The 482,841-nt window shown below is 42.5% G+C and overlaps 13 protein-coding genes and 3 long non-coding RNA genes across 42 annotated transcripts; 7 read left to right on the plus strand and 9 right to left on the minus strand.

The window, feature by feature from the left end:
• Positions 1-6,695: 6,695 nt before the first annotated feature.
• Positions 6,696-31,053, minus strand: ANAPC7 (anaphase promoting complex subunit 7). 2 transcript variants are annotated; one of them, XM_038575038.1, is made up of 11 exons: positions 30,854-31,053; positions 26,060-26,246; positions 21,642-21,761; positions 18,181-18,292; positions 17,571-17,724; positions 16,470-16,612; positions 14,388-14,505; positions 13,675-13,871; positions 10,393-10,617; positions 9,177-9,327; positions 6,696-7,554 (listed from the first exon to the last, which is right to left on the minus strand). In XM_038575038.1, the coding sequence occupies exons 1-11, from the start codon at positions 31,051-31,053 to the stop codon at positions 7,365-7,367; spliced, it is 1,797 nt and encodes a 598-aa protein (XP_038430966.1). In that variant the 3' UTR covers positions 6,696-7,364. The 2 variants fall into 2 exon arrangements, with proteins under 2 accessions (XP_038430966.1, XP_038430967.1); XM_038575039.1 differs by having other exon boundaries at positions 26,060-26,271; positions 30,854-30,992.
• A 16,774-nt stretch (positions 31,054-47,827) lies between these two features.
• ARPC3 (actin related protein 2/3 complex subunit 3) lies at positions 47,828-58,715 on the minus strand. 3 transcript variants are annotated; one of them, XM_038575040.1, is made up of 7 exons: positions 58,531-58,639; positions 55,036-55,135; positions 52,611-52,729; positions 50,252-50,320; positions 49,274-49,400; positions 48,634-48,728; positions 47,828-48,148 (listed from the first exon to the last, which is right to left on the minus strand). In XM_038575040.1, the coding sequence occupies exons 1-7, from the start codon at positions 58,531-58,533 to the stop codon at positions 48,086-48,088; spliced, it is 576 nt and encodes a 191-aa protein (XP_038430968.1). In that variant the 5' UTR covers positions 58,534-58,639; the 3' UTR covers positions 47,828-48,085. The 3 variants fall into 3 exon arrangements, with proteins under 3 accessions (XP_038430968.1, XP_038430969.1, XP_038430970.1); XM_038575041.1 differs by having other exon boundaries at positions 47,840-48,148; positions 52,611-52,687; positions 58,562-58,715; XM_038575042.1 differs by having other exon boundaries at positions 47,840-48,148; positions 52,611-52,687; positions 58,531-58,589.
• A 1,309-nt stretch (positions 58,716-60,024) lies between these two features.
• GPN3 (GPN-loop GTPase 3) lies at positions 60,025-72,940 on the minus strand. Of its 3 annotated transcripts, none has more exons than XM_038575049.1 (8): positions 72,370-72,940; positions 71,195-71,303; positions 65,056-65,223; positions 63,868-63,992; positions 62,264-62,379; positions 62,044-62,140; positions 61,182-61,310; positions 60,025-60,621 (listed from the first exon to the last, which is right to left on the minus strand). In XM_038575049.1, the coding sequence occupies exons 2-8, from the start codon at positions 71,283-71,285 to the stop codon at positions 60,559-60,561; spliced, it is 789 nt and encodes a 262-aa protein (XP_038430977.1). In that variant the 5' UTR covers positions 71,286-71,303; positions 72,370-72,940; the 3' UTR covers positions 60,025-60,558. The 3 variants fall into 3 exon arrangements, with proteins under 3 accessions (XP_038430977.1, XP_038430976.1, XP_038430978.1); XM_038575048.1 differs by having other exon boundaries at positions 72,330-72,937; XM_038575050.1 differs by lacking the exon at positions 72,370-72,940 and adding an exon at positions 71,924-72,060.
• FAM216A (family with sequence similarity 216 member A) lies at positions 72,860-81,742 on the plus strand. Of its 2 annotated transcripts, none has more exons than XM_038575051.1 (7): positions 72,860-73,234; positions 74,869-74,909; positions 78,004-78,125; positions 79,218-79,347; positions 79,426-79,609; positions 80,153-80,235; positions 81,377-81,742. In XM_038575051.1, exons 1-7 carry the CDS (start codon positions 73,143-73,145, stop codon positions 81,487-81,489), a joined length of 765 nt encoding a protein of 254 aa, XP_038430979.1. In that variant the 5' UTR covers positions 72,860-73,142; the 3' UTR covers positions 81,490-81,742. The 2 variants fall into 2 exon arrangements, with proteins under 2 accessions (XP_038430979.1, XP_038430981.1); XM_038575053.1 differs by having other exon boundaries at positions 72,921-73,234; positions 74,869-74,903.
• A 1,041-nt stretch (positions 81,743-82,783) lies between these two features.
• On the minus strand, positions 82,784-90,437 carry VPS29 (VPS29 retromer complex component). 2 transcript variants are annotated; one of them, NM_001286869.1, is made up of 5 exons: positions 90,364-90,437; positions 88,340-88,351; positions 85,509-85,700; positions 83,499-83,734; positions 82,784-83,262 (listed from the first exon to the last, which is right to left on the minus strand). In NM_001286869.1, exons 1-5 carry the CDS (start codon positions 90,364-90,366, stop codon positions 83,145-83,147), a joined length of 561 nt encoding a protein of 186 aa, NP_001273798.1. In that variant the 5' UTR covers positions 90,367-90,437; the 3' UTR covers positions 82,784-83,144. The 2 variants fall into 2 exon arrangements, with proteins under 2 accessions (NP_001273798.1, NP_001273799.1); NM_001286870.1 differs by lacking the exon at positions 88,340-88,351.
• A 107-nt stretch (positions 90,438-90,544) lies between these two features.
• RAD9B (RAD9 checkpoint clamp component B) lies at positions 90,545-114,704 on the plus strand. 4 transcript variants are annotated; one of them, XM_038575046.1, is made up of 10 exons: positions 90,545-90,701; positions 92,946-93,016; positions 94,049-94,201; positions 95,520-95,634; positions 103,330-103,429; positions 106,687-106,793; positions 111,681-111,787; positions 111,888-111,952; positions 112,502-112,624; positions 114,284-114,704. In XM_038575046.1, the coding sequence occupies exons 1-10, from the start codon at positions 90,665-90,667 to the stop codon at positions 114,534-114,536; spliced, it is 1,131 nt and encodes a 376-aa protein (XP_038430974.1). In that variant the 5' UTR covers positions 90,545-90,664; the 3' UTR covers positions 114,537-114,704. The 4 variants fall into 4 exon arrangements, with proteins under 4 accessions (XP_038430974.1, XP_038430975.1, XP_038430972.1 ...); XM_038575044.1 differs by lacking the exon at positions 90,545-90,701 and adding an exon at positions 90,762-90,979; XM_038575045.1 differs by lacking the exon at positions 90,545-90,701 and adding an exon at positions 91,164-91,246.
• Positions 114,705-126,969: 12,265 nt separating this feature from the next.
• On the minus strand, positions 126,970-165,006 carry PPTC7 (protein phosphatase targeting COQ7). 2 transcript variants are annotated; one of them, XM_038575054.1, is made up of 6 exons: positions 164,714-164,994; positions 142,680-142,859; positions 137,560-137,758; positions 133,896-134,019; positions 131,977-132,106; positions 126,970-130,877 (listed from the first exon to the last, which is right to left on the minus strand). In XM_038575054.1, the coding sequence occupies exons 1-6, from the start codon at positions 164,934-164,936 to the stop codon at positions 130,819-130,821; spliced, it is 915 nt and encodes a 304-aa protein (XP_038430982.1). In that variant the 5' UTR covers positions 164,937-164,994; the 3' UTR covers positions 126,970-130,818. The 2 variants fall into 2 exon arrangements, 1 of the variants encoding a protein (XP_038430982.1); XR_005379154.1 differs by lacking the exon at positions 126,970-130,877 and adding an exon at positions 132,565-132,653 and having other exon boundaries at positions 131,975-132,106; positions 164,714-165,006.
• Positions 165,007-165,041: 35 nt separating this feature from the next.
• Positions 165,042-169,581, plus strand: LOC119866148. The gene is made up of 3 exons (XR_005379155.1): positions 165,042-165,470; positions 167,385-167,515; positions 167,615-169,581. It is a non-coding gene; the product is annotated as an uncharacterized LOC119866148 (long non-coding RNA).
• Positions 169,582-188,096: 18,515 nt separating this feature from the next.
• On the plus strand, positions 188,097-225,929 carry TCTN1 (tectonic family member 1). Of its 7 annotated transcripts, none has more exons than XM_038575059.1 (16): positions 188,128-188,388; positions 192,785-192,905; positions 199,011-199,187; positions 199,437-199,567; positions 200,920-201,071; positions 203,150-203,237; positions 204,911-205,020; positions 206,492-206,518; positions 211,022-211,156; positions 211,693-211,818; positions 212,206-212,291; positions 212,843-212,983; positions 214,601-214,763; positions 216,736-216,861; positions 217,329-217,473; positions 225,623-225,929. In XM_038575059.1, the coding sequence occupies exons 5-15, from the start codon at positions 200,982-200,984 to the stop codon at positions 217,470-217,472; spliced, it is 1,236 nt and encodes a 411-aa protein (XP_038430987.1). In that variant the 5' UTR covers positions 188,128-188,388; positions 192,785-192,905; positions 199,011-199,187; positions 199,437-199,567; positions 200,920-200,981; the 3' UTR covers position 217,473; positions 225,623-225,929. The 7 variants fall into 7 exon arrangements, with proteins under 7 accessions (XP_038430983.1, XP_038430985.1, XP_038430984.1 ...); XM_038575060.1 differs by having other exon boundaries at positions 199,493-199,567; XM_038575055.1 differs by lacking the exon at positions 199,011-199,187 and having other exon boundaries at positions 188,097-188,388.
• Positions 208,002-211,015, plus strand: LOC102154474 (U6 snRNA-associated Sm-like protein LSm2). Its single transcript, XM_038575063.1, has one exon. The coding sequence runs from the start codon at positions 208,017-208,019 to the stop codon at positions 208,302-208,304; it is 288 nt and encodes a 95-aa protein (XP_038430991.1). The 5' UTR covers positions 208,002-208,016; the 3' UTR covers positions 208,305-211,015.
• HVCN1 (hydrogen voltage gated channel 1) lies at positions 218,344-253,251 on the minus strand. The gene is given in 9 exon segments (XM_038575062.1): positions 218,344-218,750; positions 219,103-219,200; positions 219,203-219,214; positions 221,210-221,441; positions 224,281-224,385; positions 228,749-229,018; positions 247,865-247,904; positions 252,346-252,424; positions 252,950-253,251. Coding segments are annotated over 7 exon segments (804 nt in total). The 5' UTR covers positions 247,886-247,904; positions 252,346-252,424; positions 252,950-253,251; the 3' UTR covers positions 218,344-218,684.
• A 23,454-nt stretch (positions 253,252-276,705) lies between these two features.
• Positions 276,706-328,362, plus strand: LOC111092526. Its single transcript, XR_005379157.1, has 3 exons — positions 276,706-277,741; positions 321,371-321,539; positions 328,193-328,362. It is a non-coding gene; the product is annotated as an uncharacterized LOC111092526 (long non-coding RNA).
• On the minus strand, positions 279,997-299,606 carry PPP1CC (protein phosphatase 1 catalytic subunit gamma). Its single transcript, NM_001003033.1, is given in 7 exon segments — positions 279,997-280,108; positions 281,043-281,177; positions 281,386-281,609; positions 282,780-282,884; positions 287,311-287,541; positions 288,504-288,635; positions 299,552-299,606. Coding segments are annotated over 7 exon segments (972 nt in total). The 3' UTR covers positions 279,997-280,018.
• A 40,359-nt stretch (positions 328,363-368,721) lies between the features above and the next one.
• On the plus strand, positions 368,722-405,223 carry CCDC63 (coiled-coil domain containing 63). Of its 10 annotated transcripts, none has more exons than XM_038575065.1 (13): positions 368,777-368,832; positions 369,192-369,240; positions 372,442-372,539; positions 372,930-373,093; positions 376,136-376,322; positions 383,052-383,171; positions 386,784-386,986; positions 387,785-387,957; positions 389,647-389,867; positions 394,908-394,982; positions 399,482-399,674; positions 402,333-402,533; positions 405,037-405,223. In XM_038575065.1, the coding sequence occupies exons 3-13, from the start codon at positions 372,531-372,533 to the stop codon at positions 405,168-405,170; spliced, it is 1,680 nt and encodes a 559-aa protein (XP_038430993.1). In that variant the 5' UTR covers positions 368,777-368,832; positions 369,192-369,240; positions 372,442-372,530; the 3' UTR covers positions 405,171-405,223. The 10 variants fall into 10 exon arrangements, with proteins under 10 accessions (XP_038430992.1, XP_038430995.1, XP_038430998.1 ...); XM_038575069.1 differs by having other exon boundaries at positions 372,933-373,093; XM_038575064.1 differs by lacking the exon at positions 369,192-369,240 and having other exon boundaries at positions 368,722-368,832.
• On the minus strand, positions 381,595-392,691 carry LOC119866149. The gene is made up of 3 exons (XR_005379158.1): positions 392,317-392,691; positions 391,989-392,111; positions 381,595-381,729 (listed from the first exon to the last, which is right to left on the minus strand). It is a non-coding gene; the product is annotated as an uncharacterized LOC119866149 (long non-coding RNA).
• Positions 405,224-405,811: 588 nt separating the features above from the next.
• Positions 405,812-413,836, minus strand: MYL2 (myosin light chain 2). The gene is given in 7 exon segments (NM_001003069.1): positions 405,812-406,147; positions 407,740-407,788; positions 407,877-407,955; positions 408,530-408,634; positions 409,756-409,831; positions 412,420-412,509; positions 413,806-413,836. Coding segments are annotated over 7 exon segments (501 nt in total). The 5' UTR covers positions 413,809-413,836; the 3' UTR covers positions 405,812-406,048.
• Between the last annotated feature and the right edge of the window lie 69,005 nt (positions 413,837-482,841).

Below are 482,841 nucleotides of genomic sequence, written 5' to 3' on the forward strand. Positions count from 1 at the left end.
TGCTTTTCCTTCTCCCTCTGCTGCTCCCCTCTCTCTCATGTCCTTTCTCTGTCTCTCTCATAAATAAATAAAATAAAAACATTAAGATACCATGGAAAAACAAACACGACTCCATTAAGTTCAAGAACAAGCAAATAAATGTGTTTTTTAGGATCAGACATGGTAAAACCAAAACAACTGAGTAATGGCATTTTTGTACAGGTGAGAAAAATTAGTCCACTCACCACTTGTCCAAAGTTCACATACTTTCCAGGGTCAGAAAATAAAGGAAGTGTAAAGATAAAACAGTATAGCGGTTGCCTCTGACAAGGAGAGCCGGTGGAGGATGAAAGGAAAGAGAGAAAGGGCTGATACATCTAAGCACACAAGGGACTTCTGGGATTGTGAAGCATTCTATTTCTTGTCCTGCGTGGAGGATACATGTGTGTTCTATCTGTGGTTCTTTAAACACTACATGATGGGGCAGCCCCGGTAGCCCAGCGGTTTAGCGCTGCCTTCAGCCCAGGGTGTGATCCTGGAGACCCGGGATGAGTCCCACATCGGGCTCCCTGCATGGAGCCTGCTTCTCCCTCTGCCTGTGTCTCTGTCTCTCTCTGTGTATCTCTCATGAATAAATAAATAAAAATATTTAAAAAATAAACACTACATGATTTCATATACTTCTATATGTCTGCTATACTCCACAAATTTGCATTTATTAAACAATAAAAAATATTTGTCTGGCTTCTGGGCAGGTTGTGGGCCTAATGCATTGGCAAAATTAGGAGGCTGCTCTCCTGGACCTCCCTAGGGGTCTCCACGTGGCCCTGACCTCTGAGGTAGCTCCCCTCGGATTCCTCTAAGCTGAGGGAAGCTCCCTTCCTGGTCAATGTATGTCTGGCTTGAATATACACTCACATGCCGGAAAAAGCTCCAGATGGGGGCTTGCAGAGGGGTTATCTCTGTCCCTTCCTGTCACATACCACCAGGCTCAGCAAAGCAACAGCATAGGAGTGGGAAGCAGCCTGGGCCTGTGAAGTATTGGGGGTCAGCTTCAGCCAGTCAAGGAAGAGGCTTCACTCTGGGCACCACCCAGGCTGGAGGGCACAGGCCTCTCTCAGGACAGATTCCTGCTTGCCACCACTCCCACTCAATTCCTGGACAAAAACCCCCACTGCCCCAGGGGACTGATAAGGGAGATGGGTCAGTGGGCCAAGTAGGCTGAGGTCATGGATGGAAGACATCTGTCTGCCCCAGGCCCATACAAAACCAAATCTGTCACTGAGAGGGTCTCAGGGCAAATCTGTTGACCCAGCACCAAGAGGGGTCCAGCCTGCAGGTCACTGATCCTGTTTAGCCCTGGGAGGCTCTTCCTCTCCCACCCAGGCCTTGAGGGCCCGCCACAAAGCCTCCCACAAACAACAGGGAGATAGAACAAAACTGAGTTATCTTCCAAAGGAACATGGAAGCACAGACAGGCTAAGAGACCTACCCATGACCCCACAGCCAGTGACAGGACATGGACCTGACCTGAGGCTTCCACCTAGTGACAGAGAGGCCCTCGCTCTCCTACTGGAGAATAGGACTCCTCCAGTGGGGCACTGAAAGAAGGATGGGGACTCAGAACACAAGTAGCCAGCAAACACCCCCACAAACCAGAGACCTCATCAAGCACCTTGCCCTCGAGCAAGACAGATCTGATCTCAATCCAGAAAACACTCCCTAACCTAGATCCAGGAAGGGCTGCCCTATGGGGAAGGGGACCCAAATCCCAAAGGCCCAAGAAGGTAAAGGCAGATGCCTTGGCAGACATGACCAGAGCCCACCACAAGCTCTCAACCCAGTGAGAGAAGCAAGTGGGAGTTTCAGGGAGTAGGGAGCTCCTGGTTCATCCTTAATCTGAAGCCAATAAATGGACTGAATCCCTGGGTGGAATGGGATGGCCAGGGAAGGCCGCATCAACAGAAGGGGAGGCCACAGGGCCAGCCTTGGCTTACAGATTCACTGAACAGAGAGAGGACCACCCACCTTACCAATTCCAAAAAAGATTATGCACTATCATTCTGATATTCTCCTCCTGGGAATTTGCCCAAAGAAGGAAAAAGCTGTGAGTAGAAAGGAGGTCACCCGAGGGCTGTTTATAGAGACACTGGAAGACTTAAATGACAAACCAGAGCTGCTTTGTGATGATGTTGCCCTTGACAGTCTGGCTGGGAACCTTTAAATGCAGCAGGGCTGAGGACTTTAGTCCATGTTCCTTTTATGCCTCAGGTGAATAATGTTACAATGTGATAACATAGCAAGTCTTGCCTTGTGGCCTAGTGCAGATGATCGCTCAAATAGTAGCTCAATAAAATAGAAATGATAGGAGTATTTATCACATATAAGACTGGTAAAAAAATAAACAAAACAAAAAAACACTTGACACTGGTATGGCTCAGAGTGCAGGAAACAAGCTGTTGGAGAGCAATCTGACAGCATCCATCAAAGCCTTAAATGGGCATACGCTGAGACCCAGAAATTACACTACAAAGAACTTGCCCTGTGTGTCCTTAGATTATGCCAAAATATGTTGACAGTGCAGACTGTAATAATTATATACAAAACTGGAAATAAGTGTCCAGCAACAGCAGAGGGATTACAGAAACTGTTCCATCCACAGAATGGAATTCTGTGGAACTGTCAAACAAGGAAGAGCACAGACACCCTCTGGCAGGAATTTCAGTGACAGCATGACTGCTTTAGTGTAACTTTCATATACAGAGCATTAAGTGAAAGCTCAAAACTATTTTTCTAAAGGCAGTACCAGAACATTTAGTTTGTAGACAGGCACTGGGATTCAGTAGATTGGGAAGTAGGTACATTTTTAATTGTATACCTTTGAATTTTTAAAATTATGTGTACATTTACACAACACATAATTACATGTGTTAATGGAGCTATCTGGATGACAGGACAAGCCATTTCTTTACTGGTTTTCATTTGTACACATATACATTTAAAAGTGTATATATGGGGCAACCTGGGTGGCCCAACAGTTTAGTGCCACCTGCAGCCCAGGGCCTGATCCTGGAGACTTGGGATTGAGTCCCACATTGGGCTCCCTGCATGGAGCCTGCTTCTCCCTCTGCCTGTGGCTCTGCCTCTCTCTCATGAATAAAAATCTTTTTTAAAAAAGTGTATATATACTTGTACATATACGTGGTTGCATGTGTTTATATGCCTATATATATAAAACTCTATACATAAACAAAATTTATCATCTTAACCATTCTTCCGTTTGGTGGCATTAAGTACATTCATATTGTTATACAATCATCACCACCATCCATCTCCAGAACTTTTTCAACTTTCTAAATGGAAACTTTCCTCTGTTAAACATTAATTCCCTATCCCCACCCTGGCCCTTGGTAACCAACATTCTAATTTGTCTCTATGAATTTTGGTTTCTCCAGGGATCAAGTGAGCAGAAGCATACATTAGTTCTCCTTTTGTGACTGGCTTGTTACACTTAGCATGTCCTCAAGGTTCATCCATGTTGTACCATGTAATAGAGCTTCCTTTTAAAGGTTGCATTGTATTCCACTGCATGTGTGTGTGTGTGTGTGTGTGTGTGTGTTGTGTGTATATATATATATATATATATAATCATTTTATCCATCCATTCATCCAACAATAAACACTTGGGTTGTTTTCATCTTTTCACTGTTGTGAATAACGTTGCTATGAACAAGGGTGTTCACGTATCTGTTGAAGAACCTGCTTCAATTCTTTTGGCTATGTACCCAGGAGTGGAATTGCTGGGTCATAAGGTAATTGTTTAAACTTTTGAAGAACTGCCAGACTGTTTTCCACAGTGGCTGTATCATTTTACTTCCCCACCAACAATGCATGAGGGTACTTTTATTTTTAAACTGTTTTAATGGCTGCTAAGGAGACAGACTTGTAGGCTTTCTGGCTTGTTCCTGGTGTTGCTGATACTGTGTGATTTGTGAAATAAAGGACATACTCTGTGTTGTCAACACCTGACATCTTCCACGGTAATCTGGAAAAACCCCATACACCCTGGCCCTGTCTAGTGATGCCACCTGAGCAGCTCAGAAGCATCTAGACAAAAGAAGCCTCTTATTGTGCCCCAAGAGGGAAATTGATGGCTGGTGCACCACCCCCACCACCACCATCCACTGCCCCATGGCAGAGAGCTCCAAAGAAAAGTGGAAAACCTTAGAGAGGCACTTACCTCAACGGGCCCTCCCAGTGCCAGGGATTCCTGGCTGGCATGGCCAAGGCCATGGTCCCCAGAGGCCATGGTGAGGTGCTTGTCAAGTCAGGCCTCACTGCCTGTAGCCAACAGAGAATGCAGTCACCATGCAGCAGGCAGTGCCTTTGGCCTCAGGGCTGGTCAAGCAGGTCCTGCGCATGGCCTCAGAAGACCTGGTCAGACAGCTGTACAGTGAGGCCCCCACAGGCCTTCTGGGGTCAAGCCTATATAGTCTTTAGGACCCTCAAATCCCCTCCCACAGGTTTCTCAATATCTAGACTATGAAATACCTGCATCAGAATACAAAATCAAGGTGGGAGGTGATTGAAGATGTAGACTCCTGGGCCTGGGCCCTGGATTTGGATTCAGGTTTGATGCTGTGCCTGGTAATCTGTATCATTAAAAAGCATGTTGAAATGTGAGAATTACAGATTTTGGCAAAACCTGGTCTCATTCTGATGAAGAACTCACTGGCAGAAGCATGGTTCCCAAGCTAAGGCTGGCAAGGAGAGCTTCTGACATCAACCCAGTAGGGGCCCTATCTGCTAGGTCCCTGGCACACAGTAAGGATTCAGAGTGTGAAGACCCAAGCGAGAGGGCAGGGAACACCCTTTCTTAGGACCCTGCCTGCCTTCTTAGCTTTAGGATCTCCAGGAGAAAAAGGCAAGAAGGCTTCAGAGTGTTACCACCAGTCCCCAATTCCTGATGGAAAAACTGGCAGTCTGGCATATACCGTTAATGGTAATGGAATACACAATGGGCACCATACTGAACTCCTTATGGGCTTATTCCACCCTCAGCCCAGAAGTTATGGGAGCTCAGGCCACAGAACCAAACTACCTGGCCCCTGATCTGTAGCTCTGAAGTGGGGGGAGCATGGAGTTTTAAAGAATCTAACCTGATTCCAAACTGCTGCTATAAACAAACTGGAAACAGCTGAGGGTAAAGGATAGTAAGAAGTGAAAACATTCCCTTCCTTATTGGTGTGTGAAACTTCAGACACCAGAGAGTACCTGTGGTGACTGTAGGCACTTGGGAGCCCCTTCCTTGTCAAGATGCTTCTCTCCTAGGAGATGGCTCAATGGGACAGCCAGAGAACTGACCAGCCTGATTCTGTCCCTGCTTCCTGGGGCTCCCTGTCCTTGAGGTTTTTTTGTGAGACCAAGTGATAAGCAGCAAAGCCAGGTGAGATCTTCAGCACCCTTCAAATCATACTCCTCTCAATCTCTGACGTAAATCAAGTGTCTTCAATTCTACATCAGGTGCTCTAAAAATGTAGCTTCAGTTGCCTCCTAAAACCCGGTTGTGACCATATCACCGTCAGGGTAGATATGCTACAGTTGTAGTGGGAGGAGTCAGATGGATCCAGCCCAGGATGTTGCTGGGATGGAGGGGCCTGGGATGATCCAGAGGCTAGCAGAGGGCTGAGCACCAGCCCAGGAAAGGGGAGAAACATGCTGGTGCTGACAGAAGGTAATACACAGGGCCTGGGCCCCAAGGCACATCATGACCCCACAAGCATCTTAGGGGTAATAGTGACAAGCCTGGCATGCAGCAACATGTAGGCTGGGTGTGGCTAGGCTTCCTCCCCAAGCCAGGGGAATGGCAAAGAGGTTTCACCTTTTTTTTTTCCCCCAGTGCAGTGACTGATAATGGCTGCTGAGAAGAACCCGAGGCCATGAAGCTATATCCAGAGGAAGCAACGAGGCCCACAAGCGGTGTCCTCCCGGCAGTATGCTCATCTGGGAATGACCCCAACTGCTAGCTGGGCTCTTTAAACACTGCTGATCACACGGTGCTGCCCAGGCTTTGCGTCTCATACCGAAAGATACTTGAAAATTTTTGCCCATTTGAAGTTGTAGTTATCAGGTGTTCCAAGCTCCTAAAATACTGCACACTTCCATTGTTTTTTTACACTTTTGGACAGAACTTTCCAATTATATCAAAATCACATTTTGTACCACTTTTGTGTAATTTTTAGTGAGATTTTGAGGTTAAATATGCCATTCTCCCCACCTTCACCTCCAAATTAAGGATATAGTGAAAAGCATGGCATCTTAAGAAACAAGGGGGAACAAAAAAAAAACAAAACAAGGGGGAAGAGGGTAGGTGAAATCTCCCAGCACGAAGCCCAGGGATTGCGCCCCCTGCTGACCCTGTGACAGAATGCTGAAACCAGACTTGTTTAGTGCCCTTGACAAAACTGGGCAGAACCAGCCATAATCAGGCCAAAGATGCTCTCCCCCAGGGGAATTTAATCAATCAAAAATGCAAACAGATGAACCAGCTCAGTGTTATCCCAAGTTCCCAATCCTCCTGCCTCCCAACACTCTGGGAAGAAAGGAAGTATATTTATGGCAAATAATTCTGGGGCTGAATCAATGCATTGTGAATCAGAGACCCAAAAAAAGGTAAGAATCTATACAGGGTTTCCATTCTGATCAACCCAACACCATTACTGTACAAAAAACAGTTTTATTAGTTAATTACCCCAGGTGTGCCTCTGTTCATGCTCTAGGTCACACCTGTTTCTCAGATCCGGCCCAGGCTCATAGGCAAGTTACCAGATTAGCAAATAGGAAAATTGTTCTGCAAAATAGCAATTGTCAGCTTAAGGCATTACTAACATTGCAGAAGGGAGCAGGTTACTAAGGAAGTTTGGACAGCTCAGGATGATGATTTCCGGAACAGGAAACCCTCTCTGAAAGGGCCAGCCCATGCTGCTGTCTGACATGGGAGAGGACACTCTTGCTGTGTGACAGATCACTCCTTTAAACTCACCCACAATGTCACAGACAAAACACTGTCTATTCCTCAAGCTTCAGATTTAGAAATTAGTTATATAAAAAGCACTCTGTCCCAAGAAGCCCTGGCACATCTGCAGGCCTCCCAGAGAGCTCACTCGATCCTCCCTGACTGGAGCAGGGGAGGACAGAGATATATGGAAGGTTGGTCAGGCTCAGTTTTTAAAAATGAATTCACTACTAGAAATATGGAGCAAGAGGTAGAGACCCCTGCTGCAATTACATGCGGAATCATTGTCCTCCCAGAGAGCGGGCTCCTCCGGTCCACGGAAGTGCTCAGAGCAGGGCAGGCCAGTGTGGCCACAGAGCTGCCGCCTGCCTCACTGCATGCCGAACCACTGCTCCTGGTCAGCCCACTGGGCCGCCTCACTGTCGCTGCCCTCCAGGTCCCCTTCTTCCCCACTCCCTTCCATGTCGTCCACATCCTCCTCCTGAGTGGCATCCGTGGGACTCTCCTCCTTCTCCATCTTCTGCATCCCCTCTAGAGACTTCTGGTCATTGGGGTCCAAACTAGGGGACAACAAAACAAAGGAGAGGCCTGAATCTCTGCCTTGCTTCTTGCTGGCTGATGCGTCATCTCCCTGGCACAGCAGTGAAATGACCACCCAGTCACAGAGAAACTGCTAATGCCTGGCCTCTCCAAACAACTCTGGTTCCACAGGCAGGATCGAGGGACTCCACCACTAGAAGTGAAAAAAGGTATCTTGTCCTAATTTTTAGCATTCTCAATTTGAGTTTTTCTCCACATATTTCTTATACATTTTCAAACTTATTACCCCAGCATTCTGCTAGAAGAAGATACTAGGTAACACAAATGAAAAACCAGCAAACAATCATTAATAGACAAATTCAAATGTAATTTAACAGCGTCGGATTTTTAAGCTACAAAGTTACAAAAAAATATTTTTCTGTGAGTGAAGTTGATTCATGTTTTTATGATATAATTAACCATATCAGCATTTCAGTAGTCAAGCAAAATTATCATGCTTACCATGGAACACATTTGTCAACTACTAGGTTAGACTCCAGGACCCAAAGCTACCCCTACCCAGGCATTCAAGTTTAGCACCTAAGAGTCCTAATACATGCCCCAAACCCCAAAGTTCAGAGGCTCAAGAACATTTAGCTTGGCTTCTAAGCAATTCTTCCTCCTGCCCCTGTAATTATTATCAAGGCCAGGAGGTGTCCAATCGCTAGCAAATTTAACCTCTAATGGGTCCTCTGTTCCTACTTACACAACTGCAGATTGATTCGTAAGCTCTTCTCTGAAACCCTCCATACGGCTCTCACCCACACCCAGGGCTCCCCACCCTTGGGACTCCCACTTTGCTTTCTAGAGACTGCTAGAAAGAACTGTATTTATTATTATGTGGCATCATCCAGTCTACATGCCTGAGACTGAGAGCTTTCGGAATCACAGCATACGCAGTGGTTACTGAGATGCCAGATGCTCAACTGCTGAATAAGTAAATGGATGCGAACAGACTCAATTAGAGACAGGCCTTCACCGTAACCTTCCAGACACACAGACAACCCTCAAAGAAATCACTTCTATATTAAACAGTAAGAATATCACTATTTATTTAGTATTTACTATGTACCAGGCACACCACTAAGAGCTTTACACGGAATAATAATTTAATCCTCATGGAATCATTCAATACCTATTAAGGTAGATATAGACATGGAAACTTGTAACTTGCCCGAGATAACAGGTGAAAGTAATATTCAAACTTCAGAGCTTAGGTTCTTTACTACAGTAGGTAGAAACATGGGAAAGTACTTACAATACTTTGATTTGAAAAAGCAGAATATAAAATATATACTACATATACCCTATAAAAATATGTTTATGTGTGGGCAAGACCAGGAATATGATCTACACAAATGAAAACAGATGATATAGTGATATGGGCTGGTTATGAGTGAAACAGTTTTTTAATGTTACTTATAATATACTTTATGAAATTTCTTTAAGATATGAGCTCACAAATAACTCTTCTAATCATTACTATAATTACTCTTTTCAATCATGGGCACAAACGTGTATGTTTCCAGAACTCCTGTTACACAGTTCCCTGCCTCGTCTTCCCCTCATTGACCTTCCCCCCCATGGGAGGCTAAGTGCCTACCTTAGTGCTATACTATATTGGTCCATTGCCTCCTGATACTCATTGACAGCTACAAGGAAATCTCCTAGGATCCGATGCAGGACACAGTCACTCTGATTAGCTAGTGCGTTCCTCAGCAAAGCAATTCCATCTTCATATTTCTGCTCTCTGCCTGCAAAGAAAAAGATCCTCATTTTCCTTCTTACACAACATTTTGAAAATACACTCCCATCCCAAATCATATACACAAAACCACAACACTCACAATCTAATAATCTCTTTGTAGATGTCCTTAAGAGAACAGTGGTATGGCAGGAAATAAGAATAAGCTCCTATGAATTCTTATTCCATTAAGAAATGTTCAGCTTGAGTGGTGTTTAGGTGGCTCAGATGGTTAAGCGTCTTCCTTCGCATTAGGTCATGATCCCAGTCTGGGATCAGGCCCCACATTGGGCTGCCTGCTCAGCAGGGAGCCTGCTTTTCCCTCTCCCTCTGCTTCTAATAAATACAATCTTTTTTTTTTTATTAAGATTTTATTTATTCATGAAAGACACACACACACACACACACACACACACACAGAGGCAGAGACACAGGCAGAGGAAGAAGCAGGCTCATTCAGGGAGCCCGACACATGGGACTCGATCCCAGGTCTCCAGGATCAGGCCCTGGGCTGAAGGCGGCGCTAAACCACTGAGCCACCCAGGCTGCCCATAATTACAATCTTAAAAAAACAAAAAAGAAAAGAAATGTGCAGCTTGAGTTCTGATTTTTTAAAATATACTCTTAACCTAAGTTCAAATAAAAAGCCAAAATGCATTTTATTTTCCAAACTAGCCCAAACCCAGGACTTCATCATGAATCAGGACTAAAAACACCAAAGCTAAAAGGAAAATCATAAGCAAATTCAGATGGACTGAAAAACAGTTCTAGCCGGCTAAAACTAGTTCTATTCAGGCCAAACTAGTACAGGACAACCAAAACAGATGAAAGTGAGCTAAACAGGTACGAACCAAGTATAGCTGGTTTGAACCACTCAAAGAGTAGTGCCAATCCAAGTCAGTCTAAGATAGCTACATTTGGTTGTGCTAAATATAAACCAATTCACATGGGCTCAAACCTACTGTAAAAGGCACACACATGCCTGGTTATCTATAACCAGCTAGGACGAGGAAATCCAAATGACACCAGGTTTAATACAATTAACAAAAAAGGGAAGTAAATAAGATACACTTACTAAGTAGTTCTGCTTTTTTCACCACAGCCTTAATGTAATCCGGCCTTTGGGTCAGGGCTTTATCTAATAAAGTTTTGGCTTTTTCCTGTGTCACTGGGTCTTCAAGACAAACAGTAGCTAAAAGGGTAAGGGTCTGTGCATTTGCTCCTAGAGTTTTGTAAACGTTGTTAGCCATTACCATTGCTTCACGAATACTGTTTGAAGCTAAGTAACATTCAATGAGACCTGAAAAAATAGAACAGAAAGTTCAACCACATTACCATTCTAAGCAATGCTTCCACCCGGACAGCCTTCCAAATTGCAAACCTTCAAAGCTTCAGAGAAAGGGCAGGCCAGGGGAAAACTGATATTAACTGGAGAGCATGTTGATGGAGTAAGAAATGCTCTTCCCCAGAGCACTTCAGGGACGTGAAAAAGGCTGCATGTGCTGCAAAGGCACCTTTAGTTAGCAAAGGAAACAAACATGCATAAGTAAAATGAAGCAAGTAGGCAGCTCAGGGTGGATGTTAGAGCAACAAAGATGACCCTAATCATTCCTTGAGATAGAGATATTAACAAAACAAAGTTCCACTGCCTCCTAACAAACTAATTTCTGGTTGTGTTCAGTCCCCTTTAGTTTCCGGTTGTGTTCAGTCCCCTTTAGTCCTAGAACTAAAGATATGTGCAGCTTTTCTGCACATTTGGGAGCTGCGTGGGAGAGCTCCTACAATTCCAAGTGAATGTCCAGTTCTACAAAACTACTAGTTTAGTGTAGTTTCTACTAATGGACTTAGGGAGCAACCTAAGGTGAAATGACAACTTTTCATTTTAAACATAAAAGTTGGGGATCCGGGATCCCTGGGTGGCGCAGCGGTTTGGCGCCTGCCTTTGGCCCAGGGCGCGATCCTGGAGACCCGGGATCGAATCCCACGTCGGGCTCCCGGTGCATGGAGCCTGCTTCTCCCTCTGCCTTTGTCTCTGCCTCTCTCTCTCTCTCTGTGACTATCATAAATAAATAAAAAAATTAATAAAAAAAAAAAAAAAAAAAAGTTGGGGATCCTTGGGTGGCGCAGCGATTTGGCGCCTGCCTTCGGCTCAGGACGCGATCCTGGAGACCCAGGATTGAGTCCCACATTGGTCTCCTGGTGAATGGAGCATGCTTCTCCCTCTGCCTATGTCTCTGCCTCTCTCTCTCTGTGACTATCATGAAAAAATAAAATAAAAAATAAACACACATAAAAGTTATCTCGGGCAGCCCCGGTGGCGCAGCGGTTTAGCGCTGCCTGCAGCCCAGGGCGTGATCCTGGAGACCCCGGATCGAGTCCCACGTCAGGCTCTCTGTATGGTGCCTGCTTCTCCCTCTGCCTGTGCCTCTGCCTCTCTCTGTCTCTGTCTCTATGAATAAATAAAATCTTAAAAAATAAAAAATAAAAAGTTATCTCAAAAGACATTTGCTGATGTTTCCCTAACCTAGATGGAAAATGCTCCATCAGATGCACTAATAAGTACATAAAGACTGGCAGCTCCTGCCTCTTATCATACCCACAACAAGATGTCCTCTGGGGACATTTCAGTCAACTCTCAATTCTTCTTGCCAAGAACTTGAGAACAGAGGAAGTACTTTTTGACACAAAGCTCTCATCAAAACAGAAAAACAGCTTAAACCCCAAACCCACACAACCCTGGCAGATTTTCTCTGCGTACTCCTCCACCTCAGCAGCGTTTATAATATATATGCACATAACAATGGTTACTTAACTAGAAATTCCCTAACTCTTTAGGCCAATATGCTGGACTCAGAATATGGTTGTTTGCAACTACTTATTGAGCAGTTTTATTTCCCTGCTAAAGCCCTCGCTGGAAGTTCAAAGGCAATGGAAAGAATGCTCTTCACTAATCCAGTGCCTCCACCAATAAAGAAGCTCAGCTGAAGGTTACAAGAAGCACCAGAGAGCACAGTTACCCTGATTCAAAACTCCAAATGGTAGCTTGAGTGCAGGCAGCCCATGAAGCCTCACTGGGCTGGGGAAAGTCCTCCACCCCAATGCCTCTAACCATCCTCTGTCTAAGCACTGTAGAGTCATTATTCAACTGCATTCCTGGGCTCTTGTGAAACAGGCATGCACCAGAAAGGAACACCATGATAAAAGCAGCTGAGAGGCTAAGAAGTTATGCTTCAGGATCAAAAATTTAATCTGGAGGGCGCCTGGGTGGCTCAGTTGGTTAAGTGTCTGCCTTTGGCTTTACGAACAAATCCACAATATGCATAGTTCTCTATCTAAGATTTGTTCTTTACCCTCACTTCCAAATTTTCTCAAATCTGAACTCCTCTTCCTGTTAAGAGCAAGTCACTCCTAGACTCCTGAGTTTATTTTTAAATTCTTATAAAAATATGCTTTGGAGGAACTGCATCTTATAAGATCTATTTTAACATCTGTGACTGAGTCACCAAATGTTGCTGAAGCTGGCACGGCTCCTTTGAACTCCTAGGGTCAGTTCACAGGAACTTAAAATAGTACTTAACAAAACAAAGTTTGACCCTGATCATGCCCACTCAGGAGGTCAAAATGAACTGACTAGTTCCCACAATCAATACTGTCATATGGATATGAAGTTACCCTAAGAGTAGTATTTCTAGCCCGAGGTAAAACAACTGCTAAAAAGAAGAAAGACATAAGCAAGCAATCCAGCAGAGTGCCAGCACAGATTCACATTAAGGAGTGGGCCATGTTTGAGAACTAAAACAGGACAAAAAAACCCTACCAACTACTCCCTCACCAAAAGCCAGGAAAAGAGAATGAAAAAAATATATTCTGAAGATCCAGGAAAGCCTTAAGTGATTTTTAAATGCCTAATGCAGCAATTCCCAAACTTGTCCACACATTAGCATTACCCGGTCTCTTCAAAAAATACTGGTGCCTATCTCCCAACTGCAATATTCTGATTTACATAATACTGGAATGAACTGGCATCAGGATTTTTAAAAGTACTCCCAGACGACTATAACACATAACAGAGTTTGGGAACTGCTGGCCTAACAAAACCTTCCATCTGAGGGCACCTGGGTGGCTCAGTCAGTTAAGCATCCAACTCTTGATTTAGGCTCAGGTCATAACCTCAGGGTCATGAGATCAAACCTTGTACTGTGTGTGGAGTCTACCTAAGATTTCTCCCTCTCCCTCTCTGTCCTCCCTCCCCGCCCATGAGCACATGTGCTCTCTCTCAAAAAAACTAAAACCTTCCATCTGAGTGTTAATGCTACATACCTATAGATCATACATTCATCTCTATTTTTCATCTTACCTTCATAGCAATCTAAACGACAAGGTGCAAGCCGTATAGCCTCCCGAAAGTGGATTATTGCTTCTTGGACTCTGCCCATGTTTCTAAGTGCTGCTCCCTTAAGTAGCAAGGCTTGAACACTATTACTGTTCAGCTGAATGGCCTTGGCTCCTAAATACAGGGCCCGGGAGTAGCGTTTGCTATAAAAACTATGACACCTGGAGAAAAAAAAATGAAACATTACCTGAGAGAAAATAAAGAAACTTCATTCAAAACCAAAGAGAAGGCCCTCTATATGATTCTTATTACAAACCACACTTACAGCTTTAACTTGAGATATTAGCGGGGTATGGGGAGGGGCACAAGTCGCAAAAGCAGAAAAATCTAAGTATTTTTAAGGGGAAATTTGATATGGAAGGGAAAAAAATCTGGTATCTGGATATGTTACATGTGAGAGATATTCAGAGAATTTGCAAAGCCATGATAAATAACAAAGCAGCAGCTTCTGGCCTTCAATGATGGCTTCCAGTGCTGAGCACAATGCACTATCTCAACTGATATTTACTCCATGAAAATCTGAGAAAAGAGACTAAGAAAGGTAACTAATGTGTCCAAAGTCAAAGACCTTGATCTGAATCTGATTATCTTTTCAATCTGTGTTTTCAACCTATATGCTATCAATTTCCCAAAGAATGTACTGAAAACTGGAGAGAAAAGAGAACGCATAAACATACCCAGAGACCACCCAGGGTTCTGCATGCTGATCAGAAATATTGAAAAGGCGGCAGCCAAGATTCTCCACATCCTCTAGCCGCCCTTCTCTTGCCAGGAGGTAGCCATATACATCCATTCCTGGAAAGGAAGAGGATTTTTAAAAAGCAGCAGGTGTCCTTTATTAAAAGAGCAAGAGCCTGGGATCCCTGGGTGGCGCAGCGGTTTGGCGCCTGCCTTTGGCCCAGGGCGCGATCCTGGAGACCCAGGATCGAATCCCACATCAGGCTCCCGGTGCATAAAAAAAAGAGAGCAAGAGCCTTCATCAGAACCCCCACTCAAGCCTCAGTTCCAGCATGGTCTGGGCCCTTTCCACAATCATGAGCTCCTCCCACCAGCATTCACACTTTCCTACAATAGGGCTATTAAAGGAGCACCTGGACAGCTCAGTTGGTTGGGCATCTGACTCTTGATTTTGTCTCCTGTGGTCATGAGATCAAGCCCCACATTGTGCTCTGTACCCAAAGGGGAGGGGAGTCTGCCTGAGAATCTCCCTCACCCTCTGCCCCACCCCCATGCTGGCTTGCTAGCACTTGATCTCTTTCTCAAATAAATAAATAAATCTTAAAAAAAAAAAAAAAAAAAAGACCATTAAAAAGACAAAACATCCAAAAAGTTTAAAAAGCAAAAGAGTAGAAGAACCTACAACTCACAATTTTGAAAGCCAATTATCTTTGGGAACTGTTTGTCCCTATAACCTGTGACATGATGTGCAGTTATCCTAACTCATAACCAGAAAAAGCCCAAAAAAGGCATCAAATAAGTTCTTTTCTTCAAGAGTGCACACTTAATATGCAGTTAGTCTCAGAAAAAGTAGCTTATTCCAGAAAAAGCATCTAGTTCTTTCTGGCCCAGCGGATTTAAGATCACCCTTACTCTGCTTATTCTTACTTGTGTTCTATAAAAGGGTCCCTGCTTGCTGTCACCCATCTCTTACCACCATCTCCCTCATTCCTTGTTATCTCTTCAGACTCCCAGGAAAACGTCTCTCTTGCCAAGATCACTGCAATACTCTGCTGGCCCCTAAACTCGGCCTGAGCTTTCAACTCCAAGCTGCTAACTACTGCCAGACTAGTATTTCTAATACACCATTTTCATCATGGGCACAGGCAACTGAGAGGAGAAATAAGCACTGGGCAGGAGGGAGACGTTGAGCAAACAATTTCATCTTTCTGCATCTGTTTTCTCATCTCCCTGCTCTGTAGCCTTAAGAGTCTACAGGACTAAAAACTGTCAACAGGCCATATTTTTCTCATGGCTTCTTTTAGGACTTTATAAGCAGATTTCAGCCTATCAATACCTTCCCACACTCACTGCCAGTCACTGGATACTCATCCTTTGGAAGTCCCTATGGCTCACCTCTTCAGTTACAATCTTTGAGATCAAGGATTTTGTGTTGTTGTTAATTCCTAATTACTTCCTTTAATCACCTCAGTCCTCTCTTAATGCCTGTTCACTTACTTGCTTTTAAGTATACTAAGGTCACAGTAAAACTAAATCCCCTAAAAGGATATTATGGTTTTGGGGATGCCATCCAAATTCTGTCAGGCACACCATAAATTTATAAATCATAAGGAAGGGCTATCACTCCTCCCAAAAGAAAAAGAGCCAAATAATGATCTGCCTGGAGATGACACTTGAATTCAAGCAAAAACAACTGCTTAAAATGGAATTACTCAAGTGTTAAGAGGCACGTATTAGGACCTAAAAAAAGTAAAAGGCTACTGAAATAAGTTTCACAATAGTTCTATGAAAAATGGTATTAGAGTATTATGGTATATTGTCTCCCTTTCTTTTCTTTTTTTTTTTTTTTTTTAAAGATTTATGATAGACAGAGAGAGAGAGAGAGAGGCAGAGACACAGGAGGAGGGAGAGGCAGGCTCCATGTCGGGAGCCCGACGCGGGACTTGATCCTGGGACTCCAGGATCACTCCCTGGGCCAAAGGCAGGCGCCAAACCACTGAGCCACCCAGGGATCCCCTCTCCCTTTCTTTTCTGATCCTCCCCACTACAGCCACTTCCACCATGCTTCAAAAATTACTTACCTTTTATCAGATAAGGATCCAACATCTGTGCCTGTTCAAACTTGAGGACAGAGTTTTTATTGTCTCCAGCTCTAAAGTACAGATCTGCTAAGCTTCCCAACAGGTCCACGTTATCTCGCAATAAGGACTTTTTCTCTAGTGAACTTCAAAATATTAAACATTGTTTAACATGTATTATGAATCCTCTTAATTTCAGAATCTCAATGACAGGTATATAAGCACTATTTTCTTTTGTGTATATTTAACATTTTTCATAATAAGAAACTTTTCAAATAAACTGTATAGACTAGCTTTTCTTTTTCTGAGCTTATGATTTAAAGAAAGTTACAGAGGATAACAAAGCCAATATACAGAATGAAGCAGAAATCTCTGTCATTACCCAGAAAGAACTTTCTGGTTGCAGGTTTTCAGAGGACAACATGGTGCTAAATGTAATGTCATTCTTTTTTTTTTTTTTTTTTTTTTTTTTTAAATTTTATTTATTTATGATAGTCACAGAGAGAGAGAGAGGCAGAGACACAGGCAGAGGGAGAAGCAGGCTCCATGCACCGGGAGCCCGATGTGGGATTCGATCCTGGGTCTCCAGGATCGCGCCCTAGGCCAAAGGCAGGCGCCAAACCGCTGCGCCACCTAGGGATCCCTAAATGTAATGTCATTCAAAAGTGACTGCTACTTATTACTCAACCAAATGATTTTACAGAACAAAAAACTCAGTCCCTTATCCTTGGACTTTACCTGACTAGAAAAGAAAATCCCAGTTCTAAAGAGGCAACCCAGGTCAGATGCTGCAATCTATGCTTCTGGGACATTCAAAAAGATGTTCTTCCAGGTTCAAGCATGACAACTAAGGCAGCCAGCTTTGCAAGGGTTATCACTTTTGCAAATACAGAGCTGAACTTAGTCAAAGTTTACATTTAACAGGTCCTCACAGCAGAGATTATTACCCTTAGTATCGTTAGGTACATTAAGAGACTAAAAAGCAAGCCTGAGGACAACAGGCTGAGAGATAAACATCTCATATTTCTATTTTGCTAATTTAGATACATCAGACCTCCATACAAAGGGCCTCAAGAACACTGAATTAACTTTTTTGGCTCTCACCAGATAGTATTGATTGCTCTCGAGTTGTCACCAGTGTGCACAAAAGCATATGCTTTGATCCACACAGAGAGCCAATCCAAGTTAGGCACAGTCTGGATCACGTTCATTGTCATCGATGCCACCTCTGCACCTTTTACAGAAAGGGAAAGCAAACCTAATCCAACAGAAAACAAGAAAAATGAGGTGAGGCATAGCATCCCTCTTCCACAATGCAAGAAGCAATAGGCTACACTTCCCTTTGGCTACAAGATAATTCTATCCCTATTCTAAGCAAGATGCGGATGACAAAACAACCATAGTTTAACATTTCTTGATCTGTTAAAAATACAAAACAGTAATTTACTGAATCATGAATCACTCTCTGGAAGTTAGGCACTGGCAATTTTTTTTTTTTTAAACTTTACTTTTTTAGTAATCTCTACACCTAACAAGGGGCTTGAACTCATGCTGTGAGATCAAGAGTCGCAAGCTCTTCTGACTGAGCCAGCCAGGTGCCCTGGCATGTACAAATTCTAATGTAAAGAGTACAAAATTCTAATGTAAAGTAAAGAGTGCAACTATCACCTCAGAAAGTAACAATGCATAGACACAGGCTAAGAATGATCTGCACCTAGTATGGCATCGAGGGCCAACGGGCACTGCCTCAGCACTTCCTTATAGCTGGTGACTGAAGGGCGCTCCTGACCAGCCTTCTTATACAGGTTTGCCAGCATCATGTTTATCTGTAATAAACAAAAACAAAAGACAGTAAGATAAGTGTATATTGCAAAGAAAATATCTCACCACCAATTAAGTCCTGATTTTTTATTACCAGCTACGCTTCTACTTTTTACTGGAAACTACCCACAGCCATGTGAAAATAAAGACCAATCCCATTCTTCAAACCAAACAGGAAATTACTTCCTTCGCTTTTCCTATGTCCTCCCATCTCTAAGAGGAAAGTCAAATTCCTCTCACTTACCCAACCAAAAGGCCCCATACTATCTGTACCAAAGATGCTGCCTTTGGAAATGGGAATAGTATTTAAGAAATGTTACAGGGGATCCCTGGGTGGCTTAGCAGTTTAGCACCTGCCTTCAGCCCAGGGCGTAATCCTGGAGTCCCGGGATTGAGTCCCGCACTGGGCTCCCTGCATGGAGCCTGCTTCTCCCTCTGCCTGTGTCTGCCTCTCTGTGTGTGTCTCTCATGAATAAATAAATAAAATCTTAAAAAAAAAAAAAAAGGGAAAAAGAAATGTTACAGAATTCTAATTACCTTCATTTTTTCTTGCTCTTAAGACAGAAGATGAACTACCCTAGAAGTGCTCAAGTTGACATATTTTAAATGCAATTAATATCAAGACATAAGGAAATGAGGAATTCTTAACAATGTTTGTTAAGAAAAATCAGATAAATTTCCCCAAAAAAAGAAACAACAAAGAGTTAAATACTTGGCTTTTCTCTGACAATTATTCTAGCTGCTAAACTCTAGCCTTTCTAACTCTGAAAGCATGGACACATCAAAGTAATGCTACAAAAATCAACCCCAATTGACCTCTAGAGGTACAATGATCCAGAGATCAGCTACAGCATTTAAATCCAATAAATGCATTTTTTAGCACAATTCAAGTATGTGACTCAGTAGAGCTCTTTTAAAATAACCCTTTCTAAAAACGCAACAAGGATAATTTGAGAAAACCTAAAAGTTCCAAAGAACGTAGAAGTTACAGGGAAAAATAAATGATCTTCTTAATAGTACAGAGAGAAAAAAGGAACATTACAATTTAAAATTAATAGATCTTGAACAGAGCAGTGTTTGCCTAAGGAAGCAGTCAATGTGAGAACACACACAAAAAAGCCAATCCCCAATCTCTCCAGTTATTTGTAGCCTCATATGCCAGATATTTACTTGAGTGGCTCTGAAGATGAAGAACATCTGTTCCATTATGACTTACGTATATAAAACAATCTGTATGGCATTAATCCATACTGATGATTCAAGTAATGAAATAATGAAATACTAGAAATAAAACTTTATTTGGCCTCAGCTTTTCCATTTTAGGCTATGTTGAAAATGCAAAAGAAAATACTTAAAGGAAAACTCCAGTATTAATGTCAACACTTGAAAAGAATAAAAGGTTAAATTTAAGATTCTTTCTTGACTGCTTGTTTTTAACAAACTATGACTGACCATCTGTCTCAACAAATATTAAAATTCCCTTTAACCACCTGTCACTTCGAACAAATGAGTTTTGAGTATTACCTATCAGAAAGTCAATTATTTTAAAACAGATCCTTACTTGGGAACATCACAAGGCCACACTCTACCAGTTATAAACACAAGCAGTCATCTTTCTCTTGAAACTGAGTGAGAAATTGTATGTCAATATGTTTACTCTTAAAAGTTGAAGATTTACCAAGTTATAATAATCTCACACTGGAATTTTCCTTTAAAATGTGAAGAAATGTGTGGTGGTGTTTACCATACATTAACAGACGTTCATTTAGACGTATTTTGACTCACTTCCTTGTCCATTACACAGACTGAGAAGCCAGTTAACTCCCTAACGGACAAGAAAGAAAAACTGTAAATATTATAGGTTTATGTTTGAGGCACACATCTTTGTTTGTTCCTGGCTACAACAGCTCTATAGAATGAAGGATATGTACTCCTGACAAATGTGGAATCCTCTAGTCTCTCTTAAAATGACCCCAAAGTGTTGGATATCACAAGGTTGAGCTTATTTGCTATTACTCATTTTCAAAAAATGTCCCCAACCCTCAAGTTATTGAGTAAATTGTGGTATATTTCCAATAAGAGAAGGAAAAGGTATCATTCAAAGTTTATAATCAAAATGGCATCTTCTTCCAAAAGGAAGACACTCTTCACATATACAAAAAAAAAAAAAAAAAAATGTACTTGGGGTAAGACTTTCATACAGTATTAGAAAACAATTTAGTATATAGCAGCCAAACTTATTATGAGACAAGTTAGTCTATAATATGCTTCCAAATGTTTTTAACAGCATAAAATAAACTGAGGAAATAGCTTAGTTTTTAGAAAACTCAGAAAATAGTAAATAAATCCTCAATATAAACAGATGCTTAAACACATTTTCATCAAGTTTGATTGGTTACTTTTAAAACTCAGCAACACTTAGGTGAAAAAAACCTAATATATCACTGCTTAGATTCCTTATGGCAGGAGGATGTACACAGATATCTTACATATAAAATTACTCATCATTGTTAAGCATAAGTTGCACAGAACAGTTCTTCAATGAAGTGAGGAAGACAGGTAACATGAAAGTATATGTTAGAATATTAACTACTGATGTAAATTCAATACTAAGAGCAAGGATTCTCATGGTTCTTCTAAACTGGACTTCAAAACAAACTGTAATCAAAGATACCCAATATAATACTCCTTAAGGAATGATATTTTAAAAAGTATTCTTTCATATATAAACTTTATTTTTCCAAAGTCAGCAAAGTATTATTAACCTCATTTTACAAATTAAAAAAAAAAAGTAAAGTTCAGATTGGTAACTTGCCCAAGTTCACACTACACAATTCACAGCTTATATGCCCTAAACTCAGACAAGATACCAGATCTCTTGATTTTAGCTGAAGGTGTTCTATAGATTATACTGCCAAATCAAACACAACTATATATTCTATATACAAATAAGTATATAAAGATCTTGCAACCTTGGATTTTTAAAACAAAGGGATTAATAAACTCATTCACATTATTAAATGGGGATACCTACAGAAAGCAAAACATGAGGTTCTAAAAAAAATACTATTGCTACCTAGAAGCATTTGCAAATTATTATTTCCTAAGGTAAGAAATACCAAAGAATAGCACTTGTTGTATTCTCCAGCTACCATTTTCATCAGTTGAATTTTCAGGGTTTCATAAGAAAGTAATTCTTATCTCTCTGAATCTCATCCACTCCATTAACAGGGAACAAAGTGAGTCAAGAGTAAAATGTTCAGATGGACTCCCTAAGGCATGGAGAAAACATGGAGGAAGTAGGTTGGAAGGACCAGATAGAATATTATGTAACAAATTGTTAATGCAACTTACTTTGGGAGTTCTCTGTCTTGAAGGGATCCCATCAAGAATAGCAATGGCATCTTTATCTTGTTTTAGCATTGTATAACATTCAGCCATTTTGTATTTCACTTCAATCTCAGATGGAAGACACTAAGAAGCAATGAAGACATCTCTTCAAAATACTACTTCAACAATATGGCAGTTCTTTAAAATGTTATAAAGTTAGCATATGACCCAGCAATTCTGCTCCTGTACATACAGCCAAGGGAACTGAAAACCAGGCACCTGGGTGGCAGTTAGGCGTGTGCCTTCAGCTCAGGTCATGAACCCAGGCCCTGGGATGGAGTCCCACTTCAGACTCCCTGCTTAGTAGGGAACCTGCTTCTCCTCTCCATGCTCCACCCCCTGGCTCATGTTCGTTCACTTACTCTGTCAAATAAATAAGATCTTTGAGAAAGAAAGAAAACTGAAAAACTATGTCCATACAAAACCTACACACAAATGTTCAGGTGCCTGGGTGGCTCAGTTGGCTAAGTGTCTGACTCTTGATTTCAGTGCGGGTCTTGCTCTCAGGGTCATGAGTTTAAGCCCCGTGTTAGCCTCCATGCCCAGCATGGAGCCTACTTAAAAACAAAACAAACAAAATTACCTGCACACAAATGTTCACACCAACATTATTGATAGACAAAAAGTGGAAGCACTGTCTGTCAACTAATGAATACATAAAATATAGCATATCCATACAGTGGAATACTTTTAAAAGACTTATTTATCTGAGAGAGCCAGCACGAGTGGGGAGGAAAGGCAGAGTTAAAGGGAAAAGCAGGGCAGCCCTGGTGGCGCAGCGGTTTAGCGCCGCCTGCAGCCAGGGCATGATCCTGGAGACCCTGGATCGAGTCCCACGTCAGGCTCTCTGCGTGGGGCCTGCTTCTCCCTCTGCCTGTGTCTCTGCCCCTCTCACTCTCTGCGTCTCTATGAATAAATAAATAAAATCTTTAAAATAAAATTAAAAAAAAAAAAAAAGGGAGAAGCAGACTCCCCTGCTGATAGGGGGGAGGGGGAGTTTGATCCCAGGACCCTGAAATCATAACCCAAGCCATGGCAGATGCTTAACCGACTTAGTCAGCTAGACACGCCATACATGGAATATTATTCGGCAATAAAAAGGAAACAAAGAACTGATTCATACTATACCATGAATCAAACTTGAAACATTATGCTAAAGTAAAAGAAGACAGGGACACCTGGGTGGCTCAGTGGTAGAGTATCTGCCTTTGGCCCAGGGCGTGATCCTGGAGTCTTGGGATCGCATTGGGCTCCCTCCAGAGAGCCTGCTTCTCTCTCTGCCTATGTCTCTGCCTCTCTCTCTCTCTCTCTCTCTCTCTGTGTGTCTCTCATAAATAAATAAAATCTTAAAAAATAAAGTAAAAGAACACAGACACAAAAGGTCACATATTGTATGATTCCATTCCAATGAAATGTCCAGAACAGGCAAGTCCATAGAGACAGAGGGACAGTAATTTCCAGATGCTGAGGAGATAAAGGCCTCAGAATTTTCTAAGGTGATAAAAATGTACTAAAACGGTAGTGATAGTTGCACAATTTTGTGACATTGTATATTAATTTTTTTTTAGATTCCTTAAAGATTAATTATAGAGAACAAACTGACATCTACCAGAGGGGAGGGAGGTGAGAAGGTGGGTTAAATAGGCAATGAGTCTTATGGAGTACACAAATGATGAATTACTATATTGTATACCTGAAACTAACATGATACTATATGGTAACTAACTGGAATTAAACAAAAACTTAAAATAAAAAAATTTTTTAAATGTAAGGTCAAAAAAAATTCCTTAAAGATTACATGTATTTAATTAAAAGGTTTAGCACGGTGCTTGACATACTGAGTACTCAAAAAGTTATCTACTTCTATGAATGACTCTACATGGATAATATACATGACTTCCATTCAGTATCAGAAAACAGGGCAGCCCAGGTGGCTCAGTGGTTTAGTGCCACCTTCAGCCCAGGGCCTGATCCTGGAGACCCGGGATCGAGTCCCACGTCAGGCTCCCTGCATGGAGCCTGCTTCTCCCTCTACCTGTGTCTCTGCCTCTCTCTCTCTCTCTGTCTCTCATGAATAAAGAAATAGAATCTTTTTTTTTTTTTTTTTTTTTTTTTTAAGAAATAGAATCTTAAAAAAAAAAAAGAAAACAGGGATCCCTGGGTGGCGCAGCGGTTTAGTGCCTGCCTTTGGCCCAGGGCGCGATCCTGGAGACCCGGGATCGAATCCCACATCGGGCTCCCGGTGCATGGAGCCTGCTTCTCCCTCTGCCTATGTCTCTGCCTTTCTCTCTCTCTCTCTCTCTCTCTCTCTCTCTCTCTGTGTGACTATCATAAATAAATAAATTAAAAAGAAAGAAAGAAAGAAAGAAAACAGTGAAAATCCTGGGGTGTCTGGCTGGCTCATTTGGTGGAGCATGCAGTTCTTGATCTTGGGGTTATGAGTTTGAGCCCCACATTGGGTATAGAGAGTACTTTAAAAATATAAAATAGGGGCACCTGGGTGGCTCAGTGGGTCTTGATTTTGGCTCAGGTCATGATTTCAGGGTTGTTTTTTTTTTAAGATTTTATTTATTTATTCATGAGAATACACAGAGAGGAGAGCTAGAGGCAGAGAAACAAGCAAAGGGAGAAGCAGGCTTCATGCAGGGAGCCTGATGTGGGACTCGATCCAGGGTCTCCAGGATCACACCCTGGGCTGCAGGCGGCGCTAAACCGCTGAGCCACCGGGGCTGCCCTGATCTCAGGGTTCTGAAAAAAAGCCCTGCATCAGGCTTACCACTCAGCAGAGAGTCTGCTTGTCTCCCTCTGCCCCTCCCTTCATTCTCACTTTCTGTCTCTCAAATATATACATCTTTAAATAAGATAAAGAAAACAGAAAATCCTGGCAATCAGCTCATTAATAACAAACAAACAAAGCATAAAGAGAAAATGAGATGAAAATCTAGAGGCTTAAAAAACTACATTAATATGTCTTTTTTCAAAATGTGAGAAAATACAAAGCAGAAAAACCTGACTTATAATTTCACTCCCTGTTTATTCCACTGACATTCCTTTCATTTTACTTATTTATATCTTTATTAACATTCCTTTTAAATGTAGCATGCACATAGTTTTTTTTTTTAATATTTTATTTATTTATTCATGAGAAACAGAGAGAGAGGCAGAGACAGGCAGAGGGAGAAGCAGGCTCCATGCAGGGAGCCTGACGTGGGACTCGATCCCGGGTCTCCGGGATCACACCGTGAGCTGCAGGCGGCGCTAAACCACTGCGCCACCAGGGCTACCCCATGCACATAGTTTAAACTTAAAGAGAGGTTCAAACTGCAAGGTGAGAAGTTTCCCTCTTCCTAAAGCTTTCCACTGTTAAATTGCTTTCCTTTGGGGATCCCTCAGTGGCTCCGCGGTTAAGCGCCTGCCTTTGGCCCAGGGTGTGATCCTGGAGTTTCAGGATCAAGTCCCACGTCAGACTCCCTGCATAGAGCTTGCTTGTGTCTCTGCCTGCCTCTCTCTCATGAATGAATGAGTGAGTGAGTGAATAAATCTTAAAAAAAATAAATTGCTTTCCTTCTAACACACAAAATATTTCATGCATATTACCCATATGTGTATGTTAGGCATATACCAGGATATATTTATATATCTATAAACTATCTCCTTTAAAAAGAAAGCATTGAAATACGTCTTCAAATCTTATTTTCCTTACTAATATATATAGTTCTTTCTGAATCAGCATGTGCAACCCTCTCTCATTTTTCATCTCAGTAATAGTTTCATCACATTTCCTCTTATGGCTATGCTCTAATTTAACTAGACCCTACTGATGGAACACTTAGGTTTCTAGTTTCTTACCATTACAAACTGCTGCAATAAGCAGCCTTAGTTATGTTATATACCCTGCAAACCTTCTGTGAGTCTATTAGGGTTAATTTCTAGCAAGTGGAGGACTGTCAAATTGGAGGATGCTGCGAAATTACAATTTTGTCCTTCATTTACTTAATTATCAAGCTACTGAAACTGCAAGAATTCTTATTTCCCATAAAGTTCCCTAGGTACCCAAAATCCTTATAACTGAGTTACATTTTTTTAAAAAAAGATTTAAGTTATTTATTCATGAGAGACACAGAGAGAGGCAGAGACACAGGCAGAGGGAGAAGAAGGCTCCATACAGGGAGCCCGATGTGGGACTCGATCCCAGGTCTCCAGGATCAGGCCCTGGGCTGAAGGCAGTGCTAAACCACTGAGCCACCCGGGCTGCCCATTCAGCTCCCTTTTAAAATTACTTTTTATTTTTCCATCTTCTACATCTAATCAGCAGTCTTATAAATTCTTCTAGTCTCTCATTCTCCAAAAAACAAATAAATAACACTTCCAACTCCATTTACCTGACTTTGTGGAGTAGATGCAGAATTACCAGTTGAAGGTCTCACTTTTGAAGTTTTACTTAGGGCTTTCTTCTGCTGTAAAGCCATGGTATACTTACTCACAGCATTCCGATATTCCTTATCATGAAAGAGAGAATCTGCATGATACACCAAAAGCTGGTACTTCTGAGATGGGGAGAATAACTCACTAGAAAACAAAGAAAATATACCCCCTACATGGGTTATTTTGAAATGTTAGATAGAACATCCTCCTTAGTAACCACATAAGCCTAGCATAAAGTCTTATGTAATGAGTTTACAACTGTCATCATACCTAGTCCCTAAAATGAGAAGCATGAGAATTGTATTCTATGTTAATATGGTCAACACTTCCAGGCAACTGCTTTAAATTGCCGTTTTAATATGCTTTTCTCCTTTATTTACTATAAATGCAATGATACTTCTAAATCAAATTCAACAATATACAGATATACAAAGAAAAATGTTCTACATCTTCCCCTCCCCTTCTTCAGTCTAAACCATCTTATTTTTTTTTTTTTGAGAGAGCAAGAGCAAGAGCTCAAGTAGGATCAGTGGGGGGAAAAGAGAGGAGAGAATCTTAATCCTGGTGCAGGGCTCAATCTCACAATCATGAGATCACAACCTGAGCTGAAATCCAGAGTTGGACACTTAACCAACTGAGCTGAGCCACCTACGTAACCCCCACAAGCCCTCTTAATTTAATAGTTTGATATGTATCCATATTTTCTTTTATTAACACCAATTTTTACAATATAGACAAAGGACAGAAATCACAATGACTTAACCAATACTATCAAAGAAGTGTTGAAGAATCTGGAAAAATGAAACCTCACCACTATGAAACACTTTTAGAAAAGTGCTGAACAAAAAGAGGTTTCAGAGCAACTGAATACTTCAAATACTGAAGATAGGAATATTAAAAACCTGAAAACTGAAGTATGGGAATAGGATAAGCCAATGGGATAAGAGTGGGATAGAAAGAGGATTAGCCTCATTTGAGGGAAGTTTTTTTTTTTTAAGATTTTATTTATTTATTCATGAGAGACACACAGAGAGAGAGAGAGAGAGACAGAGACACACACAGGCAGAGGGAGAAGCAGACTCCACACAGGGAGCCCGACGTGGGACTCGATCCCCCATCTCTAGGATCCACCCCTGGACCAAAGGTGGTGCCAAACCACTGAGCCACCGGGCTGCCCCCCCCCCACCATTTTTTTTTTAATTCTACATACAAAAGTAAACTTTACTAACACTAGAAGAATTTTTAAATTTTTTTAAAGATTTATTTATGATAGAGAGAGAGAGAGAGAGAGAGAGGCAGAGACACAGAGGAGGGAGAAGCAGGCTCCATGCCGGGAGCCCGATGCGGGACTCGATCCCGGGACTCCAGGATTGCACCCTGGGCCAAAGGCAGGCGCTAAACCGCTGAGCCACCCAGGGATCCCCACACTAGAAGAATTTTTACTTCCTTGAGTCTCAGGGGTTTAAGGACAGTGCAAATGAATCAGTATTTTTTAAAAACATTTTCATTGACATTGAACATTGTTCGCAAGCAATTTAACTGCCTACAAGCTGGCCACCGTTCTTTTTTTTTTTTTTTTTTAAGATTTTTTATTTATTTATTCATGAGAGAGAGAGAGAGAGAGAGAGAGAGAGAGAGAGAGGCAGAGGGAGAAGCAGTCCCCATGCCAGGAGCTGGATGTGGAACTCCCGGGTCTCCAGGATCAGGCCCTGGGCCAAAGGCGGTGCTAAACCACTGAGCCACCAGGGCTGCCCTGGCCACCATTCTTAATAGGAAACTCATCTATTTTTAATCTTCAATTTCTCACACACACACACACCCTCTGCCCGGACTCCTGCCAAATTAAGAGGAATTTACATGTCAAATTTACAGGTCAAAGCTTTAGCCATTTAAAATAAAAGCAGTCAAATCTGTAAACAGTTAATCTGTCAACAAATGAAGGATATTCATGAATAGGTACCAGAGATTAGTGTTGCCAGGGGCTGGAGGAAATGGTATTAAGGGTGCTTACTAATAGATATGGGGTTTCTTTTGGGGATAATGAAAATGTTTGGAATAGAAAGTGGTGATGGTTGTACAAGTCTGTGAAGATGCTCAAAACCACAGAAATGTATTCTTTAATAGTATGTCAGTTTTATCTTATTTTTAAATCTTAAAAAAGATAGCTAGTCTGAACATTAAATATAAAGTATAAAATTACAAAGAAAATTCAAGGACTAAAGATATAGTCCAGATAACTAAGATTTCTTCCAACTGAGATTCTTTGTATTTACTGAGAAATAAGGTTTGGTAGAAAATACTACTACACTCCTAGGAAGCATTCAGATATTTATATATTGTAACACATGCCTACTTATGCAGCCATAAATTATCTTTGGAATGATGCATGAGAAACTGGTAATGATTGTTGCCTCTGGAAAATGGAAATGGTGGGGTGTGGTTCAAGATTCAGGGACAACACTTATGTGCATAACTCTTCCATACTGTTTTAATTTTTCTTACCATGTATGGTGTCAATTCAATAAGAACATTTAATAATACATGGTAAAGGGACGCCTGGGTGGCTCAGCAAATGAGTGTCTGCCTTCAGCTCGGGCATGATCCCACAGTCCTAGGATGGAGTCCCACATCAGGCTCCCTGCACAGAGCCTGCTTCTCCCTCTGCCTGTGTCTCTGCCTGTCTGTATCTCATGAATAAATAAATAAAATCTTAAAAAAAAAAAAAAAAAAAACATGGTAAAGGTCAGGATTTAAGCTGACCTCCCTGAAGCTAAGAAACTGTCAGTTTAATCTAATAGAAAGACATATGGGCTAAGCTGAGTCAGAGGATTAAACTGCTTCAAACTATCCTGTAACATCCTCAAGAACCAAGAATAATGACTAACTGGTGCATAAATTCCCAATGATGGAAAGTGTGCCTTGGCCAATCACTGAAAACCAACTGAAAGGCTCCAGAATAAACACAGAAGGCTGAAAGAAACCAGGGCTCCTCACTGTCAACACTAAGTGGATGGTGGTGAAATGATGGTTCTCACGTAGTGAGGTCCAGAAGCACACTAATGGAAATAAAAGAGACCAGCAACTACATTACAGGCACTTAAGGGACTTTTCCTTTCTGACTTAGACAGTTTCTAGAGTAGGCCAAATGCAAATGGGTCCACCCTGAGTAGAAAATTCGATTATGCCACTTAGAAGGAGTAGACTGTGGTAGGTCAGTCTGAAAATTTTAGTCAGAGGACTGAAGCCTAGACATGGTGGCTCCCCCAATTACCAAATGTGTGAATTTGGGCAGTTTTACCTTCTTAAGGTTGTACAGACTTCCTTAGCACATTCAATAAACACATGAGTGCTCACTGCACACAGGCACTGTGCTGACCTCCTTAGGTGTTAAGTGATGCAGAATACTGATCTTAAAAAAGTTCTGGGGCACATGGGTGGCTGGCTAAGTTGGTTGGACATCAGTCTGTGGATTTCCACCCTGGTTATGATCTCAGGGGTTGTGACATTGGCACGCAGGTGGACTCTGCGTTCAGTGCAGCTTCTGAGTGTCTCTCTCCCCCTTTGCTCCTCCCCTGCGCTGTCTCTCTTAAGTAAATAAAGGAAAATAAAGTCTTTAAAACTTCTCACCACAAGGGAAAAAAAAAATTAACCATGTGGTGATGGATGTTAACTAGACTTATTGTGGTGATCTTTTCACAATATAAGGATACAATTATCAAGTCTTTATGTTGCACACCTGAAATACGTCAATTATATCTCAATTTAAAAAGAGTGATGCAGAATGTAAAACAGGGCAAAGGGATAGAATAGTGAGGGTATGGGACAATTCTGACGGTTACAGAAGCTGTTCCCCAGGAGGGGAGATGTGAGCTGAAACCTGACTGAGGATACAGATCTCTGACCTGAGGGCTCCAAGTGAAACAGCAAATGCGAACCCCTGAGTTAAGGAGGAGCCTGGTGGGTTCAAGTAACAGAAAAAAACTGCCTGCAAGGCTGAAGTACAGTTAGCCGAGGGCATGAGATGAGAAAAATGTTTGGCCTCGGAGGCCACGGGAAGCAATTTTAATGTAAGTACAGTGGATGAATGCAAGCAGGGGAGCAACGCGCACTCAAGGATGGAAACGGCCCTGGTGCTGTTATCCGTCCAACGGCTCAAGAAACGACTCTGAAAACCAGAAAGAGGCACTGCGTGTCCTTACAAGGGCGCCACTTCCATTCATCAGAGGAGTCTCCCGTTTTAGAGGCCAGAACGTGGATCCTTCTAACACACTCAAGGGGAAAAAATTCCATCTCGGATGGGGGACGAAGGTGTAAGACCAGGCCTGTTGGAGCTGCGGCGAGCGAGAATATGGGAAAGAGCTGGGAAGAGAGCCGGGAAGGGAGGAGTCAGCCCAGCGAAGTGACAGTCGCTGTGCCCGGCGACAGGTGCCTCGGGAAACCCTCCGCTCCCAACTTTCGGGAAACCCCAGCCAGGCTCGCCCTCAGGGCCTCCGCCTTCCATTTCTCGAAGCAGCCGCTCGCCACATCTCCCTCAGGGAGCTCATCCCAGCGTCTGGTACAGCGCAGAGATCGAGTCAACTCCACTTTGTGTTCCTAGATGGGCTCCGCCCGACGATGCGGTCGCTGGCCCCGAAACCTCCGCTGAGGCCCGCGTTCGCTCCTTCCCGCCAGTTCCCAGGCCCCCGCAACTCCCGCTCCCAAACCGGCGCCGCCTTCTCCTCAGCCCCAGGCCGCTCCCCGCCTCAACTCACGGGTTGTTATTACTCATTGTAAGTAACAAGCTGCTGAGAAGCCGCACGTTAGAGTGCAGCCCCGCGGCCGCCATGTCTCGCACGTGGTCTATCACATTCATCCTGCCCGGCAAAGCCGCGGGCAGCGGCGGCAGCGGCGCGAAAAGCCGGTAGAAGCTCCTTAGGGAAGACTCCAAAATGGCGGTCTCACCGGGGCCCATGGGGTCCACAAGTGGCACCGCCCCCAGGAAGATAGGCAACTACTGAAGTGCCTGAGCAAAAAAAAAAAAAAAAAAAAAAAAAACCCACCAAACAAAACAACTCCGTTCCTTCCCCAGGCACCCTTATGAAGAGGAATGATTTGGTTTTGAGGTTGATTTTGGTTTATTTTGTTTTAACAAGTTACGTCATCATTCTAACCTGCAAAATTTATTGAGGGCTTACAATGGGCTGGGGACAAAAGGCACTTGAGTATGAATACATGCTCAATTGAAATAAGATAACTCGGAGAGAAATTTGTGTCTCAAAAATGAATAAAAACGGATGGACACTTATAAATAATAAAGTTGAGGGAATCTCCCACAGCAGGAGTTAAATTTTTTAGCCAGGCGCTAGGGGCAGCCCTAGCTGCTTTTACAGTCGGGCTTGCGCACTAGGCTGAAGGCACCACGCCCCCTTCTCTCGGTATAATGTGTACCTGCTGGAGCGAGGCTTCGCCCTCAGGGTAGCATCCTTGAGTGCAAAAGGGACCCTTCTTACCCTAAGAAAGAACTCACTTAGCTCAGGGTGAATAAAGGCTAGGTTGGGTTTTAGCCATTCTAATATCTGTGTAGTGGTAACTTACTGTTCTACTTTGCAATTCCCTAAAGAAGGAGGTTGAGCGTTGTATTTCCTATCTGTAGATCATCTTTGGTGAGTTAGCTGTTCAAATTTCTAGCTCATTTTTTTATTTGGGTTGTTCATAGTTTTGGGTTTGTTTGTTTGTTTGTTTGTTTTTTCCATTTAGGAAAGTTTTATTTACATAATCTCTACACATGGGGCTCAGACAGCCCCGACATCAAGAGTCGCATGCTCTTCCAACTAAGTCAGCCAGGCGCCCCTGGGTTGTTCATTTTCTCATTGTTGAGTTTGTTTGTTTGCTTTTAAGAGTTTATTTATTTGAGAAAGAGACAAAGATAGCAACAGAGAGCACAAGCTGGGGAGGAGAGGGAGAAGCAGATGCAAGGCTTAATCCCAGGACCCTGCGGTCATGACCTGAACCTGAACTCAGACACTTAACTGACTGAGCCACTCAGGCGCCTTTCTTACCATTTAGTTTTCAGGGTTCTTTGTATATCTTGGATAACAGTCCTTCATCAGATACATGTTTTATAAATATTTTATCCCAGTCTGTGATTTGTCTTCTGATTTTCTTGACTACCCCCTCCCTGTTAGGAAAAAATTACTTTCAGTAATAATCCTGAAATGAAATGACTAGTAATGGCCAGAAAAGAAAACAGTGAAAATAGTATCTTATTGAACTTTAAACTTAATCTAAATGATGCTAGGGACAACTGGGTGGCCCAGTGGCTAAGCGTCTGCCTTTGGCTCAGGTCGTGATCCCGGGGTGCTGGGATTGAGTCCACATCAGGCTTCCCGACAGGGAGCCTGCTTTTCCTTCTGCCTATGTCTCTGCCTCTCTCTGTGTGTCTCTCATGAATAAATAAGTGAAATTTTAAATAAATAAGCTTGTGGTCCATTGGAAAAAATAATAAAGATGCCAGTAACATTTTTAATTAAAAATAAAACCAGGGAGGGGATCCCTAGGTGGCTCAGCGGTTTAGCGCCTGCCTTTGGCCCAGGGCGTGATCCTGGAGTCCCGAGATCGAGTCCTGCATCGGGCTCCCTGAATGGAGCCTGCTTCTCTCTCAGCTTCTCTCTGCATGTCTTTCAGGAATAAATAAATAAAATCTTAAAAAATAATAAGATAAAAAAAATAAAACCAGTATTACAGTACAAAGAGTAAAAGATTAATACTTTTAAAATTACATAAATGTATTTTAAGAACTTTTATCCTACATATTGGATTAGCAAATAAATGAGTGATACAGTTTCTGCAAATTTGTCAATGGCTGTCAAAACTGATCCTCTTTGCATACTCATGTTTCATAAGCAGTATAAACAGATTTGTTGTTTGCTGGATCACAACCATGAAATGACATGGAGGAAATATAAATTCATACTATTAAGTGAAAGAAGCCAATCTGAAAAGGCTACATACTATGATTCCAACTGCCTGACATTCTGGAAATGATGAGACTGGGGACAGTAAAAAGATCATTGGTTGCCAGGGGCTGGGGGAGGGGAGTGGGGGAGGAATAGGTGGAGCACAGTGTATTTTTAGGGCAGTGACACTTCTATATAATACTGTAATGGCAGATATGTTATTACACATTTGTCAAAACTCAGAATGTACACAGGCAGAGAAACCTAACAGTAAGCTATACACTTTGGGTGATAACGATGTGTCAGTGTAGGTACATGAGTTGTAACAATCTACCATCCTTGTGTGGGATGTTGATAGTGTGGGACACTGGGTAAGTGGGGGATATACTGTCTGTATATCCCACTCAGTTTTGCTCTGAAACTAAAACTCCTCTAAAAAATAAAGTTTACCCCCCCAAAAAGAAGAAAGAAGTGGAGAGGATGTAAAAATTGACCTGTTCTGGGTGTCAAACATGCTAGATAAACCACTGTATCTAACACACTTAAGACAGTGACTTGCAGGGCAGCCCCGGTGGCTTAGCAGTTTAGCGCCGCCTTCAGCCCTGGGCGTGATCCTGGAGGCTCGTCCCACGTTGGGCTCCCAGCATGGAGCCTGCTTCTCCCTCTGCCTGTTTCTCTCTCTCAAATAAATAAATAAATAAATAAATCTTTAAAAGAAAAAAAAAAAAGACAGTGACTTGCACACAGTAAACACTATATAAATGTTTGCTTGTAAAAAAATGAAATAAATAAAAAATAAATAAATGTTTGCTTGTTATACTATTTTCTACACTTGAACTATTTCATAATTAAGACCACATATAATAATTGCTAAAAAGTGAAAAAATTAAAATGTTCACCAACTGATGACTATATAAACTAAATGTGGTGTATCTGTACAGTGCAAACCTATTCAGCAAAATAATAATAATAATTAATAATAAAAAGAACAAACTACTAGTAATAACATAAATAAATCTCAGGATGCCTCGGTGGCTCGGTGGTTGAGCATCTGTCTTCAGCTTGAGGTGTGATCCTGGGGTCCTGGGATTGAGTCCCACATCGGGCTCCCAGCAGAGAGCCTGCTTTTCCCTCTTCTTGTGTCTCTGCTTTTCTCTGTATGTTTCTCATGAATAAATAAATAAAATCTTTTAAAAAAAAAAATAAATAAATAAATAAATAAATAAATAAATAAAATCTTTTAAACAAAACAAAACATGATGAATCTCAAAACTTTATACTAAAAATAAAATCACACGAGGTGAAAGAAGCCACACAGAAAAAATTACATAATTTCTGCCTCCATTTAGGTTGTTTTACTGTTGATTTGTTTCAATTTGTATCTGAGAAAGATCAATTAGATCAATTCTTGCAATTGGTTGATATGTCTTTTAAATTATATAAGTTCTTCCTCTCTTTTTTCCCATTGCATTTTATTTATTTTCTTCCTTAAGATTTTATTTATTTATGAGATTGAGAGAGAGAGAGAGGCAGAGACACAGACAGAGGGAGAAGCAGGCTCCATGCAGGGAGCCCGATGTGGGACTCGATCCCAGAATTCCAGGATCAGGCCCTGGGCTGAAGGCAGTGCTAAACCACTGAGCCACCTGGACTGCCCCGCATTTTATTTCTTGAAGAATGAAGCTAGTGTTTAAACCCCTGAGACTGGATAAGATCATCAAGAGGGTGAGTGCAGTTAGAGAAGAGGTTTGAGGGACGCCTGGGTGGCTCAGTGGTTGAGCATCTAGATGCCTTTGGCTCAGGGTGTGATCCCGGAGTTCTGGGATTGAGTCCCATATCAGGCTCCCTGCATGGATCCTGCTTCTCCCTCTGCCTGTGTCTCTGCCTCTCTCTGTGTCTCTCATGAATAAGTAAATAAAATCTTTAAAAAAAAAAAAGGTTTGAAGACTGAGCAGTTGATCAACAGGTAAATATCTAACAATTGGGGAGGTAGGAACCATAACTTGTAGCTTTTGCCAATTTTCATGGTGTAAATACTTTTACTATGGCTAATTGTAAGGTGCCAATAGTCTAACAATCTGGCACTATTCCTTAAATATAACAATTTCTTAAAACGTAACTGGCTTCAGTACACATCCCTCCATTAAATGGTCAGAGAGAAGAGGAAAAACCAGCAAAAGGGACTGAGAAGAAACAGCCAAATGAGGTGGAAAGGAAAGTAAGACAGTGGTGTTCTGGAATCCAAATGAAGAATATGTTTTCAAGAAGGTGGGAATAATCAATTGTGTATACATAAAGTGCCAGTGAGAGATTAAGTAAAATGATGAGAAATGGCCATCAGATTAACACCATGGAGGTCACTGATGACCTTGAGAGCATTTTCAGTAGGGAAGTGGTCAAAAGGGCATGGGAGGAGATAAATGTGAGAAAGTACAGATAGTTTTTTGTTTTCTGTAGAGCAGTGGTTCTCAAGTGGGGAGGATTTTGCCTCTAGGGTACAATTTGGTAATGTCTGCAGAAAAAAAAAAAATTTTTTTTGAGGGAGGGTTGCAACTGGCATCTGAGGGTAAAAACCAGGAATGTTTGCTAAACATTCTGAAATGCACAGGACAGACTCCCACAATGAAGTGGAGGAGAAATTTTAAAATTTCAAGTCTAAAATATCAAAGTTGAGGTTGAGGTTGAGGAGCCCTTGTTGTGAAGGAAAGAAATAGGTGGTAGCATGTGGGAAAAATAGAATAAAGAGAGAATTTTTAAAAAGGAGAACTGGGGCAGCCTGGGAGCTCAGCGGTTTAGTGTTGCCTTCAGCCCAGGGCCTGATCCCGCAGCCCCAGGATCTAGCCCCAGAACGGGCTACGTGCTTGGAATCTGCTTCTCCCTCTGCCTGTGTCTCTGCCTCTCTCTGTGTGTGCCTCTCATAAACAAATGAATCAATTATTAAAAAAAAAAAAAAGAAAGAAAGGAGAACTAACTTGTTTACATAGTAATAGGAATGAAGTAGAACATATCCCTGTCAAAACAGCAGGAGAAAAGTGGACAATTTCTTTTTTTTTTAAGTTGATAATTTCTATAAAGAAACAGTGCTAAAACACACCCATCCAGTTGGTGTGTTTTAGCACTCACAGAAAGAGTGCACAAAGCAAAAATATTTATAGAGAAAAAGAGGTAAGAGAGAATCCTCTTTGGAAATATTTTATAATCCTTTTTAAATTATCCCAAAGTAAGATAGAATCATGGTCAAATTCATTAACCTGATAAAAGTCAGATCACGCTGGGCCATCTGGGTGATGCCATTGGTTGAGTGTTTGACTCATAGCTTCTGCTTGGTGATCTTGGGATTGTGAGATCAGCCCTGCATCTGGCTCCATGCTCAGTGGGGAGTCTGCTTGGGATTCTCTCTCCCTCTGCCCCTTCTGCTCATTCTTTCTCTTTCTCTCTCTCAACTAACTAAATAAATCTTTTTATTTTATTTTATTTATTTATGATAGTCACACACACAGAGAGAGAGAGAGAGAGAGAGAGAGAGAGGCAGAGACACAGGAGGAGGGAGAAGCAGGCTCCATGCACCGGGAGCCCGACGTGGGATTCGATGCCGGGTCTCCAGGATCGCGCCCTGGGCCAAAGGCAGGCGCTAAACCGCTGCGCCACTCAGGGATCCCAATAAATCTTTTTTAAAAGTCAGATCATACTGATTTTAATATTATTTAAAGACATGTATAACATTAAACTCACTTGGGACACTCAAGAGATATAACCAAGGGGACCAGGCCTCGTTCTCATGGAATCATCTTCTAAAATGATAATTTGGGAACTAGAGAGGACATTAGAGGTCATCTCACTTTTCATCTCCATTTTATTGGTGAGGAAACTGAGGCTCTGGGATGCTAACGATGTGAGCAGATACACAACTAGCCCTGAACTTTTAGGTAAGCCACTTAGATGCTGAATGATGTGGATACCACCATGGATACCATGGAATGTTGAATCAGATACATCAGAGGGACAATTTATAAATGTAAATATTCTGCTCCACTTAAGTTCATCTCTAAATGTTCAGCAGCCTCCTAAGAATGAAAATCTTTCCCAGCTGCATTAGACATTTTTCTTAGATCTGTCTTTTGTACAAGGCGAAAAACACAACACTTGTAAATTGCTCTAAGGGAAACATTACTTAACATCCCTTAAGTGTCTCCTGGCAGTGACAGCCTTCTTTTCAAGTGGAAAAGTAACTTCAGGTCAAAGAATTTGGAGGGAACACATAGGGCCATCTTTCCAAATGATTTTCCCCCTTTTCAGTAAAAGTGGCTAGTAAGGGGGTATTCTGGGGCTCTAAAGTGTCCATTTTATGAAATTTCATAAATAAAATGGTCAGATAAGTAAGGCTAGAACAAACTCATTCAAACACAAATGCAAACTCAAGAGGGCTTGCCCCAGTCAGCGTTCAACTGCCATAAAATAAAGTTTTCTGTGGATTTTAATACTATTAACAACCCCCTCCAAGAAATTCCTCCCTATGACTCCTATGCTTTACTGATCAACCTTTCATTCTAACTTTAGACTGATTCTTTGCTGATTCCTTCTGTCTTCCTGATTCATGAAGATCCCTCTGATTTGTCTCAGGGATCAGACTCTATTTCCCAGTTCCACTAGATGTCTTTATTTCTATAACTAATCTTTCACATACATATGTATTTCCTGCTGGATTTCACCCAGGCCATCGGATGCCCCCTCAAATTCAGTGTGCTCAGAATTATTTTTTTTTAAGATTTTATTTATTTATTCATTAGAGACACACTGAGAGAGAGAGAGAGAGAGAGAGAGAGAGAGAGAGAGAGAGAGGCAGAGATACAGGCAGAGGGAAAAGCAGGCTCCATGCAGGGAGCTCGACGTGGGACCTGATCCCGGATCCCCAGGATCAGGCCCTGGGCTGAAGGCGGTGCTAAACCGCTGAGCCACCCGGGTTGCCCCAGTGTGCTCAGAATTAAACTCATCTCCCACTTCCTTCCCAAGGACTCCAAGCCCAAGTTCTTGGGACAATCCCAGTTTATGTCTGCTGTCCCAAGAGAATTAACCATAGCATGCTCTTTTACACTCAAGAGTTTGGATAACAAATTATATCATCACCCAACCAATTTTCATGAAAGGCACTGCTATTTTTCAAGTCAGCTAGACTCAAAACTTCAACCTAACCTTTAGCTGCCAAGTCCAATGTATTAAAATCCTTTTAGAGGGCAGCCTGGGTGGCTCAGCGGTTTAGCGCCGCCTGCAGCCCTGGGCATGATCCTGGAGACCTAGGATTGAGTCCCACGTCGGGCTTCCTGCATGGAGCCTGCTTCTCCCTCTGCCTGTGTCTCTGCCTCTCTCTGTGTGTCTCTCATGAATGAATAAATAAAAATCTTTTTAAAAAATCCTTTTAGAATGTCCCTCAAATCTCCCCTTATTCTTACATTCCCAGTAACACCCACTAAGCCCTTACCTCAGGACTACTAATAAAGCTTCTTACTCTCTGGTATATACCTCTCCCATCTCCCTACCTTCCAATCCATCTGGTATAACATAACTAACTCAATCTTTTTGTTTTGTTTTTTCAAAGATTTTATTTATTCATGAAAGACACAGAGGGAGAGAGAAAGAGGCAGAGACACAGGCAGAGGGAGAAGCAGGGCTCCACGGAGGAAACCTGATGTGGGACTCGATCCCGGGACTCCAGGATCATGTCCTGAGCCAAAGGCAGACGCTCAACCGCTGAGCCACCCAGGTGTCCCTTATAACTAACTCAGTCTTATAAAAATCCTGATTTTATCTTCTCCTAACTCTGCTTGAAAATTTAAATGTAATAATTCAATGAATATTTCCTAGGTATTTGCTATGTGAGAAGCAGTCTTGGCCCTCGAAAACCTTCATTCATTTAATATATATTGAGTGCCTACTGTATGCACCTCACCTCTGTAGGCATTGGAGTGCAGTGATGATAGGCATGGCCCATGGCCCATTCAATAGCAATACAAGACACACAGATAATGGCTTAGAGAGAACTCTTAAGGGGACATGTAATGAAATTGCAAATGAGTAATTTTTTTGAGCACCCTGAGGTACAGGAAATTGAACAGATACCTACACCCTGATGTTCATTATTAATAATGGTCTAAAGGTAGAGACAATCTACCAACAGATGGATAAACACAATGTGGTCCATCCATACAATGGTCAGCCAAAAAAAGGGATTGAGTTCTGATACATATTACAATATAGATGAATCTCTAAATCATCAAGCTACGTAAAACAAGCCAGTCACAAAAGAACAAATATTGTATGATTCCTCTTGTATGAAATACCTAGAATAAGCAAATCCAGAGACAGAAAGAAGATTAGAGGTTACCAGGGGTTACGAGGAAGGGGAATGGGGAGCTATTGTTTAATGGGTACAGTTTCTGTTTGAGGTGATGAGAAAGTTTTGGAAATAGCGGTGACAGTTGCACATTATTAGTGTAATTGATGCCACCAAATTACACACTTAAAATGGCTGAAATAGAAGATTTTTATGTTATATATAAAAATTAATGTGATATGCTAAAAACTATTGAATTGGATGCGTTAAGTGGGTGAGTTATATAAAATTTAAATTATATTTCTTTTTTTTTTAATTTTTTTATTTTTTTATTTTTTTAAAATTTTTTATTTATTTATGATAGTCACAGAGAGAGAGAGAGGCAGAGGGAGAAGCAGGCTCCATGCACCGGGAGCCCGACGTGGGATTCGATCCCCGGTCTCCAGGATCACGCCCTGGGCCAAAGGCAGGCGCCAAACCGCTGCACCACCTAGGGATCCCTTAAATTATATTTCAATAAAACTTTTTAATTTTATTTTTAAAAAGATTTTATTTATTTATTCATGAGAGACACAGAGAGAGAGAGAGGCAGAGAGAAAAGCAGGCTCCATGCAGGGAGCCCAATGTGGGACTTGATTCTGGGCGTACGGGATCATGATCTGAGCCAAAGGCAGATGCTTGACCGCTGAGCCACTCCGGCATCACACAATAAAACTTTTTTAAAAAGCACCTTAGGGGCATCTGGCTGGGGAGGTCAATTAATTGTTTGGCTCTTGGTTTCCTCTCTGGTCGTGATTTTGGGGCATAAGTCCAGCCCTGTGTCAGGCTCCAGGCTTGGGGCTCTCCACTGAGGGCCCAGTCAGCTTTGGACCCTCTTCCCCTCTCCCTTTGTTCCACCCCACCCCCAACCTTGCTCACTCTCTCTCTCTCAAATCAATCAATCAATCAATCAATCAATCTTTTTTTTTTTTTTTTTTTTTTTTTTTTAACAAAGAACCTGAGAGGCACTGAGAGTTGAAAAAAATATCAACCTTCTCCCTGGGGAAAAAAAAAAGCACTTGAGAGCCAAGTGCAGAAACTGTGGAATGATTTGGAAAGAAAACAAGAGCAGGAGAAGTGATTGTTGCTCAGGCAAATGGTTCTCATTGTGGTAGATAAAAGCAAATGGTGTCCTGGTGTGGAGAATCTATCGGGTTGTCTTGCTAATAGGATAAAGTTTATTTATTTATTTTTTAAAATATTTTATTTATTTATTCATGAGAGACACAGAAAGAGAGGCAGAGACACAGGCAGAGGGAGAAGCAGGCTCCATGCAAGGAGCCCGACATGGGACTTGATCCTTGGTCTCCAGGATCGCACCCTGGGCTGAAGGCGGCACTAAACTGCTGAGCCACCCAGGCTGCCCGCTAATAGGATAAAGTTTAAAGGTATGAGCTTGACCCTGGCCCTCAAAAATGTGAGACATACATCCTGCTAAGACAGCTGCTTCTCTATATTCTTCTCCCTAAGGTTTCCTTCACGGCAGGCTTGGTCATGCCGTGTAGCTGGCTCAGTATACCTTTTTCTCATCAGGCCTGCCCAATGTAGCTCACTTGTTCTAAGGTCAGTGCAATGCCATTTACATGAAATCTTCTCCAACTGACCTTAGCAGTATCAGCCTGTCCTTTCTCTGAGCTTCTATTGTGTTAGGCAGTCATGCCGATCTCTGCATTTCTTGGTTCTATCTTGTTATACACATTTCTCATCAGATGGCTAAGATCTAGGAGAGGAGAGTTCATATTTACATTTCTTGTACATACTTTCAGTAGCTGGCACAGCAGAACAAACAGAGGAACAGAGCAATCTCCTGATCTTGTTGCCTGAATGCATTACTAAAAGTTGCAGTGTAGCAAAGTAACCATCTTATATATATTTTTTTAATTTTTTATTTATTTATGATAGTCACACACAGAGAGAGAGAGGGGCAGAGACATAGGCAGAGGGAGAAGCAGGCTCCATGCACCGGGAGCCCGATGTGGGATTCGATCCCGGGTCTCCAGGATCGCGCCCTGGGCCAAAGGCAGGCGCCAAACCGCTGCGCCACCCAGGGATCCCAGTAACCATCTTATAATGGCAAAGAGGGGCAGCCCTGGGTTCAAAAAGACTCAAGTTTGGGCAGCCCCAGTGGCGCAGCGGTTTAGCGCTGCCTGCAGCCCCAGGTGTGATACTGGAGACCCAGGATCGAGTCCCACATCGGGCTCCCTGCATGGAGTCTGCTTCTCCCTCTGCCTGTGTCTCTTCCTCTCTCTGTGTGTCTCTCATGAATAAATAAATAAAAAATCTTAAAAAAAAAAAAAAAAGACTCAAGTTTAATTGCCATTTCTGTCAATTTCCAGGTGTGTGGGTTTGGTCAAGTTACTTAATTTCTGTACACTTCAGTTTCTTCATCTGGAACAGAGGAGAGTACTTGTATCTGCTGCAGCATTTCTTGCAAGGGTTAAAAAGGATTTTAAAATGTAAAGTGTTTAGTGCATTGTCAGATTACCTGTAAATTGGAGCTGCAGTGTAAAAGCAAAGAGGAAAATCATGACTAATGATTTATCTCAAAATCAACACAGAACAGATGTAACCCTAAAATTACACTCTCCTAATGGAATGCTTTTCCAATTTCCTATAAACAAAATGAAGGGAGAAACAAACCAAATGGCTTTTGGTATAATAGTATTACATCCCTTTCTAGACACAGCTCTGAACTCATTAAAGTCTTCAGTACTAATAATTTTGGAGAAAAGGAAAATGGGAAATAATTCTCATAAATCTTGTTCAAGTATTTCCATTTAATATTTCTACACATATGACAGTAATTAGTGGCATATTAAAACGATAAATGTAAACAGGATGCTTAAGTAAAGACAAGGTTACTGTTGTCCTTAGCCTATTTTTGGCTAACGTTAACTAATGTTAATTTTTTCTAATATTTGATTTTTTTAATCAATCTGTTTTTAAAAAGTAGTCCCTTCTCTGCCCCCCGTTTTTTTTTTCTGCCCCCCGTTATTTAGGTAACACATAATGTGGCTGATTTGTATGTATGTATGATGTGGAAGGGATAAGTCTTTGTAATTTTGCATCTGCCCAAGATAATCACTGTTAATGGTTTGGTTGTATGTACTCTCATAGTTTTTCCTGGAGTACGTACAATTAAATCAATAAGGATGGAATCACATTATAATACTGTCCCCCCGCCCCCTTTTTTTTACTCAATGAAGTATACTAAGATATCTTCTTATGACAGGATAGATAGAATCCTATTTAAAAATTTTTTAAACTTTATTTATTTTTAAATATTTTATTTATTTATTTATTCATGAGAGAGAGAGAGACAGAGACAGAGACACAGGCAGAGGGAGAAGCAGGCTCCATGCAGGGAGCCCGAGGTGGGACTTGATCCCGGATTTCCAGGATCAGGCCCTGGACTGAAGGCGTCACTAAACTGCTGAGCCACCCGGGTGCCCTTAACTTTATTAACTTTTTAAAATTAATTTTAAAGAGATTTTATTTATCTATGAGAGACAGAGAGAGAGAGAGAGCATGAGCAGGGGGACTGAGTAGCAGGGGAAGAGGGAAAGGCATGCTCCAGCTGAGCAGGAAGCTGAATGTGGGGTTCAATCCTAGGATCCTGGAACCATGACCGGAGTTGAAAACAGAGGCTTAACCAACTGAGCCACCCAGGTGCCCCCTTTATTATTTTTAATGGCTGCATATTTCATTTTACGGAGGTACCATAATTTATACAATTCTCTATTTAAAAAAAAAATTCTTATTTATTTATGATAGTCACACAGAGAGAGAGAGAGAGAGAGAGAGGCAGAGACAGAAGCAGGCTCCATGCACCGGGAGCCCGATGTGGGATTCAATCCCGGGTCTCCAGGATCGCACCCTGGGCCAAAGGCAGGCACTACACCGCTGCACCGCTGCACCACCCAGGGATCCCTACAATTCTCTATTAAAAGATGACTCCAGGTGTGTGTTTGCCTGTGTGGTTCAGCATTCAACAATGCTTGGAGTTGAGTTGCTGGATCAAAAAGAAGGAAGATTTAAAACTCTGATACAATTTTAAAAAGAAAAAGTTATAATTATCACAAAATTGCCTTCCCTAAAGAGCCATCCATACCTGGTAACAATCTTCTTTTAATGCTGGCATTACATTTTGATGAAAGCTGTATTTTAAAATCCACTAGGCTATACTTCATGTGTAATTTGTTCTGGATTCGTTGTAGACTGCTCTCTTAGGTGCATTAAAAAAACAAACAAACAAACAAACAAACAAACAAAACAACACACAACCAACTCCTGCTATAAAATAACACCTATAGAAAGGTTTTAGAAGCCAGGTTTTAGCTCTTATTGTGTGTGATCCTCCTGCTGATAATGGGACAGGCATCACAGTGATATTGGTTGCTATCACAAAAGTTCCAAAATTTTAAGAACCGCAAAAAACAACACTCCCTATCTGTTATAAACAAACCATGATATGAATAATATTGATATGAATCACTGTGGCTTTCTTTCTTTTGTTCTGACATGTGTCTGAGTTTGTAATAGAAGTTCCAACCAAAATGCCCAGATTCTGATTTAGGTAACAATTTTAATTATTAAATAAAAACACAACCCAATAAAAACAGTCTTTTGGCTTTAAGACTGTGCTTTCATGTATTTATGGAGTAGGTTTTTACATACCCATTCTCCTGGGTATGTGAAATTGGTACTTAGTCCATAACTCAGATCTTTAATGAACAAGATGGCTCAAGCACATTTAACTCATATATTATAATTATAGAATAACCCATAAAACCAAAATGGAAATAGTTGACCCTTGAACAATGTGGCGGTTAGGGCATTGACCCCTCCCACCTAAGTTGGAAATCTGTGTGTAACTTGATTTCCAAGAAACTTAACTACCAATAGCCTGTTGACTGGAAGCCTTACCAATACCACAAATAGTCAAATAAGATGTATTTTGTCTATGTATTTATACTATATATAGTATAATATATTTATTATTATATTATTATAATTTATTAATATATATTTATTATATTTATATATAGTATATAATATATATTTTAAAATATATATAAAATATATGTATATATATTTTAAGATTTATTTACTTATTCATGAGAGAGACAGAGAGATAGGCAGAGGGAGAAGCAGGCTCACTGTGGGAAGCCTTATGCAGGGCTCAATCCCAGGACTTCGGGACCATGACCCAAGCCAAAGGCAGAGACTCTCAACCACTGAGCCACCCAGGCATCCCTATACTATATTCTTATAATAAAATAAGCTAGGGAAAATAAGATATTTTAAAGAAAATCTATAAAGAAAATAACATTTACAGTATTGTACTTGTAAAAATCTGCATATAAGTGGACCCAAGCAATTCAAACACATGTTTAGGGATCCCTGGGTGGCGCAGCGGTTTGGCGCCTGCCTTTGGCCCGGGGCGCGATCCTGGAGACCCGGGATCGAATCCCATGTTGGGCTCCCGGTGCATGGAGCCTGCTTCTCCCTCTGCCTATGTCTCTGCCTTTCTCTCTCTCTCTCTGTGTGACTATCATAAATAAATAAAAATTAAAAACAAACAAACAAACACATATTTAAGGGCCAACTCTAGTCAATCAAGTAACACCAAGCTTCAATTTTAATAATTTGAAAATTATTTCTGCTTCTATATAACCTTCCCTTTGTCTTCAGTATAGCATAACACAAATAATCAGGGTAGCAACATGCTCAGATAAAATTTTCCTTTTTTTTTTTTTTAGATTTTTATTTATTTATTCATGAGAGACACAGAGAGAGGTAGAGATATAGGCAGAGAGAGAGAAGCAGGCTCAGGAGTCTGATGCAGGACTCGATCCCAGGACCCCATCAATCACGACCTGAGCCAAAAGCAGATGCTCAACCACTGAGCCACCCAGGTGCCCCTAAAATTTTCCTCTTTCCAGACTCCCTTGTAACTAGATGCAAAGGAGACATAGTACAAGTCACTAGACAGAATTTCTGGGAAGGATATTTAAAGTGGCACTCAGCTAGTATGCCCTTTGGTCCTCATGCCCTCCCCATTTCTTTATGCCAAGTCCAGGAAGGCATCTAGAGTGCAGAGGTGCATCTAGGTTCAGAGGCATCTAAAGATGCTCTACATGTGGCATGTTAAGAAGTATTGAGCAAGAAAATTGGAGCCTGGGTCTCCAATGACATCTTTATTTATTTTTTATTTTTTTTAAAGATTTTATTTATTTATTCATGAGAGACACAGAAGGAGAGGCAGAGAGACACAGGCAGAGGGAGAAGCAGGCTCCATGCAGGAAGCCTGATGTGGGACTCGATCCCGGAACTCCAGGATCACGCCCTGAGCCGAAGGCTGGCACTTATCCACTGAGCCACCCAGGCGTCCCGATGGGCAAAGAATTTGAATAAACATTTCCCTGAAGAAATACAAATGGCCAATGAAAAGATGCTCAACATCATTAGTTATTAGGGAAGTGCAAATTGAAACATGAGATGCTACTTTGTGTCACCTGGATAGCTATAAGTAGCAACTGTTGGTGAGGACATGTAGAAATTAGAACCCTTATCACTTGGTGTTAGAAATGTAAAATGGTGCAGCTACTGTGGAAAAAGTTTGCCAGTTCTTCAGAAAGTTAAACACAGGGTTAATCATATGATTCAGCGATTCCACTGGTAGGTATATAACCAAGAGAAACGAAAATGTATGTCCACATTAAAATTTGTACAGGAATGTCCTTGGCAATATTGTTCATAACAGCCCAAAAGTGGAAACCACTCAGATGTCCTTAAACATCAGATGAATAAACAAAATGGGATACACACACACACACACACACACACACACACACTGGATATACAATAGAATATTATACAGCCATAAAAAGGAATGAGGTGGGGGCAGCTCGGGTGGCTCAGCGGTTTAGCACCACCTTCAGCCCAGGGCCTGATCCTGAAGACCCGGGGTCGAGTTCCAGGGCAGCCTCCCTGCATGGAGTGTGCCTTTCTCTCTCTCTCTGTGTCTCTCATTAATAAATAAAATCTTAAAAAAAAAAAAAAGGAATGAGGTTGATATAGACTAAAACATAGACGAATCTTGAAGACATTATGCTTAAGTAAAAGAAATCAGATATGAAAGGACAAATGTTTGATTCCACTTATATGAGGTGCTGTAATAGGCAAATTCAGAGATTGAAAGTAGATTAGAGATTACCAGGAGCTGAGGGTTACAGTCACCAGTGGTTTAATGGTTAGTGTTTTTGTTTGGGGTACTGAGAAAGTTTTGGAAATGCATAGTGGTGATGGTTGCACAGCATTTTGAATGTAATTAATACCAGTGAACTACATACCTACTTAAAAGTGGTTAAAATGGTGGTGTTATGTGTGTTTTACCACAATAACAGAAAAAGGAAAGAAATGGAGAACTATTAATGCAGTAACATGGATGAACCTTGAAAACATGATCCTCAGTGAAAGAAACCAGACGCAAAAGGCCACATGTTGGGACGTCTGGGTGGCTCAGTGGTTGAGTGTCTGCCTTGGCCTCAGGGCATGATCTCTGTTCTAGAGATGGAGTCCCACATTGGGCTCCTTGCATGGAGCCTGCTTCTCCCCATGCCTGTGTCTCTACCTCTCTCTTTCTGTGTCTGTCATGAATAAATAAAATCTTAAAAAACAAAAGTCATATGTTTATATGATCCCATTATGTGAAATGTCCAGAATAGGTAAATCCATAGAGAGGCAGAAAGTAGATCAGTGGTTGCTGGGGGCTGAGAGGGAAGGTGGGAGGGGGCAGGGCGGTGGCAAAGAGGAAAAAATGGGGGGAACTGCTATTGAATTGTACACTTTAGGGATGCCTGGGTGGCTCAGCGGTTGGGTGTCTGCCTTTGGCTCAGGGTGTGATCCTGGAATCCGGCATCGGGTCCTACATCGGGGTCCTTGCAGGGAGCCTGCTTCTCCCTCAGCCTGTGTCTCTGCCTTTCTCGTCTCTCATGAATAAATTAATTTAAAAAAATCTTAAAAAAAAAAAGAATTGTACACTTTATTATTTACTTAAGTAGGCTCCACACCCAGCATGGAGTCCAATGGCTTGAACCCATAACCCTGAGATCAAAACCTGAGTTGAGATCAAGAGTCAGGATACTTAACCAACTGAGCCACCCAGATGACCCTGAAATGTACACTTTATTTTTTATTTTTTTAAAAGATTTTATTTATTTATTCATGAGAGGGAGAGAGAGAGGGGCAGAGAGACACAGGCAGAGGGATAAGCAGGCTTCATGCAGGGAGCCCGATGCGGGACTCAATCCTGGGACTTCAGGATCATGCCCTGGGCCGAAAGCAGGCGCTAAACCACTGAGCCACCCAGGGATTCCCTCAAAATATTTTTAAGTGAATGTCAAAAATAAGTAATAAGGTTTTTTGACATGGAATGTTAGAAATTTCTTTATTATTACTTATTAAGCACCAGCTTAATACTGCAGAAAATTTCAAATCACCCTTCAACAACCCATTCTTCCTTCCCCCACCCAAATTCTTGATAAAGAGCTTTTCAAGTGAAGACACGGTCTCTTTTTTCTTCTGTATAAAACTTTATCAAATAAAGGCAAAGAACTGTGTACATCTTGCTGTAAAACGCTGCCCACGGCTGTGGAAAGTGTCTGCCTAGGCTCCTTTCACTGTCCAGGTCCTGAAAGACTCTTGTTCATGAACTGTCTCTTCACAAAGCAAGTCCACCACTAACAAGAGGGAATAAACAGAATGAACAGTGGTGGTCAAGTCACAATGCAAGTTCAAGGTAAGGTCAGAATATGAATTTACATAATAACAAAATTAATCTTGGCCTGTCATCTGCCTTCTTGAAAACACATGTAAAAAATGTTTTTCTGACTCACAAGTCAGTCAAAATTAAGATGACCAAAAAAACCCCCCAAAAACAAAAAAATGTGATACATTCAAGGTATCTCACACAAAAATCTGCCCTATGGGTTTACAACAGTGCCCTGACATAAGAACATACAACCAAAATATTTACTATATGCAATTCATTATGCAGTATAACTCACTGAATCCCTACCATGTACTAGGCAAATACTCAAAGTTAAGCAACACTGCAATGCAGAAACTAAAAGTCTTCTTGCCATGGGAAACCTAAGTTTGTTTAACAGTAGCTACATGACAAAAGGTTATTTATCAACTAAATAGGTAAAGAGGAGGATCTTACCTTGCTTGGCTTATCATTCTGAGGGTCAAAAACTTTCTCACAAAGTCTCAGTCCAGTCTCTTGTCTCAGCTGCTGTAAGTAGGCCCTCATCACCTCTAAAATAAGCAGGCAGAACAATAAAAAAAGTCCTGAGAATGCCCCACTAATGTGCTAGTCTGCACAATGACGTTGGCAATACATTTCTACATATTCTTTTTTTTAAAGATTTTATTTATTTACTCATGAGAGAGAGAGAGAGAGAGAGAGAGAGAGAGGCGCAGAGACGCAGGCAGAGGGAGAAACAAGCTCCTCGCAGGGAGCCCAACGTGGAACTCGATCCCAGGTCTCCAGGATCAGGCGCTGGGCTGAAGGCGGCGCTAAACCGCTGAGCCACCCAGGCTGCCCACATTTCTACATATTCAAACAAGATTAAGAAATAAAATGGCAGTCCAAATGGTTCTATAACTATCTTGGTTCAAAAGATTCTCTGCATGTTATACTTGTTCCCAAGAATCTTCTGTGAGAGTGACTGGTAAGATAATATCCATGCTAATGGTTCCACTCTCCACCTGTATACCAACCAAGACAAGGAGAGGAGGGGATAAAAAGTCAAATGGAGGAAATCTTATGTCATAGAGAGGGAGGTAGAAACCGTTCTTACCATCTTCCTGTTTGTTTGCAGGTTTGGCATAAATTGCATTAAGTGGAAAACCAGGCTCTCCAGGAATGGGGAAATTAGTGATTCCCAGTGTATACATTTCTTTTTCACCTTGGCTTTTGGAATTACACTAAAAAAAAATTATACATACACATGTATTTTACAGCGAAAAGGATAATAACATCCAATCTGTAATTTTTTTAGTCTAAGTAGCTATGTCTGGGATTACTTATGTTTTTGGGTGCCCTTCTGCGATCCAGAGACGTTTGAGGACTTTTCTCAGAATGTTAAATGAATAAAATAAAGTACACAAAACTACAATAGAAATCAATTATAGTCAAACACAATAATTACAGTATTAAAAAGCCAAATTTATGACACATTCATACATGTACTTCTTTATTAATGCACTAAATGACAAGATCCAGGCAATGGGCCCAATAACTAAAATTTGAAGTAGTACTGAGTGAAAATAAAATTTCAAGATATCTTCAACTCTAAATGTAACAAGAAAATGCTGTGACAATTACTGGAGAAAAAGTCACAGGACAGGTATGGCTAATACTATTGTGGGTTGTTGCCTACTTTAATAATTAAATGCTAAATCTCAGTCATAAATCAGTGAAAAGAAAGACATAATCTCTTTCCCACTCAAGTTCATGAACGCTTGAATTATATCCTTGGCTCAGAGATTCTTAATCTGAGGTTAAGAAAGATTTCTCTCTTGGGAAAATATATGGAAAGCCTTAAAACATCAGCCCCTTATCTTCTCATTCCTCAACTAAACTACAAGTTTAGAATTCACATTCAGATTTTCCTCTTAGGTCCATGCTCTAAGTGGGAGGAAGGCTCGTCTACTTGTCCTTAAAATCTCAATGAGTCCAGATAGCTAGGAGGGTGAATATGTATCAGTACTGTGTTTTTCTGATAGACCGTCATCCAAATTTAATTACCTTTTTTTTTTTTTCCAAATTTAATTACCTTTTGGAGTTTCTTTAGACACTCAGAAATGTAGAGTGTTATATATATCAAGGTTCTATCGGCTTCATTCTGCAGGGGTGGGGGGGTAGGGTGGGGAGAGGAAGGAGAAACAAAAGTTAAAAATAGTCCCGATCAAAACATAACTATCACATGCAATAAATGAATTCAAGCTTTGTATTTTGAGCATCAACTGAAAACCATGCAAGTATAGTTCCTATAGTATCAATAGTTCCCGTTTTCCAAACTCAGTCTTCCCAACCCACCTTTCTGTCTGCTCTGGGGCAGGGAATATCACCTCCTGCCATCCTGAGCTGTGGGACTGCTCCCATTCACCTTGGCTGCCCTGCCTTTGGGTCTAGGGAGCTGTGCCAGCAGCCCCTCCCTCCATGTAGGAAGGAGAGTTTAACAGAGCTGCCTGGAAAACCTGAGGTGCACCATATGGTTGGCTAATTTTTAAAACCCTTTCACTTCAGGATCTCTGCCGAGAACAAAAACATCCCCCTCCTTTTTTTTAAGATTTTATTTATTTATTCATGAGATGCAGAGAGAGAGAGAGAGAGAGAGAGAGAGAGAGAGAGAGAGGCAGAGACACAGGCAGAAGGAGAAGCAGGCTCCATACAGGGAGCCTGATATAGGACTTGATCCTGGGTCTCCAGGATCATACCCTGGGCTGAAGGCGGTGCTAAACTGCTGAGCCACTCTGGTTGCCCAACAAAAGCATTCCTGACTTGAAAGGAAGAAGCAGATATTTCACGGGTGTCTTGTTCTTGAAGAGCTCCAAGAGCCCACCTCTTGATCTAATCAAAAGGAAAATGTGGGGATCCCTGGGTGGCGCAGCGGTTTGGCGCCTGCCTTTGGCCCAGGGCGCGATCCTGGAGACCAGGAATCGAATCCCACATCGGGCTCCCTGCATGGAGCCCGCTTCTCCCTCTGCCTGTGTCTCTGCCTCTCTCTCTCTCTCTCTCTGTGACTATCATGAATAAATAAATAAAATCTTTAAAAAAGAACACAAAAAAACAAAAGGAAAATGTGAAGATTGGATGTTAAGCAAAAGTGAGACTTTTGCTCAGGTGAAATTTTACACAGGTTTACAGTTAAAAAAAAAAATCAACCTACACCTGCCCCTATTTAAAAATAGAGCATATGATACTCAGGATAGAATGAAATGGGGCAGAATTACATTTATTTATGCCTTGACAAACATCATACTTAGACCATGCATCAAATACAGCAAACACTGTGAGTATTGTAGGATGTTTAGACTACAGTCTGTAGACCACGAGCCTGCAAACAAAGATTTCACATCCTGTTTGATTCCAAAAGGTCAAAGTCTGGCCAGGAAAGGAAATTCCATATTCTAGAATAGTATCAAGAAAAGTTGACATTCCTGTAACTTGCTCACATGAGGAACTCAATAAACTCAATAAAGTTCTTTCTCTCCTCTCCTTTTTTGCCACCTTCCTTCTACCCTCTTTTTGACCTCATTCCTCACACGAACTAAGAGCAGAAAGGAAGAAAGGATAGTTGAGGAACGATCAGGATCATTGAAGTTTCTTTATTTCTTCATCTCATGGCCAGAACACAGAAGTATATATAGAAATAACATAGCATGTAGGGTTTTTTCATTTTGAACTGGCACATGGTAGGTGCTTTATTAATGTTGAACAAATAAAAATGTCTAGATCTTGGGTTGGCAAACTTCCTCTATAAGAGATCAAATATTAAATATTTTAGGTTTTGTGGGCCAGTCTTTGTCACAACTATTCAATCCAGCTGCTGTGGCATGAAACCAGTCATAGACACTATGATAAAAAATGAATGTGGCTGTGTTCCAATAAAACTTTATTCATAAATGCTCTACATGCAGCTCCCCCTGATCATACTCTCTTAACAACAATAACAACAAAAAGAGGCAGTGGGCCAGATTTGGCTCTCAGGCTGTAGTTTGTTGACCCATGGTATAGACTTTGGAGGAAAAACGAGAAACTAATACTGAGTCTAATATTAGGCACTATTCTGGTTTTAAATTTTTTTAAATTTTATTTATTTTTTATTTGAGAGAGAGAGAGCACAGAGTATAAGTAGGGAGGGGAGGGAAAGGGGCAGAACGAGAGGGAAAAAGACTCTCTGCTCAGCCCAGAACCAGATGTGGGACTTGATCCCAGGAACCCAGGATCATGACCTGAGTCGATGGCAGATACTTTACCAACTGAGCCACTCAGGTGCCCCACTATTCTCATTTTTTAAAGTCATACAATCTCATTCAATTTTATTTATTCTTCAGAACAACCCTGACTACCAGGTAGCTTATTATCCACACCAGAAAACTAAATTAAATATTAAAAGCTCTGTACTTTACCTTAATCTCATAGTTTTTGAAGAAGACATTGGCCTTGAAGTAATAAATGGCTTCATCCACAATATCTGTATCTTTTGCTAAACAGGACCGAAGAGGGGGGTGGAGGCAGAGAACATGAGCTAAAATATAACAATAACACTTAAAAAAGCTAGAGAGTAAACTTCCCAGCTCCATGGTCAAAGGAGTTGAGTTCCATAAAATGAGGCCACTGAAATATAATGTCTTTAGAAACAATATCTAGAAAAATAAGGATATGGTTTATTCTGATAGCTTTATTGTTTTTATAAAAAAATATTCTCATTAGGAACAAATTAACCAGTACCAAAAAACATTTTATTGTCACTCTAAATCTCACTACCTAGAAATAACTACTATTATCATTTGGTGAACATCATTCCAGACATTGAGAGATGTCTCAATGTTCATTTATAAAAATGAACTTAGGCATAGACTAAACCTTGATAAGATGCTGTTTAAATAAAAAGTATTCAATCTAATTCTATTTGAATTTATATTCTATGGTTTCAGGCGGAAAAAAACCCTCAACTATCATTTAGGAACACACTGGGCTTACACATACATCTTTCTTTTTATGAAAACCGTGCTTAAAATATACTTGTACATGCTGTTCTAGGTGGCGAGAGACTGAGAAAAGCCAGAAATGCTGTTGTGACAAAGACAGATCTCATTATACAATTTCTTTGGCAGGTTTTTGTTTTCCTTTTCTTATTTTAAAAAGGTCAAAATCCCAGGGTCTTGATATCCAGCAGCCGGTTGCAGCAATGCAGAGACAGTTTTTTGGTGGTCTTTTTTTTTTTTTTTTTTCCAGAGTTATTTATATTGTCCAATGACTGCTCTCCCTCTCACACAGAAGAAATGCAAAGTAATCCTGGAGGTTTAGTACTCTGTGATTCAGCTGTCTTTAACCCTACTCATTCCCCTGCTAAAGAACGCAACAGAATTCTAACTCTAGACTCCTGTTCTTGCAATTTTCTTATGTGCAAAAAGGAAACTTCCTCAGAAGATTCCATATTGTTTATAAAACCAGCTAGTTCTTCTAAATGTAACAATGTGGGGGTGGGGGGTGAGGAACGGGGCGGGGGTGGGCTACAAGATTCAGAACCTAGAAGGGTGTTTGGCACAGAAAGGTGCTCAAAAGGTGTCTGATGAATGTAAAGAAATGAATTTGATTAATGCTAACAGTTATTTTGCTCACAGCATAGGCCTGTACTCTTTCATAATTCCAGTTCAGTTCCAATCCTGTCCACTGGGAAAGAATAACAGGTCATTCTCTGTCTACAGAAACCATGTCCATCTGGTTTCTTGGGGTCCTGCTCTCCCTCAAGGGCCCACGAGTTGTTGCGAAGGTGGTAATTAGATACACTCCATCTCTAGTCAACTGCATCTTCTGATATGCTACATGGTATTTTGTAAAGATCTGAAAAGAGTTCTTCTCAAGGAATCTGGGCCAACATGGATTTTTTTATTCTTTCTTTGCACTGTAATTCTTTTACATTATTTTTCTTCTTTTAAATCTTTTTTTTTTTTCCCATCTGTTCCTTTTTCTTCATCTCAGAATCAAGTAAAAACTGTGGTAACTCACCAAGTTTATTTAGTTTACTGAGCTTTCAACTGGTGTTGAAAATAAACTTAAGGAGAGGTCACGTCAAATAGTCTGGCAGAGGAATGAAGATGGGGTCAGTGCAAATTGCAATGAAAACCTTAAAAACCTTGAATGGAACTCAGTGCAGATGCTTTCTGGATGCAAGGAAGCCATGTCTGCTATAATATAAATTACACTGTTGGTAGAACATCTCAGAATGTATCCAAAGAGTCTAAAAAGAAGGAGGCTTTCTGAACAGTAAGGAAATGTTTCAAAAAAAAGGGGAAGTACTAAAAAAAGAAAAGATATAAAATTCAGAAAAGCAAGAGAAACAATGTGTAATTTTACATAAGACACTTACAACTTAAGATCCAGGTACTGCTGAAAATGAAGATCCTGAAGAATGAATAAAGGAAGTAGATACAGACAGGGGAAGGAGTTAAAATGTCTTCTTTGTTTTCCTCAGCCTTACAACAGAAAAAGGATGGGGACATGGTATCCTACAGAAGTAGTAGCATTAGATCACTTTGTAAGTACTGACAGTGATGACAGAATAATGTCAAAAATAAGTAATATTTCCTCATCCCTCTCAACAAAATATTCAGAAGAACTCAGCAGCATTAATACACTTTCTTACTAGATGCAATGTATACTCCTGATCTTGAAAGGTCTAGAATGCAATATCCACCAAACAAATAGAATATCCAAGAGCAGTCTGAGACAGAGGACTGAGCTAAGAATTTGCCTGATTTGTTAATGTCAGAGAGTTGCTAGATGTTTTCTACTAAAATCTGAGAACAATAGAAAGAAGTTTTGACTTACTCTCTCTAGGGGCGGGTCCTTTGAATTGACTTCTGATAGGCAACAATGCCATGTTTCCAATGAGTTTGGTGTCAGGGTCCATGAGAGAAGAGTGGTAAGCCTGTAGTGGCAAGCCAGGTAAGAATATGGAGACAGAAAGAGAGCAAACATCAGCAGGGCACACAAGAAACATTTCTCTAAAGGGAAAAAGAAGAACCCACCCAAGACTAACCAGGAGGAGGATCAAAGGTTGGTAGCAGCAATACGCTAGAGCTGGCTTTTACTGGCTCAAGAAAACTGAATGTTAAATTTTGAGCAATTATTTTTAAAATATTTTAATTATTTATTCATGAAAGACAGAGAGAGAAAGAGAGAGAGGCAGAGACACAGGCAGAGGGAGAAGCAGGCTCCATGCAGGGAGCCTGATGTGGGACTCGATCCTGGGACTCCAGGATCACGCCCTGGGCTGAAGGCAGGTGCTAAACCGCTGGGCCACCCAGGGATTCCCAATTTTGAGCAATTAAAAAAATTATTTAAATAATCTGCACCCCACATGGGGCTCGAACTCACAACCCGGAGATCAAAAGTTGCATGCTCTTGGGATGCTTGGGTGGCTCAGAGGTTGGGCATCTGCCTTTGGCTTGGGTAGGGATCCCGGAGTTCCGGGATCAAGTCCTGCATCTGGCTCCCTGTGGGGAGCCTGCTTCTCCCTCTGCCTGTGTCTCTGCCTCTCTCTCATGAATAAATGAATAAATCTTTATATTTTTTTTAAAAAAAGAGTTGCATGCTCTTCCCACTGAGCCAGCCAGAAGCATCTATGTTTTGAGGAATTTTGAAAAATATTGAGGCAAGCTGGTTATTAAAAACAGCCGTTAATGGGATGCCTGGATGGCTCAGCAGTTGAGTGTCTGCCTTCGGCTCAGAGTGTGATCCCTGGTCCAGGGATTGAGTCCCACATCGGGCTCCCTGCATGGAGCCTGCTTCTCCCTCTGCCTGTGTCTCTGCCTCTCTCTCTCTCTCTGTGTCTTTCATGAATAAAGAAAATCCTTAAAAAAAAAGCCATTATTAAAAATTAAATTATGTAAATTTGCATTTAAGTGCATTATATTGAAAACAAATGTGATAAATGCTGAAAATTCATTACTTCATATTTTTAAAAATTATTTTACTACTGTCTATGATCTTAAGGTTATATATAACTTTTGTATCTTTGTGGCAGAAATGCTATATAATGGTGTGCTACTGTGCATCTTCCAATCCCATATTCGGTGATATCACATTGGTAACTGGTGGGAGTATTTATGCTATGGAAATAGGCAGACACTATATAAATCAGGGGTACATCACCCCACCAGCTCTTGTTAAACCAGAACCCAAACACTGGCTTTTCAGTTCTGCCACTTCCTGGCTATGTGTTTGACCAAGACATCACTTCTCTTCACCTGTTTCCAAATTCATAAAAAGAAGAGTTATCTACTGCCCTCAGTGAGTTAAAGGAGCAGGGAAAATCCCATTTATTTATTTATTTTTTATTTTTTAAAGAGTTTATTTATTCATGAGAGAGAGAGAGAGAGAGAGGGAGAGAGAGAGAGGCAGAGACACACAGGCAGAGGGAGAAGCAGGCTCCATGCAGGGAGCCCAATGCAGGACTCGATCCCAGACTCCAGGATCACGTCCCAGGCACCAGGCAGAAGGCAGGTGCCAAACTGCTGAGCCACCCAGGGATCCCCGATGTCTGGCTTTTAGTAACAGAAAAGCCCCATTCATATATTCATTCATTTACCAAACGATTATCAAGCACCTTCAATGTGCAAAGCATCATGAAAAAATGGTATGCAAGACCAGTATCTCTGCCCCTGAAGAACTTTCAGGCTAATGGAAGAGGCAGATATTAAATAAGTTATCGCAGGGAAATCCAGGAATGAGCACAGGACTTTAAAGTCCTAGCCTTAAGGAGCACCTGGGTGACTCAGTTGGTTAAGCATCTGCCTTCAGCTCAGATCACAATCTCAGGGTCCTGGGACCAAGGCCCATGTTGGGGTCTCTGCTTAGTTGGGAGCCTGCTTCTCTCTCTCCCTCTGCTCCTCACCCCTGCTCAGGGCTTACTCTCTCTCTTCTCAAATAAATAAAATAAATAACTTTATTAAATAAAATAAAATTAAAGTCATAGCTTGAAATATTGCAACCTTGGGTAAGTTATCATACTTCTCTGGGCCTCAATTTCCTTCTCTGCAATACGGGAACAATAAGCATGGACTTCACAGGGTTATTGTGAGGATAACATGGAGTAACTTACATGCAGTGTATAGTTCAGGGCCAGTCTGGCACACGTCAGGAATTGAATGGTACCAACAAGACTCATTAAGTATCTCTAACTATAGCTTGCTCCTCTTTGTCATCAGTAATCCTTTACCTAAAGCAGCCTCCACCCTCTCCTTCACTAGCTGTCTTGTTTGTTACCCATCTATTTCCTTCATTGCATTTGTCACTACCTAAAACTATCTTAGGGACAGCCAGGTGGCTCAGTCGGTTAAGCGACAGGCTCAGGTCATGATCCTAAGTTGGTGGGATAGAGCTTCTGGCTCCACACTAAGTTGCAGACTACTAGTCCCTCTCCCTCTGCTGCCACTTAACCCCCTCTCCCTGCTGGCACTCTCTCTCAAAAAAAAATCTGTAAAACTATCTTTTTCAATTTACATATACACGTTTGTGCTGTCTCCCCATTAGAATGTACACTCTTTGAGCCTAGGGATTTGTTGGCTTTATTCACTGCTGTAACAGTACTTGGCATGCAGCAGGTACTCAGTAATGTTTTTTGAGTGAGTTTATCACGTTATTGAACCTCCTTTACCTCATCTGCAAAATGGAGACCATGATGGTGGTGAATTCACTCCACCAGACTGGCTGTCAGAAATGAAGGACAACCAGACACTACTATCATCTTGCTCCTACTCTGATGCACACGAAAACAGAAGCATTTGGAAACCAGGAGCGGACCCTGCGTCTGCTCTGGCGGCCCTACACCCAGCAGCTAGGGGTGGCCGCCACTGCTGGGGAGACAGAGGAGTCCGGGAAGTGGGGTATGGCAGTGACAAGCAGCGGGAGGAACCCGCCCCCTGGGGCCAAGGAGGAAGTGGGCCTGTGGGGGGAAGAAAAAGCAGCCGGATCCTAGACTTGAAAAATGGAAAATAAAAAGCACAGCCCTTGTCTTCTCGGCTCCAGTGAATCTTTGGGGATTCTGCTGGAGTCGGGGGATACAGAAAGAAGGAGAGAAGGGGCAGCACTGCAGCGAAGAGGGCGAGAGGGGCCGAGCCAGCCTCCTCTCCACGCTCAGGGTCTTTGGCCCCAGGTGCTCCGGCCCCGTCCCCCTCGCCGACACCCCCGGGCAACCCCATCCTACAGCCACAGGCCCCTCTTCCTAGCTTCTCCCCTTCTCAGGCCCCGCTTCTTCTCTGCCCTCCTCCGCCCACTTCTCTCAGCTCACGCATGATTTCTCGCTGCTCTCCCAGTTCTCACCATCTCCCACACTGCGAATTGGCCTCCTTACCGGCATCTTGGCGGCGACCGGGTTTCTAGCCAGACGAGGCTGGGGATAGAGCTCGGCGCTTCCTGTCCGGCGGCCCGGGCGGGGTAGGCGGAAGTGAGCCGGAAGGAGAGGGGGAGGGGAGGACGCGGCACTTCCGGTCTCGCGGTCCCGCCGGAAGCTGCTGCGGCTGCGCAGGGACGAAGGGGCGCCAGAGGGCGCCCGAGCACTGAGTAGGGATTGTGAGTGCCGTGCATGGTAAAGTGTGCGCGAAATGGGGCTAGATCTTGGGTTTCAGAATCCTCGGCATCCACCACTTCCTTGATTTTTCCTCAAATTTCATCTTTCTAGGAAAGCATTCTCTGGATCACATTATTTTAAATTCAGTCCTACCCCACTCCTCTGCGTCATCCTGATTTCCTTATGATTTTTTTTTTTTTAAGATTTTATTCATGAGAGGAGGACAGAGAGGCAGAGACACACACAGGCAGAGGGAGAAACAGGCTCCATGCAGGGAGCCCGATGTGGGACTCGATCCTGGGCCTCCAGGATCATGCCCTGAGCTGAAGGCAAGACACTAAACCGTTGAGCCACTGGGCTGCCCTGTTTTGTTTTTTTTTTAACCTAATCTTAGAAAGCACTTCAAATGTTAGTTTGACTTTCCTTTCTTCTACGACAATAAAATTTCTAAAAATTATGCAGATCAGGGTGTTCTCACCCTTTCATACTCAGGGCCACAGACAAGAGTCCTGACACAGGACAGCACATTCCCATGATGCCCATTCAAGTTCTCTCCTGCTGGCCGTACCTCTCCACCGTACAATAGCTCACCTTGATGGACTAGGATGCAAATACTTGACTTATGCCCCTGGCCTAACCTCCCAGACACAAGTTACCACTGATAGCTGTGGTTCTTCACACATGGGGCATCTTTAGTTAAAATGGATCAAACGTGACACTGCAGGTGTACTCCTGCTACCTAGCCCAAGAATGATGAAAAATTTAACCTGTTTCCAGTTTTCTGTAAGGGTTTAATTTGTATCAGCTGGAAGATCCAGGCCCAAATAGCCAAGGAAGACTGGGCTGTAATGAGGATTAAATGAAAGAGATTATGTAAAATGTTTCTTAGCACAAGGTCTGGCAGAACTCAATAAATTAGATTCTGCTTTTCTTAACAGGGCCTAGCCCATCACAGATGGACTAGACACTCCCCATTGCTTTCATACCCAATGCTACTGAAAATAAACAATTCAATCAAGGTGCAATTCTTTTCTTTAAGAAGAAAAAAATGTCTTTTGCCTTTTTTGTGCATCTGCTATTATTACCCAGGAAAGTATAAATTTTTAAATGCTCAGACACAATTGCATTTTTAAAGAAATCACTGGCTACATTTTGACAGTTGGGCAAATTTAGTCATTCAAAAATTTGCCCTGGATGAGTATTTCAGATTCTGACTAAAAAACAGGAGTGTAATGAAAAGTTAGCACTATTTTTATATTTATTTTATTTATATACATATGTTTTTTAAAAGTTAATTTTCATTTAATTACACAAATGATACATTTTCAAATATAGGAAAATTCAGACATACAAATAAGCAATGGTCTTAACTATATCCTAGATTTTTTCCTTTGGACACACATGTGTATATTGTTATAATAATTCCTGCCTCTCCAAAAAAACCCTCAAAAATAACAAAAATCAAACAGGAAAAATAAAGGTAGACTGAGTCCTAACTGTACCACAGATGCTCATTTATATTATATGCAAATCTATGTGCATTCATTTCAATTTCAACATTTAAAATCTAAATTGATGCTGTAAAAATACTACTAAAAGATTCCACTTGAAACACCAGCCATTTCAGAATAATTACAACTTGATTTAGGCATGCTGCTGATAAAGAGCCAAGTATTGCCTTTTTCATTAAATAAGTAGCTTTCTAGTATTGCATCTTTTGAAAAGAAGAATGTCTTGGTTCAATTGAAAGTGTTTCAGGTATAGTTACTCTGAAAAATTCTTCATTCATTTTGGTGTCCTTGAAAATATTCATCAAACATAGAAGAAGATTCATCTTCATGTTCCTGACACAAAAGAAACACAAAGCAGAAAATATTCATTTCCTGTAAATCAGATCTAGTAGGTGCTTACATATTTTCCAAGTAATACTCTACCAGTAGATAATGCCCAGCTGCATTGTAGGTCTTTTACAGTGACAAAAGGCATGACTGATAGAACTTTTTCCAGCTACATGGTAAATGAAAAATACTTCTATCTCACTGGAAGCATTTGTACTTGAGTTTACGCTTGCTGACTCTCAGCTAATTTGCTGAGGTAGTGGCCTACGACAACTACCATCAGGCTTCTCACTGACATATGTGAGGGCATCCTAATTTCAACCGGATTTCATCTCCGTTTTGCACATACCCTGAGGACAAAGAAGCTGGTTTATAGTGCCTCAATAAAGGGTAGAGTAAAACTGGTACTACTTGTTGAGCACAGATGTCAATTTCAGACCTCCTCTTGAAAAGCCCAGGTTTCTACTGCTGCTAAGATAAAAATCTGAGGAGTTGCTGGGATTATGCAGGAGGCCAGTAAGTGCTGGCAAACATTATTATCAAAAGTCAATAATCAAAAAATTTACCTTTGGTTCTTTGAATTCTAAGTCTTCTCCATACTGAATGGCAAAATCAATATGCTGTAACACAATATTCATGCTTTCTTCATCTGACTGATCATAAGGCAAAAATCGAACCATGCTATAGTCATCAATCTACAAGTTGGGAATTTCATAAAGGGTCATTCAGAAGCTGTACAAAATACTTAATCTTCAACTTATATTTTAGTCTACAACCATTTATACTTCTGATTAAAAACATTTGTGTGTGGGGGGAGGAGGGACAAATCATCATTGATTTGCCTGACCTCTGACCTCCCAGAACACTCATTAACTTATTACTTAACTAGACACTTACTGTTTCATAGATACTTCTCTGAATTCAGCAACCGTCATAAATTTCAAAAGGGCACAGACAGTTCTGAACTCCCCAAATGGTATGGAACAATAGACATGACAGTTAACTTATTACAGCTACCACTAATAACTACTTTTATTTTTTTATTTTTTTTTTTTTTTTTTTTTTTTATTTATTTTTTTTTTTTTTTAAAATTTTTGTTTATTTATGATAGTCACACACAGATAGAGAGAGGCAGAGACACAGGCAGAGGGAGAAGCAGGCTCCACGCACCAGGAGCCCGACGTGGGATTCGATCCCGGGTTTCCAGGATCGCGCCCTGGGCCAAAGGCAGGCGCGCCAAACCGCTGCGCCACCCAGGGATCCCTAATAACTACTTTTAAATTAAACTACTGACTGGCCTGCCCACAGCCTGCCCCCTACCCACCTCCCCTTTGTGAGGAAATAGGACTGTGCTTTCCATAACGGTGGCCACTCACTGGCTATGGTTAACAGCTGACCAGGTCATTTAAAAAAACTTCAAAAACTTACCATTCCACATATAGCTTTAGTCAATTTTTTGAATTTTTTGCTTCTTAAGTCACTTGCAGAATCGTCTAATAAAGAATACATGTCTGGGTCTAAAAATCTTTGAAAATGAGAAAGACTAATGAATAAAATGAAGAATAAATAAAAAAACTAGATTTGTAGACTAATAGAACCTCACGTCTCTGCAATTAAGATCTGATGATAATGGAAGAAGTGAACTCACTTTTCAATTTCCTTTTTGGCTTTCTTGCTAAGCAGATCCATTTTTGTCATGATGTTAACTTGTGGAATTTCTAGGGAGATCATAGCACTCAGGGCTGCCAAGATGCCAGAAATAAACTGGAGGAGGAACAGAAAAGGGAAGATGAGCTGTTGCCAACAAAATTTGCTGGTCTCCACATAAAAGAGAGATGTTTGCTCTTTGCTGAACAAAGTAAAAGAAATGCTCATCCTAAAGAAAAGACTAATCGGATGGTTGACACTTGGTTTCCAAAGGTGAGAATAAGGAGGGAAGAGGTAGATTCAATTTATAGTGATCATGGGGTACCAGCCTGGCTTGGTTGGAAGAACATGTGACTCTTCATCTCTGGGTTGTAAGTTCGAGCCCCATGTTGGGTGTAGAGATTACTTACAAATAAAAATTTTTTTTTTTTTTTCAAATAAAATCTTTAAAAAGGTCTGGGGGGGGGGGGCGCAGGGGCACCTGGGTGGCTCAGTCGGTTAAGTGGCCAACTCTTGATTTCAGTTCAGGTCGTGATCTCAGGGTTTTGAGATGAAGCCCCACACCGGGCTCCATGCTGGGCATGAAGCCTGCTTAAGATTCTTTTTCTCCCTTTCCCCCTGCCCTTCCCCTCACTCAAAAAATTACAGTGATCACAAATCTCAGTTTAGATGGTAATTTTTTTAAAATTTTTTTAATTTATGATAGTCACACAGAGAGAGATGAGAGAGAGGCAAAGACAGAGGCAGAGGGAGAAGCAGGCTCCATGCACCGGGAGCCTGACATGGGACTCGATCCCGGGTCTCCAGGATCGCGCCCTGGGCCAAAGGCAGGCGCTAAACCGCTATGCCACCCAGGGATCCCCAGATGGTATTTTTTTTTTTTTAAAATATTTTATTTATTCATGAGAGACACAGATAGAAGCAGAGACATAGGCAGAGGAAGAAGTAAGCTTCCCTTTGGGGAGCCCAATGTGGGACTTGATCCCAGGAACCCGAGATCACAACCTGAGCTGAAGGCAGATGCTCAACCACTGAGCCACCTAGGCGCCCTAGATGGTATCTTAACCTCTTTTCTGATTGAATATTCTTAAGAGCAATTAATGGAAAATATAGTTCATAAATTAGACAAGAGGCTCTCGAAGAATTAAAAACAGACACGAGGGACACCTGGGTGGCTCAGCGGTTGAGCATCTGCCTTTGACCCAGAGCATGATCCTGGAGTCCCGGGATCGAGTCCCACATCGGTCTCCCTGCATGGAGTCTGTTTCTCTCTCTGTTCCTCTCTCTCGTGTCTCTCATGAATAAAATCTTAAAAACAAAACAAAAACAAAAAAACAGACATGAAATGTGCATCTGCCTCATTTTTCTTTGTTAAGTAGCTCCCCCAAATCTATACGATATCATAACTTATCATTTTTGAGTTAAAAATAGGTCATTAAAAAAAAAAATAGGTCATTAAAATAACTGAATAACAAAGGATAATACTAAATTATTCTGGAATGTAGTTTGTGAAATGTCCAGAGTATTGAAATCACAGAGTGCTTAAAGGAGACTGTCATCTGCTTGTACCCACAACTAAAAAATAGACAAGACGGATCTTCAAACCTTGAACGACTCCACCATGAACTGAGAATCAACAAGAAAAACTCCACAGACTCGGAACTCCCACTGTTCCAGCTGTTGGACCAGCTGTTTCATCACAGGCAGGTGCGTATACAACTCAATCTGACCTACAAAAGAACATGACAAGATTAATATAAACAGGAAATATATAGTCATCAAACTACATGTAAAAAAATTTCCCACAAGATGGTTAAAAAAGGGGAGTCAAAATTGAGTGCTACAAAGATGTGTGTTTTTTGGGAATATTCATCAAGCTGTATGCTTAGGATGTATGTGCTTTTCTGTGGGTTCAATTAAAAGCAAGGGAAAATACTTTCTCTTTAAAAAAAAAAAAAAGTGGGGGGGTGGTACCTGGGTGGCTCAGCCAGTTAAGCGTCCGACTCTTGATTTAGGCCCAGGTCATGATCTCAGGGTTGTAAAATTAAGCCCCGCGTTGGGATCTACACTAGGAACGGAACCTGCTAACGATTCTCTCTTGTGTGCGTGCATGTGCTCTCTCAAAACAAAAATATAAAAATAAAGTAAAATAAAAGCAAGGAAAATTAAGTGAGAACCACAAATGATCACAGGTCAGACTCAAGTCTAAAACTCACAATTTGGCTTAAGGAGTTGTGTGTGATCTGTCCCCTATCAGCCTCACCTCATGAACTTCCCCTGGGTTTTCAGTACTTCGGCTACCCTGGACTTCTTGGTGTCCCAAACCCACCTCATTCCTTCCTGCCTTGAGGCTCCTGGCATGTTGTGCCTCTGCCTGGACCATGGTATGGTCTCTCTCACCTTCACCCCCCAGCCCAGCTTACATACTTGGTCAGAAGCCTCCTAATCTTCTTGCTATATGATGATGGTTGGTGCTACTCCTGTGGAGCACCTATCACAAATCAGTATTAAATAATCACCTAGGAGATTTTGTTCATTCTGTCTAGCACACTCACTGTGCTGCCGACTCCATGAGACTGTGAGCTCCATGAGGGCAAAGACCACAGCTGCTGGGGTCTCTATGGTATTCTCAGCACACAAACTAAGCACTCAGTAAACTCAAAGCCAATAGATAAGAGCTTTGGGCCTCACTGCAATCTAGTTAAGAGCTACAAGGCTCAATCCACTTTCTCTCACTGAGGACAGAACTAGTACAACTTCTAAGAAAATGTCATATTCAAATTACTGACTTACCTGGACAGTCAAAAAGGATGTAGTCATCCTCTACATGGCCAAGGCAGTTCTCTAGCCAGTCAAAATTATTGGCAAAGTACTCCATGCAAAATACCAATCCTCCATTGGGACCAAAGCGGAGAGAGTCATCCTCCATGACATCATCCACCTCAATCAGTTCCCGAATATCTGCAAAAGATGGGGCCCAGGATCTAAGAACAGCCATTCAAAAACTGTTGTCCTCATTAGTGATAGTTAACAATTTATTTTTTTTAAGATTTTATTTATTTATTCATGAGAGAGAGAGAGACAGAGGCAGACATAGGCAGAGGGAGAAGCAGGCTCCATGCAGGGAGCCCGACGTGGGACTCGATCCTGGGACTCCAGGATCACTCATTGGGCTGAAGGCAGGCGCCAAACTGCTGAGCCACCCAGGGATCCCCAATAGTTAACAATTATATAAAAACACATGTGTGGGATGCCTGGGTGGCTCAGCAGTTGAGTGTCTGCCTTTGGGTCAGGACGTGATCCCAGTCCGGGGATTGAGTCCCGTATCAGGCTCCCTATGAGAAGCCTGCTTCTCTCTCTGCCTATGTCTCTGCCTCTGTCTCTCATGAATAAATAAAAATAAATAAATAAAAATAAAACACATGTGTGAAACTATTTCTGTACATGATTATTCACTGTAGCAGTTTGTAGGAACCAATTAAATTATTAAACAGCCAGACAATGGAACCCTACGTAGCCATAAAAAGGAGAAGCTCTCTTTTTTTTTAAAGATTTATTTATTTATTCATGATAGACATAGAGAAAGAAAGAGAGGCAAAGACACAGGCAGAGGGAGAAGCAGGCTCCATGCAGTCCTCCAACGCAGGACTTGACCCCAGGTTTCCAGGATCATGCCCTGGGCCAAAGGCAGGTGCTGAACCGCTGAGTCACCCAGGGATCCCCCAAAAAAACTCTTTAAATATGGGTGTGATATAATCTCTCAAGTATACTTTAATTCATTAATTTGAGAGAGGGTTGGTGTGCGTGCACATGAACAGGGGGAAGGGGCAGAGAGAGAGGCAGAGACTTTCAAGCAGACTCTGTGCTGAGTATGGAGCCCAACCCAGGGCTCGATCTCACAACCCTGAGATCATGACCTGAGTTGAAACCAAGAGTTGGACATTTAACTGACTGAACCACCCTGGCACCACATCCTAGGTATACTTTTAAATGAAAAATGCAAGGTGCAGAATTCTGTGTAAAAAATGCCATCATGGGGATCCCTGGGTGGCACAGTGGTTTAGCGCCTGCCTTTGGCCCAGGGAGCGATCCTGGAGACCCGGGATCAAATCCCACGTTGGGCTCCCGGTGCATGGAGCCTGCTTCTCCCTTCTGCCTATGTCTCTGCCTCTCTCTCTCTCACTGTGTGCCTATCATAAATAAATAAAATTAAAAAAAAAAAGCCATCATTTGTGTGAACAACAGCAACAATAAGACAAAGGTTCACTACATATACACAATAATACATATATCTGATTTTATATCCATAAACTCTCTATGGAAAGACACCTTAGAAACTGGCAAAACTGGCTGTCTCCAGGGAGGGGAGCCAATTACCGGAACACAGACCTGAGAGGGAGATATTTTACTGTACGCTTTTCTGTACCTTTTGCATTTTAAACCATGTCAATATACACTATGTATTCCAAAATAATTAAAACCAAACCAAAAAAATCAATTGATGTTTCTTAGCATGGTGACCTCAGGGAAGCTATTTAACCTTTCCATACCTCACTTTCCTTATTTGTAAAATGGGAGACAAATCATATATCCTGGGGTAGAAGGATAAAGGCTCTATGAGGTAATGTAGCTATATCACCTACAGCAGGGGCTTAAAAATTCTGGTATTTGCATAGTTTACCTTTATTATTAATTTTGGAAATCTGTATTTATAACTTTCTACCATAGGCTTTTTACGTTTGTGCACAAATCTACCATCTCTGTTCACAGAGCACTGCCTCATTCATAGCCACATTTATGTGGATATGTACTTCCTATGCACTTCCTCTCCCTGAGTGATAAACATCTGACTCAAGTTGGGACAACAAAACTGGGTCTTCTAAAAGGATGACTCAAGGACATAAGTCAGTCATTAAGACACCTGGACCTGAAAGTGATATGAACCTGAAGTTGGTGGCACCTTACTTACTGGGCTTCCAGAAGCTGAGAAAGCTGGTAAGAGAGAAAAAAGGCAGAGACCGAGAAAGCCACCTTCAGTTTGTTAGTTTTTGTTCTGGGTTCTAGTCTCTCATAAAGCCTTGCTCTTGGGTTTTGTGAGAGATCCCTGATTCCTTCTAAAAAAAAAAAAAAAAAAAAAAATATCCCCCCTTTACATAAGCTGGCTTGAGTGCTTTCTGTTGGGTGCAAATGATCCCAAAGAAATGCAAAGCCTTTTTTTTTTTTTTTTTTTTTTTTTTTGAGGGGCAGAAGGAGACGGGAGAATTTTAAGCAGGCTCTACACTCACTGCAGAGCCTAACACAGGGCTCGGCGGCACAACCCTGAGATCTTAGCCTGACTCAAAATCAAAAGTCAAGACGCTTAGCTGACTGAGCCACCCAGGAGCCCTAAATCCCTTTTCCTTATGAAGATAACTGTTTTGTACCTCACACCCACTTCTTGCCACTCTCCTGTCCTGATGGCACACGTGTCATTAACAGAAATCAGAAGCCGACAAAAAAGAATTTCCCATATTCCCACCACCAGTATTACATGGTGTCTTCCACTCCGCCTTCCTTTTGGTTACAACAGAAGGAGCATCCCACTCCTGGGGCACCTGGTGGCTCAGTCAGTGGAGTGTGCAACTCTTGATCTCGGGGTTGTGAGTTCAAGCCCTACGCTGGGTGTAGAGATTACTCAAAAATAAAATCTTTAAGAAAAAAAAGCATCCCACTCCTAGTGAAGGCAAAATCTTCCAGTTGTTTGGGATCCTCTTCCCCTTTCCCATTCTTGAAGTTATTCCCACTGGTTGGCATTTTCAGTTTGTTTCTACTGGATTGTTCTGTTCAGCAATCAAGTCCGTTCCAGTTAGCACCTCCAATGTTAAAACACAACCTCCTGGGACGCCTGGGCGGTTCAGTGGTTGAGCATCTGCCTTCCGCTCAGGTTGTGATCCTGGAGTCCTGGGATGGAATCCTGTATCAGGTTCCTCACAGGGAGTCTGTTTCTCCCTCTGCCTATGTCTCTGCCTGTCTTTCTGTGTCTCTCATGAATAAAATCTTTTTAAAAATTTGTATTAAAAAAAAAAAAAAAGCAACCTCCCTTGACCCTCTATCCGCTCCAATTCTCACCCCTCTTCTCTGCTCCTTTCACAATGAAACTTCATCTCTTGCACCGACACTGCATCACCTTCAGGCCACTCTTCAAAACACTCCACCGGAACTGTGGGGCAAGTCATCTCCATCTCCATGTCTCCACACCTAATGGCCACTACTCTATCCTCATCTTTCATAACTTCACAGCCATATCTGAAATAACCAAGCACAAGTATTTTTCCTGAAACAGTCTCTCCTCCTGGCTTTCTCCCACCTTACTGACTCCACCTCCTACTCTAGACCTCTGAAGAGTAGACAACTTTGAAGCTGGCTTGGTCTTGGGTTCTTTTCTCTAACCATCCTTCCTTCTTCCCCAAAGGATCTCATCCAGTCCTGGAACTTTATGTTCTGTCTATATGTTTCTGACTTGAAAATTTATTTTTATTTTTTGACTTGAAAATTTATACCTTCAAACCAGCCTTTATCCCTAAGTCTCTATTATATCCAATTGGTTCCTTGACATCACCTCTTAGATATCTATCAGATGTCTCAAGCTTACTAAGTGCAAAGAGAATTGCCCCAAACCTAAATAGACTTGTCTTCCTTTCCAATAGATGGTATCATATACTCTCTTCAGTAACTCAAGCAGTTCAAGTCAGGTATCTAAGAGTCACCCTTGATGATCTCTCCCTTTCCTACGAAATGGTTCTGGTTCACTCTCCCAGAAAATGCTAATTCTACTTGCAAAGTATATACTGAATCTGCTTCTTTACATCTCTACCATGACTACATTAGTCCAAGCCACTTAGACATCTGCAATAGCCATCCTGCTCATCCCTGCTTCTATTCTTGACTCCCTAGTGTCCATTTTTCACCTGAGAGCCAGTTATCTTTAAAAATGTGTATCAGATGTCAACCCTCTCCTCTGCTTTAAATCCTAATGACATTCCACTGTTGACAGATGCTACATGTTGAATGCTGGTGTCCCCTTAAAATTCCTATGTTGAAAAGCTAATGCTCAAGGTGATAATATTAGGAGGTGGTGCCTTTGGGAGCCAATTAGGTCACGAGGGTGGTTCCTCATGAATGAGATTATTGCTCTAATAAGAGGCCCCAGGAGCAAGTGGGTAGCTCAGTGGTTGAGTGTCTGCTTTTGGCTCAGGGCGTGATCCCAAGGTCCTGGGATTGAATCCCGCATCGGACTCCCCTCAGGGAGCCTGCTTCTCCCTCTGGCCATCTCTGCCTCTCTCTGTTTCTCATGAGCAAATAAGCAAAATCCTAAAAGTAAAATAAAAAATAAAAAAAAAATTAAAAAATAAAATAAAATAAAAATAAAAATAAAAATAAATAAAATAAAATAAAATAAAATAAAATAAAATAAAATAAAATAAAATAAAAAAAGAGATCGCGCCAGACCTGACTATGCTGGCACCCTGATCTTGGGATTTCCAACCTCCAGAACCATGAAAAAATATATTTCTGTTGTTTACAAGTTGCCCTGTCTGTGGTATTTTGTTAAGGCAGCTCAAATGGACTAAGAAAACAGAATAGAACTCAAACTTCTCATGTCCTTCTAGCACCTACCCACTACTTTCCTTCACTGATTATGCTCTAGCTCATTGATATTTTTGCTTTTTCTGGAACATACCAAACCCCTTCCTATCTCTAGGCTATGTATTGACCTGATTTCCCTCATCTTGGAAGGCTACTCCCCAGCTTGGTAAGCCCATTACTATCTTCGGGTCTGGGCCCAAATCTTCCCTCCTGTGACTACCCTTTCTAAAGCAACCTCCAGGTTATTCATTCTCATTGACTACTTGGAGTCATTATCACAATCTTTAATGTTTATCATTTTGCTTATCTCCTCACTAAAAGGTCCATGAATGAAAGGATAATGTCTGCCTTGTTCTCTGCTAGAACCTTGGCATCTGGCATAAAGTAAGTGTTCAAAAGACATCTGAATGAATAAATTGAAAGAATTTTACTTTAGGGGCACCTGTGTGGCTCAGTCAGTTAAGTGTCCAACTCTTGATTTTGGCTCAGGTTATGTATGACCTCACCATTCTGAGACCAAGCCCCATGTTGGGCTCCACACTGGGCATGGAGGGCATGGAGCCTGCTTAAGATTCTCTCTCTCAGGCAGCCCTGGTGGCTCAGCGGTTTAGCGTCGCCTACAGCTCGGGGCATGATCCTGGAGACCTGGGATCGAGTCCCATGTCAGGCTCCCTGCATGGAGCCTGCTTTTCCCTCTGCCTGTGTCTCTGCCTCTCTCTCTCTCTCTCTCTCTCCTCTCTGTGTATTCTCATGAATAAATAAATATAATCTTAAAAAAAAAAAAAGATTTTCCCTCTAAAGAAACATAAATTTAAAAAAATTCTTTTTAAATTTTTTTCCCAAGAGAGAGGGTAGGAGGCGCCTCTAAAAGAATTAAAAACAAACAAACAGTTAAGCTGCTCGCTAATACTATGACCTGCAGTAAACCCGATTCACCACAGCAGGCTAAGCATGGAAGGACAGAAGGGGGGATGCCTGGGTGGCTCGGTGGTTGAGCGTCTGCCTTAGGCTCAGGGGGTGATCCCAGGGTCCTGGGATGGAGGACCTTTGTCTCTGCCTCTCATGAATGAATAAATAAAATATTTTACAAAAGTGGGGAAAAAAAGGACAGAAAAGAGGTATGAGGGAAGATACTCAATTCTTAAACTAAGACGAAGAAAGGATAATGTCACACATTTCATCATGAAGCAGGGGAGCAGACTATAATAATTAAGTTTTCACCTTCTGTACCAAGCAGCCAGCACTCATGGCCTCTCCACCCCCTCATTTTTCCTGAAGGAGGGGGAAGGCTCTGTTCAGGACTCACCAGCCATCACGGAGTAGTTGAAGTGTTCTGCTGCAGGATCTAGGTTCACAACTTGGACAGACCGATTGAGGGCTTCACAGTGTTGGACCATAGTGGCACAGTAGGTGCTCTGTAATGTCACAAGGCATCATGGGGTCAAAGCAATAGGCAGTGTAGTGCTACCCCTGCACCCCCAAAATGGATACCCTATATCCCTTGGTCGGTGTCCACTGAGGCCAAAATTATGCCTTCATTGATCAAAAAGCCGACTGAAAACAGGTACTAGGCTGGCAGTCAGGACATCTGACTGGGCTGTAGATCCAGACCTGGCTGAGACTCAAGAGTAACTTTAGTGAAAGCGCTTCTCTACTTTTCTCTTCTTTTTTCTAGAGACTTTATTTTTAAGGAATCTCTACACCCAACATGGGGCTCAAACATAAAAAAAGAAAGTATTAAAGATACACAGGTGTCAAACTGACAATTTCACTTCAATGCAAACTGAAAGAATTGAAAAGGGAGTAATTTTCTCAATTTATGATCTCTAGAATTTACTGACCTCAATCAAGACTCACATTCCACCAAATGAATCAGCCAGGAGCCTTACCCCTGGTTTTCTCTACACCCAACATGGGGCTCAATCAATATACGATCCAATGTTCACTAATGTTAGGCCATGTACCTCCTAAAATCGCCTCAAAGACCAGAAGTCCATGTTTCAAGCTCTGAGAAACTGACTTAATGAGACCTCACCTGAACTTTCTATGAGCGAGACAGGAGCGGATTCTGGGATTACACACAACTGGATTCAAATTCCAGCCGCGTGATCTTGGGAAAAGAACTTAACCTTTCCGTGTCTCATTTTCTGTAAAATTCCCATCCGTAAAAATGAGAACAAGACCTATCCTACAACGTTGTTCTGGAAATAAGTTAGGAGTTTAAACGCAGTATCTGGGGCATAAGTATACTCTAAGCATTAGCCACCACTGTTATTTTCCCCACTTTCAAAATCGCAACAAAGAGCGACGAAGCCCAGACTGCAGCAGCGCTCTGCCGAAGGGTCCGCGTGCACGCACCCGCCGGTCCCTCCGTCAGGACCACAGCCCCCCTGCCTCCCACGAGCTCCGACTTTTCTCCTGTTCTAACGCCAAAGCCTCACCTTCCCGCTTCCTGCCGGGCCCATGACCAGCTGCGCGTACCGAGGCATGCCGGCGCTCCTGGGGCCGGGCTGGGCCCGCCACGCCTCACGGAGCCCGACCGGCCCGCTCCCTTCAGCCTTCGCGCGGCGCTCACTGACTTCCGGGAACACCACGTGACCACCAATAGCAACCCACAGTCCTTTTGCGCCCTGCGTTGTTACATCCCTGGCTACGGAGCGTCCCGCAGATCAAATCTCGTGTGAAACCCGTTCTCGGGAAACTTCGGCGTGGGCGGGGCGGACCGGGCAGCGGTTAGAGTGTGCGCGGAGGTAGTGGCGGAAATCGGCGGTTGGGACGCTGGAGAAGCTTGGTTGCCTTGGAGATAACGGCTAACGGCTCGCACTCCGCATCCCTGCGCCGCGGACTTCGGTCCTCGGTTCGCGTACGAACGTCTCACCTATCTGGCGACACCCAACGTTTGCAAAGCTGTTAGAGGGCCGGGAATCCTGAGGTGGAAGGCACCTCCTGTTTTAGAGGGCGTGTATGTTTCCTTCCCGTGGAAGAGGACTCATCCCCTCCACAAAACGTGCAAGCGCGCAACCCTCTAGAGAGTTCCTGCCCCTCCCCTCTCTAATTCCAGCGTCTGGTCTCTGCCCTCCCCGCTCTCCCGAAGCCGTTCGGGCAGTGCCCGGAGCGCCTCGGCGGGGGCTAGAATCCGGCGTCCGCGGGTGCACCCCCAATAGCGCCCGGCCTGACGCACGCGTGCTGCCGGGGGAGGGGAGAGGGGGAGGCTGCTTCCGCACACCGCTCGAGGTCCGGGCGCCGGGGCGGAGATGCCCGGCCAGTGTCCGGTGCCCGACTGGACGGCATGCGGCTCTTCCGCGGACCCAACCGCAGTGGCCGGGACCGAGGGTGGCGGCGGCGGGTGAGGCTGAGGGGCCCTGAGGGGTGAGGGAGGACGCCGACCGGCCCAGGTCGTGGTCCCCGGCGGAGGAGGGGGTGGGAGCCGGCTGCTCCCGTGGCCTGACCCCCCAGTGCGCTGAACTGAGAGGAAGGGGGAAGCTCTGTTGTGGCCGGGGTGGCACACATGGAAGCCGCCTCGCTGTTTACGGGAAGGGCCTGTGAGGTAAGGCCGAGCGTTGGTGCAATGACTAAACGCCGGGACTGCGACAGTTGCCTGCGTGCGTCTTTCTGCCCCGAGGGGGCGCTGCGAAACCTGCTGGAAAATGCCGTCTGGCCACAGGATCTCTACAGAAAGAGGGGGTTGGGGGGCACGGCAGAAACAGGTTCGAACGAGGCTTTCCAAGTCAATAAACCAGTTCTGTGGGTGTCACGTTGGCCACTTTTATGTCCAGGGGATTCATAATGACGATGAGACAGATAATTATGAATATTACGGGTACGTTGATCTTGATGTTTTCTTCCCACTGAAGTTTTTCTTCATAAATCCATTTTATTTTGAGAAGGCTCTTTTAGTATAGTTCCTGGATGCTGAAGACAATTAGTCTTCAGTACCTTCTCATCCCTTCCATCAGTTATTACCTGAAAGAGCTTCAGGGTGTACCTTTCCAAAAGCACACAGTCATGGCTCCTGCTGCACCCATGACCATTTATTTATATGTGTGTGTGTATATACACACACACACACACACACACCACACACTCATACATATGGAATGTGTATATACATAAATGTATACATATATACATCATGTATATGAAATATATATAGGGAATGAAACATATATATAGTGTTTGAAGGCTTCTTAAAAATGATTTATTTGTCTTAGAGAGAGTGGGTGCGTGCAGAGGGGAGGGGCAAAGGGAGAGGGAGAATCCTCAAGCAGACTCCTCAAGTCTGAGTGTGGAGCCCCAAGCAGGACCACCGAGATCAGGACCTGAGCCCAAATCAAGGATCACCCACTAACCATCTGAGCCACCCAGGCACCCATCAAAGACTTAAAAGACTCTTGTCTTTGCTGTTCATTACAGTGCTTGACAAAGTGCTGGATCCTAGTATCGATGGACACTTGGACATTGAATAAATTTAAGGAAGCAGGAAGCAAGGGTGTTTTGTCTTAATTTGAGAAAAGAAAAAAAGAACTTGTCAAAAATGAAAACATTCCAGATCAATTTATCAGTTCCAGTACACCTTAGTTACATACAGTAAAGAACAAGATAGTCTTTTCCATATCCAGGTTACTTTATTAAAAATAAAGTGAGCAAGAAAATACCACAGATAACACAGAGACGCAAACTACTTTATTGAGCTCAATGTAGGAATTAGATTAAGAGGCTATAAAAGTAAAACCAAACCTGGCTTAAGGTAAATCCCTTCTTGTATGGTAAAAACCTCATATAACTCACTTTTAAAAAGCCTGGAGCCATTAGGCTATAACCAGGATTACAGGAGAAAATTTGCAAAATACTCCATCTAATGGAAACATGAAAAGTAAAAAGCATAGGCAATACTGTCTTTTTTCATTTAAAATACTTTTGTTAATTCTTATAATGCTGTCCATTATTGCATATTATTTAAGTCCTTTTTTTCCTCAACAGATCAGCTGGACATTCTTATTATCACAATTCCAAAGGTATTGGTAAGTAGAGAATATAAAGCAGGTAATACCCACAAATAATATGGTTCAGAGATGCTAATTTTGCTGTAACTACAAACACAGTGGAGTTTTAAAAACAGACTTTATTAGCATCCTGGTGAACTTAAGTCTTTTAAGATTTTTTTTTTAAAGATTTGATTTATTCATTCAAGAGAGACACACACAGAGAGAGGCAGAGACAGAGGCAGAGAGAGAAGCAGGCTCCATGCAGGGAGCCCGATGTGGGACTCGATCCTGGGACTCCAGGATCATGCCCTGGGCCGAAGGCAGACGCCCAACCACTGAGCCACCCAGGTGTCCCAGTCTTTAAGATTTTTCAAAGAACAATTCAGCAGGTTCTTTTTCTCTTGTTGAGATATTTTACATCAAGCATTTTTATTTTAAATTTTTTATTATTTATTTTATTTTTTTATTATTTTTTTTACATCAAGCATTTTTTAAAAAGTACTTCAAAATAGCAATGAATCTGAAAATAACTTTGTTTATAACTGATGTTTGAAAAACAGAGTATAGCCTGGGGTTTATACACATATTGAAGGGAAAAATTCTAACTTGAACAACTTCAAAGAGCATAAAATATTTCTCAGTGCTGCTCTTTTTCCTCTCATTTTAAATAAAGGATAGAGCTGCTGGAATCAAGTAAGGAAGACAAACCCCCAGAAACTTCTAAGTTTTTTGGGGGCAGGGAGCTATTTCAATTCAGTGATATATAAACTTGGATTCACTTAACTTTTCCTTGGAAAATTTGTAGTCCTTACAGGTACCTGAGAAAAACATACAGACACATATCTATATGTATATACATACATAAAAATGCATATATACATACAAATAAAGTGGTTGTTTTAAAATGGAATTGCTGGATCATATGGCAATTATTCTAATTTTTTGAAGAATCACCACACTGTTTCCTTTTTTTTTTTTTTTTAATTTTTATTTATTTATGATAGTCACACACAGAGAGAGAGAGAGAGGCAGAGACTTAGGCAGAGGGAGAAGCAGGCTCCATGCACCGGGAGTCTGATGTGGGATTTGATCCCGGCTCTCCAGGATCACGCCCTGGGCCAAAGGCAGGCGCTAAACCGCTGCGCCACCTAGGGATCCCCACCACACTGTTTCCATAGCAGCTGCACCATTTTACATTCTCATCAGCAATGCACAAGGTCCCAATTTCCCCACATGCTAGCTAAACACTTGTTTTCATTTTTTTAAATGATAGTTATCCTTAGAAGTATGAAATGGTACTTCATTGTTATTTTTATTTCCCTAATGAGTAGTGATAATGAGCATCTTTTCATATGCTTCTTGGAGATTTGTGTATCTTCCTTGGAGACATGCAAAGTCTATTCAAATCCTTTGCCCATTTTTTAATTGAGTGTTTCTCTTTAATTAATATTTTCATTTTAAAAAATGGTTTATTTGATGGGGGCGGGGGAGGAGCAGAGGAAGAAAGAATCTCAAGCTGACTCACCACTGAGTGTGAAGCCCAACACAAGGTCGTGGGATCCAGCTCACGATCCTAAGATCATGACCTGACCCAAAATCAAAAGCTGCTTAACTGACTAAGCTACCCAGGTGCCCCTAACTATTACTTTTAAATGTTATCATTTTCTGTAAAGAAATACTATCCAGCTTTTGAAAAGTTAAATTTTAGTCCAGGCAATATACAATATGCGTCCCAGAAATATTGATTAGCAGGGATGCAAAATGTATATTTTTAGATAATTACCTCACATTTATGACTTGAAAAAGGATTTTAAAAATATATATACTTTTATTATAGATTCCAAATTATATCTCAAGGGTCATAATAACATAATTTCCAGATGATTTTCCATTTGTTGGCAAACTAGTTAGTCCTTCAGTAAGGCAAATATAACACTTATCTGCATCAACTCTCCAATTTGTTAAAATCTTGAAGAAATAAAGTTTAATATGTAAAATTGTGGCCTTTGTTGTCAGTACTGAAACAAAATTGTGCTTATTTAATTCGACTTACTAAATACAAACTTTTAACTTAAAAATCTGTATTGCCAGCTTTATTTGTACTAGCCTAAAACTGGAAACAACCCAGATGTGCATCAACAGGTGAATGGATGATCAAATTGTGCGTCCTTGTACATATGTACATAGATATATACGCACTGGAATATAATCCCAACAATAAAAAGGATTGAGTTATTGTTACATATCACACCTTGATGGATTTCAGTATAATTATGTTGAGTGAAAGAAGCCAGATATACACAAAATATATACTGTATGTTTCCACTTATATTAAACTCCAGAAAATGCAAAATAATCTATAGGGATACTAACTGTAGTGATAGAAAGCACACTACTGGTTGGAGGGAGGGAGGGAGGGAGTGGGTAGGAAGAAGGTAAGTGTTATAAAGAATTATTTCCTGGTTAAATTTCACCAGATACTGTTTTTCCCCAAACTGCTACTGAAGGTTATGCCTTAAATCAAGTTACTGGTCTCAATATGTCTGAAACTGAAAACTAGTTTCATTCTTCTAGATATGTCTCAATTTTTATTTAAAGACTATTCTTTTAATCTACCCACATCAGTATTAAAAACATTGAAATAACTGAAATTGTGTAAAAATAAGTTTTAGAATTCTGTAAAGCCCCTCCTTTTAAAATTGCCTCATTAAAAGTATAAAATTTGTGTTATCCTATTATTCTGTCTTGAATTTAATACTATAAAGTCAAATGAATGATAAAATATTGTCTTTACAGTGCAAGTTCTGCATGTATATTCTTGTTTAATATGGCTTGACCTACAGTAAGCAAACAAAAACAAGTTACTGTCAACAGTTTGCCTCTCAGCTGAGTTCAAAATAATGTAGTCTATATGTAATGATATATATATATAATAAATGTTTATAAATATTTAAGAGTTTTGTATGCTCTAAAACCAAATGGCATATCACACAGTGATATTTCAAATTTAATAGAATGACTCATACTACTGCTCCAGGATAATCACAGACATGTAAATAATATAGATATTAATAACTTGTTGAGCTGATGTTTGCTCATGAAATTCACATAATAATGTTCTTGCCTACAGATGGAATCAAAGATGAACACAAAGTGAACACACACATAGCCAGGCTGCAAGAATTGTGGAAAACTCCTCAAATTCAAGCAATTCACATCCCTAAATCAATGACAGATGCGTCCTTTCTAAAGGTATGCTAAATACCAATACTTTGAATACCAAAGTCTTTGTATTCTGAGCTGAACTTCTTATTGAAGATAAGCTACTTAGAGGGTAAGGCATTTCAGAAGACAAGGTACATTCAGCATATGGTCTAGGAGTCTATAAATATCTGCTGATTAAACTCATGAAATGAATACAAGGATTTTATCATTATATATTCCTTATCATAAGTTCTTTTAGGGCTTTATGATACTTGAGATCTAATGTACCTTTACTCAGGAAGCTATGGAAAGTTACATTCTAGAGATGGAAACCCAAACTCATAGATTCCACTGAAAGACTGCACAATTAGAAGCAAGCAAAAAAAAGAAAGTGGTAATCGGCATTTCACAACTCTTGAACCTCTTATTACCCATTAAAGGTCATAACTGCCAGAAGTATCCTTGTGAGAGCAGTGCAAATGAAGGTTACAAAAGATCTGTGCACATTGGTCAATTTTTCTGACCAACATTTTGAATTTTCTCTGAACTTATTACCTATTCAGTTCAGTAAATCCTATGTGTGTATACACACATTCATAGATAGTGGGTTTTGCATTTTAAATGATGTTACCTTCTAAAATTAGCAAGTGAAAATCTTAGTTAAAATTTTTACCAAAGACCAATAGACTATCCCTCAGTCTTCAACACAGACAGTTATTCTTCTGGTGCTAGAAAAGACTGTTTCCTTAGTTTAAGACTAAGTAAAGTATTGAATTGCTTTAGATACCACAAGATACCTCAAAAATTGTCTTTAGGAGGCAAGATGCCTACACTCCTTGAGAGGCACATGGGAACTCAGACTCACTGACAGAATAGCATATCCTTACTTTCCCTATTCTTCTAGGGCAGTGGTTCTCACACCTCACTGGGTATCTGAACCACTTGAATGGAAATGGCAGGCGGAGTTACTTGTGCTGTTTAAATGGCCATTTCTTTCTCTTTTTGGTCAGATTAGCATAATTGAATTGAAATAAGCAAAATGTACAGATGGTACAGTTCTCCTGAACATTCATCCTTTCAGATAAGGAATATTGCCAACTTCTTGTTCTCCAGTGCCTATAAGCCTTATTTGTCTTTTAGCATCCAGACCTCACGACAGGCCAGAAGCATTACCTGTGCAGCATTGCTAAGATCTACAATGCCAACTATCTGCGGACGTTAATGAAGAGGCAGTACATGTATGTGATCCAGCACAGCTCACAAAAGCCAGGCAGGTGCACCTTTGTAGTTCTCACTAGTTCTCGCAAGAAACAAGAGGGTCTTCTAACAGAGGTTATCTGTACAACAGGTATCCTCACTCATCACAGGAGCCGCCTCAGTTCTCGCTACTCACAGAAGCAGCATTACCCCTGTACCACATGGCGACACCAACTGGAGAGAGTGGACTCGGGGCCTTCTAACACTGCAGTGGCACGTGCACCTGAAATGATCCTACAGCATTCCCTTTGGCGACCAGTGAGAAACAGAGAAGGGTCTGTTTCTTATTGTTTAAAGGAGGAAAATAGACCCCAATTTTATTTGAAGGACAGCTAAGTGAGATTACAAGTCATTCCCTGATATGTTCATTTTGTTAAATTCAGAATGGACTAGACCAAAAGCCACCAAAGGATTGTATGGTGTCTTTACTGATCTGACTGGACTGGGTTATGCCACTCCTTTTAGGATGTATTTTGTGGAACTGTAAAAATTTCTTTAATCAGCTAGTGATAGGCAAGACTGCCCTTTTCAGTAATTCCCACTTAAATTCAAAATAATACACTTCCAAAAGGAGCATATGGTTGCTTCTACACAGGGGAATACTATAAACAAAAAGGAATTAAGAAAAAAAAGAAGCCTGATTATTCAACCTGCACTATAACACTATAACCCTGTTTCAGGGTTAGTAAGTCATGGGAGAGTGAGAGGGTCTTTTTGGTGATACTGAGCTTAATAAAAAGAATTTATATGGTCCTCCACATGCATTAGACAGCTGTTGATTTTGCTGGTTCCAATTAAGATGCTCCTCTTTCTTACAGTTTAAAAACTGGATATGTATCTAAAACAAGATGTAAATCACTGAAGATTTTTAGAAAACCAAGCAGACTGTTCATGCAATCAGGTAAATGTGGAATTTTTAAAGTATGCATTTTGAAAGATCTGCTTAAAAAAACCCAATATAGTTTCATTTCTATTACAGAAGACTTTAAAAAACTTAATGTGATTTGCTTTTAATTCTCCAAATAAAATGACTATGAAATAGTTTCTGCTTTCACTTAAAAGAACATACTGCTCAGGGGAATAAGATTCAAGGTACTTGTAAACAAAGGCATTTATAATATCAAAGTCAAAGACTTAACAGAGTGAATTTGTTAGAATCCAGAGCCACAAACATGACTTTTTCAAGCCATAGCACTTTCATGATAGTGCCTTTTTTGGATGGACAACATATTTTGTATGGTGGCATAGTTTATGAAGGTCTCTATCACCTGTATAATTTTAATGTTCAACAAACCAGTGGAGACAAGCCAACCAAGTGAGATTATCAAAATTTTGTGGAGCAACTCAGACAAATCCAGTTGGTAAGGATCAGCAAAAGGTTCCTACCACAAGTGCAGAATACCACATGAAAAAGGCAAAAGGGGAAGACAGAAAGCTCAGAAGTATTCCTCAGAATTGATAAAAGTGAAAAGGATTAAGTGGAAGTTAAACAATTTCCTGGGAAAGTTGTTCCTACAGTAAGTAGGAAAGTAGGTAGGAAGTAAGGAATTTAGGCCTTCTGAACTCCCATCCCACTGATGTGTGACAGTCCAAGAAATGAGAGAAATGGCAGAAGAAAAAGTAAGTCTGGGTCCAAAAATAATAGCTGGAGGAAACCCAGGTAGGGAGAAAGTCCCTGTGGTCCCTGAGAGGAGAAAGATGAGTAGGAACTTAATGCTTAGTGAGAGCATGCTGAAGCTGTAACTTTTCAGTAACCAAAAGATTTTGACAAGTGAAGACAAAATAGGACTTAGTAACAGAATTTGCTGTACAATAACTTGGCTTGAATACAATACTTACTGGGTATCCTATTTTAAAAAAGAGATTTGGGGGAAGGGGGGGAAGCAGTTAAGTTTTGAAAATTGCAGGCCATTTGTTTTTGTGAAAGGCTTATTACTAAGGAAGGTCAATTTGTAGTTTGTTCTTATATACAAATCTCAATTTTCAGGACGAAATACAGCTTTATTTCCAAAACAGACATTATAAACTCTTTTTTCTTTCAGTTTCTACAAATGATTCTGAATCATACATGAATGAAGAAAAAAAGGAAGAAGATTTACTAAATAAATGTATGCAGTCAATGTCAATTGAAGAACAAGGAGAACATCTGATGTGACCTGACAGTCTTGTGAATTGATGAGGTGCCAAAGGGGGGAAGGGGTTGTGAATTGTGTCCTCTCTTTTTAGGATAGTATTGTTATTCACCATGAAGTCATTAAGTAATTTTAGTTTGTTCAGAAACGTTTGCAACAGTGTAATTGGTTTGATGTAGTTCCATGTACTAACGATATTTGTGTAATAAAAGTTATGTGTAATATATGCTTGTATTTCTAGCTAGGCACAATTAAAAATTTTCTTGTCACTTAAAATGGAATTATTTTTCTTTAAATCTGTCAAATTGTGTAATTCTTTTTCTGCTTACAGTAAGTCCTAAAACAAAAACATGAGAATCCCATCAAGTATTTTTTTTTTTTTTAAGATTTTATTTATTTATTCATGAGAGACAGAGAGAGAGAAAGAGGCAGAGACACAGGCAGAGGGAGAAGCAGGCTCCATGCAGGGAGCCCGATGCGGGACTCGATCCGGGGTCCCCAGGATCACACCCTGGGCTGAAGGCGGTGCTAACCCACTGAGCCACCCAGGCATCCCCCCCTCAAGTATTTTCTTGATTGGGCTAAGGAAAGCTCCGAAATAGCCTGATACAGAATAACATTTGATAGAGACTTGCAAAAAAGGTGCTTAATATTTTCTGCTTGAATACAACTTAAAAATGGAAATATCAGTTTGCCCTATTTTATGAAAATTGTCAAAACACTTGGATTCTCAAACTAGAATAAGTTGGGAGTAATTGTAGTGAGATTCTTTACATTATACATTCACTCCAGTGTGCTTCCTTTCTAAACGTTGGTTTAAGAAAAAAAATATATATATAGGGATCCCAGGGTGGCGCAGCGGTTTGGCGCCTGCCTTTGGCCCAGGGCGTGCGATCCTGGAGATCCGGGATCGAATCCCACGTCAGGCTCCTGGTGCATGGATCCTGCTTCTCCCTCTGCCTGTGTCTCTCCCTCTCTCTCTCTCTCTGTGACTATCATAAATAAATAAATAAATAAATAAATAAATAAATAAATAAATACACACACACACACACACACACACAGTTAAAACTTGAAATATAGGAATAGGGCAATTTAAAGCAACAGTTTGAGGAATTATTGCTAATATATCAATGTAGTAAATTCTTTAGAAAATCAAATGTTCTGAGCCCAACATTATGACTCAGAACACTCTAAGAACTGAGAAAGCCCCAAAAGGTCATCCCATCTACCTCATCACTTTAATGCTTAGGTGCAGTTTCATACGGCCGCTCATTTTTATGATTTTTAAAAATTAAAACAGTTTATCAAAAAAGTATAAATGAAAGTTAACTGTTTATTACTGAAGAGAAAAACGTATACAAGTCTAAATTCTTTTTCCTCATGCACTACTTTCATAGTAAAGTTCCAAATACCAACTTTGAAGATATTTACAAGGATAAATTTTTCTGAACATTATGACCATTTACTGTGTGATGACATTTTTTTCATAGAAATCATATATGGAAATGGAATATATTCTTATAGTTTACAAGAAGCTTAGAACATTGTATTAACAGAAGATGATATTTTACTGCAAAATATTATAAAAGTGATACAATTTTGTGGTACATAAATGTTTAATTACTTGATTTGAACATGGGAATGAAAAAAAAAAACAGCAAGACAGGCCTGGCTTTTAAGATTTTTTGTATTCAATTCGTTCTACTTTCACATCATCTCCAATTAGTTGATACACATAAGTGACAACTGTAGAAGCCTGGATGTCCATCAGCACAAATGAAGGAATAATGTTTCTGGAAGAGAATATAAATAATGTCAGTGTTTTATACTAAAAAGCACCAGCACAAAAAATTTCAATTTACAACAATTTGGATTTGAAGAGAATTCTACTTGTTACATATTGAAAAGAGTAAACACCAAAAGAAGATTGCTCAAAAGGCTATAATTAATTGAAACAGTTGCACTTCTCCTTTATGAAATGTCACACATGCAATTACTAGCTTTAATAAATCCCCAAATCACTACTCACGTTTCCAAGGCATTATATGCTCCAGTGGCAGAACCTGGGTTAATGTAGAATTTATTTTCATGCTCAAATGCTTCAAATTTGTGTGTGTGTCCCGAGATAAGAATGTCCACATCGAACTGCCTCTGCAACAGGGCTAAGCTGGCCATGTCTCCCCATGGAATAACTTGATGCCCATGGATCAAACCAATTTTGAACTGCCCAACAGTTACAACTTTCTGTTCTGGATAATTCAGATTCTAAAATAAGAAACAGATATTAAAAAAAATTTTTTTTAGAGATACTGATGTTGAAAAACATTAATATTCAATCCCATATGAATATTTTGATACAGTGCTTCACAACCAACACATTTATTAAATACTTGATCTCAGTTTCTAAAGCTACAAATATGGTCAAAACAACTTACTTAAGGTAAACTGGAATTTATCATGTAATCCCTGCCTTGTGTTTTTTTTTTTTTTTTTTTTTTTCCCTCTTTTACAGAATATGGGTTCTCGGGGGCATGCTGTAGAAAATAATTCCCCAAAATTTGTGAGTTTCCTCTACCTAAGAATCCTAAGCATATGACCTATAAGGTGTGTTTAAATTATATCCCAGGCTTTAATCATTATGGAATAGCTTCAAATAATAATGATAGTCAACATTCATATGGTACTTAGTAGGAAGCAGGCACTCTTCTAAGGGCTTTATAAATATCAACCTATTTAAATATTTACAAACAATCCTAAGAGGTAGCTTCTATTATGACCACCATTTTATGGATGAGGAAACTGAAGCACAGAGAGGTTAAAATAACTTGCCCAAGGTCACACGTTAGTAAGTGGAAGAGCCAAGACCCAAACCCTGGTAGTATGGCTGCCAGGTCTGTGAATTTAGCAAATTATAAGAAAAAGCTTTAATTCTTGCTACTGAAATTGTCTTTAGCATAATACAAACAGAACCCCAAATATATTTTTAACAAAGCAAACCTATATTCTAATTATTGACAAGAAGTCGGCCCCTTTCCCTTCTCATCTCCCTGTCTTTTGCCCCCAGGTGAAAGGTTATCTGAACTCTTTCTTAAAATCCACTAAAAAAAAAAAAAAAAAGAGACATTATGTTCATTCGGTTTGGTATAAAGGAACCCCAGTAAACAGCACCAATGAAGTTAAATGATTTATGGAAAAGCTTATATTCCCAAAAATACGAAGGAAATTTTGTAAGTACAAAATTTTTAAAATACAATGTTAGTATGAGTTGGGGTCTTAAAAATGATCTATTCCAATCATATTTATGTATGAGGAAACTGAGGCCAGAAAGAATATAATTTGCCTAAAATCTTGTTATTAACTAATGGGCAAAGCTGGAATCCCAGAACTTCTAACTTTTTACTTTAAAGTCAGGTTGAGTTATAATTCATATGCAGTAAAATTACTCTTTTTAGTGTACAATTTAAGGGGTTTTGACAAATGCATACAGTTATGTAAGCTCTGCCACAATCAAGACCCAGAACAGTTGGATCATCTCCTCAAAAGTTCCTCATGCCCCTTTATAGTTTAACCATGGAGTTAGGGAGCCACAGCAGGGTTTTCAGCATAGTGGTGATGTGATCTTCACCTAAAAAGGATCACACTGGTTGCTGCTTGGAGAACAAACTATGGAGGGAGGAAGGGTCGAATGAGGAAGTTGAGATACAGGAAAATGATATGGTAGCTTGGAACAGGGTAGCAGAGGTGGTGGTGAGAAGTTTTTAATAAAAATTTTATAAACTAAATAACAATACTACAAAACATAGTGACAAAATCACTATTTAAATATGTTTAATAATGTATTTAACATGTTTTCTGAGTAGTGTAACACTGGTGGTTTTCAAAGAGTAAGGGACAATTAGGTGTAGTAAATTTGTATTTGGGAAGTTAACAACAACATAAAGACCATGACAATTGAGAAACTCAGGTGTAAAGGATAAAGCTTCTATATGTAAGAACCAAGAAAAGAAAATATTTGCGAATGGAAAGAAAAATACATCACCTCATCGAAGTCTCCTCTCACAATATGAACATCACCGGCCAGAGTCTTGAGATAGTCATAACTCTCTTTGGTGCAAAGGTTTCCAGTACAGAGAATGTGCTGAATCTTTCCTGGCACCAGCAGTTTTTTGAATTTAGCCGGCAAACTGTTGCACCGGTGTGGGATGTGCAGATCTCCTAATACCAACACCAACTTTAAAGTGTCAAGGTGAGACAAGGTGTAATGTCAAACATGATGCCAAAACAAGATGTTTTCCTCTCTTAAATCCTCTTTTAAATTAAGCAAGGATTCCAGAACCCAAAAGAGCAGAAGTTATCCATACAGTTCTTATCATGACCATTTAAACAAAGACACATATGGTAACATACTCTTTTCTAATCAACCTTATTTTAGTCATAAACAGTGTGCATACACAATACAGGTCATCATTCTATTTACCAAGAAAAAAATTGGGCTTTCTAAGCAATTCACTTAGAGACCTATAAATGATGCTGAATTTAAAAAATTGCAAAATGAAGAATATAGTGCTGGGTCTTATGGAATTTGGCATTTTTGAGTAATATGGTAATTCATTTTTCTGCAACCTAACGTAAAACATAATGCACTGATTCCAATGTTCCAAGGAACATTAATAAAGAGAACTGTTAAAAATGCAGTGATAAAGAAAAAAACTTAATTCTGTAATTTATGTTTACTAGACTGACAACTATTTGAAGGAAAAGTAGCCAAAATTTACAATATTTGTTACTAAATACTATTAGCTATATAATATAAAGGTATAAAAAACAGCCTATGTTTCACGGAGTTTTAATAGGACAACACGTGCTTTTGAATGATGATCTCTGTTCTCTCCTCCTTCCTTATTATAAATCCTGTCGTACTTTTATTGTGTAGACTAAATGGCCTGTGTACCCTCAGTTTGGTTTCTAAACTTAAGATAACATTTTTACAATCTTTCATGTGCATTAGCACAATTTAAAAAAAAGAGAGAGAGAGACATCAGCTAAATAAATGATGAATTTAGCAGGAGGTGGTTTAGAGTTGCAATATAGTCTCAGATGATAAAAATTAATTTTGCACTTAAGTATAACAATAAAAAACCTCAATTCTGTAAAATTTTTAATTTTGCAATTTCAAGAACATATAAACATTACTCAATTCAATCTTTTTGTGGAATATTGTCAAAAGGTCATTTTAAATATTTGTCGTCCAAAGGACAATAATTAATTTCATGTTGATTCATATAAGCACCTTCATTCTGTAACAGGATGTTTTTCCACACAGACATCCCACTTATAAACATACATGCCCTTTAACTGCTTTTAAAGAAGGCATGGGGATGTCTGGGTGGCTCAGCAGTTGAGCGACTGCCTTTGACTCAGGGCGTAATCCAGGAGTCCTGGGATTGAGTCCCACAGGGGGCTCCCTGCGTTGAGCCTGCTTCTCCCCCTGTCTATGTCTCTGCCTCTCTCTCTGCCTCTCATGAATAAATAAATAAAATCTTTAAAAAATAAAACTTCTATTTAAAAAGACAAGGCATGACTGTTCCTTAATATTATCCAAGAAAACATTAAATATCTAAAATAATATAAAAACAGAAAATAGGGATCCCCGGGTGGCGCAGCAGTTTGGCGCCTGCCTTTGGCCCGGGGCGCGATCCTGGAGACCCGGGATCGAATCCCACGTCAGGCTCCCGGTGCATGGAGCCTGCTTCTCCCTCTGCCTGTGTCTCTGCCTCTTTCTCTGTGTGTATGACTATCATAAATAAATAAAAATAATAAAAAAAAACAGAAAATAGTTTTGCCACCATAGACTTCATGTAAACTGAAATTAACCAAAAACAAAATATGTAAAACTAAAATTATTGCTAAAACAAACTTGATTCATCTTGCAACAAATATCAACATGATTACAAAGGAAAGGAACTGTTACCAGGACACAGAGTAACTTAAGTAACACAAGATTACAAAATTAGCACACTTTAAAAGAAATTGTTAAATAAGTTTCTTCTTTTTAAAGAGTAGTTTCAGCTGGTATTTGTTCAATGAACTGTTTCAATCCAGATCTTAGTGGATAAAACATCTTACTGTAAGACTAAAAACCACTATGAAGTTTCCACCCTCATTGGTAATCAATGCAAAAGTACCTGGAGAGAGAACAATCTTCATCTTTAGAGGGGGATCCCTTCAGATATGGATTGAAGCACAGAGTTAATGTGGGAAGCTGGCATTTGAGAAAAAAGGTAAAAAATAAATTGCTATATTAAAAAAACAAAACCCTCAGGCTCATAGAGGGTATATGTCTATTGCAGGATAAAAATCTTTGGGACTGATAATGAATGAGCTGTTTGATCTCAATGTGCTAAAAAGAATATTAGTACAACAATGATACTTCATAATGATTGATGACCTAAATTCTATCATGTATTATGGATTATACCCAAGTATACCCAGAGTATTAGTAGTTTAAAAATATAACTATATGAATGACCAAACAAAAATTATTTCAAACTACTAAAGATTCTAAGACTCTTGTTTGATGTAGGTGACTAAGTTTGGGGAAATAGTGTCACATAACATATGTCATACTTTGAGGAATGTCCTTGCCCAAATTCCACACTTTTGACAATTCAGATTAGATAAAGTTTATAGTCTTTTGAGACAGCAAAAGATCCTGGAAATGGCAATCTTGTTAAATTCAAATAAAGAACCAACCCAATCAAAGCATAGGAATCTGGCTACTTCCTATTTGACTGTAAAAGGGTGAAAATCCCAGTAATCAGCCAGCCACCCGACCACCGTTGTTAGTAGGAGCTAAGAGAAGAAACTTACTCTGTGCCCAGCCTTAGTGGAATGAAGAAGTTGATTGCAGACAGGGGAATGAAAAAAAAGGGTGAAACATGACCAATGTTACAAGAAAGCAATGAAAAGAAACAAACCAAAAACAGAGCAACAAAAAAAACTCATACCAAATGAATATGCAAACAATTGTTAATGATTTCTGAGTGTTATGAAAGAAAATGTTAAAAACTGGCTTTGCTCAAAGCAATACCAAAAGAACCATTTGCTGTGTTTTTGAACATCTCTCTCTCTCTCACACACACCCAGTAATAAAAAATTTGCCCTGTCAGTTTTTCTTCTAATCTTATTCTCTATATTGACTCCCATCTCTTTTAGTTTCCTGTTCTGTTAAGAATTTTATAAGACAATTTGGAAAATTCATCAGTAACAATGTAAACGAAAGCTAACATTTTGTGGATTCTTAAGGACTAATTATTCCTCAAGTACACGGATTTTAATTCTCTTATGCTCAAAATTCTACGAGCTGGAAAATTTATGCCGCAGCTAGACCATTATTTTGTACAGAAGGTCTAATACAGCACTCTGAATACATTATCAATTGATGAAGTCACCAACTAAAGATGATAAAAAAAACAAACACATTCCTCCAGCTGCAATTGGACCTTCTCCACACCTGAATTTGCTACCCATAGACTCTGGATACTACTGAGTGTTGAACATTACCAGTCTACTTTGCCAAGTGAGAGGTTTTTAATCATAAAAGAATCAGCTAACGCTAAATTTTACCCAGTTCTATCTCAGGTGACAATTATGTTCCAGTAAAAAAGTGTTCATCTCTTACAAACTTTAGAAACATGAGTATGGAATCATATGTCATCTTCTCTCAGGAATAACTGTCTCAAAATTATTGTAAACCGGATCACTTTCAACGGGAGTCCGTTTAGAAGCAAAAATAAAAAACGAGATTAAAGTCTTTCCCATATACAAAGACACTAAAGAAGCATATACCATAAATCTTTGGCTGTCACATCTATAAGCCACTTCAAAGGCTACACTTGCCACAGAATCCTGATAATCTCAAAAATGTAACGGATACCCATTATAGAAGTCCCTCATCAACATAAATAGCAAGACAATCGTAGCTCCTTTTGGACACGCTCTTAACTTTTTAGGGGGAGAAGGGCACCTTTGAAAATCTGATTACAGCTACAAGCCACCTCCAGTAGCAGCTCCTGAGTTTTTACACAGAACGGTCTTAGGGGCAGAAAAACCTACAGTAGGTCAAGTGGGTGGGGGGCTAGCCTTGAAGCTGGCTGGACAATCTGAGGAACGACTGAGTAAATCTCCCTAAAGTACTCCTTGGCGCCAAAACTGGCTCCTTACCTGGAAAAACGTACATATTCACAAAATTTTCCAATTTCAAAGAGCTCATAAACCGTTAAGGAAACAACAGTTCCAGCCATTCTAAGAGCCAAATCCAGTCCCCCGAGGACTCACTACCACATTTCAATGGCAGCTGCACTTTATCTCAGGGGCGAGGGGGGCAGTTTGTACCCCTTTTCTCCAGATGCAAACGAAAGAGGATAGGGGATTCTGCTCGTTACTTCCCGTTCTGCATCCAAGCAGCCCAGCTTTCAACACATGACGGTGGCAATCGGTATACCCCAACCAGCGGGAGGTGCCTTTTAAGGAAAAGGAGTAAGGAAGCGTCTGGAAACCGAGGGGACCATGCCCCTTTCTCGCAGACGCTGGAGGCCCAGGCCCAAAGGTCCTTCCCGGCTCGGGCGTGCGGGTCTCGTGACAGGACGAGCCGCAGAGGGGGGCGGGCCCTTCCCCCCTCGGACGTCCCTTGGACCCTGGGCGGGGGTGCGAGGCCAGAGCCAGCCGCACCCAGAGGTAGCTGCTCGTATCCTCCCCTGCCCTCCCCCTGGGCCTTCTCCCCGCCACGGTCCCCGGGATGGCCCCCGCCGTCGCCCAGAGACTCCCAGCTGCTCCCAACGACGCAGCCCCGCGGCCGACAGCTAGGCCTCGGTCGCCGCATCTGCCATCCTCACCATCCTGTCACTGGGCTCCGCTCAGTCACCGCCACCGCCGCCGCCGCCTTCTTCCTCGGGCTCCTGGGCGACCCGCCCACTTCGTTCTCAGCCAATGACAGGCGACGTCGGCAGGAGACGGCCTACGGGGGCCCGCAGAGGTCCTTCCCCGCCGTCACCTATAGCTGCTCTTTGGGAAAGCGTGGAGTGAGGGCGGGAGGAGTTAGATCTCGAAAGTTCGAAAAGTGCGGGCGACATCCGGGCCCCTGGGGCTGTCGAGCTGAGGCGCGCCTTGGAGCCCTGCTTGTTAGGGCTTGCAGCCATGCTGAAGTGCGAGCTGAGCGGCAGTCAGGTGAAAGGTGGAGCGACCTTTCTTGCCTTCCTATGTAGAAAAGGGAAGCAAAGAAGAAAGAAAAGAAAGAAAGCCTAAGATTCATGGAGGCCATTTCCCCTTTGCCCTTCATGCGCAAGTGCTGGCGACACCCACCCAAGCTCCTAGTAGCTTCTGAGGGAAGAGAGCCTGTCTGCTTTTATTTGTGCTTAGTATTTACTGTCTTCAGTGTCCGTGAAATGAAATTGCACCATCGGAGCGGAGATTGGGAATGCGGGCCTCAAACTCCGAACGATTTAGGACTGCGTGAGGAGGAGTTGGGGGGGAAATGATGCTTAGACAGTTGAAGTATTTAGGGCCAGGTTGATTTAATCAACCTGGTTTTTATTCCAGATTCTTCCGTTTTTCCACGTCTGACTTGGGACAAGCCACCGAATCGCTGTGGGGGCTCAGTTCCCTCATCTGAAAAAATGAGAATTAGTAACAGCATTTTTGTTGCAGGGCTTGTTGTAGGAATGAATCAGATGCGGAGAGAGCTCAATTGTAGATGGGAATGTATAAGTGGTACTCTGTGTAAGTTACTCCAGAAAGTCTCTATTTAGGAAAACTGGTTTCCTGCAGATTGTAAGCTGGTCCTAGAATGGCGTCTTGTGTGGTGGTTACCTTACCCCCCTTCCCCCACCCCGGATGGGGCCATCCACAGAACGGTAGTGAGGAACAGGGAGGGGAAGCACGGGCTCCCGGCTGTTACAGGCTCTCCAAGTTCTAGAAGTTCTCTCACAGGGTGTAGTTCAGTTCTCAATAAGCAGTTATTTTTATGATTGCTTTTGCCTACCCCCCTGGACTGTATGTAGTGCACTGTGAGGGCAGAAGCTATTGCTCTTCAGTTCATTGCTCTACTCCCCTTGCATTGGGTTGTACTCAGAACATAGGCGGTGCTCAAAAACCATTCGCTGGGTGATTGAGAGGTCTGCCTGAGGCAGCTCCTGGAAAAAGTGCTGAATGAAAAAGTGTTGAATGTGAAGTGGAAAAAAAAGAGGAGAAATGCCTCTTTTTTTTTTTCTCCCCATGATCATCCCGTCTCAGTTTCAGGCTGGCACCCCCAAATTTGCACACTTCTGATCCTTAAGCATTGTAATCAGATTTTATGTCTGGAATATTTTCTCCGTTTTCTATTGTTCTGTGGATCGATATGGTCTTTTTCTTTTCTTTTCTTCTCTTTTCTTTTCTTCTTTTTTCTCTCAGAGAGCACAAGTGGGGGAGGGAGAGAGAAAGAAGCAGAGTTAGTGCTGAGTATGGACCCGACCACAGGGCTTGATCCCATGACTCTGAGATCATGACCTGAGTGGAAATCAAGAGTCAGATGTTTAACTGACTGAGCCACCCAGGCACCCTATGTGGCCATCCATTTTTATTGCAGCATAGTATCTTATATTTGCCACATTTTGTAGTTATTCGTAATTCCTGAGAATATTAACAGTGTCATACCAGTTTAGACAAATAGGGAAGGGAAGCAAAGCCTTCCCAATCACCCAGCCTAGCCTCTTTCTTACAGGGAATCTGAGTGTGTTTAGTGAGCAGATTTAGCATCTTGGATGCTACCCTCAAATATCAGAGATGTATCTCGAATGCTTCTAACTTCTCTCTTATAACTTATTTTGACCTTGCCACCTATGAGGTTATTAAAGCCCTTCAGATGAACCTCTTCATGCTCTGTTTTCACACTTCTAGGGGAGGGGGGATGTCAGGTAATATATTTATTTTAACCAAGTCTGAAAATAAATTGGTATGGAAATTGGCTTGCTGCAGTAGCTCCATGCAAACCATCAGAAAGGAATAGTGTGTGTCTTATCATTTTGCAGTCTGTAAATTTATTGAGCTCTTAGTATGTGTCTATGTGTCTAGCATTTTGTCAGGAGTATTATTATGTATTTATTTATTTAAAGATTTTATTTATTTATTCATGAGAGACACACAGAGAGAGAGAGAGGCAGAGACACAGGCAGAGGGAGAAACAGGCTCCATGCAGGGAGCCCAATACGGGACTAGATCCCAAAACTCCAGGATCACGCCCTGGGCCGAAGGCAGGCACTAAACCGATGAGGCACCCAGGGGACCCTTATTATGTATTTAAAGCAATTTTTAGCATTGGTCTATGAAACACTGTTCTTTATAAATTTAACGTGAGTCCTCTGAATGCTGAAGTAGCCTTATGATTTGTTTTTATTGTTTGAGGAAAGAATGTAAGCAGTGCCTTTCTTTTTCTCTGTAGTATTTGGGAAAGCAATCCAAGCTCTATCACGAATCAGTGACGAGCTGTGGCTAGATCCATCTGAAAAAGGTGTAAGTAAGAAAATTAACCAGTATACCATCTATTAAGGCAAAAGAGGATGTTTAAAGATCCCAATCCAGATTGAATGTTAACTAGGAAACTCAGAAATTTTAATTATCCCTTTCACTGCTCATCTTTATTTTACATGTCTGAATACATTGAGAGCATATTAAACTTAAAAATCAGGCAGAGAAACACAAGAGATTTAAACCAGAAATGGCAAACTGATGGTCAAGAGGCTAGATATGACTTGCCGAAGTGTTTTGTGGGACTATACTGTTTGTTATTTTTTTATTTTTTTTATTTTTTTTTATTTTTTTATTTTTAAATTTTATTTATTTGTGATAGTCACACAGAGAGAGAGAGAGGCAGAGACATAGGCAGAGGGAGAAGCAGGCTCCATGCACCAGGAGCCTGATGTGGGATTCGATCCCGGGTCTCCAGGATCACGCCCTGGGCCAAAGGCAGGCACTAAACCGCTGCGCCACCCAGGGTTCCCTGTTTGTTATTTTTTTAAATGAAATAATTTTATAAACTTAAAGATTGGGGGAGTCCACATAAAGATCTGAGTTTTCTGCTTCTCTTAAAAACTTACAAGGTCTGACAGTTTGGGGCCAGCATTAGTATTCCTAAGTGGAAGTAGTTGGCTGGCACTGACCAACGGTTTCTCCCTTTAGATGAGGCGAGAGATTGCCATTTTGCTGCCATCTTTCTACCTCTTTTAACATTATCTACCACTTTGTACATTAAAGCTAAAGGCATTTACAACTTTACAATTTCAACATGCAAGATTTTAGAGTTAATATCTACATGTATTCAATATAGACGTGTATACTGTATATATGTATGTAAATTCAATATACAATGTCTAATGTAACCCATTTAATATCTATAATAAATCATATGTATAATGTAGTCCATATAATGCACTTACCATCTCATAACCTTATTTAAACACATTGAATTACAGTGTTAAACATAATAGAATTTTTGAATTAATCATTTAGTGAAAGTTGATTTTTTCCTTAACTTTTATTTTTCAGCTTGCTTTAAGATCTGTGAATTCTTGTCGGTCAGCATATGGATGTGTCCTCTTCTCTCCTGTGTTTTTTCAACATTATCAATGGTCAACCTCAGTGAAAGTAAATGATAATGATTCTACAATGTCGAATTTAAATTGCAAATTGGGAATGAAGGTAAGTATAAGTGGCCCTGGTTTTCTCTTGTAGAAATATTTGTTACAAAGGACATGATATCTATTCTGCATTTAATACATGGTTTAATGGGTTACCTGGGTGGGTCAGCAGTTGAATGTCTGCCTTTGGCTCAGGGTGTGATCCTGGAGTCCTGGGATCGAGTCCCACATCAAGCTCCCTGCGTGGAGCCTGCTTTTCCCTCTGCCTGTGTCTCTGCCTCTCTCTCTCTCTCTCTCTCTCTGTGTGTCTCTCATGAATAAATAAATAAAATCTTTAATAATAATAATAATAATACCTGGTTTAAAAGGCATGCAGGACACCCAAATGCTTATAGCAGCAATGTCCACAATAGCCAAACTATGGAAAGAGTCCAGCTGTCCATTGACAGATAAATGGGTAGAGAAGTGTGGTATGTGTGTGTGTGTGTATAATATGTGTATTTATATGTAGTGGAATACTACTTAGCCATCAAAAATGAAATCTTATCATTTGCAATGATGAGGTTGGAACTAGAAGATATGCTAAATGAAATAAGCCAATCAGAGAAAGACAATGATATGGTTTCATATGTGGAATTTTTTTAAAAAGATTTTATTTATTTAATTCATGACAGACACACACAGAGAGAGAGAGGCAGAGACACAGGCAGAGGGAGAAGCAGGCTCCATGCAGGAAGTCCAGTGCGGGACTCGATCCGGGGACTCTAGGATCATGCCCTGGGCTGAAGGCAGGCACCTGAACCGCTGAGCCACCCAGGGATCCCTCATATGTGGGATTTAAGAAACAAAACACAAGATCACAGAGGAAGGGATGGAAAAATAAAATAAGACAAAACCAGAGAGGGAGACAAACCATGAGACTCTTAACTATAGGAAACAAACTGACGGTTGCTGGAGGGGAAGTGGGCAGAGGGACGGGGTAACTGGGTGATGGGCATTAAGGAGGGCACTTAATGTAATGAGCATTAGGTGTAATATGCAACTGATGAATCACTATACCTCAGTAACTAATAATACTCTGTATGTTAATTTAATTTTTAAATGAATTGACTTGAATTTAAATTGAAAAAAGAGGAAAAAAGTGTTAAAAGAAGGGGAAAATACCTTCTTAATCCAGAAAAAAATATTGGTTATTTTATTTTTAAGGTTGAATTACACAGTCACATAGTTCAAAACTGGAATAAAAATTTAAAAATATATAAAAAGGTATGCAGGACAAATCTATTCACTTAGGAGCATACATTATCTTGTTAGTTCATTTAAACTCATCGAGCAACCATATTAAATGTGTGCTGTTCTATTATGTATTTGTGTTATAGTCAATTCTGCCTATCTTTAGATGTCCAAATTCTCTTGAAAGAACTGTAGAGAAGTGTAAAATATTCACCAGATCCGATAAGTGCAAAGTCGTCATTCAGTTCTTCTGCAGACATGGTAGGTGTAATTAAAACTAGTTTTATGTATTGTGTGTTTTTTATTAATAATTTTTATGTTTAGAATATTCAAATTGCATGTTAATACTTCTCATTGCATTACTGCTTAGAATTTGTGTGGTTTTGTGGTAGGGACGTTGTAAGTACTTGAAAAGTATTCTCTTACTTGTCTCTGTATAAGTATCATGAAATGATTGATATTCATTTTTTTCCCAACTTGTCAGTTGGGAAAGCTTTGCCTGCATACAAACCAATTTTTTTTTAAATGTCCAGTTGAATTCAAACAATAGGTGGTCTAAAATTAACTGGCTGCTTGATGATATTCTGTAAAAGCGCCTTGGTAACAGTGTTCTTTGGTGAGAACAGAAAGGAATAATGCCAACCTGTATTGAAAGTCCTCTAGGAGGCAGATGGTATTGTATCTGAGATTGAAAGAAGCATGATCACTGGCTCAAGGTCACAAAACTAGTAAGTCGCAGAGCCTGGCTTTGAGTTGAACCCCATAGTAGTAGGAGCCAAAACCTTTATACATTCTCTCTGTCACACCAAACTGTAAAACAGATTTCCTGCTTAACAGTCTTGCATGGTAGATATTTGAGTGTTGTATTCATAGGACATTTACATGCTGAAGTATGGATAGCACATTGTTTAAGAGCATGGACTTTGGAGGCCACAAGGTCTGGGGTGAAATCCTGCTCTGCCCTTTTCTTGCTGATACTTTGAGGAAATGATTTTACATCTGTGTGCCCCATTTTCCCCAAATATAACATGGGGGATCATGTTAGTCCCAGTGTTCTTGGGTTTTTGTGAAGATCCAGTGAGTTATAGGAAGTTACAGTTCTACAGTACTTAAAAGAATGCCTCGCATATTGTCTAAGTGTTAGCTGTAGTTATAATTTTTATGATTGCTACTATTTTATTTGAAGTTAGCACGTAGAATTGAATGCTTTCAGAAAGCTCGTGCTTGTGATATTAGTCTAAATCTTTCTTTGTAGTGGAATGGTCTTCTGGAAGGTTGTCATAGTGTTACAATGATTTCATATCTCTTAGTTTGCCTGACATTTATCTTAATATTTTAAGTTCATATTCAAATTATATTCTTTAATTTTTTTCCCTGCAAAATATCAATGATTTAAGGTGGTTTTCCCCCTTCTTTGAATTTTAGTTCACATAATAGCAGAATCACTTAAAGAGCATCGTTAAAAGCACAGCCTGCTTTGACATCACAGACTTGTGTGTGCATTCTTCTATACTTCTTAATAGCTTTGTGAAAGTACATAAGCTTTGTCAGCACAAATTGAACAAACTTTTTAGAATCTCAGAAAGTAAGAAAGAGAATTTTATTCCAGCCCATGTTAGGACTACTGCCCAGGAAAACACACTTTTCACAGGGAAGAAAGTGGCTCCAGAGAATGGACAGTTTTTATAGGGTTATATACATTTTTTACATCTTGTAAAAGCTAAAAAAGATTATAGATTAGCATGTAGGCGGGAAGCATGAGTTTCATCCTAAAGGAATTCAGGGAGCAGGAGCTTGATTGATGCCTCAAGGACAAAATGGTTTTCCTTCAGGCTGCTCATTCACAAAGCAGATGTACAATGCATGCGTGGCAGGCCATAAATCAGGCTTTTGGTTTGAACAAAGTTTACATATAGTTGTGCTAACTTAGAAATCTAAGGTGCCCCCCCCCCCGTATATTAGGCTTTTACAGAGTTTTTCTGTCATCAGTTCTCTGAACTTTTTTTCTTTTTTGTTTTTTTCTGTAAATGGGGATAATTTTACCTACCCTCATGTTCCCGGGTTTTTGTGAATGTGAAATGAGATCACAAGTGTGAAGCATAGAGCCTGGTGTCTGACACAGAGGGAGTACTACAGGGTCAATGATTGCTGTTATTACAATTACCCTCATCCCTTATTTCCAGCTAGATTTTGAACAACCAACTTTTCAGTTTCTTTCTTTTTTTTTTTTTTCCAAATGTTTATTTATTTATGATAGTCACAGAGAGAGAAAGAGAGAGAGGCAGAGACACAGGCAGAGGGAGAAGCAGGCTCCATGCACCGGAAGCCCGATGTGGGATTCGATCCCGGGTCTGCAGGATCGCGCCCTGGGCCAAAGGCAGGCGCCAAACCTCTGCGCCACCCAGGGATCCCAACTTTTCAGTTTCTTAAGGCTCTCTCAAATAGTTTGATTTAGAGTAATGTCTATTACATATTTGTGATTGATTGATTTTTTAATAGCTTTTGTAGGAAAGCTGTAGGAGTGAGGATGCTTTCAGTAGCAAGTAACAGGAAAAAAAAAAAAACACACACACACAGAAATCCCAACTCAAATTGACTTTAATAATAAGGAGGAATATTGGTTCATGTAAACAAAAAGATCAAAATTAGGCCACAGATGTGGTTCAGTCTAGGCTGCAGCAGCTACTGCTTCTTTTCCTTCTTCAAATTCATTCAGCTCTACTTTTCTCCATGTGATTTATCCTAAGGCCAGCTTCTCTTTTAAACTTCCAATGATACGGTGGCCTGTAGTAGCAGCCAGGGCTACGTGTTTCCTCTTTCATATCCATTGAAAAAAGAGCTTGACTTTGCTTCAACTGGACCAACCTAAATTAATCTTAGTGGCCAGGGCATTCGAGTCTCAAAGTGCCATATGTCATCCAAATTTAATTGCGGGGGGCATAAGATTACACCAATTGGTTTACACCAACGGGGGCCCATCAGTGATACTGGAAGTAGTCAGTCCCCATGTGAACCTTATGGCTGCGACGAAATGGGGAAGGGCCGGCTCAGGAAGGAAGGAGACTGTAGGACATGGATGCTGCTGTGTAATTGGGGTATAGTTTCTAAAACTGTATGCACACAGCAAATGATGCCTGCGATTTTATATCTATCATCTAGTGGAGAAACATTGTTCAGGGACGCCTAGGTGGCTCAAGTGGTTGAGCATCTGCCTTTGGCTCAGGGTGTGATCCCGGTCCCAGGGTCGAGTCCCACATCGGGCTCCCTGTGAGGAGCTTGCCTCTCCCTCTGTCTATGTCTCTGTGTCTCTCATGAATAAAAAAACAAAAACAAAAACAAACATTGTTCAAATTTAGTTGAGAAAAATCACCTGGGCAAGAGATAGCCCATAAGCTGTTAGAAATACATGTTTGGGGGATGCCTGGGTGGCTCAGTAGTTGAGCATCTGCCTTTGGCTCAGGGCGTGATCCCAGGATCCTGGGATTGAGTCCCACATGGGGCTCCTCTCACATGAACCTGCATCTCCCTCTGCCTATGTCTCTGCCTCTCTTTCTGTGTCTCTCATGATTAAATAAAACCTTTAAAAAAAAAAGAAATACATGTTTGGGGTTGGGAAAGAAATTAAGGACAGTAATGTAAATTTGGCTCTCTTCACTGATAGAAAACAATAGAAAAAACATGAGCTACTAAAAAGACTAATTTCTCTAAATCTTTTTTTTAATTTTTTTTAATTTCTCTAAATCTAACCATGAAAAGTTTCCAGAACAGTGATGTCTTGAATTACTTAGCATCTGCTAATAGAAAACAAGGATTTTGTATCATCGAGAACCAAGATTTATCTGAAATATTTATCTTATTAATAATCCCACCAATTCTCCATACTTTTTTGGCACTGACCCTAGAGTTGCTAAAAATGAGTCTGTGAGTTCCTGAAGAACACTCTCTGATATATACCACATGCTACTGTGTTCTGTCCTGGCTCAAACGACCAGATTCCAGCAGAGAGGGGCTTCCATAAGAAGAGTGCACTGGGATACCGAGTGAAAATAAAACTTTTTTTTTTTAATTTTAAAAAGATTTTATTTATTATTCATGACAGAGAGAGAGAGAGGCAGAGACAGGCAGAGGGAGAAGCAGGAGCCCGACATGAGACTTGATCCTGGGTCTCCAGGATCAGGCCGTGGGCTGAAGGCGGCGCTAAACTGCTGAGCCACCTGGGCTGCCCTGAAAATAAAACTTTGATTCATATGCGTGTATTAATAAAGTGATGTTAAGAGGGCTGGGCTTCCACTTCAGGGTTTCAAGTTTTTTTTGTCAAAGGGCATTCTACAGATGTGCTAATGACTTTAAACTTGCTTGACAGTGAATTTATAGGGATTGGGGTACATTTGAATAACTTATAAGACTTTTGAAGTATCACTAGTTTCTGAAATTGTGAACTCTGCAAATGTAATATCTCCAAAATAATGGTTGTTTCTTAGCTGTACCCCTTCAGGTTTGAAAGAGTTCTCTGGACCTACTGAAGGAAGTTCCAAATTGAGCTTATGAAGTGGCAAGTAGAATTCTCTCCTAGTGTCAAAAATCCCATGGCCAGGAGCAGATGGTATGAGACACTACTACTCAGAATGATGCATGGACTGGCTTCTGGGCCGCAAACTATTGTCACCGGTCTGTGAGAAGTTAGGAGCTTATGCCAGAATTTAAGCCAAACATGTGACTAAGCATTTGCTTTAGTTCAGCTGTTGTTGTTTTTATCTTTTTTTTTTTTTTTAAAAAAAAAAAAAAGAAAAGAAAAAGAAAGAAAGAAAGGCTCCACTCCCAGCCTGGAACCCAGTGTGGGGCTTGAACTCACAATCCTGAGATTAAGACCTGAGCTGAGATCAAGTCAGATGCTTAACACTGAGCCATAAGCACCCCAGTTGTTGTTTTTAATAGTAAGATTTTCTTAATGAAAGAAGTCCGTTATAAATCAAAACTCCTTATCTCGGTAGAGTCCAGTACTTTGTGTAACACAAAATAAAGTTAATAGATGAACCCAGGGAGAAAACAGGACTTCTAAATGTTGATCCCATTTGCATCCTATCAAGGAAAATTGTTGTTAAATGAGAAGACTAGAAAAACCAGTGAAGAGGTACATCATGCCAAGTTGCTTAAAAAAGGGTAGAATTGGGGCAGTCCCAGTGGCTCAGTGGTTTAGTGCTGCCTTCAGTCCAGGGCATGGTCCTGGAGACCGGGGATCGAGTCCCACATCGGGCTCCCTGCATGGAGCCTGCTTCTCCCTCTGCCTGTGTCTCTGCCTCTCTCTTTCGCTCTCTCTCTCTGTCTCACATGAATAAATAAATAAAATCTTAAAAAAAAAAAAAAAAAAGGTAGAGTTGTGGGGCACCTGGGTTGCTCAGTTGGTTTAGTGTCTGATTCTTGATCTCAGCTCGGATCTTATTCTCAGTGTCGTGAGTTCAAGCCCAGTATAGAACCTACTTAAAAATAAAGTCGTACAGTGGATGTTGTTTGGGCCAGAAATTCAAAGGAGAGAAAGGTGAAGAGGAAAGGTTTTGTGGCTAGTGGCACCACATACTGGGTGAGTTTCCAGTAGATGGAAATGGGAAGGCATTCTATGGGAAGGAAGCCCTGTGAGCAAGGGTTTGGATTAAAAGTGTTTAGCACTTGTCAGTTGTAAAGGGAAAAGGAGAAGGAAGCAAGTAGCAAGAAAAGGAGCCTCAGGAATGAAAAAGAAATTAGGTATTTCTCTGCTTATTCATCTTTGGCAATGCCAGTATTCACTTGAGTGAAATATTTAGATGTCTGTTCTAGAGGTATGATCCTTGCTAAGGCTGTTTCTGGTAACAGTAGTGCCCTCTTTGGAGGGTATGAGGGTGCGGGGTGACTTACTTTTTCACTATCCTTTGGTAGATCATAAGCATCTAATACCTGTTGCTCCAAAAGTAACTTGAAAATTGTTTTTAGAATAGGCAACTTATGCCAACTATTGAACTTTGTGTCTTGCCAAAATAGAAATCACAATAATCCCTTGCAATGCCATGCTCTTTGTAGTACATCTAAAATTTATGGATGAATGCAAAGATGAAATAGGTTGGATATGTCACTCTAGTGCTCAAATTCTCTCAACTCCACTCCCTGCCCTAAACCCTCTCAATTTACCGAGGCTTAAAGCCAGAGATCTTATAATGGCCAAAAAGGTCTTACATGGGTTGGAAGATCTCTGCCTAGCAAGCTTCTTTTCCAAATGGCATGTTGCTTGCTCTTTTACCTCTTTGAAGTCTTTACTCAGATGCATTATTTCCATGACATCTTCCTTGACCTCCCTATTTAAAACTACTGTCTACTGTGACTGGCATTCCCTAGTGCCCTTTCTGCTTTGCTTTTTTCCTGTGGCCCTTATCACTATGTTTCCTAGCAATTATTTTACTTATTTATTTTCTTATTGTCTGTCTCCCCTCCCTAGAAGGTAAGCTCTGTGAGGATAGAAATTTTTGTTCAGCTTGTGCTTTGCTAATCCCCATCTCCTAAAATGGTTCCTGTGTAGTAGACTCCAAAAAAAGTGTTCACAAATTATTTACTGCTTCCCACCCTTCAAAAGCTGAAGTCTGTTTCCCCAACTGGAATCTTGGCTGGCCTTGGGCTTGCTTTATCAATTAAATAGAAGTGATATTGTGTGAGTTCCAAGCCTAGGCCTTAAGAAGCCTGGCAACCCTGGTAAGGCAGGAATCTTTCCTTCATCATGAGAACAAGTGCTGCACAGTCGACTTCTGCAAGATTAAGTCCATGTGGCGGGTGGCCTCAGCCATCCCAGCAGCGTCAGCCATGCCAGTTGTCCCACAGAGGCCCTACACATGGAAGTGTGGCCATCCAAGATGTTGGGCCACAGCTAAGCCAGCTTAAAGTAGAACAACTCAGCTGAATTGTGAACAATAGCAAGTGTTTGCTATTTGGGGCCACTTAGTTTTGGAGTGGTTTCTTTTCCAGCAAAAGCTAACTAATGCAGCTTTGTGAGTAGTTGGTGATCAGTAAATCCTTATGAAATTAATAAATGTTGCTGTTATTTTGTATCAGAAAAATATCCAGGGGCACCTGGGTGACTCAGCTGGTTGGGCATCCGACTCTTGATTTTGGCTTAGGTCATGATTTTAGGGTCGTGGAATTGAGCCCTGTGTCAGGCTCGTTAAGCCTGCTTGGGATTCTCTCTCTCTCCCTCTGCCCCATCAAATTAAAAAAATCCAAGTTAGTTGAGAAATGTTTCTAGTGGTCCCTTTGATTCTTACAACATTATTATGCTGTAGGAAGCTACAGCCCACTTGGATTTTATTATATGGGCTCTGTATTCAAACTTAGATAGAAATTCTACCTATACTTGTTCAAGTAGCATTGCTTTGAAAAGTCAGCCTCACCGAGCTGCAGTTTCCTCTTTTAAGTGCCTACCCCATAGGGATATAGTGAAGATCATAGGTAATGTATGTAAAATGCATACTACAGTTCCTGGCACATAGGGCTGTAGACATAATGACTACACAGTAGAAGTGATTTTCTCCTCCTCTCAGAGAAAAAGAATTTACAGACCAGATGTCCGTGTCTGACTTCCAAAAGTCTCTGCAATACAGAAATATCAGACCTGGATAAGGAGTACTAAAAGAGAATGATAGGTGTATGAACTATAGTGGGCAATCACTATTTTACACAGAATTTAAGAAGTCACCTGTATTTCGAAAGAACTTGGGAGCTCTACTGCCTGAGTGTCCGAGGATATGGCGTGTTGTGTGCTGTCCACTAGAGAGCGATAAACACATTCTATAAAGGAGTAGTGCTTCAAGCTACATGCACCTGGCCAGATAGTAAATGTTCCTTTCATTTTATTATTTTAACTTGGCTGTGAAACTTAGACTTTTTAAATAGTTTATGTTGCACTTAAAATTATTAACAGATTGCTTTGTTCTTTTTAAGGTATTAGAAGAACTCACAATGTGTGTTTTCAGGAAAGTCAGCCCTTGCAAGTTATTTTTGAAAAGAATATGTGTTCTAATACACTAGTCATTCAGCCAAGGTAATGAGTTCTCTGGTATTTATTTTTCTTTTTCTGAATATAATATGGGCACAGAATAAAGAATTAATGCCTTTAATTAAACTTTGAAATCAGTTATATTTTTTTAAAAAGCAAACATTTGACTTGGAGAAATCCCCTCACAAAGTCAAGAGGAAACCGTAAGAAAGATAATAGTAGATAATATAATTGCTAAATGGGGACACCTGGGTGGCTCAGTGGTTGAGCGTCTGCCTTTGGCTCAGGGCGTGATTCTGGGGTCCTGGGATTGAGTCCCGGGATCGAGTCCCACATCGGGCTTCCTGCATGGAGCCTCCTTTTCCCTCTGCTTGTGTCTCTGCCTCTCTCTCTGCCTCTTTCATGAATAAGTAAATAAAATCATATATAATGATATATATATATAATTGCTTAATGGTAGCAATAATAATTTAATGGCAAGAAAGTTCTAAAAATATCCCATTAGTGGCTTTTTACATCCAGAGGTACCAAGAGAAAAATATTTTAACTAATGATACTTTGCATTTATATATTGCCTTCTGTCTGAGTCTTAAAACACACAACATGAGGAAACTTTAACATTTTTTATGTAAACCAACTTTATCCCAAGTTGGCATTTTTTCTTTAGAGGAGTTAGGTGCATTTGTCAGTGTAAGTGCACTCATTTTTTTAGTTAAGCTGTAGCATTAAACATTAATTACTTTGCGAACCAAAAAATATTTTATCCTTATTGTTTTTTTAATTACACAAGCAATACGTGCCCCTTATAATACATCTCGAGTTTATAGAGGAGTGCAAGCATAAAAAATGAAAGGACTTTCCCCTCTACCTGTCCCTTTTATCCCACTTGGCAGAGGTGACATCAATCAACAGTTTGGTGTATATTCTTGTAGATTACCTTCTCTGTATAGATAATATCTTTGTAACTCACCCTCTCCCTACAGCTATGGATATTCTTTTTTCTTTCTTCCTTCCTTCCCCTCTCAAATTTATATTACATACTAGACACATACTTATAATTTTTTTCAAAAAAATATCCTACTATTATTGTTTGGGAACTTGCTTTTTTAAGTTTCTGTGTCAGTTCACTTAAATCAATTTTATTTATTTATTTTTATTTATTTACTTATTTTTTTATTTGTGATAGTCACAAAGAGAGAGAGAGAATGAGGCAGAGACACAGGCAGAGGGAGAAGCAGGCTCCATGCACCGGGAGCCCGATGTGGGATTCGATCCCGGGTCTCCAGGATCGCGCCCTGGGCCAAAGGCAGGCGCCAAACCGCTGCGCCACCCAGGGATCCCAATTTTATTGTTATTAATATTTGCATAGTTTTTCACTGTAATGACTGAACCATAATTTAGTTACTCATTATCCTAGTACTGAAAAAAGTAGGTTGTTTCCAGCTTTTTTGCCATCCAGAGAAAGTATATTGGTTGCCTATTTCTGTGGAACAAAACTTCCCCAAACTCAGAGCTTTCAGAAACCAGACATTTATTATTTCATAGTTATAAGTGAGGCTTAATTGGGTGCATCTGGTTCAAGGTATCTCATGGAGTTGGAGTCAAGCTGGCAGCCAGGGCTGCAGTCTCATCTGAAGGCTGGGCCTGGGGGGATTCACCGACATGACTACGGGGAGGCCTCAGAAGACGGCTTCTAAGCTCACTCGTCTGGTTGCTGGTAGGCCTCAGTTTCTCACCACACTCTCTGAGGCCTCTCTGTGGACAATATGATTGTCCTCACAACATGGCCACTGGTAATCAGAGAGAGAGATTGGTGATTGAGGTAACTGATGGAGAGAGAGAATTCACAAATGGAAGCCAAAGTCTTCTTGTAACCTAATCTCAGAACTGACGTTTCATCACTTCTGCCATTTTGTTTGTTAGAAGTGATTCTGTAAATTAAGCCCATAGTCAGGGGCAGGGGATTATATGATGGCATGAATACCAGGAAGTGGGGATCATTGGGGGCCATCTTATCTAGGCAGTTTAGCACAGAGTCCTAGAAATGAAAAAGCTGGGCCAAAGGCTTACCAAGTTTTAGATCTGCAAACATACTGATTACCAAATTGCTGTCTGAAACATTATGCCAATTTACATTCCCACCAGAAGTGTAGGGGAATCCTTTCAAGTAACAGATATGATCAATCTTTAAAATTTTTGCCAACCTGATAGGTAGAAAATTGTATTATTAGATGTTCTTTTTTGTTGCATTGATTGCTTGGAAGTTTGAACATCTTTTCATATATTTATTGGCAATTGTATTTTTCTTTTTGAATTGCACATTTATATTATCATTTTTTTTTTTTTTTGGTGTCAGGTTATTTGATATCTGGTAAAACACTTCCCCCATAACACTGTAAAAGTTCCTAGATGAATTTGGTAGGTGTTCCTCATATTTTGGTATCAAGAAACACTGCTAAGCTAATGTCTAGCATTGGGTTAACATCAACATTACATAAATTCTAAGAATCTCATTTTTATTTGACAACAACCTTAATTTCATAAGTAGCCCAGATTTTGTGGTATAATAATAAAAAGTAACCTAATTAAAAATGGACAAAGGATTTGAATGGATATTTTGCCAAAGAAGATATATCAATGGTTGAAAAGCACATGAGAAGGTGCTCAATATATTAATAGGGAAATACAAATTGAAAACCTTTTAATCTGTGAATAGTACAGTATGTGAATCCTGTAACAAAAAAGCTGTTTTTAAAAAGGGAGCTCAGGATAAAAGGGCATTTGGGATGTCAAGACAGCCTTGAAAGTAATAGGTAATAATCTAGGACACATAACAAAGGGAAAGGGAATATAATAAGCAGCAGGCTGCTTGTAAACTTCTACCCCTCACCTGGATCTCCATCACAGTTCTACCCAGTTCTATCTGAACAGCTGTATTTTCTAGTACCTCCCTTAGGATTATGATTGCAGGACATTAAAAATATATGTTGGGTGTATAAAACCATAGAATTAAAGACATTTCTTCCAGTGTCTGGTTTATTCTGCAGCTTTCACATGTCTTACTAAGAATATATTTTACTATTCTCTTGGCCTTCAGATGAATTTTAAAATATACTAAAAATATCGTAGCTCATGTAGAAAAAAGATAGGTTTTTTTTTTTTTTGGAGGGGGGGTAAGTTTAAAAATATCTAGGCTGACTAACCTGTTTATTTCCAGAGTAAAGATTGGAGTCCCACTTAATAAGATTCTTTCTTTCTTCTTGTTTTTCAAATAACGTAATGCTTTTCATTACATTTCATAGAGTGCTTGCTGAGGCACTTGTTCTTTTTACATCAAGTCAAGAAGAAGTTACTCTTGCTGTTACCCCACTCAGTGTTTGCCTTAAGAGTTCCAGTGATGAACCAATGGGTAAGGACTCCATCTGTTGTGGCGCTTATATGGAATGTCACTTCCTGGCTTTCTTGATTACTGGCCATACAGTAAACATTGGTGGCATAACATTTGTTCTTGTCTAAAAAGCAGTAAGTTGTAGAAAGATCATTAAAACTTTTTAAGAGATCCAGGAAATTGAACACAATCAATAATTAAAATATTTGGCTTTGAAATTCAGGTTGTTTTAAAATTAGAATGGTTACTGAGAAAAGTGTATTTTCAGTTAAGATTTTTAAGTACTGGTTTTCATCTTTTAAAAAAAAGTTTATTTAATTTTTAGTAATCTTTATATCAACATGGAGCTCGAACTCATGACCCCAGGATCAAGAGTTGCATACTCTTCCAACTGAGCCAGCCATGCATCCCTGTTTTTCATCTTTTATCACCTTTTATGTTTAGCATAAAGAAAAATAAAGAGGTCAGCAATCCAATTGAGACTATCTTTAATCACATATGAAAAAGTAGCTTTGAATTAAAGATGTAAGATATTCCAGATGGCACATACACACAACAGAAAATGTAAATACTTCTTAAGTCAGCTCTTCCAAGACTTATCTAGAATGAATGGAGAGACTAAAGCATGATTAAATCAGGAGTTTTGCTATCAAGAAAATTGACTAGGATCTTTTGGGCACAAGCTGTTTGAGACTCTTTCACCTTGCTTGGGTAATTGTGTGTGTGTGTGTGTGTGTGTGTGTGTGTGTGTGTGTGTGTGTGACAGCAGTAAAGAAGAAGGTAGGGAACGATATTATTCTAAATTGAAAAACCAGCAGAAGTAGGGCTGAAATTGAATCAGATGACTTTCATGTTGTGCCATGTTCTTTTTCTTTTTTTTTTTTCAAAAAAGATTTATTTATTTTGAAAGAGAGAGTGAATGGGGCAGGAGTGAAGGGCAGAGGGAAAGAGAGAATTTGAAGCAGACTCCCCGGTGAGGGAGAAGCCTAGTGCAGGGCTCATTGCCTGGACCCCGAGATCATGACCTGAGCTGAAATCAAGAGTCAGCAGCTCAACTCACTGAGCCATCCATCCAGGTGCCCCTCCACATTCTTTTTCTAAATGGTTTCCATTTATGAATTCATGTGATCTTTGTAACAACTCTGTGATGTAGGTACTATTATTATGCACATTTTCTACAGAGAAACTCAGTGACTTGCCTAGTATCACACAGTTAGTAAGTATGGATTATCTGAACATAGGCTCCAAGGCACAGGCTCATTAGCACTGTGCTATTATTACTTCTTTCTAGTCTTATGTAGCATTGTTTTTGATAATTTAGAAGTTCATGATCTGGAAAATATATGCTTGGCTAGTGAAAGGGTCTGTTTTATATTTCATAATGTAATCTCTGAATAAAGATGGCCATTTAGCAACCAGGAGACACTGTCCCTTGTGAGCAGCTTTCTAATGAGTAGTTATAGTTATGGGTGACTGGGGACCCAGTTGTTTATTTTTGAACTTACTCTATGCTAGTACACTGGAAGTGACATGAGCCTTCTTGTTTGATAGGAATATGTTTTTAGGATAATATTTGGTCCCGTTAAAATATATATGCTAATTATTTTTTGTTCTTAAACTTACATTAATTTGTGTTCATTGAAGAAAATAAAAAACACAAAATAAGCACTAATAAAAAAAAAGTCATCTGACATCCCGCTATCCAGAGATAAGCACTTTTAATAGTTTGGACATCTTCTATACTTCAGATCTAATATCAGAATATTGGTTGAGTAAAGGTAATGAAATACTATGAAGTTACTAAAAGTAATCCAATTTAAAAATGGGCAGATTGGGACACATGGGTGGCTCAGTCATTTAAGCATCTGACTCTTGATTTCAGCTCAGGTTGTGATCTCAGGGTTGTGGGTTCAAGCCCGTATCGGGCCCTGTACCCAGTGTGGAGTCTGCTTGAGATTCTCTCTCCCTCTGTTCCTGCCTCCCGCTCTCTTTCTCTCTCTCAAATTTTTTTTTTAAAGGGGCAGAGTACCTGAATACTTTTTTTCCCCAAAGAGTACATACAGATGGCCACAGACAGATGAAAAGATGTTCAACAGCACTCATCATCAGGGAAATGCAAATCAAAACCACAATGAGGATGTAAGGGGGATGTGGCTGAGACATCTGTCACTCCATTGATCGCCAGGATTGATTCAGCTGATCTGGCTGCTAGGCAGATGTCCCCTTCCTTCCTCACGGCTCCATGTGTGTCCGTCCTGAAACTGCAAGCTCAGAGGCCTTCTTGGTAAAGGAGGACCATTCTTTGGTCAAGAGTATACAAATAGCTATGCTCCTCTGCTGGAGCCTTCAAACAAGCTTTCAAAGTCCATTTGCAGAACATAGGGCAGTCAAGCTTTCAAGACTCCAGACACACCCAAATGAGGTACTGCATGTGGTAATCTGCCTTTCTTTTCTTTTCTGTTCTTTTTTTTTTTTTTTAGATTTTATTTATTTATTCATGAGAGACACACACAGAGAGAGGCAGACACATAGGCAGAGAAAGAAGCAGGCTCCTCACAGGGAGCCTGACACGGGGCTCAATCCCTGGACTGGGATCATGCCCTGAGCTAAAGGCAGATGCTCAGCCGCAGAGCCACCCAGGTGTCCCTCTTTTCTTTTCTTTCTTTATTTTTTTTAAAAGATTTATTTATTTATGATAGACAGAGAGAGAGAGAGAGGCAGAGACACAGGCAGAGGGAGAGGGAGAAGCAGGCTCCATGCCGGGAGCCCGATGCAGAACTCGATCCCGGGACTCCAGGATCACGGCCTGGGCCAAAGGCAGGTGCCAAACCACTGAGCCACCCAGGGATCCCCTCCCTCTTTTCTTTGAAAGAAAAAAAAAACAATGAGATATCTATCATCTTATACCTTTCAGAATGGCTAGAATAAAAAATGCAAGAAATTCAAGTATTGGTGAGGATGTGGAGAAAAAGGAACTCTTGTGCACTGGTTTTGGGAATATAAATTGGTGCAGCCACTGTATAAAGCAATATAGAGGTTTCTCAAAAAATTAAAAATAGAAATATCATATGATCCAGGGAACCCTGGGTGGCACAGCGGTTTAGCGCCTGCCTTTGGCCCAGGGCGTGATCCTGGAGACCCGGGATCGAATCCCACGTCGGGCTCCCGGTGCATGGAGCCTGCTTCTCCCTCTGCCTGTGTCTCTGCCTCTCTCTCTCTCTCTCTGTGTGACTATCATAAATAAATAAAAATTTTAAAAAATTAAAAAAAAAGAAATATATGATCCAATAATTCTACTATTGGGTATTTACACAGAGAAAATGAAAATACTGATTTGAAACATATATGCACCTCTGTATTCACTGCAATATTATTTACCGTAGCCAGATATGGCAGCAACCCAAATTCATTATAGACAAATAGATAAAGAAGATGTGGTGTATACATAATGCAGTATTAGTCATAAAAAAGAATGAAATCTTGCCATTTGCAACAACATAGATGGACCTAAAGGATATAATGCTAGGGGCCCCTGGGTGCCATTGTTTGTTAAATGTCTGATTTTGGCTCAGGTCATGATCCTAGGGTCCTGGGATTGAGCCTCACATCAGGCTCCCTGCTCAGTGGGGAGTCTGCTTCTTCCCCTGCTCCTTCCCCTGTTTGTGCTCTGTCTCAAATAAGTAAAATCTTTTAAAAAACAGATGTAATGCTAAATGCAGTAAGTCCTTCAGAGAAAGACAGATACCATATGATTTCACTCATACGTGGAATTTAAGAAACAAAACAAATGAACAAAGAAGAAGATACAAACCAAAAACCATTCTCTTAAATACAGAAAACAGGGCAGCCTGGGGGGGCTCAGTGGTTTAGCGCCGCCTTCAGTCCAGGGTGTGATCCTGGAGACCCAAGATCCAGTTCTGCGTCGGGCTCCCTGCATGGAGCCTGCTTCTCCCTCTGCCTGTGTCTCTGCCTCTCTGTGTGTGTGTGTCTCTCATGAATAAGTAAATAAAATCTTAAAAAAAAAAATACAGAGAATAGACTAGTGGTTGGCAGAGGAGGGATGGGTGAAATAGATAAAGGGGATTAAGACTAATTTATCTTGATGAATACTGAGGAAAGTATAGAATTGTTGAATTTTTATATTTAACCCAAATTAATATAACACTGTATGTTAACTACACTTCAATTAGGAAAAAAAAAGAAAACGAGGAGAAGGAAGAAAAGGTACTTGGGTGTCTGTGTGTGTGTGTATTTCTGAGCATGTATATCAAAGATTTTTTTTTTATCAAAGATTTTTGTAGTGAAAAACTCAAAATTATTATTCTCTTTTATATTTCTGTGGGTTGATGGGACTCAGCTAGATAGTTTGTACTTGGGATCTCATGCAATTGCAGTTAGATAGTGGCTGAGTCTAGAATCATCTGAGTCCATCTAAGATGGCACACTGACATGGCTGGTAATTAGTGCTGGGAGCACAGCTGGGCTGTTAACCAGAGTGACTGCACACATATGGCCTCGCCATTAATTTGGACTTCATAGAGCATGAACTTGACCAAGTTGGCCAACTTGGCCATTGTGGCCAAGTTCCCAAGAATGAGTGTTGTAGGACAGAGGAAGTGGATGGAAGATAGAGGAAGTGGAAGTTGCCAGTCTCTTAAGGCCTGGGCTCAGAAACCAGCACGAGGGCAATTCATCTATAGCATCATATACTATTGGTCTCAGCAGTCAGGGAGCCAACTACCCAAATTCAAGGGAAGGGGACGTAGACACAGACCCCATCTCTCAATGAAGGAGTGTCAAAGGATTTGTGGCTATTTTTAACCTACCATTTAGTTATGTTTTATACTAAAATTTAGTAAGTACCCCTGGGACTAATTCTATTCTTTATTTTCTTGTAATATTGAACAGATTTGACCAATTCTGTGTACAGTGAAATGTTTGTTGGTCCAGATGAATTTGACTTCTTTCAAATTGGAGTTGATACTGAAATAACATTTTGTTTCAAAGAATTAAAGGTAAACAAAAATTTGTGTCAAAATTTCACTCGTAGTTTTTTAAATAAAGATTTCAACTATTTTTCTTCTTCTTCTCCACCCCCCCCCCCCCCCCCCCCAGGGAATGCTGATATTTTCAGAAGCTACACATGCTCCTATAGCCATTCATTTTGATTTTCCTGGGAAGTAAGTCCTTGGGAACTTTCTGAGCTTCTTCCTTTCTGCCTGCCTGCTCGCCTTCCTTCCTTCCTTTCTTTTGTTATATATCAATAATAGAATCCTTTGGATCACTTTGAAATTTACACCTCAAGAATTCCTTAACTTTACTGGCAAAACTTAGCAAACTAAAAGTTTGAGGATGCTTTTTTTAGTTGATAATTGAGAAAGATATATTTTGCAGAGTGAATACATTTATAAATTTGACATGGTGCTGAATTGCCTAATTAGAAAATTATACATGGCTTAAGCAAATCTAATTTCTATGAAACTATGATATTTCATATAGTATTCCAGATCTAAGCTTTCAGAGATTGGGTTAGGTTAGATGGACTTTTTGAAATGGGATCTGATGATGTCTAAGCACCATTTGACTATGTTAATTTGTGAAAAGATGGACAGGAGTTCTTTTACTGTTTCCTTTTACTTTTGAAGTAAGTGTTGTTTTCTAATTTTCCTAATGTCCATCAAAAAAAAAAAAAACATGTATGATGCTTGCTCTGACTTTGCCTTTTTTAGACCTATGGCTTTAAGTATTGATGATATGTTATTGGAAGCTAACTTTATCTTGGCTACATTAGCTGATGAGCCAAGTAGAGCATCTTCTCCGCAATCATTGTGTCTTTCACAAAACCAAAAAAGGTAAGGCCAATATTTTAACGTCTGTATTGGTTAGGAAAAAGCCATTGCAATTTTATTCTGAAATAATTCATTGGCATTCATGTAGGAAATGATGGAGGAATAAAACATTAGGAGATCAGAAATATTGCCTAAATCAGGAAGAGCTTACAGAGGGACCAACTAGGCATGGAAATATCACCAATCATGCACTAGCCATTTGCTTTTTCTCTCCTGCTCAGAATTTGACAGGACTGTCTGGTTAATCTTTGTTACTACCCAAACCTCATTTCAGTTTTGGCAGTTGTTTTTTAGGAGAGATATAGTGTTAAGGTTTACGGTTAAGTTTCTGTTCACTGCCTAGAACTCTCTTTCTCAGACATGGGGACAACCTTTGTTTTTCTTTTTTTTCTTTTGTCTCAATAACTGATTTTTGGGGAGGGGGTGCAGAGTGCTTCACTATAAAAGTGACTTTAAGGGTACTATGGGAAATTTGGAAAATACAGAAAAGTACAAAGAAGTACAAATTGCACCACCTGGAGATACCCACTGTTAACATTTGACTTGCTGTTTTTTCTTTCAGACTTTTTTTTTTTTTTTTTTTTTTTTTTTTTTTGCATAAGGTGTTTTAAAATAAGATCAGGCTCATATAGGATATATACTTTTCTGTCCTCTTTTTCCTCACAAAATGTATTGTGAATATGTTCCAGTATCACTGATTATGACTTGAAAACATGATTTTTAATGACTGTATAGAATTTTATCATACAGATATATAGTAATTTGACTTTTTTTTTCTAACTTGGGCCCTGTTACTATATCACAAGTTTGTCTCATGCACACTGGGTTGCTTTACTGAAGAATTTGAATCTGTAGAGAGAATTTCCAAATAATCACATATGTAAACATTAGCTTTCTTTAAAAATTTTTTTATTTAAAGTCTAGTTAACATACAAATGTGATTTTGGTTTCAGGAGTAGAACTCAGTGATTCATCACTTGCATACAATACCCAGTGCTCATCACAGCAGGTGCCCTTCTTAATGCCCATAACCCATCTAGCCCATCCCCCACCCACTTCCCTCCATCAACCCTCAGTTCTCTATCATTAAAAGTCGCTTATAGTTTCTCTCTCTCTCTCTCTTCTCTCTTTCTCTCTTTCTCTCTCTTTTTCTCTCTTCCCCATATGTTCATCTGTTTTGTTTCTTAAATTCCACATTTGGATGAGATCATATGATATTTGTCTTTCTTTGACTTCACTTAATATACTCTAGCTCCATCCACATTGTTGCAAATGGCAAGATTCCATTCTTTTTGATGAATGAGTAATATTCCATTGTATATATGTACACCACCTCTTCTTTATCCATTCATCCATTGATGTACATCGGGCTCTTTTCATAGTTTGGCTATTTTTGATAATGCTGCTATAAACATTGTACCCCTTCAAATCTGTATTTTTGTATCCTTGGCTAAATACCCAGTAGGGCAATTGCTGGATCATAGGGTAGTTCTATTTTTAACTTTCTGAGGCAAATTTTAACCTTCAACAATCAGTTTTATGTTGTTTCAATATATTCCCTAAGCTAGTGTTATCATTGTCGCCTCCTATTTCTTTATTAGTTGTATAAAAATATACATTTCCAGACAAACAATTCCTTCATTTAATCCCTTAATCCCTCAGGTCAGATCTGATGCACTCAACACACAACAATTCAAAGGCTGATAAAAATGTAACCAGCAAGGCCCCAGGATGTATTTTGAGTAAAGCAGCACCCAAAAGGCTTTATCCAAGTGAGACTCTCACAAACATCTCTGCATTGGAAACCTGTGGCAGCCCTACGATGAAACGAGCGAATGGAGACATTAGTGAAGTGCCAGAAAGCAGTGTCAGTGACACTGACAGGTGCCAGGGTCTCCGTATCTGCAGAAGGTAAAGGGAAAACGTTGAGATGCGACCATGTCTCTCAAGAATCCTCATCATCGGGGATCCCTGGGTGGCGCAGCGGTTTGGCGCCTGCCTTTGGCCCAGGGCGCGATCCTGGGGACCCGGGATCGAGTCCCACGTCGGGCTCCCGGTGCATGGAGCCTGCTTCTCCCTCTGCCTGTATCTCTGCCGTTCTCTCTCTCTCTCTCTCTGTGTGACTATCATAAATAAATAAAAATTTAAAAAAAAAAAAAAAGAATCCTCATCATCTGTGTCCCTTTGCAGTCTCCCTGCCCAATCCCACCCCAGTGTCCTGAAAATAGTTTCCTTACTTTTTGACAGGGGAGGAGTGAAACTGGTCTGAGATGGAACAAAGACTGTTTATAGACTGTCAGTACAAAAGAGTTTAAATTGCTTATTGAGTAACAAAGTGTATTCAAGTAGAGATTGGGTCACTTGTATTAAATAATAAATTGATTGCTTCCAGGATACCTATCTTTGAATACAAATACTATGCTAAAATCATACAATTAATGTTCTAAGATGAGCGTCCTTCTCATTTTATTTTTCAAATTGGGTTGGGAAATCCTTTACTCGTTGGGAAATATAAATTTCATCCCAACAAACATTACACATTATTTCATGGTGGAGCCCCAGTTAATAACCTATTGTATTACCAACACTTTACTAACTGGATGATGAGCTTTACAGAATACTATTGTATTAAACCTTATGATATCTATTGAACTGAAGATAAATATGATTTATTAGAAACTGAAGTATCTTGGGATCCCTGGGTGGCGCAGCGGTTTAGAGCTTGCCTTTGGCCCAGGGCGCGATCCTGGAGACCCGGGATCGAATCCCACGTCGGGCTCCCGGTGCATGGAGCCTGCTTCTGCCTCTGCCTGTGTCTCTGCCTCTCTCTCTCACTGTGTGCCTATCATAAATAAATAAAAAATTAAAAAAAAAGAAACTGAAGAATCTTGAATAATAAGTCCCAGTTTAACATGTTTACATTAATGTTTTTTAAGTTTGCTTTACTGTTGCTACTATTATTGGTTTGGAAATATGATGTTTCTTAGAAATTTGAAGGGAGAAATAGCATTTCTAAAAGTCACTATCTTATGCTGTATAAAAGACTTTTAGGGCAGTAAAATTGGGTGGTAAATTCCATTCATTATTCAGTTTGATGCTGTGTTTATTGAATACCTGTTATATGCCTAGCAGTTATAGCAGTGGTCTCTTGTGTATTACTAGTGTGGCCATAAAGTGAAAACTGAAATTTGTCTCTTCATTATACAGAAGCATTTTCTCCTCCTGTTTTTTTGGTCACAGATATTGTGCTTACTTATTCACGGGTAACAACACAAAAACATTTTCTGGCCACTTCACGTTGCTGAAATTCACTAAAATGGCTCATTTCCTCACTAGGGAAAGTGACATTTATAGATGACTGTAAGCTCCATAAGCACCATTACAGGACTCTTCTTCACATTTCCCATAGCCATAAGTGACATACTTAAATTTTAAAAAGAAAGTTCTAGTTTTTTTAAAGACAGTTCTATTTTAAAGGGTATTATTTGCCTTAATGTGGCAAACTCCTGCAAAACTGAAAATACAATATGGTTCAGTTATTTATTTATTTTATTTTAAAATTTTAAAGATCTGTTTTTTTTTTTTTAAGATTTTATTTATTTATTTGTGAGAGACACAGAGGGAGGCAGAGACATAGGCAGAGGGAGAAGCAGGCTTCCCGCATGGAGCCTGATGGGGGACTCGATAACCAGATCCAGGATCATGCCCTGAGCCAAAGGCAGATGCTCAACTGCTGAGCCACCCAGGCGTCCCTGGTTAAGTTATTTAGACTTGTCATCTTCCACCCAAACTGTTGTGAGCCTTCCCATTGGGCCTCCATGCTTCTGTTCCCTTCCACTCTGGTTCTCCTCCAGTGAACTAGAGGATTTTGTCCAAACTTTACATTTACAATGAAGCACAGGGGTTTAGAGAACTGGCTCAAGATTTAGAGTTCCTAGGTTCACATCCCTGCTTGCCCCTTATTAGTTGTGTGATTTAGACAAGTTACTCCTCTTTGCCTTGGTTTTATTATCAGTAAAATGAGATAATAATAGGACTGCCCATTAAATAGAACTGTGGAAATTAATTGAACTACTATATGGAGCTGGCACATGGCTAGTGCTCACTGAATGTTAGTTTATTGTTATGCATCACTCTTCTGCCTTTGAAATGCTTGGATCGTTCCCCTTGTCCCATAGGATTACAACTAAACTTATTTTCTGATTTCTTCATGATTAAATTTCAGCTCTGCAATTTTAGTAAGAATACAACTGAACAATGCTGTGTTCTTCTCATACATCTTATCTGGAAGCACATAATGGAGATTTGTCTCCTTCTTGGTGATCCTAATTTTTATCATATAGTTAAGGTGTTATCTGCCAGGTTTCTCCATAGTAAAGTTACTGTTTTCTGTTAGTAATTGAAAGTGGCTTCCTAGTAGACCCTTTGAAACTATGTAAATATCCTGTTTCTCATCATACTTTTTTGCCTACTAATTTCAGCATCCATTGATGCTTTTTTTGTCTAAAATAGTTATTAAAGTGATGCTTGGCAAATGGCAATTTTTCTATTATCAGATGAAACCCCACTTTAATAACTTTCCTTCTCCCCATTTGATACTCAGTTATTTATGTCACAAAATACTCTTGGATATTAATTTTATTTGGGGGGGGTTATAATCTATTACTATTATTTATGCTGGGAGCCTCTGTCTCTTTGACACGTCTTCAGCGTTTTTTGAGCACTTCCTTACTTTTTGAAAACTTAAAGTGTTCTAGGCTTAACTTGTATTTCCCAACTCCAACCCAAATAGAATCAGCCATTCTCCCAAGAGTCCTGGTTCCTTTGATTAGTGATGGCAAACAGAAACAATTTCTGGGTGGTAGGTGTGCTCTTTTCTACTGGGATTTCCTTGCTTCTAGGCCCTCTTAGCAGACAAAGCTAAGAAACATATGTTATTTATTGACACATACACACATATTGATCAATTTTTATATCTATTTGTATACATACATACATGCATATATAAATTTAAACCCATGAATTCATACTGATACCTCCAGTTCCGGTCCAACACCACAGGGTTCATACTGGCCTCCCTCATTTCTTTATTTTTAAAAAATTATTTTAAAAAAGATTTTATTTATTTATTTGAGCGAGAGAAAGAGAGAACCTGAGCAGGCAGGAGGAGCAGAGGGAGAGGGAGAAGCAGGCTTGCCACTGAGCAGGGAGCCTGATGATGACATGGTGCTCAATCCCAGGACCCCCGAATCATGACCTGAGCTGAAGGCAGTGAAGGCAGATGCTTAACCAATGGAGCCACCCAGGCACCACCCCTCCCTGTTTCTTTCTTTCTTTCTTTCTTTCTTTCTTTCTTTCTTTCTTTCTTTCTTTCTTTCTTTCTTTCTTTCTTTCTTTCTTTCTTTCTTTCTTTCTTTCTTTCTTTCTTTCTTTCTTTCTTTCTTTCTGCCTGCCTTCTTCATGAGAGACACACACACACACAGAGGCAGAGACACAGGCAGAGGGAGAAGCAGGCTCCATGCAGGGAGCCTGACGTGGGACTCGATCCTGGGTCTCCACGATCAGGCCCTGGGCCAAAGGTGGCACCAAACTGCTGAGCCACCCAGGTTGCCCCCCTCCCTTGTTTCTTTATGACTTCTTTGTCTGACAGTGAGAAACTGGGCTGTTATTCCCCACAACATGTTTACTTATTGTTCAATCCAGGAACACATAGTTTCAGAATTGTTAATCCATACCCCTGGAAAAAATGAATCTGATAACAGAGGTACAACATTTGTGAATATTATTTTGTCTTTAGCTATTAAGTATATATTCAAAATACTGTTTTTCAGGGCACCTAGGTCATGCTGTGGGTTAAGCGTCTGATTCAGTTTGGGCTCAGGTCTCATGGTTGGGAGATGAAGCCCTACGTCAGGCTCTATGCTTGGCACAGAGTCTGCTTGAGATTCTCCATCCCTCTGTCCCTCTTGCTTGTGCTCTCTCTCTGAACTAAATAAATAAATTTTTTTAAAAATATTGTTCTTCAAAGTTACTTAAGTTAGTTTTCTTCCCTCACTCATAATTCAGTATGGTTATATTAATCACCTTTAATGCAGGTAGCTGTGTGTGTTTGTCTTCCATTTTGGTTCTCCCCAGATCCTTGTTGATTTTGGTCTTTGAGCTCTGACCTAGTTGCAGGCTAGAGTCAGAACTATACAGAGAGTATGCAGAGCAGTGGCACTCCCTCGCATCTTTGTACCTTTAGAGGAGACTAAATCTCACTAGTTTTTAACTATTATTTGTATTTCTTTTTGCTCAAGTGAGCAGATGCATATATATTTTATTTCTTCTTCTTTCTTATTCCCGAAATGCTGTTTTCCACTTTGCTTTTTGCACCTAGCTGTATGTACTAAAAATCACTCCATGTCACTTTATTTCCCCGCCCAACAACTACATGTGTGATGTACTGTAGTTAATTCAACCATACTCTTATATGTGGGCATTTAGATCCCCCCCGCTTTATATTTTGCAATTACAAAGTTGCAATGAATAGCCTTCTATACACGTAAAAGTTTTCACCTTGTCTTATGTGTATCTACAAGGCAAATTTCTAAAAGTGTGTTGCTGGTTTAAAAGTGCATGTGTAGTTTTGTTAGGGGCTGCCAGAGTTTTCTCCGGAAAGGTTGTACCAGTTTGCATTCCCTCCTGCAGTTGAGGAGAGGGCCTGTTTTTTCCAGCCTGGCAAACAGCATGTGTGTCATACTGCTAGTTGAGAAATGGTATCTCTGTATAGTTCTTTTTCTTTTTAATCTCTGTATAGTTTTAATTTGCATTTCTCTAATCGTGAGGTTGAACATATTTTCATGTGTTTAAAAACTTTTATAATTTTGGGGCACTTGGGTGGCTAAGTTGGTTGGGCATCTGACTCTTGGTTACAGCTCAGGTTCTGATCTCATGACTCATGGGACTGAGCCCCACATTGGGCTCCACACTCATTGGGAGTCTACTTGGATATTCTCTCCCTCTACCCCTTCCCCCTCTCAAGCACTTTCTCTGTCTCTGTCTCTTTCAAATAAATAAATAAATCTTTAAAGACTTTTATAATTTTTGTGAATTTATTATCTCTTATTTTTCTTTTTTTTTTTTGTCCTTCAATTTTTTTAAAAAAGATTTTATTTATTCATGAGTGACACAGAGAGAGACAGGCAGAGACATAGGCAGAGGGAGAAGCAGGTTCTATGCAGGGAGCCCAATGTGGGACTTAATTCTGGGACTCCGAGATCATGCCCTGAGCCAAAGGCAGATGCTCAACCACTGAGCCACCCAGGTGTCCTTGTCCTTCAGTTTTTAAAAGTTCTTTTTTTTTTTAAAGATTTATTTATTTATTCATTTATGATAGACATAGAGAGAGAGAGAGGCAGAGACACAGGAGGAGGGAGAAGCAGGCTCCATGCCGGGAGCCCGACGCAGGACTTGATCCCGGGACTCCAGGATCATGCCCTGGGACAAAGGCAGGCGCCAAACCGCTGAGCCACCCAGAAATCCCTAAAAGTTCTTTATATGTAAGGATATTAGCTATCTATTTATCTGTGATACATGATGCAAATATTTTCTATCAGTTGTCAAATTTAAAAATTTTTTATCATGCAAAAATTTTCCATATTATCAAATTTATCTACCTTTTATAAAAATTGTCATTGGATTTTGAGTCATTAATTAGAAAGCCTTGCCCTATGTGGAGGTTATTTTTTTTAATTATTTAAAAAAATATTTTATTTATTTATTCATGAGAGACCGAGAGAGAGAGGCAGAGATACAGGCAGAGGGAGAAGCAGGCTCCATGCAGGGAGCCCAATGTGGGACTTGATCCTGGGACTCCAGGGTCAGGACCTGGGCCAAAGGCAGGCGCTAAACCACTGAGCCACCCAGGGATCCCCTCTATGTGGAGGTTAAAAGAGAAACTCACCTATGTTCCCTTCTAGAACTTGAATGGTTTCATCTCTCTTTTTTTTTTTTGAAAGTGAGTGTGCATGAGCAGGGAGTGGGGTGAGGTAGAGTGAGTGAGTGAGGTGAGTGGGGCTGGGAGGAGGGGCAGAGGGAGGAGAGGAGAGAGAGAGAATCCCAAGTAGGTTCCACACCCACCCAGCACAGAGCCCAATGCCGGGTTCTGTCTCACAACCCTGAGTTCATGACCTGAGCCAAAATCAAGATTTAGACGCTTAACCGACAGAGCCACCCAGGAGCCTGATTTCATCTTTTTAGATTTATATCCTGAACCATTTGGAATTCCTTGTGTGTGGTGTGATGTAGGAGTCCAATTTTGTCTTTTGCAAAATGGCTACCCAGCCATCCCAGAACCACTTCTTATAAGGTCTACCTTTGCCCTAGTAATTTGAGGTGCTCCCTTTTGTCATATACTACATTTATGTATGTTTTGGGGTCTATTTCTAGACTTCCTGTTCTATTCTGCTGATCTGTTCATGTGTCAGAACCATATTTTTAATTATAGAGGGTTCAGAGTATGTCTGAATGTTCAGTAGTTGGTATCCCTTTGTAGATTTTGTCAGTTTTTCCTGGCTACTCCTGAATGTTGAACTTTAATATCAACTTACATATATTACATGATATCAACTTACACCATAAAAGTGAGTGAAATCATATGGTATTTGTCTTTCTCTGACTTACTTTGCTAAGCATTTTACTCTCTAGATCTATCCATGTTGTTGAGAATGGCAAGATTTCATTCTTTGTTATGGCTGATAATGGTCCATTGTATATACATACATCATCTTTATCCATTCAGCAATCTATGAATTTGGGCTGCTTGGGCTACTTCCTTATCTTAGCTATTGTAAATAATGCTGCTATAGACATAGAGGTGCATGTATCACTTTGAATTAGTGCTCTTGTATTCTTTGGGTAAGTACCCAGCAGTGCTATTGCTGGATCATAAGGGAGTTCTATTTTAACTTTTTTTTTTTTCTATTTTAACTTTTTGAGGACCCTCCATACTGTCTTCCACAGAGGCTGCACCAGTTTGCATTCCTACCAACAGTGCACAAGGATTCCTTTTTCTTCACTTCCTTACCAACACCTGTTGTTTCTTGTGTTGTTGATTTTAGCCATTCTGATAGGTGTGAGGTGATATTGTGGTTTTGATTTGCATTTCCCTGATGATAAGTGATGAAGAGCATCTTCATGAGTCTATTGGCCATCTATAAGTCTTGGAGAAATGTTATATCTAATGTCCATTTTTAAAAAAATATTTTATTTGAGAGAGAGAGAACGCATGTGTGAGAGTGTGCAAGGGAGAGGAGCAGAGGGAGAGGAACAAGCAGACTCTGTGCTGAGCTTGGAGCCCAAAGCAGGGCTCAGTCTCATGACCCTGAGATCATGACTGAGCTACCCAGGTGCCCCTTTTGTCCATTTTTTTTTTTTTACTTTTTTTTTTATTTATTGATAGTCACACACAGAGAGAGAGAGGCAGAGACATAGGCAGAGGGAGAAGCAGGCTCCATGCACCGGGAGCCGGACGTGGGATTCGATCCTGGGTCTCCAGGATCGCGCCCTGGGCCAAAGGCAGGCGCTAAACCACTGCGCCACCCAGGGATCCCTCCTTTTGTCCATTTTTAAATTGGATTGGTTTTTTTGGGTGTTGGGTTTTATAAGTTCTTTATGTATTTTGGATACTAACCCTTTATTGACTATGTCATTTGCAAATCTCTTTTGCAAACCTCATTCCATAGGTTGCCTTTCAGTTTGTTGATTGTTTCCTTTGCTGTGCAGCAGCTTTTTATTTTGATGTAGTTTCAGTTGTTTTATTTTTGCTTTTGTTTCCCTTATCTCAGGAGACATTTCTAGAAAGAAGTTGCTACAGCCAGTGTCAAAGTTACTGCCTGTGTTTTTTCTAGGATTTTTATGGTTTCAGGTCTCACATTTAGATGTTTAATCGATTTTGAATCTATTTTTGTGTATGGTGTAAAAAGTGGTACCGTTTCATTCTTTTCCATGTTGTTGTCCAGTTTTCCCAACTCCATTTGTTGAAGAGATACTCTTTTTTCCATTGGGTATTCTTTAGGTGCTTTGTTAAAGATTATTTGACCATATAATTTTGGGCTTATTTCTGGATTTTCTATTCTGTTCCATTGATCTTTGTGTCTATTTTTGTGCCAGTACCATACTGTTTTGATTACTACAGCTTTGTAATATAACTTGAAGTCTGGAATTGTGATACTTCCAGCCTTTTCTTTTCTTTTCTTTTCTTTTCCTTTCTTTTCTTTTCTTTTCTTTTCTTTTCTTTTCTTTCTTTTCTTTTCTTTCTTTTCTTTCTTTCTTTCTTTCTTTCTTTCTTTCTTTTTCTTTTTTTTTTTTTTTCAGCCTTTGCTTTTCTTTTGCAAGATTGCTTTGGCTATTCTGGGTCTTTTGTAGTTCCATACACATTTTAGGATTGTTTGTTGTTGTTCTGTAAAAATGCTGTTGGTATTTTGATAGGGATTGCATTAAATGAATAGATTGCTTTGAGTAGTAAAGACATTTTAACAATATTTGTTCTTTCCTTCCATGAGCATGGAATGTCTTTCCATTTCTTTGTGTCATTTTCAATTTCTTTCATCATTTTTTTTTATAGTTTTCAGAGAACAGGTCTTTTACCTCTTTGGTTAGGTTTATTCCTAGATATCTTACTATTTTGGGTGCACTGTATAGAATCGAATTTTTTATTGGTAATGGATTGGTTATGGGGATTAAGGGAAAAGGAGGTTCCAGAAAGACTTAGGTTTGGAGAAACAGGTTCAATTCTCACTAAGATCACAAAGTCAGTATTGGATATGTTAAGTTACAGAAATCAGGTAGGTAGTAGGATATCTGAAGTTCAAATTCTGTGAGACTCCCTCGCATATATAGGTGATAATTTCAGCCAGGGGTGTGACTGAAATCTCCTAGGGAGAGGGTACAGAGGAGAGGACTGCCATCATAGAAAGCAGTGGTTCTTATACCTGGGGCAATTATGCTCCCCGGGGGATAATGAGCAACATCTGGGGATTTTTTGGATGTTACAGTTTGGGGTGTGTGTGTGTGCTACTGACGTCTAGTGGATAGAGGCCAGGGATGCTGCTCGACATTCTCTGCTGCACAGCACAGCCCCCACAACAAAACATCATCAGACCCAAAATGTCAGTAGTGAGGAGATTGAAAAAGCCTAATTTGAAGGATGGGTAGGAGAGAGCCAGCCAGCTGAAAAGTCTAAAAGCAACCAGGAGAGTGTGGCATGAAAAAGGTACTAGAAGAAAGCATCAGAGTGAGTATCAAGTGGGATGAAGACCAAAAATGGTCATTGGCTTAAGGATATAGTGATTTTTGGTGACCATAGAGTCTGTGGGGGTGGGGTGGGGTGGTCAGCAGCTTTTTCAGATAGGACTGAGGAATAGAAAAATGAGAAAATGGAGACAGTGAATGTAGACAGCTTGACAGCAGAGGTAAGGGAGTAGTTGGGCGGGGGGCAGGATAAGGCTATTTTGTATTTTAAAGATGAGACACATTTGATTAAAGTATTGATATTCGTATTCAACAGAGGAGTGGCATGGGAGGGCCTGGGAGGCAGTGACAAGGAGGGAAGGATTGGCTATAGCTGGGAGTGGTAGCTTCAGCTACAGCAGGAGGGAAAGGGGAAAAGATGGATTAGTCAAGTAGGATTGCCACAGACTGTCTCTGGTCTCTTTGTCTCTTGCTGCCTTGGTGTGAGTTTTAATGGCTCCAGCAGAGGAGTCAGATCACTGATTCCAAACTGTGCCTTTTAGTCAGGGAAGGGTTTCATTATAGGATATGCTGTGCCAGTCATGAAGGTTCTGGGTGTTCCATGAACCATCTCACCATCAAAGTTAGGGAGACTACATGGGCCAAGTTTCTGAAAAGGGGCTGCTACCTGGAGCATCTAATGAGCACTAACTTTCGCTCAAATAAACAGTGGTTACTTTTTTTCCCCTCCAATTTTCTTGCATGTTCTTTGGAGCAGTTTCTTCTGACCAGCGAGAACACTTCAACCACCCTTTTGACAGTATGGCAACAGCAAGTGACAATGAAGAAGACGACATGAATAATAGCAGTTCTTCCACATTCTAACACTTAATGATGGCTGAATTGGCCCCCAGCCCATTTGCTGGCTCACTTGCACCTCAAACACATTTTCACATTTAGTCCATAAAGGTACTGTCTTGGACTTCCTTGATATGGAGGATGGGCTTCTGCTTTGCTAAACATCATTTTGTTAACAGCCATATCTAGAAATAGCTGCTTGTTAAGTGTACATATTTGCTTTGAATCCATTATGCTACTTGGAGGCAGAAGAGTGGTCTGTGCCGGGAAAAAGCTTATTAGAATTCTTCAATGCACATTCTCACTAGAGCTTTTTAGCATTTTCTTTGCCAGTTTTATAAAGGTATTTAGACTTTTTTCAGCAGCCATTTGGAGTGCATCAATATGGCCTGTAGTTCTGTGACCAATAGGTAGCTTTTGTATTTCATTACAAACATCGAGTTTTGGTGCTTTCAGACATAGTGAAATGCCGTAACTTCTTGTCCGTTGTTTTTTAGAATTTAAGATTTTTTTTAAAGGATTTTTTAAAAAGATTTTTAATTTATTTATGACAGAGAGAGAGAGAGATAGAGAGAGAGAGAGAGAGAGGCAGAGACGCAGGCAGAGGGAGAAGCAGGCTCCATGCAGGGAGCCTGACATGGGACTTGATCCCAGGACTCCAGGATCAGGCCCTGGGCTGAAGGCGGCACTAAACCGCTGAGCCACCCAGGCTGCCCTATTTTGTTAAGATTTTAAGTAAAATAATCCCTGGAAAAAAAAGGTCAAGAATAAAAATATTAGCTATCCCCCCTCATTTTGGAGTCTTTTTATATATTGTAAAATTTTATTTTCTAGCCTTAAGTGGTTCTGATTTTCATATGTGATTCTTATATTTCACAGTGTGATGCAGAAAATAATTTAATGGAATTGATGCCAAAAAATTATTTCTGTATTATCTGACATAGAGCAGCAACCTCCACTTTTGAGAGCCTAGGTTTGGAGTAAAATGAGACAGATGATGAATGTTTCTGTTCCTTGCCCCTTTAAGAATTAGCTTCTTGGGGATCCCTGGGTGGCTCAGATTTAGCGCCTGCCTTCAGCCCAGGGCGAGATCCTGGAGTCGCAGGATTGAGTCCCACATCAGGCTCCCTGTGTGGAGCCTGCTTCTCCCTCTGCCTGTGTCTCTGCCTCTCTCTCTGTGTCTCTCATGAATAAAAAATAAAATCTTAAAAAAAAAAAAAATTAGCTTCTCACCTGAACAGATTAAAAAATCTGGCACAAACCATTGTTACATAATATGATGCATGACTCTCCCTCCCCCAAACCTGTTTATAGTCAGTTATAACCTGACAAACTCCTGACTTCTGTAACATCTTTCTATGAAGTTTATGTGAAACCAATAAAGAAAATGTTAACTGGCAAGCAGTTGTACTTTACATTTTGTGAGGAATTCATACACAAAGGTGGCTGAGTGAATTAGTAAACTTTAGAACTGTGAACAGAGTTCTAACTAAAATCAGAATGAATTTGGCTCTTGTAGCTTAGTACTGAGTCAGAGCTACCCACAATAACCTAATAAAAACTCAAGTTTGTCTCAAAATGTTCCTCAATGAATGAAAATGGGCTTTCACTGAGCTTTTTATGGAAATTGGCAATGCCCACATAATTTCAAGTCCTTCCATACTGTAGGCTAAAGATTTACATATCTTATGCTTACACTGATGATTAACACTGAATTTCACGTATTCCTGAAAACGCAGATGATGACAAGGAGAGCATGTATACCCGGGTAACTACAGGTCTCCTTGCAGAGGATGAAGTTTCTGGTTCTCACTGAAAAGGGCAGAGGTGTGTATGTAGGTTGTGAAGGCATCATCATCAGTAATTGCCTGGATGCAACATCAGTCTGGAAAAGATAGTTACAGTATTAAATGGCATAGAATTTGGGTTTTAGAATTTACATACAGAATGTTAAGTTTAAATGACATCAGTTTTTTTGTGGCTTCATTCCTTACCATTTGAGATGCAAAATCCTTATCAATTGGGAAAACATCTATATTTTACATTCAATAATCAGTCCATTTTGATGGAATTTTGGGGGCAACTAAACTGATGTAGTAAACCAGCTGGTGAAAAAGAGCTAAGGGGGATAAACTAATAAGACAGAAAATGATAGCTACGAAGTAAGGAGTCCCTGTTAGAATGATAAGAGGCTTGGAAATGAGGACGTGACAGAGACCCAACAGAATGTCTAGGGCTGGTGTCTTAGTTACGGTTCAAATTAAGAGGAGTTACACAGATTAGTATAAATACTATATTTATTAAATATCTTTACAGTTTATTTAAATGTATTTACAGAACTATTCCTGCATAAGTTATATTTCAGACATCCAATTCAGGTCATTGCCTCTTGGGTAAGACAAATAATGATAGTCTCAACAGAAAAAAGCAGCTCATTAGTATACACAAATTCAAATTTGCTTCAATATTTAGCCATCTTTGCCACAAACTACCTGCTAACTTAAAATTTTGACATGGACACTGTTGATTTTTAGTTGAGAAGTTCAATTTTGCAAAGAATATTTGTAAACAAATAGAATCCAAATGCTTTCTGCTTCATATTTTCAATTTTATAAGCAGATTTACATATATGTATACATATAAATTAAATTAACATTTATATATTGAGAAATGTGATTTTTTTCCAGGGAAATTGGATGCTGTAGCTTCTACCAAAGAGCGCTGGTATAAGGTGACAAGGAACCATGAACTTATTCGAAAGTACAAACATTTACAGTTCTAGCCAATCTTGTTTACAATCTCCAAAATGCTGAAAACTGACTCAGTGAATTCCCACAATTCCTGCCTTGTTACTCGATGTGGTAGGTTGGTGGTACTGAAGGCTACTGTTCTAGCCAGAACAAATGCAGCTGATAGGAGAGGAGACACACTCTCCCATCATGCAAAGCTTGAAATGTAGTTTCTACTCTAGACACAGCCCACCCCCACCCCCCAGACATGCATACCTGGAATGGATTCTTTTGTGATTTAGTACCTATCAACCATGTCAAGCCAGTACAGTAATTCAGGACAAATAACTGGTTTCCCCCACCCCCATTTCTTCTTTCAGTTTTTTAAGAGCCTATAGACTCTACTGTATTATCCATTCAGTAAATTTTTTGTGCGCAGGCAGCTTAAATTCACAGGAAGAAATAAGGTTCTGATATGTTTAGAGTGCACATTTTAAAACAGAATAAAATAAAAATTTCAAGCATGTGATAAAAATATTGATTTTTATAATACAGTATTGCTTTATAAATATAGATGGAAAAGCTATAAACTTTTACTGGTCTTTGGTGCATCCAGAGAGGGATAAATAATTTGCCATTTGTAAGTTAGAAATCCAAATTCTCTTTTGTTATAAAAGTCCAGTACATGAGGCAAATGTGTATGCATTTTATACTGCTTGATTTAAAATACAATTAACACACATTAAGTTCAGAATCAGACCCACCAAGTGGTATATCTCAGTCACACCCCACAGAGACTTGGATTCTGTGACCTGGAATATTCCAGTATGGGTCCAGCAGAGCCTCTGACTTCTGGGAGTGGAAGGAGAGTTACTTGTAAGCAGCACTCCAACTGATCATCACCCCTCCCACCCCCAACCCACCCCGGCGGTCATAAAATTAAGTGCATAAAATACAAAGGACAGGGCAAAAAGAAAATAGAGAAAGTATTTTGTGTCACTAATCTATGGGCCAGGTCCAAAGTCAGTTCCATTGTGAAACTCAGTTCTTGTCCCACTGTTTCCAATATCACTGACACAAACACATTGTTGATTTCTAATGGTCATTTCTCAAAAAAGCCAAAAAAACAAATAACTGAATTGATTAAATGAGTTGTGTAAAAGACCACCAATCTAGCGTTATAAAGACTGTTTGATGGGTTAATAAGAGCAGAAAAAAGCCAGTGACTTGACCAGCATTGCTCTTACAAGGAATTAAATGTAAGCATTGGAAAATTAATGCAAAATAGATCCAGATCATAAGGCGACGTACCTCTGACCAGATATAATTAAAAACCCAAACAAAAGAACTGAAATTGCCAGCCCAAATATAAATGTATTCCTTTCAACAAAACCCTTCTGGATGCAACTTTCTTTACTTTTTAAATACACAGAGACTGCAACAGTTTGTGCAAAATAAATACCCCGCCACTTGCCACTCACGCTTCCATGTTTTATCATAGCACGATGGGTACTCATTATTTAAATGGAGTCTCCCTCCACCCGTCCCTCCCCTCCCTGTCCGCTATTTTCTCTACCAAAGAATTCTGTTTTGTCAAGTTAGGGTAGTTAAGGCATTCTGACATGTAATTAAAGGTGATTCAAAATAGATATCTAACATTATGCCAATTTAGGAATAGTAGATAAATTACTGAACAGCTTACAAATGAATAACTCATTCTTATTATAAATGAAATGCCTGTTACAAGCATGATGCATTGAAATATAGTAATGACATGTACATGGTACATGTTAAACAATTTTAAATAAAACAAAAGCTTGACAGTTACTCAAATATACAGTACAAGTTCACAAAACAAAATCTTTTAAAACAAGTTGAGGTAACCTCAAACATAAGTTTTAATGCAATAAACCAGGGAATAAGTATCTCCTTGAGAGAAAGACACTTTCTGTATTCTCCTCCAGTAGATCCTCATCAGGTTTAATTGCATTCTCATCTATACACCAATGTTACCTGACTTATATATAAAACATGGCTTTAATTTAAGGATTTCTAAGTATATATTTTTTCTACCACCAAGTTAATGAAGGAAAAAAAAACTGACCCAAAAATATATATCTTTACAGCAGTCGACTTGTACACAAACCTTAAAAATAAGTTTGAGCTTGCAGATAAAGGGAGAACTGAATGCGGGGTAGTTTTATAAGGAAACTATACACTGCAAGATGGCTATTCGGAAACTGTAAACATTAAGCTTGATTCAGAAACCCCTAAATTTCTGTGTAGGGCAATGCAAATGTCAGATCATCCCTAGGAGTTTTCTTTGTGAACTCCTGTGCTGTTGCCACTGCCCACGGTGCTCTTTCCATACGGACTCCCTGAATTTGGTGCATGCTCTACGGATAGCAAGGCTAGTAATGAAAAGTCTGAGAGTGAGACTAGCAGTAGCAGGACCATCAAAACCCAACAAAATTCAGTTACAGCTGTCTGTTCTCTATTAGGCCTGTAGGGAGAGGGCTCCTGCACAGGGTTATTGTATCAGACAGCTGGGGGGAATTTCAGCCATAACATTACATTTCTTGGCTTTGAGGAGTTTTATGATCTTAATATTTCCACTGAAAAAATTTGGCAGGGAGTCTCCCCAACCCCTCCAGCAGATCAGGCCATCAGCCTGTGATTTGGACTAATCAATAAACTGCCAAAACTTTCCTCATCAGGAGCACAATTAGGCATATTTTAAAAACCAAAAACCATTTGCATCAACAAAATTAAACTGAATTTTTCTTCTGATTTGTAACAAAAAAGCTCCTAGGATGAAGATTTCATAATCCAGAGCAAGGTTTTAGAGCAGACTTATAAGCCCCTGAAAAATAGGAGTTTATAATGAAAACATAAAGCCACACCCAATCATCATAACAAAGACTGTATGTATAGTACACGTTTAACATTTCTTTTGATGATAATGTAAATGTATGTTTCTAGTAGATGTACCATAACATACAATTTGTGTTAGACTTTTAAAATTCCTTTTACGCATTATAATTTTGAATTCACTTTACCAACATCACTCATTTTCAATACTTAAACCATTTTTGAAACATAATAGCCATGTTGGTGTTGAAAACCTCCATCCCATCATGAAAAAGGATGGTAAGAAGTGAAGGTCGATCTTCAAATCTTGCTTTTCTTCAAAATGGCTGGCAGATATGAGCTAGTGAATGACAGTAGTGGTTCTCCACGAAGATCTCAACCATGTCTCAAAAAGACAAGCAAAGGCTTTACATCACTGGCCATTGAGATCAGTGGCAAAGAAACATGGTCCTGCCAGCAGGATCAGCACACATGGCAGGGGAGAATTTGGGAAGATGAAAGGAAGGCCAGAGCTGACACTAAGGCAAGTCAGTCTGTATACTCAGCCACTATTGAAAGAAGGACAGTGATGTCATCTGGCTTTCCACCTAAAATGAAAATGAAAATGAAAATGACAATGTCTTCGTACATCTTAAAAGGAAAAGTCAATTAAAAATGTAAGCCTAAAAAAGTACTAAGAGGACAAATGCTTGCGATTCAGAGAGGTTTGGTTTGATCTCTAGTAGAAAAAACATATTTGATAAAGTGAAATAGTTTAAAAAAATTACATGTAACTTAATTATATGAAGTCTAAAAAAATCTTCACTGCTTCTTTACAACAGGCGCTCCATTAAAATGGCCACCATATCCTCTGTTTATAGCAATCACAGTAGAGACAAAATCTGGTTAAGATAAATTCTGCCTGACGAGAAAGTTACATGCTTCTACTGACAATCCTAATTTGGACAAACATATCTAATGTTTTGAAACTAGGAATAGTCTTGTATTCTAATCTGCCAAACAGCTATGGCATGTGCTTTTTTCTATTTTAGTACTTCCTGGAGGGCTAAGAAATGCTTTACATGTCATAATATTGTATCAGCAAGAAACTGACCAACTCCATGAGTTCTGATATGATAGCACCAACATGTCATCCCAGCTCTAAGACTGAGCTACTGGCCTGCTCCCAAAGTTACGTATCATTCAGTAGAGAGGAGGACTTAGGCAAGGACAGTTTAACATTGCTTCCCTCTTCAAAATCTGCTGTGGTAATTTGGCAGGCAAATATTGTCAACGAGTCCCACAAAGCCAGAGGAAGGGAGAAGTGAAATGTCAGACCCGTGAAGGGCAGAATGTTAAACTGTTAGGAATGTCCAGGGCCTCTAGGCGGACTTGGAGGCCTTCTGGGCTCAGGTCCAGGCAGTGCAGTGCTGGCAATAAAGGGCTTCAGGTTCCACCTGCTTCTACAGCCAATGAAGTTCAGTTCTGGAGGGCATCCTCTGTGGGGAAGACATGGTGACATGCACTTATTCTAATCCTCCAGTGTTAGGGCCTGCTGACCTTGCTCAAAGCTATGGGTTCACAGCTGGAACAGGACACGTCACCGTCTCACCCCAGTATGCTAGTTTACTGCACCACAGAGCCCAGAATGCTCCCATCCTACTATGTCCCCAGTTAGTCCCTATAACCTTCCTAAGGAATGCTTACCTCTCACATTCAATCCGTTGTCACATGCAAATTGTGCAAAAGGTGACATATAATTTGGGTCATAGGCCAGCTCATGGGCTTGCTCAGCAATGCTTCTTGCCGTCTGTTGTATACTTTCATAATTGGAATTCTAAGATGAAAGGATGAAGGAGTTATTTTTACCAAAATGCCTCATATGATTTCTGCGTGTAAGTATACTTCTTGCAGATATCACTTTTTGAGACAGTAACATTTATCTAACCACAATTTCCACCATTTAAGTTATATTATAGTTAGAGAAGACATTACAACATTACATATTCAGTAAAATGAACAAGACCACAAGTGAGTGCTGCCTGCACAAGATGTCAATCGGATGTCACCCTTTGCTAGGATGGCCTTGGGTCCTAAAGTCTGGATTTTCATTTTTGCTTTTTTCCCCACTTGGAATTCTTAAGGTATTCTTGCTAAAATTGGATGGGACTGAAAAGGTGGATTTTGATAGCACTTTAGGGATGACCTCAAAAGTTTCCTTGTTTAGGAATGCAACCCTGGCCAACCATAATTTGCTCTTTGAGTAAGAGCTGCCAGTTGTCCTACCGAAAATACCTTTAGAATTTTATATCATGATGAAAGATTCTTGTTTAGCTGTGTAATCTTGAGTCATACCCTTATGCTTGCTGCTTCAACTTTCTCATCTGTAAAATGGGGATGGGAAACAAGGTCCATTTTAGCTCTAACATTCTAAGATTTGGGATAGTTTCAGTATAAATAATAAAAGGCCCCTGCTTCAATGTCACCTCCTCAAAAAGTCTTCCCTGCCCAATTTCTAAAATAGCAGCCCTCTTTATTCTCTGTTCCATTACCCTGCTTTATTTTTCTTATTTACTACCAACATTCACCATATATTTCTTTCTCTGTATTTTCTGTCTCCCTCCCCTAGAAATATAAGCTCCATATGGGGAGGGAATGTGATACTTCTACTTACCACCCCATCACCACACAGAGCACAGTATCAGCACCATGTAAGCACCTGACCTTTTACTGCATTCCGCAGATGAGGCACGACTCTGAGGATTTCGTATGCAGTCTTAATTAACCCTCAGCACAACCCTATAAAGTGGACCTGTGGTAACCCCCATTTTAAAGGTGAGGAAAACACTGCTTAACAATTTTAAAAACTTAAAGTCACACTGCTTAGTGGTAAGAACATAGGAAAACACTTATTTCCCCTAGAGTTTGTACTCTTACAAAGCCAGGAAAATATGGAAAAACTGGTTTTCACTTCCTTCCACTCTCTGTATGGGCCAAGTCTAAACTGTTTCATTACTGGTGACAGTTCAGATCATATCAAGGCCCCTAGCTGCCTGCTGCCCTTGGCTGGCTCTGGTATGGCGATTTCCTGTCTTTCCCAACCTCAACACCTGCTGGGTTTGTTAAAGAATGAGAGGAGAAAAAGACAATCAGGAGCCAATACCATTAAAAATACAAGAAATTGGGCAGCCCCGATGGCGCAGCGGTTTAGCGCCGCCTGCAGCCCAGGGCATGATCCTGGAGACCCCAGATCAAGTCCCACATCAGGCTCTCTGCGTGGAGCCTGCTTCTCTCTCTGCCTGTGTCTCTGCCTCTCTCTCTCTCTGGGTCTCTCTCATGAATAAATAAATTAAATCTTAAAAAAAAATACAAGAAATTTCTCATCTGGCCTTTCCTACCTTTACCACTTTACTATAGGTATGGGGGAGAAATCTCTTTTTCCCTCAAGTTCTCCAATTATGAATATTTCCATTTACAATTGCTTGAATGACCAGAACCATTATTTTCCTAAATTCTCAAAACAGTCTTGTCCAAAACTACAAAAAGAGATAATACAATTAAACCAATAAAACCTAGCTGCCCAGAGAGGGCCACTGTTTCCATGAACCAACCTTTGAGTTAATTACCTTTAATTTTTTTAGCTCCTGGAGAATCATATAATCAGGCATGTTGTCAAAAAGTCCATCTGTTGCTGTCAGGATAATGTCTCCTAACTGGACATCAAAAGATGTGCTATCAGCAGCATCCGGGCTGTGACAAGGACAGGATAGGGGCAAAGTTACGAGAGGCCTTCAGAGATAAGGTTCAAAGTTTTCAACAGGCACTAGGTTACAATGTAATGAGGCTTTAAAAAAGGGCAATTTATAATAACAGAATCAATAATAAAAACTAGTCATTTTGAAATTCCTAACCTTGAAAAAAATTAATTGAAGAATCTGATATAAATATTTCAAAAGCTTAACTAAAACTACTAAGTAAAACTGAGTTTGATGATTAGTCACATATGGCTTAAAAGAAGGAAGGGTTCTTTTCTAACACGCCTCTAAAGTCCTAGTAGAAATGAGTCTTTATTTCCTAATTCTTTACAGCCAAATTCCATCCTCTCTTATTCATTTTTCTACTCATCAGTTTCCCTTCAGGCTTGACTCTAGCTCTCAGGAGGCTGCAGCATAGTGGAACAATAGAGCACTCTGGAAAAGAGCCTGCAAATACAGATACTGTAAGAATTCACATGAAATACCTACACTGTATTTCTTACTATATACTAGTAATTACCAGTATTATCACAAGTGTATTATTACTAGTGTGGACTAGTAAGGCAGAATAAGGACTGGTCTCTCAGGGCTTAAAGAATGCTCACCACACATAAGTATTTAATTATTAGTGTGCGTGGCACATAGTAGATCTTGAAGAAATATCTAATAAAGGAAGAAAACAAAGTAAATAACCCTCCAAATTGTGTGGGAGGGGAACCTCCTTAATATATTGTTAATGAAGAAAGGAACTGTGTGTGTGTGTGTGTGTGTGTGTGTCAGGGGAAGATCCATAAATACAGATGCTTCTATATGCAGAGAATAATTCTGGAATGATGCAAGAAATAGATTGGCTGTCTCTGAGAGAAACTGTGTTGCTGGGGATGAGATAGGAGGTAGGTTTTTCACTACATCTTTTTGTATAAAACTTTAAAAAAGATAGATGGGAGATTTGTTTTCTCTAACACCTGATGAAAGCAGATACCAGAACTGGGGGGTAGGGAAGGGACACCAGGTGGGGAGAAGAGAAAAGATTGTATATTCAAAGAGTTAATGGCCCTCTCAAAGGCTGGTTCTCAGCCATTTCCAAAGGCTAGCTTCACTGAATCCAAGCCTCCAAGGTGAGGGAAAGTTGAAATATCTAAGTCTGCCTCAACCTATAATTAGGCAACAAGTGCAAAGAAAAAATTTACACACTGACCCAGAAAGGAGGAGCCAGAACCAAAGTACCCTAAACTTGACAGGAAGACCTCAAAACTTATGTAACTGACATGTTATAAAATATGTGAAGAGTAAACATAAAAACAGACAACCCACCAATGCCTACGAGAGATCTACACAAAGTACACAGAAAATTTTTGGCTCACCCTCTCTTGACTGAGGAAAGAAGTAGCGTTTAAAAGTTCTGTGATGGGCTTTGGCAAGGAACTTTCACTCACACATTTCTACCACAACCACTTTGTAAACACAGTTACTAAAGGAAAACATGTAAATTAAGGTTAAAATTATATTTTCTAGATAAGAGGAACTAGGTAAAATAGGATGTAAATGCTATCTTGCAGCAGAGGAAAAAGACTGTAAAGCTGATGGAAACCAGGTCGATTTCTTCTGTGGAATAAAGAAAAACAATACAAGATACTTCCCAGTTGCTCAGACTTTGGAAACAAATCAGATTCTAGCAGTTTAGATTAATGACCAGGTTGGCAGCGAAGTTCTATTTTATGCTGAGGTTTTTCTTCCCTAGGAGTGTCCTCTGCTATCCCGCCTGCCGAGGCTCGCTACCATTGGACAGTCTGTCCTCTTCTCCCAACACTCCCACCCATGAGCTTGGTGTTCCGCCAGCTGCAGTTTTGCCCATTTTGATTGAACATACTGTGCCGCTGGAAACTTTTGACTGCACTGAAACACGAGCTGAAGTCACATGCTCACAAGCTGTCTGTGGGTTCCAGGGAAGCAACCTCCACCTCACTGGCAGGCCAGGCAGAGTACTACCCTAATCAGATGGTCCCAAAGATAGTGTGTGAGATATGGCAGGGCAGCTCTAGCACTCAGAAGCCAAACAACAAGAATCAAATAAGGGAAAATTAAAACACTACTCTCTGTAACTGTTAGTTGAACCTGGTATCCACCAAGCCCTTGGGGTTTTGCTTTCTCCTCATTCCAATATGGCTAATATGAATATATATTACAGCCAACTGAAGAAGGGCCTATAGTGAAATATTCCTCCAGTTATGGTAACCTACCCTAACCTGACATAAAAAAAAATGCTTCCTTCTCTCTAAGAGTCAGCAATTGTCTGTCTTTCTCTTTCTTTCTTTTTAAAGATTTTATTTATTTATTCATGAGGGATACAGAGAAAGGCAGAGACATAGGCAGAGGGAGAAGCAGGCTCCGTGCTGGGACCCTGATGCGGGGCTTGATCTGGGGACTCCGGGATCATGACCTGAGCCAAAGGCAGATGCTCAACCACTAAGCCACGTCCCTCAACTTGATAGTTCTTATTAAGCCAGATCTTGAGTGCAAACTAAGATAAAATGGCAGTTGCCACTGCCGTTTTTAAATTTGGAATAAGTATTATATAATTAGGTATTCAGGATTGTCCATCAAAAGTCTATCGTTGGGCACCTGGGTGGCTCAGTGGTTGAGCCTCTGCCTTTGGCTCAGGGTGTGATCCCAGGATCCGGGATCAAGCCCCATATTGGGCTCCTTGCATGGAGCCTGCTTCTCCCTCTGCCTAGGTCTCTGTCTCTCTCTCTTTCTGTGTCTCTCATGAATAAATAAATAAATAAATAAATAAATAAATAAATAAATAAATAAATAAATAAAATCTTAAAAAAAAAAAGAACTATTAGGTAGAGACAGTAGGCACTTGCAAGACTACTTCTATTTTTACACAAGGTTCATTACCCATTTAGCAACATTTATGAATCACGGCAAGGTTTGTGCCAGGTCCTATAAAGTTGTTAAAGGCAGAGGAATAGGAGGCTGTCTTAGCTTTACTCTGTACTCTCATCTTAGAAAAGATAAACTGTAAAAGTTGATTCAAAAGAGTAGTTATTGTCTTGAAAATGTCTTGACAATTTAAAAGTTCTATGTGATGCATATAATAGGAGGCCCTGAGAATCAGGAAGTTATTCTGATAAATAAAGCAGATGTCTATTTGAACTCTTCCCTAATAACATATGCAAAATATCGTACAGGCAGTGGCATGCATGGACAATGACTCATTTCTCCAGCACAATTTAACAAATACAACCATATGTTGGTTTTGGTACGAAAAACTGATATTCTGTAAGCTTGAAGAGATTTTCAGTCTTGTCAAATTATTGGGTGTTTATTTGAATTCAACTTGGCTGTAGTAGCCAGCAAAATATCTTTCAAAGTCAAACTAAAAGGTCCTTTTGGTGAGAGTATTCTCGTTGTGCCTTCTTATCTCACATGACAAAAATGCCCATCTCCACTGTAGTTAAGAGGGATGGGAGGAGAATGCAGATGAGCCATGCCCTGCTCACCCTTAATGACCAACAGGGGAGATTACCTGTCACTCAGGACGACTCCTTCGGCTTCAGGTGGTGCAATTGAGAGCTGGAATGGAGTGTTGAAGTAATGCTGCTGCTCATCTGATCGGTGCACAACTTCACCACCCCTGACAACCAGAAAGCCTGAATCACCCAGGTTTGCTGTGTGTAAGCGGTGGCTAGTTCTGTCCAGCACCACGATGCAGGCAGTACTGCTACCTAGAAACAAAAATGATCTCCATTTATTTTCTCTTCCTAGGCTATCTTTGCATCCACATTTTGATTCCATCATCTCAAAAAGCAACATGCCACATTGGAACCTTCTTTGCCTGTCTTAGTCATGCTTCTATCTCCAACAAATAGCAACAGTAACCTGATCAGGGTCAACACGATGGGGTAAGAAAAAGGGATTTATTTATATTATATATAGTATGCAAGCCTCTGAAGTCTGAATTCTTCCATTTGGAAACATAGAAAACAAATAAAAATGGCTGGCATTTAATCATACTATTTCATTTCAGTAGTTCTATAATCTATGCCAAATGCTCAAAAGCATGTTGTGGAGATATTAAGTTTTAATACTTAAATGCCAGAATAAGAATGTTATGTTTTCCTGACATTTCTCATTAGTCACTGGCAGGAAGGCTTCTCTGCAAAATTCACTAAAATTTAAGACAGGGATATAACTACAATTTTTAACCAAATTTCCATCTGTTGAGGTCATGAAGAAACTTCACTGGAGACTCACTATGAAGTGACAAGACCAATTTTCCCAAGTAGCCTATGGAATCATCCTGTTCACTTTATAGAAACTACTGATGTTCAGAGGGAAGAGACCACATTCTAAGCAGAAAGCAAAAAGCTTCTGTGTACCTTTGTAGCCCACAGCTCACATGACCTTCCCAAGACTGAAAAGCTGATGTACAACTAGTAAGACTGCTTTCAAGTACTAAAATTTAAACTTACACCTACAGAAAAAATGGCAAAGTAGAAAAATAAACAGTTCACCAAGAAGTAAATGTAAATGGTAAGTATATGAAAAAAATCATCATCATACTAGTAGCCATTTTGCCTGTTAGTTTAACAAAAGCCAAAAAAGGGTACTGCATGGTGTTGGCAAGAGTCCACGGAACATGCTCTTATTCCATGATGGCAAGAGAATAAAACTACACAGCCTTCTAAAGGGCAGCATAACTTTGAAAAAAGTGCATATCCTCTGATTTAGCAATTCCTAAGAACAACTAGAGATGTAAACAAAATTAGTACAAAAACACTGTTTAAGATCAAGAAGAACTGAAAACAACCTCAACATCTAAAATTAAGGGACTGGTTAAATAAATTATAGTACATCCATGAAATAGAAGGTTATACGCTATCATATAATACTTGGGAGTATAGACTCGAGTCAGCCTGCCTGCATCTGAATGCTGGCTCTGTTAACTTACTAGCTGTGTGACCTGGGGCAAATTACTTAACCTCTTTGCACCTGTTTCCTCATTTACAAAATAGGGAGAATGTAAAACTAGCTCTTAGTGTTGTTTGTCAGGATAAAATTAGTTAAATCATATTAAACACTTGCAACACATAATAAGTGTTAGCTATTTGGTAGCCACTAAAATTGTTAGAGAAATATACTTGAAAATGGAAGATAAGTGAAACAAGTAGACATCAAGATAGTATTAAAGTTTTCTTAAATAAAAAGTATTATCAACTTAAACTGTACATCAAAAAAAGTAAAATTTAATGTAATTAAAAAAATAAATAAACCAACAGTAGGCAAAAGCTAAATCGTTAAGATGACTGTTAAAAGCAAAACAAAAGAAACAGGCTGTGGAACCAGCTGTGTTAAATCCCAGGGCTCCGTCGTTTTCTAGCTGTGTGACGGTGGGCAAGTCACTTATTCTTTCTAGGGCTCAGTTTCTTTCCAACAAAATAGGAAATAAAAGCAAAAGAACCTACCTCACGGGGCCTGCTGTAAGCACAGTTTCACAATTCCTATTACCATTATTATTTTTTTTTAAGATTTTATTGATTCATTCATGAGAGACACACAAAGAGAGGCAGAGACATAGGCAGAGGGAGAAGCAGGCTCTCTGCGGGAAACCTGATGTGGGACTCGTTCCTAGCACCCCGGGATCATGCCCTGAGCCAAACACAGATGCTCAACTGCTAAGTCACCCAGGAGTCCCCCATTACCATTATTCTATGCACAAACATACATGAAAGAAAAATCAGGGAGCATAATCACTAAAATATTAGTAGTCGTCTTAATAGAATTATGGAAAATTTGTTATTAATTTTCCTTGATGAAAATGTGTAAAATATAAAAACACTTAAATTTAAGCATTTATCTCATCACAACATTCAGAAATTCCATTTTCTTGTTATCTAACCTGATAGCCTAATGCTAAGCTATCTAGTCTCTACCCATCAAACATCAGAGAAAAACACAGTACTGTAACTAACTAGTGCCAGATAACCTGCTGCATAGCTTATGTTAGAGGTAAGATCACCAATTACCCTTCCTTCCTAACTCAATGCACAAAAACTCTAATCATTTTTCATTAATAGAATCACCACACAAAAGATCTTCTAAAGCTGATGGGATTAATCTGAGGAAGAAAAATGACAGATAAGTAGCAGAGCCCTGAAAATCCTGGGGCAGGAAGGACTTGTGTTGATTCATTATTACTCACTGACATACTCAGGCTATCATTTTGCTACCCCAGTGGCTGTCACCGTCACCCACTGAGTTAGAGTCAAAACGGTCCTTGTGAATGACACAGCTTTAATATGCAAAGCGGCACCAATGAAGGCAAGTTCAGCCTTACAGAATCATGTAGGCTTGGAGTGTATACTCCTCCTCTGCCTCTTCAAATAATTGCAGTGTGCACATGGCTAAGGCCCTGAGAGCCTAATACTGGGAGAAGAACTCATTATCCTTATGTACTTAGAGAGGAACAAGCAGGGAAAGAAGAAAAGAAGTGTTGAGAACTACAGTGTCAGATGTTCAGACCACTGACCAATACAGAAAGGAACCCAAAATGAAAATATTTTTATCACTGGGCTCTAATTTTGTAAACTGTGAAACCTTTTGTGCAGCAGAGAAAGAAGGAACCTTATTAGGATTGACCCCTCAATTCTTAAGATATATTGGCTCCATAAGATTTAACTCCATTTAAGGGTTTCTGATGTCAATCCAGATCTAAAAGCAGCAAGAGATTCTCAAGAAATATGTGGTTGACCTTTATATTGGAATTGTGTTATAGGCTTTTTTGCAATTGCAGATTAAAAGAAAGACAACTTAATCTTGTAAAGTTATCATTTGCAATTATATCTGAGGTTCAATAAGGCTGTTTTTGCCAAAAAATGCTTTAGTTACAAACAGGTCAGAGGTATGTGTGTTAGGTGAGAGAAGTGTATATATGTCAAACATAGTAATGAAGGATTATTTCAACATGTCTTTTAGGAGAAAAAAAATAATTATAATATTCAGCATAAGAAAACTTCTAGTGAGTCCTTAAATTTATTTTAAGATTTCCAAACTACATGAGTGTAGACAGGAAAGGAAGGAGGGATAAGGAAGAAACACAGCAAAAAAGGAAGCTTTCAAAGTGCAAAATTAGGACAGGTGTTTTCCAACTGCTTTTTCAGTAAATGGATAAGGGGGTTGTCAGCAGAGAACTCATGGGAACATGTGAGAGCTGGGACCCAGAATCTGTGTCTATAGGCTCTTTGTTAGATGTAAGACTATTAGATAGTATTCTACAATGTCCTCTTTCCCTCAACATGTTTCTGAATATTGCCTGAAGCTTTGAGTTGTTCCTTTTCATAAAAAAAAATCCCTCCATTTAACAAATGAAACAAGGGGGTCAAAGGTTAAGTAGTTTGCCCAAAGTCATATTGCAAGTAGACAGAGAGGTGCTAAAAATAGAATCTAGGATGTTTCACTGTGCCAGGCAAGCTCCAGATTGCATGTCCAAAATAGCGGATTAAGACAAAGCGGTATACTGAAACCTCAAGACAAGGTTTCCCTTCAGTTAGAAGGAAAACAAAGCTGATTAGTCACAGCACAGAGACAGAAGATGGCAGTGTGATAGAAAGAACCCCTTCTTGTAAAAGATTTAAATCGAAGGCAAAATTTTACAACAAGGAGATACCATTAACACTGAACAGAGGTTGATTTTCCATGTGGATGGTGACAGGGAGGGAGGCTACTTCTAGTAAGATGCTGGCAATAAGCAGAAACTTAATAACACCCTTCTGAGAGCCTGCTCAGAAGGCTGGGTAAGTTGTTGGGTTAAGTTCCCAGGAAACCATTTAACAAACAAACGTAGAAGCCTAGCCAAAGATGCTCCATTAGCATACCAGATAAACACACACTGGGTATTTGGAAGTTTTCCAATACAAGATTAACGGGGATCTATTTTGTGCCATGCTATTTCATAGACTTATCAGCTACCTGCTAGCAGTCTGGGGTGCCATCTGCAACTTGAACTCTCCAACTTAATTTTACATACCAGATACCATTCTCTTTCTTCCTCCCTGGGAGAGAACCACTATCCTGAATTATACAACCACTTTTCTTTCTTCTTTTATCATATTTTGGAATCCCTGAACAATATGGTTTTACTTTTTTATGTTTCTGAATTTGAAAATGGAGTCTGTTAGGTGGTATTCTGCAATGTTCTATTTTCTCTCAATAACATGTTCCTGAGCATTGCATGCAGCTTTAAGTCTTTCCCTTTCAAAATGTGTTTTTCTACAATAAATGGACTTTTTAGGTTGTTCCCATTTTTCTGCTGTTATAAGCAATATTACTATGAACATAGTTGTACCTATCTTAATACACAGATATGCAAGTTTCTCTAGTCTAAAGGTATAAACCTAGAAGTGGAACTGCTAGGGCATACTATCTATTTACACTTAACTTTATTCTGTAATTCCAAATTGGCTATACCTATTTACATTTCCTCAAAGCAGTAGTATGTATTCTGGTATGCTCACAGCTTCTCATTCAAACTCTGTTTAATAAAGAGCTTCAGAAAAAAAGCTGGGCAGCTAAGTGATTTTTTTCATTTTGTTGTTAACCATCTCTTGAGCTTCTTTACAAAGGAAAACACATAGTATATCTACTTACCAAGCAAAGGTACTTTATTTTGCAGCAACTCACAGTAGCTTGTAGTAAGGATTCCAATGGGATTACTCGGGACAAATCGTCCTTCTTTTACTAACCGTTCACATGTCCGCATTAAAGTCCCTGAGAACTGAGACGGATCAACTCCATAGTCTCTCCATCCTCCTACACCATCTGCAACTCCTAAAAACAAAACAAAACAAAATTACATTAAAAGGATGCTCTTGCTGACTTCCCAGGAATTCTTATCTCTGTCTTAACAGTTAATTTTCCTACTATGCTAGTACCTAAATTTACCCTGAAATTCAGAATGAGAAGTGCCCAAATTTAATGTATTATACACACTAATACTCTTAATCCTTATTTTCTACTTAGAATTTGATCTTTCATATGTTGATGAATAAATATGTGAGCTACCACAGGGTGACATTGCCTACTAGCCAAGAGTTCAATTTCATCAAGATTATCATCTTTGTATAGAAATATTATTTATTGGGACGCCTGGGGGGCTCCGTGGTTGAGCATCTGCCTTCGGCTCAGGGCGTGATCCCAGAATCCTGGGATGGAGTCCTACACTGAGCTGCCTCCATGGAGCCTCCTTCTCCCTCTGCTGGTATCTCTGCCCCTCTCTCTGTGTCTCTCGTGAATAATAAATAAAATATTAAAAAAATTTACTTATTAATCTTTGTTCAATTTTATAAGAATGTAAACTGATTTTTTTTTTTAAAGTGCTGATACTAAATACAGCTAGCCAGAGCTGGCAATCATTTAGAATATCCAACACAGCAAACTTTAATTTCAAATTTTGGTCAGTAACTGTGAAATAAAGAAAAAAATTAAAAACATACCCCATCCTCTTTACTCCTCTTTCAGAGGCAATCTCTATCCTTTCTGAACAGGCCTTGCACTAAACACAACAGCCACTACCAAACAGGACTACTGAGCCTTTGAAATGGTGCTGATCCAAATTAAGAAGTCCTCAAAAGTATAAAATACATATTGGATTTTGAAAACTTAGTAAAAAATATTTTGGATATAATGTACTAAAGGTTAAAATTAATTTCACCTGTTTCTATTTTTAACTAATGCAAATACTAGGAAATTTAAAATGACATGTGTGGTTCACATTGTATTTCTATTGGATAGCAATGGTAAAGAGATTTTACAGGTCCATAGAGCTGTTGATGAGTTCAGAGTCTCCACAAGACTCCTTTACCAAGAGGAAACTAGTGTTCAAGAAAGTAAGATATCAAAAGTCAATATCATACTATCTCCTATTCAACCCCTTGCAAAACACTAAGCTAGTTGTTCAACATTAAAATCAATTTCTGTTTACTAAATTCAAACAAACTGAGGGAACTAAGAGATCAGATATATACATTATTAAGGATTTAAATGACTATATATGAACCTTTCTGGAAGGACCTATAAGAAGTATTGATAGTAGTTTTGGAAATAAAAGACTGAAAGTGATCAGTGAACAAATGGGGAGATTTTAACTTTTTACCTCATACTGTTCTACATTGTTTGACATCTAATTTTATAATGATCATGTACTGATTTTATAATTAAAATTAAAATATTGGATGCCTGGGTGGCTCAATGATTGAGCACCTGCCTTTGGCTCAGGGTGTGATCCCAGAGTCCCGGGATGGAGTTCCACATCAGGCTTCCTGCATGGAGCCTGCTTCTCCCTCTGCTTATGTCTCTGCCTTTTTCTCTTTGTGTTTCTCATGAATAAATAAATAAAAGCTTAAAAAAATAAAAACATTAATTAGGAATTTTATAATTTTTAAGGTTTGCTGAACATTAAACATCCACCCCACATCATATTCAACCTTTCATACACATTTTAAAGAACCTGTTTTTTTTTTTTTTTAAGATTTATTTATTTATTCAGAAAGAGAGAGAGAGAGAGAGAGGCAGAGGGAGAAGCAAGCTCCATGCAGGGAGTCCACTGTGGGACTCGATCCCAGGACTCCAGGATCATGTCCTGGGCCGAAGTCAGGCACTAAACCGCTGAGGCACACAGGGATCCCCCAAATCTGGAAATTCTTAAGAGAATTTAAGATAGTTTAATAGACGCTTCTTTTGAGAAATATTATGGGTAAAATTTCACCATTATTTTATTTATTTTATTTTTTAAAGATTTAATTTTTAAGTAATCTCTATACCCAACATGGGGCTGGAACTCACAACCAAGAGCTGCGTGCTTCACCAAATAAGCCAGTCAGGCACCCCTCACTATTATTTTAAATGCAACAATTTGTGTTAAAATACAGAATGCAATTATAATCCTTGCAATTCCATCTGATGAATCATTCATTCTTTTCAAATGACTGCCTGCCTGAGGAAAGAATTTCTCTTTAACCAGTCTCTAATCTAAGAGCCACAATTTATTTTAAATACAAAGTGGTTTCATCTACAAATGCCCTTTACAAGAAAACCATTAAAATCTGAGATAATGTTGAGAGTTGATCCTGGCACTCACTAAATAATCTGTCAGCAGGTTATAGAGTCTGACCTGACACAGCCCTTCAACATTAATCAGATTTCTCCCAGAATAGAGTGTAACCTTTCAAGCACCTGTTTGCTTTTCTATGGGAAAAAGATACCCGGCAAAGCTCCACTGGTGAACTCTTTTAAGGGGAAAAATGAGATCCAAAAAGCATATGAACTGTTCAATAAAGCTGTGGGAAAAAGGCCTTAGTATACATAAATAATTTACTTACAAAGAACAAGTTATATAATAGGAAGAGTCCTATTTGGGATTAGAATTAGGCTAAAACCAGAATAACCTACCACAGGTACATTTGAAACCTAGTCTAATTCATATTAGGCAGTTATTTCTACAAGGAAATGAGTATTTCCTCTCATGCAGAAGCAAAAGCTTCTATCCATAAAAGGAGAACACCTTTTAAACCGTGGAATTAATTTAGAAATAGAGAAATTTCATTCAGAATACATTTCAAAGGTAAAGAAAACAACTGTTAAAGGAGAGACTGCTTAAGATACCAAAGATATGAAACAGTGCAGAATGAATATCCCTAAGAGCAAATGGAGGCCACATTAAATACTAGGAATAGAGAACTGAGGGAGACACATCCTGCCTGTGAGAAGCTCATCTTCTCTAGTGGGCAGTGACTACTCACATAGGAACTAGACAAACAGCTCCCATAAATGCTGCTATAGGGGGGGTAAAGAACAAATGGTTAATGCTATACGGGGCACTGTGGGAATGGAGCAAGCCTTTGTTTAAGAAAAAGCATACAGATTAGGCCCTGGAAGGTAAATCAGATTTCCACAGGCAAGGGAGAGTAGTAACAGGAAAAGAATGGCGGGCAATTAGGTGTGGCTGGGGTTTGGGTAAGTGCTGAGAAGTTGAAAAATGCAGGACAGATGCTGAAGTTGTGGAGGGCCAAAAACTGTGATCCAGGAACTTAATTTTTTAAAAAAGATTTATTTATTTAAGAGAAAGAGAGAGAAAAAAAAAAAGAGAGAAAGAGAGAGCACAAGTGGGGTGGAGTGGGGGAGGGGAGGGGCCAAGGGAGAGAGAAATCCTCAAGCCGACTCCCTGCTGAGCATGTGAGCCTGACTGTGGGGCTCAATCCCAGGACCAAGATCATGATAGAGCCGAAATCAGGAGTTGAGTGCTTAACCAGCTGAGCCACCCAGTCACCCCTATGATCCAAGAATTTTAAACTTTATTTTTTTTGAAGATTTTATTTATTTATTCATGAGAGACAGAGAGAGAGAGAGACAGACAGACAGACAGACAGACAGAGGCAGAGACACAGGTGGAGGGAGAAGCAGGCTCCATGCAGGGAGCCCAAAGTGGGACTTGAGCCTGGGACTCCAGGATCATGCCCTGGGCCGAAGGCATGCGCCAAACTGCTGAGCCACCCAGGCGTCCCGAATTTTAAACTTTATGCTATAGACTTGTGCTTTCTGATATGGAAGCCAATAGACAGATGTGCCTATTGAGTTAGAAATGTGGCTAGTTTGGACTGAGATGTGCTGTTAAATGTAAAACACACTGGATTCCAAAATGTAGTACGAAAAAAATTGTAAAATATTTTAGTGATAGGTTTATACTGACTAGATTGAAAAATCATAGATATAGTGGGTTAAATATATATATTAATTAAAATTAACTGCATCTGTTTCATTTTACTCTCTTAAATGTAGCTACTAGAAAATTTAAATTACACATGTAGTTTACAGTATATTTCTATTGGACACTACTGCTATAGACAATAAAAAGTCATCAAGGTTTCTGGGTAGAAGTGATATAATCCAATCTATCTCTTAAATATTAAAAAAAATTTTTTTGAAGATTTTAGAGGAAAAAAGAGACAGCAACAACGCACGTGCACATGGGGGAAGGGGCAGAGGGAGAGAATCCCCAAGCAGACTCCCTACACAGAGGAGCCCCACACAGGCCACAACCCAGGAGATCGTGACCTCAGCAGACACCAAGAGTTGGACACTCAACCGACAGCCACCCAGGTGGCCCTCTAACCTGTATTTTAGAAAAATAATCCTGATAGCAGTGGAGAGAATGGGTTGGGAAGAGTTTGGAGGTCAAGCATCAGCTGAGAGATTTTTAGGTTAGAGGTAGCAAGAAAAATAGAATAATCACTGGAGGGCAGCCCAGGTGGCTCAGTGGTTTAGCACCGCCTTCAGCCCAGAGTATGATCCTGGAGACCCAGGATCAAGTCCCACATTGGGCTCCCTGCATGGAGCCTGCTTCTCCCTTTCTGTCTCTGCCTCTCTCTCTCTCTCTGATGAATAAATAAAATCTTAAAAAAAAAAAAAAAGAATAATCACTGGAAATACAAAGAAATGAATACAGAAAGATACCTGGACTTGATATCAATATATTTTATATCAATAGGTTTCTGGATTTCAGGAATGAGTATTGATTAGATGATTCCCCAGTTGGGAAAGGGGTGGAAATGCCTTTGGAAAATACTGAATTCTGTCTTGGGTATGCAGTTTTAGGCATCAGAAGGACATTTTTGTGGAAATGTTCTGTATGAAGTCAGGAACTCTGAGTCTGCAACTAGGAAGGCAATCGGAGCAAGATATTTGACAAAGGTCGGGTGCTGACACTATTAGGGGTGGGTGACAGGCTCAGGGAGCATAGTTATAAATTCAAGAAGTGGGGATCTTAGGAATGAAAATTCCTAGCCAAATAGCTCATTTGTGAATTGCATCTTATCCCAGGCATCAAATTACAATCACAGATATGATAATTGATTGAGTTTAAGGAAGTATCCAGTTTGGCACAATGATATAATGTTTTTAGAGGTGAAAAGAGGTGAGGCTGCAAAGATAGGCTGAGTTAATAACTGGGAGGACATTGAATGCCAAGAGAGAGTTTACACTGAATATAGAAGCTATTTCCTTTAATTCACTGTAATCATCTTATGTCTCCATTAATAACATTCTGTCAGCATACGTCTAGCTTAAGTGTTTCCTTTGACCCAAAAATCCAATTAAAATCATTATTAGATTAAGATAATGGTTACATATCTGAAATAGTCAAGCCAAAGGCTGACAGGAGACTATAGAGTACAGATAATTCCGTTAGGTGTATTATTTGCATAGAAATGTCAATTTTATGAGGTGGGAGATAACCAGAAAATATACATGATAATTACAATTTTTCACATAATATTTTGGTTAAGTTTCTCATAGACTATTTTTCTAAAGTGAAGAGTTAAGAGAAAAGGAGAAAGGATAATTCTGGTTTCCCATCATTTAAGTGTATCTTTTTATAAAAAAAAAAAATTCTAAAAGTAACAGCCAATTTTCATTTTTCTAATTAACACACTTTTGTCTTTGCCTTAGTTATAATCATCTAAAAACAAAATTTTGCTGCACTTTAAAAATCATTTAGCTTTTTATTAAACTCAGAATTTTATTTACTAGCTTTGTTCTATGCCAAAAGATGAAGGAAAAAAGGTTTGGTGAGTTGAAATTGTGGAAGCTTAAAAATCCCATTTTTCCAATTACTTATAATCACCTAACTGTGTAGCTGCAAAAGGCTCACCCTGAAAGACTAAGCCAACATTAGCCTGTGTCTCTCTAGCATTGTCCTCCATCATTAGCCATGAGCATCATTGCCATTCTTAAGCCCTTCTACATTATCTTCAGACTGACATACAATTAGTTAAAAAGCAAACATTTTCCAGAAGAAAGTAATACCTAGAGAATAAATTAAGTTTCAATTTTAATATATGTATCAGTAAAAAAAATTGACAATTTTATTTTATTCAAAACTAGATTCTGGCAGAATTGTGAATACTAAATCGTATCCAAAGGTAATAGCTTTATTGCTTGCATCTTTGATGATCTCAAGGCACTTTAGATTGAGCCTCACACTCTAATGAAGCAAGACAGTTCTATTGTTTTTCCATCAGTGAAACATCTATCTACTAGGATGGGTACTTGATAGTGAATTGAAATTCCAGAAGAGAAACTGAGTAAGAATATGGCTGGATCACAAGAGCTGAAAAAGGAGGGATAAAGATATCTGGTTTTAAACTTTCTGCAGCAAGTATTCATCTAAATAAAGCACTGGCTAGGTGGTATTTACTGCAGTGCTACAGCGAGCTTCTTTTCAGATGAAAAGGTTCTTCTTCAAATACTATAGTGTTCTCAGAGCCAACCTTATTTGTCTAGAGTCATCACAACATGAAGCTCTATAACTAAAGAAAAATGAGATCAGAGTATAAACTCAATTTCTATCAAATAGAACAGATCATATTTGTATCAACATTGCTAAAGCCTCAACTATTTGGGCATTAAGAACACTCCCTTGTGATTCAGGACTGTGAAATGTTGTATCTGCAAATAATTATCCCAATGGGAACAAAAAGCAGGATTACTGGAGAAAAAATTCAACAGTTGAGTTATTCAGAAAAGTACAATTTGCTTTGACTAACGGTCCTTTCAGTTCTCTACAGGTGAAATTATATAGATTATGATGTTTCTCTTGCTTTAACAAGCAAGTGAGGGACACCTGGGTGGCTCAGTGGTTGAGTGTCTGCCTTTGGTTCAGTGTGTGATCACGGAGCAGGATGGAATTCCGCATTGGGCTCCCAGTAGGGAGCCTGCTTATCCCTCTGCCTGTGTCTCTGCCTGTGTGTGTGTGTCTCAAGAATAAATAAATAAAATCTTAAAAAAAAAAAGCAAGTGATATATTCCCTTTGCAAAGTTTCCCCAAAGCAACCATTCTGCATTAATCACAATGAAACTTGCTTCTTGTGATTCTGCAGAGATCGAGTCTATGTCAAGAACTCAGGATCTCTAAGCAGAACAGCTAACTCAAAAGCTGAGGCAATGAAACTCAAAGAGTGGAAAGGAAGAAAGGTTCAATCCCGTAATAAAATGTGTGAAAGTGGAACCTATAAACAAAACTCAAATTCTGCTAAATGGAACTGTCTGAAGCAGTTAACAAAACTCAAATAAGGATTCCAAAGGAATAAATGGTCCATTTTATGTTACACAATTTCAAACAAAATAGCTATTCCTTTCTAGTTTAGTAAACAATTACTTCATAATTAATTAAATTAAAATGTATACACATACATACACTCATACCTACTGTCCAGAATACTTCATTATCTAGAGACAGTAACTTCCAGACTATTGTGTGCAGTTGTTTTGCCTTAAAAAAAAGCAGTGAAAAATGCTGGAAAGAGGATAAGGAAATGATAGTGTGAAGGCAAAGAAACTCAAAGTCACACTTTCTTTTTTTGTAAAAGATTTATTTTATTTTAGAGAGAGAGAGTGAATGAGAGCAAACGGGAGGCGGGGGGGGGGGGAGGGAAAGGAATCCCAAGCAGACTCAATTTCACAACCCAGAGATCATGACCTGAGCCAAAACCAAGAATCAGACACTTAACCAAATGAGCTGCCCAGGTGCCCCCAAAGCCAACCTTTTTATTTATTTATTTTTTAAATTTGTATTTATTTATGATAGTCACACACACACACACACACACAGAGAGAGAGAGAGAGAGAGAGAGAGGCAGAGACATAAGCAGGCTCCATGCACCGGGAGCCCGACGTGGGATTCGATCCCGGGTCTCCAGGATGGCGCCCTGGGCCAAAGGCAGGCGCTAAACCGTTGCGCCACCCAGGGATCCCAAGCCAACCTTTTTAAAATAAAAACGTTCTTCCTCTAACTTTAGTTCTGTTTAAATACCAAACACTTAAATTGGAACATCTGGCTCAATGTGGCCTGGAGACCTTGATAGACTTGGGTAGGAATCATACCTTCTCACCACATAAACTGAAGAGTTGAAGGTGAAGTCATAGAAAAAGTCACTTCACTCCTTTCTGAGCTGCAACAGTATCTTCCTCAAATGCTAAATGCTGTTAGCAATGCTTTCTGAACAGAAGGAAACAACAGGTAAATCATGGGCTTACACTTATTGTGAATTATGGACAGTATGGGCAAGTCCTTGGTGTGTTATAGAATTAAGTGCTTCTATTAAAGCCGGGGCTCCTGTTAGTTTCTAGATATTAGAAAATGTTATAGAACACCTAATAATTTAACATTTAAGTAAGAAAATAACAGCAATTAAAGTCTAGCTATCTGATGTGTACCTACTTATACTGGCCCTTTAGGCTAAGGGAGAATTTTGCCTTCTGTTTATAAGATTAGATCTAGAATTCTGGTCTTGAAGGTTAACCTAATATTTATGACAATTAAGCTATATATCCTTGACCTAACCCCAAAGAGGGTACTATTTACTCCCCTGCTTTTCTCATCCCTCTATAAAAATAAAAGCTGGCCTTCACTAAAATACCACCCTCTGGGAGAGGTTAAGAGTCAAATGTACCCCTGGCACAGACACTCTTTTTTTTAAAAACGAGAACACAATTTCTTGAATAAGCCTGCCAAGTGGAGAACTGTCCTTTATTTTCTAAATACTAATTATATTTTTTCCCTACATGCTGTTAATTAATGATTACTGAGTGGTAGGACCAGGTTTTTTCTTCTTTTTATTTTCCACATTTCCCATTTTTCAATAATGAGTATGTATGTTACCTTTATGGAAGGGATTATAAAAACTAAATAAATCCAGTTAGGATTTATTTATACTTATATTCAATATGAAAGTTATTCAACACAGTTTACTGAACCTTTTCTATATGCATGACACTGTACTGAAAAACAGCTAAAGGGATTTACATATAATAAAAGTTCCTGCTCCTGGAGCTTAAAATCAAGCAGTAGTAACTGTGGTAGGGGAAAGAGGTTTGGAGAGGTTTACGATAAATGGCTCTAAATATGCATCAATAAAAACTACAGTAACAAGATCATCTTCTTATATCTAGCTAAAGGAATCAGGAAAAGTATTCATGGAGAAAAGTACCTTATATGAGCCTTAAGGATGAAAACATGAGTAATGAGGGAGAAGGCTGAGGATAGAGGCAATTTGGGCAGTTCCTTAAGATTCTGACTAATATGGATATAGTACAATAATAAAAGGTGAGGTTACAGCTCTAAGAGCAGAGAAACCTGACCTCCAGGTAAATGCCTATTACATTCCTGCCAGGAACCTCCAACCAGCAATCAGTCCAAATGATGTACTGCAGGAGTTCAGGCATAAAGGAGTTCCCCAGAAGGAAAGGGCTGGCCCTGAAGCCACTGAAGTCCCTATGGCCCACTGAACTAGTTCAACTGAGGCCTTTATTTGGTTTAATGAAGGGGCTTTGCTCAACTATTAGCCTAGGAATAGCTAAGTCAAAGTACTACTCAGATTCAGTAAATTTATTCACATCAATAAAACCAAGTTTTAAATGGTCATTTGACTTGAAAAGCAGTGTATATATACACTAGGCAAGGGCTTTGGAGTCAGATCTGGATTCAAACTGCAGCTCCAGGGACGCCTGGGTGGCTCAGCAGTTGAGCGTCTGCCTTTGGCTCAGGGCAGGACACCAATCCCCGGATCGAGTCCCACATTAGACTCCCTGAAAGGAGCCTGCTTCTCCCTCTATGTCTCTGCCTCTCTCTTTGTGTCTCTCATGAATCAATAAACAAAACAAAAACCAAACAAACAAACTGCAGCTCCTGGACTAGAATGAAGTGCACCAAGAGTGTCCCTAGGTAGCTAACTCTCTGAGCTTTAGTATCTTCCCCTGTAAAAGGGTATAGTAATGGATATCACAGGGCTGATGTGAGGAACAGGGATACTGTGTTAGAGTGCCTGCCCCATGCTCAGCAACCAGCCCACATGTAGTAAGAGTTATGTTTTTCTTTAAGAAAGACTAAATAAGGGCAGCCCAGGTGGCTCAGCGGTTTAGCACCTCCATCAGCCCAGGGCCTGATCCTGGAGATGAGGAATCGAGTCCCACGTCGGGCTCCCTGCATGGAGCCTGCTTCTCTCTCTGCCTGTGTCTTTACCTCTCTCTCTCTCTCTGTGTCTCTCATGAATAAATAAATAAAATCTTTAAAAAGAAAGACTAAATAACAGCATATAAAACAGTGTAGTCTGTAGCAATCAGAAAAAAACAATCTTTGATCAGTGTTTGTAGTTTACAAACACTATTCTGTGGTCACAACCAAAAGACAATTCTCACTCACAGATAACGTGTAAAAGATGAGTGGTCCATTCAGCTCTTCCCATCACACATCCACCACCATTCAACATCTCATTAAACATTTAACAGTAACTAAGGGACAAACTTATGTCTCTCTTTTTTAAAGATTTTATTAATTTACTCACGAGAGACACACACACACACAGAGAGAGAGAGAGAGAGAGAGAGACAGGGAGAGAGAGACACACAGGCAGAGGGAGAAGCAGGCTCCATGCAGGGAGCCTGACGTGGGACTCGATCCCGGGTTTCCAGGATCACACCCTGGGCTGAAGGCGGCGCTAAACCGCTGAGCCACCCGGGCTGCCCCAAATTTATGTCTCTAAAAAACACACAAGGAAAAATAGATCCACCTGCACTTTGAAGAAATCAGTTTTCTTTTTCCAGAAGTGACTCTGAAGTAACCTTATTTAAAGTGTCCCTTAAGTGCCTGCTGCCTCCTATGTGCCAGGGTTCAGACTTAGATATTCCTTATTTTAAATGGAGAATCCTATAGCAACTAGTGATAAATAAATTGGCCTAAACCATTTCCTTAGATATCTACAATAATTATAGCACCTCTATCACAACTTTCCTGTCTCCTTTCTCCCTCTCTATAATGTGACTCCCCTTCAGGGCTGAGTCTCTTTCACATTGCCAACCAACTATCTTTTTCATCTCTGGGCTGACCTAGTACCTGGCACAAAAGTTCTCAATTCTTGCCACACACAGAGATTACCCAAGCCCCTCCTCCTGAGTCAGTATGTCCAAGGTGGGCCCGGGCCTCCCAGCAAAGTACAGAACACCAAACTGCACAGGTGAGTCTAATGAGAATCACTGCTGAGCACTCAGAATTCAGTAAAGGCCAGATGGACTTCAGCATTCCATGAGTTAGATGATGCTGCCTCTGAAATGCCTCTCCCACCAAGCAATCTCCTGTTTCCCCATTCTCAAATTGATCCTTCTCTTGCATATTCTAACCTGATTAATGGCCTCAGCCCACCCACACTTGTAGGCTAGAAACTTAAGGAAGTTTCCTGATGCAAAACCTCAAAATCAACTTCATCTTTTCTCTTTCACCCTCTTCGTCCAATTATCACTAAGTCCTATTGATTCTATGTCTGCAATGTTTCTGAAGCCCAACTACTTAGTTTAAGCCTTTTCTAGCTCAGACTATTTCAATAGCTTTCTATCTGGTCTTTTGCTTCCTGTTCTCCCATTACGTTCTCTGTATCATTTTCTTTTTTCTTTCTCTTTTGCTTTTATAAGATTGCTATATCCATGTTACTCTTTAATCAAATACTTTCCATGTATTATTTACACTGTTTTTACTTGTATATGTAAAAATATTCTCTGGAAGGATACACCAGAAACTGATACTATGGGTTTCTTTCTGGGAGAGGAACTTTGCAGCTAGAAGACAAGAGAGAGAATTTTCACTCTGTACCCTTTTAAATTTAGAATACCTTCTGAATTCTGTACCATTTGAATGTGGTGTTTCTTCAAAAACCACCAAACCAAAAGCAAAACAAAAGCAAAAACATCTATAGCTTCCTAAAAACAAAAACAAAAACAAAAAACCCCAAAATGAAACCCAGTTATTTAACATGGCAATTGTGACCTTTAATGATTTGGTCCTCAACCTATTTTCTAACAATTCTCAACTGCCCTCTCGAACCCACTCAGCCAGCCCAAACTACTCTCTAGCCAAAGAGCCGTAGTTTGGAGAATCTGTGTCTGCTGATCCCTCAATCTAGAGAGCTTTACCATTCTTCTCACCTTTCTCAATTACTGAAAAACCCATCTATTGAGGCCTATCTCCATGCTTTCATAATACCTAATGTGTGTGTATTCCTTATAGTGTTCCTGTGGCCTTCCCTGCCAGACTTCAGGACTTTAGTCTGTTTTGTTCTTGGTCTTCTCCACAGCACCTGTTAGGGACTTAGAGGAAACAACCAGTAAACAATGAATTCAGTTGATTGTATTGAAAAGTTAGAATACCAGCACTCTCTGGTGTACGAATTTTCACCTGAGAACTCCAAAAAGAGAATGAACCCAGTATTTCACCTTAGAGTTACAGAAGGTGGTGTGCCCCGGGTTGGAGCTAGCTACAAGACGCTCCTCTCACAGACCGTTGTAAGAAAGTCTGATGGAAAGAACCCTGAAAAGGAGTCAGGGGATGACACCACTCCCAATTTTCTTTGCCACTACCTGGTTGTAGGACACTAGCCAAATCACTTCTCTAAGCTTTAGTTTTCTCATCTGTGAAATAAGGGGCAGGAGGACAAATTCTCTCAAGAGTTCCTTTTTCTAAGATCTAAGATTCTGGGATTCTGTGTCATACTGCAAAAAAAGGGAATCTGTTTTAGAAACTATAAAATAAAGGTTACCGTACAACTATGCCTTACTTTTCACACACAACAATACATTTATTCCAGATACTAATTTTGAAGCAAAGGCTCCATTTCAGCCTTCTCAAATTTCCCTTTCTTCTTATTACACCATCAAAGTTTTCAGAGACGTTTCAATAATGATTCAGAGAGTAAAAATACTGCCCCACGTCCTTTTACTTTAGTTCTAACCACCTAAAATGTTAGAGAATGTTTCTTCTTTAAGCCTAACTAACCAAAGTCTAATTAACTAATAAACCTAACTAACAAAGTACAGCCAGCCATTTTTCAATCTGAAATTCTGATAAAAGAATAAAAGATGGCTATGGATTAGTATTAACTTACTTCACTGAATTCAAATAATCTGTAAATAGATTAATACGTATACATAGAATGTATTCACAAAACAATAACTTTGTTATGCAAAGACCATTGTTCAGTGAATTTAGTGTATACATGAACAAGACAAGCAACTGTAAGATCAAAGCTGCTGCTCAAGAACCAAGAGAAGTGAATTTTTAAATACAATGTATGCATAAGACATCCTTGTTTAGACTTCATTTCATAGAAACACTGAAGACCAAATTATCAATTAGTGGTCAATTTAGAGGCCATGAACAGTTTTCTAGCTCTTACGCAAATAGCTCACATCTATTTTCTTATCCAAAACTGCTATCCAAACATTGATGTGAAAAGAGAAGCACTTTTTGTTTGCCTCATTCAGCACAGCTAATCTTTTTCATTTACATCAAATGACAGCATAGACTAATTCTGGTAAGTCAAAAAACTTCCCCATGATAACATCCTTGAAAGATCAAAATGTATAGTCATAGCAGCACACATACACACAAAGAAATTCTCTTTCTTTTCAAAATAGTCTGTTAATGAGTAGAAGAAAAATCGGTACAAAAATGTGTTGGAATTGGCCTGAGTCAAAATAATACTGGGTCTTTCAACAGAAAGCACTCTTTGTAGTAAGTCACTTTTGTAGTCTCTGGCAAAGTTTTTGCAGTCATTTTGTAGTCCGTGGGATTCATACCAACAATTCAATCAATTCTAGAACTATTCACCAAACTTATTCACCACAAAAACAACTATTTAAGAACCTAGTAAATTTATAAATTGTTAAATGTGTCAGACTCAAGATCAACAATAAGCTTTTGATGAGAGTAGGTTCATTACAATTGGACACGTATAAATTAGCATAACCTTTCTAGAGAGACCTATGCTAATATTCATATCAGAGACCTTGCAAATGTTTATAGCCTTTGACTCAAGAACTCGTCAAGGAATTTATTCTAATGAAATATTCAGAATGCAGAGATATTCATTCACTTTAATGTTACTCAAAACAGAAAACTAGAAATTGGGGTGCCTGGCTGACTCAGTCCATAAAGCTTGTGATTCTTGATCTTGGGGGTTGTGAGTTCGAGTCCCACATTGGGTGTAGATATTACTTAAATAAAAGAAAACTGGAAATAATCAAAGAACTAAAAATAGAGGATTGGTTATTATACAAATTATGGGCTATATACATGCAGAAAAATAGGATGCAGTTATGCTCAATTTACATTACATAAAAGTAACATTACAGAGCAGAATATACATGTTAACATAACTTAATAGTATGTATACATACAATTGTATATACACAAAAGCTGGCGGAAACCACACTGACTTTAGCTCAGTTATGAGTTACAGGGATTTTATACTGTGCTTTTATGAACATGTGTTACTTTTATAAGCACAAAACAAAAACATTTACTTAAAAGCATTAAACACAGAAGAAGTAACCTAGGTACAAGTCCCAGCTATGATACTAGCTGTATTGACCTTATTGATGAGTCAACTTTACAGGTAAGGAAACAGATGCAAATTAAGTGGAGATAAAAGCAGCTATTCATAGTTAAAAGATTAAATAATGCAAAACACCAAAAACACTAAAATTTAAAGCACTATACATAAAGCACTGATAAGATGAATCATATTTTGTGTCAAAATATTGAATAAATGCTTAGGAAAAACAGAGTGAAGTACTTTTTATTCTTTAAGGAAAAGCTCTGTATCCCACCTCTCAATCCACCCAAAGTCCTATTTGGGACCATATTCAAAAGAACTGAGCATCTTTTCTTCTTCAGAAATTTAAATTAAATTGAAAGAGCTGTGCCACCTGCTAAATCAATTTTAAATGATTAAGTATGTATTATCAGCCTATAGCCCTCTACAGTGAGTCAGCTTTTGCAAAAAGTCTTGATTTATGATGCAATTCTGTAAATTGTGTGCATCGTTTAATAGTAGGAAAATGATCTTTGCTTTCAAGAAGATAGAAAACTACTTTATTTTTAAAATATTTGATAACTCCTAAACAAGATAGATCACTAAATTTTATTACTAATGACAAAAAATAGGATCCAGGGCATCACTTCTTAAAATGAGACCAAAAGCTAACACTATTTTTGAAAGGCAAACTCACAAGGCACACTGTTTTCAACTAACTAGAACTTCTCATTTGAAAAGTCAAACTTCAAAAAAAAAAAAAAAGAAAGAAAAGAAAAGTCAAACTTCTTTAGAAAGAAAATACTGTTAATTTTCTAAAGCATTTTCCTGAAAATTCTGAACCTAAAGTCCCAAGTAAGGCCTCTCTAAAAGGCATGGGGACCTACATAAAATGCATCTGACATTTAGCTTGAACCTGACATAAGCGTTTACTCAAAGGACACCGTTGTTAAGTCAAATACTGTAGCCTGAGTATAGTGCTTTTTGAGTCACACATGAGTACAAACTCCATTTGGATACTGTTGCAACTATTCAAGTCATGTATTGTCCAGTTTCATAAAGCAGTGCTAAAGTTCAGGGAACAGCTTCCTTTGATCCAGCCCTTTCTGCCCCCCAAAAAACCCCACCATAACCTAGCTAACATATGCATTTTACCTTCTGCTGCAATTTAAAACTTTTTTTAAATTTAAGACTTTTTAACAAAAATATATTTTCTAAAAAGTATAAACAATAATTCAAAATTCAATTACTTGTTCTATAAAAAAGATTCATCCAAAATCCTTTAAAAAGATGAACACAGGGCAGCCCAGGTGGCTCAGTGGTTTGGCGCCGCCTTCAGCCCAGGGTGTGATCCTGGAGACCCGGAGTCGAGTCCCATGTTGGGCTTCCTGCCTGGAGCCTGCTTCTCCCTCGGCCTGTGTCTCTGCCTCTCTCTCTCTCTCTGTTTCTCTCATGAATAAATAAATAAAATCTTAAAAAAAAAAAAAAAGATGAATACATTGAGAAAGGCTGAAAGTTAGGAAAATTGAAAACTAAGCTTGAGAATCTCTATATTAAATACTGAACAAAGGAAAGTAGTTTTGACAATATAACAAATGAGGAAATAACTAAAAGTAATGTGCCTTATAAGAGCCTTATAAAAAGTACAATATATCTGTATAGCAAAATGAGAAAAATATCAGAGCAAGAATTTAAAAAACAAACAGCAAAATTCTTCTATCCTTCAACCTTGTAATCTTACTTATTACACAATGACGGAACACCCAGGAAAGTCAGACAGCAACTAGTCAAATCTGTGGCTTTTTTTTCTTTTTGGTCAATGGCTTCTTAAGCCCTGCTGTTTCTAAGAGTCCTAGAAAGCTCTTTTACTAAACCCACAACTCTCCATTTCCTTAATATTCCACAATTTTCTCTTGAAAGCACATAGACTATGCAAACAGGCATATTTAAAGTATTTATTAATCTTAGAACTTACATTTGATTGGTGCCTTTTAAAAAATATTTTCCCTTGGATAAAATAATTTTATTACAAGTATATAAAAAATAATTATATAAACAACGACTATATTCCTCAAAAAGTTATAGTTACAATAAGCCCCAACAGTTCCATTTCTAGGTATATACCCTAAGGGAATGAAAAATATATGCTCACACAAAAGCCTGTACCTGAATGTGTCACAGCAGGATTATTTACAACAGCTAAAAAGTGGAAACAACCCAATGTCCATTAACAGATGAATGGATAAACAAAATATGGTATATCCATACAATGGAATATTATTCAGCCATAAAAAGGAACACTGATACTTCAAACTATAATGTGGTTGGATCTTGAAACTATACTAAATGAAAAAAGACAGAAAGACCACATTTTGTATGATTACATTTATATGAAATGTCCAGAAGAGGCAAATCTATAGTCAGCCTACACTTTCTGTTGCCAGGTGTTGAGGGAGGGGAGATTGAGGAATGACTGCTAAAGCACAGGGGGGTTTCTTCTGTGGTGATGAATATGCTCTGGAACTACTCCGTGATGGTAGTTGCACAACCCTGTGAATGTAGTAAATGCTACCAAATTTTTTTTTTACTTCAAAAAGGAAATGTTATGGCAGATGAATTCTATTATCTCAATTTTTAAAAATTCAATCAGGGTCATGTCTGCCGTCAAGAGATAGATCAGGCTAAATTTTCAGAAAATTATGACTATATAATAATGAGACTAGTTTCCTGACATGGTTTAAAATCTAGCTGAGGGAGCTCCAAAAATGTCTTCTTCAAAGGCTTAAATTAGCACACATGCACTCTCTCTCAAGATTACTACTTTGTTACTAAAAGGATAACTCACTTTCAGATACTGAGGTCCTATCAAATATATTAAAATTATGACTTGGAAAACATAAAATTCTACCTAATCTATTCACTTCCTAAATAAACTTTTGATCCTTACATTGCTCATGTAATCCTTATACCTCAAGATAACTACTTTTTTTTTTAAGATTTTATTTATTTATTCATGAGAGACCCAGAGACAGAGGCAGGGACAGAGGCAGAGGGAGAAGCAGGCTCATGGAGGGAGCCCGACGTGGGACTCGATCCCGAGTCTCCAGGATCACACCCTGGGCGGAAGGTGGCGCTAAACCGCTGAGCCACCCAGGCGTCCCAAGACTACTTTTAAGATTGGCATTACTCACAAAAATACTTCAAAAATCTTAGCCACAATCAATATCATATTCAAAGACTAGAATATGAAATTGTTTTCACTTCTCTTTAAGGTTTCAAGTTAAATCAAGCTTCAATAAACATCCTGCAGTTATAAGAATTACTTTACAACTCTACTCAGAGGTCAAATTTTACATGGCATAGACCATGCTGTTATTTTTTAAAGAAGTGGTTTCAGTAAACTGTGGTTTAGTATGCAGGAGTTTTTGTTGCGTTTTAATTATGAGTCATAGTGTGAACATAGACGTTGTAAATACACATACACACACCCTTAAGCGGGAAAAGCATTAGAAGAACAAACAGTACCTGAAGAGACTGGTTTTGAATTCACCTATCTTATCAAGAAAACTTAACTAGTGATACAACGGAAAGTGGACTGTAATGGGCAGTCTTGGTGCTAGTCCTAGTTCTGCCATTAACTAGTGGAATAACCTTAGCAAAATCATTTGACCCTCTGTAGGCCTCCATTTTTTCATTGGACTCCAAGGTTTCTAATATTTGATTCTATTGTTAAGCAGCTTAGGGCTGTGGGAGGCCTAGCAATTGCGCACTAGGCAGCTCTCATATTTTTGTGTACTTAGGCATCTATGCCATATAGAGTAATGAGAGAACTCAGGATTAAGCACAATGAAGAAAAAAGAAAAGTGCACACAGTTCATAGTTCCTGCTGGTATTGGTTTACTCCTGTTGGACCTAATAAAGAGAAATGACCTTTGCCAATTTTCCAGGGGATAGGATTGGTTCCTATGTCTCACCACACCCACCATAGTTGGTTTTTCCTAAAAGAAATCCAGTGGGGACTCTACAAAAATGTTGTAAAGCACCAAGTACTTTTAGTCACTGTATACTACTAAAACAGATGAATTATAAATTAAAGAAATAAAACAGCTTTTTCTAATACAAAAAGAAACAGCTTTTATTCCAGTCAAGGAGTTGCAGATGAACACAGTGAGTTGCACATATATATAGCAACAAACAGTGTCAACCCAAAGAAAATGAATCTGTAGTACTAGAAGGTTCAAAGCTCTGAGGTTCAACATATTATTCAACATAGTCTTTTAATGCTTTTCAGTTTACAACTCCAACTTCCAGAGAAAATACATTATTAAAGACTTGCTGAGATGCCTCACCTCCTTCATGGTAAGAAATAATCAGACCTACTTGTGATGAGATAGTATCAATAAAATACAAGTCACCATCACACAAAGTGGCTTGTGGAAGCCAAAGATCAAATGAGGCCTACTCAGAAGCGGTTTCAGGTGGCTCCCCAAGATGGCTTTCTGGAAGAGCTCCTCCAAAACAGGACAGTCCTAGAGAACCTCTCTCTCCTGATTTGTATACCAAACACACTCATACACTCATTCTCATTCTCTCTTTCTCTCAAAATGGTTCTTTGTCAAATAAGGCCAAAGACCATCCCTAGGTCACATAAGCAATGCCTGCCTGGTTATGCCTGGCAGCATTCCTTTTGGAGGGGTTACGGAGCTGCAGTTCCTGATCTAGTCCCTGTGGATGGACCTCTAAGTGGTACACAGATGTGGAGTCAGTGAAGTCCCTGAATGCCTACGCAAAATTTTTGTCTCTATGCACATTTTTCTGGAAAGAGAGCCCTTGGGCAGTCAAAAATCCTCAGAGGCCATGAACCAAGAAAAGTTAAGAACCACTGGTTTAGCACCAAATATAAAACAGGAGAAATATACTGAAGGTACCCATGTGAATAAGATAGGAGGTAATGCCTGTTATTTCAGGTGAAAAAAAAAAGAAAAAAAAAGGATATGGTTGTTTTAAAACTTATGATCATTTAATGATCATAAGTCCCTAAGGGTCTGGTAGTCCACTCCCTTCATCCTCTAGCCTAGTTGAGGAAAAAGAGCTGAGAGGCTTTTGCCCAACACCACATACCACAGAGCCAGGCTGTAAAGCTGAGGATCAAATTTGGCAGGGTTACTGCCAAGATGGTACATTTATACTTTTTTCAAAATGGGTTTGACCAAAATTCCCCATATCCTTATAAATATCCCACTTCACTAAAAGGTAGCCTTCAAATATTTTAAAATTAAGGGGGCATGTGGGTGGCTCAGTCAGTTAAGCATCAGTTTTCAGCTGAGGTCATGATACCATGGTCCTGGGATGGAGTCCCACATCCCCATATCGGGCTCCCTGCTTGGTGGGGAGCCTGCTTCTACCTCTGCCTGCTGCTCCCTCTGCTTGTCTGCTCTTTTTTGCTCTGTCAAATAAATAAAGGCTTAAAAAAACACTTTTTAAAAAAGATTTTATTTATTCGTGAGAGAACCATAGAGAGAGGCAGAGACAGACAGAGGGAGAAGCAGGCTCCTTGCAGGGAGCCTGATGTGGGACTCGATCCTGGGACCAGGGATCACGCCCTGAGCCAAAGGCAGACGCTCAACCACTGAGCCACCCAGGCGTCCCTTAAAAAAAACTTTTTAAAAAATTAAGCTTAAGCATAGAGATTTGACTCATTAAAATGTCCCCAAATCACCAAACTGCAACTCTTTCACAAAAGCCAGCACACAGATTTATAAGGGGTAATGTTAGTGGTTCATTATCACCTATCCTGTTGTACTGACTGCAATCTGAAAAAGCAGCACAGGTCACAAGCTCATTAAACGAAGCTTCTAAATGTAATGGAAAAAGACAGCTACTGACAGCCCTTTAAAAAAGATACTGAGTCAGGGTCAAGCTGACTTCAAAATGGATTTGTATGATTTCTATCTACAAGCTCCTTCACCTAAGGAATCCTACCCCACCCTCTTAGAGTTAACATCAAGAGTCTCGCCTAGAAGCTAAATGATTTTTCAACACAGGTAATGGGGTCATTCATAAATTAAACTGAGAACAACCTTTCCAGTACCATGTTCACAAACACTACAATGTAGTAGAAACAAAGATAATAGGCAGTTATTCTGGGATCAAATTAAAAAATAATGATTGTCATAAAAAGTTACAGGACCATTTGTTCCAATGCCAAACTGTGCCTCAGCCCATGAAATTTAAAGTAATCAAAAACTCAACCTTATCTGAGAAGCGAAACCAAAGTGACATTTGAACCCAAGTTCAATGACAGCATGTCCTTCAATTTCAAAGAAAGTGCTTTACTCATTAAAGAAGATTTAATGACATATGATTCTATAGCATACACATTGTCTCCAAAGAGGTACATTATGATAAACTTTCTGATTGCTTGTGAATTATATTTAGCCCTTTTTATAAGCTCTTAACGCTAGTCTCCCAGCCTCAAAGGTGTAACAGGAATAGGCAGGCCTTTGGAAGCACCTGTGGCCTGAAAATGCTTTCACCAATCCTCAAGGCTTTCTTGGCTGCAATTTGAAGAAGGTTCGACCATTCTATTTTGGGTCAAGGAGACTCCCTTCCACCCCAAGTGACCTCAAGTGGGCAAGAGCAGTTTGGGAAACTACACTGCGAGTGTTTTTTTCACCAGGCCAGCGCCACCGCCTGCGAGACTCCGAAAAGGATGGAGACCTGGGCACCATCGAGGCGGCAAAAGAATGCGGCTGGGCTGTCTGGGGCTCACGACAGTCAGTCCGCTCTGGATCCTGCAGCCTGTGGCCAGGCTGTGGCGTCAGGAGCACGCGAAGAGTCAGAGATCTCCGGGGCACGCTGAGGGAGGAGGCGGGGAGGGAACAGGAGCGAGGTTAGGAGCCTGCAGGTGTCTCCGGGGGAAGGGACGAGGTCGTCGGGACTGGCACTGCCAAGTGACTAACAGTGCGGTTTTGGACTCGGACAAACTGGTCACATTGTCAGGCTGTGTGACCTTGAGCACAGAGCTCGACCGCTCTGCAGCTCAATTTCCTCATCTCTAAAATGGGGGTTGTTCCAAAGGAAAACGCACCTTGGAACGCTTGGCACGGCGCCTGGCACATAGTAAGCGCTCCCTCCCTACAGCTACTACTGGCTCTCGGGCTCCTCTCACCGCCCGGAGGAACAGGAGAAGAACTCGTGAAGCCCGGAGCAGGGGAGTCTCCAGGAGGCGGATCCGGGGCTGGGGCGGGGGGCCCCGGGCCGGGGACTCACCGAGCACGTCTGCCGAGCGGTGCCGGGCCACGAAGCACGCGTCGTCCCCGTAGCACGCGCCCTTCTTGAGAAGGCCCTTACGGAAGTCTTTACCGAAGCCGCAGCCGGCCGTCACCAGCCCGTAGTCACCGCCGCCGCCACCACCGGCCCTGGGGTCGGTCTGCGAGAGGCCGCCGAGCACGGCGCGGGCCACCAGCCGCCCGTACGAGAGGACCGAGAACATCGCCGCCGCCGCCCCCCCGAGGAGGCGGGGGGCCCGGGGAGCAGGAGGACGCGGAGGCCCGGAGCCGGCTCTCTCCTCAGCCGCAGCAGCGCCGCTGCCGGGGCGCTCCTCAGGGCGGCGCACAGTCGCCGCCGCCGCCCCTGCCCGACGCGCGGGGCCTCGCACACGCTCCGCCGCGCGCACCGGAGCCAGAGCGAGGTCAGAGCCTGCGGCTCCTCCGCCTAAGCCCAACTGGGATCCCGGCTGCAGCCACCGCTGCCGCCGCCATCTTCCGCTCCACTAGCGTGTTCCGGGCCGCGCCGGTAGCACCGCCCCCTCCACGGGCCCGCCCACGGCCCCGCCCACGGCGTGTTCCAAGCCACGCCCCCTCGGGCTCGGTGCCTTTTGCTGTCTCCGAGGCTGAGCTTGCGCAGAGGGTGTGGACGCGATGTCTCCTGGGAGTTGTAGTTGCTGTTTACTTCACTGCCTAGCATCCCGGACCTAGGGGGACTCACAGAGACGCGGGACCTAAAATTAAATTATTGTGAATTACAGGTGGGCTGTTTGAAAGTTTCCTTCCTGTTTTAACCATATATTCTAAAGGCTATTGTTTTAAATAACGCCACCATCCCTTCAAAGGAAAACCCAAAAGAAACCAGGGTCAAGTCATGTAGTATTACTCTGTAGTACATACATTAAGAAACTGAAGTACACATCTCTTTTTTTTTTTTTTTTTTTTTTTTATTCATGAGAGACACACAGAGAGAGAGGCAGAGACACAGGCAGAGAGAGAAGCAGGCTCCACACAGGAAGCCCGACATGGGACCTGATCCTGGGTCTCCAGGATCCTGCCCTGGGCCAAAGGCAGGTGCTAAACCACTGTGCTACCCAGGGATCCCAGAAGTACACATCTCTAGTGACATCTCCAGAATTTATATATTGGAAGGGTTTAGAGGCGGATATCTGGAAAGAAGAGCCGTCTTGTATATTATTTAGGAAGATTCAAGGAAATATTACTCTCCATATTAGACTGGGGGTGACCAGGGGGATAGTGATAGAGATACAGAAATGGCCACTATAGATATGCCATATAGAAAGAAGTGTTTCAGACTTTGCAAATGGTTCTGCCGGTTTGGGAATAAAAAATTCCAGACCCCAAATTTCTTTGCCCCAAATCTTGATTTTTGGGGGGGTCCACCTGTCTATGCCAGTCTTCTGACCTCTGGCTTGGATGCCCAGATAGGTTATGCAGTGCCAAAGACTTGCAAAGATGAGGACCCTTCCTCTCTCCTTCCATAGCTGCCAACTCTTCTCTTCAGAACGACAGCTCCTGGCAAGAAAAGCAGTTCCTTTACTTTTTTTGTTAAGCTCTCAGTCCATCCCACAAAGACATCCACAGTAGCCTTCTCCAGATCTTTATTATTATTATTAACTCACTTTCTCTGAAATTAATTACTTTCTCTCCTAATTAATTTTTTATCCTAAATAATTTAATGGGGAGTTTGTAGTCTAATGGAAAGATTAGTTCACCAAATACGTGTAATATGTTTGTATGCGTGTATGAATGTACAGATTACATACCATGCCTGGTGGGGCTATACATATTCTAGCTACTGTGTATCTCTCCATCCCATTTGGTTCCATGTCCCCTTCAGTAACAGGGCTCTAGACATGCTCACAGATGCTTCAGGGCCTTTGCTCTTGCTCTTCCTTTTACTTACTAGAATGTAATTTTATTATCTCAGGGACCTATATTATTTATTGTTGTATCCCCAGAATGTATGGGCACACAGTAAATACTTAAAGTAAATGGATGAGAGAATGAATGAATAGTTCACTAGATCCTAAATTGCCCAAGGGCAAGAATCATTTGCCTTTGTATTATTAGAATCCAGCGTACTACCTGGCAGGAGTTTGAAAAATGCATGTTGAATAAAAGAAGGAAAAACTGAATAGGAACCATAGATAATATTTAAAAAATCATATTTATTGAATGAAGGGTAGTTACAAATAAAAGAAAATTGAGAGTTTGAGGTAAGTGATCCAATTTGGAATAATTTTTAGTTTTATTAAAACCTAAATATTTGTCACCCCAAAGGATTGGTCCTTTTTTAGTTCACTTTTGAGAGAAGTGTAGTTACTCTGGGGATTCCCATTTCATTCTTCAAATGATTCTTTTTTATACCTTTCTTAATATAGCTAAAGTCCTGCCAAACATTCACTCAAAGTACATTGTTCCATTACTCTAATCACTGTCATCATTAAACACTTCCCTGTTTCACAGTGTGCCAAGTACTCTATAGGTTTCTGCCCTTAAGGGTTTTCATAAAAATTGGACTGAATAAATGACTTTGCATAGTGAGTGGCATTTTGTCAAATATGGAGACTAAGAAAAAGTTCATTTACTGGATAAAAGATGTGGCGATTCCAAGATGACACTCACACCTTGCTATTTTTTATGAGCCACAGGAATTGGAGCACGCCCAGAAGAGGGGGTGGAGCCTTGTGGATCCTCTGCTTGGCATTTATGTCTATGCCAGCTGTGCTAAAGGTTGTTCTTTCGGGCACACACCACTACCAAATCCCAGCCAGGCTGTCAGGTAATTCTACCCCAAGGACAAACTTTTTAAAATAGCATGTTAACCTCTATTCCTTGCCTCATCACACTTCTTCAGACTGCTCCTACCTTTCATTTTCAGGGCATATATTATCTAATTTCCGTGTCACTCACAAGAACCGGTCGGATGAGGTGAGCAGGAACATAGGATATGACTCTGAAGCTGGTAACCTCTGCTGCTCTGAGGGGGCTAGCTGTTTTCAGGTAAATGATACCGGTGCCTTGAGTTTCCTGCAAAATGACTTGCTCACCAGAGCACCATGTGAACAGAATCCTTTCTTAAAGCTCCTTAGCAGTTTTTGGAAAGGAGAGGCGAGAGCTCCTCAGGTTCCCTTGAATCATTTATTCCAGAGACAGATCTGAAAAGTTTCACCAGAGAGCACTTTAAAAAAAAAAACAAAAACAAAAACAAAAAAAAAAACAAAAAACAACCTTCCCCTGCCCTTCCCTAGAAGCACAATTCACTTTTGACATTTTGGTAGATTTAAAAAGCCGTAAGAGTTTTCTTCCTTAACAGAATTACATTCCTAGCACTTCAAAGATTCCTGGGAGGTCAGTTGTCACTCTCAAAGGCGAACAAGTGGTGAAAATACCATCTGTGCTCCCAGGGCATCTCTGTGGCATTAGGAAAGAGCTTTGCACTGGAGTCACCCCCAGCTCCTAAAAAAAGAAAAAAAAAATCCCTAATAAGATTTTTCTGCCAGAGTGGTATACTGATCTCTCCTCATTTCTTTTTGCTAACCTATTCAAAAGGAGCACTAATTAGTTTATGGCAACGTTTCACAACCCTGGCACTATTGACATTTGAGGCCAGGTAATTTTTTATTTGAGGGGATGTTCTGTGCATTGGAGGGAGCTTAGCAGCATCCCTGGCCTCTACCTACTAAGTAGGTGCCAGTAGCACACCTTACCCCTTAGGACAGCCAAAAATGTCTCCAGATATTGCTAAATGTCCCCTGGGGAACAAAATTGCCCCCAGTTTAGAACCACTGGGTGATAACAATGACATGCAAGTTAGCAAATACTTGATGAGCACTTGTTACATCTAAGGCTGTGGGATAAAGTTAAGAAAATGTTGGTGCCTTCATGGCAATCACAGTAGAGCAGGACAGTTAAAGGTAAGTAAATATATAGAAAAAATAAGCTTTATCGATTGAAATAAGAAAGGACCATGGGGAGAAGAAATGGGACCCATTGGGATGGGAGAACAGTCAGGGCACTTCACGAAGAGGTGACATTTGTAGGAGAGAGAGGTCTGAGGAAGAGGGCAATAGCCATTCCGAGCAGAAGAAATAGAAACTAAACAAATGCAGAGTGGGATTGGAGAAGAACAAGTAGTTCAGTGCATTTAAGCCTTAGAGTTTGAATGAGGAATAAAGAGAAATGGGGCTAAGGAAGTCGTTTAGGAACTATTTAGCCATAAAAAGGAGTGAAGTAATGACACATATCTGGGTATGGATGACCCTCGGAAATATGACGCTAAATTAAAGAAACCAGTCCCCAAAGACCACATGTTGTATGATTCTATATGAAATGTCTAGAATAGGCAAACTCATAGAGGCAGAAAGCAGATTGATGGTTGCCAGTGGCTGGGATGTGTGGGAATGGGAAGTGACTGTTAATGGGTGTGCAGTTTCTTTTTGGGGTAATGAAAATGTTCTGGAATTAGATAGTGGTGAATATACAAAAAAAATTGAAATGTACACTTTAAAGGGTAAATATTATGGTATGTGGATTACATCTTAGTTTATTTATTTTTTTAAAGATTTAATTATTCATCACAAACACACACACACACACACACACACACACACACACAGGCAGAGGAGGAAGCAGGCTCCATGCAGGGAGGTCTCTAGGATCACACCCAGGCCGAAGGTGGCGCTAAACCACTGAGCCACCTGGGCTGCCTACATCTCAGTGTAAAAAATAGTTTAGATTTCAGGTTGTACTACAAAGCTGTGGTCATCAAGACAGTGTGGTACTGGCACAAAAACAGACACATAGATCAATGGAACAGAATAGAGAACCCAGAAGTGGCCCCTCAACTTTATGGTCAACTAATATTCGATAAAGGAGGAAAGACTATCCATTGAAAGAAAGACAGTCTCTTCAATAAATGGTGCTGGGAAAATTGGACATCCACATGCAGAAGAATGAAAATAGACCACTCTCTTTCACCATACACAAAGATAAACTCAAAATGGATGAAAGATCTAAATGTGAGACAAGATTCCATCAAAATCCTAGAGGAGACCACAGGCAACACCCTTTTTGAACTTGGCCACAGTAACTTCTTGCAAGATACATCCACGAAGGCAAAAGAAACAAAAGCAAAAATGAACTATTGGGACTTCATCAAGATAAGAAGCTTTTGCACAGCAAAGGATACAGTCAACAAAACTAAAAGACAACCTACAGAATGGGAGAAGATATTTGCAAATGACATATCAGATAAAGGGCTAGTTTCCAAAATCTATAAAGAACTTATTAAACTCAACACCAAAGAAACAAACAATCCAATCATGAAATGGGCAAAAGACATGAAGAGAAATCTCACAGAGGAAGACATAGACATGGCCAACATGCACATGAGGAAATGCTCTGCATCACTTGCCATCAGGGAAATACAAATCAAAACCACAATGAGATACCACCTCACACCAGGGAGAATGGGGAAAATTAACAAGGCAGGAAACCACAAATGTTGGAGAGGATGTGGAGAAAAGGGAACCCTCTTACACTGTTGGTGGGAATGTGAACTGGTGCAGCCACTCTGGAAAACTGTGTGGAGGTTCCTCAAAGAGTTAAAAATAGACCTGCCCTACGACCCAGCAATTGCACTGTTGGGGATTTACCCCAAAGATTCAGATGCAATGAAACACCGGGACACCTGCACCCCGATGTTTCTAGCAGCAATGTCCACAATAGCCAAACTGTGGAAGGAGCCTCGGTGTCCATCAAAAGATGACTGGATAAAGAAGATGTGGTTTATGTATACAATGGAATATTACTCAGCCATTAGAAACGACAAATACCCACCATTTGCTTCAATGTGGATGGAACTGGAGGGTATTATGCTGAGTGAAGTAAGTCAGTCGGAGAAGGACAAACATTATATGTTCTCGTTCATTTGGGGAATATAAATAATAGTGAAAGGGAATATAAGGGAAGGGAGAAGAAATGTGTGGGAAATATCAGAAAGGGAGACAGAACATAAAGACTCCTAACTCTGGGAAATGAACTAGGGGTGGTGGAAGGGAAGGAGGGCTGGGGGTGGGGGTGAATGGGTGATGGGCACTGAGGGGGACACTTGACGGGATGAGCACTGGGTGTTATTCTGTATGTTGGTAAATTGAACACCAATAAGAAATTAATTTATTAAAAAAATAAAAATAAAATAAAATAAAATAGTTCAGGACCTACTGCAGAGGGCCTTATATACTAAGCTTACATATATTAAGCTGGAAACACCAAGGGATCACCAAATGCTTTTAATATGCCAGTGACAATAATAAAGTAATAAATACTATTGAAATTATAATAAGATAATAAACAGTAGTGATGAGAAGAGTGTGAGAATAGACAGCATAGTTTGAGCACTTGCCATGTCCTTTACCTGTACCATCTGCTCTGACTACTAACCTGCGTGACTACCCAACAGTCCCACGTGCTGCTTCCTTCATAGCACATTGGACTTAGTTATTTTGTTTATTGTTTGACTCCTCCCTGACTAAAATGTAAGATCTACAAGAGCAGGGGATTTTTGTCTTTTATTCACTACTTTACCTCAAGTCTCCAGAACAGTGTCTGGCTTGTACAGGTGCTAAATAAATCTAGTAAGTGAATGCTTTTAAATAAAAGAACTTAGGAGATCACATAGAACAACTTATTTTACAGCTGAAGAAAGGGAGCAAGTAACATGTTCATCCCATATGAAGTTAAAAGATAGAGCTGGGCTGAACTGGAGAGGTGTCCAGGAAGCTCTTGCAAAGCCCTTTTGAAGGAACTACCATAGGCTGTTCTTTTCATTGAACTTACCTTGCTTTGCATTGTATATGATGGTCATATACAATGATTCTAGAATCCATCCATCCTACCTAGAATCCATTCTCCCCATTTTCTGATAATAGTATTTTGATTTTCCTTGGAGGTATAATCCAACACCTCCTCGGTTCATGCAGATTGGGTGGAACTGGACCAGAGGTGACATATGGCCCAGGTCTGACCAATCAGAGCATTGCATTCTCTTGGTCACAGTGATGGATCAGAGGGAAGGCATATGACCCAAGGTAGGCCAACAAAACCCCACTATGCAATTTTGCTGAAAGTATAAAAAGGAGAAATTCTTAGGGCGCCTGGGTGGTTCAGACAATTAAGTGTCTGCCTTCAGCTTAGGTCATGATCTTGGGATCCTAGGTTGTAGCCCCGCATTGTGCTCCCTGCTCAGGGGGTGAGTCTGTTTCTCCCTCTCCCTCTGGGCTCTCTCTCCCTCTCTCAAAAGAAATAAAATCAGGGATCCCTGGATGGCGCAGCGGTTTGGCGCCTGCCTTTGGCCCAGGGCGCGATCCTGGAGACCTGGGATCGAATCCCACATCGGGCTCCCGGTGCATGGAGCCTGCTTCTCCCTCTGCCTGTGTCTCTGCCTCTCTCTCTCTCTGTGTGACTATCATAAAAAAAAAAAAAAAAAAAAAAAAAAAAAAAAAGGAAATAAAATCAGAAGAAAAAAAAAGGAGAAATTCTCACCAGGGTTTGTAAGCTGGTGGAATGCAAGCCTGGTCATTTTTGCCACTACTTGGGAAAAGCCTGAGAATAAAGGCAATACAAAGAGAAGCAGAATCTATAGATGGTAAGAAACAGGCTTGGAGACATTGAGCAAACCCCCAAATCCAGGTTTGCCTGAAAAAGGAGCAGTCCCTGAACTCCTACTAATTCCCCATTTGCTTTAATCTGTTTGAGTTTGGTTTGCAATACTGTGAATCCTGACAAACACATCATGTGACCCAGGTACCATGGTTACATTTATTGAACCAAGAATAAGTCCCCAAACCAAAGAGCTGCAAGAAGGGAACTTATCCTTTGCTTATTCACATAGGAGGAGGAGCTCTCACTCCTCACTAGAAAAACTAGTGAAAGAAAATTACTGAGCTCTTCCTTTTGTACCTCCATAGGCTAAGGAGTGATTGTCTGATTAGCACGCTTGGGAAGAGATGCTGAGCATGCTGCCCAGTCCCTTTTATTTTTTTTCTTTCTCGCTGTGGCCTGACTTTGGGTACTCATTTTTCCTCCTCCATCTTGGGGAACCTGTCCCTATGAGGGAGGCTTGCAGTAATCCAGCCTGTATGATCAGGTGACTCAATGTAATCCAGAGGGGAAACTGAGATCATAAAGAAGCCATGATCACCAATCAGCTTTATCAGTAAAGCTGATACTTTTGAGCCCCAGCTGCCTGATTCTTACATACATCTACTTCTCAGGGGTTTAGAATTTGGAAAGGTTGAGAATGGTCAATCAATGATTGCTTCATACACCCCCAACATGTTAATTTTCTCTTTAGAAAACTTTGAGAGGCAGGCATGAGGACTGGCATTTGGGGGCTAAAATAGAACATGGAGATCAAGTTTCTGGTGCAGTCAGGGCTCTAGGCTCAAAGGTAATTATGGGTCAAGTGGGTTTTGACCTGGGCAGTTTGTGACAACTACAGTCATTTGGCAGGATTTTAACTGGCAGGGGCCTGAGTACAAGGGCCTCTTGAGCTGGCCTTGACCTAACCCCTGTGAGCACAGTTTTGACCTCAGCAGGTGGCAAGGACAGGGATTAGGTGATTGGGGGGAAAATCTTTTTGTCCCAGGAAAGGCTTTACCTTAAAGAGGGCAGAATTTTAGTCTCTAAACATTTTGCTTCCTGGACAGATTTTGCTTCTTGTAGTATGTCTTCCAACAAAGCTTCCAACAAAGCTTTTAAAGTATAAAACAGCAAAGGCAGCTAAATTATACAGGGTCAGCAGAGCTCTTTATGAGATTGTAGCTTCCTTGCAGTGTGAACACAGGGTGTAGGTGGATACCACAGAGTTAACAGCCCAAAATCCATCCTTCTGTAGGTTGTTCTGAGCTTCCTTTGGGGCCATGAACCAGACCCATGGAGGGACTGATTTCTTCACATTTGGTTTGTCATTTGGCTGGTAAGGCTCATTTCACGACTGTGATCCCAGAATGGCTTTGATTTGTTAATTGCATTAACCATGGTAATGGCTTTGGATTTAGGGAGCTCCAGACTCTGACTTTACCTATAGAATGGGGGTATAGGGGCACTTGGGTGGCTCAGTAGGTTGAGCGGCTGCCTTCAGCTCAGGTCATGATCCTGGGATCCTGGGATCCAGTCCCAAGTCAGGCTCCCTGATCAGGGGGGAGTCTATTTCTCCCTCTTCCTTTGGTGTTCCCCCTGCTTGTGCTTTCTCTCACTCTCAAATAAATAAATAAAATCATAAAAAAAGAATGGTGTATTTTATTAATGACAACAAATGAAAAATTAGGGCCCTTATTATATAGAAGATAATGTTTCTTTATGGGTTGAGTTAGAGAAAACTAATGAAAACCTAGCAGCTAAGAAGGCAGTTAATGAAGCTTATGCCCAGAAGACTTTGTCTCTGGGAAACAGGTTTGCTGAGACTATCAGGGAGGGATGAAGTTGTTTTTAAAAATATGCTTCTGAAAAAAAAAATGCTTCTGTCATGCTACAGAACAGAACCAGTGGAAGAATGCAACACAAATGCGGGATTAGCTTTCTCCACTAGAAGGCAGGGATTTTTTTAAAGCTAGAACCATGGTCTTAGTAGACTGACCAGACAGATATGAAAGGGAAAGGCTCAGCTAAGCAGATAGATATTAAGAGGAGGAAGAGACTCATGCATCTATGGAAACTTGAGAGGAAGTGAGGTAATATTACAGTTTAATGGAAAAAACTATTATTATTATTTTAAATATTTATTCATTCATTTTAAAGAGAGAAAGAGAGAAAGGAAGAGTGTAAGCAGGAGAGGGGCATAGAGAGAGGAAGAGAATCTCAAGAAGACTCCACACTGAGCATTGGGGCTCTGTTCAAAGACGCTGAAACCACCACCTGAGCTGAAACCAAGAGTTGGATGCTCAATAGACTGAGCCACCTAGGTGCCCCTATTATTATTTTTAAAAATATTTTATTGTTAAGTAATCTCTACACCCAACATGAGACTCAAACCCACAACCTCAAGATCAAGAGTCACATGTTCCACCAACCTAGCTAGCCAGGTGCCCCAAGGAAAAAAAAAAAATTTTTTAAATGGTGTGAGGACATTGGTTATCTCTCTGGGAAAAAAAAAAAAGCTAAACTAGACCCCTAACTCACACAGTATACTAGAGTAAATTCCAGGAGTCAAAAGCAAATCTTTAAAGTTTTTGGAAGGAGGGGATCCCTGGGTGGCGCAGCGGTTTGGCTCCTGCCTTTGGCCCAGGGTGCGATCCTGGAGATCCGGGATCGAATCCCACGTCGGGCTCCCGGTGCATGGAGCCTGCTTCTCCCTCTGCCTGTGTCTCTGCCTCTCTCTCTCTCTGTGACTATCATAAATAAATAAAGAGAGGCAGAGACACAGGCAGAGGGAGAAGCAGGCTCCGTGCACCGGGAGCCCGACGTGGGATTCGATCCCGGGTCTCCAGGATCGCGCCCCGGGCCAAAGGCAGGCGCCAAACCGCTGCGCCACCCAGGGATCCCATATAAAATTATAATAATGTACACATTGTACACATTATAAAAATGTACACATTGTTAAGAAAAATTTTGACCAATTTGACTACATTAAAATTTCCTCAAAATGAATCAAAGAGCTATATATGAAAGCTAAAACTATAAAAGTTTTAGAAGAAAATATAGAAGAGAAGACATTGGATTGGCAGTGATTTTTGACTTATGACTCCAAAAACACAGGCAACGGAAGAAAAAATAGATAAATCCTACTAAATCAAAATTTAAATTTCTGTTCATCAAAGATCATAATCAACAGAATGAAAAGGCAATCATGGAATGGGAGAAAATATATGCAAATGATATATCTAATAAAGAGTTAATATCCAGAATATATAAAGAACTCTGACAACTCAACAACAACAACACACACACACACACACACACACACACACAAAGGATAAAAAATGGGCTAAGGACTTGAAAAGAAATTTCTAAGAATATACATGAGTGACCAAGAAGTACAGGCAAAGGGATCCCTGGGTGGCGCAGCGGTTTGGCGCCTGCCTTTGGCCCAGGGCGCGATCCTGGAGACCCGGGATCGAATCCCACGTCGGGCTCCCGGTGCATGGAGCCTGCCTCTCTCTCTCTCTCTCTCTCTCTCTCTCTCTGTGACTATCATAAATAAACAAAAATTAAAAAAAAAAAAAGTACAGGCAAAGATGCTCAACATCACTAATCATTAGGGATATAAAAATCAAAACCACAGAGATAGCACCTCACATACATTAGAATGGTTACTATAAAATAATAATTTTTATTTATAGTATTTTATTTATAATAATAATAATTATTATAGTAATAATAGTAAACTAGAAAATAACAAGATGTTACCAAGGATGTGGAGAAGTTGGAACACTTATGAACTGTTGGTTCATAACCCTTATGAACTGTGAACTGTTGTAGCTGCTATGGAAATTAGTATGACGGTTCCTCAGAAAGTAAATATAGAATTACCATATGATCCAGCAATTCCATTTCTGGGCATACCCAAAAGAACTTGAATGGTTATTTGTACATCCATGTTCATAGCTTTATTATTCACAATAGTCCAAAGGAGTAAGCAACCGAAGTGTTTAGCCACGGATGAATAGATACACAAAATGTGGTCTAGCCATACAATGAAATATTAGCCTTAGAAAGGAAGGAAATTATGATACCTGCTTGAGCATGGATGACTTTTCAAGATGTTATGCTAAGTAGGTATAAAGCCAGACACAAAATGATAAATACTATAGGATTCCACTAAAATGAGGTACTTAGAGTAGTCACATTTATAAAGATAGAAAAGAGAATAGTGGTTGCTGTGGACTTAAGAGTAGAGGGAATGGGGAGTTATTTTTTCATGTATATAGAGTTTCAATTTGCAGGATGTAAGAAATTCTAGAGATGGATGATGGTGATGGCTGCAGAGATGGGTGATGGTGATGGCTGCAATGTGAATGTACTTAGTACCTCTAAACATATACTTAAAAAGGGCACCTTGAATTTTATGTTATGCATATTTTACCACAGGTAACATTTTTAAAAGCTTCTGCACAACAAAAGGCATCATTAGAATATTTTTTTTTTAAAAGGTAAGCCTGGGATCCCTGGGTGGCTCAGTGGTTTAGCTCCTGCCTTTGGCCGGAGGCGCGATCCTGGAGTCCCAGGATCGAGTCCCACATCAGGCTCCCAGCATGGAGCCTGCTTCTCCCTCCTCCTGTGTCTCTACCTCTCTCTCTCTCTCTCTCTCTCATAAATAAATAAATAAATAAATAAATAAATAAATAAATAAATCTTAAAAAAAAAGATAAGCCAAAGATCAAGAGATTTGTAATGCATAAAGTCAAAAAAGGATTAGTATCCAGAGTACATAAAGAGCTTCTTCACATTAATAAAGAAAATAAACAAAATAGAAAAGTGAAAAAAAAGAAAGAAAAATTACTAATGAGGCGTTACATTAATTAAACATGGAGGCCGTTAGAATGAGGTGGCTTAGTGCCCTAAGAACCTATATAAGCAAACTCAAAGCTAAGCCTAAGTCTGTAAATTCCTCAAGTTTAAGAAATTCAAACCCAAGGACAACCTGTCACAAACAGCCAAACTGGGCTCTTTCACATAAGGCAATCACTTTTAGGTACAACCAGTCAGGAGATTTCCTTGCTATGTTTCCTGGTTTTCTCTGGAAGTCTTGCTCCTAGCTCCTGTTAGTGGAGTTCCTCTAACCACTTCTGGTTTGGCACTGCCTGATTCAAATGAATTGTGTTAAGTAAACTCCTAAAATTTTTAATATGCCTCAAGTTCATCTTTTAACAAGGGCATTTCTGAAGAGAAATCCTAGTTGTCCAATACACATGTGAAGAGATAGCCGATCTCATTAGTGATCAGGTAAATGACTGCAGCGGGGAGGCTCCATTAGGATGAGCATAGAAGGCCACTCTGAAAGGTATTCTTTGATCTGAAACCTAAATGAAAAGTTGAGAAAAAACAGCCAACCATTCATAGTTCTGGAAGAAGGACATTCCAGGCAGAGGGAACAGCCAGTGCAAACCTGCTGGGCTGGGAATACGTTTGGCCATGTCTTAGCTTGGACTGCCATAACAAAATACCATAAACTGAGTGGCTTAAATAACAGACATTTATTTTCTCACAGTTCTGGAAGTCTGAGATCAGGGTGCCAGTGTGGTTAGGTACTCCTGAGGCCTCTCTTTTTGGTTTGCCTATGACGTCATCCATAATCCCCATCCTTATGACCTCATTTAACTTTAATTATCTCCTAAAAGCCCTGTCTCCAATTACAGTCACACTGGGGATTAGGGCTTTAACATATGAATTTTGAGGGATGTCAACATTCAGTTTATAACACCCTGGCGAAGAGTTTGTTTTAAAAAAAGTAGATTGGAGGAGGCCAGGATTTCAGGACTAAAATGTGGAAGTGAAATCCTAGAGATCACCTGAGACTGGGTAAGATAAAACGAATCCTCCCATTAATCTATTGTTTGGAAATATAAAGAATTGTCCCTTATTCGTGTCAAAGGGAATTGGGGAGAAATGATACGGGCTTTAAAAAAATTCGTTGCCAAAAGCACAAAAACTCTGTCCCTACCACAGGGGGTTTCTCTCCTCTGAGTCTGGTAACAGATTGGACTGCAATTCCTAAATTCTTTCTTTGCTACCCTCCATGATAACACAGGGCTCTAAGGTAATGGGTTTTAGTAACTTATGGAGAACAACATAAGTATAACAAAAAACAATTTCAAAAGTTACAACATGACTCATTCAAACAGAGGATATACCCATGTGAAAAATTTATTCAACTTGTTAAAGAGGAAAGAGTGAGGCAGTAAAACTGGCTCAGAGAGCATTTTGAGAAGTAGGAAACTTAAATACAAAACTGGTTAATCTTTACAGGGTTATAAAAACTATAAGTTTCAGGGTTCTTTTTTTGTACTGGATAGAAATTTGAAACTCTACCAGACAAAAAAACTGAGCCTTTAACCAATAGTAAATAGCTAGGCAAACAAAGGTATATTCCTTGGCTGACATATATAGTAAGGGACCAAATCTGGCCCTGCTGCTTATATTTGTAATAAAGTTTTATTGGAATACAGTCACAGCCACTTGTTTATATGTTGTCTGAGGCTGCCTTTGCTCTACGAGAGAGTGTTAAGACAACAGAGTTGCATCGTTGAGCATATAGCCTGAAAGCCTGAAATATTTACCATACGGACATTTACAGGAAGTTTCTAGACCCCTGCTAGAGAATTCATCCTAGGATGGGCTTGTCCAACAATGTCCTAGATAACATTGAAAGAACTATGCTGCCCTCTCTTGGTCTTATTTCCAAATTCTGGATAGTTTTTCTTCAAAAGATGTATGGCTTAAAATTGGGGGTTGGGGGGTACATTTTGAGAGTTGTTATCTCTGGCCTCTAATACTTAAGTCTTCCCATCCACCCACTCCAACACCCCAATACCTGTCTCTGCATTGGTGATTATCTCGATGCCCCTTAGCCTCCCAACCCTTTCTTTCCTTGGAGAGTGGAACTTATGAAAATCTTTAAGTGCAGATAGGCCTGAAAAATTATTGGTAATAAATAATGTCCTTTACAGCATCATTTTCACTCAAGAGGACATTCTGTTTCTTTGTAGGACTCCAATTAGGGCTTGTACCTCATGCTTGCTTATTCAGGGGGAAGATTTTCTGGAGGAAAGAATGTGGGGGAGGAAGGGTCCTCTTAAGCTTCTTTGAATTAAATTCCAGAGCTGTTGCAAATCATTAAGTTCTGAGAAGACAATGGGGGTGTGTGCTTGACTACTGCTGTTTCCACGGTTCCTGGCACAGAGAAGGTACTCAGTAAATAGTTACTGACTAAATGATCAAAACAATGAAAGAATAAAAATAGAGGGTATATTTTCCCCTCAGGGTCAGCTTTGGCTGAGGAACAAAGTTTTGGTGATAAAGGTTGCCACCTGGAGGACAAAAATGAAACTGCAAGATTCAGAGCTGCTAAAGCCCTGAGGAGAATACAGTCAACTTCAGGACATCACCAGAGAATTAACTGTTATCCTTTGTCTTTTCTTTTTTTAAAGATTTTATTTATTTATTCATGAGAGACACAGAGAGAGAGGCAGAGAGATAGGCAGAGGGAGAAGCAGGATCCATGCAGGGAGCCCCATGGGGGACTTGATCCCAGGACTCCAGAATCACACCCTGGGCCAAAGGCAGACACTTAACTGTTGAGCCACCCAGGGATCCCTATTCTCCTTTACCTTTTGGCAGAATTAATTGATATAATTTTGTCCTTTCCTTTTTTTTTTTTTTTTTTAAAGTAAGTTATGCCAAACATGGGGCTTGAACTCATGACCCAAAGATCAGGAGTCACATTCTCTACTGACTGAGCCTGCCAGGCACTCCATTTCATCCTTTCCAATGAAGGAACCCTATACCCTTTCTTTAATAACGTTTTTAAAGTGCTTTGGAGTGCTTAATAAGTGTTCAATACCATGCCACACACACAATTTTGCAACCAGTCCCCTTATCATCCCCATTTTATAAGTGAGGAATCTGAGTGCAGAAAGCATGCCCAAGATTACACAGCTCACAAGTAGCAGAACCAGGGATCTGAACCCAAACACTGTGGGTGTACTTTTTACCATTCACTCTGCTACCTCTGTACTCCTGATATGGAAAATGTTTACATAAAGAAACTGGGTGTCTAGAACCCATGCACTTATCTCTGTGCTCTCCTGAAACACTACCTAACATGACAGAAGAAAAAGGTCTAAATTCTCACAAAGAGGTGATGTGATGACTGCTTGTGAGAGAGGTCAAATCCCTTTTGTAGGCTAGAAAGTAGATGGATGGTTTAGCTCAATGGAAAAACCCTAGGTCTTACAGAAGGTCTTGCCAATGAGGAGCAAGTCAGTTGCAGCTGCAGAGCCCTAGAAGGGCTCAGGGATCGAAGATTCCAGGTGCCTGGGGTGAGAGATGGGATTGAAAGCAGACCATTAATTGTACCAGTAACATGTACTAGGAATCCAATAACATAACCTCAGATTCCCCTCCTGTGACACCTTGCCTTGATCCTTGCAGAGGATTAGGTGTTTATTCTTTGGAGAACAACAAACAGAACAGCTCTAAGTTCAGAGATAGCATTCAGAGAAGAGTGGTGGCAACATGATAAAAACACAGGGATTAAATGAAAGCATGCAGCTAAAAAGAAATCTCCTATTTTTAAAATACCCATGTGTTCGGTGATAGTATTGGAATTGTTATTCTGAGACTTAGCACTGTGCTAAGTGTATATTGTGGGGTAAATCAAGTAATAAATTATGTTGGAATTATTGAGAACCAACCTTTATGGTGTGGGACAAAAGAAATACATATGCAAGATGAATATAGTTAGATAAAACCCCTCTAGTCTTGATTTTATTTTTATTTATTTATTTATTTTTAAATATTTTATTTATTTACTCATGAGAGACACACACACAAAGAGAGAGAGAGAGAGAGAGAGAGAGAGGCAGAGACACAGGCAGAGGGAGAAGCAGGCTCCATGCAGGGAGCCTGATGTGGGACTCCATCCCGGGACTCCAGGATCAGGCCCTGGGCCGAAGGCAGGCGCTAAACTGCTGAGCCACCCAGGGATTCCCTATTTTTTGATTTTTAAAAAGATTTTTAGGTAATCTCTACATTCAAAATGGGACTCAGACTTACAACCCGGAGATCAAGGGTCATAGGCACTACCAACTAAGCCAGACAGGTGCCTCATAGTCTTGATTTTAGTTGGAATCATCAGTATGAAAGCTTTTATCAGAAAAGTACCAAGTTAATAAGAGATGGAACTAGATTAGCCCAAACTGGTCTTGCTCTAAAATTTGTAAGTCTGCCTCCTTGGTGGGTCAGGGGTGGAGGGCCTCCTGGAAGAGGTAAAATCTGAAGGATAAGTAGGAGCAATAAATGGACATCTCTTCTGACCTCTGGCAGATCTGCTTATCATTACCCAGTAATTCTGGGCTGATCTGGAAAGATTTTGTTTCTGAAATGTCAAAACAGAGGGCCGGTCTGCAAATCATGGTGACTACTGGCCAACAGAAGTTACCAGGTAGCCAAATGATTTCCTTCAGTGTCATCCCTTTAAAAAAATTTTAAGGGACACCTGGGTGGCTCAGCGGTTGAGTGTCTGCCTTTGGCTCAGGGCATGATCCCAGAGTCCTGGGATTGAGTCTCACATTGGATTCCCTGCAAGGAGCCTGTTTCTCCTCCCTCTGCCTGTGTCTCTGCTTCTCTCTGTGTCTCTCATGAATAAAATCTTTTTTTAAAAAAGATTCATGACAGACACACAGAGAGAGGCAGAGACACAAGCAGGCTCCATGCAGGGAGCCTGACGTGGGATTCGATCCCGGGACTCCAGGATCACGCCCCGGGCCAAAGGCAGGCGCCGAACCACTGAGCCACCCAGGGATCCCTAAAGAGAACATTTTAAAAGGAAACTTTTAGGCCTGTTCATGATTTATGTTGGAAAGGATAGAAGTTAAAATATGACTAATATTTTATTATTCCATATAGTAAGAAGCCGCCTTTGAGGGAGAATTTGTAGCTAGATTCAGATTGGAAGGACATTTATTCTTTCTTTTAAGGAATTCACAAATGATCTCAATCAAAAAGAGGTATTGGTTTGCTTGCATGTCCAAACAGACCTAGATAAAATAAATCTTTTTTCATTAGGCCATTTCCTCCCCTTAATAAATTGACAATAATGTAGAAATGGGGATTCTGGAGTTTGGGATTAGTGTCTATTCCATCCAGATTTTTCATAACTATGGCCGTGATAATTCTGAAGTTTCCAGGACATTCCAATTTTTTCACTGTCTTCATAACCACACACAGACTTGCCAGATCATGGGTCCTGATTTTGGGTAAGGAAAATGGGCTTTAACAGTGTGAGGTTGATGCTTTTGACATAGGCTTACCCAATCTTGTGCTTACTTTTCTTTGGTCTCCAGATTCTTTCCAATAAATTTAGGTTAATAAAAGGTGTATGCTTTGAAACAAGCTATAGCAGAAGTGACTGACCCCATGACAGGGCAAAATGAAGGAGGTTCAGGCCTTAAGAAGAGTTCACTAACAGGTTTCCAGTAAGGGCTGAATAAAAGCAGAACTACCTGCAGGTCCTGAGGACAATGATGAAAACATGTTTACTGCACAGAAATAAAAATAGAAGTGGGGGAGGAAAGAGCAGTGCCCCTCTGTGGCACCAAGAGGCCAACTCCCATTTTTTTGAGGCTCTTTGTTTACAGAAAAATTAAGAATTCATTTCTTCATTTGATATTTAGCAAATGGGCAGCCCAGGTGGCTCAGTGGTTTTGGTGCCGGCCTTCGGCCCAGGGCATGATCCTAGAGACCCGGGATTGAGTCCCACGTCAGGCTCCCTGCATGGAGCCTGCTTCTCCCTCTGCCTGTGTCTCTGCCTCTCTCTCTCTCTCTCTCTTTCTCCCTCTCTGTGTCTTTCATGAATGGATGAATAAAATCTTAAAAAAAAAAAAAGATATTTGGCAAATGCTTTTGGCACCCCAAGATTAAAATGCAGTGTAAGGGTGTTGTCATGAGATGACTGAATTTATTAAAAGCCAACTAATAAAGCCACAATGAGATACCGCCACACACTTATTAGAATAGTTAAAAGTGAAAATGGAAACAAAACTGACTCTACCAAGTTTTTATGAGCATGTGGAGCAACTAGAAATCTCATACATGGTTCGTGGGAATGTACAATGTTAAGTCACTTTGGAAAAAAGTTGGGCAGTTTCTTTTAAAATTAAACAGACACCCACCATACAATATAGAAATTTTACTCCTAGGTGTATAATCCCAAGAGAAATGAAAATGTATGTTCATACAAAATCCATATATGAATTCTTTCAGTGACTTTATTGGTAATTACAAAAAGTGGAAAGACTCAAATACCTTCAACTGGTGAATGATTAAATTATGGTATATCCATCATGGAATACTTGTCAGCAATAAAAAGGAGTGGAATGAAATAATCCCTCACGTATATAGCCAAATGATTTTCGACAAGGGTGCCAAGACTATGCAATGATATTTTAATAGTGTTATATGGTTACAGATGGTAGCTATACTTGTGGGGAGCACAGCATCATATATAAACTTGCTGAATCACTATGTTGTACACCTGAAACTAATGTAACATTGGGTATCAACCACACTCAGATAAATTCTTTTTCAAAAAGAAATGTGGTAGGGATCCCTGGGTGGCTCAGCGGTTTAAGTGCCTGCCTTTGGCCCAGGGTGTGGTCCTCGGGTCCTGGGATCGAGTCTCACATTGGGCTCCCTGCATGGAGCCTGCTTCTCCCTCTGCCTGTGTCTCTGCCTCCCTCTCTCTGTCTCTCGAATAAATAAAGTCTTTAAAAAATAAAAGAAGAAATATGGTATATATATTTTTTATATATATAATGAAATAATACGCAGCCTTAAAAAGAAGGAAATCCTGTCACATGCTACAACCTCAATAAACCTCAAGGATATTATGCTATTGCAATAAGCCAGTCTCAAAAGGAACCACTTGTATGGTTCCATTTATATGAAATATCTAAAGTAGTCAGAATTACAAAAACAGGGCACCTGGGTGGCTCAGTCAGTTAAGCATCTGCCTTCAGCTCAGGTCACGATCTCAGGGTACTAAAGATGAAGCCTGGCATCTGCGTCGAGCAGGGAGCCTACTTTTCCCACTCCCTCTGCCTCTCCCTGCTGCTTGTTCTCTCTCTAGCAAATAAATAAAATCTTTAAAAAAAATCACAAAAACTGAAAATAGAAAGGTGGATAGAAAAGGCTGGGAGGAAGAGCAGGGGGATTAGTATTTAGTGTTTTAAGAGAAAGAAGTTCTAGAGATCTATTGCACAACAATGTGAAAACACTCAACACTACTGAACTATACACTTAAAAATTATTATGATGGGGGACACTGGGGTGGCTCAGTTGTTGAGCATCTGCCTTTGGCTCAAGTCACGATCCCGGGCTCCTCACAGGGAGCCTGCTTCTCCCTCTGCCTACGTCTCTGCCTCTTTCTCTGTGTCTCTCATGAATAAATAAATAAAATCGTTAAAAAATTATGATGGTAAGTTTAATGTCATTTATTTTTTACACAATAATAATAAAAAGGAATGGATTGTTGACATAAGCAACATGGATAGATCTCAAAGGCATTAGGCTAAGTGAAAAGCCAGGCTCAAATGGCTGCATACTGTATGATCCATTGATGTAACATTCTGGAGAAGGGAAAACCTTAGGGACAGAACATAGATCACTGTCCTAAAGGCCTGGGCTAGTGGGAGGGGTTTGGGGGCGGTAAAATTGTTCTATATCTTGATTGTAATTGTGGTGGCATGATTGTATGTGTTTGTTAAAACTCATAAAGCTATACCAAAAAAGCTGTACATTGATGCATAAGAAAAACCTGTATGGCAAAAACTGTACACAAATTTATACTGTATATAAAATATCCCTCATGAAACTGACTAAAAAGAAATATGGAGTAAGTATGGCAAAATGTCAAATCTGATCACAGTACAGTGTTCAGTGGTGTTCTTTTTAGTAACTTTCATTGTGATTGAAATGTTTCAATATGCAAATGATAAAACCGAAAGTTATTCTTAAAAAATCCAACTAGTTTATTGGAACTGCAGTATGGTCTATTAATAGGATGCAGGTTTAAAGTTGTCTGGCAAACAAGGAATTCTTATTTCATTCTTGCGAGTGTCTGTGACTATATTTATTACTTCATTTCAGAAAAGGTCAAACTTGTAAATTTGAGAACTTCCAAGAATGTGAAGTCTGCTCAAATAGTCTTCCTGTCCCAATAATGTTTCAGAACAAGAATAGCGCCTGGTGGTTGACTGGGCACATGAAGAATGGGAAGAGGAGAGAAGCTGAGGATTATCTTCTTTTCTCCTGGGTGTTGATTTAGAAATCAATTACTGGACTGCTCACTTCAGTCAAAATGGTAGTCAATCCTTTATTCTCACACAACCTTGATCTCTTTGTAGTGCTAAGTAATTCCTTTAGAAACTTGATGGTTCTGCCTCCCTATCTATAAGATATTTGGCTAAGTTGAATAAAGATAGGAAAAACTGGATACCTAATTATAGACAGGTTAGAAACAAGTTCACCCCAAACTACACCAAAGACCAAGACAGTGGTTAATGCTGCCTTAGAAAGTCAGCCTTAGCTATTTTTCCACCTAGCCACTCCTGTCTTTGGATTTTTAGGCTCCTCATATAAGGCAGCTTCCAAATGCAGAATTCCAAAAAGCTGAATTGTCTTTATTCCTCCCAATGTTGGCACAGGCTGTAAGGAATTGAAATCGCCAATAATCCTAGAGAAACAGATGGACATTTTTAATCACAAACGTTTATGCACAACTGAAATGATGCAGTTTTAGATAAGATATGGAAATTGATATTGGTTTTCCTTGTGTCCTTCCATCCTAATGAGGGAACCTAACAAGGGCAGGGCAGAAAAAAGGGAGAAAGATGAAAAAAGCCTGGCAGAAGTGGTCACCTGTGAAGTGAAAAGTTTCAATATTCCCAAGATTTGCAAAATGGATCTGAGTTAATGTAGCCCTCATTTCAACTTTGCAGGATGTCATAAAATTACCTTTGGGCAACCTACCAAGTGTTTGAGATTGGACAAAAAGGGTGGTGAGATGATTTCCCAAACCATAAAATGAAAATGTGAGTCAAAGGATTCTTCATCAAAGTTTAATCCAACAGCCTAATTTCAAAATAGAAAAAAAGATCAAAAAAAAAAAAAAAAAAAAAAAAAACAAGACAAAGAGATTCACAGATATCAAGGAATAGAAAAGGAAGTAGTACCTGGAAGTAAAGAGAAGGTTTATAAAAACAATAAATCCTGGATTTAGAAGTTACGAAATAAAGGTTTGGGAAATACAGTTTTGTTTGTTTTTTTAAGGGAAGCATTACATCAGCTGTTAAAAATGGTTCAGAATTTCAGTCAGATGTTAAAGCAATCCTTTGTAGAAAAAAAAAAAGGAACTATCTGTAGTATACCTTTGATCCAGTTATATTTTTCTACGCTTTGTCAGGTGTGCCAGAGAAAGGTGCTCAAGCTGCCACTTTGATGATTTAGCTTTGCTATATAAATAGGTATATGTATGTTTTGGCATTTTTTCTGAATTGGTAAATGTGTTTCTTGAGTAAATACCATGATATTTCGATTTGACATTTGCTTCTGAATTGTAAGGAGATTAAGTGTCAAAGATAGCTAGCATCCGGGATCCCTGGGTGGCGCAGCGGTTTGGCGCCTGCCTTTGGCCCAGGGCGCGATCCTGGAGACCCGGGATCGAATCCCACGTCGGGCTCCCGGTGCATGGAGCCTGCTTCTCCCTCTGCCTGTGTCTCTCTCTGTGACTATCATAAATAAATAAAAAGATAGCTAGCATCCCTCCAATGGGGTACCTTTATAAACAAGCCAATGTAAAAAAAAAAAAAAAAGCCAATGTAGATTGGAGGCTCTTTCCTAACTTGTGGTCCCCAGGTCATTTTATAGAGTCATATACAGTTTTTTTTTTCCTTTAAAACGTATATATCATTTTACTTAATTTTTGTCAATTTTTTGTTTGTAAAAAAAACTTGTGTTCATTTGTCCCCCTTATCACAGCAGGGTGAATAGAAGTTGTCTGACGACCTCCTTAGATCTGGCCATCTACAACAAAAAAAGGCAAAGCTAGTGTTGACAGTGCGTGACAGAAAATTCAAGGACGATGAAGCGCTCTCTATGCTCTTTCGATAGTAGCTTTAGGAGATAGGATCCCAAATTTCCGTCCCCCTCACTAGTTTTGTCAGGACATTTGTTAAAAATATGGATTCCTGAACACTGCCCTAGACTTACTGAGACAGGACCTGGAAATACGCAAGCACTGCAGTCTGTTTGGAAACCACCGCGGGGATTCACAAGTCCTTTGCCCCGACACAGCCCTAGATCCGAGGCCCTCGTCCCACCCCGACTCCGCCCGGTCCCGGTCTCCGTCCCGCCTCCGGCCCCCGGCCCCCCCCCCGGCCCCCCCCCCCCCCCCCGGCCCCCGACCCCCCCCCCCGCCCCCGCCCCCGTCCGCCCCGTCCCCTGTCCCCACCCCCACCCCCACCCCCACCCACCCCCGTCTCCGCCCCTATCCCTGCTCTCGCTCCTAGAGGCCGGTCTCGCTCAGGCCCCGCCCCCTGCCCCCGCCGCTGCGCGCGGCCTGGTGGGACCCTTCCCGTAATGCCCCGCGCCAGCCCGCCGCGGTTGCCAGGCAACGCGCGGTCCCGGCAGCTGGTAGCGTGGGGTTCCGCGGGGCCATGGGGCCGCAGGGCCTCGCGCCGCTCCTGCTTATGCTCCTGGATTGCTGGGCCTCCGTGAGCGCCCAGACCAGGGCCCCTCAGCCTGTGACGACGGAAGGCCTCAACTCTGCGGAGGCGGCCCGGACGACTCTGCGACCCGCCTTGTCTCCTAGGCCCCCTGGAACCCCCAAGGCCCCCGTGCCATCCTCTGGCCCCAGGCCCACCCCGGTCACGGACGGTGGGTACCAAGTGGTAGTTCTAGGGATCCAGAATGATCCAACCTGGAGCAGGTAGCCCGGGTGAGGATGTCCTAATGAGAGCGAACGTTAACTGAACACTGTACGCAGGCATTGCTGAGTATTTCGTGGGCCTTAATTGTCTCAGCAACCGGTAGGGTAGACCTCATTGTCCCTTTCATACGGAAGGGAAAACCGAGGCCCAAGAGAGCGTAGGTGGGACAATATAAAATCTATAAAATTACTTCCAGTGGTCCTGGACAACATTAACGCTTAAGGTAATAAATGCACGAGTCGTTGCCCCTTTGCAGCCAGCGACGGAAATTATGTAAATCCAAAGTTTCTGGGCAGTTGTGGAAATGGAATGCATTTAAGATGTGTTGAACTTTTCGTTTATCAAAAAGAGACGCCAAAAGTCTAGTTTACTAAATGTGACTAGGCCCTTTTCTGTTGACTCGAATTATGAAACCCCAGGATGCCTCCTGTGTTGAGTTGAAGGTGTGAAGTTATGGGGTGAGGGTTTATGCCCACTTAGATTCATCATGAGGGATAATTAACCTCTTTCTTAGAAAGTGGTCTAATTCTGGAGTTGGACATTACTGAATATTTTATAATCGGATTTGACATGATGACTTGGAAGGGATAGCTGTGACCCTGAGATACTCCGAGTGCAAAATTTTGTGAATATGCATTTTTCTCGATGACGGTTGTTAGCAGTGAGCAGTTTCTCAAAGGGGTTTGTGATCTCAAAAAAAAACCCCTTTAGGTCCTCTGACTTTAAAAAATGTCCTCTAACTCCAATAGGTATGCACTATTTTTCCCCCTTAGTAAGAGAAAAAGATCTTAAGTAAGGCTCAGTATTAGTAAATAGAAAACTCATCCTTGGGTGACCTCCTGGACTCTAGGATTTCAGTTCCTGAGTCATCATTTCTCCAAAGGGCCTCCTTTTTAAATTAGTGAGGAGTAAAAAGAACACTAAAAAAAAAAAAAAAAATAAAATAAAATAAAATAAAATAAATTAGTGAGGAGTAAGTATAAATGTATAAGTAAAAGTATAAATGAGTGAGGAAAAGTACAGAGAAATACATTTGTATCTTAGTGTATATAAACAAAGCTTTTATATCGGACTTCGTGAATTAGTCGGGGGAAGTAAATATGTGATAAATGGGGACAGATGATGGCATAGTATTCGATATCCAAAATTCTCCAAGGTTTTTGGACTCAGTTGTCTTTTTATCCATTTAAGTATTCCATCTGTTTATGTGATTTATCCCCAAAATGAAGCTATTCTTGAATCATTGTTATTAGGGCATGTGTTCAGGGCTGTTTTTCCAGCACCAGGAGAGGGGATGAATTTGCACTTCATCTTTTTTTTTTAAAAAGATATTATTTATGAGAGAGACAGATAGAGAGGCAGAGACACAGGCAGAAGGAGCAGCAGGCTCCATGCAGGGAGCCAGATTTGAACTCCATCCCAGAACTCTGGGATCACTCAACCACTGAGCCACCCAGGCATTCCTGCACTTCATCTTCTTAAAGGACCCCTCTTAAGACCCATGAAAATAATAATAGATGACAGCTGGCATTTATTAACTGCTTACTGTATAGCAAGCCCTGTGCTAAGCTTCTGGTTTGTAATGTATCTCATTTAATCCCTTATGATGTGGATTATCCCCATTTTTCAGGTAGGTCAATTCCTTGCTTGATATTATAACACAGTCTTGGCCTGAGTTGGAACAGGGGCTCTGAGTGGATAACTGGACACACTGTGCTGGATGGGTTACAGGTGGAAGAGAAAAGTGATAATTTTCTTCTTGATCTGAGCTCTGTTCCTTAGTGTCTTTCTCTAGAGCCAGGCATGTCCATGTTAAGAGGTGTAGAGGAGCAGCTGAGTGCTACTTAGAGCCTGGGAGTGCTCAGTAGACACTTGTTGGTAGATTAAGGATACTCACATCCCAGAGAGGGACTTTTTGGTTTTTTCATCCCTGAGTGTAGTTATTAAACATGATTGCTTTGTCCTTACTAGTCTTAGAGCTACTTAAAAAGGTTCTGAGTTCTGAAAAATCAAAATTGTAATTTTAAACACATAAGGCAGGGAACCTAAACACAATTTTTTTAAAAGATTTTATTTATTTATTCATAGAGACACAGAGAGAGAATGAGACGCAGAGACACAGGCAGAGGGAGAAGCAGGCTCCATGCAGAGAGCCTGACGTAGGACTCGATCCAGGGTCTCCAGGATCACGCCCTGGGCTGCAGGCGGCACTAAACCGCTGCATCACCGGGGCTGCCCTAAACACAATTTTTTACATTAGCATGCACAAGTTGATTTTTCATTTTACTAAGCACGTAAAGGAGCACTTGTCTAGAGGTAAGTATGTAAACTTCAGGGGGAAGACTTTTGTGTCTCAGATTAAGAAAGGATTATGTAGGGCAGCCCAGGTGGCTCAGCGGTTTAGCGCCGCCTTCAGCCCAGGGCCTGATCCTGGAGACCTGGGATTGAGTCCCGCATCGAGCTCCCTGCATGGAGCCTGCTTCTCCCTCTGTCTGTGTCTCTGCCTCTTTCTCTGTGTCTCTCATGAATAAATAAATAAAATCTTAAAAAAAAAAAAAGAGAAAGGTTTATGTATTTATTGGCAAAACCTTCCTTTTTGTATTCATACACTTCTTTCCAAAATATTTTACCTTTATTGAGCAATGGTTTTGTAAAGCTCATTTTTATTGTGAAATAGTTCATACGTGCAAATCAGAATGCTGTGTAGACTTTCTACCACCATTTGCTTGAGATCCTTGTTTTGCATGAGATTATTGTTTTGAAAAAGGAGACATAAGACTGAAGCTTGATTTTATTCTCTCCTTCCTAGCAATAATTACTACCATTAATTCAATATTTTTATTTTTTAAGCTTTTATTTTATTTTTTTACTTTATTTATGATAGTCACACAGAGAGAGAGAGAGGCAGAGACACAGGCAGAGGGAGAAGCAGGCTCCATGCACCGGGAGCCCGATGTGGGATTCGATCCCGGGTCTCCAGGATCGCGCCCTGGGCCAAAGGCAGGCGCTAAACTGCTGCGCCACCCAGGGATCCCTATTTTTTAAGCTTTTAAAAAATTTTCAAGATTTTATTTGAGAGAAAGCAAGAGAGTGCGTACATAAGTGCAGGGAGGGGTAGGAGAGGGAGAAGCAGACTCCCAGCTGAGCAGAGAGCCCCATGCCTGGCTTGATCCCAGGACCCTGAGATCATGACCTTAGCTGAAGGCAGACACTTAACCAGTTGAACCACCCATGTGCCCCGGCTCTCTGGATTTTTAGTTCCCTATTTTATTTTATCAAATGGGGGAAAAGACCCTTTTAAAGATGGAAGAGCTTAATGATAAACCCTGGGTGGCTCAGTTAGTTAAGCCTTTGCCTGGGGTCCTGGGATCAAGCCCCATGCCAGGCTCCCTGCTCAATGGGAAGTGTGCTTTTTCCACTCCCTCTGCTCCTCTGCCTGCTTGTGCTTGCTCGCTGTCTCCCAAATAAATAAAATCCTAAAAAAAAAAAAAAAAAAAAAAAAAATCCAGAGTCACTATTATTAAAAATTAAATGTGTGGGCACCTGGGTGGTTCAATCTGTTAAACGTCCAACTCTTGGTTTGGGCTTAGGTCATAATCTCAGGGTTGTGAGATTGGACCCCTCTGGGGGCTCCGCCTAGGGTATGGAGCCTGCTTAAGATTCTCTCTCTCTCTGGCCCTCCCCCCCCTCCTCAGTGCTCTCTCTCTCTCTAAAAAAAGGAAAAATGTTGCAAAGATTTCTATCCCCCTTATGCTTTATTGTCTAAATTACCAAAGATATTTCCAAAATGCCAAGTACAAAGCACCTGAGCCAATTTGATTCTTGGTCAATAGTTTGTGAATGTGGGCTCAACTTCAAAGCCACAGGTGATACTTGAAGAGAGAAACAAGTTTGAGAACTCTTGATTACTAGTGGCCTTCATTGGGCTTTTCCTCTGAATCAGAATCTCCACAGGAGGAACTTGGGAATCTGTTCTATTAGACCAGTGGTTCTTACGGTCCAGTAAATGTTTTAGCATGCTGGTTCTTAAGTTATCAGCATCACCTGGATAGTTTTTGAAAAACACAAATGCCTGGGTTTCATAGCTTACCAAATCAGTCTTTATAGGTTGAGCACAAACAGAAATTTCCTAGTGAGTCAGATGATTAGCTACTTTGGGGAAATCTCAGATTAAGAAGCATCCAAATGGACTAATTTTCACTTCACAGGTTTTCCCCAAAGTGCAATAGGAAAAATAAAATGGACCTTTTTATGAAATAGACTTTTGGTACTTTGCAGTGGCAGGGGGCAGTCACACCCTGCTGATGGTGAAGTTCTGCATCCCACCTCTTTTGTTTCTATAGTTGCTGCTCTGTGTGTCTGTGACCTGACTCCAGCACAGTGTGACGTCAATTGCTGTTGTGATCCTGATTGCAGCTCCATGGATTTCAGTGTCTTTTCTGCCTGTTCAGTTCCAATTGTCACGTAAGTTTGTAACGCATGCAGTTTTGATGAAATTGGACCGAGATTATAAAAAATCTAGGGACAAAAAGTGAGAAATCTTCCAGGCTGAAAAACCCAAACCTGGTTTCCAGTATTTTGCATTAAGAAGCCATGCTGTCCAAACCAATATGTGGAAGAGTATCGCTCCCTTATTTGCATCCAGCCAGATGATAGTGCAGGGAAAAAAGAAGAGAGGGTATACTTTGTTAAGAATATAAGGAAATCTTTGTATTCAGAGATTGAATTACATTTCACTCTGATTTGTAAACAGATAATGTGCACATTTTTGTGTAAGTGGACTAGTCTCATGTATATAGCCTAAGGTGGAAAATGCAGTTGAATTTTACAGCTTTTGTTGTGGACATAGTACTTGTAACAAAAAATTAAACAGGAAAGCTTTGTTTATACTTTTCTGATATGTAAATCTAGGAATTCTCACAGTTCACACTGTATAGGAGAACAGTGGAAAAGGATATTCCCAGTTGATTACAAGGTAAATAATATCTTCTGAATGATTTGTTTCTTGTAATTCAGATTTCAAAGCTCTTTGAAAAATACAGCACTTAAAAGAGGTTAATTATTTGGAATGGGACCAAATAATATTCAGAGATAGCCACCTCAAATTTAGACTTGTAGCAAATTGTAGCAATTGATACTTAATAGATTGATTGCTTTTTGGAAGTACAATGTGTTTTTCCCATAAGAAACTATCTTTTTTTTTTTTTTTTAAGATTTTACTTATTTTGAGAGAGAGAGAAATAGTGCACACATGTGCACAAGCAGGTGGAGGGGCAGAGGCAGATGGAGAGAGAGAATCTCAAGCAGGCTCCATGCTCCATGCTCCATCTTACTACCCATGAAATCATGACCTGAGCTGAAACAAGAGTCAGACCCGTAGCTGACTGACCCATCCAGCTTCCCCTCATGAGAAACTACCTTAATGACCAATGGGAAATTGAATCTGCTTATAGTATTGTAAAAATGTTTGGAGAATGGTATGTTGTAATTAGATTATTTTTCTGGATATCTGGACTACTGAGTGGTTCAGTCTTTGTTAGAAATCATTCTGCTTTTCTGCCTTAATAAGTATAAGCCTGAGAGTCAGATTTTGGCTCCATTGGAGATCATACTTTAGAATGTCATTTTTTCTTGTATTAGTCAATACCAAATTTTAGATATAAACTATTTAGAATGTGGGTCAGCAAGCTTTTTCAGTAAAAGGCCACATAGTAAATATTTTAAGGTTCACAGGCCAGTGGTCTCTGTTGCAACTTTCTTACCTCTACCATTGATGAGCAAAAGCAGCCATGTAAATGAATGGACATGACTATCTTTCAGTAAATCTTTATTTATAAAATTAGGTGTGGTTTGTGGACCTCTGGTATAGAAGTTAGAGCTGAATCCATAGTGCCCTCAAGAAAAGACCTCATGATTTTTTTTTTTTTTGAGTTAGTTTTGCTTATGACTTTCTTCTAAATACGAAGCATGGAAATAATGAAATTAAAATTAATAATCCCAATTAATTGATTATTCTCATTATGTAGGTTCTAATTCATGAAAGGCTTGTTTACATCTGCTAAACTGTCAACAGCTAATCCTATCATCTAATGATTTATAAATTTATTGTTAAGATTAGTGGATTAATGTCTGTTTTCTTCACTAGATGTAAACTTCATAAGAGCAAGAATAATATCCCTTATGCCCCTAGTGCCTAGCGCAATTTTTGCCACATAGTTGGCCCTCATTAGAAGTGAGTTGAATCGGGGACGCCTGGGTGGCTCAGCGGTTGAGAGTCTGCCTTTGGCTCAGGTCATGATCCAGAAGTCCCAGAATCGAGTCCATTTCAGGCTCCCTGCATAAAGCCTGCTTCTCCCTGTGCGTGTGTTTCTGCCTCTCTCTGTGTGTCGCTTATGAACAAATTAACAAAATCTTTAAAAAAAAAAAGAAGGAAGTGAGTTGAATCGATGAATAAAATTTTCCCCTCCACCCCTAACCAACACTCTGGTATTTTTCTTGGCTTCTCTACCATTGTTTTCTCAGGCAGACAAGTAGGCCAGAACCTGGAGGCTACCCTGACTCCTGCCTCCCCTTTCCCTTCTCCCATCTAGCCTTCTTTCATACCTTACCATACCTTCATGAGCACCAGGATTATAAGGTGGGCTAGGTGTGTAGCCCTGCCCTCATGGAGCTCACTGAGTAAGGAGTGCAGTAAGGGAGATAGAGGAGTGGGTGACAGTTCTGCCCTAGGCATGGAGACCACTCAGAGGAGTGGCATCTAACCTGGGCAATTGGACTAGGGAAGGCTTTCTAGAAAAGACGATCTGAGTGGGTCCTGAAGGACAGGTAGAAATTGGCCAGCATAGTATCAGAGGAAGGCATTCTAGGTTAAAGGAGCCGCATGGCAGAGTCTTGGGGGTGAAGGAGTATGACTGTTGCCTTAACTGCTGGTAGCTCAGTGTGGTGAAGCTAGAAGGAGAAGGAGGCTGAGAAGAGTGTGCGACAGTGGTAGGGGTCCAAGCCTGAGAGGTTTTCAGTGTATGCTGAGGGGTTTGGATTTTGTCCTGAATTCTGCAGGGCATCAGGGGGTGAGGCGATTCGATTCCCATCTTAAGCAGCATGAATGGCCTTTCATTCATTCTGGTCTCCCACCCACCCAGTCATTGGCCTTCATCCAGGGGAGAGGATCTCACAGGAGAATCTGGGACCCTGTACCCCAAAGAGCCAGTCTTCTGAGGCCCTGGGGGACTTCATACCCCCAAACCACTGGTGGCTCTCCTGCATAGTACCTCCTCCTCCTGGTATAGTCTCGAGGCTGTACAGTCTAGACAGGGAGCTCAGAGGGATGCCCTCTCTGATCCCATCAAAATTTACTCCTGGATCCTCCTCAAAGTCTTGTCTTCCTCTGAGTTCCTTTCATCCCTGTCCCAGGGTTGGGAGAACCCATTTCCAGTAGGAAGCTCCATGAATGAGTCTTGGGACACAGGTGCCAGCTAAAGAGGTTACCAAAACCTCAAGGTCAGTGGTTACAGGGGCTAAGCCTGGTAGCAGGGAGCCGAGTAAGAAACTGTTGCAGATATGAATGAATAGGTACTCTCCTCCCCATGACTAGAGAGATACACAGAACTGATACTGATCCACTGTGCAGGATTTGAGAGTGGGCAGACTGGAAGAGGAAGAGTAAGGAGTCCCCTTCTAAAAAAAAAAAAAAAAAAAAAAGGAGTCCCCTTCTGCTGCATTCCTTCAGCATTGCCTGCATTCCTGCAGCATTTCTGCTGCATTGCCCTTGTGTCTGCCCATTCCTACCCCCTCTGTATAAGCTCACTCATCATCTTGTCACTCACTTGCTAAAAAGCCTTTAGAAGCTCTCATTACCTACAGACTCCTTCCTTAGCTTGGATTCAGATCCATCCCCAAACTCTTTCAGATCCTTTTTCCTACTAACCCCCATCTTGAATCCTCCATGCAGTCTAACTTTGGTACTCAAGAGTTTTCTAGACCCCACCAGAACATTACCCATCCTTGGCCAATGCCATTATTGCACTTGATTAGCCATTCCTTCTCTGTCTGACTCGTGCACGTCCTTTAAGACATAGTAGGCCTCATAAATTTATCAGCGCTAGATGTTTTCTCATAAATACTAATACTTTTTCAAAAATATTTTTATGGGGATCCCTGGGTGGCGCAGCGGTTTAGCACCTGCCTTTGGCCCAGGGACGTGATCCTGGAGACCCGGGATCGAATCCCATGTCGGGCTCCTGGTGCATGGAGCCTGCTTCTCCCTCTGCCTGTGTCTCTGCCTCTCTCTCTCTCTCTCTCTCTCTCTCTCTCTCTGACTATCATAAATAAATAAAAATTTAAAAAAATATTTTTATGCCCACAGTAATGATTAATATACCATTAGACCTATACAGGGCTTTTCGAAAAGTGGTCACTTTAGCTTCCTTATACTGTAGCAATAATCATCAAAAAACATAATGGAAATAGGTCTTATTCATAGCACTCAATAGAAATGTCACATAAGGGGATGCTTGGGTGGCTCAGTGATTGAGTGTCTGCCTTTGGCTCAGAGCATGATCCTGGAGTTCCCAGATCGAGTCCTGTACCCTGTTCCCAGTGGGGAGCCTGCTTCTCCCTCTGCCTGTGTCTGCCTTTCTCTGTGTCTCTTATGAATAAATAAATAAAATCTTTTTTTAAAAAGTCACATAAGAAGTGCTCAGAATTTATGTGAAGAAAACTTGAAATAGACAAAACATTTGAATAAATGGAGAGATAGTTTATGTAATGGGATGGGAAGAATCATTATATAAGTAAACTAACTCATAAAAACTTAATTTATAAGTGTCGTTCCAGTCAGGGAAGGAGTAATGTGTCAAAAAGATTCTAAAATTGGAATGCCTGGGTGGCTCAGCAGTTGAGCATCTGCCTTCGGCCCAGGGTGTGAACCTGGGGTCCCGGGATTGAGTCCCACATCGGGCTCCCTGCATGGAGCCTGCTTCTCCCTCTGCCTATGTCTCTGCCTCTCTCCTTGTGTCTCTCATGAATAAATACATAAAATCTTAAAAAAAAAAAAAAAGATTCTAAAATTCATCTAGAAAAATAAATGTGAGAACAGCCAAGACCTTCCATTATTGAACAAGAAGAGCAAACAACCAGGTTTTAAACATTTGTAACATTACAGTAATGAAAATAATGTGTATTGTTTCAAGATAGGTAGATCAGGGGAAGAGAATAGAAAGACCAACAATCAGTTATGCCTACTGATTTTAAAGAAGTATCATGTATTTTTTTCTTATTTATTTAATGTATAGTAAATATGGTATTTTACAATGAGATAAATTCAGTAAATGACGTAAGATAACTATTGAAAAATAAAAATGTTAGATTTCTGCTTCATAGCATTATACCAAAGTAAATTACCAATAGATCAAGGAGTGAAGTGTTCAAAAAATTTAATGAAAAAATGAAAAATATAGGTAAACATTTGTTAATCTTGGGCTAGGGAATGTCTTTTAAGCATAAGCCCACAGGCAAACCACAAAAGGAAAGATTGATAGTTTATTAAAAAAATTAAAATTACTAGATGACAAACACCGTAAAATTGAAAGGTAGCCAAACAGAGACAAAATATTTACAACATATGATACTCAAAGGGGATTCTTAAAACTGGATTCTCACAAACCAATGAGAAGACAAACATTCTAATAAAAAATGGTCAATAGATGTGAAGAAGCACCTTACTGAAGAAGAAATACCAGTGAGCAATAACTATATGGGAAAACGTTTAAAGCTCCCTAGTAAATGAGAAAATTCAAAATAAAATGAGATAACAAATTTTTACCTATGAAATTGGCAAAGGGTAGAAACTGGATAGTATCTATTCTTGGCAAGAGCACACATCTTTCCTTTTTGGAGGGAGATGTGACAATAGGTCTTAGAAGTCTTGAGCAACACATCTAACTTCTGACCCAGCAACTCCACTTCAGGGAACATAGCCCAAGGAAATAGCTGGAGACATTCATAAAAATATATGTGCAAGGATGATGTTATAGCATTATATGTAATCAGGGAAAACTAGAAACAACCCAAACTAACAGCAGAGAATTGACTGAAACATTTAGAGTATTGTAGTAAGTTGGTATACAACGAAGCCATTTCATATAATATTGTAAAAACATATCAATGACTTGGGAAATATTGGGCAATACAGATTGAGAAAAGGCTTTATAACAGTAGATGGGTTATGATCCCTTTTTTGTTACATCTCTATCTCCACACCATATTTTTTTAAGACTTTATTTATTTGACAGCAAGAGAGCACAAGAAGGGGGAGCAGCAGAGCGAGAGGGAGAAGCAGGCTCCCCACTGAACAGAGAGCCTGATGCAGGACTGGATCCCAGAAACCTAGGATCATGACCTGAGCTGAAGGCAGGTGCTCAACCGACTGAGCCACCTGGGTGCCCCTCCACACCATGTCTGTATCAAATTGATTAGAGTTTGTCAAGTCTGGGATTGGTTGAAGTCTTGACTATATCCTAACTTCTAAGCCCCCAGATTTCTAGATAACTTCACATTTTCTGATTTTCACAGTCCTTTGAAGACTGCTTTATTCTAAAGACAAGGAATTTTGGATCCATTCTGGTTACTTACAGACAACCTGAAGTTCTGCAAAATTTTATATGATTGATGTGTCAGAGTTTACAAGGTTCATTTACATCAAAATTATACCCTGATCTGTATTCCGTACTTGACGAGATTTCCTTAAAGGTTTGTCTTAATATTTTACCTTTTAGAGGAAAAAGTTTCAAATGCTAAACATTTTAACACCGAGTAAACTAAATAAAAATGGATTGAAGTCTAACATCACACTTTCATAAATATCTTCCATGTAGTTGTTAACACAGTACAGTTCAGGCATCTGACAGTTTTTAAATAATCTTGCTAAGATTGTGTGCAAAAGCCTTAACAATTTTGTATTATTATTATTATTATTATTTTTTATTTTTTAATTTTCAGGGGCGATAGTCAGTTTTGTAGTCAAAAAGCAGCCATCTATTCATTGAATTTTACAGCAAATCCACCTCAAAGGATATTTAAACTTGTTGACCAGATTAATCCATCTATTTTCTGCATTCATATTACAAACTGTAAGTATTTGATGGTGATACCCTTTGAGAAGCCCTGGAAAGTTTTTTCTTTAAAAAGTTGTTATATGGAAAAATGTCTCATTCAGGTAGATTTAAAGCAATCAGTTTAAAGTTTGACTAAGGTGCATCTTCTGAGGCCATTTCACAGGCCACTGCAAGTAACTTTATAGACCTATGGGCATGCACATTTTCTTTAAAACTAATGTGCTTATGAAGTTGTCTTTTGAAATCTCATACTTCTTTCTCTGGTGTTTACAATATGTAGACACACATAGGAATCTAGATTTATTTAGGTTATACATATATATATATGTATGTATGTGTATATATATATATTTTATTTCCTCTTGATTCAATGGTTAAAAATCAGGTTCAGCTTTGGTTTCAATTTCCTTTTTTTCTCTTTTATTTTTACTAAGAATATTTGCATGAAAACAGGATCTTTATTTTTATCTGAGCATTTAGCTCAACTAAGTGTTTAGATCCAAAGTACCTGTAAGTGTAAAATGTTAGCAAGATATCTAAGATGAGAATTGTATTTATGTTTCATCAATTAAGCTTCATCATCTTTTCAGATCATCTGTATATTTTGAATTTGTTCCCTTCAGTTGAAAACTAGGCTAATGCTCTGCAATTTCTTTTTTGTTGTTGTTGTTGTTGGCAGGGAGAGAGTAGAGGGGAATGGCAGAGGGAGTGAGAGAGAATCTTAAGGAGGCTCCACACCCAGCACGGACTTGGGGCTCAATCTCACAACCCTGAATCATGACCTGAGAGGAAATCAAGAGTAGGACGCTTAACTGATTGAGCCACCCAGGTGCTCCAGTGCTCTGGGATTTATAATCTAAAGTAGTGACCAGTCAGTCATTGTTAGGTTCTAGGACATAACATCAGGCAAGTGAACATACCAGCCCATTTTGTCCTTCTCCTGATATGTTCTATACACAGCACATCATTCTTCTGGGCTTTGATTTGGAGGTGGTTGTGTAAAGACAGAAGCAACATCTGTTGTCCCTGTGGCCATTTGCAGAGAACTTTGCCTTAGAGGTTAATGCAGGAGGCTCCTCACTCTGTGAGCTGGAGAATGATTGGCTATTATTGGCTTCTGTTGTGCTATTTGCCTGCAGGCTTTAGAAACCGATATTTCTACACTGTTAGAGAAGCAGGCTGAGTCTGGAGATCCTGTTTATTAATAAGACTCAAGAAATTTTGGGTAAAGTAAATATGGAAAGAGACACAATTTTTTTTTCACATCAGCCTTAATACTACTAAAAACTGTTTCCAAAATATTATTTATATATATATATATAATATACATATTGTATGTCGTTTTAAAATACCCTTTCTAAAAACAGATAAACCTGCACTATTCTTTATTAATCCGGAAGAGCCTGATGAAAATAATTTTGATAAATTGATGGAAACATCTGAAGGATTTTCCTTGAATTCAGAATCAGAGCTTTCTTTCACAACCCAGTTGGACACTCCAGATACTGCTAAATATAAGGTGAGCCAAGAACTTGAGTCTACTCATCCTGTTGTAAATATCTTGTCCTTGTAAGTTAGTTTTTCAGTATGTTCTCAGCAAAACTGGCTTCCCCAAGACAGAATTCACATTATAGAGGGAAAAACTTAAAGTTCATGCCTAGAAACCGAGATCACAAAAACGAAAAATGAGTCATTGATTTCTAACATAGGGTTTAAAGTTGTCTATTTTTTAATAAGCCTGCATTTGTCTCTGCAGAATTCTTTGTGCTTCTTCACCTCAAAAAATGCAGCAGAGTGCTTGAGTCATGCTGCTGGGGACATGGAGTGGATTGGTTGGGTGCCTGGTCCTCTTTTCAAAGCTATATTTAGTTTTAGAGACTTTAGGAAGATGTGTGCTATTTTATATCTATTCATTAGTAAACTTTTAAATGCAATATACATTAACTTTGAATAAGCTTCAGATTTTTCAGAAGCATCTTTAAAGAGAAGTAAAAAAGCATCCTAAGCTAATTCTAAAAGTTAAAAGTATGGAGGTACATAGGATGGAAAGGCCCCTATGGGAAAGGCCCCTATTTACAATGTGCACTAAAATGCGCATTGTAAATCACTGTTAACAGATTGGTGTATATTCCTAATTTTTTTTTTTTTTTAGATTTTATTTATTCATGAGAGACACACGCAGAGGGAGAAGTGGGCTCCCTGTGGGGAGAGCCTGATGTGGGACTCGATCCCAGGACCCTGGGATCACACCCTGAGTCAAAGGCAGATGCCCAACCACTGAGCCACCCAGGCATCCCTATTCTTGATTTTTAAATGCATCTATAAAAATATATAGTGTTGTGTAGAAGTAGAATTTATAGTTATCTACATTGTTCTGTAAGCTTCCATTTTTATTCAGTGATGAATTATATGCATCTCCCCATATCAATATAAAAGTTAACATTTCTTGAGCATTTTCCATGTGCAAGCTTTCCGGACATTACTTCACACAACCCTGAAAGAGATACATCATTGCCCCATTTAACTGATGAGAAAAACTTCCATATAGGAAAGTAACTTGTCAGAGCTAGGATTGGAGCTACATTTTAGTGATACAAAGTATCCCTTCTCCATATGTATCGGCATTTATTATTGAGCCATTCTATTATGAACAGATATTTGTTTCTAGTTTTTGCTATTCTAAACAATCCATAATGAACATTCTTATAGATACTTATATCTTTGATTGAATCCTGAGGATATCTTCCTATAACTGGATTAACTTGGCCAAAATGAATGGAGATTTAAAATATCCATATCAGATTACCCTCTGGAAAGATTACAGGAATTTAAAGTCCCAGGTCTAGTGAAGAGGATGTTTCCCCATACCCTTGTTGACACCAAAGCATTTGGATACTTTTTGAGAAAATTGGTTGTATGGACAATAGCTTTAAATTTTGTTTTGAATATTGGAGAAAGGTTTCATATGGTTTGGTTTGGGGAAAGAAGGCCAGTCCGTGTTATGATTTTAATGTGTCCTGTATCTGTTATTTAAATAATTATTGCTAGTAAAAAATAATTACCTCTTTCACCCCTGTTCCTGGCCACACAGTTCCTGTCTGCAGAGGCAGACACTAAGTCAGCTTTTTATATAACTTTCCAGAAGGATTCTGTAATAAAAAAGCCTGCAAGGGTGCCTGGATGGTTCAGTTGGTTAAGCATTCAACTCTTGATTTTGGCTCAGGCCGTGATCTCAGAGCTGTGAGATCGAACCCCAATGTCGGGTTCTGCATTCAGTCGGGAGTCTGCTTGACATTCCCTCTCCCTCTGCCCCATTTCCTGCTCTCTCTCTCTTTCTAAAATAAATAAATGAATCTTAAAAAAAAAAAGTCTGCAAATACAATAATATGCACACATACAGGAACATACATATATCCTTCAAAGAAAGGGATGGGGCAGCTGGGTGTAAGCTCCATGCTGTCAAGGACCATATCTGTTTTTTGCTCATCGCTGTGCTCCTGATGCCCATAATGCTGCCTGGCACATGGTAGGTGTCCAGTAAGTGTTGGATGAATGCTTTAATAGCACCATAATAGCTTGAGGTTGGTCTCTTTACAGTATGGGGTTCATCTGCAGACTTCAGATTCATTCTTGAGATTTCCCTCTCCCCTTACGTCATCTCTGTGCACTGATGATAACCCTGCAGGTAAGACAGTTGGTATTTTTCTTTCTCTCTATAAACAGAGTTTGCTCTTTGTTTAAACTTATACTAACCATAATTATGCAGGCTTCATAACTAGAAACAGTCTTAGAGTTGAAAGAGACCTCAAGGATTATGTAGGTCAGATTCACAACCACATCTTTTATGCCATATGCAATCACTGCCTTGAGCACTTGTAGTGATGGGGACCTCACTACCTGAAACTAGCTCACTCAGTTACCTCTTCCAGTTTCTGGAAAGTTCTTTCTTCACTGAAGCTAAAGTTTGTTAATAGCTAATACTAAGCACTTACTGTGCCTTTGCATGTGTTTTTCCATTTGACTGTCACAATAATCCTCCGAGGTCAGGTCATTCATTTTTTAGGTGGGGAAATTGAGAAATATTCAGTCTCTTGTTCAGGCTTGCTCTGGCAGTAGTGGAGTGGGGATGTAGCCCACATAGCCACCTCCCATGGGACCTGCTTGTCCTTTCAGGAGTATCATGGAGTCTGTGGAGTAACTGTCTTGGCAGTGGGAGGTAGCAGGCATGGCATTCCAATCCTTAAGGCAGCACTGCTGTGAAGAAGCTAAGTAGTGTATGGTGGCATGTGGCCTAATGAAACATCATCTCATGTAGGAACAAAAATGGATTCTGTTGAAAAGACACTCAATCTTTCTTGCAACAGGAACAGAGAGAGAGGCAGAGACACAGGCAGAGGGAGAAGCAGGCTTCCTGCAAGGAGCCCAATGTGGGACTGGATCCCGGAACCCCGGGATCGTGCCCTGAGCCAAAGGCAGACGTTCAACTGCTGAGCTACCCAGGCATCCCAACAGGAATAGTATAAATTAAAACCAAACTGAGATACCACTTTCATCTAATGGATCAGCAAAGCTTAAGAAATTTAGGGCTCTGGAGAAGTAGCACTCATCTATGTAGCTGGCAGGACTGTAAATTGGTACAACCTCTGTGGAGAGCAATTTAGCAATATGTATCAAAATTGCAAATGCATATGCCCTTTGACCCATTGTTCTGCTTCTAGGAGTTGGTCCTACAGAATCTCTGGCCCACATGCAAAATAGTAGATTGCAGCATTGTTTGTGATGGCAAAGCCAGAGACAACTTTAAGTGTCTATTAATGTAGAACTTGAATAAATTATAACATATCTATAATAGAATACTAATTATCCCTTAAAAAAAAGAGGATGAGGGATCTCTTCATGTTCTAAGATAGCCTAAACTCCAAGATACATTGTTCAGTAAAAGAAAAAAAAGTGAAGTGTAGACTATATAACATGTATTTGATTCTAAAAGGGGAAAGAAATACTAAAAATATATATACACACATACTTTTATTTGCATAGAATATTTCCAGAAAGCTACACAACAAACTTGTTGCTGATTATCTCTGAGGATAAGCAGTTGTCTCTGGTGGTGGCTGCGGGGATAGATGCGAGGAGACAAGGATTGGAGGAAGAGTCTCTCAATATCTTTTTGTGCCCTTTGAATTTTGAATTGTGTGAGTGTATTACCTATTAAAAATATAATTTCAAGCATATTGTATATCTGTATTTAAATTATTTTATGGTTTTACTTAGACTACAATTTTTTCGTTACCATTGGACAATGGAAAAGTTTCTTCTCCCTCATTTTTTTTCCCTTGGGAATGTTATGATTTCCAGCATTTCTAGTGAACCAAGCTGTTAAGTGCACCAGAAGGATCAATTTGGAACAGTGTGAAGAAATTGAAGCCCTGAGCATGGCTTATTACAGCAGCCCTAAAATTTTGAGGGTAAGAATTATTTTGAAGTGAAACTTATTCGTCAGATTTGTTTTCTGTTCTTTGCACCCTTTTAAAATATGACAAGTATAAAAAAAATATGACAAGTATAGAATAATTTCAGTACATGATTGACAACTGAAGTTTAAAGTTTTCTTCTCTAGTTCTTTGGTGTACTGATATCAAAGATATTGAAAGAATCACTTAAAATAATTTTTATTTTTATATAGTTCATATTTTGCTTTTATTCATTGTTTTGTTTTTTGGCTTTCATTCATTTTGATGAATAACCAATAATGTCTTTCTCCTGAATAAAAAAGACTAATAACTGAAAACCGTAGAAATTATAAAAACATCTTAATATCTATGACCGTAATTATCATATTAGCACCAAAAAGATACCTCTCTGAGAAACAGGCCAGAAAAGAAAAGAAAATCTACTTTCTGGTTGGCTGATGAAATAAATAGGAAAGAGCAGGCAGGAAATCAGTTCTTTCTGGTTGCAGTGACTGAAACCTGAAGGGACGAGAGAGGCCACTGGCCCATTTGGCGGATAGCACGGAGGGGTTATGAGAGGTGAAGGGTTTTTCAATGATGGAAAACCATTCCATTATTGTGAACCTCTACCTCCTGATCCTTATTTTTGGGGGAACAAGAAAGGAGTAGAGTGGTCCATGACCTCAGTATTCATCTGGGTTGCAGCCTTCAGAATCAAGTTTAAGCTTTTCCTCTCCCTTCACTTTCCCTCTTCCCCTCTTCTCATAAGTCAGGTACATAGGCCTGTGAATTCTTCCAGTTATTTGACTTCTCCTGGTGGTCTCAGAAATGACTTCTCTGGTGTGCAGGCACACCTCTTCCAGAACAGACCTCCCCAGACGTGTCTACTCAGCCCCTTTCCCAAATCTTCCTTTGGCCCCGTAGGGTGTCTTGTGATGAGAAGTGAGGCTGGGGGAGATGGGGATGGAAAGTGAAGGGAGGTTGTGCCTTTGGAAAGAGTGCTTGGCTGTGTTGGGGAGGTAGGAGCTCTCCCTTGAGGGGTTTCGGCTAGAGGTAGGAAGAGCAGTTAGGAGGTAATGGAAGTGGCCTGGGCCAGCGATGGTGGCCTTCCAGTGAGGACAGGTGCAGGAGGGTGACCAGAAGGCTAGGAGCCATGTCCTTCCCACAGTGCTGTGTCACTCGTGACCATGTGGAAAGTCCTGAATAATGATACTGAAGCATGGAGGCATCTGAGACCAGTTCTGTGAGGCTGGTCTATTAAGCTTCCAATCTGAAGGAAATGAATATAGAAGGAAGACATAAAATTACCTCTTTGATTGTGACATAGATATATAAATATGTAGGTGGCAGGTCTTGATTAAGAAAATTGTTTTCCTCTTTATGAAGTCTTTAATAAGAAAATTATGCCCTTTAAACTGTAGTCTGAAAAGGTAATAAAAATGCTTCTTTTCATTGTATTTAACAAAATTTGTTTATTTTTGTTTAGGTACCTGGTTTAAGAGCAAAGGCAGAGGTAAGAGTATTTATTTATTTTTTTAAGATTTTTATTTATTTATTCATGAAAGACAGAGAGAGAGAGAGGCAGAGGGAGAAGCAGGCTCCATGCAGGAAGCCAGATTCAGGACTTGATTCCAGATCTCTGGGATCATGCTCTGAGCCAAATGCAGACGCTCAACCACTGAGCCACCCAGGTGTCCTGGTAAGAGTATTTCTTGATGGAAAGTAAGGTAGTTTATAATACACTGTCTTATTCCTAAGCCCTTTGAAATGAATACACTTAGGATTACAAGGATACCTTACTGTCAGTAACAAAATCATTTGCCAAAAGGCAAGCAGTAATGGAATAGGGAAGCTCCCTAGTAGCTAACCCTTTTGTAGTTACAAAAGGGGCAGATGTTAAAATTCTCTGTTTTTGCAGTTGGCACTTTTTCATATTTAAATGGCATAGCTGTCTTGACAGACAATGGGCGTGATTGGTTTCTGTGCTTTCCCTGGCATATCTTGGGATATTCTTGGTCTCTTGTCTGGAGAGCTGGCTAGCTCCCAGGATGCCGTCTGTGCCCATAGACAATAGAAGTATCTTGCCCCTGAATGTCCACACCTGTGTGGGGGCAGAACATTCCCGGTGTAGCTTCAGGGGTTGAGGTGTGCATGGAAGTTCTGTTGTAACCCAGCCGGAGGTTCTGTTGTAACCCAGCCCAGAGGTTCTGTCAGGCTGTGATCAGGTGGCCAAGGTCTTCTGTGGTTATGTTAGAGCAAAGGAACATGCATCTACCCCTTATTTTTGGGTCTGTGAATACAGTTCCCAAGGAGGCCGAAGGCGAGGCCTTGTTACAGTCTTTCAGAGCTCCTGGGATTGGCTACCCTTCGTTCAAAATTCAGCTTTGCCATTATTTTCTCAAGTGACATGTGCCTCACTCCTCCCAGTTGTCCAGTAGATGGTAAGTGTCTGCCCCAGAGGCCGACGTGAGGCTCAAGTGGGAGAATGCACATGACGTGCTCTGTGCAGTGTCTGGCACTCAGGCTGCACTTGGGGCAGTGATACCTACTGTAACTGATTTCATTAAGTCTCAAGATACAAACATGTGTTTAAGATAGACATTTGGAAGGAAATAGTCTTGTGACTTTGGACTTCACACTTCTGTGTGTGGGCCTGGATTTCCTCATCTGTGAAGGTATTTTCAAATTTGTTTTAGTTACAGAGCTTTTTCAAATATGATCTCAAGCAGAACTCTCCCCAGTGTGTAATTTGGATTGAATCCAAAGCCCCTGGTTGGAGCTGGGGTGGGACCCAGAGCCCTCCACCTGCTTGGCCTTCCCATCTCTCTCCTCTTTGGTCCTTCTGAGGAATTCTATGGATCCTAGGAATCCAGTTTGAAAACCATATAATAGACTAGCTCTCAAATACCTCTAACCTCTAAAAAGTGCTTTGTGGGTTGCCGCCGGCCCCAGGCCCGCGGTTCCTGGCCCTCGCCTCCTCGGTCCCACTGGCGTCCCGTGTCTCGAGCGCCATGCTCTTCTATTCCTTTTTCAAGTCCCTGGTGGGCAAGGATGTGGTCGTGGAACTCAAGAATGACCTGAGCATCTGTGGAACCCTCCATTCTGTGGATCAGTATCTCAACATCAAACTAACTGACATCAGTGTCACAGACCCTGAGAAATATCCTCACATGTTGTCAGTGAAGAACTGCTTCATCCGTGGCTCAGTGGTCCACTACGTGCAGTTGCCGGCAGATGAGGTGGACACACAGTTGCTGCAGGATGCAGCGAGGAAGGAGGCCTTGCAGCAGAAACAGTGATGGTTCCTTCTCCCTTCCCTTTCCCTCTTCTGTTAGTGACCTTTCACCTCAAGTCACAGCCTGGGATTCCTCCCTCCCATATTTGAGGGGGATTTTTTTGGTCTTTTTTTGTTTGTTTTTTTAAAGAGTGGAGGCTTTTTCTTTAAGGGATGAGTGGATGAGACTATTAATAGTGGGGAGTAGCTCTCCTCTGTTGAGGAGGGGACGATAATAGGCTGGGGAACTGCAAAGCCTGCCTTGTCCTCAGCACCTGCCTTTCTCACTCCTTCCCTGGATATGGCAGGAGAATCTCCTAGATCTCTCCAGGGCAGCATGTGATTCATTTGGGGGATGGAAGGAATCTCTCCCGCATCGGGAATAAACTTATGATGCACAAAAATAAATTAATAAATTAATAAATAAATTAATTATTTTTTAAAAAGTGCTTTGATTCTACCATTCAAAACTTGAACTGTCTGTGGGGGCAGCAACCCTCTCTGCCTTAATCATGATATATCTGTAGTGCCAAGGGTGGTGCCTAGTAGGTATTGGGCACTCAGCGGGTTATGTGTTAATTGAGTGAATGCTTAGGTTCAGTCAAGCAGGGAAGACCTATTGTGAGGATGATGGGTGTTATGGAAGGCATGTACTGTGTGCCATACAGTAAGTCCAGTGCATGTTTGAAGTCTGTTAGTTGTCTCAAATCAGAGATTTGCTTAAAGTTTTTTTAAAAAAGCAACTTCTAAGATTTGTTAGATGCTCAGGAATATAAAAATTGGATCCAGGCTCCCCATTAAGTGCAGCCCGTTAGGATTGCCTGGGATCAGTTAATATCTGCTGAACCATCAATGAAAGATGAAGTTCTGGCTCTATAATTTCAGTAAGTATCTGCACAGGGTGGTGTGGGAATGGGATATGACCCGATAGGACATTCAGAAAACCAGGGTAGGCCTACCATTTTCACTCTCTGACTATCCCAGTGGCTGTACCAGTGCAGCTCTTGTCACCTATCCTCATCCGTCCATCTTTCCAAAGCTTGTCTAACCTGGACCCTGTGGTGTCTGCCAGTCACACCCACATACCACCCAAACGGCTCCATCAGAGGCTGGTGTGGAAGGAGGTACATTTTCTTGGAACGACATATTATTGCTGAACCAGGGATCAGTAGGTTCAAATAAAGGGACCCAGGATTGTCTGAGGACGTACACTGAAGAGCTCATGGACTCATAGCACGGGACTCCCTATGTAACTTTTACATAGAGAGGGGCTTGTTATGTGGAGGGTGTTGTGATTGGGGTGGCCCTTCTGCCACTCTTGTCACGTGACAGCTTCCGAACCATGTCACATTCTTAGAGTTTGACTTATAAGGATAGTTACAGGTCTTCTTGGTCATAGAAGCAGACATGTAAGAACTACTTATTTATCTATAAAATGATAGTTAAACACTTAGTAATTTTGAATTCTAAACAGCATGGTACACGATTGAGGGCAAAGTTCAAGGCAATATAAACAACTAGATACAAGGTAGATTCTTTCCTGAACAGTGGTTTCTAAGTGCTGACATTTAGCACAAATGTCAGATTTGTCACACAGTATGAAGAGGCCCAGCTCCCTAGAGGATTGAATCATTTAAAGGATTGCTTGCTGCTTGTCACTCTGCTGGCAATGGCCATAAATGAAAGATGCCCTTTAATAGCACCGGGTTATTCAGAGCTTCCTGATTCTGCTTGAAAGATTTGTCTTACTTTGTTTTCTCTTCCAGTGATCCCACCACCTAGTGTGTATGTGTGAGGGTGTGCGTAGAAGTTGTGCATGAATTGGGTCAAGCATATATTCAGGTAGGGGGGTAGGGATCAGGGGGTTGTGTCCTGGGACTATGGAGAACATGCATCTGTGTGTATAGGGCGAGTGCATTTATTGGTAGGAGCTGTGCTTTGGAGGTGAGAGTACATTTACGCATGTTGGGTAGTGTGATGGAGTTGTGAGTGTGTGTGAATGTTTGAGATGTAATTCACATACCACAAAACTCAGCATTTTTAAGTGTACAATTCAGTATTTTTTTCACAAGCTTGTGCAACCATCTCCACCACCTAATTCCAGAACATTTTCATCACCTCAGAAGGAACCCCTGTGTTCATTAGCAGGGACTAAGTTCTTCTCCAGTCTTCTTCCTCCGCCCCTGGGCAACCACTAATCTACTTTCTGTCCCTAAGGATTTGCTTGCTCTAGACATTTCCTATAAATGGGATCATGTAATATATGACCTTTTGTGTCTGCCTTCTATCACTTAGTATGATGTTTTTAAGATTCATCTACGTGGTAGAATGAGTCAGCACTTTATTCCATTTTGTGGATGAATAATATTCTTTTACATGTATACACTATATTTTATTTTTCTATTTATCAGTTGACATTTATGTTGTTTTCTATTTCTGGCTGTTAGGAATGCCGCTGTGAACATTTGTGTACAAGTTCTTGTGTGAACATAGGTTTTCAGAGATAACCACTTTGAAAGCTTTGGTTATATTCTTCTCTAGTATTTTGTATGTAAATGTATGTACGTATAAATATCTGAATTTCTGCAAGTGTGCAGTTAGAGTATGCATATTGTTCTGTAGCATGCTTTCCTCTGCTGAGCTGTGTATTAGCAAGGATTTGTCTCCAGTTTCTCATCACTGTAACCCACTCATCTCTGTTGGACAGTGTCCCTTGTGAGCCAGGTCTCCTTTACTTTGCAGATCCCTATCACTGTTCACTCCATCCTCATTCAGTCTCTGAATAAAACACTAACCCAACTGGAGGACACGGTCATGTTGAATCAGACCCTGGTTGAGGCTGGGCATGTTAAAATCTGCACTAACGTCGTTCTTGAGGTAGGTGCCCAGTTTGGCTTCGAAAGCTGAGTCTGTGTGTGGTGGACTCAAGCTGCACAGGCCTGAGGCAGTAACTGAATGCCCTCCAAAGAGTGTTCTGGCCCATCCTCGGTATTGGTGTTCTTGATTTCCCACCTTCTTGGCTTTATGCTGTGTTATTAGAGGATGCTGCTTTAATTGAGGTCTCTGAAATAATCACGTGATTTTTCTCTGCAAACCTAGTGACTTTCAAGAATATATCAGAATTTTTTATTGCTTTTGTTTTTAACACATTTTCTCTGCAGAAATTGATCATATTCCACTCAGACCTGCTGATTTGGAACTCATGTAACTAGGTGCAGAGAGGCTCCAATGACCCTGTCAGCTGGAGGTGGTGCTGGGGCATTGCCTCCTGAAATCTGATGGGACAGGAGAGAAAAGCTTCCATGAGTAGAGAAATAGGAAAGGATTTGCCTCCTGTATGTACTTTGAGTAGTTGATACAGCTACCAAAATGCAATGGGCACAGGTATATTTGGAGTACCATTTTGTTTTTAGGTGAAGTACAGCCTCACATACACATCTGCAGGTGAGATAACACAGGCTGGCCTCTCTCTCCTTCTGGGGACAGTGAGCCAGGCAGTAGTTCCACTGGAGCAGAAGTTTGAAATTCATTTCATTCAGGTAAGTTTGATCAATTTTGTACACATATTTAATTGCAAGTAAAAAATCATAACTTGTCAGTGAAAAAAAAATCTCAGTTTAGAAATATTACCACCTATCCACTTGTACCAAACAAAGGGCTTTATGGAGCATGTGTTTGTAATGAAATCAGGCAGAGTCCTTGTGTCTTTTTCCTTTCCGGGAATAAGATTCTCTTCCACGTGAGCTTGTTCTTTTATAGAATGATGTACTCCTACACTCAGCAGACATATTTATAGTTCTGAGTAGGGGGAGAAATTCTTTTATTGGTTGGAAATCCCAGATTTTACTGTGAAAAGCATTTTATTTTTACCCTACTTCCTTAGTAAAATGAGAATTATTTGGGGGCATCTCTGCATTGTCTTTCAGCAAAATACAAAGCCAGTTCTTCTCAGTGGAAACCCTGGCTATGTTGTGGGGCTCCCATTAGTTGCTGGATTTCAGCCTCAGAAGGGATATCCTTTTTGGTTCTGTGGAGAAGCTTGATCTCCTTGTCCATGTGTTGTGTGGCTCTTCTCTTTATTGGTGAGGGTCCTGTGGGCTGGAGGTTAGTTTTGGTCAGGACTTTCTCCGGGTTGCTCTGGTGGGTGGTGGGTCCAGCTGCACAGCAAGTGGGGTTGTGTGTGGCTGGTGGTTGGGGGTGAAACAGGATGGTCCAGGAAAATGTGTTTTATAATGAAAATCTCAAGGCAGAAAAGTTGACACAGACTTTTGGATACATTTAATTACATACTCAAGCAGAGACTCTTAAACAAATTTAGTAGTTTTGAAAATTTGGAATTATTTTGGAGGAACGGTTTCTGAGAACTTTTCTTCTGAGGATCTACTACTCAAGGAAAATAGAACTATTTTTTTGTTCTGCCCTGGGAAATAACTGTCAAAATCGCAGAGGCCCAGAGAAGGGATATTTGGGTTTCATTCATTTCTTCTGTCACACATGTGTCACCATCTCCTGAGAATCGGGCTGTTTTAGTACTGGGTGATTGTCTCTTAACTTTTTATGTATATCTGGGATTATTCAGACCATGAACAGATACGGACAATTTACTGTTCTTCGTAGCACAGCGGAGCAGGACTGCTTAGCAGTAGAGGGGATCCGGACCCCAGTGTTATTTGGTTATGATATGCAATCTGGCTGTAAACTAAGGTAAGAGAGGAACTTACTTATTTTGGAACTTGTCTGTGTTGATCAGAAAACAAAGCATTCCTACTCTTCCCCGTTTTAATCAAACCTCTGCATCAGCCAGCGAGCGCCTGTGAAAGCCACAGTGAGTCCCATTATCACTAGTGATAGTACTTGTGTTTTCTAATTTTAATTTTCACCTCCATAAACCATTTGTCATGATTCAAAGGAAAACTGTTACAGTCATTTTTCTTATCAGATGTGGCAGGATAAAAATCCCAACGCTTGTGTAGGTTTTAAGGTTGCATAGCACTTGAGTTCACAGCAAAAATACATTGCTTGAAAATCCTTCCTATATTTCTGACTTAATATATGTGGTGTAACAAACCCATTAAGAAGAAGCCTGAATGTGATCTCTGTTTTTATCTTTCTAATACCAAACACATATGTAAAATGTCAACCAGCCCTGCATGGCTTACTATAAAGACACCAGCCCTTACCCTCATTTCCCCCACTCCGCAGGAGATCACTTAAAACTCCTGTAGCTGATTTTTTGGAAATTTTCTCCCAAATATGTCAATAACCTGTGTGTAATATTATTTGATATTTTGGTTTTATGAATTGTTGAGTTCCCACTATGGAAGACAAAAATTTGGTTCTTTCTCTTTTCTTCCACTACCCTACCACCCAGTCACTATCCTACCACCCAGGCACTTCCCATCCCTACATCCCCCAGGGTAATTATATCATTGTTTTGGTCCATACCATTTACATTATTGATTCTGATCACTTTAGACCAATATTTCTCAGAGGCTGTTCCATGGATTACATTTCCAAAGAGTTAGTCGGGGTATGTCTGTGATCCAATTCGTTTGTTTGAGGAACAACCCAATTAAAGTTAAAAATGTAATTCCTGGGCAGCCTGGGTGGCTCAGCCGTTTAGTGCCGCCTTTGGCTCAGGGCGTGATCCTGGAGTCCTGGGATCGAGTCCCACATTGGGCTCCCTGCATGGAGCCTGCTTCTCCTCTGTGTCTCTGACTCTCTCTCTCTCTGTCTCTCATAAATAAATAAATAAAATATTTAAAAAACAAAAAAAACAAAAATTCTTTAAAAACACAAAATGTGGGGGATCCCTGGGTGGCTCAGCGGTTTGACGCCTGCCTTTGGCCCAGGGTGTGATCCTGGGGTCCTGGGATCGAGTCCCACATCGGGCTTCTTGCGTGGAGCCTGCTTCTCCCTCTGCCTCTCTCTGTCTCTGTGTCTCCCGTGAATAAATAAATCTCTTAAAAAAAAAAAATAAAAAATAAATAAAATAAAAATAAAAAAAAATAAAAACACAAAATGTAATTCCTTACTGTAAGGACTTCTCAGAGCCTTTAATATGCCAGTGTGCTCCAGGAGGGACATAGGCATGTACTATTTCCCAAACTTTTGGCCATAGATCTCTTCTACAGAGCCTCTCAATGGAACAGTTTGGGAAACATTGTTTTCTCTTTCCATGGCTAACCAAGATTTCTCAGAGTTAGGGGTAGAGGCATTTTGGCTTCTGTCAAATAATCCTTTTGGAGAGTGAGATAAGCCCCGTGAGAACTGCTGGAATGAACAGCCTCATTCCATTGACCTCTTTTTCCTTCCCAAAAGACTGCCTCAAGCCATCACGTGTCAGCTCGCAGTGAAGAAAGTAAAGAACCTCCTGAAGGGCCAAGGCTTCCCAGATTATGTTGCCCCTTTTGGAAACTCCCAGGCCCAGGATGTGCTGGACTGGATCCCTGTCCACTTCATCACCCAGGCATCCCACATGAAGGTAAAGGGGAAGTTGAAGGCCACGTGCAGGTGGCCTCTCCTACTCCTACTGCTCTTCTGCCCAGTGGGGAGGTAGAGGTAGCCAGGGGAGCCACCTGTTGAGGGGGAGAGAGCTGTGGGCAGGAACAGATGGTCCTGGGTCTTGAGACATGATTGTGCCCTTAGTGAGCCCTCTCACCTGTGAGGGTTTGAGCCTGTTTCCTCACCTGTGAAATAGGAAGTGAGGCTGGAGTATCAGCTTCCTGAGATGGTTGAGTTAAACAAAGTAACGGTTGTGGGGCCTAGTTGTTGCTCCAAACATGGGGACTTGTCACCATGCCGACCCCTCCTATGATCACACGAGGCATCGTGTGAGGGCAGAGGAGCGTGAGTGCTGTGGCAGGAAGTGAGACTCGTCCTGTCCACGGGGCTCCCCGAGCCATCATTCCCTGGTCTGTAAAGGCAGCCCACACGTGAGTGAGAGCTTTCAGTTCCAAAGTTGCCTGAGTTTAATGGAAGTTGACTTCCTACAAAGAGGTTCCTGATCACACGTGATTCCTCTGCCCACCTTTTTCTTTTGTCTCAGCCATCAAAGTGTAGGCCGCCAGTCACTGGAGGCGTTACTGGAGGCGTGCTCTCCATCTTCTCCTTTAATTGCCCAGCTTTTGCTTGTCACAGCTTCTCAGGCCTCTCATTATCTGCTTAGCGTATTTATAGCAGGGGGACAATGAGGGTGAGGACTAGCTCTCTGGCTCTGATCCGGCCCTCCTCCTCATTCCCCAGCAGGGACCCATGATTACTCAGTAGTCCCTGCTGTTCTGCTGCTCTTGTCTCTACTCTGCCCCCTCGGAACCAGCCACATCGTTTCTGGCTTCTCAGAAACAGGTTAAGACATTGTTACTAGCCCCTAAGAAGGGAAAACCGCCTGGGAGGCAGTGCAGACATTAGCATTTTCAGGGTCTGTGCTGCTGCAGGGAGCTCAGAGGGCCCAGAGAGGGTTTGGTACCTACCTTGCAGGAAACTCAGGTGGCAGCAGACACAAGTGCACGTGCTAGGCTCGCTTCTACCACTGCGTGTTGCCTCTTCTAATAACAGATACTCACAAGGCTTTTTCAGCCTGCAAACTTCCTAAAAGGCAGTTCCCAGCTAAGGAGTTCCACCAGTGCCTTTTTGGCAGGCACCAAATTTAGCAGGCTTGCTAGCTTTTCATGCCCCGAAGAAGCATATTAAACAAACAAACAAACAAACTTGTTATTGTCAGAAAATTTCAAACATAACACAAAAGTAAAGGATTACAATGGAATCCCTTCTACCCATCATGCAGCTTCAGTGGTTGTCACATTTGCCAACAAACATGATGTAAAGGCAGGGAAAGGGTTAGAAGGCCCACTCGCCTGCTCTTCCATGGGGCAGAGACCTCAGGCTGGCTCCCAGGTCTCCAGCCTGCAGGCAGGCAGCACCCATGGAGAGTTAGCATCTTTGACAATTTACCCTCGGCTGATACCCCTGTGTAACATCTTAATTGCCAACTGATGAAATTAAATGAAAAGAAAATATTTACATTTCCTCTAGGTGCATCTTAACGTGATACACAATTAGGTTTAATTTCTATGACTACCACCATCCTCTCCTCCCCACTCAATGCCAGCTTCTCCCCTCAAGAATCTCTGAGTTGGATGAAGCTGGGCAGTTAAGGCCCAAGGTTCTGCGGTTTGTTGTTGGGATCTCCACAACTTCCAAGTAATCTTGACCTTTCTAGAAACAGGAGAGGATGGAAAAATGCTTTAAGTGTTAAAATATTTTTGGGAATATTGAGTACTTTAAAATATGTGCTCTCAGCTGTTTTTATCTGAACTTCTAGAGTCTCTTCACTCTCTTGTTCAGAACATTTTGTAATATGTGAAACACTTTATAATTAAAGCTCTGAAGTGCAGATTAAGTTTGACATGAAATTGTGTAATGTTCAAATTGATTAATGACATTCTGTTTTGCAGGATTCTTGCCAGCTCCCAGTGGCTTTGTTTATAGAAGTGAAGTGGACCAAATACGGGTCCTTACTGAACCCACAGGCTAAAATTGTAAACGTAACTGCAAGTCTCATTTCATCCCCCTTTCCTGAGGTAGGTCTAACTGGGGTTTCGAGGTGTGGGTTAAGACAGAAGTCCAGACAAAACTCAAGCGTGATAGTGAAATTTATTTTGTGAAAAAGATTACTGAAATTTATTTTTTTTTATTTTTTATTTTTTTAGATTACTGAAATTTAAACAATCTGAATTCTTAAAATAATCTGGCACTTTCTTAGGGAAAAAAAAATTCCACTGACAACAGTTGAATTCACAGTAGCATTTTTGTTTGGAGCTGATCTTTAAAATTCTTTGAAAATGGAGTTGTGGTTGACATTGGTGGGTAGGACAGCCTGGGTAAAAACCCTCTCATCCAAGTGAGCGTATGAGGAGCCCTGCATGCGCCTAGGAGATGGGCTGACCGTGGCCCCAGGAGGGAAGGGAGCACAGGGTATGCCACCTTGTGACCCTGTGCACATGAGCACACACTGGAAGCAGGACTCACAACACTCTCTTTATTACAGACCGACTCAGGAAATGAGAGGACGGTTCTTATTTCCACTGCGGTTACTTTTGTGGATGCGTCTGCACCTGCGAAGGCAGGCTTCAGAGCTCGGCCAACCATCAATGCCAGGCTGCCGTTTAATTTCTTCTTTCCGTTTGTTTGACGTAAGTTGTTAATCAAGGAGACAGCACCGCACCTCCAGAATCGAGGGGCCTCGGCTCCCTTGGAGCCATCCTGAGATTCTACCACAGATCTGCAGGGTTGCCCTCAGACCACACACTTCCCCTCTCCATTCACTCTCCTCCTTTTGGAAATTTTATTCTACTTGGTTGACCTTAGAATGTGGCGCCACCTGGTCTTGGTGATTTCCAGTACTGTTAGCACATAGGTCATGTGCGGAAACCAAATTGAGCCTTTGGGAGGATGGGGAAGAGGACAGACCCTGAAGTAGCATAGGTGTTGAGGCTTTATCCAGTTTATCCGCCTCAACATGAGTTATTTTTAAACTACTTGTTGTAGTTCATGTCCCGTGGAGATAAATACAAAAATAGCAAAATACTGCATATAAACTCATGTGAGTAGAGTACACGGTCTCGTGAAAGGATCTCCCCCCAGTGTCGTCTTCATTACATGGAGTCTTGGGTCTAATTGCTGTTTCTGTGGCAGGCACTGGAGCTCTCCATCTGATGGGCTGTATGGGATGCCACAGAGCAGTTCCAAGCCTTTGATGCTGGAAAGAATAGAGTAGGAGGGCTCGAGGGAAAAAGTTTCTTTTATACGTTAATTGTACAGTAATTGAGAAAATGTTGTCAGGTGGCAGAACAGGGTAGAGCCAGTTAGAAAGCTGGTTGCTGCAGAGAGGGGGCTGGGTACCTGTGAACAACCTCCTGGGGGAATGTTAAAACAGTTTGAAAAGATAAGACTTTTCTAGAATGGGCTGGTAGCCAAGGTAGCTTCCTTTTTTCTTTTGTCTTTCAGAATGCTCACATGAAAAGATGCACTGGTTCCTCATACATGGGAAATGGGAAAGTACATTTGATGAGATTAAATTTTATATACAACTAAAAGTTGTCCAGCTTCGTTGTTCATTTTCAAGCAAGAGTCAGGTGTTCAAAATGAGAAAATATAGTTTGTAATACATTGTGATATGGGGTGAGAATGGGACGGGAAGCTCTTGATCACACCAAGAAAGAGTGAGCCTTCCCTTAGACTCCCCCCACCCCAACCCCCCAGAATCTGAGCTGGGTCGGGGGTGAGGCAAAGGCATCAAACCAGATCTCTCTCCCAGACGGTCCCCAGGAGGGGCAGCTGTCTTTCTTATCAGAGGTGCAAGCCTGTGAGGCAGTCTTGTCTTTGGGACGAAGCAGGTACATGTCTAGTTGACTTCACCAAGAAGTCCATGCTGTCTCAATAGCTTGTTCAGTCTTTCAATTTCTTGTTCCTGTTATTAACAAAGGCAGACAGATAACTCAGTTTTACCTTCTGAACCTTGCCAGGGATGTGGCAATTATTTGATGGGCCCCAAGGATGCAAAGCTGAATGGAGGCTACATTCCTGGTGGAGTCTGCCAGTGGAGCCTGCTACGGTCAGCTGGGGCCCAGTGGGTGACTGCAGTGACAGGATGTCCAGAGGAGGGACACCTGGCATAGCTCTGGGGAAGGAGGTGATGCCTAATCTGAATCTGAAAGGACAAGGAAGACTGAGCGAAGGGTGATATCTGAGCAAAGGCCTGGCGGAGTGAAGCTCTGTGCTGAAGGCAAACAGATGGCATTTTCCCAAAAATGTCTTCTTACCTTCTCAGAGCAGCTGAATTCAAGGTGTTGGATCTTGGCGGCCAACTGTATATTCATCTGTTTTAACCTCAGCAGTTGTCGTTCTGAACGTGTCTTACCGAGATAATTATTCCTGTAAAATAACTGAGGGTCTCAGTGATAGAAGTTTCTAATTTAACCATTTGAAAACAAAACAAAACAAAACAACAACCTTGTATTCCTTATAAGTGTATATAGTTGGGAAGAATGGTGACAGACAAAACAGTCCATTTGCTTAAAGGCATCAGAACTAGGAGGGTCAGAATTTTTTTTTTTTTTTTTTCCTGAGCTATTCACTACCCAGTTGTAAAATATTTCCTTTCAGCTCACTTGGGCTAAGAATTCCTTAATAGTCATTGACCAGATGAGTGTTAAGCTCCTTCACATGTAAGCAGCAATACTGTACACAAAAGTTCAAGGCTGGAAATGCTCAAGCTTAGCCTTGGGATTGTCACTTTCCCAGTTTTCTGCCTTCCACAGCTATAGCCAGGTCAGCTGTCAGGTAATCAACTATGTCTTGGCCAACAGAGGGGTTATCAGCCTTATCTGATAGCTCCTTTATAAATACCCACACCACAGTGGGGACATGGCCTCAAGAGACTGTGCAGCAACAGGGGATGCTCTGCACCTTCCAAGTAAGAGAGACCATGTCTGGACTTGGTGGCCATGACGCCCGGGAGCAATGGCCCCTGGTCCCTGGCATTCTTGGTTGTCTGAGTTAGTTAAAGCTTGTGTTGCTTTTTTAGACTTCTCAGACTGTCCTGCCACTATATTTGATAGCAGTGCGGCAATGGCGTTAGGCAGTCCTATGGCCTGCTACCATTAAGACAAAGAAAATTAACAAATCTCAGGCTTCTGGTTTTATCTGCAAAAGCAAATGTCACCATGGTGTGATAGAGTAATGGGTAGTAACTGTGTTCATGAGTCATTCATAGTTAGTAATGGTTCATCTACCTCAATGGCACATAACCTTTGCACAGAGTATTTTTCTGTTCAATGAATAATCAATTAGTATAAGCTTATTCAATAAGTGAAAAGCTTCCTTTGTTTCCTTTGACAGCCCAAATGAATATGCTTAATGGGCTTTCATCAGTAGATCTGAACTGGCTCCTAAAACCTGGGGGAGCCCACAGTGTCCACAGGCAGAGCCCCTCACACAGCCCTGAGTTGGAGATATGACACTTTACCTGCCAGCCCCCTGTGTTCAAGTTAGAGGGCTCCACACCTGCCTCACTCACTCTCCTCGCCTATGACCTACAGCCTGGCCTGCTGAGCCCTTGTCTGGGGATGCCCAGACCTGGCTGGACACCCTAGGCACCTGCTAGCACTTCAAAAATAGATACCCTGTGAGGGTCTACCCCAGACTTCCAGAAGCACTGGATGTGATTCTGATGTGGTGGGTTCACAGATGGATTTGAGTACCTCCGACTAGTTCACTGAGAGCCGAGCAGCTAACAGCAGAAACATGGCTTCTCAGAAACGAAGCCTCTCTGCACCACTAGGATGTGTGTAAGGAGTAGGGTCTCTACCTGAAGTCTGGTAGAGCATTATCTCCCCATGTGTGTTCTCTAGAGCCAAAGTCTACAACATGTTAACAGGGGTTATTTCCCCCTGAAGTGTCCACTTGGTTAATCTGGGGAACCCAGAGTTCTCAGAGACTCCCTCATGCCAACAAATGCTGTGACTTCCTCCAAGGGGCAGAATCCAGGGTGCTGCATTTCTCAGCATCCTTGCCCCCCCGCCCCCCCCCAGGGGATGAGGCTTGGGAGAATGTTCTTAGGAAACACCAAATTAAAAACAAAGGTGCTCTGGGAACCAAGCTGGAGGGACTTAACCAGAGATTAGTCTGGCCTCTTCTATAAATATCTTCTAGTAATCAGGAAAATAAGGCCTGACAGAGAAAAGTGGTCCCTCTGAGCATGTCTTAGTTTGTAACCATAGGGGCAGTGGTGGGACACCAAATCAGATCACTTTATTTTTTCTCTGGAAAACACTAACCAGGAGGAGATGGAGCCAGGACCTGGGGGTCTACTCCCAGGCTCCACCCACCCAGCACTCCCTCTGTGGCTACCCCGAGCAGGGGCCATACCGTTGATGATCCGGGCCACCCGCCACAGCCGGAGCAGAATCAGCAGCCCAAGAGCCTCAAACTCATGCTTCTGGAACAGGAGGACAAGGTCGAGGATGAAGGAAACCACCACCACAAAGGTGTCCAGGATTTCAAATTTGTGGTGAAAGAACTCCAAGCGGAAGACAAATAATTTTAAAAAAACCTCCATCATAAAAAGCGTCAAGATGGCAAAGCTTGAGTAGTGGAACACCTGGAGATGACAGAGGAGGCAGAGTGAGAACAGATCCAGGGCTGGCCACAGGCTGGGGCACGGCACACAGAGGACCTGGCCTTGAGCGCACCTGCCCGGGCACCAGAGAGTGAATGCATTCGTCTGACCCATCCCAAACTCCACCAGAGCTCTGCTCCAACTGGGGCTACAGCTGGGGCACCGCAGACAAGGGCTCTGCTCTGCCTCTCTGCTCCCAATGGCAGGATTGAAAACCTCCACCATGCCCTTTGGCCCAGTAATTCCAATGCTAGGAATTTAGCCTAAAGCTATGCTCTCTCACATGTGCACAAAGGCATGTTGTAGCAATATTTGCTGCAGCATCATTTGCAGACAAAAGACTTTCTACATCATTTGTAGAATAGAAATATCTGTTAGAGGGCACTTGTCAAATGCATTACAGTGCCTCCAAATGGAGCTCTATGTAATTATTAAAGACCAAGGCTGACTCTTAAGTACTGACTAGAAATGATCACCAAGGTAGATGGTAATTAAAGAGGGTTGCCAGATCTTGATTTATAAGTACTAGTTTTCATTCAAGTAACCACTTCCATTCTAGGACAGGGAAAGTACAAAGTGACCTGGGACATTATATTGGGCCAGAAAGCAAGGAAATGCTCAAAGATGCTCAAACATGTAGTCATGTTAAAAGGATATAGCAGTCAGCTTAAAGAGACTCACAGTGACCAAATTTAGTGGGGCAATTCGGACACTGAACAGAATAACTATGATTGTAATACACTGAATAAAAAAAATAATCTATGAGTCCTTAGTGATACACACAAACATGGGGAAAAAAGGAAAGCTCCTCTTTATATATATAAAAAATAAAACACCAAAAAACCCCACCTACTAGATGTAAAATGAGTGCTAGAAATCTCAGTTTGCATCCCCCAGTGTATTCATTGACTTAGGCAGTGACCATCAGGTGGATGCTAATTGGGGATGAGGATCTTTACATGGCAGTCAAGTGTCACTGTGCAGATTATTTATAACTGCAACAGGAAAGTGCCCCTGGACAGTGGAACAGCTCAGCATTTACTACCTTAAGTGATCCCACTGAGTATCAGTGATAGTGACGTGCCACGCTATAAGGAAAACAGCCCATCAGCCAAGCACTGAAAAGTGCTAACTGGACCCTTGCTAACTGGACCTAACCTCTGGTGTACAGAGGTTACAGAACAAGGACAATGTAAGAATATGAACAAGTTGAAGGACCTCTGGGGAAACAGACAAGTCCAGAATGTGGGACATCCTACAAAATGACTGGCTAGATTCTGGGCAGGGGGCAAGGTGGGAGGATTCTTCTAGATTAAAAGAGACTGAGGAGATACAACCAAGTAGCATGTCAGAAGTCTGGTTTGAAGAGAAAAAAGCATTATAACAGATATTCGTGGGACAAATGAGGGAAATTTGAATATAAACTGGTTATGGAATTATAATTTTTTAAGTGTGGTAATGTGATTACGGTTCTGTGAGAGAAAGATCTTATTCTGAGGCATATTGAAGAATACTTCAATATGTGTGTCCTGATGTCTAACTTACTTTCAAATAGTCAAGAATACATGAGTGTGTTTGTGGATATATAGAGAAATAAAGCAAATGTAGCAAAAAGTGTATTTGCCATTTTTCATTTCAAAAAGTTGTGGGAGGGCAGCCTGGGTGGCTCAGCGGTTTAGTGCTGCCTTCAGCCTGGGTTGTGATCCTGGAGACCCGGGATCGAGTCCCACATCGGGCTCCCTATGGGGAGCCTGCTTCTCCCTCTGCCTGTGTCTCTGCCTCTCTCATGCTCTGTGTCTCTCATGAATAAATAAATAATATTTTTTAAAAAAGTTGTGGGAAAAGGCACAAGACAGTGAGGGGCACCTGGGTGGCTCCGTCAGTTAAGTGTCTGCCTTCGGCTCAGGTCATGGTCTCAGGGTCCTGGGATTGAGCCCCACGTTGGGCTCCCTACTCAGCAGGGAGTCTGCTTCTCCCTCTGCCCCTCCTGCTCCCCCTGCTTGTACACACACTCTCTCCCTCGAAAATGAATTAAAAAAAAAAAAAAGGAAAAAAAAAAAGTACAGCAAGCATGTCACTGATTGTGTTAAAAGGAGAGAGAGGGGGATCCCTGGGTGGCGCAGCGGTTTGGCGCCTGCCTTTGGCCCAGGGCACAATCCTGGAGACCCGGGATCGAATCCCACATCAGGCTCCCGGTGCATGGAGCCTGCTTCTCCCTCTGCCTGTGTCTCTGCCTCTCTCTCTCTCTCTCTCTCTCTCTCTCTCTGTGACTATCATAAATAAATAAAAAAAAATTAAAAAAAAAAAAAAGAGAGAGAGGAAAAATATTTATCCATCTGCAGAAGGACTTGGGCTGGCCAGAGAAGAAAAGCTAGCAGCTGCCTTGGGAAAGCTGGACAAATGTCTGGGATGGGCTCAGGCAGCAGCTGTGAATTGAGGAAAAACCAGTGGGCAGATCTCCAGCAGAGGGACTAAGTCAGAATGTTGACAGGCTGAGAAATAGCTCATCTGCTGCTAAACATGGGATCGTATCAAGCCCTTGGTTAGATCCTCCCTCTAGAAGCAGTGACACACCCCAGCTTAGCGGTCTAGCACCACTCAAGATTCAAGCCATCAAGTAAAATGAGAAGGTTTCCTTCTATAGTAGATGCTTGTCTACAATTTTGGAAAGAAAGACATTTTCTCTGCTCTTTCGTTAAAAGCACCCAATTGACTTAGTCCATTAAGGACTTGCTACTCCCAGGTGGGTGCAATTTGCCCCCCTCTGCCCACCTCAGGAAACATAGACGTGAACTGTAGTAAGGGGCCGCTGGCACTCTACCTTGGTGGCATAGTTATTCTTGTCACCCTGGATGATCTTCAGGTCCAGAATGAGCTCGGCCAGCACCAGGAGGGCATCCAGAATGACCAGGCAGATGATGATAACCTGCAGACCAAGGCAAGGAGCGAGAAACTGTGAGACCTTTCATCTTGAAGGGCCAGAAACATTTAAGGGAAACCATTAGGTGAAGATGCCAAGGATGAGAGCCTGCTGCCCACTAGCGAGTGCCTTCTAGGCCTGTCGGCCACCACTCGCCCCCCAGCCAGTTCCTGTCCTCCTAGAGCTTCTCTGCATGGGTGACAGTCACCACTGGTCTTTTGTATTCATTGACTGTTTCTCAGCATCTCCCAAGCAATTCCTAGATGGCAAAAAAAAAAAAAAAATTTTTTTTTTTAAGTTTTAATTTTCCTATTTCTGGAGATTTTCTTGCCAGGGTATACCCAGAACAGATGCTCAATAGATAATTAAAAAGATCTGCCTCAGAGATCTGAGTCACAGAAGGCCTGCTGGGGACTGCTTTCCTTTGGGTAGTGAGATTATGATGATGTCCACTGTATGCATAAAATAGCTTCTGCCTGGAGCCGGCAATACCTGCCCCTGCTCACTGTGCTCATTAGGGGTAACAGGCCGATGGAATCCTAGTTCCTGGGGACCGAGGAGAGGTGTGGGAAAGACAATCTCAGCAGCTCTGTGACCTGCTGGTGGAGGAGGACGGTGGGGACCAGGGTACATCGCCTGTGTGCTCTCATTGACAGTGACAGAGGCGGTGGACACGCTGGCAGGGGCTCTAATGGCAGGGCAAGGGGCTACGGGGTTTGATGGTAGAAATGGCAGCAATGGGAAGAACCCCAAAGGCCACCGTGTCATCCTTCTCTTCCCTTGGGAATTCTGGGCCTTCACTGTGTCCCTCAGGGCCCCACATCCTACACCTGATGCTCTTAGGTAGATGCCGCGCATCCGTCTGCCATTTCCTTGGCAGTACCGGTGCTCTCAGGTTGAAAGGGAACAGGCCTCAGTAAAGACAAACTTGTAAACCTTTTTGACCATTTCAGCCCATAGCTAATCATTTCAGTAATTAAAGTGTTTGAGGACATGGTTTACTGTGAAAATTACATGGCAAATTGCTTTGTAATGAAGTTTTTCATACGTATCCAAATTCAGTAGCTCAGTAAAGATTCAAGCCTCTGGCAGCTTAATTTTCTTCTCTTCTCTCTTCTTCTCTCCCTTCCTCCCTTCCTTCATCCTTGGTTTTATTTTAGAGCTAAAGGGATGTGAGAGCTCATCTGGTCTAAGAACAAGGCACACAGATATTAAAAACATATTATGGCTTCTTCCTTTTCAGCCATAAAAAGGAAAACGCCCTGATACGAGCTACAACCTGAACGACTGGAGAAGACACGATGCTGAGGAAAGAAGCCGGACACAGAGACCACACATTGTCTGATTCCATTTATATGAAGAGTCCAGGACAGGTGAATCTGTACACCTAGAAAGCGGATAAGCGGTTATCAGGGGCCAGGGGCTTATTGTTTAATGGGTACTGGCTCTCCTTTTGGGGTGATGGAAGCATTCTGGAACGAGATGGTGGTGGTGGTTGCACAGCATTGTGAATGTGCTAAATAAATGCCACTGAATTATGCACTTTAAAATGATCGACTTTATGTCATTTTCTCAATTAAGAAAAGCCTTAATTAAAACAGACCTAAGGTCACAATGTGTGGGTCCCAGTCCTGGCCTCTGTCAACTAATCCCCAGAACCTGAATTTGCCACTTCCGAAAGCAGCACTATTTCTGAGGGGAGTCACATCACAAAGAGAAATGCTGAGAATTCAGGTGAGCTGGTTAGTTCCAAATCCAGACGAGGCAAAGAGGGCCAGGCCTCTGCAGCTCTACGGAGTACAGGCTCTGGGGCTGCAGCCCTGGGCCGCCTCCTGCACTAGCCTAGACCTTGGGCATCTCTCAAGACTGATCAGCCTCCGGTGTTAACTCTAGGCTTTAAACATCCTCGTGGAGAAAATGGGGTCGACCAAATTTTCCACCGTAGAATGACAGTGGTAGCATGATATGAGGTAATGTGCGAGGGGTGCTTAGTACAGGGCCCAGCCATAGTGAGCAGGCAATGAAGTGAAGATCCTTGACCTTTCTGAGTGTCCTCCACTGGCTCAGCTACGCTGTCCACCCATGGATTCCACAGCAGCCCAACATACCCCACATTCTCTCCCTTGCTTGTACCATTCTGTGTGAGAAGTGATGGCAATTAACTATATATCAGGTCTCCTAGGCTGCTTCAAACCATGGAAACAGGTAGAGAATGCATCCAAGAAAGGGATACCAGAATCTTCTTGCATGTTGATTCTACTGGCTGAGATCAAACCCCTGAACTGAAATCCCCAGCTCCATAGTGGTCTCCCTAAGCCCCTCTACAAATCTAGTTGTGTGACTCCCTCCCACCATACATTTAGATTTTCCATGGCCACCCACTGCCCACAGATGACCTCCTAGCACCTCCCCTCTTGCCAAGTTATCCCTCTAATTGCTATACACATCAGCCATGTAGACCCTTCTCAATTCCAGGAATGTGGCAGATCCTCTGCAAAGGCAGCCCCTCTGCCTGGCAAGCTCCTCCCCTTCCCATTCAGAGCCTGGCCCAACCTTCAGGCGTTAGAGGAAATGTCACCTCCTCCATGACACATCCTCTGACACCCAATCCTAGGTCAGGTGTCTCCCTACCCCTAGGATCTCTTAGACCCCCCTTCTGTTTCCCTACAGAGGGTTTCTCTTCACTTGTAACCAGCATCATCTGGGCGACAGCACCTGGAGCGCCCGCCTCTCCACAGGCCATGGGCCCTCTGAGAGTGACGGGGTATATCTGCCATGCTTGCCACTCTATCCCCCTGCAACAGTGGGTGCTCGAGAAGCAACTGTCAAGTGAATGACTAAGCAGCCCTACTTATGTTTCAATGGTCAGTCGTCTTCTCCAGTAGGAGTGTCCTTAGAGGTCCTGGCTCAGGGGGCAGCCCCGTGACCCAATCAGGAGATGAAGGCCCTCCCCGAGCAGGGAGGTCCAGGGTTCCCCTTGCAGCTGGAAGGAAACTGGCTCTGTCTTTCTGCTTCTGAAATTGAGGGTTTGGGATTTCAACCCCAACAACTTAATACCACATTTCCTTTCCTGTCATAGACACATAGGAATGCACTGAGCCTGCTGGGCTGTTTGGCCTGTTTCATTTCTCTAAGCTACGTGAAAGCAAGGAAAAGACCAAAATAAATTTTTTTTTTCTATTTTACCCTGGAACAAAGACAGTGATGGGAGGGGCAAAGGCTGTTTCTGCTTCCAGAGGGGAAGTCAGCTCTAGGGGGGCGCTGGTTTATTTCAGTTCAGGAGGACACCTGCAACAGGGTCCCCAGAATGACTCCACTTTGGGACCTGGGCTGACAAGGGGCTGCGTGATTCCCTAGTGTCCCTGGGTCTCCTGCATTCACCTGGGCCTCTCAGAACAGGTTTCCAGACACCCGCCTGCCCAGTTGAGGGCTGGGGGCTAAGACAGTGCCCATCAGACTTGACCCGCACTTGTGCTTCAAAGTCAGATGCCAATAGACACCAAACCCCTCACTGTTCTCTAAAGTCTGCGTGTCCTTCTCAGGTTCTCCTGTACGTGCACCAGGAGGTCGGTGGTGGGCGACACCGGGCTCCACGAGATAAGAGACTGAAGCCCCTGTGGTGATAAGTCTGTAAGGCACAGGACCCTCTTGGCCTTGTTCCACTCAGGGCAGGCCCTCTGTGTTGGCTGAGTGAGTGCAGGAACGTTTTTTCTGCCTCCAATATCTTCGCTTTCGTTTATTTTTATGAGCAGGTACACTAAAATCTGCATAACATAAAATTTACCATAACAAAATCTGAACCATTTTCAAGTTGGCACATAGCTCAGGGGCAGGGGCACATTCCCCAGGTGGTGCAATCGCCACCACCATGTAGCTCTGTAATATCTTCATGATCTCACATGGCAACCTATGGGCGTGAGGTGGTCCCTTGCCATCCTGCCTTCCCTTCGACCTGTAACCACCTGTGCTATCTCTGTGGATTTGTCTCTTGTGGACATTTCACATAAATGGAATCCTACAGTATGTGGTCTTTTGTGCCTGGCCTCTTCCACTGAGTGTCATGTTCTCCAGGTTCATCCACTCATGGTAGGAGTCAGTGCTTCATTCCTCTTCACGGCCAGGTACGGACAGACCACATTTTGTTTACTCATTTGTCAGGTGGGAGACCTCTCACCTACTTTGGTCCATGACTGGTTTTCTCCCTGACGACACGGTATCCGCCTGGTGCTATGTGGGCACCTGAGCCATGGTTCGTACCCGGGAGACACACGTGGAAGGAACAGGGCAGTGACAGGCCCCCACACTCGCCTCGTGACTCCTGGCTGATGGCTCTGCCCCACCCCAGCCTCTTGGGCCTCTGCCCACCTACCTGAAACCTGTGGGAGCTGAAGAGCTTCCTTAATGTGGCCCTGAAGTCGAGGGGGGGCCTGGGCGTGGGGGCCGCAGTGGGGTCGGCTCTGCCCTCCTCGCCCGAGGCAGCTGTTGGTGGCGGCTGCTCCTCCTCTTCATCGTCCTCCTCATTCTCCCATTTCTTATAGTTGACATTCCAGGCATGGTAATCGTCCCCAACGACAGTGAAGTGCTTCAGGAACTTGCTCATCCTTTCGGCCGGAGCCACTCTGGCCCTGCGGGAGCTGGCCTAGAGGAAGTGGGGAGAGAGCGAGCGCTCAGGCCAGGCCAACCTCCGAGCGCGTCCAGACCATGCGGACCTCACGTTGCTCTGGCGGGGAGTGGGCCTGGGCCTGGCCACAGGGGTGCAGTGTCCTGGCACTCAGAGGACCATGCAAGCAGAGACCGTGAGGTCACGGTGGTTTCTTGTGCTTTTATTTTTGGAATGCAGGGTCTCAGTGCTGGTGAGGCAACAGGAAACCCCAGAAGCCATCAGGCCTGTCACTATGGTCTGGATGGCAATAACCAATGAACTTGGTACCGCAGCCCAGTCACAAAATACCCACCACGTGTAAATACCGGAAGAGCGGCCCCATGGTTCAGAGACATCACAACCTGAAAAACCGGAGGTGAGAGTTGGCAGGGCAGGGGTGTGGAAAGCCAAAAGTAAAAGTACCCAGAGTTTCACAGAAAAGTGAGCCACCCCCCCCCCACCCCCACTTCATGCCACAGATCAGTTCTTGAAATGTGAGTAGCAAATAGATTTTCCTAAGTTCAGCCAGTGCTATTTTAAGTCTACTATGGACAGTTGTTTAAAGACAAATGACTTCAAAGCAAAAAAGCAAATAATCCTCCCTTTGCCCAACTTACCCTACCAGATATCAAACTTCTATAAAGTTCAATAATGAAGACTTTGGGGTATGAGTCCAAGAATGGGCAATATGATCAGCGGAACAGGAAAAGAGAGCCCGACCAGACCCATACCCCTGTAGGAAACTGAATGTGATGGTGGTGGCAGTACAGATCAATGGGAAAGGGCTAGAGAGGTCAGGACATCTGGCCTTCACAATAGGAAACCAACCAACAAACATAAAAGATCCCTACCTCACACCCTACACAGAATAAATTTCAGATGCATTAACTGTAACATATATACATTAAAAAAAAACTTTAAAAGTCTTACAACAAAATATAGGCAAGTGTCTTCATGATCTTCAAATAGAGAAAGGTTGCTTAAATAAGACACAAAACAAAACAAATGGATAGATTTGATTCATCAAAACTAAAAGCTTTTATGTTTCTCTCTCTCTCTCTCTCTCTCTCTCTCATACACACACACACACACACACATACACACACACACACCACAGTCATATAATGTGCTTAACAGAGGTTTAGCATCCAGAATATATAAAGAAATCATACAAATTAGGAAAAAAAAAGATGACTCCATTGAAAATTGGTCAATGAATATTAACAGGCAGGTCACCCAAATGGCAGAGACACACAACCTCACTAGGACTCAGGAAAATGTGAATGGCAAGAATTCTAAAGTCTGCAATAGCAAATGTTGGTAAAGATGTGAAGCAATGGGGTCTTGAACACTAAACGCAGTAATTGACACTGGCACCACCATTTTGGGAACTAATGTGACACTGTTTTGTCAAGTTAAAGCTGTACATATCTTTCCTTAATAATCTAGTGATTCCATCCTGAAAAAGTCTCCAAAGAGAACCCCTCTCCATGTGCTCAAATCAGTGATATGTTTAAGAATGATCACTGCAAATGTCCACCTAAATGGTGGGAGATAGAAAATGAGCCTTCTCTAGTCATGGAATGAATACTATACAGCAGTTAAAATGAATGAGCTTCATTACTGTGTATCACTGATGACATCCACAGGTATCCACCTGGCAGTACCGAACACAGTAGATCAATCCTTCCTTCACTGGCTTCTGGGATTCCATACTCTCCCAGTTTTCCTCCCACCCCAATGGTTACTTCTTATTAGTCTATTTTGCTGGATTCCATTAAGAGAAAGACCTTATATTTAAGTATTGACATTCCTAAGGCTCAGGTGTCTCTTCTTCACACTCAGTTCCTAGGGCTTCTCATTCAGAGGAATAGCTTTATTTATTTATTTATTTTTTAAAGATTTTATTTTTTATTTATTCATGAGAGACACAGAGGGAGAGAGACAGAGGCAGAGACCTAGGCAGAGGAAGAAGCAGGCTCCATGAAGGGACCCTGATGTGGGACTCGATCACAGTACTCCAGGATAAATACCTGAGCCGAAGTCAGATGCTTAACCACTGAGCCACCCAGGTGTCCCTCAGAGAAATAGCTTTAAAAGCCATCTATACATGAATTATACAGAAACACTATCTCTGATCCCAACCTCAACTAAGGACATCCACCCTTAGTTATCTAAAAGGCATCTTCTATACCTGGCATGTTCAAAGCAGAATTACTCATTTGCAACCCAAAAAGTCCCCATCTCAGTTTAGGACATTTCATTTGTCTAGTTCCTTAGGCCAATAACTTTGGCATCGTTCTTTAAATGTCTCTCTCCTCATTCAATACTAATCTAACAGTAAATTTCGTTGGCCCTACCTGTAAACTACTTTCCAATAAAGATCACTTCTCCCCATCATTTCTTGCTATCTGTTGCCTGGATTACTACAGCAGCCTCTAACCTCCTCCCAATATCCATTCTCCATCCAGCAACTTGAAAGAATTTTCTCAAATATAAATGAGATCATGTCATGCTCTTCCTTAAAACCACACGTAAAAACAAAAAAAAAAACAAACAAAACCTTCACATGTTTTTTTTTTTTTTTTTTTTTCCAGCCTATTTAGGCTTTCTTCCTGGAAATGTCTTCCCGCAGACATCTGTATGGTTCACACCTTCACTTAGGTCAGGCTTCTGCTCAAATATCACCTCCATTGAGACCTTGTCTGGTCGCCCTTCCTCAGTCACACTGCATCCACTTACATTCCTGCTTCATTTTTTTCTTTCTTTTTGTTTAAGATTTTTAAAGTAATCTCTACACCCAACATGGGGCTCAAACTCACAGCCCTGAGATCAAGAGTTGCATGCTCTACTGACTAATCCAGCCAGATGCCCCTCATGTTTCTTTATTGCACTTATTGGTGACATTATATATGAACTTGTTTATCTGTTTATTATCTGCCTACCCCTCCACCCCCAGACTCTAAGCTCCATGAGAGAACTTTTTCCATTTCAGGCAAATGGCACGCCCAGTATCTTGCACTTAATACACACTCAAAAACAAATATTTAAGTGACTGAATAAATACATAAATGTGGATAGGTCTTTACAAATATGTTGAGGGGTGCCTTGGTGGTTCAGTTGGCTGAGTGTCCAACTCTTGTTTTTGGCTCAGGTCATGATCTCATGTGTTGTGAGATCAAGCCCTACACTGGGCTTTGTGTTCGGTGGGGAGTCTACTTAAAGATTTTATCCCTCTGCCCTGCCCTGTGCATGTGCTCATGCATTCTCTTTCTCAAATAAGTAAATATATGTTTTAAAAAATTAAAAATATGCTAAGTTTGGGGGTACCTGGGTGGCTCAATTGGTTAAGTGTCTGACTCTTGATTTTGGCTCAGGTTGTGATCTTAAGTGTTGTAAGATTGAGCCCCAACTTTGGGGTCTCTACTGGGCATGGAGTCTGCTTAAGATTCTCTCCCCCTCCCCTTACCTCTCCCCCACCCTTTCTCCCGCTCAAAAAAAAATATGTACGTTAAGTTTAAAAAGAAGAGGGATCCCTGGGTGGCGCAGCGGTTTCGGCGCCTGCCTTTGGCCCAGGGCGCGATCCTGGAGATCCGGGATCGAATCCCATGTCGGGCTCCCGGTGCATGGAGCCTGCTTTTCCCTCCGCCTGTGTCTCTGCCTCTCTCTCTCTCACTGTGTGCCTATCATGAATAAATAAAAATTTAAAAAAAAAGAAAAAAAATAAATAAAAAGAAGATATATTAGAATATGAATATAATATCACTTAAGTAAAATTTTTAAAATACATGCAAAATATTACTATATGCTGTTTTAGAAAAGTATAAAGTGGAAGTGTAAACATACTAAAGAATAGGATTTCTCTTTCTGGTCATGATAGAATAACTGGTAGAAGATTAGGCCTCTTGGGATCCCTGGGTGGCGCAGCAGTTTGGCGCCTGCCTTTGGCCCAGGGCGCGATCCTGGAGACCTGGGATCGAATCCCACATCGGGCTCCCGGTGCATGGAGCCTGCTTCTCCCTCTGCCTATGTCTCTACCTCTCTCTCTCTCTCTGTATCATAAATAAATAAAAATTAAAAAAAAAAAAGATTAGGCCTCTTGCCATAAAAAAAACTACAAAACTGGATAAAACATATGAAATTTACTGCGGTCCCTGAGAGAAGAGAAACAGATAAGGTGAGCCCCACACTCACCCTGGCTTTCTGCCTAGAGTACTTTCTGGACTGTAGCAGCAAAGACCATAGCTCAAGGCTATTGAGCCTCCCTCCCTCAAGAATTTGCATGGCAAAGTACCTGAGAAAGAAATGGAAGGTCTACAGAGAAGGAGCTCCAAAAAATCCAACTTAGGTGAATTCTAAACAGCTGAAAAACTACCAGAGATGACACAAGGCAAGGTTGGGAGATATGTGAGTTCCAAACATCCAGAGTAGAGATATCTTGTTGAATACCCTGAGCATTCAGTAGAAATTCCAGAAAGGTCATGCCATATTAGTAGGTATAATCCAGCTGTATAGTAAGAACTACCTTAGATCTGTCCCAAATACACTTTAAAAGAAGCCTTGAAAAGATCAAGCAGATGCCCATGTAAATTGACTGCCTATTGGAACAAAACTCAAACTCTATTAGGAAGAACAACAAAAAACACTCAATAATGTAGCATTTATAAATACACAGCATGCAGTAAAAAATTACTAGACAGATAAAGCAGAAAAACATGACCTATAACCAGTGGAAGCATTAGCTTACCAGCTTAAAATGGACAGAGATAATAGAATTGGCCAACAAAGACCTGTGAATAGCTATTATAAATATGTTCAAGGATTTCAAAGAAAATATGAGCTTAATGAGGGAACAAATAGAGACTCTTTTTTTTCAGATTTTATTTATTTATTCGAGAGACCCACAGAGAGACAGAGACATAGGCAGAGGAAGAAGCAGGCTCCCTGCAGGGAGCCCAGTGCAGAACTCGATTTCAGGACCCCAGGATCACGACGTAAGCCAAAGGCAGATGCTCAACCACTGAACCACCCAGATGCCCCAAACAGAGACTCTTTCTTTTTTTTTTTTAAACTTTTATTTATTTATGATAATCACACAGAGAGAGAGAGAGAGAGAGGCAGAGACACAGGCAGAGGGAGAAGCAGGCTCCATGCACCAGGAGCCCGACGTGGGATTCGATCCCAGGTCTCCAGGATCGCACCCTGAGCCAAAGGCAGGCGCTAAACCGCTGCGCCACCCAGGGATCCCTTTTTTTTTTTTTTTTTTTCCAAACAGAGACTCTTAATAGAGAAATGGAAACTATATATAAATCAAAATGGGCTCAAAGCTGATTAGATACCATAGGACAAAATATCAGTGACCTTAAAGACACAGCAACAGAAAATATCAAGTGGAAACATGGTGAGAAAAAAAGGTAAGGGGAAAAAACAGAGCCTTAGGGACAATATCAAGTGGTCTAATACACATGTACGTCATGTACCAAAAGATGAGCAACTGGGGAGAAAGAATTTGGACAAATAATGGGCTGAAAAAAACTTTGCAATTTTTTACAAAAGATTTTATTTATTTATTCATGAGAGACACACACAGAGAGAGGCAGAGACACAGGCAGAGGAAAAAGCAGGTTCCATGCAGGGAGCCCAATGTGGGACTCAATCCCGGGACTCTGGGATCATGCCCTAAGGCGAAGGCAGACACTCAACCACTGCCCAGGAGTCCCAAAACTTCACAATTTGATGGAAAAATATAAACATGTAGATCTAGGAAGCTCAATGAATACCAGGGAGGACAAACATAAAAACAAATGGACTGGAAGAAGACACCAAATTCATGATGGTGGTTGCCCTGTGGGTGGGTAAGAGCCAACAATGGAAGGAGTCAAAAAACACCTGAGTGCTATCTGAAAAACAGCCTTTCTTTAAGATTTTATTTATTTGACAGAGAGGGAGAGTACAAGCAGGGAAAGGGAGAAGCAGACTCCCCGCTGAGCAGGTTGTCCAATGCAGGGCTCCATCCCAGGACCCTGGGATCATGACCTGAGCCAAAGGCAGATGCCTAACCGACTGAGGCACCCAGTGCCCCTGAGAAACATCTTTTTAAATTACATAAAGATTTGAGGAAGGGACGCCTGAGTGGCTCAGCAGTTGAGTGTCTGCCTTTGGCTCAGGGCGTGATCCTGGAGTCCAGGATCGAGTCCCGCATCAGCTCCTTGCCTCCGGGGGAGCCTGCTTCTCCCTCTGCTTATGTCTCTGCCTCTCTCTCTGTATCTCTCATGAATAAATAAAATCTTAAAAAATAAAAAAAAAAAACAGATTTGAGGAAAACATGACAAAATGTTAATAGCTGTTTATTCAAGATGATGATTATCTAAGTACTTGATAATATTTGTATTCTTTTCTATTTTTACACTTTTCAAAGTAAAATAAAATGATCTCTCTCCAATAATACACCTTGGATAAATACTCAGATTTTTTCATAATGGGTTTCAGGAGCTCAGGAAAGGTTAGAGTCCAAAGGGGTTACCTGGTCTGATCTCCCCACTCTTTCAGAGATGGGAGCGTTTCTGAGATGGGTTTGTTCAAGGTTTCAGTGCACTTGGGAGTAGAGAACTCAAACTCTTCTGCCCTCAGTCCACTGTCTTTTCATCTGTTCTATGAAGCCTTGTATACTTCCCAACTCCAAATCCGGACAAAGGACACTGCCTCTTGGAATTCAGAAGCCTCCCTAAATTCTAACATTTTCTGGTTAAGTGCCCCGGGGAAGTCTGCACCCCAAAGGCTGCAGGGTGATGTATGGGATGTGTGTGGAGGGGGTGGTGCTTCAAATGCTATATCCAGGAATCCCACGGTTTGGATTCCAGACTGCCTACTCTGCTCAGTCTTCTGTATGCTTCAGGTGCCTTAGGAGCTCCCTACTGGAGACTTCCTCAGATACTGAGAGGTCCAAGGAGAGCTCATGACCAATGTATAACCTCCTAAGAGTGAACCTTCTGATTCTTTCCCCATCCATGATCCTGGAGCCCGTCTGGCTCTCCTCTCCCCACATATGCTATTCATTTCTTCCTCTTCTACCACCCCAGTCCAAGCCTTCATCCTGTCACCCAGAAGACTACAACAGTCTCCTCATAGATTGCTCTCCCTGGACCCAGTTCTTCCAGTGCATTCTCCAACCAGTAGCCTGAGCAGACCTAAGAAACCCTTAACTCTGATCCCAGCACCTGATCATATCACAGCCCCCTGCTTTTTGGATAAAAATCCAAGATCCTTCCTATGACATACACAGCCCTGTGGGAGTTGATCTAATCTCCTTCCCCATGACCTTCTCACCACACTCCAGCCATGCTGATTGCCCTTCTCTTCCTCCAATGCTCTGCACTGTCCCCAGGCTCAGTATTCGAATACATAGGCTCTTCCCTCAACCTGCACTACTCTTCTCCCCACTCTGAGCTTGGCTCACTTCTATGCCTGCTTGAGCCTCAGCTGAAATGTCCCTTTCTCAGAGAGGCCCTCTTCCTTGACCCCTAAAATCTAAATCAGACCCCTTCTTAATTTTATAACCTCTGTTTTTTACAGTTTCTAATCAGGATTTTTTGTGTGTGACCATTTATTACTTCCCTTTCCATATTAGCAGTTAGGCTCCAGGAAAGCAAGGCCTGTGTCCCCAGAGTCTCATGTGACACCTGACCTAGAGCAGAAGCCCATCAAGCATCTATTGGCTGAGGGCACTGATACCCAGTCTCCCATGCTGGGCTGCAGCTTATCTCAGGCTGGACTCTCCATTGTTAGGCTCCTAGGGTTGGCCACGGGCCAGGTCCACAGCTATCCTGAGGTCCTCTGGGCAGCTACTGACCATAATTCCCCTGCCCCCAAAACACTTTACCTGGCAGATGGAAACTTTCTGTGCTAGTTCTCAGTGTGGCGGGAGCCATGGGAGTGCTTTGCAAAAACCACATATTTTACTGGAGAGGAAATTTTTCTTTCTGAAACTGTGTGACCAGTAAAAAGCAACTTTCAGTAATTTGGGATGAAAATGAAAATATTGACGGCACTCAGCAGAGCAGAAAACAACTCTGGTTTTAAGTAAAAAATATGGTATACCCAAAGCAGAGAAGTTTCAGAAAAGGTCAAAAAGATAGCTGATCAGGAAAACGTGGGCCTCGGCAACTCCACCCACCGTGGGCTCTGGGGTTCCTCCCACTCTGCCCGGGAGGATGGAAGGCTGACTCAGTGAGCACTGACCTCGACCTCGGTGCCCAGCCCGGAGCTGCCCCTCCAGAAGTGCTGGCCATTTGTCTTCGGCAACACAAACTCTCACTTAAACTCCCCTGACTTCATCATCGTCCATGGATATTGTACTTCTCTGCCCACCAGCCCGCTGCCTGGCTCTGCGAGCCCCAGACATTTTAGTCACATGAACTGATAGATCCCCTTTGCAGCTTAAGCTAGATTGAGTTGTGTCTGTCACTTGGAACCCCAACAACTGAGACCAGTAGAGCCCCTGGCACCAGACACCCCTCATCTCCATCTCCCCTGCATCAACCTTTGCCATCCCATTACATCCCAACACCACTCTCTCCAGGATCACCTTTCTGTATCAAAGCCCACAAAGGGGCTCCCACCCTGACAGTATTGCTTCCTCTCACTGGTGACTTGGTTCTGCTTGACAATCCCACCTCTGGATTTCTCTCCCATCTCCAGCCACCCTCCTTGGCCCCCATGTCCCTGCCCCATGCCACTGGAAGTCCCCTAGACCCCAATTATGACCCTGTGCTTGTGCAGGGCAACTCTCGCCCGTCTCAGCACACCTGTGTTCTCAACACTGAGAACATGTGCAAATCAGTCTCATGTGCAAATCAGTCTCCAGACTGATGATGTCTGGTACCTTGCCAGGTCATTAGTTTGCTATGACCCAAACTGAATCCATCTCTTATCTTCCCCCCATGTCCACTCTTCCTTCTGTGTTTCCCTAGGGCACAGCATCATGTCCACCCTGTTGCTCAAGCCAAGAGCCAAAGGCCATCTTGGGCTACTCTCTCTCCCTCAAGGCTTGTCAATCTAACCTCTTAAACATGGCTGCTCATGCTCCCCCTTCTCTTCTCCCTCTTACCCGCTCCTACTGCCATCACCTCTTGCCTGGATGCCTGTACTGGCCTCCTTCCTTGTCTTTTCTTCACATGGTAGTGGCCAGGAAGCCTTTTCTGCAGTGTCTCTGCTCTCACCTGCCTCTGCCCCCTCCCACCACGACCTTTAGTCTCTCTCCCATCCCCCCATCCCCCCTAACCACTGCCTTCAGGACAAAGGCAAAGCTCTCAGGGTCCCCCCAGGCCCTGGTCTCCTCCCTAGGCCCCTTGCCTGCCACACCCCAGCCACACCCAATGCCTCATGTTCTAAAATAAGCCTCACTCCTTCTTGCTCTCGGACTCTGCACACCTGTGCCCACTGGCTGGTAGATCTTTTGCCTTTTGCACGCTACTGCTCTTTCAGGTCTTACAGACATCTAGCTTTTACTTCCCTGGGGAGGCCTTCCTTAGCCACCAGCTGCGGGGTAAGTGTCCTTCCTCTATTTCCCGGTCTTGCCACTTACTTACGAGTGCTGTGGCATCTCTGTACTATTTGTCTCCTGCCCTGGTCTGCGACCTCTAGGCGGGCAGGGACTCTTCCTTCCTCAGTCACAGGGAGGAGGCGTTCAGTAACTGTCTAATAAATGAATTAATATCAAACCACAAGAGCTACCACTCAAAGGTAAATGTATCGCCTGCTTTTCTTTTATACACCACACGTACCACACCAGAAAGATTACTACCTGGGGAGAGGGGGGAAATGAGAAAAACAGACCTAGGAGAGATAGAGAAAAAAAATTCTTGTGAACGTCTGCTTTTACAGGTTTGGTCAGAAGCTGCCATCTGTAGGAGGGAAAAAGTCCCTATTTTGTGGTCATCCAACAATCACAGAAGAAGGTATTTTTAAAGAAATTTGGCAGACCCCTGATGTCCCTTAAGTACCCATTTCTCTGCTCCCTCCCACAGCCTAGTTCTGGGGGCCTGATTTGCTTATTATTCAACATCTCCTGCCCTAAAACTCCAGTAAGACACAATAGCAGTGACATCTATTATTATTGTTTATTAATTTGTTTTATTATATTAATATACCACTAAAGTTCCTTAAATGCATTATGTAATTTTATTCCTAACAACTCCCTGAGGTTGAGGCCATCATTTCAGGTCTTAGTAAGGCAGCTGGCTTGAACCAAGTCACACATTTAAAAAATGGCAGAGCCAGGCTCTGTTCCTGGGCTGCTGTGACTTGGAGCCCATGTTTTAGAACACACGGCTGAGAAAAAGCCACACAGCCAGGGACTGGAGATCTGTCTTCTAGGGCAGTATAGTGGGTGGAACTGTGGCTGCCAAATTCATGTCCATGTGGAACCTCAGAATATGACCTTACTTGAAATACGGGTCTTTGTCAGTGTCACTAGTTAAAGGTCCTGAGATGAAATCATCCTGAATTTAGGGTGAGCCCTAAATCCAATGACTGGTGTTCTTAGAAGAAGAGCAGGGGACCACGTGAGGATGGAGGCAGAGCTTGGAGTGTTCCATCTACAAGCCAAGGATGCCAAAGATTGCCAGCAACTGCCAGAAACTGGGAGAAAGGGATGGAACAGATGCTCCCTCAAAGCTTCCAGAAGGAAACAACCCTGCCAACACCTTGATTCCAGACTTCGAGCCTTCAGAACTGACAGAGTACATTTCTGTTGTTTTAAGCCACCCGGTTTGTGGTTATTACAGCAGCTCCAGGAAGCTAATGCAGAAAGTATGTACCCAAGTCAGCCTATGACGGGTGGCCATGGAGGGTGTGTTCCCTCCCTTTATCTTTGTGGACCACACATCCATCCTGGACCCCGAGGAGAGAACTGGGTCCTTCAGAGGTCACAAAGCCGCCTGTTTCCAATTCTGGCAGCAAGTGCCTCCCTTTGCTCACAGCTTACAGGCCACCTCCACCCCTTCTGCTCTCGCTTGATGCTCATAACAACCCTGAGAGGTAGGCAGGGTAGACTCTCCACTCCACAGAAGAGGACACTGAGGTGCAGGGAGGAGAGACCAATTGCCCCAAGTTACATGGTGTGGCAGGATGACAGAGGCTAGCTAGGGAAGGGGGCACACGAATGGGTATGGTCTTCTTAGGAGGGCAAAGGGACAGTTTCTTTCATCTTTCGAAACAATGTTTGAGTTTCTCCAACGTGCCAGGTATGGGTGGGAGTGAAGGAAGGGATCAGCCTTGGCCAGTTTCTATCAAAATTTAAAATGTCCCTATCAAAAAATAAATAAATAAATAAAATAAAATAAATTAAATTAAATTAAATTAAATTAAATTAAATAAAATGTCCCTATCATTGGACCTGACAAGGGACTCACATAAGCACATGCATGCTCCCTATGGTGTTGCTACAACAGCCTAAACCTGGAAATGAGTCCATCATTCAATACATCGTGGCAGATCCACACTGGAGAATACCAGGCAGCTGTTCAGAAGGCAGTCAGCCCGTGTAGCCACAGATGCTGACACAGGAAGGTGTCCTTGATCACATGAACTCTACGTGAAAACCAGCCACGGGCCAGATATCATACAATGCCATCTTCGTTAAAAACAGACAAAATCAGGGCATCCAGGTGGCTCAGTCTGTTAAGCATCCGACTACTGGTTTAGGCCCAGGTCATAATCTCAGGGTCCTGGGATCAAGTGCCATGTTGGGCTCTGCACTTGGCACAGAATCTGCTGGAGATTCTCTCTCTCTCCCTCTGCTCCTCCCCCTGCCCTCTCTCCACAATAAATAAATAAAATCTAAAAAAAAAAACAAAAACAAAAACAAAAAAACACCAACTTCACCAGACCAAATCAATGACCCAAACCAAATAAACCAAACCAATCCCAAACCTTCCCTCTGGGAAGGGAGTTGGAGAGTGAAGAGAAACTTCCAAATTTTATTCTATTAGATTTAACCATAAGAAAGATCCATTTTTGGAGGGAGATCCCACCTACAGAGAATTGAGTGCTGAATGAAGTATTTGGGGGGTTGGGCAGGAAGGGGAATGAACCAATATATATATTACTGGAATCCCTGGATAAGAAGACAGAAACAATGGAACAAATACCGTAAGAAACAAAGAAACATAAGTGGTAAAGCCAGCATATGAACTCAAGTCTACCAGCTTTGTTCTTTCTAAAATGCTCTGCCAGAGAGGGATAGTATGGCAGGAAAGCTGTTTTTTTAAAGCAACAAGAAGATGATATTATGAGAGGTAGAATCAAGGTTCTGAGGTGCCATCTTCCCTCCTCTAGCAGATGGGGAAACTGAGGCCCTACAACCAAGCAAATGTCTCCAGTCAGGGGACAGTCCTGTACGCGTGCCTGGGTCTCTTATCTTCCAGTCCAGGGTACTTGAGACATACTCAGAGAAGCTGTCCCCAACGCCCGCCCACTCCCCCCCCTTCTCTCTCTCCCCCATAGCCTACACATCACTAAGCCTTCTCCTCCCTTCCTCGGCCACCCCCTGGACTCCCCGATACTTCTCACACTTCTCACGTGGAAGATGGGGCAGCTCCTCGCTACCCTCTGGCACTCCATCAGCAGCCAGAGAGCACTTCTCAAACCTTAATCCTGTTGCTGCCTGTGCAGGACAGGCTGGAGGCTGCTGTCCTTTGAAAGGCCTGCTTGGCCCTGGCTAGCATCTGGAGGGTTCCACCATTCACTGATACGACCAGCTCACTAGGCCTAGACTGGGTACACCATGGGGTTTATGTTGAACACTTGCTTTCCTTCGGGGACTCTGGAATCTTGCAAGTGCTGGACAGAAGGTACCTCTGTGACCAGCCCCCAGCAGAAGCCTCAGGCACCGTGTCTCTCAGAGGCTTCCTGGTAGACACCTACCTCACGCTGTCACCACTCGCTACCAGAGGAACTGGGAGGGTCCGGTGTTTGAGACTGTCACCCACCATCAGGGCCCTTCATGCCTGGCAGACTGCAGTTTCCTGCTGAACCTACCTTGATGGCAAAATGAATCCCCCAGGCAGAGCTAAGGTCTCCTCTGTTGGGAGGTGGGAAGACTTCCAGCAGCAGGTCACCTACACCAGTGCCACGCCCCCAGCCCCTGGGGATTTGTGTTCTGAGGAATGCCTATTTTTAAAATCAGGGAAGTCTTTAAATAAGCGTGGCAGCTTTTCCTTCTCTAGGGTGGGGAGGAAGTCTGAGGTTGATGCAAACCACCACCACTGGTGGCTGATCAGACTATGGGGGCTGCTGCTTATGGGCTGAGGAGTCCAACCAGTGGCTCAGGTACCCCCAGAAATGCTGCAGCATTTTTCTCCTGTCCCAGTCTGCCAACCTGGCAGACTGATGGTGAGGCTGGGTGGAGATGAGGTGGAAAAGAACATCCAGAGCAGGAGCTGTAGTGAGTGTTAACTAACCCCCCACTTCCAGCACCTGCCATTTCTGAGCTCTGCACGAAGCCTTCTGTGAACACACTGCAACAGCCTCAGGAGGTGGAGACTGAAGCATCTCCATTTACAGGCCAGGAAATTGGGAACAGAGAGGTGGAACAACTTGCCCCAGGGCACACAGCCAATGAGAATCAGAGCTCCGATCCTGAGGCAGGCAGCCTGGCCCAGAACCCCCTCCTCTTGCTCTTTGAACACCACCCTGGACCTGGCTCACAGCTGGGAAGAGCTCAGGGCTGGCAGGGAGCTCAGCCCTGTGTTACTCAATGAGAAAAAAAACCATCTTAATCCTGCCTTGTAATACATGCCGACATATGTGTGTTCTACAACCAAGACTAAAGTTTGTAAGTGTGAGCACTCATGTTTTCCATTTTATTCCATTTCATTGCTTAAACGACTGACAGCACCCCATTAATGGATTGCAGGAGTCACCAATGGATTGAGTTTGAAAGACACAGGCATGGGGAGGCTGTGGCTGGTCGATTTGCCTGGGGTAGAGGAATGACTGCCAGAGAGGAGACAGTCCTGGTTCAAAGCATGTGACATCAGCCATGTTAACTGGGAAGCACAGTCATGTTATTTCATTATGAAAGCATAAAGAAAACAAAAATATAACAAGAAAAAAAAAAACAACAGTTATTTGGCCAGAAATGAAGACCTATTACTAGTGTGACTGAGTCATCCAGGCAACTTGTGGCCCCAACGTCTTAAAAAGCTTTGGCTGTGGAAAAGATGGGACAAACAGAATTCAGGACACCCCTCTACCCTGCCTCACTGTGATGCAGCTCATGGAGAGAGGCCCTACCCAGCCATAGTCTAACCAGTGGCTCTCAGCCCTCCCTGCGCTTTGAAACCACCTTTTTAAAAAACCCAGTGCCTGGGTCCCAGGCCCCAAGGTTGTGATGACAGCCGGTAAAGCTGGGGATGGGGACTGTGCAGGCGGCTATGAATGAAGCCAGGGTACTGGCGGGCTGGGTGGGGGGAAGGAGGATGGCTTAGAACCGCAGAAGCACAGAGCAGGACTGCAGAACCAAGGACGCACTGGGGGTGAAGGGTGAGGACGATGGCTGGGGGCATGGGAGGGGACCAATTCAGTGGTCTGGGGTTGGCCTGCATGTTGGGATCTCCCACGTGCAGCCAAAGTTGAGTACCAGCACTGTAAATAAAACTGAAAGCTCCAGATGCTTCACAAGAAAGGAGCAAAGGGCTACAGCAATTTCTCAGCACATTGGCTCCCAGTTCCCCAGATGTGGCTGGTGTCATGCAATCATCTGAGAGGAGAATGAGGTCAGCTGATGGCTAAGAACCCAGCTCATCCTCATCACCGGGTCTACAAGCTCTTTCCTGCAGCCGGGCCCTGGCTCAGTGAACGGTATCCATGCAGGAGCTTCTTTGATCCCCACAACTCTAGAGGGAGTATCACCGTTCCCATTTCACAGAAGAGAAAATCTGAGGTGCAGGGAGGTGGGAAGGGGCTGCCCACAGCCCCCCTCCTCAGAGCTGACTACCAGTAAGATGGGTCTGAAAAAACCCTGCCAGTTTCTCCTTACAACACCATCATTTTCCCCTTAAACACCAGGGCAGCCAGACAATTAAAAAGCTCCTAAAAGCAATTCTATTAAAACAATTTTTTTAAAACACAAATTCACTCCACAGGCATAAATTACTAAAAGGAACTTGCTCTTTGCATCAATAGAGGCTCAATTGCTACAAGTGGTCCTGGCCCAATATTCCCTGGCTGGTGACAGTGCTGCTGCTGCCATCCCCTTGTCCTGGCCTCTGTGTCATGACAAAAAGGCTCCTGTGCCCCTCCTCCTGGGAGTCCTTCCCCCTCCCATCCCCCCAGCAATTGTCCTCACCCTTCACCCCCAGTGGGTCCTTGGTTCTGCAGTCCTACTCTGTGCTTCTGCGGTTCTAAGCCATCCCCCTTCCCCCCACCCAGCCCACCAGTTCCCTGGCTTCATTCAGAGCCCCCTGCACAGTCCCCATCCCCAGCTTTACCTGCTGTCATTCACCCACCGGCAGACCTTCACCCCAGATCTAGTTCCTTCAGCATTGTGAAAACATGAGCAAAAAGACATAAATTCATGTTAATCCCCACATGCAAGCCTTATCTTCTGCCTAAGGTGTCTAATTATAATCAGAGGCTGCAGACAATTTTGTATCTTATTTTTCTCCTAGTTATGCACATCAAATTTATGCCTTTTTAATGGCCAAGAAATTTCACCAAGAAGTTAACGCTCTCACTATTGCATTTACCAACTGCTCCTCATTTCTAGCACCTTTATCACCGATTCGAAGACTACATTTTCTCATATTTTAACATTCCTGAAATCTGAATGTCTCACAATTGACCAGTTTCAGTGTTATGTCACATTATGTCATAGTAAATGGCAGCATTATTTTCTTCATAGGACAATATAATGGACATCTATTATCAGTGGCCCCTTATGTGCTACGAAGTCCGATGCTATCCATTCGTTTTCTTTTTATGGGTTATTTCCTTTTAAGTGAGAGGACCAGGTTTGATTATGAACGTTTTCACGATTCTTGACACAGACTATTGTATTTTGTCCAGAACGGTGGTATGGGTTGATCCAGCCCCTCACTAGGTATGAGCTGGTTTCACGGAATAACCAGCATCGAGCATTTCCGCTTGTTTGGGTTTGCCTGATTTAATAGGGAACTACAAATGAAGGAAAGTAGGAATTGGTTCCATTTGCCTTTGATTAATGACAATCACTGGAACTCCTGGAATTCCTCACTCTCAGGAGGCAGTCACTGTGCATCCAGTACCTTCCCAGGAAGGGTCACAACTACATGGTGAGGACTGTTGACGCCACTCATGGTCATGGACATGGAGGCTCAGAGAGGTTCAGAAATTGGTTTGAGGTCACACACACACACAAACGCTCTGCCCCACAAGGGGCAGAGATAGGATTTGAATCCAGGCTGTCCAGCCTTGAGCTGCTCTCACTGGAGCTCACGGCCTGGAGTCACAGGGCAGCAGGCAGTATGCTACCATCTCCCAGGTAGGCAGGAAATCCGCTCTAGAACTAGGGTTCTCTGTGATGAAAGTGCAGGCTCCTCAGCTGGCCATTGGAGGACCTCCACCATCGCCCTCCCCCCACAAATGTCCTCTGCTCTGGGGAACTCTACATGAGCCGCATCCAGGCCTTTGTCCATGCTCTTTCTGCCACTGGAAACGCCCTTTCCTTGGACCCCATAAGTTCAAATCCAAAGGTTCCCTCTTCTGCAGAACCTTTCATGACCCTCCAAAGGAAAGGGGACTTCTTCCTCTGAACATCAGTCCCACATTCTGTGCACCTGCCACTGCCACTCTGGCCCCCAGATTATGGGCACTTCACTCACAAATCCCTCCCGACCCGCTTGTTTCTCTCCAGCACCATGCACACCCCCGCTCTCCTATAGGAGGGCTCCCACCTTGCTGGCCTTTCCTCCCTTCCCCCCAGGACACCAGACAAACTTTCCCAAGTTCAGGCCTGACTGGTCGCTGCCCTGCCTACCCACTGTTCTTAGCACCAGCACCAGAACCTTCGGTGTCCCCTGCACTCTGCTTGGCCCTGCCTCTCCAGACTTAGCACCTCCTGGCCCCCCACCACACTGCACCACCCTGGCCTCCTCGAAGCCTCCCTTCCATCTGCCTTCTGGGCTCTGCGTAGGCTGCTTCCTCTGCCGAGACACCCTCTTGGTCTTCCTCCTGTACCTGGTGACCTCGTCCGGCCCTCCAGGAGTCAGGTCAGAGAGGCTCTGATCTGGTCAGAAGGGTCTGAAGACCTCAGTGGCCCCAGCGAGGGGCCCACATTCAACCACAGCCTCTCCTTTACAGCTCTGCCCATGTGCACCTTTACACACTCAGTTTTGTGATTTGATAGGGGTCTGTCTCTCCGCTAGAGAGGAATCCATAGACAAGCAGGGACCAGTCTGCTGCTTTGCTGCTGCTACAGCCTGATAGCTATGGTGGGTGCCAGGACACAGCTGGTGTCCATAAACATTTGTTAGATGAATTAATGACGGGGGGAAAGAATCTGCCCTAGAGGATTGCTGGGGAGGATTGCCCCTGTGATCTCACTCCCTGCTCTCTTCCCTCTGGAGACCTCGTCTATCTTTGGGATTGACCGTGTTTGAAAAAGGGCGCAATCACTAGTCAGTAATTAGGGCCTGGAAGCCAGGCAGTATGGGTTTGAACCTCTTGCTGGCTGTGTGACCTTGGGCAAATTGCTAAACTTTGCTGTGCATCAATTTCCCTATCTGTAAGATGGGAGAAAGAAATAATAATGCTTTAATGCATAGGGCTGTTGTAAGGATTAAAAAAACAAAGACATAGAAAGCCCTTAGCAAATGCCTGGCACGGAGTGTTCGATAGACGTTGTTCAGGTTATTATTGCTACTACTTCTGCCACTGTATTTCATTAATTTAAAGATGAACATTTTCCCCAGATTTCAACATTTCTAAAATCAGAATTGGTAGCATCTACCCTGGGCCATTTCCCCCTGCCACACTGTAAACAGCTCTAAAATCCAAATGACGCTTGGAATTAAAGGAGTCATCATTATCATCCCATGACCCTGCTTCTTGGATCCTGCTCTGATTACCCTGCTTCTACCTGGAGCTTCCAGCACCATCCTGACAGCTCTACGTGGCTCGACGCCTGCACCCTCCTAGGACAGCTGAAACGAAAGCGAACACTTCCTTTCTACCTCATCCTCACTATTCACAACTGATGTCCCCCTAAACCCAACATACCTGCACCCCAGATATCAAGGACAGGGTTTAATAGTTTGGTTTGGGATGGTCACATGATACAGGAGGCAAAGCATTTGCTCTGGAGTCAGACCACGGTGAAATCCTATTTCTGCCACTTCCTACCTGTGTGATCCTGAGCAAGTGGCTTTACCTCTCTGTGCTCAAGTGTCTTTATCTGTAAAATGGGCAGTAGGGAAAAAGCACTTATGGGCTCAATATCAGCCTAGCATTTTGAGACCACTGTCTCCTCACCTCTTCCCGAGAAGCCTTCAGGAACAAGGATAATTTTCTCTCCGTTCCCCAGATAAGGAAACAGAGGTCGCAGAGAAGTGAGGGTCCTGGCCTAATGACACACGGTTATTAAAATGCAGAGGAGAGATTTGAAGGCTCTGATTCAGATTTTTAGACTATCTTGAGGTTTATGAATTCCTGCTATAGTTTTCACTTTTGTTTTATAGACACTTTGGTATGGCAGGAACATCCCAAACAGGTGTTTTCCCTTTATCCTGTTTGAGACACCCAACAGATTTGTCTTCAGGCCTGGGGAGGTCCTTTAACATGGCTTGTCCACCAAAATTAATTTACCTTTTCATCCCAGGTGGCCATTTTCCTGTCTTCTCTGGATCTGGAAAATAAGAAAACATTTTTTTTAGATCTGACATCCTGCAATCATTTATCTTAGTATGTGCTCTGCAACACTTTGTTACAAATTATTTTTAACTTGCTGTTAACAGTGTCTAAAAATAGCATAAAGTTCAAAGCCTATGTGGAAGGGTGCACATCCTTCGTATATATCCAAAAGAATTGCAAACAGGCACTCAAATACATATAAGTACATACTCATAGCTAAAAGGTGGAAATAACCCAAATATCCATTAGAGGATGAATGGATATAATAAAAGATGTATATCCATACAACGGAATGTTATGCAACCATAAAAAGAAATGAAGTATTGATCCATGCTACAACATACATGAACCCCTAGAACATTATACTAAATCAAAGAGGCCAGACACAAAGCTTCACATATTACATGATTCCACTGATAAGTAATACTCAGGATATGCCAATCCACAGAGATAGAAAGCAGACTGGTGGTTGCCAGGGATGGGGTGGGGAGGGTGGGAGTGCCTGCTCTATGGGTGCAGGGCTTCCTTTTGGTTTGATGAAAATGTCCTGAAACTAGATAGATAGAGGTGGTGGTTGTGTGACATTGGGAATGTGCTAAATGTCATTGAATTGTTCACTAAATGTTCACTGAATTGTAAAATGTTATGTGAATTTCACTCTAGTTTAAACTTAAAAAAAAAAAAGATATACACACGTACATTACAGTGTTGAGAATGCTCTGGAAAGCAGCAAAATATCTAGATGTCCACCACTGAGGGTCTGGTTAAGTCAGTTAAGGTATATCTGAAGAGTGAGAAACCCTAGTGTTGTTAAAGCTTCTTCACATGGGGAAGAGGAAAGAGGTAAACAATATAGCAAAACAAAAAAATTCACATTACAGTATAACAAATACAGTATGACCCCATCTACATGAAAAATTACAAATGCCTTTTAAAAAATAAGTCTGTAAGATATAGAAAAACTCTTTTACAGTGATTATTGCTGGACAAAAAGAGTGATTTGGACTGATTTTTGTAGGTATTTTCCTTCAATTCTGAAAGGTCTAAACTTTTACAATGAGTATGTGTTACTTCTTAAAAAATTTTTTTTAGAAATTTATTTATTTATTTATTTGAGAGAGAAAGCAGAGAGAGCTCATATGAGTTGGGAGGGGGCAGACGGGGAGGAAGAAACAGACTCCCTGCTGAGATCATGACCTGAGCCAAAGGCAGATGCTTAACCAACTGAGCCACCCAGATGCCCCTTAAAATTTATTTTTAATGTAGGTGATACATGCATGTACTAAAAAGCTGAAATAAATCAAAAAAGATACACTATGACCAGTTAGCCTCCTTTCTACCCATTCTTCCCAGAAGCAGCCACTCTTAACCAGTTTCCTATGTGGCCTTCATAGGTATTCTGTCTTTACAAGTGGATCCATATTTATTCTTTTTCTCTTTTTGAACCTAAACAAATGTGAGCCTACACACACTGCTCTGAACCTTGCTTACTTCCCTTTGGGGTGTGGCAGGCTCGATAATGACCCCCAAAGGCACACCTGTCCTAACCTCCAGAACCTATCGGTATGTCAGTTTATATGGCAAAAGGGACTTTGCAGATGTGATTCTATCAAGGCTCCCAAGGTGGGGATTAGCTGGGTGGGCCCAATGTAATTGTAAAGGTCTTTATAAGTACAGCCGGAGAATCAGATACAGAAGGATATGTGAGTACAGAAGCAAAGTTGGGAGTCAGAGATTTGAAGCTGTTATTCTACTGGCTTTGAAGAGGAGGGAAAGGATTACAATCCAAGGAATGTGAACAGCTTCTAAAAGTTGGAAAGGAAACAGGTTCTCCCCTAGAGCCTCCAAAGGGAAGGCAGCCCTGCCAACACCTTGCTTTTGGACATCTGATCACCAGCACTTTAAAGTAAAAAATTCATGTTGTTTTAAGCCATCCAAAATTTGTGGTCATTTGTTATAGCAGCCATAGGAGATGAATACAGTATGTTTGATTGTTCTAGATCGGGGTGTGCTAGATCAGGTACACTCCTTGGGACGACTCCGTAAGATTTCCCTGTAGGAATGTGTGTAGTCCCACAAGTGATCAGAATTTAGATTATTTCCCAATCTTTTGCTTCCCCAATGTTCCAATGAAGAACCAGGCATCCCATGTGCTTTTATAATTTAAGAAAAAATTATTCACAAAGACTAAGGAAAACTAAGTTCTTTCTCTCCTTAGTATCATGCTGCGGGCACAAGGGACTCTCAAGAGTTTCTTGCTGGTTGATTTGCAGAACAGCTTCTGCAACCAGCTGAATTCGGCCTCAGTGTGTTCCTGTTCTAGCCCCCGGGGGCCCTTGCCCTGCTCTCATGAGACAGGCTCAAGCGGAACATTTAGTATAAGCAAAGGCGAAGGGAGTAATTAAGGTGCCTTGGAGATTTCCTTCCTTCACAAGACAGGAAATAGAATTGGCACATATATAGAAAAACACCTAGCTTCACTAATTCAAGCAACAGAAAAGTTAAACATACATACATGACCTTCCCATTAAACTAGAGAAAACAAAAGCAATAAAACTCAGTGCTTGTGGGGCTGCAGGAAAACTTGCACTATATTGCCAGGCCTGGTTTTTCCTCAGTGACCTTCTGGTGATAAATGGCAAGTGCCTTCAAAATAATCATACTCTTGACTTGAATACATCAGTTTGGAAAACACTATCTCAAACAAAATCATTTGGTAGCAAAAAAACAAAACAAAAAACCCAAACCACGTGCATTGTGGACAAGCTAATTTGGATATGATGGCTAGAACCTGGAAAGACCCCACAAGCCCCGCTTTAGAGAAAAGCTGAGGAAGGCAAGGGGCTGTTAGAAGGAATGACAATTCTGAGGTCTGTGTAGAAACAGAAAGAATGCTGTTAAGCAATGACAAGTTGAACCCTGATGGTTGAAGTGAAAAAGAAAAAAGTCAGGGCCCTGGTGACAAACAAGTGAACAAACAAGGAACCAGGGAAACACATAAGCAAGTTGGCATCACTCATGGCTAAGCATGGGAAGAAAGAGAAACAAGAACGCAGTAAGAGAGCAGGCGAGTGTGGCTCCTGCCAGGGTCATGGTCAGGGAAGACTTGATCTGGCAACTTGTAGAGCGGTCCCTGAATTGCAAAGAGGTAAGTCACAAGAAGATGACCGGGAAGAGCATTTCCTACAGAAGGAAGACCACGTGCACAGGCCCTAAGAAGGTGGGGGAAAAAAAAAAAAGGCCCTTAGCAAGTTCAAGGAAGAAACAGGAGGTCAGGGTGGCTGTAGTGGGAGGATGGTAGCAAGACACACGCGTCTGATCTCACAGAGGGCTTGGTAGACAATGCTGAAGACCTGGGGGGGTGGGGGGTCAACGGTGGGTGCAGGGAGGCCAAGTGGAGGCAAAAGATGATGAGGATGCAGAGAAATGGCCAGATTCAGGATATGCTGAGGAGTAGAACCTGCTGCTGGCTTAGATGTGGGGGATGAGATGAGGAGCGGATCTGGGGGCAATAAGACTCTGGGCTTCCTCCTCCTTGCTAAACCAGGGATCCGGAAGGGCTTAGGGACTGCAGAGTAGTTCTGGAATTATGCAAGCCTCAACCCAACCATTTTCAAAATGCTGCTCCTGCTAGTCTTTCCACCAGGGACTCAGGAGTGTGAGAAGTTGCCGCCACGAGCCTTGGTCTTACTCAAGAAGCGTCCAGCTGCTGGTGAAGCTGTCCGGAAATACTGCAGATCTCAGATAGCCCTGCCTGACCTGAGGTTAAGTGTCTGGAACCAGAGTGTTTTCAGAGGGGAACAGCTCCATAGTAACCTCGGGCTAGTTGCTGGGCTAAGACTTTATACCAAGCATCTCACTTAATCTCAGCAATCCTGTGGGTAAGTAGCATGCTTAACCCCATGAGACAGTCAAGGAAACCGAGGTATGGAGAGGTGAAGTCCCAAGGCAAAGCCTCCAAGAGCCCCGGCACCCAGCAGAGGTCCTACGTAGAGGTCTGTAAGTTCCTGGGGAGGGGGGCTGCACCTCTGTGTCCTGGAGTTTAACTCGCAACCCACCATTCTCATTCCTCAGCACATCTTGCCCCAAGAGGTGTTTAAAAGTATTTCCAGGGGGCCTGGGTGGCTCAGTCTGTTAAGCCTCTGCCTTCCCAGAGTCCTAGGATGGAGCTGTATGCAGCTCCACAGCTTCTCCCTCTCCCTCTGCCTGCTGCATCCCCTGCTTGTGCTCGCTCTCTCTCTCTGTCAAATAAATAAATAAAATCTTCAAAAAAACCATAAAAGTATTTCCAGGTGAAGGACTTGCTGCCCTGGAGGTTTGCTCAGCTCAGCCTCCTCCTGGAATACCCAGTACTACCTTTATCCTCACTTCTCTCCCTGCAGTCTCTCTAGGGAGGCAGAGATGATGCATAAAAGGATTTAGAGGTTCACACAGACCTGGGTGTAAGTTCTGTCTCTGCCTCCTTTGGCGGGGGACCCAAGGCAAGTAGCTTGGCCCGAGTTTCGGTTTCTTCACCTGCAAGAGGGAGACAAGGATGGTACTCACCTTACCTGTTGCTGCGCTCAGCAGGTGATGAAGGCAGGCACCTGTCTCCCAGTTAAGCACGCCATACAAAAGGGTAGTTCCTGTCCGTGCTCCCGTTTTCAAGGGTTGGTAACTGGGGCCAAGAGGGGCCTCCCCCAGGTCCCGGGGCAGCTGTGTGTCTGCGGCCCTGCCCTCCACCCGACTCTGGACCAGGTAGGGAGTCCCTAGGGGAATCCCGGTCCGCCCGCGCTGGAAGGCGCTGTTCCACGCTGCAGCAGAGGGCAACCGGGGGCGGGGTCCCCGAGTCGGGCCGGGTCCGCTCCCCGGAGGGCTCTGGCTGCGAGGGCTTGGAGCGGGGGCTGCGCGCCGCGCGGGAGCACTCACCCTGCGCCCTCCGGCCGGCGGCCACCGCGGGACTGCGAGCCGGCGCCCGCCCCCGCCCCCCCGCCCCCCGCCGCCCCCGCCCCCGCCCCGCCCCCGCGCCCCCCTCCCCCGCCCCCCTCCCCGCCCTCTCACCCGCTCGCGCCGCGGCCCGCGCCTCCTGCCAGCCCCTGGGGCCCCGGGCGCTCGCCAGTCGCTTCCCCTCGGGCCCTCCCCCGCCCGCAGAGGGACCGAGGCCCCGCCGGGGGGAGCCCCCGCGAATCACGAGAATCCGTCCGGGCTGGCCTGCGGGAAGCGGGGGAGGAGGGGAGCACTTCCTTCCCCCCGCGGGACCGAGGGCCCGACCCAGCCCCGGAGCTGAGCTGGCTTCTGGCGACGCTCCTGTCCCGCGGAGCGAGCCCCGTGGCTCGGCTTGGAGCCGTCCGTCGCCGGCGGAGGGGCGGAGCGTGGGCCCGAGGCTCTAAGGCCGGCGCTGGCCGGCGGGGCGGGGCGGGGCGGGGTGCAGAGGAGGCCTCGGCGCTGGACGAAGGGGCCTTCCCGCCTGGAGGCCGAGCCCCCTCGCTCGGGCTTACTCCCCCCGCCTTCCAGGCCCGGCGTCCGGGGGTCCCTGTCCTCCCAGGGCTTCCCCAGCACCCTGCTCACACTGGTCTCGGGCACCGCCCTGGAAGAGTTTCTGATGTCAGTCTCTGTCTTCCTAAAAAGTTCTTCCCGAACCTCAGGATGGAGGCTCCCTCCTACACACCTGCCCACTCCTGGCGTAATTGGGGGTGGGGGGAGTCTCTGTCCTTGGGCGGTATTAGTTTCCAGTTCCTACTGGAACATGTTATCACGATCTCAGGGGCTTAAAAAACAACACAAATTTGTTATCTTACAGCTCTGGAGGTCAAGAGTCCAAGTGGCCTTAATAAGGCTAAAGTCAAGGTGTTGGCCGGGCCGTATTCCTTCTGGAGGCTCTAGGGGGGGAATCGGTTCCTTGTCTCTTTGAGCTGCATTCCTCAACTGCTGGTGGCTTCACTCTGACCTCTGCTTTCATCAGCTCTCCTCCCCTCTAGGTCTGACTCTTCTCCCTCCCTCCTGGAATCCCTTGTGATAACGCTGGGCCCACCCGGATAATCCAGTCTCCTCTTCCCCTCTCGACATTCTTAACCACACCTACAAAGTCCCTTTCCCCAGGTATCATAGCATATTCACGGGTCCTGGGGGGTCGGATGGGGACATCTCTGAGGGGCCTGTAGTCTGCCTATCACAGTGGTATTGCTTCTACTGGCTTCTGCTGAGTCTACTTTTCCCCATCCTGCCCCTCCCCCACTCCTGTAGGGTAGTAGGCTTTCTTAAAAACATCTCAGTCTGGGGGCACCTGAATGGCTCAGTTAGTTATGCATTGGACTCTTGATTTTAGCTCAGGTCATGATCTCAGGGTCCTGGGATCCAGCCAGACAGGCTCCATGTTCCAGGGAGTCTGCTTGAGTATTCTCTCTCTCCTACTCCCTTTGCCCATGGTCTCTCCCCCCACAATCCCCTACATTCTCTCTTTAAAAAGAAAAAAAAAAAAGATCTCAGTCTGGTCTGACTTCTCAGTCACATTTTGTTATTGCAACATTCCTATTTCAGTCCCTGAACCACAATCTGGTCCATTTTTTAAAAAAAATATTTATTTATTTGAGAGGGGGTTGACACCTTCTGGAGGCACCTCTCATCATCCTTCCCATGTGCTGCCTCCTTGTCCTGCACTGCCATGGTCCTGGGGAAGGCTGCCACTGCCAGTGCCCACTTACCCATGCCCTGGAGACTGGGACCCCCACCAGCAGGGACCTATTTCCATACTTTTTTTTTTAAGATTTTTTTTAAAATTTTTTATTCATGAGAGATACACACACAGAGAGAGGCAGAGACACAGGCAGAGGGAGAGGCAGTCTCCTTGCAGGGAGCCCAATGTGGGACTCAATCCTGGAACTCCAAGATCATGCCGTAAACCAAAGGCAGACACTCAACCACTGAGCCACCCAGGTGTTCCTATTTCTATACTTCTTAGGAATCAGGATCCTGAGAGCAGCATAACAAGTAGGGAGACTTTAGTGATGTTTTCAATATTTCTGTCCACAGAATGCTTCTAGTGCTCAGTCTTCTCAGTTGGACAGGAAAAGAGCTTAATTTTGTCCCATCTTTATCCTTGGCTCAGAGTCTGGCACATAGTAGGTGCTTTACAGTTCTACTGCATAAATTGTTAAGTGAATATTGAGCATAACAAGATAAGGATGCCCACCGTCATGGCTTCTGTTCAACATTGTATGGAAGACCCCAGCTAATGCAGTGAGACCAGAAAGGAAGTGAGGACAAAGATTGAAAAGAGAAAATCTCTTGTCTGCAATCTATGTGATTATCTCCTTAGAAGATCCAAGAGACTCAACAGAGTAGTGCTGGATGCCCACCATGTGGTAGGCAGCCCTTCCCAGACACTCAATATAAGAGCAGCTCTGTCCTCAGCTCCCATTTGAGTTGGGGAGGCAATGCTCGGGGACATTCTTCTGTGGTCCAGAAAGTCTAAGAGGCTGATCATTTAGGATGGGTAAAATTCCTCTATTTTCATTACCTGAAATTGAGCATTTCCTTCCATGATGAATGCAGGTAACAGCCCACACCTGCATTAGCAGTACCCAAGGCTTGGTCATCAATCGAGATCACAGATATCTTCAAATCACAAGATAGTTATAGCAGATATATCAAAATATAACTTATACTCACCACTGCTTCAAAATTACTAACCCAGCTGTTAGTTCTCATAGTTTTTTTTTTTTTTTTAAGATTGTATTTATTTATTCATTCATGAGTGATACAGAGAGGCAGAGACATAGGCAGAGGGAGAAGCATGCTCCCTGAGGGGAGCCTGATGTCAGACTAGATCCCAGGACCCTGGGATCACCACCTGAGGCAAAGGCAGACACTCAACCACTGAGCTACCCAGGCGCCCCAGTTCTTATAGTTTTAATATGTCAACAAAGAACTTCCTGTATTTATCCACAATTTAAAAAATAATTCAATAACTGCATTTCAAGATAATGGGCCTTGTGTAATGCAAGGCATTCTCTTTATGCACTTAAAGACATTGCCCCAGAGAAGAGGACCCATGTTGTGAAGAAAGGATTAGGAACTCCTGCTGTAGAGGAAGGACTTGTCTGGTTTGAGCAATACCAGCACCGTTCTCTTGCACAAGCGAGTCTCTGCCCACCCCCCTTCACATATCTTACCAAGCGGTAAGCGCAGCTTGCTCAAGTACGAGCCAGTCACCATCCCAGGACCTGTCTGCATTTTGGAGATGTTTGTGGAGCCTTCTGGAGAAGGTCAGAGCATGGCCGCCTGAGTCTGGGCCTGCTTGTGCCCTGGGAGAGGCCAGGGGATGGGCCCATTCTGGCTTTACCCAGTGCTGGTTTTGGTTCCTGCAGGCCAGTGTTTTCAGCTGCTGCAGTTAACTACTTCCCTTCCTAGGGCAAAGCCCCAGTCTGGCTCTAGGAGAATACGAGGAAACAGAAAGGAGGAAAGAAGTCCATGAGATCTCAGTCGGGGCTCTGTTTGGATTTCCAGAGTTACATGTGCCATCTGGGTCCAGAGGCTGGTTTGCCAGCAGACACAATCCATCTACAGCAGTGACCACATGAGGCTCACGTTCCTCTACGTGATAATAGAGCTACATTAAAAGGTCATGGCTAACTCTGACCCCATTCTCTGATACTTGATTCAAGCTCCTGCTTCAAATATAGTTCAGAATCATGTGGAGGAGTAGAAAGAACATAAGAGTTGGCATCAAGGGGCACCTGGGGCTCAGTGGTTGAGCATCTACCTTCCACTCAGGTCATGATCCTGGGGTCCTGGGATGGAGTCCCGCATCAGGATCCCTGCAGGGAGCCTGCTTCTCCCTCTGCCTGTGTCTCTGCCTCTCTCTGTGTATCTCATGAATAAATAAATAAAATTGTAAAAAAAATAAAAAATAAAAAGAGTTGGCATCAAAGAGACCTGCCTGCCTCTGCCCTTCCCTTGTGAGCTGGGTGATCCTGCCTCTGCCCTTCCCTTGTGAGCTGGGTGATCTTTCATTAATTAAGCAAATAGCAGGGCACCTTGGTGGCTCACTGGTTGAGCATCTGCCTTTGGCTCAGGTCGTGATCCTGGGGTCGTGGGATCAAGTCCTACATCAGGCTCCCCCTGCAGGGAGCCTTCTTCTTCTGCCTATGTCTCTGCCTCTCTGTGTCTCTCATGAATAAAAAAATCTTAAAAAAAAAAAAATTAAGCATATAGCTTCTCAGTGCCAACTCTGTGCTAGGCACTGAGAACACAGAGGTGAATGAGACAGACAAGAGTCAACCTCCACTCATGGAACTTACTTTCTATAGGGAGGCACACAAGGACCCAATGATGGTATTATGAAAGAGACAACCAGGGGGTTATGGCAGACAATTACAGTGGTGGGAAGAGAGATGAGGTAGGATGGTTGGGGAAGGCCTGTCTGTGACATTTAAATTAACGCTGAAAACTGAGAGCAAGTCATGAAAGGAAGTGAATGCCTTCTAAGCAGTGGGAACAGTACATGCAAAGGGCCTGAGGTGGGAAAGAGCCTGGCTTGGTGAGAAAGCAAAAGGAGGCCAGAGTTATCCAAATATGGTAGGAGGGACAGAGATGGGCAAGAACCAGATCAGAGAGGAGGGCAGAGGCCAACAGGAAGCACTGGAGTTCATGTGAAGTGCAAGAAGCAATGGGAATTTTAAGCAGGGGAGGGACATAGTTTGATTTTTATTTTTTAATTTATTTTTATTGTTTTAAAGATTTTATTTATTTATTCATGAGAGAAACACACACAGAGGCAAAGACACAGGCAGAGAGAGAAGCAGGCTCCATTCAGGGAGCCCGACGTGGGCCTTGATCTCGTCTCCAGGATCACACCCTGGGCTGAAGCCGGCGCTAAACCACTGAGCCACCCGGGCTGCCCCATAGTTTGATTTTTAAATCACTGTGGTAAAATACACATAACATAAACTTTACCACTTTAACCATTATAAAGTATACAATCAGTGGCATTCAGTACATTCACAATGTTGTACAACGTTCACCACTGCTCAGTTCCAGAACTTTTCCATTATCTCAAAAGGAAACCCAGTATCCATGAAAGAGTTGGTCTCCATTCCCACTCCTCTCCAGCCCACAGCACCCACTGACCTGCATTCTGTCTCTGTGGATTTGCCTATTCTGGATATTTCTACACATGGAATCCTACAATCTGGGGCCTTTTGTGACTGGCTTCATTCACTCAGTGTGTTTTTGAAGTCCCTTCGTGTTATAGCATGGACCAGTACTTCCGTTACGGCTGAATATTCCGTTGTGTGGCTGCGCCGTATTTTGTTCATGCTTCCATCCATTGATACAGTTTGTTTTGCTGAGGTAACTCTGGTTTCTGGAAAAAGAGTAGCTCTTAGGGAAGGCAGAGGTGGGAGTACAGGCCAGATAATGGCTTGGACTGGTGTGCTGGGAGTAGGAAAGGAAACATGGGCGTGGGTTCAGGAGCTAAATGGCCTGGACATGGAGGGGGAGGAGGAGGTACCTGAGTGCATGCTGGTGCCATTGTGGAGACAGAAGAGTCTGGGAGAGGACATCCCAGTTGTTTGTGATAACATTTGGTTTGAATTGTCAGAGGGGACGGGTCATGTAGGCAGTAGGATTTGAGTCTGGAATTTGACAGAGAGGTTTGGGCTGTGATATTTTGATGGAAGAAATAGATATTTTGGTCTTCGTCCATGGCTCCTGACCAGAGTGCCTAATACCCTTGTAATTTCCTAAGTGATAGGAACACTAAGACCATCTTATGATATTTGTTTTTGGTCCCCAGCTCCTGAATAGCTCCGGGGTGATAAAGATGAAGGGAGCATCTGTTGTTCATAACAAGTCCCTTTCCAACACACCTGAATGTATGGGAGTGAGGTGACTTTGGGAAAGCCCCAAGGATGGGGGGTGGTTGTCAAGGGCTGGAACTTTCAATCCCACATCTATCCCCCTACTTCTTCCCACCCCACCCGGCCTCTCAGGGGAGAGGGGTTGGAGGCTGCATGAGTCATCAGTGACGCAATCAGCTGGGCCTGCACAATGGAGTCTCTGTTAAAAACCCTAAGGGGAAGAGTTCAGACAGTTTTCTGGCTGGTGAACACATGGAGATGCTGGGGAGGTGACATGCCTGGAGAGGTCACAGAAGCTCTGTGTGTCACCCCAAAAACCTTGCCCCATGCATCCTTTCCATCTGGCTGTTTGCGAGTTGTGTCCTAGAACAAACCCTTAATTATAAGTAAACCATTTTCCTGAGTTCTGTGAGCCAGCCTAGCAAGTTATCAAACCTGAGGAGGGGTCATGGGAAACTCTAATTTTTATAAAACAGGCATAGGTGTGCCTGAGTGGCTCAGTGGGTTAAGAGAGTTGTCTATGGCTCAAGTCATGATGTCAGGATCCTGGGATCGAGCCCTATGTCAAGTTCCTGCTCAGTGGAGAGTCTGCTTCTCCCTTTCCCTCTGCACCTCCCCCCAATTGTGTTTTCTCTCTCTCAAATAAATAAATAAAATCTTTTTAAAAAATAAAAGAGGCATAGATAAAAGCTTGGACTTGCAGTTGGTGTCTCAAGTGGTTGGTTGGGAGCAGGGGTGCAGGGTCTTATGAGACCCTGGAAGTATTTTCTGACTTGGGCTGCTGAGCAGAACTTCACACTAAAGGTTGGAGCAGCATTGCCTTGTTCCACCTGCTGGTTACTCATGGAAACTACTCAATGATGTGGTTCAACCTTCCTGGCCAGCTGGAGAAGGTTTGACCAGATGAGTCCCACATTAGCCCAGAATTGACCCACCCCCACCCCCAACTTCTTTCCACTCGTGAGATTAGTCGAAACCCATTTTGGCAATTCCATCTGTCCTTGTCATTATGTTTCCAGAAAGGGCATGTGATGAAGTGCCCTGGCCAGTGACACCTAGGGCTTCTGGGATATGTCCTCTTCTCAGGAGCAGCACAGGAGGGGCCTTCCTCTCCTTTTCCTCATCAAGTCTGGAGTTTCTGCTCGCAGCCTGATGGCAGAACCAGGGGTGGAAAGTACCTGGGCCCCAGTGATGCTGCTGCTGATGAGTCATTGAGCCACAGATCCGCTGGCCCTGAGCAGCCATGTGCAGGCATCCGTTTTTGAGAGGTGATAGATTTCACTTTTGTTTGGGTCCGGGTCTTTGCTTCTCACTTCCTGGAGCATCCAGACCCTACCCATACTTGGGACATTTGCTGCTTGGTGGCCATTTTCCTCTTGGGAATGAATTTACTCCTGTTGGGTCCGGATGGGGGACATGTTCATCAAGGTGTGCCCTCTTCTGAAAGGCAGGCACTCAAATGGAGCCGGTGGGAGAGACATGGGGAGACAGCAAACACTTGGCATCTACTCACATCAGGGTGGGATTCCTGTGTGTGGAAGCTCTGTGTGCTGGTAGTGCTTGTCTGTGCCAAGCAGGGGAGCCCTGCCATCCTGTGGGTGCCTTGCAGTTGTCCAATAATCAGCCGGAGCTGGTTTCTATCATTTGCAACCAAGGAACCCAGGCCAGAGCTGAGGGAGAGAGAGAAGGCAAAGCCCCTGCTGTGAAGGTACATGCCCCCAGTGTCAGTATGTGTGTGTGTGGGGGGGGTGGGCAGACGGTCAACAACCCAGGCATCTGTGGGAGGCAGAACGAAGTAGATAGTAATAATACTAACTGGGAGGAGAGAACAGCTGTCCACATGGAGGCAGCACCTACTATGCAGTGGCCCCATGCTGGGCATCTTCAGCACATCCTCTCATTTAATCTCCACAACCACCCCTGGGAGGCAGGGACTGAGTTCAGGTGACATCCTGCTATCATAGGGGGCCCTAAATTATCATGGATAGAACAAACCAGAAGTTGTTTCTCATGCCGAAGGCTGGAGGCCTGAATTCCAGGGCAGGTAAGGTGCCCAGGTCACTGCTCTGCCATTCCCAGGGCCTTCCTCCTGGTCAAGGGTGGTGGCGTGTCTCGGGCAGCAGGATTGAGGGTATGGGCCAGAAAAGAGATGATAGATGCATGCTAGCCGTGCCTTCAGACCAGTCTCTGACACTGCTGCCCACACCCCATGGGAGTCCCTAGTCCCCCTCTAGTCCCAGAATACCTAGCTTCAAGGAAACAGGAGTAATGTGCCTTTTATTCAGGGCATCATGTGCCCTGCTAAAAAAAAAAGTTTATGATATTTGAGGAAGTGCAGAGAGAGCTTTGGGAAACTGCCAGGTACTATACAGATGAGAAAACAAGGCTCAGAGAATGAAGTCACTTGTCCAGGGTCACCCAGCTATGAAGTGGCAGGACTTGAGCCCGCTCTGTCCACGGGAGCTATGGTTACAGTCACACAGAGGGAGGCAAAGCCACAGGGCAGTTGGGGGAGGAGGCTTCTTGGGGAAAGTGATGTTTAGGCTGGTCTCCTGGGTTAGGAAAAGGAGGAAGAGGACATTATAGGAGCTGAGGTCTAGAGGCATGAGAACTGTTTGGAAGAAAACCTTTCTCTGGGTAGCACCTTACAAAGTGCCCTCTGGCCACAGCCTGACCATCTCCAGGAACTGGGGTCTCACGCTTGTGAGAGCTCATTGTAATTTAGGGCTATTTCTCATCAGAGCTCTCCTATTGTCTCCTTTGGAGTGTGGTGGTCATCTTCAGTTTCTTCCTGCTCAGAATCTGTCCTCCTTCTTCTGGCAACGTCAGCCATTCCCTAATTTCATTCCAAGTGGTTCAAGAGTGGCTGACCCAACCAGGCCAGTGGGGCTCCATGGGAACCTCTGGCTGGGACTCTTTGCTAACAGTTCTTCTGCTGGGACTGCCATTCGCAAGGATGGGTGAGCCTGGCCTTGTGGGGCAGCAGGTGGAGAAGGCTTGCCTGGGGGTTAGGCCAACGCAGACAGGAGCAGAGGCATTCTGTGGTTGCAGGGAGGCTGTATCCTGCTGTGCTCAGAGCTACCTTGCACCTGGGAGTTGCAGAAGCCAATAAATCCCCTTTCTGCTGCAGCCAGTTTGATTGATGTTCCTGTCATGGCCACCAGAAGAGAAACTAACAAGAGGTAGAGCTATCACTTTTCTTTTTATCACCACCTGGGCAGTGTTGGTGGTGGTTGGTGGTGGTTGGGGTTGGCAAGGGAGCATGGGTGTGTTCTATTGGAGTAGGACCTGGACCCATGTCTCTGTAAGTGTGATCCACAAACCCCAGTATCTGCAATGGTCTGGTACTGAATGTGATGAAAGCACACATTCCTGGGCCTCAACTTCCAAATCAGAATCTCTGGAGGTGAGGCCAGAACTCTGTATTTCTGCCAAGCATGACAGGGGATTCTCATGGCACCCAGTATGAGAACCAGTGGCTGAACCAGGTGACCTGGGATCCAGCCCAGATCCTGCCGTCAACTTGGGAGGTTAAAGAGTCTCTTCAGGTTTTCAGTAACAACCAGACGGAGCCCTTCCACTGTTTCCCGTGTGCCTGGTATTGCGTGAGCACATGCTTTACACGCTTGCCTTATGCAATCCTCACAACCACTGAACATCTTTATTTTAAGGAAAGAAAGGGAGGCTCTGAGAGGCTGGCTGTCTTGCCTAATATCACTGCTGGTGAATTTGACACCAGTTCTGTCTGTCGCAGAGTCCCTTGTGGTCATGACCGTGTGCTTCAGTGCTTGTTGTCTTTAGAATGGAAATAGAATTTATTGTTAGGCACGTGGCTTTTCACATCAGAAAAGGATTTTGATTCTTCTCTATTCCCTCTACCCCGGGGTCCTGATGACTCACGTGAAACCCCTTGATTCTGCTCCCCTTGTCGTAGCTGGGGCACATCCTCTCTTGTCTTCACTGTAATCACCCTGGGGCTATGTCACCACTTTCTTGCTTGTGACAGTTTCTCCACTTCCACTCTTGTCTTCCTCAGACCTGCTTGCCACATAGTACTGAGAGCGGTTTTTAAAAATATAATCTCATCTCTTTGTTAGGAAATGTCACAGACGTTCAAATAATTATGCAGAATACTATAAAAAACACCATGTCTTTACCCCTAGGTTAAGGAATAAAGTACTTAATTCTGGAGTTCACAGAGCTCAGGAACCTTCCCTGGCTTCCCTCTTGCTCTTGGGATAAAAACGCAGGTGGCCCTGCCTCTCTGGTCCCTGCTCCTCCACACCCCACCCACACCCCTTTACTGTGCTCCCGATGTGCTGGCTGGGCTGGATTTTCTCTCATATCAGGCTCCTCCCTCAGGGCTGGCACACCTGCTGTTCCTCCTTCTGAAATGCTGCGTCCTCCAGTAGGGTCCAGCCAGTTCCTTCTCATGCTGGTCTCTGTCACAATGATGTTTCCTTAGAAGGGTCTCCCAATTCCCCCAGATCAGGCTGCCCCGGGTGCCTGCTTCATGCACACATACCCACAGCCTTTAGTTCTTGGTTTACTGCCTGTGTCTCCCACTAGACTGAATTCCATGAGGGCAGGACCTCTGTCTCCCCTGGTGCAGAGTAACCGCTATAAATAGTCCCTAAATGAAGAAAGGTACTAAGGAGTTATCAGCTTGTACAACCCCAGTAAAAGAGGCAACATTCATTCACTTGGTGAATATTTATGAAGTGCCTACTGGGCTGGGCTAACATTTAATTAAAAAAAAAAATGCATCGTTTGCCTTAGTAAGAACAACCGCCTCAGTTTTTTCACTATTCAGTAATATGGGAATCAGAATACCTACCTTGTGCTCGGGAAGACTGAATGAGCTGACACGGGGACAGGGCTCAGGACAGAGATGAGAGGTGGCCAACATCAGGACACACACCAAACAGAAGATGGACATCACCCAACTTGTACTGGGTCTTCTCTTGGGCTCTGGTCAGCAACGCCCAGCATCAGTTTGTGCTAGCAGCACCATTTCTTCTCCACATCCTCCAACTTTAGGCTATGGTTGCTCATTTAGAGGGAATACAAAAGCACTAGAGGGAGCTCAGTGCCTTCCTAGTGGGTGTGGAGGAGTTCACTCTGCTGGCCGTTACTTCTAGCTGTCCGAGAAGGAAGCAGGGGGGGCAATGAGCACATTAAAACTACCTCTCAAAAAAAAAAAAAAAAATTCCTCTCATACAATTCCACTCCATGTGCCACCAAAAGGTGTGGGCTGGGCTAGAGAACAAAGGTGATCTGTGAAGATTTTTCCTGGGAAACACAAAGATATATAGGTCCTCAAATGATACAACTGTTGATATTTGGTGGTGATTTTAAACTATTTTATTGAGAAGCTGCTTTATCTCCTATCACTCACTTAGTAATTTGATGGAAAACATAAGAAGCCCATTTTGGCTACAAGTACCAGAAAACTCAATTCAAACTAACCTGTATAATAAAGGAAAATTTTCTCTTTACTGAAATAGTCCAGTGATAGTGTAGGTTTCAGGTGCGGTCTGGTCAAGGCTTTAGCTGTTTCTCTGCTGTTCTCTTGGCCCCTCTATTTCCCTTGGGTTGGTTTTTTCCTCAGACTAGTTTCCTCCCTTGTTGCAAAATATAGCAGTTCTAGGCTTCACATTGGCATACTGTACCTGCTAGAGGAGATGGGCATTCTTGGTGCTGCCCCTTCTCCCCAATCAAAGGATGGTCCTAAGCTTCCTTCTGTTTTGATCAGATCAATGTGGATTGTCTTTCCACCTCTGAACACACTCTGGCCGGGGGAATACTGTGTGCTAGGTGGCTTGGGCTGGTCTGACCATTGCTAAACCAGTGTCTCTGTCAAGGAGTAGTAGATTAATTTCACTCAACCTTTGCCTCTATATAACAGGAGAGGATGGGGGAACAAGTTAGAGAGGCAACTGTACTGTCTAAAAAAATCCAGCACAACCAGCTTGGATTATCTATGTCTAAAAAGTTGGGGAATATCAGGGTGCCTGGGTGGTTCCATCAGTTAAGTGTTGAACTCTCAATTTTGGCTCAGGTCATATCAGGGTCCTGGGATGGAGCCCTGCATCGAGCTCCACACTCAGCATGGAGTCTGTTTGAGATTCTCTCCCTCTGCCCCCCTCCCCAAATAAGTAAATAAATAATTTTTTTTAACTGAGGAATATTAATGTGAGCAACACCACCTCCCAAAGTGTATCTGAGAGAAAAATGGATACTTGAGCCCAGAGATGCATCCCTTCCTCAGCCTGAAATTCCCATCCACATCAACCATGGGGAGGCCCTATTGTTTTCTTTCTTTTTTTTTTTTCCCTATTGTTTTCTAATCCAGTTTCACCCTTGCAGAAATAACCCTGAAGCCCAGGAAGGGTGAAGAGACTGTTCTGACACCTCTAATGTCCACTTAGGACATATCAGCCATTCAACAAATATTTGGCTTTGAAGGAAGGGACTGAGGGTGTGTTGACCTGTAATCAGAAGGCACTTACTGGTGAGTTATTGAAACTTGATGTCTGGGACACCTGGGTGGCTCAATGATTGAGGGTCTGTCTGCCTTTGGCTCAGGTCATGATCCTGGGGTCCTAGGATCAAGTCCCATATCAAGCTCCCCACAGGGAGCCTGCTTCTCCCTCTGCCTGTGTCTCTGCCTCTCTCTGTGTGTCTTTCATGAATAAATAAAATCTTAAAAAAAAAAACTTGATGTCTGACACATCTAGCCATGTACACATTCACAAATACAGACATGAGCTCATAAATTCAAAGAAATGACCTAGAAGAATCAGAAGAAACAAAAGACCAAAGGAGACTTGGCATCAAAATAATCATGGTTCCTGGTTCTGTCAGCATAGTCCCATCCCCCCTTCCTTGTCTAAGCCTGGTCAACAGGGCCTGGCTCTTGTGACCAGCTACTAACTGGAGGCTCAAGGGGCTCAAGGGTTAAGCAAGGACATCTGTAAATACACAAGGTGCCATAGTCTTACAAATGTGCATTTCGAATGAACCAGTCTACTCTCAAACACTGTTGCTAGAAAGTAGGTTGGCAATTAACATATCAAACTTAACAAAAAAGCATATAGATTTATCCTTTGAGGCAGCAATACCTCTTCTACAGACCTATCTCAAAGACACTGGGCCAGTCATATGGCAAGATGTATGTGCCAGTTGGTTACCACAGCACGACTGTGAGAGCACGGGCTGGGAACTGCCCCAGTGTCCACTGGCAGAGAACTGGTCGGATAGAATATGGTACCTTCCACTCTGCAGGATCACAAGGCTGGAGAACGGCAAGAGGAACTCAAAGACTGCCATGGAACGGTCTCCAAGAGAAACTGTTAAGGAAAAATGCCAGGTGAAATCAAGTGTGTAAGATCCTGCCATTCTCCAAGAAACAGAGGGCTTAGGAATATAATGTACTGACTTATATTAAACATGCATATACGTGCACACACACATGCATGCACATTTAGGAAGATAAACAGGGTGAGGTAAGGACAGGGTAGAGAGGGCAGGGGGAGAAGCTAGACTTCTTTGAACATACCTTGCTTTGTGTACTTGACTTTGGGACCCTGCAATTATTTTATCCTTAGGTACAAAAGCAAAATTAAATAAACATAACTTAAAAATAATATTGGGTGACTTTATTTTATTTTATTTTTTTAAAGATTTATTTATTTATGATAGACATAGAGAGAGAGAGGCAGAGGGAGGGAGAAGCAGGCTCCATGCTGGAGCCTGACGTGGGACTCGATCCCGGGGCTCGATCCCGGGGCTCCAGGATCGCGCCCTGGGCCAAAGGCAGGAGCCAAACTGCTGAGCCACCCAGGGATCCCCAATATTGGGTGACTTTAAAACAGTAATTGGTGCATCCCAGAAGGGTGAGAAATGAATCTAAGGACAAAAAGAACTGTAAAAAAAAATTAGTAGTCATGTTGCTAATAATTATTCATATTATTGGGGCACCTGGGTAGCATCGTTGAGTGTCCAACACTTGATTTCAGCTCAGGTCATGATCTCAGGGTCCTGGGATCAAGCTCTGTGTGCTGGTGCATCTGGCTTCCTGCTCGGCAGGGAGCCTGCTTCTCCCTCTCCCTCTGCTGTTTGTTCATCCTGTTTGTACTCTCTCTGGCAAATAAATTCTTTAAAAAACACAAAACCCCCACAAAATAATACTCATATTATTATTGTGAAATCATTATATATACTATAGGATGAAGCAAATAATTAGGTTACTGTGGCCAGGAACTAAGATTTTCACTATTTAAGAGGAGAGATACAACAATGTAAAATCAAAGAAGCAAAAATTGTATAATCCTAAATCTGGACTGAAAATATCAGCATAACCTAATGATTTATTTTTTCTTAAAAATATGTGTTTCCTGGGGCACCTGGGTGGTCAGTTGGTTAAGCATCTGACTCTTGATCTCAGCTCAGGTTTTGAGTTCAAGCCCTATGTTGAATGACAACACATTGAAACATTTCAAATATTCCTCATGATATCCAAACAGTGCAAAACCAAACCAAGTCCTAACTCACCAGTCACCTGTGAGAGGATGCTAGGGGACACATTTACTTTGAAAGTTGGTAAAAGGAAAGAGCCAAGCATTCATCCTGACTTTCCTATATATATTATATAATTCAGAGTAATCAAGTGGCAGGTGAAGGGGAGTTTCTCTGCAGAGACATATTCTAGGTAACAAACGAAGAAGGCAAGACAGAATCAGAGTGTGGACGTTGTGCAATCCCTAATATTTTCATTAGGAACCCATGGATTTCAGTATTTGAATGCTGACTGGTATTATGTATTATAATGGTATTATAGTTATGGTTTTAAAAAAATCATCTTTTAGAGGTACAAACTGAAATATCTAGAGTACAGTGATAGCTAGCTAGGGCATCTTCCACAGTGATCATATTGGGGAGGGAAGGAGATGACACAAGCTTGGCTGAGTTGGCAGCTGCAGAGGGCTTCATACTCTTCTATTTGGGTATATATTTGACATTTTTCCAGAGTGAAGAGTTAGAAAAAAAAAATCGACCTCACCCTTTTTTTTTTTTTTTTTTAAATTTTTATTTATTTATGATAGTCACAGAGAGAGAGAGAGAGAGAGGCAGAGACATAGGCAGAGGGAGAAACAGGCTCCATGCACCGGGAGCCCGATGTGGGATTCGATCCCGGGTCTCCAGGATCGCGCCCTGGGCCAAAGGCAGGCGCCAAACCGCTGCGCCACCCAGGGATCCCCGTTTTTTTTTTTTTTTTAAGATTTTATTTTTATTTATTCATGAGAAACACAGAGACAGAGCAAGGCAGAGACACACAGGCAGAGGGAGAAGCAGGCTCCATGCCAGGAGCCCCATGTGGGACTTGACCCCAGGTCTCCAGGATCACACCCCGGGCCCGAAGGCGGCGCCAAACCGCTGAGCCACTAGGGCTGCCCTTGACCTCCCTTTTGATTTGCAATTTGACATCACAGAATTTATTCAACACACAGCACCTGAATTGAACATGTAGGGCAGCCTGAGTGGCTCAGCAGTTTAGCGCCGCCTTCAGCCCAGGGCCTGATCCTGGAGACCTGGGATCGAGTCCCACAGTCCCACGTCAGGCTTCCTGCATGGAGCCTGCTTCTCCCTCTGCCTGTGTCTCTGCCTCTTTCTCTCTCTGTATCTCTCATGAATAGATAAATAAAATCTTAAAAAAAAAAAAAAGAATTGAGCATGTATACACCTCAGTATGAGCAACAATCTTTATTCCAGTATTATTTATAGCAGCAAATAACCTAAAAATCCATCCATAGGCAGCTAATAACAGTACGTAAGTGTCAAGGAATACTAGGCAGTTCCTAAAAAGAATAAGGCAGCAGTATGTACACATAATATAGGAGGAGCCCCAAGCTTTACTACTGAGTACGTTAGTAGACTTACATAAAATGAGATGTAGAAGTGTGCAAATTAGTGTGTAAGGAAAAAAGGACCCATTTATCCTTATAATGTACAGAATTAGGGATTCCTTGTCTCTGGGGAAGAAAACGGAGGCTCAGGAGACCTTCCACTGCCTATCCTTTCCTACCCTTGAAAACAACTTTTTAACCACATGGATGATGACCAGCTACTACATAGAAATAGTGAAAAACGCCTGCCCTAGCTCTACACCCAAGTTCCACAAACACTGGAGTAACTAAAGAACCAGCACCAAGCTGCCCCAGGCAGGCCCACCAGGCCCCTGGAGGAGTATGTGGTCCCTGCCACTTCCTTCTGGCACAATCACAAAGCTGTAGGAGGGCTCATTAAGCTCACTTCCCTCTTTTGGCAACAATTCAGTAGGTACTCCTCAACTTGCACTTGAGGAGCCAGGACTGAGAATGTGGCTTGTTACAAGAACAAATGTTTCTAGGTAAATGCTGACAGTTCTGCTGGCATAAAATAGGTCCCCGTGTGGGGAAGCATGGATCATGATAAAGCTCTCTCCCCACCTTCCCTCCATTTTTCTGTTACATACCTGACTTCACAATTCTCTATTTTCAACAAGGAAGAATTTTTTAAAAAAGACTTTATTTATTTATTCATGAGAGACACACACACAGAGAGAGAGAGAGAGAGAGAGGCAGAGAGAGAGGCAGAGACACAGGCAGAGGGAGAAGCAGGCTCCATGCAGGGAGCCCGATGCGGGACTCCATCCCAGGACCCCAGGATCATGCCCTGAGCCAAAGGCAGATGCTCAACCACTGAGTCACCCAGGTGCCCAAGAATGAGTTTTTTTAAATAAGCTTTTTGAAAAATTAGAATCAGGGGTGGAGATGAAAGAATGAGTTAGTTCTATAATATGCTAATATGAGTTTACGGTATATAGTTAAGTAATGAAAACAATATTTCAGTACCTTTTATGTTAAAAAAAAAGTGAAGTAGGATGTATACTCATACATGCTGGTGCATGTGTGCATATCTGTGGCATATTCCCGAAAGGTGCACAGAAAAAGCTTTATCTGTAGAGAGTCAACGTAGGGGGAACAGCTTCATCTGGGGGGTTGGGATGAAGGGAAGATCCACTTTAAATACTTATGGTGTCTGCAGTTTTAGAAAATTATTTACATATATTGTACCCCTCCAAATAAATTAGAAGATTGAAGATGCTAAAGATACTAACTTATAACTGATTTGTTGAGACTGTATACAGTGAGTTTTTAGTTTCCTAGTTAGCTTAGTGTTACTTGCAGAAAAGTCTGCAGCTCTTCAGAGTAGAATTTCCTAACAGTGCTTTTCACAGGTACTTCTACTTTTTGTTATCAAGTACATGATGGTGAGGGAAAGGAGTTGTTTGTTTTTCAGGATTAAAAAAAAACTTCAAATATGAGAGCAACTTAGATTCTTTAAAAAGAATCTGTCTCAAGCCCTTCTTAGAAAGATTTTGAGAGAAAGAGTGCATGCATGCCTGCCTGCGAGAGCGTGTGGGCATGAGCAGGTGGAGGAGCAGAGGGAGAGGGACAAACGACTCCCCACTGAGTGCAGAACCTGATGCAGGGCTCAATCCCACAACCCCGAGATCATGACCAGAGCTGAAATCATGAGTCGGATGCTTGACTAAACCACACATGTGCCTCTAGTTTTGCTTTTATTTAACTGTTTTACACCATTCATTTAATGCTACCTGGATTTGGTGGCAGGAGTCACAATAATAATAATAATGCCTCATGTTTATTGCACAGCTATAATGGGTCTTTCCATGTGTTAAAAAGCTTTTAACTTTGATCACATGGCATTCCCTGATGTAGATGTTATCATCCCCATTTTATCAAGGGAAGCACTGAGGGGTTAAAGGATTCACCCAAGGCCACACAATCAGAAGGGGCAGTGACAATCCCCACCCAGGCCTAAGGCTACAGAGCCTGTGCTCTAAACACTGCCCAGCATGGCCCTCAGGAGGAGGAACTGCTGTCCCTGTGGGCTTCTGCAGACTCAGGAGCTAGTGTAACCAGCCCCAGGCCACAAGTATTCACAAACTAATTACAAAAATGGGTACTTCTGTGTATAAAGGAACTAGCTTGAGCAGCATACTTCCCGGAAAACCTTATAATGCCAAGCTTGCGTTCCTACTTCTAACAAATGGTTTCTAAAGGAATAGAAAGCTTAAGCTGAATCTCACCCATCTATATTGTTCAGAAACTTAACAACTCAGAAAATTCTCTTATGGCTGGAAGATGTATGATTCTACTGTTTATTCATCAAAATGAACACAAATGTGCACAACGTAGTTATTACCAATGGGATCTGTTACTCTTGGCAAAGGAACCACGAATGAGATAATTACTAAGAAGAGTGCATGAATATCATTTCAAAACATGAGACCAAAGAGGGCGAGGGGAGAGAGAATTAAATTCTAGGCCTAAGAATTTATCTTTGTATTTTAGAAACTCCCTAGAATTACAGTAACTACGAGAAGATCCACTTTCAAGTCAAATGAAGTTTGAGGTAGGACCCAAGTCTATTCACTCATTTTAAACCACCACTTACACTCGCTAATTATGCAAACTTGATGAAACTATAAATCTTTTCCTTAGAAAGATTCGCATATGCACTCACAGGTAATGCACTGCATACAATTTCAGGGAGCTCACGATTCACTTCAGTAACCCAGGAGGTTGAAGTATGGAACTGTAGGGTGAGGGGCCTCTGCTGTCTGGCCTGCATCAGTCCTGATAATTAATCTCTCCATGACAGCAGCTTCGCTTCCTGGTATGGAAGCCAAGTGGTCTAATAAATTCTTACAGGAGGAAAACGCAAATCAACTGAGGAGCTTTAAAAATAACAGTAACAATACGCCTACCCAGTAGAATATTTTCTACATCACACTCTGACCTTAAAAGGACTTGCAGGTGGTAACTTCAAACAATTTAAATATAAAGGACAAAATAATTCCCACTTGAAGTGAGATCTAGGATCAAAGGATGAGACTATTAAAGAGAAATCTGACAAGCACCTGGATTCTAACATCTCTGTGTTTAGGTCGTGTGTTAGAATTCATAGAACAGCAGTAAAAACAATGCCAAGGATTCAACTTAATTAGATCAACTATTTTTTTTTAAAGATTTTTATTTGAGAGAGAATATGAGCAGAGGGAAGGGTAGAAGGAGAGGGAGAAGCAGGCTCCCCGCTTGAGACACAAAACACATGAAAAATACGTGAGCAGAGAGCGCATCTTGGGGTTCGATCCCAGATTCTTGGAATCATGATCTGAGCTGAAGGAAGATGCTTCACTGACTGAGCCACCCAGGCGCTCCCAGATCAACTATTAGAAATAGAAATGAGCTAAGAGACTTGGAGTGACCAAAGTATGAAGAAGGATCCTGAGAGAGAGAAGATCCTGAGATCCTCCTGATTAAAATAACTAAAATGTTAAATCAAATATAAAAAGTAGGTTTTTAAAAAATAAACTACAGGCCTGGCATAGGTTGCTCCCTAACAAAGTGGAAATAGAAAACTTGAGCTTGGCAGGCAGGGGAGCACCCAAATGGCTTCTATCTTCAAGGCTTCTACAAAACCCTGGAGACCCTCTGCTTCAGTTTTTACAACTCTCTAGGGCTCCTGGGGAAGGGGATAAAGCCTGGGACCTAGTCAAAGTCTATTAGAAAGTTGCCTTGAGGGGGAGAGGGGACAAGCTTTATGACACTGCTGATTTTTGTAGGCATCATATGGTTCAATCTACTTACAGTGGACCCTGAATCCAGCTAGGAATAATGGCATAAGGAAATAACCCTGCCAGACATAAGGAGACAGCAGAGACTTGCCTATCTTGACCCTGGCACTGGGTAGAGAGAAATAAAAAGCTCTCTCCTGAGAATTCACCACTAAAATGTTTAGGTCTGAGGCTTCATTTCATGATACCTGTACAATCTGAAAACTTTCAAGTGAGGAATTTATTAAGGTTTCTGTATTATCACTGTCACAGTCTATCTGCAGAGGCAAACTCCATCTTGGCTGACAAACTCAACTTCCATCCAGGCCACAGAGACTGCCCGTGGGCAAAGACGCAAGGAAAAGTGGGCAGCTCCCACTCAAAGGTCACAAAACACATGAAAACAACAATGAAAAACCAGTAGGAGTAACAAGCCATAGAAAAAGACCCCCTGAAACTTCAGATATTGGAATAATCAAATGGAATATAAAGTAACCATGGTGATTATACTTAGAGAAATAGAATATAAGACTTAAAAAAGATTACCAGGGGAGCACCTGGGCAGTTCAACTGGTTAAGTGTCTGCCTTTGGCCCAGGTCATGATCCCAGCGTGCCAGGATGGGGATTGAGCCCCAAATCAAGCCCCATATCAGGCTCCCTGCTCAGCAGGGAGTCTGCTTCTCCCTCTCCCTCTGCCCTTCCCCTCCTTCCACTCATGCTCTCTTTCTGTTGCTCTCTCAAATAAATAAATAAAATCTTTTTAAAAAAGAAGATTAGCAGGGAAGCAAATGACAACAAATGACCATGCAGATTTTTGAAAAAAAGAACAAACCAAGTGAGGAGAAAATGAGTAAACTAGAAGCTATAGCTGAAGATAACCATTCAGAATGCTTAGGGACAGGGATGGAAGAGAGAGAGAGGTTACAGGGAAATGGAAGAATGGGGCCTAACATGTGTTATTATCAATCCCAAAGGACAGAGAATGTGAAGCGCAAAGATAGTAACCTCTGAAGCTAAACAAATAGAAAAAAATAGAGGAAAAAAAGACAAGAGGAGAACCCCCCCCATCATACCCCCAAAAACCTAAAATGGGAATTGAGCATGTCAACATGGATAAACCTCTAAAAAAAAGTCAAGAAGCATTTGGCTGGCTCAGTTAGAAGAGCGTGAGACTTTTGATTTTGTGGTCATGAGTTCGAGCCCCACATTGGGTATAGAGATTACTTAAATAAAACTTTCTAAAAAATTGAAAGAAAATATTGCAAGAAGACATTCACAGAAGGATATACACAGCATATATAAAGTTCACAAACTGGCAAAACTTAATATATTGTTTAGGGACACAGACAATAAAAAGCAAGGAAATGATTAATTTCAGATTCAAGATAGTGGTTAACCCTGGAGGGAGTAGATGTAATTGGGTAGGTACACCCAGGCGGCTCCTAAGATATTGGTAGTATTCTATTTCTTAACCCAGGTGTGGGCACATTGGTATTTTACATACGTTTCTATTGTATTCAGATATTTCACCAAAAAAAAAAGACACTAAAAAATATACAGAATATGAAACATGTAACATAAAATGGTAATATACCTTGATATACATACAGTGAAATACATTTAATTAAATTGTACACACAATCAAGAAACAAGGAAAGCAGCCTGGGACCCCCTCAATGAAAAACCCTGGCCTTCTAAGATGTTGTATTCAGATCTACAGCATCTTTCCTGATCTGTCCCATGATGCAATGCTAAGAAGGGAAAGCCAGCTACATAATCCTAAAGTGATGACCTGTTTGACTATCAGGAGAGAGCTTAGATTAAAATCCTTAGCTAGTTAGATATTAAGACAAGGCATCACAAAGCTGAGAAAGCTCTAATGGTTAAGTTGTGGTGACTTCTTACCGATGCTGGTCTACAAACCCAGACCTGTAAGCAGTAGTTCTCAAAGTGTTGGCTTCAATCCTTGGGGACTGAAGCTGGTGGGGGACGAGCCCCCAGGCTCTGCTTTTACAGAGCCATTGTGACTTTATTCACTTTACGTATGTCTTTGATAGGATTTTGTTGGAAGAGTTCCACCTGTCAGTATGAACAGCATTGTCTTAGCGGAATCCTAGCTTTCTGGAGTTGGGAAAAGAATGCAAATCTCCTTTCTCAACTCTGTGTAAATGCAGAGGTGACCAAAATGTGCACCTAGTAAGCCATGTGCACTGCAGCAATCATAAGATAGCTGGCTTTCTTTCCTGTTTCGTCCTCATTCCATTGTCTTGGGAAATACCCAATGGCTCTAGAAGAGCAGTAAGAACAGGAGTCAAGCTGATGAGCAAAATCTAGCCAAACCCGATCCACGGATCCATGCATCTTATCATTTACGTTGCATGGTCTCCCAACTAAGAAACTATTTGAGTCAACTCCAACTATCCCTTAATCATTAGTTAGCACTAAACGTGAGAATATACTGGTGTCTGTAGGTGGGTCAATACTTGGAAAGATGTGATTTCATTTTGGTAAGTATCAGTTTATCAAATTTGTCTCCTCTGAAGGCTCCTGGAGTTGGCAAATGGAGCAAATCTCCAGCAGATAGCAAATGAACTTCTGCCAACCTCAGCAGAAACAGCTTTAACCCACCCGTTCTCCTGCCACACCTACCTAACTTGCCAGGGTTTTGCTGGAAAGGTCAAGCAGCCAGTCTGTCCCAGAACATAAGGACTGGTTACTGTTCTCTTGTATACCAGCCCTGAACAACTGGTGTGTGGGCTGGTCTTCTCTGGGAGACATGGTATTTGATACTGTGCTAATTGGGTGGCTAGAAGAAAAAAGGAATGCGTTTTAAAGTGGCTCCTTAGAATTTTTTCTACAGCTGTGCCAAATATACATCTTGGCTGAATGATTATTAAAATTCTGTATTGGTCACGGCCAAACATCACTATAAGAGAACTAGTTGTTTGTGACACAGGAATGAGTGTGAAATCTAGCCAGAAAAAAAAAAAAAAAAAAAACTTTATCAAACTGTCTGAATTTTCCAAAGTTTGACATTAGGCAGGAATGGAACTTTCTTAGCACCATCAGTTGATTTACTGTTCCTATGGCATCTGCACGTTTGTAATACTAAGTAATGCTCATTTTTACCTGAGGTTGATGGAAGAGAATGTTGTCTTGTGGCTGCCCCTACCACTGAATATTATGTTCTAATAGTAAGATAGTGACTTAGGCCCATCTTCCTTAGTTCCTAGACTTTAAAAAATCTGGTTGATGATTCAGTTGTACACAATCCCTCTATCTCAAGCTTTGTGTACTGCAAGATGCGTTCTATTTTCAGAAGCACTTAAGATTTTTGCCATACTATTTCCAATCTTTTGCATGCCTATTTCAAAATTCCTAAAGACTTTTAAGCTTAAAGTTCTTTCAAAAAAAAAAAAAGTTCTTTCAAACTTATCTAGATAACATTTTTCTACTTACTGCGTTCTTAAACTTTCTGATTACAGAAGTGTTCAAAACTAACTGAAGTGCTTTCATCCTGTAACATATATACTTCAAATAACTGACAAGTGACATAATCTGCACAAAATGCTTACCTGTATTTGAAATTGATATATGCAAGAAATCCAAATGCCACGTTTGAACTACACAGCAGCCATCATGATCAGCTAAACAGCAGTCATTTCTGTGACCACCCAATTGTTTATCATGCACTGATTCAGGAATGCCAGGAAGTTTCATTCCATTGGTCTTAGGATGTGGTTGAAAGCACTAATATCGTCTTCATTTTTATTCATCTGAAGCTGACATAGCAATCCACCAGGGGTGAATGAAAATCTATTTTTGCCTATGCTCAGACAAGTTTTCCCAAGTTCCTTTTTTGTGGCCATTGATGTAAATCTTAGAAATATCCTTCAATATCTTTCAGCTGCTTACTGAATGCTCATTATGTATAAGCCATGTATTAGGCACCTTATATGGGTTTTCAATCTTCACAATCCAGTCAGTATTCATAGTTCTCTATTTTGCAGGTGAGGAAAGCAAAGCCTGGGGTGTCCTATTCTTCTGGTCTAGGTTGATGCATACATCTGACGTACAGAACTGAAAAAAAGCAAATCATGAACCCTGCAGATTCCAGCTAGCTGGTTTGCAAGACTGAACGAACTTTGGGTCTGCCTTTTCCAGACGTGGGGAAATGGGCACATTGGGCTTCAAACCTTTTATTTTTTTAAGATTTATTCATGAGAGAGAGAGAGAGAGAGAGAGAGAGAGAGAGGGAAGCAGGCACAGACAGAGGGAGAAGCAGGCTCCATGCAGGGAGCCCAACATAGGACTTGATCCCGGGACCCCAGGATCACACCCCGGGCCGAAGGCGCTAAACCACTAAGCCACCCGGGCTGCCCGCATCAAACCTTTTAATCTACTTTTTGGAAGAACTCGTCTTGCCCACTCTGCCTCAGTTTGCCAGCTATTATCTTATCTTCACTTCCTAGCAGTTTCCTTTCAACCTTCCATCATAGTTCCACAGTAGAAAAACTCAGGTGATCTTTCCTTCCCTCAGTCTGAATTCTGTGCCTTCTTCATGACTCAACACTCAATCTTATTTGTTTCTAATTCCCATGTCCCATATTCCATTTATGTATCTGTAACTATGAAGTATGCCATGTCTGCATCTCTGTGGTTCATTGACAGGCGGGCCTAGTCAAGTAAGTACAAACCAGTGATTGCAAAAGATAGGTTTCAACTATATGATACAACTATTTAGCTACATAAGGATAGCTATCATCCTTCTAAAGGTGTTGTACTGGTGCAGTCATCTTGAGAGCAAGAATACTCAAAAAAAAAAAATCACACAGAAGAAAACTAGAATTTAAAATATTACATTCAACAACTGCATGTTTCCTGGTTGTTTCTTTTGTATCTGCTGAAAATATCTATCAGTGTTTTATGTGCAGTTAGTGCTCACAAGTACTTGGCTTGGCTGTCCATGGCTTAGTATCAGGTCATTACAGGCTATATATAATAGGTAGGTGCTACTTAGTACCTTAGAGAATTTAGATATTCAACCACATGAAACAACTGAGATTAATGATAAAGTGACAAACAGTGAATAATACTATTATGAGTCAAGCATTACTCTGAGCACACTACATCATTTCATTCAAGAGTCACAATGAGGCAGGTGCTTTCTAAGAGACACTGTGGCTCGGCATTTAAGTCACACTCAAATCGCACAGCCAGGAAAGGAGCCATGACCTGGACAGAATGTAGCCAATGGCAGATGTGACCAGATGCACATGAAGAGAAATTACAAGTGAGAATGTAAGGTTAGTGCAGAATAGGATTTATAAGGGAAGGCGCCAAGTTCTTTGGTCATATACTAGTTTCAAATAATTAGCGTCTAAGATCGCATGTCCTAAAACAAAGGTTGATTTTGTTTCCTACTTACCTGGTGCTGTGTCCTTTCTCAAAAAATTTTAATCAAGCTACCACTTCACGTTCTATAACCTGGGTAAAGAGGCCCAATTTTATTAACTATAGAATTCTGAAATCCTAGAAGTGACACAACTGATAATGTCCAGGGCACAGACTAAGGACACATGAAATCTGCCTTTGACATAATCAAATGCTGCTCATCTTTCTTCCTATAGTTAAAGAGGTCTGGGAGAATATGATAAAGTAAAATAATACAAGTTTGGATTTGTCACAATGTGGACAATGAAAAACCCTGGCAGGTCCAACCTCTCTGGCTGACAGGAGCATGCTGGAAGGGAAGTTGTGGCCAACGCCTCAAGACCAGAGACTATTAGTGCAGATGGGAGGCTAGACCCCAGCAGCCCTGTGCTTTTCTATCAACATGCCATCACTAGTTCAAACAGTCCCTTACTAGGAGGATTTCCTCCTATTCCCCGAGGGAAACCAGGTTTTGATAGAAGAAAGTGCTTTGCAAATGACATGCTCTTTGCCCACTTTTAATGTAAGAAATTAATACGCACTTCACAAAATTGTGACACATGTAGTATGATAGAACACTGTGTTCCATACAAATTGGGGAATAGAGAACAAAGAACTGTGCATGCAAATACTGGTGGGTTGAGCCCGAAAAAGAAAGTTGTTCAAGTGAACCCAGACCAACAGATAACTATGGGTGCAGGTGACATGGCAGCTCAGCAAGCCCCACATCTCCTAAACAGCAGGGGAGGACAGCTCAATCTCATCACCCTACTTCAGAAACGTAGTTACATCCAGGTTAGACCTCCACAAACATGAGCATCCATATTATAGTCCATCTTTGGAAAACAGACTATTTGAAGGAAAACAAATCCAAATTGAAACTGTGTGGTTTCCAGAGCAATTTATTCATTAAAATCTATTCAATATGCCATCAACAGTTCTCCTGTGTGTATTGTGCTGATAAATAGACACTGAGAGGATTTAACAAGTTCGTCGTTTAATAAGTCTGAATTCATTTTCACCACATGGTATTGTACACGGTCATCTGTTGAAACAGATTTCTTTTTAACAGATCTTAGTTTAAAAAAGTCATAGATTCTGTGAGTTCTGTATAAACTGGTGGATAGTAAGTTATTTCCTTTGTTTTGACTTATAAGCCTCAACTTCACCGCAGAATAAAGAATGTAGGCCAAAGAAAGCATAATCGGTCACTCGTATAGAACAGTATTGTTTCTATAATTTGAAGCTTTCTGAATGGACGGGTTCAGGCCTGATGTAACTGTAAAAAGATTACTTAATGAATAGACTATATGGAAATTGTACAAAATGTTATTAACTTTAATCATTAATACCTTAAATAGCACTATGTTACTAATTGCTATTCAAAACCAAAAACCTGTTTTTGAATCCCTAAGAAGGTAGCATGTGTGCACAACCATGTACACAACCTTGTACTTAGGGGTGTGTCAATACATATTTCAACAGAAACTTTGGCTTTAGGAAAGAGTCACAAACATTTAAAATAATGGCTTTAATCGTCATTTTGAGTATACGGTAAGGGAAGTGTGCTTTAATTAAATATACATCATACCAGTGATGCTGGCAAGGTTGAGTTAATCCTAATGTTGATAGCTATAAAAACTAGTTTGTACATGACAAGACAATGAGAGAAAAAAGCAATCCCTTTGAAACAAAATTAAAAAAAAAAATGTTCACAGTGGTTTGTAATCAACAGTATGCACTTTATGACAATAACATGTACAGATTGAGCACCCTAGGGCTCTCTTTATATCCTAAAGAAAACGAGCATTTACATTATTCATGGGTTGAACTGAATTTTAAAAAGATCAATTGTACACTTACCCCTTAGACAGGATAAACTGTCCTGGGGTGTACAGCTTTAACACCATCATTAAAGTTGTTTGCAAAAGGAATACAGAATTAAAAAAACAAAACATTTTTTCTTGGGAGTGGAGAATCTTTCATTTGCTGTTATAACCAGCAAATGCCATTCATTAACTCAAAAAATGGAAGAGGGGACCCCACAAACACATTATTTGAGCAAGCCGACCAATACACATTACAGTTTTAAAAATGAAGGTTATATACTCTATGTTACAAGTCCCAACTAGGCAGTGTCAAAATGACATCTATTTCTTTGCTTGCTTTGTGATCATACCCCTTGGAGGTGTTACAGGTCTCGTGGCATTCGGCTTCTTTTTCTCTGCAGGCTTTAAAATCTGCAAAGATTAAAAGATAGTGCAATTTTAAGAAATAGTCTCAACCCAAAATCTTAAGATTTCTTAAATCTCACTCAAATCTTTTGTTTAGAAAGGTTTCTGATTGTTTAAAACAGACCCAAGAACTCTCAAAGTCCCACTAACATATTAACAAACCAAGCTAACATGTACACATTTTGGTAATAAATGCTATGATGAACAGATGAAATACATGGACAAATTATTTGGCCTCTGGATAAAATGACAATTTTCTGAAGTCAGATCTTGTAGTATCTCTAGAGCAGTGTTTTTCAAACCCATAGGGAGCCCTCTCACAATCGCTGGGAGTTGCAAGTTTTCCCTGATAGTTGGTAAAACAACATTTAATTGACTTCAGTGGCTTTATGATTATGATTGGGCTAGCTTGAAATTGTACAAATTTAATCATAATAAGAGAATGAGAAAAAGATTCAGACAGACTTTACATGTAAATGATACTTTTGTGCCAAGTGAGGGCCAAATAAATGATGTCACGGTGAATCAACGAGTCTTATAGAAATTACAAAGAAGTGATGGGAAAAGAGTAATCACACAGCACATCTGGCATGTGGCAGTTAGTTCTACTCTAATTTTAGCTGAACATTACACTGACATTTTAAGTTTTAGATTTATAGTAAAAGAACTATAAGCACAAGGAGCCAATACTTTTTTTTACCCCACTTAAATAATGTAAAAACAGTTAAATTCAACATGGCAGCTAAGGTTCTCTGACAATTTCCCCCCCTCTTAAAAGGCAGTTCACTCATTACTGAATTAGAACTAACACTTGTATGGGAAAATAAAAACTTAGTCTACTCAACATAGATGAACAGTAGGCAGAAAACAGCAATTTCTAAAAAAAAGTCAGTAAAATTCAGCCTTAACAGTAGGAAACAATGTTGAAAGCATCATCTACCTGAAAAGAACACATTAGAGTTTCGTCCACACTCATCATGGCACCTGCATTGTCAAACTCTCCACAATAATTGGGTGCAGAAAACAGAGTGACCAACTGCCTCTTTGCAAAAAATTCATATCCATCTTCAACCACCTTGGAGAGAAAACGTTTTCAGTATAAGTAGGTGTAAACTGCAGGTGAGCAAAACTACTTTTCAGTTTCCCATTGAGTCTGATATCCTATAGGTCACTTGCAGAGACATTTTGTATGAATAAGCAATACCTACCCACTAAAATCAACAAGGAGAATCTGTGCTCACACACATGCTCTTAAGTGTACATGTAAAATTCAAAATCAATACCTGATGGGCTCTACATATAAGATCCAAATCATGCTTATGGAGAAATTTTGCAACCACTTCTGCACCAAATGTGAAGGACACTCCTCTGTCATTTTCACCCCAGCCTAAGACATCTTTATCGGGGTCAGACCACAAAAGATCACAAAGAAGACCTTGATCTGGTACATCAGTTGGTCGCATAATTCGCCGAATCTGCTCCATAGATTGAAGATCTGGTGATAAACCTATTAAATGGAAAAAAAAAAAAAAAGAGGAAGAAAATAGAACTTTAATATTCCATTTGCTTACAGAGATACTCCATGAGTCTAACATGGAAAGCTTAAACCTATGGCTATATTTTCTTATTAAGCTTTGGTTAGAAAAACAACTTTGAAAAAGCAATGCAATTTATCATATGCACCAATCTACAAGGCACAGTATGCTTAAACGGTATATGGAATCAGTTACCTCAACATACAGAGCTCTATAAAATTAAAATCTAGTGATTTATTAGACAACCACTCCTCAACTCCTTTGATGATAATAATGAACAATTGTACATTCTAGATTGCCAACCATTTGTAATGACTGTGTGTAGAGGGTGCAGATACTCAGGTGTGATGTAGCTTTCTAGGAAATTTGTGCTGTCCAAGGACCATCAAGTCTATCAGACCAGCTCAGATGCAGCTGACTTTCATCTGAATTTAAAATCACATGCCCAGGGATGCCTGGCTGGCTCACTGGGTGGAGCATGCAACTCCTGATCTTGGTGTTTTAAGTTTGAGCCCCATGTTGGGGGTAGTTTTTACGTTAAAAAAAAAAAAAAAAAAAAAAAAAAATCACATGCCCAGCTCTACCAAACCAGTTGAAATACAGGAGGGCAGGGATAACTGCTTTATTAAAATACATTCATTGTATTGGCTCTTTGACAGTTGTCTAATTTCTGACCACAGGCAACAAGAAATCCTTTTCGCAATTACTATCTTAATTAATTATGTCATACAAAGCACAACCACTGAGAAAAATAAAATCACTTTTAAAATCCAAGTCAGAAAAATTTCTGAAAGGAGAGGATGAAAAACAGATCAAGGAAAGTCTACTCACATTTTCAGTATTCTGGAGGATCTAGGATACAGCACATTAATTGCTCTTCATTTTATATTTAAAAACACTTTCTGCTCTATTTTCAAGTCAAACTGTTACAGAGCCTAGAATTCCCTGTAACAAATCAATTTCTTACTTTAGATTTCTATCCAAATGATCCTGGATGCACCAGAGTGGACCCATGATGTAGCACATCAATAAAAGAGAACCCTGACAGAGAAGTCATCCCAATGACAACTCATAAATGTCAAAGTGTATATACCCTTCAGAAGGGAACAAAATCTATCTGGAACTAAAATCAGCCCACATACCTCCATGACAGCAGAATATCTTCTCATCCACGATGGCTGCTATCGGTAAACAGTTAAAGCAGTCTGTGAAAGTTTTCCATAGTTTAATGTTATATCTTCTTTTACCTGTGAAAATTTCAGGGTGGTTAAAAAGAGACTGGTGTTCTGCAGGTTCATTCTCTCAGGACTTCTCCCCAAAATAAGGGGCTAATTACTTTTTAAGTAAACAAGAACTATGCTTTTATTAAAAATTCCCTGAAGGGTAGGTTTAACAGAACTAGATCTACTTTAAAATCCCATAGAGGTTTGAAATCAGAATCCTAAAGGTAATAACTAAGGATTATCATTAACCCCCAATCATCATTTGGTAGCACCAACTCTGGAATCTAAGTTGTCTGTTTTGTCTAATCTCAACCCACAGGCAATTATGAACAGCTTATGCATGTGCCATTACCATCTTCCTTCTGAGGAAGCTTCATAAAATTAACACTCATTCCATCTCCCACTATCAATAGCCCACTGGTACCAGATCAACTCCTAGACCTACACACCCTAGAAGGTACAAACGAGTATAAGGGAATATAGATTGCTTACTACAGACACTCCAGGATAACTTCCTAACCCTGCCATAAATGCTCAGAATGTCCCCCAGAAAAACAATGTTATAGGGTGGTTATATTTCCCTTACCAGCCCCTATATTCCTTGCATTCTGGAGTCATAGTGTGATTTAGACAAAAGCAGGACTCTAAGGTACTGTTTTCATTTATGTTCTGAGTTTAAAAACCTACTCATAAATTCTGGAAGCACAAATCTGTCTGAATTGGGTTGAGAACGGCCCAATTGTTGGGTGCCTTTCTCCTGTACCCTCTGTACCAGAAAAATCAAAGATCAAAGCACAATCTTCATTCCTAAATCCAAGTTTGTCCTTCGACTCCTCTCCTTTCTTATTCTAGGGACATCTACAGGTTTAAAGCTCAATCTCTTAGAAAGTCCATCAGTCCATCCTGCTGGCCCAAGCAGCAGGATCCTGAACCACACCTTCCACTCTACTGCCAATCAGCTGGGTATGGAATTTAGCACAGAGTTTGGAATGTAATACAAATTCAAAAAAAACGTGACTTCTACCTCTGTGTTGGAAGACTTCCTTTCTTACTAATAATTCGTATTTTTCTATGACTGGGTATAACTCTCACCATGGTTCACCCTGTTTTGTACTTCTTTGGAGGTCAATAATTCACTAATTCCTTATCTTTCTTCACTGGAGGGTTCTGGAAACCAAACAGCATTCCTCTCTATAAAAGGCTGAAAGGGAACCTGTACACAATCACCACCTCCAATTTTCCAACAATGATAAAATAACAAGGGTGGGCTAATCCTAACCTCCATTCATAAAAGTGATTTGGTTCCATCTCCCATTTTCCACAGAAGCTTATCTCTGGAAGACCATCCAATGGCTAAGGACTCGCTTGGATTCTTCCTTTGCCTACATGTTGCATTTGCCAGTGCTGATAAATCCTCTTCCTTCTTGAAGTCTGTCTGCTTTGCTCCCTGATTCTTTACTAATGCAATACACTCCAGCTTGTCTTGCCGATTCCTCTATCCTTATTGGCTCCTTCAACAAAAAGTAGGATTTTTCCTCCTGTTGCCTCTGAGCTTCTTTCTTTTCTTCTTTCTTTCCTTCCTTCCTTTCTCTTCCTTCCTTCCTCCCTCCCTCCCTTCCAGACACAGAGAGAGAGAGAGAGGGGGGGGGGGGGCAGAGACACAGGCAGAGGGAGAAGCAGGCTCCACAGAGAACCTGACGTGGGACTCGATCCAAGGTCTCCAGGATCATGCCCTGGGCTGCAGGCGGCGCTAGGCGCTAAACTGCTGTGCCACAGAGGCTGCCCTCTGAGCTTCTTAACTAAGTCTTAGAGTCCTGCTTTCTGTACTCTCTACACTTCCTCTCCAAGGCCACTTCAGACCAGAAGGAACATCTGGCTCCAGAAAGGTTTAGTCTGGATAACTGCCAAGATCTTTTCAAACTTCCAAATCCAGGGATTCTGAGCCAGATCTCCTAATGCAGTTTCCTATTACTACAGATCAGACAGCTCTGGTTATCAGAAAAGGATAATACATATTCACATTTTTTCTAACAACAGATACTCCAGCTTTTCTAGGACTACGTTTTTGTTTTTAAAGATTTTATTCATTTGACAAAGAGAATGCGACGCCTGTGCACACATAAGCAGGGGAAGGAACAGCAGAGGGAGAAACAGGCTCTCCAACAAGCAGGGAACCTAACGCAGGGCTCAATCCCAGGACTGTGGCACATGACCCAAGCTGAAGGCAGACACTTAAGTGCCCCCCAGGACTGCACTCTTTATATAAAGTTAGGGTGGGGGCAGAGAGAGAAACTGTAGTACAGAAGAGTGCGTGTTATACTTGTGAAATAAGCTTATCACTTAAAGCAGTGGTTTTAAATTGTTCCATGAAAATCTACATTTTAATAAAGCTTTTCATTAGAACTTAAAATTTTAATTATCAACAGTTTTTTTGAAGTCTGTAAGCCATTAATTGAAAGCCATTTCTGTCAAGATGCCTTTCTGCCCACAAGTAGATTGTATGGCAAGTTATACCTGCCTGATGGGGGTGAAGGGAGCTTGAGCAGAAGGTTAATCAGTAAGTCTTGATGACCAAACAAGAACCAATGCTGACCATCTAAAATAATTTTTAAAGTTTCCTGCATTAAAAAAAAAAAAAAAAAGTTTCCTGCATTAAAAAGAAGCTGAATACAATGTCTTGAATATCCTCACACTTGGATATATGTCACAACAAAGAGATCATCTGGATTTGAGTTTCATCAATGAAAACATCAACGTACTTGCTAAACAGTGTATAAAAGGAATCTGCTCTAAAAAGTAGCATCTATAGCAAGTATCCAAAACACAATTTATAGGGGTACCTGGGTGGCTCAGTGGTTGAGGATCTGCCTTCAGTTCAGGTCGTGATCCCGGTATCCTGGGATCGAGTCCCACATCAGGTTCCCTACAGGGAGCCTGCTTCTCCCTCTACCTATGTCTCTGCCACTCTGTGTCTCTCATGAGTAAATAAATCTTAACCCCCCCACACACACACACACAATTTATAAAACTTGTTGCCTCTCATTTCACTACCTTAGGAGTAATAACTGCTTTACTGGTACTTCTGATAGACTCATTGTCAAAAATCAAATCTTCCTTGAGGCACCTGGCTGGCTCAGTCGGTAGAACATCTGACTCTTGATCTTGGGGTGGTGAGTTCAAGCCCCACATTGTGTACGGGGATTACTTAAAAACAACAACAACAACAAAAAAAAACCTTTCTGGCCACAGACTCAATTGCCCTAGTCAGTTCAGAACCCATCAGATTTTTCTTTGGTGATCCCTTCCCATCTCATCTTACCAGCTGGGTGTTAGGGCCTTAGACAAGGCAAACATACAACTGGCAGAGGGTGAGATTAAGAGAGTGAAGTCTAGAAATATAATCTTTCTAGTAGTGCATGTCTAACAAATGATCTAGCTGAACACATCTATATGGAACAGAGATGGAAAAACAGCACACTACAGGTTATGACTATAGTCTAGGGGAGGACCACAGGGACAATTCTTAACTGGTCTTATTATCATCACTGGCAAATGCAGTAGCTTGAATGAATTCCTTAACCACCTCTCTCCCCCCAGCCCAAAGCTCCTCCTAGCAGAAATGGTAAGCACAAAAGAAGGGTAAGGGTAAGGACTCAAACCCTTTTCTTTAAACATTTTATACTTATTAAACAACACTACAAAAACAAAATTCCACCTAAACTGGTAATTTTTAAAGCTTTAAGAATCTTCAGCTTTTTTTGTCAACTACCAACCCAAAGTGCACAACAATCCAAAATGGGTTGTAATATGTATAAAATAGTATACAAATGATTTTTTCGTTTTATAATTTTGCTTTCTCCTTTCAGCACATTTTAGGATAGTAACTGCTGTTTGTCCTGGGTACACATGTGCCAGAAGGAAAAACAAAAACAAAACAAATCACAAAATTTAAAAACCAGTTATTTATATATTTCCAGATATCATTTACATGAAATTACCTAGAAATCTACAGACAGAAAACAGGTTAGTGTTTGCCTGGGGCTGTGGTGATAGTTGCACAACCCCATGAATTTACTAAAAATCACTGAACTGTACACTTAGACAGATTTTATGGAATGAAATTATATCTCAATAAAGTTGTTAAAAACAGATTTGGACAGGTTCTCAGAGTTGTACTAAAAATTAGTTCAACAAAGATATTAAAGAAGCCACCACTGCAATCATTACTTCTTAATCAAATAGTCACATCATAAAAGAAACTAGGGCATTATTATATATACCGCAGTGGCAGTGTTATTTTTCTAACCTAAGAAAAAACAAGTTTATGAAATAGAAAACGACAGATTAAACATTTTATCTAAATGCTCATGTATCCTAACAAAATATTTGCCGTTTTACGATCAAGTATTTCAGTTTGAGGAAATCTTCCTTAGATGTAGAAAGTACTTACATTCATCGTAAAATCCATAAATTCTATTGATGCTGGCACATTCATGGTTTCCTCTGAGAAGAAAAAAATTCTCGGGATATTTGATTTTGTAAGCCAGTAAGAGGCAGATAGTCTCCAATGACTGCTTCCCCCTGTCCACATAGTCCCCAAGAAACAGGTAGTTGCTTTCTGGCGGGAAACCACCGTACTCGAAAAGTCGAAGCAAATCATAGTATTGCCCATGGATATCACCTAGAAGCAAGAGTTCTGTTACACAGTGCCCTCATACTATTGTTTAATCCACCAAAAAAATTTTGGAAACATTTTTTAAACATACACTGCATAACGGGATTGACCTCTAATAATGAAGAGTTAAATTTGACAGCTAACACTAATTTCCAATCTTCTATCATATTTTAGTTCAATTCAGCTTAATAACAATTTTAAGCATATGTTTATGTCCAGAATCTCACAGACAACTCAGTTAATTAAGAATTAATTTTGTGGAAAGGATTATTAATGCCCAGGTAGGCCTTCTTGCTAAGTAACATGGCTTTCCTTTCAGGTTGGTTGTTCAATATCAGATCTCTGGCAGCTCAGTCTGCAGGTTCTGTGTCAGTAGAACTGCTGCACTGCTAGTGTGACCCAGACCTGTGTGAACAAAGGTACACACACCACACGCCCAAATTCATTCAGCTCTCAATATCTCCCTGCTACATAATGCCATAGAGTTTACTTTAAAAATAAACATATAAATGTTATCAATATAGTCAAATATGCTAAAATATTTAGCATTACTCAGATGAATTTCAGTTTTTATACAGATTATCTCTATCATGTAGAAACAGACTACAAAACAGTATCAAAGGAGGTCTATTTTTTAAGCATAATGTTTTGCTTTAAGTGTAAATGTAATTCACATATATTTATATAGTTCAGACCTTTTATTAGCTCTCCATTCGGTGTCGTTTCTTTCTGATGCAATGTTTAAATTACTTTAGTGAAATAGTTTTTAGAAAATCTGAAGCACATCTAAGTAAACTAAGTCCATTAGAAATATTTATTCTAAAGTTAAAATTATTTAATTTTAAGTAGTCCCAGGTTATTCATAAATAGCAAACAATTCTGCTGGCTAATACAAGGACATCTATATATCCTCAAGTCACTCAATCAATTGCGTAACCAAAGGCAACTGTTCATGTGCCAAAACCTACCACATATTTTGAGTGGTGCTTCAAGTTCTAGTAGGATAGGCTGACTGAGAAAGATCTCTCGGGACTTTAAGCACAGTCCTCGGATTTCATTTTCCTGTAGCTGGACATTCTTACCAGGCTTGGACCCTCTCACTGTAGGGAGAAAAACTCCAGTTAGTCAAATGAAGTCAAGATACAATTTAACATAAAAATTATCTGAAAAGGCACAAGTTTTAATAAGGAGGAGGCAAAAACAGTTTAACCGGCCTGACTTTATTTTTGTAACACTTCTAAAGAATATGGTTTGTTTGTTTGTTTGTTTGTTTGTTTATTTATTTATTTATTTATGATAGTCACAGAGAGAGAGAGAGAGAGAGAGAGGCAGAGACACAGGCAGAGGGAGAAGCAGGCTCCATGCACCGGGAGCCTGATGTGGGATTCGATCCCGGTTCTCCAGGATCGCGCCCTGGGCCAAAGGCAGGCGCTAAACCGCTGCGCCACCCAGGGATCCCAAGAATATGGTTTTAATGCCTAATTATAATTGTAAAATCTTAGATAGGATTTTATTTAGTTGCATCTTCTATAACAAATTAAGACTTCTTACAGTATCCTGAACAAAGGGCCACACACTGTGTATGAATATTGTTAGAAAGGCATTCTTTTGCTACTTGCTGAAATCAGACCTGCTGCGGCACAGCCCAAGGCCTCAGTTTTGCATCCAAGCCACACAATCGGCCTTGTTCACCTATAGCCTGCCCACCAGACCCTCTCTTTCTGCCCCCAATCTTGTCTACTCTTCTCCAGCCTTACAAATGAATTAGTAGGGGGATCCCTAAGTGGCTCCGCAGTTTGGCGCCTGCCTTTGGCCCAGGGCGCGATCCTGAAGTCCCGGGATCAAGTCCCACATCGGGCTCCCTGCATGGAGCCTGCTTCTCCCTCCTCCTGTGTCTCTGCCTCTCTCTCTGCCTATCATAAATCAATCAATCAATCAATCAATCAATCTATCTTTAAAAAAATAAATGAATTAGTAATTGTAGAATAGATTTCAGAGATTGTCATGTTACTGAGTTGATTCTATGGATTCTTGTTTTAAAATGTGAGATTGCGGGATGCCTGGGTGGCTCAGCAGTTGAGCATCTGCCTTTGGCTCAGGACATGATCCCGGAGTTCCCGGATCGAGTCCCACACTGGGCTCCTGCATGAAGTCTGCTTCTCCTCCTTCTGCCTTTTTCTCTTATGAAAAACAAACAAAGAAAGACTGGAAGAACACCTGGATGACTCGGTTAAGTGTCAACAATTAAAAAAAAAAAAAAAGACTATTTATTTATTCATGAGAGAAACAGAGGCAGAGGTGCAGAAACATGGAGAATCAGGTTCCTCACAGGGAGCCCGATGTGGGACCTGATCCCAGGACCCCGGGATCACGCCCTGAGCTGAAGGCAGAGCTCAACTGCTAAGCCACCCAGGTGTTCCTAAGTGTCTGACTCTTGATTTCAGCTCAGGTTGTGATCTCAGGGTCATGTGATTGAGCTCCGGGCTCAGTGCAGAGTCTGCCTAAGATTCTCTCTTCCTCTCCCTCTGCCCACCCCCCCGCCATGTGTGTATCTTCTAAAAAAAATTTAATAAAAAATAAAAAAGATTGAATGCTCAGAACCTTCCCCCGACCAGTGTTTTTCAGAGGATGATTGGTATTTCAAGAGTTCTCTGAAAAAATTTAAGTGTTGTTTGCATTTTATTGAAACACACTTTAGGCTCATTGTACATACTGTACATGTTTGCTCTGCAATCTCTGCGATTGCATCTGTGAATACGATTATGCCTTTAGAGGGCAAAGGATGTCAGTGAGTGCTATAAGAAAGGTTTCTTAGTAATCTGAACAGATACAAAACAAAACAAGAAATAGAATAAATAAATATTGGTACAGCACTAGGTGTTGCCCACATCCGACCACGCTTGAGGTCTACTCCCCATCAAAGTAAAGCACTCCAGCCCTGTAACAGTTCATTTATCAGCAGGTAGGCAGGAAATGAAATTTTCTTTCTTTTCTTTTCTTTTCTTTTCTTTTCTTTTCTTTTCTTTTCTTTCTTTCTTTCTTTCTTTCTTTCTTTCTTTCTTTCTTTCTTTCTTTCTTTCTCTTTCTTTCTTTCTTAAGGTTTTATTTATTCTGAGAAAGAGCGAGAGCGTGCGAATGAACAAGCAGGGGGAGTGGCAGGGGCATGCTCCTCGAGGAGGGAGAAGCAGGCTCCCAGAGGAGCAGGGAGACAGATGTGGAGCTCGATCCCAGACTCTGGATCATGACCTGAGCCTAAGGGAGATACTCAACCAACTGAGCCACTCAGGTGTCCCAAAATGAAACGTTCTGTTTTGATTCCAGTTGTAGCAGATTAGACAGTCACTAAGTACTGCTTAAATAGCACTGAATTGCTAATATCTTAGCTTTACAGTTATGAGGTGGTCTGCTTGATGGTAAGGTATGGTTAAATACAGGCAGTGATTATCTTCAACTTGTAATCAGTCTTACTTCTCATTCTGTATAAAAGATTTATAAAAGCAGACATTCTATGAATTAGAACTGAAGCAAAAACATAGGACCAGACTAAATATAGAATGTTAGGTTCTAACATCCTTCCATCATGAAACCTAATATAAAATGATTCTGTTTCAACAAAACCACAAAATCTATCAGATTAAATTATTGTTGATAATTTAAATTTTATCAGTTTGGGAGGCTTTATATTTAACTTACAAAATCATTCAGCTTAATAACTAAACAAATTCAAAGCAGTAAGTTTAACTGGTTTGTATCTAGCTTTGTTCTGTAAAAATCTTATTTTACAGAGTGATAAAAATTACAAATAAAAAACCTGATGCTTGTTGATAATTTTTCCTATTAAAAATGGCTGTGTCCATTTACTGTCTAAGGCAAAGTCATTCTTCAGCCTGAATAGCCACCAAAACCCTGAGTTCTCTGAAGAAAACTGCTTTGTTTTTTGAGATTGTTTTGTTTTTTAAGATTTTATTTATTCATGAGAGACACAGGGGCAGAGACATAGGCAGGCTCCTCATCGGGAGCCTGATAGGGGACTTGATCCCAGGATCATGATCTGAGCTGAAGGCAGATGCTCAACCACTGAGCCACCCAGGTGCCCCAAGAAAAAGGTTTTGAACAGAAACCGAACACTATGTATCCTTCAATGAAAGACAATAAGCAAGAAAAGATGACAGGAGGAAAGGGCCAAACTCCTGAAGCACATAATAAAGAGAAAATGTTGAGAGAGCAGTGGAACTGGGAGCCAGCCCCAAGTTTCTGTACTGGTTTTATAGTCTTGAGCAAATCACTACTTTGGACCCCAAAATATGTAACTAAACTATCATCAATCTCCTTCGAATCAAAATATTATGAAATGAGAAGCAACAAAGATGAAAGCAAAGTAATGATAATTTTTGAGGGAAGATATGAAACACACATCTATAATACTACAGAGCAACTGAGCAATAAAAAAATGTTTTTTCCAGAACCACAGTAATTTTGTCTCCTAACACACAGCAGAGAATTCAAGAAACACTCCTGTCAGAAAAGACAGTAGGATTCCTGCTTCACTGGCCAGAAAACCCCAATCATTAGCAATTATACCACAAGCTTGGGCAGACTGCCCAGCAGGAAACTTTATTTTTGGCTAGGAGGGGACTCCTAGAAGCTTCTGGTTTTCAATCTCAATCTTTCTCAGCAGAGCCCCAAACTTGTGAATGAATAGTCCACTTTAAGTCTTTTAGGAGAGTATACAATAATTAATCTACACCTATATGTAACAAAGGCTGTACTTTTTATATGAATGCTATATTAAATCAATGCCATCAGATTAAATCAATGTTGCTAATATAAATTTTACCAGTTTTGGAGGTTTCCCACTACCACCTTTAGACAATAGTTTGTGATAGTTTTCTTATTTTGTTTTCCTGTTGGTCCTCTGGAGTGTACAGGTAAGTTAAAAAGCAATATTGCTAACAAAAATTATTCTTAATGTGCAATAAGGATTAAATGCGGTTTTTCTAGAACAAATCAAGATTTTGTACCTGAGGAACAGTGCTCATTAAATACAAAGCTTCTTAAATTCCCTACAATTAGCTCAAGCAATAAAATTATGAAAACAGACACCACCAACACCATCATCTACCAATTGGCAAATACCTGCTCATCCTTCAAGACTGCTTATATATTACTTTGCCCCGCAGAGCCTCTCCTATAAGCTTACTTTATGCTTTCTGAAATGCTTTCACAACACCTGGAAACTACTCAGGGCACACATACTTTGTATTGTAAATGCCATTTTGCTTCCACCTATTCATCTGGACGCTCTGGTAGACTAAGTAAAACCCAAGACTACATGACTGGCTCTGCAGTGTACATGTCCTTGGCCATTATGTGGCAGATGCTCAAAACTTGTTGTGTGAATGAAATCTGGATAAATCTCCAAGTACTGATGACTTGTGATATTAGAATTAAACATGTATTCTGGACTACATACTTTTAATTAGCAAAAAACCGGTGTCTGTGCTTTAAAATTAAAAAAAAAAAAAACAATAGTGTCATTTTCCTATCAGCCTTTAATAGAGCATTTTTCTAGTTGCAAAAATTTAGGACTAATCTTAAATTTCAAGTTGAAGATGATTTGGCTAACAATTAGAAGATTTCATAATGGGTATTAGCAGCCCCAAAACACTAGATATTTCGTAAAAATGGCCATATTGGCCAATAGCACATAAATCTACTTCACTATTTTCAACGTTCCATCCAATAGAATTACTTACAAGTTGTAGCTAACATTTATCAAGCACTCATCATGTGCTGGGCACTGCACTAGAGGGTTTTACATTGCCACTTAATCCTCACAACAATCCTATGAAGTTAGGCTCTGTCACTTCTGTTACAATCTGGGAGAGGTTCAGTGACTTGGTCCAAGGTCACAGAGCTTATAAGGACACCAGGCCCCACCGAACTAGGTCTAGTGGTGCTTCCACTATACTATTACCCTCCCAGCTAAGGATTTGTTCTTTACCAAAATCCTAATATATGGTCATTGCTTCCTAAGAAAATTCTGAGACAGGATAGAAAATCACAAAGCATCCTTACCAATGAGAAGCATTAAATCAGAACTAAATTAGGCAATCTGTTTAAGACTGTCAATACTTATTAACCATGCTTCAAACATTGAACAGAATAGTTGCAGAGTATCTACTATGTGCCAGACCCTCTGGACGCTGGTGATACCCTGGTAAACAAAATGGACAAGAATCTTGTCCTTTTCTTGTGGAAGACACAGAAAATTAAGAATAGGTAACTGCAGCTTGTTACAAATGCTTGACTACAACTATCCTTCCATCAAGATTATAAAACTAAAAGTTCACCTTAAGGGGATCTTCAATACCATTAAAAAGACAGAGGCTTTTATTTTTTATTTTTATTTTTTTTTAAGACAGAGGCTTTTAAAATAAAAACATCTCCATTTTATCACTAGTAGCTACAAAGAAAATTACAGTGTAGCTCTACTCAATAAACATTAGTCAATACTTACCTTGAGGTTTAAAGCCCTCCCTGTGGTTCTGTGTGCAACGGGAGAAACATGCACACAAAGGAGACCCTTAGTGGGAAATTCAAGAGTGGTCACATGTTACCTTCCTAATTAGTAGCTGCGCTAGTTCAAATTGTAAATATGAAGTTCTTTCAACAATTGCCAAAGGAATCCAAAATATTTCGACAAGAAAGAATTCCATTTTCCAGATGGAAGTGTTTCTCATAAATCCAGTTGTTAGGCATTGCATGGAAATCAGTAGGCACTGTAAACGTGTAGGTTAGTGATCAAGACATTCATATACCAATTTAGAACTTTACGACTTTTGAGTAAAAACCTTTATCTGACTAGAAAGATTCAGAAAAGTGAATTATAGCTGTTAACAGCAAAGGCTGTTCTGTAGAAACTTATTTATCTGGCAAATCATGAACACGAGCACATGATAGAAGCTTCCAGTCAATTTATCAAAAACAAACTGACAAAAAGTTGAAATAATAAAAGAATATTTTCAGTGATTATTTGCAATGCCAGTTTTTTCTCATAAGCAACACTAACTTTTCTGACAGCCTGGCCAAAAGCAAAACAAATGAAAACTATGCAAGGAAATAAGACTTTGGGATTATTTATGAATAATAAAAAAGTATTCTTCTTGCTCCTTAATTAAAAGTTCCTTAATTGTTAGAAGAAAGTCTTATTAAAGGAACAGTACACACAAAAAGAAAAGTTCCAGATGAATTATAATGAGATTTTAGAATCTAAAAATGGCACAACCAGCGTAAAAATAAGCCAACACAGACTTTGCAGTTTTAGGATAATCTTATTAAAGTAGGTGGTAATCTTCAGACTACTGCACACCATATTCATTTCAGTGACAGAATCAATAAATAACCTTCCAATATATGACAGATTTTGGAAGACCTCAAACCAAGACAAACAGTGAATACCTGCAGCATTAAATCTTTTCCACAAACAACTGAGTTCTTTTCTACAAAAAATATAAACCACAAAAATGTTATCAAGAATCATATGGTTTCACTGTAAAGTTATCAGCAGGAAGACTTCCCACTTTGAGAGCATCTGAATTGTTTCCTCGCCACACACTCCCTCATTCTTGACTTTACTAACTGCTGGTGCTATACTTTGTGCATTTTTTTATTGAAGTATGGGTGACACACAATGTTACAATGGTATATACTTTGGACATTTAGAGGCGATAGCAATTTTCTCAAGACAAATATTCAGGATGTAGTTAGAAAACACTATCTCCTGCTCTCCAAGTACCTGGAGTTTTCTACACCTACTGTGAAACCAGTTTATTGCAAAATGTTTCTTTTCTATTCTAACAACCCATTTTGATAAAATACCACTGAAGAGACCTGAGGTCTGACCCTTCATTTTAAGAGTAATTTTCATTTTCGTAAGGCTTAATATCAGTTGACACTCATTCTGGGCGCCAGCAAACCCTAGAGTAGTGGAGACACTGGAGGTTTCAGGTAAATAATTAAGACCTATAAGTAAATCATCTGTTCTTACATGCTCTGGATACAGGAGTCTGATCCTAAAACTCAGTAATTCATCCCAGAATTCCATTAACTCCAAAAATATAAAATCCTTCCCTATTCATCTTGAATGAGACTTCCAGTTTTAAAGCAATTCACATCAGAATAAGGTCTCCTTCCCATTTCAATCTTTAATGTCTTCTAATTGCCCTCATTGTAAATGAAGTTAATGTGAAGTGGGTATAAAATCATTATCAATCCCTGCCCTGCTTCAGGATCAGTAATCCTTACCTACCTCAAGTACACTGACAGGCACAGGCACATAATTTGCAGAACAGGTCGAAGATTATAGGACTGCAGTCTCAAAGCCATAAAACGATTTCACCAACCAACCTCTACTTTGACAACAGATTACTAATGCTTGACCCAGCACTGCCTCTATTTCACCAGCTGGGGAGAAGGAAAGCCTGGCCTCTGCTCTCCTGGCTTACATTTCCTCAAGCACATGATGACACAAGCCACCAACCTGTTAGATTTCACTGACGCCCCTGCTACTGACAAACAAGGGGGCACTTCAGGCATAAGGAGAGTAATCCTTTCCACGCTGTGGTTTAGGATTAGTGCAAGCTGCAGATCATGTCTCTCTTAGGAAAAGAGGATGAGGCCTACTACTGATATGCTGCAAGGGGAGGAAAGAGCAGGAGGCATTGAAACACAGACTTCTTGTAAATAAGGAAATTAGTAACATAAGCTTTGACATTACTGTCTTTATCAACAAAATGTCCTATGATAATTGCTCAAGAAAAGCCTAATTGTCAAAATTATCTGACCTATTAAAAAATCATTTCAGAAGTCTTATTAGAAAAGATTACTTTTGTTTTCTTTGATCAGATTTTTATCAATGCTTGTTGTTTTGCCATCATGCTTGTCCTTTGTATGATCTTCAAGACCAGGCACTGCTGCTTTTTTAACATTAGAATATAAATGTTTCATATTACACTAAAAAGCTAAATACATGGGTCACTTAATTTTATAGTTTCGAAGTATCTGAACACTATTTTCAGATGAACTCTTACACAGAGGATTAAGGTAGGAAATGCTTTCTGAGGGCCAAGGCAGAAGTCACATTTAAATCACTGAGGTAAGGAGAACAATTATGCAGAGCCTGACAAGGTCTTGCAGTTTGACAATGGTCATCTTCAGAGCAAAGATGCTTTTTGCAAATCAGGAAGTGAAATAAGTTACACTGCCTGCTGTGCAAGAAAAGTACTAGCCATCTCTCTGAGTCAGGTCACTTACAAAGTCAAAAACTGCCCTCTCACTTTTCTCCAACACGGTAGGAATATCAGACCAAATCAACAGCAGGCTTATTTTCTCTCAAAATCTCCCAACTTTAATAGTATAGTTATTAAATAAATGAACATTAGTTAAACTGAGTTTCAAGTTTTATCATCAGTGAGGCAGAGCTTGGATAAAACTTCCAAGGTGGGTCACCTAAGTGACCTATATAATCTTCACTTAAAAACAAAAAAAAACAAAAAACAAAAAAAACTTCACTTAAGAAAAAACTACTTAAGTTTAGAGTAGCAAAGAATTTCATAGCTACATTCCAAATCAACACACTGTTAATTTCTTAAGACCTCACTGAATTGCCTTTTTGGTACTGTTACCAAGCCACTTTTCAACTAAGCTTGTACAGTCTTAAAAGACCATTCTGAACATACAAAAAAGATCACAAAACTCATATGCCATTTTGATATACTTACATTTTAATTAAAATTCTTAGGGAAAAACATTTTGGGGGTATTTAAAATCACAAAATTTATTATCAACATCTTCTAACATGGATGTGTGTGTGTCCCCTCAATGGATCATCTTCAACCATTTCTCTGCCAAATTAACATTGATGAGAAAAAAGCAAATCTGAAGTATACAGTATTGTGCAGTAAGCCCATTCTGGAGGCATTAAAATGCCATGCTTTATTAATTTCAATGAAAAATGAAATATAAAAGAAAAATTCTAGTTTTCAAGTGCAACCGAACACATAAAGAGGAACTATTAAGAAATGATTAATCTCATTTTAGATGATTCATCAAGGTAAATCTCTTAGCATGATTTAAAAAGTAAGATTAAAATGAACAAATCTGTTATGTGAATGCAGAGTTATGGGCAACACAGTAAAGTTAATAAGACTTAGTTTTAAAGTTCTGATTATTCAAATAAAGTTCTGATTATTCTAAACACAGATTCCAATTTTTTGTTTCCTTAGTGAAATAAAGCTCATCTAATCTACCCATATATATCCCTGCACAGATATGCAAAAGTTAAAGCTTTTCATACCAAAATATTTAAGAGAAAGGTCCTTTCTTAGTGCAAACTGGTTTAATCGGTTTCTGGCTGGCTATGGCCTCATATAAATCAAAGGACCGTATTGACTATCATGAAAAATATAGTTCTTATAATAAATGCCAAGTACTGAATGAGTGACAAGGCTTTCAACCCACAAATGCCACCGACATTTCAAGAGCATTTCAGGAGACTTTAGACATTCAATGGGGTTTTCCTTTAAGAAAATATAAAAGTAAAAAATCTCAGCATGGATTAAGATATTTTCACGAGTTTCATCTTAATGACTTAATTATAAAAATCTGCAAATTCTAGTACCAGAGCTTCCCCAACTGTTCTTGCTCTGGACTCCATCTCTCAAGCATTTACAGTACAGTATTTTAGGGGAGAATTAAGGCAAAAAGCAGTTAAAACTCAGCCAAATCTACATTATCCAGCGCCCAAATCAAGAGATTTGAATTCTTCCAAAGTTTCAGAAAAAGACATTAGCAATAGTAGACAGGCTTGGGAATTCAGGTGGGCGTGGGGGGGGGGGGGCGAGGGGAGGTTCACTTCAGCGACCCTTTTTAAAATCCAAACTTCATCTGTATCCCACATCAATACGAATCAATTGTCAGGCACCTCAGGAGTCTAAGGGCAGCTAAAATTAAAGTTTTTTTTGTTTTTGTTTTTTTTTTTTTTAACCTGTTTAACCTCCTTCCTTCAAACATTAAGGTGTCTTGAACGTAGCAAGTTCTAGCTCCCGGCAGCCTGGGTTTGAAACCTCTCACTAATGTGTGACCTTGGTCAAGTGCCTTAACCTCTCAGTTCCTTCCAAAAAACGGGGGGAAAAAAACAAAAGCACCCACCGCTCAAGGTTGTTGGGAGAATTTATGAACTGTGTGTAAACCGCTCTAAGAATGTCTGACACAGAGCGCTTTAGAAACGCTATTCCTATAAATGTAATTATGAGATGCACCCGAAGCGCTTAATAAAGAGCCTGGCATATTGGAAAGATAACGAAACTGTCATCATCGCTGGTTTCACATTCAGTGGCACGTTTAGAAAAGAGCGCTGAGACCTCTTCGAGAGAAGGATAACTTAAGGGGAGTATTTGGGAAGGCAGGAGGGGGTCGGTTCCGACGTCCTCGGGGGTTATCAATGTTCGTCATCAAGTAACAAGCAATTGGTCCTCCGACCCCAGCCCCACACAAGAAAAAAAGCAAGACCGGACATTAGTCCCCAAAGCCGGTGGAACTCTCAGCCCCATCAAATTGGTTTCCGGGAGGACGGGTACCAGAAAGTAAGGAACACGCCGTCCTGCAGGTGGGACCAGGGCCCCCAGCCTTCTCTCTCCTCCGAAGACTGGTCCCATTTGCGGGGCGCAAAGGGGTACGGACCGGAAACGTGGGGGTGGGGAGCGGAGTTTTCAAATCTCCGGGAGGAAGGCTGCACCTCCGAGCAATGGCTGAGCGGAGCCGGCGGGATCCGCGGGTTGGGCCAAGTACGGGACCCCAGCCGGCCTCCCTCCGGCTGCAGCCCCCGGCCCCACGAGTCGACCGGCGGGGCTCGCTCCCCTCGGCGCTGCCAGCCCAACCAGCCTCCCAACTCGCCCCTCCCCCGCGAGCCCCCGGGGCGCCCGCCACCCCTCAGCCCGTCCGCCGACCCCTTCACCTTCCAGCAGCCGTTGGATGATGCTGTCGATGTTGAGTTTATCTATATCCGCCATCGCCTTCCACCGCCGACCCTCCCGCAGCGGCGCCGCCGCCGGCTCGCGCCCGGGACTCACACCTCCTTTCCCACGCCACGAGCACAGAGGCGGTGGTGGCGGCGGTGGCAGCAGCCGCGGCGGGTCCCCCCCAACCGCCCCGCTCCCTGCTTCCTCCTTCTCTCCCCACTGGAACCACGAGAAGAACAAAATGGCCGCCGACTCCTTAGCCAGTCTCGGTCGGCGCACGGATGCGCGCGGGGGAGTGCAGCGGCCCGGCCGGGACTTCTTTATGGGCCATAGGGCGCGCGGGAGGGGGCGGGACCAGAGCGCGAGCAGGGGGCGGGGCCAGATCGCGGGCGGCGGGGTGGGGGGAGGAGACGGTTGAGCGTAGCTGCGCTCGCGCGTGGGATCCCTCCGCCAAACGGGCCGAGCAAATAGGCCCTCTGGCGGGAGCGGGAGCTGCAAAGTTGCACTCGGGAGTTGGAGCTGAGGTGGCAGATGCATCTGGACGCTCTTGGGATTGCAGCCTCCGCCGGAGACTGTCCTTGAGGCCGGATGTTTACAGACTGGGCCATGTGAAAGCCCACCGGGAAAATTCGGGGGTCCTGGAATTTACCCCCTAAGATAAATCTGGGGTAGAGGTGGAGACAGTATTAAAGTGAAGTAGGTTGACTTATTTTGGGTTCAGATTTGATGGAATTGGGGGACAGGGAAAGGTTTACTTTGTCCCTAATTTAAAAAGTCGTCTCCCTGGTAAATCAAGAGGCTCACAGTTATTCATTCTGAGTGGTGGGATTATGGGTATGTATAAATATTTGTGTGTGTGTGTGTTTGTGTGTGTGTGTGTGTGTGTGTGTGTGCGCGCGCGCGCTCTGTAACTTTTGCATTTGGGGGAAATTTTTTTTAATCCACTCAAAATTTTTTCATTATTTCTATCTTTGGATTATCTTTCTTGAACTCGGCAAGTTATATAATCATCGGAACAGTTACCCTGATTCCAGCCAGAACGACGGTGAACGACGTGTGCAAGCAGATAAAGGGAAAATTTGCAGATTTCGCGCCTTGGAGCTCGAGGCCAGAAGAGAGGAGGGAGTTTGCAGGGGCCCCCGGCAGTGCGGGTAGTGCAGGCAATCCTGGCTTCTGCAGACATCCTAGGAAACTTAGGCCGGTTCCCCAAGGCTTCCCAGTCTCTCTAAGTGCATCCCTCTCCAGGAAGCCACCTCAGGGGGCTACGCGTTGCTTTTAGCTGGGTTTGGAAGTGCAGCCCACATTCAGCAAAACATCTGCTCCCTTTCCTGACCTTTACATTTGTCTGTTTTCTCCTGCAGCGTTTTAGTTTGCAAAGCCCTTTCTCAACCCCCGAGAAATTAATTTTGTTTCTCAAGGCACGCAGGATGCATGTCCCATCTCCAAATGCCATGGAGGTAATTGCACCAATCCGGGGAATCAATCCTCGGTAAGAGTGTCCTCTCTGGGGCCGCTCCTTGCATGTGTTTCCCTTGCTGGCAGGAGGGTTTGGGGTGGAGTGTTGAGATTCAGGGTTCCCTCTGCTTGGCTCAGCTGCTAACTCCACTTTCCCATTTTAAACTCATTCTCCCGTGCTGCAGCTCAGTCTACCAGAAGATACACAAGTGTCGTTTGTCAGCCTAGGGCACAGGGCCCAGTTGGTGACATTCAGAGTCGATGCCCAGCACTGTTGTGAACAGCTGGCTGTTGAGGTCAGGGTGGCTCTCGCTGGTTTCAGTGAGACTTTGGGCTCCTCCAGGGCAGGGTGCATCATCGCAATGGCAATTAGAGCAGGAATATGAAGACAGCAATTCATTCAGCAGACAAATATTTATGGAACACCTACTCTGTGCCAAGCATTGTTCTAGGCTGGGAAGCAGGGTTGAGTAAGATAGACAAGGCCCTTCTCATGTAGAGTCATCTAGTAAGCCAACAGACAATAAACAATGATGCAAATAAAAATATCAGCTTCTGATAAGTGCAGTGGAGAAAAAAAACAAACACTACACTCATTTTCTTAGTATGTGCCAAGAATTATCCCGTCAAATTCCTAAGACAATCCTAGGAATTATGTACTATTTCTATCATCTCCATTTTACAGATGAAGAAAGTGAGACACAGAGAGGCTAGGTTGTCTTCTGAAGGTCACACAGCTAGTAAATTGCAGAGTGAGGGTTAGTACTTAGGACAGCTAGAAACCAAAGCCCTTGTGAATCCCCTACACCTAGCACAACCCTGACACATAAATGTGGAACCAAATGGCATGATCTAAACACATCTCTACCACAAGAATGCCACGATTTTCCACACAAATGGCGGTAAGTTAATATCTGTTGACATCATCAGGGCTGGAGGAGAACTTCAGACTGGACTGGGGCATAGGGAGGGTGCCTATCCACATGCCATTCTTCGTTGGACAACTCCCCTTGAGTCCAGTTTTGCTGACATGTCTACATGCATTATTAGCTGGCTTAGAGCCTGAGAGTGGCATAGACTCACAGAGTAGCCCTGAATGGCTCCCAGAAACCCCAAACAGCTCTTACAAGAAAGAACTGATCCCCTGTTGGCCTTTTTCTGCCATTATCAATACTAATGGCCTCCCTAAGGACTAGTAGACAAATATTTGCCTGGAAGGCTACCGCCTAATAGGTGGAATGTCCCTTCCCTTCTCTATACTTCATTCCGCCTATCTAGATAATGTGGATAGTGTATTAAAATGTGATTTTGAGTGCTCTTCCTTGGATCCACAGAGCTTTCTTAGGGGCTGCCGGAGATGATGGGGAACTGGTGGGGTTCTGGTCCTCCTTCCCTTGTGTCCACCAGAGCAGCACCGTGGTACACAGTAAGCACTTAATATTAACTATTACTACTATGATATGTTTTATACATTGAGTTTCCATGTAAGAGTGGCAATGGCCAAAATATTTGAAAGCTCAACAGTATTTCTAGGAATACTTTAGCTTTTTTTAAATATTTTATTTATTTATTCATGAGAGACACAGAGAGAGAGAGAGGCAGAGAGAGAAGCAGGCTCCATGCAGGGAGCCCAATGTGGGACTTGATCCTGGGATTCCAGGATCACACCCTGGGCCAAAGGCAGGCGCTAAACCGCTGAGCCACCCAGGGATCCCTGGAATACTTTAGCTTTGAGGAGGACTCAGGCACCAAGTAGAGACTGTAGTGATCTGTAGAGCCCACACCCCATCCACCTAAGGAGCCAGCTTCTTCCAGTTCCAATTCATTGAGGCCATGTGAAAAATAGGTGCAGTGTGGCCAGATCCTCTGAATTTTCAGATGAACTTGGACATACGAATTTTTATGTGAAACGTTCTAATTTTTAAACTGGCTGGTCATGAACTCAAATTATTCTAAAACACTATATGAAAAAAAATAAAATAAAACACTATATGAGACTGACAAAACCTATCTGGGCTACATTTGGCCCTTAACCAATAATTTGGAACTCTTTCCAGAGAGTTGGGGGTGAACTCTTTTCCGTCTCTCATCCCAGTTAAATGAGCATCAGGATCATCGTTAAATGATACAAAGACATGATGTTGATGAAGTTTACCAGCAAATCCAGACCTTCCCGGGTATTCTGGAGGTTCCGTACAAAGTAGAGAACCATAGGAAAAAATATGGGTGAAAGCTTTAGACAGGGTCCACAGCTTTGTTTCAATGTCCTGTGGTATTACCAACAGACACTGGTACTCTTTTTAGCAAGTGTTCTTTGAAGCCTTACTCTGTTTTGGGCACCGTTTAAGAAGCTATGGACACAGCAGTAAGCAAACCAACATAGTCTCTGCCCTCATGGAATTCCCAGTCTATTGGAGAAGACAGACAGGAACAGAGAAACCAGTCAAAGAAGGTAATTTCAGAGAGTGGTGAATTTTGTGAAAGAATTAGAAGGAGTCACATGACTACATAGGAGAGAGACTCAGGGGATTTGACATTTGAATCAAGATCTGAAGGATAAAAAAAAAAAAAAAAAAAAAGATCTGAAGGATAAATGGGATGCCTGGGTGGCTCAGTGGTTGAGTGCCTGCCTTTGGCCCAGGGCAATTCGGGTCCCATATCGGGCTCCCTACATGGAGCCTCTTTCTCTCTCTGCCTGTGTCTCTGCCTCTCTCTGTGTGTCTCCCGTGAATAAATAAAATCTTAAAAAAAAAAAAAAAAAAGGATCTGAAGGATAAGAAAGAGTCACGGGGAAGAACTACATAGGGCAAGAACTGTTGTAACACAAGGAACAGTTGATGCAAAGGCCCTGAAGCAGGAACAATCTTCCAGTGTTGGTAGATTGAAAGAAGGCCAAGGTGTCTGGAGGATAGTGTGAGGGGCAAATGTTGGGAGGGGAGGCTGAAAAAACGGACAAAGACCAAACTTCTCAGGGACTAGGAAGCAATGGGAAGATATTTGGATTTTATTCTAAGACTAGTGGGAAATCACTGTAGAGTTTTATTAGAGAAGTGACATGATCTGATCCATTTCTTAAAATAAGTTTATTTTTTAATAATTGGGGATTTCCAGAGAGTTATAAAGATAGTACAAAGAGTTCCCATATACCTTTCACTCAGTTTCCTTTTAATGTTAACATCTAACCCAACCATGGCATTGCTCTTAATTTTTTTTGAGACACTTGAATCATAAAGAAACATTGGATCAGAAAATATTACATAATAGGGGTGCCTGGCCTGGCTTAGTTGGTAGAGCATACAACTCTTGATCTTGGGGTTGTAAGTTTGAGCTCCACACTGGGTATAGAGATTAGTTAAAAATAAAAATGAAAAAAAATTCTGTGCATTATTACCCAGAGAGCATCTTCTCCTAAATACGATCTGATTTCATTTGAAAAAGATCCCTTTGGGGGCACCTGGGTGACTTAGTTTGTTAATCATCTGATTCTTGAATTTCATGGCCTTGGGGTTGTAAGATTGAAGCCCCACAACAGGCTCCTTGCTCAGTGGGGAGTCTCCTTGGGATTCTCTCTCTCCCTCTCCCTGTGCACCGCCTCACCACCAACACACACACACTCTCTCTCTAAATAAGTCTGAAAAAGATCCCTTTGGTGTCTGTGGGGATAATGGACTGGTGGGTAAGTTTGGAGGCTGGAGATCAGAGAGGAGGCTGATGGAAAAAATGTCGCATCACTGCTCTGAGCCTCTGTTTTCTCATCTGCAGAATGGGGACAACATCACACACCTCAGATGGGTGTTGTGAGAACGTACCTTTCAATGTACTTGGGGAGATAGTAGTTAACAAGGTGGCAATAAAGATGATAAGAATAGCTAGCATTTATTGAAGGCTTATTGTGTGCCAGTCTCTGCTCATGGCCTTCCATGCATGATTAGGGAGAGCAGATTTTTTTTTTTAAGATTTTATTTATTTATTTGACAGAGATTGAGAGAGCACAAGGAGGCAGAGAGGCAGAGAGGGAGAAGTAGATTCCCCACTGAACAGGGAGCCTGATGTGGGGCTCAATCCCAGGACCCCAGGATCATGACTTGAGCTGAAAGCAGACACTTTGCCAACTGAGCCACTCAGGCACCCCTGGGGGGGGGCAGATTTTTTTAGGATGTTCCCACAAGCCTCTGACAGGGAGGATTTACATGGGTCTTTAACATTTCTTGAGGGGCACCTGAGTGGCTTAGTGGCTGAGCATCTGCCTTTGGCTCAGGTTGTGATCCCAGAGTCCTGGGGTCATGTCCTGCATCAGGCTCCCCACATGGAGCCTGCTTCTCCCTCTGCCTATGTCTCTCTCTGTATCTCTCATGAATAAATAAATAAAATCTTTTAAAAGAGTAAAATCTCTTGAACCATCCTTGGCCCTCATGGAGTCTATGTTGATGTTAGGTGTGTCTCTCTTTGAGAAGGCCTCAAATGTACTTCCATTTGGACTTACTCAACAGAGAAATTAGGATGATTATCACCTTGCTAAAAGTTCCTTACCTTCACAAAATTACTCACTGTGAAAGCTATCCCATTATCTGGAGGGTGGACCACATTGTCATTTGGAAGTAAGTCTGGCAATGAGAGGCTCACTATACAGCAGGGTCTCACAACCCTGGGCACTATTGACATTTTGGGCCAGATCATTCTCTGTTGTCAGAGGCTGCTCTGTGTATCATAGGATGTTTAGCAGCATCCTTGACTTTTACCTATTAGATGCCAGAAGCACCCCCTCCCCCCAATAGTGACATTCATGAATGTCTCCAGATACCACTATATATCCTTTGCAAAGCCGAAATCCACTCCCTCTCCCATCCCCCCCCTTTGGGGACCACTGCTTTCAAGCATTTGGGGCCTGTGACAGAGTGACTTTGAAATAGTTTTGTTCTTCTGTCACTTTTAACCCTATGTGTTAAGTGCTTTGCCCAAGTAGCTTCTTTGACCACTAACAGCCATTATTTATTGAGAATGTACTACATGTTAGGCATTGACCTAACTCTTGCTTTATTATATCTTCTGGTTTCATTCCCACTCAATATATAGAATAAGTAACTATTTCCATTTTAAACATGGAGAAATCAAGAGTCAGAGAGCTTAGATGACTCACCAAAAAACACACAGCTAAGAAGTGACAGAGCCTGGATTTGAACCCAGATTTGTCTGACAGCAGGGGCCATCATCTCTAACCATTCTGCCATGCTAAGCCTCTACAAAGTGTTAGAAGATCATCAGGAGAAAAAATATTTTTAAACCGTAAAATGCCATTCTAGTATCAAGCTGGAGAAGCAGAATGGAGTGAACTTGTTCTGGATTCACAGGTTGGAAAAGCCAAGTAAGTTCTAATGCAAAGTCCACCAGTGATTCACTGTGTGGCTTTGGGCAAGTCACTAGCTTGACCTCATAGGTGAAAAACAAGCCCAGCCCTGCCTTCCCCCATGTGGGAGAGATGGCCCTTTGAGCAATGATGGTGCCTCCCAGCCAGACAGTGCCAGGACCTTGCATATGTGTTCATGTTTACTTTTATCCACAGTAATGCTAGGAGTCACAGCCCTCCTACCTTTTGAAATTGAGATGAAATTCACATAAAATGAACAATTTTTTAAAAAAGATTTTATTTATTTATTCATGAGAAACAGAGAGGCAGAGACATAGGCAGAGGCAGAAGCAGGCTCCCTGTGGGAAGCCTGATATGGGACTCGGTCCTAGGACCTTGGGATCATGACCTGAGCCAAAGGCAGATGCTCAACCACTGAGCCGCCCAGGTGCCCCAAAATGAACCATTTTAGAGTGTTCGATTCAGCGGTGTCTGGGTGGCTCAGTTGGTTAAATGTTCGACTCTTGGTTTTGGCTCAGGTCATGATCTCAGGGTCGTGAGATCGAGCCCTGCATCGAGCTCCACACTCAGTGCAGAGTCTGCTTAAGATTCTCTCTCTCTCTCCCTCTCTGCCTCTGTCCACCACCACCCATGACCCCGTGCTCACTGTCTCGTGTGTGTGCCCTCTCTCAAAATAAATAAAATCTTTTTAAAAAGTGTACAATTCAGTGACTTTTTGTATATTCATTGTGTTGCACAAATATCACCTCTATCTAGTTCCAAAACATTTCCATCACCCCAAAAAGAAACCCCATACCTATTAGCAGTCACTACCTATTCCTCTTTCCTCCCAACTCCTGGCCACCACCAGTCTGTTTCTTGTCTCCCTATATTTGCCTATCATGGACATTTCATCTAAGTGGATTATGTGGTCACAAAATCCATACTATGTGACATTTTGTGTCTGGCTTCTTTCACTGAGGGTGATGATTTTGGGATTCATTGACATTAGCAGGTATCAGTACCCTTTTTTTTTTTTATGTCAGTACCTTTTTATGACCAAATAATATTCCATTGTATGGATATGCCACCTTTTGTTTATTCACTCATCCATGGATGGACATTTGAGTTATTGCAGCCTTTTATTTCTTTTCTTTTCTTTTTTTCTTTCTTTTCTTTTCTTTTCTTTTCTTTCTTTTCTCTCTCCTCTCTCTTCTCTTCTTCTCTTCTCTTCTCTTCTCTTCTCTTCTCTTCTCTTCTCTTCTCTTCTCTTCTCTTCTCCTCTCCTCTCCTCTCCTCTCCTCTCCTCTTCTCTTCTCTTCTTTCTTTTCTTTTTTTTTTTTTCCAGATGAGGGACATGAGGCTCAGGAAAGTTAAATGACTTCCTCAGGATCACAGAGTAAACAGACAAGCTGGATTTTAAACCATGAAGAACAAACTATCTTTTATCTGTTTTACCTATGATGGACATTTCCTAACTCTGATTGATGATGAAATTTTTCTTTTCTTTTTTGAAAGAGAGAGAGCATGAGCAGGAAGTTAGGGGCAAGGGGCAGAGGGAAAGGGAGAGAGAGAGAGAGAGAGAGAGAGAGAGAGAGAGAGAATCCCAAGCAGCAGGCTCCATGCCCACCATGGAATCTGCCATGGGATCAATCCCATGACCCTGGGATCATGACCTGAGCCGAAATCGAGAGCTGGATGCTAAACCAGCTGAGCCACTCAGGCCCCCACCCCCCAATGCTGAAACATTAAAAATTAATGAACTCTTTAAAACTTAGAGCAAGTACAATTTGGTGATTTATTTTTTCTCTTTTTTATTTTTTTATATTTTAAATTTTGGGGGGAACTATTTAATGCTTAGAGCAAAGCTTGGATGACCCTGTTCATGCTCTAGAATTAACAAATGTTAATATTTGGTCATATTTGACTTAGACTTGTTTTTAGATAACAAAAGTAGTGAAACATAGTTTAGACTCCTTTGGAACCCTTACTCCATTCTACTCAATTCTTCTCCCCCTTCCCAGAAGTAGCTAGCCCAAGACTATGTTATATGTAGGTGGACTATGTTTTTCCCAGTTTACAACAACATGCAAACTAACAGTCAACAAGGTACAAAATCAACAATCTTAACTCCCAGGGGCAAATAGAATACATTTTTATAAAGCCAGATTTATTTAATTTAGACGATTGCCTTTGATTCTGAGAGTAGGGCTTTCCAGCTTTATTTATAGTAAAATGTCCTTCCCAGTGTGAAATGGTGGTGATAGTGACAGATAGCTATTTTTTGAATGTCCCATTTGGCAAAAGAAAAAAAAAATCCAACAATGGGAGGGTGGAGAAGTAACTTGGGCATGTTTTTGCTGTAGTGGAAATGAATGAAAGCAAGCTATGTGGATTAATATGGATATATCTGGAAGCTAATGTCGAGTGAGCAAAAGCCAGTTGGGGAAGGATTAGTTTTTTTTTTTTTTTGCTTTTTTTTAGATTTCCTTTATTTATTCATGAGAGACACACACACACAGAGGCAGAGACATAGGCAGAAGGAGAAGCAGGCTCCATGCAGGGAGCCCATTGTGGGACCCCATCCCGGGACTCCAGGGTCACGCCTTAAGCTGAAGGCAGAGGCTCAACTGCTGAGCCACCCAGGCGTCCCAGGGAAGGATTAGTTCTGTAGGATACTATTTACATAAAAGTTTAAAATGATAATACAGTATTGTGTATTTAGGACAGTGTTTTTCAAACTGTTCTGGGGCCACATTGTGCTATAAAGAAAGATGTGTTATGTTCCAATCCAGTACATGTACACACGAATGTAAAATTGGAGCTAAAGTTTCAGAAGACAGTACTTATCTTACTACAGGTGATATACTCTCATTATTAGTTTTTAATTCTATCTTACCCTAGTCTATCCTAATTTGTAAAATACTGATCGTGTGGGGTGCCTGTGTGGCTCAGTTGGTTGAGCTTCTGACTCTTGATTTCATCTCAGATCATGATCTCAGTATCGTGAGACTGAGTCCCAAGTCCAGTCTGGAGTAGGGCTTCATGCTCAGCAGGGAGTCTGCTTGGGATTCTCTTTCTCCCTCTCCATTTGTCCCCTCCCCATTCTCTCTCTCAAATAAATAAATCTAAGAAAAGAAAGAAAATACTGGTATGACACTCTAAATTGATTTTACAATCTATGAACAGTTTGCAACCTGTGGTTTGAAAAACCCTGGTTTAGGAATATACATGATGCAATAAAGGCATAAAGACACATGAGAAAAACACTTACCATATTCAGGAAAGTGCTTCCGTGTGGTAAAAATATAAAGATCCATTTATGAAACACATCATATTTAGGAGGAAAGGATAAAGGAAGGAATTGGGAATGCGTGCACTTTTCTTTCTAATGTTTTATTTTCTAAATGGGAAGCTGGTCATGTGGGAGTCTGTTATAGTACTGCATTTAAAATCAACTTTGTTTAGGTACAGCTTAGGTATGATAAAATGCACCCATTTTAAGTCTACAGTCCAATAAATTTTGACCAGTGAATACACTCATGTAACCACCACCCAGTAAGATATGGAATATTTCCATTGCCCATAAAATTTTCTCCATGCCCTTTGTCGTCGGTCTACCTCCACCCAGTTCCTGGCAACAGCTGATTTGCTTTCTACCATTACAGATTAGATTTATCTTTTCTAGCATTTCAGATAAATGGGATCACACAGAGTGAGCTCTATTTGTGACTAGTTTCCTTCACTCAGTATAATGGTCTTAAGCTTCCACATGTTATGTGTGTCAATAGAACATATCTTTTTATTTCTGAGAAGTATCCGTAGTATGGATAGATAAGAAGATGTTTATCCATTCACCTCTTGGAAGGCGCTTCGGTTGTTTCCAATTTGGGGACTTAATATCATTTTTTAAATACCTGAGATGGTTTATTTAAAAAACAAATATATATATATATATATATTTATGTGCTTGGGTGGCTCAATTGGTTAAGCATCCAACTCTTGATCTCAGCTCATGTCTTGATCTCAGAGTCATGAGTTCCAGCCTTGTCTTGGGCTCCATGCTGCATGTGGAGTCTACTTAAGAAATACATAAACAAGCAAACGAACAAACAATTTGAGATAGCTTTAAAAAAATAAAAAGGAAAAGAAAATGCAAAGAACAAAAATAGTAAACTCTGTGATATCCACTCTACTCACATTATTCTGGCAATTTTTCTGGTGTCAAACCCCAAGCCAGTGGGTCTTTGCCAGCAGCAACCCAATGTTTCCTTGCCAGCATTCTGGAAAACCACTGAATGCTGCCCATTGTGGAAGTTGATGATGGGGCAACTTGGCAGAAAAACCAGCGCTCCCTAGGGGCCATGTTAGTTTCTGCACTGACCTGGCCTCTTCTAGGAGGTATCCACTGCAGTAAAGGGACTGCTGACTTAACTTAGAAAGCCTTCAGTGGATCTTGAATTTGTGTGGCCTGGAATGCCTGGACCTCCCACTTCCTTGCCAAGAAACTGAGCCACACATTGATGGTTTCCGGAATAAGCACTTTCCACTAGCCTTTCCATCTGCCCACACACTGGCCCCCACCCAGTCTGGCCAGGAAGCTCTGTCCAGATTTCGGGGCCCTCCAGAGCCAAGCCAGAGCAGGTTCTCAGGGCCTGTCCCTGAGCAAATTGTCTTTTCTGCCCATGAATATTCAAAGCTTATCTCCTCTTCATGGTCCTGTAGTTAGTGGAATACTGTGGCCTTAGAGCCATTTGGGAAACAAAGCTAACCCTGGGGAGGCTCAGAAGGGCTGTGAGGGGGTACAGAGCAGCCAGTTCCCCAATATTGGCCACCCTCCAAAGGCCATTCTCTACCATTTTCCAGCCTGGTTGGTGGTTGCCTATGACCTGGACCCAAATCCCTGTCTGTTCCCTTAGTAGTTCGGTGGCCTGAGACAAGTGACATCTCTATCAGTTGTGTCATCTGTGAAGTAAGAATAGTGCAAGACTGAATGAAATCATGGGCTGCTTCATTCACATGGTACCTAAAACACAATATAATGGACTATATTTTCCAAAATTGCCCATGACAATATTTCCAGTCCCACTTGCTCTTCTAGAACCTTACCACTCCCCTACCAAGAGATGGAATCCAGGTTCTTACTCCTTGAGACTGGGTGGGGCCACCCCTACATCAGAAGTCACTGCTTGGCTTCTGCAGCTGTGTCTCAGAAGGTACCATAGGCCACACCACTCTCTCCCGGCCTGAAAGAAGTCTGACAGAGAAAGACACAGACTATAGGTTCTCATTTGTATGCTGAATCAAAAAATGCCAAACTCAGAAGGAGTGAAATGGTGATGAACTGGGGCTGAGGGAAGTGGGGGGAAACTCCCAGCTCTAATGATAAATCAGGTCTAGGCATCAAACGCACAGCATGGTGTGTATGGTTAATGATGCAGCATTGTATCTTTGAAAGTTGTTAAGAGAGTAGGTCTTAAATATTATCACTATGCAAGTACACACACACATAATTATGTGATGGAGGTGGTAACTAACCTAATTGTGATAATCATCTTGTAATATATATGTGGAGCAAATCATTGCTTCTACACCTTAAATTTACATATGTTATATGTCAATAATATCTCAGTTAAGCTGGGGGAAAGAATGTCTCTTGGGACTTTTGCTCTGGGAAAACTGCCACTGTGTTGTGAGGAAGCCAGGCCATATGCAGAAGGCCGTGTAGGTGTTCTGGCCACAGCCAGCACCAACCATCACACATGGGAGTGAAGAGTTTTAAGATGATTCCAGCATCCAAGCAGTCCCCTGAGCACAACCCTACCCATTGATGCCACGTAGAGCAGAGATGAGCTGTCCCCATCAAACCCTGCCCAAACTGCAGATTTGCAAGCTGAATAAATGACTGTGATTGTTTTGAGGCACTATGTTTCAGGGTGTTTTGTTATGCAGTAATAGATAACCAGAACACACAAAGAGGCACAATAAACCTCATTATCAACATCTCTCTTTTGCTCACACTTCACACTTCCTATCCATCAGCAAATGCAAACACATCTCAGATTCAGCCCCTTCAAGTCCAAGCCACTATCATCTATCATTTCTTGCCTGCAGGACCAAAGTTAACTATTTCTACTCTTGCCTTCCTGCTGTCTCTTCTCCACCTGGCAGATAGGAACCAGGTCTTAGAAACATACCCAGGGGTCCCTGGGTGGCTCAAACAGTTAAGCACCTGCCTTCTGCTCGGTCGAGCCCCGCATCAGGCTCTCTGCTTGGTGGGGAGTCTACTTCTCCCTCGCCTCTAGCTCTGGCTCATGCTCTCTCTCTCAAATAAATAAATGAAATCTTAAAAAAAAAAAGAAAAACAGAAATATGATCATGGCCCTCTCTGCTTCCAAAGACTCCAATGGATTCTACTCAAACTTAGAGTAAAAGCTAAACTCCAGACTGTGTTTAAAAAAGGGGGGGGGGGTGCAGCCTGGGTGGCTCAGCAGTTTAGCGCTGCCTTCGGTCCGAGGCATGACCCTGGAGACCGGGGATTGAGTTCCATGTTGGGTTCCCTGCGTGGAGCCTGCTTCTCCCTCTGCCTGTGTCTCTGCCTCTCTTTCTCTCTCTGTATCTCTCATGAATAAATAAATAAATAAAATCTTAAAAAAAAAAAATAAACTCCAGACTGTGACTTACAAACAGTGTGGTATGCTGATAAGTCCACTCTCCAATGGGGAAAAAAAAGAAAGGAAAAAAAAAAGCCCTGATGTTGGCCAATCTGTGTGGTGTACATCCTCTCACCAAGGTCAATTTCAAGCTACCACGGCAATGTCAGCTCTTGGAAGTTGATATGACCCACTTTGGGCACACCATCGCTGCCAGGCTCTGCGTCACATTTCCAGCCGAGGTCCCCACCACCTTCTCCCCTGCCACTGGCAGACACTCTGGCCTCCATGCTGTGCCTTAAAATCTCAAACATATTCCCATCCTAGAGCCATTCCTTAGACAGGAATGCTTTTTCCTCCAGAGAATTCTTCCCTGGTTCCATTCAAACTTCTACACAGCTGTCAGAGAGGACTTCTTGGATCAATCACCCTGCCTAAAATAGGCTCCCTTCCCCAACCCTTTCATCATGTTTCCCCCCCCTTACCTTGCTCTATTTTTTTCCCTCCATGTCACTCTTCACCGTCTGCCATCGTATTATGTCTTTGCCCATTTTCTCTTGCTGTGTGGGCAAGGTTTTTTGTTGGCTTGGTTCGCTGCTGTTTACCCACTGCCTGGCACATACAAGGTGCTCAATAAAAATGTGGTGAATAAACAAATGCATTGAAGCTATTAATATTATAGTTGGGAAAGGGGTATAATAATAGTTGGAGGCAAAAGTTGATAAAATGATCCAGGTAAACACTTAACACAGCACTTGGCCGGTGTGCGTTGTAAGGTTGCTATTTACTTTTTGACACAGGTCTGGTGGAGGCCTACGGGACAGCATGTGGGGGACAGTGGGGAGCAGCGGCTATCTGTGGTGCACCCCCTGGGAGCAAAACAGGCCTCCGCCTTCTGCTGGGGTGTCCATCATAGCAGGATAAGAAAGCAGTCCCGGGGGCCTGAGATACTCTCTCTCTGGCCTCGCTGCTTTATAGGTTAAGGAAGAGACAGCCCCAGAGCATTATCTGGGGCTTGTAAAACCTTGCTTATTTTGATGGTGGGAATGGAAGCAGGGAACAAATGGCTCTTTACTGATTTTATATTCCAAAGGCTCAAATCAGTGTTGCAATATCAGTAACAGAAATAAAAATTAAAAATTAAAAGAATTATCATCCTGGGGCACCTGGGTGGCTCAGTCAGTGAAGCATCTGTCATCAGCTCAGGTAATAATCCCTGCGTCCTGGGATCAAGTCCTGCATCAGGTTCCCTGCTCACCAAAATGAGGGGTTCTAAGTATGTGTGGACCTTCAGGTTGAAGAGCCTAGACAAGACAGCCAAGTCGCTCCTGGAAGGTGTGGCTCTGCTTCTAGAAGCATTAAATGGCCCTTGTGCTGGGACTTATTCCTCCAGCCTCAGCCAGAACACAGTGAGGATTTTAACTGGCATCCACGCACATTATTTTTTTCTACTGAAAGCCCTAAAACATCCTCCCACCTATGTAACGTGCATTAAGCACTAAAGTTTCCCCATCAGTTAAGCAGGAATTTAGTTCTTGCAGACATTAAACAAAATCTTTTTAAATTAAAAATTAGCCCTTACATTCTTTTAAAATCTCGAAGCCGCTGACTTCAGGCAGCAGGTGAATCTTGAATGAAGGGGCAGACATTCTAGCTGACCAGCAATAAATAGATAGATGATAGATAGATGATAGATAGATAGATAGATAGATAGATAGATAGATAGATAGATAGATAGATGATAGATAAAATCCCTCATGAAACAACTCCTTTTCCTGGCTCACAATGGTCTTTATCTTTTTATAGATAAAAGCCACCGTCATACTTCACCCTCTCCCTCTGCTCCTCCCCCTGCTCACGCTTGATCTCTCTCAATCTCCGTCACTCTCTCTTTCAAATACATAAATAAAATCTTTAAAAAAGAAAAAAGAATAATCATTCCCTTTCCCCCAAACCACCACCCATATTCCTCCTCTGGTTTTGTTTGTTTTGTGGGTATGGTTAAAAATAAAATCAAAGTCTGATCTTTTAGTGATAGCTATTGAAATGTTTATAGGTGAAATGACATTATGTCTGGGATTTGCTTCCAAGTAACCCCTTGGCAACTTGGGTTTTCCTGAAGTAAGTGTGGAGGTGGAGTTTAGGATGCAAGATGTGTATGTCCTGTTTTGAAAATATACAATGATTTATCTATTGTTTGGGGTAAAAGGGCAAGTTGTAGAGCAGTATATAAAACAATCCTATGTTTGTAAAATAAAATTATGAAGATATGTATCTCCTTGTTTAGCTATAGAAAGTTTCTGGAAGATATCAAGAAGCTGTCAACAGGGAGGAGTGGGATTGGGTGCGAGTAGGTGTCTATATTTTGAGTTTTTAAAGTATTTGACCTACATTATGTACATGATAAAAATTTCAGGTTAAAATGTTCACTACACTTGTTAGTGTACCTTTTAAAAATATTTAATGATTTACTGTCCATTTAAAAATAATGCAAATAAAACATGTACTATGGGCTGAGTTGTGTCACCCTAAATTTCATATATTGAAGTCCTAACCCCAAGTACTTCAATGTGGCTATATTTGGAAAGAAGGTCTTTAAAGAGGTGCTTACGGTAAAAATGAGGTAATTAGGGCAAGCTCTAATCCAATATGACTGGGGTCTGAATAAGAAGAGGAGATGTGGACACAGATGGGTGCAGAGGGAAGGCTAGGAGAAGACATAGGGAGAAGACAGCCATCAACAAGCCAAGAGGAGAAATATCAGAAGAAACCAATTCCAATGACATCTTAATCTTGATCTTTTGGCCTCAGAACTGTGAGGAAACAAACATCTGTTGTATAAGCCACCCAGTCTGTGGTACTTTGTTATGGCAGCCTAAGCAAAGTAATACAACATGTTAAGTATTTGGAAAATAGTGGGAAGAACAAAATCACACAAAATTCTACTGCCTAGCAAACCCACAGGAAACAAGGGGTTCTAACCACTCTTCTTACCGCCTTACTCTGGATGGCGGAGGCATTTCTGGTCTGTTTTGCCTTCAGAAAGTTGAGAAGGATTTTGCATCTAAAGAGCCTCTTTCAACACAAACTGGATGGCATTTGACATTGGCATTTCTCATTTTAAGATTGCTATGGGCTTTTGGTTAAAAGGAGATACTTCTCTTAGAAGGTGATAAAAATCCACACCACAGAATTTGAATGTGACTTGATTTAGAGTAGGGGTCGGCAAACTTTCTCTATAACAGGCTAGACAGCAAACATTTTTGACTTTCTGGGTCAGTCTCCGTTGCAGCTACTCAACCCTGCCATTGTAACAAAACAGTCACAGACAATATGTAAACATGAGTGTGGCTATGTGCTAATTAAAACCTTATTTACAAAAACGTGTGTCAGACCCATGATACTGATACTACACTGATTACCCTCGTTTACAGCAGTGAGTTACTTTTAAGTTTAATATTTTAAGGCAGCCCGGGTGGCTCAGTGGTTTAGCGCCAACTTCGGCCCAGGGCATGATCCTGGGGACCCTGGTTGGGCTCCCTGCATGGAGCCTGTTTCTCCCTCTGCTTGTGTCTGGACTCTCTCTCTGTGTCTCTCATGAATAAATAAATAACATCTAAAAAAAAAGATAAAATTTAATATTTTAATTAGAAAGGACAATCTTAAGGAGAAAGACTCATTTGGTGTTGCTAAGTCTTTAACAGTGCCCTAACCCTGATAATCTCTTTCTAATAAAGAAAAATTAGACCTCAGCTCCAGTCTTTAGGTGCGAAAATATCTAGTTAGAATTTTAAGAAATTGTTTTGTCTTAAAAGTATATACATGTAGGTATCTCCTATTTATGGCAAGTGACACTGGATTTCCATTTATCAAAATTTTCTTTTTAAATTAGATTTTTAGGGGCACCTGGGTGGCTCAGTGGTTGAATGTCTGCCTTTGGCTCAGGTCATGATCCTGGAGTCCTGGGATCAAGTTCCATATCAGGCTCCTCACAGGGAACATGCTTCTCCCTCTACTTATGTCTCTACCTCTCTCTGCACTAAATAAATAAATTAACAAACAAATAAATAAAATCTTTAAAAAATAGATTTTTAAATACAAGAATTGCAAGTTGATTAAATATGTTCAATACATAATAGTATAGAGGGCATAATGATATGGTAAACATTGTGAAGAAATTTGAAAAACACTGGCCTTTGGAATACCTGGTACTTTTATTTTCTTTTTTACTTTTAAATTTCTGTCTTTGATTTAATATTCTGACAAGGTAATACATATGTCTTAGTCCATTTGGGCGGCTATAACAAAAATATCATAGATTGAGTGACTTATAGACAACATATATTTCTCACAGATCTGGAGGCTGGGAAATCCAAGAGCAAGGTGTCTGGCGAGAGCCTGCTTCCTGGTTCATAGATGGCTGTTTCCTCGCTGTATCCTCACATAGCAGAAGGCTTGACAGAGCTCTATGGGATCTCTTATAAAAGCACTGATCCCAGGGCACTTGGGTGGCTCAGTTGGTTGGGTGTCTGCCTTCAGCTCAGGTCATGGTCCCAGGGTCCTGGGATTGAGCCCTGTATCTGGCTCCCTGCTCAGTGGGGAGCCTGCTTCTCCCTCTCCTCCCTGCTCATGCCTCCTTCTCTGGCTATCTCTTCTTCCTAAATAAATAAATAAACAAATAAATAAATAAATAAAATCTTTAAAAAAAAAAAAAAAGCACTGAGCCCATTTATGAACCTTGGTTTCTTTCTGTGAAATCTGAGATAATAGTAGCATCTGCTTTGGTGGGGAGTAGAGAGTTAGATTCAATAAAGCAATTCATACAGAGGGCTGAGAGTTTGCCTGGCAGCAACAAGAGTTCGTTGAGTAAATGGTAGTTGTCACAGTGACTGTGTTGTTTCAGAACAATAAAGGGAACTTCACTGCAATATAATGTAAGAGTGGTGGACTTTGAGCCAGAAAGATTTGGTGTAAATGTTAGATTGTTCATTAATTAAACCAGTCACTCTGGACATATTAAACTTCTCAGCCTTAGTTTTCCTTATCTGCAAAATGGGAACAAGGTCCAAACAAGGTTATATCTCGATAGCTCCTACCAGGACTATTCAGGACTCTTCATTTTTCTATTAAAAAATATTTATTGAGCATCTGCTACATGCCAAGCACTATTTTGTGTTCTAGGACTATGACAGTAAGCAAAACAGAATCCCCCTCCTCCATTCCAAAAAAGTAAAAAGTACTGCCCTTACACAGCACTTGGGGGGAGGTTGGGGACAACAGACAGGATAAGTAAGTAAACTATATAGAATGTTGTAGGGTGATGTAATGAGGGAATGGAGATAGAAAATTGAGAATTTTGTTTGCAAGAATCAGAAAACTCAAGTCCAAGTGGCTTAAGCAAAGAAGTTAATTGCTTATATGAATGAAGATTGCATGTATAATTTTTTAAAAATTATACATGGTGCGGTTTGATCCAGGAGTTCAAATGATGTTAACAGGCCTAGCCTCCCTCTTTATCTCTCATCTCTCCACTCGGTTTAGCTTCCTTTTGTGCTATCTCCACTCTCCTCATCTGATGGTGCCTTGTGGGTAGAAAGATGGCTGCTAGTAGCTCCTCCTCTCACAACTCCAAGACCAGCTGAGAAGGAAGCCAACTCCTGGCTAACAGACAGAAAAGAAGTGCTGGTCTGACTCTTCAGTGGTCCAAACTAGGTTGGCAATCACCGTGGCCAGGGGCATGTGAGGCTCTGACTGGCCAGGGCTGGGTCACATGACCATCCTGGGCACCGGAAGTGGCATTTCCATCATGAGAAAAAGTGAACCATTGGTTTGGGGGAGGGGAATGTCCTGCAGAAAATCTGGGTGGTTTTCCTTCAAGAAGGGTGAAAAGATGGGGGGGAAGTGAGGGCAGGTAGAGAAACAGAGTAGGTGATCAATAAGTGGCAGTTGAAGATAGTGGTTGGTCTCCTTTCTCCAAATTTTTAACCCAGCTATCCATGGCTGAGCCAGAAAATTATTTCTGAAAATTGTCCAGCAGTTCTGGTATCTCCTGCCAAAAAAATGTATCAGTCAGGATATAAAGGCTCAGCTGCTCAATTAATGGGCCTGGCAGGAAAATGGACAGGTGTGTTGTGAATGGAACCCGTGCACAGTGAGGGCAGGAAAGAGAGGAAAGGGAAGAAGGCAGAGCTGGTGGGGGGCAGCTCCAACCCCTCTTCATCCTCTCCAGCCTCAGGCGTAATCTGAATGTCTGCATGTCTTTAGAGAAAGCAGGAGGCACCCAGGTTATAGCAGAACCAGGATTGAGGCCTCTGACGTTGGTAAGAGATAAGAGGCCAGGCAGAGCAGCAAAACTCTGCTGGAACCAGCCTGGAAACTGTTTCTTCCTTGCAAGACTTGAGAACTTTCCCTGGTAACCTCCAGTTAATATCGTTCTCCCCCCATGCCATGCCCAGAGCATAAAAAATAAGAAAATAAAAGACAAAGACAGATGTATACCATAGGATTAATTTTGGCTGCATAAAATAGAAGCTCAAGCACATATTACTTTGTTTTTCTTTCATATGAAAACAGGTTCATGGGTGGGCAGCTCAGGGCTTTGCGTGGGGGATCTCCAGGGTCATCAGGGACCAAGCTTTTCTCGCTTTTCTCTCTGCCCTCTTTTGAATTGGTTAAGATTTCAAGGCTGCTGGAAAGTTTACCCTGCCCACTTGAGGGAGGAACAAAGCAAAGGGCGTAATGTGTGATTTTATTAAAGTAAGAATGAAAATACTCCAGTGCAGGAAAAGGGCCAGGATGGAGTGTTAACACTTCTTTCTAATAGCCCTCACTTCCCATCTTAGCATCTTGCAACTTGCAGGTGTGCAGTAAATATTACTGAGTGAATTATATCTTCCTGGCTCCTCCAACACAGCAGCAACTTCCTGCTTGTATGAAAAATTGAACACGCAAGAGTCACAGCTGAGACTTATTGCACACTTGTACTCAAGTCGGGCACAATGCTTACAGAAACACCTTGCATGCATCTTTTTATTTACTAGAAAACTTTTTTGGTTGTGGTAAAGTGTGTTATTATTTAGTAATGATTTTAAACATCAGGGATCTGGGGCCCAGAGAGGTTAAGTGACTTGCCTAAAGTCACACAGTAAATGGTAGATCAGGGACTTGAACACTCATTTGCTTGACTCAAAAGGTCCTTTTCTTAACTATGAGGTGATCTTGCTTCCTTGATTCTCAAAATCTATGTCAGGAAATGCATGCTGCGATATTCATTGCAATGTTATCAGAGCTCACACTTATGGGAGGCTTATTTTGTGCCCAACTCTGTGCTGTTTTATGTGAATTATCCTGTGTAACCCTCCCAAACAGTCTATGCAGTAAGGACTATAATTATTCCAGTTTAAAGATGTGGAAGCTGAGTCACAGGAGCATTAAGTAGCCCTTGAGAGGCTGAGCTAGGATTCAAACATAGGCAAGCTTGGCTGCAGAGCCTGTAGCAAGACACTATCAGCACCTCCCCGACATCCTTCTAGCAATCACCTTTCTATGCTCATCTGATGCTTCAAACCTCCCACCCCATGCTTGCACAACCCCAACGGTGAGTACCTCCTTAGATTTTGCAACCTGGTCACCTCACCTGGCTCCCTGTAGTCCCAGACCTTCTAACTGCCAGCCCTTGGATTTGGCTCTGTCCACCAGGGCTGGCTCAGCAAGTGTGAAGGGCAATGAGAAGTGCCAGGGAGTTTATGTCACCTGAGAGTATCCCTTAACCAATGCCTGACAGTTCTTGTTCTGGAGGATAAATACCCCAGGCCCCCTCTCCCCACCTCTGGGATAACTCTGAGGCATGTTTTATGGTTCTCGGTGCTCCCCAGCAGGAATGGGTCCCAGCTGCCTACAGAAGTAATTTGCTTGGTAAATTACCCTTTTATTAACTTCCTTTCCTATTCCCTTCCTGGTATTTCTTGGAATCACCTCTCAAATAAATATTCTGCAGTCGAATCTTGTCTCTGAATCTCTTTAGGGGAAACTCAAACTAAGTAGAGTCTAAAGTCATGACTACCACTCACTGCCTAGTGTCAGTGTTGTTTGTAAGTGCAAACAAAACAAGCAACTTAGAAAAAGAAAACCCGGAGGTCACCTAAACAGGGAACTGGCTAAGTCAAAATTCTATGGTATACATCACATTTTGTAATTTTTCTAAATTATTTTTTATGCTCTGGGCATGGTGTGGGGGGGAGAACCATGTTATCTGGGGGCTGCCAAGGAAAGTTCTCATGTGCAAGTGTTGTTGTGTATACGTGTGTATATGTGCACGCGAGTATGTTGTGAGTTCACAGACCTCTTATTTATTTTTTTCACAGACCTCTTAGATAGGCCGCTTCCATACCATAAAAACTTGCCTGAAACTTCAAGATCATCCAGCCCAGCCAAGAGCAGGCAAATTTTGACTAGTGGACCAATTTCTCTCTTCAAACAGCCTCACAGGAAGACATCTATTGATAAGATCAGCACAAATGAATTTGCCATTTTGTGAGTTTTCAGGGTTCAAGCTAAAGCACCACCAGCTGTGGGTTTTCTGTTCTTGTGGGTTTTGAGGGGGGAGGGTTTCTTTTAGAGGCCCTGAGCCTGGGAAGAGGAGTGTGGAGGGAGGAAGCTGATGTAGCTTAACCTGGACTCTGTTGTGAGGTTCTTGTCAACCCAAGTTTTACATACATTTTTACCAGTTTACCTGGAGGGGCTTTGCCAGAGTCTGACTCAGAGAGGTTACAGTCCCGCCCTGAGACCCAGAATCAGGCGGCTGTCAGGCCTGGGATCTGAAATGTCAGCTAAACTGGTCTTTCCATCTAAGACAAAAGACCATGCCTCAGACTCCTGTCTTCTCTGAACAGAGCCCTTTCTCAACACCAAGCCCTTTGTGTACATTATCTCACCAAATCCCCATCATAACCTATGAAGTATGACACTAATTATTTCCATATCACGGATGGGGAAAATGGGGCCCCAAGAAGTGAAGTGACTTATTCGCTCAATGACACCCAACATTGGATATTGGCAGAGCTGGAATTTGAACCAAAGTCTGTCTTCTTCTAAACACTCAACCCTTCTCAGCAGTTGGAGGAGAACGTGTAAATCAGCTTTGCTGCATAACAAATAGCCCTAAGATTTCAGTGGTTTGCAACACACACACATTTCTTCCTCTCGTTAATGTCTATGCTTCTGCTGGGCTCTGTTCTGAGTGCCTTCTCATGTGCATTCTTGTGGCAGGAGGGAAGTACAAGAAAAAGGAGAAAAGTTTAGTAACATCCCTTAAAACTCTCTCAGATGTGATGATCATTACTTCCCCTCAAATCCTATTGGCCAAAGCATGTCATATGGCCAAGTCAGTGGGGGCAGTGATGTATATCCTTCTACAGAGAAAGGAGGAAGGAATGAAAAATTGAGAGCAATAATACATGTACTATGTCTGCCCTCTTGGTAACAGATATTAAGTTCTCAGGCACCTGGGTGGTTCAGTTGGTTAAGCATCTGCCTTTGGCTCAGGTCATGATCCCAGGGGCTTGGGATCGAGGCCTGCATTGGGCTCCCTGCTCATGGGGAGTCTGCTTCTCTCTCTACCCCTCCCTGCTGCTTGTGCTCTGTCTCTCTGCCTCTGTCTCTGTCTCTGTCTCTCTCTCTCTCTCACACACACACACACACACACACATGCACATACATATATACACATACTCTCTCAAATAAATAAACTTAAAAAAAACCTCTCCCAATATTAAGTTCTCTCCCATTGGCACTTAAAATACCACCCCACCCCTTCAGGGAAGATACCTTAAAAAGTCACATACAGTCATGATAAAAGGCTTGGAGTCTAGGATCTTGTGATGGTCTCTGCTTCATTTGCTAAGTTACCATGTAGGAGGAATGGAGAGGCTGTCACCATTTCAGCCTCCTGTTGGGCAACTGGAGGAAAGGCATTTCAGTAGCAGGAGAGCTAGAAGATCAGCCAGGCCAGTCATAGCAAGAAATAACAACAACTATCACCACCACCATATATTATATAGTTCCTATGGGCCAGGCAGCACGTTAAGAACTCTGTCTCTTTCCATCCCCACAACCTTTCATGATTTTACCCTGTTCATAAGCATTATCAACCCACTTTACAGATATGAAGGCTGAGGCTTAGAGAGCTTCATCCCAATTTACAGAATCGCTTGCTTGACCATTGAGATAACTCCTCATTGCTTATTCTGCATGGTGGTTTATGGTCCTGAGACAACCGTTTAATTTCTGTAGCTGCCTTCTCCCTTCTAATGCCTCCAGTGCCATCTGAAGCAGTCTAACACTACACAAAGCTCTCCCAACAGTCCTACTGTCTTTTCCTCCCCATTCCATTCAGTTTACAACTTGTCACGCTGAACAGAGGCTCTGTATTAGTTTTAATACAAGTTTAGTTGCTTTAATAATGAGATATCAACTAGTAGTTGCTGAAATAATAAACTTCTGTCTTTTTCATATAAAAGCACATAGGCAGCCTTAGGCTAAATGGCAGCTCTATAATCATCAGGTACCCAGGCTCCTTCTACCTTGTTTTTCTTCTATTCCCAACCTCTCCTCTTGTGATACAAGATGGCTGCTATAGCACCTGCCATCATATACGCATTTCAACCATGGAGAGCTTGTAAAGGGGAAATGAAGGGTATGTCTCTTATTTTTAAGGATACTTCCTAGAATTTATACATATCACTTCTGTTTACACCCCATTGGCTTGAAGGTAATCATATGGTTATATCTTGCTACAATGGAGCTATGATGAAGTATAATCTATTCTGGATGGCCTTGTGTGGTTTTATCACTAAAGGAAGAAGGGAGCACATATATTGGGGAAAACTTCCCAAGGAGGGTCTCACCACGCCTGTTGGTGAGGTGCCCCAGACTGGTAAATAAATCAAACCACTACTCTTCCGATATGTGCTCCATATTTATTTACAGCAGGGGCTGGGCTTTGCAATTAAGGGTAGAGCAGAAAAGGGCAGGAGGCGTTGGTTGGTTTCTCCTCTGGCCCCAAATCAACAAAACAAAATTCCTCCTTAGAAGGCTGTTTATGAGATGGGCTTGCATTTCTCTTGGGGCTTCTGCCTTTTACCCAATGCCAGCAAACTTTTCAAAGGTCTCCTCCGACCACAGTTGGCTCTGAGGTGAGTCCCCATGAATGGCTTTCTTGATCTGTCACTGTGCAGGACTAATCCCACGAGTGATCAAATTGCTGCTCTGCTGCTTGCTGGCTGTGTGGCTTCAGAGTTTTTCCTCTGTAAAATGAAGGTCACAGTAGTGCTTACCTTATATAGCTATGTGAGGGGATGGATGAGATGACAGATGGGAAGTGTTTAGCCTACTACCTGGCCCTGAGCACTTGATACAATTGAACTATTATTGCTTTTTTCAGTAAATTAAAAAAAAAATAGAGTGTCTTGGGGCACCTGGGTGGCACAGTTGGTTGAACATCTGACTTAGTTTTGACTCAGGTTGTGATCTCAGGGTTGTGAGACTCTCTCTCCCTCTCCCTCTGCCTCTGCCTTTCCCCACCCCTACCCCACCTCTGGAATAAAGAAATAAATCCTTTAAAAAAAAAGTGTCTCCTTGAACAACTTTTAGAGTAGTACACCACCCATGTGAACCATATATGGAATTAAAATTTTTCTGGTAGGTACACTAAAAAGGTGAAAAGAACAAATGAAATTAATTATTAAAATTATTAACATTATTAAATTATTTTTAAAGTATTATTTTTATTTATTCATTTGAGTAATCTCTACACCCACCATGAGACTCAAAGTCATGACCCCATGATCAAGAGTCTCATTTTCTTCTGACTGAGGTAGACAGGTGCCCCAAGAATGAGCGAAATTAATTTTAATATTATATTTTATTTAACCCCATATATTCAAAATATCATTTCAACATGTAATCAGTATAAAGAAAAGTATTCATGAATTGTTTTACCCTCTTTTTTAATCCATTAAGCTTCAAAATCTGATGTGTATGTTACATTGACAGTGCATCTCAACTTAGACCAGACACTTTCAAGGTCTCAGAACCGTATGTGGGGAGTGGCTGCTGCATGAACAAGTTAAACCTATCTTTATCCAGTTCTGTCTCTGTGTATAGCCAAAGAAACATTATTAGGCATCCAAATCACTGGGACCTTGGCCAAGCCAACCTGCTGGAAGCTTTCAGAATATTTATAGGTAACTGATCTCTAGAAAACAGAGAGTGAGACTATCTCAGCCGGCCCCACCCCCAACCTTCCTTCAATCTCAGGATCGATACCTCAGCTACTGTGTTCTAGAGGCCCAGCAGAAAGGGTCACATAAGCAGTAGTAGGTGCATGTGCAAATGTACAGGAAAAAGAGGATTCCTACTAAATTGTTAAGAGTGGAAATTAGGGGTAATGTCAAAGCAGACTTTATAGCAATGGCCCCGATTTTTTCCATTGAGAATGTATTCATGTGTTACTTATACAAGCAAAAGGTGAGCGAGAAAGAAAAGTAAAGGAATGTAACCACGATTTGGGGTAAATCTCTAAGATTTGCACAGAAAACAGGGCAAAGTGTAAGGACTGCAAGGTGGGCTTTGGTGCCAGCCACCTGCATGTACAACCAGCCTTGCCACCTACCAGCTGTGTGATTAGGGCAAGTTTCTAAGGTTCTCTGGGCCTCAGTTTTTTCTTTTCTTTTCTTTTTTTTTAAGATTTTATTTATTTATTCATGAGAGACACAGAGAGAGAGGCAGAGACACAGGCAGGAGAAGCAGGCTCCCTGCGGGGAAGTCGATGCGGGACTTGATCCCAGGACCTCAGGATCATGACCTGAGCCAAAGGCAGACGCTCAACCACTAAATCACCCAGGTGTCCTGGGCCTAAGTATCTTAATCAATGGGGATTATCAGGGGGCTTTCGTCATTGGGATGTTTTGAGGATTAAATGAGTGAACATGTGTAGGGTGTGGTGATTCTGCCTGGGACAGAGAAAGTGCTCAAAAAAAAAATGTTTTTGTGCTCTTTGGTTGTGAGAAGTTAGCAGGAAACTCTTGGTGCAGATACACTGATGTGTATCAGAGCTGGGAGATCCAGATGTGGAGTCTGCAGATCTGGCATTAATTCATTTGTATGACCTTGAGCCTCAGTTTTATACTAATACTAATATTAACAAGAGCAACATACGTATTTGAATACTACTATTATCCAGAAACTTCACATGCTTTATTTCATCGGATCTTCATAACATCCCTCTGAGGCAGATGATGTTATTATTTCCCTTCTACAAATAAGGGAACAGAGGCTTGCCCGAGGCCACACAGCTTCTAAGTCCCAGAGGAGGGACTTGGACTCAGGGTTAGGGTTAGTCCCAGATGCCAGAGCCTGAGGCAATGACCACTGTACCAAGCTGCCCCATCTGTAAGGCCCTGCCCAGTTTTGCTAGCCTGTGATGCTGGGAGGCAAGCTGCACATGGGTAGCTAAGAGTTCTGGTCCTGAGCACTAGTTCTATCCAGATTCTGGACTCCAGAGCTTATCCGTCTGTTTCGTCATCTGTAAAATAAGACCAAGAAGAACTCATGCCCTGCATTTGAGAACACATGCCAGCTTTCTCCAGGGCTTCCTTTAGACCTGTGCTACCTCTTTTTATTTCATCATCCCAAACACCTCACTTGTGAGATCATAACGATCACAGGATATAGGTGGGAAGTCTTTGAGGTGCTGCAACGGCACCAGGCGTCTAGGCCAAACTACCCAGGAGGAGGAAGAAGGAGGTTGTAGGGAAGCAAATCTAGATTCTATCACATTAAAGGCTGCACATGGGGTTTTGGAGAGAACGGCGACTTTGGCGCAGAATCTCAGGAGGGTACCCTCTGGTGTGTACACACGTTTGTCCTCACACAGACATGCTGTCTGTTGGAAGGGAACTGGGGGGTGGGGGTGGGGAAAGGGGGAGGGAGGAAGTTGTTAAATTATCCAGCTGTTCTGTCTAAATATGTTGCACATCTGGTGGCCTGGAAACCTCTGGGTGACTTTTCTCTTTACAGTCACCCCTTTGCTGTCTGGACTCAACCTTAGTGCTCTAGATGAGGAAAAAGGGAAAGATAAACAGGGAAACATAAGTTGGTTGGAGCCAAGGGGGAGGGCGAAAGCAGAGAGAGAGAGAGACTGACAGATGAAGAGACAGACAGACAGGCACAAGCCTACAGAGACAGAAAGACAAAGAGAGGGAAACAGACATGGGGTGGAGGGGAAGAGGGATAAAGAGAATGAGGGAGAGGAGACCCAAGCAGGGAGATGGAGAGAGATAAACAGCAACAGAGATAGGGGAATTCACATGGAGACAGGGACATAAACACAGGAAGAGACAGGAAGATAGATGAGATAGATAGACTCACACAGAGATCGCTGCCGGAACGACAGACTGAGAGAGATAAAAGAGACAAAGATTAGAAGTGGAGAGGGACGCCTGGGTGGCTTAGTGGTTGAGCGATTGTCTGCCTTTGGCCCAGGGCGTGATCTTGGAGACCCAGGATCGAGTCCCACATCGGGCTCCCGGCATGGAGCCTGCTTCTCCCTCTGCCTGTGTTTCTGCCTCTCTCTCTCTCTGTCTATCATGAATAAATAAATAAATCTTAAAAAAAAAAGAATAAATAAAATCTTTAAATAAATAAAAAAAAGATTAGAAACAGAGAGACCCACCTGCAGGGATGGAAACAAAGAAACACAGATGCATAGACATTCAGACACACTCCAAGTACCCGTAGAAAGACGGGCTGCCCGGCTGCCCACGCAGAGAGGAACAGGGGTGGAGAGGGACAAAAGGATCAAGTCAGGGAGAGACAAATAGATATCCAGAGCAGAGACTAGACAGAGATGGAGAATGAGACAAACAGAAAAAAAAAGGGGGGGGGGGCGGCAAAGAAATAGAGATCCACGCGGAGAAGAAAATAAACCACTCAAACAAAAAGAGCCATCAGGATTTTCCATTCTGCCAAAAAATCTTGGGAGTCAGAATGTGTTGTGTTAGGGCCTTAATGCAAAACATTAATCTCTTCAGAGGAAAGAGTGGGCTTTAAAAAAAAAAAAAAGTTTTGGTGTAAGTATGCTCCAAACAGGAAATTATTTTATTCATTTTTTTTTCTTTTCTCCACAGCATATCAGGATCTTCTGAGGAGCAACCAAAGACAGCATTTGAGTGTTTGTCTACTTCCCACAAACATCTAGCATCAGCGGTTTCTTTTTTAGCAGGAGAAAAAGTTTCTGGTCAAGAATGAGGCCTCTTGGGGCACCTGAGTGACTCAGTGGTTGAGTGTCTGCCTTTGGCTTAGGTCATGATCCCGGGGTCCTGGGATCAAGTCCCACATTAAGCTCTATGTCTCTGCCTCTCTCTGTGTGTCTCTCATGAATAAATAAATAAAATCTTAAAAAAAAAAAAAGAGAGTCCTCTTGATAAATGCTATAGGACACAGAGCAGACTACCATGTAGAAAGTGCTAGAACAGGGAATGAAATCCCGTTGCACCTCTCACACTGATGGAAGATTAGTAGTGGCTTCCCAGGGTGCCATGTGTGAAGGAGTTTGGAGACCACAGGTCAGGGAGAAGAAATGCTGTGATCCATTACTGAAGTCTGCCATGGTCTGGGAGAGGACAATCACAGTAGCCATTATTTGCCATTCCTCTACCAGAATCTAGATCCTGTGTGAAATATTGGAATCAGAATACAAACGGAGGCCCGCATGTGTCTAAATATATTACAAGTTAGAAATCAAGTTGCATCCATGGCCTGGACTGTGTTCTTTCTCATGCCCATGGCAGCCCACCCCTGGGATTTCCCTGTCAGCCCACAGACTACAGGAGGACCGGTCTCACCACCACAGCCCTGAGTGGCAGCTGGACATGCAGGGCAGGAGGGTGGATGCTGGTGCCAGACCTAGGGTTTCCGGATGGTGATTGGAATGGGGCCTCACCCAGGCAATCTAATGCAGGCTTCCCAGGCAATTCTAAGCACCTCCTAGTGTATTTCCTGAATAGAGGAGCATAGTCATCTGGAGAACCAAGACACTGATTGTGGGTGATCTTGGATGCCCAGCTTTAAATTGAAGCAACCATTTTACCCTCAACACCTGGCATAATGTCTGGCACATAGATTGAACAATAAATATTTGTTTAAAAAATGAATTATTTAAATACACTTCTTGGCACATGAGTTCATTTGAGTCTGTCAGGTTCTACAACTCAGTGATCCCTCCTAAAAGTGAGTGGCCAGGGAGTCCTGTGAGGAGGAAGATGATGTTTCTGTTTTATATGCAAGATCAACAAAGGACTCACTGGCAAAATAACATTTGAACTCAGACTGAGGGAAGCGAGGGAGCAAACCATGGGGGTATCTGGAGGACTATGTTCCAGGCAGTGGAAAAAACAGCCAGTGCAAAGGCCCTGAGGCAGGGCTGTGCCTGACATGTTTGAAGAACAGTGAGGAAGCTGGGGTGGCTGGAATGAGTGAGTGAGAGCCAGAGCAGTGGGTGCTGTGGTGAGAGGTGCCTGAGGCTAACTTCTATAGGGCTGCATGGCCATGTTAAGGGCTTCGGCTTTGACTCTGAGCAAGATGGGGGCCATTACAGGGTTCAGAGCCTAGAATTGGCTTACATTTTAAGAGGATCCCTCTGGGTGCTGGGCTGAGAATAGACCAGGTAGAAGCAGTGAGGTGCTCACAGCCTTTCCAGGTGAGCGGTGATGGTGGCTGGGTCAATGGCATAGAGATAGGGAGAAGTGGTCAGATTCTGGGTATATGTTGGAGGTAAGGGATGACAGAATTTGCTAACACACTGGATCGGGTGTGGGTTGTGAGAGACCAAGAGAGTGAAGGATTTTTTTTTTTAAGATTTATTTGTTTATTCATGATAGAGAGAGAGAGAGAGAGGCAGAGGGAGACAGAGGGAGAAACAGGCTCCATGCCAGGAGCCTGACATGGGACTCGATCCTGGGACTCTAGGACCGCGCCCCGGGCCAAAGGCGGGTGCCAAACCGCTGAGCCACCCAGGGATCCCTGAAGAGAGTCAAGGATAATCCAAAATTTTGGCCTGAGCACTTGAAAGGATGGAGCTGCCATCACTCCCTGAGTCTGAGAAAGAGGATGGGAAGGGCTAGTTTAGGGCAGTGGATCAGGAGCTCAAGGTCAGACATGGCTGCTGGGGAGAGATCATGGAATCAACTGCAGGCAGTACTGCATCAGGAAATTGCCCTTTCTTTTTTGCTCCTTCTGTAGCCTCTTGGCTTGTCTATATTTTGATTCTTCCTCTTCTCCTTGCACATAAGTTTTCTTTGATTATGTGTCAACATGCTCAAACACGAAAACATCTGACCCTACCCTGTTTTGACCAGCTACTGTCTCTCTGAGTTTATGCTTTAGAGGAATAGTTTTCAATTTGTGTGCCAAGGCACCCAGGGGCTCTGCAGCAAACCCACAGGAGCACCATGTAGTACTTTGCATTTTCTTTTTCTTTTCTTTTTCCAAAGATTTTATTTATTTATTTGACAGAGAGAGACAGAGACAGAGTGCGAGACCACAAGCAGGGGGAGCAGCAGGCAGAGGGAGGGGGAGAAGCAGACTCCCTACTGAGCAGAGAGCCGGATGGGGCCTCCATCCCAGGACCCTGGGATCATTACCTGAGCCAAAAGCAGTTGCCCAACTGACTAAGCCACCCAGGTGCCCTGGTATTTTACATTTTCAAGGCAAATACTGTGATTGTTGACATCTCTCCAATACCTCTCGAACTACCAGTTCAAGGTAGCTCAAGCTAGTTTCAGCATTAGATTGCACGACATTCCTTTCCATGATGTCATATCTTCCCAAGGTGGATTTTCCATGGTGGCAGTAATAAAAAGCAATTACTTCTTGAAAATCAACCTGGAATAGGAAAAGAAGGTTGCCCAAACTGCTTCCAAGGTTTGAGAATTCATGCGGTTCCCCCACAGGCACATCCATCCCCTTAGATAGCAATTGTGGTTATTTAACAATGAAATAAAATTTTTTCTTTCAATTTATCTTTTCAAAGTCTAAGTTATTATGCCATAAAGACTTAGGAAGTTGTTTGGAGCTAGCTACTTAATAAGCAGAATTGACCGACTCAAGTGTTAACTGCAGAAACCTCACTCTGAGGCTTCACCTGAGGCTTACTAATGAGGGGAATTCTAAAATTCTAGAGCCCAGCCACCTTTAAGATCCTCAAGATTCTTTTGGAACCTTTTGGCACATGTCCCTAGTCTCTGACATACCTTGCAAAGGTCCTGGGCTTCCCATTTTTCAGCTGCTGAGGGTTTGCATGTCATCCTGAATTTGAGACTTCCCCAGACAATGGCTCTCGTAAGAGCAAGCAGCACCTGCTCCCAAAGAAGCAGAGAGTGGCCTGTGCTCACTTTTTCAGCATCACTTGCAGGCTGGTTCGACCAGTCAGATGCACCCACTGAGGGTTTAAAATTCAATTTGCCAACATGTAGTATATAACACCCAGTGCTCATCTCATCATGTGCCCTCCTTAATACCCATCATCCAGTTACCCCATCCCTCCACTCTCCTCCCCTTTTGCAACCCTTTGTTTCCCAGAGTTAGGAGTCTCTCATGGTTTGTCTTCCTCTCTAATTTTTCCCACTCAGTTCCCCTCCTTTCCCTTATGGTCCTTTATTTCTTATATTCCACATGTGAGTGAAATCATATGATAATTGTCTTTCTCCAATTCACTTATTTTACTCAGCATAATACCCTCTAGTTCTGTCCACATTGATGTAAATAGCAGGTATTCATCCTTTCTGATGGCTGAGTAATATTCCATTATATATATATATATATATATATATATATATATATATATATATATATATATATAGACCACATCTTCTTTATCCATTCATCTTTCAAAGGTCATCATGGCTCCTTCCACAGTTTGGCTATTGTGGACATTGCTGCTATGAACATTGGGGTGCAGGTGACCCATCGTTTCACTACATCTATATCTTTGGGGTAAATACCCAGTAGTGCAGTTGCTGGGTCATAGGGTAGCTCTATTTTTAACTTCTCAAGGAACCTCCACGCTGTTTTCCAAAGTGGCTGCACCAGCTTGCATTCCCACCAACAGTGCAAGAGGGTTTCCCTTTCTCTGCATCCTCGCCAACATTGGTTGTTTCCTGTCTTGTTAATTTTAGCCATTCTCATTGGTGTAACCCACTGAGGGTTTTGATTGTAGAGTAAGCAAAGCAGCAGGGACAAGGAGAAATTTAGGGGACTGCGGGTGGTGTAGAAGCGGCGACACCATCTGGGCTCTGGGGATGGCAGTAGCAGTGAGGTTGGCAGGAGCGTTCGTTGGCCTGGCCCGGGCTGGGTGGGCAGCACCAGGCGCAGTGGGAGGAGCTGCGTGTCCTCAACAGCCTGGTCCGGGCAAGTTTCTGGCCGTGGGCCCTGCTCTGTGCCTGCCTTCTGTTTGTGCCTGTTTTCTGACCTCTTTCTCCAGCCTTCCTGGCAATTGTGTGAGCTCAGCGCTCTCCCTGTAATAAATTCCCTTACTGCTGAATTTAGTTAAGAATCTGCTTCTGTATGTGGAGTTGCTACTAAAAACTGAACTGATTCTGGAACCCACTTTATTCATTTATTTGGTTGAAAAAAAAGATTCTGAAATATGTCATAAATAGAAAATGTATTTGTCCAGTCTGAAAAGCACTAAAAAAAAACGAATAGCCATATCCACACCAACCAGGCCATAATGTGTCTCAGAAGTAGAGTGATCTTATGTTCTGGTTTATTTGGGACAGTTGGGATCTGTGCCTGTTATCTGCCATAATTATAACTAGCACCCTCCTTTTCATCCCCCAAAGCATGCCAGTTAGGCAACAAAAAAATGGTCACCTTACCCAGAAGTCTCCTGTGGGCTTCCCCACCCCTACCACAGGTCCTTCCTTCCCTCAAATAACCATTGTTTGGAAGTTTGCTTTATTTATTTATTTTTAAGATTTATTTTTTTGATAGAAAGAGACGGAGAGCAGAGGGAGAGGGAGGCAAGCAGACTCCCCACTAAGCAGGGAACCAGGTTCTGTACTGGATCTCAGGGCCCTGAGATCATGACCCAAGCTTAAGTCAAGGGTCCACTCACTGCTTAACTGACTAAGCCATCCAGGCACCCTTTTTTTTTTTTTTTTAAGATTGTATTTATTTGAGACCGAGAGAGAGAGAGAGAGAGAGAGAGAGAGAGAGAGCACGAGCCTGAGCAGGGGTAGGGGCAGAGGGAGAGAGAGAACCTGAATCCCCAAGGAGCAGGGAGCCTGACAAAGGGCTCAGTCCCAGGATCCCAAGATCATGACCTGAGCTGAAGGCAGACGCTTAACCCAGTGAGCCACCCAGGCACCCCTGAAGTTTGCTTTCATTATTCCCTTCTTTTCTTTATAGTTTAAATACCAAAACAGTGTACTGTTTAGTTTTACCTGTTTTTGAGCTTTACGTAAACAGAGTCATACTGCTCATATTTTTGTGTGTGACTTGCTTCTTCCACTTAGTGTTAGGTATGTGAAATTTGTTTGTTGTTGCAAATTGCTTAAGTGTGTTCGTTTTCCTGCCATGCATTATTCTATGATGTGACTTTGCCACAGTTTCCCCATTCTCCTGTGGATGAGCATGTAACTTGTCTCCAGGTTTTGTCATTATAAACAATGCTGTGAGGAATGTTCTTACATGTGTCTTGTGGTGGATGTGGACAAATGTTTCTTCAGGGCTTATCTGAAGTGAAGTCGCTGGCTCATCATTACACACATAACCAACTTCATAACCAATTTCAAATTGTTTTCTAGAAAGGAGGTATCAATTATGTTCACTTCCTGAGGCTGTCATAACAAATTTCCACAACCTTGGTGGCTTCAAATAATAGAAATTTATTATTCTCTTACTCTTTTGGAAGCCAGACGTCTGAAATCAGTGTCATCAGGCTGAAACCAAGGTATGAGGGGGACTGCACTTCTTCTGGAGGCTCTAGGACAGAATCCTTCCTTATCTCTGCCATCTTCTGGTGACTTCAGGTGGTCCGTGGCTTGTGGTCCATCACTCTCATCTCTGCCTGAAAGAGCTCACGGTTGGATGGTGAGATGGATAAGTGAGTCAGGTGTTGAGACAGAATCAACTCTGAGGTGTTTCTAGAGCATTTGACCTAGTGAGGGGGAGGCCAGGGGAGCCTTCCTGGAGGAGGTGACATTTCAGTTGAGACTTAAATGACTAGAAAATGTGAGGTAGGTGGGAGAAGTCAAGGAAGTAGGAGAGGGTATCTCAGGAAAAGAGAGCAGCAAAGGTGCTGGAGGTAGGAAACAGCGTAACACATTTGGGAAGGTGAGTAGTTTGATGTGGTTGGAATGAAGGATGGAGGCAGTGAAAGAACCAGGAGGCTTTGCATGCTAAGCTAAAGAATCTGAAATAAAATGAATTAAAAGGTACATATTTCAAAAGGATTCATACATGTGTGCTTGTTGTAAAATTTCACCAATACGTGGAAATTAAAACCCCCCTCATCATCCCAACTGACCCAGAAGATGGCATCTAATAATATTGGGGGTATTTTTTTTCCTTTTAAAAATTGAGTTATAACTATCTATAGGGGAGAATGTCCAATTGTTAAGTACAGATGGATGAATTTTTATCTACATTTATGCTTGTGTAATTACCACTAAGATCAAGATACAGAACCAGCAGTTTTGGGGGTCTTACTAGATTTCTAAACTAATCATCATGTACATGTATATGTGTATGCTAATATATATGGATATATACATGAGTATACTAAGATGCAATATAATTTTACATATATGTAATTATCTTATTTTTCAAAAATGGGATCATCCTTGACTTAATATTCTGCAATATTCTTTTTTCACTTAACATGGACTTTTTTCCATATCAATACATAAAAATTAAGAGGTAAAAGGCAATTGTTTCATTTATTTACTCATTCATCCAACAAATAATTTTTTTTTTTTGAGGTTATACGATATGCTCAGCTATGTGTCATTGAAGGGCTTTAACCAGAGGAGTGACATAAAGAGGAATGATAGAACTAGTTTTACTGGGGTGCCTGGGTGATTCAGTTGGTTAAGCGTCTGCCTTTGGCTCAGGTAATGATCCCAGGGTCCTAGGATCGAGCCCTGCATCAGACTCCTCCTAGATGGGCAGTCTGCTTCTCCCTCTCCACTGCTTGCACTCTTTCTCAAATACGTAAATAAAATCTTTAAAAAAAAAAACACCACTTTTACTTTTTAGATAGATCATTCTGGAAGTATGCTCTCCCTCAATCCTTTGGGTGAGAGAGGAGCTGTAAAGCAATTCCCCAATGTGGGTGGCAACTACATATTACTTTTCAAATTTTAAGTATTTTTGCATAAGCATTACATTCTTTTTTTTTTTTTTTAATTCTTGAAAGCAGAGACATAATGCGGGGGGGGGGGGGGGGGAGAAGCAGGCTCCCTGTGGGGAGCCTGATGTGGAACGTGATCACAGGACCCCAGGATCACCACCTGAGCCAAAGGCAGACACTTAACCAACTGAGCCACCCAGGCATGCCTGTCATTAACTTTCTTTTGTTTTTGTATTTTTTAAAGATTTTTATTTACTTATTCATGAGAGACAGAGAGGGGTGGGCAGAGACACAGGCAGAGGGAGAAGCAGGCTCCATGCAGGGAGCCCAACGTGGGACTTGATCCTGGGTCTCTAGGATCAGGCCCTGGGTTGAAGGCAGCACTAAACCACTGAGCCACAGGGGCTGCTCCTTTCTTTTGTTTTTCCAGGGATAGTGAAGTTGTACGTGAGCAAACACATGTATATGTTATATTTTGTAGTCCTTTTAAAATTTGTCTTTTCCTACTTGACAATGACTCCTTGAGTTCACTCATATCAGCTCATAAAGAATGTCCTCCCAGGGTGCCAAGCTGGCTCAGTCAGTAGAGCATCTGACTCTTGATCTTAGGGTTTTGAGTTCAAGCCTTAAAGATTACTTTAAAAAAGAGTATCGGGGATCCCTGGGTGGCGCAGCGGTTTGGCGCCTGCCTTTGGCCCAGGGCATGATCCTGGAGACCCGGGATCGAATCCCACGTCGGGCTCCTGGTGCATGGAGCCTGCTTCTCCCTCTGCCTGTGTCTCTGCCTCTCTCTCTCTCTCTCTCTCTCTGTGACTATCATAAATAAATAAAAATAAAGAAATAAAAAATAAAAAAGAGTATCTTGGGGCAGCCCGGGTGGCTCAGCGGTTTAACGCTGCCTTCAGCCCAGGGCCTGATCCTGGAGACCCAGGATCGAGTCCCACGTCAGGCTCCCTGCATGGAGCCTGCTTCTGCCTGCCTCTCAGTGTTTCTCATGAATAAATAAGTAAAATCTTAAAACAAATAAAAAAGAGTATCTTCATGCTTTTGATAGCTGCACAATTTTCTATTGAGTATAAAGACAACTTCTATTTTCAAACCTTGCCCAGAAGCCTAGTGTCTTTTATTCCCTGCCAGACTTCTCTCTGCCCCCAGCTGGCACACCCCCTAGGTGGGCTGGGTGGGAAGCAGGGCTTTGCGAATTGGCCTTGGTCTGATGGGGGAGTCAAGGAGGCTGGTTCCTGGAGGCCCCTGGGAGACATCCAGTGGCCCTGAGGCTGTTCCCATTCTGTTGTTTCGAGAAGCTGCCCTGGCTCATTTATAGTCCTTTCCTCCTTGTTCTTATGTTTAAGTGGGTCAGCAGTTGACCTCAGTGCCTTCTTGCCCACACTGATCCCCCTTCCATGTGAGCATCCAGTGGTCCCATGGGTGTCTCAGAGCCCCCAGGCCTGTGCCCACATATTCTGGCAGATAAGATCACCCTTGGTCATGGACGAAAGTACTCATTTAATGAGTACCTACTATGTGCCAGGCTGTCTGGTAGCCTTTGCAAGTTAATTCTCATAACAATCATGCCAAATAGGTACTGTCATTCCCATTTTAAGGATGGGGAAACAGTCTCTGATAGGGAAAGCCAGAGCTGGGTAATGATACAGCCTGGATTTGAACCCACTGATGCCAGACATCTTGGTTATCCTTGTTTATCTTTGGTTATTCATTAAGAAGTAAGCCCTCAATGTATATGTGCTGACTGAATAAATGAGTGAATTTGGGAGATGTTTCCTGAGTAGATCCTGTGTGGGTATTGTCTAGGGGCTAAGGATTGAACAATGAATCAGACAGCCTTCTCGGAGCTAAAATTCTAGTGGGGAAGACAATCTAAACAAATAAGTAGGCAAACAAAGATAAGATAGTATTAGATAGTAATAGGGATTTTGGAAGAAATAGGAGATACTGGGCAGTGCCTGGGGGGAGTGAAGGTGGGTGGGTCAACTTTGGATAGAGACTATAAAGAAGTGAACTTTGGACTAAATCTGAATGGCAAGAAGTAAGGTATACAAATATGTGGTAGGGAGGAGAGGACTCCAGGCAGAGGAAACAGTATATGCAAAGGCCCTGGGGTTGGGTCCATCTTGGTGTGTTTAGGGAATAGAAAGAATACCAATGTGGCTAGAGCAGAATTACAAAGGAGAGTAGTTGGAAGTGAAGTTCAAGACACAGACAGGGGCCAGATAATCCTGGGGCTTGTCAACAACATAAAGTCTTGGAGAGTTTAAGTAGAGGAATAATATTTTCTCAAGTTACTGTGTGGAAAATAGACTGTGAGGTGGTAAGAGGAATCAGGGGGCATATCGAGGAGGCTGCTACAGTCACCTGGCCTGAGAAGGTGATGACCTGGACCAAGGTGGAAGCCAAGAAAACAGAGTGGAGATACATTTTGGAAGGAGAGCCAACAAAGTTCGCTGATGAATTATCGTTGGGTGATGGGAGAAAAAAGAAGAATCAAGGATAACTCCTTGGTTTCTGGTTCCAGCAGCTAGGTGAATGGTGATGGAGCCATTTCTTGAGATGGGAGGACGGGGATAAGTAGGTTTCAGTGGGGGTGGGTGGGGAGAAAGAAAAGAAATGGAATTCTACTTTGGACCTAGGAAGTGTGCTCTGCCCATTAGACATCCCAGTGGACATATTGGTTAGCAGCTGGTTAATGAGTCTGGGACTCAGGGGAGAAGGCAGGGCAGGAGACGGATGAATCATCACGTTGGTGGTATTAAAAGCCACAAGACTGGATGAGATTGTGTGGGAGTGAGTGAAGACAGATCCCTCTTCAAGAGACAGGAGAGTGATGATGCACGTCATCCAGGGTGGGGGACCAGCTTCTAGAATGGTGGTGGAACACCCAGCGAGCCACTCAGCCTCAAACACAGAGGTGCCCCTAGGGGCTCTGGCTGGGGTGGCTGGGGTGTTCTGGAAGTAGATCTTAGATGCCGTCCACAGGGCCTTTGACCCTATGTTTCAACACCCTCATTCTGAAGGCCCACAGACAGCATTACCTGGATTTGCTGTTTACTTAACGCCTTCTTCCAAGAACTTCAAAAGCCTGGCTGGGGTCCCCAGAGAGCTGCTCTTCTTCCCTTAGGGCCTTTGGCAGAATGCAGGCCAGGAAACTAGGACAGCAAGTACCTCATTCAAGGTCACAGGGGTGGAGCTGCCTGCAGAACCACGGAGGCAAATCCCTTATCCACCCACATCCACATTGGTTTGGTTTCTCACGAGGCTTCTGTTTTGCCAAGTGGGATATGAAAATAAGACAGAACTTCCCAGAATAATTAAGATGTTTAGCAGTGGTGGGAGAAGACTTTCCAAATAATTGAACTTGAACAGAGAGAAGTTTAATATAGAAGTTTGGTAAAATTTGGCTTGTAATATGTAATATAATACTCTCCTTAGTCTCTATGGGGAACTTCAGCAAAATCTGTTGTGTATTAGGCTTTGGGGCTGAATTTATGGCTTGGGAGTGGAACAATGTACTAAAACAGATTTCTGGAAAGTTTTGGGGTCTGAACCATATGTGAGTTACATTTGAGAGTAGTCTTAAGGGGGCTGAGGAAAACCAGGGAATGCTTCCTGCTCCAGACTGGAGCTCCTGGAGGTCAGGGGACACACACCAGCCACTTCTGCATCCCCATCAACCAGTACAGAGTAGGGGATCAGGAACCGTTTATGGGAAGAATGAATCAAGAGAGGAGCAGGTGAGTGGCTGAGTGAAGTGTAAAGAAGGTTGTGCATAGAAAAAATAGGGAAGAAAAGTAGATGACACCACTTTCTTGTGATAGGCAAAAAAATCAAAAGTCTGACCATGTCGAGTTTTGGTAGTCAGTCCCGAGGACGACCCCCAATAATTCTCACCTCCTGATATTCACTCTGACACTAATTTTCTATTGCTGTGTAGCTAATGCCATAAATTCAGTGCTTAAAACAACTCTTGTTTATTGTCAGGTTTCATAGGTGAGGAGTTCTTTGTTCAGGGTCTCCCAAGGCCAAAATCAAGGTGTCAGTGGGGATTGTGATCTCCTGAGTCTCAGATCCCTTCCAAGCACATGAGTGGTTGGCTGCACTCCTTTCCTTCTGGCTATGTGATGGAGTGCCCTGTTTTCCTGTCAGTTATCCACAGGGCAACACTCTCAGCTCCTGGTGGCTATTCTTGGGCCCTGGCCACATAGCCTCCTTCACAGGGAGCTCAAACATAGCTATTTGCTTCTTCAAAAATCAGTCTGATCTCTTTGAAGACCTCACCTGATTAGGTCAGCACCACTCCCAGAGTATTTCCCCTTTGATTAGCTCAAAATCAACTGATTATGGACCTTAATTACATCTGCAAAATGTCTTCTGGCCTATAACCTAACATAATCATGAGTGACTTCTATTGTATTCACAAGTCCCAGTCACACTCAAGGGGAGGAGATTCCACAGTGCAGCCCTGAATATCACAAACATACACACACAAAGGAAGAATTTATTAAAAATACATGGGATGGGGTGCCCAGGTGGCTCAGTCAGTTAAGCATCTGCCTTTAGCTCAGGTCATGATCCCAGGGTCCTGGGATCAAGCCCTGCATCTGACTCCCTGCTCAGCAGGGAGCCTGCTTCTCCCTCTCCCTCTGCCTCTGCCACTCCACCTGCTTGTGCTCTCTCACTTTCTCTCTCTCAAATAAAGAAATAAATAAAATCTTTTTAAAAATCCACATTAAAAATACACTTGGGGTTTCTGTCACTCAGACTCTGGCATTCAGAGCTCTCACAGAACAGCTTTGTAATCCTAAACATCCATTCTCCTGATTAACACCATTCAGGCCCCAGGGAAAAGCTTCTCCACATCTCTTAGGTGATGACCTCAAAATAACAGTTGTGTCTGAATGCAATGTCATGGGTTGTGCTGCTGCCAAATTGAAGATGGGCATCCAGTTCTGGTTCTAGTGCAGGAATAATTGAGAGTTGCAAGCACTTAGATAGGAACAAAGACAAATGAATTAACTTACAAGATCCTTCCTCTCCGACAGCATAAATGCCTAAGGAACTCAGGATGCTTTTTTGTGTTCCATTTTGTGGTTCCAGGGGTATTCCCAAATTAGCGCAATTTTTGTAAAAACCACACACAGCAACTCTAGCTAGCAGATTCTAAAATGTCCCACATAATTCTCACCTTCTGGAATTCAGACTCCTGTGTAGTCTTCTCCCCTTGAGTGTGGATGGTCCCCGTGACTGCTTTTAACCAGTAGAATACAGCAACAGTGATAAGATTTTACATCTGTGATTGCCTTGTATCAGGTGTAACTGCTGTTTTGCTTACAGATTTTCCCTATTAATGCTCTCCTTCACTAGCTTTGAAAACTGAGGTCAACCTCCAGCCAATAGCCAGCAAGGAGCTGAGGCTCTGGAGTCAGCATCTATAAAGAATTGAATACTAGACTACCACCTATAAGCAGATCCTTTCCCAGCTGAATGTCTAATGAGATCTCAGCTTTGGCCCACACCTTGACTGAAACCTTACAGGAGACTCAGAAGCAGAGGGTTCAGCTCAACCATGCCTGGAATCTTGACCACAGAAACTGAGATAGCAAATCTGGCTTGCTTTAAACTGCTAAGTTTATGGTAATTTGTTACATAACAATATATAACCAACACAGCAACAGAGGATCATTTTGAAATATTAAATGATTCATATTACCCCTAGATTTGAACATATGTAGATCTAGATTTAAAAGCCATGAAGCATGATACATTTCTTTACATTGCTTGAAATCTAGGAATATTAGTTTCATTTTTGTTTATCTATTTATTTATTAGAGACAGGTGGGGGAAGGGCAGAGAGAGAACGAGAGAGAATCTTAAGCAGGCTCCATGCCCAGTGAAGAGGCTGACATAAGGCTCAGTCTCACCAGCCTGAGATCATGACCTGAGCTGAAATTAAGTCAGAAGCTCAACCATCTGAGCCACCCAGGTGCCCCATTAGTTTTATTTTTAAATATTTATTAGGACTTAATTAAAATTTGAAAATTAACATTTAAAGCTTTATTTAAATATTTTATTTAAAAATGTTATTTTAGTTTTATATTCGTGTTTTGCTTTTTGACTTTAAAAGATAATTTGAATTTAAAAGAGAATTTCATTTTAACAGAAAAAATAAAATATTTTAGGAGAAAAATAACTTAAAAACAAAATATTTTAATTTGTTAATTTTTTTACTTTACATTTCTGATGAAAATGTATTCAACCACCGTATGCTTTGATAGAATTTCATTATATATATATATATATATATTTTTTTTTTAAGATTCTATTTATTGATTTGACAGAGATTGAGAGAGCACAAGCAGGCAGAGTGGCAGGCAGAGGGAGAGGGAGAAGCAGACTCCCTGCAGAGCAGGGAGTCAGATGCAGGGCTTGATCCCAGGACCCTGGGATCATGACATGAGCTAAAGGCAGATATTTGACTGAGCCACCCAGTGTCCCTCATTTTATATTTTATTCCTTTAGATTCATCACTGTCAAGAACACACAAATTATGTTAAAATCTTTATAATAACAACATGATGAGCAATTTTGCTAAAATGAAAGCAAGAAAAATATATGTAATAAACATACATTTATTTTTTAATTTATTAATTATGTATGTCTTTTAAAATTATTTATTTAGACAACACTGGTACATCAATACAACATAAAGTCATGCATAATCACAGTTTAATCCACTCATCATTGATATTTTACCAATTTTAGGACATATAAAAACCATAGCTTTACACATATTCTTTCACTTTGTTATAATAAAGGTATATTTGTTAAAAGAAGATGTTAGATTGTATTTTATTTGACAATTTGGAAGCTTGATTTATACCATGAAGAGTTTTAGACACTGCAGGTCTCCATTTGTACTCTTGTCCTGGGTCCTGTGGATGTCAGATCAGGCTAGTTCAAGGTTGCTCAACTGGTAAATGGAGCCAAGTTTCAAACTCCTATCTCCTTGGACTCCAAGGCCTGGGCTGTGTAAGTTGTGACCTTCTCTGAGTCAGCACCCAGACCAGGGGAGAAGCTGTCACCTCAGGAAGCCACAGAAGTGGGGATATTCAGTGATCATGGGCAGGAGAGACTACAGAATTTTGTCCCAAAATGAAAATACATAGTAATTCTAATTACCAAATTATTAAGAGTTTCCAAATGCTTATAGTTGAGTACTGAATGTAAGCAAGAGGTCCTTATAAATGCAAGGTCCTGTGTATCTGCATGTTGCATGCCATTGGTTGGGGAGCTTCCTGGAGGAGCTCACACTGCATTACCCTCACTCCCACTTGTCATGGGTATGGTTGAGTGTGGCCAAAAGAAGAGGCAAGAGCAAATGGGAATGATGAGCAAACCATCTATTTATAGCACTTTCCTTTAAAAACAAATTTATTTAAACAAAAATGTTAGTCATTTAAAGAAAACAAGGACATAAAAGCATATGTTATGTGTAGATATGAAAAGAATTGTGATGAGTCATTTAAATAACTGGAGCTTGGGATATTGCTATCTGGGTGTGTGTTTGTCTATAAGCATGTAGTTGTGAGTGTGTACAAATGAGTCTTGTATATGAATCTTTGTATCAGTGAAGATGAATGTGAGTCTTTGAGTGTAGGTGTGTGATGTATTTTTTAAAGATTTTTAAACATTTTATTTATTAATGAGAGATACAGAGAGAGAGGGAGAGGGAGGCAGAGACACAGGCAGAGGGAGAAGCAGGATCCATGCAGGGAGCCCAACGTGGGACTCGATCCCAGGTCTCCAGGATCAGGCCCTGGGCTGAAGGCGGCACTAAACCACTGAGCCACCGGGGCTGTGTGTGATAAGCTCTCCCTGTCTCAGAGCTCTTGTTCCTATGCGAGCTATCTTGTGTGAAAGTGGATGTGTATCTGAGCATGTGTATTGTGTGAACGTGTATTAGGAGCTCTGCGTGGATGTGTGCAAGTAAAACTTTCTTATCTTGAACATCTGCAAGGAGGATATACAATTGTGGACTTGTTGGGGTGCCTGGCTGGCTCAGTCAGCAGAGAAAGTGACTTATGATCTCTAGGTGGTGAGTTCAAGCCCCATGTTGGGCATAGAGATTACTTGAAAGAATTTTGTAAAAAATATTTTGTTTATTTGAGAGAGAGAGAGAGAGCACAAGTAGTGGGAGCAGCAGAAGGAGAGGGAAGAGCAGGTTCCCCACTGAGCAGGGAGTCAGACTCGGGCTTGATCCCAGGAGTCTGGGATCATGACCTGAGCCAAAGGCGGATGCTTAACTGGCTGAGCCACCCAGACACTCTGGTAGAATTTTTTTAATTAAAAAAATTGTAGACTTGTTTACACTGGATGCATTTCTGATACCTGTGTATGTGTCACTTATTGTCCCAATAACACTGTGTCCCAACAACAAATAGGGAAATGGGAAAACACCACTGATGCAATGGATAGGAGTTTCCTTTTGGGAGGATGAAAAATGTTCTACAACTGATCATGGTGATGGTTGCACAACTGTGAATATACTAAAAGTTTTTTTGAATTGTACTATTTAAATGGGTGAATTTTCTTGTACGTGAATGATGTCTCAATTCAGCTGTTCAACAAACACAACAAATGTTAATTTTCTTGCTCATTGGTCTAACAGGTGAACTGGGTTTGGCTCCTGGCTACCGTTGAGTTCGGGTGAATGTTCCACATGTTTTATCCATGTGTCTTCATCCTGTTTGGTTAGCAACTGCTCAGGCAAGTTCCTTTCATGGTGAAGAGCAGAAGTGCAAAGGGGTGAGTAGACATACATAAAGTTTCTTAACATCTTGGCTCAGAACTGGCACTAGAACTAATCACTTCTGCCCACATTCCATTGGCTAGGAAAAAAAATCATATGGCCAACTCCAACATTGACAGGACAGGGAAAAATATTTGCCTCACTATCACATACTTCAAGACCAAATGAGGGAAGAGAGTGAGTGAAGCATCGAGAATGATAATCCAATCCACCACACATGTGTAACATGCTGCTCTTGCCCCGTTAGAGATTTGGTTAAATGTGCCATAGACCCAGGTGTGAGGCAGCCTAAGCCCTCCCCACAATTTCTGCCTGTTCCTATATTTTATTTCTTCTTGCTTCCCTCTTTCCCATGAGTCTCCCTGTCTCAGAGCTCTTGTTCCTATGCGAGCTATCTTGCTTCCACCCTAGGCAGAGGTGACATGAAGCACAGCCTCATCACTAATTTTGAGAAGAAATGTAATCATGCTCAGCATGTAGTACTTTTAGGAACTTTGCTGAAGATTTCAAGGCTTATGGAGAAGGATCACATAGCACATTGCATAAACATCCATTGTATTTATGGCTCTACCATTTTCCCATCTCTGCCTGGACGCTTCAGGGAAGACTTCCTAGAAGAGGTGACATTTGACCAGATCTTAAAGGCTAAAGAGGAGTTGGGCCCAAGACAAGGAAAAAACATCCAGGGAGAGGGAATAACACAGATAATTTGAGGAAACGTCCTTGAATGATTCCATGGAGCAGAGACTCTCCCCTCTCCTGCTTGCATAGGGTTTTGACTTGAGAAATAGGACTTTACCGGGTTAAGCCAGTAAGACTTGGGATTGTTTGCTACAGTGGGTATCCGAAGTTAACAGGAGCAACCAACTCACCATCTTAGCCATAACCTTTTACCACTTGTACCATTGTTGCTTTAATCACTTAAAAGAAACACAGTTTACTCTTTGTATGGTCTTACATGTATTTAAAAAGAGAACTTTGTGTTACTATCCATGAACAGAAAAGAAGCATTACGGTAGAGAGAAGGTGATAGTAAAAAATAAATACACTGAAAATCAAACAATGATATAAAATTCTTGCTGTTTCCTATTCCTACCAAGGGCTCTGGAACCTGAGACCTGCTCTCACTTTGTCATAAAGAGAGATTAATGTGTGTTTGATAGGTATTAAAGACAGGCTTGTACCAAAATGAGACTTTCTCTTTAATGTGCACGAACCACCAGGGATAATCACACACACTCTATGAAACTATTCGAACAAAAGAAAGCGGAACAATTTTAAAACATATCTTCTTATGGAAAATTGCAAACACATACACATAAATGCAATGAGAATAGTAGTATAACCCCCATGTGTGCATTACTCAGCTTCAACAGCTATCAACCTTTTGCCATTCTTATACATCCACTATCCCAAACACACTCTTCTATTTTTTTCTGGTATATTTAAAAATCAAATCCAAACATCATATAATTTCACCTACAAATATTTTAATACATAGTTCTAACAATAGTGACACATTTAAAAAGTATGTTTACAGAGCGATATACGATGTTGTACTTAAAATTCCGTCTGTGTTCAATTTTCCCTAATGACCACAAAAATGAAGTTTTACACTTGATTTGTCTAAATCTGGATCTGAACACAGCACACATTGCATTTGGCTGATAGGTACATAGTCTCTTTGAGCTCTCTGTTGGACTGATGTGCCTCTCTGCATATCTACCACCTTAGCAATGTGGCTTTGCAGTTTCTTCTATTGGGAGGTAGAGTCCGTCTATTTCACCTCCTAGGAATCTGGGCTTGACTATGGGACTTGCTTTGGCCAATAGAGTGCAGAAGTGATGCTGCATGACTCCTGGGTCTGGCTAGTGAGATATCTTGCATGACCCCACTTATTCTCTTTGACCCCTGCCTCAACCAGAGAACACGCTCAGGCAGCTTGCTGTGGGGTAAGAGAACTTGTGGAGGAGGACTTTCTCAGATGAGGCCATTCCAGACCAGCTAGTCTTCATTTGACTTGCCAGCTGACCATAGATACATGGACAAACCTAGCCCAGATCAGCTCAGTCTGGCCCACACCAAAAGAACTGCCCATCTGACCACAGAACCTTGAGAAATAATAGTTATTTTAAATCACTACATTCTAGTGTGGTTTATTATTTAGCATTATTGTGGCAAACAAATAACTGATACAAATCTACAAAATTTACCCTCCTTTTAAAAATGTTATTTACTTGCTTAAGACACTACTAGGTCATTGGTTCTTTAGTTTTTGACATTATTAAGACTTTTTCTAATTGTATCCCATTTGTCATTTAATGTTAGTTCCTGTGTTTCTTGTAAACTGGTAGTTAAGCTTGAGTATGAATACAATTCACATTGGTTTTTGGCAAGAATACTTTCTAGGGATATGTCCTTTGCATTATGCCAGTAGGCACACAATATCTGGTTATCCCACTTTAAGTAATGCTAAGATCTATCAGTGGGTTCAATAAATAATTTGAAGGTGGGGATACCCACATTGGGATACCCTGTGGTATGCAGGATTGGGATTCTCAGGGAGACTTCCTGGAGGAGTAATGCTTGAGTTGGACCCCTTTGGAGGACAATGGGATTTATAAAGGCCAACAGAAGTTGGCCAAGGGAAATGTGGATAGCATGAGTCAGAGAGTGTTCTGAAAATGTAGAGCAAAGACTGGTTAATCCTCCCTCATATCAACTTCCATTGTTACCTCTGGTTTAGAGGCCAGAGCAAGAACCAGATTTTATCTCAGATTTTAATTCTAAAAAGTTGGTAATGGGTGCATGGAGTACTTTGTTCAGACACATTATAAAATCTCATTCTTACTTAGAAGAAAAGATTAGTGGGATCAACTACTACTGTCTGTCATGAGTCTGGGATACTGAGTAGTGGTATGATTGCTGTGAATCTGCCCTAGATCAATGACTCTGCCCTCATTTCAGCGTCTTTGATATTGGACCCTAGAAAAAAATAAGGTCTATGGTATACCTGATGTGACTTGTGGTAGACTTTGTTTGGTTGCTTACCGACCTTCATTCGCCTTTTTGTCTTTTCAATGGAACCTTATATATTGGTTGGCAGGGACCAATTAAGACAAACAGTGACCTAGTTCTGCCCCAGGAGAAACAGGGGGCATCTGTAAAAGAAATGTGTGAAGAGATGATTCCTACCCCAACTTCTTTGGAGATGATTGTATGAGGACATGATGCCTGGAGCAGTGGCAGCCATCTTGTGACTATGGAGACACATGACCAACATTTTAAGGACAGTGGGACAAAAATTGAACAGAATCAGGGTTTTTTATGAAGTTGTTGAGTTATGAACAAACCCTGGAACCACTCGTTGCTAAATCTGTTGCTATGTAAAAAGTAAACCTCTATTATTTATTTAATCTGCATTTACTCAGGCATTCTTTTACTCACAGCCAAAGACAGCTCAAAGGACACATTGCCCGTATCCATGCTTCATGGGCATTGTTCAGGCTAGCATTTGCAAACTGGGTGTAGCCCAGGCTAGCATTTTCATGACTGAGTCATGAAATCAATTTAGTGGGTCATGACCAACATTTAAAAAAATGAAACAGAACAGATAATATGAGAATGCACAGCACAGAGAGAGGATAAATATTGTTTTCACAGAACTCTTGTTTTAATTATGTGCGTGCCAGGTCAGGTTCTTCAAGGAAACAGGTCCTGAGACAGAATTTAGTGTTTGGGAGGTTTATTAGGGGGTATTGTTGAGACCAATGCCTGTGGAAGGGAGAGGGAGGAAGCATGAGTGAGCAGTGGAGAGAGGTCAAGTCAGGATGGAGGCCCTGCAATGACTTTGACTAACCCTACAGGGAATGTGGAGTGGAAATGACTATTGCGAATTGGCCTGAGCTTGGCCAAGAGAGCCAGGCCTATACCCCCACCACCCTGCAATCAATCACTGGACTTTAGCATCGCCTGGAAGAGGGTGTGACCTTGGGCAAGGTGGCCCCGTTCAGGTGAGGGAGGCAGGGACTCAGTCCAAGAGCCTGACAGCTGGAAGCTTTCTGCTTTCTGTAGACAGGCTCCCAGAAGTTAACAAAACCCTCCTAAGATGGCGCATTTCCTGTCCATCAGTGTGTGTGTGTGTGTGTGTGTGTGTGTGAGAGAGAGAGAGAGAGAGAGAGAGAGAGGGAAAGAGAGAGAGAGTGTGTAAACCAGACTGCAATGCAAATGTATTCTTTACCCTAGGTCCTGGTCAAAGTGGTTTGCAGGCCTCTGCCCAGGTTGTGTCTCCCTTCCACCTGAGTTGTTTTCCTCCTAATTACCTTTTGGGGTGTAGTCACTTTTCCCGAGGCTCTGTTTGTGAAAGGCAGCCCTGTCTCGGTGAGACAGCCCCCTGGCATATTTGAATGCCAATGTTGAGCTGAGCTGCTGCCAATGTCCCCAAATGAAAATGACTAAGGAGGATTAAAGCCAAGCAATGTCATTACCCTGATGAAGCACACACGCAGGAGCCCTCTGCTCCTCTAGCCCCCCTTTATCCTGCCTTGGCAGTCTCCTTTACCCTTCATTCATTTCTATCTCCCTTCCCCAGCAGCTTGTCTTTAGCAAATTGTATTTTTTATTTTTTTTTAGCAAATTGTATTTTAAATCATGAAATTATAAGTGGGTTTGAGCTCAGAGCAAGCCCTGCTCTGAGTCTGGAGGAAACTTTCATGCTGTTGGTTTGCAAAGCCCCCCATTAGTGGCTCTTCGGTTGTTGCCTGGAACAGGGGGAAAGGAGGGTAAAAACCATAGAAGGCTATGCTTCTGTCTTGTGATTCAGAAAGAAGGCCCCAGCTTTTTACAGAGCTGGGATTATAGTCAGGCTTCCTGTGTGCCAGAATCCTGGGTGGTGGTTTGTGTGTGTGCATGTGTGTGTGCGTGTGCATGTGCACGTATGTGTGCACTGAAATGCAGATTCCTGGGCCCTTCTGAAGATCCAGGAGTTGGGCTTTCCAGGAGGATGTGACTCAGAAATTTGCATTTTAAAGATATTTTATTTATAAAGATTTTATTTATTTGAGAGAGAATGACAGTGGAAGAGCAAGGGGGAGGAGCAGAGGGAGGGGTCAAAGGGAGAAGGCGATAATCTCAAGTAGGCTCCATGCTGAGTGTGGAGCCCCATGCCAGGCTCCATCCCTGGACCCTAAACAGAAACCAAGAGTGGGTGCTTAACAGTCTGAGCCACCCAGATGCCCCTCAGAAATCTGCATTTTAAAAACTTTTCACTTTGAAACAATTCCACTCTTACAGAAAAGTTATGAAACAAGTGCAAAGGATTCACATATCCCCCTTACCCCAATTTTCATCACTTTCTTCTATCATTCCTCTTTCCATATAGGAGTTTGCACATTATTTCCTTCAGAACCAATTGAGAAGTTGCAAACGTGATGCCTTTTACCTTTGCTTATCTTCTAAGAATATTGAAATTGCTTTAGGTAACTGCAGCATAATTATCAAATTCAAGATATTTAGCATTGATATAATACTATAATCTACAGTACATAGCAAATTTCTTGAATCATTCCCCCCTTTTAATAATCCAGAATCACAGAGTGCTTTTAGTTGTCATTTCTTTATGTCCCTTTTAATCTGAAAGTTTCTCAGACTTTTTTTTCCCTTTTTTTGTCATTCATGACCTTGACATTTTTGAAGTGTCCAGACCAGTTGTTTGGCAGAAGGTCCCCTGGTTTGCGTTTGTCTGGGGAAGCTGTATTGTTAACACCTTCGTTGACCTTGAGCCCTCTGAAAAGATTGGGCAGCTCCCTCTAAGACGCAGATGCTCAAAACTCTTACCTCCCAATAATGCCGAGGTCCAGAGGATTTTGAAACACTAGCTTTGTAGGACACCAGATTTAGCTCCTCAAGTAGGGTTTTGAGTTTGGGATTTTTTTTTTTTTTTTTAAAGATCCGATTTTCTCAGAACTCAAATCTGAGAGATTTCTTTAATTGCTTGCATTGTTAAGCTGGGGGAGTCTGAAGGGATCCCGCTGGGCTTTTAATTTCTCTGACTTTGATCCGCGGAAGGTGGAAGGGTTCTGGCAAGGGCAATGAGGAGGCTGCTGGTTTGTGGTGGGAGGTGGGTTGGTGGGAAGCAGCAAGAGGAGAGACTGGTCAAGACTGGTGGGAAGAAAAACAGCACCCCTAGGCTCCACGTACAGATGTGCAGCGACCTGCAGGTGCTTGGCTGGATTTTCCCACCGGGTTCTCCCAACGCACCTGGGGTGGAACTTCATTTGCTCCATTTTGCAGACGAGCGACTCAGGCTCCCAAAGGTGGCTTCACATACCCCTCAGTGCTAAGTTAGGCAGTGGCTGAGCTGGGATTAGAACCTGAGTCTGTCTGACTCCAAAGCCTGTGTGTACTGTGTACCTAATCCTTAAGGCCCCCAGGGAACAATACAAATGAGATCGAGAGAGCTTCAAAAGACACCCCAAGTCTGACGCCCAGACACATGCTATTTGACCCAGCCACTGGCATAGCTGAGGCTATCGTTGGTTCATGCTGGGTCTCTGTCCCGGTGTTAGGTGGTCTTTAGACTTCAACATCAGTAGCTCTCTGGATATGTGCTGGAGGCAGAGAGCCTGCATTCCAGTTCTGACTGCTGTTAACTCATGGTGCACCCTTGGGCAATGACAATTGTCTCTTGGTTGCCTCTCCGGATCTATTCCTCCCTCCCATCAACTGCTTTCTGCACCCAAGAGGCAGTAGGCTTCCTTGCCCTCTGCTTCTGCTTGAGTTTGGCCAGTGGGAGCCCGGGAGGAGGTGGTATTTATTTTCTTAACTTCTGGTGGGGACACCTTGCCTTCTTCTACTTAAGGCCACCGTTTCAACCAGGCATCTCTCACGGCCAGGACAGCTGCCATGTCCAGGTTCTGTAGCTTCCCCTTCCCCCTTGGCTCAGGACTAGGGTAGAAGGGGCTCCTCCTGTTGCTATGCCCAGGTTATTGCCCTGGTCTTTACAAGTGTCCCAACCCCTGCCCACACCTGTGCCAATGGACCCTTTATCGAACTCTTCCATTTTACTAATTTCTCTCGGAAGAAGACAGAGGCAGGAAAAGACTTCCCAAAGGAGGTGCTTCTGACCAGACCTGGAAAGATGGGTAGGCTTAAGACAGGCAAAGAAGGGGGAAAGGTATTCTAGGGAGAGGGAATAGCATGTGCAAAGCCGCTCTCAGGCTAAAAGCTACTTTCTTTGAGGGCTTACTGCTGGCTAAGGTTTGTGCTAAGCCCCTGGCATGTACCAGCTCCTCATAATGATCTTATGAGGTTGATAGGAAACTAAGGTACAGAGAGCTTAAGCAACTTGTTACATAGCTGGAGAGACAATGAGACTCCGGGACCCAGGCTGGAGCCACTATCCTGTCTCCGGGGCATGAAGACAACTTTGTAGTCTGAATGGGAATTCATGAAACAAGAGGGCAGGAGTGAGTGGGTCCGCCCAATCCTGATCTTGCGATGAGAAGCCTTTGGGGCTTTGGCTGGCTGGGTGGCAGGATACTAGCAAGAAGCTCGCTCTGATGTAATGCCCAGGATCACCTGCTCCTGTCTCTGCTCAACCACTTCTGTGCCTTGTCACCTTGTCAGGTTGCCTAACCTCTCTGTGCCTTGATTTTCTCTTCTATAAAATGGGGGTAACCACATTACCTATCTCATAGGATGGTTGTAAAGATTAAATGGGTTAATATAGTAGAAGCACTCAGAACAGCATCTGGTAAACTGCATGAATTACATCATGTTTGCTATCACATCATCACTTTCTTATCATCTGTTGCAAACCCATGGGTGTGCGGAGCTGAAAGAATTGAGCACTTTTGGCGAATTCACTCTTCCCCCTGCTGCCTGGGTCTGAGCTTGTCTCTGCTAAGTCATTTTATGTCTCTGTCCTCTTACCCCAACTCTCTGGCCTTCGGACCCTCTCAGAAGGAGGTCAACCCTGTCTAGCCTTGAGAATTCTGAGTTCTTATATTTCAGGATTGAAGTGAGAGCTCTTGTTAACTGCCATCATCTCCAGGAGGGAAGGCTGGATCCAGTTCACTGCCATAAGCAGTCGTAACATCCCAACTTCTTCACTCACACACTGATTCAGTGCTTTTATTGAGCTTGTGTGCCCATCACTTTGAAGGATACAGGGGCAGGACTGTAGCAAGGAAAATAGGAGACAAGGTTCCAGCTCTTATGAAGCTGACATGCTAGAGGTGGTGAGAGCAGGGAAGTAAATAACAAATAAATATATATAATAGCAGAGAGAAATAAATAATGGCAATGAAAATTAAAAGCAAGCAGGGAAAGGTGCTAGAGAGCCACTGGCAGGGGGTGGGAGGTGGTGTATGAGTATTTTAGATTCAAGGAAGAGCTTCTTTCCAGGATGCCCTGGGATATTCTGGGATACCTGTGATGTCTAAATAAAGCTCCTCTGGGAATTTGTTGCTGATACTGCCATCATTCCTAAGTGGTCTCCTGTCAGTGACTCTCGCCCCCGCCAATCTATCCTCTACACTGTGGCCAATGTGGTCTTTCCAAATTTGATCACATCACCCACTTGCTTCTCACTGTGCCTAGGAGGACTCAAATCCCCACTCAGCCCATCAGACCTGTCTTGTCTTGTCTTTTCTATCTCCAGCCTCAACTTTAGTCATGCCCCCTCCCATGGTGGGGCCCAGCCATTTAGGCTGTCTTCCTCCCACCTGACGGAATATCCTTCCTTCCGTTTGCCTCAGGAACACTCACTCCTTCATCTTGAATGTTTCTTCCTCCAGGAAGCCTACCATATCCACATCAGACCCCCCAGTTATAAACTGCCACCACCTCCTGGAACTTTCCACTAGAAACTCACCACAGTTGGTAATTATATATCTGTATGTCATTTTATGAATGTCTGACTTCCCATTAGAATATAAACCCTCTGAGGACAAGGAACTGGTCGGTTGTATTCATAGCTATATCCCCAGCATGTAGGATAGTGCCTGAGATTTAGTAGGAGCCTTATAGATGTTTTCGAATGAATGACTGGAGCTACAAAGAGGAATCAAGGAACCATCATGCAATCACCAGCAAACAGGGGAGATAAGAGAATAGTTCTGGTACAGTCTGATAAGTATGAAAATAAAGGTACAGTATGCCAGGTGCTGAGTAGGGATCCAGAAAAGGTAACAAATAACTCTGCTTGGCAGAGGATGGCATTGGGCATTTGATAGGAATCATGTGATTCATCCCGTTTTCACCTTGCCTGCCTGGAGATATCTGCCCATTCTTCTCAGTTCACTCATCTTTCTTTTATCTTTTTATTGAAAGTTGCCTCTGAGCCCTGATCAAAGATAATAGGGGCTCATCTGGAAATGAAATGGAAACATGCGTAAGGATTTCTCTTGAGGGAGCTACTATACTCCATACCTACCCCTCTGGAAACACTCGCATGAGCGTATAGAGACGGATGTATAAAGATGTTCACTGCATCACTGTATCACTGTTTATAAATACAAATAAGTGAAAACAGCTGTCCATCAGTAGAAGCTGGTTAATAAGGGTGTATCTGTCATAAAAGACTCAAGTAGATGTACTCCCACAGTTCTTAAATTTTAGTGTATAAAAGCTTTACCTGTAGGTGTCTATAAATGCAGATTGCCTCTCCCTCTAGTTCTGACTTGGAACTTTCAGATGGGGCTTAGGAACCTGCATTTTAAATGAACATTCTAGGGGATGTGATGTGGAGAGACAGCAGCCCAATCCTGAGCTGCTGATATTGATATGGAAAGTGGCTCAAGACATGCCATTGAGTGGAAAATCAAGTGTCAGCCTGTTTATATATACATATATGCAGGGAAATTTTGATTGAGCCTTACATAGGCCAGCCCTTTGCTAGATTTTTCTATTGCAATGGCTCACCTAGGAAGTAGGAACTATTATTATCCTCATCTTACAGATGAGAAATGAGGCTCAGAGAGGTGACATTCCTAGCCCATGGCCTGCAGCTGGTTAGTGGCAAAACTGTGATTTGAACCCAGGTATATCTGATTCCAGATACAGTGTGCAGACCCCCACCTCAATTTACCATCTTCAGACTCTTCCCTGTTTCAAAGAGGCCAAATCCTGCCTCACCCAGGCTCCCAAGAACAGGCTGGAGAAATCATGGATTGTGCAAGTTAATTCAAGGGCCGCCTTGATCTTTGGCCTCCTAGGAGCACAAATTGGTCCTGAGGAGTTTGGCTCACTTCCTGGAGACAAAAGGAGACACTAATTTACCTCTGACTGCTCTTTGGGTGTTAAAACAGGTCCCAGTGTTCTCTGGTGGCAGGTGCCTGTCATTTACCGAGTCAGTGAACCTGACTGTGAATCTGGGCACACCCCTCCTTGGCACAGAAAACACTGGCTTCTTTTTCTTTCCGTTTATTTGCTACCAGGATTTTTTGTTTTATATCACAATCTCGCTAACAGTTATTGCCAATTTACCAAGCTCTTTATCCCCAATAATGGGGATAAAGGACCTGAGGGGCAGAACCATTGTCACCCCCAATGCACAGAAGAGCAAACTGAGGCCTGACTGCTGTGTGTCTCCCAACGTCCTTTTGCAAAGCAGAAGAAATCCAGCTGTTAGCAGGGAACATGGCCACCTGGAATCTCCTAGCCTCCTTTGTGGGTAGGTGGGGACATGCAACTGAATTATGGCTAAAGAAAGTGAGGGTTCTAGAGAACTCTGAGAGATGGTGGATGTGCTCCCTTTCCTGTTGCTTCTTTGTCTCTTCTTTTACCTGCTGTCTGGAACACAAATGCCACCATCCTGGACCATGAGGTGGGGCCCCCAGTGGAAGTGCATCTGGCTGGGAAGACCTTGCATCCCTGACCCTGCTGAACACTATCACCGGGCCTGGCCTGGGCTTTTTCTTTTTCTTTTTTAAAGATTTTTTTTTTTTTTTTTTTTTTTTGAGAGAGCACGAAAGTGAGTGAGATCACAGAGTGAGAGGAAGAAGTAGACTCCTTGCTGAGGAGGGAGTCCAATGTGGGCCTCAATCCCAGGACCATGGGATCATGGGCCTGAGCCAAAGACAGATGCTTCACTGACTGAGCAACCCAGGCACCCCTGGACTTATTCACCAGAGAGAAATAAGCTCCTTTCTTCTTTAAGCTTTTTCATTTATTGACCCAATCTCAATATGAAACACAGTGGCCGAGCTGGGATTTGAGCCTTTATCTGCCTGACTCTTAGCTAACAGAATCACAGTTGTGGGGGTCCATTGTATAACCATGCAAAACAGGTACCACCTTGGTAGGGGGAAATCAGGAACCAAATTCCACATCATCCCCTATAGGCCCTCTCTGCCTGGCCCATGTGATGTGGAATCTGGGTGAGGATTTGAGGCCATAGGCAGTGGAGGCTAAGGGGATCTACTTCCTCATTTCACAGATGTTTATGAGAGCACACTGTGAGCCAGCCCGTGTTCAACGCTGGAGCCTTCTGGGTAAGGGGCTTGGGGATTGCAGTGTGGTGCCCAGTCTTTTCCATCCCTATATCCTTGGCATCGTGGCATTGCTGTCCATCCTGTCAAGAAGTGGAGTCTGGGCAGCCCAGGTGGCTCAGTGATTTAACACCGCCTTCAGCCCAGGGTGTGATCCTGGAGGCCCAGGATAGAGATCGAGTCCCATGTCGGGCTCCCTGAATGGAGCCTGCTTCTCCCTCTGCCTGTGTGTCTGTCTCTCTCTGTCTCTCTCTATCTCTCTCTCTGTCTCTCATGAATAAATAAATAAAATCTTAAAAAAAAAAGAAGAAGAAGAAGAAGTGGAGTCCATTTCTCCTGCCCTCCGGTCTGGACTTGGCCATGTGGGTTGCTTGGGCCCATCAGGACATTAGTGAACATGAGTCAAGCAGAGGCTTGGAAAGCAGTTGTGCTTTGGGGATTGTCTCTTGTGCTGCGAACCCTGTAATCGCCACTGTGCGAAGGAGCTAGGCTATGGCTAGCCTGCTGGCTGAGGGATGCATGGTCATTGAGCTCACTGCTGAGCATGTGAGTGAGGACCTCCTGGATCCTCCAGTCCCTGTAAGCCACCCCAGGCCACAGCTACCCAGAGTCATGAGACATAGTAAATGTTTGTTGTTTTAAGCCACTAAATTTTGGGGTGTTTTATTATTCAGCAAAAGCTAACTGGTTTAAGGAGTATCAGTGGGCATGCTCTGGTTACAAGTTATGATAGGATTCATCATCTCACAGATCCAGAAGTTGGAGGTGGATTGGGCAGTGCCGATACAGCAGCGCGATGATGCAATAAAGGGCTTACGTTTTCTCTGTCTAGCCGGTCATCTTTAGTGGATTCCCTTACACCCTAACTTGGCCCCTCATGTTGTCAAGGTGGCTGCCAAGTGCCCCACACCTCATGTCCTCACAAGACAGCATCCCAAGCATGACGTTGTGATTCAGTGGGTGAAAGCCTTCTTTTTGTGCGGCTCTTTTTGGGTCTAAAAATATTTTCTAGAAGTTTTCACCTTTAGTTCATTGGCTAAGACATGTATCTGCACCTAGAACGATCATTGGCAATGAGAAATAGGATTGGCACATTGACACTAAGCACAATTTGTCTGTCCCCTGAGATTGGATATATTGCTACCTAAACAAAACCAAGTTTCTTCTAGCAAGTAAGTTGCAGGGAGTGGCTTCTAGGGACAGTTACTGCCACACTGGAGACATGATATGAACAGGGTTCCTGTGGCTAAAATGTGCAATGTGCATCCAAGAAAGTGGCAAGCAGGCCAGTGTGGTCAGAGGGAGGAGAATCAGGACCTGGAAAGCATCCCACAGTCACTGTCATGGGGGTTCCATGTTGTTAAAACAGGGTTCTGTGGCCAGGTGACTTTAAGAAAGGTTGAGTGGTACAACCCAGTTTGTGTTGCTGTCACTGTCTCAGGCCTTCTGGGAGCCTTGAAAATGCTAATAGATACCCTGAATTTCCAGGGACAGGAGCAAAGGAAGTGGACTGTACGTCATTCCTAACCTGGCCTGTCCATAGAAGGTTGTTTTCTTCAGAGCATCTTCTGGTACTTCCGCTCAGGGAACAAGCTTTGGGAACTGCTAAGGGCTGGTGAGTATGGTGGTTCTCCACCAGGTGATGGTGTCCCTTGTGGGGCAGTGGGCAATGTCTGCAGACATTCTGGGTTGTCATTGCTTCAGGTCGTGGAGGGTGGGGACAGGGATGCTCCTGAGCATCCTTCAATGTACAGAACAACCTACCACCCTTCCCCTTCCAAACAAAGAATTATTTGGTTCAGAATGTCAATAGTCCACACAAAAACTTGTTCATGTTTGTGGCAGCATTATTCATTTTTCAAAACATAGAAACAACCCACATGCCCATCAACTGATGAGTGGACAAACAAAACATGGTCTATCTCTACGATGGAATATGGTTCAGCCATAAAAAAGAATGAAGTATTGATCCATGCTCCAAAATGAATGAACCTTGAAATCATTATGTTAAGTGAAAGAAGCCAGACACAAAAACCACAGACTATATAATTCCATTGATGTGCAGTGGCCAGAATAGGCAAACCCATGGAGATAGAAAGTAGATAGTGGCTGCCAGCAGCCGAGGAAAGGGGGGATGGGAAGTGACTGCTAAGGGGGCCTGGGGTTTCTTTTGGGGTGATGAAAATGTTCTAAAATTGTGGTCATTATTACCCAACTCCAAATATACGAAAAAGCATTGAATTGTATACTTAAATGGGTGAATGATAAGATATGAGAATTATATACCAATAGAACTGTTTTTTTTTTTTTTAAGTCAGTAGTGAGAAGGTTGACAGACCCTCAACTAGTAGGTAATTAGGTAGACAGAAGAAGGTTGGGGATCAGGTGGGGACCATGAAAAGCAAGCTAAAGAGTTTGAACTTCATTGCCACTGATGGGTGACAAGATTGGTGGAGTCATCCCTGAACAAACATCCATATTTCAAAATCCTTTGAGTGCCTACTCGGTGCAGGCATTTTCATGTACATCATCATCCCATGTAATGTCCATGATGAGTTTGTAGTTAGGTCTGCATCCCACTGTAGAGATGAGTAAGCTGAGGCTCAGAGAGCCTTGACAGACTGTACAGGTGGTCAATTGTAGAGCTGAGGTTTGAACGCATTTGGATTTGCCCTTGAGCCCAGGGGCTTTCCACTGCTCTGTGCGGACTCTCGGACTCTCGGGGAGGGCAATGACCCAGAGGGTGGCACATGGGTCATCTGCTTTGGCTCTCTCTTGCCACAGCCCTGGCTGGAGCATGAGGTCTTGGGGGCACCCCAGGAGGCCCTCCCTGGAGTGCTGACAATCCTCTCTTCCCATCCCTCTGCCCATGCTAAGGCTGGCATCTGGATGAGGGTTGGTTGCTTAGCAACATGGATAGAGATTCTGCCCTGAGCCAAGGGAACCATCTTCTCAGTCTTGGCTGTGGGAACTTCAGGGAGAACTGCCCCAGGAGAGCCCCCAGGAATGAGTGGGGAGGGCAAGGATAGCTATGTCACTGGGAGGTCCTGGAGAAGAGGACACTTCTTAAGGAAAAGACCCAGCTTCAGGGGACAGTGAAAGAGAATCAGGAGACTTGAGTCAATCATAACAATAGTATTATAACCACAGCTACTCTTCTTGAGCATTACCTGTGTGCCAGGCACTATGGTAAGTGCTTTACATTCCACAATCCTCCCCAAACACCATGCAATAGGCTACTATTCTTATGTCCTCTTTGCAAATGAGGATCTGGGACCCATAGAGGCTAATCAACTTGTCATGCAGCCAGACAGTGGGGAAGCTGGGATCTGCACCCAGGTCTCTCTGATACTTGTCTCAGCCCTCATTATAGCTCTGGCTGGGAACTTGAGAGAATCCACCATGTGGCTCCCAAGACCCTGTGTGACCTGTTCCACTCTCCTTGTCACTCTGCTTGTCCCAGATGTATTTTCCTTGCTTCATTTCCTCAAACACTCCAACTTCTAGCCAGCCATAGGGCCTTTGCACTTGCCGTTCCTTGTGCCTGGGATGCTTTTCCATCTATTCTCTTCACTTGGTTTACTCCTTCTCATCTATCTGGTCTCCAGTGGAACATCATTCATTCATCCATTGATCCCAACATAGTTATTGAATTCCTCCTGGTGCCAGTTAAACATTAGTGAATAAAGCATACATGACCTCAGTCCTCTTGGAGCTTTATAAACTAGTAGAAGAAACAATTAATGGACGAGTCACAATTGCATGGGAAACATTCCCTGACTCCTCGGACCTTTGACGATAACCATTAATTGTCAGTAAAATTACTTATGTAGTGCTTGTCTCCCTTCCCAGGCTATAGGTTCTGTGAGGCCAAAAACTGTGAGGCTGTGTTGTGAGGATCAGTATTACTATTATCCACGTTTTATAGATGAAGAAAGTGAGAGAATTTAAGCAACGTGCCCAAAGTCCCACAGCTGGTAACTGGTGGAGCTGGGATTTGAACCCATGGCTCCAGGGCCCAAGTTTTCTAACAGTAGGCTATGAGGAAGGAAGGAAGGAAATAAGTAAGAGGGGGAGGGAAGGGAGATGGGGAGGAAGGGAGGAAAATGTAGGCAGATAGAAAGGAAGACAGACCTCTCACCAGTAGTCATGCATTTCGTGGCCAGCCTGATCCTGCAGGAAGTTATCTGTTTCTGAGCCAGGCCCAGCCTCCTGGGTCCCAGCCTTCCCAGCAGCTGTGCAGCAGCCCAGGGTTGCACAACACGCTGGGAAGCTCCTTATATAACATACCACCCACCAGCTTGTTTTGGGCCACAGGGAGGGGGCAGGACAAGACAGCTTCGAATGTCAGAGGAACGTTTTGGTATCTGCATTCCAACCTTTGCTTCGTAGTTGGGCATACTGGGGTCTCAAGAGTACAATCTTATAGCTCTTGAATCTAGTCCAGGGTTCTAGAAAATACTCAGTTACTCTGTCTGTTTTCCAGAAGGTGCATTTTCAGCATCTATGAGCCAGTAACCTGGGCTCTCTGGGGCCTTCTATGTTCACATATCAAGGAAAGATTCTAGCCAGAGAGACAGAGAATAGTTTTATACAAGGCTGGGGCCGGGGAACAGAGCCAAGCCCTATTTATACAGAAGAAGCCTGATGTGATTGAGTTTGAACCATGTGTCAAGCAGTGTGCTAAGAATTTCACGTGGATCCCTGCCTCCACTAGCGCATAGCGAAGGAGAACTCGCTGTTTCTGTTTGACATAATTTTGTTCCCTTACCAGCTGTGTGACCTTGCGCAAGTCCCTTCATTCTCCTGAGCTTCCATTTCTGTTGGACATTGGCAAGATCAAGGGATTCATTCAAAATCCCTTGCTAGTAAGAAGGAAAGCCAGATTTCTCCAACCACCAAAAATTGCCGATGTATGAAAACTTACTACTATTTTGAGGCAGAGAGTAGGCAGGGCCGGTGAAGGCTGCACTTCTGCTCTCAATGAGATTACAGTCTTGGGAAGGAACAGCAAGCGTGGTTTTTTCCTTGACAGATTGCTTGAATCAGGAATGCCTGCAGACCTGGGCTGCGGCTTGCTGGATCTGGAGGACCATGTGCCCGGATGGATAGTACTGTCTGCCTCGGGACCAGCGGCGAGGAGCTAAGTGTCCGCATTTGGGAGGCAGCACAGGTACAGGTTGGAAGGAGACTGCTAAAAACCAAGTGAGGGTCTGTATGAAGCTCTGCAGGGGTGGGGGGAGGAAGGAGTTTGCACTTCAGGGAAAACTCTGGAGATGATGACAGATGCAGGGAAAGACGCAGACGTGGCTGTGAAGACGGGTGGTGTAGCAGCTTTTCAAACTGGAGGTCTTCAGACAGGACAGCAGCCTCAATAGCTCACAGGCTCTGGACAAGAAGAAACTCTGAATTCAAATCCTGACTCAGTGGCTTGTTTAATGTGTGGCCTGTGACTTATCATTTAACTGCTCTGAACCTCAGTTTCTTGTTCTGGAAATCGGAGGGTGGGGAGGTTATTGGGATGATTGCTGAGTGCTCATTCTTGCTGGGTGAACCCGGACAGCAATGATCCAGGGAGATGGTGTCAGCTGCACTCTCTGCAGGACTCCACGGGTGACACTCACTCTATTGTCTGTGTAAATGGCGCCCCCTGGTGCACCAACGTGAATGATGTGTCCTGGAGTTAGGTGACCTGGCAGCCTGGGTCAGGAAACAACAGGCCCAGAGAGGTTATGTCACTTGCCCAAGTCACACAGCTAGCACATGGCACATGGTGGGATTTGAGCTCGTCTGACTCCACAGCCCAAGCCTATAACCGCCATGCCTTCCTGCCCACCACTGGTTTGTCAAATATGGAAAACAGTTCAGTGTCCATGACTGAACTTTGGGAGATTGCATGAGCTGTGTACCTTCCCCATGTGGGATTTTCTCACAGGGATACATAGCAAATGAGCTCATGCCTGCAAAAATCCTGAGCACAGTGCCTGGTGGGCAGTGAAAAGTAACTCAGAGTGGGGCACCTCTGTTGCTCAGTCCACAGAGCATCCAAATCTTAATCTCAGGGTCATGAGTTCAAGCCCTGCATTCGGTGTGGAGCCTAGTCAAAAAAAGAAGAAGGAGAAGGAGAAAAGAAAAGTAACTCAGAGTAGTGAACAAAAGGCTTGCTGGGGAATTAAACCCCTGTGCCCCCTCTGCTTGCAGCTATGTGTCCAAGGGCAACCTGAAAGCAAAAGGGTGGCAGCAGTGTTTTCAATGAAAGGGAAGCAGATGAGTCCCTTGGACGCAAGGCAAAGAGGTAGAGGCGGCTGAGAAAACAGATTTGAGCATGGGAGGGGAGCTTAGATCCCAAAAGAGCCACTGGAATACCATTTCCAGGTACAGCCAGCAGTTAGGGTCTCACAGGGGACAGGAGCTGGGCTGGAGGTAGAGGAATGCCCCATGAGCCAAGCCACCTGCATCCAGGCAGCATGGGGCAGCCCCCCACCCCCAGCCTCACATGCTGAGTGGGAACAGGGAAATTGGGATGCTCTTCCCAGAAGGAAGCAGGAAAACTCAAATACGTTCATCACATGGATGATTTGAGAACATTCTGGTCATGCTCAGATTTTTTAGTTTGAGGACTTTTGACTCGATCAGCTTTTGTTTTCTGGGTCTTTAAATGATGTGGAATTTGGTGGGATTTTCAAATGATGCCAATTTAGGATGGGGAGCTGAGAGGCTGGGGATGAGGGGTGAAGAGATACGTGTTTAACTATAGCCCTATCTTAGGTGGCCTCTGGGTTCAGGCCATAGACGGTCCCAGAAGGTGAAAAACACATCATCCCCAACTCCCTGCTGTTATTAATCAGCAAATGTCTCAGGAACAGGTGTGCCTGAGTGAATTTTGGGGTCATGGCAGGTAATCCGGTCTGGCTAGGCTGAAGCAGGTGACCTGATTGTCCGTCTGATCCTGAGCCACCGAATAAGGGGATTAATCTAAATCTCTCTGAGGAGAGGACGATTTTTGAGAAAGCCTGGGACCCAGAAAATGAAAGTTGGACACAGTGGCCCTGAGGCTTGCTTACTGGGGTCATTTAGAAGAGCTGCCACTGCAATGGAGACACCCCAGAATGTGGGGGCAGAAAACCCAGAGCTCAAAGGGGTCTGGGAAAAACAAAACTAGAAAATTGCTGGGGAGCAGCCTGGGTGGCTCAGCGGTTTAGCGCCATCTTCAGCCCAGGGCATGTTCCTGGAAACCCAGGATGGAGATCGAGTCCCACATCGGGCTCCCTGCATGGAGCCTGCTTCTCCCTCTGCCTGTGTCTCTGTGTGTCTCTCATGAATAAATAAATAAAATAAAATCTTAAAAAGAAAAAAAGAAAATTGCTGGGGGGAGGGCAGGTCGTGCAGCCTGCGTGAGCTGGGAGTTCACACTTTCCTCAAGGAGTCAGTTAGGACCAGTGCTAGCTGATGGTCACCCAGACCAGGTGGATTTGAATGTTGGCTTTGCTTTTTCTTCATTGTTTGACGTTGGGCAGGTCATTTTCCCTCCCGGTACCCCAGGTTTCCTTATCTGTAAAGATGAATAATAGTAGTACCCACCCAGGGGCGCCTGGGTGGTTCAGTCCATTGAACATCTGCCTTCGGCTCAGGTCATGATCCTGAGGTCCTGGGATCAGGCCCCACGTTGGGCTTCCTGCTCAGCGGAGAGCCTTCTTCTCCCTCTCCCTCTGTGCTCTCTCTCAAATAAATAAATAAGATTAAAAAAAATAATAGTACCTACCTCATAGAGATGTTTGAATGAATGTTTGCAAATGCCTAGCACAGTGTCTAGCATGTAGTAAAAAGCACTATATATAAATGTAAATATGTAAATTCAAAAGACTTTAGAAACTGTGTTCAGGAAACAATCTCCCAAATGGTAGAACAAAAGATGCTCCTGGTGCTCTTATCACTTAGGAAATTCCAGGGGTTAGGAGTTCTGTGCCAGAAACTGGGGGCTAAGACTAACACAGCTGTCTACTGAACAATGTTGGGGTAAGGAGCACCGATCCTCCCCCAATCAAAAATCCCCATATAACTTTTGTCTTCCCCAAAACATAACTACTAATAGTCTTTTGTTGACCAGAAGCCTTGCTGATAATATAAACAGTTGATTAATACAATTTTATATATGTATTATATACTGCATTCTTACAACAAAGCAAGCTAGAGATAAAATGTTGTCATGAGAAAACACTTGAATAGTACTGTACAGCCACTTATTTAAAAAAAAATCCACGTATATGTGGACTCCTGCAATTTAAACTCGTGTTGTTCAAGGGTCCACTGTATGTATATTTTTTATTACTTCACAGGAGGCCACATGGGGAAGCACCAGGATCAGGCAGGAGGTAGAGGGAGTGAGGGAGAAACGTGGGCAAGAATCTTTATTGTGATTTCTGCAGGAAGGAATGGGCAAGCTGAAAAGCTTTAAGATTGGCTCATTTGAATGATTACCGAAGGCTCTGGGGTGCAGGTTCTGTCCCTGGTTGGTTGTCGCTGCCTGGCCCTGGGGTGACTAGGGCAGGGGCAAAGTAGCTGGGCACTAAGAGCTTGATAAAGTAGGCATTGGAACTGGTAGGTTTGCATGTGAAAGGTGCGCTCACTGGTGGGTAGTTAGCTCCCTCTGGGCAGGAGCTAACCTTGGGAAAGGCAGTTCTTTCCAGCGTCAGCAAGGCCCCAGGATGCCAAAGCATCAGAATAAAAAGACATGCTTACTGCAGTGACTACAAGCATCCGCTCACCCCACATCTGTAACCAATCTGCTATACTCATGGGAGTGACCTCGGCAGCTAGCACCAGAAGAACTGATTAATAGAGGCTTAAGAAATAAGATGCTTAATTCAATCTGACATAACAAGAGGTCTTGAGGTGGAGGCTCCCCGCTTTAGCTTGTCAACTCAACGGTATCATCCAGGACACAGACTGTTTCTCTCCTTCATCTTTTCTTCTGCCCAGCACGTTGGTGATGTCTCTCCCTATGGTCCCAAGAAGGAAACAGGCTTCAGTTACTGTTGCTATGTGACCATGCCAGAACTTAGTCCTGTAAAATGATACAATTATTTTTTGCACTCTGCAGGTTGACCCAAGTACAGCTGGATGGTGTTTCTGTTCTGCACAGTGTTAACCAGGGCTGTCCACTGAGCTGCCTTCAGCTGACGGCTGTGCTAGGCCAGAAGGTCCAAGAAGGCTTCGTTCACGTGTCTAGGGCTTGGGTGCTTTTCTGGGTGCTCCTATCCCATGGCTAGCTCAGCCTTCCACACAACAAGGGGGTCTCAGAGTGATCAGATGCTCACTTCTACTGCATTCTTTTGGTCAAAGCAAGTCACAGACCAAATCTAATTCGAGGGGAGTTTTTAGAGCTGGGCACCTGCCACTCCCACTAAAAAATAAGAAAAGAAAGAAAGAAAGGAGAGAGTGGATTTGGTGAGACAACTGGTAGTATCTGCCACACTCAAACTTCAATGTCCCTTAAAGAGGAGGCCAGCCAGAGGTGATCTTTCCTGAGAGCAGCTGAGTGGTATGGCAGGTATTCATGCTTCTTGGAGCACCAGGCTAACTTAGTGCATCCAGAGTCTTCTCTTTCCCTCTCTCCTTCCCTAGTTCACCGTACCCTACCTGTCATAGCCTCACCTGAACATAGCAAGACCACAAGTGGGAGAGGATGATAACACGTATGCAAAGGGGGGAAGGCCCAGTTATTTCAAAAAGACAGAAGCATTTGGCCGCCAAATTGAAATTAATGCTGGCTTCAGTCCCAGGCTGGTTTGCATTCCCTCCGGAGGGCAAAATCTCTGCAGCATTGAACCCAGGAATGTCACTTGCTTGTCACAGGGGGAGGGACCCCAGAAGAAAACTGATACCGACTCAGGTGGGTCAAGGGACTTCTAAAAAGAGACTTCTCTCAGAGTGTGGACAGGGTTAGGGGTAGGAGAAGGGAGATTGATGCATAGAGAGATTGGCAACAGAGGGAAACGAAACCATTTTTACCCTTAATAAATGCTTATGAAATAAGATGCTTAATTCAATCTGACATAACAAGAAGTCTTGAGCTGGAAGCTCCCAGCTTTAGTTTGCCAGCTCTGTAGTTGGTAGGAAGATAGGAAGGAACCCGAGCGATTGAAGCCCAGAGAGGGCTGGGGCTGGGGAGATAGCTATCCAGACATAAGCTGTAGCCAGATGTAACTCAGTTGGTTAAGCATCACCTTTGGCTCAGGCCATGGTCCCGCAGTCCTGGGATCAAGTCCCATTTTGGGCTCCCTGCTCCACATGAGCCTGCTTCGCCCTCTGTCCCTCCCCCACTCATGCACCTGCACACACACTCTCTCAAATAAAATCTACAAAAAAAAAAAATTATGGCAGAAGTCAGAATTCCATCAGACTGTCTGACCCTTCTTATGGATTACTACTGTTTTTATTTTGAATCCATAGGTGGTGTGAAATATTTACAATCTTTTTAGGCTTCTAGGTTCTCAATTTGGTCCTGGCAGTCTCAAGAAAGTAAGGATCAGAGAGGTCAACTGACTTTCCTAAGGGCACACAGCAGATCAGTGGCTGAGCCAGGACTAGAACCTAAGTATTTTAACAATTTGTCTAGTGTCCTCTCCACTATAATACTGTGCCTTCCCTGCCTGTTCCCTCTGTTTGTGAGAGTTACTTTCACAGTTCCTACAAAGAAATACAATAACCCCGGTATTCATATAATTTAGCATGATTTTGCCCGCAGTAAGAAAATTTGTTAATTCTTATAACAAGAAATACAGAGCAAGGTGGATATCAGGCACGGTATAATCCTCTCCAGCTCTATGTCTCTGCAAGTCTTTCTAAGCTCCTCCCTCCATCATGTTCCCTCCATGATGTGTTGGCTTTGATCTCACACTGGCTTCTGTCATGGTTAGAAGAGGGCTGCTGTTAACAACAGGGGCAACCGGCCTCCTTGTTCCCATCCGTGGAGCTAGAAAAAGCATTTCCATTCCAACCCTGGGCTATAAATTCTTCCTTTCTGTCTGATTAGGCCACTGTCAGTTCTGTACCGATTCTTTTTTTTTTTTTTTTTTAAGATTTTATTTATTTATTCACAATAGACAGAGAGAGAGAGAGAGAGAGACGGGCAGAGGGAGAAGCAGGCTCCATGCCAGGAGCCCGATGTGGCACTAGATCCCGAGACTCCAGGATCGCGTCCTGGGCCAAAGGCAGGCGCCAAACCGCTGAGCCACCCGGGGATCCCTGGACCAATTCTTGAATGGGTTGCAGGCTCCAGGAGAAGGCTCTGCACTGATTGGCTTGCATTTATGTTCCTGGCCCAATCATTGGTAAGGAGGATGGAAAGGATTGGCTAAAGGTAATCCAGATCTACCCTGAAGATACATGTGCAAATCAACTTCGGTTCCTTAGGCTGCATGGGAGAAAGCTGGTTACCTGAACAAATTGGGATCTGCTAGGAAGGAAATAGGGGGAACAGATGCTGGAGATGGGGGGAAAATAATTTTGAGCTATTTCGAATGGATTTCTGATCCTTGTAGCCATAGAGTCATTTGGACAATCAACTTCCTGGTCTGTAGCCAAATGCCTTTGCCCAGCTCCTCTGCAGCTTGATTCTAATTTCCTCCTCCATTCTGTAGACTCTGCTATCGCCAGCATTTCTCACCGCTGGCTCATTGCTTTGGCAAGCTGGCATCTCACTCTGCTCCAAGCCCTACTGATGGAGCTGAAGATCCCTTTAAGCAGAATCAATTCTGGCGTGTTCTAATTTAAAAAGCCTAGCACTTCTCTGCATGGGGGCTGCTGAGATCTGTGCCCATAAAGGCAGGGAGAGTAAATTCTTCTGGGGAGAGCCTATTTTTAACAAGTCATGAATCTAATTGAACTTAATTATTTTTTCAGTCATTGACACTCGAAATGTGTGAGTCACTAGGCTAGGTTTGGAGCTGAAGGCTACAGTGGTCCTTTAAATATCAAAGAGATGGTAGCTTCCAGAAGAGTTGCTAGGGTCTGGGGCTGTGGTTTCACTCAGGGTTGCCCTAGAGACAGACAGACCTGGATTCAAATCCTGGCTTCTCAACAGTCACTCTCTTTCTTCAAGCCTGGTTCCTCATCTGTAAAATGAGGATGGGAACACTTGTCCCAAAACACTTCATATGAATCATCAAGGCCTAACATAAGGCTACTCAAAATCTTTATTTTACTTGGCATGAATATTCATGTTTCCTTGCAGAAACGTTAATGTGTCTGATTATGACATGTTGCCCAAACCCCATACATGATATACCGTTACACTAACTTTCCCCATGGTTACGTGTGGCTGCCAGGTACATCAGAGACAACATGTTTCCTTGTGCACCATATTACCTTTCTGAAACCAAAAATGTGATAAGTTCTAAAACACATCCTGTCCCAAGAGTTTAGGTATAAAAAGATGGAGATCTTAGTATGGCTGAGCTACAATTATTCCACGGCCTTATGGGTAAGGCGGAAATCCCATGGAATCAAGATTGCCCTAGAAAACCAGTACCCCCAATCCTTTGCCTCGAGCAATGCGGCTGCTTCTTGAGTTTAGCCCCCACAAGAAGTAGTCGGCTTGTGTTTCGGGGCCATTTGAAGAGAAATGTTTATCTTTAAACTACCAGACTCCATTCGGCCTGTGAAAAAAATGCTCATGCCAGGTGTGGGGGGTGACCTGGGTCAGACCAGGGTTCCCGGTGTCATGCTTACAGCCAGCCAGTCTTAGAAGAGCATGAATGGAGATGCCAGCGAGGAGGGAGCACGCAGTGGCAACCGACTGGCAGCGTTAGTGGCTGTTACTGGGTGTCCTGGGGGCGCGGCTAGCCCGGGAAGGGGTCGCTGACAGGTGTGTCGCGCCCCCGCCCTCCACCTTCGGCCGTTCGCCTGGGTCCTCTTCCAGCGCCTTCCAGGGAAGAACGCCCCTCCGTGCGGGTCACAAAGGCGCCGGTTCCAGGGGTCCGAGGAGTCCCAGACGCGGCGCTGGGGGTCGGCGCAGCGGGGCAGCGCGGCGAGCACCCCTGGGGCGCCCACACGCCGCGGCCGCAGGTGGGACACGGCGGGGCCTGGCGGCCCCTGGTAAGAAGCCTCACCCCGCAGGCAGCCGCGCTTGCTGCTCCCCTGCTGGTGGCTGCCCCAGCCCGTTCCTTGAGGCTGCCCTGAACCTGGAAAATACCATAAGCCCCCTCAACTAAACATGAATTACAGTGTGGACAATCACTTCAAGAAGGTCCAACGAACTTCCGTTTCCCCCTAGAACGATCCCAATTTTTTAAGATTGTTATGTTTCTGTACCCCTACTTGGCTAGTGCCCCCGAGCATATCTTTAACTTACTACCAGGTTAGGCAGCCCTGGGTCAGGTTTTACAGGCTCCTCTTTCAGACCTGGCATTGTATAACCCATGTAGTCATGGCTCTGGTTTCTCCTTTAATGACAGATTGTAAAAATTCGGCAGCAGGGGTGGAGCCTGCCTCCCCCTACACCAGGTAATTAAATGTTCGTTGGTAAAGATGATCTCTTCATTCATTCAAACACTATTTGCCGTGAGCTTATCATATGCCCAGGACTATAGATATTGTAGTGGATGGACTGAGGCCCAGGGAACCGGAGGGCCTGTGCCTGAGGGCAAGCTTTGAGTTTATCCTCAGGAATTGCGAAATCAAATTCCTGCCAGCTCCAGGCAGTTTCAGGGAGTGTGGAACTTGGAGAGAGGAGGCAGGTAGGCACTAGGGAGTGAAGTTGGTAGCCAGGAGAGTGAGTACACTACCCACAGGCATGTTTTATTTATTTATTTTTTAAAAAAAGATTTTATTCATTCATGAGAGACACAGAGAGGCAGAGACATAGGCAGAGGGAGAAGCAGACTCCCTGCAGGGAGCCTGATACAGGACTCAATCCCAGGACCCCAGGATCACGCCCTGAGCAAAAGGCAGATGCTCAACCCCTGAGCCAGGCAGGTGTCTAACACATGCATGTTCTAAAACACTGATTGCTAAACAGGACTGAAGGTAGCTTGAACCTACCTGTAGGCCTCAAGTTTGAGGCTTGGGAATGAGAGGGTATTGAGCCAGGGCTATGATACAGGTGGGGCTCTGAAGGCCCAGCTGTGAGAATGGGGGTAAATCTCTCTGGAGGGAACAGAGTGGGCCCGGACCAGTGGGCACAGACAGGGAAAGGCCTATGTTGGCATCTGGAAGCTGGAGAGAACCCAGGGGAGCCTGGCTCTGGGTGTGAGTGAGTATCAGCAAAAAGGTGGGAAGCTGATGGTGCCTCCAGCTCCTAGGGAAAAACACACAACACAACCAAATAACTCAAGGGCAAGATACATTGATACTTGACAATCCTGATTCACAGACAAGGTATATTCATCACTGTTATGTGCTAGGCACTGTGCTGAGAGCTTTATAAAAGTTTATGTTATAAGGTGAGTGTGGCTATCCCCATTCTACAGATGAGGGGACTGAGGTTCAGAGAGGTAGAATCAGGCTATCAGCGAGTGTCTGGTTTACCTGAGCCCTGCTTTTAAAAAGGCGTATCACAGGTTCACTTAGGTTCAAAAAAGCCCTTGAACATAGAAAAAGCTCCTGGGCAATATGAAATTAGAGCTGCATAAAACTCCTGAGTAGAGTGATGCCTGGGTGGCTCAGCAGTTGAGCATCTGCCTTTGGCTCAGGGTGTGATCCCAGGATCTGGGATCGAATCCCACATTGGGTTCCTTGCATGGAGCCTGCTTCTCCCTCTCCGTGTTTCTGCCTCTCTCTGTGTGTCTCATGAGTAAATAAATAAAATCTTAAAAAAAATAAGAAACTTCTGAGTACAAAGATGTCCTTTGCCTAAACCTCATCAGTCAAATAAATCCTGCTACAGCCTTTACCCCCACCTTGAGATCTCTTATACACTGATCTTATTACATTATTGCTTTTAAGGAACATCCAGGCTTTTCCAGACTTCTTTGTCAGTCACTTCCTGCTGGATGCTGCCACCTATACTAGATCACACATCATTCTCTGAATACTCCTTTCGTCCACTTTCCTCTCAAACTTTGCCCAGGCAGTTCTCTCTACCCAAAATTCCTTCTCCACTTTTCTTCTCTGCTTGTTGAACTCCTATTCATGCTTCAAAACCCAAAATAAAACTCACCTCCTTTGTGGAGTCTTTTCCACTATTTCACCCTGGACAGAATTCATACCGCCTTGAAGGCTGACTTACCACTGAATTCACTAAAATGTTTAGCACCCAGTAGGGGCTTAGTCTGTGTGCTAAATGGATCCAAACACCTTGGGCATGAGAACTCATTTAGTTAAAAGTGATAGAAGACTCCTCTCAGATTGTTTTAAGGGAATATGTTGATTCATGTAATTGGACATGACCCAGAGGTATATTCAACTTGGTTGAATTCAGGGGTTTGGATGGTATCACCAAGTTTCATCTCTCACCATTTTGTCTTCTCCATCTTAGCCTTTTTCTCAGGCTCCCTGCAGAGGCAAGACGGTTGCCAGCCACTCCCTACCTCATTCAGTAGGCTCCAGAGCAGCAGGGTCAAGCTCCCATCCCTGAACAGATCACACTGGGGTGGGGAGGATGGAGTGGGGGATATTACGCAGATTAGCTAGGGATCTGGCACTCTGGTTGGCCCTTCCAGAGTCATATGCTCCAATCTGATAGGGAGGCGCAGGGTCAGCCCCAGGGAACAAAAAATGACCAGGAGTGAAGGCAGAGGCAGTTTTCCAAAGCAAATCAAGGCATTGTTACCTGGAGATAGAGGAATGCTGCACACTCCTGAAGCCCTCACAATCAATTACTCATAAACAGCATGAAACAACCTATACAATACCATATCATATTGACCTGCTTACTGAGCACTTACTATGTGCCAGGCTCAGTGAGGTGCCTGACAGCTTCCCAACCTGTGAGGTGTCTTCTAGAACTTCTCTTGTTTTCCAAAGGAGGAAAATGAGGCTCAGAGAACGGAAGTGACTTGCCCAAGGTTAGTAAGTGGAGGAGGAGGAATTTTTGCTGAGATCTGATGATTGACACAACCCATGCTTTAAACCACTGGACTGCAGGACCCCTCAGTGGTTGGCAAAGCTAGAAGTTTCTGCTTTAGGAATCTAGCCTGTGACGTCTGCAAGTCGGAGTGCAATGGCTCTCATAACCCTCTGGGGTTTGTAGGGCTAACACAGTCATCCCCTCCTCTGAATATACAGGCCGGATGAAGTTCAAGTTATGATTTGATCAAAGTGCCTTTTGGTACCACTGGCTCTTGCTTTGAAAGGCAGGTGTGTGTTCTATCCTTAGCTGAAACTGAAGGTAGAGTAATTGCATTTTAACCCCATCAGAGGACACATTGCCCTGAATGCCATTTGCCCCTTCTTCTCTGGGAACACAGGGGGCAGGAGGGTAACTGACATGCCAGAACCATCTGCCTGGTTCCTAATAATAAATTGTGAGAGGAACAGGTTTCAGGCAACCATTGCTTATTTAAAAAAAAAAAAAAAAAAAAAAAAGGCGGCTCTTCTCACACCCGGGCAGCCATCTGCTGTGTCCTCCACATGTGCCAAGTGGTGGGAGGAGGAAGTGACTGCAGGGGAGTGAGGGGGGAGAAGGTGCCTCTGGGTCCCACCCTGCCAGCCGGGGGGACGGGCTGGGGGCCTCACACATTTTCTTCCTTTTGCCGCTGTGGACAGGACACTGCAGAGAGAAGAGAGAGAGAGGAGCACTCACTGGCTTTGATCTCCCTGGTGTCTGAGCATAGGGAAAGCACAATTCCTTCAAGATGCCGATGGTAGGTATTAGCTCCTGTGTATGGAATGCTTGCGTGGGTCAGGCACTGTGCTAGCCGCTGTACACACATCAGCTCATCTAATCCCGACAGCAAACCTCTATGCATCCATTTTACAGATGAGAGACTGGAGGCTCAGAGACCCTAAGTGATTCACCCGAGATCACACAGAAAGGCTGCCTCTGCAGTATGCAATAATGAGGCCCGGCCCCCTCTCTACCCTGACACCCCAGCAGGTTTTCCGGAACAGATGAGCAGTTGACATCACCAAGGGTGGTCTTCCACCTCCAGCCCTGCCCCCGACCCCCTCCCACCCTCTGTCCTTGAGCTGCAACGTAGGCTTCTCTGGTCACCTAAGCCGTGGCTCAGTGCCTCTCTCTGTCTCACCCAAAGAAGCACAGGAGAAAAAGCTCGGCAAGTATCCAGGAACTTTCCGAGAAGGTCACAGAGCGGCTGGCTGAGGCTGAGCTTCGGAAGCTGAGGCCGCAGTTCAGGAAGATGGTGGAAAGTCGGAAGTCCTTCAACTTCCGCTCCCAGCAGAAAATCTCAAGCCAGCAGTAAGTGACGGTCAGAGTTCTGCACTGAGCGAACGTGGAGAAAACGATGGATTTGGTTTCACGCGGTTTGCCTTCTCATGCGGCCTCGGGGCAGGACCCGACTCTGAACCCGATCTGGGTACCTAGCTGGGATAGCTTCAGGTAGCAGGCCGTACGTATTCTCAGAATCCGGGGTGTCCTCAGGGCCCCAAGGGGGGGAGGACACCCATGTCTCAGGGAAGGGTCCAAATGAAAAATTCTGGTTGCTGTTTCTTTCCATAAGTGGGTTTTGTTCTTCCGTGTCCGGCATCTCAGCGTGGGCTGGTGGCAGACGGCTGCCCCCGCTCGCGAGCCACCAAGGACCACACCGAGAATCCACTGGGAATCCGTTCCAAGCCCAAACTCCCAGGAAAGGAGGAATCTGATTGGCTCAGCTTGGGTCAGGTGACCGCTCCTGGTCCAATCAGCTGTGGCCAGGGGGCGAGGTCTGGGCCATAAGCCACCGAATGGCTCTCGAGTGTGGAGCCCATGGTTCTAGCAACCCCGGTGGGGGGAGTTCCCAGAGTAGGGGCAATCATCGGGCTGCGGCTGCCCCAAAAGATGTTTCCTGCTGTGCGTCCTTATGGGATCTGCAAGAGCAAATATTTGAAACTGGGTTGTCCTAGAAATTATGATGTGGATAGCTTCTTTAGACAATAGAACAACGTTCCCTGGGGTTGAATAAACAAATATCCTTAGATTCCCTCCAAGGGAATGTAATTCCTTAGCTATATGCATAACGTTTATACAGGCAGAAACTACCCATTATTAGAAAGAAAATCTTCCACTGTTTGATGATGTGTGAAGTTCAAAGGATAGGGGAAGCAGGGTGGTTCAGATTTTCTATGGATTTAACTCACACCGACCTAGTTCGTATGGGATCTTTGTGTGAATTAGAAAAAGGCACCCTTTCCCAGGACACTTTACTGCCATCTGTTGGAAACATTGTCACTACATAGGGATTTTGTTAGAACAAGGTGAAGCGTTAGGAAAGTGTAAATCAAGAAAATCAATGATTGTTTTTCAAGCGGATAGAGCTCCCGTGGGCAGTGCAGTCCACAGCCTGGACATCTGTGCCTGGCAGCCCTGATTCACAGCCTACCCCTGATGGACATCAGGAAAAACCTCCTTCCTGGTGGATCTCTGACAGTTTTTCTGGACTCTTACCCTTCATCCTACTTTTACCCCAGTCCATTTCATTTGGTTTCACTGTGATGGACCTGAAGGGGAGGAGGAAGGGAAAGCGGAGATCTGAGATTCTTCAAGTGAAACACCTGTAAATAGAGGCCAGGACTGAGTTGAGCTGAGTGAGATGCCTCGGGTGTAATAGTTCAGGAGTGCTTGTCCTATACCTGTTCCCTCCTGAGAGGGAAGGCCTCCTTAAATTTGGGGCCACCTCACTCCCAGTCCCAGCCTTGCCCATGAGACTACCTTTTGCTTTTACTGAGCCCTCTGAATACCCAAGTCTGGTGGACTGTTGGGCTCTTTTTCCTCTCCACCTTAACAAAGACCCTCCCCTCCCAAGACAGACTAAAGTGGGGGAGAAAGGTCCCAGTGGCCAGGGATAGAAGACAAGCTGCTCTAGAATTAGGGGTTCAGGGCAGCCCGGGTGCTCAGCGGTTTAGCGCCGCCTGCAGCCCAGGGCGTAATCCTGGAGACCCGGGATGAGTCCCACATCGGGCTCTCTGCATGGTCCCTGCTTCTCCCTCCACCTGTATCTCTGCCTCTCTCTCTCTCTCTGAATAAATTAAAAAAAAATCTATTTAAAAAAAATAGAATTAGGGGTTCACTCCCACATGTGGCTATTTACATTTGTAGTTGATGAGATAACATTAAAATTTCAGTCCTTCAGTTACACTAGCCACATTTCAAGTGCTCAATAGCCTTGGTGCCTGGTTCATGCTACCGGACAATGCAGAGAACATTCTCATCATTACAGAAATTCTGTCAGACTTGTTGCTTTAGAACAGGGGTCTGCAAACCATGGCCAGTGGGCCATTCTAGTTAGCTGCCTGTTTTTGTAAATAAAGTTTTATTGGAGCATGGCCACCCCTATTTGTTTATGCATCTCCTGTGGTTACTTGTTGAATAGTTGCAGTAGAGACCATCTGGCCTGCAAAGCCTAAAAATACCCTTTTGACCCTTTATAGAAAAGAGTTTGGAGACCCCCGCCCTAGAACATTTTCTGTTCTAGAGCAATGCTTCCAAAACTTGAATGTACATATGAGTTATTCAAGGATCTTGTTACAAAGCAGATTTGGATTCAATAGGTCCTGGGTTGGGGCCTGAGCTTCTGCATTTCTCCAAGCTTCCAAAGGATGTCAAGGCAGCTCGTTTGCAGACTGCACTGTGCTGCCCTATGTGGTGCCCAGACTTGGCCAGAAACTCAGCCTCTGTGCCATTTCCGGTTGTTCAATTGTTGTGTCGTCACCCGAGCCATTTTCTCCCCCCAAAATCCCTGTTTGCCCACACTCCTAGCCGTCTCCTCTCCAAAGCAGGGAGAAGGGGAGAGAGGAGGAGACTCCTGTCAGCCGATTTAATAAATCATTAGCACCCTGCGCAGAGACACTGGGGGAGGTTGGAGGTTACTGCGCATCTCTGTGTTGACGGGAAATTGAAAATGCCTGCCTGATGGGCTTGCCTCTCATTACCCGAGATAATTGGCTGTAAAGTCAAGTCTGGAAGGAAAGTCAGCAAAATCAGACAGATGCCCATGAGCCGCTGGCAAAAGAGAGAATCTGGGCGCCCCCACCACGTCTAGGTAATGGGTTTTGACAGGCACAGCTGCATATTGCTCCTGGAGAGGGGACAGGGCTGTGGCGTTGAAGCCGGTCAGAGTTCTAGACTGGACCTGAGACCTGAGACCTGAGACCAGCCCCCGCCAGCCCCCCCCCCCCCCGCCCCGCCCCCCGCCAGGGTGGGAAGTACCTGGCTGCGTCTCCTTTTCGCACTAAGGAGCCTGGAGCTTCAGAGCAAGGTAAACTCGGGGTGCTTAGGGTTAATCACATGCTGCTTTCCCAACAGCAAAGAAATCAAGGCCCTGCAGGGAGAGCAGAATGAGAACACTCTGCTTTCGAGTCTCATCAAGTCCTCAAAGAACTTGGCTCTGAATGAGAAAAACTATATGGAGCTGTGTTTCCTGCTGAAGACCAAGGAGTATGAGGCCCTGATTAAATCAATGAAAGTGCTGTTGGCCGAACTGAATGAGAAGGTGTGGTCTTTCCCTTAGAGGGTTAACCCGAGCGCTGAGCAAGGGGAGGAGGGGGTGGGGAGGAGAGCGCAGAGGAGGGGGAGGAGGGAGGGGAATACCCATGATGCCTTAGGTCAGATCTGACACCCCATACTCTGAAGGTGACTGCGCATGCTCTGCAATCTTGTGACCCCCCCCCCCCCCCCCCCCCCCCCCAGTGCTACTGGTCCGTTCCTCCATTGTGTTTTCCAGCACCTTCCCACCAAGAGTAGATTCTCAAACCCTTACTGTGCCAGTCAGGAGAGGTTAGGCTATGCTGTAGTAACACCACCGAGTGGCCCCTTCAACGCAGTGCCTTAAAACGATAAATATTTCTTCCTTGTTCATGCTGTGTCCCCCATGGATTGGCTATGGGCTCTTAATATCTTCTCATCCTGGGGCCAGGCTGATGGGGTGTTTACCGTCTTGAATATTGCCAGGTGTTGTGCAGAGACAGAGTTCTGGAAAGTCTCACACTGGCAATTGAATGCTGCAGCCTGGAAGTGGCATGTCACTTCTGCCCATGAGCCATAGACTCAAAATAGTTTACCAAATCCATATATACCCCAACTGCCCAACCACCACCAGTCAACTCTACTCATCCACAAAAAGGTTTGGGAAGTACACGGTATCCAGAACGCAAAGAGCTAGAGACATTTGCTGCACAATGTTAATGGTCATATCCCTTACTATGGCTTGAAAGGCCCTGCATGTCTAACCCCTGCCTGCCCCTCTGTCTTCATCACATGTCATTCCTTCCTTAACTCATCTCACCTAGCTGCAGACTTTCTTTTTAAGACTTTATTTATTCATGCGAGACACAGAGAGAGGCAGAGACACAGGCAGAGGGAGAAGCAGGCTCCCTGCAAGGAGCCCAATGTGGGACTCGGTCCCAGGTCCTGCCATCACGCCCTGAGCCAAAGGCAGATACTCAACTGCTGAGCCACCCAGGCGTCCCTAGCTGCAGACATTTTTTTTTCAAATATGTGAAAACTGTTCTTACCTCAGAGCCTTTGCACATGTTCTGATCCCTGCTGCTTGTCCTTTATATCTCAGCCTAAATGTGACTTTCTCAGGGAGGCCTTTTCTTTTTTTCTTTTCTTTTTTTTTTTAAAGATTTTATTTATTTATTCATGAGAGACACACAGAGAGAGAGGCAGAGACACAGGCAGAGGGAGAAGCAGGCTCCATGCAGGGAGCCCAACGTGGGACTCGATCCCGGATCTCCAGGATCAGGCCCTGGGCTGAAGGCAGATGCTCAACCACTGAGCCACCCAGGTGTCCCAGGGAGGTCTTTTCTATGCCCTTTCTCCTGTTGAAAGTATATCCCCTTGCGTCAATTAGCTTCCTTGACAAAAACAAATAGTACACTCAGTGAGGTACTTTGAGATGAGTTGTGTTTGTTTTTTTTTAATTTTTGTTTTTAGATTTTATTTATTTGAGACAAAGAGCATAAGCAGGGAGCAGGGCCAGAGAGAGAGAGAGAAAAAGAAGCAGACTCCCCACTGAGCTCCGTCCCAGGACCCTGGGACCATGACCTGAGCCAAACGTAGATGCTTAACCAATTGGGCCACCCAGGCACCCCTGAGAAGAGTTTTATGAGGCACTGTTTACAAGGGTGTGAGCATAGAGTAGGGACATTGAAGCACTGTGGGGTTAGCCACCATGGGCAGGGCAGGCACTGTGGAACCTGTAGACAGGGAACAAGCCAAGGGGAATAAATACTCCAACCCCCTCTTCTCACTCATGGACCCCCAGTGCAAGGGACCCATTGCAGGCTCCTTCCAGGTCAGTGTCCCAGGGCACAGAGCAGGGAGGGTGGAGCAGAGTGGAGAATAACTTCAGGGGGCAAACAGGAGATCTCAGCACCACCACCCCTTAACTCCTTTATGACACCCCACGGCACCTCCCTCATAGCACTTCTCATGGTAGTAATTATACTTTAACACAGGTGTCATCCGTCTAAAACCTGTCACCTCCAGGAGGGCAAGGACCATATTTTGTTTTGTTCCCTACCCATCCCATGTCTATCTCAGTGCCTGGCACACAGTAGGTATGTGAAAGAATCTGGAGTCTCATTCCATCTTTCCTCTGCTCCAAACCCTTTAGTAATTTCCTATTGTTCTTTAGATAAGGGCCAAGCTCCCAGGGGTGGTTTGTTAACTTGGCTGCACTATGTGCCTCCAGTCCCTCCCACCTTCTCTCCTGCTCCTTCCTCCTCTGGTGTTCCATCCACACTGGCCACCTTCATGAGCCCACAGTGCTCTCTTGCTTGCAGGCCTTTGCACCTGCTGTTCCCTCCACCTGGATTCCCCATCTTCTCTGCTTGAGGAGCTCCTATTTATCCTTCAGGTCTCAGCCCAAATGCTATTTCTGCCAGATGGTTATCCCTACATTTCCTCTCCAGATGCCCCTACTGTACGTGTCCAAAAAATCATGTATCTTTTCCCAGGACTGTGTTTCGTAGCTTGTTTCTAGTTCCAGATTATAAATTGGTGTTGAGGGCAGGGACCATCATACTGTCTTGATTACCATCATGCCCTTGTTGTCTGGAACAGAGCAGGTGTTTAATAATCATTGATGAACAAACGAATGAATATACAAATGCATGAGGAAGGCAATAACAGTGAAGAAAGAGGAGAATTGGAGAAAAGATGGGGATGTGGGTCCTCAGAAACAACAGGAAAAGGCAGGTTACTTAGGAATCCTCAAAAGAATATGGCACTGACTGCCCTGTACAAAAACCTTCTTTCCTCAATTCCACCCCAGGGCAGGTAGGTCCCAGAATCCCCTGCTGCTGTGCCCACCATACAACGTCCAGAGCTCCTTCCTTGCAAGAGGTCACTGGAGGCAGGGACCTCACACTAGCCCTGCTTGGCCTCAAAAAGCCAATAAGCCTGTGCCTTCATGCTGAAGAGAGCACCTCAAGTAAGCAATCCATTCCTCTGTTGGCACAGCCATGGCTGTGTCTCCCATCGGGCTGAGGCTTAATTACTCTCAGTGTCACAAAAGCAATGTCTGACATGAAGGCGCCAAAGGGAAAAGGAGGCTGAATTTAATCACAAGAGCCATGGGGAAGTGCTGACACATACCTGCCTTTGACTAGGAGCTGGAGCCTGATGTCTCTCTCGGTCAACTCAGGCAGGGGCGGGCCTCCTGCAGTACAGGCAGTACTGCCGTCTGGAGAGGCTGCCCTCCTGGATATCGCAACAGGTTTGTGTTAAGGGTGCTGACTATGCACAGCACAAGAGCGGAAAACCAAGTAGAACAGGGGTCTGACTTGACCTGAACCAAAGCCGAGCTGCTAGTATCACTCATAAACAGCATTCACGTGCCTTACAAGTTTGTGTGAGACCCGGCGGCTCCCTTGATGCCTGATGGTCTGAGCTGTCCTCTTTCTTGATGTACCAGTGAGAATATGTTGGGCTGCAAGTAATGCAATTCTTGACTAGAAGTGGCTAGGGGAATAGAATTTTGTTTTTCTCACATAATAAGATGTCTATCTGGAAAAAGGTCATCCTAGGGATGGTTTAGTAGCTCTGCAAGGTTGAGTTGGCCTTTTTCTCTCTGATCCTCTTGGTTGGCCCTCCTCTCATGGTCCCAAGATGGCTGCCAAAGCTTAGCTGGTGTAGCTTCTCACATCATCACATTCAGAGATATGAAGAAGGGATGAGGGGCTTATTCTTACATGATCTCCTCTCCTGTGAAGGGGAGAATATTTCACAAAATGTCTCTAGCTGATTTACCCTCATTGGCCAGGGCTAAGGCATATACCTACTTCTAGGCCAGTCACTGGCAAAGGGAAATGAAATTCTTATCATTGGTTTGGGATAGACCAGGGGCAGCAAACTGTAGTGTAAAGGTCAAATCTGGTCTGTTTATGGCCCCTTCAACAAAGAATGATTCTTACAGAGAAAACAGACTATCTCCTCCTAGGACACCTTTTTTTAGGATATGAGGAAACTTTTTCCAGAAGCTTCTCTAGCAATCACACCTTCTCAATTCAGAGGCCCCAACTGGTTTAGTCCAGCCCATCCCTGAATGAATAAATCATAGGCAGAGGGGCTAGAGTTACCATGGTTGGCTTGGATTAGTCTTCTTGGGTGAAATGGGTGTTGGGGTTCAAGCACCCACCATGTCTACCACAGTTTTGGTTGTTGTTACCTCTTCCAGCACCTGGCTCTGGATCACTCTTCTGTCTTCTGCTTGGCATCTCTTGCTGCCTAAAACCATCTTTCATCAGTCTACTGTGGTCCCTTCAAGGCCTTAAAATGTGGATGTAGACCAAATTGGTGGTCTTTAGGACAGATGAAACCTGACAACATGAAGGCTTGGCCCATTGAGTGATTACATTTATTTTAATTAGTTAACATGCTCACAATTGAGAGATTTCATGTAATAATGTAGATATCTGGCTTCTCTTAAAAAAAAGACTGAGGGATGCCTGGATGGCTCAGCAGTTGAGCATCTGCCTTTGGCTCAGGATATGATCCCGGGGTTCCGGGATCGAGTTCCTGCATTGGGCTCCCAGCAGGGAGCCTGCTTCTCCCTCTGCCTGTGTCTCTGCCTCTCTCTGTGTGTCTCTCATGAATAAATAAATAAAATCTTAAAAACAAACAAAAAAAAGGACTGAAAGATCTGGCAACATGGGGCCTGAATTTCCACAGGGCAACTGTATCTAAATAGTGTTGTGGTGACACTACAGCTATTTATCCACTCTACTCCTTCCTCTCTAACAGAGACTCCTAAAGAGCTATGTTTCCCATCCTCCCTTGCAGCTAGAGGGGGACAATAAAATTTAAGGGGGAGTCTGTTGAGGGTGTCCGAGAAAGTTTTGCTTTCTAGATTAGATTCTACCCCTTTATCCATATTGCTTTTTCTATCTTCCTCTCTGGAATATGACTGTGAAAGCTGGCACTATGGCAGCCATTTTTTGACTATCAGGGAAAGGCCAGGTGAATTACAGAGATCTTGTGTTTATTTCCTTGGGCTACTAGACTTTAAGCCAGCAATGTTTATGAGAGAAAGATAAACCATAATTTTTTTAAGCCATGAGGCATCTGGGCAGGTCAGTCAGTTAAGCATCCAACTCTTTTTTTAAAAAAACATTTTTTTAAAGATTTATTTATTTATTCATGATAGACATAGAGAGAGAGAGAGAGAGAGAGAGAGAGAGAGGCAGAGACACAGGCAGAGGAATAAGTAGGCTCCACGCTGGGAGCCTGACACGGGACTCGATCCCAGGACTCCAGGGATCCCCAGCATCCAACTCTTGATTTCAGCCCAGGTCATGATCTCAGTGGGGGCTCTCTGCTCTTCTGGGAATATGCTTGAGGATTCTCTCTTTCCTTCTTCCCCTCTCCTTGCTTGTCCTCTCTCTAAAATAAATCTTTAAAAATCTACAGTTTAGTTGCACTTTCTATAATTTGTAGTTGCATGATATCTATATACTCCACCATCCTGTATTATCTTATAATAGGCCCACATTACTCTTTTATGCCACCTGCTTGGCCATAGCTGGTAACCTCTAGTATAGATTTTTCTCTCAATGTCCCATGGTCATAGCTGAGACTGTGCTATATAGACTTCCTGAAGGTTTGGAGATAACCAAAGAAACTAAATCTTAGGGATGCTAACACAGGACCCCAGATGAGATTGCTCCCAGAATTCATCAGCTCAAGCTCAGCATACGGATACTTTCCCCTCATCTAGAAGCCAGCTTCCATGTAGCTGACAAACTGTATATTTCATTAAACCAAGCATTTAACCTGCCTCATGTAGAACTTCTCACTCTCATAACAGGAGCTGGGCTTTAGATTGTGAATTCAAGCTACCACTTCCAGGCAAACAGGGACATATCAAATTACTTAAAATGACAGTGTACCCACTCTTATGCACCAGGGTTCCAAAAATAGTCTTAGAGATTAGTCTTAGCCCAAATCCTAAGAAAATAAAGTATCTCTGACACATTAGGACCTGGCACTCACCAAGCTTTATGGGTACTTGTCTTCAGGTAATAGTTCTATAAACTTCTCTAGAACCTGCTAGGATTTAGCACTAGCCAGCTGCTTCTAGATGGGTCCAACTATTGGACAGGTAATATGGATGGATATCTGCCTGGAATGAATGACTTCATTCATACAGCAGGTTGGTTATGCGCACTGTTGGCGGTGTGAAGAAATGGCATGATCTGCTAGTACTTGTATGAAAACTATAGAGTGAGCTCTGTGGGAAGGTGATGGCAGGGGTGGCAGGTATATTTGGGTTTGGAGAACTTGGCTGGAGCTACCAGCATAGAGAGAAACACCAAAATTCTTTCCTACCAACCATGGCAAGGGCGTATTTAACTTATTGGAAGTCAGAATCAATTACCTGGTGCATAAATTGCATGATGTGTTAGGAATGCTTTTGGCCACAGGTGATGTGATACCCAACCAAAAGAAACTTGGGCCAAAAAGGCGAGTGAAATTCACCTGCAAAAACTCTAAATTGCCTCATTTTACCTCAAACTGGCTAAGATTAAGTTGAGTTGAGCATGTATTCAAGAGAGAAATTAGAATTCTATTTATAGGAAAAGAAAGAACGTTGCAGTTTTTATTTTAGCACACTTAAGTTAGTGAACTGTAGAATTTTTACCCATGTTCATTTAACACAGCTGGGGGTTTCTTTCTTCCTCTCTCTCTCTCTCTCTCTCTCCTTTTCTTTTCCCAGATTGTTCAGATGGAAAAGAAAATTATAAACCAAAAACAGATCTTCGCAAAGATACAGGAAGCCAATAATCCCCGGAAACTGCAAAAACAGATCCATGTTTTGGAAACCCATTTGAATCTCGTACGTAAGGTGTTCTGTGCAGCTTTGCAAACAGCTCTGCCTTCCCTTGCTCAGAGTATAGAATGATGTCTGTGGAGCCATTAACAGAACATAACAATCTTGTTGCTTGACTCAGGACAAGGTGAACTAATGCTGTTCACACAAGCCAGGCAGCCTTTTGGACTTACTGCCCACTCTGTTCCACCCACTCTGTTCCACCTACTCTGTTCCATCTACTTGGTTCATTGTTACCCAAGGTGCCTTTCTCCTTGCTCTATGCACTTTATGCACCATGCTTTTGTCCCTACCCCATCCCAATCCCCCACACCCCCTGGGATGCCTATTTTTAGTGTCTTAACTTAAAAACTCTTGCTCATTTTTAAGATACAGTTCAAATAGTGCCCTTCAGCAAGCAGAATTAGTTAGACCTTCTTTCTCCATTTCAATCTGCTCATGCCTCTATCAGACCTAGTGCTTTTTGGTTGTTGTTGATAATGTCTCTAGGAAATATTCGCCACAGACACACATAACTTGATAAAGAGAAAAGTGATGTTTCCTGATCACTTTCAATTTATAGTGACTTTTGCACTAAGCAGGATTCTCTAAATTGCAAACTGGGTTAAGCAAAAAAAGAGAATGGATTGGCCACAGAATTGAAAATTCTAGGGGCAAAGGTGGGGCCTTCAGGCATAGCTGGATCCAGGTGCTCCAAACGTGTCTTTAGGATACTTTCTCTGCCCATCTCTCCTTTGTATGGAAATTACTTCATTCTTGGACAGCCCCCAGTATGAACAAATACCAGCAGAAAAGGACTATCTCTTTCCTAAGAGTTCAACTGTAAGTCCTAGGGAGGGTTCCCATTGGGCCATCTTGGGTCAAGTGCCCATCCCTAACCCAATCACTGTGGGCAGATGAATGGAATAGATGGACTTGAGCCACATGACTGCCTTTGGATCATTCCCCCCACCCCCAAGTCAAGAGAGGACAGCCCTATCCAACAATATGGATCAAGAGCTGAGAAATGGTTCTCCTGGAAAAGCAAAAAGAAAGGAAGAAGGAATGCTGAGCACATGCAAACACATTCCAGTCTGATTTGTGAATTTACAGTCCTCACAACATAAGCCAAGAGAGGGGAAAGTGAATTAAATTGATTTGAAGGGAACCCTGTCAGTGCCTCACTATTCAATGCTCTTAGCTTCCCCCAAAATCTGACCATGAGGCTTTAATCAGGCATGGTTGAATTTAATTGGATCTGATCTCTGTCTCCCAGTAACCTGGAAGTGGACTGAAGGCAGGGCAATGCCTTCTTAATATCCATGCACAGTGATTTGTACCCATGCCTCAGAAGGCTTAGGATGTGTGTTAAAATGCAGATTCCTGCTTTTGAATCAAGACCTGTAATTCTCCAGATTCACTGGTTTTGAATCATAACCCATAAAGCTTAGACCCAGGCATTTGCACTATTATCCCAGTGAAACTGAAGGTCCCCTTGGTTAAAAATCATTACTGCTCAGCATAGTGTGAGGCTAGGAGTAGGTACTTAGCAAACATCTGTTGACTGATTGATTGATTGAACACACGCATGATTTAATGATGATTTGTCTATAGAGGTCTGCTTTTTTTGTAATAGGTCTATTCAGAGTTTCTATTTCTTCCTGAGTCAATTCAGTAGTTTATTCCTTTCTAGGAATTTGTCCATTTCATCTAAGTTATCTTAATTTGTTGGTATGCAGTTGTTCTTAGTACCTTGCCTTATCATTATTTTTATTTATGTAAGGTCTATAGTAAAGTTCCCTCTCTCATTTCTGAGAGCTCTGCTCCTTTGCTTTTCAAACCTGTCCCCTTTTCCCTTACTCCCCTGACCAAGTCTGCCTATGCCTTTTAGTAGATTTGATAGCTATCTCTAAAGGTTATTTCAGGGTCCCAGGATACCCCATAACCCTAAAGCCACCTTCACTTACTCAGTGGAGCCTGAGAGTCCTCCCATTTTTACCCCACAATGAGAAGATGGGTAGCATGTCAACCATCCTGGAGTAAAATTCATACTAAAGTGCAAATGACTGATAACCAGTATCTTCTTAAGGGTAAGTAGAAGACACAGAAAGAATGTGAATGAGAATGATTCTGTTCCTGGATTTCCTTCCCTTATATGGTGGCTACTGACATATCCTACAGAGGAACCTAGGGAGGGCCAGGACTAGCCTGAGGCAAGTGAAGAACCCAGTATGCAAAATTTAGGGAGCACTCACCATCAAGCTCATGGAAATGCAGGGTTGACCCTGGGAGAGTGAATACCTTCTTAAATTTTGCATCCTGGTGGTCTCCCTTGCCTTCCTCCTTCTTAGCCTTGCAGAAACCTAAAATTTCTTAGAACCTGCTTTGAAAACCTCTGATCAAATCTACTTTATATTTATTAGGAATATTTTCTATAATTGTTTCTTTTCAGTGTTTATGGGAGCACTTTGTATAAAAAACTTCTTTATTAAGATAAATTTATTAAGACTTGCAGAAAAATGGAGGGAATAAATAATGATCACCCACATACCTATCATTTAGATTTAATAATTGTTAACGTTTTACTATATTTGTTTTACCCTTCTTTCCCCTGATGTATTTTAAGGTAAATTACAGACATCACAATATTTCACCCCTAAATACTTCTATTTGCATCTCTAAAGATCAAATGTTTTGTTTCATAGCCACGAAACTACTTCACACCTTACAAAATTAATACTATTTCCTTAACATTGCCCACGTTAAAATTTCTCTGGCTGGCTCCAAAATATCTTTCGAAGTTGGGGCCAATCAAGATTCACCTGATCGTTAGGTCACTTAAATTTCTTTAGTCGACAGCAGTGGTTCTCAAGCAGAGATGATTTTGACCCCAAAGGGACATTGTTTCCAAAAAGAGACATTTTTGCTTGTCACAGCTGGGTTAGGGGCTGTGCTACTGGCATTCAGTGGGTAAGAGTAGAGATGCTTCTTTTAAAAAAAAAAAAAAGATTTTATTTATTTATTCATGAGAGAGAGAGAGAAAGGCAGAGACACAGGCAGAGGGAGAAGCAGGCTCCAATATGGGACTCAATCCTGAGACTCCAGGATCACTCCCCTAGCCGAAGGCAGATGTTCAACCACTGAGCCACTGAGGCGTCCCAGATGCTTCTTTAATACCACAAAGCACAGGATAACTCCCCACCTCAAAGAATCATCTAGCCCAAAACAGTGTGGAGAAGCCCTGCTCTACAACATCCCCATCCCAACTTTTCCCAGATACCCACTTACTGAGGAATCTGGCTCAGCTGTCCCATAGAAAGTTCTACCTTCTGGATTCTGTTGATTGTTTCTTCATGGTGTCATTTACCTTCTCCCCCTCTCCCCTGTCATTGCTAAAAACTGGAAGTTAGATATAAAAAGCAGCTGAGAAATTTAAAATCAGGAGTGGGACAGAAACTTGCCTAAGACCATTTAGCCATTTAGTGGCCAACTCAAGCCCTTCACCCAGTGCTTCAACCACTGTGTTGTAGACCTGTGGCTGGAGGTGGGGAAAGATCTTCCCACCCTCCGGCTGCCTTCTGGAAGTCTGTCTCCAGAGACTGGAGGGAGCTCGGTTTTGAAGCACAGCCCCGCCCACAGGTCACCATGCACTTTGATAAGAAGCTGACCACCAATGCCAAGCTCCGGAAGGAGATTGAGGACCTGCGTTATGAGAAGGCTGCTTATGACAATGCTTATCAGAAGCTCCAGCGACTGCTGGAGCGACAGAAGCTCTGCTTGCTGATGCAAAAGAAAACCACGAATGTGGCCATCGAGCAGTCTGCCCAGGCCAATGAGCAGAGGTGGGCTGGGGGGAGACCCTAGGGGCAGGGACGTCTCTTTGCTTCCTGCTGAGCACCTCTGTCCCCGGGCTTAGGTATTGAGGGATCTTAAATCATCATCATAACTCTGAGCACTGACTGCTTGCCAAACATGATGCTAGAGGCCCTGAGTATTATTTCAACCCTCACAACTGCCCCTGGGGTCGTTATCCCTATCACACTACAGACCAGGATCCGAAGGCTTAGAGATGCTGAAATACTTAAGCTGACACCGAGATAAATGGTGGATGTTGTAGGGCTGAGATTCAAACCTCTCTGCTGTGCCATCTCCTCCGGGTGCCTCTGCCTTTAGTCCTGGGGGGTCTCAGTCTGGGTCATCTCCTGGCCTCACACTCACAGGGGCAAGAGACATATAGTTGGGCTGCGAAGAGCATAGGTTTGGGATTCAGAGAGATCGGAGTTTGAATCCTGGTTCCATTGCTATTATATTACTGTAGGTCCGCTTCAGGGGTTGGGGGTAGTGAGGATTAAATAGTATATGTATATAAGGACCGGCCACGCAACAGTAACCGACTAGTGGTGGTGATGATGATGGTGATGGTGGTGAAGTTGGGGGTGATGACCATAACAGAAAAATCATTTCCTGGGGTAGTCCTAGAGCTGGCAGTTCCCATCATTTAGGTAAGAAGGGCTGTCCCTCCACTCCCAGAAGCCTCCCTGATATAAAGAAGTGATGGTCACTGGCAGCAGGTCCCTCTGGCCTGGTAGGGGGAGGGGGGGAGCCTCGGGACACTCAGACCCCGCCCCCGCCTCGCTCAGGCTGGAGGCCATGGCTCGCTTGAAGGACCGCCAGCAGAAGGACATTGCTCAGTACAACCTGGAGATCCGAGACCTGGAGCGTGTCTATGCCCACGAGACCAAGCTCAAATCCTTCTTGCTGATCAAGCTGAATGATCGTCTGGAGTTCGAGGAGCAGGCCAAAAAGGAGGAAGGTACGCTCTCCAGGCACTTTCCCTCTCCCTCTCAACTAAGGGGTCCCAGTCCTTCTGGAGTAGGGTTGTCAAATTTAGCAAATAACATTGCAAGATGTCTCATTAAATTCAAATCTTAGAAAAACGGTGAAGAAATTTTTAAATGAAATAAAAAGTTACTTGTTGGCTATCTACAATTAGGACATAATTATACTTGAAAAAATATATTGTTTGTCTGAAATTCAAATTTAACCGAGCGTCCTGTATTTTATCTGCCAACCCCCAACTTCTTACTCTGAGGTTTTCCTTCCGTTATTTTAGGGGGAGGAAACTTGGGTGTCCACCCACGAGTTAGGTGATTTGCTAGAAGGAGTCACAGATACAGCGGATAGTTACCTCTGTGGCCAGGCCTAAGTCAGGACACAAAGCACACTCAAGCATAGAGGAAACCAGGCACAAGCTTCCAGAGTCTTCTCCCAGGGCAGTCACACAGAACATGCTAATTCCCCCAGCATCTCACTGTGACACCTATGAAGGGTTATTTCCTAGGGGATCTCATCACAGCCTCCGTGCCCCAAGATCTTACTGGGGGCTGGTCACATAGGTGTCCTCTCCCTCGTGCGTACCACAATTCTAGCCTCCCGGAAGAACAGCGGGTGTCCAGCATAAACTACACACTCACACACAAACACACACCATCTGCACAGCCTAGGTGCAATGAGCCACTCCCAGTATTTAAGGAAAATTTGATATTTGTGTAGAGAACTGTTTACCATTTAAGTGCCCAGGTGCACACTTGATGGGATGAGCACTGGGTGTTATTATACTATATGTTGGCAAATTGAATTTAAATTAAAAAAAAAAAAAGTGCCCAGGTGCAGCCACTGGCCAACCTTGCAAGAAGAGCCCTTTCTGAGGAGAACAGTGTCAGTGCTGTTATTTTTACTCTCTCGCAAACAGATTGAAAAATCTGAGCTCTTCAAAGAGCCCCGGGGCAGCTGCATTTGTTCTTTGTTCTTTTGGCATCTCCTGTCTCTTCCTGCCTTTTTCATTTGGGACTGTGTTGCAAAAAAGTGTGTGTTTGGGAGAAACTCCACGTCTCACTCTCTAAAATAACACGTAAAGGAGTCACACGGCCAGAATGTGCATAGGAAAATCTAGGAAGATCTTTGTGGTGGCCATTTGGAGGCTAAATCAGAGATGAGACTGAGTTCAGGAAAGGCGGGGCTGTTGCAGGCATCAGGCTGGAGAGAAGAAAACTTGGAGAATTTTCTTGGTTCTAGTTCCTTGAATTTGCCAAGGTCTGAGCCTACCAACAGGATTCCCTTGACCTTCACCCTGCTCAAATGCCACCTCCTTTGAGAGGCCTTCCTTGGCCACCCAGCTCCCTGGCCACCACCTGATGCTCCTCCATCACTGAGCCACGGTGATCATGTATTTCTTCTTCTGTTTCCTTCTCTCCTTCTGTCTGATTCCTCCGTCGGGGCCGGGATTTTGTGTCTGCAGAGCCCAGCCCAGTGTCTGGCACATAGTAGATGCTCAGTTAGGTAGCTGTGAAGGGACTCAGGAGTAAAGCTCTTGCGCCCTCTCCTGGAAGAATCTAGCCTCCTCCCTAGGGTGTGATAACATCACTGCCCAGCACTCTCCCTACCTGGCACTGCTCTGACTGGCTTCCTTTCAGACTCACGGTTGCCGGCTTCTCCTTTCTAGCTCTCAAGGCAAAGAAGCACAGGAAGACGGGCAAGGGTGAGAGTTTCGAGAGCTACGAGGTGGCCCACCTCCGGCTGCTGAAGTTGACCAAAGATGGGAACCTGAATCAGCTCATTGATGACTTTTTGGCCAAAGAGGAGAAGAACTTTGCTCGGTTCACGTATGTCACGGAGCTCAACAATGACATGGAGACCATGCACAAGAAGACCCAGAGAATCCAGGTCAGGGCAGCTCTCCTTTCCTAGGCCTGGGACCGGCACACTCTCACAGCAGCCTTTCTCAAAGTGGGTCCCCCAAAACACTCCTTGAGATGCTCTATAGAGTGAGCCTCAAGGTCTCATTGGTTTGGGAAACACTATTTTCCTCCAGGGCTCCCCCCACCTACATTTTAACCTTTCTGAAATTGATAACTGTTTTCCAGTTGATGCAGACACATAATGTGGTCGTTCCCACCCCACCCCCCATGGTGACATTTATAATCCATGGCATGTTCTATAATCAAGGGTTCAGTAAACTATACCCATGGCCAGATACAGCCTGTGGTCCGTTTTTGTACAGGCCATGAGCTAAGAATGGTTTTTACATTTTATTTTTTTTTTAATTTTTTTTTAATTTTTATTTATTTATGATAGTCACAGAGAGAGAGAGAGAGAGGCAGAGACATAGGCAGAGGGAGAAGCAGGCTCCATGCACCGGGAGTCTGATGTGGGATTCGATCCCGGGTCTCCAGGATCGCGCCCTGGGCCAAAGGCAGGTGCCAAACCGCTGCGCCACCCAGGGATCCCTGGTTTTTACATTTTTAAAGGGCTATAAGGAAAAAAAAAAAGGATAGATCATATGTGGCCTGCAATGCCTAAAATATCTACTATCTGGCCCTTTGCCTTAAGAGCCTGCTGACCCCTATTAATCAACAGCTTCACAGAATTGAGGAGAGATTGTCAATCCATCTTGAAGAGAATTGATGTGCTTAGCATAGTAAAGGCTCTGACAAGTCCTGCAGTAAAGAAATCTATTTACTTTTTTGTTAAGCCTGTAAGTTCCCAAACTTAATTGGCTCCTTGGGCTACTTACTTCCCAAACACACATAAACAGCCTTTGGAATTGTCTGCATAGCATAGAATCTAAATTCCTTAGTGTGACACTCCGCCTCTTTGAAAATTTGGCTTTAACCTGCCTTGACAAAGTTCAGTTCCCCTCATGACCCCGAAGGTGCCCTCCTCAGCTACCCTGTGCATTTCCCTCTGCTGAGTCTTCCCTTGTGCCATTTTCTCTCCCACCTTCTGCTTTGCTTCTGATGAAATACTGCTCATTGGTCCTGACCCTGAACAGAGGTCGCCACCACTGGGAATTCGTCATTCCTCCCTCTGAGGTCTTTGTGCTGTTTGTATGTTGAAGGGAGCCACTTAATTTTGCAATGTCACTGCTTCCTGAATATGGAGCAGGTGCGGTGGCCATGAGCAAGTGACTAGTAGCTGGAATATAGATAAAAACATTGTAGCTTACCAGTGATGAGTTCATTTTTATGAGGATTCGGACAAATATAGCTAGCAAACTTGTGATTTAATGGATATTATTACTTAGGGTGATAAATCATAGTAACGGCAAACAAATAATGATACACATAATAAAATGAACACTATTTGGCTGATTTCAAGAAAACTATTAATAGACATTCATACGTAGTGATAGGATAATACAGGCGGTATATGAACATGATGGGAATGAAGGTGGTGGTATCAGTGGTCAGAGGAAACAGATGGCATGCCCCAAGAGGGTGAATCAAGGTGAGTTTTTTTTAAAGGGATTATTTACAAAGGTTTAAGGAAATTATAAGGAGAGAGTGCAGGAGCAGCATGGGAGGACTCCAGAGCAAACTGAGGGAGCTGTTTCTGGAATCAGGATGAGGGGTGTGGAGGAAGATATGTCTGTGTCTCTCCTGAAGGGATTGTGGCCAAGCTAGTGACCTTCCCAGGTGGTGAGGGGCTGGTGGGAAAGTACCCCCAACCTCTTTCCAACCACTAATCTCCAGCTGGTGCATCCCATTGTCAGGGAACAACCCAAGCCAGGAGACAAGGGAGCCCAGAGCCCTAGCCCCTGGGGTTTGAGGCAGAGGGTGTGGAAGTGGGGCAAGTAGATTTGTGGGGAAAATGGAGAATATCCAGCTCAGTGTGTCGTGGGGGTAAGGTGGGAGGGATGAACTTGAACAGCCCTCTGTCTCCCTTCTGGAAAGTGATTTTTCCAGGGGACTGGCACAAGAGTGTATTCCCTCTGCTTTCCCAGTGCCCAGGCTGGCCCGCACACAATAGGAGGCACCAGGAAATGGCTCTGAAACCATAACTGACCTTGATCTTGCCATTGACCATGAGGATTGTGTCCTTTTGTCCTTTGACCATGCAGACTGTCTCTGTCAGGAAGGTGTATCTGATGACAGATGGCCACTCCTGTCTGGGCCTCACTCTCCACATCTGTAGAATGACATAGTAGGATGAGAGCAGTACTTTCCAAACTCTTGTAAAACCAAACAAAACAAAACAAAAAAACTACAGAACATTTTCATTTAAACGCAGGTTGTGAGGAAACACAGTATAGAAAACAGGTAAAACGGAGCAGTTTGGGGTGAAGGCGGTGGGAATTGGGAGGAGGGGCTGGAGGGGTTGCCTGGACCCTTACCTTTTTGTCTTTTTGTGGAACTTCTGCTCTTGGTGCAGGTAAGAAAAATGTATAAATCCATTAGGATTCAAAGAACTGACTTCACCCTTCTGGAGGACACCGGGGTCAGAGGTTGTAACTGGTTGAATCCTGCTCTCATTTTTCTTTTGCTTAGTCTCCCCTACCCCCCAAATTTAGAAATTATTAGTTGCCAACATTTAAAAATCAGGATATTCCACATGAAAACCTGGATTTCTGGTTTCTTTTGGGAAATCTGATCTGACGACTATGGCCCACCACCCTGCTCTTAGCTGAAGGCTGCTGGCCCTCATCCACCCACACCAGCTGGGTCCGATCTGCTGTCCTGTCCCAGGCGCGCTGGGACCCTGGAGGCCTTTGAGGTTTCTGTCTCCGATGTAGGCGCTTCGCCACTGCCCTCAGGTGGCCACCCTGCAGTATTGCATGGAAAGGTTTTGGACGCAGACATCCGAAGGCCTGAAAGCTTAAGGATGGAAGGATGGATGGATGGTTCATTTGGGACCCTGGGGAGTGGACAGGACCCTGATTCCCATTTTCTAGGAGACAGCACCTTAATAGTCCCAGTGGGATGGCAGGGACAGACCATAGCAGAGGCATGCGAGGATGCTAGTTGGAAACTGAACCGATCAAGAAATGGTTACTAAACAAAATTGCCCTTCATCTTTCCCCTTCACGTGATGCTACCGCCTCTCTAGGCTACACAGCCTGTCTCTGACCTTAGCAGGAGTGTGTCTGATGAAGCATAGGCAGGTCCATGATCTCCCTGGGCTTCAGGCTCCCCGTTTGTAGAATGATGTTTGGACCAGAACAGTAGCCTCTGAGTTTTTCTTTGAAGTTATAGAACTGTGCCTTTTGAGGCTTAATAGAGCTGCAAATGCCTGCTGAATAAGTCCTGAAAACACTTGTTTCTAGTGAAAATGCTTAATATTTAAAAAATCTTAGAAGGATATGCTCATTATAGAAAATTTGGAAACTACCTAAGGATTAAGTTTTTAAAATCACCTATTATCTCATTCCTTAGAGATAATCATTGTTGATATTTTGATCTATTTCCTTCTGATTTCTTTTTTTGGGGGGTGATGCTTTTAAAACTTAACAGATTCATTACCATATAGTTATATAGAGACTTACATATTCTGATTTTTTTAAAAAGTTCTTTTGGTTTTGTTTATCAAGCAAGTATTATTGAGCACCTACTATGTGCCATGCACTATTCTAGACACTGATTATGAGACAGTGTACAAAATGACAAAAAGTTCTGCCCCCATGGACAGAACTTCTGTTCTGGTAGAAAGAAAGAAACAATTAGCAGTAAGCCTAATAAATACATAAATTATAGAGTATATTAGAAAGTGAGAAATGGTGTAGATAAGAAAGATGAAATATAGAAATATAGAAGGTCTGAAGTCAAGAGAGGGCACGGGAACTTGAGAAGCTAAGATTTGAGCAGATTTGTAGGTGAGGGAATAAGCTATGTAGGTCTCTGGGAGGTTAATGTTCCAGGCAGAAAACAGCAAGTACAAAGGTCTTGAGGCAGGAAAAGTGCCCATTTATAGTACTGGGATCATTCTAGGCTGTTTTTAAACTCTCTCTCCCCCCAAATTCATCATACACCTCCCAACATCTTCTATGTTCCTCTTATGGCTTCTGGAGACTCTGAATGCTCTGTAGCAGAATCATAAGATACTTAAAATGCAGATTCCCCAAGTGCTATCCCATAACTTACAAATCCAGATTCTCTGAGAATAGGCTAGGAATCTGCATTTTTAACCATATTTTTACTTAAAACCCATTCCTCTCATGATATGAATGTACCATCATTGATTTAACTGGTCCACTATCAGTGGACATTTCGGTTGTGTCTAACTGGGGGCGATTATAAGCAATAACATGACAGCCTTGAGCAGCCACTTTGCCCACATGTCCTACTGTTTCCTTGGGATATGTTCCTAGAGATGAAATTACTCAAAGACTTGGCCTTTTCTATTTGTTCTATCCCCAGGGTTTCTCAAGTCTGGTCCCTGGGTCAATGGGAGCAGCAGCTTTTGGGAAATTTTGAGAAGCGCACATTCTCGGGCCCCACCCAGACCTACTGGACCAGAACCTCCGGGAGAGGGGCCCAGCAATCTGTGTTTCACAAACCTCTAGATGATTCTGATTCATGCTAGAGTTGATAAACCCTGCTCCAGGGGCACCTGGGTGGTGCAGACGGTTAAGTATCTGACTGTTAATTTCAGCTCAGGTCCTGATCTCAGGGTCTTGGGACTGAAACCCATGTTGGGCTCCGTGCTCAGGGAGGAGTCTGTTTGGGATTCTCTCTCTCTCTCCCTCCCTCTCGCCCTCTCCCCCATTGCCCCTCCTCTCTCTCCCTCGCTCAAATAAAAATAAATAAAGCTTTTAAAAAACCCTAAACATCAGAAAGATCCTCCATGGGCATAAGGGGGGCCCAGGGACTCAGAGGCTCCTTGAAACAGATCATCTAAATCCTCATCATCTCCTCAAGGCACAGGCTTAGTTTTAGGTATGGTGGGGAGTACCCACTTTTCCTTATGGTCTGGTTCTCTCATGTGCAGGACGAGATCATCTTCCTGCGATCCCAGCAGAAATCATCCCATGATGACAACCGCTCCACCCTGAAACAGTTGGAGGTAAGACCAGGGTTGGGAGAGACATGGGAGTCTTTGTCAGGCGGCCTGTCTGGTGGTTCTCAGGAGGAGTACAATATCTGTCCTATGAGACTCCCCTGGCTTGGCTTGTGTCTCGGCATGTCCTGAGCCTTTGTCTCAGGCCACCTCTGTTACAGATATTTGCTGTAGAATTTTGTCCCTATAATCTCTATGTCCCTTTTAAAGACTCCCTGACTTCAGGGAGCCTAGCCCAGGCACTTGCACCTATAATTTCATCCAGACTGGCACAACCCGGACAGAGCTCTCTGCCTGAGAATTTTTTTCTCTCCCCCTTGTCCTAGCTGTGGCCTGCTCGCAGTCAATTACAGTTATTATGAACATTATTTGAGCAATTACTACCTACCAGACACTGGGCTAAGCGCTGTTCTTGTACTATCTCATTTAATTCTCACAATAGCCCTATGAGGCAGATACTGTGATCTTTATATTGTATAGATGAGGAAACTGAGGTTCAGAGAGGTAAAGTCACCTGGCCAACATTGTGGAGCTGGGCTGCTATATAAAAGCTTTGCTTTGTATTTAGTTGCTAATCACAAGGAACCAAAGTAATAATGGCCTAAATGAGGTAAAATTATTTACTTTGTTAAGAAATGTTTGGAGATAGGTCCTTCAGGGCTGGTCATGAGGTCATTGGTGACCTAGGCCACTCCTATTTGCCATCTCTAGCATGTGGCTTACATTCCCAAGGATGCCTCAGGGTTGTATTGTGGCTGCCAATGATCCAGCCATCAGATATATGTTCCAGGCAGGAAAAAAGTGGGGGGAGGCAAGAACAAACATAACAACTTTGCTGATTGTTAGGCAGCTTAAAGTTTCGGTGAAGACTCAGCCAGTGCCTTCTGTGTTTACATCTCACTGGCCATCTTTATTGCAGAGGAGGATTGGAAAATATAACTTTCAGCTGGGCACATTGCTGTCCCAAATACAATCAGGAATTTGTTATTAAGGCGAAAGGGGAGAATGGATAGCAAACTTCTGACAAAGGTATGAACCCAGAGAGTTTGACCGCACAGCCCTGCTCTATCCAGTAGTTCCCTGCGCAGGGAACTGGGCTCCTGGGTCATTTTCCTTTCCTTCTCTGTGGCCACTTGTTGACAAGCATCTAGTTGGACTGGGATGGCGGTGCCATTCTCCAGTGGGCCACTAGGGGGCAACAAAGCACAAGACACTCATTTTGGGGCTCGGGCTCAGGGAGGCCTCTCCCAGGAGCCTAGATATGGGGAATTAAACTCCCGGGTAGGGCCCAAGTGCAAGGAGACCCTCCTCAAGCTGAGCACATGCTTGGGGTCCCATGTCCTTGGTTCAGGGCCACCCAGTGTCCAGATGTTTCCTTGGGCTTGGGGCTGGTGCTATTCTGTTGTCGGGGTTTTGAAGGCCGAGGGGTATCCCAGGGAGGCTGACAGGGCAACCTCCAGCGTTTCTCCCCCTCTGAAGCCCTTCCATCCCCTCTTCGTTCCTTTGGTTGCAGCGTGCCTTCTGGAGGCCTTTCTTCAAATGCAAATACAAAAAAAAAAAAAAAAAAAAAAAAATGCAAATACTCCCAAGCAGGAGAATTTGTCATAAAAGCAATGCGGTCACAAGAGCCCTTTTTTTTTTTTTTTTTCCCTCTGCTAAAGATCATTTTCCTTTGCTCTATTCTTGGAACCTTCCCACACATCTTCCATTACATCATCTCCTGCCCCTCTGGGAGTAGTGGTGGCATCTGTCCCTTAACAGGAGGGTTTTGCATAGGAGTTAGGCAGCCAGGCCCTAACAAAAGCTTGGGAACAAAAGCTTGCATATGACTCTCAGAAAAGTCACTTCCTAGCTGTGTGACTTTGAGAAAGTGATCTAACCTCTCTGAGCCTCTGTTTTCTCACCTGTAAAATGAAGATGATCATCTTCATCACTGCAATGGGCTGTGAGGGTTGGGTCAAGTTATCCATGCACATGCTAGGCCTGCTGCCGGGCAGACAATTCTAGACATAGCTATCATTGTGGATATCGTGTGAGTCCATAAAACCTCAAAATCACTATCACCTTGATACTAAATATTTGCTCTCAAGAGAGAGGAACTCCAGGTAGGGTACTTAGACTATTCAATAGATAGAAGCTAAACATGAGTTTGCTTTACTTGTCTGACTTCAATATTCATCATCTGGAAACTGAAGCCATTGTGAGGAGGTGGAGGTGACGTGTGTGAGGTGCTGGACTCGTGCTGTTACCATCACATTAGGCTGTTTAGCTGTGGGATCTCTTAATGCGCCTGTAGAACCAGAGGGCGGCTCTTATTGTTACAGGAGGAAATGCAGCAGCCCTGGGAGCTGGGGGCAGAGGAAGCTGCCTGGTGCAGTGGTTGAGAGACAGCTCAGACCTTGGCTTCTCTCTCCTGACTGAGTGCTTTGGATCCATCCTTGGAAAGTGGGGATGTGGATCGGACTGACCCTTTGGGACTGTCATTTGGGATGATGCATATAGAGCCACAGGGAATGGGGGTGGTCCTCACAGGGCCTGGTTCACCTCAGCTAGCAGAGAACTCAGAGGGAGAGATGGGAAATGAATGGAAGCTCCCACCCCAGAGCAGGGATTCTCAGCCTGGGGCTGCAAATCAGATTCACCTGGGAGGCTTTAAAAGTCCTGATTCCCAGGTGCACCCCAGACCAAATCATCTGAATCTGGGGCTGGGGTCAGGGCCACAAGTGTTTTGAAGCTCCCGGATGATAGCAATGTGAAGCCAAGATTGTGATCCAGTGGACTTGCAGGATTTTTCAAACTTTACTGTGCATCAGCATCACCTGGAGGTTCATCAAAAGCACATTGCCAGGCCCATCCCCAGAGCCTGATTCAAGGCCTGGACTGGAGCCCAAGAATTTGCATTTCTAACAAGTTTCCCCATGGAGCTGATGCTCCTAGTCCTGGGGCCCCATGTTGAGAACCACTGGGCTAGAGTGATCTGTTTTATTTTTTTTTAAGATTTTATTTATTTATTCATGAGAGACACAGAGAGAGAGGCAAGACATAGGCAGAGGGAGAAGCAGGCACCCTGTGGGGAGCCTGATGCCAGACTCTAACTCAGGATCCTGGATCATGACTTGAGCCAAAGGCAGATGCTCAACCACTGAGCCACCCAGGTGCCCTGAGTGATGTGTTTTAAACTGCAAATGGTAAAATCAGTCTGTTGGATCAAACAGCATTTAAAAATAATGAAACAGAACAAAATTTTAAAACACACAAAGTATTGATTTGTGGAACTTTCACTTCATTTGATAAGATAATACGTATAAACACACACCCATATGCACAAATATGTATGTATGTATGTATGCAGGTGTTGGGCTGCACTGTAAAATGTATTCCTTTCTGTGGGCCAGTTTTTAAAATATAAGTCATCAGCTTTTAAAAGATGTTATAATTCTGAGGTACCTAGGTGGTTCAGTCAATTGACCAAATTGGCTCTTGGTCTCAGCTCAGGTCTTGATCTCAGGGTTGTGAGTTCAAGCCCTACTTTGGCCTCCATGCTGGATATGAAGCCTATTTTTTTAAAATTAAATACATTATAATCTAGTACACATATAGACACACACATGTATATGTGAGGGAAACAAAATGTACATTTAACAATATTTACCCTCTTTCCCTGCAATGCATACTAGTATTTTCTCTTCCTTTTTTTTTCTGTTCTGTTTATTTTTTTTAAAGATTTTATTTATTTATTTGATGAGGGTTTGGGGACACAAATAGCCAGAGTGGCAGGCAGAGGGAGAGAGAGAGAAGCAGGCTCCCTGCTGAGCAGGAAGCCCAGATGTGGGGCTTGATCCCAGGACATTGGGATCATGACCTGAGCAGAAGGCACACACTTAACCCACTGAGATATACTTTCTTTCTTTAAAATGCTGATTAAGGGGGAGCCTGGGTGGCTTAGTCAGTTAAGCATCTGCCTTGGGCTCAGGTCATGATTCCAGCACTTGATTCCTGGGATCAAATCGAGCTCTGCTCAGCAGGGAGCCTGCTTCTCTCTCTCCCTCTCTCTCTCTCCCTGCTCATCCTCACTCTCAAATAAATAAAATCTTTAAAAAATAAAAAATAAAATACTGGTTAAGGCTTAGAAAATTGATTTTGGGGATCCCTGGGTGGCGCAGTGATTTAGCGCCTGCCTTTGGCCCAGGGCGCGATCCTGGAGACCCGGGATCGAATCCCATGTCGGGCTCCCGGTGCATGGAGCCTGCTTCTCCCTCTGCCTGTGTCTCTGCCTCTCTCTCTCTCTCTCTCTCTGTGACTATCATAAATAAATAAATAAATTTTAAAAAAAAGAAAAAAGAAAATTGATTTTGAACCCCCTCAGAGGTTTGAAAACCTGTGGTTCAGAGACCCTGTTTCCAGAGAGTCCCGAACTCCCATCTACATTCAAAGTCCTCACGGGTGGGCTGAGCCTAGGGTGGCAGTCTGGCTGACCTGGGATGGGAATTGGGGTCTGTCACCAGGAGAAACTGAAGAAAACCACAGAGGAGGCGGATATGTATGAGAACAGCTACAAGGAAATCAACAAGACCTTGGAGTATCTCAAGAGCTCAGTGGAGAATCTGTTTAAAAAGATTAATTGTGATGCCACCGAGATCCTGGGGCATTTGGGGGAGACAGGGAAAATCACTGACAACAACCTCCCACAGTACTTTGGTGAGTTACGCTGGGGCCTGTTGGACCCTTAGGAACCATTTCCAGAGCTTTCTATGAGCAGGCATGAGGACTTGTTCTTTGGGTGGTGGTGAGCCTGGTGGTGAAGCATGTGGGCACTAAAGCCAGCCTGCCTGGGTTCAAATCCTGGTTCTATTCTTACTAGCTGTGTGCCATTGGGCAACTTTCTGAACCTCTCGGTGCTTTAATTTTTTCATCTAAAAAAATGAGGAGTAAACCCAATATCTACCTCATAAGGTTGTTAGGAAGATAATATTTAATTTTAGAGTAAAACTATATGATCATATCAATAGAGAGTAGAAGCAGCATTTGACCAATTCAACATCCATTACGATAAAGGTTCTTGACAAACTAGAACTGGAAGGAAACTTTCTTAACCTCCAAGGGTGCCACTACTGAGGGCACCTGGGTAGTTCAGTCGGTTAAGCATCTGCCTTTGGCTCAGAGGTCATGATCTCAGGGTCCTGAGATCAAGCCCCATGTTAGGCTCCCTGTTTAGTGGGGAGTCTGCTTCTCCCTCTCCCTCTGCCCCTACCCACCCCACTTGTGCTTGCTCCCTCTCTCTCAAATAAGTAAATAATTAAGAAAAGAAACCCACCTACTATACTTAACCTATACTTAAGGCAAAAACCAGAATGTTTTTCCTCTTGAGATCAGGAACAAGGCAAGAATATCTGCTCTCATTGCTCCTAAGCAATGCAATAAGGCAAGAAAAAGAAATGAAAAGCAAACAGATTGGAAAGGAAGTAATAAAGTGTACAGAGCAGTGCCTGGCATGTAGCAAATTCCTAATGAACGAAAACACATTTCTAGCCATAGGCCTGAGCTCAGGATAGAGAGAGAGGGATGCACCTCCGTGGATCATGACAACTTGGAATGAACAGCTTGCACTGCTCTGAGAATAAAACCTACGGTTCTTAATACAATCTGTTTGGGGGCTTCCCAAGATGCTCCCTCCTGCCAAGTTCAGTGATTTGCTAGGAGGGCTCACAGACTCAGCATATGGTGTTACTTGTGGCTATGATTTGTTTCAGCAAAAGGGGAAAGGGTCATGAGGTGAAGTGGAGGACTGGAGGACTACTGAGCTGCTATTAGTAAATGATGATAGGAACCTTCCGGAAATCCAAGTTCCTTGATGCCAGCTTGGGGCCATGCTGGGAAGCAGGCGTTTCAAAGAATAGCGGTCAGGACTGCTGTGTTAACTCTTTCCTGCACACAGCCTATCAGGGTTCTGCACAGCCTGGTCCCTGCTTCCATTTCTCATCTCCTCTTGTCCTGCTCTCTGTCTTTGTCTGCCACCTCAAGTCACACTGTCCTGTGTATTCTTGCAACCCTCCCTTCAATTCATTCCCACCTCAGGGCCTTTGCACAAGCTGTTCCTGGAATCCTTATCCCATTTCCTCCTCAAACTCAGATCTCAGTCTAATGTCTTTTCTCTGCAAGGCTTCCCTCCACTGCCCCACCTGAAGCTGGCTTCCCCTCCACACTTTTATTCCCTTTCATGGCAATTCTTTTATGTACTGGGTGAATCTATGAGGCTTTTGAGATCTGATAGTTCCAGATGCAAATATTTTTGGTCCCTGATTTTTATTTTTATTTTATTTATTTATTTTTTGGTCCCTGATTTTTAGAAAGAATAGCTACAGTACAGGTAGTGTGAGGTTTGTTTAAAACGTTATCCAAATCCAGGAGTTACAGAATCTAGATAACGAGCATCTGGATAGCAAGGGATATGTGTACTTATTTGTTTCCTTGTTGAATTTGTCTCTCTCTCCATCTTCCTCACATATACTGAAGCTTATGAGCTTAATAAGGTCAGGGACTGCATCTTTGTTGTTACAGTTATTGTCATTTTGTTTTTCCTCCATGCATCCATGGCATCCAGCTCTGAGCCTGGCATGGCAGGTATCCGATAACCATTTGTAGGGTGAGTGAATGAACACACGACTCTGGAGACTACAGGAGCTATGAAACACAGAGGGAGACCTCCTTCCCCTAGGCAGGTCAGAGGAATACTCCCGTAGGGTGCGGAGCCCTGATCCAAGTCTTAAAGCACCAGCAGTCATGATTCAGGGAAGGGTGCATGGAAAGGCATTCTAGGCAGAAGGAACAGCATGAGCAAAGGCCCAGAAGCCTGAAACAGAGAGCACACAGGGGAAAAATCAGTAGTTTAAAAGGCTGCCTGGGGCTCCCAGTTTTTGGTGAAACCCAGTGTTTCTCAACCTCCTTTTCTTTCTTTCTTTTTTTTTTTTTTCAACCTCCTTTTCATTATTGCCTCCTAAGGAACCTTTTCAGACATTCTTTTCCTAATTGTCCTTATGCAATTTTCACACTATATACACTATGTAGTTGCTTATGTTCTGCATGTTTATCTTTTTATGTTATAAAGTCAGATTTTTGTTTGTTTTGCTTTTGCTAATCAACGACCAAATTTTGCCCTCTCAGAGTGATACTGCCCCCTGGAGAATGCATGGTATAACTCTCGAGAGAGGCTTGGTCCTGTTCCTTCCCTTCCTCTCCAGCAGGGGCGTCACTCCCAATCCCTCCCTGTCCCCCCCCACCCCCGCCCGCCTCCGCACGTCCAACCCTGGGAACCAGGTCTCTCTGCTGCTGTCTTGGTTCTGATGGATTTTTTTCCAGCCATCGTTGAGAAGAAGACCAACGATCTGCTGCTGTTGGAGTCCTACAAGCGGATCTTGGAGCTGGAAGGGGCAGAGACAGACATGCCGCCCTTCGTCAACCCTTTCTGGGGTAGCTCCGCCCTCCTCAAGCCTGCAGAACAGGTCAAGGTCATCCCCCCAGTGCTCGGGGCTGACCCCTTCAGCGACAAGTTGGATGAAGGTGAGTTCTCATTCTCCCGCGATCTGCCGATCTGCGCTGGTTGCTAGGAGACCTGTGCTGGAATATGCGGATATAGAGCCTCAGTTTCCCTTTATGAGCCTCATGGGTCCACGTGTTCCATTGGGTTCCACCTTGGCTGTGGCCCTTGACTTGTTTTGCCTGGGGATGCTTCTCCCTACAGCACAGTGAAGATCCCAGAGTTTAGTGATCCTGGATATATATGTATTTTTTAAATCACTACTTTGTGGCCATTTAAAATGAACCTTAAGGGGGAGCCTGGGTGGTTCAGCCGTTTAAGTATCTGCCTTCAGCCTCAGGCCATGATCTTAGGGTCCTGAGATCAAGTTTCTTATTGGGCTCTCTGCTCAGCAGGGGAGCCTGCTTCTCCATCTCTCTCTGCCACTCCTCCCTGCTCCTGCATGCTCTTTCTCTCTCTCAAATAAATAAGAATAAAATCTTTAAAAATAAAATAAAACGAACCTTAAAATGTCCACAGTTTAACAAATTAGCAAGTTGCAGGCACACAAGGTTCCCTGATCTCATCTGTCACCCTCACCCTATGCCCCTTAGTCTTACTCAACCCATGACCACCTCGGCCGATGCCAACTGTGTCCCCCAAACTCATGGTTGAAGCAGGTGCGGCTAGGTTGGGGGCAGTAGCCAGATGCCTAACTGTGGCCTTGCAGCTGGCTTGTTGACCTTCCCTCCTTTCAGGGTCAGAAGCTCATGACACTCCCCTCACTGGGGCAGAAAATCTGGAGCTGGGGAAAAAATCAGCCCCACCTGGGTTTTGGAGGACAGTTTGGCCACACATGTGATAAGCCTGAGACATGGGTATACCTGTTAGGCCTGTAATCTCTCCTGTGCAAACCAGTTCTTCAAGAAATATTTATTCAGGGGTCAAAGATGAACGTAGGACAGCATTCACTGCAGCCCTAAACTGGAAATGACTGAAATACCCACCTATTAGAAACTGGTCTGGGAACTACAGTTCACCCATCCATGTGATAGGAATACTATGCAGACATGGAAAGGAATGCAATGGGACAATATAAACTCTCACACACAGGGTATATAAATTATATATGCAATTGTTATATATATATATATATATATAAATATATGGATTATATAACGTGTGTGTGTGTGTGTGTATATATATATGGCTTGGCAATCTATCTATCTATCTATCATCTATCATCTATCTATCTATATATATATATTCAGTAGTTCTCAACCAGGGTGATTTTACCCCTCAGGATTTTTGGCAATGTCTGTAGATATTTTTGGTGTTACAACTGGGAGATGGGGTGGGGGGGCTGCTGTTGGCATTAGTGGCCAGGGATGCTGTTAAAAATCCTACAATGTACAAGACAGCCCTTGACAACTCTGAGATATGATAGGGAAAGAGATGTGTAGAGAGAGAGAGAGAGAGAGAGAGAGGAGGGAGGGAGGGAGGGAAGGTTAGAGGGAGGGAAGGAGAAAGGTATGTTGATTGTGCATACAAAAACAAAGGATTTATAGGCTGACTTACAGTGGGTACTTTTAGGTGGTGATTTACATAGAACTTTGCATTTCTAAGTTAAATAATTCTGTATTGTTCAAATGTTTCTTTTACAATGATCTTGAGCAACTTCAGTAATCAAAGAAACCTAGATTTTTAAAATAATCTGTCCCGTTTCTCTAAACAGCACTTCAAGTGTGCAGGCATGTCAAAGATGGAGGGGGAGGGCTGGAGGAAGATTGCCAACACAGGTGCACGCACGCGCATGCACACACACGCCCCTCCTGTCTGACTTAGGTCTAGGCAACTGAAATTTAGCTGGAGTGAAAGCTGGGTCTGGTGTTAGGCACCTTAGCACAGTTTCCCTTGACCCTTTGAGTTCCTAAAAGAGGAGGGTGGCAAGGCATAGCTTCTGGTAAGCTGGCCCCACATAGTCAAGGACTTGTAGATGATGTGTCCACTTTTGCTCAAGGGAATGTTGATAAACATTGGTTTCTCTTAGCTCACTAGTCACTCTGGTCCATAGGTGTGAATTAGAAGAGGCACTCCCCCTGGACAGATTGAGAAAAGGTACCCCTTCTGTGTAGAAATGGTTTGGCAATCAAGCAAGGGTTGGATTCCAGCCCATCCATTCACCATCTCCACCAGATGTCTGTGTGGTCTACATCCTGAACAACTGCACATGGTGGCCCTGTATCTTTGACATTAAACTAAAATCACCTTCACATCCTCTTCTGGGAGAAAAAAAAAAAAACAATTATTGTCTGGGTGTCCCTGTGCAGTGCATCTCTACTGATGCTCTTCCTCCTTGAACCTCAAAAGTGCTCACACTCTATTCCCACCAGTTTGAGGGACCCCCAAACCAGGCTTGGATATCCTTGCCTTAAGCATCCATGAACGGGGCAGAGGGACACTGTCCTTGGGAAGGGAGCTACCTATGCCCATCCCATGCTGGGTTTGCTTTCCAAACTCCTCACACCAGTCCTGTCTTTGACGCAGCAGATCAGCCTCTGGACCACAGCAGCCTTCAGCAGCTGGTGCTCAGCAACCAGTTACGAAGCAGGGAATTACACTCAGACAGCATACCAGAAAAGGGGGATGATCTGAGGCTCAAGAAGAAGTTAACGGTCTGAGGCGGATGGAGCTACATTTGTACTTTAACCAGAATAAATGTTTTGTTCTGTAACCTCAGTGCCTCCTCACACTCATTACAAAGGGACTCAACTAGGGTTCTGGAAGCCACCCTGGGATGAGGTAGAGGAGTTAGGAGGACATAGGAGCTGACACAGGAGACAAGAGTTGTATGAGGTCACCATGGCTCCTGAGATTGTGATTGTGACCAGGACAAACAACTGCTACGTCTGAAATTAGAAATTAACCTCTTATAGTTAATGGGTATGATTTATTTTTCCAAATGAGCCATGTTTTTAGCATGAATGTGAGGCCTCCTCCTCTTAATTTATCATGGGGCCTAAGTGCATCTATGGGAGAAACATTCCAATGGCATCCTAAAGGAGAGGATGTCATGGAAGCTAGGCTCTACAGTTGCTTGAGCTCTTTGAAAGAAAGGGGTGTGGTCCTCTAGTTAACATTCCAATAAATTGTGGCCCTTGATAGAAATAGTTCTGAGTGGCTGTGAAGGTCTACTGCAAATAAAGAGTTACTAAGATTCAATAATAATGACAGCAGGGACATCACTCACTCATACTCTCTGGGAACTAGCAAAGGATCTTCATTATCCGAGGCACTTCTGTCAGAGAAACACCATGAACAAAGAGACAACCTCTCATTTATTTGAACACAGCTTCTGGATGGATTTCCATCTACAGGATATGTGGCCACATGGTATCTATATGCCACAGAGGCTGCAAAGAAGATGAAGGTGGCTAATGAGGCAGCCACACAACTAACGGGCCGGTAGCAGGGATGGCAGCATTACTGGGCAAAGTGAGAGGAGGGCAGGGACTACATCCCCACCAAAGACAAGCCCAGGGTTGGTTGGTGAGCCCCCTCAGTCCTTCTCTTCTCCGTGGGTGATGATATGCACCAGGTTCTTATAGTCCAAGTTGCCAGTCACATCAGGGGGGAAGGCGGCGAACATCTGGTCAATCTGCAATGAACCAGCCACATGTGCTGAGCATGACAAGAGGGGAAGTAAGAGGGACAGCTGTGTGTGGGGTGAATCCCAGTGCAGAGGTGGCAGGGATTCGGTGGGCATGGAGACATGACACTCAGGTCCCCTCCAAGAAGGCCTTGTCACCCAGCTGTTGCAGAGAGCTGCCAGCCCCAAGGTCATGGCCTTCCTGGGCCACCCACAGCCACCTGCTCAGTGTGGGGCCTAACTTGGGACCTCTTAGAAGGGTATTCTATCTCCAGAGCTCCCTAGGGTGGGAGGGTAGCCAAGATAGTCTATGGGCCTGAAATGAGGTTCAACACCTCTCCCCATGCCTCCCTGCTTTCTTTCCCTTCCTTGCTCTTCTGCAGGTGCTCACCCCACGGGCCATTCTGCAGGGATATTCCTGGGAGCCCAGCCGGCAGCAGGGAAAGCAGGGATCGCAAACACGGGCATACAGAGGGGCCAGGCAGGTTGTGTAAGGGAGCAAGGGGGGCCTAGCGGGGACTGTGGCTCAAAGCAGACACACATCCCATTTACAAAGGTGACAAGTGCCACAGGGACAGCCCAATGCAGCCATGTGCACATGTAGGTCAGACTTTTTGAGGAAATCTGATTCTTTGAGGGAAGCTAGAAATGTAGATTTTTAAAAACATGTAATTTCTGCATTTTTAAAAAAGTATTGACTAGTTATTTTTAAAAATACATATTGGCTAATAATAGCTAACACTTACATTGTCCTTATCACATGCTCCAGCACTTTGCACGTATTAACTTGTTGAATCCTCACAGCATACTACCAGAAAACTTTTATTACCATCTCCACTTTACAGATGAGGAACTTGAGGCATAGTGAAGTTAAAGAGCTTGTCTCAAGTCACCAAGCTGCTAGGAGGTGAAGGCAGGCTCTTTTAACTGCTTGGGTTTTAGGGGAAATCTAAATAAAATTTTTAGTGAAATGTGAAACCTAATGGAATCAGGGCTGAGAAGGGACTATTTTAAATATTTAATTAATATCGACAGGACCATTGCTTATTGATACAGGGCTTTTGGCAAATTAGCAAAAGTGCCCCTTCTTCCAGGCACAGTGCTACCACCTGCCAGAAAAGTCATATATACAGTTAAAAAAAAAAAAAAAAAAAAATTGTAACAGGACACTTTACTGCCATCTGCTGGAAAACAATTGCAATAAATGGATACTCTACAGTATATCTTATGAGTACAGCATCTGGAAGAATTGCTCAGTGTGGAACCTACATGACATTATGTGGTACCCTGCAAGCCACCCTCACTCCATCAGGAAATTGGTGCTCTAACCAGGGCTCCATGCATTGTGAGGAAGGTAGACCTGGTGTCAGACAGATCTGGGTTTGAATACAGACACGAGCAATTCGCATTGTGGTGTCCTTTTAGGCAAGTGACTCACATCCCTAGGCCTCAGTTTCCCCATTTATAAAATGACAGCAATACTAGTCTCTACCTCATAGGGTGGTGGAGAGAATGAAATGAGATGGGGGCTCAGTAGCAGGTTCTCTGTCAGTGTGGGGCGGGAGTGTTTTAGGAAAGAGGGTGAGGTGGGGTATAGTTACCTCCTCTTTGGAAAATCTCTCTGCCTGTGTGGTCAGCATCTCCCGAACACTGTGGAGAGAGAACAGCAGGTGTTGGCACCAAGTGTGTGCACAGGAAGCAGGGAACCCCCATGTCCTCCCTCACACATCCCACTCACTAATCAGCCCTGAGCACCCCTTTGCCTTCAGGGTCAAACACTTTGAATGCGTTGAGAATGGTCTCCTCGGGGTCTGCCCCTGAAACAGAAAATGGTTGCATCAAACCACCGGTGGCTGGGAACCCATGGTACCCCAGGAGGCAGGGCCCAACAAATCCCAAAGATGGAGGGGCCAGAGCAAGGCTGTTTTGCTTGCTCTGAGCACTGACTCTTGGAAGGAGTGAGCTGAGAATCCAGTCATTTCTGAACAAACCCAAGCTCAGACATGGATCTAGATTTAGAAAGACTAGGATTCGAATCCTGACTCCAGCATTTGCTAGCTGTGTGGCCATAGGCAGGTGCTTTCCATTTCTGCGCGTAAGACTAGGGATAAGAGTAGAACCAGCCTCCTAGATGCTAAATGAGGTAATGCGTCCAAAGGCCGAAGCATGAGGTCTGGCTCAGGGCCTGCCTTGGAGCAATGGCAACTGCTGCTTTTATTCCCCCCCGCCCCCCCCCCCCCCCCCCGGGTGTTACCCTGCCTTCATCTGCTGCCAACCTTTGCCCTCATGGGGTTTTAATTCATGCCCAAAGATGAAGACACGTAAAGATACACACACAGGTGCACAAATGCAGCTACACTTACACACATACGGACATACACGCGAGCTTACCCTTAAGTTTCTCCCCAAACATTGTTAGGAACACAGTAAAGTTAATTGGACCTGGAGCTTCCTTGAGCATTTCATCAATTTCCTCATTTTTCACGTTCACACGCCCTAGGGCAGGAAACACACAGTCAGGGCCCCCTGGGCTGGGGCAGAAGCAGCTGTCAGGACACTGGCATTTGCCCTTGTAATTCCACTTGAGGGAATCTAGTCTAGGGACAATCAGAGATGGAGAGGGTGGGGCCAGATTCACTGGAAAAGATGGTCTCCACAGTGTTATTTATAATAGCCAGACAGCTGGAAAAAACCCGAACATCCAATGTGGGGAGGGGTTAGCTATTTTTATAATAGTGCCTTTAGAACCTGGAACATTTTAAACAGATATTTTAACTTTTTACTTAAATGGAAAATACTCATGCGATAAATTATCCCTCTCAGTTGGAGGTGAAAAAGACAGATCAGAATCACCTGAGGGAACTTTTTCAGATTATACCTGCTATAATCTACACAGCCTTGGAGATTCTGATATACCTGTGCTACCCAGCCTCTGCCACAAGCCCATATAGCATCTTTGTGCAGATTTTTAAAAGACACCTGTTCTTAAGATAATTTGTTTTAAGTATAAAAATCTACAGTGGCTACAAACATGAATAGTTATCTATAGAACTGTATAGTGCACAACCTGCGCAGCTGTTCATGGTGGCCCTGAGTTCTGGGAGTGGGAATGGACAGGGTGTGAGCAGTGGCAGGTTGGACACATATTTTGAAAAAGCTCAATATACTGGTGCTCACACTGTTGAGATGTTAAATTTAAAAAGGTGATTCCAAAATAGAATGATTCCAGGCTTAAAACAACAACAACGACCCTACAAAAAACCCAGATGTATCTAGAAAAGACTGAGAGGCTGACATGTTACAGTGGAATGTGGCCTAATGGTTGAGTTTTCTTCTTTATACTTTTCTGAATTTTGCAAATTTTCTATTATGAGTTGGCATTCCATTCAAAATCACAGAAAAAAAAGTTATTTTAAAAGAAAAACAAAAGATATGTGAAGACACTTAAAGCCTAAATACTAACTTCCGAAGTTTGTCTTAAAGGCCAATCATGATTGAGCCATTTCTTTGAAAAATGACAAGCCCTTGACCTTTGCAGTGGTCCTACCTTTCACCCCTCAGGAGATAAGGAGACCCCCCTGCAGGCCTACCAGGGTGTGTATGGGGGGTGGACATACCAAGAGCAGCAAAGGTGTCCCTTAAATCATTCTTGTCGATGAAGCCATCCCTGTTCTGGTCCATGATGGTGAAAGCCTGTGGAAGGGGGCATTTGGCTGGTCAGCCCAGGAGAAGTTGGGTGGAGGAGCCCAAGAGATTGGGCTATGAACAGGAGGAAATGGGATTCTGGGATTCAGGGAGCAGTGAAGGATATGTGATCAAGAGTCAATGATTGGAAACTGGCCATTCCTCAAAACTAATATTAGGCATAGAGTTACCACAGGATCCAGCAGTTCTACAATTAGGCATCTACCCAAGAGAATCGAAAACATCTGTCCCCATGGAAACCCTACACCTGAATGGCCACAGCAGCCTTACTTATAGTGGCCCCAAACTGGAAACAGCCCACGTGTCCATCAATTGGTGGACAGATTCACAAAATGTGGTCTAGCCATGAAACAGACTCCTACTGAGTAAGAAAAACGAAGGAGATCCTGACACAGGCTACAACACGGATGAGCTTTGGCACGTGACACTGAGTGAAAGAAGCCAGGGCAAAAGGCTACATGCTGTAGGATGTGTTTCCATGAAATGGCCAGACCAGGCAAGTCCCTAGGGACAGAAAATATTTGGGTGGTGGCCAGAGGCTGGGGGAAGACGGCAATGGGGAGTGATGGCTAATGAGTATGAGGTTTCTTTCTGGTCTGAGGAAAACGTTTGGGAGTTAGTGATGATGACTCTACAATGCTTGTGACTAGTAAATAACCACCAAACTGTAGTTTACAAAGGTGAATTTCAGGTGTGTGAATTACATCTCTATGAAGTGTTCATTCAAAAAACCAAGTTAGAAAAAAAAAAAAAAAACAAGTTAGGGACGCCTGGGTGGCTCACTAGTTGAGCGTCTGCCTTTGGTTCAGGTTGTGATCTTGGAGTCCTGGGATCGAGTCCCATATCGGGCTCCCCACAGGGAGCCTGCTTCTCCCTCTGCCTGTGTCTCTGCCTCTCTCTCTGTGTCTCTCATGAATAAATAAATACAATCTTAAAAAAAAATCAAGTTAATAATTGGGGGTCTCATCCTCCCCAACATCCCCCCCAAAGCCCAGTTATCTGCAAAATGGGGCCAATCATCTTTCCCAGGTAGTGTCCATGAAGACTCCCAACAGCTTTGTCAATACCCAGGTGTTTTACAAATGGCTTTTCACCTCCACGTTTTTGGAGTTCTTTGCAACTGGTTCCTGAAAGTATTTGCACCTCCTCCCCACATCCTCCAGATGCTGATCTCATTCTAGAGATTGGGTGAGGGGGAAGGGGCGGCGTGGTCTCCTCCCTGGAAGGTGACAAGTTCAAGATATATTTTGTCTAGGAATTCTTTCCTTGGTGGCATGTGGGACACAACATTCCTGTGGTCTGAACTTTTGTGAGGACGAAAAAGTACAAGTGTTCAAATCCCGAATGGTTTCCCCTTTGATACAGAACACATGGGCCTCTGCAGCATATTTTCCTCTGCAGGCTCAGGTGGGAGTGTGGATAACTCAGTGTGAGCCATCAGGACTCCTGGAAAATTAATTCAGAGTGTACCCTTCTAAGCCTGCGGGCAGTGGCTTAATTCGGCCTAATTGGTCCTCAGGTTTACTTAATAAGGCACTCCTGTAGAATGCCATGGGATTTCCACCTGGCTTGTGCTCAACAATGGAGGACTATATAATTTAAAATCTAAGAGATACTCTTTTTTTGGCTCTCAGTTTGGTAGAAATAATATTTTCATCTATTAATACCCAATGTTGATGGAGATATAGGGGGAAATTGCACTCCTTCCCTTCGAGGCTGATGGGAGTAGGTATTAATTAGTACCACATTTCTGGAGGGCCAGCAGGTCTACTGGTTTTTAGTTCCTTTTTTAAAGTTCTTTTCACCTAGCAGCTCTGCTTTTAGGAATTTACCCCAAAGAAACAAGCAAAGATGTGTTATTTATAACTGTAAGACAATCTGAGCAAATGTCACATCCGACCATAGGAAGTGGTTTCAATAGATGATAGAAAATGATGAGGAATTGGTCAAAGAAAAATAGCAGAAGAGTTTAAAAGTGTATCCACATAGCACAAAAATGACTTGAAGCATGGATATGCAGAGCACCTGGGTGGCTCAGTGGTTACTGCCGTTGGCTCAGGCCCTGGTCCCAGGGTCCTGGGATCGAGTCCTGCATCAGGCTCCCCCCCAGGGAGCCTGCTTCTCCCTCTCCCTGTGTCTCTGTCTCTCATAAATAAATAAATAAAATATTTTTTAAAAAGCATGCATATCAAAATGTACAATTATCTATGGGTTATAGAATTATAGGTCATTTTTGTGTTCTTTTTTGGGGTTTTCTTGAATTCTCTCCCGACATTTTCAACAAGAAATATGCTTTACTTTGATGATCGGCAAAAATCATGAAAAAATAATCTCTTAAAATGGTTCACCTGGTGATGTGAGGAGCACTGGGTGTTAGACTCTGTTGGCAAACTGAATTTAAATTTAAAAAATTAAAAATAAAATAAATGGTTCACACACACATTGAGACTGGATTTGGGTTTGGAGGATAGAAACATCTAGCCAAGAGGTCCCTGTGGGGAACATGGACCAAAGGAGCGTTCTCTCTAACAGGTGGGAATCTCCATCTGGGCGGATGGTTCAACAGCTGCACCCACCTCCTTAAATTCCTGGATCTGGGTCTGTTCAAACATAGAGAACACGTTGGAATTGGCGCCTTCTGCTCTCTTCTTGGCTTTCTTGGGTGCCTGGAAGTGGTGGGAGGCAGGGGAAAGCATCGATTAAGAGTCAGAAGCTGAAAGTTAGAAAACTAGGTCAGGTCCCCTCTCTGAGTGAGCCTCAACTGCTCGTCTGTGAAATGGGGGTAGGAGGCTGACACTCGTCTCAAAACGATGATCCTAGAGGGCTAAGAGGACCGGGAAGGAATAGCGTGTCTCAAAGGCATTCTGGTTCTGGTGGGTCTTCAGAGACTGTGGATCTTGCAGCACCTCCTTTGTAAAACTGGGGGAGGTGGAGCTGCACCTCTGGGGAAGGAGGCAATACTTTCAGATCAGCCCCAGCAGGATCTGACCGCCTGTGTTTCAGTGCATTTCACAAAAAAGTTCAGTAATGCACAGAAGGAGAATTGATTGGGTGGTGGGGGTCAGGGGGGAATGTCAGGCTCACTAAACCATGAGGAATACCTTTAGGAAGTGACACTTTTTCAGGGTGTTAAAACCCACTGCTCCCCCTCCCCAATTCCCAATTCTCCTTTGATCCAAATGGCAGTGAAATCTCTCTAAATCTTCTGTCCTTGCATAGGCAAACAGTGCAGAGAAAAGCAAGTTAACCTTTGGCCCCACCCCATTTCCCTCTGACTTTAAATAGAGCAAACACTTGAACACCGTACATACGTGATTTCATTTAATCCCCCTGTCAGGTAAACGCTATTATTACCAGAGCCATTTTATTGGAAAGTCACCTAGGGCTCAGAGAGGTTGGGTCACTTGCCCAAGGTCACACAGTCACAAAAAGGCAGACCCGGAATTGCACTTGCGCAGTCTGACTCCAGAGTCTGTGCCCCTAACCATTCCCCAGGCTCTCCCTGACTTGGTGGCTTCTTGCTCTAGGAGAGGGACACCTAGCCAAACAACACAGGGAGAAAGGTTTTAAATTTGCAAGTTCAAAAGGTGAAAACAAAAAGATTCTTTTCCCCAGCTGCCTGAACAAGAGAAAAGAATTACAATTTGATCCTTAAAAGCGTTCAATCCCATTTTGCAAGCCCTGGGAGTTATTGATTCCTCGAGAGGTCAGTAGACAAGCCATAAAAAAGCCAACTCTCTTATTTTGTTTTTGCGAGTCCCTGGGAGCTGCTGTTATTTGTGGCTTATGGGGGCATTGATTGGGGTTCCTCTGCGCACACACAGCAAGCACTGCTTTTTTCTCCAGGGTCTGGGGCCCTCAAAAGCCACCTTTCTTCCCCTCCCCTCTGGTCCTCTTCTCATAGGTGCCGTTTCCTTCCCCCCACTGCAGCATCACACCTCCCAAAGCCCTCGCTTACTCACCATGGTGGAAAGGACACAGAACTGCTTCCCCAGAAGAATCCCTGAGGCTGCCCCTCTCTCTTCTGCTCAGAACAATAAATACTTCCTCCCCATGTTTAAAAATAACCCCATGACCACTTTTGGCAGTAATAGGTGAGGCGGACACCACCTAAGGCCCCCCCACCCCATGCCGTTCTTCTGAAGTAAGGGGAGCTCGCTCGCCACTCGGTGACACATGAGACCCAAAAAGGCATTCAAGGTTAAAGAGACAGGCGGCTGGGTCACAGGGAGAGATGCTGCACACTTATTCAGCAGCACTTGGGCGGGCGGGAGGCACTTGTGCTTGTCAATTTTGAGAAAGAAAATGGCAGAGAGGAGACTGTTAAAATTCTCCAACGTGATCAGGGTCCCACCCCAGGGCCTTTGCACCTGCACTTCCCTCTGCCTAGAGTGTTTTTCCATCAGACATCAGGGAGGCTTCCTCCCTCACCTGCCTCAGATCTTTGCTCAAATATCACCTTCTCAGTGAGACCTCCCCACCACCCTATTTAAAATAGCCACTCACTGTCTGCCCTCCAGAACCCCTTCTCTGCTTTGTTTTTCTGCAGAGCACTTATCACTTCCTGACATACTGTGTAATTCACTTATTTATTTTGTTCAGTGTCAGTGAACAGTCAACTTGGGAAAGCAGGGTCCTTTTCAGTTCTCCTCGCTATTCTTTCCCTGGCTCCTAGCTCGTGACTGGCACACAGCAGCTGCTCAATGAATACTTGTTGATTGAAGAAATAACATATTTCACTTACCGAGCACTTGCTACGTGCCAGGCACCATGTACACATGTCTCATGCTCATATTTAATTTTCCAGACACCCTGTGGGGTAGAGACCACCTTCTTCTCTGTGTCCCCAACATTCATCCCAGGCACTGTGTTAGTTTGAGGGAAACTGCTTCCCAGTGACAAACTCCATGCCCTCAGAAAGCTATGTGTCAGGAGAAGATGAATAAAAATAAAGAAATGCATGACCTGGATAATTTCAGGTAGAAACAAATCTTACATAGAAATGATAGAGAGGTGTGGAAGTCCTGGGCGGGGAGCTGCCTCCCCGCTCAGGGATCCTCTCTGAGCAGAGACTGGCTCCTAGCAGCAGGACAACAAAAGCCTCAAAGGAGGGTGAATTGGTTTTTTTGAGGGGCAGAAGGACCTGTGTGGCTGGAGCTGTCAGAGCATCAGGGGCACAAGGTGAAGCCAGCAAGGCAGGCTGGGCAGATCACAGCCTTGGGATTTCATTCCAGACACGAAGGGAGCAGTAGAGGAGTTCAGAGCAGGACACCCTTTGTCTAACCAGTCCTGGGGGGCTGCCCAGTGCCCAGGGACATCCTGATTTGGGAGCAAGACCAGCAAGCACTATTATTGGAGATCCTATCAAGCCAATCAATCCACAAATATGTTCTCAGTTGTTCTGATTGCTTGAACCTTCTAACAAGATCCTCGGCTCCCAGGAATGAACAAACTAGCTAATAAAGGAGTTGGGCAGACTTTGCCCCCTTGGCCTGTGTGGGGATTATTAGTCTCCATTCAACCTGAGGAGATATGAGGCAGGAGAGTGGAGGGATTTAGCCCTGAGGCTGGGAAGTCAGATAAAGTTGCATTTGAATCTGAGCTCTGTGTGACCTTGGGCAAGTGACTTCACCTCTCTTAGCACAGAAAGTGGGAAAAGGATATAAAGACCTTTATGAGGCTTTCTGCAGGATGAGAGGAGATGAAGCCCAGGTAAGCATCACTCACCTCCCCTCTCAGGTGAAAACAAAATTCAATTTTGAGGGCGCAAACCCAAGAACCATCTATTGCCATGACAAAAAAAAGATGCAAATTTTTTCCCTCTTTCCAGTCATACATGGGTTAGAATGGCCCAGAGCATCTTCCAACAGAATCTTTAATAACAAAAGGTGTGTTTACATGCACATCAGAGTGGATGGACACACGCATTCATGCACAGACAAAAACATATCCGTATATTCGTGCACATACACACAGCACATAATACGCACAGACACTCGTGTGCATACTGGCCACATGCCCATGCATACTCACCAACCCATGCATGTGCTCACAGATCAGTCAAGAAGAGCTTTTCTGTCCAAGATTGTCTGACAACACCAGAATAAATGTTTCCCTAGCTAATAGGTGTACCATGGATTTTCGTTAAAACACTTGTGTGAGCAGTCAGTAGCTATAAATGGCCAAGCAAAATAGTTGTTGCAGCCACAGTGGATGTGCAGAATGAGTGGTGGGGGATGGGGAGCCCCTGGTTCAGAGGTAAGGATGGGCTCAGGCCCTCCAGAGGCAGGTAGGTATATGCCCTAAAGGGCACCCATACAGCTAGTTCCCCTGAGGACATATTTTATTCAACTGGATCTTTGGGTGGGGATACTGGGAGAGAGTCCTGGCTCAGTAGCTAAAGGTACAGGATCTCAAACAGGGCACTAACCTCCTGGGGCTTCAATCTCTTTGTCTGCAGATGAAGACCATAATACTGCAGACCCCAAAAGGCTACTGGGGGCAGTGAGTGAAATTATGTGTGTCAGACAGATTCTGGGAACATGGCGGCCTGAATAGCATGGAGCCTCATGGCTGCCAGGACTTATAGCCCAGGATGTTTGTCAGGTCTTGGGCTCTGTTGAGAGAACTGGAGACCCAGAGGCACCCCTCCCTGGCCAATGGACTGGGACACCACTGAGAGGCCCCCCAGAGACCTGGGACAAGGTCCTGGGAGTGGAGAATCTAGAAAGACTGGGTTTTGGGTTTATGGAGACTTTCAGGGGTATGTTTCAGCATCAACCTCAAGAATGCATTGAGGAGAGTAGGTGGGCTGGAGCTTCTTTGTCCTCAAGGCTGGGATGGCTATATCTTACCTACGAGCCATAGGCTCACAGGGCCGGGGACCTACCTCGAAACCCTCTACCTTTCTACTGACTGTGGGATTCCTATGGCTGAGAAGTATCCCCCAAACCACACAAGTCCCACGGAGCCAAAGAGAAAAATAACTGCCTGCCTGAGGTACTCAGAAGACAAAGAGAAAAAGGCTGGGCAGGCCAATCAGAATAGCAACTACTAAAACAATCAGAAAACAAACCTGGTGTGTTAGTTTCCTATTGCTACTATAAAAATATTATCATAAATTTAGTGGCTCAAAACAGCACTAGTTTACTATCTCACCATTCTTGAGGTCAGAAATGGAAACTGGTTTGGCAGGGCTGCCTCCCTTCTGGAGGCTCTAGTGGAGAATCCTTTCCTTGCCTTTTCCAGAGCCTGCCCACATTCCTTGGCTCACTTGGTGGCCACATCACTGCAGTCTCTGACTCCAGATTCTCTGATCCTCTTGCCTCTCTCCCATCTTCTAAAGATCCCCTGTGATTATATGGGGTCCACCGGGATAATCCGGGATACTTACCTAATTGCCAGATCCATAACCATATCTACAAAGTCCATTTTGCCATGTAAGCTAACATATTCATGGCTTCCAAGGATTGGGACGTGGACATCTTTGGGGAAATTCAATGCTTCCTGCCTACCACACCTAGAGAAACAGAACAGTTGGAGAAAACAGATCAACTGCTGAGTAATATTAATTACAACAATAAAATTTAAGCTACAATTCATAGAACTATACACCAGAAAAAGGTCAATTTTATTGAGTGGTAATTTAAAAAACATTGTCCATTGACAATATTAAAAGAAGAGGTGAGAAGAGGGAAAAATGTAAGTAGTGCTTGTAGATGTACTCTGTTTTTAAGCAAGAATGGTTTTGATCCCCAATTCAAAAGGTATTGATTACTTAAGTATTTAATGAAGCCTTACTATGTGCTGGGCCCTGTTTCCAGGGCCAGATATACATCAGTTAAACTTCATCCAGGTATAGGGAGACATGCATGTAATAAGTTTAAATCTGAGAAAAGTGGGTATTTATGTTCAATAATTCTCTCTTGAAAATGTGGCAATGTATTAATTTGATTACTTTTTAAAAAACCAAGTATGTGGTTTACTCCATAAAACTAAAACAAAACAAAACACCTAGGGAAATTCAGGTGAAACTCTGAAGTGACTTCCTGGAGATTTAAAACCTGATTTCTAAGCTAAAAATTAAGTAGATGAATTGCAAAAATGGATGGTCCCTGTTGCAATCCAAATACTGACCTGGAAATGACTTGCAGGGAGTACCTCAGGGCCAAATAATGAAGAGGTACAAATGATCACCATTTCAGGAGGAGAGGCTGAAAATACGTGATACAAGAAATTTTTCTTCTGCTGGGGAAAGAGCCAAATCTGTAGCTTGAAAGAATCCCCAAGCTCCATGCTGGATGGATGTAGAAAAAAACACACACCAAGGTATATCCTGGTGAAATTCACAAACTCCCAAGATTAAGAGAAAATCTGACTAAGTCAGCATCAGACTCTTCCTTGGCGACACTGGAAGCAAGACATCAGAGAACAGAGAGAGAGCCCGTGGATCCTAGGTCCTGCAGAGTCTTGGTCATCTGACTGATTGAGGACAGCAGGAATATTTGTTTTCGATTTTCCTCAAGGTGTCCTGGTGGCTCAGGGTTTGGGAACTGGATGAATCAAGTTTGAGTCCAGGCCAGCTGTATGATCTGCAGTTTCTTCTTAGTCTCAATTTCCCCATCTGTAAAATGAGAATGATAATAGCACTCACTTCACAGGGTTTTCATGAGGCTTCAATCAAGTAGCTCATTGTGAGCACCCCATAAGTGTTAGTTGCTGTGATTATTTTGGGGTACTTGACAGTTAGACCCTCCTACTTGGGGCCAGGAGGTTTCCAACCTTTTCCCAGGCCTATAGGACAGGAATATTTGAAAGGGAGACAGTCTTTTTTCCGTTGACCATTAGGAGCCTTGCCATGGAACACCATGGAGCATTTCAGGGTCAAGGACTCCATTTGAATGTGGATTTAATGCCTTTGCCTGTGTTGACTGTTTTCAGTGGGTAGAAGGGAGACTTAGAATAAGGGAGACCCGTAAGGAACACTATATATAATAAGGCTTTGATTCCCGCTTTGCTAATCACTGCCCCTGATGTTCTTCTTCTCTCTCTCTTTTTTTGAAAGATTTTATTTTTTATTTATTTGAGGCGGGGGGAGAAGGGGGGGAGAGAATGAGCAGGGGGAGGTGCAGAGGGAGAGGCAGGGAGCTGAAACGGGGCTCTTCTGATGTTCTTCTCAAGTAAACAAGTTAAATCAGAATTTGAGTAATTGGGGGCTTGGGGGGCACAGGGAATGTTCTGTATCTTGACCTGGGTGCTGGTTGCCCAGATATACTACGTTTGGGAAGATTAGTGGAGCTGTACGTCTCTATAAGTACTCTTCTCTGTGTGCACGTTACATGTCCGGAAGAAGTTGAATCGATACTATGTGAACGAGTACACTCTTAATATAAAACAATTTGAAACATTACAGAAATATATTGACTTAAAAGCTTCTGTTCTACCATTGCGGCCAAATACTCCCTGAAGGGGATGTCTTTTGTGTGTTTAATGTAAAGTCTTCCAGACTCTATGTTTTTGTGTTTTTATGATTTTTTAAGTTAATTTTAATTCCAATGTAGTTAACATAGAGTATTATATTAGTTTCAGGAATACAATATAGTGATTTAACAATTCTGTATATTGCTCAGTGCTCATCATGACAGGTGTCCTCTCAATCCCCTTCACCTCTTTCACTCATCCCCCCACCTCATCTCCCCTCTGGTAACCACCAGCTTGTTCTCTCTATATGGTTAAGAGTCTGTTCTTTGGTTTGTCTCCTGTATTCCCTTTGTTCATTTGTTTTGTTTCTTAAATTCCACTCCACATGAGTGAAATCATATGGTATTTGTCTTTCTTTGACTGGTTTATTTCACTTAGCATTATACTCTCTAGATCAATCTGTGTTGTTGCAAATGGTAAGATTTCATTCTTTTTTATGGCAGCATAATATTCTGGCATATAATATAATATATAATACACATGTGTGTATATATATATATATATATATATATATATATATATATATACACACACACACACTACATCTTCTTTATCCATTGATCTATCAATGGACACTCAGGTTGCTTCCATAATTTGGCTATTGTAAATAATGCTGCAGTAAAACTTAAGGGTGTATATATCTTTTCAAATTAGTGTTTTTGTATTCTTTGGGTAAGTACCCAGCAGTGCTATTGCTGGATCATAAGGGAGTTCTATTTTAACTTTTTGAGGACCCTCCATACTGTCTTCCACAGTGGCTGCACCAGTTTGCATTCTACCAACAGTGCACCAGCATTCCTTTTTCTCCACATCCTTACCAATACTTGTTATGTTTTCCAGATTATATTTTTAATTGTTTGATTTTTTTAACTTGAGATGCACTTGTAGCAAAGTGCATGTCTTTTAAGTGCCCAGGGCAATGAGTTTTTGCCTATGTCCACGCTGTGTCACCACTCAAGTCAAGACAGAACATTCTAGCTCTCAAAGCTTTCCCTGCTGCCCATCAACATCTCCCCCTTCAAAAGTACCCCCTCATTTTTTACCTCTAGCACAGTAGATTAGTTTTTCCATTGTAGAACTTCATAGAATTCCTTCTAGACTTGCTTGAAATAAACTTTTAATTTTAGAACTTACAGAAAAGTTGCAGAGTTCCCATATACTCCTCACCCAGTTTCTCCTAATATTAATATCTTACATTACTGTGGGACACTGGTACATGACTATTCACCAAACTTCAGAGTTTATCTGATTTCTCTGACTTTTCCACTGTTGTCCTTGCTTCTGTTCCAGGATACCATCTTGCATTTCCTGACTCTTTCTCTCATTTGCACATACAAATATACATTTTTTCACGTTGATATCATACCACACACATACAACACCTACAAATACACTTTGTCATACACTGGTAACACACAGACAAACATGCACACCCCACCTGGGCCTTTCCATTCCAGGATCTGCCTTGGAGACGTTTAGAGGAGTCCCAGCCGTCACCTCGCTAATGAGGATAGAATGCATGTCTTCCCATTTCAGCCAACCGAGAGGCTGGTGGCAGAGCCAGGTCACGCAGCAGACACACTTAATACATGCTCTTTACAGCACCAGCTAAGCAGAGGTGCCAAGAACAAAACAAAGAAAAACTCCATAAACTTTTTTTGGGAAAGGATTAGATATATTTTTAAAAAGGATTAAAATAGCCGTCGTGGGGAAAATCAGAACACCGTGGGATGTTCTTACACTAGTTTGACCATTACGAACTGTTTTTATCTTTCATTTCACATGAGGCAGTGGGAGTCAGTGTCTTTTCCGTTTTTAGGTATTTTAGAAGTTTTAATCCAGCCCCAGCTGGGGGCATTTTAAAATTAATTTCTCCTCTCTAGCTCCTGGATTTCAGATCTAAGCTGTTATATCCCACTTTGTAAAGTAAACAGGAACCCCTTCTCCATATAGTTGTTTTATAAAATTCTTCAGCAAATCAAGGGAGTTCGTATATTGATATCAGTAACTTAAAGTGTTAATCTAGTAACACATTAATATCTAGGACAGAGCCTGACTCAGAAAAGTGCCAGATCTAAGCACTCACTATGGTACCACTGGAAGTTACTGGCTTAGCGGGTCAACTGGCCTTGGGGTGTCATGCCCCTTTAAGGCGGGTGGTGAAGTCAGTCATCTCCAGATAGAACAAAGGCATACCAGGCCCTGCCAGCCCAAAGCCTGGTGGCTGATAGACTCTGTCATCAAGTGATAGCGCCTATCTCCCTGTGTCAGGGCCCCCAGGCGTCAGCAGGAACCACCAAGTGGGGAAGGCGGCTTCTTCAGCAAGTCGGACTGGATGGACCAGGCCTTGTGCTTAGTGGAGACAGGTCGGCCACATTCATGGAACACTCGCTGCGTACCAAGTGCCACTTGGGCAAGCAATGTCAGCTCTGCCTGCCTTGGTTTCCTCATCTGTGAAACGCAGATAATGATGGCCCTTTAAACATTCTTGGGAGGTTTGAATGAGTGAGTATAGTTAGCTAATACTTGGGAAGTGCAAGGACATTGCCGGGCACACAACGAATGTTCAGGAACCGTCAGTTCCTATTCTTGGCTGTCACCTGGGTCCAGGGAAATGGGAATCAAAGAATAACATGATCAAATATGAATTCAATTTTTTCCTCTTTCTCTCCCAAACTTTTTTTTTTTTTAAGATTTTTATTTATTTGTTCATGATAGACACACACACACACACAGAGGCAGAGACAAAGGCAGAGTGAGAAGCAGGCGCCATGCAGGAAGCCCGATGTGGGACTCGATCCCGGGACTCCAAGATCACGCCCTGGGCTGAAGGCAGGCACTAAACTGCTGAGCCACCCGGAGATCCCCTCAAACTCTTTTTCTGGTAATGATTTTACTGCTCTTTTTGGCACCCAGACCAAAATCCTCAGCCATCTCAATTCTGCCCATTGGTGACAAAGTCTATCTCTTCTGCCTCCAGGATGTCTTTTATTTTTTTTTTTTTAAGATTTATTTACTTATTTGAGAGAAAGAGATTGAGAGTGCATGAACAGGGGCAGGGGCAGAGGAAAAGAGAGGGATGAAGGCAGACTCCTCGGAGCTCTAGGGAGGACTCCATCTCACGACCCCAAGATCATGACTTGAGCTGAAATCAAGAGTTGGATGCCTCTAGAATGTATTGCAAATCTACTTCCCTTAGTCCTGTCCCAGATCTGGCCCATGGTAAATTGGTTTGGGGCCTGTCTTTTTTGGGGGGGGGGTGGGGGGCTGTCTTTTCATGACTTTCTACCCTTATTTTTCACATACCCCCATTCTAAATACTTTCCTCCATGCCTTGCTCTGATGATGACCCACACATGTCCCAGAACCCTCAATGGTTCCCTACTATGTCAGGAAGAAATCTCCCCTTCTTGGCTCGACAGTTAATATCTTTTAGCACTTGACCTTGACCTACCAGAATGGTGCAATGATTGAAAGCTGGGTTCCAGGTCAGCAACTCCACTTTCTTAAGTGGAGTTCAGGTGGGACCCTGAACAAATGACTTAGCCACACTAAACCTCAGATTCCTTGCTTGATAAACAGGGGAAATAATGGTGCTGACCCCAGAGGTTGTTTTTAAAATAAAACTAGAAAATTGTGATACTAATGATAGCAGCTAACATTTATTATGTACTTACTCTGTGCCAGGCTCTGTTCCAAGTGCCATCTACACAGCAACTCTTGCAGTGTGTATGAGTGGCTTTATATAGTGCTGGGCACACAGTACATGCATCATGAGTATGTGCATGTGTGCACATACATATGTATATGTGTATGTGTGTGTGTGTGTGTGGTTATTATGGTTTATCTTTCTAGGCTCATTTTCTATTCCAGCCACCCCCCTCACCTGCTAGTCCCCTCATGCAAAGCTCTTGAGAGAAGATGATCGTGGCACCTGGCAAATATGATTCATGTTTTAAAAAGATTTTATTTATTTATTTGAGAGAGGGAGTGAATGAGAGAGAGAGCACAGCAGGAGGATGGAGAGAAAGAAGCAGATTCCCTGCTGAGCAGGGAGCCTGACACAGGGCCCAATCCCAGGACCCCGAGATCAGAACTTGAACTGAAGGGAGATGCTTAACCAACTGAGCCATCAAGGCTCCCCTCATTTTTTGTGTTGTACCACTTTTAATGACAGCTTTGTGGTGAAGAAAGACAAACATGAGCTGGCTGAGTATAGCAAGTGTGTGTTGGCTCCTGGAGGGGTTATTAAGTCTGGTGGTGGATCCTTGGAGGAAAGCAAGGACTGGGGATAGTAGGCCTACCATCATGGCTACCACCCAGCCACTGCCCCTTGAGCTTGCCAATCTGAGGTCCCCAAAGAAAACCTGACTCTCACTTATCTAGAGCTTCCTGTGTAACAGGCATTGCACTCGGTGCTTTACCCACCATCTTATTTCATTTTCAAACAACACTGTGAGGAAGGTACTAATATTAGACCCATTTTCCAGATGAGTAAACAGGCTCAGGGAGGAGCAGTCAGTCTGCAGGGCCGCACTGCAAGTACCTGCCAGATTTTAACCCAGGACATCAGATTCTACCTCTGGGCCTGTCCCCACCCTGATATTCTGATCATAGGTCTTGGGGGATCTGGGCCCCAGCTCTCATCACTTGCAGGGAGCCCAGAGGTCGGATCCAGCCCCAGGCAGCCAGACAACCCTTCAGTGGCTTTTTCTTTCCTGGTATTTTTAGCTCTTGGTCATCTGCCTTGCCTGGGTGGGAGACAGAAGCACCCAGACAATTCCATTTTTACTGGTGCCCTTCAGATGCCCGCCTGCCCACACCCGCCCGCCCCGCAGGCTCAGCTGTCTTCGTGGTGTGCCTGGCGTTCCAGGGGGCATTGTTCCTCTTGTGAGGCCCAGATTCCAGCAGCAGCTGCTGCCCCAAATTCCCCCCACCAGCTTTTCCACACCCTCCTCTGTCGGCCTGTCAGAGCCCCTTTGCTGAGGCCGTGGCACTGTGACAGCCAAACCTGTCACTATTGCCCTGCTCTGGAGCTATATAAAGGTCTCACTCCTGGCTCATTAGTCATCCGACCTGAGGTTCTCAGGTGAAGGACCTTTCAGCATACTGTCAGCTAACACACAGATTTGCAGGGCCGGGGCCCCTGTCCCTTCCCAGTGCAGACATGGCTGTTCACAGGGCTTTGATTCTGGAGGATTCTCAGCCTCAGCTCTATTGACATTTTGGGTGAGATCATTCTTTATTATGGGCAAGGAGGCTGTCCTGGGCATTGTAGGATACTGAGCAGCATCCCTGACCTTTGCCCAGTAGATGCCAGTATGCCAGTAGCAACACCCCCCCCACACCTACACACACACATTAGGACAACCAAAAATGTCTCCGGATACTGCCAACTGTCCCCTTAGCAGGGAAATTATCCTGGGTTGAGAACCACTGACCTAGAGATGAGAGAACCACTGACTAGGATGAGAGAGAGGGGTTCCCTGCTGGTAGAGAGTTTGAGGGTGGTTTAGGGGTGCTGAATTCACCGACCACCCTTTGCCCTTCCTCCTGGTATCTCCTGGCCTACCTGTAGGGAAGAAGGGGAAATTTACAGCCAGGTCTAGGATAGAATGCTCCCTCTGCCACTTGCTAGCTGGATGAGGGAAGGCAAGTGGCTTTTCCTTGTAGAACCTTTCTTTTCTTATCTGTGAAATGGGTTGGGTAAGAATACTGACCCCATTGGGGGAGTTGTGAGGCTGCATTAAGATAATGTTGAACAACAACAACAACAAAAAGATAATGTAGAACAAAATGCAATTTTGTTTTTGCCTTCCTGTTTCCCAGAGTAATCTAGTCTGCCCTTAGATAAAAAGGCAAGACTTTTCTGCTCGTGGCTTTTCTGCTCACTCCTATATGGTCATTTAATCCCCAACACAATCCTAAATCAGTATTTAGAATGGTCATCCCCAAATGGGAGCCCAGCTCAAAACATGTTCTTTGATTTCATGTCCAGTCTCCTATCCTCCCTCAGCTCAGGCCTGCCGAGAGTGTACAGCTATCCTGATCAAATCCCTATAACCACCAACCTGGATGACTCCAAAAATCTCCCCCCAAGTACCTCCCTACTTTTAGCCTTTGGCTTTCTGCAGACTGTCGCCACATGGCCGGCAGTCAGAGGGAACTTTTCGAAGTTGGTTGTCACCACTCGTACTTTTAAATGACCACTCACTCCCCTAAGATAAAGACTCTTCCTAATAGTGAAAGGGAATATAAGGGAAGGGAGAAGAAATGTGTGGGAAATATCAGAAAGAGAGACAGAACATAAAGACTCCTAACTCTGGGAAACGAACTAGGGGTGGTGGAAGGGGAGGAGGGCGGGGGGTGGGGGTGAGTGGGTGACAGGCACTGAGGGGGATACTTGACGGGATGAGCACTGGGTGTTATTCTGTATGTTGGTAAATTGAACACCAATAAAAATTATTTTATTAAAAAAAAGACTCTTCCATCCCTCCTCTTTATAAAGGAATCCCTCCTCTAGATAGAGAGAGGAGGGACCCTTCTTCCCTGCTCTCTTTATCTAGATCAGGGTTTCTCAATGTCACGGTCATGCCATGCATGGCCCTAGAACCTTTTTTCAGGTCTCTGAGGGAGGGTACCTACAAAGGAGGAATAGCAAATGCAGTACCACTGCCTCATTCAGTGCCCATGGCATACATTGCTAATCAATCACAGCACTCTCTAATTGAGCCAGGGTGGCCATGTTACATTGGAGTTGGCAGGGGAGATGAGCTGACATCTTTGACCTCTCCAACATGGTTGGAGGTGGAGGATAAAGTGTGTTGTCATCAGTACTATTGACATTTGGGGCTGGATAATTTTTTGTTGTAGGGAGCTGACCTGCGCATTAGAGGATATTCAGTAGCATCCCTGGCCTTTTCCCACTAGATGCCACCCAGTTGTGACAATCCAAGATGTCTCCAGACATTGCTACATGTCTCCTCAGGGGTAAAATTGCCCCTGTTAGAAAACCACTGGTTTGCTCATGGCTTTTTTTCTGGCTTTTAGGTAAAAGAATGCTTAGGGCTTTATCACACATGTTCTGGACTCCCCCTGGGACCATTCCCAGTCTTTTTTGAATTCAATTTCATTAGTCTATAGTGATCACCTATTATGTGCCAGGGCCAGGAGCCCCGGGGAAGATGAATGAATCCTGGCCTCTGTCCTGGAAGGTTCTAAAGAAAGGGACAGACTGGGATCCCTGGGTGGCGCAGCGGTTTGGCGCCTGCCTTTGGCCCAGGGCGCGATCCTGGAGACCTGGGATCGAATCCCACGTCGGGCTCCCGGTGCATGGAGCCTGCTTCTCCCTCTGCCTGTGTCTTTGCCTCTCTCTCTCTCTGTGTGTGTGTCTGACTATCATAAATTAAAAAAAAAAAAAAAAGAAAGGGACAGACTAACAAGATGATAAAGCAGAATGCAGTGAATGATGCAAGAGGGTGCCATTCAGTCACTCAACAAATACTGAGTGACTACTCTGTGCCAGGTGCTGTGTTGGGTGTTAGGGGATAATGATGAGCAAGATAGACACAGTCTTTGCCCTCTGGAGCTACAGCCCAAGCAGAGTCATGCTCATCAAATAATCAGACAAATAAATATGAAATGCAACTGTGTTAAGTGAGGGAGAGAGGGGCCTGGTGCTGGAGACCTTTATCTGGGAAACTGGGTAAGAATAAATAACTGGGAAACATAAATAAGCTGACATCTTTGATGGTCTACTTAATCTCCCCGCCAACTCCAATTTAGCCTCGCCATTCTGGCTCAATAAGAGGGAGCGCTGTGATTGATTAGCAATGTCTGCCATGGGTACTGGATCGGAGAGTGGTGGTGCATGCCATGTGCCATGTGTTTGCTATTCCTCCTTTGTAGATATCCTCCGAGACAAGACAGAAAAAAAAAAAAATCTGGGGCTATGTGTGTTAGAAGAACAGAGAATTTGGAGGTTGGGACACATAATGGAACAGTTCTATTTCCCCAGGAAAAGCCAGACAGAAAAGCTAGGCTTGCCCTGTTCTCCTAGGTGACTTTGGACAAGGGAACAGGAGCCTAAGGGATTAAGGGGGAGTACATGCTAACATTTCTGCATCCCAGCCAGGGTCCAGGGCATTTGACAAAGGACAAAAATAGATAGGGGAGACAAGAAAGACAAAGAGGGATGGATCACAGAATCTGTTCTGGAATGAAGGTATGAGGCCAACTAGGGCCTCTGAGGTGAGTCACGGTCTTAGAAGGGGAACAGGTCCCAGGGAAGGGAAAGGTTCTGCTTGATACAATGCCCAGAGACTGTCCTCAGGGTGAACGAGTGAGTGTTAATACAAGTTAAGGGAGAAAACCAGGCTAATCTTTCTTCTGAACATAGAGCTGAGACCCCTGGATCAGTGAGGAATGCTTTGGGCTGCAGGTGACAGAAGACCATTAGCAGCAGCTTAAACCAAGAGCGAGTTATTTTTCTCTTATAACAAGGAGTTTGGGAATAGAGAGTCCCATGGTAGTTTGGTAGCTGGACACGATCAGAGATCCTATTTCTTTCCCTTAATGCTTCCAAGAGAGTGGCCACTGATCCAAGTAGCCTGTTGCCTTCTTCTCAAAGAGAGGAATATATTTTCCAGAAGCCTCCAGGGAGTTCTCCATACATTTCATGGGCCAAAACAAGGTAAGATGCCCATGTCTACGCCAAGCCTGGCCATTTTCCTTGAGATCAAAGGCTCTTTGGCCAAATCCTGAACATGATTGAAGTTCTGTTAGCAAGAAAAACAAAAGTGGCAAATGGATTTGGGGTAGTACCAAATACAGTCTACTCACCCCATCCCCTACGAAATAGCTGAAGTAATTTCTCCCAGAAATTTATAGTGGAATACAAGATGTAATGTAACCAGAAGCTTCTCTAGCCAGAGTCTAATTAAATAAGTTCTTCCATTATAGAAATTCTCAGAGCCTTTTAACAATAGCAATTAGTATGTATTGAGTACTGACTACTTGTGAAACATTAGTTGCCTTATTTCTATTATCTCATTAAATCCTTATAATAAATCTATGGGACAAAGGATGTGGGAACTAAAGAAGATGGATCCAGAACTAGAACCCAGGATTCTGATTCTAGACCACTGTGCTAAACCGTATTCCATAGAGCAAACATTTACTAAAGTGGGCAAATTATTCCTCTTTTGGGAAATGCTTTGCCAAGGCTGAAAGCCTGGAAATTTCCTTCATCAAGAATGCTGCTGGCTCCTAGGAGAAAAATTCAGGTTTAAATGCCATGTTCTCATATGGACCTCTCCAAATCAAAGCCTACCCCTGCTTCTCTTTTTCACAATATCCTGTTCTCTCCTGTTAGATCACTTACTACAGTGTTTTTTTTTAAAGATTTTATTTATGTATTTATTCATAAGAGACACAGAGAAAGAGGCGGAGACACAAGCAGAGGAGAAGCAGGCTCCCCGCAGAGAGCCCAATGCGGGACTCAGGACTCAATCTGGACCAAGGATCACACCTTGAGCCAAAGGCAGACGCTCAACCAACCACTGAGCCACCCAGGCGTCCCACTGCAGTGTTAAATTAGGTATTTGAATTTATTTATGGGCTAAGCATCTGTCTTCCCACTAGAATATCAACTCTATGGTGTCTGAGATTTTTGTCTTTTTCTCTATTGTATTCCCAGGACTTAGCATCATGTCCAGCCAACAGTGACTGCTCTGTAAAAATGCCGAGTCACTGAATGAATCTGGCCAATCCATTTACCCTTCCATAACTGAATTGGCATATTCGTTGAAAAGTCTGGGTAAGGGGCACCGTGGTTGGGTGTCTGCCTTTGGCTCATGTTGTGATCCAGGGTCCAGGGATTGGGTCTGTATCGGGCTCCCCACAGGAAACCTGCTTCTCCCTCTGCCTGTGTCTCTGCCTCTCTCTGTGGGTCTTTCATGAATAAATAAAATAAATAAAATCTTTAAAATAAATAAATAAAATTTTAAAAGTCTGGGTAAAAACTGGGTTTGAAATTTTTGTTTTGCGGGGTGGGTTGGATAAAAGAATACACGCTAAACACAAACCTGGAGGAAAACTCTGGACTTGAACTGACTCTAGAGAAACCAGAAGTTTGAAAAAAAAGACCACTGGAGGATTGACTTAGAATTAGGGCTGATTTCCATCAAGGTCAGGCCAGACCAAGTTTTTCAACAGGAGAAATCCATCCATTGTGAGCAATGAACTCTGTCTAAATTAGGACTCGGAGCCAAGGGAAAGGGCCTCAATTCCCTTTTTTTTTTTTTTTTTAAGATTTTGTTTATTTATTCATGAGAGACACAGAAAGAGAGAGACAGAGACACAGGCAGAGGGAGAAGCAGGCTCTATGCAGGGAGCCTGGGACTCTGGGATTATATCCTGGGCCAAAGGCAGGCGCCAAACCGCTGAGCCACCCTGGAGTCCCTGGGCCCCAATTCCTTCTCAGCCCCCCTTCCAGTCTGAAAGGCCTCCAGAGACTTATCTGGTTGCCAGGGGAGAACGTAGGGGCCTCCTCCACCCGGTTACTTTCCAAATTCCCAGGTTTAATTCTTTGAAATGCATCTGGGCCATCCACTGAGCATCGCAGTTCATCACACTTTCCCAGCAGGGGGCGGTGTGACTTTAGGGCTCAGCCCAGCTGGGGCTGCTCTCTGGCAAATTCAGGGAGCAGGAATCTAGAAGGTGAGAGGGACATCTTTTCTCCCCACTGTCCCTCCCAGGCCTGCCAGATCCATCTCATCCACACCCCTTCTGAAAATCAGAAGGGTGAGGACGAAAGTTTTTGTAAAGGAAAACCATTTGCTTGTTTGTATTTCTTTCATTCATTTGTTCATTCATTCCTCCAGGATTTATTGAGCTCCCACTAAGCTCCAAGCAAGCCTTGTTCTAGACTCTCAGAATCAAAAGGGAACAAAATAGACAGAAATACCTGCTCCGGGACCTGACCTGGGTAGGAAGAAGATGGGGAGGAGATCGTAGGTGATGACCATAATAAGTAAGCAAATTACATATTAGGGTAGAAATTATTACGTTCTTCTATGGAATAAAAGGAAATACCATATAGTAAGAGGAAAGTGAGAGAGGTGTGTGTGTGTGTAATTTTAAATAATGTGGTCAGGAAGGGTCCTGGAGAAAATGACATTTGAGCAAAGACTTGGAGGAAGTGGAGGATAGCTGAGGGAGACTATTCCAGGCAGAAGCACTGCCAAGGTCAAGGTCAAGCTGTTTTAAAAAGTGCAAAAGTTTTAAAAAGTGCAAAGTAATATCTACTTACTATGGGAAAATCAGATATTGAAAAAGAAAATGATTACTTGTAATCCCTCTTCTCAGAAATAACTTGGTGTATATTTTTGTGGTCTATTTTTAAGCACATACACAAACAAATGTACATATATGTTCTTTTTTTTAACAAAATGAGTTATTCCATTCATACAGTTTGCTTCATAGCCACTTGTTTGCTCAAGAATATAACCAGAAGATGATTCCATGTCACTAAATATTGATCCACATCATTACTGTACCAGCTGCAGAATGTCCCATTGTATGCCCCATATTTTATTTATTCATATCCTCTTATAATGGGCATTTAGACTGTTTTCCATCTTTCTTTATAAATGGTGATACAGCCACCATTCTTGTAACATTTTTATATTGTCCTAGTATCCAATTATTTCCTTAGGATGCACTTTTACAAGTGGAAATGCTGGCCTTAAGTTGTGCACCTTTTGAAAGCTGTTATACATGGGATCTATGTGTTTGTCAAGAAGGCATATGAGAGGGCTTCAGGGGGACCCTATGGTGGCCTGAAGATGTGCTCCTTGGTGTGAAATCGCCTTTTCTGAAGAGAAATAAATATCCTGCAGGAGGGTTTGTCTCCAGGGGCTGGCCATATGGGTAATTTTTATTTTAATTTTCTTCTTTACACATTTCTATATTAATTTTTTTCTATATTGGGCATGAATTGCTTTTTATATTAGTTTTTCTCACAAGAGCAATATTTGCTTCTTATAAAAGCCAAACACAGGAGAAGTGTGGAAAGTAGAAAGGGAAAGGTCCTATCTCTGCAGAAGTCGCCACAACCAATTTTATGGGTCCAGCTTCTAGACAGGGTCCAACCCTTGTTCACATTTCTGATTCTACTGACATATCTCTCTCACCTGTGCTCACTCTGCTCTAGTCACTCTGGCCTTCTTGCTTTTCCTCAAGGACACCAAGCTCATTTGGCCCCAGGGCCTTTGCACCAACTGTTCTTGCTGTCTGGAGCCCTTCTCTCAGATCTTTGCATAGTTAGCTCTTTGTCCTCAACACATCTGAGCCCAAATGACCCCTCCTGAGAGAGAGGCCCTCCTGACCCCCAGAGTAAAGAAGTCCTCCTCTGACTCAGACATCACCTTGCTTACTTTCTTCTTTTTTTTTTTTTTAAGATTTTATTTATTTATTCATGAGAGACACACAGAGAGAGAGAGAGAGAGGCAGAGACACAGGCAGAGGGAGAAGCAGGCTCCATGCAAGGAGCCCGATGTGGCACTCAATCCTGGGTCTCCAGGATCACACCTCGGGTTGTAGGCGGTGCTAAACCGCTGAGCCACCAGGGCTGCCCCTTACTTTCTTCTTAACACACATGGGAATCAGAACAGATCTTGTTTTATTTATTTATTTTTTGCTTCCTTATTTTCTGTCTCCCCTGTTAGACTAGAAGTTCCTTATAGGCAAGCATTTTTGTCTGTCTTGTCTACCATGGGACAGTGGCTGGCACACAGAAGGTGTTCATTAAACATTTATGAATGCTATTGAATGAGTGGACATACATAAACATGCATATGCTGAAAAACTAAATGGAGAACTCTTACAACTCAACAACACAATGATAAATAACTCAATTTAAAAATGGGCCAAAGACTTGAATAGACATGGCCAGAAGCACAAGAAAAGATACTCAACATCATTAGTCATTAGGGAAATGCAATCAAAACCATAATGAAATCCCACTTTACAGTCATTAGGATGGCTATTAAGAAAAAAGAACCCAGAAAAGAAGAAGTGTTGACAAGAACATGGAGAATTTGAAACCCTTGCAAATTGCTAGTAGTAATGTAAAATGGTATATAACTGCTGTAGGAAACCGTGTGGCATTTCCTCAAAAAGTCAAACAGAATTGCTATGTGACCCAGTCCCACTCGTAGATGTAGACCTAAAAGAAATGAAAACAGGTACTCGGACAAAATCCAAACACAGACATTCGTAGGAGCTCTATTTGCGATAGCCAAAAGGTGGACACAGCCCACATGTCCAGCAACGAGAAATGGACAATGTGCTATACCCAGACAATGGAATATTATTCAGCTTTAAAAAAAGAATGAAGCATGACACCCTCCATGGATGATCTTTGAAAACGGGAAGCCAGTTATAAAAGGTCCATACTGTATGATCCCCTTTATATGAAATATCCAGAATGAGAAAGGCCACAGAGACAGAAGGCAGATGGGTGGTTGCCGGGGGCTGGCGGCGGGAATGACCAGTTAACGGTGCGCGCTTCCTTTGGGATGATGACAATGTTTTGGAATTAGACAGAGGCAAGGATTGCAACAACCTTGTGAGTGTGCGAAATGCTACTGAGTTTTTCCACTTTAAAAATGGTTAATTTTATGTTTTGTGAATTCTACCTCGTTAACAAAGAATACTGTCATAACAATAATCAATCAATCAATCAAATTAAGATCATGTTACACATTAAAAAAAATCACACGGACTCATTTAAAACGTGTCTGCTCGCTTTCTTCACTTAATATATCTTAGATATTGTTCTCTAAGGGGCTCCTTTGGTCTTTGTAATGGAGATTTCCATTGTGCAGAAGTCCTGAGTTATTGATCTGATCCCTTGTGGACGGACAGCCGGGGGTTTTGCCATTATTAACAATGATGCACGGAGCATTTTCTTGAGGGCACGATCAGACCGAGCATGGCTGGGGAGGTAGCCGACTTCAGCAGCAGCCCTGCCTGCGTGCTCTGCCTACCTAGCACAGGGCTTCACCTCAGGGCTTGTCCAGGAAGGAGGGACAAAAGGAAGAAATGGACCAGAGAAAGGCGTGAGATGGGAGATGTCGGGAGAGGAAGGACAGAGCAGACCGCGGTCCCCGGGGGGCGTGGGAGATAGGCAGCCTGGGCTTGAGCCCGCTCTGTACCTCCTACCTCCTACCTCTACCTCCTACCTCCTACCTCTGTGCCTCCTACCTGTCAGACTACGGGCAGCACACTTAGCCTCTTGGAGCCCAGGTGTCCCTATCTGTCAAGCAGGTGCAATCACCGTCCCCGCCTCATGGCATTGTGAAGCTTAAGTGACCAAGTTCTGCAAGCGTATTGTACAGGGCTGGACATGTGGTAGGTCTTTAGAAGTAGTGGCTAATATTCATGTTGGTGTTATTTCTAGTACTGTTGCTATTTTACCTCTATGAGTGGCTAGGGAGAAGTCTAATGTACCCATTTTACAGATAAAGAAGTTGAAGGAAAAGGCCACCAGCTGGGTCACATAACCTATAACACACACGCGGCAAGGAAGAACTCATTCAGGAATGCACCACATTCCCAGACTCCTTCAGCTTCTCCCACAACATCCTTCCTAGCCTTGATGATCTACCCCAGATGTCCAGGATGGGAACTCCCAAGCTCTCCTAGGCAGCCAGCATCAGGTATCCAGAGAACAAAGAACCAGGCTGCTCAAAGAAAGTTGGCATCTGGAGGCATGGCTTGACCATCTCTACTCAGGGGAGTTGTATGTCACAGGTTTGAGGCTTGAAGAAGCATCAGAAAGCAGTGGGGCAGATGCTCTAGCAGGAGCCCAGTGCCATGGACAGGCAAGGCAAGGGGCAGTGAATGAGATCGTGGATCCTCGGGTACCTTACTCCACTGGCCCCAGATGCTGGAAGACCTGAGGAGGGCTAGTAAGTGAGCTGTGTGGATTACAGGACTGTGATCCAAGACTCTCCTCCAAGGATATTTCTGGGCAAGACGACTTCGCCCAAGACAACTTTAGGGTCTGCCGAGACTTCAGCAGATGTTTCATGATGTGTTTTGAGATCCACAGATGAGAACAGCCGTGGGATTCATAGGAGTGTTTTCATTTTCCAGCCAGAACTACATCTGTGATTTTCTGTAGTTGTTAAAAAAAAAAAAAAAAAAAAAAAAAGGTTTGCCTAAAATTTTCTGATAGGAGTAATATATAGCCAAATAAAGGTTAGAAAACGCAGATGAGTCTAAAGAAGAAAAAAAGTTGTCTTGAGCTCCCCCACCCAGAAATGAGCATGGGTAACATTTCTTCTAGACCTCTAATGTATTCAGACACATGCACTCCTCCGCCCCCATACTGTACATACACTTCTTATTCTGCATCTTTTTACACTTAAAATATGTCACGAACACCTCTGCATGTCAATAAATATAGCAGAATGTATCCTTTTTAAAGGTTGTACTGTAGTCTATGGATGTGCCGGCATTTCTTCGCAGACCCCCTCTTCCTGGACCTCTAGGCTGATACAAATTTTTGCCTGATTATAAGTCATTCTCTGTTGCTATCCTTGTATCTTATCTACTTCTTTAGAATTAATTCCTAGTAGTACAATTGTGGGGTAATGGCACTTTCTAAAGGGATTTGATGCATAGAACCAAACTGCCTTCCAGAAAGATGCTAATTTACACACTCACCAGCTGTACATTATCCCACACCCTCACTAAAACTGCTTACTTGAGAGCTTGAATATATTTCCAAAGTGCTTTTTAGCCATTTTGATTCCCCTCCTCCTCTTCATCCTTCTTGTATTGCATTTCAGGTTTCTGTCACTTTCCCACATTAAAAAAAAGGCAATATATTACAGTTATTTTTTCCAAATACATTGCAAATATTTTCCCAGTTTTCTGTGTCTTTAACTTATTTTATTTCATTTTTATTGTAAAATATTCATGTATAAAATTTACCATTGTAATCATATTTTCAAAGATTTTATTTATTTATTCATGTGTGACACAGAGAGAGAGGCAGAGACATAGGTAGAGGGAGAAGCAGGCTTCCTGCGGTGAGTCTGATGCAGGATTTGATCCCAGGACTCCAGGCTCACGAGCTGAGCCAAAGGCAGACACTCAACCACTGAGCCACCCAGGTGTCCCCATTGTAACCATTTTTAAATGTGCAGCTAAGGGGCATTAAGTGCATGCATCCACATGGCTATGCAGCCATCTCCACCATCCATCTCAGGAACTTTTTCATCCTTCCCAACGAATCTTTATACCCATTAAACACGAACTCCCAATCCCTCCCTTCCCTCAGCCCCTGGTAACTTCTATTCTTCTTTCTGTCTCTCTGACTTTGACTACTCTAGAAACCTCATATAAGTGGAATCATACAGTATTTGTCCTTTTGTGACCGCATTATTTCACTTAGCATAATGTCTTCAGGGCTTATCCATGCTGTAGCATGTGTTAGAGCTTCCTTCCTTTTTAAGGCTGGGTAGTATTTCACTGTATGGATACACCACACTTTGTTTATCCTTTCATGCATCGGTGAACTGTGGTGGTTAGAAATAATGCTAATATGAACATGGATGTAGAAACATGTGTCTGAGTCCCAAACATCTGTCTGCATCCCTAGCTTTCAGTTCTTTTGTATATATGCCCAGAAGTAAATGTCCTTAACTTTTAACTTTGCCTCTTAATTGTATGACTTTTTTTTCACATGCAGAAGTTTTCCATTTTGAAGTATTCAGAAGTATTTATCTATTAAACTTTTCTTATTGCTTTGACTCTATATTATTTTTTAAATACCTCTAGGTAAGGACTCTGTTTATTCATTACTATATAACAAACTACCCCATAATGTAGGGAATTGAACAAACAGTAATCATTTATACCACTCATGAATCAGCAATTTGGACAGGACCCAGTGGGGTTAGCTTATATTTGCTCCAAAGGGCTTCAGCTGAGGTAGCTCATTGGGAGGTAGGCAGATCCACTCCTAACAAGGCTCACTCATATGGCTGGCATCTTTTTTTTTTTCTTTTTTTTTTTTTTTTAGAGGGAGTTTGAGAGAGAGCAAGAGCAGGGGGAAGGAGAAGCAGACTCCTCGCTGAGGAAGCCCAGGGTGGGGTTCGATCCCAAGACACTGGGATCATGACCTGAGCTGAAGGCAGACGCTTAACCGACTGAGCCACCCAGGTGCCCCAGGGCTGATGTCTTGGTGCTGTTAGCTAGGTGCTCAGTCAGGGCACTAGACTGAAGATGTTGATTCCTTTCTATATGAACCTCTTCAAGCGCCACTGGGACTTCCTCACATGATGGTGGCAGGGTTAAGGCTGGGCTTGGGAGCCCAAGAGATCAAGGCAGAAATGTATGGTATTTCAGTGACTTAGCTTCAGAAGTCAGTGTCATTTTTGTTGTACTTCATTTGTCCAGGTAGTCCTAAAAGCCAACCTGAGTTCAAGGGGATAAGACATAAATTCCACCTGTTGAGAGAAGAGTTGCAACATTCTAGAAAAGCATATGAAATGGGAAATATTGTTGCAGCCATTTTTGGAAAACATAATCTTCCAGGTTTGCTCTCGGGCCACAATAATTCACATCCCTCTCATATGCAAAATACATCTCTCCAAGATTTCCCAAAAGTTTTATCCCATTACAGGGTCAGGCTCAGTACCAAGACACAGGATCTTGTTAGCTTAATCAGGTCCATGCACAGATGAAACTTCCCAAATATAACGCCTTGGGTACAGCTCCTTGAGTACCTTTCTTTTTGGCCTGTGAACTAAAAAGCAAATCATCTGCCTCCCACACCCAATATACAATGGGGGGCAGGGCAGGCATAGGATAAGTGATATGGACATCATTGTTCAAAGAGGAAGAAATTAGGCCTTTCACGAATATGGTGCCAAAGGTGAAGAAGGAAGCCCCTGCCCTTCTCAAAGCCAAAGCCAAAACAAAGGCTTTGAAAGCTAAAAAAGCGGTGCTGAAAGGCATGCACAGTCACACAAAAAAAGAAGATCCACACATCACCTACATTCCGATGACCCAAGACTCTGCATCTCCAAAGGCAGCCCAAATATCCTCGAAAGAGCGCCCCCAGGAGAAACAAGCTTGGTCACTATGCCATCATCAAGTTCCCCCTGACTACTGAGTCATCCATGAAGAAAATAGAAGACAACAACACACTTATGTTCATTGTGGATGTCAAGGCCAATAAGCACCAGATCAAACAGGCTGTGAAGAAGCTCTGCAACACTGATGTGGCCAAGGTCAACACCTTGACAAGGCCTGTTGGGGAGAAGAAAGTGTATGTTTGACTGGCTCCTGGCTATGATGTTTTGGATTTTGCCAATAAAATTGGTATCAACTAAACTGAGTCCAGCTGGCTATAAATCTAAATCTAAATTTTTTTCACCATAAAAAAAACCCACAAAGAATGAGAAATTGGGAGGTATATAGCAATCCATAGCAATTCTGAATCCAGCTGGGCAGATGTCTCCAATTCCTTGATTAGGACACAGTATTGCTTGCTGATGGCCAGTATGATTCTGAGCCATCCTTCTTTTTCCATAAAATATAGCCCATGTTTGCAGCTAAGTGGTTTTCTCAGCTTGCTTCCTACGCAAAGAAGGTTTGGAATCCAAAGACCTCATTTTATTTTGCGCTGTTTCTGTTCCTTTTAGTCCCAGCTGGCACTGCTTCCACCAGAACAATTCTATTAAAAACTCTGTGGGTTTTCTACAAATCTTATTGAGAGTCACACCGTTAAAGAAAAGCCAAAATAGCAAATCACCTCAAGATAAATCCTTCTTTACTTTGGGCTCCCACTGAGGCCACTGCCTTTAAGGTTCTTAGAAGCCTAAGCTTTGCTCAGTGTCAGTATTGTAGCCAATGAGGTTTTTCCAAGGAGTGATTATTGCTAATTCAAAGATTCTTAGAAGCCTAATTGTACAGAGAAAAGTATCTGGGAGGCACGGCCTTTATCCCTAAAGGGGTTCTTGTCTACTTGAAAGGTTCTATAAGGTGCTGCTTTGTATCTTTCTGGTGTCTTAACCAAGGAATTTATAGTCCCAACCTGGATTTGATATTTGGTTTGAGGCTCTTCTTTTCATCTTCCCTCCTTCATCCCTTTCTTTACATTATTCCTTTTTTTCTTTACTACATCTCTTACCTCTCCTTTTACTAAGTCAAATTTATTGAGGTGTACTTTACATATAGTAAAATCCAGCCTTTTTTAGGGATACAGTTGTATACATTCTAATAAATGCATACAATTATATAACTACCACTACAATTCAAGTAGAGGGTATTTCATCACCCTAAAAAGTTCTATTACACCTCTGGAGTTGCTTCCATTACCCATTCCAGCCCTGAAATCCCTTTTATCTTTTCTTTGTATTTTTTAAAATATTTTTAAGTATTCTCTACACCTAACATGGGGCTCAAACTCATGACCCTGAGATCAAGAGTCACATGCTCCACCAACCAACCCAGCCAGACATTCCATCCCTCTTTGATTTTCTGTCCCTCTAGTTCTGCCTTTTCCAGAATGCCATATGATGGGAATGATGTCGTATGTAGGTGAGTAGAATTCCATTGCATGGATATTCCATGATTCTTTTATTCATGCACCTGTTGATGGATATTTGGCTATTACAAATAAAACTGCTATGGCATTAGTACGCAAGTTTTTGTATCGATACATGTCTTCATGTTGGTTTCCTATAATTGCTTTAACAAATTACCACAAATGTAGTGGCTTAAAACAACACAAATTTATTATTTTATAGTTTTGAGGGTCAGAAGTCCAAAATGGGTTTCACTAGGCTAAAATCAAGGTGTCAGCACGTCTGCATTCCTTCTGGAGGTTCTAGAGGAGAATCTGTCCAACTTGCTTTTTCCAGCTTCTAGAAGCCACCTGAAAAAAAAATTTTTTTAAATTTTTTTTAAAGCTCATTGGCCCCTTCCTCCATCTTCAAAGGCATAAGCACTACTCAAGTCTTTTCACATGGTGTCACTCTGACATGTACTCTTCTGCTTTGCTCTTTCACTTACAGTGACCCTTGTGATTACATTGGCCCCACCTGGATAATCCAGGCCAATCTTCCTGTCTCAAGATCCTTAGCTTAATCATACTTGTAAAGTACCTTTCGATACGTAATGTAACATGTTTATAGGTTCTGAGGATTTGGGTGTGGACATCTTGGGGCAGAGGATTATTGTGCCTCCCACAGCTTTCTTTGGTTTGTTTTGTTTTTCTGTTGGGTAAATAGGGGCAGAATGGCTGGATCATATGGCAGGCGTATACTTAACTTTTTAAGAAACTGTCAAACTGTTTTCCAAAGTGGTTGTACTATTTTGCATTCCCATCAGCTCTGTGTGAGAGTTCTGGTTCCCTCTGCATCCTTGCCAACATTTGGAATGGTCAATAAATTAGATTCCAAAGGCTTCTGTAACAAATTGCCAGAGGGACACCTGGGTAGCTCAGTGGTTAAGCGTGTCTGCCTTCAGCTCAGGGCATGATCCTGGAGTACCTGAATTGAGTCCCACATCAGGCTCCCCGCATGGAGCCTGCTTCTCCCTCTGCCTATGTCTCTGCCTCTCTTTCTGTGTCTCTCATGAATAAATAAATAAAATCTTAAAAAAACAAATTGCCACAAACTGGGTGGCTTAAAACAACAGAAATGAATTCTCTCACAGAACTGGAAGCTAGAAGTTTGACATCGAGGTGTCTTTACATGGCCTTCTTAAGGACACCAGTCATTGGATTTAGGGCCTATCCTAATCCAGTATGACCTTGCTTTAATTAATTATATCTTCCCAAATTAGGGCACATTCTGAGGTTTCAGTGGACATGCATTTTTTTTAGACATGCATTTTTGAGGGACACTACTCAACCCAATACAGTCTTTTGAATTTAGCCATTCTAATAGATATTGTAGTAGTGTCTCACTGCATTTTTAATCTGCATTTGCCTAACAACTAGTGATGCTGAGTATCTGTTCATGTGCTTATTCGCTATTGTACATTTCTTTGGTGAAATGTCTGTTCAAGTCTTTTGCCCAGTTCAAAAATTGAGTGGTTTATTTTCATATTATTTAATTTTGAAAGTTCTTTGTATATTGTGTGTACAAGTCCTTTTTCAGATATGTGACTTCCAAATATTTGCTCCTAGTCTATGACTTGCTTTTTCATTATTTTAATGCTGTTATTCAAAGAGAAGAAATTTTAAAATTTCATAAAGTCTAATTTACCAATTCTTAAATGGTTCACACTTTTAGTGTTATATTTAAGTAATCTTTGCTTAGCCCAAGGTCACAAAAACGTCTCTTGCCTCAGGACATTTTATAGTTTTATATTTAGGCCTAAGAACCATTTTTAGTTTATAAATATTATATATATATATATATATATATGGATGAGGTATAGAATGTCTTCTATCACCTGACCATTTCTATTCAACTTTGTACTGCAGGTTATGCTTTGATAAGGCAAAGACAAGAAATAAAAGACATTATATTGGAGAAGTAAAATTTGCAGAGGACATGATCACCAACATAAAAAAATCTGATGGAAGCTTCCAAAAAAGCTGCTAGAACTGGTAAGTTTAGCAAGGTTGCAGGATACAAGATCATTATACAAAAATCAATTGCATTTCTTTATACAAGCAATAAACAGTTGGAAATAGGAACTTTAAAAAACATGCCATTTACAATAACATCAAAAAATAAGAAATATTTAGGGATAAATCTGATAAAAGATGTACAAGGCTCAAACTGAAAACTGCAAAATACTGCCAAGAAAAATTTTAAGAGACCTAAATAAAAGGAGAGATATAGCTTGCTCATGGGTCAGAAGCTTCAATATTGTTGAGATGTCAATTCTCAAATTGAGCTATAAATTTAATACAATCCTGATCAGAATCATAGCAGGCTTTTTGTAGAAACTGCCAAGCTGATTCTAAAATTCATATGGAAATGCAAAAGACCTAGTATAGTCAAAATAAGGTTGAAAAGGAATAACAAAGTTGCAGAACTAACATTACCTGATTTCAAGACATAAAACTATGGTATTGAAGACAGTGTGGTATTGGTACAAGGACAGACACAGAGATCAATGAAACAGAATAGAGTCAGAGATAGACCCATATATAAATGCACAAATGATTTTTAACAAAGGTGCAAAAGCAATTCAGTAGAGAGCAGATAGTCTTCTGCCCGTTCTAAATTGTGTTGTTTTATAATAAAATTGAAGTTTTTAAAAATAGAGTTTCAAGAATTTTTTTAAATAATTTATTTATTTATGATAGTCACAGAGAGAGAGAGAGAGAGGCAGAGACATAGGCAGAGGGAGAAGCAGGCTCTATGCACCAGGAGCCCAACGTGGGATTTGATCCCGGGTCTCCAGGATCGTGCCCTGGGCCAAAGGCAGGCGCTAAACCGCTGCACCACCCAGGGATCCCTCAAGAATTTTTTTAAATCCACTTATCCTGGTTATCAATTCTTCTTAAGATGTTTTTTGCAAATACTTTTTCCCAGTATGTAGCTCCTTGGCTTTTCATTTTCCTAACAGTGCCTTTGAAAGAGCAGAAAGTTTTAAATTTTGATGAAGTCCAGTTTACCAGTTTTCTCTTAATGTGTGTTTTTGTGTCCTATATAAGCAATCTTAAGTCACAAAGATTTTCTCTGATACCTTTAGGTTTTACATTTAGGTCTATGATCTATTTCAAGTTAATTTTTGTATAGACATGTGCTGTTTTCTTTTTTCTTTCTTTCTTTCTTTTTTTTCTTTTCTTTTCCTTTTTTTTTTTTTTTGCATGCGGATATCCAGTTGTTCTAGCACTATTTGTAGAAAAGACTATCCTTTCTCTATTGAATTGCCTTTGTACATTGGTTGAAAATCAATTGACCACATATGAGTGGTCTATTTCTGGGCTCTCTATTCTGCTCCATTGATCTATGTGTCTGTTCTTTCACCAGTACCACACTGTCTTGATTACTGTAGCTTTATAGTAAGTCTTGAAATCAGGTAATAAAAGCCTGAGGTCTTTTCTCAGTTGGAGAAAATTTTTTGTCATCCAGAGAGGCTGGGAACGAGAAATGCTTTTGTTTGGGGGCCCAGCAGGCCCTGGATCCTTTATTTATATATTTATATATCTATTTATCTATTTATATATATATTTATATAAAATATTTATATATTTTTAAAGATTTTATTTATTTATTCATCAGAGAGAGAGAGAGAGAGAGAGAGAGGCAGAGACACAGGCAGAGGGAGAAGCAGGCTCCATTCAGGGAGCCCGACGTGGGACTCGATCCCAGGTCTCCAGGATCACATCCTGGGCTGAAGGCGGCGCTAAACTGCTGAGCCACCAGCGCTGCCTGCTCCTTTATATTTAATAGTTGTTCTTTGGACATCTTTCTCCTTTTGCACTTATTATAGGTAGTAAGAAAAAGCCAGATGACACTTTCAATATTCTGCTCTACCATGGAGATCATTACATACGTTTTCTCTTTTCCACATTACTGCAGGTGACCATCTTTCTGCCACCACAAGGTTTCCCTTTCTCTCAGTATCAAACGACATTTTCTTCAAGTTCTCACTGACATCCTCCTCAAAGCTCTACAGGCTTTTAGTATCTCCAAGGCCCTGGGAAGATCCCATATGTGTGTTTGGGCTCAGATTCTCTTGTGCAGCTGAGGTCAAGAGGAACTAGAGCTGGGCCAGCAGGGGACATTTCTCTCCTCATCATGGAGTCCCAGGGCCTCTCCATGTGGTATCTCCACATAGGCTGGTTGGGACTTCCTTCCTGCATGGCTATCTTAGAGCAGCCAGACTGCTTAAGAAGCTGAAAGTTCAAGCGTGTGAGTGTTCCGCTTCCCAAGGAAGAAGCTACACCATCTTTTATGATCTTGGAAATGACCTGTGGATAGAAGTCACTTTACCCTGGTATATGGACCCAAACTATCACAAGCTCCCCCACAATTCAAGGGGAGAAGACTGACTCCACCTATTGATGGGGCAGTGTTGAGCTTCTAGAAGACATCTGGCAATAAGAGATATTTTTGTGGCCGTCTTTGCAAAATACAATCTGACATAATAAGGAAACCCCTCATTGATGAAAATTTCTGTATGCCAAATTAAAAAAAAACCTCTCATACCTGATAATTATTTAATGCATTTCCTCATTTTGTCTTTCTTGAGACTTCCTTTGGGGATTCAGGTATCAAAACCAGTGGGATGTTGGAAGTAGCTTACACAAGCTCCTAAAAGCCAATTGTAAAATTTTTAGGAATTCTGCATGCTGGTTGTTAAACACAGCAATTATTTTAAATTACATTATATAATCTCACACTGGAATAGATTAAATTAAAAACAGGTAAAAAAATATGCAACCCTCATTACTTTCTAATTATTTTATAAATTTTGCTATTACCTATGCTCTTGAGGTGACGTAGTCTGTTGTGTCTTTACTGCGGAACCACTGCACAACAATGTGCCAGTGCACAGTCCATGTTCAGTGACTTTGCCCTGGTAGCTTGCCTTTGGCCACAGTGGGAACTTTTCCACCACGGAAATTGGCAGTTGCTACAAATTAGGGCTTTGTGTGTTTGCTCGCCTACCCCTAAAAACAGACAGAGAAAATGTTAGTGCAGATTAAACTTTGAAGTGGGTTGTGTTGGGGGTCCCTGGGTGGCTCAGCAGTTTGGCGCCTGCCTTTGGTCCTGGGCATGATCCTGGAGTCCTGGGATCAAGTCCCACATCGGGCTCCCTGCATGAAGCCTGCTTCTCCCTCTGCTTCTCTCTCTCTCTCTCTCTGTGTGTCTCATGAATAAATAAATAAAATCTTAAAAAAAATAAAGTGGGTTGTGTTGTATGCACCAAAAACTGGGAGAATATTCTCCTGGTATTCAAAAACTATTATTTAATGTAGTTGCTTAAGTCATTGATGGATGAATGAAGTTCTAACATCTGTGTTCATTGTTCCACTGTCATCTCATCCATTAATGTAAATGGAAAATCAACGAACATTCATCTCAGAACTACATTCATGGCTGGAGTATATACCACTCCATTTGTCAGATCATGATGGATTTACAGCCTCAGGTGGACAGTGGATACAGAGTTTGGCAAAAATCAATGAAATGTTATCATTTATGACAAAATATAGTATATGTTACAAATATTATCAGTAGCTTTTGTGCTACACATCCTTTATATTCATAAAATTTATTATTAAAAATGCACATATATGCATGCATATATTATTTTAGGAGATCCTGTTGTCACCATCTACCACTGATCACATCCTAACATGGAAAGAATAACTTTCAGTAACAGAGAAGTTGGTGTCAGAAATTATAACAGCTAATGTTCATTGAGTGCTAGCTCTGTGCCAGGGGCTATTCTAAGTCCTCCAAGTGCCTTATTTCATTTTATCCTCACGACCCCCTGTCGTGGGCACCATTTTAATATCAAACAACTAAGGCGGAGAGAGAGGCAGAGTGACTTGCCCAAGGTCACACAGCTGATAAATGACAGAGCCAGGACTTGAAGCCATGGAGACTGGATCCAGAGCCTGTGTTCTTACTTCCAGCTCTCTGCTGCTTCTCCAGGGGCAGGGTGCTAAGTGTCTTGCAGAGTCATAAAATCATTGTAATGATTCCAGTGACAATACCAACAGCTGACTTTTTCAGAATCAAATACTTACTTTGTACCAGGCTTGATGCTAAGTGATTTCCATGTCTTGTCATGCAATTCCCAAACATCATCCGATTTCTGCTGTCATCCCCATTTTGTAAGGGAGGAAACTGAGACACAGAGATTAAGATCTCTTGACCAGGAATTGGTGGACTGGGACTGGAACCCTAGGTCTGTGTGAATTTAGGGCCTGGGCTCTGTACCACACATTGTTAGCCTGATCTCAGGCTATCTAAAAATGATACACCCTCAAATAGAAAAGCTGGAGGAAACATCAGAGAGCTCAGAATCCCATTTCAACCTTGACCACGGTTCTGGGATGCATTTCTTTTTTGGAACATCTGCCTGTTGGGGTTAATCTGGAGCAGAGGCCAGGCTTGCCTAACAAAATTGAGATTCAGTGATACAGAGCTTTGGTTTTAAGAGCTGCACAAACTCAGCCGGGTCCTTCTGTCCACTGTCTCTGTCTCCAGCTGCCTCAGCGCAAGGAGCAGTTACAGAGGCAGAGAGAACACAGTGGGGCGGGGCCACAGGGAGGAAAGGTGAATCTCAGCGCAGGTGGGGAGGGCTGGAAGCAGTGAGGCAGAGAGAGGCGCGAGCCTTTATTAATTAATTAAGGGAGGGATGTAAAGTAGGACGGAATACACAGAGGAAGCCACTGCTCCGTCTTGAATTTATGGGTCACTTTTCTGGTGGCAGTTCAGGTTGCCCCAAAGAGAATAGTACCTCGGTCCATTGCCTCCTGACAAGCAAAAGCGGCCTCCAAGGCAAAGTGGAATGTGCCCCGTCCTGGCCTGTAATCAAAAGCATTCCCTCCCCGGATTCCATGGACTGGCCTTAGCTATGTGGAGTGGTCATGGTGGGCTGCTCTGGAGCCACACTGCTGGTTCCAATCTTGACTGTGCTGGTACCTGCTGTGTGACCTCAAGTGAGTGAGTTGACCTCTCTGTGCCTCAATACTTCCCTTGTGAAATGGTAATAACTTCCTCATAGGTTGCAATAAGAATTAAATGCTTGAAATATGCCAGATATACAGTTAGCATTCAACAACTGATGGTTATTATGTACTAATAAAGGATGGGGGTCTTGGTGCTGAGAAGAAGAAAGGTGCCTCAGTTTACCATGGATTCCACATTTGACCAACTGCCAGTTGGGAAGGGAGGGGCAGTGGTAGTATCAGGTGCCACTAATAAAAGAAATGTTGTGGGGGGAGTTATGGCATGCACTTGGTTGCCGACTGACAGCACACCTCTCTTTTCTTCCTTGCAAGAGGTAACCTCTGAGGGATTCTGGGAAGTTTATTTTCCCTAATAAGAGGAAAAGATGTTATAGAAGAATCTCTCTGCTCTAAGACTTTAGTTATTTCCTCCTCTGAATGCAGTTGTGTGAGGATGTGACGCTTGCAGCTGTGGCAGCTATTTTGTGACCATGAGGGGAAGACCAAGAAAATAACACAGACACTAGTCCAGAGCCCTGAGTATTTGCCATTCTCCAAACCAACTCTGGGAGCCTTCATCTCCAGATTCCTTGTTATATAAGAAAAACCAACCCCTGTTCATTTAAGCCAAGATTTGGCAAATGTTTTCTATAAAGGACCACACAATAGATTTTTTTTTTTAAGTGGGCTCCATGCCCTGTGTGGAGCCCAATGCAGGGCTCAAACTCATGACTGTGAGATCAAGACCTGAGCTGAGATCAAGAGTTGGACACTTAATTAATGGAGCCACCCAGATGCCCCAAACATAGTAGCTATTTCAAGTATGAATTTGTGGGCCATATGGTCTCTGTTGCAATGATTCAGCTCTGTTGAATCATGAAATCAGCCATAGACAGAACAAAGGGATGTGACTGTGTTCCAATAAATCTTTATTTTCAGAATTTCACGGGGGCCACAAATTTACCCTGTGATGCCAACCTCTATATTTATCCATGTTTCCTGAATTTACTGTTCTTTGAACCCAAAGCATTTTTTAAAATTTTTATTTATTTATTTGAGAGAGAGAGAGAGAGAAAAGCAAGCACAAGCAGGGGGAGGGGCAGAGGGAGAAGCAGACTCCCCGCTGAGAAGGGAGCCCAATGTGGGAGCCCAGGACCCCAGGATCATAACCCAAGCCAAAGGCAGACACTTAACCAACTGAGCCACCCAGGGGCCCTGAACCCAAAGCATTTCTAACAATATATATTAGCTGCCTTGGAGGGTAGTCTCCCACCCCAAATGCAGCTGTGTTCACAGGCCTTCACTGCCACTTGTACTTACAAGTTTCTAATAGACTTATTTGTATATCAGTTAATTTTCTTCTACCAGTATTTCTTCCTTTCTTTCTTCCTGCCTATCACAAACTTCTGTTGAGCACCTGCTACGTAACAGAAACTGTTCAAATGCTGAGGTTACAATAGGGAATGTTGGATCCTGCCCTTAGGGACCTCTCTCATTATATAACAATGGGAATCCAGAAAGGCTTCCCAGAGGAGAAGCTAATTTAACTCCAAAGGATGAGTAGGAGTTGAAAAAGTGAAAGGCAAAGAGAGCGTGTGGGGTTGGGGAAGTAGAACATTCTAGGCAAAAGTCCTCAGGTAGGAGGAGACCTGGCACACACATGGCTAGAATGGGGAGAGTAGAGACTGGCAGAGAAGAGCCTACAGAGATCATGTGGGGCCAGATCACCTGGATCTGCAGGCCACTGGCTTTCATACTGAGTGGGATGGAGCTCTTGGAGGCCTATGAATACAACAGGACAGCAACTTATTGATGGCAGTTTAAGCCAGGAAGGGAGCAGGGGAGTTGGAGAGGAGATGGCCTTAACAGGTCTGAGAGTAGGTGGAACTTGAGAGGGTGGATGAAGGAGGCATCAAAGATGACAGGCAGGGCTCCGATTCTTGACTATTTGGTTTCATCTCTAAGGAAGTAGTGATATAGCAGAGGGGAATTCAGAAAAGTGTTTTTGAGACCTTTATGTAGTGGCTTTATCAGAAGGAAAGAAGTAAGCAACAGAAAGGAGCTCAGGATTCTGCTGTATTACCAAACTTTGAATTGTGTTTGTCCTGGAAAGTTAACTGAATTAATTGGACTTCAGCACAATTATCTTAATTTACAGCATTAGGGAAAATCTATAAATGTCAAGATGTGCAGTACAGGAATGTAATGGGGATTGTCAAAGAGGCTACTATATCTGCAGTATTCTCCACTATCCATCAGAGAGGTGCGCTGTCTAAAGACTCTGGGAGGACTTAGCCCAGGAGCTGTGGGAGAACTAGAAAGGGATCAAAAAATGACAGGAACCGTGTACGTGCCAGGCAATCTCTGTTCCAAACGTTCTACCTGTTTTTATTTTTTTAAAGATTTTATTTATTTATTCATGACACACACACACATACACACACACACACACACAGGCAGAGACACAGGCAGAGACACAGGCAGAGGGAGAAGCAGGCTTCCAGCAAGGAGCCCGATGTGGGACTCGATCCCGGATCCCAGGATCATGCCCTGAGATGAAGGCAAATGCCCAACTGCTGAGCCACCCAGGCGTCCCCCTACCTGTTTTTAAATTTAATTGTAATGATTATCAAAATAATGCAGATACATTGATGAATAGCCCTTATATCTGCTATGGATTGCACATGACTATAAATGATAGAAAACCTAAATGCTGGTAACATTAACTGGAAGAGTTGATTTAAATATTTTAGTTGTTCACAAATATGGGTCCAGAGGTGAGCAGTTCGTTTTAGTGGCCCAACTGCATTAGGACAGATATTTCTTTCATTTCTTGGCCTTTCCTCATGACCACAAAATGGCTGTGGCAGCTCCTCAAGTCATCAGTTACATCTGCGTCCCAGGCAGAAGCAAGGTGGCAAAGTCCTTCCCAGAAATCCCCAGCAGGTTTCTGATTATATCATTGGCCAAAATTGTGTATTTTGATCCCTCCTAGCTGCAAAGGAGTCTTGGAGGTGAGAGTTTTTCTTTTTTAGCTTTTTAGACTCTACAGAAGAAAGGGAAGGAGATGGAGGTTGGGATGGGTTTTGGGTGGGTCAACCCTCAGTGTCTTCTGCTACAGTCTCTGTCCCATCACTTCTCACCCTGAACTCTCATTTCCCTGAAGCAATTATTTTCAACTCTTTTAATGATTTCTTTTTCCTCTGTGTTTTATCTGCGTTTTCCTAAATACAATATTTATTCTGTCATTCCTCGATTTTTTTTTCTAATCAGATACCTATTATCTCTCAACTATAGAAGGTAAAGATTTATTTTTATTCAGTCCTGCCCCTAGAATATTCCACATACCACAGACACATATAGACTTCTCCACTTCATATTCTAAGTATAGTTACAGTATTATTTTATTTTTAAAGTTATATTATATTTTTATTTTATATTTAATATTTTAAAAATAACACACACTGTTTCAGTCATATGAGCAAGGTCAATATCAGCAGTGATAAATCATGATGGTAGTATGTACCCTTGATATGATATGATGAAAATAGCACTTTATCCCTGTGGTCTTCCTCCCAACCTATAACCCAGTCTACTCATGAAGGAAGTATCAGACAAACCCCAGCTGAGCAACACTCTCTAAGATATTTTATCAGTACTGCTCAAAACAGTCAAATCATCAAGAACAAGGACAGTCTGAGAAACTGTCACAGTCAGAAGGAGCCTAAGGAGATGTTGATTTCACCTAATGCAATGTTGATTTCCTGGAACAGAAAAAGACATTAGGTAAAACTAAGGAAATCAGAATAATCTATAGATGCTAGTGATAGGAGCAACTGGGTATGAGGTATAAGATAATTCTATAAACTCTCCATACTATCAATTTTCCTGTAAATCTAAGATTTTTCTAAAAAATACATCTATTAAAATATTGAATTAATATTCAGTGTTTATATTATGATGATTGCTTATATTGTTCACAACTAGTCCTTATATACTAAGTCTACAACACTTTTGTTTTCCCTAGAGTTAGTAATTGCCTCTTTTTTTCTTTTTATTTTCTTTGGGGGGAGAGGGTCTTTTTGTGTTTTTATCAATAATCTCTATACTCATCATGGGGCTCGAACTTACAACCCCAAGATTAAGAGCCGCATGCTCTATGAACTGAGCCAGCCAGGTGCCACCAGCACTCCCCTTTTTTGACTGAGGAACAACAACAATAATCATAGCTATCATCTGTTGAGTGCTGTCTGGGTACCAGGCACTGTGCCAAGCATTTATATCCAGGATCTAATGTGATCTGTAAAACAAGTCAGTGAATTTACCTTGAGTGGGATACATGCCTTCTCCAGTGAGGCACCACCCCCAGGATTCTTGTTTCACATCTATTAACTTTATTCATTTACTTCCATGTCTGGCCTCCTAAAAGCCATCTAAATTTGGGACCCCAGAAACTCTCCACTCCAGGTAAGGCTCTGTTTCCAAGTTCCAAGGAGAGATGATCTGGCCTCAATCAGTCCTCAATCAGTCCTTGTGGCCTTGTACAGCAGCTAAAGCAATCACTCATTTTGCAGGACTCTGCCCTCAGCTCCTTTTTCCTCTTGCATGCTGGGTGTGATGACAGCTGTCAAGAGGGGTCAGGCATTCAAAGTGGGAAGTTTTCCAGACCCAAAAAGGGGATTAGCATTTGCAAGTTTCAGGGCTTGCCTTGGGGCTGACTTCTCTTGTAATCATTTACTTTAAGAACCACTTGGGATACCTACTGTACATCTGGCACTTTGTCAGGCATCAGAGCTTCCACCCCACAAGGTCAGGTGCCTCCGTCATCTTCTCTCTTGTGTGTTTCCTTCCAGTTAAGGCCCTGCTCCTGCAGCCAGGGCCAAATGCCATCTCATCTCAATCTATACATCTTTAGTGAGCACCTACTATGTGCCAGGCATCAGGCATTATCTTGGTGCTTCTCCATCTACAGTCACTGAAATTCCCCTTCATGGTTTTTGAAAGTTCCATTTGTACTATTTTTGACTTACCCATCTTTAAATTGGCCATCTTTTCTATTTCAATAAATTTTATTTGAAAAGGAACTTTAGATCACTGCCATCAATGAAAAACCAGGATCAGTTGCCAAAAGCAGACAGTAACCTTAAAAACAAAAACAACTATTAAAATAAAAACTGTCAATGCTATCCAACTTATAACTACCTCTGATACCTGGCAATCATGTGTATAGCCAGAGTAGGACTTTATCTCCTTTATAGCTCACCATGCCCCCATAAGATGGGTTCCATCATCATCCTCATTCTACGGGTAGAATTGAGGCTCAAAGAGGTGACAGACTTGTCTAGGAAAGAGGGCTGGGAAATGATGGGACTGAGCTTCAAATCCAGGTCTCAGCCATAAGGCTTGGGGTCCAACCAAGGCCCAGTCCTGGTTCTTGAGATGCCTACATAGACCTGTTTCAGTTTTCTTGGCCGTCACTGTCATAAGAACTGAACTTCCTTAGAGCCATGAGGAAGTCCTACTTTTACACGCTTCAGGCATTTATCCACACGTATAAGAGGCAGAGGTCACTGAGAGAGCTTCCTGATGATGTGGGAGAGCCTTAAAGGTTCTACCTCGCATCACCTGACCCAGCCTAGTTCACCACCCATTCCCCTCAACTGCCAATTGCACTAGTCTCTCCAGGGAACCCTCTATCCTGGGATTACTGTAAAAGCCTCCTTTTCTTTAGTTTCAAAGAGGTGGTACTGGTTTGGGGTGTATAGAAGGTTGCATCACTCATGACTTCTTTGATTGCAAGTGACAGAACCATAAAACTCAATGGCTTATATAAATAAGAGGATTTATTGATTCATGTAACTGAGAGGTCCTGGTGTGAAGGACTCAAGCATAGCTGGATCCAAGCTTTACACCAGCTCATCTGGACTCAATCTCTCTCTCTTTCCTGCTGTCCTTCACTCCTCTCTCCACTTGCTTCCCAGCTCTTCTTTCTTTCTCCTGTGTTGGCTTATTCTCTTGCAATGGCAAAAGTGGCCATCAGCAGCTCCATGCCTACAAATTATTAGCTCAATGACTCCTATAGAAAGAGAGTGCTTTTTTCCTAATAGCTCCAGGAAAAGTCCCAGGCCAAATTTCAGTGGCCCTAGATCAAAGGCCCCTCCCTGAAACCATTACTATAACTCTAAATGGCTGGGCCTGAGTCAAGACAAGATCACCAATGAACCACATGCAGTAAGAGTGGGAGGGGGTAGTCTAGGAAAGGAAAATAGGAAAATAGGCTGCTTTTACCAGAGGAGGGCAAGGAGATGTCCAGGAGGCCAGACAACGGGTATCCCCTATGGACATAAAGTTGGTATTTGCAAAACAGCAGCAAGACCCAGATATTCCTATTACTGGAACAGCAAAGAGCTGGATCACCTCACTTTGTCGGACTCCTGTAGTGTTTCTGAGGGAAGGTTACCAGGGCCCAGTAACGGGGACTTCAGCCCCTCTTCCTGGTGCCCTGAAAGCATTGACCTCTATCTTCTCCAGCCCTTGCCTCTCCCTATTGGGAGGCAAGGAGACTCTGGGTGTGCCACCTTTTAACTGATTAACCCGGAGATTTTGAACAGGTTCCTTCTCTCTCACCACAAACCTTCATCCAGTAGACAGCCTTGGGGCAAGAAGAATTTACACTGAGGGTAAATTTACACAGAGGGTAGCTCAGGGCAGAGGGGCTAAGAACAAGGGATTGGCAGAGATGGTAATTCTCCTCCACCTCTTCCCCCGCCCCCGCCCCCCGTCTTCTTTCCCCTCCTCTTCCTTTCTCTTCTCCATCTCTGTCTCTCTCACTATCCTCTGCACCCTAATCCTCTCTCTTCCCATGCACATGGCCCTACGAGGTTTCCCCACTGCCCTGTTTCCTCTTTTTAAGATCTAAGCACAGCCCGAGTAGCTCCCCTAATTCTGATTAAAAAAAAAAAAAAAAAAGACTGTATTTATTTGACAGAGAGAGAGCACAAGCAGGGGGACCAGCAGAGGGAGAGGGAGAAGCGGGCTCACCACTGAGCAGAGAGCCCCATGCGGGGCTGGACTCTCCGACCCTGGGACCACAACCCCAGGGGAAGGCAGACACTTAACCCACTGAGCCACCCAGGCCCGCCCCGATTTTTGGGTGAGAGGATCTGATTGGCCCAGACGCGGCCAGGGAGCTCCAGCCTGAGCCAATCAGCTCCGGGCAGGGTAGGGTCATGTGATCTCAAGCCCTACCCGGAAAAGCGAAGGCCAGGTTTCTTAACACAAGGTGGTGGTAGTCCCAAAAGAATCCACCGAAATTCACCAGCCTGAACTTAAATCTAGTGACTTCTTACATTTTATTTTAAAAGCAAGCCTTTCTTAGGGTATTGGTGAGGTGGAGGGCATGAGGTGTGCCTCGCTAAAGATTTCAGAACCTTGTCAAAATTTCCAAAGACTATACATGCAAGCACCCTTCTGGGAAGACCAGGCTGCGGGAGGCACTGCGCTCCTCTGCTCGGCACTCCTGGGCCTGAGATAACATTTATTTGGGCGCTTGCATCACACATGTGCCACATGACGGATTGCTGGACGTTGACAGCATGGCTCCGATACTAAAAACATATGACTCCATATGGAACGCCGTGGTGTGGGGTGGAAATCCTGGACGGCTCGAGGCTGCAGATGGCCATGTATAATTCACGGGATTTGTAAGACTCTGCATCTGCTCCGTTGCTCATTCTTCAGTTGTCAGACAGACATAATCCCGAGCCTCTTATTTTATAACACAGATCTGCCAAAGGGAGTGGGGAGGGGAGGCGGGGGAGGCAGAGACGCTGCCAGGAGAACTCAGAAATAATTTGGGGGAGAACATTCGGCGTGTCAGCAAGGACAGAAGCACACATCGCAGGAAGCCCAGGCGAAGTTGGTAACCGGCTGCTGGCTCCCTGGTCTCTCATAGGAGGCCAGGTTCCTGAGGAGATTTCTGGAAGGAGGTATGTTTTGATCTTGTCTCCATCCTGGAGCCCCACTATGGGATTTTGGTTCAGCCTGAATGGGCCTTGTGGATGAGCCAGCAGGTCAAATGTCAAGATATGCAGGCGGTTTACTACATCAAGTCAGCCTTCCTTACACACTGTCTCATGTTGTCAGATTGCAGCATTCTGTGGCAAAAGGAGGGTTGATTTTGCATCACTTCCCTCGGAAGCCTCTTGAACCCTTCTTCACTGGATGAGGTCCCTGTGTGGCAGTGGTTGCTGGTGCATAACTCCTCCACCCACGCGGGGCTCATCTGCACACATATCTGGTGCGAGACAAGGGTGTCTTGTCTTGGGACTTTATTTTAGATAAAGTCCTGCTTGGCGCAGGAGTAGGATAGGCCAGAGTGCCTGAGAGGTAATGCCCCCCAGGAGCTGCTCTCAACCAGCAAGGGAGGAGAGGTGGTGAATAAATATCCCACTCCTCACGCAGGTAAGGCAACTCTGAGCTGTGTTCTGCATGGTTCTCCGGAGGGCCCCAGGCTCCACTGGAGACGCAAGGTGAGCCGCTGTTTCCCACTGTGTAAAACTTATTACCATGCCTTTATTAGCACATATTCTGTTCCCACTTTATCTTCGCTTTTCCACCTACACCTCCTGGAACCACCTCCCTCAAATTTATGTGCTCTCCAGTGTTGCCTCAGGATCAGCTTTTGGGGAGCTGAAATTAAGATCGAGACCTTCTTTCATGTTTCCTCAGACTTTTAGATTTCTATCATATTATTGTTCATATTTGGTTGCCAACACCTGATAAAATGTCTACTCCCTCTTACTCCAGGGGAGAAGAGACTATTTCTTTATTTTATTCTCCATTGTATCTACAGCCCTTGGCACCTAGTAGGTGCTTAATAAACCTTTGTGACATTAACACTGTGAAACGCTCCTGGCTTCCCTACTCACCAGCTATGAGATCTTTAGCAAATCACTTTACAACTCTCAGCTTATCCGTTCTTTCATTTGTCTCATCTGCTTCCTGGAGTTGTAGTGAAGATTAAATTAAAATATCATGGAGGAATCACCGTAGATTCTGAAATGCTCAAAGTAATGACCCTACCAGGTCTCAATTTCTAAAAGTGTAACCCTCCTCTGGTTTATATTGGTCAGTTACAGACTTAAAAGCAACTTTATTTGAATAATTACATATTTACTTGAATTAAATTAGAAAAAGACACAAGTAGCCCATCAAACTTAAATGTATTAAATGGGGATGCATTTGACTTCAAATAACTGAAAGCTCAGTCAACAGTGGCTTAATCAAGTGAGGAGTTAAAATTTTTTCAATCATCAGCATTTTTGAACATCAACAGTCCAAGGCTGGTGCAGCAATCCAAGGATGTTGTGAAAGATCCAGGCTCCTTCTAATTTCCTGCTTTAATCCTCAGCCTGAGGCTTTTATCCTCATGGCCTCAAAATAGTTGCTCTCCTCCAGGCATTGCACCCCCATTCCAGGCAGGAAGAAGAGAAGGAAAGGAAGGGAAAAGGCTGTATAGCTGAGTCTGTCTACCATCACCACCAATGCCAGCCCTACCACTACCATCATTATCATCATCAGTTTTTTAATTAGGAAGCAAAGAGTTTTCTAGGAGCTCCACCCAATGGACTTCTGCCTACATTTTATTGGCTAGGACTAAGTTCTCTGGCCATTTCTAGCTACAAGGGAGTCTGAGAAGGCATTTTTAAAAAAGATTTTATTTATTTATTTGAGTGAGAGTGAGAGAGCATGAGCAGGGGGAGGGGCAGAGGGAGAGGGAGAAGCAGGCTCCCACTCAGCAGGAAGTCCATTGTGGGGCTCCATCCCAGGACCCAGGAGATCATGACCTGAATTGAAGGCAGACACTCAATGGGCTGAGCTACTCAGGAACCCTGAGAAGGCATTTTTAACCGGGCATAGTGCTTTTCCTGACATTGATAAGGACATTGTGACTTCAGAAATAGCTTAGTAAAATAACAGGAGTAGGTTTAAAAACAAATATCAAATAGACAGTAATGCTGCTGGAACCAAGTTTGAGAAAGATCCATTTCCCTGTACTTATCTCCATTATCTCCATTTCCCTGTACTTATCTTTTTTACTCAGAATTATACTGTGTTTAGACTCTTTCCTTCTGGCTCCAGTACTTGCTGGCTTCTTGAGGAGAGGGCTGGGTTTTATTCAACATTGTATCCCAAGGTCGGAGCACATTGCCTGGCATGGAACAGGTACAGCACATATTCCTAGTCATTGTTTCATGTGTTTGTTATTTATTATTCATTGTTCTCAGCAAGGTGCTTAAACATGTTGAACCAAATCTTATGGCTTTCTTTTTTTTTTTCTTATGGCTTTCTTAAAACCCAATCAAAACTATTATATTGAGTGAAAGAAACCTTATACAAAAGGGTATATACCATATGATTCCATATACCTGAAGTTCTAGAACAGACTAAACTAACCTATGTTGAGAAAAGTCAGAATAGTAGTGTCCTTTTGGGCAAGCGGGTGTGGGTATTGACTGGAAAGAACAGGCGGGAATTTTCTGGGCTTGGTGATCATCTGTACCTTATAGGGGTTAGGGCTACATGGTTTAGATATTTACCAAAACTCATAAAGTGACATACAAAAGATTTGTACATTTCACTGTATTTCAATTTCACCTAAAAAGCAAAAACAAATATAGACTCTAGTTAATGATACACAAGTTGAAGTGTTTAAGAATGAAATGTGTGATGCCTGCAACTTACTTTGAAGACAGGGAGATAAAAGGGTGAATGGCTAGATGGGTAGAAGGATGGAGAAGTTGATAGCCATATGATGAAACAAACATAAGATAATGTTAATTATAGAATGTGGGAGATGGGTACATGGATGTTTGCAACTCCTACTTCTCTGTGTTTGCAACTCCTACTTCTTTGTGTTGGAGTTTTTCATAATAAAATATTGGGGAGGAAAAAGACCAAAAAAAATTTCTGACAACACCAAAATAGGACTCCAGAAGGGTGCTGTATTAGTTTGTTAGGGCAGCCGTAGCAAAGTACCACAAACTGGGGGGGGAGTTCTTAAGTGGTGGTTCAGGCCTCCAAGCATGAGGACCTTTTATGACCTAGCTTCAGATTTCACAGAGTACGTCACTTCCTCCAGACTCTGTTGGCCAAAGCAGTCACAAACTCATCCAGATTTAAGTGGAGAGGACAGAGGGACACCGCATCTCAATGGGAGAACCGTCTAGGAATTTGAGGTCATGTTTTCAAACCACCACCCATCTAGAAAGACATTATCTGGCCACCTATCCTGTTTCTCGCAGGAGGAGAGAGGAAAAAGAAGTTTCTCATCTCTGCAAAGAGAAGAATTAAATTGGGCCATAACTCAGTAAACACATTGCTCTGTGACTTGCTTTTACTGGACCAGGGAGGGCTTCCCTTGGCACAAGCCACAGCTAGGACAACCAGCAGACACCAGGTCACCCAGCATGGGACATCACAACAGCTGATTTTCCTCTGTCTCATCTCAGTTCCTGACCTTTTGACTTTGAGTGTACCACCCACCCTCCTGTATGGTCTCTCCCCTCCCTGCACCGCCCAAACCTCCCGCCCTCTGTCTCCAGACTGAGCCAACTCTCTTACTTGGGAACAATGGAAGCCTTCATCATCCTTCCCTTCCTCGGGGTGGGCCACCATCTGTATGAGAATCCAGATTACCCTTGCAGGCTGTACTGGAGATTACCTCTGAGAATCTCTTCATACCAACCTCTCCTGGCAGGCTGGGGGAAATCAGGGCTGCACAAAAGGAAGAATGTTATCACGGTAAACCAGGACGGGCCCCGCTTGGCTCTGTTGCAGAAAACACACTTCACTCATGCAGAACACGCCAAATTGAAAAGATTGTGGGTTAATCAAATCCTTTTCTCCTCTGTTTTTATCAAACTCAAGAGGGGCTGGCCTATTAATTAGAAACGCTTTTTCATGTAAAACACGGGCACTTTGGAGATAAGGAGGGAAGACCCTTGATTCTACAGTCACAATGATGTTTTAGTTATTTCATTACAAGACGCCTCATTCACCGCCGGCCCCATGGACACAGCGCAGACCTCCCATTGCTCTCCTGGAAAAACTCCCTGAGACTCAGAAAGTTTCCTTGCCAGCAGACAAGGGCAAGAGTTTCTTTTCCTGAAGTCAGGAAGCACTGAAGACCTCGCATTTCTATACAATGCCAACAGAAAAATTTAGCAGGCTTTTATGGTAGCCACTAGCCTCATGTGGCTACTTAAATTAAAATTAATTAAAATTTACAATCTGCTTTCATTTCAAGTGCTCAATAGCAACATGGTAACTAGTGGCTTCCAGACTCGACAGCGCAGATAGAGAGTATTCCCATCATTACAGAAAGTTCTATTGGACAGACAACAGTGCTTCTCTCAATGAGCTCACAAAACTTCCTATTTGTCATTTGGGAGAAATACGAAAAGAATGTCAGGATGGCTCAATATGAGCCATCTCCTCTACTGGAAAAAGACAAGACTCTACTATATTTCTGTAGTGACACTTGTTGGCACTTCCTGCCCAGCACTATTCCCCTTCTTTGAGAAAAGCACCCTGATTCCCCCCCGCCCCAGACCCTCCTACTCAGGGGCTACCCCACTGCCTAGCTTCAGTGGAAGTTCCCAGGACATAAGCCTGAACAATTGGGATACTCCTTTTCCTTGTCCTTGGTGATCAGTTTAATCATATTGGCCTGTCAGAAGTAAACTCTGGAACTTTGGCTGGAATCAGTGGGAAGGGGCACTCTCTTCCTGTTGGAATTGCCAAGGTGGTAGGATATAAGCCAGAAACTGCAGGTGGCCGACAGACCTTATCCTGGAAGTCAGTCCATAGACGACTCCTCCACATAAGAAGGCAGAACAGAGAGAAAGACAGGGAAAGAGAGTCCTGGTGACGCCGTCAGATCTTTTGGATTCAGCTGTATTTGGTGATAGATCTAGCCCTAAACTCCCCGGGTCACGGGAAGCTATCACTATTAACACCTTGGTGCTACTGATTCGTCCAAACCCTCTTTCAAATCCTCATGCTTAGGCCTGTTTAAACTGATCTTCCGTCACTCACAACCAAAAAAATTCTGGCTAATCTGTGCTCTGAGAATGCAGACTCATTTACGAAGGATAAGGAGGCTATTTTTTTTCCTCTATGGATGCATTTCTAGTCTCAAGCTAGTATTAAGATCCACTTCATATGATAGGAGTGTATTTGTTCCAGATGGGTTTCCCTGCCCCTACCTGGCTCCAGGTAGGCCCTAGTTACATCACGAAGCTCCCTGACCTGGGGGAGCCAGTGCCTTAGGCTGAGGCAACACCAGCCAGATTCCCTCTTTCTTAAGAATTTGGATAACGTTGAAATAAAAACTGCGTTCATGGTGGGGTCATGTCAATTGGGGGTTTTTAAATGAAAGGTGCCAGCTTCATTTCTCCATTGCAACTCAAAGTTAAGGTTTCTTATCGCTTACTTTGAAAAGCAGCAGTTCCTTTACCCTTGCCCCAAACTGCACGTTTTACTTCTGATATGTTAACAGAATAGACTTAAATATTGGAAAATGGGGTGGAACTGAAATTTAGACCCACAGTCTCTTGTACTGCTGAATAGACATTATAGTCTACTCAGAGTAAGCTTATGCTCATTTTGGAATGGCTGTTTACATCTATGCCTTCAGCAGCAAACAATCAGTGCCCAACACTGACCTTTCCCTGGTAGAGAACAGTCTCAAGTAAAAGCTGCATATAACTAGCAATAACTGAATTGAGTGGTTATATTGTATGTTTTAAGACTTCTATATGCATTGCTCTTTCCAAACTCTGTATAACTTTTAAATGGCTGGAACTACTCTTGTATGGACTAAGACTGTATTTTTGACATGCACATATTTTTGTGACTTGAAAAAAATAAAATTTGCCTTGTGACAAGTTAAAAAAAAATGACCACAGACTTCACACTTTGGCTGCTGGAAGCCTTTCGGAACTCTGTTCTCCCCTGTGCCTGAGGCAAGCATCCTTTCCATAACACCCCTTGAACTTAAGCTAGTTCAAGCAGGGGTCTGTTCTCCACAACCAAATATGCCTAATTAAGAAAACATTAGAAACTTGAAAGGTGCTGTATTTGGACCAAGCAATTCCACTTCTAAGAATTTATTTCCAGAAGGGCCCAAAGTATATGTGTAAAGATTTAGCTTTGAGGATATTTAGGGCAGTGCTCTTTATCCAGGTAAGAAGCTGGGAAGAACCTACTTACAATATTAGAGGCTCAGCTAAATGCTTTCTGAGGCACGATTTTAGGCACTCAATAAATATATCCCGAGGGAATGAATGAAATACTAGGTAACCATAAATTTCTGTTGGGGAGAGGAACCGCTTAATGTGGAATATAGTTGTGATATATTAAATTAAAAAATGCTAAGAAATGATATATATACTCTGTATGATCTCATTAAAAAAGAAAATCACCATATGTTTGCATATGCACAGAAGAGGGTTTGGAAGAATCAATAGCACCAAGGTGTGAATAGTAATATCTTCTGAGTAGGTGCAACTATAGTTCTTTTTTTTTTCTATTTATTTTTTAATTTAAATTTTAATTTATTTTCCTTTACATTTGTTTTTATTTAAGTTCGATTTGCCAACATTTAGTATAACAACCAGTGCTCATCCCATCAAGTGCTCATCACCCAGTTACCCCATCCCCACCCACCTCCCCTTCTGCAACCCTTTGTTTCCCAAAGTTAAGAGTCTCTCATGGTTTGTCTCCCTCCCTAATTTTTCCAACTCAGTTCCCCTCCTTTCCCTTATAATCCCTTTCACTATTTCTTATATTCCACATACGAGTGAAACCATATGATGATTGTCCTTCTCCGATTGACTTACTTCACTCAGCATAATACCCTCCAGTTCCATCCATGTTGAAGCAAATGGTGGGTATTCGTCCTTTCTGATGGCTGAGTAATATTCCATTGTCTATATATATATATATGTATATATATATATGTATATATATATATATACAAGTCACAAGCACATCTTCTTTATCCATTCATCTGTCAAAGGACATCATGGGTCCTTCCACAGTTTGGCTATTTTAGACATTGCTGCTATGAACATGAGGGTGTAGGTGTCCCAGTGTTTCACTACACCTGTATCTTTGGGGTAAATACCCAGTAGTACAATTGCTAGGTCATTCATAGGGTAGCTCTATTTTTAACTTCTTGAGAAACCTCCATACTGTTTTCCAGAGAGGCTGTACCAGTTTGTATTCCCACCAACAGTGCAAAAGGGTTCCCCATTCTCCACATCCTCTCCAACTTTTGTTGTTTCCTGTCTTGTTAATTTTCACCATTCTCACTGCTGTGAGGTGGTATCTCATTGTGGGTTTGATTTGTATTTCCCTGATGGCAAATAATGTGGAGCATTTTCCCATGTGCTTGTTGGCCATGTGTATGTCAAACTTCTTTGGTGAAATTTCTGTTCATGTCTTCTGCCCATTTCATGATTGGATTTTTTGTTTCTTGGGTGTTGATTTGATAAGTTCTTTATAGATCTTGGATACTAGCTCCTTATCTGGTATGTCATTTGCAAATATCTTCTCCTGTTCTGCAGGTTGTCTTTTAGTTTTGTTGACTGTTTCTTTTGCTGTGCAGAAGCTTTTTATCTTGATTAAGTCCCAGTAGTTCATTTTTGCTTTTGTTTCCCTTGCCTTCATAGATGTATCTTGCAAGAAATTACTGTGGCCAAGTTCAAAAAGGTTGTTGCCTGTGTTCTCCTCTAGGACTTTGATGGATTCTTGTCTCACATTTAGATCTTTCAACAATTTTGAGATTATCTTTGTGTATAGTGTAAGAGAATGGTCTAGTTTCATTCTTCTGCATGTGGCTGTCCAATTTTTCCAACACCATTTATTGAAGAGACTGTCTTTTTTCCATTGGAAATTCTTTCCTGCTTTGTCAAATATTAGTTGACCATAGAGTTGAGTGCCCATTACTGGATTCTGTATTCTCTAGTTCTTGTTGTTTCTGATGTAGTCTTGCTTGTTTGCTTTGTTTTCATTTTGATTTTTGGTAGTGAATATTGCTCTCCTTGTATGATAGTACCAGCCTTCTTTTCTTTTACATAAAATAGTCAAATGGTGATGTTTCTTTTTTTTAAGATTTTATTTATTTATTCATGAGAGACACACACACACAGAGGCTGAGACACAGGCAGAGGGAGAAGCAAGCTCCCTGTGGGGAGCCCGATTCAGGATTCGATCCCAGGACTCTGGGATCATGCTCTAAGCCAAAGGAAGATGCTCAATCACTGAGCCACCCAGGTGTCCCAAATGGTGATATTTCTATCAAAACAGTATTAAACCTTCAAATGAATTTAAGTTCTGGGACTCCAACCAAGGATTCGTACTTGTTCTTGATAATCACTGGGTGAATGTCACTCTACGATTCCTAAATATATACCCCAAAGAATTGAAAAAAGACTCAAACGGATAGTTGTATGCCAGTGCTTACTGCAGCATTATTCACTGTAGCCAAAGGGTAGAAACAACTCAGGTGTCCATCAACTGATGAACAGATAAACAAAATGTGGCATAGCCATACAATGAAATAATCTTCATTCGTAAAAAGGAATGAACCATTGATGCCTGCTACAACCTGGCTAAACCCTGAACACTTGATGCTCAGTGAAAGTAGCCAAGCCCAAAAGACCACATACTGTATGATTCCACTTATATGAAATGTCCAAAAATAGGCAAATCCAAAACATAAAGTAAATTAGAGCCTATCAAGGATTGTGGGGAGGGAGGAAATTATTGCTTAATGGCTACAGAATTTTTGCTTGGGGCGATGAAAAAGTTTTGGAAGTTGATAGTGGTGATAGTTGCATCACATTGTGAATATACTTAGTGCCATTGAAACATATAAACTTAAAAAGTGGCTAAAATGTCAAATTTCATGTTACATATATTGTACCACACAGTAAGATATATTCTTTTCTTATTCCTTTTTTTTTAAATTTTTTTTATTTATTTATGATAGTCACACAGAGAGAGAGAGAGAGGCAGAGACATAGGCAGAGGGAGAAGCAGGCTCCATGAACCGGGAGCCCGACGTGGGATTCGATCCCAGGTCTCCAGGATCGCGCCCTGGGCCAAAGGCAGGCGCCAAACCGCTGTGCTACCCAGGGATCCCTCTTATTCCTTTTTTAAAGATTTATTTATTTATTTATTTATTTATTTATTTAAATAGAGAAAGAGATTACTAGTGGGGAGTAGTGGATCAGAGGGAGAGGGAGAGAATCTCAAGCAAACTCCCTACTGAGTGGGGAGTCCCATGTGGGGCTCGATATCACGACCCTGAGATCAAGAGTCAGATGCCCAACTGAAAGAGACATCCACGTGCCCTCACAATAAAATATTTTTCAAAAAAATGGAGTGAGGGTGAGTTCTGATTGCTGAATGCCCGCTTTAAACAACTTACACCTTCTCTTTGAATTTAACATCCTATTTGGTGACCAAATCAACACTGATTGCCAAATGCAATGAGCTGCATTAATTTACCCCCAAATCAGGCCCTAGGACCATGTCCAGGGGTGGAATGGGGCAGAAATGAATGTTTCTATCTCTTCATTTGGTGTGATGTTTATTGAACATCTACTATGTGCCAAGCACGAGCCAATTTGTGGAAATGCAGTGACTTGCACCCTTTGTGGTCTTCTGGAATTTTTTAAAGATTTTATTTATTGATTGATTCATGAGAGACATGCAGAGAAAGGCAGAGACATAGGCAGAGGGAAAGGCAGGCTCCCTGTGGGGAGCCTGATGTGGGACTCAGTCTCAAGACCCCGGGATCACAACCTGAGCCAAAGCCAGAAACTCAACCGCTGAGCCACCCAGGCGTCTCTGCCCTCCTGGGACTTATGTACTAGGTAAAAACTACTACATAATCACTTTGGCCTTAGAAGAAGTACCAAGAGCTCTGGTAACCTAGAAGAAAGTTACTAACCTTGATGGATGCAGGGTGTAGTCTCAGGAGGTTTCCTGGGGGGAGTTGCATTTACTCTCAAACCTGAAGAATAAAGAAAACTAGTCAGAGCCAGAGCCAGAAACCAAGTAAGGTTAAGACCTTTACCTCAGACCTAAGCATGGAAGAGATGATGATGGGAATCTATGTAGGGCTCAAAAGAAAAAGAATACTAAACAGCAAAATAAGTACAGGGGAACTCTAAGAAATGTGATTTCCTCCATGTTCAATGCTTTTTTTCAGAGAAAGATAAACATTTAAATTATTTCAAACACTTGGAGCATCTGCTTTACTGGTGCCCTATGCATGAACTGGATCTTCACGACGATCAGAAAAGTATTCCAGACACAGGGAAGAGTAAGTGCAAAGGCTAAGAGGTAGAGTGGGCAGGGCTTTTACTGGGAATTTTCAGAACTTGAGCGATGGGATCATAGCATGGGAGGGGTGAGCAGCCAGGAAAGCAGGACCCAATCATGAAGGTTTCTTGTGGGTCATTTGAAGAATTCAATTTGATCTTTGAGATCATGGGAAGTCAGTAAGTTTAAGCTGGGAAATGACATGTCACAGTGTTTTTAGAAAGATCTTCTTTCAGAGTTAACAAAAATGAGATATTATTAGCTGTAGCGGTTAGAGAAATTGCTTAAAAAAAAAAAACAACCCTGCAGGCACAATTTTTAACTTGACAGTGTTTCATAGACATTCTGGAGTAGTTTTTTTTTTTTTAATTCATTATGCTGACACTAACTATCAAACCCCATTCCCTTGAGCTCAGCTGTGTTGTAGCTGAAAACTTGTTCAGTATGTTTACTCCACACACCACCCAATTTTCCAAATCTCTGCAAATTTGCCCTTAACAGTAAAATACTGGGTACAGAGCATCTTCCCACTCCACCCAAATTATCCCTTTTGGCGTGTGCTAACAGTCTGATGCTATGATAGTTGTTACGATGGAAAAGATTGGAGCCCTGTCTTATTTGTGAGCTTTTCTGGAGGAATTTGTGGGCATCTCCTGCTGTAACTTTGTTGAAACACAGCATGAGGTCATTGGCAATTTATTGGTCCTCTGTAACAGGAGAGACTGTATACGCTGCCATAACAAACATCTCCTAAGTTTTCACAACTTCCAACAACACAGGTTTATTTCTTGCTCAAGTTATGTGTCGATCATGTGTTGATTATGTGTTGTGGCTCTGTTTCATGTCTTTTTATTGGGATTCAGGCCTATGGAGTGGCCTCTATCTGGGACATCACTGGGCTTGTGGCAGAAAAGGAAAAAACAAACCATATTTTGTTTGCTCTTAAAGCTTCTGCTGAAAAGAAATGTGAATTCATCATCTCCCCATCCTTTCACTCTCCCTCCATTGGCTGTCTTTTAACCATTGTTAATATTATCCTGAATAATTATAATGATGATGAGAATAATTATACTAAGTCTCATTTACTGAGGACCTAATGAGTCCCAGACGTTATGATAGTGCCTTCTGGGCCTTATCTCATTTAATCCTATGCAACAAGTGCTCTTATTATCAGCAATTCAAAGATAAGATGGAAAGCTTTGTGAAGTTAAGAGACTTGTCTAAAATCAACAGTTAGTGGGGAGCTTGAGTGGCTCAATTGGTTAAACTTCAGGCTTAGGTCATGATCTCAGGGGCCTGGGATTGAGCCCTGCTAGCAGTCTCTGGGCTCAGAGGGAGCCAGCTTCTCCCTCTCCCTGTGCCCCTACCCCCACTTGTGCTGGCTCCTTCTCAAATAAATAAATAAAATAAAAAATCAAGTCACATCAAATCAACAGCTAGTATGTGGGGAGAGTTTGGGTTCAAGCCCAGGCAGCCTCATTCCAGAGATGATATTTTAGGTGCCATGCCTTTGCTTCCTCCTTTTCATCAACTCCTCTCCCCTCCTTGACCTCTACACCCTTAGGTCATATTATTTACAGCTCCTATCACCTAATTTCTCTACTATTGCAAGCCCTAGTACTTTTTGCCTGGGCTATTGCAGTATCCTCTTAACTGGTTTCTCAGATTTAAGGCTTTGCCTCATCTTAATCACACTGCCATATTCCTCTTTGGGAAGCTTGGGTTTGATTATGCTCCTCTTCTGCTCAAAACCTTGGTGGCTCCCCATTGTCTGCTACAACAAGCTATAGCTTGGCCTCCAAGCCCTCCATGTCTAACTTCAGTTTCATGGATCCCAGTTTGTTCTTCTGTTCCAGCTAGATTGGACTAATTGTTCTGAGAACATTATTTGAGCTCTTACATTCATTCTTAGAGATTTTCATCACCACCACTCCCTAATTCCCATTGAAATTCTCCATTATTATTACTTGAGTATGATTTCTAGCTTCTTTTTTTATTATTTTTTTTTAATTTTTATTTACTTATGATAGGCACACAGTGAGAGAGAGAGAGGCAGAGACACAGGCAGAGGGAGAAGCAGGCTCCATGCACCAGGAGCCCGACGTGGGATTCGATCCTGGGTCTCCAGGATTGCGCCCTGGGCCAAAGGCAGGCGCTAAACCGCTACGCCACCCAGGGATCCCTGATTTCTAGCTTCTCTTCTTGATCTTGAGTTCTACGGGGGAATCATGTCATGATGGGGGGGAGGGCAAGTTATAAAAGTAACTTAACAGTGTTCCATAAATATAAGTTGACAGAAATAAAGAACAACACTTCTCTGCCAATAGGATAAAAGACAGCAGAAGATAGAGAAGTTTTATACTAACTTGCATTAGAGAGAGACTAGTCATCGTGTATTTTTTAATTAAAGTATAATCATGTAAAGAGCACATATCTTGACTATCCAGTTCAATGAATGTTGGCAAATATATACCACTCTATAGCCACCACTCAGCTCAACATACAGAATATGCACAGCGTCCTGGAAGATTCCCTCACCTCACTTGCCCTTTAATACCCATTCCTGCCCCACCCGAGGGAATCATTATTTTAACCTTGGTTCATTTTGCCTATTCTTATCCTTCACATAAATGAATTCATACAGTGTCTGGCTTCTTTCACTCAGCATAATTTCTGTCTCTCATAGTTTTGATTACTGCATAAAGCATAAAATGATTTGCACAAACTTAAGAGAAAAAGTTAACATTGAAATGATGGTTTTCACCAAGAAAGAAGATGGAGAACCCAAACCAATTCAGACCAATGAATCCCACCCCTGTAGCAAGATGGTGCAATGATGGAAGGAACCAGAAGTTTGGCACTAATTTAACCCTCAGACCTTGGGCAAGAACACATTAGCACATTAAAACTTTTCCAAGAAGGTTAAGGGTGAGAACTGGGTGGAGAAAAGAAAGGGGACAGAAGAAGGAGGGGTGTGTAGTTTTATGTAAAGCATGCATATTTGGGGTCTTTTTAAACACTACAGGCCTGTAACTTTTCTCCCTGGCTCTAGGTGGGTCAGCGCTTGTATAAATCACCAAGTGGCCCACGTGTCTGTAGGATCTAGGATTGGCCTCCTGACCACTGCATCATCCTGGACAGCGGGAGGAGATGGGCAGCAGAAGAGGCTGACAAGCTTCCTGGGGATGTGGAAGTTCTCTCCCAGCTTTGCGGCACCCTCCCCAGCACATGGCGCATAGCAGGTGGGCTGTGTGACCTCTAGAGGGAGGAGCCAGAGTACTTATACTCCCATATCACCATTTGTTGGTTAAGAGCTTTATTTGGGATGGGGCATGGAGAGAGAGGAGAGGCCATATAATAAATTCCCAAGTACTTTCGCCTCTTCATGTACCCAAGCTGAGAGATTTCTGGAAGCCTGCGGGCAGTCTTTGGACAGAGAGAACAGATGCAGGCTGACAGGAGTGTAAGCACACGGTGAGGCTGTATGCCTAAAAATGGAGGAGATCTCTGAAGGTATACAGGTGGGGCACTGGCAGTGTCTGCTCCATCAGGAAAGTGGGAACACAGCAGCACCTGCCTCACATGGGAGCCTTGAGGGTCACACGAAAGCCTGTTTATAGAACATTTAGCCAAGGTCCTGGCATGCAGTAAATGCTTGGTAATGGACAACTGCTACTCTTTATACCATACGCTGAACTGACGATTTGCAGGAGTGGCACCCCCAGCTGGGCCCGTGAAGGAGGTGGATGTGAGGTAGGGCCTGGAAAGGAAAGCATATAATTCTCAAGTACACTATGCTAAGCAATGACTGAAATAAGGACAGAGCTGTGAGCCCCTGACCAATGGCTGTTCCCACCTCTACTCCTCAGAAGCACATACCTCTCCTGCCTCCTGATGATAGGGCTGGCAACTCTGTCAGTTTCCTTTGAGGAAGCTTCCAGGATGAAGAAGAAGCTGTCCTGATCCAAACTCCTTTGAGACCTGGGACAGGTCAGTTCTCTCTCTGAGCCTTTGTTTCCTCCTCTGTAAAATGGACATTGAGGAACCCAGTCCCCGAGTTCTCCTCAACTCCCTATCTTACACTTGACCCACTTTATCCAGTAATAATTCTCTTGGCCCCTAAAGGCATTCTGACCTGGGACCCCAGACCCAGAGACTTTGTAGTGTGCTTTTTTCCCACTGCTCAGTGTCCAGGTGTTATTTCTGAGTCCTGTAGAGATAGACATCTGATTGCTGACAATCCACACGATATCTTGAGATACATGCAAATAGTAGAAGCAGTTCTGCAGATTCTATAGCAGAAGTTTTTTAGCCCCCACTTATTCTTGATTAGATCATCAGCAAATATCCTGCAGCTTTGTTATTTGTTATTTGGAAATACTGCCATGAAACAGAATAATTCTGATTCCAATTCAGGCATCCTCTGGTTGGGATTCACTTTGTGGTTGACTGGAGTGTATCTTCAAGTAGCTTTCTCAAAAAGCTCACATGAAAGTTGTATTTTCTGAGCCTTTGATTATCTTAGAATGTCTTTTTGTCACCTTTTAACACAAGGAATAGTTTGAGTATAAAATTACTGGATCATTATCTCTTCCATAATTCTAGGAATGTTGTTTTAGCATTTAGGGTTGCATATGAGGAATCTGATTTTTATTTTTCTCAGGTAATCTGTGTTATGCAACCTGGATCCTTGTAGGTTTCTCCTTCAGATGTTGTCAAGGGTATGTCGGTGCGTATGGGCTTGTTTTTAAGATGAGCATATCAATTCCTTCCTTCCTTGTACATACATCTTTCCCAGATTAAGACGTAGAGTCTCTTCCTTCCTCTACTTCCTTGATATGGCCAATGGAGCAACGTGGAAAAGACTTTGTGACATCTGAGGTTAGGTCCTAAGAAATCTTGAAGTTCTAGTTTAAAGCCTTTAGGTTGTTCCCTCTGGAGGATTCAAGCCACCCTGTGAGAAGTCTAGTAACTGATCGAATCCATTCCTTGCCATAAGGAACTAAGGGAGAACATTAAAAACTGCAACCCCCAGACACCCTCTGTCTCCGTTCCTCCCTCACCTGTAACACTCCTGGAAGCTGTTCCTCTTGGGATACAAAATGCTTTTGACATTCTTCCCTCCATTCCAGACCCCCTCCCCTGAATTTTTGCCTTCTGAAAACTTCAGTCTCTAAATGGTGGAAGCATGGGCCAACAAGAAGGAAGAGTACTCTGCCTACAGAATTGTCCCCCAGACAATGGAGAAAAGTCCCTCTTTCCTTGCTACCCTGATTTTCTGGTTGGATCAGACTCTGGCTCTCAGAGTCTGGGGTTGCAAGTGGGGAAGGAGTTGAGTATTTCCTCACTCCTTTTGTCCTGGAGGGGTGCCCTGTTTCAGACAAAAAAACTTGAATAGGTTCCCGATTATTTATCTCAACCCAGCTCCATCTGCCTTATATTTATGGAAATTCCTCCCAGATTCTGGCAACAGGCGCCTGTCAGTCTTGGGTGTCAGCACTGTGAGCTTTCAATTCTTGCTGCCTTCTTAGGTATTTTAGTAGAAAGCTGGGAAAATATGTCTCAGGGGCTGCTACTCTGGTGCCAGTTTAAATCAGTGACACCAAACCTCTTTCTTTTACAGTTTCACCTACTTTTTCACTCATTCACTCATTCAGTCAACAAACGTTCATAGAGTGCCTAAAATGTACTGGGTATTGTGCCATGTACTGGGAATAGAAGGTGAGTTGAAGCCTCATCTTGCTCTTGAAAAGGACTGTCTTTTGGAGGAAGCAGATTCATAATTACAGCCTTAGTCCTAGAGTGATGTGTGATGCTGACACCTGTATAAACCAGAGTGGTTTGGTTACCTATGCAAGGATGCATAGTAAATTGGAGCAAGATCCAGAGAAGAGGCTGGTTCTCCTGGTTTTCCAGTCCACATTCCTGCCACTGTGCCTCTTAGGCTCCTCCTTTCCCGGGTGTCGTCCTCACCCTCCCATCCCCCCCCTGCTGCCAAGATAACCCATAGTCATTGATCCCTTCCTTTTTTTTTTTTTTTTAAAGATTTTATTTATTCATGACAGACAGAGAGAGAGAGAGAGAGAGGCAGAGACACAGGCAGAGGGAGAAGCAGGCTTCATGCAGGGAACCTGATGTGGGACTTGATCTTGGGTCTCCAGGATCACACCCCAGGCCGAAGGCGAAGGCGGCACCAAACCGCTGGGCCACTGGGGCTGCCCCATTGATCCCTTCCTTACAGATATTTATATGTGGAGCTCTATCTTCTCCCTCCTCTCACCCAGTCCCTGGTCTTTCTTACTCTAGATCACCTTCCAGGCCATAAACATCTTGTTCTACAAATTAGAGAAGGCACCTATAAGTCTCTGCTATCCCCTCCCGATTTGGTGGCTTAACTCCTTTGCTTTTCTGTTTTGACCAGAAAGTCCTTAGAGCTCACAGTGTGAAGTCTATGACTTTGGTATCCAGAGAATCTGACTCAAAGCACTCTGCCACTTCTTTGCTGTGTGCCCTCAGCCAGGTTGCTTACTGTCTCTGAACCTCCCATCTTTACTTGTAAAATGCGAATAATACTAGTGTCCTTCTGAGATGTTTAAATGAGCTTGTTTAGGGCAGCTCCAGTGGCTCAGCGGTTTAGCGCCCCCTTCAGCCTGGGACGTGATCCTGGAGACCCGGGATCTAGTCCCATGTCGGGCTCCTCCCTCTGCCTGTGTCTCTGCCTCTCTCTGTCTCTCATGAATAAATAGATAAAATCTTTTAAAAAATAAATAAATAAACGAGCTTGTTTAAATAGGCCATTTAGCATGGTATCTGGCATTATAGTAAGGGCTCAATAAATGATACCTGCTATTATTGGTATTATTATTTCAAGTGTTCTCCATGTTAGACTGTCTTCTCCTGGAGAGCAGAGACTGCATCTTTTGCAGGATGCCTCCCCAGCACTGACAAAGTAAGTCACTGATGAATCAGTGTTTTTTGTTTTTTGGGAGTTTTTCTTGTTGTTTTTTTTTTTTTTTTTTGAATCAGTGTTTTGATTGACATATTAAAGTCCAGTCGAGGTGATTAGACTGCACTCTCAATTGTAAGAAAGTTAAACTTGAAAAGGAAGTTGTAACCTAGCAGTTCCCAAATCGAGATCTCTGAAACCCCAGTTCTGTAGCTTGCTCTGCGGGAAAATGGTTCCTTGCACAAATCAACTTGGAAAACACTGATTCCTCTATCTCTTTCTGGAAAAGTCAAATGAACCTTAGGATTTTAAAGGCTCTGATAATTCCTGCATGAAAGAAACCTGTGGAACTTTGTTAATCCCTCTGTTGCCCAAACTTAACTGACCCAGAAACTCTTTTCTCATGAAACATCTATTATCAACTGAGTCCCTGATGCATACCATTCCTGAATCCCATCCTGTAGCTACCACCCTGGAGGAATATACCACCAATCTGCTTGCCTTTGGAATATTTGATAGGGGCTAAGTTCAGATTCGATGAACTGAACTCCATGGGGGAGTCCTACAAAAAGCTCTGCGAAAGTCTCTCATGAGGCCAGGAACCTGTGGGAAAACCAAAGGCACTGTGACTTCTATTTTAATTAACAACAGAGTAGTTACCAATTTGTTGTTTTTTTTTTAAATCCTCAATTTTTTGTACAAATCACAATGCATAATTGGTTTTCTATAAAGACGGAATGGAGATAGCTCATGCATACTTACCAAAGGTTACTTGGAACAATGGGATATTTGCAAGTGACCTGAAAACTTGCTCTTGTCACGGTCGCTTTCAAAACATCACATACATTCAAGTTCCTGGTAGAATGACTATTTTCCTTGTCTGGTAAGAAATATGACATGGAAACTACGTGTTTATTCTTTGCAATAAATGTTATGGTCGAATGAGATCTGAGGACTCCCAGAATTCCTCCTGAGCATGTTAAGTCGGATCAAGAGAAAGGCTCATTTCTCCTTTTCCCCTCCTTACGCCCACAGGCATCTCCAACCCAACCAAACATTTTTCAGTTCAGGCCTGTGCCTTATCTCCACCTAACTCTCTGCCTTTGCCATCACTGTTGCCCTTGCCTTGAACACCTTTCCCCTCACCAGCAATAATAACTACCATTGTATGTTTATCACGTACTGTGGGCCAGGTTCCGCTAAGATCTTTATAGCTATGACCTGATTTAGTGGAAGTTTAGGAACCCCATTGGAAGACGGGTAAACTGTGGAACCAAGAGGCTACATAACCTGCCCCTCTTCATACAGATTTGAATCTAAGAAGTTGGGGTCCAGATCCCCGACATTTGCCCCTAAGTGTTCCTACTTTTTACTGAGGTGAACTTCACACAATGTGAAAGCAACCGTTATGAAGTGCATGATTCAGTGGCATTGAACGCATTCAGTGTCATGCAACCACCACCTCTGTCTAGTTCCACGACATTCTCAGTACCCCAAAAGGAGACCCCCTTTACCCTCCCCCACCCGGCACCACCCACCTGCATTCTCCTAGTTATTTTCCCTGTCCTGCATCTAATTTCCACTGGAACAACGCTTCCTTTTCCTGTGGGGAAATCATTCTTTCCTCATATACGCATTAACAGCCAGGATGTGGGATCCTACAGGACAGTGACTGGATCTTGCTTACTTCTACATCCCCAGTGATCATCCCTGAGCACAATGCTTATTGAGACAACATGACCTGAAAGTCCCACCTTGTTTCCAGTTTTTCCTTGTCATCTATTGAATTTATTGAGGCCCTACCATGTGCCACTGTATGAATCCTTGGAATACCTCTATGGGGATGCAGGAAAGATTATCCCTGTCATACAGATGAGGAAAGCTAAAACCATTTTTTTAAAATATTTTATTTATTTATTCATGAGAGACACAGGGAGAGAGAGAGAGGCAGAGACACAGGCAGAGAGAGACACATGCAGGGACTCGATCCCGGGTCTGTAGAATCACACCCTGGGCTGAAGGCGGTGCTAAATCGCTGAGCCACCTGGGCTGCCCCTAAAACCATTTTTTATCTTTGTTCTGTGCCTGTAGAACTATCCCCTTGCCTTGAACACCCTTCCACCAGAATTTTCTGCTTCCAATGCTCTTGCGTCTCTCCCCTGTTTGTTTGGGCTCTGGGCTTGCTCCTATGTTGAAAAAGCAGAAACCCAACACACAAAGGAAACTGATGCATTCATCTTTCATAAAGCCACTTGGGCTACTTCGGATCCCCAGTTCCTCTGCTTTTGGCTGAGATTCTCTCAGCTTCAGGTGCCTCCTGCTAATCGGAAGCCCTGGTCTGCAGTTTGTGTGTCTTTGATGAATAAAAAATGGAAACACGAATTAATTATTACTTAATAAATTCAGTTTGGTTGACAAAAATCTTTCAAAACATAAGGCCCCTAGGTTGGAGCCAGCCCAGGTGTCCGTCAGCAGGTGGATAGTGAAGTAGGTGATAGCATGATGGCGTGCCAGGAAGTAAGAGCTACGGGCACTGATGTGGAAGTGTGGCTAGGATGTAGGGTTAGAAGGGAAAAGAAAATTACAGAAGAATTTGGACAGCACAAACTCATTCTCATAGAAGAGAAGTACATATGTGTGAGAATGTAGACATAGATATATTCACGGGAAAAAGACCATTTTAAAAAAAGATTTATTCATTTATTTGAGAGAAACAGAAAGAGCACACATGTGTGTGGGTTGGGGAGGGGCAGAGGGAGGGAATCTCCAGCAGACTCTCTGATGCAATGTGGAGCTCGATCTTACAACCCTAAGATCACAACTTGAACCGAAACCAAGAGTCAGACTCTCAACCGACTGAGCCACCTAGGCTCCCCAAGAACACTATTTTTTAATTGTGGTAAAATACACATAAAACTTGCCATCTTGACCATTTTTAAGTGTGCAGCTTAATGGTATTACATACATTCATGATGTGCAACCATCACCACCATCCATCCTCAAAACTCTTCAGCTGTAAAACCACAACTCTGCCCCATTAAACAATAACTCCTTGTTATCTCCTTTACTCTCTTAGAGTAAAATAGAACCCACGGTTCTATTTTCTGGCTCTATGATTGTGACTACTCTTGAGTACTTCATATAAATAGAATCATACAGTATATCTTTTTGTGTCTGGCTTATTTAATTCAGCATAATGCCATCAAGGCTCATTAACGTGATAGTATGTGTCAGAATTTTCTTCCTTTTTTAAGGCTGAATAATATTCCATTATATGGCCATGCTACATTTTGCTTATCCATTCATCCACTAATGAACATCCACATTGCTCAGCATTCTAGCTACATGCTTCTAGAAACAGGGAAGAACATCATTTTTTTTTAAGAAAACTAATCTTTGGGGATGCCTGGGTGGCTCAGTCAGTTAAACATCTGCCTTCGGCTCAGGTCATGATCCTGAGGTCCTGGAATCAAGCCCCACATCGGGCTCCCTATTCAGTAGGGAGCCTCCTTCGCTATCACCTCCTGGCTTCTGCTCTTTCTTGCTATCTCTGTTGCTCTCTGTTTCTCTGTCTCAGATAAATACATAAAATCTTTAAAAAAAAACTAATAAAAAAAACAATTAACTAATATTTGGGTGGGAGAATAGAATTATGAGGAATTTTTACTTCTTTTCCCTCACTGCAAATAATTTAACTACCAAATGTACAAAAAGACCTAAAATCTAAAGAAAGCCCTGACCCCCATATATGTCTTACAGAAATATAGCCACAGTTTGAGGTATATTCTTTCACATGTTTTTCCTTGCACATGTGAAGCTATAATATACATATAAATACTTTCAGAAAGTGAAAACTAAATTAGTTTTGTAGAATGACATAGCTTGCTCTGTCTGTGGACATCATATCGTGGGCATCTTCCCAAGTCAGTTCATGTAGATTGACTTCATTCTGTTCAACTGCTTCTTAATATTCCATTACTTACTTATATGCTCCAAGTACATTTAACCAGTCCTTTATAAACTTAGCGTTTCAGTTGTTTCCAGTTTTTTTGCTGTTATAAACTATGTTGCCATGAATATCCTTGAACAATTATCTTTGCACAGGTGAGAATAACTGTTGTAAGACAAGTGATCAGAAGCAGAGTTGTCACTCCATAAAGGGCATACACTTTCAAAATGTGGATAGATATTGCTCAGTTGTCTTCCAAAAGAGTTTGTTCTGATTTACCCCCATCATCAGTGTGGATGGGGAATACCTTTCCAACTGACCCCAGATAATCTCTCACTTTTTAATTTAAGAAAGATAAAGCTTCTTATGGTTTCAATCTACCATCTTCAATTATGAGTGCATTTTAATTCTTTTTAAGTTTAGTGGCCAGTGGTTTTTCTTCTGTGAATGTTTATATGCTTTGCCCACTTTTTGTTTAAGGGGGAGGCTTTTCTGTTTCCTTAAGGCTTTCCCTTTCTACATGATGTCATTTGATTTTTTTTTTATTACAACTAGCAAGTTCAAGTCTGCAATCCCTTATCTAAAACCTTTGGGGAAGATGTGTTTCAGAATTCAGAATCTGTTTGGCTCTTGGAAAGACATCGGGGTCCATGTGGCTTATCTAACACTCCCAGGAAGTCTGGGGCAGCCCCCTTGTACTCAAACACGTTAATATTTCTGCAGTGAAAAGGATAAACATTCCCACAAAGTGGGATGAATAAAGAATATAAATAGCCTCACATCCTTTCAATTCAGGTTTTGCCACCAAATGTGTTAGCAATAAAAACTCACAGTTTTCATAGTTTTTTGGACTTTAGAATTTTGGCTAACAGATTGCAGACCTGTTTGTATCCCTTGTATTTGCAGGAAGAAAAATAGTAAAGATTACTTTTAAATTAAATAAATGAAGGCTCATGCAGGGAAATTAATGGTGAGAGACAAGATCAGGATTCCTCCTTCGATCTGCAGGCTTTGAGAGGATCTGGGCAGGTGGGACAAGTCACAAATGTTGACACTTAGCCCAAGCTCTTAGGGACAGGAACACCTACATCCCTGTTACTGTCAACTTTACCTGGCTAGCTTCCACCTTCTAACTTGCAAGCTTTTTCCTTTTCCAGCCCAGTGGCCCTAATCTCACTACGCCTCCTATATCTCTTGGGACTGCCTCCTGCGCTCAGCCCAGCGTGGACCACCTTCCCAGCAGCCCCTTCTTTTGTGTGACTGCTATATGCAGTTCCTTGTGCGCCACACCTGAATGCAGATGAAATTAATTCAGTCCCACGAAGTAGCCTAGCTGGAGATGATCTCCCCTTCCCGCCATCCAAGGACGTAAGTCAGTGATTTCCATGAGGAAGCCCTGATGCTAATTCTTCCCCCAATATATAAAACCAGGTGCTTCCAGGAACTGTAAATATGAATCTACTTTAGGCTTTTAGAGCTACTGTGGAATTGAATAATCATAAAAGATACTTCTTCCATAGAGATTTATGCCCTCCACGCACCCCCACCCCCAGTTCCCAACCGATAAAAAAAACATATTTTACCAAAATATATCTCCCATCAGTGGTCCTGGAACACCTCACTAACTGACTATATTTATTGGGAAATGATTCACATTAATTTCAGGCGTCATCCTAATATTATATTTATGACAGACTGTGTGAGCTCCGGCAAGGGCCCTTGCCTCGTTCCTGGCATACATTCTCTGTTTCTGCAAATACATATTGTAAACACTGCCTGGAGAGATAAAATCATAAAACCAAAATAGGTTATCTTTGGAAAATCTGTTAATCCTAATCAAATAAGACAGCTGCTTGCCTGATTTGAGAAGCCGAGAGGCTGTGCCCAGGGTCTGTGGGAGTATTTCTCTTGGAACTTCCTTATTCCAAATTTCACTGCCCCCCCTTCCCCCATTCCCTCACCCCCCTGCCCATGTGATGCGACTTTTTCATGGAAGGGAGACACTCACAGAGAAAGAGGTTTGACTTACAAATCTTGCTGGTGAATAGTTGCTCAATGCACAGAAGGAGAAACCAAAAGGAGAGAGGAGGGGATCCCTGGGTGGCTCAACGGTTTAGTGCCTGCCTCCGGCCCAGGGTGTGATCTTGGAGTCCCGGGATCCAGTCCCACATCAGGCTCCCTGCATAGAACTGCTTCTGCCTCTCTCTCTCTCTCTCTCTCTCTCTCTCTCTCTCTCTCTCTCTCCCTCCCTCCCCCTCTCTCTCTCCTTCCCTCTCCCTTTCTCTCTCTCTGTGTCTCTCCTGAATAAACAAAATCTTAAAAAAAAAAAAAAAGAGAAGAGCCCTGATGTGGAATAAAATGGTAGCAACTTTGTCCAGTGAATCCATCTTAGGTGGCCAGATGCAGGCGAGTGTGGGTATGGACCCAGATACTATTTGGACAAACCAGAGAAAGCGAGGAACAGGAGCCATTCTCTAATGCTAGGAGAGAAAGAATTGAGGGTTTATAAGAATAGATATCTAATATTTAATTTTAATTGTCCGTGCAGCATGATGTACACACATACCCACATCATTGCAGCTGTCATGTCCAGTAAACGCCACCATCCAGGACAATCTCTAGTGGGTGATATTTTGGGAAAAAGGGACAAGGGGCTTTGTGCCACTTTGGGGTAGTTGTGGTCTGATGCAGCTGTTTCTGCCTGTCTTCCATACATTCCTGCATCCAAGAACAGCACCCTTCACCCCTCCCTCATCACAATCCCAGCACTTGATTGAAGTCCACCTCAACCCTTGGTGCCAAGGATGGGCACATGACTTAGACCTAGCCAATCAGAGTTTGCTATCCTTCTGGCTATAGCAGTTGCCTCCAGGAGGGACACATGACCCAGGACTGGCTAATAAGAATAGCTCAGATACCTGGCCCCAGAAGTCAGTACCGGAAAGGGAAGAGCTCAAAGTCAGGTTGAAGAAAGCCACTCTAGGATTTCTGCTGCGTGCAGGTTTAGGGAAGAAAAAGACAAATTCTCCTTAGGCTGGGATTTCTGAGGGGTGAGAAATAACCTTGAGTGCCTGGCAACCATTTTTGCCACCATGAGGGTCAACCTGTCTGAGAATAAAGACCGTCGAGGAAAACACAGTTGAGTGATGGAAAGCCAGATTCCTAATGATGATAAAGATGATGATAATAATCCTAATACTAATAATGGCAAGCTCTTGTATTCTGCTTACCATTGTGAAACTCTTCTCTAGAAACTTCTATAGAAACCTATAGTGATTCATTTGGTCCTCCTAATAACTCTGAGAGATAGGCACTTTTATTACTTCCATTTCACAGATGAGGAAATGGAGGCAGAGAGGTCACCCAGTAAGTGGTAGAGCCAGAATTTGAAAGCAAGTAATTTGGCTCCAAGTCCATGTTCATAACTACTATGCAACACTCCACAAACATATATTGAACACCTACTATGTGCCTGGCTGTCTAGGGACTTCGAATGATTCAGCCCTGGTCCCTAGTCTCCAGGGGCTCAGAGTCCAGGAAGGGCATCAGGAAAGCAGGCAGCCTGGCCCATTGGATGTGATCAAGTGTGACTGTGGTAGCTGCCCTCAGCTTGTGACTACTGTACCACCTGCTTCGATTTGCAGAGAAACCCATTCCCTTCAGGAGAGCAGCTCCAGTCCTAACAGGCCTTTAAAAATGTCAGGGTATTTTTAGCTCAGAGAGTTGGTAAGTCCAGTGGCAGATTAGAGAAACAAGACTGTGCTCTGGGGAGATGGAATGTGAAGCCACAAGAAACTCTATTTCAGGGGAGGCCTTGTGGCTTCAGGGAGACAAGAGGAGAGAAGCCAGGCTACTGGGCATCTGGAACTGAGGAGGAGGGTTACACTCAAAGGGCCTGGGCCTGGAACTTTCCCTGGACCACCCCCAGGATAGTATGAAGGTCCTCTAGAATATGCCACCTTAGAAGGTCTACACAGGGAGTAGCAGCACGATGTCCAAGTGAGCACAAAACATGAGGAAGGGCCCTTTAGTTATTCAACAAACTTATGTGCTATTGCTCCAGAGCCTGACATACCATCTGTACTCAAAACATTATGCTTAATGAATGAGCACCTATTCCCTAAAGGAGCATCCGTGCTGGTTCAGGACCATGCTAGAAGCCAAGAATACAAAGGAGACAGTGCAGCCTCTGCCCTTATACAGATGGAAGTGGGAAACTGTAGAGTGGTGTGGTCAAGACTACTGCAGTTTGGTAGCCCCATGGGCTGTGGGAACTCCACAGAGAGCCACTTAGCCCATTTGCAAGGTCAGGGAAGGCTTCCTGAAAGAGGTGAGTCTTGAATTACAGGCTTGAAAAAAACAATCTGAAGTGAGCCAGGCAGAGAAGGGAGTTAAGTGCAAAGGCATAGAGGTGTATCGAGAAGAAAAATGAACTAAGAAATAACAAATTAGGGGCACCTGACTGACTCAGTGGATAGAGTATGGGACTCTTGATCTCAGGGTCATGAGTTCAAGCCCCACATTGAGCATAGAGCTTACTTAAAAAAAAAAAAAAAAAAAAAAAAAAACCAAACCAAAATAAAAGCTCCCTTTTCCTATGCCCTTCCTGAGGGCCAGGCACTGTGCTAAGTATATAAAAGCCAGGCCTCATTTAATCCTTCACACAACCATAGGAGGAAAGAGCTATTATACTCTCAACAACAATTTATAGAGAGGAAATCTGGTCCCAAAGAGTGAAGGGCATGGAATCAAGCTAGGTGGCCCAGATCTGAATCCTGACGTTGACACTTGCCAGGTGTGTCACTCGAGACAGTGATTTCTCTCTGGGCCTGAGGCTCCCCATATGCACAAGGGAGAGATAATGACAGCACCTACAACATTTAGTGTTGTTGTGGGAGTCATATCAATTGCTATAAGGAAAGTACTTAAAACACTGTGCAGTATCTAGCCATTGTGCAGCAAGTGTTGAATAAATGAAATGAAGGAATGAAATTAGGGCTCAGAATAGTATCACAGCTTTAAAAAAAAGATTTTATTTATTTATTTGAGGCAAGGGAAGGCAAGAGAGGGACAAGTAGACTCGGTGCTGAGCACAGAACCCGTCCTGGGACTTGATCTCACCACCCTGAGATCATGACCTGAGCCAAAACCAAGTCGGACACATAACTGACTGAGCCACCCAGGCACCTCTAGTATAACTTTCTAAGGCCACACAGAAAGAAAAACCAAGGTTAGAATTTGAATTCAGATCTGACTCTGGATTCTGAGCCTCTCTTTTTTATTGTCAACTCAGTGTTTAATAAAATAAGACAGTGAGGAAATTCATAACCCTTGAGGCTTGAATGGACGGATGGAGCAATGACTTCATGCTGGGAACTGGGCTGAGTGCTTTCCATGCATCACCCCCTCCCTTAGCCCTCACGCAAGTCCACAGGGTAGATCAGAATACTTTCTTCATCTTACAGATGAAGAAACTGAGTGTCTAAATGACTATGAGACTTGCTCGAGCTGCACAAGTAGCAAGTGGCTATGCTGGGATTTGACTCCAGCTCTGTGTGGCCTTTATCTAGGCACACATAAGCCATAAAGAAGTTGATAAACGATTGTGCTGGAATGTACAGCTGGCTCGCACACATTCCTTGTTCTGTTCTTACCATAGCCTTATGAAATGGCTGGTGGGTTTTCAGTCCCATTTTAAAGACAAGGAAACTGAAGCTGAGAGGCTAACTAATTTGCCTAATGCCAAGCAGATTGTTGGCTGCAGTGCCTTCAATCCAGCAGCTGACAGAAAAGCCTCTGGGGCTAGAGTCAGTGTCAGGGCTCCACCCCTAGTGGCCGCCACAGCTGGCAGGCCTGGGAGAAGAAAGCTCCTTTAACTTGTCCTCCATCCTCTTCCAACACACATTCCTATCCATCCTCTGATTTTCATTTTGCTGATACTGTAACAGTCCGGGACAGTGTGATCCCTCACCGGGATGGCACCTCTCAGGTGTCCTGCTGTGATGCCTCCTTCCCTGACCCCCAATACACAGAGTCCATTCTCCCCTGGCAGCTACCCCTGAACTCTGTGTAAAACCCACTGGTGCCACATAGACCCAAGAGAATTGAGAAACAAGGACTCAAACCAACATTTGCACAAATATGAACACTAGCCGAAAGGTGGAAACAACCCAAATGCCCATCAACACAGGACTAGAGAAACCAGTTGTAGTCTATCCACACAATGGAATATATTGCAGTCGTAGGAAGGAATGAGAGAGACTACTCCATGGTTGAGCCTTGACATTACGTTGAGTGACAGAAGCAAGACACAAAAGGCCACATATTGTATGATTTCCTGTGTGTGAGATATCAAGGGTAGATAAACTTACAGAGATGGAAATCAGATTGGTTGGTGCCAGGGACTTGGAGAGAGGAAGAAATGGAGAGGAACTAGTGGGCTTGGGGTTTCCATTTGAGGTGGTGAGAATGTTCTGGAACTGGGTAGAAGTGGTCACACAACATTGTGTATCTACTAAATGAGACTGAGCTTCATTTTTAAATGATTAATTGTATGTATGTGTGGGTGCATGCATGCAAAACTCAAGAAAGTTGTATTTTTATTGGTTGTTTTTACCGTAGTAAAATACATATAAAATTTACCATTTTAACACATGTTCACCATTTCCATCACCCCAAGAAGAAATTCTATACTCATTAGGCAATCAGTCTCCCTTTCCTCTCCCTCCAGTCCCTGACAACCACTAATCTGTCTCCCTATGGATTTGCCTGTTTGGACATTTCATATAAGTAGAATCACAGTATGTGATCTTTTGTGTCCGGCTTTTTTACATAGTATCATGTTTGCAAGTTTGATCCATGTCGTAGCATGAATCAGTGCTTTGCTCTTTTTTATGGTTGAATACTAGTCCATTGTATGGATGGACAACATTTTGTTTACCCATTCATAAAAGGAGGGACATCTGGGCTGTTCCCACCTTTTGGCTATTGTGAATAGTGCTGTTGTAAACATTTATATATGTGTATTTGTCTGAATATCTGTTTTCCAATTCTCTGGGATAGATAGATACCTAGGAATGGAGTTGCTGGTCATATGGGTAGCTTTACATTTAACCTTGAGAACCACCAAACTTTTGCATAGCAGCTGTGCCATTTTACATTTCCTGCCAGCAGTGTATGAGGGCCTAGGGTAGCTCTGAGGTTTTGATGCAGTAATACATGCGGAGGGCTTACCCAGGGCTTGAAACATAATAATTGCTCCAAAAATATGAGGAATTATGATTATTCTTGTTAACAATCATTACTATGCACCTCTTCTGGGCCAGGCCCTGGTAGGCGCTAAGGGAACCGAGATGAATACAAAATTATTCCTTTCAAGGAGCTCCTGTGCATCCGAATGGCTTCTCCTCTGGCTATTCCAAGTAACTGGTTTGATGAACAACAACAACAATGATGATGATAATAATAATAGCTACAAATCCAATGCCTGCTCATAACATGTCTGGTGTTGTGCCAGTTTCTTTATTCACTGCTCTCATGTG

Source organism: Canis lupus, chromosome 26 (assembly GCF_011100685.1).
Source record: "Canis lupus familiaris isolate Mischka breed German Shepherd chromosome 26, alternate assembly UU_Cfam_GSD_1.0, whole genome shotgun sequence".
Lineage (NCBI taxonomy): Eukaryota > Metazoa > Chordata > Mammalia > Carnivora > Canidae > Canis > Canis lupus.

What these genes read in the sequence shown, in the direction of transcription:
- ANAPC7 (XM_038575038.1), bottom strand. Translation starts at nt 31,053, where the DNA reads ATGGGCCCCGGTGAGACCGCCATTTTGGAGTCTTCCCTAAGGAGCTTC. An exon ending in TCGTTTAGATTGCTATGAAG is followed by an intron (nt 10,618 to 13,674) that starts GTAAGATGAAAA and finishes CTATTTTTTCAG; the next exon opens with GTCTCATTGAATGTTACTTA. An exon ending in GAAAAAAGCAGAACTACTTA is followed by an intron (nt 9,328 to 10,392) that starts GTAAGTGTATCT and finishes TTTTCTTTGCAG; the next exon opens with GCAGAGAGCAGAAATATGAA.
- ARPC3 (XM_038575040.1), bottom strand. An exon ending in GTCTAAAGAAACTCCAAAAG is followed by an intron (nt 49,401 to 50,251) that starts GTAATTAAATTT and finishes ATTTTTTTTTAG; the next exon opens with TGTAATTCCAAAAGCCAAGG. An exon ending in TGCAAACAAACAGGAAGATG is followed by an intron (nt 48,729 to 49,273) that starts GTAAGAACGGTT and finishes TGCTTATTTTAG; the next exon opens with AGGTGATGAGGGCCTACTTA.
- GPN3 (XM_038575048.1), bottom strand. Translation starts at nt 72,377, where the DNA reads ATGCCTCGGTACGCGCAGCTGGTCATGGGCCCGGCAGGAAGCGGGAAG. An exon ending in CAACTACTCCGTGATGGCTG is followed by an intron (nt 65,224 to 71,194) that starts GTGAGTCCTGAA and finishes CATCTTTTGCAG; the next exon opens with ATATTCGGGAACTGATTGAG. An exon ending in CTAAAGCTATATGTGGAATG is followed by an intron (nt 61,311 to 62,043) that starts GTAAGTTTTTGA and finishes CCCAACTTGTAG; the next exon opens with ATTGATGACTATAGCATGGT.
- FAM216A (XM_038575051.1), top strand. Translation starts at nt 73,143, where the DNA reads ATGCCCGGCCAGTGTCCGGTGCCCGACTGGACGGCATGCGGCTCTTCC. An exon ending in ACCGAGGGTGGCGGCGGCGG is followed by an intron (nt 73,235 to 74,868) that starts GTGAGGCTGAGG and finishes TTTCCTCAACAG; the next exon opens with ATCAGCTGGACATTCTTATT. An exon ending in CAGACTGTTCATGCAATCAG is followed by an intron (nt 80,236 to 81,376) that starts GTAAATGTGGAA and finishes TTTTTCTTTCAG; the next exon opens with TTTCTACAAATGATTCTGAA.
- VPS29 (NM_001286869.1), bottom strand. An exon ending in TGAGAGGAGACTTCGATGAG is followed by an intron (nt 83,735 to 85,508) that starts GTGATGTATTTT and finishes TTCTTATTTTAG; the next exon opens with AATCTGAATTATCCAGAACA. An exon ending in GCATATAATGCCTTGGAAAC is followed by an intron (nt 83,263 to 83,498) that starts GTGAGTAGTGAT and finishes ATTCTCTTCCAG; the next exon opens with AAACATTATTCCTTCATTTG.
- RAD9B (XM_038575044.1), top strand. Translation starts at nt 90,778, where the DNA reads ATGGAGGCCATTTCCCCTTTGCCCTTCATGCGCAAGTGCTGGCGACAC. An exon ending in TAGATCCATCTGAAAAAGGT is followed by an intron (nt 93,017 to 94,048) that starts GTAAGTAAGAAA and finishes TTTATTTTTCAG; the next exon opens with CTTGCTTTAAGATCTGTGAA. An exon ending in TCAGTTCTTCTGCAGACATG is followed by an intron (nt 95,635 to 103,329) that starts GTAGGTGTAATT and finishes GTTCTTTTTAAG; the next exon opens with GTATTAGAAGAACTCACAAT.
- PPTC7 (XM_038575054.1), bottom strand. Translation starts at nt 164,936, where the DNA reads ATGTTCTCGGTCCTCTCGTACGGGCGGCTGGTGGCCCGCGCCGTGCTC. An exon ending in AAATAAAGTACCTTTGCTTG is followed by an intron (nt 137,759 to 142,679) that starts GTAAGTAGATAT and finishes TTTTGTTTCTAG; the next exon opens with GTAGCAGTACTGCCTGCATC. An exon ending in CAACGGATTGAATGTGAGAG is followed by an intron (nt 130,878 to 131,976) that starts GTAAGCATTCCT and finishes TTTTCATTTTAG; the next exon opens with GTGGAAAGCCAGATGACATC.
- TCTN1 (XM_038575055.1), top strand. Translation starts at nt 188,169, where the DNA reads ATGGGGCCGCAGGGCCTCGCGCCGCTCCTGCTTATGCTCCTGGATTGC. An exon ending in CTGCATTCATATTACAAACT is followed by an intron (nt 199,568 to 200,919) that starts GTAAGTATTTGA and finishes TTCTAAAAACAG; the next exon opens with ATAAACCTGCACTATTCTTT. An exon ending in GCAGCCCTAAAATTTTGAGG is followed by an intron (nt 205,021 to 206,491) that starts GTAAGAATTATT and finishes ATTTTTGTTTAG; the next exon opens with GTACCTGGTTTAAGAGCAAA.
- LOC102154474 (XM_038575063.1), top strand. Translation starts at nt 208,017, where the DNA reads ATGCTCTTCTATTCCTTTTTCAAGTCCCTGGTGGGCAAGGATGTGGTC.
- CCDC63 (XM_038575064.1), top strand. An exon ending in TGGCCGAACTGAATGAGAAG is followed by an intron (nt 376,323 to 383,051) that starts GTGTGGTCTTTC and finishes TTCTTTTCCCAG; the next exon opens with ATTGTTCAGATGGAAAAGAA. An exon ending in AGAAGACCCAGAGAATCCAG is followed by an intron (nt 389,868 to 394,907) that starts GTCAGGGCAGCT and finishes TCTCATGTGCAG; the next exon opens with GACGAGATCATCTTCCTGCG.